Source organism: Anser brachyrhynchus, assembly GCF_964034855.1.
Source record: "Anser brachyrhynchus genome assembly, chromosome: 7".
Taxonomy (NCBI): domain Eukaryota; kingdom Metazoa; phylum Chordata; class Aves; order Anseriformes; family Anatidae; genus Anser; species Anser brachyrhynchus.
Window position 1 is genome coordinate 5,025,934 of NC_137701.1, and position 576,716 is coordinate 5,602,649.

The window sequence follows — 576,716 nt, forward strand, 5'->3', positions numbered from 1 at the left end:
CCTGTAAAGCAAGGAGAACGCCTCATTCCTGCTTTCCATGGATTTATTTTAGGAATCTTTTTAGGGAAACTCACAAGCAAGCCAGCAGCTCAGTTTTCCAAGAAACAAAGCAGCGAATACAATGCAAGGTCTTCTGCATAAAGACACGCTCTGCTACTCGTGAGACCAGATCTGTCCTCGCTGCCCAGTAACCAGCCCCATCTCACTGGGCTGATTATTCAAGCACCTTCAGGAAGCGTTTGAGGACATGACTTCAGAGCAACTCATGAGAGCAGCCTCTGACAACTTCCATACCATTGTAACATAGCTTCATAGCCAGAGCCCTTCACCAGCAACTTTCCAACTCTGTGTACCACAGACTGTCGTGTCCTAATTACAGGCCAAGTTCTGCAGTCCTTAATTGGACAAAAATTAATTACAATGTGCCAGACAACTAAACCTCTTTCTGAATACATAATGCTCTCTGATGAGGTTCTACACAGACAGGTAAGTAAATCAGCGTGAGGAAAAAATTTAAGTGGCATTCATTTGGGATAGTTAAACCACAAAACACTTACCTGCTTTTCTAACTTAATTGTATTTGGCTTTAACTGTCATAACTTGATGCAGTAAGAAAAGCTTCTGATTTCCAAACTTTTCTCCTGACCCCATCACCACACAGCTCCAACGTCATTTCCACCGACCCAAGAGGTACTTGCTGTGTTCAGCTGTGTCCAGCAGTTTTGGGGCTCTTCACTTCAAGTCTCACATCCCATGCGCCTCTGATTACATCCGGACTTATTAATGGTCTTTATTAGCTTACTTAGTAGGCATGATTTTGCTCAACTATTCTCCCCACCGTAATGCATTATTTTGCTGTGAAATGTATTCTGAGATGCACATTTGAAGCAGCACACAAAATAACTATAGCAGCGCTTTAATCATATCAGGGGACAAAATAAACACACTAGGAGACAATGATGGTTGCAAAGGTAGACCCTGACAGTGCAATTTCATGTCAGATACCCACGTGGGGGTGCATTAAAGATGCTGTTTAAGCGACTGCAGGACCAGAAGGGGCCATGTTTAACGACACTGCTACCTCAGAAGTCTACCAACACCTCAATCAACATCATTATCAGGGGCACATCTTTCCCCTGGTTCCCCATCCCCTCCCACTGCTTATTGTATACCATCCTCCTCATCCTCAAAACAAAGTTACCCAGGGGCAGGGGGCATCAGGCTACCTCCATCACAAACCTCCTCAGGCTCTGCCAAGAGCCCCCAGCCCAGCTGGGGAAAGGGTCACTGGAAGGCCCACAGCACAGGCCGAGGACAGAGGTGGTGGGCAGCAGCCTCCTGAACAAAGGCACGTGAGGAGTGATGCCTCCAGCCAGGCTTTCCATACTGAAGAGGAAAAGCTTGCTTCCCTATGCAGCTAGCTTTCTCTAGCTCCGATGAGCCATACATGACTTTCCACTCACCATATGGACAAACGCATAAGATCTCAATCTTCCTCCCTCTTTCCAAAAGGGATTTTGGTGCAGCCCTGCCAAAGGAAAACCCCTTACCCCCAAGCAACCAGCCTGCACCATCCCTTTTGTCTCCTACTCCAACCTCACTGATTGCCTTCAGGCGTGAGACTCTTGGCTGGTGAAGCCCAGCAATGCCAGCTGCAAGAGCATGTTTGCAGACCAGCCCATTATCCCTTCTCATCCTTCACCTCATCTGGCACTCACAAGCTGCCCAAGGGGTGGTGCTGTGGCCCATTGCCACACGTCAGTTCCTTCTGACTGCTTGCATCCTAATTCATATCCCCCACACAGTTTAAAAGCTTATTGGCATGAAGAAATGTTTCTGGCACCCAGGGAGCGCCAGGCTCTGGGTTCCCTTTGGTGTCTAAACAACCTTGGTTAACCAAATGAACGTCCATAGAGTTTTCTGTTTGGCATTCATCTCATTCTGCTGAATTTTTAAGAAACCTCTTATCAGTCCTTGCAACCAGCCTCACAAATTTACTGTGTTTTAACACAATATAGGCAAGATCTGATGGCAAACAGATGTGGGGATCACATTAGCTGCTGAACACCAGATCTCCTTATCTACTAAGCGGGGGGAAGAATCGTAGCCAGAGTATTTTAAGCAAACACCAAATCCCAAAATCAGAGGAAAGAAAGAAAAAGCAGCACGTTACCAAGCACAGCATTCTACCTACAATGTTGTTTTCTCCATTGCTAACGCTGCTGTTGCTGCTGGTAAGGAGCTGTGAGACCATGGCAAATCCAGGCTGCAGCTGTACGTGCACACACACAGCTTTCACAAAGCACTCGGAGGTGAGGCTTTGCACTTAGCTGCTTTTGCTTCTGTTCCTTCGATTTTCCAGGTCGGTTTAATAGCAGCGCCTAAAATAACCCCACAGACAGTTTGATTTTGCAGGAAAGGATTGAGGGCAGCAACAGTACTCCAGCTCCCAAGTCAGCTTGTGTCCAGTATGCTTTTCATGGGATCTGCCCCATTTTTCCTACTGCTCAGACATCAAAGAGGCCAGACCTCAACTACCTTTAAATAGGTCACTAAATAGAGCTTGGCAAGCGAGGGGCAAATAACATCAGCAGCAAAGTGAGAGCACCTGCCAACAGAATAATGTTCTTTACTGGTTATGTCCCACCTGTTACAAGACAGCCTCACCTTTGTTTGTTCCCTCTGGTGCTAATACCTAGAGGTTGTGATACAACTCCAAGGTACCTGCAACATTTGCACCAGCCTGCAGCACCTGAACAAAATTCCCCACAACATTCAGGTGGAGGAAAAAAAAAGCAGGTTGCTTGTCATGCTAAGTACTCTCTGCGAATATAAAACAACTATATCTAAAAAATAATATATATGTATAAATCAGAGATTAAAACAAGTAAAGCTAGTATTTAAAGAGCCCCTGGACAAAATATCTTTACTTGTATGGAAACAGAGGTATTTAAAGAAATCTCAGGGGCTCCATGTAAGTGCCAGGGTTGTTCCACACTTTGTAACTCAGCCTCGTGGTGTAAGGTATGAAACTGTAGTTTGTTTTGGCTTCTAGGCCATCCGCATTAACAGGGGTCATATTTTGGTACGCTTGTGCCGGCAGGACCCGCGCTACGCTCAGCTGCGCTCATTCACACGAGAAATCCCTGCCCAGAGATGTCAGCCCGTCAGCAGGTCTGAGCACACGTGGCAGCTCTGCCCGTCCCCTGCCCGCGCCGGCGGGACTCCCTGCAGCTAGTTGTACCCGGCTGGGTCAGGCCACAGGCCCGGAGGCTGCAAGGGCAATGAGATCGCAGGGGAGCGGGAACGTGGTCTGGGGCAGAAGGTTGGAGACCTCCGAGGCTAGGTGCTCCACGCTGCGTAACTGTGGAGCGCTCGGGACCCACGCAAGGTTAACTCAGAAATCTTCCTGAAAATAAGCGTATAAGAAAGCTCAGAGGCTCAGCTTCCTCTTGTATGTTAGTAGAGCGCCCATCTGAAATGCATCAGTGTGACCCAGATACCACGGGCAGCAGGACCTGCTGTGGAGGGATTGGAAGCAAAACAGGTTTTTATATTTTTATACCAATAAATGTTGAGCCAACAGCTAACAAGGCAAAAATCCATTTCCCAGTAACCTACGCACAGCACAGAACAATAAGCCCAGATATCTTTCCTCCTCCTCTGCCCGACAGCATCCTGCAAACCCGAAATCCCTCGTTCGTTCCTCGGGCTGCCTTTCTCTGGAGCTCCTTCCCAAAAGCCACCTGCCGTGCTGTGAGCTGCGGAGCAGGCTGAGAAAGATGGGCAGTGATGTCTGCATCGCTGCAAACCAACCCAGCTCCTCTCGGCTTTGCCCGCAGCGTACAGGAGGGGGAGCATTTGCTGCAATATTTGCTGCTTCCCCATTTCCACCTGGGCTCGCTCTCCCGTCCCCTTGTTAGGGGAGGACTCATTGAATCATTTCTGAGTCTGTATTTGTCTCCCTCAGCCAAGCTTGCTGAAAACCTCCCAAAACCTACAAGCTCCCCCGAGCAGATGGAGAGTTATTAGCAGTGTGCGATCCCATAAAATTACCCCTTACCATTTCAGCATCACTCGTTGCCGCTTCAGTTTTTCCACCCCACTTTAGACAACATCGCCTGTTATTACAGGAGGCTTCAAAGAGGTTTTCCATAAACAAGGATTTTATCTACAAGCTTTGGGAACACGCACATGACTTGATTTCCATCTCCTGTTTCAGGAGCTACATCAAGCATCAGCCAAACCCCTGTAGCTACACATACATCCTCCTGTCCATCAGATCATGGGCAGCTGAATTTTCCTGAGATTTTCTGGTAGTAAGAAGGGAAAGAAAGCCTGGTGTAAGCATTTTCCCTTATAAAAATATTCAATTTCATTCATTCAGTTATATTTAGTGACCCAAAAGCTCCCAACTCCTCTGAAAAGCACAGCTCAAACCTCTGCTGAAGTCCCTGTGGTTATGACTCACAGACCAGACAGAGGTGCCAGGAATCCACCGCTCAGAAGGAAGAAATTCCTGTGCAGCTATTTAATGGCCTAAGCAGAAAAAGACCCTTGGCCAGATTGCTTTGAGCACCTCCGCATGCGTGCAGGGCATCCTCCACCCAAGCTCCATCCCAATGTCCTTGCAATCTGATGGGGCTTCTGTCCTCTTCAGGAGTGCCAAGGAACTTCAGGATGGACCAAGGACATTGCTCAGTGGTCAGCGGGGCAGCCTCTGCACAGGAACAGGGAATTGCTGCACTTCCAACTTGCCTGCAGAAATAGCATCCACAGCGGGCAAGCGGTGTGGTTTTGGCCCACAGCTTCTACAGCAGATAACACTTGGCATCGTGATTGCTGCCCTTGGGAGCCAGGGCAAAGCAGCCCCACAGCACGTATGGAGCTGCGTGTGCACGGTTCCATTAAGTTAACTTCTCCAAGTGACTTCAAAAGGCTGACAAGACGGACTCACGAGAGACATTTTCTCAGCCTTTGGTTGAGCCTCACCCCTCGTTAGAAACAATTTGCTCAGCAAAATATATATTCAAAACTTAAAAATAGCATTCAGGAACGTGGACATTTTGTGGTCCTAGGCTCCTTCTTATACTTTTTATATTTAGAAAGGAAACGCATGCTCCACGGGGAGGCGAAGGTCCTCGAGTAGCACAAACCAGAAACAACTGCTCTTGAGAGCCAGGGACGCAGCATGCAGAGGAAGGAGCCACTCCTGGTCTGAACCCCAGCACGCAGCAAGAGAATGCCTTTTTTTTATCATTTCCATCAATTTTGATAAAAAATAGAGGTAGTACAAATCCAGGTTCAAGAAGCTGAAAAGCTGCTTCTTCTGAAAGATAAAGCTCCCCACCCGCACCACACAAAGCGAGAAAGCCCATCTAGAAAAATTGCTTCCTGCACCATCATAATCAAAACCTACATATTTACAGCCAGCCGAGGTGGCTTGAAATTAGACACAGTAGAAATTACTCTCCTGTGCCACTCCGTGCAGTTCTGCTGTTAATATAACCAGTATCCTGCAGAAAAGGGTCCCCACGGTGATTGTTCACCCCAGAACACGCACATTTAAACTCATCATCAGACAATTCTCTATCTTGAAAATGCAAATGAAGCAAAAAATGGTTTAAAAAATACATATATAAATAAATATAATATAAAAAATAATATATATTCAGCAGTGAGAGTTCTCCCCGTGTGTGTATGGGCATGCCCAGGATACCCAGAAATGGTGGGAAGCACCGGACACCCCTGACGTCTCACAAAGGCACTGCCCCACAGTTCTCCACCTCATCACAATGCCCGGGTGAGCCCTGAAGCCCACAGTGGCACCTGTGGGACCATGGGGGGAGAGTGAAGGTCACCAACTGCCACGCACCATGTGTTGAAGTTTTCAAGCCCTGGAGCAGAACACCTGCTTTGGTAAAGCCCATCAGGATCGCTCAACATGCCAAAAACGGACGCAGGTGAGAAGCTGCTCTGTGAGCTGGGCTACAAGCTGGGCCAGACCTTAGGGGAGGGCAGCTTCTCCAAAGTGAAAGCGGTCACCTCCAGCAAATACAAGGTCCCCTTAGCCGTCAAGGTGGTGGACCGGCGACGAGCCCCCCCAGCCTTCGTGTACAAGTTTCTGCCCCGGGAGCTCTCCATCCTGCGCAAGATCCGGCACCCCAACATCGTGCGCATCTTCGAGTTCATCGAGGTGTGCAACGGGAAGCTCTACATCGTGATGGAAGCAGCGGCCACCGACCTGCTGCAGCTGGTGCAGCAGCTGGGCAAGCTGCCCTGCGTCCCCGAGGCCCGGGACATCTTTGCGCAGGTTGTGGGGGCCGTGCGCTACCTGCACGACCGCAACCTGGTGCACCGGGACCTCAAGTGCGAGAACGTGCTGCTCACCGCGGACGGCCGCCGGGCCAAGCTCACCGACTTTGGGTTCAGCAAGGAGGCCAACAGCTATCCGGACCTGAGCACCACCTTCTGCGGGTCAGCAGCCTATGCTTCCCCCGAGGTGCTGCTGGGCATCCCCTACGACGCCAAGAAGTACGACATGTGGAGCCTGGGGGTGATGCTCTTCGTGATGGTGACCGGCTACATGCCCTTCAACGACACCCGCATCCGCAGCATGCCCCAGCAGCAGAAGAAGGGGGTGCTGTACCCGGAGGGGCTGCCCCCGCTGCCGGAGCCCTGCCGAGCCCTCATCGGCCAGCTGCTGCGCTTCAGCCCGGCCTCGCGGCCCGGCGTGGGGCAGGTGGCCAAGAACAGCTGGCTGAAGGGGGACATCTGAAGGAGGAGGTCCTCCCCGGAGACCCTGGGAGGGCGGTCACATTTTGGTGCAATCATTACTGTAGAGGAAAAGCACGTTAGGAGTTAATTGATCATTTCGAGCTGCGGGCTGTGGGTGTGACTGAACTTGAAGCATTGGCAAGGCCGCGTGGTGGTTAAGAAGGTGGTGGTATCAAGAAGGCGGTGGTTTCAAGAAGGCAGTCGTACCCTTTCACAAACAAGGCAAATGAGTCCACTGCAAGTTAGGCTTCAAGCCACGCTGACCATGTTGGGCAAGGGCTAAGAGCAAACCATGAGGCTGCTCACCCCAGACGTGGCTACCTGAACACCTGGGGGGACCAGGTCCGAGCTCTCCCACTGAGCCAGCCTTGTTTGCCACCAGAATGTGCTTGAGATGAGGTGGGGGAGAAGTGGTGGTCCCATAAATCACTACTGCAGAGACAATGTCCTATTCTTTATATACCGCCCTTTAGATCTCACAGGGATATTAAAAAACACAGATTCACAGCAGAATCTTTGCAGGCAACCCAAAAGCATTACAGAGCCAAAACTTTTAGTGTGGCTTCGAGATCCGTGCCTTAACTTCAACCAGATCTTGCAGATATTGATTCTTGCCAGCATCTGAAATCTCTGCCAAGAGATACCTGGTGAGAAAGAAATGCCACTGGCCGAGAAGAACACTGAAAAGGGAAAGAAGTAAAGATGTAAGGTAAAGGAGCACTGCTTTGCTATCACCAGCTTCCCTGCTCCCACACAAAGGTATCGATTACTCTGCAACCCCCCAAATCCACGTCGTATGCCAGCTGTCAAGCCCTACTTTCAGCTAGGTATTTAAAGGTTGGAGCTGGCATCTGAAATGTGCTTTCATGAGAAGTTTCAAATGCCCTTGAAACAAGTTCCAACCAAGCTTCAACAGAAACCAAAGTCCAAGAGAAAATTTCCAGCTGGGTGGTCTGCTAATCCTGGTGTCATTAGTGCCCCGTGAGCTAACGCAACGCAGCCTTGGCAGCGGCTCCCCCAGCAAGGGTACGTCTGAAATGAACAGACAAGCCCACATGGCTCTGCTGGAGGAGAAGGAAACATCTTTTGTAACACAAACATTTTGGGTCTATTAAAAGCAGCAGTTTAAGTAGAACAAGATGTGGCAGCAGAGCCAGCCCAAGGCTTTTCAGCACATGGGCTACAGCAAATTTTGCCACCCCCAGAATGAAGATTTACTTTGCTCTCAAGCCTTGCAGCTGCAAAATAAATCTTCATAGCAGCAGAGTCCAAAGCAGACAGAGAAAGGGATAGGAAGGGTGTCCTGGGGCCATCTGTGGCTGGGGAAACAGGCTTAGGAAGGATCAGGGGGCCGCTAGGGATGGAAAAGAACAGAGAAGTTGAAAGGGTGTGGGAAGCAAGGAGAATGATTTCAGGGTGGCCAGATTTTCAGCAAGGCTCAAGTCTCCTTTTCCCACTAGCCCTCCAACCAGCCAGCCAGCTTCACCTTCCCCCAAAACCCTGCCTTCCTTGGGGAAACCCCCCAGTACCACAAAGCAGGATATCCAGGCATTGCTCACCTCCACCACCTGCCTTGCTCCACCTCTCGCTTACCTCCAGGCGACCTACAACCTCCTCCCGAGCAGCCACTGGCCCACAGCCCACCGAGCGGGGCAGCAGCACCCACCCCACCGGGTCTCCCCACAAGCCCTGTGCCTCCCAGCCCCTGCTCTGCTCCCCCATCCTCCTCCTGCAGAGAGGGGAACGGGCCTGGCATTGTGCATAACTGGGTAAGCCGCAGGGGAAGGGGTGTGTAACACCAATAGAACGGAGCGTCCTTCACGCTGTGAGGTCACAGCGGCCACGTGTGATGTCGGGCTCTTCTACGGACTGCAATGTCTTGGAGAAGGTGGCCGGGTGGGCTGGCGGCAGGCGTTAAACAAAGGGCTGAGAATGTATTTCCAGAGGAAGGGCTGCCACGTATGAAGCCGGAGAGGATCCTGTGCTCACACTGGCATTTGACTCAGTTAGTCTCAGGCTTTGTACGTCTCTCCCTCCTGGTGGCACCCTTTGGACTTGCAAGGATGGAAACAGGTATTGCCTGCGGTCCTGAGCATCACCCAGATACTGTTTGTACAGTGATCTGAAGGTGAGAGCTAAAAAGGCTTCTGCATCGGCGGAAGCACCTTGGAGGCTGCTGGCTTTGTTCCAGTTCAGTCACCAGCTGCAGGAATTTGTAATTCTTTAAAAAGGAAAATACTCCCATCTGAAAAAACGCCGCGTGTCAGTAGAGGATATGGATCAGTTCAACGGGCTCCTGTTTGTGGTGTTCAAACTTGGAATCCACAGTTGTCATTAAAAACCAAAATAATCGCTTGCTTTCTAGACCGAGCAATAATTTTCATCATGTCTGGCTATTGCCAGATGGTTAAGAGTAAGCCTGACTTTGCTCTCACAGCCTTTGAGACCGTCAGCCTTTTATTAGGGGAAGTCACAGGACTTGAGAAAACATGGCAATGCAATACATATTCAAATTGAGATTAAAACCAATAGATGCCCTGTGTTTTGGCAGAAGTCCTTCCAGCTGGTCAGGAACAAATACTTTATGTCAGTGTGAGAGCACTGCCCCTGCCTGCCAAAAATCAGTTTTGTGTGTAGCGCTGGTGAATCCCAAGCGTGAGTAAGGAGGGTATAGGTAGGTAATCTATGAGCATGAAAGCCTCTTTAGCAACACAGAATCATAAATAAGAGTTTTTGCTGATTTGCTTTAGGCTATAAAACTTGCATTTATAAACAACAAATAACGTCTCTAGGCATGAGACATCTCAAGGGCTTTCACGTGTTTCCACAAGGTGGGCTCAGAGATCTTCAGCCACACACCTCGAAACATTCAAGATCCACACTTCACAGAGGAGCCTTCCTCGCTCCAAAGCACACTCAGGTTGTGCTCAAGGGTTCTCCTCTGAGCTCTGCCAGCCCTGGTGGGATTGTGTGGCCTCTCCTTTTGCTTTCTGCTAATTTTCCTTCGTCAAAAAAGAAGCTAATACAAAATGAGTTGTTCTAAATCCCAGACACTATTAATCCCCCCCCTCACACCACATTCTCCTGAACAATTGCATCTGCTGGGACTGGATGGTCCCGTGCCATCACCCCGTCGCTGCTGTCACCACTCTGTCTTTCAGGTTGTTATACCTGTGTCTTGAAATCATTTGGAGTGACTCTCACGCATCCTGAAGCAATCTTACCCCATTTAATCGGAGAATGGCGTTCATCATTTCAAAGACATCACCCAGGCATTTAGCAGGGCTTTTCTCCCTGCACTCTGTGGTTTAAGTTCAGCAGCACCTTGCCTGAAAGAGCCTTTATCTCACACAAATGAAAGGAGCGGAGACAATTTCACTGCACATTGCCATTAAATATCCCTTTTCAGCCAAGCAAAATTTGCTTTCAGGATTTTAGGCCCTAGCTGATGCATCTGATAAGCTTTAGGACTCAGCTGCTTTAAAGCCTATACGTTACAAAACTCCAGAGATAAGCATATTCATGAACTGTGGGAAAACACTGCTGGGCAATCAAACACCTCACGTCTTCATGCGTTAGCTCCCGGGGCCGTACATTTCTGCCACAGCAGCGCTGGGCTGCCCGGCCTGCAGCTGGTGACCCGCTTCAGCTGTCCTCGGCCCGGCCAGCGCAGGCAGGCGTGGTGCGAGACGTACCGGGGTGACCCTGCCTTGTTCAAAGGCAAAGCTTTCAATAGGCAATTTAGCAAATAAATATACCTTGCTCTGCTTGCATACATTAACCTTCCCATAATTACAGCCTTTAGTCCTTGCAGCCTTTTATTTGGCTACCTTGTGTCCTCGTCTTTCTTTTCAAACCCCACGCTGCCCTAAGCGATGGGTCCCCATGCCTGTGCGTGCATCGTCAGCCATCTTCACTTTAAGAACTCATTTCTTTGCTTTTCGTACCCCATGTGGGTCTCTACACTTGCTTGCCTGTTGGAAGAGTGGAAAGGAAACCACCGCTTTCATATCTTGATCCACTTGATTATATTAAGCATAATAATAACAAAACAATGAGGCTCACACCAAAGGACAGGAGCCAGAGACTCCCCATGTGCCTAACTTTCCTTGCAGACAAGAGGTTTTCCATGAATCATATATTTTCATTTTCACAGCACCTACCAAACATTAATCCCCGCACTAGCACCAGGTGGTAAATATTATTCTCCCCGTGTTACAGTGAGCAGACTAAGTGGCTTACCTCAAGCCAAGAGGATTTCGTTTTACATTACGGTGTAAAACTTCCCTGGTCTCCAGACTTCAGAGCCATGATCTGATCAGTCCTGAAACACTAACAAATTCAACGATATCTGATGGCCCGGAAAGACATTTGAATTCCCTCTGCAACTGCTCCCAAATCAATCTCATTTTATCTCATGAATGAATAAGAGAGAATATGCTACAAAAGCAGATGGCTCTGTCCCAGCGCTGAATAAAGGATCCAAATTTCCTAACCGCATGTAACACAGCCAGGAGGGCACCCATATGACAGGACGTGGCCTGGACACAGGCTGCCCACAGAAGCTGTACCAGCTCCGTCCCTGGAGGTTTGCAAGCACGCCCCAAGCAGGTCTGCTCTCTGGTCCTTCCCTGAGCAAGGACATTGGGCTGAAGACCTCCAACTACCAGGTGGCAGCTAATATTTCTCTGAGATACACAGACTTAATGATTTTGTCTGCAAAGGTAGGAATAAATCCATGAAAACGGGGCAGCAAGCAATGCCTGCATCTGGCAATTACATTTTGGCTATTACTGACTTCTCTTACAGGTGGTGACATGACACAAGCACCCCAAAACAGAGAGCATGGGGGGTGACTGTGGTTGTCAGGCATTTCTCATGGAGTACCAAGAGCTGTATAAGGGGGGGGATTCTGTACCACTCCTTCCTTCCCACGTTATCATCAGCCACAGGAGCAACCAACAGGTTCCCTACAAAAAATACACTGCATTATTTCTTTCCCCAGCTGACAAGTGTTCATTACCGATCCTTGCATTCAAGGAGCAGCTATAATCCCCAATGTCACAGGAGGCCTGCTGGGAGAGGTCCTGAGTGCAGTGGCTGTTGTTGACCATCCCTGCCTCAGAAGATTGCATGTGTTCAGTGAGCGAGGCCTTGGGCACAGGAGAGGACCTTCTCTGGGAGCAGGCAATTTGCAGGCAGCAGCACAAAGAGCGGACACCACAGCAGGACACCACAGCGATCAGTTTTCCTCCTGTATTACCTAGCATCAGAGAAGCGTTCCAGGGCAGCACAGGTCACAGAGTGCTCTACAACATGAGCTATTCCTGCTAACACATAGGAAAGTGATTAAATGCCACTTAGCAAGCCAATTTAACATCAATAATGAGACAAGGTCAATAACAGCATCATTGGAGTCAGCATGGGAGCGGACAGGCTCGCAGATCCCCATGCACCCTCGCAGGAGAGTCTTTCCAAGGGGGCCACATCCCACAGGATGCAGGGAGCTCTCGAGTCCTGCTGAACAATTTTAAAGCAAATAGCAGCTGAGTGAACTGAGCACGCCGGACAAGCCCTTAAGAAATACCTGACGTCTCCTCCTCCACGTGGTCACTTTGCCTATTCTCCATGTACATTGACCCACTTGAAGTGCAAATGGCAACGCTGTTTCTTTCATAACACGCTGCACAGCACTCTCCTCTCTGCGCGTTCTCCAGGGAGGGACAAACGCGCCATTTCCATTAAAACCTTAATTAAAAATACAGCTCGAGCGCTTACTGCAGCTGACTTGGCTTTAGCTTTAACTCCAGCGCTGGCGCCCCCAGCTGAGCGGCTCTGCCTGGAGGCTGGCGAAACACTCCTCAAGAAGCACAAGGCAAGGCTGGGCAGCAGAGAGGGGGTTGCGAGGGGGAGAGAGGAGGTTTGCACAGCTTGCTGGCTGGCTGCTACGTCCTTCTCGCAGAAGACGTGCAAACAACCTTGCTCAGGGGATGCCAGACAATGCTCTCATTAGTTACAAGCAAAAAACAAAATGTGCGTTACTGTCTCGAATATAATGATAATCCTTGGCTCCGCATTTGCATGTTCATTAGGTTGTTAATAGGATACCTACTTTGGAACACTTAAAACACACCGTCATGCACATATGCACCTGGTCATTTATTATAACAGTAATTTCCTCTCTTTCTGTCTGACACACTTCTCCCATGTCCAGAAAATGGTTCAAACTGCACCATGCAGAGCAAACCATAATTGATGAATGAATCTTGGGGAAAGCAATTTTGTTCTCTGTGCACTATACAGCCAATTAACTTTTCTGACATTGAGAGCCCTGTTTATGTACTACCAGTGGGTCCAGAGCAGTGCTGGAGGAAGGACCCATAGGAGAGTTGGACGTACTATAGACCTACAAACAAACACATTTATTTACATCATTCCTATTGCGAGTGAGAGACAGTACTTTGCCTTCCTCCCATTCCAGAAGCTGGAAGGAAGCTGGGGCCATGAATACAAAAAGAGAGGCAGGGTTTGCTGCTGCTCTGCTTCTTGTCCTTTCCCTTGAGAAAATCCAAAGAGGCGACCATAGCCATTCCCATCACCACCATGTACTTCATTTCATCTTCACAGAAGAAAAAGAAACTTCAGTTCACTATCGTTTATTAGATGCTATTTCAGGCAGTGCTTGGCAGGAGCCTGGAGACAACTGTGATGGTGGTTTTGGGATGGGGAGTCCGCCTGTCAGCAGACTGAATCTATTACAAATGCTATTCTCAAGACGTCATGCGGGATCTAAACTTCAAACCTGCAACTCAGCACAAACTTCATTTCATTGTGAAACCGGAGACTTTTCAATTGCATCTGCAACACTTACAAAATATCCATGTTCTTTATTGTACTCTGCTCCATCTCTTTGGTTTTACTCTACCCCTAAATTTGCTGTGTGCCTCAGATTTTTACAGGGCAAGGAACAGCTGCACATCAGATGCTTAGCAAGCAAAGCTCCATAGCCCCGCAGCACTGGGTGAAAACACAAAAATGCACATCAGCTGATGACCTACCTGGCCGCAGAGGAGCAACAGTGGTTTCGGTGCGTGCTTTGATGTGTATGTGGAGTTTTGCATCCAGCAGAAAGAATCAGATGAGACTTCGGTGTGCGGGACCAGGACTGCAACTGAAGGCATGCGTTAAAATGCTGGCGGCTTCAATCACCAACTCTGCTGAAAGTTTAAGTATCACCAGTCTCCAAAAAGAATGGTCAGATAAGACAATTCACTATATTGAGTTTGGGTTGAAATCATCACCTGCAAGAAGATTATCCCAATGCACTACTTCAGCTGAGCTCCTGTTTCCAAGGTTTTCTCCAAAATTTACCAGCAAGAACATTTTAAATAAGTACATAGCTGCGAAGCTGCAATTTCATGCCAGAGTAAGACAGAATCTGTAGCTAACTCCAACACGAGAGAAATACAAAATACAAGCACACAGGAGGGCAGTTTTTGTAAAGGGGACATTTTCTCCAGTAGTAGACAGACTGAATCCGTCTTGATTTTATCACTATGTGTCTTGAGAGCTTGCTTTCCTCACAGTTAAAAGAAAATCTCTTCTACCAAGACAAACTCACAACAGTCAGCAGCACCAGGGAACAAACTGTTAGGCCCAAGAAGTGGGGGAGAGTGTTTTTCACACCGATGACTAGGGCGTTCACCTACAGTTTGAGGCCAGAAACGTGGTTCTTGGAGCTGGTATAAGAAGTATAGACCATAAGAAAAAAAGAAGAGAGACCCACGGAAGGTTGAAGAACAAAAAAATGAGCACATTGTGTCCAAAGAAAGTTCAACAATTTTCCCAGCTCATTGAATTGTGGGAACTTTGCTTTTCCAGGGAATAACTATGCTATTTTTAGCGTTTTTATTATACAATTTGTCACAAGCTGTCTCAGGAGACTATCAACAATCAGTTTCAAACGGCATTTGACCACAAACACTTCTCCACATGTGATTTAGAACATCTGGATCCAAGGAGTCAGCTTTCAAAGCATGCCAGCACCGTGCTGGCTCCCCGCATTTCTTCTTGCTTCCATCTTCACATCCATTGTCAGAACGCACGTAGAAACCAGGCTCAAAAACTCAAAAGCTCGAACAATGCATCCACGCTCCGTATTTACACCAAAGTGCTGGGAGAGGAGGCACCGTGCTCTCAGAAGAGGAGGGCAGCCGGGGATTGCTGGTAGCACATTCCAGGCATTGTCGAGCTGCCGTGATTTATACGTCACGTTCCCTAAAGATAGGGGATGAGATGCTTGGCCTGGAGCCGCGCCAGCCTGAGGAACCTCGCCAGCCTGTTTGCACTGCCTATCACATCTGCAGATCTGGAAAGGAGGTGCTCGCTCCTCTGCTGCATTCCAGCTGTAGGCACTGGCTCTATATTTGGCCCATGGAAGTCTCTGGCCACCAAGGGAAACCTTCTCACCAGAAAGTTTGGGTAGGTAGAGTGCAAATTCACAAAGCAGTTCTTCAGTAAATCTGAGAAGGGGATGGGAAGATATGAAAAAGGAATGCAAGCAAATAGCAGAGGAAATGACATTATGATCCCAGCTGGAAACACTGTAATGATCCGCTTGGTGTCTGTGTAGAAACCTGCATGAGAATGGAGAGATTCAGGCCCCTGCAGAGCCAACGAGTATTTTATCATCAGCTGGAGGGGGATGAAGGTTTCACACAGTCATTAGTTTTGTATTCGCCTTTATTTTCTCTCATAATCCACACATATGTGGTGCGATCATACAGCAATCTACACTTCCACTACCTTCTGTCTTGCAAGCCTGGCTTCCCCACAGTCTACCGAAGCCGTATTCATTAGGACATATGCTGTGGTGCTAACAAAGCTCCCGAACCAAACCCCACACAAATATTGCTTCGTAACAATTCAGTCAACACAGGGGAGAGGGAAATACTGAGATGCGCTTTGTGAAGACTTGGGAGCGACATTATGGAGGTTTCTACTTCTTGTTCTGCCCTGTGTGCTCTCAAAGAACAGCCGGTTAAATTCCAGCACATTTCTCTTTCTGAACTTAAAACAACTGAGATTTTGGTACACAGTGTCTTTTGACAGAGCTCACCAAGCCTTTGAGGCCTGCCAGGAGCACAGCAAGCAGGCCGGGCGGCCCAACGTGCAGTTCGGGCCTGCGCCTGAGCTGGGCTCGCAGCTCCATGAGGCCTCTCCTGCTCCCGGCGCGGGGAGGGCCCGGCCGCCCTGCTGAGGAGACACAACATGTCCCCGTGTACACACACCGTGCGGTGGGACCGCGGCCTCTGCTTTAGTGTTACAGGCAGCTTTAGGGAAGAATTAGCTGCAAGTACAGGGTACATATGTACTTGCTCGGGTCCATTTTGTTTTTCTTTTTCAATACTGAGAACTATTTTTCAACAGCATTAGTAACCAATTCACTCCAAAAAAAAGAGGAAATTAGGCCTTCTGTGTAAAATCACTTTTACATGAGGAAAAAAAAATGTAGCCTCAAAGCCACAGAGACTTTCATGCCACCTTGCAAACAAACAAACAAACAATCAGCGACCAAATCCCCTAGGCAATTAAAAATTCTAAATCCCAAGTGTTTATACTGTGAACTTCACTATCTGCCTCAGCTACCTGTGAAGCAATGGAGCAGAAAGAGTAGCACAGCCACCATTTTGACCAAAGCTCTGGGCTTTGAGTCCAGGTTTTCAAGCACATAGTTAGGTGACTTTGGTTCAGTGGTTGCTGACAAATCCCTCATCCCCTGCAAATCACACCCACAAGCCACTGTCCAGTATCACCCACTCGTGGGGTGCAGGTCTGCCACCACTCGAGGACAGCATTCAGTGGACCTCAGTGGTCATACACAGGGGACACCACCCTGGCTCTCTGGTTTACAGCCACACATCCGAGTGCCAGTAAAACAGAAGAAAGAAAACTGTGGTTTCTATAAAGCCCAAGTTTCAGCTAAATTCTTCTCTGCTCCTGAAGCAACCACTAAGCAGTGGGTATAAGAGGCCTATATTTCCTCCTGTACCTCATGCCTCCTTTCTAGTCTCACCTGTGCCCCCCCTTTCCTCCATCCCTCTTCAGCAGGAGGTGGTGCTCAGCACCTGGTGGCTCCTTTGCTGCCACTGCTCCTCGTTTCTCACCTGACTGCTCCAGCGTGGGCTCCTCCACAGGCTGCAGTCTTGTCAGGGTTGTACCCGCTGCTCTGGCCGCTCCTGGTCCCTGCCCAGATGGCTCCTGGCCTCCAGCTCAGGCTGTGCTTTTGCTTTGGCATTTCTCCTCTCCTGTCTTGCTCAGGCTTTCTCATTTTTCTCAGAGCTTGCTACCATTTCTTAACCATGCCTTTGCAGAGACACCGCATGGCTCTGCTCCGACCAGCAAGAGGCTGCCTCTGGCCACCTCACACCGCTCCCCCTGCCGCCCCCCGTGACAAGCCCTGCCAAGCGCAGCCGGTACAGGGCTGCGGCACTGTGCCTAGGGAAACAGGGAGAGCAGTTTAAGGTCCTCATTTTTGTTCCTGGTTAGCTCCATTCCCTTTTAAAAATCTTTTTTAAAAAATTATTATTTATTTATTTATACCCTACTTCAAAACAAATTCACTGAGCCTTAGCAGAGATGGTCAGAGAGGTCTCACACACTGGGGTGATGTGGGAGAAGGGAACATCTGGCAGTGCAAAACCAAGCAACAGGAGAAAGCCACACCAAGGGAAGCCTCCAACTAATGCTACAGGCCAGGATTAGCACAGTGCAAGTCATCTATAGCACAGAAACAAAAATAGAGCAAATCTACAAAGGCTTTGCTCTTCCACCCTGACTGAAGAAAGCCATAGGTCCCCACCCATGGCAGCCGGGGGTCTGGCAGCTGAATAAGACACGCTGCTCTCTTTGGAAAGGGTTTCCTTGCCCTGATTCTACAGAAGAGCCTGAAGACGTGGCTGAAGCTGAACCCTGCAAAGCAATTTTAGCTCTCCTCTTGAGTTGGGTTTTCTTTGGTGCTTTGGGCAGGGGATTGGACCCCCCCAGCTATGTGCCCTGTAGCCTGTCACCTGGTCCCGCACAGCATCCCCAGGGCGGGTGCTGGCAGTGAGAGGAGGCATCACTCCTGCCCCATCCCACCCAGATGGATGGATGTGGTCCTCTTCATTCACAGACTGACATTTAACAGCTCACAGTCCTCCTTTCTTTTCTATTTTTAGTCTACCCTGCGTCAAGAACCACATCCCAGAACCACGCAGTGCTTGGGAGCCCAGCATGTGATAGACACCACACGATGTCAACAGAGCACCACTTCCTAAATGCAAAAGCTTTCAAACAGGGGAAACGGGGAGAACGTGTTCGTGCCAGTAATGGGCAGACTGTGAGCTTGGAAGTTATATATTTATGTCACAGCGAGTTTCTGGTGTTTGTTTAAAGCCAATTTTTCCTATATTAGAAATAGCTGATTTTTTATTTTATTTTTTAATTTTTTTTTTTTGCATTATTCCCACAACAGTCAATGAAAACTCAGGGAACTGCCGTCAATAGCTCACAATCTTCGTATAATATTAAGTTTGGGATGCAATCAACAATTAGGATCTTCCATTGCACTTAAAAGCTCATCCACAGCATTTGGAGTTTATGAATAAAAATGAAATTTTAATTAATAGGTTATGGTGATTTTGGATCAGGCAGCATTGCTTTGAACGCCTGCAATTGGATCCTTCATGGTTAAACTTATGCCAAGGTCTCTTTCCATAGCTATGGCAGCACACAGGCAAGTAAAAGCCAAGGTATTTGCAGCTATTTAATGCTCCTCTGCATCTGAATATAAATGAGTTCCCTCCTTTTGGCACCTGGGTTTGAAATTACTATTTCATATTCTGATGGATTCCTTTTTTAAGGCTACAAGAAGCAACCTTGAAAACTGTGTGCAGTGAATCAAGGCAGCAGGGACTTCATCACAGCATTGCTTCAAGTGGATTTCTCTTCTAACAGGAAGAGACAGAGCAATAAGAGTGAACACACAGCAACAGAAGCTTTTCATGTTTCAGGCTTTGCTTTTGCTTTTTGTCAGAGTTTTGGGAAGCACTGGTGATACTGATACAGCTAGCAAATTAGCCTGAAAGGGAACAAAGCATCTCTTATTAAAAACAGCTCTTAGCTAGAAGGGAAATAAAATATTTCCTATATACTTAGCTGAAACCAAGGTGCCAGGATGCAGAGGTAGATAATGGAAGAAAATAATCTGAAAGAAAAAAATTGGTGTTTTACTCTCGAGACATTCCCTCCTCCCTTTGTCACTGTAGAGACCATCAAAGCAGGAGGGAATGAGGACTGGAGGAAACCAGAACGTGATGAGAGACAGAGTGGGAAACAGCACCTGATACCTCTGAGACCATCCAGCATCAATATACTGGTAGGCCTGTAAAAATCACTATTTAACGTGGCAAAAAGCATAATCTCCCACTTTCCCTCGGGGGCCAGGGATGAACAGCCTAAAAGGCACAAACTTCCGGCCATGCTTACACTCCACCGCTCAGTCTCAAAGCCCAGAGACTCAGATGCCAGGCATGTGGGAGGAAGCCACAGACACCCTTAATGCTAAAAAGCCTGTGGTCGGTACCAAAGATCAGAGTGATCGCAAACACAAAGGCAGCTCACCAGCCTCTACTGACACGAGGCTGCTGTTAAGCACCACTGCTGTTAAGTGCTCAGCAGATGAGAAACAAGTCTCTGAGGTGGTGGGCGAGGGAGCTAGGGCACAGGCAGTGTGCTCATCGGCACACCATCCATGGGCAAGGGCTCTGGCAGAAGCAGGAGTGAAGTTTAACCAATAGTTTGGCCAGTCATCTGGACAGGCAGACCTTTACTTTCCCATAGCGGAACGCTATACAGCAGAGCCTTACCTTGGGGTAAGTGCAGTTAAGTAAGAAATCAGCTGAATTAAGAAGAGAGATTCAGATTCTTCAGATTTTCTTTGCTCTAAGAGGCTTTTGTGTTTCATACCTGAAAATTTTGCTTAGTCAGTGGAAGTCAGATGCCAATGTCTTAAAAGCTTAGGCTAAAAGAGAAAGAGAATTTGTTTCTAAAAATCTTTTAGGACACAATTTCATCAGCTGATCATAATCAAAGCCAACTGCAATGCCCTCAAACTTTCCTAATTAATTTTAAGTTAAAGCTTGAATACCCAACTCTTCCCTGGGTGCAAGGGAACAGGAGTAGAGCTGGTGCTAGCTGATAGCAAGTTGGGATTAAGTTTGATATTCTTCTCCCAACCCCAAGTCTTCAATAGCCCTATCTTACCTTAGACAGGTGCAGCATGAAAGAGTGATCTGTTTCCTAAAAAAAATAAAAAATAAATAAAAATAAATTAAAAAAATAATTGTAGCACACTTCTTTCTCTTTGCCTTCCAGCCAACGTTTTGAGACTGGCCAATTAAAATCTCCCCCAATCTACATAAATACATTTTTACAAGAATTATTCATGGCAACTGTAATTTCACCATAATCCTTTATACTCTGTATGCTCCACTCAAAAAGTACAGAAGAACTGATGGAATCAGTGCTGCTGAATGAGCAAGTACTTCAGTCAATGCTATCCTGCTAGGAAAAACAGGACCTTTCCATATAGTGAATGCATTAGCAAGGAATCACACACATTTCTTGTCTCTCCAAGTCACACGCCAATGTTGTGCATATATAACCTAAAATCCCACCTGCCTGTGCTTTTTAAATTTGAAAGCAGTAAGGAAGGTACAGATAAAGAGAAAGCATAGGTCTAGGAACAGAATTTTTATTTGATTCTGGAAAATTGCAAGAAACAATTTTTTCTAAATGATCCTTGCCCCGCTTTCAGATGACAAATGAAAATTTACAAGTAAAAGGACGCATAAAGTTAGCACCATAGGAGTAGTTGTTTTCTCTTTACAATTTCATTTGATAGAAGGTTATAAAAGAATACAGAGGAAAAGAAAAAACTAGCTGACCGCGCATTTTTATTTTCAACATCCTAGATATTTAAATCTAAACATCAAAACACCATGACTCAACTAGCATATCTAAATAATTCATGTTCAGCAAAACTCACTCTGTACATTAAGAACTGCGTAGGTGTCAAACGGTAGCTATCACAACATATGAACTAATATGCAAGGCAAAAATGGTAATGTTCCAGAAAAAGAAGTGAAACAACAGACATCAAAGTGAGGAATTTGCCATTCTTCCAGTGTTATGCTAGTATGGCTATCACCACTTGCTGCAAAGATCAACAAAATAAAAGGGATGTGTACTGGGTCTGGCTGTGATGGAGTTAATTTCATGGGTCAAATATCCTAACATTACCCTGAAATATCCTAAATTTCATTGGACAAACATTCAAATGTACTTAATCTCTCATTTCCTACCTGCAAACAACTACAGGATTACATCAGCCATCATTCAAATGTTTGCTTTCCTCTACTTGTATTCATTTTTAAAACGTGCTCCACGTGGTTCTTATTGTAAGGTTTTCAAGGTACCGAACAGTTTTACAAACCCTCCGGTCCTTACCAGGAAGGAATGCTAACACACAGGTTTTAGTTTTAAATTTAGGAGTTATGTGTTGTCTTCTTAAGGCAATAGAATAATTACTTTGAGGTATCCTAATTTTGCATTATAAATTGATACTAAGATTTCCTTTGTAAGCATCTCTAATTACAAAACATCTAAAATGCTTTATATTTTACTAAACTATTAATCTCACTTAGTTATTAATAAAAAAAGGGGGGGGGGGTTAAACTTGGATCATAATGAAGTAACTTTTTGTCATAGTTTGGTTACTCCCACCTTTCAAGGTCATGTGCATGGACTTCTAACAGCAGCATTAAGCAACCAGTTAAAGCAATTGTTTTGTATCCAAATCATAACAAAACCATCCACTTTAATCCCAAAGTAAGACCCAATATTACCCAAAACAGCTCCTTTTTTTTTTTTCAGATTGATAAGGAGGCCACCATTAGCATTAGAACATCAGCTTCTGTACACACAGTTTTAACCTGGAGAGCCAACATTAACGGTGAACTACCCAGAGGAGCCTTCACAGGCATTAGTACTACATAACTTCACCACCGGAAGAGTAACGAGACTCTGGACTTTTCTTTATCTTTTCTTTATTTATGCTTGGACTTCCAGCACTGCACATCAAGTACCCAGGGTCTTCATCTGTCCTATATCAGACTGCAAAAACACAATGGTTTCTCAGCTGTCCTTGCATCAACAAAACAAACACATTCAGCAACCCCTTCACGTGAGTAGTTACTTCTATCTTAAAAATGCAGCTCCTCTTACGGATTTCAACTAATGCTTCTGGTTTATAAAAGATTAAGTGCAATCAGTTACACTGAAAGTTTATAATGCAGCTCTTGGATTGTATTTTCTGTGCACACATTTACATCAGGCACACGAGTTATATAAAATAGTTTGGAGTACAAAAATATGGTTATAACATAGGAGTACCAAACAGCACAGAATTAAAACAGTTTTATTACCATAATACCAATTTATATACAGACCCCCAAATTCAGGAATTTTTAATTTGAAGTATTCTTCCCAAATTGACAACTGTAGTGTACACTCTAAAAAACTGCAAATTAACAACACAAATCTATTTCAACCCCTACGCTGTCTGTGCAGGCTGCACCAATCCTCTCTCTTGCACACAAAAATGTATTATAAATAATTTTTCACAAAATGTCATGTATGTTTTATTGCACATTGTACATGCCAATATCTAAAAGAAAGGCTCAAACCCTTCGCTTGATAACTAACGGTTTAAATAACTAGCAGTTACTTGTGTTATGAATACTACTGCATTTTTCAGGCTCTAATCTTAACTGATAATTTAAAGAAAAAAGCAGAACAGAAAATATGCTTTAAACTGTATATCTTTTGTGAATGAAATAAGCTTCTTTAAATTTATTCTTATTTCTACTTTATAAAGTTATTAAAAATATCTGACCCAATTAAAAATCCCGTTTCAAAATTTCCACATTTTTTTAATTAAAAATTTATCCATACAACTGCTTGTACAATCATATGTTCCTTCTGTTTTGCAGAATTAGGTGTTCCCGTGCTGTATTTACTAAAGGATCAAGTTACGTACGTCCTAGAATTAACTACAATGGTTAGTGTCTCAGTCTCAGCTCTGCCAGTCTCTCCAGCAAAGGAGGAGCGCGTCAGAGCACCAGAGCAGGTAGGCTGGCATAAAAAGACACAGGGCACAAGTTGTCACTAAGCATCAAGGTCACATATAGTTTCTGTTAAGTGGATCTCTAGACTAAGGAATATGAGTAATTTACCATTAATATGTGGGTTTATGATATGCTGCAGTAAAATATGGCCACTAAACAAAGAGAATGATTCATGTATGCCAGAAAACTTGCGAACTGGTAAAAATGCCCCACTGGGTAAAAATCTGCATGTTGAAGGTTAAAACTATGGCACAAAGGAAAAGGTTAAGAAGTCAACTGATCAAATGTTTTGCCAAGGGTTTCCAAAGCTATTAGCCATCAACAGCTCTAGAAAGGGGTAAAACCAGCAAAACCAAACTAAAATTGCACTATTACAAAGAAACAAGTCCATGAAAGGGAGAGGCACCAGCTGCAGTTACGGGACAGCCACTTCAAGAAGCCGATTGTTTTTTCGTTTGCAAGTTGGGATGTTGCCATTTTTCTGGCTGCCTTGTATGAACTTCACACACACTTTGTCCTGTCTGAACTGGACCAGAAACCTAGGGGAGGGAATAAGATGGATGTTAGTTAAAGGAGGAAAAATGCATGATCCGATGAAGTCTTTTTGAAGGCCTTTCTTCCTTTCACTGCTATAACTACAAAAAGACACCTGATCCTGCTTCTCCAGGAATAGTTTATAAACAATGTAATAAAATTAGAGAGAAAGCTGAAAGCATCATTAACAGTATTTTTGGTCATTTATTTGTACTCTGTTTTCAACCATCTACAATGCATCAGTGAGCTAAGTATCTTTTAAAACCAGATTCTGCAGACTAGTAGTCAAAGAAAAACATTAAACATGGTTGTTGGGTTTTCTTTTCATAAAATAATATATATAAAACCAGCAAAGCAACAATACTGATACTATTTCTTGTCCATAGAGAAATTTACTTTCTTACCATACCATACAGAAATTAGTCATACCAACACATTCTTTGTCAGGGAAATAAGCTTTTCTCCCACTTAAAAGTGGATAAACTAATATATAAATGTACTAGTACTCAAGTTACCTTGAGTAAATGCCAGACATCTATCAATTCCCTCCAACACCATTACCCCTGTGACTTAGAAAAAGTTCAGCAGAGGGCAGCTGAAGCCACAACTCATAAAGAGAGGGCTTACGTTGGTACAAAACCCACATACACTCAGTTGAGGAGGACGATTGCTCTGTCTGAGCAGCATTTCAAAAGCTCAGCAGAAATTGGGGTGAATGTTGAATCCTTAGGCCAGGAGTGAACTTATAGTATGTAAGTGTCTCTGAATATCTCAGTAGACAGGGAAAATACTGTTAAATCTATTTTATAGCTGAGACTTGCAGGTCCACAGAGTGCCTTCCTGCTGGCACATCAGAAATGTGCTGCAAAATAAACTCCAAGTCATTGTCTTCTGGATTGCACTTACTTAGCATATCTAGCATTTTAACAACTCTCTTATTTCTAATACTTAGTTAGCCTTTACAGCTCCCTGCTCAGCAATTAGGAAACTTCATTTCCTCCTCAGCAATCTCGAGATTTAGATACTTCTCACAGTTAAAGGTAAATTAATCTGGATTTGACCATTTTATACTGGATGAGAAATTTCAATGAATTTGAAGAATCGCTTTAAAAAAAAAAAACAAAAACCATGCTCATACAGAGCATCAAACTTCTCACTGATCTGGACAGCAAGATTAAAAGCAATAAACAGGGCAGTGCTGCCTTTTGGCTCACATGCAGCAGTTGCTGACCTAAAAAGTCCTTTGTAACCCAGCAGATTTTCCCTTTTAGCATCCTTAAAAAGTCTTCCAGCAGAGGCCAAAAACTTCAAAGAATTCATCCTCCAGCCGGAAACCACAAATCAAGCTGACGGCATTGCTCAGGGGAGGAAGTGGCTGTGCTGTGCCGTGCCGCGCCGCCCTGCAGCCCCGCTTTCCTGCTGAACAGCCCAGGCGCTCCCAGATTAACTTGTTCAGCGCTCCCCGCCAGGCAGGCATCTGGAAAACGTGAGCTGGTCTCAGAGCCATCATCTCCTGTCACCAACACTGCGTTTTCCTAGACCTTTCCTATGTCTTCAAGCCTTGCCTACGAGTGTGCTGGCAACATAGGCAGGCAAAATGTCTTTGGAGTAGAGCTGGCCCTGCTCCTGGGCCATTGCTCCGATATAATATATATCTATAGTATTTCTCTGACTAGACATAGTCCTGGATCAAAAGCATTTTTACTTTTAGAACTTCTCTTCCCAAAAAGTAGTGTACAGTAGTCAAAATGAGGTCAAATTTTCTCCTCAGTTCCTGGTCATGCCTGTATCTAAACTCCGGCATGGAGACGAGAGTTAAAGCTTCACCATGAACAGAGATGGGGCTGCTCAAAAAGAAGCAAACAAAACTTAAAATTATTTAGTCTGGATAAACTCAAGAGCAATACACGCTTGAATGGCTTTAGTCTCCAAAGCAAGAAACAAAAACACATCCCAAAATGCAAGGCTCCCAGAAAGCAGGCTGTTGGCCAGACATAAGGCAGGCTGGCAGGCCAGACAAGTGCAATGCATGCTTAAATTTTGTTTCAGCACTTTATTCTTCTGTAGCAATCACTAAACTAGAAACTTAATGGGGACAGCCACAACTCTTCTAGAGGCTAAAAAACACACACTTCAGCAAAAACGAACTAAATCACATCTGGCAATGGATGGAACAAAGGAAAATGGCAGATGTAATTTTCAAGGAAATAGCAAAATCAGCCTTTATATAAACCCTCAAATCTGAACAGATACAAACTGTAATCACCATCAGGACTCTAGAATACAATCAGCGCTATGCAGCCAGATAAAAGGTTCAATTTTTGCCTGCAAAAACTTTACTTCACTAACATTAAAGGCTTCCAAATGTTGTTCTTTATTCAAAGTGAATAAATCCACCAAATCAACACTACTGAAATCAGGGGGTACTTCGCACAACAAACTGAACACATAAAAACAGTGGACTAAGTGATGGAGCCCTATTCAACAGACTTCATGAATTCACACAGAAATATTTTTATTCCATGATTGCAAACACTGCAAATTCAGTCCTTACTTAAGGCTGAAATATGAAACTGAACCAAACTATGAAACAAACAAACAAAAACCACAATAACAAAACACCAACAACTGGTGGCTGAAGCACCATAAGCAGGAATTTTAAGAATATATTTTTCACCATCACAAAAAAAAAAAAAGGTAGAGCTTTATAGACATGCATTTAGTGAGGTGCTTTTCACTCTGCTTTTGTTGTTTTCACTGGAACTTGACACCTGGTGTCCACTCTGCCTAACTGATAAACATCTGAGGGGAACATGTGAAGTTTTCAGCTCACACATGAAAGGATTTCTTCAAATGCATTGTCTTTTAACTGTATCTCATGCAGTATTTCTGCTTCACAGCTCTATTTGAAACTACGTTAAGAAAAGGACATTTTCTCTAATGATTTTTGAGGGAATAAAAGCCAAAAGGAATACTAGAAATGAGTACTCATTGAATATTGGATATACAAGTACTCTGTCAAGAGAAAAGAAGCATTAGTTACACAGTAGTGTTTTGTTTAACATTAGATACTCGACTTTTCAGCACATTGCATTGAAGGAAATGCGCTTTTAAGCAAACAAGAAACATACTCATCAGAAATCTCAATGTTGAGCTTCTGCTTGGTTTGGCTGAGAGTAGTGCGGTAAAGTTTAGTGGCCATTTCAATAAGGTGATCACTGCTCAACAGAAAATCCCCTTTAACAGCTGCTCCTGAACCCTGCAACAGGAAGGAAAGTAGTTATTAGTCTTCTGTCTTGTAAATTAAACAGGGATGCAGTGCAGTTATCAGGCTCAAAATACAATTGACTCTTAAATAAAGTATAAAACTGTTGAGAATTAATAACCCCCCTTCCTGAGCCAAAAGGAAGGTCACCACCTGTCCTACATTGTGGTGTTTCTGTCTCCCTCTTTTGGCCATGCCGCTATGAACTTGTATTTCTTTTTCAGAAGGGAACAGAAACCAATTAACACCGCAACATTTGGATGGTGGTCAGTATGAAAAGACACTATATATAGCATTCTTCAAATCCAGTTAAGCCAGAACACAAATGCCAGCATAATGATTTTAACAGAGCAATGCTGACAGTGCAGCAAAGTAAATATAGCACCAAACTAAGTTCTTCGGAACTGAGTAACCAAATGAGCTGTGCCATAACATGGATTTATTGGAATCACAAAAAAGGGAGAGAAATATTCTACCAGAGTATCAGAAAGAATTATACAAGGAGCTAGAAAGGAAAACACTGTCACAAGGTATAAGAAGCAGATTAAAGGCTCATTTTACTAATGGAAAACGCTAATCCTGAAGAGGCTACAGTGAAAAATGAACTCTGATGTTCACAAGTAAATTATCATTCAGGATGTTATAACTGTTTATCATTCCGAATGCAGCAACTGTTCTCATTTGGCTCCAACAGTTTTAAATGAAAGTTTTTTGCAGATGTGGTAAAGTTAAAACCAATGCTCTAAACCTACAAGTTTACCACTTTGTCCGAATGCTACAAGACAATAAGCCATTTGGATATTGTTGCATGCCAAACAGTCACATTATTGTAATATAAAGTTGTAACCAACCTCCTTGAGGTGCACTGCAAAGAAGCCATCATTTTGGGAGCTCATGGACACTTTGGTAACATCTCCCAGTGGAACTTCTGACTTGATATTCCCAGACTTCTGATCCGCAAGGAGAACATTATTTTTGGTTAATAAGAAAATCCTGGATGTAGCCTGAGAAAATACAAAATTGCAAACTATTACCTACACAAAGAGAGAATTGGGCTTTACTGAGCACCTACTAAGACTACAAATAGTTCACAGAGTTAATAAGCTTGGCCCACATATGTAAATATGAACATTTGATGTTCAGTAAAAGCTTCAGATCGGTTAAAATTAGGTCGAATTTATTTGTGTCTAATTATAGATTGAGCTCTATATGAGCTTAGCTCATTTTGGCACATATGCTTAGATATAAACAGTTTCTTTAATTACTAGCTTACAGTTATAAAATCCAGAAACTGAAAGTCAGAAACTATGCAAATCAGGATAACCTCACTTCTCATGCTCTACCAATCCCCAGGAAAACCAGCATTCCTTTTCAGTGACAGCCATTTCAGGACTAAGCCTCACATATTTACTGTTATTCACCTAAACCGTGTCACAACAAATTACATAGGTATTTTTTCAATGTTATGTTATCCTCCCTTTATCTATCAGCATTATTCTTTAGGAGGATGTACATTCATGTTTTCAAGCTACAAATATTTCTAAAGCATGGATATGTGTTCTTAAATTAATATTGGAAAATAGTAAGAAACCTGTATTTGAAATGAAAGCTTTATCTACACAAACAACCTTTTGAACATGTAAGAAATGAATCCTTATTAAATGACCATCAAAGTCCCTTTCAATCCAAAATATTACGATTCTATGAAAAATGTATTTAAAATTGAAATTCCAAATAGCACAACTTATGTTTGGTGTAAATCTATTCTAAAATATAATGATATAGAATTATATAGCTTCTTCTCCCATAAAATTTTAAAGAAAAAAATCTTAGCCATTATAATTAAGATGTGGCTGTCTAAAGCACATAGAACCATAGCTCATTATTATTATTATTATTATTGCATTTTTTCTTTTGTTTTGTTTTTTAAACTTTGAGACACATAGCCTGTGCAAGTATAAGAATGATATTGTCTTCACTTAATTAATTCCTTCCAAACTGAAAAATTCATTTGGCATCAACAGCAGACAACCTGATTTCACTCCTAAAAATGCATAAATGACATATACATCTAAGAAGTTGAGATCTACTAGTAGCAATGTTTAGACAGATATGGTGACAACAATTACATTTACTAAGGGAGGATAATGCTTTCTGTTTTAATAAGTATAATTTAAATGCAAACCAAGTTCTGCGTTGGCAGAAAAGAAAAAAAAAAAGTACCCCGCATTTAACAGCTTTAGTTAAATGATACAAGAAACTTGCTTCCTAATTCAAAAAAGCTTTTAATATCAATCAGAAGGCAGGCACAGCTAGGAAAGTATGCCACTCACAATTTAAAAACATAATTACACGTGATAATCAGGAACTTGAAAGACATACGTTAAGGTTTCCAAATGTTTGAACAAGAACAATATTTTCTAAGTATTTATTTTCTTCAGTTGGCAAACAAATGATCTAAGTTTAGTACAAAGAGTGCATTTAGTTGTGAATCAATGCAGCCTGTTACCAGTTGATGAGATGCCACTTTTGCTTGGAAAAGTCACTGAAAAATACAAACCCAAACAAGATTTTAGAAATCTTTATGTAAATTTACAATGGGTGTTTAGAACCACAAATTTACATAAATCCAACATTTCCAGGCTTGATATAAAAAATCTACCCTTCTGGATAAAGCAATGCCATTTTGTTACCTTCCCGTTAGCTCTGTTGATCTTATTCACAACTTCAGCAATAATGATCTTCTCATCCACAGCATCCTTAAGTTTTTTGTACTTGGGGTTCTTGCTGATCTCCAGGTAAGCCCCTTGAAACGGCTGCCCAACACTACCGAGCAAAAACCACAGGAGAAACAGAGTTAATAATGAATCTCACAAAAAAACAGGCACTGTTCCAGGCTTTGTGGAGTCAGGAGGTGTACCAAATGCCACTTTCAACAACTCTACGCTGACGGAAGCTTCCTTAATCTTGGTTACACCTCCTGCCAAGGAAAGTCATTTGCTGCTTCATTTTTAACAGAAGACCCAGACCCAAACAACCCAGAAACCTCTGCTCATAATTTGTGTCTATTTTATACAGCAGCAAGGCGAAATGATATGCTCTTGTGTAACAGAGTAATTAGAGCAATACACCACTGAACGCAAACAAGACTCTTATCGTGGTGTTTGTTTATGCAATGTAATTTGTCCTTGCTCCTGCTGTAGAGCTGGAAACTGCAGCTCTGCCCCAAGACACCTGGGGTTGGTACCAGGTTGGTACACTTGGGGTATTCAGCGCAGCACTGTTAGCATTAAATCTGTGCCATGCAGGCATAACACATCTGTTGGAATCCACTTGGGAAGTCGTACAGAGTAGCGTGGATGTATTCCCCAGCACGTTATCCCCATGAAAGGAGAGAAGGGTACAAAATGGTATGCATTTTAGACATGGTCTCTTTTACATACTAGCAGCACAGTACTAGTGAAGAAAGAGAAACTCATCTCTGAAGGCAGTAATAGGATATTTCTGTTCCTGCTCTGGAAACGTTTTCCAATTAAATGGCTCAAATTGTTATGGATATCAGGCACATGTACATCCTTGTGCAAGCAATCAATTTTGATGTAAAATCACCCGGTAACAGTCACCGTTTGTGAAAACAGAGGAAATCCACCTTCAGAAAGAAAAGCAGCTCTGTTTCTGTGCAATATTTCAGAGAGACAAGAATTTGCCTTGAAGATTTGCTGCTGCTTGTTAAATGCATAGTAGGTCTTCACCCAGACTCCCTGTACTTGCAACTCACCCCATTGTTACCTTAGGGCTGTATAGCAACAGCTTCCCTATCAGTCTCTGCTTGTTTTGTTTAGAAGTCACTTTAACTGATCACTTTGATTAAGTTACACTCCAATTACAAAGTACTTTGCCAAGACAAGAGCCCAAAAGGAACCACTGTGTTATGTACAAGACCACTACCTTTCTAATTGTGTCTCCAGCACACAGGAAGAGAAAAGGAAGGGCACTGGTATTTTAGTAATCACCAGAAGTCCCTCTCTGTTCTTAAATAATTATATTACATGCAGAAAATTAGCCACATTCTTCAAACCATTATCAAACTAACTAATCAGAAACTTTATACAATAATTTCCTCCACCCATTAAACAAAAAAACAAAAACACAACAGGAGCTAATCAGCTCTGAAAACAGGTTACAAGGGAAAAAGAGATGAAAATGTTTCTAAATCAGCAAGGGGAGTGCATTCTAACTTTCCACTAAGTTGCAGCTCTTTTGCTTTTGTTTTTATTAATTAGCATTATGAAACCATAGTCACCAAAACCATCAGTTCCCTCCGGATTTTGTCCCTGATCAAATGACAGGGATTTACAAGCTAAAAGCGGGACAAATTAACAGTTGCTTTCTACCACATTTACCACTTAAGAATGTTTTGGATAGAAATCGCTCAGCTATATGCTGCATAATATTGCATTGTTCAGCCTTGGTCTTTTCCACGTGTCCAAATTACCTCACCAGGGAGACAAAGTTCCTTCCTGCGCACAGAGCTCTGCACTGATCAGATGTATACCGACTCAAATAAAACGGCTTGCTCCTGGAGAAATTCAGGGGCAGCATCTTTCTCTTTTCCCAACAGCATAAAAAGAGATCACAAAGCAAGTAAGGAGCAAATCACAAGCTGACATATACAGCTATTAAGTAAGTGATCTGCTGAAGGGAAGAAACAGAAACATAGACAGAGCGCATCACAGGAAAAGAGGAAATGTCTCAGTAAAAAATGAAACAAAACCAAACCAATAAAATGCACAAACACCCAAGCAGTGCTTTTCCATGCATGGAAATGGCCCCATCAACTGTTGCCAGATCCTGGTCCTGTCTTGTTTAACAATGCCTTGTTCCTGCTCAGCGTTCAAACCCTGGTATATAAAATAAATGTCTCCTGAGATGGACGAAGCCGCTGTTTTTAAGAAAAATAGTTTCTCAGTTCATATTCACTTAAAAAAATCAACTTAACTTCTTTCAAAGACATCAGATCTCTATTTCGCCAGTTTTACTGAATACAAAAAATGCATGCATTGCTTAAATAAAATCAGCTACTACTGCACTTCTGTAAGCAATATTAGCTCCACAGATAGCAATGACCAGAATTTGTCAGGTTCTAGGAACTCAATAATCTGAGAAATCAAAAAACTTACTTGTAGAGATGTTTCACATTTTTAAAAGTCTCTAACTAAAAAAAGAATTTTTGAAATGGAAATAAACGAGCACTTAAAAAAAAATCTTCCTTTAAAAAAAAATTATATTTGCCAATGTATGTAACTTAAATTACCCAGACTTCACATTAGAGCATTACACTGAATGTACTAATTTTGAAGATGAGAGCAATCCCTGGCATGCCTCATCTGGGAGTGTCATTGTCACTTACAGCCTTTCAGTTTGCTCTGAATTTAGAGTTGCAGGAACCAGCATGATGGAAACTAGGGAAAAGGACAAGAGTTATTCCCTTCTACAAGTCCTCCAAAATTTCACTACGCAAACAGGTCATAAGAGGTTAGAACAACAAAACATCATGGTTTGGGGACAGAAGTGCTCAGTAACACAGGATAAGAAGCCTGCAACAAAATCTCATTTAGAGGCAAACTGAAGTCAGTAAGGCAAATGATGGACCCACAAGTGTTCAGCAGTGCCTACAGTAAAATATTCCCAGGTGTTAAGAACTGTTAAACTAGGAAATGCACTTTCCTGCCTAAGATAAAAAAGCAAAATCTTGCATAGCTTCCTAATCTATGTAAGGATATTGAACTTATCTTACACTGAAAGCAGCAGAGTAGGTAATTACCTGGCTGGATATAAAGCCTTCTTGTCCTTGAAAAGTTCACTTGCTTCCAGTTTTTCTTCATATATAAGCTTCTGTTGATCGGTGAACTGGTCTCTGTACTTCTTACACTACAAAATATGGTATGTTAAAACAAACCAAAAATTATCCTCCCAGTTCTGATTTGAAGCAGCAGCACCACAGCCTAATGTTTGTTTATTGCTCAAGATACACATTCTTTGTATGCTTCTGAGATGACTCAGCTCGACCCTACATGCCACTCTAAAGTATTAACAAGCCATGGAGGTGTTCTCCTCCTCACCCGTTCTACGTACTTCTGAATTACACCAAAACACAATGTCTAAAAGATCTCATTTAAGCAAAACTGGTCTGAATACAGTGCTAGAAAGGTTCAGCGAAACACACAAGTTCCACACTTGGGTAAGTTTGCGTAAGCAGCCATAAAGAACAAAACATAGCTGAGAGGATGAATTTGCAGCTCAAAAATGAAAACACGTCTTGACAATTCACAGAAAACATAGCCCACAAGCTCAGTAAAATGTCCGATCAGCACTTACACTGATTCTCACCATTCCCTCCATACGAAGATCCAAAACAAATTACAGCTGACCACAGCTCCTAAGTAAAAAATTCCACTAAGTACTTCCAATGTTGGGCCGAGAGCTACTCCCAGACCTGGCCATGGACGCAAGTACTATAAGCTACCAATTAACACGCAGCAGGCATGTGGCTTTAATATCAAGTTAAAAGCTGATGGCAGGAAGCAATCCTGTCTCTAGCCCCAAAAAGAAATAGACAGGATAGTTATACCCCTTGCAGGCCAAAGGCAATGATCTTCCAAAGAAATACAGTCATCCTGTTTGGAATGGGAAGAAATGCTTCCTAAAAATAGGCTCTTCAGGAAGGAAACAATCTACTGAAAATCATGTGATAACTTTCTGTATAGACTGGACCAGAATGTGCCCTACCCTCCACAAATGGAAAATCCTCTTTAGTTCCTTGTGAGTTGAATCCAAGAAAAGGTAAGGTCTCGCTGGCCAGTTTTTATCTATTGGCGATAAAGAAGGCATCTTATTCTTCATTTCCAAGAAGTATTTCTGCATCTGTGATAAAATTGAAGCAAGATGTTTTATTAATGTTCAAATACCAGAGGTACTGAAATAAACACAGCAAAGCAGATGCTGTGTGATTAAAACCACAGTTACAAAACTGCAGCTCTCAGCTTTATTAAACCTGACCATAGATTTAAAAGAGCTAGGCATACCGAAAAATGCAAATTCAGATATCCTAAGTGTGTGACAAATGCTTAGTTAGTGCTACTCCCACACCTTCAAAACACTATTATCCTTTATTTACAACATCAGAACATTGTTATTAATTTTCCATTTGGAAAATGGACATTTCCTTACAAAGACTATCAAGGCCACAAAACAGCTGTTATCTTTACAAGAAAACAAAAAAAAAAACCAACAAAACAAATTAAGCACAGATAATGTAAATACACTTTCTACAGATATATACATACAAGTCTCTGAAGGGTGAATTCATAAATTTTTCTTCCAGCATTGGCTCTGAAGAATTTCCTGTACTCTCTACGGACCTGAAAAGTTAAACAAACCCCTCAAAGTGAATACGAAGAATGAATGTGTTTTCTCTGGTACTCTTATAAATCTTTATGGCAGAAAATACTAAGAAAGCATAAGAACATGCAAAGTGTTCCCATAAATAAGAGCAGTAACTGGGTACACTTCAAACATATGAACCAGACCGTGGACCAAGAGTTCAGAAAATTACCTCAGATTACCTCAGTACAGTCAACTGCACACTGACAGAGAACTTTATACATTTTCCTTTGAAAAGGCAAGATATTCCAATACTGTTGAATTCGTAGAATTCTGAATCTGTTTTCATGGGCTTTTGCAAAAAGCTGGACTGAAAAAAGCAAGGTACCACTGGTGGTACATATCGTATTGTGTCTGAAGTGATACCGAACTCACGTTAATTACGTAGTTAACTGATGAACTGTTTCTTTATGATTTTTCTCCTTTAAAATTCTTACAACATAAAGTTTACTATAACAAAAACAGGACTTTTTTTCAGAGAAGACATATATGAAAAAGTCTTCTTGCACAATCAGTCTTCATTCCAAAAATAAAATATCATTTCGGTGTTAAGAGCAGAGAATTAACACACAGGTTGCTTAATGTCAGCAAGCTTGATATTTGCTACTAAAATTTATTCAAAAATCAAAAAAGTAATCATTGAGGAGCACTTTTACAGGTGATACTACTGTTTTATGTATCCTTCTAAATTTAATCTTTCAGACTATTGCTTTTGCCCTTTTTATTTCTCTTAGCATTAATTAGCACAGCATCTAAATTCCTCTCTTAAGAAAACCCCAAACACCATCTGAAAGAGAGCACAACTGCTCTGGAGTTCCATGGGAAGCCCAGGCTCATGTCAAGTTAGCTGAAACATCCACCAACCTTCCTCAAACTTTGGCACAGCCTGGAACACACCTGCTACAAATTTTGAGCAAAAACCAGGGAAAACATCGTGGCTTCGCATAATTCACCCCAGAGCAAATTTAGTGGTTTTTAGCTAACTTGCTATGTGCTGCTGAATTCACTGTAACCAAAAAATAAAGTGAAATCCATATAGGAAAAAAACATATCAGCTTGTAAGAAAAGGAAAAGCTCATTTGGCTTATCCTACCATATCTTCTACCCCATACTGAGTGTGATGCATTTTAAGATAAGCCAGCATTTTGAAAGCAAGAATCTGTCACCAGTCTGGTGTAAAAAAAAAAAAAAAAAAAAAAAAAAAAAAAAAGGGCTTTTGCTTAATTGCACAGTAAGATGCATCAACAAAACTGACAGTGTTCATCTGTCTTCACTCTGTGCAAATAATGCACATAATTTTGCCCTTCTCACTTCATAAGAAAAATTATTAGTTCTTATTCAATGATTTTCTGTAAAGTTTAATGCTCTATAATTGTTATATACCCCATATTTATTATCCAGTGACAGAAATTAGCACACCCAAAGCTACTCGAGCTGCAACGATCCCAAATCTCAACATGTTCTCACAGTCTTTCCTTAATGACCGCGCTTTACATTCTCCTTCCTGAGCTGCAAGGTGTGCAAATTAATTTGGAGCAAGGGGGTTAAAGCGCACCTACAGAGTCCATTTGTGCTGCAGGGAGGCTGTGGAGAAAGCACTGAGAAATGCAAGCACTTCCAGCAAAGCCTACCTCTGGACAGCACCATGAATGCTATTAAAATCTACTTATCATATAACCCAAAAAAGGGACAAGAATTACTGGCTTAATCTCAACCACTTGTACTGACTTTAAATCTTCACCTCCATATGTTTTGGGTGAAAATTCTTTGCCATCAGACAGATGAGAATTGCCTGTGGTAACAGTGGTGAACTGGAACTGCAGACTGGGATCCTGATCAGAAAAATCTGCATGTTTCAGGTGAGGCAGAAGTGCCACTTACACTACTTTGAAAATACTTTAGAAAACCACACCACAGACGGGCAGAAACATGTTCCAGCTGTAATGTGCCTTAAAGGTTTTGGATTCATCAGTTTTCATTTAAATGCTGCTGTTTGATATACAACAGCCTCTGAGTTCTCAGGAGGGACATATTCTTGTTTTAAAATCATAAAAACAGACCCACGTTGGCAGTAGTACCTAAAGCATGATTCTGATCTGCAGAATGACTTCTTAAAATGGCTCCTTTGTATTTCCAGCTCTGCTTTCCATGTATATATTGTAATGTAATTTTTATATGTATAGCATGCCTATGTTATATATGATCATATACATTTCGTAAGTATTTACCCCCTTTCATCCTTGTGAGAGTAAGTATCAGAATATGGGAGCTGGACTTTTTATTATCAAGTTGTTCCCTTTCATCCTTTTGTAGTCTCCAGCATCCCTGTCAGCCAAAGTGGCACCCAAGCCAGACAAAACTGATTTGGATTTCTGCAGTTCTTCTGGACTGTATCCATAAAACCACATTTGAAGAACTATGAGCACAACTGTATCACTTAAATCACATGGGTACAGACCTAAAAACATCCCAAGTTGCCATTTTCATAGTCTATTCACAGAGCAGAACTACATTTTTCCAGATTACAAATGTGTTTTCTTTTGCCAACCAGTCCCTGAAAGCAAGGGACAGAAAACCAGAGCCCATTGAGTATCGTAGCTTTTCTGGGAACTGGCAGCTGCCACCAGCCATGGTTATCTGCATGCAGTGCCATGCCCTCCGAAGGCTCGATGGAAGCGCCAGCACGTTGCCATCAGCTGGGCACTGTGCCCTGATGCTGGGCACTGGGCTCTAACACGAGTCAGGCAGCTCCGCCCTGCCTCCCATTCAAACAAGCAGAGGTCATAATAAGAAAATACATACTTGTAATCTTTCCAGATAGGACCTTTGCCAACATAGGTCAGGTTTTTAAGTCAGCAGCCATGATAGAGTCCCTTTAATCTGACATTTGCCTTGCACATGAAAACTGAAATTCCTGATATGACAAAAAAACCCTAGCACCTAAATATTGCATTAAACGAGGCACATTCAGCTTTCATATTCTGCTCTAAAGTCCGTGACAAAAGCAAGCAACAGAATTTTGTGTAAAATCATCCTTACTAGAGATTCCCCACTCCTGCTCATTTATTAAGTGTTAGTAAGGTGCCACGCTGTATTGAGTTCATGTAGACAGAAGGGAGTGTTTAAGAAAGTACCTTCAGTCCAAGCCAGTAAGCCCAAATGACTGCAACAGCATGCTTACGCCTAGCCTCTTCCTTCAAGCGTTTCAATTCCCTTCGAGCCTAAAAGGTTTAGATAGTGAACAAAAGAGACAGCCCGATGCAGACAGCACAATGACCAGGAAAAGGCTTCTCCCATACAGAACAGCCAACTTAAAATCAAGGTACAGAGAGACAGAAGAACAGTGTTTAACCTTCAAAACCCGACGTGTCAGTGTGAATTGGTGTTAAGCCGCATATGAGGTCAAAAAAGCCTCAGTTTGCAATTTTTATTTATTTATTTAACATATGAGAATTTTGTCTACCTTCTTATTTGCTGCTAGTGTTTCCATCTCATCAGGTGTGCACACCTTGCCATCAACAGTAAGTACCACATGATCCAAATGATGTGCATGAAAATCAAGACTCACTAAAATCTCACTGTCTTGTCAATCTTTCCACTGGCAAGCGCTGGTGCATAATTGAATCAACTTTAAAACTGTGTGCGAGGATAATTGCTGGCCCTGCACTGAGGGCTTTTATGCTCGAGGTGTTTTTGATTTTTATGTACTTTAAAAAAAAAACAATCTCCGGCCTGGTAAATTATCTCTTTCTCTATGGAATGAAGAGGTAAGCCCCCCCAGACATAGTGCCTTCCGTGGCTGCACCAACTTCCATTTCATCAATAATTCCCATTTTAGGAAAGCAATTTGCAAAGCAAATTCTAAATATAAAGGCACATATGGGCATCTGAACAGAATCTCACAATTTAGAAGATACCTGTACAGTTGTTACTCTGTTATTTGATTATAAAAATCAAGTGGAATGAAGAGCATGTTTTTTGCTCATTTGAATGGAACTAAAGCTCCTCCCATACTGCACTGGAAAAACAAACATTCTGCAAAGTTAAGTATTTGTCTGCCTTGTGAAAAGGAAGGGAAACGAATACTTGAGGTCTCTGGCTTTTCTTTAAAAGCAAGTGATCTCTAAGGTAACTTAGAGAAACTTTTGTTTTAAATATTCCCTTGGGAAAATATAAAATATCAAACCGATAGCAGGTTTATCTTTTATTAGATACTGTATGTCTTCTAATCTTAATTCAATTTAGATTATTACAATTGTGTTTACATTTAAGGAGTAAGGAGTCTATTTTTCATGAAATTCCAGTGAGCCGATAGATAAAACTAACTACGAAAACCTGTTAAAAGTTATCCAAATCTTCTAAATATTTAAATTATGAGCTCTAACGCAATTAACACTATTGCATTAATTTCTGGTCTTGTCCTTTTTAATTCTAAAGAACATCTTAAACTCAGCAAAGTAAATATCTGTTCTGCAGCACTGGCCAATTTCATTGGTGAAAAGTGTCAAATCGATGTGTTGCATTTAAACAAACGTAGAGGAAACAGTGTCTCTGTCAACTTTCACAGCTACCTAAATAATCAAGCTAAATGAACAGGCCCTCTAGAGTGAGGGAAATTCTGTACGTTTGTTTGATTCCCAGGGCTGCCACTTCATTACATATCTAATAGCTTTATATAAAAATAGCAAAGTTCAAACTCAGCATTATACTTCAGATGTGATCTAAGCACATTTCTTCATGTTTGCAAGGTGTTCGGACAAGACTCCCCGACCTAAATAATAACTGGAAGATGGTTTAAACTTAATGAAGTTACAGAATATTATTTTCAACTAAGGTAAGAATTTATTAATTGAAACCAATAAAATTTTGACCTCCAGGGAACAGCATTTCAAATGTTCACAAAACCCACAAATGCAGGCCGGGGATTAGCAAGAATCTTTCAGTGGGACTTTGCTTCTGAAAACAAACAGCTGATGCTGAAATTCCTGGGATTTTTCTAGGGCTGTGAGTTTAGAACTGCAAACTAACATTATTTTCTCCTCAAGTCATAAAGCCACGCTTTCATTGTAGTTACTAAAATTTTCTTACTGGTTTAAATCGCAACCAGAGAATCAATTAAACCAATTAAAACTACAATGTAGTAAAATGAATAGCTTTGGTTTGAGCTTGTAAATGAAGACTGCTCAGGGTACAGAATATACAGCCTGATGAAAATCTCAATTAGATCTCTAGGACAGTGTCACTGAAAGCACTTGGGGGGAGGGGGAGGGAAGCACCAACAAACCACAACCTTCTCTCCCCACCACAAACCATGCTTTGCATATTTACATGTAGTTAAATGCATTTCCTCATTTGAGAATACTGGAGTCTAGTAATTTTTAATCTAGTCTAATGGCTTGTTAGTGCAAACCACTACTTGGCTGCCATGCAAGGGATTTCCTACTCTACGGAAAACTGACATAAAGAATGCTGGCAGATTTATTAAGTGTGGCATGAATGGAGATGGAGGCAATCAATGATCATGCTCTATTATTTTTAAGTCAATTGTATTAGTCATTAATTCTCGCTATTTACTACTGATTAATTGTTGATATTGTTGGGTAATGAAGGGAGGCATGTGACATGTGCATGAAGTACCTTATATCCAAGCCAGTAAGCCCAAATAACAGCAATAGAATGTTTATTTCTAGCCTCCTCCTTCAGTCGTCTCAGTTCCCTTCGTGCCTGTGATGTGTTTGAAAATGGGATATAGAAAAGCTTAGGGAAGAAAAGGTTACTGCAAGTTCCCAACAGTGGAAGAAAGAAAAAGAAACCAGTCACTACAAACAGCAAATATTAAAGCGTGTCCCAGCTTCCCAGATTGCACCAGCTAAACATGTTAGCAGCAAAGAGAAACAAAAAATCAGCGGTTTAAGCCATTGAAGATATTCCCAGCTAGCTTTACGCTCAAGGGCCTTCTTCATTCTATGCAGAGACAATCAAGTGCAGGATTTGTTACCGCTTTCTTACCTGGGTACCATGCCAGTAAGCAGCAATTATTGTGGCAGCCTCATTACAACGCTTCTGATGCTTAAGCTCCCGAAGAAGTTTCCGAGCCTATAAACAATTGAAAATAACGTATTTGACATAACCCAAGATCTCTAACTATCTATATAATGGCAATGAGACTTTTCTTCTGCACAGTGTATGCCTTATCCCTTTAGTCTGCAATAAGCAATAAAACACAGGTAAATTGCAAGGTTTTAGGTCACGCTTAAGGCTGCTGTCAGACCAGGCTTTTATCCACAGCACTGGTACCACAAAAAATATGTTCTCCCTTGAGAGAACATAAAAAAATATAATAACTTGAGATGATGCTTTTACCCAGTTTTCTTTGAATAACACCCACGGGAAAAGACAGAACATCAACAGTTAGACTGCCAGAATATTTTTAATTCATTAAAAAAAAAGACAACAAATTTAAAACTCAAAACAAATAATAAAACCAAATTATGCTAGTTTATTGCTGACAGTTTAAAGTCTGCTGGGCAGAAGAGGGCTGTTGACACCCAGGTAGTAACTGCAGTCCTTTCCCTGACCGATAGGAAGGGAACTGACTCCAGAGTTAAACACAGTTCTCTCTTCCCTAAATAGAGGAGAAAGTCACAGCTAGTGGGGTAGAGAAAGGTTAACAAGAAAACAGAGGAGCCCAGGGGCATTTTTTTACTGAGGCTGCACAACAGTGCTTGCTTTAAGCACTGTGGCTGTTTCATGTGGCTCTTACCCTCGCTTTTACCTCTTATTACAGCATCACTCCTTAAGTCTCTACTATGGCCACAGGATTCTCCGTTCTCCGAACAAACCTCTCAGAGAAGAAGCAAAGTTGTTGCAAATTGAGGCAGAGGACAAGCAAGCAAAGTCAAGGCACTTGCTCACAGTGAGTATAGCACACTTTCGCCCCTCTACTTAGCACACAGAAGAGAACTAAAGACTTACCCCAAGTAACATACTGCCCAGGTGATCTAAACTGTTTATTTTAGGCCTGCTTTCACTGACCCAAACTCATGCCAGGAAGACATGAAAGACAGGAGGCTTGGTGCACTTGCAATATGTTTTCTTACCTACTCCTTAACTCACCATGGCAGAGCTGTAGCAAGAGGGAACTCACCTTCCACCCTCTGATGTAAGATTGTACTATAATAGCTGAACTCTTTATCTTCTGATACTTCTTTTGTTGCTGTATTGGAAATAAATATATGATGCTTACAATATTGCGACTGCAGAATATTGTATAACAAAACATTCTTTACTAACACATGAAAATAATTACAGGTAGAAACCATAAATGTAAAACACGAACAGTTTTTGAACAAGCAGATCAGAGCACAGATTGCACGTTCAACTAAAGAGGAAACAAAGCCCATCCAACAATGCTACAGGGACAATGCCGCTCGCTGTTTACAGAAACAGTTCATGGTCAGCAGCACAAGTGTTACACGGATTAAATGCTAACAGTAACAGCTTTATCTGTCTTTCCCACCAACAGGGTAGCATGCAAACTGTCACAAATGCTCAAGTTTGTTGGCTGTGCTTTTTCATCGCCTTTTCACGAGATTTGTGCTGGTCCTATCGCCTGCAGTCATTTTATAACACCAAATACTGATGATAACTTAGGAATAGAAAAAACAAAAACAAATACACCATGAATTTCTGAATAACATGTTGGAATATTATCCCAGTACACCGGTTTGAAAAATAAGTTTTCAGCACAGCCAAGCATTTTATATCTAAAAAGCTCAGTTCTCCGGTAGGCTAGTGGTTAGTATCATACTAAATGCATAACAGTTGGCAAACTTTGCAATAATGCTTCTGGGCTTCACACTCAGCCTGCTTAATTACAGTGAACATCTCTGTGAGTGAGCCAGAAGGACTCAAGACTCAGTAAGGGTCTACAGCTAAGAAATCAACAGTGATGTGAACTTGGTCATGTATTTGTTTTCATTTTGTTATATTAAAAGATGTGTCAACAGAGTTGTGGCAATGCCATTTTCAATTCATTACGATCATGAGATCATAAAGTAGACATAGAGGCACTATGCAATCCAGCTCTGATACTGCTGTGCATTCAATCACAGAAGTTCAGAGAGAGGAATTTTACAGTGTAAAAGCATTTCTTCTCAGATATAAATAACCATGCTTTATCCTAATCACCCATACTTTGCTCTCATTATCCAAGATAACTGAACCAAATGCTAAAGGCTTTCAAGATGATAAATGGAAGTGCTCATCAACTGAAAATGAGTGATTGTCAGCTCTGCAACTTCCAGTTTAAAAAGACGCTTTCTCTCCATTTCACACGATATTTTATCAGGCTTTCTAATATGTACACAAAGTTGTCTCAGGAAATGCACCTGAGACACTTGAGAATTTAAAACCTGAAAACAGTAAATCTTGTGTGTCATGTAAGCCCATGTTATTCAGTAACTGAAGACACGTAAGAGTCCTGTAACAATACTGCTCAGCTCATAATGGCACAGAAGACCCAACCTACAAAGAGGTCTGAAACTTTGAGAACTGCATCAATAAAAACTACTGAACTATGATTCTTAAGAGCTATAATTAAAATGAATCCTTGGGATCCTCCCAAGCAGCATTCTTGAGCCTCAAATGCAAAGGTTCCAAATAAGGCAAAAATACAAAAAGCTTTAGGAATGACTGAATTCCACAGAACTGCACACGTAATATTACCAAACATTTTTACACATTAACCATATGTTTTGAGAGCACTGTAAGTACACAGCATTTGGTTCAGCTTAATGGAAAAGGCTCTCCCCAGCTGGGCCACAAAATCCTGCTCTCCCAGAGCTAAAGGACTCTAGGGAGCTTTTTAATTATTTAAGCAACGGCACAAAGTAAACACTTAGCAATTTTCTTCTACGGACATTTTTTAGTATTTAAATACTAATATAAAATTGAATTCTTTCAACCCTTCTCCATATAAATTGAGGAAGAATGTGAAAACCCATATTAAGTAATTAAATGATATGCTCCTCTTCTCCCCACCACTGAGCTAGAAAGGACAATATCTTACTGCATATCTCCTGTACCAGGCAGCAATCACAATCTGGCTTTTTTTCATTAACAAGAAGCGTGTGCGACACTTCCAACCTCTGTAAATTTTCTCGATGAGAGTAGCCAGGTCCTCCAATCGCTGCTTTCTCAAATCTTCTAGTTTGAAGAGCTGTGTGTATTTTTTATTTTAAGGTTTTTGTTTGATGTTGGAAGAAAAACAGCAGGGGAGAAAACACAAAAAAAACCTAAGTACAGTTATTATAAGAGAAATCTCTCCTCCATTCAAGTCCCCCCCGCTTCAGACACCTTTTGGTTTATTTACCTTGAGGGCAAGGGTCACATACATCAACAAGGTTTATGGAAGATATACTGCCACAAGTCAGTGCATGAAAGTTACATTAAACTCAGGCTCACAGTTATTGTAGCATTGTATTGATTCTTCCTCAGTCTTCATCAATGTTCAATGTTCATTCATACCAATTTTAATGGGTCTAACATTAAACAGCATTCTTTAATGCTATATTCCCCACCAATATCTCAAAGCCCGGTATCTAGAATAAGCTGTAATAATAAGCTAGCAAATTATGCAGTTCATAGCAGGCTATCCTCATGAAAGATGGCTTGATTTTGCACGGAAAGACATTTTTCACTTACCGTTCTTGGGTTGCGGATGAATATCTTTGATCTACCAAATGAAAATTCTTCTTCAGGGATTTCCAATTCGTTAAACAACACCTCTACACCAGCCCTAATAACAAGTAAATGAGCTTAGCAAACATGACCTCCAGCTCTAAAACTTCTTGGTTTACATATTCACGGATTAATTTATGGAAAGTATATGAAAGCGCATTTTCAATTCTTAAATAGTGCTTGTCATAAGCAGATTGAAAACCTAACTCATTTACTCACTGTTTGTTTAGCTGAAGGCAAGAATAATCACTGTAAAGATTCGGAATAATTTGATGAAAAAGGAGCAATTTTCATTTAACAGCATCAGCAATGGCCTATTTTTTCCTCTTACTTCTATGATTTTACTTGGGGAAAAAAAGAAAAAGAAAAAAGAAAGGGCTCTCACGCTATCATAAAAATGTAAAACAAACACTGACAAGCTAATGTTTCACACTACCAACAGCTCTTTATAAATGCCAACAAAAAGAAGGGACAAATCTTTGTAAGAACTTTAGCACAGTATAATACTGTAATTAAAACTGTATTATTATCAATACTGTGCTCCTAGCACTATCCTGATAACTTAAAAATTTGAATTGTAGCTAAAGATAGTCATCTGCTATGAAAGAAATCATAAATCTAATTTAAATCATGTTATTGATGGCCATATGCAAAAAGAACTAAGAGAAGTACATTTGCCTACCCAGGAAGTTATCTGTAAAGGCATATGTGAACATTATGCAATTTAAAATTATATAGTCTGTCCAATTGATTTGCAAGAAGTATTATCTCATTGTTTAGCAATCATTATGTAAAATTATTCTTGAAAGGACAGGGGAAAATTGCATGACTGTCTTCATAGAAATGGGTGTTCCAATACTTTGAAAGTTGCTTATTAAAGATAAGTGTCCTTCTGATCATTCCAGTCATTTTCATTCCACTCCCATCTCTCTCTGAGACCCGAATCAGTAAAAGCTGTCATACACTTAAAAACAAGGTGATGTCCTTGCTCACATGCAAAAATCTTTTCCATTATTAGATTAGTTCATCACTAAAACCATCTCCTTTGCCAAGGAAGTGTAATTTTTAGACCAGTGAAAAGAGTAGGTTTTGTAGAACCAACCCTTTTCCCAATGAAAAAACTCATCCGAAGTCCAGAACAATGGCAAGAGAATGAAATGCGAGTAAAACACTTGAACTACATTGGCCTACTTGTCAAATTATCTTTAAATTACCTTATTTAAATTTTCATTAAATAAGGAAAAAAAAAAGGAAAAAAAAATCAGAATGTATGGAAGATAATCATGTTATTCATTGAAATGGGAGAGATGAGAATAAGAGGATTTCCTACCTGGCTGGCCCTCTCCAGTGGGGCCAAGTCTGCTTACAGAGCATTTTGTACCTTTCCAGGCATGGCTCATACGCCTGCCTGAATGCATAACCTGCCCTCCTGACCCGGACATTCTCCAGAAGACCGAGGTAGCGGATCTGGTGGCACACCAGGGCATCATTGAAAATGTGGGCAGCCTTCTTGTCATTGGGTTTGATGCACCTGCAAAGGGAAATGAACAAGGACGCTTGGTTGCAGCACTGCAAGTCAACAGCTATTATTGTAAATTTAAACCTTAGATTTCAATTGACTTATCCTCAGATATCAAGATATTATTTAACTTAGCCTAATATAAATTCACCATGGAGCAATTTACCTAATGTAGTTTGGATTTTTTGTCTGAAGATTCTTCATCAAGGTAGCTACCGACGCCTTGAACTGTGACCCTGCCGTCGGTGGTCTCTTTAGATTGATCTTGGCGGGGTTACCTTCGGGGAACAACGCTTTGATAAGAGAGTGACTGGCCTTCCACATGGCCTGGGAGAGGTCACGGTACAGAAGATCGTTATTTTTGTCAACAAATCCTTCCACCTGGTACATAACCTGAACAATATGGAAAAGTCTCATCAGAGCATGTTTTGGACTACATAACATAGGTTAGTTCTAAGTTGCGCCAAGACATTGATTTCCTCTTCTTTCTCAGCATTCAAAATAAATGAAAGATGGTTTGGCTTTCATTACAAATTTGACATCTGGAAAGGTTTTTTTTTTTTTTTTAAACATAAAATTCTGATATTTTTCTGTGAACACCCTTCCTGAGAAAGATGTGTTTTCTCACATTACTAAAAATTCCTTGTGCTGATCAATTCTAGTAACTAAAATAGAAAAAAAAAAAAAAAAAAAGGTCTTCCATAATAACTGATACACCACTGCTTGCAAATACCCCCAAAATATCTTTTTTTGGTTGATAAAACATTTTCTCCCTCTGTTTTAAATCACGACAGTAAAAATGTCCTTCTTCAAAGTGCTAAGGTTTACTTTACTTGCCTAACTAAACAAGATATGAAACATCACCTGTGAAACTGTTGAGAGCTCAGTATCAAGTAGTTATCCATGCGGTCCTTAGGGGACTGTTACTTAAAAGGAATCTTACCAGGAAAACAGTCCAATGACAACAACCATAAACGCAGCTGGAGACCCAGAAGGCATCCAGAGGAACGTCATGTAGATCTCAGAGCACTACTGGCTTTTTAAATTCAGTTTGATTAATTATGACAAGTTACCTGGCTGATAATACAAATTCTTCAGTTTCATGATTTCACAGCTAGTTCTGCGCAGATGCGTACTATGTATGCAGAATATCAAACTAATACTGACGTGGCTACATTTTACACAGCAGTAAGTGACTATGAACTTTGGTGACATTTTTCTTTAGCGTACACCTTTCTAGTTTCTGACAGGTATGACAAATGCCACTAGTGACAATACTGTTGATATTAACTTGCTTAGATTTCACAACAGAAGAGTCAAACTTTTGTTGTCCAGTGACCAGATCAAAATGTTCTCAGCTGAGGATGGAAAAACAATCCTGAAATAGTTGGAATTTACTGGCTGCTTTGTTGTGCAAGTCAATGTCAGTAACAACTGAAGACCCTCACTGGCTGCAAAGCCACAGTCCGTTTGCATTTTTTTGCAAAGCATGAGGGTATTTAAAATTTACCTTGAATTATGACAACCAAAAAATATCTAAGCGTTAATCCTTGACAGGCAATTACAAAATCTCCTTAGCAAATACATAATGTAAAGTTACTGAACAGCCACCTCAGAGGCTGAAAGTATTGTGTTTCCAGCACTACTTTGAAAGGACAGGTTATCAAGCTACACAAAAATTTAAGATTGAGAAAACATTAAAATCTAGTAAAGAATTAAACAGAACTAGGCAAATTAAACGCTTTCCAAATACTCTTTACTCTGTGAAATTAATAGTTCAGCAGACTGAAACAAGTGGTGTAGTTTCAACCCCAACTTGGCTTCAAAAACATAAATAATCTGTCTCCATTTTTACAATGGTTTTGCTTTTCATTAAGTTATGCTGAACTATACATCAAAACCTATCAGTCTTGTATTTATTCATACTGCTTATGTTGTAAAAAGCAAAATACATTCGCAAGCCCTCTGTGTAATTTTCTCTTCCATGTTTCAAGGCACAGACTTTCAAAACAAGCTCAGTTCAAACATACAAAAATTCCACTTTCTTATCACCCTAACTATTTCTCATCACCATAATCAAGGACTTCACCTAGTTCAATGACAAAGAACATGCTTCCCAAAATATCTTGCCTTCAGATGTGTGTGAGTTTTTGTCTTTCTAAACAATATTTTTGTTTTTAGAGACCTAGCAGCACAAACTTTCTACTACTGAAGCACCTGGGACACCAAGCCCCCGTGCTGAAGGGAGCCCTGCCTTTGGTTTTGGCTACAGCAGCATGATCTCTGAAAATCTTCCAGCCAAAAATCAGTATCTTAGGTTCAAAAGTGAAAAGATTAAGGCAGGTTTGGATTTTCACATCGACTACTTATTCAGGCAGTTCTCCACCATTACTGTAACATCATTTGACGGATGAAGAGGCTCCTCGTTGTCCCAAACCCACACTACACACAGGACCACCACTCTCCAAACACCACATACTCCCAGCATCAGTAGGTACCTTGCCAGCGTAATGCTGAATCCTGAAGCAGCTGTGAGGCAAGGAGGTGTCATTGAGGAACCGGGAGCACTTGCTCATCCTGCTCTCAAAATGCTGGTGAGTGGCACAGACTTGGTTCAGCTTTTCTAAAAAGGTGTCATCAGTAACAGTTCCTGGTCTCAGGCACTCCTCGTCTAGCATGGCCAGGATTCCAGTTTGGTTCTGCAGTTTCAAGACAGGAGTTTTAGTGTCTGCTTTCGTCATGTGTACATAAACATAAAAGTGAGATTGCTCTTTTCTGTGGGACTTCCGCAACCCAAAAAAATGTCCCCCAAACCATCTCAAGGTATGGCCAGTTCTCTTTTCCTCAGCCCCAATCCCAACAGATTTTTATATCTCCATTTTTAAAAGACTGCTTCAGAGACTGGAATCTCCTGACTTCCTTTTACTTGGGAATTTCATGTCATTTACTCAGACCATAGAAACGCCAACTTAAATGAAAGTAGCCAGTTTATGAGTAAAACCAGCATACATTTTATATTAATAGTTAAAAACTTTTATTTTCTGATTGTTAAGGAATTTGCCTTGCTAAGTCCATAGGAACTGCTCCTATTAGATACAAATATTTGTTGTAGTTAAAGCACTCAGTAACGAATCACTGAATTTTCTGGTTTCCATAGGGAAAGAAAACATTATTTATAATATTACATGTCATATCTTTTAATGAAAACACCACTAAATATAAACATTTCAGTTTTCTTTTTTCTTGCGTAGGCGCTGCTTACCATTTCTAATGCAGAAAAACATAATATTATGAAAAAACTGTTAATAAAACAAATGTTCACCATTCAAAAATAGATGACTAATACAAACGGGGTTGTTTTTAAAAAAGCAAAATATACTGAGGATGTGTACAGATTTTATAGTTAAATTCAATACATGCATTATAAATTATTCATGGAGATTGTTAATATAACTTACATTTTCTATTAGGTCACAAATTATAGCGTTGTTGAAATACTCAATATGAGTCCACTCAATTCCCTACAGGAAAAAAAAAAGTTTGAACAGGAAAACAACTGATGGAGCTTTTCCCCCCAAGGCAATTTAAATTATATTCCGGTTAACTATTTTTGCATTTAGTTCTATATCCTTACCAACATCTTATTTATTAAGAAAAAAAAAAATGCAATCATCTCCTGCTAACATTATCTGCGCAGAACGACTGCCCTTGAGCGGCTGCCAAACCCACTCTCCATTCCTTTCCCCCATCAGTGTCAGCTTCCCATGCACTCCTCTGGAGCAGGGCCAGCCACCTCCTGCCCAGCCCGGGTCAGCGCAGCTCTCTGCACGCTCACACTGATTAGAAGGGAAGAAGCCCATTTCAGTGCAAGCATCTGAGATCAAAATTTCTAAGCTCTAAGGGTCCTTTTTTTTGTTTTGTTTTGTTTGGGTTTGTTTCCTTTTTTTAATGGGTGGAAGAAAAAAAGGCTAAATTTAGATGACATCTGAAAAATCCAGTCTGTCGTTCAGATATTCTGATTTTTTCAAATATCAGCAATAACGTTTCCAGGATGAGATGCTAATGCATATGGAGGTAGTATAAGTAGGGTAAAGGATTGGAAAAGAAAAAAAAATCATTCTGAATTTGCATTCTGTGGTGACATCATACAGTTTATTTTTTTCAGAGTGTTCAAAATATCACTCAAGAAGCAAACTGCAGTAATTTCGTTTCATGAGTTTCCCCATTATACACAAAAAATAAAAAAAAAAGGCACGTCAAAGCTTCATATTATATCCTTGGGATTATACGGCAGGAACTTGACTCAACTTTCAAAAATGTTTGCACAGCAGAATGGTTTCATCCAATTTGAGCATGGACAGTGCATGCCAGTTTCTACATCTGTGAAGTGGCATTCGTCTGAGATGTGTGTATCCCAGGGAATGCTGCTAAAATGTATTAAACCTTCGGCTTGATGTTCACTCACACAACAACGTCACACACCGGAGTTTGGGCTCCACAGTGCAGTTTATAACTTACCCTTAAAGCTCTCACAGCTCAATTCAATAGTTAATCAAAAGAAAACAAGAACCAAAGTCTACTTGTAGCTCCTTTGATCTCACACGGTGTTGTTTCACCCAGCCAAGTTTTTGAAATAGACTTAGCTGCGGGTTTATCCCAGATGTTACTGTGCCACCCCAAACGCATGCTGCAGGGTAGTGGCACTAACACCAGCAAGCAATATTGGTAACCTACTAAATTAATTAGCCCTTGGCTCAGAACTGTCAGTCACTGATGCTAATGTACGTAAGTTGGGTCTGTTGTACTTGGAGAACTCATCGAATGAAACAAAACCCAAGCTAACATTTTTGCTTAATGTGAACAGTCCTGCAGTCCCACACGGACGTGTGAAGAGGTTCAAGCACACATGCTGATGCAGCTGTACAGGGATGATGGGAAGAGGAGAGGATAAAGAGAGAGATTTAAGCATTACCTCTCGGATGTACTCCTCCTGCTCTTCTTTGAGGGTAAGTTCAATGAAGATCTGCTGCAGCTTCTCATTACAGTAGTTGATAATGAATTGCTCAAAGCTGTTGTCCTGTCAGATAAAACATTTGCATTTGGCTGTTGTGGAACACACTGGAATTGAGCTGGAGTAGGTTACTGCAGCAGTTGCAAGCCAGCGAGCTGCTTTATTAACTACTCCTCCTAGTTTTGTGATGTGATGGTTTGGGTAATATTTTATTCAGAGTGAGGTTAGTTTGGAAAATTTAGACCTAATCCTTCCCTGAGGCTTTCTCCACTGAAGAGACCAGAAACTGTTGGTTTATATTCGTGATGCCTCTGTACCAATTCCTTGGGACAAGTCATATGGACACCTGTGGTGTCAGGGAATGTACAGTTTTCCCTGCGCTAATCTGTTTCCATACATAACATGTGGTCCTACAGGTTCTGGTAAACAGAATTAGGAGAGGAGCACGAGCTCTTTTCCAGCCAGGATCGGTCAGCAGCAAATAAGGCACCCCGTCTCACTGCAGACCGGGGCCCACGCCGCTGTTCTGGATGCGGCTGGCGCTGGGTTAAGAGATGATTGCCTCCAGAGGTCAACCCACCTCCTCCCTGCTTGTGCCACTGCCCCCTAAAAGGATGGGAATCAGAACTTGGTCAGCCAAAAACCCTTTGGAAAGGCTAATTCACACAAAACTGGCTTGGAGAGACATCACCATGGATGCGCTCCCAGAGGGACTCATAGGGACTGGAAACGATGACCACAGCAAGCCCCAAAGTACCCCAGGTAAGGCCCTCACGCACACAGGTGCAACTGAAGCTTTACTCCTAACACCACCAGGGCCGGGATAAAAGCTGTGGTTCGCCACTTCATCTCATCATAATGATGTTAAATTAGTGCAGTTTGGAGGCCAGACACCCATTCTGAGGGCCACTCCCAAAGAAAAAGGGAACATCAGCAGCTTTTTTTTTTTTTTCCTAACCAGTGCTTTTAACAGCCATTAATACTGTAAGAATTGTATACATACGTCTGCAGAAATAACCGCAATCAGGAGTAATTTGGGATATCTACTGTTGGTCTTCTCTTCTGGGTTTTGTGGTTCCTCTACCCACCCCAACTTTCTTTTTTTTTTTTTTTTCTATTCCTCAAGAGCACATTGCTTATTTAGGAAGGCATAATAAACCACTGTACCTTCTTCCACTAAGAAGTAAATGTGCTCTACAATACCTGTGAATCTCAAGTTACGATAATAGATTTTTAATTATTTTTTTTATTACTATAGGCAACTGCAATCATTTAAGTGCTTAAATTAAGGATCTGGTCACTATGATTAAGAACACACAAGCAGATTAGAAAATATTGAGGCAGCACAGATTACTTTGATCAATTTAGTTTTAGGGAGAGCAAAATCATAGCTGATCACCAAACTTTCTCAGCCGCATCAAATTCTGCCCCTCACACCAATTGCAATTATCAATCAGAGACTGCAAAACTCGCACAGCTCTAGATGAGAAAGTTAAAATTTGGCATGCATCAAAACCGGCACTGCAAACAAGTCATACTTACTGCATTCTGTTGCAAAAAGAAATTACATAAACTGCAGTCAGTACTTATACCACTTCCATAGAAACACAGAACAAAAATATCTATTAGCATTTATTTGGTGTACCAAGAAGAACAGTCTTTTTTATCACATTTATATTCCACTGAAAATGTCAACTAGTGCATAGGTGATATATATTATACATGTATAGATGAGTGTGTGTTTAGGTACGGTCTGAAGATTACTGAATAAGCTAAGGGATTGAATCACATCGCTGTGTAACACAGGACAGCACTCTTGCATAGTTGCACCTCTAAATCAGCACATATCTTTTGTCTCTAAAAGCCACATATATAACCTTTGGGAGATAAATCTCAGTAAAATGAAGGGTGGGGGAGGTAGGAGAGAGCACGTGGAGAATGAGTAAAAGCTTATTTGACACATGCAGATAAAGCCTTCACTTCAGATATACTTAGTGGGAAATGAAAGGATCCCAACTGACATCACCTTGGCAAGAGGAAGGGTCAAACACGCTTCCCATCCTCCTGCCAGGTACATGCCACCAGCGCAGCAAGATTGTTCCTCCAAAAGCCCATGTTATTCAGGCTGCAAGGACAGCAGGACTCATGTCTTACACATTACACACAGTCCTCAAAAGAGGATAGAAAACCGACTGCAAATCCAGATAAACCATCTAACTAAAAGGTCATTAACAGTACATTAAAGTAACTGCTAGATGCTTTCCTGATTTGCTACATACCTGTGATATTTATGTTTTGACAAAGAAAAGAAAACCAAAATCACAGCACTCTTTGGAAATCACTTATTTTAAGCTAGAAAATTGTACTTGACGTTGCCAAGCCACTGAAAATTGCCATTCCGGGAAAGAGGCATTGAAGTTCAGCAGTGATTTTGGCATTTATGTGCAATACAGAGCAAAAAGCTAGCAGTTGATTACAGCACAAAGTGAGGGAATATGTTTCGAATTAATGAAATTCTCTAAACACTTAACTCTGAACAAATCAGTAGACATTCAGTACGTCAAATGTTCTCTGGAAAGAGGCATTTCCTTTCACAGGTTTTAAGAAACACTGTGAAAAACTGATTGCAGTGCTTGTTTCTGGGTAAAACTGAATAAAGTAACAAAGATTCTGTGAATTTATTCACTCTTATTGGAAAGCTATAACTTTTAATTATGCCAGGGCTTCACAAACCAGAGACCCATGCACACAATATTTTAATGATGTCTCCTTGAAATTAATGTGACAGAGCTAGGATGGGATCTAACGGATGTCTGGCATTAGTTTTTTAGAAGACAATGGGGAGTGATTAATACCAAAGACAGTACACCACAAACCCATTAGGGAGAAATGGGCTGGGAGGACCCAGCAGCCGGAGACTGTATGTGCTCCTTGTGCTGAGCGTCCTCACTAAGTGACAGAAGGGGCTTTGCTAAGCACAGAAGCAGCACAGTCAGACACCATATTTGGAAGTATTAGTAAATTTAAATATTCTTAGAAAAATTTAGGAAAGAAAAAAAAAATTAGGCTAGCACTTCTCAAACACCAAAGAGTGCCCGTTTCTCTTCCAGGCCATAATTCTGCTACTTGAATGTTGTAAGCATCACTTCAATCACTGCATTTTTATAGCAGTGTTTCAACTATCCCTTTGAAGCCACTATGGAATACAAAATATAACCTTTGGGGAAGAAAAAAAAAAGCTCAGTCTCTCAAATTAAATTAAAGGTGCTGGGAAACAGAATGTCTCCTTAAGTAGGCTTGAAGTCACATTAAATTTATAGATACAGATCAAGCAACCACCCTTGGCTTATCCTATCCATCTTTTATTGGGTGCAACAATGAATTTAGACAACTAGAAAAATGCACTGACAAAAATCAAAGCCTGCTTCACCGTGCTTTTCACTTCACAAATAATGGTGTCTTGGACATACAGTTTTATTCTTTATCAGCCTTCAAACTACTGGGCAACAGGGTGACTGCTTGGGAAATAGCAAGTTTTTGATCTCCAAAAAAAATTCTGCTCCATGCAGAAATATAATGCTTATATAACCAAGCAGATCATAATGTTGTACTCACTGAGGTGTAAGAGTCACCCTTGGAAAGATAAAGTTCAAGTTTGGAACCGCTGGTATTACATGAATTACAGACAGGTGGCTTTAAAGCCTACAGAAAATATTTTTTTTCCTTAGTATTTTACCTAATTTCTTCTTTGGAAGATTCCAGTCATGCAAATCATGGAAGTATATGAAAAAACATGTATGGACATTCCTGACTTTATGCATTGTTGTACCAGTAAAACATCAATAACAAAGAAAAAATATATAACTATTTTTTGTCAATAATAATAGGGCTAAGCGCCTCTTACTAGCTTCAGGCATAAATGTCTCAATATGCTGATGCTAAGGGTCACCTCTTGCATTAGATTTACGTGTTCCATTTTCTTGTGTCCCTTCCACTTCAGCATTTTCCGCAAATGAAGCATATTTTAGTTCACCCAACCTCAGCTACGTCATCAGTATCACACATACTCACTATGTTTCTCAGTATTTCCTCTTCCTTCTTAATCCTTCACCCTACCAATTCTTGTTGAGAGCCAATTCAAAAATCTACACACTGCTCAGTCTATGTCCACACTGACAAAAAGGTGTCCAGAACGCACCTCTTCAAATATCTTATCTGAACACATACAACAAAAAAATACATGAGAAGTATTTAAATGAAAAGCACCATTTAAAACAAAACTCAAATATCTCAAGTTATGAGATGGAATCAACAGAACCAATGCCATTACAAAGAACTTTTTGATCAATACTGGGGAGAAAAACACATACAGAGACTGAAATTTCTGGTCTAACATGTGAAGCCGCAGAAACTAACTTTCAGCCAATGTAGCCACTGGCATCAAAGTCCCTGACCTCCTTCTACCATGGGCAGGTGAGCCCAAGTGGTTCCATCCAGTCTCTACACTACTACTGAGGCTCCCTATAAAAAAGCCAGATGGCAAAGGTAATGATGAAAATAGACCAACAAGTTCACTTCGCTGAGATGAGTGGTGAAATGAGCCAGCAAATTTCATTTACATCCTACTGTGATGTCTGGGGATAGAGATTTTTATGTATAACCACAAAAGGATGTACAACAGTACATATAAAGAAAATGAAAAAAAAAACACCACGCTTTTGTATCTTAGAAAGCAATGGGCTACATGGGACCCACTGGACTTTTTTTTTTTCCCCCTAAACTTTCACAAAGTTAATGAAGATCTGTTATGAATATTTGTCCCTTACTGAGGAGTTACTGTGACTGTCTGGGGACAAGTGCTTATGAACAACTCAGGCTCCCTTTCTAGGCTACTGTAGTGTTAACGGATACAAAAAAGACGTTTAAGATAAAATCCCTGCGTTTGTCACACGAAGAGGACATGAGATGTGACCTGTTGGGTTACTGTTGTCCACTCGCCTCTGTTCTGCCTCCAGCTGCAACAATAACAGGCCACATTGGGGGACCACATAATCCTGACCACTCTCTGTAGTCCAAAGCATTCACACATAGTTGCAAATGCATGTTTCTGAGCCTTAATATTGCCATTTCTTTCTTAGGCAACCAACAAATGAATGACAAGTCATCAAAAAAGTATGGAGCTTTCCTCTGCAGGGCAGAAGGATGCCATTGCTAATGGTATGGCAGAATGCTGCAGTGCCCATGACAGCAACAGCCACTGGGACAGCACTATTTCATCCCAGTCCTGTTTTTCTGCTTACATATATGAACAGCTGATTAATCAAACTTACTCAAAAAATACCTTATGTGAACCAGAATAAACTTTGTGCTTTTGTATAAATACCTCTGTAGCCAAAGAACTGGAGAAAGGTATCATTTAACTATAAAAACTCCATGTAAATGTCATCATACTGTTTCAAGGTACCTCATGGCAGCAAGTAACAAAGATGTCCAAACCTCAGGAACTATCTGGTTTCTGTATTTGCCTAGCACAGTCACCATCAGTCGGTCCTGATGCAATTGACACTGGTATACCTGCTCTCACCTGTGTCCTCTGGACATGGGGGTCTGAGCAAATTTGGAGTTAAAAGGGCAAGTGACCATGGTGAACCCAGTGCATACAATGCATGTGCGATCCGCAGGGACACCCAGACAAAATCACTTCAACAATCTCAACCTGATAAATGATAGTTCTGAAACAACAAGACTCACAAATCAGCAAGAACCTGCTACATCATCTTACCCATTCCTCTGCTAAGACAAGATAGCTGCTCTAGGACCAAGTGTTATTTCCACGGTCTCAAGGAGAGCATTTGTGTATATTTGTTCCAGCATTTCTACAATTTCCTCTGCTGAAAGCAGACTGCCAATGGGATTTACTTCATAAACTTGCCTTTTGCAAAATAAGCCTCTCTAAATACCTAAATTATAATGTGATTAATCAAATGGTGATTAACTTCCTGAGATGAACCTCTGCTTCTGAATAGTAGCACCTAAGGGGAAATGATTGCTGCAGATCCATTCGGAAGTCTCGCTAGCACCTAGGAATCCAACCAAGGGTCACTCCGCAGAGCTCCCCGCTCTCACAACACTTGCCACCAGCAGACGTAGTTGATCAATTCCAGATTAAAAACTCAGTTCTCCTCTTTCACACTAGCCTGGGCTTTGTCCTGTGCGATCAAATTGAGCAGAGGGCTGGGTACGTGCATTTTGGCACCACTGCTTGCCAGCATATGATGAGCTGCTAGGCATCTGAAGAGGGCTGAACAATTTCTGAAAGGAAATCTGCCGCAAGGTATAGTGACTAGAACAAATTAGGTTTTGGAGGTTAAGGCAGCTACCAGGACAACAGATAACCACGGCTGAGTTAGAGCTGAAGTCGAGACATGGAGAAAGGGGCCCCAGAGCCTAAAAAGTTGAAGATAACAGAAGATCCTGATAAGCCCATTTGCTCCATATGCTTTTTTCTCTATTAAGTCTTCTTTCTAGGTATTTGACGTTTCTCCAGTAAAATCATCCCTAGGGAAAAGAAGTCTGGGAGCCAGCAGCAATCTCTCAGAGCTCAGCATGGTCTGCGACTGCCATTTCCTTCATTTAATGAACAGGAGAGAAGCAGGCAAAGCGACTGGGCCAAGCTGTTATGCAGGTTTATGGTAAAAGTGGAAATACCTCCTCAGTTTTATCATGCCTCAAACATCTCAGAAATGTCTTTTCAGTGTTTACACTCTCCTTACTCGGTTGCCTTTCTCTAAACAAGAGATAATTATCAGAACTGTGAATATGTTAATATAATGAAATGGCATTCTTCGTATTTCTAATGGAATTTCCTCAATGAAGACATTGCACTTTATCAATGTCCAGATGACAGCTCAGATACAGCTGCACATGCAACATGACCAAGCTTCTTTCCATCACCACAAGGGGCTTCTGTACGCAAGCAAGAAGCTAACTGTGCCTGAAATAAACAGAAGTGCTATCATAGCGCATCACAGACTGAGAAAAGGACCTGGTTTTACCGCTGGGCAGCTTGTTTGGTTCTTTTTTGTTGGAGGCATTTTTATTTAGTGCTGACTTTTATGCATAATACGGTGGATGTTCTTGTGAGCTTGGATCAAAACGAGCTGAACAGATGCTGTCCCAGGAACTTCTCCTGAACTATCAATTCAGCCAGGGAATTTGTGGAGATGTTTAAAGCCCTTCCATGCAGCAGACGGCACTTCTCCCAGCCAGAGGCAGGCACATGTGGACAGTGACATGGGAGTGCTGGCAAAGACGAAGCAAGTGGGAACACCGAGAAACCTGGCTGGGGGCCCTGCTCACCTGAGTCCAGGGCTGCTGCCCACACCAGCCCTGACACTGCACAGGGGAGGCAGAGCCTGAGTATCTGACAGCCTGGAACACATCGCGTGGAAATCCACCAGTACCCCTCAACCATGTTATCCAAGAAGTTTACCACCCAAGAAGCGAGATGAGGCGCACCTAACACCTCAGAGCAACCCTCAGCACATCTCTGAGGGCTGGCAGAAGGCCTCAGGCCTTCTTTGGCCTCTACTTCGGCAGGTCCATCCCTGGCACGGCCCCACTTCTCGCCCAGCTAAAAACCAGGCACAAGGTGCTGTGCCAGGGGACCCAGCAGAGTTTTTGTGCTCTCAAGCTGTCTTCTCTGGCAAGTCTAAAGAACAGGCCTTGTTTGGCAGCCCCAGCTTTCAAAAGCTGTGCTCCAAATCATGAACTTCATCTCATGGACCTGCTACAAAGCGGCTCCTGAAAATTCAGAGTAAGGCCTTTAAGCCAAGTAGCACAGACGTTTTTATCTCTAAAAGCCAGGCAGGATGAAACATTCACACTTGCTCCATGACACTCTATTTTCCATACCCTCACCTTCATCTACGCAGGAAACGCACAGGTCGGTACCTAAGCTTAAAGTTAAAGATGGGAACCCAGCACGAGTCTCCTGCCTGCCTCTGCTGAGGGCTGCCGGGCCCCAGCCACCTGCAGCCCTCGCCCTGCACTTCCTTCTCACAACCCCACCATTTTGGAGAGATGTGGAAACCATGTCTGCCCCAAAACACCACACGGAGTATGGCGGCCAGCAGCCCAGCCGGCTCTGGATTTCCACTAACCGTAATCCCTGCCCCACCTCAAATTGCAGCCCAGACTGCAGCCCGGCAGCACGTTTGGCTGCTCCAACACTCAGATAAATTCAGATAGGGTCAGGCTTCAACCCACCGCCTGAGCTCCGGCAGCATTACACAACCGGCCTCGTTCTGCAGCCTGCCTTTTTGCATTTAATCCTAGTCCCTAATCCTTGCCCACAGACAATTTGCAGAGAGATGCCCAAAATTTCAGCATTCAGCTTGCAAAACTCTCGGTCCCAAAATACATCTTACCACAAAGAGCATGGCAGAAATCAAAACTAAACACAGCTTCACAGCACCTATTTTGTGGGCTGGTTAGCTCAGCTTTCTGTTGAGATCTGCCAAACCCACAGAGGCTGAGGATTATCAATAGATTTAAGTTGCCTAATCTGAATTTTTGGACAGCCCAGTCCTTAAATCTGTGCTCTTGGATAGCTTTGGGGTTTGTCTGAAAAATGCTTTTTGTGCTTGATAAAAACACCAATAGAAACCAAATACAAAGAGTATAAGGCAGTATTACCATCACACCATTCATTATCTTCCCTTTGCTAAGCTTCAAGAACTTTCCAGTTACTTTGTAAGTAAACTTCACCTTAAATTACAGAAAATCTCAGAAAAAAAACAGCAGCCGATAAGTAGAGTCATCTTTCAAAACCAGCTGAAAGAAATCTCATTTACATAAACTTTAATTTGTTTATAATAAATAATCATCAAAAGGTCAAGTGTAGGATTTTTCAGAATGGTAAATCCTGTGTTTTGTGGTTTTTTTTTTTTTTATATTCTTCTTACAGTAGGAATTGTAGGGTGATTTAAGGAATCATCCGCAACAGGAGTAAGGCCTGGCAGGGACTTATTAAAAAAATCCATTTTTTGCAGTGGAAGCAGATTACTCTTTAATGTATTCCAATAACTTTTAAGTGAGAACCTCAGAGCAAAACAGCTAGCTAGAATATCATTAGTTTACTCTTATAGTGAACCTGACGGGCAAGTGTAACATAAAAGACCAAAAAAAAAAATCAAAAAAATCAGTAAGCAGGTATCTTGCCACTTATTGCAATGGTGTTAATCTTCAGATGTAAATATTTAGCATATATATGAAAAACTCCTGCTACCCCTGCTTTGATTTTTTTTGTGTGTGAGTTCTGTCTCCATCCATGATCATAACTAGACAAAAACGGATTGGGAATTAGATGATCTTTAAGGTCATTTAATGATAGATCTAGCTGCTTCCTGAGTAGAAACATGTTTAAAGCAGGTCTTTTTATTTTCAGCATATCAAACAGTTTACAAACTTAAAACTTAGACTTTTAACAAGTTTACAGATGAAGTCTTTCAAATTTATTTTAGCAAAAAAAAAATTCTTTGTGATCATGTTAATTCTAACCTTTAAGAACAAACATAACAATGAAAATATGACTTAAGAATTAGGTTCAAAAGGGAACTGCACATTTTTAGTTAGTGGTTGTAAGTGATTTTTCATTAGATGGATAATAGTCACTGCCATCAGCTACACTTCAGCTAATATTTGAAGGTTTAGCAATCGTATTTACAAAGGCACTACACAGCATAACGCTCCAAATTTTACTATATTTTTAATGCTAAAAATCTTAAGACATTATTGACTTTTCCTCAAGTTTCCTTTATTGACCATCATTGAAATTTCATTCATTTATTGATTGGTTTAATATCATTAATTTTAACACTATATATTTTCTGTGAATCAGTTACTTGAGTTCTCAACAACAACTGTTGAGACACTTTGTTTTCTCAAAATCTTTAATAATTTTTGTGAGGCTTGATCATTTGTTTTAAGACTCAACATAAAAGTATTTGGCTGGCATCCTCTCAATTGATGTTACTATATATACATTCATTCAAATGACCACAAGAACAACCACGCTTTGTCTCTGTAGACTTATTTTACTCCATTTAAGGATTATGACATTACATCATCTTTTATTCCAACAAGAGCTGCATAGAAAATGAATTTTCTTTTGCTTTGAAAAGAGTATCTTTCCATTGATTCATCAAGAGATTCTTTGCCTTTGAGAATAAATCAGCAGTTTCTGATTATAAAATTAACCTGTCTAGAAACACAGGGATGGCTAAACGGGAAATACACCTACTGCAGGATTTTTTGAGGGATTCTTCTCCTATCAACACCCTTTGAATTACAATACTGCCACGCAGTCCCAATACTGGTAGCTGTACTCTGTAGTAAATCCAGAAATCTAAATTAATCGAGTTGCTTACTCAAACATCTTCAAATTAAAATTTGGTATGATACCAGCCACATGTGTTTCTCACATGCTGTCTGAATTCCATTTTGGATGTTCAGAAATAATTCCACTTATTTCAGTGATGCTGAACCAAGATGCTTGGCTGGGGCCCTCACCAGACCTTAGCGCGTGAGAGGAACGGTCCCATCTTGCATGAATGTATTTATGAATTGCCTTTCCCATCTCTTCCAGTAGAACCAGTGCTCATCATTTAAAGAACTGAAAAACAACTGCCCATATTATTCTAAAGTTTTTTGTCTGAATTGGAAAAGCTGCCTTGTAATTCAGTTTGCAAGGTAAGGGAGAAAAGCCTTGTTTTTCTCTTTCTCTTTTGCAAAACTACATCACCTGTACTCAGCTACTTATTTATAACCTTCTCAGATGTTGAGCTCCTACAAAAAACAAAATGACATGAGAGAAACAAGCTTTATTTAGCCTGTTTCTGCAACACCATCCCACAAACACCATTACACAGCTGGCTTACGCGCTTCTGCAAGCTTCCAGTTTCCACCTCCCCCTACAGACTTACCCTTAAACCAAACAGAACAGAAAGCTAATGAAAACAAGGGTGCTGCCCCAAGATGTCAGTACTATCGTTGCACTGCCTGGCTTGCTAAGGGTACACACCAAGGACCAGCACCAGAGATCTAGTGCTGAAACCTGAATTCAGCCACATGACTGCTTGCAATGTATTTTCATAAATACTCTCTTATGTTTAATACAAACAATATAAACCTAGCTGAGTAAACCCTTGAAGCAAGTACCAGCTTTGTTTTTCCTCTTCGCAGAGGTATTTTGATTTGCACATACTTTGATGTTATGCTTCTGAAATAAAGCTTACACCACCCTCCCACATGTAATTACTCTTCTCTAGATTGTTCCCATCTTCTACAGTCTAAACATCCCTGGATTTTCAAGAATGATGTAGGGAAGTGGGTAAGGCTTGAATGTTTTCTACTCATGTTTCTCCTCAGTTGAGTTTCTAGTTTAAACAGTATTCTAATATTTTCAACCAAGATCTATAAATCTCTTAAAATAAACTGTCAGAGTAAGACTTATGAAGACCCCCTCTCCCTGATGCTCTTTAACCCAATTAAAATTTCCTCATTTATTGTTTTTGTTTTAGAGTATCTCCAATCGAAAAATACTATCATAAACAAACAGCAGTGAGCCACAGATCATCAGCTAGTAATCAGTACAGAATATTTATCTGAGTGAAGCAAAATTAAATGGAATATAATTCCTTGTTTGATTTTGACAGGAAAAAATGTATAGTTTCTGGTTTGATTTTTAAAGGAAACAAAACTTGTTCAAAGACACCCACAAAACGCCTGGGTTTCTCTTATGCTCAGAATGTATGTCACAACAAAAAGCATTTAGTTTATTGCCATAAATATTTATTTACCTATGGTGTAAAAACACAAGTTTGTCTTTCCAGAATTTTTGTTTCAGTTGCCATACACACCAAGACGTTCTTTCTCTGGCTTACTTTTCTACTGTTTTTTTGTCAGTATGACACACAGAATCACAGAATTGAAGGGGTTGGAAGGGACCTCGAAAGATCATCGGGTCCAACCCCCCTGCCAAAGCAGGCTCCTTAGAGCAGGCTGCCCAGGTAGGCGTCCAGACGGGCCCTGAATATCTCCAGAGAAGGAGACTCCACAACCTCCCTGGGCAGCCTGTTCCAGTGCTCCGTCACCCTCACCGTGAAGAAGTTCTTTCGCATGCTGGTGCAGAACTTCCTGTGCTCTATCTTGTGGCCATTACCCCTTGTCCTATCCCCACAAACCACTGAAAAGAGGTTGGCCAAATCCCTCTGTCTCCCACACGTCAGGTATTTATACACATTGATGAGATCCCCCCTCAGTCTTCTTTTCTCCAGGCTGAACAGACCCAGGTCTCTCAGCCTTTCTTCATAGGGAAGATGCTCCAGGCCCCGTACCATCTTTGTGGCCCTCCGCTGGACTCTTTCCAGGAGATCCCTGTCTTTTTTGTACCGGGGAGCCCAGAACTGGACACAGTACTCCAGTGCTGTCCTGTGTGACACACTTGATTCAAATTACATGTATTCTGATTACATATTCATAAACTACTCTATTAGGTTTAATAACATCTCTCACATTAAATGTTTACTATTATAAAGGTCTTACCTCAAAAATTTCAAAGCCATAGATGTCCAGCACGCCCATTACCTTCTTTCTCACTTTAGTTTGTGCCTTTAAAAAATATTAATAACAATAATGGGTTATTCATCTGTACTTTTCATACTGGACAGTCAAGAAAACTAATGTATTTCTTAAGTAGGCCGTCAGGTTGTGTAAACTAAGACGTTAAGTGTGGCTTCTCAAAATAACTTAATGTGAATGTTTTCATGAGCTTACAACAGAGCAGACAGCAATTTTTTGAGCTGTGATACAGTTATTCGCCTGTACCTTAACATCATACAACCAGGAAAAATGAAATTGGCAAACGCAGTTTTACCATCCAGTTTAATTTAATTCAATTCTATTGATTTTCTTACAGGCACAAAACAGCAATACCTTAATGCTCTCATTGATTCTGGTAACAAGCCAAGAAAAGAGCCGACTGTATAAATTCTTAGCCAGAGCATCACGGGCATAATAAGCCTAAACAGAAGAAAGAAGAAAAACATTATAAATGCTGGGCTAAACCCAAGTTTTTTTTAAGTTACCACAGTATCTTAAAGGTTCTGTGAACTGAGTGTGCATGCCTCAGGTGGCAGTGCCTCTGCCTAAGCAGACTCCTGAGGCAGAGCAGAGTGCCAGGGCATCTCAGCAGTGCCAGCAGCTTGCTGATGCATCCCTCCATCCTCCTGGCCACAGGCTGGCTGGCAAAGCAGCTGCAGCCAGGGCGCTTGTTCTGCCTTCCTGCAAATCCTCTCAAGACTCACATCCCCCATCCTAATCCTAAGCAAAGGATGTGATCAACTGCAGTTAGAGAAACGGCATTCCTGCTAGCCTGAGCTGATGAGACATGGGTGGCAATCACACTGGCTTTGCAGTATGGCAGAAAGATAAGTTCACACTGGCAGCAGAAGTTTTTCAGCTGCCCAGGGCATACAACTCACATGAAATTACTCCAGTTGCTCTAAACAAAACCAGGCTGCGACACCACAATACTTTCAACGTGCGTTCTGTGCAGAACTGCCTTAGCTTTTCATCCGCTCCAACATTTTCCTATCCCTTGTCTACTTGACATAATTAACGCATGAAAACAAAACACCCAGCTTATTTGAACACTTAGAAACTGTTGAATAAAAACACACTTATGATAGTGATATGTTTTACTCAGTTCAGCCTCTTAGTTGTGGTATTATTGGGGCAGTTGTGGATTAGTTATGTAGAATAAGATGCCATCTAAAACAATTCTTTCTGTTACTATCAGGACCTCTTTTTACCTGAGCCACATTCAGTGTTGTTGAAACTTTTTCTTGCTTGGCTTCAACTGTCCGGAAGCTGAAAGCTCTCTCCAGTACCGACTGGTCTATGCCTGTCAACTCGCAGATTTCCTTGAGCTCTAACATGAAAAAGGAGGGTGGAAATATAATGAACCCTTTCATCCCACTGTTCTTATTCCCCAAAACTATTAGCTTTAATATAGGTCAGTGTTTTCCCAAAACAGGTTTTCTTCAACAGAAATGTCTCTCATCCATGCTCCCTCCCCCTCCACTGCCAAGCAGTTTTATTTATTTATTTTTTTTAAAAGGCACAGCATGAGGAAGCAGGATCCAGTGAGTTATTAGCTTGAAAGCACGTTCTATTTGGATATTTCTGCAAAGAAACTTTTCTTCCATTTGTCACAGACTACTTTTCTTGATGAAGGGCTTTCAAATGAAAATAATTCAGCTTTCAAAATGTATCAACTACAAAAACATGCCATCAAATCGCCAAATAAATCTGAAACTACAGAGAGAAATACACTACTACTACAAAAAAGTCAAAACGCCTTCAATGCAGAATAATCAAGCAGTTACAGAAATGTAAAGTACCAATCAACATTTCAGAAGAAAGTGTTAATGTAGTGAAAAAAATCAGTTTTAGAATTTCAAACACAGAGCGATTGAAATTGCACAAAATTCAACCCCTATTTGCCTGTGGGTGAGTTTCGGAAACGATCTAATTTAATTAATCTAGGTATGTCTACAGAAATGACAAACTCCATAGTGACTTCAGACAAATTAATGTTTTCCCTCCCATCACTAATCTCATCTTACCATTTTTATCTTTGATTTTACTTTCATCTAAGCCATTGACGCGAGATTCAGGCTTAAATTCAATATTTCCCAATTTTAAAACTGCTGCCACCACTTCAAAAACAGACTGAGTTTCATGGTCCATAAAACCAACAATCTGCATGGCATTCTGGAAAGGAGACAGGCAAAATCATAAGATAAAAGAATCTAAATTCAAACAGAACCTACTTGCAAAATTCACCATTTATCCATATTAGCATAAATTAGAAATGTTTTATAAACACTTATGTTACAAAAACAAAACCAAACCAATATAATTGCTAGGCTTAGATAACAGATAAGCACATTTTTGAATATAAAAGGTGACAAAGGATCTGGTAATCAAGCTAGCATATCAGCCCAAACCACTTCCAGGATTCACATCAGACTTCTGAGAAGAGCTTAAGGGTTTTTTAAAAAGAAGTATTTTTTTTAGCCACTTAAGTTTATAACCCAGCCACATTAACTATAGGCAAATGAAGAGATACTGCTGTCTTCTCAGTCCACTCTGTTGCTCTAAAAGCAGTAACTTTAAGAATCTAAATTTGTACACATTGGATAACAGGGTCCCATTCTTCTCTCCCCTGAGTACAGTTTAAGCAAAAGCATCATGGTAAATCAGCTTGAGAACCATCTCACAGCCTTGCTTTTATTTCTCCTCCATCAGCATCACCTGGTTTGCAAAGCCCAGCCACTGCCATCACCTACCCACTCCCTGATATTTCTTACCCTAACTGTTCTGAAGTTTGCAGCATCATCCACCCCATTTACTCTGGCAGAGTCAAGGCCCAGGTAGTTGTATCTGCTGAAGTCCCGCTCCAGCTTGAGTTTGCCTAATAAATCAAATAAAAATACCATTGTAACAGCATGCTTATTAGCAGCTATTTTACCCCCAGAACCAGTATTGCCAAGAACTATTTTTATTAAAAGGATTAAATTTTCTTTAAGGATCTTTCAAATACAAGCATTTTGGATAAGAATAGGCTTTCTTCTTTGTCTGTAACACTTTGCAAAGCCATTTCTGACTCAGGTATCTGGATAATATCAAGCCATACATTTATTTCAGGTACCACCACGAATTTGAAAAATGAAACAGCATTGCATTTCCCACAAAACAAGGCCCAGGCGGAGCAGTCCATAAAGGAAGCTCTGTATCCAAAAACAGCACGTCTCATACTTACAGAGGAAGTCTTCTGATGCACCAGACAATATCTGATAGAAAATATGAAAGTTTCTTTCACCTCTTGGCTGCTTAACAACCCGGGACTTCTCTAGCAGATCTGAACAAACAAAAGAAACCCCACAGGTCAGGGAAAGACCTAGCAAAACACTTTAATATGAATGTACTGCCCCATCTTTTCACACCTTATTGCTTTATCACCAGCAAACCAGAAGACAATAAATGGTAGGCATGTACAATATCACAAATTATCAAGTTAGGACGTATTTCTCAAATAAGTTATCTGAGCAAGGCCCAATGCGCTTCTAAATGCTGCAGCCTACGAGCTACGAACAGAACTCAGGTCATAGGAGATGTGCTCAAAAGACATCAACCGATGTAAGTACAACCAAAAAACCAAGATTTGGTAAGAATTATTATATTAAAAAAAAAATACTGAAAGGCTATGCACGTGAAAGGAAGACTTGTGGGCTTGCTCAATACTTCCCCTGCATGGCTTCTACGCTATCCAACGCACATTATACCATCCTTTTCCTCAAATTTCCATTTGTGCTGAAACTGATCCTGTTCAGTGCTATTGATCCCTGCTCCAGCCCCCAGGGAAGAGCAGCTGGGGAGCTGCTGCATCTGCTCCCCAGCTCCAGCCCAGCTCTGGGAGGGGACACCTGCCCTGAGGAGCAGCAAGAAGGAGAGCAAAGCAGCATCTGTTTGTCCCCGCTGCAATTAGCCAAGCTTAAGCACCTTCTGATGGAATAGGCACCAAAGACAGGGCTTCAACCCACGAAACTACACAAGCCTTAGGAGGCTTTGCAAACAAACTACAGCAAGACAGGATCAAAAATTAATTCCTGCTCTAATAATTAACCAGTGACAACAGTAACAAAAGTAGGGGAGTATTATTAAACTTCTAGTTGGCTTATATTAAGACAGTCCCCAATATCAGCTCGACTACTTCATTCCATAAAGACAATTGCCTGAGAGAAGCGTTTCAGATGCCACAGCAGGTGGCGGTGAAGGCAGCTCCCACCAAACAGCACATTGGACAGGGTGAAGACGGTACAAAGATGAATCTCCCTGCACCACCAAATGCGCTGGGTGACCAAGAACTTTAGACTTTTTTGAATAAACATTTGTGGTTTTGTAACTCAGTAATCCTACAGTTACTTTCCGTGGCCAATGATAAAGGTACACCTGAGCAAGTGGCTGTCCCATACTGCCAGCAGTTCATCTTTACAGTAGGATGGGGCAGGCTACAGGTTTGCGCTTTTGCTTTTCCATTTTATTTTTTTCTTTAATTAACAGATAACCAACACCTGCACTCTGGAGTACCTGTCCGCCTCTGACTTATCCTGAGGTTGGAGCTCTCCTCTCCTTGATCTGTGGTTGAAACTCAGAGCCATCCACGCCTAACCCGACCCTCTCTCATGAATTAAAAACTTCTCAAAGGGAGAAGCTAGTTCACCATCCAAGTGTTAGCACAGGGGCCGAGAGAGGAAAGGCAAAGGTAAGGCAGCTCGGAGTCACGCTGGCTGTACAAGATCTTGAGCTAAGTGTCGGAACGGATCGCTGCCAACTTTAATCTCAGAGAAATAAACAACTTCAGCTCCTGTGGTGGCTACACACACTTCAGGAAACGGCTGTATTTTCAGAGGATATTGAAGCAATGCAGTTTGCAAAGTGGTTTGGCTTAGCTGGGCTGAAAAACATTCTATATATAAATTGACTCAAATGCTGTCATAAAAGCCTAGCTACGCATCCTGGCAAAACATTATATGTAAGTCTTCTTCTAATTACATGCATGCCTTCAGCAGATTTAACAAACAGTTTTCTTGAGCGTATGCCTAATTTAACATCTTATGTTATAGGAATAGCTGTCTTGGATTTTTCACCACAGTTTATTTTATTTATACGATATATTTTTAGAAGGTTAGGTAATTAACAGCCAACCTTCCAAAGTCCCAATATTCCACATTCTCTCTGTCTTCGTAATTGAGGTTAAAAGCTCCAGAAAGCAGAAAGTCGGGTATTTTACCTTACCAAAGCAACTGCTAACCAGTTCTTTTTAAGGCTGTATTCTTTCTCTCCTCTTTGTCCACATGAAGACTGAAATCAGACTGGAAGCAAGTACGCAAACCATCTGAACTACTCATAGGAAACTTTTTGCTCTATTTTTTGTTTGCTCTATTAGCATTTTAATAAATCACATTTCCTTTAAAGCTAGGATTGCACAACCAGTAAGTTTTGTATTAACTCTCATGTGACTACAAATTGTGTGGATTAAACAACCAAAAGAGAAGGCACAAAGAGGCACATCAGATTTCTGTACACCGACACTTGGTGATTCCAGCAGTTCGCAGGGGTTATGTGTAGACAGATGGTGCTTATCTATACGAAAACACACACTAACAAAACAAAATCTCTATACATATTATATTTGTATACGAATTATGAAAAGGGACTATACAGAGCATACAGAAGAATATATGGTATATTTATGGGTTAGGTATTCCCTCTGCATTATACAGCAATGCTTCTGCTTGAACAGAAACATCTAGCCTGTTTTGTGTATCAAAGCTATGGTGAAAATTAAATTGTTTGGGAAAGGTCCACCGTGGAAACACAATTTATTTTCAAATTGCTGTTACTTCTCAAATAATACTGTTTGGACAGCAATTTACTTGGATGCCTCAAAATCCAGCTACAGCCCTCCGGTCCTGAAGATCATTTGTTACTCCTAGGTAACACTGTTGTAAAAGCTATCTGGTGTAAGCATCCTGCCAAACTGAACTCAACAAAAAAAGAAAAGGGACTGAAGCCAAATACTTCTGCAAACTATAACGTACAAATTTATGTTATTTCTTTTTGGTCACTTGCCCAATGCAGAAATATTTAGGATATGTATATTTCTCTAAATATACCAGAAATCAAATCAACATTCAAGAAAGGAATGAATAAACACCACAAGCGAAAAAAAAATTACACTACCTTGGTACATTCTGAATAATCTAGAAAAAGTTTATTTTGGTCATATCCTCTTCAGCTGGCCATTACCAAGACCCCTGCTAGCTATGGAACCGAAGTTACAGAACATTTTCTAGGCATGGAAGCTCATCTCTACAACCACGTTCTGTTGAATCATGTTCTGTTTTCCCACCTTGATTCTTCAGCTGTCATCAAAAAAAGTTACTGATGAAAAAGAAAATACAGTAGTGGCTTCTCGGGAACTTTTTCATATTATTCCTACCGAGTTTGTAATAACATTCTCTTGAAAGAAGTGACCAATATTGGATCAGACAAAAACTACTGCACAGATAGTATATGCCGTGAAAGAAATTAAAAATAATAATAATAATAATAATTAACTAATCAAAACACTTAGGGTTTTCTTCCAAATACTTCTTAATTTAAGCAAGACAGTTGCCTAAAAGGTGACAACTGTGCTCACTGAAACACCAAGGGAGACACTGGGACAAGCTAAAATTATTAAAAAAAATTTTTTGAATTAAAAAAACAACAAAAAACAAACACAAGAATAAATCTCTCTCCAAAACGTCTACTTGTAAAATGCCTGTGTAATATTTCCCTGAGCAAAGGAACTGACTAAGAGCAATCACATAACTAAAATCAGCAGCCCAAGCTGTTGATTTCTCAGTAAAAGGGTAATTACTTTCATCTTTTATACTGAACAAACAAGTTGGAAAGAAGAACAAGTTGTAACATTATCACTATCACTTTGCTAATTTGAAAAGTTGTTCGTTTAGAAACACATCATAGGCTTCTTTCACACTGCTTTTGGAACAGATGGAAAAACAGGGTCTTTTTTTCATCCCCTATTGTTTGGGTTTTAAGTACACTGTGCTGGTTAAAAATGGCTTTTCAAAAGCAGGCGTTACATATACTGTACTTCATATGCAGCACTGTTATCTGCTGGTTAATCATTAAATCACAGAAGGGCTTAGGTGGATTAGGAAAGATGACCTCATGCTAAAAAGCTAGGTATCTTTCAGCAGGAAATCCCAGGTGAAATGAGAAAACGTAAAGCTTGCTTAATTATTCCGGGTAAGATATTGGAAGATCCCTGCTTTGGAAAAGATCTGAGTAACTGCCAGCGTGAAACATTTTGGACTGCACTGTGAAAAATTATTTCAACCATGAAATTTAGTGTACACAAAAATGCACAAAACAAACCAAGTGCACTCTGTGCTATGCACCGTGCGAACGTGGCACTAAGGTGTAGTGATGGGACTCGGTAAGGCTGGGTGATGGTTGGACTTGTTGATCTTCAAGGGTTTTTCCAACCTAGATGATCCTATGAACGTACACACACAAACATCATCTTGAGTACAAGACAGACAGCATTTCTGGATAAAGTCATATTTCACAGCTAGATAAGCTGTTGCAATTAACACCTAGTATTTTGCAAACAAACACACCCATCTTCAGTTGCAAGATGAGTTATTCTGTTATTACAAGAGAAAAAAAAGCTATTGTTCTCCTGCTCCCATCCCCACTAACACAGCAGTTTTAATAAAAGGAAAACTAGGAAGAGTACTGAAGGTTTCTGTAATTTATTTCCACAATATTATACCCAGGTGAAAGCAAGTTAACTACGAAACCCTCCAACTGCCTTTCCCTACAGGTGCTTTGGAAAAAGGCTTTGAGCGCGAGTGCTCACAAGAGCGTGTACTGCAGCAGCAGTACCCATACACCATGTGCCGGGGACAGGAAGGGAAGTCCCACTTGCTTCACTGAGACCAAATGCAAATGCCATTTCCCTTGTTGTAAATGCTGGGGCCTTCACAGAAAACTAACAAAAAGAGAAGACTCGGGCTTAATAAATACTACAGCTTACTTCACCCTCATGCTTCAATTATGGCATTTGTAGGGTCAAACAAGTGCAACATGCTACCTAAAGCTGTTTTTCCTTTGTAGTCTAAGGGGAAAAAAGTCTTGGCTGAAGTAATATACTTAAAGATTGCATAAATCACATTCATCTCAAATTTTCCACTGTTGGCTTCTTTTTTTCTGATTGTACATTATTCAAATGCCTTACAAACCAGCGCACTCAGAAGCTGTGAGCGGCTGTGTAATGCTCATGTAATGAGTCTGTGTGTACTTTACACTGTTCAAACACAAAATTATCTTTAGTTTGGGAACATACCAGTCCTAACTTAATAGGCATTACAAAACTCTTCCATTACAGTCCCCTCCATTTTATTATTTGCACTCTCACTTTACCAAAAAGGTTCACCCCTCCATTTAGGGCACATAAACATTTCAGATCTACCAGCTCCTACTAAAGCTAGTGGACATTTCCATTCACTGAAAACCAGACAGGACCCACATGCAGAAAACATTGTCATGATAATTTTGCCCTCTAGCTCCTTCCCCTGAGAGGTTCACTTGTAGGTGAACCCTTGTCATTATGGAGCAAGAGCTCATTGAGGGACACCCCAAGAATCGCTCACGGGAAGGTCACGATACCATCAATCACGACGTGAAGAGCAGATTGACTGGTCTCTCATAGAGACTCAGAGCATTTCAGACTAGGACAGACCTTTCAGACAAGACCTAATGGGTCTCTGTTGACCCCTAACAGCCTGATAAAATCTGTGGTGCGTTTTCATTAGCCTTCTTGCCACCAAAACACACCAGATGTTCGACACGTCTGCTTCCAGTCCCTCACCGCATGAAATGCGACTCAGTGACAAACGCTATGACCCAAAAAGCCCACTAACTTCATTGGTGTTTGGAAACCAAGTTCATCAGATTCAACTAATAAAGTTTAATCAAAATATTATGGTATCATCTTCCCATGATGTTAACACTGAACCAACAGATGGTCCAAAAGCAAAGAATATTTATTAACAATCTAATCACACTTTCCCTTTTAAGGGTAGGAAACTTCAGCACTGCTTGACTCCCTACTTTATGAATTAAGATGGCAAATCCTAAATTTGAGCACAGCCAGAGTAAATTCTAAATGTTGTAGAAGAATTTAAGCTCCCACTAACTCCAGAATGGTGATTCACTAGAAACATTTCTTATCCAAATCAACGCAGTGCTGCAGGCTCTACAAGCATGGAAAAATCTAAGGTGAGACAAGACACTTGCTTTAAATTGTACAGAATCCAAACCAAGTCTTAAGAGATGGATAGACTATAAAGTTCTGTGAACATTAAATCAAAGACTGTATATATTAACACCCAGCTACAGGAGCTCAGCATTTACCTGAGACTTGCCCTATTAGTATAGAGCATTTCATAGTTCAGTTAGTATCATTTTTCCACAACAGGGTTTACACATAAGGTCTCTTTAAATTTAATATTCATCTTCTTGCTCTTAGATGCTTATTAAACATGAGAAGACAGGGGGAATGCTTAAAATAAGCATCTTTTAGGAAGATTGAAAAATACGTCTGCCTTTGATTATATATGTCATCATATCATTATAATTACACGCAACGTTATAATTACAGTATGTTAGGATTTATAAGGCAGATAAACTACAGAGTAACTCTTTGGATTGCCTTTTGATATGACAGTATGGTAATTACATGACTCAGCACATTATATTCAAAGACAAACTGCTGAATGTCCACTCTGCAAAGCAGAGTTCACTTTTATGTCTCTATTCTGAATGAGAAGTACAAAAAAAAACCAAACCAAAACAGCCTGCTGAAACCTTTTTGTCCAAAATTAATTATTGATGAATACACTGAGTGTATTTAGCTTCTAATTTTATTGACTGCTGAATGTCAAAGTTAATAGATAGCCATAAACACTTAAAGAATGACTGCTTTGAGTTTCAAGATCTACTCCATCACAAAAATAATGCTCTTTAAGGCCCATCTGCAAAAGGTGATCTGGGGAAAAAAGAGAAAGAGAGAAAGAAAACCTTCACCTTGAAAGATTAATTATTTCACAACCAGTAAAATGGCAATGGAATCAGAAGTCAGCCTTTAGAAACAGTGCTGAATTTGGCCGAGTAGGAAGAGAGGTCGAAGGCAGGTCAGTTACACCTAGTATAGTCACCCACTGCCCTCCTCCACCCCTCCCCTTTTTAAAAATAAGGAAAAACAAACAAGCATGGCTTTACATAGCACAAAAGAACAATTTCTTTAAAAAGCTGCACTTAAGCTCTAGAAAGAAAAGCAAATCAAGGCATCCTGAACTGGCACTCACTCCTTAGTCTCGTCCTTTCCAACTGGTTAAAGAGCTGGCTGAAGTGTCTGCATTGCTATAGATTTCCTAGCAGCAGCCTTACTTCCAGCAAGATATTCTGAGGCCACCTTCCCCACCCTAAACTCAACAGCTTTTTATGCTCTCATACTAAGCCTTTTCCTGTACTGTGAGGTGCATTAAAATTAGCACAGAATGCTTTGATTTCAAGTAAGCACAGCTACTCCGTGCTGATCTCCGGCATGCTTTGTGTGACTTACTAATTATAAAGCAGCACATCTCCAATATCATCTGCCATCCATACACAACCCATCGAATCACGTAACATGACTGAGCCCAGGGATTCAAGTATAAAAAAGACTCATATACCCTTAATCCTTCTGCTACCAGCTTCAGAAGCAACATATGGACCCATGCATCTTACTCATTCCCCTTTAAAACAATACATTGATCGTTCAAACTTATTTCAAGTTGCTTTTCACTTACTCTCGTATACTCTACTCAGAACCAAAACAAAGTTAAAAAGCAGAATTTATCACATAACGGGGACTGATTCAATTAGACAAATGCGGCTATTTTTTTCAATAGTTGAACCAACTTCCTTTTAGAACAAAACATTTGAAGCTGTTAATATGCTGAAAGCAGGAACAATACTCACAGTTACTTATAACTCCTCCAAGTGGATCACCCTTGAAATCAAACTCAATATCCATGTATTTTCCCTGTGAAAGCAGCATAGTTTAACACTGTAAGTTCTGTTTAAGAAAAGCTCCCTGAGACAGTTTTAACAGTTATTTGATAATTTTTCCAGGCTAAAAGAGCAATGTGGCAACCTCCTGTGCACGCTATCAGATTTTGAAAAACAGAAAATGATTCGAGGCTTCTAATTTCACTATCACAGATGGAGATTTTCATGACAACTGCTTTATTCAAGTCTATAACGCAACCCAGTAATTTGCTCACTTGATAAGCAAGACAATTTTGTTGGTTATATCAAGAAAACATAAATTACACAGACTTTCACCCGAACACTAACACCACCAAACAGTATTTGTGGCCGCGTAGGCATTGCTACGCTTATTAACGGAGGAATGCAGGAAGAAATTATGTCCTAGCAGACTTATTTTCTCAATGCAAAATCTTCCTGGAGCATGAATCAGAGCACTTAGAGGCTCGCCACTCGGTCTGCCTTGAAGGACCGGCTGGCAGCGATTACAGCTGGTAATTGCGGGGTGTCTGTCCATCGGTGCGTGCCTGCCCTCTGAAAGCGATAGATTTTTCCCGCTGAACTCTCTGCCTCGTAACTCAGGAGACCAGAGGCAACAATTAGCAGGCTGTCACCACAAGAGCCACTCTGCTGTAGTGACGCCGTGCATTTCCTTGTGCGACTTTTTCCGCATCACGCTGCTCTTTGCATCGTTTTAACTCACATGACGAGCATTCAGCGTGGCAGCAGCTATGTTTAACAGTGACAGAATGGACAGATCCACGCTGTGAGTGCAGCTCACACTGGCAATGAAGTTTAGAAAGATAAAAAGTGCTGGTAGGAATTCAAACCAATTCCCCAAGCCACGCACAGAAATGATCTCACCATCCTCTGGTGCTTACTTAACAGAGAACAAAAACAGTCTATTGAAAGAAGCCTTGTGTTTATCCTTCCTTAGTGTATTTAGGAAGAGATTTCTTTTTTTTTTTCTTTCTTTTTTGATTTTAATTGCAGAATATGAAAATCAAGCACTTTACACGGACTGCCTCAAAGATATTTTTTTAATTTACTGGGTATTTTGTCAAGACTGGCATATTAAGCTCCAACTTAAACTCCAGTCTTCTCCTGCTGGCAGCTGAAGCAGACTAGACAGGACAATACTTGTACTTTCATGTTTGAAGTTCATTCTGAGCTGATTCAAATTTTCGAGATAAAGAATTAAATCAGATAATTAAATCTTAATTTCCCAAGGACTGAGCCAGCTGGCTGTTTCCAGAAGTATTTTTAGCTTCGCATTTATAAGCAAGGACTTGAAACGCGAAATACTAGTTGGTTGCACTTTGTCCTGGAAAGACTCCTGCTTGCACATGCCACCTCTTCTCTTTGCTGTCTCCTCCTCCTTTCCACAGGACATCATCTCTGACAGCTGAAATTTTTCTGTCTCTTCTTTCAAAACCTTTTTTCTGCAGCGCCTCACATGTTGGCCCTAACCTTGCTTCCACGGATAAGCGTGCAGGCCCCATGACAAGCTCTGCTCGCAAGCAGGGGCAATTACTGCTGCAGGAATGCTTGCAGCCATCCCGAAACAGCGATGCCGACCCTCCAGCACTGCAGTGGAAGGGCAGGAAAGTCTCCCTTTTTGGAAAAAAAAAAGCCATTCCTCAGTGTTGTCATGTCCCAGGCTTTTATCCATATGCTTTTTCTTCCAACACACTTTTTCATCCACATATCTCACTCCCTATGACTTCACTCAAGCGAGCAAATTACAAAGTTGCATTGAGTCTTCTGATTTTAGCAGCAGAAATTGTGAATGCACACTTTTGAGTCTCCCAACTCTAGCTTCTCCCCGCCTCCAACTGTCAATTCCTATAATTTCACATTCAGTTTCATGCTAAATCACCCTCAATTCAACCAGTTGATTATAAAGAATGTAAGCAAAAAGGCAACATTACAAATATTTATTTAACAAGTAAAGGTGTAAACACAGGTTGAAACACCAGAGAGGTAAAACTAGAACCTCAATTAGGAATTTTAATGAAAAAATGTACGCATTTAGTTGGAAAATGAGATCACACAGAAAGATCAACCTTCTAAACAGGCCACTTGTGAGGCACACGGTCACTGACATTAAAGCCACCAGTACCAGAAAATTAAAGAATCCAGCTGTGCTGTATTTATGTTTTCATCTGGTCACAGATTTTTTTTCTCCTCGGACAACTACAAGAATGTTCTCTTGCCAAATTATTCATTCACTCTGTGATGGCTGATACAAGCTAAAATAGAAACAGCGAACAACTTAACATGTTCTCCTCTATTCCTCTGCAAGGAGTTCAGATTCAGCCTTGGAGAAAATACTTACAAATCTAGAGGAGTTGTCATTCCTCACTGTTTTGGCATTTCCAAAAGCTGGCAAAAGAGAAAAACAATTAAGACCAAATCTACCAGTAAAAAAAAAAAAAAAGAAAAAGAAATATTTTAATGCAATAATATTTATGACTTTTCATACATTTAAAAGAATCATAAACTTCTGAGATACAATAGCTCATTCATTGCAGAGATATCAGTCTCTGCATATAGACTAAGCGTGACATTATCTCAATCAGGAAAACACCTATGGAAGTCCAAAGGAGCTTTATGCTGACACTTCATTAACAAAAGTGAAAGAAAAACATAAGTGAAATTGTTCCAAGACAAAACTGCACCTGCATTTACCACACATCCTCAAGTCTGAATCATCACATTTAAAATTAATGATTCAAAACGCTCAAACGGGCGGCCACCAGCTCAGAACATACACAGGACAAGAGGACAACTCAAGCTCTTAAGACCACATATTGTCAAAGCTCAGTAAGTCAAACAGGAGCATGTCCCCTGCATTAATAATTAGCGCACTCCTACTGCAACAGGAGACTTTATTTATTGCCAGTATTTATTTATATAGCATATATATTTTCAAAGATCAAGTCAATGTTTTTTGGATAGAAATAAATACATGCTTTTAGGCTTCAACAAACTTGCATGAGTAGACTTATTCTTGATCAGAGAACTGGAGCCAAAAGGAAAAGTTTCTTTCTCCTGAAGGCCAAGGATAAGTGAAAGAATTGTTTTTAAAATCTTTATGCCCTGCGATAAATCATCTTTTCAACAACCAAATCTCTGAGCTGCATTTTCTTAAATGCAGTGCTGAACAGTAGAGTCATTTATAACCGCATAGAATCAGACACAAACGTTCCATTATAGAGCATGAGACACGTTCCTCAGTTTTCCTTGAAGTTCATTGTTTCTGAAAGTTAATTTACAGTAGCGACTGTAGTTAAAAAAAAAATAAAGAATTCCCATAAGATAAATGCTGCATATGTAACATTTATGCCATTTCCTTGCACTGCAGCTTGACTGAAGCAGAACTACGTAACCAAAGGAAAACAAATCTAACCACAAACGCTTAATTCCTGTCTAAAATATATATAAGTGGCCGGGCTTGCTCAGCAGCCTCCTGGAATAATCCAGTGTCCAAAAAGCCATATAAGCAGTTACCACAGCACCAAGTAGAACAAATAATATCTTAAAATCATAAGGTACCTTTCTGTGAGCTTACAGTATTCCTCTTGCATTAAAACAAAGATTCATAAACTAACAAGAAATCCAATAAATTTGGCAGTCCAATCCAGTAAATTTGGCATTTGAGGAGAGCAACCTCACTTTAGCAAAAAAAGCTTCCATAGTCCCCACACTATTTCTGTCTATATCTGAAGCCTGCCTTCCGGAACCGGGATAAGAGCAGCACAGCTCTTCTCTGGGAACCCAAAACCACAGAGGGCTGCAGCCCCCCATTCAGTCTTAAGGGGAACATACCTGATCACCAAGAAAGGCCTATCCTGCATTTTTAGCAGTCTTTAAATTTTAATATTTCATCCTTTGTTGTAATCTCTTGCTTACAACTTGTGTTTGGTGTACAGCCCATAAACGTGTTTTACCCACCCATTCATCGCTGCTCTCAGCTTACTTTGGCTTACCCTTCCCTCTTTTTTTCTCTTGTTCCCACTCATATAACGAGTGCTTGGTATCTGTAGACTCCAGATCCTTACACATGTATATAGATAGCTAAACAATAAATAAAATGTTGACTGTCAACAGTCTGACAAGCACCGTGTACCTTCTGACCCTAGTGCCACATCTTTGTACAGCAGTTATGAGAATATGTCTCAGTAGCTTAAAGAACTGTGGAAAAAACCACGCCAAGAATCAACACAACAGACCTAAATAAGTCAGCACTAACCAAGGCTCTTCTGAAGGCAATTATTAGACAATGGGACAAAACTGCAAGCTTTGAGGACCTTACAGCCTATCTCCAGGAAAAATGAAGATCCTGTTTCTGGCAGCCAACCACTTCAAATTGACTAATTAAAAAACAAAAATCCAGACAATCATAAAGTCCTTGATGGGAGAGCAGGAAAGGCAGTTGTCAGGAAGACGGGCTGACAGAGGCACCAGACCCAGGGAACAATAAGTACTAGGGAATAACAGGCATCCATATGGATTGGGTTAGTTTTTACTAAGATCTATTTCTTTACCTTTTTTTTTTTCTGAAAGAAAAATAATGTTTTACAGAGATTGTTTGTTTACTAAGGACTATAATAATATAATTTAGAAGGAAATGAGTCTGCGGGACTGAACTGAAGTTGAATCTCTTGATACAGCAAGAATCTTCAAGCCAGGATTAAGAAAGGGTACACCCTAAGAGAGAAGCAGGAGTCTGGGAGATACGACCTAACTTCCTAAGCTCTCATTTAGGAAGTGAGGGAAACGATTTTGTTTTCAAGACAACCTCTCTGTAACTGAATAACTTGTGTCTGTCTTCACAGACAGCATTTTCCATGGTTCTGGACACCAAGTAAGTACAAAACAACAGCAGATCTGGTTTTCAAAGCCAGCTCATGGGAGAAGCTGATACATGCAGAGGTAATACAGTCAGTCGTACATGCTCTAGGAGAAACTTACCTTCAAGAACTGGATTTGACTGCAGAAGTTGTTCTTTTACCTGGTTAACCTCTGCCCCCTTGCCACACACTGCAGCTACATATGACATGACAAGTTTGCTTGCCTCTGTGGGGGGAGAGCAAAACAAAACAGCAGTAAGTATTGACAACTGGTCATAAGGGGATTTGGAGACTTGATCTCCATCACGTTTTCATCACGCCAGACAGGAATCATAAGCACATTTCAAGTCAGCTTTCTTCTCCATTGCTGGACCACCTGGAAATGGTGAAAGAGCTCATCCTGCCACGAGAGCCCTGCCATTACACCAGTTGACTTAAATACCTGGAGTCCACCCAAGCTAAAGAGGCCACCAGGATACGGCACACTACAGCTACCTTTTCATTTAGCCTCCGTAGTTAGGAAGGAAAACAATCTGTAGCTAATATGCTGGAATGTTTAATCTGAAGGTTTCAGACTGAAAAACTAGGCCTGAGCAGTTTCAAGATACAAAATTCAATCGGTTTACATCTGCAGATACACAATAGCACAAACGTAAGCACACAACATACAATGCTATACACATGTAATTACAACTCAAAGTAAACTACAAGTAAATAAATAATGGCAATTCAACATTGCATAACACCACACAGCCTGTTTCAAAGTATAAAGTTTAGAGTAAGTAGAGACTTCATTTAAACAATGAAACTGTATTCAAAGTTTATACCTTCAAATAGGTCTGGAACAATTTTTGGACTCCAGGCTGGGTTCATATGGATGTCAATCACCCAAACAGGAATGAATATTTCTGATGGAAAAATCCATCCAACCCTTATGTTTTTGCTGGTTAGGACAAAGAGCAGCTGAGAAAGGATTCTGTTTATAAACAGAGTCTGTCAAGTTCATGTGACACAAGACAGTGAAAGTTGAGGCAATATCAGCTGACGTACAGTGTAATGACTAGCAGCTGGAATCCCTATCAGCTCAACACAATGGTCATAAAAAAACATTACTTGGTATTCAGAGATCTGTTACAAATTTCAGGGTTTCATTTTAGGAAAGAACTGAAAAACAAGTTATCTCTTGGATTTTGATTCTTTCCTATTTAATTAAATTCGTTTGCCAGCATTAAATCGCTATCCTATATTGCGAGGAATACAGAGCAAACCTGCAACACAGCAAGCAAGCAAGCACAACTCCAGGGGTGTTCATGTGGCTTCCCATCTCCCTTAACCAAGCCCAGCTCTCATTTCTGAAAAACCCTTCCCTTCAGAGCTTAGAATTACTAAACTACCTGATTTGAAACATTTGCTAAAACAGCCAAAATCTCTAAGGAGAGCTACTCAATCATAGAGACAAGAAAGCACTGAAGCAGCAAATAAGCAATTATAAAATAATATGCAATAGGAATATATACAATGGCCTCAAGATAGGCTTTGAACATCACTGAAAGAGAGAATAAAGGCCCTTTCTTTTATTAGGAACTCCGCTTCATTGACTAAAGACACCAGGAAGTGAATCACTGCCTTAACATCTAAAAACATCTAAATACAATACTCATTCTGTTAATGTACCATGTTTTCTTGCACAATGTTCCTGTTACTATCAATTATCAATATAAACAAGCTGTGAAACAAGTTAAAAAAAAAAAAAAGAAGTGAAATGAAGAAAACAATTGGAGACAGTTCAGATTCAATTCTCCCAGCCCAAGCATGTCAAATGTTCTGGCTACCAAAAAACATGTTTTAAAACAGAGTTTTATTGGATCTGTACTACCAAGTTTCTTCAGTTCCAGGAATTTCCTTTACTGTCTTCCTTTCTCTTTACAATGGAAACCTATTCTCAGCTAATAGCCCCATTTCAGCAACTATAGTTATGTCAAATATTAAGGAGAGAGTATTACAATTTCTGAGTCCATTATTGTCTTGAATGTCAAACCATGCTCTTACATTACTCTGTACTAACCTTTACAAAGAAGGAATAATTCAAATCATGGCCCATATAGCTATGAGGTTCTGACTGCGTTCAGTAATTTTATATACAAATCTGAACCTACCAGAATCCTCTTTACAAACAGAGAACTTCAGAAACTCAACCACTCCTAAACCCTTCAACTGAATAAATATATTAATAAAGATGAACTTCAACTGCATGATAACTCACTGTTCCTGAGGAAATCAAAAACAAGAGAGTTTTGGTACAGAACTCCTTTCTAATGTCTGAACTCCTAGACAGAATCCATAATAACCATATTAATAAAAACTTGATTATTTTAATGTATACTTTTACTGAACACACATGCATTTGTATGTTATTGAACTGGGGAAAAGGATTAAATTACAAGAATTCAAGACCTCTCAACTGGATGCCACCAATCAAAAAAGGAAAACCAGACATCATTCATGGAAAAAGGAAGCCAAAAGCATTTATCTCAACACTCTAAAGATGAAGTTCGTGCTTCAGATTTTCACTGAAAGCTTGTAAAGCAACTTTCTGTTACACATTTCAGTCTTGTTCAGCATAAGCAAAACTTCACATTTTCTCAGATTCAAAGAAATCTCTTAAATGACATGAAAACAGACGTATGCATTCCTACCCACCTTTTGCAAGTCAACTCAGTTTTAAGCTGTTGTTTCAGAAATAACTGTTCATTTTTTTGTGTGTGTTTTTTGTTTTTGTTTTTTTACCTTTTTAAAGTCATTCTAAAGTATTCTGCAATTATGCAATCCTCACCTGATTTCCACCATTCCAGTTTTAAAATTAGCAGTAATTTTCAAGATAATTTCAGTTTTGCCTTAGAAACACAGTGTTCTGGTACACCAGCCAACCTTAGAGTTGTAGCTCAGCACAGCACACAGAAGACTGATGAAATTTCCAAAGTAATCAGCTACTGCTATTTATCTTCCTTGGGTAAATGGTATAATCCAGCTTAAAGGTATATATTTATTAAAAGACATGCAAAAGCTTCAAAGGATTGCCTTGCAGTCTAGAACAACAAGAGCATTCAGTTTGCACTGTCTTCAGTGTTTTTCATGGGGAGAGCCTAAAAGTTTTCAGGCCCTTGCAATACTCTATCACAAACCAGCATTAGTGTAGCATGTCTTTGCATAATTATAGCAATACCATATTAAAACGTGACAGGACTACAGGACTACATCATGGCAACAATGTGAAAAAACCTGAATTTATGGAAGATCACTCAGACAGCAACATGCATGACGGCCTTCATTTTCTGCAATGGCCAGACACAAAAACATACTAGTATCTCTCAACTCTAACAGCCTCTAGTATCACTTTGCAAAAGAGTCTGAAAAACTCTGAATGCTTTTGAATGAGATCAAAGCTGTCTATTACCTGTTTTACCAGCTCCACTCTCTCCTGTAATAAGAATACACTGGTCTTTGTCCTGGTCCCTTAAAGATCTGTATGCTTCATCTGACAGAGCAAAGCTGCAAAGTAAGAAAGAGACAATTAAGAATTCGATAGCACAAGTAGCAACAATAACTATGATCTGTCCTCCATAACCAGGCAAAAAAAAAAAATACAAATCCAAGCACGTAGTGTTCTGTAAGTGCTGAAGCTTTCAATTTTCAGAATACGAAGACCCATGGAAGTAAAATGTATACTTTAGCTCAGTGGTTTATTTAGACTTTTCTCCAGGAACAAACATGCAAAATCTATCTTGTAAGTTTTCATACAGATATCAAACTCAAAACAAATTCAAAACTGGGAGGGGGGGGAGGGGGGAAGTATTTAGGTAGCATTCTTCAATGGACAAACTCTCAATGCAATGAAACATGTTCTATCTGAAGATATTATGAGAAAGAAAACTGCAGAATGCTGAACACTAATACCATAAGCTTCAATTTCTACTTTGACAAGTACAAAGAAATCTCAGAATCTTATAAAACATTTTAAGCGTTTGGGGGCATTGTTGGACTTTTGCACAAATACACAGAAGCGTTTCCCAAAAAGTGTGTTCTATTTTGCCATTCTATTCTTTAATAGCAAAATTAAAGAATATAATAAGAATCAACAGCTTTCCTGCACTGAAAACGCCTTTCTATGGAAAACAGGACATCGAGAGTCTGAAATACCTGGGCTGCCATCTGAATCCAAACGTGCTTCATCACCACATGGCAACATATGTTTTGGAGAAATACAACTATGTTCTATTTGTTTTTTTATTTCAGTTGTCATTTTGAGCCAGAGAACGAGTAGTATTTATTTTGTTTCAGCAGCATTTTTTTCAGTTAAGGCACTAGGACAGCACTAGGACCCCTTGCAAAAACTTAAGCACTACCTGAGAAAGGACTTAAAAGCATAATCCACATAAAAGGGCACACTTGCATTAACCAACTTCAGGAAATAAATCTGCTAGTAAAACACGGCATATTTTTACATGAAACGAACATCCATTCAGCATAGCAAGAGCTTTGTTAGATTACTGCACCTAGTAAAACATTGGGTGTTTGTGTATATATAAAATTGGATAGTGTTTATTATTTACAGTAAATAAACCATGGTTGAAAAATATAAATGAACTCTCAGGTCAACACAAAATACATAATGGTTGCAGATCCAATGCATCTTTTAGAAACTTGATTATTCTGTAACAGCTCAGGAGCTTTGCATTCATCTGACAGCTGCAAATACATAAACGTAGCCACATGGAGTTTTCACAGGAAACCACAGCCCCCTGATAAAAAAAAAAGCAAGCTCTGTGTCATGAAACTAGTTGGGGTTTGCATGGGCAAATCAATGTAAGTAGTGACCCACGCTGAGCTTCTTTTGGAGGCTCTACTGCTGGAGCTTGAAGCTCCAGACACTAAACCAACATACGTCCAAGTCAGCTCATGCCTATTTCTTTCTGGTAACACTGTCCCTCAGCTCACGCAGTTGCTCTTCCTTCTGGCTTCTCTTCCCCAATAACTTCCTAAGAACATGTCACGATGTTCCCAGTTCGTTGCCATGTGCTCCTCCATCATCTCCCCTGCACCACATCTGTCTGTCCGGTTGCATGAGCAACCCGGGGCTCTGGCTCCTCCAAGGCTTTCCTCACAACTTGCATTGTCTCAGGCACTGAGCTGCAATCCTTCTCTGCACAGCTGGGCTAGCCATTTAACAACCACTAGCAAAGGTCACCACTCCTTTTGATACATTTACCATTGAACCAGAATTAACTCTGATCTCTCAAAGCTTATTAGTGCTATGGTGATTGAAGCATTTCAACTCAGTAGTTCAACCAGAGGTGAAAATGTGTTTACAAGAAAGTAGCAGGCTGTAATGCTTTTAGTATTACAACAAATTCAGTTTGTGATGTGGCCAACTTGCTAGAGAACTAAAACTAGAGAAGAAAAAACACAAAAACAAAAAAACTCTTCGGCTGCTGAGACACCATGACACAATTTCTGGCATCTACTTTACTGTCCAGCATCCAAGCTACAGTAGCAGTAACACTTTACCAGACTCTCTTACAGGACGTATTTAGGAAATGAATGATATATGTTGAACACTGCTGCAGATAGACTTGTAAACTGACGAGCACAATGCATGGTGTTCAGTAAAGCTTATTCCAGCACACGCTTATTTAACTTCAGTCACCGTCCTTTCTGCAAGGAAAAAATAATAAAAAATAAAAAGCAGCAACATGTAGAGGAAAGAAATAAAGCTACAGGGGGCATTCATGGGCCATGCGAGAGACCATTAATGCCAATGCCATTGCTTCCATGATTTGACTCAGGAAAGCAGCTTTCAGCTGGAAGGCACGGCTCCCCGGTGCTTTTCAGACTCGCAGACTGGGTGGCTCACGCCGAGCCTGCTGTCCTGCAAACAATCTCAGCCATCAACTGCTACCTCACTGTTGAAACAGCTTTCTTGGCAGTAGTTGCACACCAGAAAATGAAGTCAGCGTCAAGCACAGAGAAAGTATTCTCTTTCTGTTGATATACTGAGTTATGAGTTAATCAGCCTAGCAACCATCCATCTTTTCTAATACACCCAATTTCTAGTTTCCCAGCAGCCCGTCACAATATATTTTAGTGCTTGATATATTAACTCTGTCTATGCCACACAGTGAAAAAAAAACAAATCACGTTCCTTCTCCTCCCTCAGCAAAGAAATTGGAAGTTTAATACTCCAAAGAGATCTGTGAAGTTGGAGGCGCGAGTGCGATTTCAGCCAGTTCTGCTAACAATACCCAATCCAGGCAGGGATGCTGGGCATATGTCCTCTTTTTCTCCAGTCTTCTACACAACCCAGCAAAGCAAAAGTTTCACAAGTATCAAGATTTAATATTAAATACTATCTGCTAGAGAGACAAAAAAAAGAAGTAAACTCATTTTAGAAGTTTTGTATATGTACACGTTAGAAGTTAGCCAGAAGCTTTCTAAAATTTACTTCTGACGTTTCAACCACTGCTTCAACAATCCAATTTGAGGAGGCAAAGCTAAGAGCGTATTTAAATAACAGTGTTCCAAATTTGTCTTACTGGCATTGCAAACAGCATGGGACACATTTGCATCAGAGCCTGAACACAGATCTTTAGTTCAAAGAAAAAAAGCGATCAATTCATCTGCTGTGTCAACTTTAACGCACAGCACTACTTCACTGTCCTTCCCGTTCATCATCATCTTCTGTCTTTGCATTGAAAAGCTTCGAGTCCTTTTGTTCAAACTCTGCTTGTTCCAAAAATAAAATTTCATGCTATCCCCTATTTGTTACAAACATATAAAATAATTTCATTTAAGACCACTTTAGCTTAACATATTTTAATGATCTGTCGACTGCAAAGAATCCTTTTATCCTTTTCCTTTCAGCAGCGTTAAGAGGCACAGCTCTGGAAAGTCAACGTTTACAGCTATGGCTTTAAACCACATGCTACTATCTGAGCTGCCTCGCAATTACAGAGCCTAAGTACATTTTTTAAAATAGTTCATAATTTACAAAGTAGTTATAACCCATGTGTTTTGAATTAAATGGTGAGTGTGTCAGCAGTGTCATTTACCATACCTTATAATAAACTCTCCTATGATTTTTAGGTTATCCTGGAAGACGACGACATTCTCCTACCACAACAAACAGAACTATTTCCTGGAGCTCTCTTATAGCTAAGATTTAAGTATAGAAGCAATTTGAAGTCAGAACACCACCCACACCTAGATCACTCAGCAGGCTCTGCTTTTTTATAGCACCCGCTTCTCTGGCCACGTGGATCCAGATGGCCAGACAGCTCTACAAAGAAACCCAAGTCCAAACCTAAAAACGCTAACACAAAGGGAAGCAGCAAACAGGCCTCCAGGGGGAGTTCCTGAAGGGCTCGGGCAGCTTTCAGCAGCACACCGGCGCCTTGAGACCAGAGCAAGGCTTGCAGCCACCCACCCCAATAACAGGCATCAGCCGCTAGCGCATCACCTGGGCGCTCAAGGCTGGCCCCAGAGTAACAGTGGCAAAAAGCCTTAAATAAACAAATCAGAAATCGAGCTCACAAGCCAGCTCTTCTCTTCCACCGTCTTCCTCCCTTAAGCCAAAATCACCAGGATGAGCAGTCCTCAGCTGGCAGGACTTCTTCCCACCAGCGTTTTCATGCTTCCTCTCCCTTCCTTCAGCGTTCTCAAGCAGCATCCATTGGTGAACGCTAACTGAAATGCACTGATGGCTTTCCCCACGCATTAATACGGTTCCCTTCAGCTCATCTTTCCTGGCTGTTGCTTTCCATTCTCAGTCTCTCGGTCCCCGTTTTAAAACCTCTATTGTTAAATCTTGGCCTCCATCTGCCAACTCATTCGCTACTTCCAAAGGAAATGAAGAAAACCTCTCTCCATGACCCCTCCAATTCCTCAGGAAGCAGAGCCCCAGCACCCCTTCATCTCTACCCATCTGTCCCTAAACACATGGGCAGGGTATATACTATATATACACATCAGTGCTTTAGCATTGAAAAGTATGTACTGTGCTGCATTAAAAAGAGATACAACAAAATTTAAATTCTACGTATCATTTAATGTAAAATTTATGCAGTATTTAATGTATATTAATTCTTTCAAGTCTAATTAAAGAAGAACATTGAAGTTCCTTCCTTTTCTTTATGACTGCACAGAACAGGATGACAACGAAGTTGTTTCTTCCTCTCACAGTATGCTGTGGGAGAACATCAGAATCACGGTTTGCTCTGGTATATATAAAAAAAATAGTAATAATAATGGATGGGAGAAGTGGAAGCATATTTTATAAAGTGCTTTGAGGCTTTATGTTGCAAATCATCACTATTAGTTATGTATGTTTTCCCCCACTCCACTGAAGCTCAGTGGAAAAATCACCATTGGGGAAAAACAACCAGAAGAGATTATTTGTATTATTAGCTCATAGTACAGAATCATTTAATCTAATTGCCCTACAGATAAAAAATGTGCTCCCATTTCCCATAATTACAAACTGACTCGTGTTCGGCATTTTGACACGCTTGAAAAGAAAAGGTTGATCAGCTTGCCACTGGTGTGAATGAAGCAGCAGCTGACGGAGCATGGGCTAGGACAGACCTTCACAGGCGAGCAGCTGCTCTTTGAAAAATGCCCATCAGGGAAAAAATTACATGAGTTTAAACACCAGGATAAAGAGGTGCGCTACGACAGATGGAAAGGCTTTTACCCCATTCAAAATACTTCTGCATTTTTAAACCTATTTGGTTTTCCTGGTGAGTACAGAAACCTGTTTTATCAACAATACTGTGTGGCTAATATACACTGCAGAAGCACACCTCCTTCAAACGCTTCCCCACTTTGTTATTCATGCTAGCAACTGTGACGTTACTAGACACAGAATAAAGCCCACGGCTGTGTAAATCAGCCCATCTGATTTGTAAGAAGCAGCCGTAATTTATGGAAGGCAAGGGAGAGAGGGAATAGGACGGACAAAGCCACTCTCGATTTTTGAGAGTAAAACACTTTAAACCACAGCCTACTGTTAAACCAGAGACATTTATCTTCTGGTCCGGTAAGCCGGGAATATAATATACCCTCAGATGCTCATATAAGCACTTTTCATTGTAATTTAAGTGTTCTTTCTGGAGATCTTGTCTTCCTCAGGACGAAGCAGCTTTCAGACTTGCTTCAAACACATCGTGCTGCAGCCTTGCGGCTCCCAGCAACCCACTGGTCCCGGTCCCTTCCCTCCCCAGGGACAGCGAGCGGTCTCCTGCTCAGTTCCGACTGCTTCCTTTTCACGGAGCGACAGCCTGAAAAAATGCGTATTTTTAGAAAACGCAGTGGTCTTTTCCCTGCACTGTACACAAAAGATGTGTACGCAGCATATGATTTTCTGCCTACTTCAACAACATCCAAGGCACCTCTTTGGAGCAACTTGCTATGACGGAAAAGAAATGAACACCTTTACAAGGAGCCTAAAACCCAGCTGTTGCATTATTTTCCTTCATCTGGTAGACAAGGTCTCTGAACATAAAGGTAACTGTGCCACTTTCTAATCCAAACTGTAAAACAAATCCTCTCTCTGAATTTTAGCAAATTCTACCCCAGTAAGCACGTCCACAGCACATTCAGTGGCTTGCTCTTAAAAGCTGCTGAACTGGCACTAGGTGCGGGGCTGCACCGGGTGGCAACACAGTTTGCTGTCAGGAGAAATGCCAAGTCCTCCACCACATTCATCCTGCAGCACTGGAGAAGTAAGGGCACTGTCACATCCCCTCAGCTAATCAAGCTTGGGCAAGTTGCTGATCGCCAGGTTAGAAATGCAGGCCCCGTAACACAGGAGCACTGTTACTCATGCCATGCAGCTACCCGCAAGTTTATCAGAGACTGCGGCAACAAAACCGCAAATAAAAATAATTCAGTTATCCTGAAAACATCTGATAGGTAACTGCAGCATTGTGTAATTACATAGGCACGTTGCCACTTAACATTGCTTGGAAGAGCTACCGAATTTTTGGATTTTGCAAGTAAGTCTAAGTACTCTTAACAAACCAAGGAGTTTAAGCAGCCTCACATAACTTTATTTCACCTCCAGCTCACTTTTTGAAATAAAGTACCACTTGGGAACCCCTGGGTAAAGCAGGGACTAAGGCACATCTCAAAGATCCTGTGCGCTCATTAGCTCAGGCACAACACCAAGCTAACGAGCCTGTCCAGTCTATAAATAGACATCTGTTCAAACATATATATATCCCCAAATCCAATGCATATGTGCCCTTGCTGCTCTGCTACCCCTCAACACGGATGCCCACCGCACACACCTCTTCCGTCCTGAGGTCACAGCCTTGCTGAGAATTGTCTCAGAGCGATTATGGTCAGTTCTGGCTTGAACTCCACAAGGCTTAGCATGTAAAAATCATTTCTGTAGTATACAGAAGGAAACTGTGTATACAAAAAAAATGCAGATTTGAACTAATTTACAGAAATGACCACAATTAAACCGTCTTTGTAGTTCAGAGCTTTATTTGTAAACCCCAGTCCCAGCTCTCTTATCTATCCAAAACATAAGGAAAAGATTATTCAGTGTGCTAGACAGTAAATATTAAGACTGTGTATTTCGTAATTCCTAACGTGAAATAGTTTATCTTTAATAACCCAAACTACACTAACCACGATGTACTCAGAGTTGTAGAAATCAGAGCCTTTTGCAGATAGTCACAGACAAAAGGAGACTGAATGGAAAAAGTGCCTCTGAAGGTGGTAAGAGAGCTGGATTTTCGCTGAAGTTTCAAGGCTTTAAACATTAGCTTTGTTTATGCTGTCTCTAACATCATGACAAAGGCTCCTAGCATAGCAGATGGGCATTTGCTGGTGTGTTATAAGTTGCTTAAAAAAAAAAAAAGGCACCATTAAGCACAATGAGACATTTCCCCAGAAAGAACGACAGCTGTTCTTAATTGCAATCTGAAATCCCATTTCTTCAGAGTACCATGCTGCCACGTTAGGGAAGGCACAAGGAAAATTTTGATCCATGTACACACCATGCATCAAATGGGATTGCTCTCGTTTCCAACAGGGCCTCTACCTGCCCTCACTTTTAAGTCTGGATCTCAAAACCGAAACACAGCAGTGTCTCCTTTAAGTACTTCTCATTCTTTCCAGTGTGCAAAAAGTCCCAACATTTTAATGAAAATCCTTTCTTAAATATAATCCAGATCCTTTCTTTAAATATAGTTACATAGAAAGCTGCACGAGGTGTTTAAAATTGTTTTTATTTCCAAGTTCTACCATCACATCAGTCAATTTCCTAACCAGAAGAATTTCAATGTGTTAAGCAGCACACAAAACGTCGGTCTGATTTCTAGCCTAGATGTACAAGAGAAAAAGCTGCAAAGGGAACAGTTTGCAATATCCAAAGACATAAAGAGCAGCCATGTATTGACAAATTTGGAGAAGTGCATTACAAAAATGAAAAATTATTCAGTTTCTCAGTATTCCTTTTCCCTGTTTAACAAAGGGCCCATTTCATTCACAACATTCAGCCGGTCATGCTGAATGCATTCCCAAGCCCTTGGTGTGCATTAGTGGGATTCGGCTTTATGTGACAGTGTGAATTAATTAAAAGAAAACCTCAGCATTCTATGTCCTAAAAATATCAACGGCATAATATGAGCTCTAGACAGAAGTTTCAGTTCCAGGAAAATGAGAGAAATGGGATCTGGCAAAAAAGTTACCATGAGTTTAGACTCCTGGAGCATTAACACACATCTCCAAATAGCCAACACATAGTATGTTTTTTTCTTTTTTTAATAATCTTGGCTTTAACAATCTAGCCAAAACGAAATGTTTTTATGCTTACAAATAAACACAGACTATCCCAAATGCACTCATATCACAAAAAAAAAAAAGAAAAAAAAAGAAGAAAGAAAAGAGAGAGATTGTCACAGATAACTAAAAACATTTGACTCTTAATCCCCAACACGACTGAAGTGAAATGTGAAAGTATGCTGTGTACAGAGGTATGGGTAAATATTTGAAAACTGTACTGAAAACAAAGTGATTTTGCTTAGGCTCTAAGCCAGCGGTTAATTCACGAAGGATCCCCCAAGATTATTTTCCTTCGTGCACCACGATGACGATTCTGGAGTTACAGAAGCATCTGGAACTGATCTCCGGTTCAGCGTTTCCCTTACAAACCCGTTCTGCTTTCAAGGTACCGATTCTTGCGTTTTTTGCAGGCTTCTCCAGCAGTGCCCAGCTCCTGGTAGCCGGCAAGGACCATGCATGGCGGCTGAGGGACAAGCGCGCGCGCGCTACCGGAGTGAGGTGGGCTCTGCGCAGGGCGAAGGGCCTTGTGACATGCTCGTGACATCACTGCCAGATGGAAAGGAAACCACCCATAAAACCCACAGATTTGGTGCTTCTGAATGGCTTTCTTGTGCCATAAACACTCCGGCAGCCCCATGCTCTGCGACTACAAACAGCACCGTGCGTTTTCCTGGTGAAAATCCCCCGTGCCAAGCTCCCAAGCCCTTACAGAGGAGGAATATGCACCGGTGCCACAAACAAAAATGTAAAGGGCCTTTTCATTTCTTAAGTTAGACAAAGCTCCTTAGAGGACAGACGCAAAGGCTCGTTCCAATGAACTTTGTAATCCAGTCTAAATGTCACGCCAGACTGTTTTAAAAATTAAAATAAAGCCCAACATTCATCTGCGCACTGCTTTCCAGGCTGTTTATACTCCTTGGGCGTTGGGTACATTTTCTGAGCCTCCTTACAGCCCCACGACCTGCTATAAATCAGTTCCGGTGTTATTAGGTATTATTACAAAATTTCACGCGATCTAATAACAGCAGCACACAAGCAGCTACTGTTCACGTTGATAAGACTACATTCACCTCGCAAGCACTGGGGTCAGATGGCTGCATAACGTGCCACCCAAACCAACTAAAACAGCCCTGCTCAGATTTCAGGAAAATGTCTAATGTATTGCTGCGTGCAAGAAAAATCTTCCTTTATGTCCTAAGCTTTCAATCTCACAAGTCTCTTCCCAAATGCTCTACAGAAAATCAGATGGCTGCTTCGAGACAGCCACATCACAGCTGCCTTCCTCAAAACTCTGCTTTCTCAGCACTTCTGGGGGCTCCTGTCAAAAAATTCAGGACATCGTGCACCCATGGGAGGTAGGCCAGCAGCCTGCAATACAACAGGCTCCTTCCTCTCAGGCATGAAGTCCTGCTGACTCTTGAAGCAAGCGTGATGTTTCACCCTCTTGTCATTTATACGCTTGAGGGATTTATCTTCATGGATATGCCATATCCAGTACTGCCACTCTGTAGAGGTCAAGAGCCTTAAGCCTGACCCCTTCCAAAGTATTTTCTGTGTTTTTTTCCTTCCGCTTTCTTCTTTCAACTCGTTCCTAGCACGGGTTTAAATATTACACACAGGCAGTCTTCCTTAACTGCTATTTATGATTTCTGTCAGCTGCAAACCCTCCCGCCCTGCCCAGTGGTTAATTTTGCCAACTAACCTTTGAAGTGATCAAAGTGATTGTCTTCCCTGACTACAAATCTCTTCAGAAATAGGCACTCTGCTGAGCCATGTGAATGAGTCCAAAGGGTGAATTTCTGGAGAAGTCAGGAATTACTAGGAATAGGAACCAGAATATTGTAAAAAGGGGGTACCATGAGCTGAGCAAAACCTTTGGGGTGTTAGCAGAGTTGTCCAAATAAAGAAGAAAGGAAAAAAAAGGCACGTGAAGATGAGGAAAGGTCAAGATGAAAAGGAAGTGTTAAAATAAACATGCAGGGTCAATGAAGGACACTAAACTAGCACAGGCTCTCACCCCACCAGCCCCTTCTACAGCAAATAAAATGTGTATCTTAAAACTGATGGCTACGGGGAATGTCTTAGTTTTACATATAGGCAACCACTACCCCTCACAGCTGAGACGTCACCATCCCTTCAGACAAAAATATTTGCTTTAAATCAATGTTGTTTTTTAAATAAAAAATGTTACCATAACCTTACTGTTTCTGAAGACATGCAATCCTGGAAAACCAACAAAAAAAGCCAGAAGCAGAACTATAACTTCTATATTCACTGCTTATACTGACTCAAAACAGTCCGGACTTGAATAAGTAACAGCCAGTTTTGCCTATTGTCAATATAACTGCAGATATGAGAATGATTTGTCCCATGAACTATTAATACATTGACCACTGAAACGAGGAACACATAATTAAGTTCCTCGTTGTAAGAGGCATCAGGTTGATATCTCTGTAGTTGCATCCTAGGTAAAGGCAGACCATTTTTCAGGACTTGTCTACAAATCTCTATATATCTGAAAGCTTTTAATGCAAAACTATCGTCTATTCAGAAAATATTTGACTCCAAAATACTAATAACAAGTAAATAAAATGTACAGCAAAATTGCCCAAGTGGAATTCAATAGACTGGCAGATCAGTCACATTTCTAGCATGCTGTCTGATAAAAATCTCCTCCAGAAATTTTACTGATGTCCCAGTTATTCATCTTAAATATATTGGTGCATCTCTTAAAAAAAAAAAAAGTGTGTTGACTACAAATTCTTACTGGCTTGCAACTTGTCGCTAGCAGTACAGTTACCACTTTCTATTTTGTTCCTCAACTTAAAATAATTTGCAATTCTAAAGTGAGAAGTTAAGGCATTTCAGACTGGGAAGGGGAGCAGAGAGCCACACCGCATGTTACCTGCCAGAGATGGAGAGCTGCTGGTAGCCAGCAGCTGCTGTTAAGATAGGAAATGCAATAAAGCACCTGCTCTGCAATCCCATAGAGCAAACCTGTTACTGGTAAGAAAGTGATACAGCACCATGACTACAAATAAATGGTACGATGAACTGCTTATTTCATATTGCCTTCGCTTTGAAGATTCCAGCAGCCGCCTTTGTCACTGGTGGAAGTCGATATAAATTAGCAAGGTAGACAGCTTGGTTGTCTCTCACGTCTAGGCTACCCACAAGGTAAGCAAAACAGCAATTACATCAACTGAAAGGGTAATTACATCAACTGAAAGAGCAGAACACAAGTGTGAGGACTGCACAAATCAAGCGGCAAATTGTTTGAGCACTGAAATGTCATACTCTGCCCTGACGAGTCAGAGACAAGTTTGATCCTGCCTCACAGATAAAGACAAAAACATTAAGGATTAACAAAACACTGGGGGAATAAATAAATAAATAAAAAGCTTGGTAAACTTCCTGCTGCAGCTATGCAAATAGCCACAGAGTAGGAAAACAAGCATTCCAGAGGCCTAGAAAAGTAACACTTTTTACACGGTGCCACAACAACAGTGAATTTAGAGAAGAATGGACTATAAAAATAAAAACTCTTTGATCCAATTTTAACCGGTATAACGTTATCCAAAATCATCTGACCAGGAACTCCTTCTGCCAGGGATCCTGTGGCTGCCTGGCCAAGATGCATTTGCAGCCTCTCTAGTTTCCAAAGAGCATTTTAAAAAGTTAAAAAAAAAAAAAAAAAAAGCCTGAAACCTGCAATTAAGTATTAACTAGCATCACCCAAGCATTGGGCACTCTTGTAGATGCTGCTGAGGAAACACAGGGTAGATGAGAAGGTGATGACTCCCCTCGTCTTTCGGATTAGGGTTAAGAAAACACATGAACAGATTTCCACTCACATGGTTTTGTGTTTCCTTCAGTGACCATGTATGGAAAAAAGTCTCGAGGTATGGATTTCCTTCACGTCATTATACACTCCTCTCCTTTTCCTTCCCTTTTCATTTTCTCACCCAGCCTGCTATTTCACTGGGACAGTTGGATTTCTCAAGCACACCCTCCCTGTCACAATCCCTCACATCCAGACGCTTGCATGTACCCCAAGCACAGACAGAAGGCCATATGAAAAACTACTGGAAAACAACCAAAAGGTGATTTAAAATCTTAATTTTCCAGAAACTCCCACACAGAGCCCTAGCTCCGGAAATGTCCCTCAGCAGTCTGCTCCAGAGACACTGATGTGTAAAGCCTGGCCACCCAACCCAGGTGGTTCTCTCTGAAATGGCAGACCTTAGAGAACGTGAGCCATCAGGTGACAACACCTTTACTTCAGACAGGAGTGTTTGGTGCCACACAGACTAGTTTCTAGAGGAATTTCATCAAGTCCAAACCACTGCTAGATTTTTTTTTTGCAATAAATTGTGCGAACTTTTCTAGCTAGCACTAGTGATCAATTAGACTGATTATTTGCCCAAAGGAGACACGGAAATAACAAACATACTATATATAGCTCCATTTACAAGCACACTTTCCAGGTCATATATATTAGCTTCCTTATGAACAACCAAGAGTTTTGGTTTGCCCATTACACAACAGGAACCAGAAGTCCTTCCCAAAGCACACTGAACTGGTGCAGTGGGCTTACCCAAAATCAGGTCTTCTGAAGAGGCCACAGCTCAATGGAGAGTCACACATCAAAGAAAACCAAGCATGTAGATCTCAACAAACTACTGTGGTTCCCCCTCCACACACACACTTGCACCAGAAGGAACACCCCGCATTGCAATGTGCCACACAACCTCTGCACTAACGCTCCTGAGCCCCGAGGACTGCAGGGTGTCTGTGGAAGCGAAGCAATCAGCTGTGCCTGAACCCTGCCCCCAGCAGTGTCCTGCTGCTCCCAGATCTGTCAACCCCAGAATCAGCTGCCAGCTCCGAGGCTGGGGCAATGCCAGGCTGGGCTGGCTGCAGCAGGACCACGCGGCCACATCTCCTGGTCCAGCCCTGTGGTCACAGAGGGGACAACCAGGCTGGTGCGAATCCTTAGGCTACCAGTACAAGGCCGTTTAGGCTTGTCCGACGTGGGGTAAGGCAGCACACGTAACACTTACTTTATGCACCTACAGTATTTTAGAAGCATCTTTTAAAGACGGTCAGAAGTTTACCAGTTTTGGAGGAGACAAGTGGTGCTCGCGTCTCCAGTTCTCATTAGCATCTTCCCACAGGTGAGAAGGAAAGCAAGGTCACCACAGGGTAACAGCTTTCAAACTACAGAAACATGAAATGAAAGCACCGCATCTTCAGAATAAACTGCAAGAAACTATTTCATAATCCTGTATTTTTAAGGATATTTTGTCTAATGGGTGTTAGAAGACAAAATCCTCATACAGAAGCAATAGCAAATAAAGAAAACCTGTGGAGAGATCACATCTGCCCCAGACAAATCAGTCTTGTAATGTTCCATGACTTGGCACTGTAACTAAACTTGCGAGGGAAACTGCCTTACTAATACACAGTCAAGATTTCCTGACATAAGTTAAAATTCAATATTTTCTCTCCCCAGCCTACTGCTCTTAAGAGTGGATTTCCAGTGCTTGGATTCCAGGAGTTCTCATTCTGAGATGGCAGCCTGACATTTTTGTTGACACAATTACTGTCATTAGCAACGAATGACATCAATGAAACTACTTCCTACTCAGTTCAGGTTCTCCTTTCTTTTCCCTGAGTCTCTCACTCTAAGCTTCTGACACCTGCCCTTACTACCTTGAAACTAATTTACATTTTAATATTGAAAGACAAACATTTTGCTAGTCAAAGTAGAATGTATATTTGATTGGATTAAGCAATGAAAAAATATGTACCGGAATGATTATTGACCATTTTTATTCTGGAAAACTCTCTCACAGGAGAAATGGAAAAGCAGAGATCAATATATTACTTTGTCCAACATGTAACCAAGTACTTCGTGCTGACTTTCAGAATGTCAGACAAACTGTTACTCCTAGGTTTTATTTTTAAAATCCTCCATCATACGCCAGCAAATTTTATGCAACTGAGCAAAGTTAGTCAAGCAGAAAGTTCTTTTAGCAAGCAACTGTGTTAATTCAGCAAGCAATTGTGCTCGCTAAACAAAGCTGTGAAGAAAATCTGAACATAGTGAAAGTTTGGATCCAAAAGGACCAAGAAAAGGACCAGAAGCTCATTTGATCTGCTTAATTGGCTGTTTGCATTTCAGCCAATGTATCTGGAGGAGTTACAGGTGAAGTATGAAGGCAAAGAATTAATCAGAATAAAATAACTTCCAGATGTCTTTCCACACATAATTTCCTTTTAATCTAAAAGCTAACACCAGAGGAAGATGCCGAAGCTTATGGCCACGTGTAGTCATTTATCCGACCACTGACCACTCCACACAGCCTCTTGAACGTGTAACTGCAAAGCGTGCTGACAACCTCACAGGATGCTGGAGGCATTTCCCTACCCCAGCATCGCGCGGGAAAGAGAAACAGCTGGCTCTAACCTCGCCACTACGACGTCTAACGAGATAAAACAATTACTACAACATACGGCCTTGAAGACAAGATGCCTCATGTCCAGCCACACCACCACACCTCGATCCAAGTCTCATCCTGTTATGGACAGGGTTTCACCAGTGCTTCTCCAGGAACTCTGACTGTGCCCGAATGATATGGGCCATGTCTGATCCTGACGGTCACCTCCCAGCTCAGGAAAGAGGCGTGACGCTGGCCAGGCCTTGGGCTTCTCTGCAGTGTGCACCCCCAGGGAGGAATTACCGAAGGTGAACAAAATCAGAATATGAGTTTATACTTACTTTTCAGCCTTCCGCTCCTAAATATAGACCTAGAATTTACATCGTATGCAAATCATATTTTGCAATATATGATCTGTATACTGGCAATACTGTATATTTGCAATACGTTTTAGCGTTACGATTTATATTACATATTTATGGCACTTTGGCTGCCCTCTTGAATTGGCTCATTTCTACCCAGAACAGACCAGAGGAGACAGTTTTTGTTCTCCCACAGATGCCATTCAGGTACGACCAATCTGTTCCACAGTCATCATGAGGGTTTTTTCATTTTTTGAACTGTGCAAAGAGAAATTAACAGTTTCAAATACCCAGAGGAATACTATGTTACTCAAACATATTTAACACTTGGAGGCTTTCACAAGGCAATCTGGACTTCGCAAGAAGTGGATTTCCTTGAAAACAGACTACTTGCAATGCAGTTACAGGAAAATGTTCTGAAATGCATGTACCAGCATCTAAATACATGAAACACAATGAAAAACATGAAAAAAAGTGTAACTCATCTCGACTTCTCTTTAAAATAAGGATGAACTTTTTTCTCTTTTTTTTTTTTTTTTTTTTTTTTTTTGCTGTGTGTGGGGGAGGGTATTATGTTTGCTTTAATCAACATAGACCTTTTGATGAGAAAGACAGCTGGCACCATCTGCTTCAGGACAGCATGAAAACTAAAGCTTCTTCACTGTACTTACATGTGGGGGCTGAGCTCGTAAAAGTTTCGGTTTCTGTATTCTTCAACTTTCTCTGGAGTATAAATGGGTAGAGGTCTGTAGGGGTTTATTGATATCACCACACTGCCAATGTACGTCTGTTGAAAGAAAAAAATGCACAAAAAATCATTGTGGATTTTTCTTTTATATATCATTCTCCTATCTACTACTTATGCAAAAAGAACAACAACAAAAAAGCCCAGTTGTAACAATGAATAAATACGTACACACATTCTGAAATGCTTTGCAGATCTCCTCACCAAACGATGTCGGATACCCAGTAAATAATTCTACAGAACGGAATGCCTCCTAAGAACATTTTTAAAACAAACTCCAATCATACAAATACTTCTCTGACTAATTTAGTTGGGGAGGGAAAGGGAAAAGGACAGAGACGTTCACGAAGAAACATGCAAACATGGCATGAGCTTCACTGCAGCCCTCGTGCCCTCATACAGAACCATGCAGAAGCGATGCTGCAGTTCAAGTGTGGAAAGAAAAATGATGCTTCATGGGCACAGATGCTACACAAACTTGCTGTTACCCATGGAAAACAGCATGGGTAATGCACTGGTTTTCCTCAGCAGCGAGCTGAATGAAGAAGGCCATTATACAGCAGCTTACCAGGCACAGCCAACCTGCCTCTGCAGCTCTCCATACCCGTCTTCAGCTGCAAGAGCCACGATCAAATACACCCGCGTGGCAAGAAATACCACAATCCCTCCACGCCCTGCCTGCAGAGACCTATCAAACACACAGTCAAACCCAAGTACTTGGTATCTCTTTCCACAGCCATGAAATGAATAAACACACCTGGGAAAACATTTTTTTTCAGTAAGTGGGGGCTCCCCTGAGGTGTAATGGCTACACACAAAAGCCACAGCTTCCCGTTATTTGGGTTACAATTGCTAGTAAATGCTGAAGAAAACCCAATGACTTTTACATAGATCTATGAGTTTAAATGGCTCCTTCCTCATGACACCTTAGCACCTCACAATCACTACTTGGACTTATCTCCACAGTTTTTCTTAGAGGGAAGTGCCATAATAAGCATTTTCTAAATGGGAACAGAGGTGGAAGGAGCCCAAGTTATTCACCAGCGGGTTTGGCAGAGTGCTGAGTCACAAACTGACAGTATTAAGTGCTGCTGCAACCCTCCCGTATCTAACTTTCACGTCTAAAGCAATTTTCTGCTAACTGCTAAACAAATCTGGTCCTAAGCAGAAAGCAAGGAGAGCAGAATTTCCTATCTGCCGCAGCACACGTATGCATAGCACGCTGTGAACTCACCTGGCATTTTCTGCCTGATTTACAGCAGGGTCGAGCAAACCAGACTGCAGCGACAAAACAAGCAGCACAAGGCTTCCAGAGACCCTCGCAGTTCTTCCTCGCAGTGTTTCCTGCCCACAGGACAAACCAGAAGCTGCCGCCGCTGACAACTCCTCGTGCAACTGCCGCTGCGACGAAACACATCGCCCCACTAACTGGGCTCTCGTCTCCCCATTCCCAAACAACGCATACTTTCCAGAGGAGAGGGGAACTGGCCAGCAATCCTTTGCTAAACATCTCCCCCACACAGCCGAGCAAGAGCAGCCCAAGAGCCCTGGAAACAAACTGGCTTCATCGAGAGCCCGTGGAAAATGTGGCGAGGGGGACCAAGCCCGAAATTGCCTCACATCTCGGTGGCCAGGCTGCGGCTCAGGAGAGGGACGGCCAAAAATCTGCCCGTGAGGGGGGCACCCCAAAGGCTACCGAGGCAGCTGGAAAACAGATTTGTGTCTTGCAAAATTTGTAGATCTTTGCTTCTTTCAAATACGCAGTCATGTGTACTTCATATACATTTTCTTCAAATGATAAATTGGTTTAGTTTTGTGGTCATCCTCCCCTCAACATAGAAAGTGTTTTCTATTTGTGCCCGTTCTCTTGCACTGAACTATAAGAAAATCCAAAAATTAGCTTTCTATAGCCAGTCTTTGCTCTGCTCTCTCTACAGCTCTGCCACTTTGCAAACCTACAAACTCTTGGCAAGAATAAGAAGCTTTCTAGTCTTCACAAGTGCATGGACACCCTCATTAGGGCTCCTTCCTGATAAAACATTACTATGTTAACTCGTTTCCTCATAAATCTTAAGAATCTGTGAATTCAGCCCATTTTGAAATCTGTGTTGGAAAGTAGAGCCGAAGACAGATACAGGCCAGATCTTGAAGTCTGTATTTAGAAACAGGAATTCTCTGCAACTCAAAGACCTGCCCTTTCCAGCTCTCCTGCTACCATAAACGCATAAAGTTTAATTGCTAAGTTTCTTGAAGCACCCTGAAATGCCAAGGCAAAGAAAGATGGGCAAAAGCAAAAAGCTTGATTTTTAATTTTGGATGCAGGCATTCAAATGAGATTTATTCAGAAGCACCTCTTCGTAGCTAAGTACTGCCTAGACAATGTATTTTGGGAGTTCAAGTCAGCTGTTTATTGTCAGACACGTACAAATACGGAGCACTTCCTAAAATACCAATATTTCAAAAGGTCGAATGACTATATAGAAACAAAGCCGTACAAATGTCCATTTTAAACTCCAACCCAAAACACGCCAAGAAATCATTGTTCTTGCTGCAAAGTTGCTTAAGAGAACTAATACACGCCCTCTTCTCCAAATGCCACTATCTCACAATTGATACCTAATAGCTCCTTGCTAGTGGTGGTCTGTGAGATTCCACAGAGCTGGGATAAACAGATCCAGAAAAGCGCTTTCCCACATAACATCTGCCTTCCCACCAGACCTCTATGATAAACAAACAAAATAAATGGCTCAAACCCTTGAGTGAGCAACAAGCTCAGAAACATTCCAGCGCTGGAAGGAGAATACCGAGGAGTAGCAGGAGACCGTAGAGTGGCCCCCCAGGGACTGCAGAGAGCCTTTATTTTCCCTGTTTAAGGAAAAAGCGAAACCCCAGAGGAACAGCCTCATGATGAAAGCACCGAGCACAGTCAGGAAATTTGATTTCTCTCTTGGCTTTGCCACGGTTTTCTTATGCGAGTTTGGACACGATCTGTTGTCTCCTCAGGTTTTGCTAACGAGAGACTCTTGATTACACACCTTCCTCTAAGTATCTCCTTTATTGCAGTAAGTCACAAAGGCAAATTCTGCCTCCTTGGCGCGTTTGTCCAGATCCTGGAACAAAAGGACTCTCACTTGTGCTTTATCAGTGAATCAGCCGCGTAGCACGGTAACACTGCCGGGCACTAACACTGCAGCTGTGGAAAAGAGCATTCAAATTTCTGTCAGGTCAAATGGCAACACATCCTGCATTCTTCATCAAAGCGACACAGACAACTCATTCCTGTGAAATTAAGGGCTTAAGACCTTGAGCAGAAGAAAACGTTAAATCACAATCCAACGGGAAAAGGAGGCAATGTTTGTCACGTTGAGCCTCCGTCCTGTTGAAGATGCAATTTCTGAGACCCTTTGATGCCTAATTTTTCCCTCTAGGAGTGAAAGCAAACCTAACATGTTGCCCGGGGTAAGGTGTTACTGCTACTTCAAGCTTGTCCGTGCCTTTCTGGCCCAGCAGCTGTAAGACTAGGCTGAGAAGATGCCTGAGAGAGCAAGACTGCAGGAGGCTCCCACCGGCACTCGGTGGAAAACCCATGGGGCACCAGCCTCTTCCCAGCCAAAGGCTGGGGAAAGCTACTGCTGGAAACTGGCAAACTGCCTGAGACGCCTGTGTACCTTTGCAGCCATGAGGCTGCACAAATCTTGCAGAGAGCCCAGCAAAAGGTCCCGAAACACCTCTGCAGCCAGGAAGCGCATAAGCTGTGGTGAAATCCAACGCACAGGGACGAGGCAACGCAAGTCAGCTCGAGAAGAGGAGCTTTCAGAAAACCACTGGCACAACTTATGGGAGAACATTTCACACCCTGGCATACAGTATATTAATAAAGCCATTTTCCCCAACAAAGTTAACCTTGCAATAGCCCAAGGGTACAGAAGAGAGGAGACTACAGCTGCAGAAGCCAGGGAGCATTATCAATGGCAGTCAAAGCTGTAGAACAGGAGCTGCAGAGCCAGGGCTGTCATGCCAGCGTATCTGTGACAGCTTTTCTGGACCTGGGGCATTCTACACAAAGCTTAAAATCATTGTGTGTCTGCACTGACTCACTACAAACCTTCTGGAAGCATACATTTGGCAGCTCTGTTAGAAACAAACCCCCTGCTTCTTGCCCTTGGTAGCATGCAACAGTCCAGAAAAATAACTGCTGCAAAAATGACTCCTGCTGCAAAATGCCCAATCGGTACAGGGCCCTGCAAGTACGTTAAAAGTGTGCTAAATTCCCAGGGCCCAACAAGGCTGCTCAATTTATCTGTGTATTTTTCTTTTAAATGCTGTAGCACAGAAACAGAAAACAGATTCTAGTAAAATAAGATTGTTAGTGGGGACACAGGTAATTCAATTTATGCAGACCGACTTTAATAGCCCAGATACGCACCCTGCCCATTCCTTTAGTGATTAGGCTCAAAAGTACTGGGTGGCTATGATTTTGAACAGTTTCAGATCACTAAAACAATTCACTGAAATTAAAAACATTAAAGTAAGATCAAAGAGAAGTGTGACTAGATTTTTTGGAAGGAATCCAGAACTAACGCTTGGGCAGCACTGATTTTATATATATATATGTGACATCAGCAAGAATGTATTTCTAATTTACTCATTTTAATTTATATTTTGCCTGAGCGGTTGTGGTTCTGGATTTTGCCAACTCATAAGCACATGTGCTGCTGCATGCTCAGAACAGCTGAGGCCAAGGAGACAGCAGACGCAGAGGCAGCCTGTACTTACATGTTCTCAGCTTTCTGAACCGTCTCAAATGCAGACAGAACCTGTCAAATTTAACACTGCAACGCTGCTCCGTAATAAAGCTTCTCATTTTAATAAATATTAGCAGCTAGATCAGTACCATCTCAAAATATCATCTGTTATTTGAACAATCACGGCGTGTGCTCAAATTTGTTTTTCGTTGTGGCTGGCCACAAAAAGAAAAAATAGATAAATGCACTCTGCTTTTGGACCCTTGCGTTTTTCATGTCTGGAACACCTGCAAAGTTGAGAGAGACTAAGTTTGAAAAGGAGAAAAACAGTATCAGGCAGACTAAGAGCAAAAACGTCTTAGAAGCTTGTTTCTGGGACTTTTACTGTGGTACTGCGTATCACAATGTAGGTGTTTTTACAGTTTGGTGGAGAGGGATGGGCTGGGTACTTGAACAACACACAAACAAACAAGCTACAGTTTCATCCTACAATTTCCATCCGGGGGTTTTCCGGCACTGCTTCCTGAAGGCATGCAGACAATAAACTCCACCTGTGATCCAAGCCGCGCAGCTGCACTCTGCGCTGAGCCAGGGCTGGGTAGTGCTCCTCGTGCCCACGGGGAGCCTCGGTCCACGCTGCCCACAGCACTCCCGTGGAAGCACGGCCACGAGTAGAGCCTCTGGGCACCTCCTGCAAGCGCGGCCCCAGGATCTCAAAGAGCAACGATCATGTGGAAAGACCAGAGCTAATAACATTTTAGCTCCTCGATGAGGAGCTTCTATGAGGTTTTTCTAGAAAAAGCAGAATAAACAACTGTGCTTTGAGTCCTCAAATTAGCATTGCCTGGCAAATACAGCATCTCTCCAAAGCTCCTGATCAGCTCTGAAATGGCTGCAATAATTGGTGAGATGTTACAGATAAGGAAGCCAGTTTCCATCGCCCTCACTCGAAGAGAAGCCAATGCTAAAAATGTACTTTTCCAAAGTCTAGTCTGTGGTAAACTGAAGATGCAAACCAGACTGTCATACTTAGTTTTACTCACTCTCCAGAGAGAGGGAAACCTCTTAAAATCTCCTTCTCCTTGATACTCCTGAGTACTTCTCACTCTTGTTTGGACTCATTTCTAATTACGTTTGTATAAGTGAAGAAACAGAATACTGGATTTCTGAACAAACACAACTTATATCCCCCACGATGACTAAAGCAAGGCTGGAGACCACCCTCCTGGACATTACATTTTAGCCCCAGGAACACACTGGGCAAAGTCAGTATGTTGGAATAGAGAAGAAAAAAACCAATCCTGGTAAGATACCATATGCATTTAATGCATTTATTAACCATGACTGGCAACATCATAAAACCTGGACAGGACAGAAAAAACTTAGTAGAAGTACATAGAAGAGCACTCGATGACTCCCTGAACTTGGGAAGAAAAAAAAAAAATCAAGCAAAAGAAGAAACTGTGTCAACAGCTGAAGTAAAATAATCTCACTGATAGAGGAGAGAAACTTCACCACTAGTATACATCCCAAATATATTGGCATAAACCAAACATGTCGATGGCCGATTTAATAACTCAAGACACAAAGCTCAGACAGGTACCACAAAGGCAGAATTGCCTACCTATATCCCACAGCAAACAAAAATGACACGGGCAACCTGTGTCAAAAAGGATAGCAAACTGCTACGATACTCCGCTACGGGCTTGATCCTGCAAGTCCCTGTGCAAAGAGCAGCCTGAACAAGCTGCAGGCAGCCTGCACCGACCGGGATCCAGCCCTTAATTGCACTGCAATCAGATTTAGAGCCCTGAAGTAACAACAGAGCCTCTTCCAGAGAAAGACACAGAAGCATGACAAGTTGAAGCAAGTACTTAAAGAGGATGCATGTGCAGAGATTATCGTGTTTCTCTCCTAAGTTTCTGGAGGGCACAGACTTTTCTCTGCTGATCACCGAAGAGTGCTGCTAACCTCACGATCATCATGACAGGCTCTAATGTTGTTAATAATGAGGCAGATTAATCACCTCAACCATCCACCCCTCTGACTGCATTCGGATGTTTTTATGCAAATAAGCAGAGTTCCTATACAGGATGCAATTACAGGTGGCATCTGTAAAGTAGGTGATGGAGAAGTCAGCCCAAAGCAGACTTGAGAAATTTTAAGGAAAGCATTTAAATACCCTGGAACATCAATGTTTGCTAACTTTGGGAAAGATAAGGACTTGTTTTCATAAGCAAACAGCAACTGGAGATTGGATAGAGTCTGTGCCAAGAAACCTCCCGTCTCAACGTGCACAAGAAACAATAGCAGAAAACATTAAAGAGAGGACTCAGTCCAAAACATCCCATTATTTCTGTATGAATAAAAAGGGGGGAGACACCATATTTTTACAGTACTTGGGCATTTTTGCTGCTATTTGCCAATCTTTCATTAATCTTCCATTTGTGTTTCGTGTAACATGCACCGAAATCACCAAGAAGCGCCCCAGAAGCCTTCATCACCTTAATGAAGGAACACGCAGCGTTCTGGGGGCAGAGCCAGCTCTGTAGCAGTTGCGGGGGCCCTATGGGAGGCATTTCCCACACCACCCTCTCTCTTTTTTCAAAGTGCCGCATCAAAGAGACAAGAAGAAGGAATGTATAGGGAAGAAGACCTCTACGCGCAGCCCACAATATCCACATTATTTTCTGTGATCCTTACTCATGTTTTCTTACTTCCTTATGAGGATAGTGCATACAGCCCTACAAATAAATGCCTCCGCTGCCACGCTCAGCATCGTGGGTGCTGTACAAAAAGAAAAGGAAACAAGGCAATGCCTTGAGATAAGCAACTTTCCTCCCACAAGGTACCTCAAGGTTAAAAGTAACCAACCTGCTGGCTGCAAGCATCTTTACTCCAGGCAAGTGATCGAGTTGGTTTTACTGGGGTGGGCTGATGTGAAGGGCCAAGAGGATTTCTGATGCGATAACGAGCAAAGCAAGTTTTATAGGGAGGCAGAATACTTCTTATTAGACTGCGAGATATCACTGGAAAAGATGTGCCTGGGGCACACAAATCCTTCTCCGCATCCGAAGCGGCAGGCTTCAAGGCCCTCGCCTGTGGCAGCTGCAACAATATTATTGCTGCAAGCCAGTATCTTCCCTCCCGAGGGAAACTGTGGAGGCACCGCTGGGAAAATTGTTTAATCCGGCAGAGGCGTCCCCCGAGGGAGGAAGAGAAAGATCTGAGGAAGCTTGGGTCCCCTGGGCTACCACCGGGGAACAGCAAGTGCACCAGTGAAGACAGCTGGACTGAAAGCTGCTGTGCTCTGGCTATTAGACACTCCTCAGCTCTAAGAAGGATTCTTCACAAAGAGATTGATCAGGAACTGGCTGGCTCTCGGGAACGAGCTGTCACACACCATGCAGGGGCCCTCTGCTCTCACCTCCAGCACCCAGCCCTATCCCAGTGCTGCGCTACACAGCTCTGGTCCCGGACTCTTCAGGTGTCCCTTTCCCCACGCAGACACCACCGCCAAATCTGCATGAGCCCTTCAAAACCGACCAAGGACTCCACCCAGCCTCACAAACAACCTGTAAAGACCGACAGGATTATGCTGGTATGATCCAGAAGGTAATGAAATGGAGAACAAAACTGAATTTCAACCAGCGTGTTGCAAATAAAATTTACCCAGCCGGCTGCATTTGATGTAACCCACTACCACAAACCCCTGTTCTTCGCAGCACCAGTGGAGTTATACAGAGGGATGATCACGCCAGGCCGATTCAGATCGAGACAATGGATCTCAGTCATGTATTTCTGTCTTTCACCCTCTTCTTTCAAATGTAGTAGCTGGAAGATCTGATAGGGGTGCAGCAGAACAAAGCCGCTGGGCTTGACAGCAATTCAGTAAACTCCCAAACACTGTAAGGTAGCTAAAAAAAAGGCGGGAATAAATAACAGACACAGTCGAGTAAAGCCAAATCAGAAACAAAAAGGCTACCCCCAAAACATCCAAACAATAGAGATCACCAGAAAGCACCTCAGCCGGCAGTACAAGCACACCACAAGCCAAGCTACCAGAAGGCAGTCACAAGGATGCTACCTCAAGCAGCTAACACTGAGTTATTATACTGGAATGCCAAATATTTAATAGTTCAGTGATAAAACAACATGTGTTCAGTACCATAAGACTGTTCTTGCCCAAAGCGGCCCACAAGCTCCACGTGCAGAAAATACAAATTAAATGCTGACATCAGAGAAAAATTCTGTTTTGTTAAGAGAGCAAAAAGCAAACAAACATTTTGTTGTCATGAACAAAATGTTGACCTCTGCAGCTCTGGGAAGACTTCAAGAAACAACATAACTGCAGGAAAAAATGTGCAGGGCAGCAGAATAGAGCGAGCTCTGGCCTCTGAAGGCTGCCTCCCATGTGCCCACGCAGCACCGCTCCCCTCCAGACTGCTCACACCTCCCTTGCCACTTCCCCAATCCCCTGACCCTTCAGATAAGCGACATGATGTTTTTCCTGCTTGCTCACTGCATGGCCCATGAATCACATTTCACTCTGTGTTAAGGAAATTCACGCAGACTTTTGTTACCGATACTTACAGAATTGAACTTTTGCAAGAAAAGTGATTTTATCAATGAAAAGTTTAAGAGTTGCAAAAATAGTATCATAAACTATTACAGCTTTTTAATGAGTTTTTTCTTGGTCAGACATACCCCAGGCATTTCTAGACATGACTAAACTCCAAGATTCCCATTCCCAATTAATGCACGCACTACCCCAAAGCCACTCAGCGTGAGATTACTGCCGAATCTGATGGTCTTTAGGAGGGTGATTGGCCCTGCTCCAGCTCCACCAGCCTTCATACTTATTTTTACAGGCACAGCTTCCAGCTTCGCGCTCTGGTATGCAGCCTAACACCCAAGTCCATTAAACTTTCTATGAAATACACATAAAAATGAACAACGGGCGATCAAGCCGTAGTCTGTTCTCTGGCTGGTAAGAGAACTGGTACTTTTTTTCCCCCCGTTTGCACCATGGCACATGAGAAATTTGAAACGCTGGCTCTTAGAGCTTATCCACAAATGTGTCCTTTGGTATTGACATCCAAAGAGGAACCAGTCAGTCTGCACAGCAGCCTGCTGGCCTAAGAAAGCACTTCAAACACAGTCAGGGAAGAGAAGTGCAGTTATACCTCTCCTTTCCTCAAATCTGGGACCCGTCTGCCTACTGGTTTAAGAGGTGCTATTTTTCATGCATTGCATCCTGCATCAGACCCATCCCAGGAATGAAAACTCAGCTAATTTTCCTGAAGGGCTTACAAGCAGTCATGCCCAGGGTGGTGAGAGGACCACCAGGGACCCAGATGAATGCTGGATGCTCTTGCAAGGGGAATTCTTGGGGAGAAGACCTGGCATTTCAAACGGATGAATGGAGATGGCATTAGGATTTCCATCGCTGAACATTCAGCATCAAACATAACTACTGTGAAAGAGACTAGAAAAGACAAAATTCATATTTATTATTTTTACTGGAGCCTATTTATTTTGTCATCTTTGGCTACGAGGGAGATTTGACACCGTTCACTGAAGGCTTGACCTGACACACATCTACCCGTGAAGGCTGGGTAACACGATTATGCAATGTCTGGCCAACTTTAAAGTATTTTCAAAACCATCCATGTTACGGGTCTCATTCCTCACAACAAGCCCCTTTGAAGGTTATAACTGCAAGTCCGTTTTAAAACTAACATATGCTGCACAGACACAGCTGTCAGCCTACAGAAAACTGCTTAAAACCTAATGTTGACAGAGCTGTGGTCAACTGCTGTAGAAACATTTCAGTCCATTCATATGGCTTTAGTTTGACTTAAACTTTTAAATGGAGACAGGATTTTTTGTAATGCTACAGCTGGGCACTGACACACGGGCTGAGCTTAAAACACAACCTGAACCACAGGAGGCTAAACCTACTTCTATTGCCCTCTGAAGGGATCCTGAGGGATCAACTTTTGTAGCTTGTTAGAGCTGCAGAGATCTGCAGTCTTTGTTAAGCACCAACAGTAGCTCTTCAATGGCCTAATTCAGTTTCTCCAGGACAGCACGCAAACTACGGATTTTACATGGTAAATCAAACATTACTTCCAGATGTAACAAAGGCTTCATTGTGCTCGTCTAAGTCTAAAAACAGAAATGCAAAGCGTGCTTTCCACGAGTGAGGTTTGGGGAGAAGAAAGTGGGTGACAATAAGGGACAGGGAGAGAAGAGTTTGTGCGTGAGAATTAATGCACGATTGCTGTAGCGATCACCCTTCCAACTAGTCCATACTTCAGCAAACTTTTAGAACAGTAATAGTGGAATGAAGTTTGCAGGGCAGCAGAATTCAACTGACACGAAAAGGAGATATCCCTTGAGTGATTTGGTAATTAAAACCCTGCAGCATCCCAAACTCAGTAACTTGTCGACTTGGTAACAGCAGGTGGCACAGACTTAAACAGCGATTCTTTTCACTGCTGATGTACAAAATGTTTTAATACTTGCAAAGATCTGCAGCATTTTGACTTTACAGCGTGGATTCACAAACAGTACTTGTAAGACCTTAAAAAAATAAATAAATCACATGATCAAACAAAACTGGAGATAAAAAGGGCAAAAGATATTGTAACAAACTACAAGGGAATGATTCAGCTAGCAAAAAAAAAAATCCTTTGTTTTTGGCAGCAGTTCAAGCTTCTCAACAGAGCATGTTTAAGTATTAGTCTTTCCCACCTGCAAGGCAAAGGATCCTACACTGCTAGAGGAAAGTGACACCTTGTATCACCTGCCAAAGCACATAATACAGCTAATTACACTGCACCTCAGTGCCAGGCCGGGCAGAATCAGAAACTCAAGGAAATACAGGTTTCAGTGTCATTGCCTCAAAGAACCATGTGTTTGAACACGGCTGTCAGCTGGTATGTAATAGGTGATAAAAATAAAACAGATTACCCATTTGTCGTTCAAACTGATTTCTTTCAAGAAAAAGCTATCCGGTCTAAATTCTATAAAAACATGCAGTTAAATACGTTAAATCCGTAGCAGTTTACATAGGAAGTCTTGAGCAATCCACTCCCGTATGGCTTATGGCAATCCTTACTAAGAGACTGCACATCTAGGGTACCCTCACAGGATAGGTTTGTATCCTTAACACTTGAGATGAAACTTTCAGGTATGACTGGGCAAGGCAGAACTGCCATCTTCAAGCTTTAGGCAAATGCCTCCATTTTCTTCCCTTCTCCTTCGTATTTTCTCAAGCTAAAGTGGAATGAAATGATTCAGTAACACCCATTTTAGTGTAGGTATTAGGAATACAGCGTTAACCCTAAAACTGAAGTCCACTATACAAGCCACCAACTGAATAAAACTCTGAATCCCAGCAGAGGCAGCCACTGCAGCTGTTGACTACGAAGGGCTTACCACGAGCAGGATGAAAGTGCAGCAAAGAGGAGCCTGATACCTACCTGCCTGTATCAGCGCCTAAGGGTTAGCAAAAGGGAACAGGCTACATCTTCAGGGAACAAGAAGAAATTTAAGACAATTTTTTGGAAATATCTCTCTCAGAGGTATCGTGGAGATTTCTTTAACCCATTTTGAAAGGAATCTTTCTTTCCATAAACACAGACCTTTCTGGTTTCTTCTCTAACAAGGTTTTTATGGATCCCAAGAGTCCTTGTCTTACTTTAATTTTCTAGTTAAATTGTCAGTCCAAACATGAAGAGCAAGTAAATGGAAGTGATACACGAGCACATACACACAACTGTATTTTGCCAAGCTAGTATCTACAGAAAAGGAAACAGGCATGGTTGAGAAGGAAAATTACTCTGGAAGAAAGATGCAGCAGAGAATAAATTGCAGAGGTGCAAAAGCACAGATTACAACAAAGTAAAAATAAAACGGGATAGAGGAAGCAAACAAAAATAACAGATCCTCCCCTACTGGAGGTTGGAAAGGAAAAAAGCATAATGAAACCATGAAGATCTGATTGCTTAGCAAGAAGGGAAAATATAGCCAACACTAAAAATTAAAAGGGGGAAGGGTTATAATCAAACACAGAACAAGTCTATTTGATTGTAATAAACCGCAGACAATTGCTTGCAGATCATAGCCATGCTTGGACTTAAACATTGCAGCTTTACTCTTGAAAGACTTATCTTTCTCTAGAGGTCTTGAAAAGCCTCTACAAATCATTAAGTTCCTACACCCGCAGCAGTGTAATAGACACAACGCTACGCACATTTTAACAAAAACAGAACAAAGAGAGATGAAGCAGGAAATGAAAGGCTTAACTGGAATCACAATTTGCCTCTTCATTCCCAGCCTGTGCTTCAGCTGTCGGTTTACAACCTCTCTCCTATTGATCATCATTCAAAGATTAATAGGCCTGAAGATTTTGATTACTCCCACATATACCCAAGCTCATTGTTACTAGTTTAAAATCAAACCAATCTAATGAACATTTTTTTTTCATATCAAAGGCAACAGGCAACATTTAAGGTAGCCCTAGCATATTCCAAGCATACATTGTTTGTACATCAGCCTGCTCCAACATCCGGGAAATGCCTTCCCTGGAAGCTGCTTATTTGTAGCTGCTTCGCCCTCTAACAAAAGTAGTATCAAAATCAATGTTACCATCAGTTTGGAACAGTTTCTTATGAAAATTGGACGCCCACCGTGTTGTGCAATGGGGAAGAACAAAAAGGAAAAACATCCCAGATGGAAAAGATCATATACAAATAATGTAGTATGGGAAGGTCTACAGCTTTTAAAAGAGATTTAAAAGGTGTTCTATATATATTTATTTTTTTTAAATAGAAAGGTTAAAATATCCCTAATGCAATAGTCTATGTTCAGATATTCAGTCTATGTGCATCCTTGTAGATACACGTGTATTTCAATAATGGCAACACAGGTCCCATAGGAAGTTATTTGTTAACGTATACTCACATATACTTCACTGTGATCAAAGCGCTTTTTCAGATTATCGATGAATGAATCTTCATTAAGTGGCTCTAAAAGAACCATATCTCCCACCCCTATCATGTCATCTAAAAGTGACGTCTTGACCTCCATTTTGGCCATTTTCTCCTGCAAAGAGAGAAAGGATTTAAAAAAAGAGCAAAGTTAGCTCAAGATTATTCTAATTATTCACAGGCATTAACCACTAATACTACTTAAGATTCACAAGTAAAAACCCATCAAACCCATCAAACGACACTTCTTTAAAACAGTTTTTCTAAGTAACATTTTAAAAGTCATTCTATCTACCCAAGCAGTTTATGCAATCCCAAAACTTTTAAATCTGACATTCGATAATGTCTTCCAGGTCACAATACATTAAATATGAAATCGCATGAAACAGCAGTGAAGACCAGTGGGCACCACATCCAGATCTTTTGAATGGCTTTAACGCAACGTGCAAGTACGCACAAACTCGAGTTTACCAAAAGCTCCATCAGCATCTATAGTGCCTCAAATCAGGATATTGAGGAATCTAAACCCTAATCTGAATTTCTTTCTCCTCCGTACCTGCATTTCTCCAATCTGATCAACGTTTAAATGGAAATCAACCAAGTGAACTCAGAGACAAAACCACACTATTTTATCTGAATTCTTGAACGCCATACTCTAAGGTGCCTGTATTCCAGTGTACTGCTGCTCTTGGTTATTAAATTATTTAATTTTCCAACAGACTCGATCAAGTTATGTATTTATTTGTAATTTTATTGCTTAAGAGAACACTGTAGCCCAGGAGCAACAATCCAGCTGGTGAGCAGAGACCGCATCTACGTAACTGGAGTGGCAAAAGGCAGATGCAGGACTAAAACAGCAAACTGGGATCAAACCAAGTAACCAACGCCGATAAAGTAATTCAGATGAAGAAGTCAAGGTGGAGCCAGAACTCAATACCAATCTGATCTTCCCAGCTGCTTGTCCTTCCGATCCAACTGTTAGAGGAGATTAACCGAGCCCTCTCAAGAGCTCCAGGCACATGGACACTGCTGTCAGCCTTCACAGTGAGGCTCAAAAATGAACGTATTGGCAGTGGCTGCCAGCAGACATAGAACCAGAGGTGGGGCAACAGCTTTGCTGACAACACAAACCAAGAACCGACTACTGCACAGCTGCACTTATACAAAGCAAAGAACTTGACCAGCCAGCTGTAATCTCCTTGCAATTAAATGCTACCAAGCTGTCACTGCTCCCCACAACACTGTAGCACATTTTAAGTATTTTTTCCTCATTTTTCAAAATGTCTTGTAATAGTTAGTACTTCATTCAACCAGCATTAACTCACCATTGCAGCTATCCATCCAATAGCTAATTTAAAACGAGTGAAGCCTTTTATCTCCGGCTTGTGTCCACAGCCACCGCATGACTGTGTGCCATTTGGTTTTTGAGCAGCGAGTGACATTTGAGGGACATTAGATCAAGACTTAAGTCATGTTTGATGTTTTTCCAAATTCAACGAAGAGAAGCACAGCTCCCCAGGCAGCTAAGGGAAGCGCTACAACAAGATCCCCAACCTGAACCAAGCCTGGGAATTACTAGAAATTCACATGGAAATGCAAAAACAGTGATGAACTATGGTAACCAACCAAAGCTGAGTCAACTCTGCTAAACAAACAAGAGAGTATTTGTTTTAAACACAAACATTGGACAACTCTATTTTTTAATTTTTAGAGAAAAGGTCTTTTGTTCTTAAAAGTTCACCTCTATGGAGCACCAAAAAATATTTAAAACGTTCACAAAATCCTTCCAGAGGTATCACTTTAATTGATGCATCCCATTAAGAGAAATTCATTAAACTAGCAGTCTTGCGTCAATAACCTAATTACTTCCCAAACAACAATTCATGTTCACATCATTTTTGAAGACTGAAAAAAAAAAAAGTCCTCCTCAAGTATGGAACTTATTTGAATTGGGTTTGTAGCCAAAAAGGAAAAAAAAAAAAAGGAAAAAAAAAAGCTAATATAAAAATCCTAATATGGGCAATTGCAACCTAAAATTTAGGTTCTAAATAACATACCTCATCTACCATTGTGAAATTACATACCACCTACCACACTTCATGCATCACTGCTTGGGAATTTCAAGACCCAGAGCAGCCAGACCCATCAGGAACACTCTGGCATCCCCAACCTCAGAGGCACATATTGCAGAAGAGGTGCACAAAGGCACCATGTCTACAACTACAAGCTGAATCAGAAAGTTGTCTGCATATATTAACTCATCTATATATTTAAAAAGTTAAATTTTATCGTCAAATGATTATTTTCAGCTTTTCTTCCACAATAATTTAGAATTATATGATGGTAAAAATATCCATCAACTTGAGTGCTAGAAAATATTACAAGCGTAGGTGATGAAAAGTGGACAATACGCCCAGACATCTTGTTTAAAGCTGAATTGTCAAAATCATTTGCAAAAGCTTAGCCTTTACAAAATATCCATTAAATCAGCCTCATACACTGGTACGTCACGTCACTGAAGAATATTCTGCCCTACCAATGCCTGCCACCACCTTGGTGGAATCCAAACCGAAACCCTATTCTGGTTTAGCTAACAACAAAAGATAACCTGGCAAGCTCCTGGGATAAGCTGGTTGCCTACTTGCAGTAATAAGCAGGAAAAAAGCACTGTCAAGAAAAGCCAACAATGTTTAAACACATTAAACAATTAGATTGAATTAATAAATAATTTAACCTACTAGAAGAATTTAATAGATTAATATATACAATACTTTCAAAATACCAAATGCTAATTTTAAGAGTAGGTTTAAAAACAACTCAAAAAGTCAGCACAGTACACAGTTTAAAAAAAAAAATCTTGATATAATTGCAAGACGAAACTTCAATCAAGATTTTCCGCAGTACGTCACTAAGCTCAGAAACACTCCAAATCCACATCCAAGTATCTGGATTTGCCACATATACAAGGGTGTCTGGCAGCTGGAAATCTTCGCTCCTCAGTCCTGGTGAGCACGTTCAGCACAGTCTGGAGAGCTGTATATAAAAGTAACCGGCTCCTACCTCTGTATGTATTCTGGCATCCTTTAAGAGGATGAATGTTCCTCAAGAACCATTTTCAAGAACAAGGGCTATGAGAGGATGGGACCTAAACACGCACTCAGTGGCTCGGGGACCGGTAATGATTAAAACCACAGCTGTGCTGGTTAGACACCAGCAGACAGGAAATTAGGTTAGAGGAAAGAAACAAAATGGGTTATGTCCTTTAAAACAAGGACATGTTTAATTTTTTCACATGAAGGCTGCTGAATGGGAAAAGGTTTTGGGAGGGAGGGAAGTGAGGCTCTGTTTGAACTGTGCTGTAATTTCTAACGGGAAATTCAGTAGAAACAAACAAAAACCTACACCGTACTCCCTTGATTTACCTAATACGTGGCTTTTATGACTGTAACATGCCATTTTGTTGATATTAAGCAAAACAGCAATATTGTATAAAGATTACGGCTGTCAATTATCAAAATTTTAATATGGTAACAAATTATCTCAGAAAAAAGGCAGAATTTTTCTAACACTTAGAGCCTGCAAATCAGATTCTTCCTCAAACATTTCCTGAGCTCTCCTACACCCACTTACCACTCGAGTTTTCTTCCAAATTTACCTTCCTTATCCCTAAAGCAAACACTGGCAGCATTTCAGAACATCTCTCTTTTCTCTAGTCGTTTGTCAAATCTCTTCCTCCTAGCACTGGGTTTACATCTAGACATTGACTCAACAAAGTAAGAGCACTTTCAACGCATTTCCATCCTCAGCAATTAAAAAAAAAAAACAAACAAACAAGGAAAAAAAAAGATTATACTGTAATCCCTCAAAGTTTGACCTATTTAATGTTGGACAACCAAGGAGCTTTTTTAAAACACGGACGGCTCTGTCTGCTGCTTGTAATGCCTGGGAGTGCCATACTGAGCTCATGGCCAGCTAGGCCAGCTGAATCTAAAGCCTTCCTCTCCCTCTTGGCCACAAATTAAAAATTACTCTGTTACAGAGCCATAGCAGTCTTATCATCAGCCAACTTGAAACGAGAACTAGTGACAACTATAAATAGAGGAGGATACAGAGAATAGGCAAACCCTCCAAAAGCCTTGTACAATTACATTCGCATTCTGCTACGGGGGAAATGAAGTCATACCACATTTCTGGCTTAGCACTACAGATCTGCCCAGGTTTTTCCACATCACCCTCGTTCGGTCGAACAGGAACAGCCATCACCTGCATCCTGAAGCCATGCGGTGCTCAACACCCGGTCACGTTTGCTGCGCTGGAGTTGCCAGTGGCAGCAGAGGTGGCTTGCGTGGTTTGCTGTGGCACCGCAGGCAGGAGTGGTACATGATAAATACAGCAACACCAGTAAAAGCACTCCTAAGAAGTAAAATGCATCTGCTGACTCTCCATCTTTCCTTTCTTTTCCTTTGGCCAGTGTCTGAGTACCTCGTGAACTCATTTCTGTTCCTCCCACCGAGCAGTGCCGCAGCCCCACTGAACAGATCAGCATTTTCCAGGCTGAGAAAGTTCAGAGTCTGGGGCTTTTGAATCAGATAATGTTTGCACCAACTTACCTAGCAAGCAGGGCCTATGATTTGAAAGCCTTGTGCAACTTCTCTTTACTTTCTGGAGGCACTGACCAGTACTCATGCATACCACATTCCCCGAGCAGTTAACAGCAAATAGCTCCAGTAAATTGCACCAGTAAAACGTAACACTGCAGGGTCCGTTTGTATTGAGACCGCAGGAATGTTTGCATTAGGCATCAGCTCAATGGGAATGGCTCTTTAGCAACATCAGATTACTGCAGAGCTGTGCTCCAGTAACTGCAATTTAGATGACAAAAGATTTTCCCAAAAGAATCCAGTAGAAGAAATGAGTACTGTGCTGGCTCGTGCTGCGAAGCCCCACGCATTTCACTACAGCCTGTGCAATTTTCAAGGAAGAAATAGGCCACTTCAAGTGCTGCTGAACAAACAACTGCAATCCCATGAAGCAACATCATCTTGTAGTAGTTTAATGATGAAGGCTCAGCTGCAGTTTAGAAGAACTGACGGCGCAGTAATTACGCTCCATTTGTAAGCTTACAGGAGGATCACTGGGACATTTTATCCTCCTGACACAAACAGTGGCTTGAACTTTCTTCATTAATATGGAGAGGTTTGGTTGTTATTGCTGGGATTCTTCCGGGATTGTTTGTGGTTTTTCACACCAGCATGGTTACAATCTCAATTAAACAGTAATCAGTTGTTATTGGAATCGCCCAAAAGTGAGAGAGATGCCTCCTCTGTGCCTCTACCATATCCTCGGTGAGCCCACACATCACACTCCTGTCACGTACAAGGTGCGCTGGACTCATCACAACAGGGAAACAACGGAGGTATATGCGCACTGACACAGCCCTGCCCTTCTTCTCTTCCCTACTACAGGAGGAATTCATGAGACCTGAGGAGGGGAAGAGGGGCTGGGTTTGCATTTCTTGAAGGCTGCTTTCTGCTATGCTTGCATCCTAGTTCAAATAGCATTAGCTTGGACATTTCCTGCTGTAAGAGACTGTGGGGTATGGCTTTTCTACTATTTCTACTTCATACTCCCAGCGCTACAGGTTTTCAAATTACTTCTAATGATTGTTTTGCAACCACAACACAATAAATGTCACCAGTAATTAAACTCGGGCTGATCCATCTCCTAAGTCAACCTGCAGCCTTGCTGTAAAGCTGAGCTGGCTTGCTCACACAGTCACGCTAGCTTTTGGGAAAGGCATTTTGTTCCTGCAACAGTGCTAGGGCAGCCTTCCTCAGCACCTGCTGAAATAACAGTCTTAAAATAATCTAAAGATGTTTGGAGCTCCATTTTAGCTCTGCAGAAGTTCCTTTACATTTTGGAATATATTGGCAGGTTTCAAAGATTATAGGTGTGTAGTAGCCTTTTCTGGCTACTCTGGAGCCTGGAAACTTTTTTTTTTCCTCCTTTAAATTACTTCTGTTTTACAGTGAGAACACCTTTAGCATTTTCTGTGCATCTGGAAATTAGGTCTTCACTAACAAAGCTGTTTTGCTGTCCAGAATTCTGGTCAAATTCCCACTGACTTCAGCAGAAACAGGATCCACGGCGGTTTCTTGCATTTAGGCTTTTCTTAGTCATTGTCTAACCACACAGTTTTATAATCACTCCAGGTCCACAGCTACAGAAAAGGATAAAATATTCAGGAGGAAAGGGGAGTCTTCTTTTTGTTCATACCTTGCTATGATTGTCTTAAATCTTTCTCAAAACGAGGGGCAAAACGTGAATGTAAAATCAGAAGTTGTCAGAGCTTCTGCCTTCTTCCCCTAAAGGCTGCATTTCGAATTGACAGTGTTCTTCATAGAAGCACATTTTTAAAAGTTAGTTGCTAGTGCAGGACATAAACACAAAGAAAACAGCCTCATTCTTTAAAATTAATTAATTAATTAATTAAAAAATAGCTTTTAGTGCTGGAGGAGCAGGGGATTGCCTTTTGAACCGGTTATCTTTATTTTTCAACCTACCGCTTGAAATCTTCTGCCTATTTTTGGGATACTGCCCAATCCAAAGGTTAGGTTTGCATAGCTGTTGCAGAACAGGGGCGTGAAAAGCAGGGCAGCACTTATTTATTTTGGGGGATTTTCTTTGTTTGCTGTATGTGACACAGCAGAAGCTTGTTACCACACCAGAGCTTGCCTTCAGAAGATACCCCCCAGCAGATCCTCACAAAATACTATATGGAAACAACCAGCTTCCCAAAGCCAAAACACTTCTTTCAAGTGAGGTTTCACTCCTCTGGGAGCAATCCAGCCATCAACAGCAATCCGCATCTTTAATTTCTACTTGTATTATTGCAGTGTTTTTGCTTTCCTTTTGACGCAAGCTGCCAGGCATGGAGCAAGCTGCTGTGTCCTCCAGCGCACACAGAAACCACACATCCCCACTGTAGGCAGAAGAAATCTGCCCATGGTGGGGAAAGTGGAGTAAGCAGCAGTCTGCTACGTTGGTACGAGATGCCTTAAAACCAAGGGGTTAGAGCAGAGCGCATCGTGATCTTCTCAAATGTTCGTGTGCACTCCGTGCTCGGCAGTCAGTGACAAACCTCCAAGATGTGCAGAGCGTAAAATAACAACAGGTCGCCCTACAGCTCGCCACCACTGTCCCTCCCGCACATCACTTTCTCTACAGCAAAACACTGGGGTTTTTACAGAAAAGTAGTGGGGAAGGACATCAAGATACCTGGATACAAACGTTGCAGGAACAGGAAGCAATATTTGCCCTACCCCAAGCTAAACAAGCACCTATTGAAGGGCAGAGGAAGCCCAGGTAAATTACAAGCACTGTTAGATGTGTTTGCTTGTCTCAGGTGTGGAACATCCACGGTTTGGTCATTTTTCATCCTGAGGTCACTTTCATTAGTTCACCTGAAGTCATAGCATAAAAGCCATCAATTTTTAAGTCAAGACATCACCAGCTATACCTGCGTATCCTAGTGCTTACTAAGAGGTATCCGGGACAACATGGGCAGTTCAGAAAGCTGCATTTCGAGTGATCACTCTGCTCCAAACATCCACGAGGTTAGAAGCCAGCATACAGCTTTTTTACTGAAGTTCACAGACAGTGCATTTTCCATCCCTGTGTTTCAGCAGGCACTACCGTTGGGCTGGCAGTTTTAGGACGCCAAAAGCCCCGTTCACAGCGGGACACCTGCAAGCTTCCCCCGGGTCTGGAATCTGCTGCGGGGTACGAGGAGCTCCGGCTGCACCCTTGCTTGCCAGAAGATTTACAGGGGTTTCTCCCGGAGTGAACTTGGTTTCAACACAGCCTCAGGCTCTTTGATCACTCAAGGTAACCTCCAGAGTCCTTTTAACTCCCGCGGCCTGACAGCTGGTAACTGAACAATGACGACAGCAGCTCTATCTGTTCTGCACGTTCGAGGCTGGTGCCAAACCCACCGTCTCATACAACTGTGACTACTGTATGCTACAGCTTCTCCGGAGTGCAATTTTTCAGTCTTCTCATGTTTCATGAGAAACAGTGCCTGCAATATGCCTAATTTCTAGTACTCATGGTCAGCAAATATCCGCTTCTTGCTTGTCCCAATGCTCTTGGTGCTTTGTTTTGAAATTTAAATGTGTTTTCTTTCTCCTTAATGTTTCCTTTCCTACATCACAGGAAAATATTTAGAGAGGACCTTCTCCCACTCCTCATTTTGGATAAAGCAGACCCAGGATTTCCGATGCTCCTCTTGGTGGCTTCTCCATGCCCTGGCCCACCACAGCAGCCCTTTTCTGCTCACTCTCTTATTTGAGCCCATCTTGGCTGAACGGGGTTAACCAAGGATGCAGAGAAGATTCCTGGTACATCGTGGCAGCAATATTTCTTCACCATGACCAGGAATATTCCCTCCAAGGAATAGGGATTATTTTCCATTTCCTTTTCCTTCTCCAAAGCTTCGCCTTGACCAGCACTACTCTAATTTACCCTGTACAACAAAAGTCAACTGCTCCGATGGGCACAGACCTACTGACACACAAAAGCTGGGAGACTTCTTCAGACTCTTAGTAACCAGATGATAGTTTAGCCTCTATGTTTAACTACTCCCAAAAATCATCTCTGCCCCTCAGCCACCACCATTTTCCTTCTGACCTCTGTCTAAGCCTCCACTGACGAAAAGGGAGAGGAGCTGATATTTCTGCTACGAGTTAAGACTTCTCAGATATTCCTTCTGTCATGTCTGATAAATGTGAGTCCCACCAGAAGAAGCCTTCTCCGCACCCAAAGAAGCAGCCCTAGCAAAGCTGCTTGGCAGAGAGTTAACCAGTCCCTGGAGTCCCAGAAAATAAATGGACCTCTTCGACACTCAGCCAGCATCTCCAGCACCCCTCTGTTAGGCAGCTTATTTGTTCCTGGGAGGAACAATGGCAAGGATTAACACCAACTTCACTCATCTCACCAGCCTTCCCAAAAGCAGAACCAACTTCTCAACACACTGCCACCCAAAGGGTCCTGTGCAGGAAGGACTTTAAGGCTACCTCTTTGAACTAAAAGGGCACCATTAGCTTCTGCAGACACTCTGAACACGAAGGCATCACAACACAGGGGTAAGTGCAACTTCCTTTGCCCCTGCTTTTACAAGATACAGAACACAACACTTTATCATCCAGCGTTTTCCCTGTTTCCTTTCAGAGGTGCAATTTTTCAAAGGTCAGCAGGCAGGATTAAAATACAGTGTCAGGACATTACATATGATGTATTGTGCATAAGAAACAGTTACCTTCAGGCCAAGCCTTTAAAAAAGATACTCAGACACCACTGCTCTCTTGCAGATACAAGGAAAAATAGACTCCACAAAGAAAATGCAAACTTCCTATAAGAGAGCAGAAACATTTCAGAATGCAATTGCTCTGTACCTGGTTTTCTTCCGTTGTAGCAACTCCTGCAGTTTAATTTTTCCTATTCCTAATTCTTAGTACCCTCGGCAGCACTTTAGAACATACTATGAAAATCATGGAAAACTACAGAAAAAGAAGCAGGGAAAGAAAAGCAAGAGAACTTGCATACAGAGCATACTTGCGGGCCCAGAAAACTTGTACCACTGCTGACCAGGCTGTGGTCACAAACTTTTAAAAATTGTTTTCTGCTGACAGTGGGAAAAAACAAGTCTCACCCTCAATGACTGTATCTGGAAAATAAAGAAACCTACAGCAAGTAATTCCCACAGTAACCCACCGAACCTTCGGTTACTCAGCATTTATTCCTCTTAATTATCCCCTCTCCCCTTCTTCCTATACGCTTTTTCCTGGTATCTTTACTTTTCACAGAAAAGATCTTTGTGACAGCAGATGTTCCTCTCCTGCGCTCCTTGGGACTCTGATATTTGGCTTCCTTGTGGTGGGCCTTCAGCTTGTTTGAAGAAATACTAAGTCTAGCTGCTTAGGCTTGACTGCTTTCAATACACGAACTGGAGTATTAGTCTGCACACAGGTTTTCCGCTGGATGGAAAGGTGCTGCTCTTGCTGCTGGGGCCCACTTCTCCTGCTAAACTGCCTGCCCAGAACGATTCGCACAAGGGCTTGCATCTGAGAAGGGGACTCGGTTGGTTGTCTTCAGCTGTGAAACTGGATTTTGGAACTTCACTCTCTCCCAGTGAAACACTTCCATCACTGCAGAGAGTTTATTAACAGAACTGAAATACACCAAGAAAAGGACAGAAGCATGCTTGCCAATGCCATACCGGACATCTCACAGTAACAAGGAGTTGAGAGAGAAAAGTGCTAACCCTGTCTGCGTGGTTTTCTCTAAAAGCTGTGCGCTTACATGCAAAAAGACAACCTGGATCGGCCTAGCCCTGCATTTGGATGATACATCAGTCAAAAATGTCAGGTCTGCAGATAACTCCAAAGACCCTACTGTTACTTAAAATCAAGATAAGTAAAAAGCGAGATAAACAGCTTGGTTTTACAACAGGGTTCTTCAAACCAGGAGCAAAGTATCAAAACCAGAAGGACTCACCGAAAACGGCCATGCATGCCATAAAAGCACATTCCAGCTCTACTCACAGAAGAGCCTGTCACAGGCCAGGCTGGTCCCTGAGGAGCAAGCCACGCATTTCCCAGCCCACCAGATACAGCATGGGACTGCAAACACATGATATGCCAGTGGCTCCAGGATGTGTGCGTATGTATATATATGTGCGAAAGTGTGTGGAAAAGTTTTGAGAACTTCACCTTTCTCTTCTCTTACCACTCTCTCCCAAGATGGGGATAAAGTCCAAAAGCAAAATGGAGAGATCCTGGCCTCCACAATTGGTTCAGACACTGAAGTCTGGAGTCATGAAAAGCGTAAGAGCAAAGCTTTTACAATCTACAAGCAAGCTGGGACACAGCTGTAACGGGCGAACGTTTTGCAACTGATGCTCAGACCCACCAGGAAAAAGATTCACAAACTTGTGCGATTCTGGTACGCTCTGCAACAGATATCGCACAGCACACAACAAAGAGCTGCAGCTCTTCCCAATACCCCATCAACACAAAAGAAAAACCTCTCTTTTTTTTTCACCCTAGGAACTGCAAAACAAATGAAAATTAATGTTATTTTTTACTGCCTCTTTATGACAAAGCGTGCCTTGATGTTAGTTTATACATCAGAAATCAAGCTCTGGTTTCCCTCGTTCTGGAGGATGTGAATGGTGAGGTTACATAAGGGTGTAATAGGAGCTGTTACTTCCTTTCCCAGTTGAAGAGAAAAAGCTGTGGATCAGGTTACAGACTCAAGGGCTGGTCATCACTGCTGCAGCCTTCCCAAATTTTGCTAATAATCCTCCAACAAACAAGAGAAGCTGCTTAGATACCTCTTATTTCAACATACAAAGGCTCTGAGAATTTAAAAGACTACATATATAGCTATTAGGGAAAGAAGAAGAAGAAAAAAAAAGCCTTTATTTTTGTGTTTCATCAAACTCAGGAAATTCCCCAAGCTTGAAGCATACAATCACTCAAGTCACCGCTTTCCATTTCAGTTTGTTCTTCATTAGCACAACAAAAAGGATGAATGAAACATAAGGTCAGATTTACAGGACAGCCTGGCATGTAAGCTGCACTAAACACACGGAGCACACCACCAGAGAGTTTAACTTAGGCCGGTACGTTCACGTTTGTCCCAGCTCTGACCACACTGAGCATGCAGAGGGAGGAAAGGCAGTGTCCAGAGTGGCCCACGACAGCACTAAGCTGTTCTCCAAACTGCTCCGCTTGCTCTTTCCTCACCTTCCTCCCTGATTCCCAAGCCATTGCTACGACTGCTGCCGAAGGAAGATGAGATCAGAATCCAGCATGAGGAATTTCTGTTCCCACAGAGCTCAGAGAAACCGGATGATCTCAGAGGATCATGTGAAGAAAGTCCATGACACTTCCATGAGGCAGAATGTCTACAGTGTATTGCCAGCAGTTTCTTAAGAGCGCACAGTGGGAAAAATTAATGGCTTTGCTTATGTTTCCAATTTCTCTCTCCCACTTCCTCCTCTCATTTGCCAGACTTTATTCTCCCTTCCCCCAGAAGCAATTGTAGGCTTGCAATGTACATTTGCCCTTCTAAAGGCAGTGCAGCAAGTCTTGCACAATGTTTGAAAGGGCTAACACATGTAGTTAAAAGTGAACTCCCATGCCCTGGTGTTGGTTTCTTGCCATAGAGATGTGATGGGACGGGAAGAGAAGGGAAGAGAAGGGAAGAGAAGGGAAGAGAAGGGAAGAGAAGGGAAGAGAAGGGAAGAGAAGGGAAGAGAAGGGAAGAGAAGGGAAGAGAAGGGAAGAGAAGGGAAGAGAAGGGAAGAGAAGGGAAGAGAAGGGAAGAGAAGGGAAGAGAAGGGAAGAGAAGGGAAGAGAAGGGAAGAGAAGGGAAGAGAAGGGAAGAGAAGGGAAGAGAAGGGAAGAGAAGGGAAGAGTCTGTGATGTACAATGCTTTAATGAGTTCTTTCACCCTCGCCTTGTGGACGGCACACTCGATCCTCTTGTGGCGCCCATACAGAGTCAGAAACCTTCACAGTGCCCATCAGATACACCACCTAACCCCACACAGGTGTTCTCAGAGACATCTCCTTTCCTAAGGACAGCAGAACTTGTGCTAACCTAAGACTTGCTGCACTTCTTGCAAGCACATGATACTTGCCGCACCATGGCACAAGCCGATCCGAGCGGTGACCACAGGGACTAACGGCAATGCCACAACCACGACACCTCAACACAGAACCATGGCAGAGGCAGCACATGTAGGCACTACATTAAAGATGCTTAAAGCCAGGTCTGGAAATAAGAGCAAGCCAGGGATGAGCATTGTTAACTTTACGGTGTTTGAGAGTAGCTGGGCACCCGGCTCCACCAGACGGGTCCCGCTCCTGCTCCCCAACACCACACTTTTGGGGCAAGCCTGGGTTTTGTCCCGGGGCTTGACAAAGCGCCGCTTCATCCAGGGATGGACGGACGGGCAGCCCTCACCCCCGTTAGCAGCACGGCAGTCGGACGCGGCTAACTCCTGCCCCGACGGCCGCACCACGCAGTCAGCCATTTTACCTCCCCGCCGGTGCCTGCCGACCTGCCTGGGTCGCTCGGTGCCGCCCCGCGCCCGGCCACCTCCTGACAGAGCCGCCCGCAGCCGGGGGACCCCGGCCCCGAACAAAGGCTCCCGGCCGCCACCCACCGCCCCGGCCCCTCACAGCCCCGGTACCTCCGCAGGCAGCGGCTCCCCGGCGCCTCCCGCCCAGCCGCCGGCGGACGCGGGCCCGCAGCAGCCGCGGGGAGCGGCCCGGCCCCAGCCCCAGCCCCGGCCCCGGCCCCGGCCCGTGAGGGGAGGAGGAGGCGCCGCCGCCGCCCCGAGCTCGCAGCGCCGCCCGGCGGCCGCTGCACGGCTCGGTACGGCCCGGGGCTCCGGTGCCGCTTCAGTCTCGCCCGCTCCTTCCACCCAGCTCTCCAGCCCACCGTGCTGCTGCGTTCTCTGCCAACTAACGAAGGGAAAACGATTTTAATTCCTTTTACTCCAAACGTCAGTGAAAGTTACCTCAGAATTCTTGTTTCTGCGAGGAAAGCAGTTGCTGGCCAGCCAGCGCTGTCTGTAACAGCGCACCGCACCACAAGCCAGGGACTGCAAGCATCTCACAGAAGTGCCTATTTCACAGTAAAAATCATCACAAGTCATTGAAAATTAAATTTTCTACCTCGGTTGTTAACATTGTCCACTTCATCCAAAGAAGAGGAAAGCGCAGCGTTGCTTTCCGTACAGGCTCCTAGTGCTGCGCTTCAGCAGGGTTAACGCTGGCCACGGCACGCGCTTCGAGCCTGTTCGACGCTGAGACTCCTGTAAATAAGTGTCCATCCGTAACAGCTGCTGCTTGGCAGCATTTATAACACAGGCAATATTAAGCATCCTTGGGAGGCTGCCTTGTCCTCCAGGCAATGAACCCAAAATATCCACCGTTCCCCCACTCTTCCAGCACTCCATCCCCGCCTTGTTTCAGCTCTGCGTGAAAGGTATCTCATTACTCATGCTTACTCTGAGGTAATTTAGCATTGTCACTCTTTATAAAACGTGAATTAGCAGCCTACTGCTACACCTTACACTTTTTGCTTTGTCCTGGCTTAATAAGAAACATTGATCCTGAAAGCTTTTTTTCTTCTTTCCCTAAAGCAAGCTAGTGCAATATAAAGGCTATCACCACTCAAACTTGGACTTTTTTTTGTCCTTTTTACTACATCTGCTGGACTACCACAATCACTGCTGACACAGCCTGCAGTAAATTAAAATGAAAAAAAAAAATCTGAAAGACATGCCCGGTCACAGAGGAGGAACCTGATCCACCAGGCAGAGCCTGGGAATTCTCTTCCTTAAGGAACGCAAGGGCTCCCTTCTGGAAGCCAAATGGTATGTCCTGGACCACGTAAGAGATCAGGGATAATCTGTACTCAGCACACAATCAAGTCTCTTTTGAATGCTAGGTATGACCTCGAGGATATTTATGGGGGATTTCCAGCCACACTGCATCATTAACCGTGCCCTCTTTAGCATGCACGTGCCATCTGAAAAGGGCACAGGCAGAGACTGCATCTGGCAGCAGCTTACAGCAATTTTAGAGAGAGACGTGAACTGGATGCCTGGTTTGTAGCTCCCAAATCACAGCCTCACCAGAAGCTGTGGCAGACAGCCGTGTAAACCAGAGCAGGCTACAAGCCGCTCACTTAGAGATGACTGATTTGTCTCTTTCTTTTTTTTTTTTTTTGGACATTTCCACCGCCTAAAGCCTGCTTTGCCAACCCGAACCAGCAGGAACAGAGATGTCCTCCTGCCGCACAGCCCACTTCACGCAAGAAAGCAGAACCCATCCCGCAGCCAGCTGCCGAGGCAGCAACCCGAGAGCCACACTGCGTCTGTGTGGCTGTCACTGTCCCCCAGGAGAACTGCCCTGCTGTACTCCTCAGCAAGCAGTCCCACAGCAGCCTCCTGGTGCTACTGGCCTTTGAGGAGCATCCTGCAGCCCCCCAGGACATGCCCTCTCCTAGCTGACTGGCTGTCCCCCTCTCTTCTAGCAGACTGGGCGTTTCAAGTGGCTTGTCACACCTGGGCTGAGAGCACGGCTCTTGGCAAAACAAAATCCAGCTAGCATTAACACTGAGGCTTTACTTCTTCCCGGTCACTCACCTGCTGCTGGGTCTGCCTGGAGATGTGGTGTGCTGCCCTTCTCGCTCTCTTCTCCTCTCTGACCCAAAAACCCATCTAAAATATCTTTCCCCACAGAGACCACATTAACAACAAAGCTTTTGCTTCCCACAGCAGATTAAAGACTCTCACAAAGCAAGCAAGATGGTTCAGCTGTGGTCAATCCAGCTCACTCTAATTTATGGTACATTTTTGTACCTTTTAAATCTGAGCGCACTGCAGGTTACAGACCTTTTCCTGAAAAGCAACAGCAGCCTAGATCTTTTTTTTTTTTTTTTCCCCCATGCTTTTAAGTTCTGTCCTGAAGGGGGACGGACGATAGTTTCTTGATTACAGCCTTAAGGGCTACAGAGTTTCAGAAGGCAAGCAAGTCAGATACAAAAACAACCAGAAAACTGGCCATTCCTCAGATTGCAAGGGCACATCTGTGGAGATTCTGGGTCCCATTTTCACTGAGAAACCACAAATCAAGCACACAGCAGTCCTCAGTTTTATCTACAGCAATATCTGGCAATAAGAAGAGCAGTAGTTAATGCCTAGAAATATTTCCTAGCCAACCTCACAGAGAAAAGGCACAGAAATGCTGAAGCAGAAACTTTAAAGAACAAAAATAGATCCACTGTGAAACTTAATTTCTAGTGTATTTGCAACAAGGCAGCATAGTGACCCAGTCTCGGTCACATTCATGGCTCCACAGTGAGGCTAACTCACTAGAAATGCAGAAATATCTAAAACACTGCTAGGTAAAACTGGATGGGAGGTAGAAGTGCTCTCAAACGCACTTAGTTGGTTTAACCATGCATTTAAATTCATTCAATAACATAATTACCAAGTTTGTACGTAAGGTAGAATTTTTTAATTTGTAACTTAAAATTACCTTTCAAAAGAAAATAAAATGAGAAAACAAAAACTCTTATTTTCCTTGTTCCTAGGAAAACAATCTTTGTTGTTCCTAATCTTTCTTTCAGATACCAAGGATAGTTACTGATTGACATGATTTATTATTTCATACTTGTTTGGATATACAATTCTCATATATGGAGAGAGAAACCAGCTACGTAAGAACAAGTTATTCCTATTCATAAAGGAGGAAACTGAGTGAGCAAGAGTAACACTGCCCCCTCCCCGCCCCAACACAGCAAATCCTCGACAGAGCTGACAACACAACTTAGACAACCACATTTTTAATCTCCCTCTTTGCCAGAAGACCAAGCTTTGTCACTGTTCCTATATTCAGTAAGAAAATCCTGCAGGCTCACAAAATGTTGCCACTATACCTCTGCTCTAAATCGGTGGGATTGAGCACACACTAGAAGACTGTGGAAATACACCCTCCAGCTGTTATGACGCTTTCCCAGTTCCACCAAAATTCAGCATTTGTAGGACAACTACAAGAAATCTTGCTCTAAGACTGAGCATAGAGAGTTAACAGCAATAGCCTCTGGCTTCATTTGTCATGGCAAATGGGCACAGGTTTGAGCTCTGCCTGCATACCAGACATTCAACAAACAAGCTGCCAGTGGCCAGGAGAATTCTGGTTTTGTGTCTGGTGAACTAGAAAGCAAGGACTTCCTGTGAATACAGCTCATCCTTCACTCACCTGTGGCAAATGGAATTGCATACAAGTTAGAATGAGTGAGGAGTGGTTCTGTACAGCCACATCTCCTTCATGCTTTGGAAAACATCATTTAATTCACTGCTGAGATAGATCATCTGCTTTCTCCATCTGTGAATCTTACAGAGGATTGTATTCCCACCTGTCAAAACACTGTCAACATTCATTTTTGCCATAATGTCTCTGCTTTTTGCCAAACAGGGTCTTTTCCTTTTTGTCTAGTGGCAGCAATGCGCCTTCAATTAGCCTGTCATTTTTCTCCATTGCAGCTAAGACCCACATAGGACAGCCCCAGGGTCCAGACCTACCTATTGAGAGATGAGGTCACCCCAGGGGACATTTCCCCGTGTGTTAGCATTAAGCACAGGACAGCATCTGAGATGCAGCACTCACATTTTTTTCAGGCTACATCAGGCTTGAAATCCGTTTGGTCCTTGACATAAGCTACCAAAGTCTCCAAACTAAGCTTGTACACTTCATGCTAAAGGTCTTGTGATAGCAAAGAATCCCCCTGGTGTGGACGTGGCTCAGCTCCCACCTTCTCACACCACACGCCAGGCTCTATCTAGTGGCTGAGTGCTTCCTGCACACGTTTGGGACCCTCACAAAGTATACTCGGAAAGGTGCCCTTGGTCATTGCAAACACTAGCAAGATCTTTACATTAGCACAAACAAATTAAAAGAGCAATACATTCAAAGTTTCATTTCCCCAGTTGTTTCCTTTGAAAACACATTCCTCAGTGTCAAACTGCCCAAATGGCTCTGCTTTTCAGTTTAAGAGTAAGTACATCTATTACAATTCAGAAAAATGCGGAAAAGAGAAAGTCGAAACCACAAAAGAAAGATGAAGATCTTCTGCCACCCCCATAATTCTGCAAACTTGGAACGTATTTCAAGAGCTTAAGGAAGAGTTTGACCAGAAGCAAAGTGTGCCATTTCAGACTTCCTAAATAATCCTTTCTCCCCACACCCAAAGGATTGTACTGTTGATGTTGGGGAGTAGGAGAAAGTCCTGTTTTTGCAGAACAAATCTTTCCTCCTGCTGGAAAAAAAAAAAAAAAAAAAAAAAAAAAAAAGCCTTTTTGGAGACATAGTTGAATGCATCCCTTCACAAACAGCCTCTGAAGCAAATAATAAAAACCGTAATTTAGGGAGGGAAAGGACCCAGTGCTGTGTGAGATTCAAGAGTCCTCAGATTAGGTGGTAGGGTAAAAAAACCTTCATTTTGAAACCATATAACACTAGGAAGAAGAGTTTCTTTGTGTACTGGAAGACAAACATTACTCGTAAAACAGTTGCACTGCAATCTCTGGGCACACAGTGGAACACAGCCTGAAAATACTTGCAGCAAGATAATTGTGGATATTCTTGTCTCATTGCATATACTTTTCACGAACTCTTTGATTTTATAATGTGTTTCTGTGGTTCCCCAAGCACAATAGATGTTGGTTTAATGACAGAGTTGCACTGCACTGAGATTTCTAGCCACACGTAACATCTGCTTGTGGGGATTCTCCCTCCTACATGTGTACGAACATAGCAAAGACGCGGCTTTATGCTTTGTATGGTCGTCTGTCCTTCAAGACTCTGGTTAAAAGGAAAACATTTTCTTGGATCATGGATATTGGACCAGCACTACTGTCGCAAACAAAAAATTACGCAGCACAGGTGCTGGAATAGAACTGTAGGTATATGCAAACTTCTTTTCAGAATAAAACCAAGCAGATTATACTAATAAATCCTGCACATCACATACTGAGGCTTAACAAGTTGCTGCACACTAATGATCATTCCTGTGTGGTAGTAGGAAATGATGTGGAATTTCTACAATACATGTATCAAGATTTCTAATGAGGAGTTATGCTTTACTATTATTTTTTCCATTATTAGAAGCAGGTCTGATATTTCCACTAGAATTTGAAAAAGTGAAAGCTGACAAAATCTTACAAATGAAACCAACAAAATATCATGGTGGAAAAGGGGTTGCACAGAAGAATAAAAGACAATGGAAGAATAAAAGAGGATGACCTGGGTCTTTAATAAAAGGCTGTGAAATCTTAGCACAGACCTTATAAATACTAATACTGAACAGTGCACAGGTAATTGCATATGAGGAAATTATTTTGCATGTTTCCTTTAATAATGTACAATTCTCTCACCTTACTGATTTTCTTAAAGAAGAGGTTAAATGGGAACTGACCTTGCAAGTATTAAAACCTTTTTGACTCCACACAAAAGCGCAGGCCGATGAAGAATGCAGTCAAACTCCTTGCTGGCTATTCATAGCATGGTAGCAACAAAGGAAGCATATAAGTAACGGGGAGAAGAGCAGCGTGGAAAAATAAATGGCTAAAGAGCTCAGAAACAAAATGTTTCTGGAAGTTCCCTCCTAATCATTTTTGTAAGTCTGAGAGCTTTCCACTTCCCCTGCTTTCTAAAGAAAAGCGATCAACTTACCTCAGGCACATAAGGACAGTTTTATTTCCAACTTAATTGCAAGAAAAGCCGGCGGAAGGTAACCCAGCTGTGATGGATGTGACTGCACATGCCAGACAGACGTTGCCAGCATCAGAGTTCTTCCTACGTTCCCCAATTGTTAACTACTCACTGGAGATCTTGTGTGTTTTATGTGCAGAGAAATAGCAATTTCTTTGTTCTCCAACTTTATTACAACATAGCGAACTCTTTAGGAGTGCAATTTTTTGCCAACAAGAAGCAAATTAATAACACATGTATGTGGCACATTTCTGCTTCCACCACAGGTGAGTGCAGTGCTTGTAAGAGATGCGATCTGCAGCCTTCTTAAACCAAGGACCTTGGATCTAGCCCCGGCTACGGCACTGTGAGCCAGCTGCAGCTCTACTGCAAGAAGCGAGGCTACAGTGATGTAACTGGTGCCTCAGCCAGACCTTTAACTCTATCCAAATAGAAACGGAGCAAACATCAATGCAACTTTCCTATGCGCTGCCCTATTATCTCATCATCAATGCACTTACTCAAGCTGTTACACTACCTGGTTCAATCCAAGGGCTTACTTCATTGAATGTCAGCACTAGACTCTCAAAACACAACTTACGTGAATACTGCCAGCATTCACTGTGCACAATTTCATTATTCTCTGTGATTATTACTCTGTGTAACATATAGATTATCATTTCTACACTAACAAAATGTACACATTATAATCAAATGCATTTTTGATGTTCAAAGCCTGGTTCAGCCCAGTTCTACTGCTTCAAGAAGACGCTCTGTAAAATCCAGAAGAGCTACCTAACAAAGATCACTATATTCCCAGCACCTGGTATTGTGCCTACTTCCAACATGATGCAAAAAAAGGCATAAAGAGAGCAGGATGTAAACCAAAGCACCATCCCAAGCTGCAAGGATCTGCAGAGTGCAGGAGCTGTGAGGTTTGCTGTTTCAGGGGTATTACCCAGCAGCACACAACGGTTCCAAAGGTCCCGTATCACGTGCACAAACAGAGATGTTGCGAACGGACATTTGCTAAACTGGCTGGCTACTTGCTTTAGACAGTCCTAAACAAATATAAATTGAAACAATCTGTAGGACGCGTTGTCTCTGAACTAACTAAAGATGTTCGGTTGACTTTGGACTAAATTACCCAACAGCTTCCACACAGAAAAAGGCACACATGAAATAAACTGATTTACTGCTTTAATATAAAATACAAATAGAAAGGGTCCATACACAACCCTATGGTTTCTGTAATGAGTCTCTGAAAGAAAGCACAACTCAGAGAGAGAAAATAGCTAGAAAGCTGCAGTTTCATCTGCGAGCTCTGAAGCGTCCACTTAAAAGATGAATTACTCTTTCTGCCTTAAAAAAAAAAAACAAAAACAAAAAACAAAACAAAAAAAAAACCACCATGATCAGAGAGCGGTCCTGAGAGAAATAGATAAAAAAGCAACCTTTCCTTCAGCACATCGCCCATCCCAGGAGCCAGTGGAAGTCACAACCTTTGAACTTAGTAGAGCACAAGGCCTGGTCCCCCTGTACATTCAGAAATACTGAGAAGCAAATGAGGAAAAAAGGCGTCTGCCCCTCCTCTCCATCTCATTTGCTTCCTAGGCCTCTGCAAAAAGAATAAGAAGAACCCAAACTAGTCAAAGTTACTTGCTGTATTGCCTCAAATCTATCAGTTGCATCAGCAAGGACAATGTCAGAAAACCTTTTACTACAGGATGCACGATGAGGGTTACTGCACCATACTTTACAGGGAAACATTTTGTTTAATGGCTTAGCATCATGCTAAGCATGCCGTCAGAGTCAACAACATGCTGGCAAGGCCGCAGAACTGTTGAAACAGGACAACAAGCAATGTGAAAAACCAACAGCGAAGCAGATACTGAGATACATATGCTACTCAAGCTCTTGAAAAGAACACTCATGTCAAGAAAGTTCCTGTGATTTGATGCAGGGACTTCACATCTGGAACAAAATACATTTTCCAAGGTGCCATGGTGCAAGTATTGAGGCTGGTAACTTTATCAACAGAGCACACCAGAAGAGACAGAAAGTCTCCAGAAGGCTGAGTACTTTATTGCAAACAAAGCTGGTAGACTTTAAGTAAAACTACGTAGGCTATAATGAATGCTTTTGACTGTAAGGAGAAAAATGAATGGCTTGACTCCAGAAACTGTCTCTGCCTACATATAGAACTAAGTCTGTAGGAGATCCTTATTCAGCGACTTTACTACAAAAGACATGAATTTACATTTTCTTGTTTAAAGAACAGATAACTTTCTCCATGTGGAAAATTCCTGCAGACCCAGGCTTGAAGGAATGAATGAGCACTGCAAGGAATTCCATACATTGCATACAAACACTGGTGACTGGTGCCATACTAAGGTCTCAAAGATTACAAGGAAAATGCAGCTTTTTCAGGGCAGAGGCTAGGATATCAATGCCTATTAGTCTGCAGCTGCTCACCTCCTGACAGTATAGTTTGAGATGTATGAGGTCTTAATCAAGCTCAGATGAAAGGAAAGGTTTCTTTTAATTGCTATCAATGTTAATGAACAACTCAGTCTTGTTTAAACATCCAGACAGTGATACGGGTGAATATCTGAGTTTATCATGTCCTCAATCTTTTGAATAGCTAGGTTTTATTTGCTAAGCATTGGTCAGGCCGAAAGGAATGAGCTTACCCTGAGAGGGATTGGCTGAACTTGAGGTCTGGACTTCAGATAACCAAATGTTTGGGATTTGATGCAATTTTGCCTCAGCCACCTTTGCTGAGTTTTGGGCTGTCTTTTCAAACTGAGCAACTAAAGAAAAGTGCCGTGGCACCTTCATGTTAAACAGAAATGCACGTTCTCACTCCAAAAGGCTTTTACTTGGTGGTTCTGTATCTAAAAGATAAAAAGAAATGCTGAAACTTTGTGCCAAAAGTAAAAATACAAACAGAAATGGATGTGCTAGTATTAGGTATGGTTTTGCTAGTTCTTGTGTTCGGAGCAAAGGACTCCATATTAAATGCCATACTGGGGAAAAAAAAAAAAAGTATCACACATCAGTTTTAAAAACAAAAATAAAGTCCTTCATAAAAGCATTGGAAAAATCAGTCCCTTTGCCTCTTCTATGGGGTAAATTCATATATGCTCATTTTATTCTTTATTTCATTTGCTTTTGATTATTCCAGCAGCCTACAGCAGCAATATTGTTCCAAAACAAAACAAACAAAAAAAAAGCACAAAGACATTTAATCTAAAACAAAATGGTATCTATGCATTTTTAATCGGGAGAATGTTTCTACTAACGTTAGATTTTTACAAAACCTTTTGATTTTATACTTTTCATATATACCAATTCAGATCATGCATCAAAATACCTCCTGTGAAATTAGAATAGCCCTGTGTAATTACTAAACAACTGCAACAAGGGTTTTCAAATGCTTACTCACTTGTCTGCTCCATGTACTGTTGCATAACAGCTTCTCATGAATTTATTAATCGTGGACATATCACTGTTGAAATATTCAGTATGTTGCACTGGGGCTTCCTGCTCATCCCCCAGGGTAAACTCCTTTCCTATTGCTCTGGCTCACTCAGCTTCTGTATTATTGACTTCTTCAGTAATACTGCAGTTTTATCTTTCAGGTTTTTGAAGAAAAAAGTTGCACAGGAAAGATGAAATACCAACTAACCCGTTCATCTGCCTGCAGAAACAAAGTTCCATCCTCTGCAAGCAATATTCAACTAACTCGGGGTAAGTGCACTCTTACTTGCCAGTGACATTCATTTAGTCCCCTACATCCTTTCCAACTAGTGTGGAAAGGTTGCAGCTGCTTCTGCAGCCTCTTAGCCTTTTCAGCTCTCACTGAAACCAAATTTTGGGGAAAATTTAGTGGAATTTGCATTCAGCACATAATCTGTTTTCTGGAAATCACCCTCTAAGACTGGAGCTTTATTGGTATCAGACAGTGGGGGACTTCACCTTTGTAGCTGAATTACTACTTCCTCAGTAGTTTCTAGAGTAGTTTTGTCTTGATGCTTAAGAAAAAAATCTAAGTTAAACTTCCTGATCCACATAGTAGGATCATGTCACTGCTTCACACAGGATTATATTCACCACTGCACTGATACCCAACACAAGAATGTCACCTACCACTAAAATAGCAAAGGTTTCCTCTAGGGGACACAGCTTGCCTATCCTCATTTAGCAGAAGACCATGATACAGCAGAGGAAACTGCTCTCCTAAAAAGATATTTTCCTAAAGGACCCACAGAAACACAAGCTAAGTAAGAGAAAGGAGAAAAGAAACAGCCTGCCCCCAGCTGCCAGCTGGCCTTTTCAACTTCAGCTAACACCTACCAGCTACAGCAGCTGGACCTGTGGCTGGGAGCCTCCGGTCACGGCAGAAGGGAGCTTGGCAGTGGCTACAGAGCCCAGGTTGTCCCACAGCCCTGCAGTTCTGCTGTGCTTCTGGCCCGCCCAGGTGTAATGAGGGCTGCTTGTGCCAGCTGAAGGCACGATCTGGTCTTCACTGCCGACACAGTCCCTCAGAGCCGGTGATGTGAGGCGCAAGCACTCCCGGTTTAATATCAAGCAGCTCGTAATTTTAACTAGGGAGACCATGCACACATATAGCCTTGTCTTGCCAGTAAATAAAAAAATTGAGTAACGCTGAACACTGATCTTAGACTTCACATTGTTTCAGTTGTCACTTACTTTAAAGAAAAAACAAAACTTTTTTTTATTTGAAGAGAGAAATCTTGCCCATCTGCATGTGTCCCCCATTACCTGTGTTAAGACATCTTGAGCAGCACCTCCATATGATTTTTTTTCTTTCTTTGCCAACCAGTTAGCTATAGCTGATTTCAAACACCACAGTAATCTATGGTAACTCCTTTTATTTGCACAAGGTCAAATACTGTCTTCTTACACAGCTAGAATACGTGATATTCTCTTTTTTCAGTATACTCTTCTGAAAGAAGAAAGTATTACATATTCCAGCTCCACAGGATGCCAAACACAGACATCTCCCGAGCAAACAAAATAAGTTACTTGTTATAATTTAACTATAAAGACAAGAGTATGAGATTACAAGAAAACATCCTCTACGCAGCTATAAACATTAGCTGCAAGGCTTACTATTCACCACCATAACATCTTTCTGCCAGGCTTATCCTGATCCCTTCTTTTCACATTGCTAAAGCAAGCATTTTTTTTCCATCATTATGGAACCTCTGTGCACTATTTTTGCAGAGAGGAAGGGACACGTAAATGAGTCAGCCACTCGAAGTCAATCAATACGAACACTGGATCGTGTGCTCCTTGTTTTAAGGTCTGACTCCCCCCCCCCCCAAAAAAAAAAAAAACAAACTCAGAAGCAAATAGCCTGGGGAATTTCTGTTTTGGCAGGTCTAGCATGAAGCATTAGCCAAACACATTGCTACTGGCATCCATTCTTGGAAATTTTAGGCCAGAGAAATCATAGCTTGCTTCAGTATAATTAAAACAGACACTCAAAGTGGGGGTTGCCAGGCTAAGTTAAGAAATTATACAAAATACATTTTAACAATCAAAATGTCTTGAGCAATCAAGAGAGGGGAAAATAGTACTTCTATGCTTTGAAACTAAATCAGGAAAATTGAAAACATTACACATAGTAGTAATTAGATGACAATTCTCCCTTAGGCCCTAAAACAGTCAAATTGAGCTAGTACTGTGCATTAAATCTCATGTTCTGTAGGTCTTAATTTTTGCAAGCCATGCACCTTTTGCAAGTCTCATGACACTTTACAAAGAATTGTAAGCCATCAACCAAGCTCTGCATAAATGCATGCCATTTTCTCCAGAACATCGTTAGACCTTTTTGATGTCGCTGCTCAGATGGGTAAACTTAACATCTACAAGGAACACATTATTGGCGTCGTCCACTGTGTGTGCTTCTCTGGAGCTTCTTTTTCTTGGTTGTGGAAGGGAAAAAAAGCCATTAAGCAATTTAATGATTGGTTAAGGATAGCTCATGTCTAAAACCATTACGGTCATCTCAGCTATTCTTGTCAAGCTCCATATGGCCTCTATAGGAAACAATTACAACTTTACAAGAAAAAGAGTTTCTGCCCAGCTTGTTCAATTTTTAACAGAGTTTGGACATGTCAGTTCATTCTGCTATTTTGAAGTCACTTTCCTCATTTTTTAATGAGCTTAAAACTCCTTCTGAACAGGGCTATTGTCTCTTGGATAGAGCACCACGTCTGATTTCCATCTGTATTAAATACTCCTTAAGACTCTCTCCAGCCATATAGACGACCCTCACCGAACAGTATGAAACTCAGATGGATTAAGGCCCATTGCCAATGCCAGAATGAAGTAAAGGGAGATCATTGGAAAGGAAGAATTTTGGGTAAAGGGGAGGGGAGGGGAGGAAGAGGGTGAGCTATGAGCTATAACCACTGGTTCTATTTTCTTTGTGGACGGCAACGACCCATACAGTGACATTTCATCTATGAATTCATATTTGTTAGCAATATTGTGTAATAGCTTTCTAGTCATATGTTCTGAATTAGCAAATAGTGCTGTCCTCATAATGCTGTAGTGAACTTGTGGCAGGGAAGTTACAGGAATCACAGACTTGCAAGGTTTAGGCATTGCTATCTTGGAGGCAAAATTAGGGTAACTCAGACCACAGGAGGTTTACTATCATGCTGTGAAGGTCCAAGTGGATAAGATACAGGTAAGGCATATAAGATATAGGATCCAAGAACTTTATCCAGCCTATCATATTGTTTCTGTACTCCTCAAGATCAGTCATAGAAGAAGCTTCTTACAACCTCTCCTGAAAGAAATCTGGAGGGTGGGGTCACAGACCAGGTCAATATGTTAAGGTTGCTAAAAGAATGAATGGAGGTACTAACTTACTTCAGATCCAGGATATTCTGAATTGCTTTACTGAATCACATCCAAGTTCTGGCTGCAGACTGAGCTCTGCTCTGCCAGCCACAAAATCCAGAGGCAACAAAAGCTGCTCACAGGCAAGGCTGTCCTCTGCTGAATACTTCCAGTGATTATTTTAAAACACAATTTCAATGTACTAAGCAGTCTGGTTTCTAGGAGTTACACAGACTAATTGTTCCACAGGCCACAGCATTTCCTACACGTCACAGGCAGGTTTAACTTGTCTTCTTACCTTAATTTTGGATAAACAGATAATTATCTTCCTTTTTTTTGTTTTTAATGTATTTATAGGAAAGCACTGCTTCTTTTATCACTGATATTAAACTGGGAACAAATGCAAATCCAGTGAGCAAGTACCTCATGCACATTGTAAAATGACCCTCCAAAGCAGATTCAGTTTTTCAGCAAAAGGATAAAAGACGTTAGCTCGGAAAGCAAAGGATTGGTTTTATGATTAAAATTTATGAGATTAATTCTCTATTTGTCAAAATGATTTTGAATAGCCTTATCATGTATCTTATACAAATGTGACAGGAAAATACCACCACCGTTCATCTTTAATTGATTTCTTTTGTTTTCTTTCATGTTGACAAGGTAATTTTTCACATGCATAGAAAAACTACACTTGGTAATACAGAGTACCAGTACGCAGTCAGAAAATCTGGTATCAGGCTATTTCTAGTGATCTCATGGTTCTGCTATGATTCGTGAATATAGAAATCCATTAAAATGCTTTCATTAATCCCTGATGCTTTTACTGTATGCAAAAGGCATGCCGCTTAAATACCGAATTATACAATAGGCTTTAACCTTCTGCCATGCCTCCCTCCTGAGTCTCATTTGCTTAAGGAGGAAAATGAATGATGAATTTGAGCTACGTCAATGAAAAATTTAGAGACAAGTTAGGGCAGAATGTTTTGCAAGAAATGACTACCATGACTATCGCATTTGAGTGAATAATCAGTATTCTGGAGGCCACAGTTCATCGCCTTTTTATATGAATAAGAAAGCATACAGCTGTAGCTTGTTGAAAATAGGTTGTGCAACACACCTACAAACCAGTGCAGACAGGAGAAGTAAAAAGAAGTGTGCTGGGGGAGGCAACAGTTTCATTTACTAAAACCCAGCAGTTTGTCTATATTTCCCCCCAACACTCATTGATTTTCATTTACATGCGATGTTGCATGATTGCCTTAGCTCTTGTTACTATGAAGACAGTCGTGGTAAAAATTCTTCAAACTAACAGGTAACAAAACCAGCAACAACAACAAAATGACACAAACAAATGACAAAAAAAGGTATATGCTAACCTACCAAACCTACTTTCCTCTCTCCCCCCAAACAGAAAAGCAGCGATGCCTTTCCTGCACAGCTGCTTCTACAGCCACTGGGACTGGCTCTAGTCACAGGAAACAAAAGTAGTAACAGAATAGGGCCTTTTAAAAATGAAACATTTCTATGAACAGAAGGATGTGGTTCTCCACCTCCTGAATCTTTTTAGCTACTTTCTGTCAAGTAGCAGTGACCAGATGACTGCAAATATGTGCAATTCATAGAGTCAGTCCCAACTGGTAGCCAACTGCTGCCATTTTCAGGCAGTCTGAAATTGCTTCTAGCTCTCTCCCACCTCAAAATCATTCATTCCTCCCTAACGAAGCACACTGTGGACTTACCCAAAGTTCTGGAGAACACCCATGACCTGCTGGAGTCAGACAGCTGTTCACAAAGACATGTGCATGGGAGACCTGCTGAACACTTGCACCTGGAACCGCTCCTTTGGGATCACAGGGGTCGGGCCAAGCTGTTGCCTGTGAGGATTTAACCACTCTGGTTAGAAATCCTGTCCTTTCCACAACTGTCTTCACCACCAGAAATCTGCCTCACAGCAAGACAAACAACTCACCTGCTATTTCGTCCTTGCAGCCGCACAAACATGCAGCGTCAATATCAGCACTGGGTCTCTGCTTTCACACAAACATGACTTCTGTCTCAAGCTGCTGGCTGAGGCAAATATCCCTGCTGTACCTCCACTGCCATCTTAAAACGAGAAGACCAGCTTCAGTTAGCTACGGTGTTTTACAGAGAAATAACTAATGAGTTAACCCCTTTGCCCAAAAGCACGTCTTGTTTATCTGGAGAGCACGTTGCCACAGATGCACAGCTCTGCTGCCTTGATCAAGCCATTTCACCTTCGCTACTGATGCCTAGAAAACAACCAGGATATCTACTATTTAGAGTTTATCACAGCAACTCTGAATGAATCAGATCAAGGAAGAAATAAAAAGATGCAGCAAGCAGGGAACCAGCGTCTGCACCGTGAGAGGTTTGTTTGCAGGCTTTTTTCCAAACCTAAACTAGCCCCCACCGTCTTTTTCTCTTCACCACCACTGGAACTTTTTCCAGACTCTACTGAGCCTTTAAGGAGCACAATCGCTACAGTATGTCCTGCAGCATTCAGTGACAAATATTTTCCAGAACAAAGATGAATAGATCTATAAATTTAAAAACCAAGCAAGAAAAGTAACTTTTCAGATCGTCTTTTGTGATATAAAATCAATTGTCAGGTTTTGTTTGCTTGTTTTTCTTTCTTAACATAAGTTTTAAATTGACTGCTATGCTGGAAATACATTTCTTCTTCACATTCCAATTTAAAGATTAACTCTTCAGTTTTTAAATTGTATCAATAGCTGATGACTTGCTGTGCAGTCCATTTTTAAAAGTACATGAAAGCGTACTGTAACCAGAATACCCCAAAGCAAACCTGCCATGCAGAAATCTGACATTGGTACTTGATATGAAAACCATGGAGATCCCTGTATCCATTTACAGTTAATCCCAAGCTTGCTCGTAGGGGCTCAGGTCACTTTTTAATGGCCTCTAACAGCTGCACACACGCACAGCGCCCTCCCCAAAGCACCACACAACCCCACGTACCACATTCTTCTATAGGGATAAACCACACCCTTGCTTAATAAGATTTTGAGCCTTCTGCACATTCAAAATTGCATATTAGTTAAGAAAAGGGAGGATATCACAAGTCTCTCTGGCAGAGACATCATTGCTCGGGGAAGGATAGGCAGGTTAGGAAAACAACAGCCCTTTCTGCAGGTCACTTCCTCCTCTGAGGGTCTCCTGAACATCTCACCCTGCCTATGACGTTCGGTGATTTCTGGGAGAAGACTCAGACTGTCCACCTTTAAGCTCCTTCATCATCAAGAAATTCCACACATCTAAAACCACCAGAGCACTTCTCTCTGTTTAAAGGAACGACACTTGATTTTGCAAGAACTTGTATTTTTTGCATCTATCTCCAGATAGGAAATCCAGTAGAAGTTGCCCTCTGCAAATGACATCTGGTGACATTTTTCACAATCTCTTTCCAAAAATTGGACCCCCTGTGAGGCCTTGCTGTTGTATCTAATTAGCTCCAGGCTACAAGACCCTGCCACGACAATCTAATACCAAACATAAATTAGCTGATTTCTTAAACTCCTTTTACTTAAAGTACAACTTCCTAAGTCACTCCAGAGACCTGGCTAAGCTGAGACTAGATGAAGGGACATGCAATAAAAGAAGCACTAATAAAATTATTTGACACCTTGAAAATAAGCTCTACTTCAGTGTTAATTTCTGCGTTGTGTAAACCATGCACACGACTGACCCATTTTGAACTAAGTATTACAAATCTAACAGGCGTCAGCACCACAAGAGTTAAGAGCATGTGCTGTTCTTTCCTGGTGGGAATAGCTCAGGAAAAAGAAATAGTAGGAATAGGATCCTTTACAGTGATTTCAGTTTTTATTAACATATTTTTACAGGATATCCCAGTTAAGCCAGACAGCTTGTTTACAATAGGGCCCTGTCTAAGGACAGCTTAAAAGTATTATACAGTACATACAGAAGGACAATACAGCCCCAGTACAAGCTACCAGCAGGCAGTAAATCATTTCAAAGCTTCATGTTACACCTGATTAACTACTTGGCTCCAGTGCTACAACCTATTCCAAGAATGCCTGCTTCAGTGTCGTTAAGAGTTGTCAGGGAATTTATGTCATCTGATGGCAAGTTACATAAAATAATGCCCCAGTGTATCACTGAAGAAGCATTACTTTGCATGAGCTGAAGGAGCATGCACTCCACACCTGCAGGATCCTTTGGTGCTACCTGCTCCTTAAAAAGGGACTCCATGTCAACCTCTCATTTATGAGGAGAAATCACATCATTTTGGTCCCAACAGGATCATCTAAGCCTGGATTACAACTCTATCTGAATTACGCTTCATCACACACATCCACAATTTGATCACTCATGAGTCAGTCCATCCTCTAACGTGGTTGCTGCAATTACATAAATTTTCCCCGCAATTTTTCTTGATTCTGAAAAATGACTTAAAAATACGTATCCTCATAAAATTGACGAACTTAACATTTTTCACTAAACACACAAGCCTGCTAGTGGACCAAACAGTGAAATCTTTACACTGGCTAAACACAAAGAAAACCCTGTTTATCCGAGGTTCAAAATCAGTCCAGGCACCAAAGAGGCAAATTTCTAAAACATCCTAAAGTCCACAGCCTGCATTGCCTGTCAAACATGCAAGGTGCTATGAAAACCAGGTAACAACCCTTACCAAGTCTGCGTTTATCCAGCTGTTGGACAGAAAGACCTATAGCATTAACTGAGTTAGATGCAATGCATCTTGGTCAAGAGTTAGAGTACTGTAAGTCAGCAAAAGAGTTTCTTAATTGTAAAATCCATTAGCTCTGGCTCTACGTGTGCAGCTTCTTCTAGAGCTGTGCAGGAATTTAGACAGCAGAAAGCTAGAGGTCAGTTTTAGCAGAAACACCTTGTATGTACACCCATGAACAAACCAAGCTTTTCTACAGGGTCCTTCCCTCTTGGTCAGTTGAAAACTTGTATTATAGTCATTTAAAAGATGAACCTATCACCCCCAGTTTCTTTAAATTACAATCTCATAATTATTATCTTATAATTATTAGAAAATGCAGGTGATACTTCAAGCTTTACCCTTGGTTTCATGTACTGGTGAGTTTGTTTGCATTTAAGTCTCTTTGCAGGAAACTAACAGTAGTTTAGAGCACAGTAAGGGAACCAATTTCTTGCCTTTAGCATATTGCAACACATGGTAGGCTGAGCACCTGAATTCTTCCTCTTGCTTACTGAGCAAGGCAATTTCTTATTCTAAGTTATACCACAGATCACAGTAAAACCCTGTCTTCTATAATTGAACAAGGAGCCTAATTAAAATAAGAACAAGTCTTCTAAAAATAACATCAGAACAGCCATCTCTGGACTGCAAACCTATTTGTCTGCCTTTCTGTTATATCATAATAGCATTTCCACAGCAACAGCTATCACAAGAAGAGTTATTGATGAATGGAAAGTCTGTTATTAAATCACCTTTTCCTGGAAGAGGACAACAAAAAGTCCTTCTGGTTTCTAGTATGGAGTAAGTCCCAAACTAAATACTAAGGTCATGGCAAAAGAGGTGTGCAAAATATATTAGGAATCCTGACACTGAAATACAAATTGTCCACAAACTGTAGTCATTTAAGGCAGAGGAGGGTACCTGAATGGCACCACTGTGCTGGCCTTCAGGAACAGGCACTTGTGAAACTGGGAGACAAGAAAGAAAGCACATGTTCCCCAGCAGGGCATCAAGTGAGATGCAGGCACTGGGCAGCAAGGAACAGCAATTGCAAATGGAAAAGCATGAAACAGCATCTGGGCAGGGACATCCAGGTAAGCATTTAATGCTGGGAGAAGGGTTTGGGGACAGGTTAGCTCAGGCCAGCTTTTCAGAGGACTTTTCTCTCTCAGTCCTGAGCAGCGAGGGACTTGTCCTTTCAGATGGCACAGCATCAAGAGATGGGAAGTCTGGCAGGACTGTCTCTAGCTCTGAAGTTTTTGGATTCAAAACCTCACAGCTGTTTAGCTGGGGAAGGAAGAAGGGTGGACAGGAGGGGAGAAGCTGAGCCAATGCCGAGCTGGGTAGCAGTAACACAAGCATTCACAGGGTTTAGCAAACTGCTGTCCAAGATTTTGGGTGAGATGTGACCAAACAGCTGCGCTGCCATGACACGAGCCTCTGGGCACAGTGTACCAGTTCCAACACAAAGCACAAGATCTTGTTTGTGGCTAGAAGTCATGCTGACTGCTCAGCAGAGAGGTCACGCCGCAGAGGCACAGCTAGGTCTGGGAGGGAGCACACCAGTTGCCACAGACATTCAGTTTCCCTTTGCAGAGCTCAGCGTCTTGAGTAGACTTGATCCTTGCAGATTTGAGCTAAACATTTTAATCAGCTCTGTTTGGGGATATATAAAATTAGTAAATTTGTTTATACCCAACTCATTAGCTTCAACTGATTTTGTGTAATGGCAAGAAAAATCAGAGGTTCAGCCTAAACTACAGTAAGTTCAGCCCTTCAAAGGTCCAGCTGCAATTAAAAACCTGTTGACTAAATCTAGCTGTATTCATTGCCTTGCCCAATTACTTGTAAGCACAGAAGTGGAAGCAGTGATATCTGCCTCTACAGACTTGGTGACTAAGTGCAGGTATTACTTACAGGTAATTTTCTTTTCCTGGTCTTGCAAGTCTTTGCCCAGAGCATCAAATACCAAAGCCATGATGTCTTAACACCACCTTTCCTGTTGAGCTGTGCTCCACCGTTTCACCACAGCCTCCAAGTACTGTGCCTGAGGTAATTCGGTCCGCAAGAGGAATCTGTAAGACAAAATTGAATGGAAAGTCCTGCACTCCTTTTATAATCGATCCATGCAATTTCTAAATTGACTTTGAAAAATACGCCAAATATACCCAGGGGAAATAAGCTTACAACGTGGATTGCTGCCTAAATCCATTATACAGATAGCACAGCGCATTTATTGTTGTGATGATTGAAAAGAAATGAGATTAGCAGGCTTCGCATAACATATTTAGTAAATCCAGCACTTCCCCTTCCACAACAGAGAGCTTAACATCGCCTAGAATTATAAATACAGTACTGTATATCTTGGTTTTCCTAATTTTGAATTCCCTACTGAAAAGCTCTGTACACACACAGGACACGTGCCTATAGTAGATGGCTAACTACTACTCTCATTTGGACATGCCAGCGGATTTGTGACATTATTTCACTGCGCGGATTTGTAAGAAGTGATTCTACTTCAAACAGGACTGCCTTCTCATAAAAAGGCACGTACACTCAAGAGCAGTACAGAGAGAAAAGTGAAGTGTTCCTTTGCCAGTATTATCAGGCTAGATCAATTCTTGCTGGGGAACAACATAAAGCTAGGTAATGGAGTTCAGGTTGTCTCAAAGCCAGGGACCTAGGAGGGGAACTGTTTAAACACATGGCAAACCTCAAAATCCTGACAAGTTTTCTGTAACTTTGACAAAAGTCTAGAGTGTAACTATGGCACCACTCCTAGGTGAGTGAGAAAGTGTAGTCTGATGAAGCCTGAAACAATAAGGTTTTGTTTTTCTGAATATTTCCCTTATATTAAGCATTCATAGGATAGTTGTTACACCTAAGCAGTACAGTGGCGAGTTTTAACATGTACTCTGAAATGGTATTTTACTACCTTCAAATAAGAAGCAGGATGAAATATCAGAGATATTAGCCCTGATTGTATTATTCGTCTACTGAAACTACACCTACAGTATTTCAGCATGACAACAATTTGCACTTGCATCATCTTTTCCCTTATTAAAACAAAACAAAAAAAACACGTACAATTTGACTAGTGTTTCTACAAGCAACTCTTGCTCAATTAAAATGATATATCCAACAGATTTATGATACACCCTGTTTTGTCATGAAAGTATTTAATTCCATTTGATGAGTGTACGTAGGTGTCTGTTCATGAGTGAACTCCTGTTTTAAAGATATGTTCCAGAGATATTTTATATATAGGCAAGGGCAACAGTGAGGAAGCAGGAAAAACTGAATTGTTAAAATTTCACAAAAGAGATTAAGAAGGTTAGGGACAAGAAAAGAGCTTACTTCAACACTAGTCTTAGAAGGATTTTAATCTGTATTTTTTGTATGTTTTAGCTTTTTAAGGCTTGAAATCCATGTGACACGGAATCACAGAGTAGAAACTACAGTGTGAACACAAAAACAACAGCAAGTAAAAAATCTGCAAGGTTTTCTCCTGGTTACTTATATGCCTGTAAACAACTAATGTGAACATTTCTAGTATTAAACCCTCCCACATGACACCTAACAGTAACTGGCTGGAGTGATCTCACCAGTATTTCCTTGGTTTGCTAAGTATCACATCCCTACGCATGAATGTCAACAGAAATACTGGTTGTCACAGGACTCTCATACTTAGCTGCACGGCCAAAAAAAAAAAAAAAAAAGTAACAGGGAAACAACAAAATGAAGATGGAAAGAACAAAAGATGACAGGTAAGACTGAGGTGATCTTTAAAGTGACCAGTACTGTATCTGATGCCCATAGTTATGTAAATCATGATGATTTTAATAACACCACCTACTTGAAAAAAGTTAGATACAATAATCATAATTAAAAATAATTCTATTTATACCATAGTCCCCCTATTAACAAAAGCAATGCCTGTGCCATCACAATAGCATTCTCATCTGAAAACAACAAGCACTTTACAAGCAGGACAATGCACTTGCAAGATGGACGTAACTATTTGTGTGTTACAGATGGGGAAACAGAGGCACAGAAAGCAAAACTTGTTGCTCTTCTGAGCTTTGCCACACACACACTGAGCTGGAGAAGCAGCCGAGCAGCGTGACTACTGTTTCAAATGCTGATCATGGTTCCGCTGTCATCTTTTATTCCTCCTTCTACATTTCTAGTGCTCACCAACAGCACGCCCGTTTACCTCCAAATAATAAGCACTTTGGGTGAGAGGTGCATACGATGTTCAGCAAGATTAAGTCAAAGCCTCTAAGCATCATTGCTACGCACACAATCACGGTAGTAACAGTCCTAACTCTGGCTATGGGCTGAGTGGGAATGAACGATTGCAAGGGGGAATTTTTATTGTAATAAGACTCAGTATATATTAATTTGATACTCCTATTTTGCATAATCTTGCACAAACTCACCCACTCTAAGGCATATGTGTGGTCATCATGTTTTTCTCCAGGTCAAGCAAGTGGAGCTATTAGAGACTAAGACAAACAAAAACTTAAAATGATAAAAAATGAACCATAGTTAGAAAAGTCTCTTGGATGACAATATCAAAATGCTGAAGCAGATACCAGAACAAATAAAACATGTTACTGTACTGAGGAAACACTGCTGTGATCTGGCAGGTACCACGACACACAAACCTGAACCAAGTGGGCTTCTACAGTTTGACTCTGACTTTGCTCCTGGGTCGCGTGAAGTGCCTTTTCCAGCCGGCACTTTTTTCTACCTTGGTGAACTCAGGCAACGAAGCTCCATTGCTTGAAAACAAAAGCATTCACACTATTCAAATGTGACCACCTCCGAGTCACCACACAACTCCCACAACAGTACATCACCTCCTGTCGTTTGAGAACCTCATTAAATCTATCAGCGCTTGTATCTCTTCAGACCGATGAAACAGGAAAAAAAAAAATCAGACAGTGGTATGCTTTATTGTCCCCTAGTTACAGTCTGCTGAATTTGGCAATTCCCTTCATAGTTTTTTCCCCCTCTGAATGCTAACAGACGTGTCACAAAGACCACAGATTCCCAGATTTATACAGGATCAAGAGAAACAAAAAATGCAGTTGACCAAGCAATGTAAAGGCGCTTGTTTTCAGCAGATCTGCAAAACATTACATGAACTGATTCTTGCCATCTTCAAATAAGCAAAGAAGTCTGAGTTCTCAAAAAACGCACTAGTTGCCGTATGGTTTTGCTCAGTTTTCTTTTGAAGATGCCTAACATATGGGAGGATTTACATCAGAGGTGCCCCCCGGCTGTGCCACCTCTCCCAGCAAAAGGGGAGCGTGACACACAGCTTAGGCAAAAACCTTCTGCTGCCTGCTTTTTTATAGGGCTTCAAGGAAACAAGCTGCAAACTGGGTCCCAAGCTACAGCCTTCAATAGCATCGCACCTTCCAGCATGGATCTGACCGCTCTGTGTTCAAGGACAGCTTTAAGTTCTTTCCTTAGCAGCGGAAGCTTTCACTATCTATACTTATATAGGTATATATATATAGAGAGAGAGATGGCTTGTACAACAAAGTTTGAAAAAATATACCACAAAAGATATTAGCACGAGTTGAACTGAGAACCTCTTGTTCAGTTCTCAGAGGAATCAGTGGTTTCTTTCTGATGGGAGATAATGCTAGCGGTGCAGGTTATCTGCGCCGCTGCAGCTACTGGAGCAGCGCTTCTCAGCCTCTGGGTCAAAGTAGGTCATAAACCCCTCACAGCGGTTTGCAAAATAACCTATACACAAAGTAAGATTTTCGAAAAATAAGCATACATTTGTAGGTATGGGAAGAACTAAACAGAAACCAGCACTGGAAAAATTATGGTAATTCAAAAGCTTTTCATTTACAACCAAAAAATGTAGGCAAAGTACTGTGGCAGCACTCCACAATGCATCTGTGATGCTTTTTTTTTTGTTTTTTTTTTTTTTAACCCAAAGGAGCTTTGCAATGCTCAGATTTCTTCCAACATGTTTAAGACAACATTTGATTTACCAAAAAACACACTTGAGAAGCACGGATCTAGATGGCCTCATCTCACCCTCAGGGTACCCTGACTGGAAGTCTAATAGTCCCAGATTCTCACCAGACAGATCGTGGGGATCATAAACTAGAGGTGAGAAGAGGAAAATTGATATCATGGATTTCCACCCATGCTGGTTTTAGGATCAATGATGCAATCTGTTCAAAGGGCAACCCTTTATTCCACATTCAAAACGTTGAGAGATGTGAAAAATACCTACCATTAAATAATAAAAGCGATAAGTGAGCCAGAGAACATTAGAAAAAAAGTGATTTATGGCTTGTATTTTAAGAGCACCTCATTTTTGATTCAAGACAAGATCGTAAGCACACTTAAGATGAAATCTGGGTGGCATCTGGGAGCCAGGCTAAGGAGCGCAGTCCTTGGAACTGCTGCCAGTCTTTCACACACCGAGACTATGTGGGCGTCTGAGTTATGCCATCGAAGCTGTGCCACCCTTGCCCAGCTTCGTTCAACATCTTGCTGCCCATTTTACCCCTTACCCCATTCTGATTCAGGACTCTCCAAAATTTGGCAAGAGCCCCGGTGCGCTCTAACCCAGAGCACAAGCTCAAACAGCACACGACACGCAACAGTCACAGGGAGGAATTCCTGCCCCGGCCATCACCCTCCCCTTCACATCCAGGTGCCGTTTTGCAAATAAGCACATAGATCGGTATTTAGGGCATTTACCAGGACTCAAAGACCGGGGTTTGACTCCCTTTCCATACTGTGGGAGTCCAGACGTCCTCTCTCTTTTCTCCTCTCCCAGCAGACGGCTGTCATCCTGACACTACAGGCTGCTCACAGTATTGCAGACGAGTATTTTCGCCCACAGCTGACGCTGTGCCACCTCACCCTGACCAGGAATGAAAGCACGAACTCGCCCAACCACAAAGGCCCCCAGCTCTTGCTGGGAAGGCTTTGATTCCTGCTCCACGTACACCAGACGTGGTAACTGCTTCGCACGCAGCAAACGCCCTTGGACTCTGACGATGGAGTGCCTGAATAACCAGACCACAGTGAATCAGCACACTTTCTCCCTGAGCCTCACATCTGTTTCTCCAGGAGAAATAGAACACACTCCCCACCCCACAGGAGCCTCATCATCAGCAAAGCACCTACGGGGAAGGCGTGAGATGCGGGTTTGAAGGACCTCAGGCTGAAGAAAGAATTGAGCTTTGGTTTGACCTATGTCCTTTGGTGGCTACAGGCTGCTTTCGTCTTCACTAACATTTCCCCCAATGTTAGCAAGCTCTAGAAACCACCCTTCTCCTTGTGAAGACAAGGGAATAAAGCAAGTTTTGATCGCACCAACAGAACAACTTCCTGTGCTAAATTTTCACATACAGTCTTCAGCTCTCATTTTTGAGTCTTGCTCCACCAACTGCTTCCATTGTCTCCTAGTGAAAATAAGCTTGTTTTCATTTCTGGTATGACCCAATCATACTGAAAATTGATTCATACTGAAAATTTTGAAACAAGCTAGAAAAAAACTTGGAAAATTCAGAAATGATAATGATTTTCAAAATAAATCCAGAATCATTATATGCTCATCCATCTCTCTCCTCCTTCCCTACCACCATAGGAATTGCACTAAGTGAGGGACATGACAGCTTGCAATTAACCTTCCCATACATAGCAGGGGCCCTTACAGTGTGCTAAGCAGCTGAGATCCAGGGAAAAAAAATATATATATATATATATATAAAATTGAGCCCCAGCTATTTGTTACAGGAGGCTTGAGATGAATAAAAGGATCAAAGCAAATACCACTTTCAGACAGCCTAGAAGAAAAACAATGAGCCCGTAATGGGCACATGATTGCCATCCTCCTCGTGATATCCAACAATACAATTAAGGTCAACAGTACAACCACTTCCAATTTGTTTTTTTCTTATTGCCTAGCCAAGGAGAAAACTGACATCAGTTCTGAAGATGTGTGTTTTCTTATATAAATAAGAATAAATAGATAAGGAGGTTCAGAGAGTAGTATAAATCAAGAGGTTCTTTTGGCACCATCAGAGTTAAAGACTAACTTTAATATGGAATATTTCAAATATTACCAAGCAGAAATAATCAAACTTTGGTTTAATTGCTCCCTTTGTGAAAGGACTTTATTAAATTAATTAACCAAGTTATCTTCTCTGAGTATGATCCATTACTAATTCTAAAATTATTGATCTTTGTATTGGGAAGTCGCTGTTCAGCACCAAATTGCTTTCTGCAATTAGCATATACTAGCAAGCTTAATAAAACTCAAGGACTCCTCTAAGGTTCTAAGAGACTGTAAAATGAAAACATTCATAAGTATGCTCAGAAATTACCATTATGCATAGTCATCTTGATCCTAGGTAGGGAAGGCAGTAAGAACTTAAGTAACTATTGACAGCATGTGTCCCAAGTGAGCTTACTATGAAAAATTCTCTTTTCTCTTGTCAACACTGCCTTTCATGCTAATCAAGTTGCATCACCAAGACATTCTCCTTTTTGCCCTCCAAGTTAAATCTCACAGGAACATACACACAGAAACGCAGCATTGCCCAAATCACGTTAATATTGTATTCCTTTCTCACACTCTACTTTGGAAAACAGTAATCACAAAGTCCTCAACTTCTGTGCAAACAAAAGTGATCATCACCAATTGACAAGAAAGCTGTTGTACAGAATAAGAAAAAAACTTCCCGAGATGCCACAGACTTCACTAAATGTAAAAGTCTACTAAAACACTGCTACTAGAATTCCTAAAAATCTACAGAACTCAAAACCAAAAAAGGAAACCTGACTTTAAAGTGATTGAGGAAAAGCAAAAGTTAAACTTGCATGAAATCATTTGGGAGACGGAAGGGTTAAAGCAATCTTATATATTAAATTAAAATTCATAAAATTCCCAGCTCAGTGGAAGCCAATTTCAATTTTCTATAGTTCCTGACTTGTCACTATTATCTACATAACCAGTTAATTTTGATTTTTTTTCTAGCTGGTATGATTTTGAATTTGGGTAAGATATATATTTTTACTTCAAACAGATGTATACATCTCACATATGGCTTATTCATTACTGGAAGCTGGAAAACAAAGATTTTCAGCAATTGATAATCAACCAAACAAAAAACAACAACAACAACAAACATTTTTCTAAGCATAACAATCATTCTTTTAGCTACACACAAACAGAGCTAAGAGATCTCATGCACAGCTTGTTAGAACATGCAACTTCAGAACAACATTGCTGTTGCTGTCTTTTTCTCCAAACAGAGGACAGTAAGGGATGTGACCTGCACGCATGACTTCTGATTTATGCTGTGCTGACGAGGAGGAACTACACTGCCAGCAAGACAATTTCTCATGATTACAGTGTTTACTAGTCTCACTGAGACCAGAAGTCCTTGTTCTGAATACAAGAAGAAAAGCTATGAAGAGTTCAGATCCAAGACATAAAGCATGTACAGCATGTTCAAGCTAAATGTCTTTTTTATGTAAAAGATAGAAGACACACTCTAATTAAAGGTTAGTCAAGGAGTACAATGACCAGAGGCCAAACACAAGAGTTTATAACCTTGATTACAGGTTGGTCCAAGGGATCAAAGTAACAAATTGTCTCAGTATTCCTAGAAACAACTTTGTGAACGTTTGATTAGAAGATTAGCATGTCCAGAATTACTTCTCCATTATTTGAGACTTTTTCTACCCTTTCAATAGCCCACACAATTTAGACTCTTGCTTCTTACTCGCTCACTTTTACTGCTGCTGAAACACCGACCAAGGGGAACAAAACATTGTGCAGTAACGATTAAATTTGACCTACCACACTCAATGAGGGCTTGAACCTTTCACTGGCCAGTTCCCACCCATGCTCCTAGCCACCTCCACCCCAGGGCTGCAGCCTCACCGCGCTGTTGTGCCTGGATGTCCCTCAAGAAACTCCCCTCCCACCCGAGGGCTGCCCCAGGCTTTTTACCTCTGCCCTCCGCTCCACAAGTGCAGTGTCAGCCTGTCCTTCCTTGTCCGTGTGCCTGGTGGGTCTCCCCTGTCGAGGGGCAGCCAGAAGCGCCCACCACCCCTGGTCCCATGCAGTCCTGGAGCACCCGCCTCCTGCACACCCTCCTCATGGTTAGCACAGCCATAACTGCCACCTGGCTCGAGCCAGCTCCTCCACAATCCTACTCCAGCACAGCTACTGTTCAACGAGCTCTAGCTGAGCCTTACCACTCATCTGCCCCCTCCTCTTAAACAGTGCTTCAGCCACCTTCTCCACAGTACCTTCCGTTTCTCTTCCCCGTTACCCGCAGGGACCCGTTCCTCACAAGCTCCAACCTCCTCCTGTCACCTGCCTCAGCTTTTCTCATCCAGGCCCTCCTCACAGCCCCGACAGGGAACCTCTGCACGCCCACCGCTCTGTCAGCCTCAGAGCTCGCCTCACCTCACCGCAATGCAACGAGCAACTCCACTCGTTTTCCTGCAGACCCTGCACCCCTCACTGAGGAGAGCCCCCCACAGCCCTCGCTGAGGAGAGCCTTCTGCAGCCCTCGCTGAGGGGATGCTGGGGGGGGGATTTCCCCGCACCCCTCACTGAGATCCCCCCCCCCCCCGCACCCTTCACTGAGAGGATGTGAGGGGGATCCCCCTGCACCCCTCACTGAGGGGATCTCCCCTGCACCCTTCTGCCTCCACAGCCATGCCTCACACCCGCCCGGCTGGCTCCACTGCTGTCGCCATCTTGGCCATCTTCCTGCCTTCCCCACAGCATGTGCCACAGAGCGGGGTGAGGACGGAGGAGCCCTCTTCCCAGACACTGATCTCTCTGAACCTCAGGCGAGGAGCGGCCTCTCATTACCCTAGTTTTGGGGAATGACACTTAACCTGATTCTTTTTCTCACCGGCTCTTGAAGCAAACCTGAATAGATACTGGCACCAGATAGCAAGCAGCACAACATTATCTTAATAGCAACCACTCCATCATAAAGCTGCTTTTCTAGGTTAGTGGAGAGGGCCAAGCAAAAATCAGAGGGACTGGATCCCTGTTACTGTTTTATTTTACTGGGATGGCATGAACTACCTGTCTTCTTACCATTATGGATATCAGTTATGAAAGGATGCTTAGAAAATAAGTACTTAATCCAAAAGGAAAATAAATAGTTATCAATATTTATTTAAAGGATAAAGAAAAAGTGTGGTGCAACAGTTCCCCCTACTGACAGCCTGCAATTAAATTACTAATAAATGATATTTCCTGGGCGGTCCTCACATTGCTGAGTGTCCCAGGGTTGCACCTGCGTGAGCCTACTGGTACACCATAAACCACGTAAAAATTAACCACCTTAGAAAACTATGAAGATTTGCCAAATGGTAGAGAAACAAATCTGAGAAAACGCCAGGTGATCCCTCAGATCATTTATCACGTATGCAAAATGACAATATGCAATCTCACAGAAAGAGGATTATAACATGTGCATGAATGTATGTATTCTGAATGAAACGCTGGGATACCCATGAGCAAAAAAACAGGAACACAGGTAAAGCGCTGCTGTATCTTCCCTCCTGTGTGTGTGACACATTTAGGTCTGAACAGGGACTTGTCAAAGTCTGAAAAAGCTAATGTGATTTTGTACACTGATTATTTAATAAAAAACTGAAGAAAATGCTCTAGTACATTATAGCCTCATCTCACTTGAAAAAGGTAATGGACAAATATGCAATAGTACAACGCAAAAGGACATTAAATACAGAGACTGCTGAAGTATGCATTTTTATAAATCAGGATTTTGCAGAGGTCTGTTATGATCCTGGCTCTCAAAATGCAAATGCACATGAAAAAAATTCTAAATGCTATTAAAGAAAATGTCTGATCTCATTTCAAGCGCATATATGGTGAAGATGACGTCTACCAGCAGATCTGGAAGTTACCTATGTATCAGAGATTCTCACTCTGCTCTGTCTGGAAAATGTAATTACACATCAACAGTGACACGCACCTTCCTTTTAACTACATCTCCTGCACCTGGCTTTCTCACTTGAACAAGGTTTCATGTTCCTCCCAGCCCAGAGTGTAACACTGCTCCACCAGCTCACTGGCACTTTCCGAGAGCACGCCTTTTGTTCGGTATTTGTACAGCCTGGCACAGAGGAGCCTTGCTCATGACTGGGGTTTTTGGTAACACACAATGTGACAAATAAAATAATAATTGCTCAAAAGGATCCTCTTTAGGGCAGACCGCAGCTGCGTTGTGTGACATCAAAGACTTGATCCTACCATTCAAGCTCTGTGCTGAGGTAAGACAGATTTGAAATTATCATAATTTAGCATTTGCCATTTGCTTTGGTTTTAGCGACAATGCACCTGATGTTACAGAGATCCTTTTTCCAATAATGTATTTATTTAGAAAAAAAAAAAATACTTTCCTGTTGTCATAACCCTTTTATAATAATATTTACTGATATGGATGATGTCAGGTTGTTAACTCTTCAGGACAGGGACTGAGCCTTTTATCTTGAAGAGAAGCTCCTGCATCTCAGGCACTGCCTGAAACGAGAAGCACCAGCAGCCGCTGCAGGAAGTCACAGCACGTAGCATTTCCACGCTGTACCACCAAACTCCTCTCAGGGCTGCCCTCAGCCTTTTAACTAGCGTTAATTACAAAAGCTGGCTAGCAAAGTTTGCGTGCCAGAAAGCTGGTGGCCCCCTGATCCCAGCGGAGAAGGAGAAGCCTGGCTCCCTGGGAGCATGACAGGCCCCAGCCCTCTGCCTTCCACACAGGCTTGGGCGCCACCGTATAAATTGGAGATTTTTTTATTTTTGGATAAATAACCTCCTTCTGGCCATTTCCTAAGTAACTGCCGGAGCCGTGTCACATCATGTAACCCAGAGCGGTACGGTGGCTGCTGTGTGGCCACGCTGCTCGCCGTGTTTTGTAGCCCAGACACGACTCTCGCTCCCGTCCCGCTCCCCGGGGCGGCGAGGGCGCAGCTGACGCACAGGAAAAGCCGCCGGGACGGGGCTGGGGCAGCATAAAGCACGGGGCAGGCGGCAGACACGCCTGGGGACGCCGCCTGCAGCAGGGCTCGACTGGGGAGCGCTCGCACAGGCAAGTGGGGGCATCTTGGGGGGGGGGGTTCTCCGTCTAGTTGTCTGTCCGGCTGTCCATCCACGCGCCAAGCGCATCTTCAAAATGCCTCGTGCCTGGGGGATGCGGGGTGCTGAAGGCAGTGAATGGAGGGGTGTCTTTTACTTCAGTCTGGGGGGCTCTTGCCCCCCAGCTGGGCTGGCAGCAGGCTTATGGGCCTGGGGCTCCCCACCACCAGGGGTAAGCGGGGCACCCAGCTCCTCCTGCGGCCTCCGTGCTGCTCTGTCAGGGCACAAACGCGAAGTTTCTCTGCCAGAGAGACTGCAGGGAACGTACCTTGCATTGGTACAGATCATAGTTCTAGATACGGGCTCACAGATAAAACCAGAAGTACCTGAACGAGCACCTCACAGCACAAAAAAAAAGTGAAAGAGAGTTGCGCTACCAATATTTCACGTTGCGCATTTCTGCTAGAGGCCTTCAGGGAAGATCCAAAATAAACAACAGGTATTCTGAGCTTTTTAGCTTTTAGTGTGACTCCCAGGAAGAGGAAAAGGTAGGACAGGGTGTGTTGTATTAAACATGTTACAAAAATCCTATGTACAAACCAGACTCATCCTTTGCCGGCATGGATGCATGCGAGCATCCCTGCACATTACTTAGAAGGCCTCAGGAGACCGCAGCCTGCACAAGGTTTTGCTTCTTTTCCTTTAGATAACAATACTAAGTTCTTACCAAGATCTTTAGGGTACCACAGCCACCATAATTCACAATTATGAAATTGCAATAAAAACCCTCACTGAAAGTGAGCAGGCTTGCAAATCTTACTTTTCTCTTTTTCCTGAACGTGTGCTATTACTACATCACAATTTTGTTTTTTTGTACATATCTCAAGAAATACAGTCTGTGATTCTTAATAATTACCAGTGTAGCAATAAAGAGAGGAAAGCACTCCTGTATATTATTCCTTCTCAGCAATTTAAAGAAACAAAGTAAATGTTTGGGCAGTATTTTTCCTCTAGTTAATGGAAGTAATAAAGAGGAGGGAAATGGCATTGGGCACATTTCCACAGATGGTACACAGCGTCCTTCAAAACGCACACAGAGTCATCGCATCCAGCCTTAGTTAAGGAGAAACTAAAGCTTGTCACTTTCGCTTTTCATGAGTAAGTACTCAAGTCTGTTAAACCTTGAGATACTTCATCCTTCTGTTGTTTCTTTTTCCTTCTGACTTAAGAAAAAACAACATAAAAAACCCACACAATATTAAAGATATATTCTTTGAAAAGTTGATGTTATGATTCATAAATGGAAATGGGAAAGCTCTTTATAAAAAGGTCAACTTGTTACAAAAATGTCAACGTTGATGAAATCTCATCTTTTTTTCAGGAAAAAAATCTATCAGAAGTGTTCAAACATAACACTGACCTACTGCAATGCAATCTTTAATCAATGATGCTGGATTTTATGTAGTTTGTTAGCATGAACAAAGATAATAAAGGAGCAGATGATCTCTGGTACAGGATCAGGGTAGGGCAGAGTTCATGTGAGGGCCAAGATACCAGGGCATGCCCTAGGGTGTCCCCCTTATCTACTTACCCATAATGGCCCATTACCAACACTGCTTCAGATTTTTTCTGCAGACACCACATCTAGAATTACAACCTGGCATAGTCTGCCCCAAGGCAACGTTTTATCTCTCTGTGCGATACAGAAGTACATCTGTTTATCTCAGTGCATCCCTCAGTACTATAGAGAAGATCTGATAGTGCTGGAAGGACCTCAAGGTATAGGCATGAGCGCTGACACAAGCACACTGCCAGTGGTACCCTTCAGAGCAACCTTCAGGCTTCTTTAGTGCACTGTGGGCTAAAGTAGCAAACCAGTTTCTACTTTTTTCATTTGAGCTTATTCCCCTTTTGCTTTTGGCCAGGCTTTTCAGCACCAAAAAAAAAAAAAAAATCACAATGAAAATACTGTTTTCACCAGTTGGATTAATGATGATGTGGTGCAACTTTAGAGCGCAAAGAGGTCATGTTCGCCCAAGTGGAAAAAGAGTCACAGAAGCTGAGATGTCTACTTTGAGAGTCTGCTCACCCCAAACAATCTCTTTAGTCCATGGAGAGGTGGATATTCAAAGACAACTCAACCCACCTAAAATCTAGAACAACCAAGCTTCTGTCTCCAATATATCAGTAAACAGTCAAAAGCTAACTGGGATAGACATTCCAGTTAAGAATTTCAGAGCCTGTCATTGGGTGATCCTACTCTAGCTTGTCCTTTATTTTTCATAGGACTTTACCCTTCCCAAGCTTTTTTATTTTTTTTTCAACACCAAATCTCAGAATTCTATGCCAGTTTAAAATGGAAAAGATCAATAATTTAGATTGTGACATAAGCAGTACTCTCCAAACAGAAGACATGGGGCTCTAGGAACAGCACATCATACAGTAGTATGAATTCACAGATAAGAGCAAATTCTATGCTTTTACTAACATTTCATAAAAATAGTTTTACCTGGATTTGAAGCATACAGTCCTAAGCTACTTCTATTGAAAGAGATGCTGTGTAAATCTCCTTATTTCATAAGCATCATACAGTAACCCAAAACATTTGCATTAAGGAAGAAAGTTGGTAGCGGTTCCCATTCAGGTTTAAGAGCTAAAACTTCTAATGGTCTTGCTTGCTTTTCTTCCTCTTCCCTTTAACTGACCAGCTTTAGCCAGGTAATGTCCATTTTGAAAGACAGAGGATAATTAGAAATATTAAAGTATGTAATAAAAAAAGAACTGCAATGAAAATTTGGATTATTAATACATCAAATATATAACTTTCAATATCAAACATGTTTAATCATTTCTTTTGCAGTATGTCCCAATGGAGTCAAGTTCAACAACTGGAAATAAAGTTTTTGGAGCAAGTAGACCAGTTCTACGATGATAACTTTCCCATGGAAATCCGACATCTACTGGCACAATGGATAGAAAGCCAAGATTGGTAGGAATAATTTTTTTTCTCTCTCTTATGATTTCAGTCATAAAAAAAATTTTTTGCTTATCTAGTAGATTTTAGGGTGCTCATTTGTGAACTGAGCAGGCATCTACACCCCAAGAATAGTATTCCCCTCGTTATGGATTTAGCTTGTTGAGCTAGTGTTACACTTCACTTATTTGAGGGATTCAGTGTCAGTAAACTCCTGATAAAGCTGCAAAGTTCTTCTTAATTTATTAAATAACAATTGTACATATTTTATATGTGATGTTATCTTAAACCACAGAATAAAATTATTTCCTATGCTTATTCCTAATAAATTACCACATGCTACATGAAAGATAAGACAGTATTTTTGAAGAGTTCTGAACATAATTGGGTTTTCTGCATGTGTTGACATAATGATTTTAATGAAAAGCACCATATTACCATATTTAAAGGTTAATGTAAGTATATACTCAATGTATAAACATTCTAGATTGGATGCACTTTCTTAGAGCACAGTTTTCTGTCCCTTACAGTTTTAAATTTAAGAAACGTCTGGAAGTGAGTTTTCATTTGTACTTATTCTTAAACAAAATCCCACAAAAATTGTCTAGCAAATTAACGGTATTAAAGGTTTTTCATAAAAAAAAATAAAATAAAAAAAAAAGCAAGTCAGATTTCAATGGAAATGTCATTAATTTGCCTCTTGCAGCACAAAATTATTCAACTTGTCCAAACCAGCTACTTGCAGGAACAGTTTTCTAGAAGGTGAATTTACGCACAAAGCTGGATCAAATTCACTGCATAGTTATCTTAAGAAAATCCAGAACTAGATACTAAAAAAAGTTTATATTAGTAGTAGCAGCAAGACATCTGAGTTTGACAAGCTAATTATCCAAGGCTATTGGAGGACTATTGGAAAAATCTGCTAAGGAATATAATCTTTCCTCACAGTTTATCACATACAATGCTTACGTGCCTGTGGGAACATGGGAAACATTAAAATCCCCTGTTTGCCAGATTTAGCAGTCATATCTCAAACAGGCATCTGCCATTTGGGGAGCAAGGAGGGAGTGCCCTAAGGACAGGGATGCTATGCAATCCAAAGCTTATCTTCCTCTATTCTGCTCACTAATGTTATTGCCCATCATGTAACAAGCTGTTCCATAAAGAGCAGAACTAGTAAAGCCTGTTTTCTCATGTATTTGTGTCCTTTGTCCCCTACATACCCTTCACCAGTAGCTTCAGAGTCTTCTTGTATCCCCAAATAGTTTGGCCAGGCGAAGGCTCATCTGGTGCCTGGTGTGAAGATATATATCTGCTGACTGGCCATCTGGCTGTTGCCTCCTGGAGCAAGTTATTACTGCCATTTTCCTCAGTGGAGGCACTAATTTGGATTCCTCTCCTCTACCAACCTGCCAGTTTTCTGGGAAATTCATACAAACACCATCTCTTTTGGACTGTGAGCCTCCTGTCAACTTTGGCTGAAAGTGGGCAGCAACTTCAGAAATTATATGTGTGACTGACAGACTGAGAGTGACAGCACGCATACGCCTCATTTCCTCTGGGAAACAGGCTAAAAATGTTTAAATATTCACTGGAACCGAGACTAGGAAACCCTGGTTGTCTCCCCTCTGGCTGACTCTGTAGCCTGGGCTTAGAACATCCGCTGCCTTTATAGCTGCATATCTAGGTGAATGTAAATTAAAGGATCATAAAAATCAATTATTTACATAGTTCTAACTATATGCAAGTCACTATGTATTTAAAGCATTTTTTACAGCTTTAATTTCTCAATGGATTATAAATTTCTGTAAAGATAGTTTGGCACTTCTTATAACATTTTTAAAATGCATGTTTCTCAATCATTTTTTCTCTAGGGAGGCTGCATCCAACAATGAAGCAATGGCAATGATCCTTTTACAGAATTTGCTAATACAAGTGGATGAACAGCTAGACCGGGTTTCACAAGAGAAGAACCTTCTTCTGATACACAACCTGAAGAGAATCAGGAAGCTGCTTCAGGTAGGTTGTTTCTTCAGATAACAAATTGCACGCTCTTACTGGCTTCTAAAGGCACTGTCCAACCTCTGCTGAGTGCAGCTTGTACCTGTGAACAGCTCAGAGCGGTCCTGCCCCCTATAGACTCCATGCAGCTATGGAAAGACCAAGCCTTCAACAAGATAACTCAAATAATAGTTCCGCTGTCAGTTACCTTGTGGACAAATAATTTTTACGGCATGCTGCTGAGATGCAACAACGCTGTGACCTTGTAGCTCAATGCATACCTGTGTCTCACTCAGCTCTTCAAAATAAGATTGTATAGTGCTTATAGAAGTTAATGTTTATTACAAATGTAATTACTGACTTTACAGACAAGTACACGTAACTATGATTAGCTGTGACTATCTCAGGAATAAAAAATGTGTATTTTAGGATTAACAAAACAGCACCCTGAAAAAGTAACTGCACTTGCTATTTTATGCTTAACTGGGATTATTTGTTAGGAATGGCTTAAAGGATTTTCCATTAGGCTTCTATAAAGTGATATTTATTTTGATTGACTGCATTATTCTCTAATAATTTTTTATTTAAAGCAAGAATTCTCAGAGTTCCACCCCATTAGTCACCTACTTCCTTACATCTGTGTCTTCTGCATAAAACAGATACACGTCTGAGTTTAATGAAAGTTAATAAATACGTCTTTTAATAAAAAGACGTTTAGATGTAGCCCTTAGTGATATGGTTTAGTGGAGGACTTGTTAGTGTTAGGACAGAGGTTGGACTAGATGATCTTGGAGGTCTCTTCCAACCTAGACGATTCTGTGATTCTGTGAAAGTTTGGGGGTTTTTCTCTTCTTTCATGGTGTTTCCCGTAAGTACTTCAATGAAAATTGTACCACTTAGAAAATATTTTCTTTATTTTATATGAATATATTGGTCTGGAAAATCTGAAGATGACTGCGTCAATTATTTTGGTCTCTTTATGGCTGCGTGTCTTTCTATTCTATATCCCTAATGGTGGCCTCTTAAAAATGTGACAATATTTCCACTTCTACCACTTTTTGTTCCGGTGTTATGCAAGCAGTTTCATGTAACTTGAAACTAAAGTTCTTTCTTTATTTCTTTTCTGGTTTGTGTGGCAGCATTAACCCTCATCTCAGTGCTGCTCAAACAACAAATTTACTTAACTGCTTTTGGAGTTGACTGCAGAGAGGTTATTGCTTTTATTTCTGTCATGGTCTTAGCAGACTTTGCCACAGCAGGGCTGAGTCAGAACTCCGTCACCTTATTAAAAGCATTCTCTCACAGCAGCATACGCATAGAAAGAGCATTTCAGGACACTGAAAAAAGCAGTTGTATTCTTGCAGATTGTACATTTATGATTCTACCATCGCCACATGCATATGCATGGGGATTGGTACGTATCTACATACAGGCTCTAACAAATTAAAGTCTCTCACTGTTCCTTCTTCGCCTCACACCATTTATTTTATTCTAAAATTTTACCAAGACTTGAGGTGGCAACTCTGCATCCTCCGTGAAATTTAGCATACTGAGACAAGGCATCAGGCCCTGGATGCATACCCATGAGTCAGTCTGTAAATGGCCAGAATGAAAACCAAGTCCTGTAAGCCCCATCTTAGCAAGCTTTCTCAGGCAGCAACATCTCTGCTCCACTGGATCACAAAGGTTTGTAGGTTAACAGTCTAAAGTAATATGAACTTCCTGAGAGGACACCAGTGATGCTGAAACTACACTACTAATTAAAAAGGACCACGTTGAGGTTTGCAGTAAAATGTTTCCAATTGAGCAAAAAATACAACAGCTCTTCTCTCTATGAAGTTGGCCCTTCATCATTATATAATTTCTCCATTATATCAAGACAACAAGTAATGTCTATTTAGATAAAAAGCTACTCGTTCAGTTTCAAAATGTACGTGCATCCTACCAGGCACTGAACAACACTTTCCCTATCAGAGCTTTTCCTGGTTTCTTATGACCTTTATCACTCACAGTTTGCGATTAGTTTGTGATTATAAACTTGCAGTTTGAACTAGTTTGTGACAGCTTCATGAGGCAACACCAGAAAAGGCGACTGAAGTATACAGTGCACTGCCATAACCCCTTTCATCCTGAAACACCACCTAGAGAAAGGGAGGCTGGAATGGCAAGCTGTAAAATTAGAGATTTTCCACCAAACTTGATGGGGGGAAGGACTGGCTTCCTGCATAGGAGAGGAAGCTACGCTTGTAAACATCTTTTATTTCTGGTGACTCTGTGAACAGTCTTGGTTTGATTTTCTCTGAAGGTTAGTTAACATGATCCCACCGTTATCTCTACTCTCTAGCGCAAGCACTTCTTTGAAATTTCACAGTTCACTCCTCTTCCTTCCCTTCTACACCACATACACAGGCATACAGACACATGTACAACACACAAAGCTGTCCAACCTCAGTACAGGATCTGAATGCAATGTTTATTATTTTGAGCCAATTATATGTGGCTTGTCAAGGTAGATAACACTGGAAACCAGCACTTATTGCTATGGACGCAGAGTAGTAAGTTGAGCTATGGTATAGGTTCCCAAACACTACAATAACAATGATAATAAAACAGTTATAAATGCAGTATGCTCAAGAAGAATTATGTAGTTCTTGAAAAAAAAAAACGTGGGATTAGTGTTAAATTAATAATACAACTAGGTCATTAGTGAAGGGCAGCCTTAGAAGGGGAAATAACAGACCCTACAAATGGCTCGTGTGGCTGCTTTCTAGACAGCACAGGAATTGCTAGGATCAAGATTCCTAGTGCTATTATGCTTACTAGTTACCAATACCACAGCTAAGCACACCCAGTCTAAAGTTCTGCTGGGGTTCACTTTTATTATCAAACAGAGAAAAAGTTCTGAGCTCCACCTGAAATTTCTTTATGCAAACATCTTGGTTATTCAATGGGATTAAGGAAAGAAGGAAGGGAAGAAGCAAGAACTTGCCTGCCTGATACTTGCAATATAAAGTTTTTTGGTGAATTTCAGGAGTGGTGAAGTGCAAAGAGCCAAACTGTTAGCAGAAAGAGATGCCTGCCTAGCACCCTTGCTTTTAGGTCACAGGAGCCATCCCTATTCTTTTAGCATTACAGAAATAACTATGGAGCATGACATTTCTGCTCAGACTGCTGACATTTCCAGAATTATCTTGATGCAAAAAGAAACGTTGACCAGGAAACATACAATCTGAAAAAGTTATAAGCACTTGAAAAAGCACTGAGCATCTCAGCTAAGCTTACTGCTAGCTCTTGGTAATTTGCTTCTCTATCCACTTCTTTCTTTTTTGAAATGCCGCTTCTTGACACTAATCTGGTATAAATGCACATATTATATTAAAATCAGGATCAGTGCTTTAGGTTAAAATCCTTCATATTCTTGTATTATTATTTCTGCAGTCACTAGATGGGATTCATTTTTACAGCAGAGCAGTCTTTTGTTGCGATGCTCTTCAGCGGATGACAGTACAGCACAGCTGCTTGCTGAGGTTAAATTCCCTGCCCCTCCTCCTACAGGAGCCCTGCTCCCCCGAGCAGCAGCACTGTAAAGAGATGAGGAGAGAAAACGTTTGGAGGGGGGAAACTCTGCCTCTGATTCTTTCTCCTGCTTAAAGCCTAGATGGAGAAAAGCAAAGCAGATTAGTCACAAGGACGTGTTTTGTGCTGTTGCTATGACAGCAAAATGTAAAGGGCAGACGTTAAGCTGAGAAGAGCTGCCTATCACTTCTAGGAACCAAATTTCAGATGCAACAGTCTGCAAGACCTTAGCCTATGAACAATTACATCTTGGCTTTATGAAGAATTTTTTTTTGGAAATGACTGTGCCTGTCCCTGATATAAGCTTCTTTACGACACACAAATAGATTTAGCGCACGAAAGAGACTGGCAAAATTACGGAGACTCATTTAGGGCAGAAACTGTGCATGTTGCTGGCTCGCAGGCTAAAACCCTTGATTAGTGAGAGCAGCAGGGCTGCAGTGTCCCTGGGGGGGGCAAGGCAAGGCACTGGGAAGCTCCCAGTAGCCTGGAAATCTGAGATGGCCACCGCTTTCCTGGTGCCTCACCAGCCCACCTAGGAATGCGTGTAGGTCTCTGAGTTATCCAGGCATTTTTCATCTCAGAACTCCTTATGCCCTTACTTTTTCCCCCAGTGGAGCTGGAAATTTGGCTTGGCTCCCTGAGGCACGCTTGAGCTACCAGAAACTTCAGAGACACAGACAGGCTGTGCATTGCAATGGGCGTGTGACAATGACACCAGGAGAAAGCAGGAATTCCCAGAATCGTCCCACTCGTAATTGCAGCCCATCTTCATGCTCTAGTCTCAAGATAACTCTTGAAAGCAATCCCTTCTCATTAACGGCAACATGCATCTGTGTCTCACCACTGTTTATGACATTCAGGGGAAAATCGGATTACACAAATCTTTTATAAAAGTGAAATAACTGATTTCAGGAACAGGAAGAATGGCTACTTTGCTCATTTACCATCAAACTCTGAGCTAATGAGGGTACGGCATGCTCTAGGGAACATTTTGCTGTAAACGATGTATACTCATGATTTTCATTTAATACTCTCGGCAGAGTCTCAGGTATCAGTGAACTTTACACACTCACCAGCCCTGCTAGAGCCTGAGATGAGGGGAGGGCAGGCACGGGGGGTCCTGCCTGGGTAAGCGTGCCTGTGTGCACACCATCAGCAGCCTGGGGACTGCTTGCGAAGAGAGAGGTCAGACAGATTCACCTCATTTGCTGGTTCCCACCAACCAATTATATCAAAACGAGCTTTTGGAAGCACTGTGAATCCGTGAAATTGTACTTCAGTTATACTTTGTCCTTCTACACAACCCTACTTTTTATGGAATGATCTGGAATAGCATCTTAAACTATCTTCTGTCATCTTAACCAACGCATCTTAACCCTATGGCACTTCTTTCCATATAAAATTCACCCTGTTTCTAAGCAGTACAAACAGCATCTTGCTTTCCATGCTGTTACTTACAACAGTAACACCGTAGTGTGTTCTTGCTTCTGCTTCAGTTTCTCAGTTACAGTGCACAGCTTGTTTCCGTCTGTAATGAGAACCGAACATCCTCGTGCTTCTCCAGGCAGAACTAAAATGAACATACAAAGGTTTTTATTTCAGTTCAGGTGACCGTTTACACGAGTCACTCTGCCAGAAAGGAAAAGTACGAGGGATCCTAATATTATTGATATGGGTGCATCAAAGAAAATTGACAAAAAAAGCATTAGATCTGAAATAGGATATTCCAGTTGATATTTAACAAATATTTCTAATAAGCACTGTGATGAGAAACAGTTGCAAAGAATGGAAACATAGCTATTGATGCTTAAGTTGCAGTTTCCTGTTACAGCTTAGAACTGGGTGAGAATGGAACAAAATAGACAAAGTTTCTAACACACCACAGAAAAAAAAAATGTAAATGTTATTTACATGCAATTTAGTGCTCATGTAACCTGCCAGAACAACAAAGCAACAAATTATAGTAGAAAATGTGCTTTGAACCAATGCATTCTGCTAATACAATTCAAAATGACTTTTCATATTAGCATCTTGCCCCCAGTGAGTTTTCAAGTTCCACCATTAAAGCTGTTTACAAAAAAATTTGGCCTACAAATGGGAAACCCTGAACAGAAGACCATATGCTTACCGGCCAACCCTCTGCTATTAGTGATTGCAGGCTAGCTGCTGGATACCAGCTAGGAAGGATTTTTTTTAAAGGATTCTAATTTAAGACTGAAAAAAGCTCTTACTAGAAGTAAAATATTTTTAAGTTCCTTTTGTAGAACAGTTTGCTTTTGTAGAATGAGTAAGAGTTAGCTTACACGCAGAGGTTACAAACAAAACAAAAAACAAAACCCGCAAGCACATGAACTAAACCTCTTGTGCTCTTTGCTCATTCTGGAGTATTAAGGGCCCAGCTGCAGACAAACATCTGCCTGAGAGATTAGTTAATAGTACTCAGGTCTTCATGACCAGAAAGCGGAGGGGGGGGAAAATCAAAATAAAAATCAGACCTCTCTCCCCCTCCTGTTTGCCCTCTTTTGTTGGGAACATTGCACTTCTTTTAATTTTATTTTGAAATACATTTCATTTAAATATGTTGCATTGCTACATTATTCATCTCATGGGTTATGATGAGATCTATAGCCACATATTTTCTGTAGCCACCCCCCACCTGCTTAGAAATCTGCTGCTCCTATAGACCTTTCCTTGGCTCTTTTTAGTGTTCTGTCTGTTGAGAGGAACTTAGCGGAATTTGGGGGCAAACCAGAGGATGGGAAAAAAAAAAAAAGACCTCTGCCTTCACAACTTTGCCAAGTTTTGCCTTGGTTGCATACACCCCATAAATATTTATGATCTTCTGGAAGTTATACATTACACTATACGAGAAAAGCAGAAGTACAGCATTGCAGAGTTATGTTTTCGAACTTCCCACACATCATAGGAGTTGTCTAAAAGAATGAGGTTGCCTTTAAAGTTCTCTTGGGTATTTTGAAAGGGGGAGGGGAAATCTAAAAATAAGAGTAGAACACTCTAAATAGTTCGTGTCACAAGTACTTCCTCTTAAAGACCTACATAAAACAGAGTCATCTTTTTATTAGAAAAAGATTTTTAGTATCAACAGTAACTGTTTAAATGCAGGGTTTCAAAAAAAAAAAAAAACAAAAAAAAAAACAACCCTACAAAGAGAGGGTTAGTCCTTGCAGTACACTGAGATAGGTGTTCTACTACTCCGTTATACTTTCTGCCTGGATGCATAAACAAAGGTAGAAAATAAATCAAGGCAAAATGTTGTTTGTCACATTTGAAGGTGAAAACGGGAAATAAGCATGCATGGTTATGCTTTCCCACCCACACAGTTCTTTTTGCAACACATAAATATACCAAGTTGTTTTTTTTCTAACAAAAATAAAATGATAGGCAAAAGTTGTTTTTTTTTCCCCTCTGTTTTTTCATTACATGAAAGATGAGATATCTGCTTATCTAGAAAGATGCTGAGTATTCAAGTTGGTAGAATAAGGGTATCACAAGTAAGCAACAAGGAAGGAAATGTATTCATTCTCGACTTTGTAATCCTGTTCCCTATCTGTGTCCCAGCTCCCTTCCATCAGCTTCTTTAAATATTCATTCAACTTCAACAAACACATCAACTGTTGTAATAGTTAACAGTTCCAAGCCTCCAATAAAGATTTTATTGTATACACTTAAAAGGCATGAAGTAGGGTTTTGTTAGCAGAAACAAGAAAAAATAGAGCTGATGTTTTTATAAAAAAAAAGAAAGAGATAGAGGAGAAAAGCAGGGGAAAGCAACCAAATTCTAAAGCACTTTTTTTCAGAATTAGAAAGCAGTAGAACCTTCTTAAGACCTTTCTAAGTCATCCTGAAAACCAGAAGAGGTAATCAGGTAAAACCCTGAGTGACTTTATAAAGGTTGAACACTGCACCCTTGGACAATAGAAGGAGAAAGCAACAGTAACACCTAATCCTGTTCTTTTACCACTGAAAACAGAGTCAGGGTACTCAAATAATGCATATGTAAGTACTCATTTATATACGTGTGTGGTAGAGAGACCTTTGACACGTGAAAAGAAAGCAGGCCAATATTACTATGGTTGGGAGTGATCCAATCTGAAGGAGACAGCCACAGGAAAATACACTAAATTTTTTGTGGGGGGATTAAATGTGAGGGCAGGGGATCAGGGGGAAACAAGACATTGAATCTCTGGCCTAGATTTCTTAACTCTTCCCAGGAAAATTCTTCCCTGAACATTTCCAGTACTAAAATGGACAGTTGCTTAGTGTTCTTTTTGAAACCATGTGTATTTGCAAGTTTCATAATATGCATTTTCATGTTTCTCCATGATCTTATGACTTAGGGAATCAGAATGATGCATTTCTCCAGCCACTGAGAAGGATCTGAAAATATCCCAAACAGCTCAAACCGTTTTAAAAATGAGCTAAAGGATGTGAACGCTGCACACTATAATGTATAGATTGTTTGTGCAGAAACGCTTTTTTGTTTTTCCTTGTGATCTAGTAAGATGCTATCACAACAGATCTCTCTGAAGTAGAGACAATGCATTCTGGGTTGTGGTAGGAGGGTTTTCTCTCTAGCACACATCATCAGCATTCAGATAAAATTTTCACCTGTTCAGAACGAAAGTTTTATTTCCCCCGTATAAATTTATCATCATGCTGGTAGTTACTGAGAAAAAAATGGTCCAAATAAGATTGTTTGTTGTAAATCATGATACGAAAGACCTCATCAAAACAGAAGAGAGGAGAAAAAAATTTCTAAGAACTGAATTACAGTAATTGAATTACAGTAATATTAGCACCTAAGAATAACATTTCCATTTGAAACTTCAGATGAAAAGTGAACCCCCAGCTTCTCTTTGTTGGTATTTATAAAAACATGACTGTAAGTTTCCCTCTATAAATATATTCATTTAAGCCTAATAATACTATTTTGCATAGCTGCAGAATCTACACCCTTTGTCCTTTCCAGCTGCCAATGCTCATGTTACACAAAGTTAGAATTCCCCTACCTCAAGCTTGCTTTTTTGGGTTAAGCTTCCTTTATTTCCAAAATTACACCACTTTTCAATGAAAGGAAATCACTTGCAGGCTGTCATTCGGAAGCCAGGTTCATCTTGAGCAAATTCCACCCTCAGCCAAAGACAAAGTGGAAGTAGAGAAGAACAAGAGTTTACAGTAAACTGATAACACTACCAGCTGGCATGGTTTGAAGTGCAATTTCCTTTGAGAAGTATAAAACTTGGGGAGAAAAAAATTCAATGATTATTATTATTGTGACAATCAAACATGATAGTTGTTCCTTTTGGTAATTATTGTTATAAGTTGTAATTAAGATATTTAATGCTATAATTTGTTTTCTTATATCAACTTATAATCTGTAAATTACAACCCATCTGCCAGTGCAGCGTCGTTACCACGGAGGTTGAACAGCCATCTCCCTCCTAGGAGGCTGGCTGCCCACAGTTTGCATCTGTGTTTCGGGAAGGCCTGTTGCTCTCCTTTGGTCACACGCACTTGTGCTGCCGATCCACAGCAGCTGCAGGGCGTTATTCCAGCCTTTGTTTGAGGGGGGCTACAGCCCTGACAGCTCTCTGTCGACCCGCTCGGCACCTGCTGGAAGAGCAGGCTGAATCAAGTGGAATTGAAAAAGCACCAGGCAGGCAGAAGCAAGGGAAGCATTACAGACACAGCTTATTGATAGGGCTTTACGAGTTACAGAAGGAAAAAAAAAAAAAAAAAAGTTAATTTCCTCTTCATCTCTTGATTCAGATGGTTTTCCCTTAATGAAACAAAGGGAGAGAAAGAGTTTTTGAATGTTTTCCAAATGAATGGTATCTAGACATGCTAGGGAAGTCCCTGATACCTGGCATTTTAGTGGGGGATTTTAATATGTTTCACTGTCACAAGGTTCTTTGAAATGCCTTTTCTATGTAGATACGTTTTCCAGCTCCAAGAGAGGATTTTTATTTCTTCTTGACTTCATTACAAACAGCTTTTGTTTCAATCCTTCTTGTTACACAGCAAAGACAAAAGGCAACCATCGATCCTTGGAGGCTCCACAGGGGTTTTTTGGATGGCAGTTTCAGTACTGATTGCTCCAGCCTGTTTTGGTTTTTCATGTTTCCTTCCTTACGCTCACAGCTTAAAATAGACTCACAGACCCAGCCCAAAGTAATGAGAACAGCAGCAGTTTTGTCTCTGCTCTTTGGAATCCCACACTGCAATCCAGGTCTCCACACTCCTGCATCCAGAAGACCCTCAGGAGCCCAAAAACCTCTCTGTTGCCTGATTGTGTTTTACATTAAAAGTGCTTTCTGGGTGCTACTGCTCTGTTCTACACTGCTCAAATTCTGTCGGGCAGAAAAAAATGGGACTAAACGCTTCTCAGGCTTTGCTGCTTCAGGTATCTTGCAGGGGTACCATTGCATATTTTTATATATATATATATATCTATCAGCAGCAATTAGACACCAACTGATTAATGCACACATCAGTTACAGATTTCTGACCACAGCTTTCATCCCAAGCCTTATTACAAAGATGACTTTTTTCCTCAAATCAAGGTGCAAACAAACGAGGCTCAGCAACGCAACCTACTGAGGCTGAAACAGGGCAGGCCTGTTCTGCCCTCCCCCAGCCGAACACTCAGGACTTCACATGTCCTAGTCCTCAACAATCAGCTCATCCTTTCCTGAGCTGTTTCAGTCCACGGAGGGGCAGAAAACCAGTTCAGCAATTAATTAGCTCCAGCTGTTGATGCTGGAGCCTACCTTCAGCTTAGTTCCCCATGAAGCTCCACTCCCCTTTTAATCTTTGGCAGGAGGGTCACAGCCATTTCCCCTGCTCCTGTATTCCCAAAGTTACATCCTGGAGCTATGCAGACACAGCTTGAGAACACGCTCTGTGAAGGGGACTGCTGGTATGTTCGTGGTCCCTTGGTACAGCTGTGCTGAAAGATGGATGCAGTGAGAAAACAGTTACTAACCTTACAACCAAGAGCATCCGAAGCTGGCAGGAAAAACGAATAACAGAGGATCCTCGGTACCACCCTTTGAGGCAGAGCTCAGCAGAGGGAATTTAAGTTCCCTCTCACTGCCCAGCAAGGAGCTGGCACAGAGGGAGAGCTTAACATTTCATCTGAGACATGTTTCCTGGCAGTGTTGGTCACCACTCCTTTGTTCAGAGAAACTCCCCAAGTCGCAGTCCAGCCCCTAAGTCCCATTCTGCAGGGTAACCGAGGCAGAGGACTGCTGGAGCCCAGCACCATCCTGAACTGCTTTTCAGGAGATCAAATGAGGCACAGCCCTGGGGCTTCTTTGGATGCGCACTGATTGCACCTTGGGCACATACCTCATTTGTCTTTCTCCTGAGGAGACTTCGGAAACCCTGGAGACATCAGAAAGCATGGTTTTATTGCCAACAATGCCATGACAGTCAAAGCTGCTCTGGAAATAACATTGTGTACATCACTCACTTAGCTGTAAGTCCCATGTCTTTCACCTTGGTCTCTATCTCAAATAAGACTACAACCAACAATATGGTATTTAATGCTGAGCACTTCAAACCAAGTCTCTGCAACTTAAATTACCATTTTAGTGTAACATTCCTTTACCTTGTAATGGAAGTCAAAACATGTGAACAAATATTTCAGATTACTTAGATTTCATGCAAAAGTACCTAGGAAATTATTTGGTTTTGTCCAGTAAAAGCTGCTAGGAATATAGGCTTACTGTCATAGCAATAGTTGAATATAAAAGGCATGTTCACATTTCTATCAGATGTGTTCACATCCGTGGTTTCTAGTACAGCAATTGGTATGAGATATCTAAGGAAAATACAGTATTGATTTAAGTATGCAGAAATTTAACACACCAGATTCAGAGAAAGCAAAAAGAAACAAACTTCTGAGTGGCAGCAGAGTAAGATGGGACTAAAACTAATCAGAAAGAAAGGAAAAAAGAACAAGTCTACAAGAGGAAGCTGTACAGGGAGATAGAAGAACTGGATTAGTTCTAATGAATGGCTGAAAAAAATAGCATATATGAACACTGAATAAAGGGCATCTGACTGAATAAAACATGAGTACTGAATAAAAGGCATGAAGGATATTGAGAAACTGAACAAATGTATCACCATGAAAGATGCTACTTGAGTTCTCAAGCTTTCCAATTTGATAAATATAGCACAAGCCAATACTTTTTTCAAATCGCACCCATTTCTCAGTCACATGTCAGCAGTTCTGCACCTTACTTATGGCAGTGTAAAAAAATTTAATTTTGATTCTTTGACTTACAGAATCACAGAATTGTCTAGGTTGGAAGAGACCTCCAAGATCACCTAGTCCAACCTCTGACTTAACACTAACAAGTCCTCCACTAAACCATATCACTAAGGGCTACATCTAAACGTCTATTAAAGACCTCCAGGAATGGTGACTCAACCACTTCCCTTGGCAGCCCATTCCAATGCCTAACAACACTTCCAGTAAAGAAGTTCTTCCTAATATCCAACCTAAACCTCCCCTGGCACAACTTTAGCCCATTCCCCCTCATCCTGTCACCAGGCACGTGGGAGAATAAACCAACCCCCACCTTTCTACAGCTTCCTTTAAGGTACCTATAGAGAGCGATAAGGTCGCCCCTAAGCCTCCTCTTCTCCAGGCTGAACAATCCCAGCTCCCTCAGCCGCTCCTCGTAAGCTTTGTTCTCCAGACCCCTCAACAGCTTCGTCGCCCTTCTCTGGACTGTCTCGAGCACCTCCATGTCCTTCTTGTAGCGAGGGGCCCAAAACTGAACACAGTACTCGAGGTGTGGCCTCACCAGAGCCGAGTACAGGGGGACAATCACCTCCTTACACCTGCTGGCCACACTGCTTCTTACACAAACCAGGATGCTGTTGGCCTTCTTGGCCACCTGAGCACACTGCTGGCTCATATTCAGCCGACTATCAACCAGTACTCCCAGGTCCTTCTCTGCCAGGCAGCTTTCCAACCACTCATCTCCCAGCCTGTAGCTCTGCTTGGGGTTGTTGTGCCCCAGCTGCAGGACCCGGCACTTGGCCTTGTTGAACTTCATACAGTTGACCTCAGCCCATCGCTCCAGCCTATCCAGATCCTCCTGCAGAGCCTTCCTGCCCTCGAGCAGATCGACACACGCACCTAACTTGGTGTCATCTGCAAACTTACCGGTGGTGCACTCGATCCCCTCATCCAGATCATCAATAAAGATATTGAAGAGGAGTGGACCCAGCACTGAGCCCTGGGGGACTCCACTAGTGACCGGCCTCCAACTGGATTTGACTCCATTCACCACAACTCTTTGGGCCCGGCCATCCAGCCAGTTTCTAACCCAACGAAGCGTACGCCAGTCCAAGCCACGAGCAGCCAGTTTCTTGAGGAGAATGTTGTGGGAAACGATATCAAAAGACTTACTGAAGTCAAGGTAGACCACATCCACAGTCTTTCCCTCATCCACTAAGCATGTCACTTTGTCATAGAAGGAGATCAGGTTCGTCAAGCAGGACTTGCCTTTCATAAACCCATGCTGACTGGGCCTGATCGGCTGGTTGCCCTGCAAGTGCCGCGTGATAACACTCAAGATAATCTGCTCCATGAGTTTCCCTGGCACTGAGGTCAAACTAACAGGCCAATAGATCCCCGGGTCTACCCTCCAGCCCTTCTTGTAGATGGGCGTCACGTTTGCTAGCCGCCAGTCGACTGGGACCTCCCCTGATAGCCAGGACTGCTGATAAATGACAGAAAGCGGCTTGGCCAGCTCCTCTGCCAGTTCTCTCAGTACCCTCAGGTGGATCCCATCTGGCTCCATTGACTTGCGTACATCCAAGTGCTGTAGCAGGTCGCCAACCATTTCCTCGCGGATTGTGAGGGACACATCCTGCTCCCCATCCCCTTCCACCAGCTCAGGGTACTGGGTATCCAGAGAACAACTGGTTTTGCCACTAAAGACTGAGGCAAAGAACGCATTGAGCACCTCAGCCTTTTCCTCATCTTTTGTAACTAAGTTTCCCCCCTGCATCCAGTAAAGGATGGAGATTCTCCTCAGTCCTCCTTTTTGTGTTGATGTATTTGTAAAAACATTTTTTGTTATCTTTAACGGCAGTAGCCAGATTGAGCTCCAGATGAGCTTTGGCCTTTCTAATTTTGTCCCTGCACAGCCTCGCAACAGCCTTATAGTCCTCCTGAGTGGCCCACCCTCTTCTCCTAAGATTATAAACCCTCCTTTTTCTCCTAAGCTCTAGCCACAACTCTCTGTTCAGCCAGGCCGGCTGTCTTCGGGCACGTGGGGACAGACCACTCCTGAGCCACTAAGATTTCCTTCTTGAGGAGTGCCCAGCCTTCCTGGACTCCTCTACCCTTCAGAACCTCCTCCCAAGGGACTCTGCCAACCAGTGCCCTGAACAGCTCAAAGTCAGCCCTCCGGAAGTCCAAGACAGCGGTTTTACCAGTCCCCTTCCTGACTTCACCAAGAATAGAAAACTCTACCATTTTGTGGTCACTCTGCCCAAGACAGCTCTCGACCACCACATCTCCCACCAGTCCGTCACTGTTTGTGAACAGAAGGTCTAGCGGGGCACCTCCCCGGTAGGCTCTCTAACCAGCTGTGTCAGGAAGCTATCTTCCACGCTCTCCAGAAACCTCCTAGACTGCTTTCTCTGGGCTGTGTTTTGCTTCCAGGATATGTCTGGGAAGTTCAAGTCCCCCATGAGAACAAGCGCTGATGATTTCGCAACTTCTGCCAGCTGCCTGTAGAACTCCTCATCCGTCTCCTCATCCTGGTTCGGCGGTCTGTAACAGACCCCCACCAGGATGCTTGCCTTGTTGGCCTTCTCACTGATCCTAACCCATAGGGACTCAACCTTATCACTCCCAGCCTCAAGTTCCACAACATCAAAACACTCTCTAATATAGAGAGACTTGGGACAAGAGCTGGTTCTTCCTTCGTCTTACGTACATTGTTCATATTGTTCATTGTTCAGTCTATTGTTCGTAGACTAAATTTAAGTCTTTCACTTTACGCTGAGGAAGCCTTTCTGAATGCATCACTACCATATTGATATGCTTACAGTTTTTTGTTGGCAGAAGCACTACATGCTAACAGCAACATCCGATTGAAAATGGAAAACATGATAAAATCATGCACAGAATCGGCTGACAGGAAAGCCCTTTCAAAAGAGCTGTGTTAGCAGTGGAGCAATTTGATCTTCAAATGATGTAAATCTCAGAGTTATATCTTTATAATCTCTGTAGAACGTTGTTAACAGTATTTTATGACAATGGCACTAAGTGATGCTGTACTGCAAAGCCGAACCAACACTAGCAAAGGTCGAGGACAGCAGGGAAGTCTTTTTCACCCACACGAAACTGTGCTCAGACAGAGAAATCACACTGTTTGAGATTTCCAGAGGTAAATCCTAAATTCTCAATTTTTAGAAGTTGTATTTACTTGTGTTTGCAGGGGAAATACCATGGTAATCCCATGCATATAGCAGTGATCATCTCAAACTGTTTAAGAGAAGAAAGAAGAATACTGGCTGCAGCCAGCATGCCTGTACAGGTAATGAATTACATTCCATTAATCTGCTCCATGTTAATCTGCTCGCATGCTTTTAGGAACAAATCCTGTCCTCTTATTATGAATTCCACTAGAGTGATTTGTGTACACTGGGGGTTGCCGAATGTTGCTCTTTAAACTCATGTTTGTACTTCATTAGTGGCCCTACTGCTGCAAACATTGCTATAAGTGACTCCTATGCCACAGCTAATCTTCAAAGACTTTAATCTGTGGGAAAGGTTTTAAGGAGATTATACTTTGCAAAACAGATGTGTATATATTAAATTATGCATCGCACTAATTCATATTAATTATGCAATGCAAAAGACATTCCATCTTCTATGTTACAAGGCGTTGATGGATTTTACATTATTTGAAGAAAGAAATTTTTAAATTACATATAAGGCCATTTTGTGGAAATGTATATGGTTAAACCCATATAGAATATTTTTAAATACAAGTGCGTTCTTTTGATAACCCGTGGATGTAATATGTATTCTTACATGAATACTACAATACCGGTCTTTTTTAGAAATCTAATCATCAATGTGTTTCAAGTTCTTAAATTTACTAGACGTTCAATGTCTGCAGTATACCTACACACCCTTTCATCTTTTTGATTACAAAGTTAAAGAATCATGCTTTTCAGATCTGTGGAACTAAACAGATTGAGCTGTTTAGACCAGTCCCCAGCCAGATGAACTCCAGGTTGTGAATTCCCTCTCTACGCTAGGACTTGCCATATAGTTACTGTCACTCGTCATTGCTCATCCAAGTATTACCTGTTCAATGTGTTCTAGGGGCCACTGGAAAAGTCTTTGCAGAACTCTGTGGTTTCAGAACGACAAAGAAATGTAGAACACAAAGTGTCAGCCATCAAGAACAGTGCTCAGGTATTTTGTTGTCCTGCTTCCTGTTTACAAAGCCGTGATTTTCATAGACACATCTCAACTACCTTTAAGCCAGGTAGCACCAATGCTACGTGCTGCTCCAGCCACTCCGTTATTCTCAGGATCTCAGCCCAGGCTAAGCACTCGTGATGCACGTGGATTCTCAGGCGGGTTTTTACATCAGCTCTGTGTTCAGTGCAAGAGCTACCTATTTTACAGCCATCACACTCATCCCTATGTGAGTTGCAGGTGGACTACTGAGTACAGTACAAACATACCTACCGTCTCTAAATAGATGTGAGGTTCAACCAACCTATTTCTGTGACTCCATCTCCTTCAGTATCATCAGAAGTAGCTAGCCTTCCTGACCTCTGAGTCACATACAAGGATTTTTGTAAAGCTAAAGGTTACGTGACATAATTACATGTTTTTGAGACATGAAGGGACATGAACATTGGGAGCTGATGGTAACAATTCTCCAGAAGTTTGTCACATCACTGCAGGGCAGAGTAGGGCAGAGCCAACCCAGTAGCTATATCCCAAAGACACTGCAATTGCTCGCAGAATAACTGCCTGTTCATTTCAAGGCAGGATAAGGATTCCACTTACCTACAGCCTTTTTGCTGTCCCAGCCCCACTTCTAGCTTTGCAGCAGACTCAATATAAGAATTACATTTAAAATATTTGTCCATATGCCATTCAAGAACAACACTTCAGGTACACTGGGAAGAGGTCCTAGTAGCATTCTTTCATAGTTGTCTCCCTACACGGAGAAGAAGGATAGAGAGATGAAACTCTTAAAAGGATAAAGCTAGCTTTAGAGCAATGTGGTACTAGACCTCTATCAATGTTATAAGAGTTGCAGAGCAAAAGCATCCAAAGCTGCAACCCAGCAGCCAACCACACTGTTCTTCTAGCCTGTGCCTAGCAAGCATCTATGTGGAGAATGTGGAGAAGTGCAGCCACCCCTGCAAGACCGTGAAAAAAGGAGAGTAATTTCTAGGTACAAGGGTGTTTTTTTTAATAGGTAATAAAGTTGAACACAGAAATCAGCCAGCTCCTTGTGTATGTAATTTCATACCTTACGCATATAATTTAGAAGTTTAGTCTCTGAAATAAAGAAGAAAACAGAATTGCTAACTGTGTCCTAATTTAGCAAATGAGTTTTTTCTATTTTCCCAGACACTTCACTTGCATATCTCAGGGAATTGAAAAGCATTGTTTATGAGTTCTTGGCAGGATCAAGGCTTCCCATAAACAGCATGTAAACAGACTTTCGAAGTAAACCAGATGATTTCCTACAGTTACATTTTCCTTCTTTTCATCTGTCTTTTTTGAAGTATCTTTGTATGCTGAATGGTGACCACAAAACACCTACTAAGCTTTGTTGTAGGTATGAAAAGTAACCCTTGCAAAAACCAAAGCGGTAAAATTGTTTTGTTTCTTTACCCAAATTCCTAAGTATTTCTGTAAAAATAAAGTCTCTGAACTCTGTTGCTCTCCTTAGTTCCAACTTTCTTGACTTTTCAAAATTACCAATTTGCCCTGCTCTAAGGTTCTAAGAAGGAGGTTACGTTATTGGCATCATAATTTAGTTTTTCAAATGGTAGGAAAGAAAAATACTACGTTATGCATTTGTGCACTACAGAACAAATTCCTTTTTATGTCACTGTGAACAACCAAGTAATTTCTTACTTTTTTCTCTCCTGGGAAAGATGACTGACCAAGATGTCAAATACTTGGAAGATTTGCAAGAGGAATTTGACTTCAGGTATAAAACAATACAAAGTTTAGGTAAGAGTTTTTGTAACAATTTTCAGATTCTTTAGGAAAAGGCTGATTATACAACTAGAAACCAGTCTCAGGATTTATTTCTGTGCATTATCCAGATACTACATGTAAGCATAAGAATGGGTTTTTAGTTTATATAAAATTGTAGTCTAGGACATAATGACTCTGTGGGGTTAAGAGGGCAAACAGGATCTTCTTGATCAAGTATAGTTATTTTCTATCGATAAGCTGCATAATGGATGAAAATAAGTAATTTCTTAAAGAACCTATTTTTCAATTTCTTCATGATTGACTTGGCCCTTCTTTGGCAGGATGTGGAAGAGCCTCTTATTTCCCAGAGTAGAATTGGGCGAAAGTAATTTTTTAACCTCTAACTTCATTTTCTGTTCTTTTTTGACCACAGTGGTGATAACCAACTGGTAAGCACTCTGAATGCATGTTTCACCCAGCCTATGATGGTTGAGATCTGCACACTGCAACAGTAGCTGCATGATCTTTATCAGAAAAGAAAATGAGGTCCACTCGTGTTTGCTCAGATTTCTTCGCATCACCTCCCTTTGAACATGTAGAGATATTTGAGCCTTGAAACGTTCAAGTTCTTAAACGTATCGCTCTCGTATGTTTAAGGCTGGATATGGCCAAACAATTGAAAGAGATCAAGTTGCCATGTTTTAATGAGGTGCTGGTCACTAGGTCAATCGCAATTATTGACCAAGCAGATGATTGAAACCTGCCCCACTTGCAAAATAAAACATGCTTACATAAGTGACTTTCAGGGCTTACAGTTTTACTGTGTCACCAAATGCTATACGCCAGCACAGCCAGCTTGAAGTGCCTTAAAACGTGTACGTGAGCAATTGTTGTGGCTGAGCTGACAGTCAGGCACTGGTCTCTCTCTTTTGAAACACATACTCTGACGTAACGAGGAGACGTCAATCTGCAGCTCAGCAGAGACACAGTTGGCACCAATTTCTTTTCTGAAGGTAGTATGAAAATGCAAGAGCAAAAGGTGGGGGAAGGCAAGGGCAGGGGGAAAAGCCATATGTGAGAGAGCATGGGGCAAGCTTGGGGAAGCTTGAAACTAATGCATGATCCAGAGAAGGATATGTTAGAGAGAGGGGGAAGTACCTAGTGATCGGTACTCCTGGCTGCTGAAATCCCCATGGTGATGAACACTTTATCTCTGTTTCAAATGCCTAACCTTCATTCTCTCAACCAGACGTAATTCACCTTAAGTTCAGAGCTTTAGCCTAACTGCTGACACCAATAATGCACAGACCAATCACTGAAAGCCAGATGTATAAAATAATACATGTGAATAAGAAATTTATGGATTTATATTTATGATCCATCTTTTCTACCTTCTTCCTCTTCCAAATACACACACATATCTCAAAAACGGAGTCATAAAACCTTAGCTTAAAGTTGTATTCATTAGCCTATTCAAATAAAATACACTATTACATAATCTATTGATGTCTGCAGTTTATTTTTCACTAGTTCATACTGCAGTCAGGTCGTGGTTTCCCCCCAACACCTCCTATAAACATGCATGCACACCCCCACGCCCACACATGCACTTGTACTGAATTTACCGGGTAATTTTTTTCATTCCCCTGCAGAGCAGAGCGACAAAAACAGTGCCCTCATTAAACAGGAAATGTTGGCGTTGCAGGCTATGCTCAATACGTTAGACTACAAGAGAAAGGTTAGTGACATCTTTTGTCATCTGTGCTGTGGTTCTTTTGCTTTCTCCCCTTATTCACATGCTGAATACTCAAATGCATATGTGCGCCTTTTTGAATTCTCCTTTCAAAAGAGCAGGCAAAGAGCGTATGAGTTGCAAATGCACCAAAGGCTTTCTGAGGGTGATTTTGACTAGCAGGTAAGAAATTGGCAATTAAGCAACAGCCTCATCAGGGCTCATCAGCTTCTGCACACCTTAGAGGAAAGGGGAGGACTTCAAAGGACCTCCTATGTGACCTGTTGAATGGTTAACTTAGTTGACAGTCTACAGCTTTTAGAGTAAATAAATGTTATTTGAAGTAAATGTAGTCTAATAATCACAAAAACAAAACAAAAACAAAAACAATCCACAAATGATACCTAGCTCTGTTCAGCAAGAGACTTGTGAATAAGACTGCTTCTTGACCGCTTTGCTAGGACAGAAAGCCACATGGTCAGGCAGTTGGAGTCCACCTGCTTTTACAGTTTTTACAAGCAAAAAGAAAGCCTGTGAATTGGGTATGATGCAAAACAGGAGAACAACTTTTTGATCTTGACAGTGCTTGTAAACGTCAACTGCTTGGAGGTGTTATGCTCACAATGAATGCAACAACCTTCCCTCCCACCCCCAAAAAGAGAAGATTTACTGAGGAAGAGTTCATTGATATTCAGGATTAGTTTCAAGTGCAATGGGTGATGAATCCAGACACCTCTGGGCCAAAGAGCCCTAAGGTGGTAGGACTAAATATAGCTGATTCCAAAATAATTCCAAAAATGCAGTCAGCGCTGTATGACAGCTGCTGAATTCTGTGACACCTTTCCTATGCCGCAGGAAGTACTCAGTAAAATTGGCCGCGTGATTCACGAAATCGACGTGCTCATGAGCAACATGCTGACCGAGGAGCTGCTAGACTGGAAGAGACGGCAGCAGATCGCCTGCATCGGGGGTCCTCTCCACGGGGGGCTCGATCAGCTCCAGAACTGGTAAGCCCGCACTGAGCTTGTGTTTCCACTGAAAACCACAGGAAGTCTGCTGCTTGACAGCAAGCCCCACGCGCGCACACTGATCATTCCTTCAGATCGGCTGCCTTGCTACCTTGCGACATCAGCACATCCACAAGCAGCTGTACAAGTAAATAACTAAAAACACAATTTACTTTGGTGGACAACGTTTGCTATTAGAACAAATGACGTTAGAGCCAACTGCTGAGCCTGAGCCACTGCAGTTGGTCATTTTTTATTTTGACGGTTGTTGCAGATACATGATGCATATTCCCCAGGGAGTTTTGCTTGAGTAAGAACTAAGCTGAATGAGTTTGTCACCGAGGACAGTGGGAGTTTTATCTCGGCAGGAGCTGGGTAGACACACTTTATGCTTTGACTCACTTGGTGCATCATTCCTCCAAACGTATAACTGCACAGGAATTGAATGGCAGAAGTACGCCCCATGGTGGTAATAAACGAGGCTCTAAAGGAGGCTCCAAATAAAAACTGTGCTAGATTTAAAAGATGATGCAGCCAGGGAACGTCAATGTCCTGACCGTTTCTCTCCTGTTTAACTTCTCTTTTGGAAACTGTGAAATAAAGAACAAGAAAAAAAGGGGGATAACCAATAATTTTATTTTTTTTAATATTTGAAGAAAAAAGTGCTGGTTTTTTTCCTTTTTTTTCCACTTTTTTTCCCGATGAAGTATCATTTTTTCCCTCCAATGAGCACATTAAAAACTTCTAAAAACATGACTTTAATACATACATACCCTATTAAACTATGTTTGGATTTGATTTTCCTTGGCATAGTTTTTGCATTTCTGAGAAATGCACCTCCTTAGTCTTGGTAACTTGTTCATTTTATATAAATGTTACCTTTTAAAGAGTACGCTTTGAAAAGCAACTGTGCTGTAGGCAAGAATAAACCCGACAGAAGTGCCCTGCGTATAAAACATCAGGACAGTGTATATATTTCTTCTAAATTATCACAGCCAGCGTTGCGTTGTTGTTGATGAAATCTCTTGGGAGATATTTACCTTTGAAAATAAAGTAGGAAATTTTGTCTGATGTATTTATATACTGCTGTAAACAAAAGATGAACAGACTTTAGTTTGTATAAAGCTAGAAAGCACTAATCTGCACCAATTCTGATTTCCCTAAGAAAGAATTATGTTCCAATAACTGGTTTATGTAGAAGACTGCAAACTAATCTGTTGCCTCGCTGTAGTTTTACACTGTTGGCAGAGAGTCTGTTTCAAGTTAGAAGGCAACTAGAAAAACTGGATGAACTATTGACCAGACTGACATACGACGGGGATCCTATCCCAGTGCAAAGACCTCAGCTGCTGGAAAAAGTCAATTTCCTGCTCTACAACCTTTTCCGGAAGTGCGTAAGCTATTGTAAATTCCCGTTGCTTTGCTTGCACTGACACAAGTTTATGGGCAACAATGAAACCATACTGGTAAAAAGAAAAGGGAAAAATGGCTGAGTCTGCAAGGATCTTGAAGACTGAGTTTTCAGTGTAAAGAGTATGTACAGCTGTCATCAAAACTCACAGAAGCTGAAGGTATCAGGCAGCTTCTTGTTTATTGCACTTAAGGTTTTGTGGTCAAATTCTGACTCTAAGAGAACACACAAAACCCACTTATTTTAGTCATGTACATACCGCTGAGAAGTTTTTGTAGTAAAGTAACAGGTACCAATTTGTGCCTTGTCTTTTTTCTTCCCCACCAAGGCATTCTATAAGTCTGACTTTTTTCTCTCCTAAATTTACCCCTCTATTCATATGTAAAATCATCACATATATTTATATTAGTATATAAAATCATCATTCCTTTTCTCTTTTGTATTGGCTACACAAGGAGATAAACCACAAGCAGCTATTCTGTTAGCTGCCTCTGAAAGCAAAGCATGGTTAACTGTTTTAAAAAAAATGGAAAGACCAAAAAAAAGAGAATGATTATTTAATTTCATTGAAACCAGCTGAGTGTACTTTTAGTTCGTTTTATGGTTCTGATAAAAGTCCACATCGTCCAACTGATACTTTAGGCCTACAGAATTTGATTTTGGTTTGGTTTCTAATGTATTCCAAGTATCTGTTTCCTGTGGGAACAATTCAACTCTAAGTTAGACCACTAGATCATTTGGAGAACTTAGGGTGGGAATACACGCCACCCGCTTCAGCAGAGAAATAAGCCTAAGAGATAACAGCACTATCCCTTCCCCTCCCCCCCATTATTACCATTTATTTATGTATATTCCTATCAATTTATTTGTTTCATTTCTTTTCACCCTAGTTCGTTTGTGGTGGAAAGGCAGCCCTGCATGCCAACACACCCCCAGAGGCCAATGGTTCTTAAAACGCTAATACAGTTCACTGTTAAATTAAGGTAAGGAAAGGAAGTCTGACATAAATTCTTCCCTTTGTACGCTGTATTTTATCCTAGGAGTCCATTTCAGGATCTAAAAAGCAAAGCAGAACGACATCTGTGCCAGTCAGGCTAAGACTCTTTTGACTCCAGGGAGGGTTTTCTTGAACAGGGGTCTAAAGGCCACAGAACCTGCCACTTGTAATAAGTGACAATGAAGAGCAAACCAGTGGAAGGAAGACAGGCAGGCTGTGGCCAAAAGCCAGCACCTTCAGGATTCTGTATGTATTGGATTGCTGTCTTAATGACTTTGCAAACTAAGCGAGTGGTGATCCACATCATGTAAGCCAAGATCAGAATACACAGAGCCAACCTAGCACATAAGAGGGAGAAGCTTCTGTAGTTTGGGAGGTAATTGGTGTATCAATGACAGAAGTTATTTCTCTCCCACTAGCTCCTTGCCTGACTTTGTGAAAAGAGGTAAGATCGGAAAGGATCTCGCATCTCATTTCCGTCTAGCAGCAAAAAGAAGGCAGGGAAGGGGGCAGGGTGGGCAGGAATGGAAGGAGTAGGTGGAAGAAAGTGGAGGGTAGTTGCAGATTACACAAATCCATCTCTAATCTTTGATGTCTCTCTACTCATTCCCTCAAACACATACTAACTTTTCCACATACTTTCAGGGAGACTAAGACTTTTGCCACTTGAAAAAAACTCATCCATTCTTTCACATATAGGAGCCTGCAAATTGTGATATAACCCTAGGTGCTTAATCTGTTTTCAGATTATAATAATTTCAGATACAGTGGTGTGGAGCTACTGGTCTCTAATATTTTCTGGTGTTGAATTTATTTGTTAAAATTTTTGCTTTAGAATATTCACTTTTACATTTTCTGTTTTGAAGGTTGCTAATTAAATTGCCAGAGCTGAACTACCAGATCAGAGTGAAAGCAACTATCGACAAGTAAGAAACTTTAAACTGAGTATATTAGACAACTTGCTTTCTACAGAAACATAGGTTTTTCAGTTGCTACTCTATCTGCTTTAAAGTCTGTTTTAAAAAGGGAAAAAAAAAGAACAGCTAAAACATCAGGGTGGTGCTTTTTTATGTGGAAGATTTCTTTGTGTTTTTAAAAGAAAGCTGCTATTTTTAATTGCTATATTGAAATTGGAGACAAAGTTCATTTAACATCTGCTTCGTGTCTTAAATAAAATTCATCAGTTATAAATAGTGGCATCACATGAAAACTTTCAAACTATATTGCATTTATGGTTTAGCATCTCTGCTTATGCTAATATCTCCACCATTGTCTATGCAGCTGCTCCAAGTAGTACACAAAGTTTGAGCTTGGAAAGCTGGTGCTGTAATTAGTACATATGGCAGCTTGGAGAGTTTTACCTCTGCCTGAAATTAAGGCTGTTAAGTGAACTCCTCCTTCCTAATGGGTTTGGTACTCCTTCATGCTCCCATTATTTCTTACAGCAATCCCACATGAACAGAAACCCCTGCTCCTTCTGTTGGTCGTAATTTCCTGAGCAAAAGGCATCTCAGAGCCTGTCTATGCTATACTTGTGAAAACAGCGTTAACTCTGCCTCTAGTATTTCTATTTGAGTTGATTTGTCTTCTCAGCAGGATTTATTATTTTCAGTACAATGCAATAGTCCTGACTGCAGAGTAAGCATGGTTACAGATAGGTCAGGGCCCTCTAGCATGACAAAACATGAGGCAGAAGACGTGCTGTCAGGGTACGATTTCAAAATCAGCAAAGCTGATCCAAGCCCTCACTGCTCACCATCCCCTCCCAGCCACAGGCGCCTACTACCCGCCTAGTTCTGGCTGTTGTGCTTCTTTTAGCCCCCTAAAAAGCACTCTGCTCACGCTGATACATGGCATAGGCGCTGGCACAAAAGAAGGAGGGAAAACACCCGGTGGGGAAGCAGCAGGAGAGAAGACAACTGTTTCTCTCAAAAGCTGTGTACCGTCCCATTTGCTGCGTACACATACCCCTAGTACGCTGTGACCTATCTGTACAGGCTTCTATTGTCCCAGAACACACTCATGGAGGCAATTAGAGAGCTCAGCAGCTTCCAGTATCCACTTATGGCAGAAAAAAGCTAGATATAATACACTGCTTGCATCTGGACAGATGAAATTTCAGTTACTGTTTTCAAAAATGTGCAGTTGTATTGGTAATATGTATTAACTTTAGCAGACGAGGCAAAACCTACTGCTTCAAGATATGTTTTCTTGGTGCAAGCATGACTTACACATTTACTGATTCGACATCTGTTTCCTCCCCACCCCTCTTCTATTTTAGGAATGTTTCAACTGTCAGGTAAGAAAATAAAATTTTCTTAAATTTAGATTTCTTAAATTATCCCATATGATGTTATCTGAGTACGTAAGTGTAATGTCCTCCATAGTAATCGTAGATTCGTTCTGTGTGGAACGCATGTGAAAGCTATGAACATGGATGAATCTGCAAATGGAAGTCTGTCGGTAGAATTTCGACATTTGGTAAGTTTGACTGCTCTTCTCTCATCATGCACCTCTGGTAAAGAAATAAGATATTATTTTAAAACTATGCAAGGAGAACTGTAGTATTGTCACTCATTTTCTTCTTCCTTAGACAGACAGTTTACTCCTAGAACCCCTTTATCCGATTCCATACTGCTCTAAAATGAGATTACATATTTTCACAGAAAATAAAAAGCAAACCCTATTTAATGCCAGAAAAGGAAAAGACTAATCTTGCTGAATTACAGAGCTCCTCAGAAATTGATTAAAAAACACACCAATTGATTGAATTGAATGCTTTAGATTTGATTGAAATTAATGCTTGAGACAACTGTCTTTTAAGAGACTACAGAACTGCTTCTATAACACACATGCAGTGTTTCATTGTAGTTTTGCAAAACGAGCTGGAGACTGATGGTCTTTACTTCTTTTTTGTATTATACACTCTGCAAGCACCCTAATTAACACTTTGTTACATTTACTCTATTATAATAAAGTTAGTTGCTTAAAAATTCTTTTAAAATATCTATGAAAAGACTATTCAGTGAATGGACTTCTCAAGGCATTGCGTCAGAACCTTCATTAGAGTGTACTTGTATATTCTAAATAAATCCTTATTATGCTAAGAGCATCGTGGTTACAAATAGCATTCTTTATGTACTCTTCTGTAGTTTCTCTGCCACATGAATTCTGTTTTGCTTTATACAGCAACCAAAAGAAATGAAATCAAGTGCTGGAAGCAAAGGAAATGAGGTTTGTGGATTTATTTTAGATGGTATTTTTGATTACTCTCAGAAGTATTTCAGACTGGATTTTATTTAAATCAAACAGCAACCATATGTAAGTAAATTAGATTTTGAAATATATACTCTCCTTATAAGTATAGAACCCAATAATCATATGATTGTGTAAGCATAAAGAAAACTTTTCAGAAGTACTCAGAAATTTTAATTACATGCCTCTAATTTATGTATTAAAAAGTTACAGTAGAAGGTAGGAAGTAAAAATCTAAACACATCTGGGGAGGCTTCGTTGCTGCCTTTCAGTACTTAGAGGGGGCTTACAGAAATGATGGAGAGTGACTTTTTACATGGGCAGATAATAACAGGACAAGGGAAAACTGTTTTAAAATGAAAGAGGAGACATTCAGATCAGAAGTCAGGAAGAAATTCTTTACTCAGGGGGTGCTGAGGCACTGGCCCAGGCTGCCCAGAGCAGCTGTGGATGTCCCATCCCTGGAAATGGTCAAGGCCAGGTTGGATGGGGCTTGGAGCAACTTGGTGTGGTGGGAGATGTCCCTGCCCATGGCAGGGGGTGGAACTGGGTGAGCTTTAAGGGTCTTGGGGTCTTCCAACCCAAGCCATCCTGCAAATCTATGTGTGTTCCCCTGTAAGGCCTTCTCTTTGGCCAAGCACTGACATTTTGCAAAATAAGCTTTTAGAGGGTTTTCTGTTCGTTTTGAGCACCAGAACAGTAACTTTACGCGTACCTTCCGCCGGCCAAGCGCCCAGCCGCAGTCCGGGTCTCGCCGCCCCCGCCGCCTCAGCCAGGCCCGCGCGGCTGGCAGCTGGCCGTGGTGACCTGAACCCAGTCGTGCGTCGCCATCCTGCGGCGACACGGCGCTACGACACACGAGGCTTCAGGAACAGCCGGCACCCTGCAGCGGTCAGGGCACACAGGGATCACCCTGACGGAGGGCAGCAGCCACTGCTAGCGACTGCTGCCCAGCAGAGGCGCCTAAAACCTGAGCGCTCTCGCGGGAGCGCCCAGCCCAACCCAACTTCCAGCCCAGCCCAGCTCCGCAGCCCAAACACATGTTCCCATACAAGCACTAAACTTAGTACAAGCTGTCCGAGTGCAAAATACAGGTGTGATCAGCATGGATAACTAGCTGAAAACCTAAGGCAGAAGATACCTGAGCGTGCACCACACCGTTTCTGAATGGAATAGTTTACAACTCGATTAGCAAGGCTGAAACTCAAAGCTCGCTTCCCAATTGCTGTGCTACTTACAAAGTCATTTGCATCAAGACAAACAAACGCAGAAATGTAGGCGTAAAAATGTTAGTGTTCTACTTTTGGTAGCGTTTTACTCCCACTTTCACGTATTGTGCCTTTATAACCATATAAAATACAGGGCTGTGGTGAATTAGGACATCTGAGCTGTGACACAGTTCACTGCTAACTGGTTTCCACAAATAGAGCTTCTCCTTGGTCAAAGCACAGCCTGAAATCATTAACATAAACAAGTTTTTCACTTAGCAGCCATAATAATTAAGAAACTTGGTTCATTACAGAATGCTTAGTAAGCTAAGAGTACAGTTGATAAGTATGACTTGTACTGGGAGGGAAAAAAAAGAAAACTGGAAGCTCTCTATATTTAAGGTTTGTCCTTTCATGTAGAAACACCTTTTTACCTAGAGTTTTTTTTTTCCTCTCTCAAAAAATTAAGATTTTTCAAAATCATAACAGGGCAGGAGAGGAATGGGGAGTTTAACCAATCTTTTTCAACTTTTTGAGTTGAACTGTTTCTACCTGTATTAAAATATTTGAGTTCATTTGGTGGATGAGTATTTCATTTAAAAGCAGTCAGCTCTAAACTGGATTTTTCCTTTGCAAGGCACATTTATTATCCAGGTGCCAGAGCATCTCGTGGTCTCAACCTCTCATTTATACATAATGTTTCATTACAGCATCCTGTACATGTCCTGAAGGAGGGGATTCATGGGAAAGATACGGCCACGACGTACTTTCCCAAGGAACAATTTTGTTTTACATGGGCTCAAAGTGGAGGATTGCAGTAAATGGAATGGAAGTGTTTTGATCCAGAAACACAAAGATTTTGTTTCCTTTTTTAAGTCTGACAAAATCAAATATCTGAAGGGGGAAGTGGGGGGAGAACACCACAGGAGAAAGTGCAAAAAGATTTTTATATTTTGACTTGTACTGATGGAAACTTATTTTGAAAGATCTGTTTCCCAGGGGGCAGAGATTTGGATGTTTACAGAGCTATGCTCATTTGTAATCAAAACAAAATGCTTGTATGACAAACTAATCAACTATGACAAACAGATATTCTTTTTTCCCCCAAGAAATGTAGTAGGGTTTTTGTTTGTTTCTTTTTGTATACCAGATTTACTTTGGATTAATGATTTAGGCCTCCATTTGTTCGACTAGTACCATCTGAGTGCACTTAAACGAAAAAACTGTGTTCTAGGATGGGGGCCTATTGCACACAAAGACATGGCTCCTATAACTGCTTTTTCTTGTGTGGCTTGTTTCTTGACATTTAACATCTGTGTTTAAATTGGAACTGTCAATCAGTGTAGAGACTTTAGGAAAAGTGGGAGATGACCTCTATCAGATAAAAAAACTTAGATTTGTGTGTGCAACACTGTGCTTAAAAGCAATATTTTTAAACAACTTAAAAGCAAAAGTTAAAAATTTTAATATATTCCTTTAACAATGTCTAGGGTTGCTGGATTTTTAAGGAGGGTGTTGTGTAGTTTTTGTTGTTTTGTTTTTTAAGATTCGTCTAAAAAAAAAAAGAACAGAGTTCTGGACTAGTTTGGTATCACAGTTTAACAAAGGATTTCCTTCTTTTCCTTTCTCTACTTATAAATTTGATACATTTTCTTGCAGTATTATGTAATCTCAGCAGTTTGCCAAGACAGCGTTAAATACCAAGCATGCATTTGCGGTTTTATAATTTACTTATTCCCTCAGGGCCCTCACATGGTGACTGAGGAGCTGCACTCCATCAGCTTTGAAACACAGGTCTGCCTGTATGGACTGACTATAAATTTGGAAGTGAGTATTCTTGACAGATTTTCTGTGGCAAGAACAAAAATCACTTTCCATTTGGTGCATATGAACAACTGCATTGGGCCAGACCACAGGTACATGCATCCTAGGTGCTGTCTTCAGCAATAAGCATAAGTAGATGCAAGATATCCAGCACTTCTGGACAGAGGCCTATACAGATCTACAATAACATATTAGCCATTCTATTCAGAAGCTGAATGGCTCTCATGGCAATTTTGATATGCTATGAAAGACAATATATCTTGCTATGCGAAAACTGTACAATCCATTTAAGGCAGTGACAAAATCCATACTGCACTCACTAGAAGGCACATCCTTCCATTAAACAGCATAAATTAACACATTAGAGAGAGTCTACGATACCAGCTGCAAGTTGTAGGCTGAGGACATCCCTGTGTGCCTAAAATGGACCCTCAGAACCAATTCTGGTGATAACCACTACCAGAAATTGCTTCTCTAGCTGCACGAAGCCACACAGTCATTCTTCTATATAGCTGTCATGCAGCTACAAGCTGAGCTTGCTGCCTAGGTCCAGCTAACCTGAGTGCTGAACACCCTCTGAAAGCCTACATCTCACCTGAAACACAGGCTAGGCAGATGTTACCAACAGCTGGTCCTGCTCCACTATGCTGGAAGAGCCAGCCTAACGAACAGTATTTGGGTTGGCAGGAGAATGAGAGGGGCCTGAAAGAAAACAAAACCTAATAGAGCACTATCATTTTCCTCAGTAGCATTTACCTACTGTGTTCGTTTTTCCCACCAGACAAGCTCTTTGCCTGTGGTGATGATTTCCAACGTCAGCCAACTGCCCAATGCATGGGCTTCTATTATTTGGTACAATCTATCAACCAACGATCCTCAGGTAAGTCTTCAGTATGTAAATACTGACTTCCTGCACTTCCATGCTTCTGCTATTTGGTTGCCAAATACATTCATTACAAAAAGGTTGTTTCCTCCTCAAATGGGCCTGATTTTCTTCGCATTCACTGCTGTCAACATCATACTCCAGTGTTATTTGCTTTACCTTTTGTTCCCAGCCCAGATATAAAACCGCATGCCTCTTAGCCTTCATTTTTGTAGGCTAAAGTAGTAATTCATAAACTAAGAAAAGGTGATCACCCTTCTCCAGAACTTTTCCACTTGGAATTGGCCATTCTTGAATGCTGATGATTAAAACTGCACACAGCACAAAATTATTCTACTATATAATTCAAAACCATTGAAATAGATATATGGTTGGATCTATAATGCAATTAAATGCTACTTTCCCTCATGCATTTTATAGGAGCTAGTGCTTTATATGGAGAAGATCTTAAGAGTCAGATAGCACCTTTCTGGTAGCCTTAATGCTGAGCAAAAGCAGAATCATTATTTCTCTGTCTCCTGCTGGCTCAGCATATTTTAGTTTCAATTGCTATTACCGCGTTTGCAGATTGTAGAACATAATATCTGCATTTATCGGATAGGCTTTACAGATATTTTCACTGCCTTAACATACATCACTATCAGAAGCATAGCCAGGTATCTTATCATCCAAGACAGGCACATTGACAGCCACTCTGAGTCTCCCCTGACATCTCTGCCAGGCAACTGAGCGGAACTTACTGGGGGGCTGCAGGTGGGATGCCCGGGGCATATTTGTCCCAATTTATTCTGCTCCCCCTATCCCTTACACCTTTAAAAATAACAATAATAAAAAAGCACTTCTGGACAGCGCTTAAGTGCTTACTGCTTTCTTTTAAAGCCTGTAGTGTCTTTCGTAGTTGCTAACTGGCTAACAAAGCATGAATTCTGTTACAGAATTTATCTTTCTTTAACAATCCCCCTGCTGCCACTTTAAGTCAGCTCCTAGAAGTACTGAGCTGGCAGTTTTCATCGTATGTCGGCCGTGGACTCAATTCTGAGCAGCTCAACATGCTGGCCGAGAAACTTATGGGTAAGTTTGCAGAAACATATGTTTTATTTGTTTGGGGACTTATATTTGATAGTCAGGACTTTAAGCATGGCCTCCACTTCCACTGCTGACTTCAAAAATGCCACTGTAACATTGTTTTTTCTTTAAAGAAAAGCACACGTCAGCTTATTCTTACCACAAAGTGATTCAACTTCTGAACTTGTAGGCTGCTGAGCTGAAGAAAGAGGGCATCCGAGTCACATTCAACATTATTTTGTTTCCTTAGCAAGTAATTGTTATCTCTAGCATCAGAGATCAACAATCTTTTTGCTTGCTGATGGGATTTTGGCTTAGTTCGCTTTTTGTTGTTGTTCTCATGGTTGTTTTTAAAAGTACCTGTCCTTTGGGGCTTGTTTAGTTCTGGGATCCATGCTTCACTGATAAAAGCGTAGAAAAAAAGGCTCTGCATGACTGGAAGTTCAGCAAGATGAGCAAATGACCACTTCAATCTGACTGTCCTCCAGAAGGGAGAGGCCTTAGGGAAGGCTGGCAGAATGAAGAAAGCGTTATCTGTTTCTGGAGAATAAATAATTATAACATGTATTGTAACCTGCAAGAAACTCCAAATGAGGGTGTAACAATACCTCTACTGTCAGGCAAGAACTAAAGCATCTGTGTCAAAGACTGGGGGCAATCTTTACTTTCTACTGCTTTCAAAGCTGGGAAGCAACAACTGGCTTTCTTTGGTAACATGCACTTTTTCTAATGCTTTCTTGGAGACTTCTTGGTTAGTGAAGTTGAAAGATGCCACTGTAAATCAGTAAGAATCATAAGAACGGAAAAAAATCATCTTAAAACATGCAAGATCAAGATAGGGTAAAGACCAAGAGAAGTAAAACTGAAAACTGAAACTGAGCGTGCATTGCAGGAACAGAGGCCCAGATGGCTTTAGGCAAAGACTCCCCCCAGGCTACCATGAGTAGCCGCTTCAAAAGGATACACAAAACTAATCTAGCAGCTGAATGCTCTCTCCATGCGCACAGTCCCTCACCAAGCCCCTCTCAATCCTTCTCCAGGTCTGGATGAGCTGTACTATTTTTCAACTATACAGATGTCAAACAATATCTGCTTAAGAACTTCAGAAATACAGACTCAATTTTATTTTATTTTATTTACTTTGCTTTTAGGGCAACAAGTCAGTTACAATGATTACCAGCTATCCTGGGCAAAGTTCTGCAAGGTACGGTTCTGAAAGTAAAGCACAGACTCTGCTTTAACACCTGCACACCTAACTGTCCCACTGATCCCAGCGATGAGATTCCCACTTGCCATTTGTGGGACTTCTAGTCCAGCACAATCAAATTAATTCTAGAAGTTTAACAACGAAAAGAGTATTTCTTGAAATTTAAAGCTGGGACTTGATTTATCTTTATTTAGATCTATTTAGACACATTGCTGCAAATACCAGAAACTGTCATTATAGTGAAGAATGCCCCATATATTTCTGTAAGTGATCAATAGAGACGGGCTATCAAAGTACAGAGTAAGTTTTCATAAAGCATATAGTATGTTTTGTTCTATATGCTCAGTTGTGACCTAAATTATTTTAAGTCTGTATAATATATTCAATATACTCAGTAACTTTGATCAGGAACAAAAGCATTGAAAAAGAAAGGTAAATCCATTTTGCTCATATTAACCACATTATTTAAACACATCTAGAACTTTATGAGTAAGTTCAACTTTCTCCTCATCATTTCTCTCAAAACGTAATTTCACAATGAAAAGAATTTTGAACATGCTTTTTCTTTAAAAATGAAAGAAGAGGCACTTCCAATGCTTATCTTAAAAAAAATAATAATTGTTTTTACATTAGGTCAAAAGAAGGAGTCTCAAAGCAGCAATTCAAATTTGTGACAAACAGAAACTAGATTATTCTTAAGAATCTGAGATAGCTATATCTTCTTGATGAGGTGTAACAACACTCTCACAATGCGCTTCCTTTCACATCTGTTTTCCATTAGGAACATTTACCTGGAAAGTCTTTTACCTTTTGGGTTTGGCTTGAAGCTATACTGGACTTAATTAAAAAACACATTCTTCCTCTTTGGATTGATGGGTGAGCAACACAGAAACAGCTTGTTGTACATTGATCTCTCCCTGCTTTATCTTTTTTCTTTACTAAACTCACTTTTAGCTATACAGAAGAGAATTTGCAAAGAGTTGAATACTTCTGTCTCCCTCTTCCCATTTATAACTTTTCAAAATTCCTGCCAAAAGGGAACACCATTGAATCTTTCAGAAATGCAGCTTTTGATCTATTTATCAGTTCTGTCAGTGTACAGTCAAGTGCTGTGATGAATTTCATCACACTGCATAGTACTGTGAGCTCAATGACACACTCCACAAGTAATTCACGTGAAGCTTTTGTGATATTTTCGAGACCTTACAGCTTTTGTAACCAGGCTTTGAACACCTGCCTCAGCTCCTGTATGAAGTTTGGCCAAATGCAGCACACAGAATGAAGTCTATAATTTTTGCAAAAAGTAAAACCATGATTTCCTGTCACACTTCAGGTACGTAATGGGCTTTGTAAGCAAAGAGAAGGAACGAATTTTGCTCAAAGACAAGACACCAGGAACATTTTTATTAAGGTTTAGTGAAAGCAATCTGGGCGGAATTACCTTTACTTGGGTGGATCAGTTAGAAAATGGTAAGTACAATTAAAAATAATAATAATAATAGAGTTCAAAATCTGCAGTACACCTGTAATACAATAGCCACGGTTTCTTTGGTTTAAAAGTAAGGTTCACGTGTATAATGTCTTAGTTTGGTTTGGGGCAAGACAGTAGTATCATATTTACTACAACACAAACTAAAACTCTGAAACTCTTCCTCTCAGTTCTTTAAATTAACATATATAAGCTCTTTAGGAGATGTACCTGCTTACTGCAGGCTTTAAGTTTGTTCCCACATGTGCAGAAAGTATAACTTGAAAGACACTAACAAAGGTAAAACCCAGATCAGAGTAAACTGCAAAAGAAAGGCAAAAAGCGTTCCAGGTACAGATGTTGATCTAGCCACTTATCAGCCGCTACACATTTTTGTGTTTTACAGGAGAGGTAACGTTCCACTCGGTGGAGCCCTACAACAAAGGCCGCTTAGCTGCACTGCCCTTTGCCGACATACTGCGAGATTACAAAGTTATTATGGCAGACAACGTTCCCGAAAACCCTCTGAAGTATCTGTATCCAGACATTCCCAAAGATAAGGCCTTTGGCAAACACTACAGCTGTCAGCCAAATGAAGGTTGGGCTCTGTTTCTGTACTTACCCCTTCTGAAAAGCAGCTTCAGGGTCAAGAGGCAATTCAAGGAATTCGGGGAGAGGAAGAAGGGAACAGACTTCCCTTAATAAGCATCCTCAAGAGAACTGTTTTAATCCATGTCTGTCATTTAGACAGCTTCACCTTGCAAGTATAGCTGTGGTCTTAGAGGCTAAACCAACAATATTTAAAAGAAGCTAAGAAATAGATCTTGAGTTAGGATTTTTTTTCCTGACCAACACATTGCAAAATTCAGTACTTGCATGTTCAAAGGAGATGAAATTGAAAAGCTCATCAGCTTCATAATTGCTTAACACTGTAGCATGCTTTCTCTTTAATTTCAAGGAATTCTGTATTTTCCAAACAGCTTGGAAGACCTGCTTTAATTCCACAACGAGACAGCAGTAATAACCCCTGGCAACTGCACTAGAAAACACAAAAAAGCTAGATAAGATTAGCTCCAAACGTGTGCTTGCTCTTGTTTGGGTTATGAGTCAGGCTGTTTTTAGATTAAGCTTACTCTCTCTCAAAAAAGCCCTGATTTTTCTACATTCCCCTGAACTTTCATTATAAAGCAACACAAGCCCATTTGAATTCAAATCCTTACATTTTTCAAAATATACTTGGAACCAGCAAATGTTTTTCCTCTTCATTTTACTGCAGTGGACTTTGCCTAATGCTCCAGTCCTCTAAAAATTATGTATGTGTTTAATTTCAAGCAAAAGACACCTCCAAAGCTGTGTCTAGAGACAGGGCTCCATGCAAGCATTTGCAGAACTGAAATCCCGAGGCTCAGAAGTACAAAGCTTTTGGAGTTACAGCACAGGCCCTTTGGCAGCCCTAACAAGATCTAGTTCATCAGCTGCTGTATTACACTTGGGGAGGGTGATGTAGGTTATTTCCCATCAAGGGAACACAGCCAATTATGTGACTAAGACCTGAACCCCAACGCTAATCTCAGGAATTTCCCTGATTTTATGGCTGCTTATTTAATCATAAACACGGTCATTTCTCTTTTAATATATTATGGTCTGCAACATAACCAATTTTAAAGAAATAATATTAGTAGGCAACATTTAATCTCTCTAATATTGATTTTTAGTCTCAAAGCCCTCAGATGGTGGAGTGAAAGGTTACGTTCCTTCTGTATTTATCCCAGTCTCCAAAATGTGAGTAATTTGTATTACACTTCGAATGTGATTTTCACTACACCTACATACTGTTTCAAACTTTTCCCGGACTCCCTCCCACCAGTCAAATAGTTCAGGACAGCAAGGCATTGTAAGTTTTTGTTTGGCCAAGGACTGCTAAAGACAAGGGAAGTGAAAATCTTCACTCCCAGAGTGCTTTTCCCGTGCATGGAGCAAAACATTTGTAAAAACTGAATGCAGATTTCATGGTACTCTGCTCTATATCATCTTTCACTCTCCCCTTTTTCTCCCCAGCCACCGATATTACAGGGACAGGATTAACCTCTCTCTTCCTTTGGTCCTGTTCCCTACATTATTAAACATACACCAGGTCCTTGGCATATGCTTACAGGGCCACCAGCAAGCCTAATAAGCACAGGCTTAACTGCCTTAATTAAGCATTCAACATGAGTGATTCACCACGCTCCACAGCAATCTTCCATCAAATTGGTGGGATTTACATTACTTTTGATATCATTTTCTGTCTTTTTTTTTTTAAAGCTTAAATGATTCTACAGATCCACATTCTCCATCAGATCTTCTTCCTATGTCTCCAAGCGTTTATGCTGTGCTGAGAGAACACCTGAGTCCCACAGTGATCGAAACTGCTGTATGTTGCAAACTTTTCCACTCCTATAGTTAATGCTAAGCAAACAGGGTGTATACAACACAGGTGCTGGTTGTAAAATGGCTGCCTGTTCCATTAGGAAAACATTCGAGCTCTTTCATCAGTTGCTGCATTACATTCTGAAATGGTGGTGCACACATTTCCTACTCGAGCAGGAATAGGATGCTGCAGATACTTGAAAGCATTGCTTCAGATGAAATTACCAAACTTATGGGCCAGTGAATCATGAGTGCCAAAATTCAGAGATCTCAGGGTTCTTGAACAAATGAAGCCCTTACATTGACAAATACAGATGGATTACAGTAATTTTGTAGATAACACAAAGGACACGACTTCCTCAGGGAAGCTGCCCTGGGAACATACACATTTCTGATTCTGCAAACTCACACAACTCTTCAGCACTTTTGATATGTGGTGCCAAGATGAGAAAATTAAAAAGCCAACTAACATTCTTAGCAGATAAAACTCATATTCATTAAGACTACAGAGGAAGATTGGTAAAATACTGTATCGATCACAGCATGGTCTGTTAAAAATATTTTCCACTTAATGAGTAGAAATGTTGTTCAGAACTCTGCGCTTCCAAAGATCAGTTCAGCTTTCAAACTACGAAGTCAAAATCATTGTGGCTTAGAGTAGCGCTGCTTTTTCCCCAGTGGGGATTTGTCCAGCAGAATTCTATCAGGAAACGCAGCAGTGGTTTGGCTTTAACCACTTTAAAAGAAAACATCCTTTAAAAAAAAAAACAACAACTTTTGGTTTCCTATATATTCAATGATTTATGAGCTTAAAATGGTTATGTCCTTAAAAGCCTGTCTACTCCCCTCTGAATGCCTCCCTGTAAACTCTCCTCCTCATCTACAAACAGAACAAAACAGATTCTTGGCTGTCATTGGCTGTCTGGAAGTGCAGTGAAACTTTACATACCAAGAGAGTAATTCTTTAAAAGAGACCAAGCCAAAAATCTGATCAAAAGCAAAATATTTTCCTTTGCTTCTTCAACATTTTTCTGGTAGCGCTCACAACAAACTGGTTCTTTGGCTAAAACTGAAGTAGTAGTCTGAATGAAAATTCGGGGTTAAAAGCTACCACTCCAATTTGAGATGTGTCCACACTCATCTTTCATTTGTTTTATATATATGAAAATAGTTCTGACCTTCCGAATTGCATTTGTGAATTACGCGTGTATTTGCATTTCCCTGTTTCAGGGGTGAAAAGAAAAGTTGGCTTCACTTTTGTTTATCATCACGTTCAAAAACATTTGTGGTTTCTTTTTAGCACGCACAATAACTCTCAAACCAGCTCTGTCTAGAGCTTCCAAACCAGCTGCGATCATCACCATATTCTGGGGCCATAACCACACAAAAAGTTACACGATAAGGCGGGAGAGTCAAATAAAATCACGTTGCAGTTTAAGGGTACTAGAGAAGTAGTTCAGTGAACTACTAGATGGTAGGTGAATTTCTGGAGGCTCTTGGTAGACGTGTGCTCAAGTTCTGCTAGAAATTAGGGCAGAAAATAGTTTTGGAATATTTTAACATTCCTGATTTCCTTTTTCCACTCTGTTTACCCTCCTAAATGAGAATGGGCATGATATGGAGTTTTTTTTTCTTTATTACTACAAATTCACACAACATAATCTACCCATGTGAAGAGCTGGTACTATACTGAAGTACAGCAAGCACGGTTATCAAAGGAGCTGGAGCAGGTTTGATTTGCAGTTGTTTTTGAATGAACAGCAGTAATTGCCTTAAGACTGATCTTTTCCTTTTTTTTTTTTTCCTTCCAGCTGAGTTCACCTTACTCAACTGACTGAACTTCACATACTGGAATCTTGTGGACACTGGATGGGTTAAAAGTCTCATAAGTATTTTTTTCATCATCTTTGTAAACCAACATTTCCTGGAAACCATTATAATGCTGTCCTCACTGATAAAAGGCCAAATCCTTTCTGGCTTGTAGGTCATTTGACTCCAGTTGGGTGCAGCAGGCATAAATTTTTACTTGCAGAATTACTGGCCTTAAAATTGCTGTAAATATGACAGTACAAGAACAGAACTTTTTGCTTCTGATAACAGCATATAAGGACAAATAAAGACTTTAAGGTGTTTGGAGGAATCAGTTTTTATTACATGAAATCGTAATCATCTTTCTGTATGCCATTGGTTTAGCTTCTATTTTTAATTTAAGATTCTCATCCCTCTGAGTTCAGTTGTCCCATAGGTATCCAGGGGTTATTTTTTCCCAATGATGAACTACCTCGAGCATAGGTTTTTATCTGCCACCGCAGCAGAAGTCATGGGAGAGAGGAAGGCAAGACTAGGTAGAGAAAGGAGTTCTACGAGGTGATCAGACATAAAACTTGTGGTGACAAAAGGCTCTGTCTTCATTTTTGCAGCTGGAAGACAGGGTTAGTAAAGTCTGCCACTGTTTTCAGGGGGAAGTAAATCTGTGTGCAGTACTTACGCTTGTATCTGAGCACTATCAGAAAGCCTACAAACTAAAAGTGCTGATCTGACACACGGGCTGGACACTACCTGGTAAATGCAGACTGGGAGGCAGTTTTAAGAAGTAATTACTGAAGAGCTGCAACATCATCTGACCACTGGGCAATTTGTGATACATGACAATGTTATACGCCTGTTGGAAACTCACCTAATAAGCAGAACAACTGGTTTTATACTGCCTTTTTTTTTTTGTTTGTTTCAGGCATAGATTAATGCTTGCTTGTTCGAGTTTTTTTTTTTCCCCCCTCAATACTATCCCTAAAAACTGTTAATGGAATAATAAACCGGCAATTCCAAGGCCACCGTCTTTCATGTGTGTAGCCTCATTAAGATTTAATTCTTGTGTGCAGAATAAATGGTTAACACATGCAAAATTCTTAAAATACACAATTATGTATTTGCACTTTATACTCTTCTTGAATAGGCACAAATCAGATATCCAGGGTGAAAACGTAACCCCCTGGAGTCAGTTAGACCTGGATTTCGCTTTCATTTCTCTACTTCACTCACCCTTCTACTACTCACGCTTCTACTCACCCCCTTCACCCACAGTATTGATGTTAATTAGCAACATCTGTTAGAACAGAAACAGATTATTCCATCCATCAACAAAATACTGCATTAGATTGATTTTAAATGAACAAACACCTCTCTGTAGTTGATTAATCTGAGTTGATTCAAAGCCAGCTGCAGACAGGAAGTCATATTTTCTCTCAGAAAGCATCATGTATAAATGATTTTCCAAAACAAGACAATTGTGTATATACATTTGATAAGATCTGTAATTTATATGACCAGGATGAATAAAAACAGATTTTGGCTTAAAGTCGGATACCTGCACTTTTGTGGAGTTCTTCAAGATACAAGAGAGAGTCTTCTTGCAGTAACACAGACTTACGAAAGAGCAAACAACTTTGTCTTGCATAGCATGTCTTTTTGTTCCAACCCATTTTCACCATCTTAATACAAACAAAACGGCAGATGGCTTCTGTCCATCTAAAGCTCATGAGAAATATTATAAAAGAAACAAGTCCAGACGTGGCACGAGAACGTTTCTCTCTCCTTTGTCCCTGCTCCCCGAGAAGAATTGAACATCGGATTTTTTGTGTTGCTGAATAGGATTGTGAAACAGATTCTGGCATTAGTTTTCATTGTCCTTTAAAATACATTTTGCAAAGGGCAGGTTTAACATTTAATTGGAAGGCACTTCAGCTATTTGCTGCACTGAAGAAACAAGTCATTTTGTATGAAATAAACATATGCAGGGCAAGCCTCCTTCTATAAAAGCAGTGTGAGTTTTGTCCTTCTGCCACTATGAGTAAGATTAGGGTTCTGACAAAGTAAAAGGAGGAAAAAGAGAGAAAGACGTGCTGAAAGGGTCACTCTCAGACTCTGCCAGAAGAGATGAAACATCTGCATGTGAACACTTTTACTAACCGTGCTTGTGTTTTCACTGGGTTTTGCAGCTGCAAAGCCAAAATAACAGGAAAGGAAAAAAACTGCGCTGTGCTCTGTTTTGCCGTGCCGCTGTCGGGATTGCAGTTCGACGACCTCGGGCCCTGCGCGTCCCGAAGCCCTGACACGCAGGAAAGCGGGCGCGAGAGAAAGCGAACCGCCTTTATCGGGAGGGTAACGATAAAAGCCTCAGGTGGCCGAGCGCCAGGGGCGACCCCACACCGAGCCCTGGCTCCTGTATGGGCGCTGGATGCGCCTCGCGACCCGACGGCTCCGTGCCCCCCCTCCCCGCCCTCACGCGAGGCCCCGCCACAAGATGGCCGCCCGGGGGCGCGCGGGTGGGGCGGGGGCGCGCGCGGCCCTTTCGGTTTCGGCTGCCGGGCTCCGGCCGCTTTTCCGCGAAGTCACGTGGGGCGCAGCCTGCCCGCGCCTGCGCGCTCCGCCCGCCCCGGCCGCCGCGCTCCTTCCTAACCTCCCCCCTTCCAAGGCGGAAGGAGAGGGGAAGGAGGCGGGGCCTCCGGGCGCCGCCGCGCGCGCCTATTGGCCCGAGCGGCGGGGGCCGGGCTCCCATTGGCCCCGCGGCGAGCCCCCATGGCCGCGGCCCGGCGGCTATTTGTGGGCGCTGGCGGCGGGCGCGAGCGGAGCCGCGGGGTTGCCTCGTCCGACGGGTAAGTGCGCGCCGCCAGCGGGCACCCCCAACGGCCGCCAACGGTCGCCGGCTCCGCGCCCGGGGCACTGCCCTCCCCTCCCCTCCCCCGGCGCTTTCGGGCACGGGGAGATGGGGTCGCGCCGCGCCTCACCAAGGGTTCCCTCGCCTCCCCTCAGCCCCCTCCGGCAGGCGGCCCCAGCCCCGAGCACCCCGCCCCGCCTCCCGTCCGCCGCCGGGCAAAGTCCCCCTCCGCGCCCTGCTCCGCGGAGCCGCCTCGCCGGCCCGACAGGGGCTTCACCTCAGCGCCCTGCGCGCCCCCCCCCCCCGGGCAGACCTTTACCTGCCCCGCTGCTGCAGCCGCAGAACTCGCGGCCGCCCTGCAGTAAGCGACAGCTTCTCAGCCCCGTCAGTTAACTTCACGCAACCCGCGGCTGCTTGAACGTAGCCTGAAAGTCTGAGCGCTGGAACTAAAGCGCGACGTACAGAACGTTTTTCCAAAAGGTCTTCACTTAAAGTGACTGAGATCCAGTCCATTGTCAAAGCAGGTGAGTGCGAATGCAGCAGTACCTGAGGAGCGAGCCCCCAGAAGAGTCTCTGCTTTTCCAGACAGGCTTTTTCCACTTCCAGATCACAGGAGAAGTCCTGTATTGTACAAGTATCAGGCGCACAGCTACTTATTCCCACATCCCTACTACACAAGAAAGAGCGGTAACACTGCTGGTACCCTAGATGCTGTGAAAGGGGTTCAGAGGAAAGAAATCCCTGTTTTCGTAGGGAAGGATAATTTAACTTGGAGTTATTTTTCATCAAATAATGCAGAGAGAGTCTTAATTTGCAATTCTTCTTAAATTCTATTTTAATTAAAACAAAGCCAATATCAAAGTGTCACCATACAAAACATGCTTCTGTTGGCTGGAAACACTTTTCCTTCCTACGCCTTCATTTTTAATGAAAAGCAGAGTTTTCACCAATTCAGCTCAAATATTAATTATTTACACTGATTTTTTTCCCCCTCCCCAGAATGACTCAGTGGTACCAGCTACAGCAACTTGACTCCAAGTTCTTGGAGCAAGTTCACCAGCTATACGATGACAGCTTTCCCATGGAAATCAGGCAGTACCTGGCACAGTGGCTGGAAAACCAGGATTGGTAAGCACAGAAAACGACCTCTGGGTTATGTGACAAGAAGGGTTCTTGTATTTTGCTGCTGCCTGTAACTCTGCATGTGCTAGGGAAGCAAGCTGCCAGGGGAACCTTTGCTGGTAGGACATTTCAGTAGCTGCGTGGCTGAGGGACCCAAAGAGGGGCAGGAACGTAGCCTATTTAGAGTAATGTGTACCGTCTCATAATCCCCTTTAGTCCCTAACAAAAGGAGTTGTTTTAAGACAGATCAGTTTCTTTGGCATCTCAGGCTCTTGCTAGTTACGTGCTGTGTACTTTTTCCAAAGCTTCTGTGGAGTGTCTTTCCAGAACTGTAGAACAATGTGCATGTGTGTCAGGGTCACTTTTAGCTTCCTGACATGCATGGAACAGGTAAATGAAGTCGCACAGAACGTGGCGACAGTAGCACAGAGGAAAGGGAACACTTTTCTATCAAGGAAAGTGAAATAGAAGGTGAGAGAATAAAAGTGGCTTATGTTTGAAGGTAATTCTTACTGCTTGCACATATTACAACTGGAGCTGGGGGTTAATAGTAAAGTATTCCTGCATGCATTTCTTGAACGCTGGTTGGAAGTACCTAACACAAGCACGCCTTAAATTGTTCTAGGGAACATGCAGCCAACAATGTCTCTTTTGCTACGGTGCTGTTCCATGACCTGCTGTCACAGCTTGATGATCAGTTCAGTCGATTTTTGATAGAAAACAACTTTCTGCTGCAACACAACATAAGAAAAAGCAAGCGTAACCTTCAGGTATGCCTGGGACGTGTGCCTGTGTATTTGCTTGAGTGGCTTCGGTACTGCGATTGGATGTCTCTAAGCAGACTACCCTGCCAGGAGGGATTTTTCACAACGTATTTGGGAACCCTGAATTTAAGTATTCAGAATTCAAACATTCCTATTCTCTGTTTTAAATTGGCTACAGTTAGAAAGTTAGTTTCAGTAAGAGTACGGTTACAGTTTGAGAGTTGTCAATACAGAGAGTGAAGTTAGTAAGGTGTTGACTACATATTTGGAGCACCTACATGAATGTCATTCACTTACCCCATGCTTTCCCCAGTTAGTTTCTTTGGTGTTCTAACAAGTCAAAAGGAGATGCAGAAGAAACACAGTGGAAGAAATCCTTTCCATAGAGCTACAGAATCACAACAAATAGCAGGGGATCTGTCATTATACAACAATTCTATGCATGTATCATACCGGCAAAGAAAAGGACCGAGCGATTGGTAGCGGGGGCACTGCAGAACATATTTTTTGTGGACTTCATTAGTTTCCTTTGCCAGTCGTCCCATCCTCCCTGCAGGGTTCTGTGCTAGAGGATCTTCCACGGTTACCTCCTCCACATCTGATTTCCCACACACTTAGCTTATCCTCACTGCGGGTGGGTGCCTGGGGGAATGTTTTCTGAGAACAGGACCAGCCTCTCAGTCAAGAGGGCTGGGACAACTCAGCATCTGCCAAGGCAGTACTTAGCCTAGAGCATGTTTCAACTTGGTGCATGCGTCAAGCAGGAAGACTGAATTTGTATCCAGCCTTGTCTGTGTTCCTAAGAGGCAGCAAACCTCTCCCCTTTACATCCTTGAGCAAGAGCTGCCCCCATCAAGCTAGAACAGCCCTTCAAAGCCAGTAGCTCCAGCTCTAAGGAATGGAAGGGTGGGTCTCAAGAGAAGAGAAGCTGTCTCTAGGACTACAGTGTATTTTCTGCTTTCTTCCAGTAATGGCACAAAACAATGGAGAAGGGCTGGAGACAAGTCCCACAGTCTCTTTGTAAACTAACAGTGAAAAAACAGGCAGAGAAAACTGTTCTCTTAGATAGTTGCAGCAGTTGCACTTCATGTAGTCTTGAAGCAAACAATGACCAGTGCCTCAGGGCTTAGAGTCACAAACTTTTTGCCAATTGGTTTAAAGGAAGACGAGATTACATTTATGAACTTTAACAATAGCCTGTCTCTAATGGCAGGATAACTTCCAAGAAGACCCAATACACATGGCAATGATCATCTACAACTGTTTGAAAGAAGAAAGGAAAATACTGAACAGTGCCCAGTTATCTAATCAGGTAAGTTAGTCTTGGGATGTCTACTGCGGTCATATCTGCCCTTTCTTATTATTTGGGACAGAGAGTGGAAAAAGACAGAGCAAACAGGCTGTTTCTGCTTTGCCTAACAACATGATTTTTAAATATGGAAGAGTAAACACTGGCATATACCAGTTAGTTTGAGCTGTATGAAGTATTCAGAGGAGAAAGGGCCAGAAAGTAATTCTGATTCCTTGGGTAACGTAAAAGGTAAATTATTTTTAATTCTTCTGTAGTATGACCTGATGTGCTCATCAGATCTTTTTTAATCAAGCACTATTTCTATTTAATCAGTAGTGCTTCCCTTATTTCTTCAAGATTCTAGCTTTTTTTCTTCTGCATTTTACTCCCAATTTACTCTGTACTGACCAGCTGAGCTTTGGTGGTTTTCTGTGAAAGCGATGCTGCATTCTCCCTGCCCAGTTACCTTCAAGTATTGTTTTTTAAAAAAGAAAAATCTCATTTCCTCCTCTGAACCATACGTAAAGCCATACGTTTCTCCCTTCCTCATCGGTTCTGACAATGCATGTCACGTTTTCCTTTCCAAGAACTGTATCGCCTTAGAATTCTGCAGTAGGGAAAGTCATGCAGACTGTGTAGCTAGATGTAATCCACTTACGTAGTAATGAAGTGATGACTAGCCAAGCACATTTGGGCATTGGCTTTCAACAATGGGCCTAATGCAACTGTGTCCAAAATAGCTTCTCTAAAAAGCCACTCTGGCAAAGCCACTCCCAAATACCTTGTAGCTGTAGTACAGCTGTCAGTTTCTGTTCTGGCTCATGACACAAAAGCCGTGAACTGCCTTTCCAGCATGCCAGATGGTCCAAATCAGAAAAAGAAACCAAATCTTCCTGTACTTACTGTTGGCACTATGTAAAACACCATGCCCTACCTCTGCTTTCTAATAAGTTCAATAAAGGTTCTCATTTCCCAAAACAAGCATAATTATAAGCATCATAAAAACCAAAGACCTCCTCTATATTAGGGTATGCTCAGATTGCCCTGGTGGCCTGATTAAGTCTGTGATGGGGAACCTTTACCAGTTTATAGATAAATTCTCTAGATGACCTCAGCTTAAGTGCAACAATGCATCCCTGACTGTCCCGTGTTGGAAGAACAATACATGTCTAATACAAATAGTATTAGATTGGATTTGGGGGGTTGGAGCTAGATGATCTTTAAGGTCCCTTCCAACCCGAGCCATTCTATGACAGTAGTTACACGTGGAACAAAAATTGTGTCTTTCAAGTTACTGCAACTCTTGCTGAGTGAAGTAATGCTGTAAACTTCCTAAATGAAAGCTTCCAGCTTTCAAAGGAGCTATACTGAGATCTAAAATTTATTTTACTGTCCTGTAGGAAAAATAAATTACATAAGAGGTTATCCCATTGGCCTGTACACCAAGCTACCTTGCTCTCCCTCTTAGCCTTTTTCTCCCCATTGCCTGAATGGATGAATCTAACATTTAACATAGATGTAATCCAGCCTTCAGCACAGTTTTTTTCTTGGAATATATTTAGAAAAATGCATTAAAATAAGCAAAATAGGAGAATGGATTTGTGCAAAGAAAACAGTGTTTATAGCTTTTTATTGGTATAATGAAAAATGCAGCATCGCCACACAAAAGGAATTTCTTAATCCTCCCTGTTCCTTGCAAATTCACTTGAACTCTTTTATAAAACCTTGCTATGACTTATGAGAATAAGTAATGCTTTGTAAGGCTATTTGTTAACAAAAGCCACTAACTAGCATTAAGAAAAAAACCCCTCTACTACTCTTGGTTCACTCAGATCTGATTTCTGGTTTTGTTCTACTTGCCTCCCTCAGATGGAAGTGGGGAGCGTACAGAACACTGTGATTGGGATGCTGGACAAACAGAAGGAACTTGACGCGAAAGTTAAGGCTGTAAAAAACAGTGTTATAGTAAGTATAGTATTATTACAGCTGTATTTAAAGCAATTTTTATTGATTCACACACATTGAAAAGCTTTCAGTGCATAAAAGACTTTTTAAAGTGACAAGTAAAAATAAGGTGATTGGTTTTAAACTCTCGTGGAAATATTGAGTAATTGTGGCCATCTTCATTTACACTTCATAGGATGTGGAACAAGACATCAAGACATTAGAGGACGTGCAAGATGAATATGACTTCAAATGTAAAACCTTGCAGAACAGAGGTAATTTATCAAGGATGTGCCTTATTGCATGCAGTTCATAAGAGTAAACTCTGCTGTCTTATGTCAGGAAGCTAAACTACATGATACGCAGCCGAACTTACTGATCACGTCCCTCCCTCATCAGTTCTGCTTTATGCTGAAACCTAAATCCCCAAAATGGATTCTCTTAATCTGATCTTACAAGGGAGCCTTTTTGCTAATGCAGCATTTCTTTGTCCTTGACTTCTATTTGCCCCTAGAAATAGCAAACACTGTAGACTGTGTGACCACACAGGGTTCATTCTATAGATCTTATTGACTTTGTTTCAAAAGAAACGAACAAGAGACCCTTCAGTTTCCAACACAGATTTACAGTCGATTAGCCCTTAGAAGAGGGCTGACTACTACCTTGAGCCATAGTCTTGGTCTTTGTAGTTGGTGCACTTCCACAAGTGGATGGGAGCCTCTAACTTAAGGTCAGTGGGGCCGCTGTACGGGAGCTATCAGCATGGGCTTCTCTCAGAAGGCTGTAAATATCCTCCCTTGAAGTAAGAGTTAACTTTAGTTTCCAGGTTAGGTAACATGAGTGATTCATGTCTGAAGTCGGCATGAGAAAAAAAAGCAGCGTCTACACAATAAAGAACTCCACTTAAAGTAATGACATCAAAAGCAAACTCATATCAGATACTTTGTCTTGCATTGATGCTTTAAGTGGAGAGTCCTTTCAAAGGAGAGAAGAGGAGAAAAAAATCTAGAAGGCCCAAATATTTCCTCCCTTAAGCTTTACAGATATACTTCAGTTGACATTAGCCATGAAGTTCTCTTCCTCCGTGGTTTCCCTCACCCCCTGCTTACTTCTCTGTTCTCAGAAGGCCTGCTGCTGTCCTTTAGCCTCAGCTTCACAGTTTGGACTTATTTTTACAGAGCATGAGCCCAATGGTGTGTCACAGGAGGAATATAAGAAAGAACAGATGAATCTCAAGAAGATGTTTTTGTTACTTGACATCAAGAGAAAGGTAGTGCATTAGTTTTCTTTTCAGAAGGCAACAGCACTTTATTTTGAATGCACGTTCGTTTTCATTAGTTTGACATATCAAATCATAGCAATTTTTTTCTGCTCTCACTTCAAGCTGGATTTTGTTCTCTCAATCCTTCCTGGAAATCTAGAATATCACTAAGCAGTTATATTTCTCTTCTAGCAACCTTTCTTAATCAAACTGTTAGGTAAAGCTACAAGAACAATGAGAGGAATTAACGCAATATCGATCATGTTTTTGAGGAAAAAACAACTAAGATGTTTACAGCTATGTTTTAGTTAAGCATGCTGCTCACTCTTACTGCAGTGCTGAAGTCTTCAGCAAGCACTGGGTGGTCCCAAATATACGCTTGGGACACTGGCTCTTTAGCTTACTGAATATACATTGTTTCTCCACTTAATCTAGCAAATATTCCAGCTACAAAGAAGTAGATGTTATGGGAAACATCCTCTGCTGGTAGAAACTATTACTCTGAGGTCCTTGCAAAGTTTTACAAAACACAGAATTAGCTAAAACAGCACTTAGCTTTTTTGTATTAAAAATTTTTTAATAAACAGGGTAATTTAACATTCCCTATAGGAAGTGGTGAACAAGATAATACAGCTGTTGAACACCACAGAGCACACACAGAGTGCTCTTATTAATGAGGAGCTGGTTGAGTGGAAACACAGACAACAGACTGCATGTATCGGTGGCCCACCCAATGCCTGCCTTGACCAGCTACAGAACTGGTAAGTCTCCAGACAAGGACTGGGTTGGCCAAACACTTGAAGTGTGTTACGAAGGAGCACCAGATCCATCAAATACACTGATTATTTATGTTATGCGCTTTCATTCTGTCACAGCGTAACTACATGTCACTTTTTTTTTTTACTTCACCACTTTCCAATGCAAAAGTGTTCTTTGTGCACTGTGTACTCCTTAGAGACAGTTACCTTGCTGGTGTCTCAACATTATTACAACACAAAAAACATGCTAAAAGTAATGACACCCTGTAATTGTAGGTTCACCATTGTTGCTGAAAGCCTGCAGCAAGTTCGTCAGCAGCTCAAAAAGCTTGAGGAACTGGAGCAGAAGCTTACTTATGACCCCGATCCCATCACAAAAAACAAACAAGTTCTGCAGGACCGAACACACAGCCTTTTCAAACAGCTTATCCAGAGGTAACGGACAAGAAGGGTCTTTTTGCAACTGTGAATGAACGGATGGAATCTTCCCTTCTGTTTGCTCAGGATTTCAGGCGCACTAACTTTGCACTTTCTGAGGTTTTCCTAAGTTTGTTACAAACATTAAATTAAGTAACCACTTTTTGAGATTTATCCTGTTTCACCTTTCCACAGGTTTAGGCCTGTGGAAAGGGTTTGTGACCTGTCATCCTGTAAGTCAGCAGGAGCTTGCTACAACATGCAGTAATTACAAAAGTCAAGCTCCTCGTCTATCAATCCATTTCTTGCTTTCAGCTGCAGCCCTACAAGCCACCTCAAGTAACTGGACACAAATCCAGCCCCATCAAGCAATACCCAAGATAAATACACACTAGATTCTCCACCCCTTTGTCTCTGGATGCATCTTGTCTGTCTCCAACATAGGGAGGCCAGCCCTACCCTCTACTATCTGTGATACAAGTTACTGTAGTTGGTAGATGCTACATGTAAGATCTGAGTCCCATTCTGTAACATACAGTAGGTGACAATTCATGCTGCAGAAGACTTGAAACTAGCAGATAAGAGCAGGGCCTTAGATACAGCATGTAACCCCCTATATGGGGGCTGAGACTTGGGTTTCCAAACTGCCATTCAATGCCTTGACCACTAGCTTTCAATTGGAGGAAACGGGTATCGCTTTTCAGTGAAGTGAACTGCAACAAGGAAGAGCTGTGTTAGTCCAGCTGCTGTTAGTTCTCATGTGCAAGTACAGTGGAGGGAGACATCTCCCCCCTGCCTAGGACTCGCTAATAGAAACACTTTAGGGTTTGTGTCTACAAAAGGCACCTACAACAGCAACAGTTTGGGGTGCATCAGTACAGGTTAGCCTCAGGAATTTGCTTTGTGGTGTCAGCTAGCCCTCACTGAATCCCCAGATAGTTTATCTAGCTCTTGGGTGTATGTTACAACACTAAGCATAAGAATTTAGCAAGCTGAAAATAGCAAGTGAAGCAACACTCCTCATTTGGATTATGTGAGTTGCATCAGTGTTTACACACTTTGATTTCAGGGAAGTCTGAGATAGCACTCCATCCTACCTAAGGGTTGTTTCCTAAATGCATGAATGGCTCACAAAGTCACTTTACGCTTTAAACATTCCTAGGCCTGCTGAAATGAGCAAAAGAAAGCCACACCAAACTCTGTATCCATTGAAACAGAATGAATTAGTGTGCAGTACTACTAGGAAATCACCATTCTTTTGAAATTTGTTTTGTATGTAGCTTCATGTACCTTAAAGAAAACACTGATAAATCAAACTGTCTTTATTCTTTCCATAGCTCCTTCGTGGTAGAGAGACAGCCTTGCATGCCAACCCACCCTCAGAGGCCATTAGTCCTTAAGACAGGCGTACAGTTTACTGTGAAGCTCAGGTATGTTTTCCCCTTCTTTTGCAGTAAGCCTTTCATTTTGTTGGCTTCCTACAGCTGGGAGGAGTGCACGCATTACACAGTAGCCAAAGTGCTGAGGTCAAGGGGATGAGCAAAGTGCCAAGTGGCAGGGGGATGTCTTCTATCAAAGTTTAACTTGCATTCAGGTTTTATCCTTTACCAGGCGTGGTGACAATTGAGTGTCTGAGAAATACAAACAGATAGTAGATCAGATACATACAGGCTATTTTTTCCATGCGAAGTAACTCATTTGCCAATCTATTTTTCCTCTAAAGCAGGAACTTGCGTCAGTTCTACAGACACTGCTAATTTATCCTGTCACTATACATCTGTTACCTTGTATGGAGCACGCCTGGGGCCCATACATGTTCCTGAGCTGTGCTGCTCAAATATACCTGTGATAAGCAGCACTATAGCAGAGCAGCTGTCTTTTGTAGTTCCGTCATTTATTTGTTTTTAATTTCTTTCCAGATTGCTGGTGAAATTGCAGGAACTGAACTACAACCTGAAAGTGAAAGTTTTGTTTGATAAGTATGTTGTCATTTTTCTCATTCTTCTCTATGAGAAAACTAAGCAGGCCTCATGTTCAGAAATCCAGAAGGCAGTCACATTAAGTAAGTGTTGGAGTAGGCTGGTTCTCCATCACAATAGACACATCCTTCCCCTACACCCCTGGTCTAAGTCTTTCTCCCCAGTTTTGTGGCATGTCACAAAGGACAGAAGGCCTCAAGTTCTTACTGCCAGCCATGTTCATGTGTGCTGAGGAGAGCTCACTACTGCTAGATCAGCCTGGGCACAGAACAGCACTTGGTCAGCATGTGCACTGCTGAACCACTTCTCTCTGCTGTGGATGTTTCACTTGTGCTAGCACAGAAAGCAGAGATGAAAGCATAGAATTGAACTCTGTTTCCAGGCACATACAGCTTCCCTACTTTTCAGTTGTCTTTAGAATATCCTGTGTTTTGGATAGCCCTTAGCGAGGAATCTGGCAATTCTAAAGCTGTCTTGCGTTAGAGGTATAAACTTTCTCCCTTTAACATGTTTTCAACAAGTGAGATCTTAGAGTAATCGATACAGGCTTCTACCTGAACGTTCACAAGCAAGCTCAGCTCTTTATAAACAACATAGTTTGGGTGAATTTAACACTTGCTTTAAGGGCATGGAAGTGTAACAGACTCTCCAAAGTCACAACAGCGGCTGTAAAGGCACGAAAGGGATTTGTCTTCCTATCTGAGTCTTCAAGGGCCATTCTTTTCACTTGAAACAGCTCTAGGGTCCAAAAACTAGCATGAGTGGATGAAAAGAAAAGAAATTCTTATTTGGAAGCAGAGGCTTTGAGAAGTGTACCAGATAATGCAACTCAGTAGAATTGTGAGTGGTGGAAAAACTGATTTAATTGATGCACTGATTTCTTCAACAAGTGATGTTGTTTAAAAGCAAATTTAAAGAGAGTATATCTCATTTCAGAGCAAGAGTTAAAACCTAGGCACCCATTAAAAAAAAGCATGAACCTCAGTAAAAAGTTAGCTTGTGTAAGGCAGTGTTTGTTTTGACTGCTTGAACCAATTGACTCTTGCACAACAGATTTCACAGAAGCATTTTACCAGTTCTCAGTCAGCTATTAAACAGATTTGCTGCGTCTGTGGCAGAATCTTTAGATGATTTTATCTTTTTTTTCTTTGACAGAGATGTAAGCGAAAAGAACTCAGTCAAAGGGTATGTGGCATCACAGTTTGGTATACTAACGTTGGGTTCTTTCAATGGATTTCAGACCTCTAATTCTTTTTTCTTTGTGAAGGTTCAGGAAATTTAATATTCTGGGAACAAACACAAAAGTAATGAACATGGAAGAATCTACTAACGGAAGTCTAGCAGCAGAGTTCAGGCATTTGGTAGGGGATTTTTTCTTTTATTGACATCCATTTAATTGTGTGGGCAGAGGGTGTGGTAGGAAGCAGACAATTTGCTTTTATTATTGAAGTCAGTGTTTATGTTCCTAAAAAAAAAAAAAGGAACTGTGAACAAACATCTCTTCAAAATCTTTGGCCTGTTTCAGCTGAAATGCTTATTGCTGATTGCCTTTCTGGCCCTATTTCAATGACAAGTATTTGCTGCCATACAGCTTATCCTGTAATGAGCATGTTGGAGGAGTAAGAGAAAGAAGCCTTGAAGAACTATTTTGGGCTTTTCAGGGGAGGTTCCGTAGACAGAGAAGCATAGAGTAATTTAAAGATATTCGGCATTGGAAGAGGAAAATTGTCTAAGAGGGAGCAGCTACAAGAAATTCAGTGCCTTCAGGAGACTATAAAACACCTGACTTGCAGATTACGAGGTAAATCAGATTGGTTTCATCATTACAACAGGAAAAGAAAAAAAATGCAAGTCTTGAACCTGATAACATGGAAGTCTCCCTTCATTGTCCAGAAGGGACACTACTAATGTCCAGAGTTTTGTTCAATTCAAAGGCGTACTTTTGATAAACCAGTATTTTATCTGATCCTTCCTGATTTCATACTGCTTCTGTTGCTATAAGGCCTCTTGTATAAAGACACAGTACCTGCTTTCACGGCTGAACGCGTTATAAAAGAGTAGTATGCATTATAATACTTTCACTTTCACAGCTTGGAAACAAATAGGACCAGACACTGGTGCAGCAAGTTTACATGCAGTTGAGCAGCTAGAGCACACAAGCATTTGCATCCACTACTGCTTTCAGTTGTGAAAGAGGTAAATGAGTGACAGCTTTGTTTGTTTGTTTGCAGCAACTGAAAGAACAGAAAAACGCAGGAAGCAGAACGAATGAGGTATGCAATGCTAACCTTGTTCATAAAGCTTTTGCATGACACCAAGATGACATTCAAACATTTAAGACAATGCTCCACTCAGCCCCATGAAGAAACACACAGGAGACAGGCTACCAGTCGAGTTCAGCATTTCTAAGAAGTTACCTATGTAGGAGACGTCTGCAAATGAGAACTACTGCCAGAATGATCCCTCTCAACTCTCCCTCATTGGCATCTAGCTTTAACAGGACTTTCCAGAAATTAGAAATTGTTCTGTGGCTTCTGGTTGCAGCCAAAAAGGAGAGATGAATAAAGTACCCATTATAACATGTAGTTTTAGGAAGTTAGCAGTATCACTTAACTGTGGCCTGTAAACCAGCTCTGAAGTCCAGAGCAAGGAGCATCCCAAAATAAGCAACTTCAGAGAAAAGGGTTTTCCCATAATAAATCCCTTCCCCCTCCCCTCCAGGGATTTTCAGGCCCTGAGAGACTTTTTCAATCCCTGAAAGGTTTTCTTAAATTTTTCCTCCTTCTTCAAAGGGTCCTCTCATCGTAACAGAAGAACTTCACTCCCTGAGTTTTGAGACACAGCTGTGCCAGCCTGGCTTAGTAATAGACCTTGAGGTATGTCTTAAATGAAAGAGATGGAATTAGCTTCCTCTGTCACTTACGACAATTAAGACAGTACAAGCAGGGAATTAAGATGGAAACAAGTTTGTGGGTACTATAAAGAAGGACTTCAGCAGGGATATAGGATAGTCTGACATGTTTCCTCCTGTGTCCCTTTCAGACCACGTCCCTTCCCATTGTTGTGATCTCAAACGTGAGCCAGCTTCCAAGCGGATGGGCTTCTATCTTATGGTTCAACATGCTGTCTACTGACCCCAAGGTATTTGCAAAACAAAAAACCTTTCTACCTCCCTGTGCAAGGTGAGCTTACACAGTTCCTGAAATTGTACTAATGTAGATTTTAAGCATCAGTTGCATGCAAGTGGCTGCTACATTTTTGCCCTGCAGATGACTGCTAACAGCTTTTGGGCATGGAGAGGGAGGCAGAATGACTTATTGACCCTACCCCCAACAGGGCAGTGTTTGGAACCCACAAAGGGAAATTTTTTATTGTATTCAGTATACGCCGTGAGAAGCCAAATAAATGTTCGAAAATGCAAACCCTGTGATCTGGGAATCTGACCCACTGGGAGAAGACCTACCCAAAGCAGAGTCCCAGAAACTGCTCTTCCTGGTAAAGAGTCCCCATCAGAATAGCAGTCCGGTTTTGAGGGTTGTCTCAAGCTGACATACATTCTCACATCTGCATTTGTTTGGGCACTGCACTTTCATAGATTCAAGTGGCATTCCAAAATTAATGTTTGCTAACTGTATGTTGTATTTTTCCCTTCCATTCTAGAACTTGTCCTTCTTTCTGAATCCACCTTATGCAAAGTGGTCTAAACTTTCTGAAGTTCTGAGCTGGCAGTTTTCTTCTGTGACAAAGAGAGGCCTTAATGCAGATCAATTGAGCATGCTGGGAGAGAAGCTACTTGGTATGGTCTGCTTCTACCACTTTAAGTCTTTTAGTTCCACTGAACAAGCAGATGGCCAGTTTGAATTGAAGCAAGTTCATGTTTTCTGCAATCTGTTTTAAGTTTTCACTTCCTCTCAAGCCTTTTCCCCTTATACAATATCACACTGTAGCAATACAATTTTTTCTAGCTTTCCACTTGATAGAGTTTGCAAAAGAAGGTCAGGTCATGAAAAAGTCTGCAGTCCTATCCTAGCAGTTCATGCGATAGGGCATTGCTAGCTGGAGCTACTTCTGCCTGTTGAAGAAGTTCTAAACATACGTAGTAAACGTGTATTGATATACCTGTCCCCAGCTACAGGGAACGTTTATACTGTATACACAGAGTTGCCATACCAAAGTGCAGGCACTATGAAACTATTAAGAGATGCCAAATTAAATGTCTCCCAGGCCAGAGTCCTTAGTAAAAGCATCATCAACCATAGGTTTTGTTCTCCAAACTCCTGGTCTGTTTGCCTGATAGGCAGGGCACCCATCACAGCTACTGACTTAGCATAGTGGACTCAGGATAAAAATACCATTGATTCAGTATATTCCCCTATTCCTTAGGTTTCAGAAAGCATTTATATTTCAAGGGATTTGGCGTTAGGGAGTCTAGGTATCAAGTAAAACATTCCAGACTCTTTAATTCCCTTTCCCTAATTTCCCAGAGACATAAGATCTGACAAAAAACAATCTCCTTAATTTAAATAGGTTACCTTTTAAAAGTCTGTAAGGAGACTCATTTTTGTTAGTCTGATTAATCATAATGAAGACAAAGCAACCTCTGACATTTCTATGGTCAGCTTGTATTTCAGAACTTAAGAGATCTTTGTCAAACTCTGGTAACAGTAAGGATGCTATTTAAGTCTCTTCTTTACAGCTAAAAGTATTCCACCATGGAAAAAAAAATCAGGAAGTTTAATGTTATGTATTCAGGATCCTTTAATGCAAGGGGATGCAGAATCTAACAGGGTACCAGGATACAACTCACCTACTGCTTTTGTGATGTGAACATTGATCTCTTGGTCTCTAATATTATCAGTATCAGAAACAAGCTTCCTTAGCCCAATATGTTTTTAAAGAAAAAGAAATGAGAGGGAAAAGAAGATTTCTGTCTTTATTGAAATTCATAGCTTGGTCTATACTGGAAAGAATTGTGCCCTGAATACAGTCAGGGTCCACAAAGCTAGTGTAGTCATGGCATAGGATTTTCTTTGAAGTTTTGATGCAATTATGAAACACTGACATTAAAACAAGGAAAGGGAGTAATTACGACAGGAATGAGAAGAGTCCGTGGTTGGGGCAGACCCAGGAGTCAGAGTTCCTGGGTTAAAAGCCTACAAGTCACCAGAGTTGAGAACAGAAAAGTTCTTAATCTCAGGAAAAAAAAAAAAAAGTTGCAGGGTCTGCTCAACTCCTACAGAAAAGCTTATAGTTTGAAAAAAATCTCTTCTACAGCAAAATGCTTCCAGGAAGAGAATTAACTGGTAAATACTAGGTGTAGTACAGTGTAGAAAACGTCAGAATGAATTAGTTCCCATTAGGCAAGGTGCGCATTGCACTCTGGGGGCCTCATTTGGTCGGTCTCATGCAGTGAACTTCTTCAGAGGGGACCTCTGCAAGCTCTCCCTGCAGTAGCCTATAAAGTGCAATAGCCTTCCATTTCTTTCCTTTCTTAGCCCACCACTTCAGAGTTGCAAGTTAACACTCAGAACTTGCTCCTCTAATTCCTTTCAGTCTTTTTAAGTAACTTATGGAACATGACTGATGTCCATTTACTCTGTTCAGGGCCAACAAGTGGAGGAGCTCATGATGGTCTTATTCCTTGGACAAGATTCTGCAAGGTATGAACTCAGTTTAAAAACTGAGAGGTTTTTATTTATTTATTCCTGCCTAGGCCAGAACCAGATCCTTTCCTGTGTTCTTAAACCAGCATAGTCAGTTGCACAAGAGTTAACCAGTCACATCTGTGAGTACTGTGGGTTCAGGCAGCCTTTTTTCTCTCACCGCCTCTTGCCTTAAGATTCAGTACATGACTCATTCCCGGTAGTTTCTGTTGTTCTTTAATAGGGGCACAGAAAGGAGGAGAAAGTCATAAAGAGAAGAATATGGGGGTGGTGGAGAAGAAAAGGGGAGAAACATGCAAAAGCAGGAAGACGATGGCACTGAGAGCTTGCTTCCTCTCCATTTAACAAAACTCATGCTTCATTTTCTCCCATTCTCCTCCCCCCCACCCTACCTCTGAATTTCAGGAAAATATAAATGACAAAAATTTCCCTTTTTGGCTGTGGATTGAGGGGATTCTGGAGCTTATTAAGAAACATCTCCTGTGTCTCTGGAATGATGGGTAAGACCTGAATGAAGCTAACAGAGATGTGGTCATTGCCTCAAAGCTTTCACTTGGGTTAACAGTTGCATTATCAGGTTGGGAGACTGTACTGACACTTGGGATCAAATCAAGTGCAACTCACAGACAGAAAATCCTGAGGCAACCAATTTCTAGCAGTGAGGAAGTCTTGACTGAGGCAACTGCTTAAAGCAAAAACATTGGATGACCAAGCTGTGCTATTTAAGTCTCAGAAGAGAAGGGCTCTGAATATTGTTGTGTTTTTTTTTTTTGCCTTTTTAAGTAGAGTCTTTTCCACCATAAGTAGGTTCTTCCCACACCACAAAACAGAGCCTGTCTTGTGTTTGTCAGGGAAGGCTAAAGTACAACAAAGTATAATTCATGAAGTGATCATCCATCTTAAAAAAAAAAAAAAAACACCCACAAACAGTACTTGTGAGTGTCCTGTAGGTGGCAGCAGGCAGACTTTATCTGCAGTACCAGCCCAGAAAGGAGTCTTTACCAGTAGTGTAGTAAGACAGTGCAAAATTGAAAATCAGTTCCATTTATCCTGTAATACTATTTTAGAAAACCTTGAGTGCTGGTATTGCTGATTTCAGAAGTCAAATTATTACCCCTGGGTCGAGATGAGTTCAGTCTAAACCTTGTTTCACTGCCTAAAACACAATGAGCAGATGACAAGAACACAACACAACTTCACAGACTCCCCTTGTATGCACGGTGCTAAGCATTACAGCTACAAGAACGCTTGCCTTTCTTCATATGTGAGGGATAGGAAGGCAGAAGACTTGTTATGCAAAGTACACTTATTACCCACAGAACATATCTGTTGCATACAGCACGCTATCTAAAAGACAGAATAAGACACCTGAAGTTTCTAAACAAAATCATGCTTATTTAGTAGATTTTGTGCAAAGAGCGTTTTCCCTAGCAATACAAAGAAGCACAGCTATTTCTCAAACCTTTATTGTTATTAACAAAGTACTTTGAGGAATAAACAGTGCAAAGAAATTCTGACCTTTTGGGGGGGGCTTGATCAGAGTTCTGACCTATTGCTGGCTTGTACAACTCCCTCCCAGTACTTGTCCAGGCCAGCGTGTTTTTTAATTTTTTCAAATTACTTCCACATGGGCCTCCTTGCCTACACAAATAACTTGCTGAGCATAATGTATTTATGGGGTAGAAGTTACACAAGCTTAACAAGTGATATAGATAACATGCACAAGGAATAAAATTAATCACTCAAATGTGTGGATGCAATCTGGTAGCTAGCAAGCTTTGTTTCATCAGCTGAAGACTAAAAATCACTGATCCTTAATACAGTTTTGAAGTTAAAATTGGATTTAACCCTATTGCATACACGTAACTTGACTTCTACCTCCACAGCCTACTTTTGATAGAAAATATATATGTGTTTATATATTGCGAGCTCAGAAAAACATTTGGATAAGCCACCAAGCAAAAGGACAAGTGATGAGAAGAGCAGAGATGATTCATGGCTTCCACAGGGCAGCTCCAGCCCTGCTCACTTCCCAGCTGTTCACAGGACAAAGCTTTCTATGAGGCTTTCATAAATACTTTAGTTCTTTAAAATAAGAAAAGCTTTTTAGTTTTCCTAGCTAGACCTGCAGATCTTATTTTATTTTTTTTATTGAGATGCTAACTCAACTTTTTCTTTTTGACATTACAGCTGCATCATGGGATTCATCAGTAAAGAGAAGGAACGCGCTCTATTGAAGGACCAAAGTCCAGGAACATTCTTACTAAGGTTCAGTGAAAGCAGCAGAGAGGGAGCAATCACATTTACTTGGGTAGAAGGATCTCAAAACGGTAAGTTGGTAACAGAGAACGCCTTGATCTTCAAAACACAGGCTTACATCAGAACACTTAGTCTTTACACTCGTCTCTTTCACACAGAGAACCAGTGCAATACACCACCCAGCAGTCCCACCCTTACAAGCTACAGGCCACAAACCACAGTAGATCCACGCCTTACTGGGTACAGTTCATAAGCCATACAATTGATTAAGTAGAACTATTAAAACTTCCCCAATACTGCTTCTGACCTGGAAGTTTATTGAGAACAAACCACCTGGGCTGTGTACAGACACACACAAATCTGTGCCTCTCTCCAGCCCTGTATCACCTTCCCCATCAGCTGTTTCTCTCCCAGGAATGGTTCACCACAGCCTTGTTCAGTCCCCTGGACTATTGTTCTCTGCCCTACTTCATCTTGTATGCAACTTCTTTTCTTGAACATCTTTCTTTAACTCATTCAATTTGTTCCTTCCTTCTCTTGTTCTTATCAGATGAACCATGTATTCACTTACCTCATTCTCCTTGCAGTTCTCCTTCCTCCTGCTTCCAGGAATGGTCAGACAAACAGCTTGACACCACTATTAGCCAGGCTACTTCTCTCGCTGTCTTTCAGAGAAGCCTAGAGGCTCTAAAGCTGCAAAAAGATGTAACCTCCCTTGAGACCTGTCAAAGCTTCTCCCCTTATCACACTGCTTAAATCAACCCCACCTGCCAGGATGCTGCAGCTGTTGACATTTAACTTGGATAAGCCCAAGACCTGTAACAGCGGGGGGAGAAAGTGCTGAGTGTACTTGAATCACCTCTTTTTTCTTTCTCCTTGTTGCCTTCATACCTGAGGCATCCAAAAACTGAGCAAAGAAGGGTGCTAGCATTTGGGGCTTTCAGGAAGGCTTTATGGGTCTCTATTTTTCCTAAAAGCCCCAGTGGTGTACTAGGGTCAAAGCTTCTAATAGGCAATAGAGCTTGAATGGCATCATCTGGCAGAAGGTCGGTAAGGCAGCACAGCTTCAATGAGTTCATAAAATACTGTGGTTCATTTCCGTGGACAGGTCACCCCGTCACTCTGAACACAAAACACACCTACAGCCATCGCTATATGCTGTCCCTCCCACATGCCTGCCTACTCCTCAAAACTGGTGTGCTCACTTTGAAAATAAGCCTTTTGCTCACTTTACCTGCAGCTTTTCTGGACAGTTTTAGAAAAAGCTTTGAAACCACCCTTAAGAGTCATTTCTTCTCTCTTCTGTAGAGCCCCAGTTCCATTCAGTAGAACCGTACACCAAGAAGGAGCTTTCTGCTGTTACCTTCCCTGATATCATTCGCAACTACAAAGTGATGGCAGCTGAGAACATTCCTGAAAATCCACTGAGATTTCTGTACCCAGATATTCCCAAAGACAATGCCTTTGGCAAGTACTACTCCAGGCCTAAGGAGGGTGAGTGCTATGAACGGTTCACGTAGCATAAGTGTGTTTGTTCTTGAGGTAGGTGGGAACTGAGTAATTCCTGTGGCATAGAAAGAAAGGGCAGCAGTTGGATCGAACGTCTTGGCAGCCTAACCCACGTTTGAGTGCTGCTCAGATGAAGAACAGGCACCTGAGCTTCAGTAGGTTAAGAAGTCTGTTTTTAAAGAGGAACAACACAAGTTCTGATTAGCTCAAAAAATGTCTCTGTCCCTCTAATTCAGTTTTATTTGCCTGTGATGTATTTAGAGATGTAGGTTCCCACTAACAGCTGGAACAGTCATATTTGACTCTTGCACTACACTGAGACTGGCTGTGTGGTCTCAGTACGTGAAGCTGTAGGGGAGGTTTTGTTTCCCAGTGTCAATAGGGAAAAGCAAAAAGCAAAATCTGACTAAAAGTGAAATGAATTAACCATAGTGCTATAAAATGCACAAGAAAGACCTGTGTATTATTAGGGTCACAAGCTTTATTTGGAACAAAAAAGATGGCAATGGGAGGTAAACCTGATAAAAAAACAAGCTTTTTTTTTTTTTTCTCTCATTAAAGCCCCAGAGCCTATGGATTTGGATGGTCCCAAGGGAAACGGCTACATCAAGACTGAGTTAATCTCTGTTTCTGAAGTGTAAGTTTCCATGTAAATGCTGGATTGCCAGGAACCGCATAATTTTTCAGCTGTAGTTCACCCATCTTCATGATATTTAAGTTGCCCCTAACAAATCTTTACTCTCCGAGGATATGATCATGCCACATTCATGAACTGCTGTCATTGAAACAATTGACATTTTTACATTCAAAAAAAAGTTGTAGGCAGTCACACGAGCTAATAATTCCATGAAAAGCAAGTTCTTAAACACTTGTTGGGCTTGTTTAATAAGAAAGTAGGTCACCATGTATTCCTGTTGGTCACTGAAAGCCATGCTTGCTTTGCAAAGCATGGTACATTTCTCTTCGGCTAGGTCTTCTTCTCAAGAGAGCCCATGAGTGGAACTTTTGGGCTCTGGGCTAGCCATGGTAGCCCAGCTGTGCCTCACTTCTTTAGTGAAGGTTGATCTTTTATCCCTGTTGTTTTCTTCCTATTAGCCACCCTTCCAGGCTCCAGTCTCCAGAAAATCTGCTGCCCATGTCTCCTGAAGAGTTTGATGAGGTGTCTCGGATGGTGGGTCCGGCGGAGATTGACACTGTGGTACACATCATAAACCAGCCTTTTGGGGGAAGATTTAGCTAAACTTGCATTCCTCCCCTCACTCCTCTCCTCCCCATTCAAAAATACATCAGCCAGTTGACACAAGCTACCACTTCCAAATGCTTCTCTTCAAATACGTGAAGAGAAACTGGGAACTGAGAGTTAAACTTGGTTGCTCTAAGTTGATGTTTGCACTTTTCGGTGGGGATAATAGTGAAGGAACAGTAAAGCAAAGCTTCCAAAATGTTTCCCCTTCCCCTTACAGGAGAGAGGAAGGAATAATAATGTTGTAGTCCTTCATGTGGCGATGGGGGTAGGGAGGGAAGCCGGAGCAGGCACACAGCTTTGCAGCACTGCTGTACCTGTAAGGTAGTGCCTGTTAACAGACCTGTATTATCTTTTTATTATACTAAAGGGAAAAAAAAAATAAAGCTAAATTAAGGGATGACTTTCCCACACACACACCCACCCCACAGCAGTTTGAGCACCAGACTCACACCTTAGTATATTTGGGGAAGACCTCACTGTGCTCCATGGTCAGCAAAGGCTGTAGAGCACTGGGGCTTTACTTAGCTTGTATAATTGACATGTACTTTCCTTGTTGCAGATGTGTTCAGCATATTCAACTTAAAGGTTGAGCTTTTGACTGCATCATTAACCAGCTGATTAGCTTATGCATCCTGCGCTACAGTCAATGACTTGGTGACAAGCTTCACTCCAATTCTTTGGGAAGGCCCTAGGTAATTCAAAGCACACGTTTCTCAACCTGAAGGTCCACAGTAGCAATTTTTAACTAGTGGGAATATAAGCAGCAGTCTGAGTAGGCTCCATATATGCACAATTTTTGTTTAAAGTTTCATTAAAGAATATCCCATTGACAACATACTGTGCCAGGGCAAAGGAAGAGAGAAGGATAAGAATGAGGGGTCCTCACAAGAGTGAGGGGGAGAAACGTACTTTTAAGTGAATTTGGTAAATGTAACATTTAAAGTACTTGGCTGTACATGAAAGGATGTCAGAGGAAAGCTAGTTCTTCTGCAGAGGCTCTCTGTTCAGAAAGCTTGCACCTTCTGCTTCTGAAGAACTTCGACAGCTTTGAATCTTTTTCTGCATCACAGAAAGGGGAGGAGAGAAACATGCTGCAGGTATATATGCCACACTGAACCTGTGTGATACTGAAGTTTGGCCTAGGTTTCTTTTATAGAAGCATGGCATACTGCTCTGCAGCAAAACATAAGCCAAAAAATGTTATCCACGTTTCATTTTTGCTTGTTTCTTAAGGCAGAGTCTTCTTAGATAGGATGTTTTGCACAATCTTTCACATAAAGAGCACTTACGAAAACACCTTGAAGCTGTATTGGCACATGCTGAGCTTGCAGCTCAGTGTATACAATCAAGACTAAAGCTTTACAGATTGCAGTCATACTGTCTGGCAGCACTATCACACAAAACAAAAACCTACTCTTAGAGTAAAAAATGGGTTTGTTTTTGCTCACTGTGCTTAATTAACCACAGTGAGGATCCGGTCACTGGTAGCTTTTACAGTAAAACACGCCAGGTGGAGTGGAACTTAATTTTCTCATGTACTATGAAACAGGGCATTTAATTGCTGAATAGCTAGAAGACTCAACAAACTTTGATAATTGATTTTGCAATTAGGGAGAGGGCACAGGAAAGTGAAAAGCTATATTGAATAATAGCAGCAGGATATGCTATCTATAGTACCTAAGGCATAAAATTGTGCTTCTGTCAGAGGAGGAACAGATTTGTTTTTCAGCATGTTTGAAGATAATTAATAACTCAGTTAAGATGCAAGGTTGTCTTAAAGCAGTGCATCTCTTGGACTAAGGGCATGTATTAGTCCAGACTGCTAATTTGCATGCAGCCACTCAGAAGGACTCCAGAACACGAATGCTGGATCCCCCATGTTCAAGTAGAGTTGCTAGTGTAACTTCTGACCCTACTGCTATCCCTTCCCGGTGCCTGGGAGGACAGCATTGGCCAACATGGCTCAGGAACTGCAGAGCTGCTTTGCAACCATTCAGATATGCTGAATTGATCAGCTGCTTCTTTGAAAATAACTAACTAGTTCAGTTTAGTGTATTCTGCCCAGGAAGACCAACGTGCCCCTGCAAAAGCTCAAGGGAAAGAAAATTTGAAGGGCCTACAGCAAGCAAAGTATGTACTTAAATGGAAAATATTGTTAAACTGTCTTATTTTTGGTACCCTAGGCTACTGAGGCTAACAAAATACCACAACTGGTGACTGGCTTTAGTCTTAGCATGAATAGCTGAATGTGAGCCTTTATTGTAATGTAGGATCAGACTTTTTTTTTCCTGTGGAACTACACCTTGTACCAATGTTCTATATGCAACAGTCTATTTTCATTACTTTTAAACTTCAGTTTTTAATCAACCAGGATGAAATTTTCTTGTGAGACTTAAAACAACAGCCTTACTCATAACTGTGTCTTTACATGGCCAGTAGTCCCAAAAGCATCATTTTTTTTCCAATGGAATATTATTTTGTCATTTTAAATAAATGGAAGTGTCCTTCTTCATGGGTTTTGGCTATTTCTATTATAATAATGTTGTGTCTGTCAATACCGTATATTTCATTTTAAGTTTCTTTGTTCACAACTAAGCAGTTACAGCTCTGGTACTTAAGGCAATATAGATGCTTTTAATCTACTGCAGTGTTGTAGGTCAATTTGCATTTGAGTTCTCAGAATAGGGCTGTTAAATTTATTATTGCTTACATCAGATCACTATTTTTTTACCCAACCAAACTTGAATTTCTAATTCGAGTTAAAAGGCAAAGTAATTGACCTACCGCTGAACTTTGTGATCTATCAAGCTGGCCCACTGGTGCACCGTTTTTCTCTGTGGCTATCAGGTGATACAATCCCTTTTCTCATGACTCAGGCTTTTACATTACTTTACACAGCCAGAAGAAAACTAAAAGAAAAGAAAATGGTGAGATGAAGGATTGGGGAGTAGGCAAGGGAGGGCAAGAGCTCTGAGGGCACATGGCCAATCCACTTAAGAATTTCAGCATCAACAAAAAGCAAAGGAAGTCAGAGCTCTAGAAGTGTAGATTAAAACAAAAAAAAACAACAAGCAACTAAATCAGCTAATTCATTCTTATTTCTTATAAGCTTTGCACAACAGAAATGACCAGAGCAGGTTTTCTTGGACAGCCTTCCCCTGACCCAAGGCTTGTATTTCAATCGCAGTCACACAGAAAACCAATAAAAAACACCACCACCACCATCTTGGTATTTCCATTTATTATGCTGTAAAAAGCAACGCTATCTGGATCTTATTTCTTAAAATAAATAGCTTTCATTTTCAGAACCAGTACAGCTCAAGTTTAGATTCACTCATGGGAAACTGCTAGAAGTACATTCATCACTGTCTGTTCCCCACAATACAGAATCTAGAAGTCGAGATCAGCCTAGTCAGTTACAATGACCAGAAGTACACTGCCAGAAAGTATAGTCACTGATAGTCCATCTCTGAAGCAAAAAAATCCGGTACAATACGTTTTGTTCACAAAGATAGGCTAATTAATGCTAAGACTATCACAATATTTCTGAGTACAAAGCATTAAGTTAGCTTAACTATTTAGTTTGTGATACAGAAGAAACATATATGACAAAACCAGAAGTGTGGGGAATCTTCTTTGGAGCATAAGGAAGTCAGTATTTGATAAGATAACCAAAAGCTACTTACGTTGAAATCTACATGTCAGCATCATGAATGATAAACAGCCAAATCAATGTACTGCATATATTTATAAATAACGCCATGTCTAAATAGCTGCACTGCTTAATTGGACATTACAAAATAACGCATCTTCTCACACTGAGAAAATACTAAAGCTATCCAGCAAAAATGCACTGAAGCTAAGACTGGCTAAAAGCACTCCGTATGATTCGGGAAAGCATTAAGTTCAGGGACAGCCATGATCTTTATGTTAACTCAGTCAAAATGCCGCTTCTGAAGGTTTTGTATGTTTGTGTATTGTACAATATACCTACCTTTTAAAGATGCTTGCTTGAGCAATGCAAATTTCAGTTAAACTAAATTGGGTATTTTTCTGAGAAGCTGAAGGATAGGTTTTTATACAAAAACAGAAATAATATTAGCATCAAGATACAGAATGCTATAAGAATGCTATAGTCCATCTGAAAATCTCTACTCCTCTATTCTAGAGTTAATAGATCTGTTGCCAGAGAAAACATTTTGGGATTTAGTGTGGGGTGCAGCAGAGGAGAGGCCTTGTGGTATTCAGTGACCAATGCAGCTCATTAAAGAGCCAAAGGCCATTTGATTTCATTATTGACTAAAACTAAGGTGGCTGTGACACAGGAGGTGAAGAGGTTAAGAGATGTTAAAAGCCTTCAGAAAAACAGCTGATCTTCAGAGAGGAGAAAAAAAGAAACAGCTTAAGAGCTGTAAGATTCGTGAGAAAAAGTGTTTGACAACCATGCCAGCCAGCTTGGAAAGGTGATTTCAGGGCTTTAGACTTTCAGATTCAGCCAAGATTTCATCATCACAAAGACAGTCACTGCTTGTGATGAGTATCAAGCACTTTTCCCTTTGGATTTTTCCCTTCCTGTAGGAGGCAGTATGGCATATCGAGTAGAGGACTGTACAGGAACTCAACAGGATTTATTCTCAACTACACTGACCTGCTGGGTCATTCTGAAGTTACTTCTCTCTATGCCTTAGTTTCCCCACTTGCAAAAGGGAGATAATGTGGATCAGGTCATCTTTATAAAGTGCTTGGCCCAATCTAGAAAGAATTCAGGCATCAGTTTCAAGAGAATTTTGGTGCCTAAACACAGAGTTTGAACTTCAAGATCTACTAATGACTTGGATGTTTTGTGCTAGCATAAAATTAGCTATATATGCTATTCTTAAGCACAAATCTCTATATGTTAAACAATTCTGGCTTAAAATCTACGTCCAACAACTGCAGGGTCTCAAAGTCCAACTCTTTAAATCACTGATCACTTCGGAGGTTTTATGCCAGTGTTGGTAAAAACAACTGCACGTGGGATAGGGAACTGTCCTCACACTGTAGCTCTGCAAACAAGAAAGTATCTGCATCTACACTTCCCATGACAGCACCTGCCAAGCTGCCTTCAGCGGTAAGACAATAAATGCCACAGTTCACCACCAAAGGAATCACCTAATTGTGCTCTTGTTGCTGAACTCCTGGTTCTACACCCCCGTAATCCTACTGACTAATATCCTGCTCCTTGGTTGATGGTAGTGCGAGAAGAGAATTTTCCCAAAATTTGGCTTATCTCCTGCTCTGCTCATGCTTTGATTGGCTCTATGCTCCTTAAAGCTGTTTAACTCCATCCGTGTTCCTCATGATAAACTTAAATTTAGTCAGATTTCTTGTAGTATTTGGTTTAGTATTTTGCCTTTCACATGCCTACATTCCCCTCGCTGGGTCCTGGTGCAACTGCCAAGAACGAAGCATGAGCCCAAAACAGGGTTTTGCAGCTTGTCAAGGCTCGCTGTAGTGCAAATATACCTGCAAGGAGCACGACTGCATAGAGTGGAAGCACCCGCTTTCCCCTGTTACAGGGGAAGTACTTTAGCAGCTGAACAGGGAGAGAGGAAGGAGGCTAGAAAAAAACGCTTTAAGGAAAAAAACACTAAAAAAAACCCCTAAACATTGAGAGATGTTACAAGTCACATTCTCCTACGCCATTTGGTCAAACAAACCTTAAAACAAATTCCCTGACAAGACTATCTCTGAGAACAAGCCTAAGACCATAGACAACCATCACCTATATACTCTTTTGATATTTATATTATGTAAACAAGCTCGTGTGGAAATTTCTTTTTTTTTTTTTTTTAAAGTAAGTGCAGATCTTTACTTAACACACCCAGCCTAAATCTACATCAGCATCCTCAACTTTTGAAAACCCTCACTGACGCTCATACCTGACAGTACTCTGGCTCATCTCAGCCATACTGGAAACAGAGGGCTAGAGAAACAAAAATATAGCAAAAAAATCCTGACCACAGACTCAAGTTCACATAGAACACAAAAATAAATTAAGTAGTGCACAGTAAAGCCACAGCTAAATATCTTTATACATCAATTATATGCAGCATGAGGTAATATTGCTCACATTATGGAGGGAGATTCTTAGTTGGTTTTGTTGGTTTTGAGAGATTGGATTTGTCCTGTGCGTATAGAAACTCCTGTAACATAACACTGAAGTAACAGAGACTTCTGTAAAATATATACCACTATCAGATAGAAACACACACGCTCTTCAATTACTTATGTACACCACAATTAAATAGGTAAGTGACTTGATTCTTAGGATCTAGCTGAGAATGATTATAGTAAGCCATCTAGGTTTTTATGAACCGTTCGGTTCTCCTTTCCATTGTTGGAATCCTCTGACGGCGTGTATTGGACCTGATATTCTTGAAGAATTTTAAATACATCGTGGTGTCCAAAATGTAAAGCTTCATCCATAGGAGTGTTGTTCCATCTAGAGGAGGGAACACAGATCTAAGATCAGCATGCAGTTGTGGAGCTAGAAAGCACCGAAATTCACCCGGGCTGTAAAGCCACTCACCTGTCTTTGGGGAAAGGGTTCACTTTGCATGCTTCCAGCAGGAACTTAACAACATCCACGTGTCCTGTAAGAAAAGCAGGACTGTGCGTGTATGTATTTATAGGCTTACATGTATTCGTGCACACACACAGTGTTAGAAAGCAGGTATATACAAGGTGAGACATTACCTTCTGCAGCTGCCACATGCAATGCTGTTCGGGAGTCGTAGTCCCTCTGCTCCATATCCATCCCTGACAGAGCAAATCTAAAAAAGAATTATGGAAAAAAGTTTTACATAATTAAAATGAGTTACAAAGTTAGCATTGAACAATACACCACTGCTAAAACAATAAAACATCTCCTGCAAGAGGATATAGATGGCAACAAAAAGTAAGGAAAGGGGCCCTAATTGCTTTGGCTTTAAAAATAAAGTAGGGGCTTAACTTTCTTCCTAGGGTCTAGCTGTTATAAACAAAAAAAAGTTAGAGCACCTTTACAGTCAATTTATCTGATCTAAAGCCAAACATGGGCAAGGCAGGTCGTGTAAAGCACAGGAAACTCCTGCCAGCTGGGGAAACCCAGGAAGGACTCCCAGGTTTGTAAATCCTGAACAGCATTAAGGTATTAGGAGAGCTCTTTCATCACACTGCATCGCTCAGGGACAGAGCTAAGCTGCGCACATCCTTCCACCCACTAACGATACTTAGACATATTCTAGCTGAATTAATATGTTTATTTAGTCTTACAGTTACTCCTTTAAACACTGCCACATTCGATTCAAGATTTAGAAAGCAAAGCTAGATTTCCTAGCCTCTCCAACAACAAGGAGCGTTTTCCAACCTGAATTTCTGAGGCAGTTTCAGAGCTGAACTACAAAGCAGGCTAGAGTTCAGCTAGGGTTTTCTGCCGTTGTAAGACTATTTAAGGAAACGTATTTCAGTATGATCCCAAGAAATGGAAAACAATGGGACTGCGGTATAGTACGAGGGTATCTTTTTGATGACTAGTTGTTTATTTTTTTAAACACATTGTTATACTTTTCTCTCCGTGCCTAGGTACGATTTTTCAAACCTTCTCTTTCAAAGATGTTCAACCAAACAAGGAGTCAGGCAAAATGTAACCATTAAAATGCCATAGCTAAAAGTGTGGTGGCAGAATATATTAAATTTCCAGCGCAGCCTGGATGTCCCCAGCATGAGCACAGCGTACACTCATAAGTAAACAAGTGCAGATGCCAAACAAGCAGCTTTCCTGCTTTCAAACCCCACTGATTTTTACCTCCGGAGTGCAGACACATCTCCCGTGTAGGCAGCAAACAGCAGGTTTATCACAGACTTCACCTACAAAGAGAGATGATGCCCAGTTTATTCAGCTTCTTTCCTCAAAAAGAAAACAGATGGAAAACCCATGGAAGGCCAGCATGGTCAACTGGTCCAATGCTCATGAACGGGTTCGTTTTGTCCTGCAAATTTTGGCCAGAGAAGCACACAGCATAGAAACACTGCAAGAATTCATTCCAGTTTGCTTTGCTACCCGTACTTCTATGTCTCTGTCCAATGTTGAAGTCATAAGGAAAGTAAATGAAACAAAATGTGCGTGCCTATTCTGTGGTAACCAATATGACCTTTGTTGTATGGACAAGCAGTATTCTTCTCTCTTAGACTGCCTGATACTGACAGAGACAGCATCGCTTTGTGCAATTCACAAATCATAAACACCTTGTAAGACAAACTCCTTCTGGAAGAGTAAGTTGTTTGTTTTGTTTGTTTGTTTTACAGAGTAGACAATGTTAAGTCTGTTTTAGCAAAAGAGAAATAATGTTTTTGCTTTGTATTACAGATTTTGCTTGCATACATCTAATATAGAAGCTTTCCTCAAAGAGACATTTTAAGCAATTCTGTCACATGAAATCATTGCAAGAAGAATGAGGTTTGTATGCAAAGGTAGAATAATTTTAGATCAAATTACATTGGGAAAGTCTCCAGCAAGTAGTGCTTTTCTAGCTGTATTAAATACTCAAATAAGGAATGATATTATTAGGCCACAAGCCTCCTCCCATGTACATTTTTAACACATCCTGGCTATAACAACTGCAAGTTTTAACAAGAGACAGAACTGGTGGTTTTAAGCACACCACGTTGGTTTGCTTCCTTCACTGACGCTGCCAGTTGCAGGCACCACTCTGCAGTATTTCCCAGGAAGGTTTCTGAATGCCGGGTTACTTTTTAAGCTGAGTCTATGAAGTCCTGCTAACAGCCCCGAGCGCTGAGGGGCTGAAATGAAGGAGAAAGCTGGCGCTGCACTTGCCTTCCACGACGAGGGAGGAAGAAATAAAAGAAATCATCCACCAACAAGTCTCCCATAGATTTAGCTGCACGAAAACTTGCAGCTGTCATGAACACGGAGATTTGCACCACTAGAAGAAACCAGACAAGGGCAAACACCCTGCGCATCCTACATCTAACATCATTCACCAGGCTTTCAACGCTAAACCTCACACAGTCGCCCAGAACATGAAAACCTCCTAAAAGGACGCAGATCTTTTATAGATGCCAGGCTGCAGACTGTATCTAAATGCAGGCATGGAAGGGGAATTCAGTTTCATAATCTTTACATTTCATCAGGATGATTCAGAAAGTTCTCCTTGCTGAGCACTGCTCCGTTCCTGGTGCCTGCAGGCGCAGCAGGCTGCCTGCGGTTAGTGCCCGAGCCAGAGGCAGGTCCTGCAGGTGCTGAGAGCTCCTCGGCTTTTTGGATTTAGCAAAAGCAAACGGCATTCTGTCCTGAACAAAACCGTTTCAGAAGGAACTGTACTTTTGGCTGGGCTTCTTTGCATTTCTGGAAATGCAAAAGTGTCTATTAAAACATAGTATAAAACAGCACACGTTCCTTCCTAAAAAAGCGCAGAAAAATCTAAACTTCAGTTCAAAAAAAGGAAATCTGAGAGGAAATGTGACTGCTCTCTGTACATCAGTAAAGGTAATGGGATACAAAAGCAGGGGAGAAACAGATTTAGCAGGAGGACAATTGTAGCAGAAAAACTATCCAAACTGGCCAGAAATGAATTCAAGCAAGAAAAAAGCAGGCACATTGTAGCCATCCCAGCTGAAACACACCTCCCTCCCATTGGGTTATCTGCCCCCATTTCAAGTGAGACTAATGATTTTAATTGAAGAATTGGACTATATTTGCCAGCAACAAAGCAAACCTAGGCTCTGCAACCTCACCCTACTCTATCAGCAGCACAGTCCAGGCTAAAAAGTTAACAAGTTTCGTAAGGTATCAAATGAACCGCTCAAAATGCGGTAGTAAAAAGTGAATTAAATGATAAAAGTTAGAATCATCTGCCAAAACAAAATACAGCTTGAATTCAAAATAAGAACATACAGGATATACAAAGTAAGAATACACACGAGCATCTTCCGGTACATCACTTAAAGAACATATTGATCTAAATAGTAGATGTGAAATAATCACGTAAGAGGTCATCACTCCGATAAAGCTTTGACCGACTCAGCCCAGTGCTGGCAGTGGTCCTGCTTCAGGTAAGAAGTGGCAAAGTGACCGTGACCTCGAGAGCTCCTTTCCAACCAACAGCTCTGTGAGCCTGTGGATGAGCAGGTGAGCAGCACAGAAGAGAAAAACCGAGACCTGTTTTGTTGGTGAAGAACTACGCTGATGTGAAGTTAAAGGAAGGAAACATCCAGAGTTCAGAGAGGCAGGAAGCTACACCGCTGCTACAGGGCCATCAGATAAACACAGATAAAGGGGGCCAAAGGGGAAAAAAAAGAAAACACCCCAAAAAGCAAGAACCAAACAAGATATAGCTCTAAAAAGGAAGGCTTGGCATTACAGTGACAATTAGTCTATTCCTACTGAGGTCGTTTTAAATACCTTAAGCCTGATCGTGCTAAAAACTTGAAGACATCTCCCTCAGATAGCATGAGTCAGACTTCAAACGCTGCACATAAACAGAGAAAGCACAGCAACACACGAGGGCTCCCTCACTGCTGAAGGGAGCACGTGTCCAGGGGACAGCAGACACATCCCTCTCCCCGATTTCTCTGTAAACAGGTTGTCAAAACACCTGGGGTAAGACATGACTGAAAATTTTTTCAGTGTATCGAGCTGAGAGAAGTTTCAGTGCCCATTTAGTTTGTGGTAAGCACATGAATACTGGAAGAGAACTTCAGCATATCTGATTAACCCCAAAGACCTGAGCGGTGTGCGGGAACAGCCTGGTAACAAAGCAGCCCTTCCTACCCCAAGCAGCCCACGCGAGAAGACTCCCCTAAATAGCCTTAATCTCGTGATGGTTCAGAGAGAATCCCCATGCAAGGCTGAGCTGAGAGCCATGCACCTTAACACGGACAGGTCCAAAGGTCTCTTTTTTAACCTGCAGGGGAACAGCACAGGTACTGCTGCCTCCGGGATGCTTCTCAGCAGGAGACCTCCGCCAGCACAGCACCCAGAGCTCGCTGCAGCCGCTCTCTGCGCCAGGACAGGACGGAGAAACGAAGCCTGGCGATGGGAAGGGGGCTGCTCCACTGTGCTGCAGCTCAGCAGCTGTGCAAAGACAATAAATCCTTTAGAAAAAAATTAATTTAGCTCGGAGCTGGATTAATTCCACGAGAAGCTCTTAACTAAAAAAGGTCACTGAATCTGGGTTTTCATTTCCTATCGTGTCCTGCTTCCTGAGAGCACCCCCCCACGCCCAGTGATTTATTTGAAAACATGACAGATTTTACAGGCTGAGAAATATTACTGTTGGCTGCAGGGTTTTTCCAGGTGGCCGAGGATCCTGTCAAGCCCAACAGTTTGAAATGGTGCAGGTAATACAAACAAGGGTAATCAAACAGCCCCCCGGTCTTCCTCAAGTTCCCTTCACAGAATTTAGGGACACCATCGCAGCCCAGACTTCAAAAAAGATGTTCAAAATGTTGCAGGAAAAGGTTCTTTGAATGTGTAGTTTCCCAAAAACTTTGCAATGCCTGAACTTCACTAAGCACGGGATGGACCTCGCGTACTGACAGGAGACTTTTAAACGCAACCAGGCTGGGAAAAAGACAGGGCTGGCTGAGGCAAGCAGCCACCACTTTCTTGTCCCCCTTTCCCTCTCAAAGTGCCGCACTGAGAGCAGAGTTTGGGCATGCTACTTCCAACCCTACCCTCCCGGCCTGAAGGCCAAAGCTTTAAGTCCTGAAGTATCCCCCTGTGCAGCACAGAAACACGGAGATAAATCAGGACAGACCTCAGCTGAGGCAGCTCAGGACTTGCCAACAGCCGGCTGCCACCACACTGACCACAGCTCCCTGTTTTACTGGGATCTCAGGGCTCCCAGGTACAGGCAGGGCTGAGCAGCCACAGTAGGGAGGACAGAAGCGGGGATAAAACGGGGCAGGAGGCGGCTCTGGGCAGGGCACAGCAGGGAAGTCAGACCAACCTGCCTTCTCCAATGCACAGCACCACGAGGACTACCCCTGCTGCAGCACAGTTGATCTGCTTTTACGATATCTCGGCCACCTTCCCTTGGCACCCGCACCAGCAACGGAGGATGACGCAGCCAAGTTTTCCCCTCCGGTTACACACAAGCCTGACACATGCTATTGCACAACTGCAGATCAACCAGGAGGAAAGAGCAAGCACGCTCGGTAACTTCTCCTGCGGGGTCTGAGCTCGCTCCCTACACCGGCAAAAGTCACCCTGGTTTGGCAGCTGCATCACAGCGACACACGGAGCACACCGCACAGCTCTCGCCAAAAGGTCCCGCACCAAGTGCTAAGTGCGTGGCACTGCTAAGCCAGCTCAGCGCCGGATTAATGCCGAAATTCAAAAAATAGATTTTAAGCTAAGGATTAGGGAAGAGACCGGTGGTGCTATGAGGTCTTCCCATTCTCCTGACCTTCGCAAATGACCAGCTACTGATAAGTAACGTAAAAGCAAAGAGTTCACATGAACCAAAGTCATAAAAACCCCCAAATCAACAAGTTGGACTCAACACTAGCAGGGTTTGGCTACTTTTCCTAAAGCTGACCCAATGCTGAGGGTTACCCGAGTACCCAGAAAAAGCAGTCATCCTTGCTGCTCTCCTGAGAAGTGACGAATTTTTAAATGCTCATTTCATCAGTGGGGAAAAAAAAATCCTAAACCTAAAATATGTCAATATAAATTTTGAAACAGCAGTGATGAGCTATTGAAGAGCCAGGTTCTACGATGAACAAGTAATTCAACCATGCTTAAACATAGCCCGTAGCTGAATTTCTCCTTGAACACACGGTTTCAAACTAAAATGGAGAAAGCACTTAAAAATTAGTTCTGAAGTTTCACCTTTGAAATTAAACAGGGAAAAAGAAACCAGGGACAAGTCTCAGAGAGGAATGCACTCATTTGTACATTCGCTCTTAAGACACTAGGCAGGACTGCTTAGTTTAAGAACTGACCACGTTCACATTTACAACTCATTTACAACAAACCCCAACCCTCATCTCCAGGGACTGCTGAAAAGGTTAGTGTGGAAAAATCACTATTCTAGTCTAAAAGACACATTTTTGCTTAAATACATCATTCTTCAATATGAAGCGAAGCTGCATTTTGTAGGGATATCAGTCTCAATCAAAAGCCAATGCCTTTGCTGCACAGCTTCTGCACTGCTTCCCCTGAAACAATGTAAAAGTTATTACCTGAAAGTAAGCAAAGAATTCACTTTTAAAGGTAAACGTCAGACTGAGCCATAAACATGTTACCCTCCAGTGGGTTTGTCAAAAGCACTTGTAATATATTACTATGAAAAATTAGAAAATTGTAATTCCTGGGGAAAATCTTTGTTCCGATTATACTAAAACTAATTGCAAGATATGTGAGCAAAATGCAGACACTTACATGTTAACCGCATACAGAAACTTTTAGAAATATCTGAAATTACAACCAAGGCGAGCTATTCCCTAGAACTTGTTTCTTCAGGGCTTCTCCCCATGCCCCCCCATGCCTATTTTCTGCATTACTAACCTTTGTTTCCTGACGTAATGTAAAAAAAAGTGCAAAAACAGAAGCTGCAAATACTTACTCCTCTGTGCTTTCAAACTTTAACACAGAAAATAAGATGGTCTTCCCCCCCCCTTATTTCTAAGGCACCAATTTCTCTCCCTCTAGATGGTGCAAGCTCCTCTGTACAGCTGGCGACAGGCTGATACCCAGCTCCATCAGCTTTCACGAGCTGCGGGTGCAGCATTTATTTTTGGAGTCAAAGCAGCAACAGTAACTTTCAGAGCTGCTCCCTGGGAGATTATTTTTGGAGTCTCCCTAGTGGAATTCACTTGAAATGCTGCTTACGTGGCGATTATTTACATATGCACACTGTCAGTGGAAAGCTAATAGACTCATAAAACACTTGCTTATTCCTCAGTAACTGCCTTACAGTTTTGAGCAGTCGTGTTCAAACACAATTTGTATATACTGAAAATTTCTACTCGCCTGTGTTAAGGCTAGACCACAGCCAAACAGGAGGCTGCATTTTCACATAGGCATGCCCACAGCAGCCTTAAACCAACTGTGCTGCTACAGCTGCACAGCCCTCAGGCAAGCCAGCAAGCTGGTTATTTACCCAGGTTCACAGAAGAGCTTCTCAGTCCTCCCTTGGCTCTACAATGCAGTAATAACAGCGCTAACAGCTTCCAGCATGAAGCTCCTCCGATGGGTGTGCTGCATTCACAACCCTGAAGACTCACTCGAGTGCTCTGCACACACAGCCCCTTACTGCATCCAGGTAGTTGAGCTGATTACACAGAAAAACAAGGCACGTGTTATTTCATGCAATATTACTGCCTTTCCACAACCTTACACTTCATTAAAAGCAGTACAACCATGCTGGATAATTTCGTAAGATGGGCATTAAAAAAAATCTTTACATTATTGATCAGGTGCTTTACATTTACAAAAAATCTTTACATTATAGAGACAGGTGCTGCTGTTTGCTAACAAATATTAAGCAGCTCAGCCTCAGTCCCTGTTGCAGATGCCACGCTTGTACCTCAAAATAAGAAGCACTAAGCATACCAAATATACACACTGAAGATTTCTCTAGACACCAAAAAAACGTCATTAGCCCCTTCCTTCAACCTACGAACAGTCCGTTTCCTTCACTGGAAAAGAGACTGGAGTCACAGAGAGCAGTGCTCCTGGAGGGGAAGGCTGCACACAGAGGGCTCCCTCTCCTCTTTGCACCTACTCGCGTACTGCTTTTGAAGGGGTTCCCACCATTTGCATTTCCTCCAGTTTCAAACCTTACAGAGACAGGTAAAAAAGAAAAAGGCCAAAGCACTGGATTATGCCACCCAGAAGTACCAAATCTACAATAAATTGATTTTCTTTGCCCATCTCTGCTTGAAGCCCTTTTTTCATCAGTACTTTAAAATAATCTAGATATTGAAAAGTGTCTGTAAATGCTACTTGCTACACTCTAGCACATCAGAACTGTCCAGCTGGCTTTTCTGAGCTGTTGCTGTACTGTTTTGCAGATTATTAACGGTTTGGGACTAATTCCATTCAGGCTACTGAATAATTCTGAAGTATTAGTAAACTGACTGCGTTTAAGTTAGAAATGGGACCTAAAACGAGTTGAGTTAATCTAGTAAATGTTTTGTTTAACCGTACCCAAGCGAAACATCTACTTACCTTCAGGAAGGGATTCTCTCAGAAAGCCCATGCCCATTACACGGCTCCGGAGACACATACAGCCCGCGGGGTGAGCCCAGACCCTCCTGCCCAGCAGTGGCCCTCGGCTCCCACCACCGCCTCCCCCAGCGGATGAGGAAGAATCAAACCTTCACCATACACACAGCTGGGGTGCAGAACACTGAAGATAAATATACTAGGATGAACACAGCCAATATAGCTCTGGTGTGGATACCCCCAAGCAGATGATCCTAAGTTCTTCCTACAGTAACAGGAAGCCTTTAGCCTCAACGAATGCTGAAACCTCATCGTGGCTTAGATGATGATGCAATGATGAGAGCTTCCCTCCCCATGCACACACACGGCTGGGAAAATGGGTATGGCTGGTAAAAGAGTAGCTAATCCTACCTGCTACTCACTAAGAATTATTTGTAGAAGTCCTACACTTGGCTTCAGTACCTCTGACCTTTGTTTTGGAGAAGACGATTGACTTCAAAAGGGAAGAACACTGGAGAAAGGAGAAACTTGAGTACAGAAACTGCTTTTATCACATTATGACAAGCACGATCACATTCAGTTCCACCTGCTGTTTCTGACTTCTGGTATCGATGAATCAACACATTTCCAATTTTGGAGACAACAGTATGAAGCCTATCACTGACTAAACTCCCAAAACCCTAAGTAAAAAATGTAATAGTCCTTCTGGACTGAAGACCTAAAGTTGGTTGATTCCATATACCAGCTATGAACAGCTATTTAAAGAAAACCTTTCATGAACATTCATAAAATGAAAACACTACAGCAACCAGAAATTTTGAAGACCTAATAAGCAAAAACTCAGTAACTCTAATGAACCAAGCAGTTCCAGAGCAGCGCAAATTAACAAGAGGAGTAATAGCAGTCAGCCTCACGCCTGTCCTCCTGCGCAAGGATATTGCTGTGGTGTTGTCTGCCGTGGGTGGTATGACAACAGATGAGTACGTAGACTTTTTTTGAACACAGCTTTTACTAAATCAAGTGAGACATTTAAGGCATAAAGACTTGCATCTTCCAAGTCAGAAAATGAAAATGAGGAAAAGTTTCTGTTTTGGGCAACGTGCATTTGCCATCAGTATTTTGGATGGAAATAGCTGAATCTTGCTGCTATGTCCAAAGCTCCAAAGTTATATAGAGAAAATTTTAACGACCTTCTCAAAGCCTTTACCTTTCTCTGCTGCCAAGAAAGTTTTAAAGCCAGACAAAAAGGATGTTTTGCCACTGAACTATGATGATTAGAAATTCCGAAATGGTAAAACAATAATTCTTGCAGAAAACCACAGCCAGAATCTTAGGGTCATCTCATGACATGGATTTTTGTATGCCCTTTTCAGTCCTTCCATGGACTAACCCCCTGCAAACACTGCTGCAACAAAAGGCACAGAAAATCTTAACAAGTGGGATGAACACTGATGAGTCGACTCTTTGAATGCAGGAGCGCAAACAAGAGCCTTTGAAGTAGTGGATACAGACATTACTAACACTGCAAACTTTGCAACCAAAGGACTGGGATCAACAACAGTCAAATGAATAAAGCCAAATGCTGATGAGTGCTTTAGTGACACTGGCTGCATTAAGCAGGCAGGACAAAAGAACGTCTGCCCTTTCAAGGACCTACTGACCACAACAGATATCTGCACCATCCAGCAGAGCAACGCTCCTGCTTTCCTGGCTGCAGGTATTTCACAATTCATGAATGGCTGTTTACTCTCAGCTACAAGACTTTGAACCAGAATTATTCCAAAAATAATGGAAGATGGTTTTGGAGACACTTACCCAAGCTTTACAAGCAAGGAACTGACTACATCCAGCAGGCTGGAATGAGAATAGGAGAGGTCTTACGAGAAATTTGCACTCTACTCTTGTTGGAAGGATTGTTTCTGAATTATCAGCAACAAGTTCTAGCAACCTTCTTCTAATTTCCAGTCTATTTGTTACCTGTTTTTCTTCCATTGGTAGCACTTATTAACTTAAACAGATCTTCCACCTCCATGGTTTCACACCAAAGCCTTGGGAACAGTCATATTCCCCATTTGTACATCAGCCAAAACATACTCAGCTGTTCAGTTTATTCTCAAACAGAAGTTACATTAAGCAGTTGTCTTTGAACAAATACAGGCTGGTGAAGTTCAAAACAAGTCCTTTAAAAGAAGCGTGAAATGCAGTTATCATACAGGAAGCCACAGATACCCTTATAACCAGAGACAGGTCTACCAGTCCAAAAAAATCCATTCTGATACTGAACAAGTAATTCCTGACCAAACAATAAAGTTGCCTGCCTCGAGGAGAAAGTCGGACTGGTGAATCACATCAACAGGAAGCAAGCGACATTATCTCTGAACACAGAGTTGGGTGATAGGAACAATTCACTGTTTTGTTAATAATCAGTGTGATCACAAGCGGTCCCAGAAGTAACGCACTGTCCCTCAGCAAATAACCTATTTCCAAGTTTGCATTAGCCTGTTATACTAGAAAAAATACAGGACTAAAGCCCTTTCAAGTTCTTAAATCACTTTGAATAGCTTTTTAAAAAAATGAGAATCCAATAGGAAAATAAAGCAGGAAGTACAACGTTAGTTATGGCTTGACCAAAAGCATTACCCATGCCACTTGTAGGATTCCCTACTGGCCAACACACTTCCACACGATGGTAAGCTTACCACGCAAAGTGAAAAGACAGGAGTCAGCCACCACAAGCAACAAGAAAGGTAAATTTTAGCAGTCATTGTTTTTCCCAATATATTCTTCGGGATGGAAGTGGTAGAACTCTGGGATGCATTAACCAGTTGGGTTAGAGAGAACCCAGTCTTGGAGGTTTTCAACATTTCTTTGGCAAAGTCCCTGAGCAACACGATCTAGCTGACATTAGATCCTGCTCTGAGCTGGAGGTTGGACAGGATGATCTCCAGGAGATCCCTTCCAAGCTCAACTTCAAGACCCTATGGTTTCACGCTTACAGCCAGTACAATTTCCTGCACTTCATACAAGTGGGTTATGATGATTGTACCCAGCCAGGTATAATTGTCCCGTTTTAAGAAAAGACACTGATGAAGACGAACTCCCAATTTACAGTGGACATAATATTTTAAAAACACCTGAATACTTTAAATTCTGCATACCAGCTGTTAGGCAACTCAAGAGAAAAGCCTACGTAACAGCACTTAGCAATTAAAGGTTCTTCCAAAGAAAAATAAACTCTGAAAATAACAGTTGCTGATTCTATTATCAAAATAATTACTTAGAATTTTCAGAATATTCAACAACGTAGAAGAACTTAACTGAAGCAATTTCACTGAAACAAACATGATGCTGGAAGCCAAACACATTAAGAGAAGTTCAAATAGAGGAAACAGACTTTATTTCAAGTCTGACCAAATAATCATGAAATTATCATACACTGAACAGGAGAAGCACTACCAGCTGCCTGTAATTCATAAGGTAGTAGTGCTACTTAACCTGAGAAGATCTGCTCTTACTGATCAGATACAGAGTTCAGAGGGAATCTGGAAAGAAGATATGCAGAAGACAACTTCTGCCTTTTTCAAGCAAAACAGGTATCAGGAAAACACAGAGACAATACTACAAAAAGCAGCAGCTAAGTGCCAGCTAGGTGAAAAATCAGAGCAGAGCATCAGCTAAAACAGCAAGTGTTACCTTAGAACAGTTACGCTCCACCACGTGTCCACTGCATAAATGAAATGTATGAAAGTACAGCTGACTGAAACATCTTTGAGGGCAAAAAAGATGTTCTAGAATTCCTTCCTTTACCCCTTGTCCTTTGTTCATTGTTCAACCCCATTTCCTCATCACATTTAATGCTGAAGTGACAGTGCGTTATTCTCCAAACACAAACACACCTCTTACCCTTTCTAAAAACCTGCAGTTAGCTGTAACAGCCTTACTACAGGTCATGCCTCCACATTAGCTTCACTGCCTACATTATATTTTAAAGCATTTAAACTGGTGCTAAACTTGCCGCCAGCACACTTCTGCCAGCCTAAATTCTATTTCAGAACTTGATTTAGTTAAGCTGTAGCTTCAGATACAACCGTTATGCAAGGCTCACTGTGCACAGAAAAAAAAACATATGCTTATTTTTTGAAGTAACTCGATTACGTGAAGAGCTGTGCCACTCTTAAGGCCTGCAAAAAAAATAAATGGTAAGTATTCAGAAGTCTGCAGAAAGCATTATTAGAAGCTAATAATGTAAGATAAATTTTACCTGAAAAGCAAAGAGAAACAGGACATTTCTGTTTTGTATACAATGCTCTCTAGAAGGGACAAATGTTACATCAGGAACTACTATTGATTCTAAGCAGGTAGTTTAATAATTTAGACTGCAAACTATTCAACATAGCAGGACTTAAGTTCCTGAAACAGAATGGGACTGAGCATTACCCTTCCCTATCCTTCAAAAGCATTGCATTACACACACTATTGAGTCATATTTTCCAGAGGGGACAAGAAGTACAGAACACACAAGATATTAGCATGATTTAACAAAATAGATAAATGAATTCAAGTTTTAGTTAACTATCTACCTGATTAAACCTTCTTGCCATTCCTTCAACTACAGTAGACATTTATGACATTCAAATTCCTCAGCAAAGAGACACTGCACCAAGATAAACCATTAGGTCTGTTAGGTCACCCCAGCTCTGCTGTTCTTTCACTGGAAAAGCTGCTTCTAAATTTCAACCTTCATTTTCCATCAGAAAACAAGTATTTGAACTCAAAAAAAATAGTCAAATCATACAATGTTTGGGATAATAAAACACTGTTATATAAACATTATATATGATTGAACATAACATATAAACATTATATATGATGAAACTCAAAATTAACTACTCTGCTTGTGCATCAATGACATGTATCATGACCAAGAGAAATAATTAACAATCAAAAACTATTAAAGATTAAGCAAGCAATATATTCTTGCCCTCCCTCTGCCCTCCTCCTCCCACCCAACTCCATTCCCTTTTTATTCGTCTACCCACCCACTGGTCTTCTGACAAAAAAAGCACAATGAAAAACAAACTGCAATAGACAAAAACCAGATCTAGAGTAAATCATCTGTACTCCTCTCTGTATCTACCACTGTTCTGCCTTATCTTCATGACTTTTAGATAAACTCTTTTGATATATGCTGTATTTATTATGTACAATGAGGACACAGCTCATTTTCAAATAGCACAGTACAAGTAACTGCAGTTTAAGAACCAAGCAACAGAAAAGCTAGATTAATAATTATTGCTGTCCCCAGCACAGGGATGTCTCTACAGAAAGCGTCTCGTCTCAGAATCATATACATTATAGACCGACCCAACTCCTATTTAACATCTTGAATAAATTTTCACAGGAAAAAAAAGCAAGCCTGGGACATAGGATACATGCTTTGCCAGGAAGAGAGCTACAGCTAGCAGTTGTTCAGACCCCTCTGTCGCTACCACAAGGACATGGTTTTTGGACCAACTTCCTCGCTTGATTTATTAAAAACTCTATTTTTTACTTCTTAATGCTCCCTATCAACGGTTACTACTCTGGCTCTGGCCCCATTAACCACATTTTCCAAGCAACTCAATTAGTATCTTTAAAACCACACAAAAACACAACAACATGAATATCCTACCGCACCATGACATTTTTATTAGCAAAGTTGCAGTAAGGAGGTTTTGCTACTCTGATTTTTGCTTTCAAGATAACAGCTCAAAGAGAAAAATAATTAAATCATTGTACAAAATGTTTAAGAAATCTTCGGAAGGTTTTCAATGACCCATTTAAGTAAATCTGCTAGGCCTATCTAGTTTTCCAGAACTTTATTGCTCTTTAGAATAGAGTGCTCCCTATTTCACTTCAGCCTCAAAAAGGTGTTTGAGCAAATCTGTTCGCCATTGAGTGAAAAAAATACAATAAAATCAGCTTAAAATAAATTTATTAAACAATACAAAAATAAGCATGCTGGAAATTGAGATACATAAATAACATACAATGCAAATGAAAAATGGAAAACGAGACAGGTAACTTAACAACTGAGCCAAAAGGTACAACACAAATGCTAAAATAAAACTTCCAAAAGCATTTACATTTCTAATGAAATGTTAATGATGCCGACAAAGAAAAACGAACAAACAGCTAAAATGCTTGAATATCAAGAATTGCTATTACTGTAGCACAGGTGACACTAAAACTGTTGCAGACTTCCACCGTTCAATGACTAGCCTCTAGCACCACATTCTTTCAGACCCACTCACCAAACATCGTCCGGGCATGGGCAAGTTGCCGTGGCAGACCAAAAACTCTGATCCCTGCTACCTGCGTAGCCTGCCATCACTGAGAGCCATCTGCAGACACGTCAGGCCGGAAGGAGACCCCCTGAATGCAGGCCAGTTGCAAAATACTTGGTCCAAAGGAGTCTAACCCCTCCAAACTAGAGGCTGGCCTAAGTTCTGAGACAGGCTTCAAGAGCATATATTACAGAACTGTAATACATTATCTAAAGTAAAGACTGTGTAAGCTGTACCCTAAAGGTTCTTACTATGCATATTGAAGATTGACTTGTCTCCTTGATTTTGTTTTCGAATTTCCCCAACAGAGCTTGTGTCTAGCACAAGTTTTGGTAAGTAATTTATATTTACAAGATGTTCACTTTCAGATTTTAACTCAGATGGAACAATTGCCCATCTTCATCTAAGTTTTTAGTTGCAAATCCTGCATCACACCTTCTCAGTTTTTAATTAAATCAGTAATCAGCAACATGTAACCACTGTAAATACTTCTCATTAGCAGCACAGACACATTACCTTCCCTCTTGCAATCGAGGGTACTTCAGGTAACCACAGTTCTGCAGGATCTGAATACTTGTTATGTCTCTAACTACTACTTCACTGAAAAAACCTCAAACAGGTGAGAAATTTTTATAGTTCAAGACTTTGCCTTTACTTATTTCCAAGGTAAGCAATGACAAACCTAATGCCAAACATCAGTGATAAAGAATAGCCATTATTCAGCAATTTATCACTGACATCTGTCCCACAGACTTGCTTGTTTATTCCACTAGGACTTGAAATTCACCAAATAGTGATTTTCTGTATTGTTTTGCTTGAACATTTTAAACACAGGCTTCAAACTAAGGAAGCTCATCCTTTTTCAATACATTGCTAGATGAAGATTATTCAGGGTTAAGTCAGAGCTTATTGCATATATTAGTATTATTTAAAATGTTTATGCAAGACTAACAATACCTAAACAAAATAATTAAGAACAGCTTGCTTCCTCAGAGAACATAAGTTTTGCTCCTTGATTGACAAACATCTATGTGAGACAAATAGGGGCAGGAAAACCATAACTTTCCCCTTATGCAAAACTAACGCATAAATGCGTTTTGGAGCTTCGGATAACCAAAAAATGGAGAGCAATTGGGATGGGCAGGCAGGGAGAAGGGGTGGAGTTGTTGCTAAGGAATCATCCACCATTACCTCTTAAAATCCTCAATGAGCTTTAATGCACATAGATGAAGGAATAGCATTTATCATTATTTGGACAAGTTTTCCAGAGTTTTATAAAAAATGATTCTGCGTGAGGCACACCGGAAGGTGGAATACATCCAATTATCTGCAGGCTTATACAGGACAAAATTTTATAAAGATATACAATTGTTTTCTAAGACTTTTAGTATCATTCAGAATCTCAAAATAGCTACAGGTTAAATCTGTGCCCTCTGTCCAGCACTGCCTACTGAACCTATCTGAAGCCTGCATGCACCATTTCCTTATCCTACTCAGGACACTTATAGCAAGTGTAAATATCAAGTTATTTAAGTTAGCAGATGTAGTTTCCTGTAAGAGAATCCAAGTCCTGATTCTCTGCAAGCTGGCAGAGGTGCAAACTTGCTAACGCTTGAAAAAGGAGCAACTGATAACTTTAAAATTTGCTCAGGTAAAAATAAATGAGACCTCTAATCATATATATGAACATGCACACACATTAGCGGCTGAAAAATAAGTTAATTGTAAACAGTTTTAATATCATCTATCAAAATGCTTTACTCTGAATACATTTCCTGCTCACTACTCTGTTGGTTAGCACTCTAAAACTAGGATTGCTTACATTCCTCTCTAGGGTGGAGCACAGCATTATTAGTAAGGCAGACTTCTGAGTCATAACTACCAACAGGCAGTGCAGGCAGCTAGCAAGACACAAGATAGTTTGCTAAGAAATCTTTCTGCTATATTAGTCAACTTGCAAACAAGGCAAGTTTTTTTCCTCTTCTGTCCCAGACCTCCCCAGCCATTTTTGCTCTTTTTAATTCACTATTAGCATTAATAATGAATAAAGTTCTGATAAAAAAAATACATCATTTTCACTAGCATTGCATATCTAAGGGATCCATTTCTGGTCAAAGCAATTTAAAAGTTTCTACTAAAGTAAAGGATACAATAATAACGTGACTCTGAACCCAACTCCACTTAATTTGGAGATTGTGTTTACTGTATTTTGCTGACATTATGTTGCTTTGTATTTCAATTAAAATTCTTCTGTCTTCACATGCTGAACCTGATCAGGGGACACATCTTAAGTTCTTGCTTAGCTCTAATATTAATTTACTTAAAATTCTCAGATATGAACAAAAATACACAGATATACACAAGACGTATATCTTTGAAAACATTCAGATTTACCTTTTTTTTTTTTTTTTAAGTAAACGTGCTTTAAGTTAACTACAAGAGTCATTTAACAGTTTTGGTTTTCGTTGTGTGCGCTTTTTTCCTTGAACTTTGACAGCATTTTTGGTATAGCATACAGAATTAACACAAAATTTATATATAAATGAAGATACCAGGCAAACAATATTCAGACTGAAGTTAAATCTAGAGATGCTTGAGGGTTTTTAAAATGTAGAATTTAATGGAACTAGAACCCATTCACTTAGTTTTGCTCTCCCCGACCTTCCATTCTATACACTACGGTTCTGGAGATGTCCTCGTTTGATTCAGGTGACACTTTTTTCCATACTGTTTCTTTTAAAGCAAGTTCTTGCTGGAGATTCTCATAGTCCATTGGTCCAAAGGAATGCTAGTTGTTCAAGCAACATACATTATTTATTAGTGTATTTGAAGGAAAAAAATCCAAATCTGCAATCAATGCTAAAAGACTCAAGTTTTTCACCTCTTCACATGTAAACTGTTATTTTTTGTTCTCCAGTTATAAACAATTCAAATCCAAATTGAGTATTTTTCAGATGCATGCATGCAAATATTTAGAAGCACTTCAACAATCACTCTCCTGTATCTTCTCCCACTGAAATCTTCATGCCTTAGTTAAAACATTAATCATAATCTCAAGCACCCTCACACTTATCTTTTGTGCATGAAGCTGGATTAGATTCAGTTCTTTCCCAGCGACTGCTTATACCACTTCCTTAATAACAGGCACTGGTCTACAGCAACCTAAGGCCTGCTCTCACTGCCTGTGCAACTCTCGGCAAATAACGTGGTCTCAGAGATATATCACTGTGAAAAAAGACTGAACATACATCTCATGCATTCCAGCACAGAACAAAAGACTAAGCTCCCCAGCTTGTCAATTTTATTTTATTTTTATTAAAAGGCAACCATAACAGCAATTCTTAGTGACTCACATCAGATACCGTATGCTTACTCTAGCGAGGGAGATGAACTTGCATGAGATAGAGTTACAAATCTAATATGGAATTCTACTATACAAAACCCTGTCATTGTGTGGTCCACCCAGGTAAGTGTCCACTAATTATGTGCATGATTAGTTTATCTGAAAACTTTGATGCAATACATGTCATTGAGCAGCTTTGCACTTAGCGAAGAACTCTCCATATTTCATCTGATGTCTACATGCAATACTCACTAAAGAAGTTTTAACTTACCCGCTGATCACCACCTTCTCTGCGAGGATCAAGCTTTTTTGCAAAGTGTCTCAAATTATCGTAATTATGGAAATTGCACAAAGAAACCAGATCCTGCAAATATTTAAATAACGTAAGTTATTTTCTATATATGGTAGTCAAATGCATATGATACAATATTAGCACTCTACATATGAAGTTCTACATCATATCATAGTAACTTAAACCAGTAGGAAAAGCTTATTCAATAAATTAGTACCAATGTCTGTAAGGCTCTTTGAATGTAACACAATGACACGAGTATGTTTTAATAACAATATTAAACGCACTTTTTAAAAAAGCAAAGAACAGACAGCAATTTGCAGAGTATCTATGGGCTGGTCTATTATATAAAACTCAAAAATTCCATCAATAGTATGAAACAAGAAAACGTATGACATAATAGACTTAAATTTGGTTTGAATCTTATATTAAAATTTATAATTGCACAACGTGGCTATAATATTACATTTGAAAAACAGAATGCTACACTCACGTTACTTGCGTGCCATGATCATCTATCAGGTTTTAGGTCTCATTTTAACACCGGTAAGTGCAGTAATTCCTTCACCTACTGGTTTTTATTTTTAGTGACTTGATAATTCAAGGTATCAAGTGCAAGACTTCCATATCAAAGGTTTAAAAATATTTAGGCTACAACAGGTAACTTTGTACTGCACAGCTGGATGGAAAGTTGTAATTGCTGCTCATCCACAAACTGAAACCTTACACACTGTAAATCCCATGCTGTTGCGGATAAGCTAAGTGAAGGCTACTCATACAAGTATTTACATCCCAGGTTCTAAAGTCCATCCAAACTAGTATCAGTGCAGATTTACTGTTATTGCTACTGAGGAAGAAGAACAAAAATGTTTGCCTTCAACTTCCAATGCATTACTAAAAATCCTAAGTTTCCTATGGGACTCTAGAGAGCCTACTATTTTCTTGAAACTTTGTTCTGTTTTCCATTTGTCATTACTTAATGAGTATTGCAAGGTTGATTTAGGCAGAGTAATAACGATGACGCTTCTTTTTTAAATTCTCCTCTCCCACAAAGAATGTTTATTTGTCATTTAAAAAAAAACTATATAAAATCTTTGCTGTTTCTAACACTGTTGTCAGACTGTCCACATCTCTTTCAAATCAAAAGACAATGCTAGGACTAGCTTGCCAGCAACTGCATCTGATGTATGAAGGTCTTGTGTATCAGATTTACAGAAATCTGCTTTAAAAGATCAATCAGAACAGCAATATTTCTTTGGAATCTTTTTCCTTTTATTACAATAAGAACAGCTGCATTTCTTATGTTTTGAAAATTGATTCCTTCATGACTGTAGAGGAAGAGAATCCAACAGATAAAGCTCTACACCTTCTAATGCAGCATACAGGAGACTGATGCCTTTGTTAGGTCAAAGTATTTCTTGTATTTTTTTTAAATGCTCACAAAATTTAAGTGCTATTTATTATTAGAATGTAAGCATCTCGTCTTTTCACAGACTCTCACCCTTGGATCAGATGAAATTGCTACATATGAAAGAATGAAGAATCACTATTTAATCCAGTGAGGTCTCAGCTATACCAACTGAAACTCAGTAAGCACCAGCTGCAGAAGAAAAAAAGGCAATGCTGCTTACATGACAAAAATGGATTCCTTTAACACTGTTGCCCATCTTGTCCAAAGGAGGAGACCAGCACATCAAGCCCATAACATTAGGAACAACCAGAAGAATCCCACCAGCAACTCCAGATTTTGCAGGAAGACCAACCTATAAAGTAAGCATAGAGTCATTGTCCTCTGCATGCATGCAATGTATTTTACTGAAGATTGTTACACAGCATTTGTATGAGGTAGATCTGGAAAGCACTTTTAAGCTGACAAAGCATTATTACCTATTTCTTTTTAGGCAGACAGTAACTTGAACCACAGTTCATGGCTATCTGAGGTATGTGGTCAAAGATATTTGCTCTCAGTAACACAGAAGCCAGTGATATAGCAAAAAAGATAATCCAAATCTCTCTGTTGTAATAAAGCAATCATGACTAAGCAGTAATTGTATATGGTTTGTCTGTCATGAAGAGTTTGCACAATGGGATTAGTACAAAGCTATATAAATATTTAATGGAAAAGGTAAACAAACAAGAAAACAGAAGAGCCTGCCCATAAAGTCATTAAACAACCCAGCTATTTACAGTCCGGATAAAGTTGGTGCTTCCCCCTCAATAGGAACTAATGTCTCATATCCCCATATTTCAGTAAGCAGTAACTTCTTAGGTCACACAAAGCACCATAGTCAATTTTACAAGTTTGCAACAAGGAAAATCGAAAATGCTAAAAACAACACACTGAAAACACAAGTTGCAGCACGTTTAAATACTTGCTTAAAAGAAACATACTGACGGACATAGAAACATGCTACGTGTTGTGCACAGCTTCCACTTACAATACATGAGGACGATTTATGAAACAGCCTGAATCAAAGAAAAAGCAACTGCTAGCAAAAACTTCTTGCTATCTTCTACTCCCATACATCAGGATTCTTTCAGCTATGCTTACATCTGCATCAGTCACCTGTTTCTCTCACGAACAGCCTTTAAGGTTTAAGTATGTGTCAGGGTGAAAAGGATTCCCAAGCGTGAAGTGGGAGATTATACTCACGTACTTCAAGGTATTGCATACAAGTAGTGCCATGGATTCCAGGAGATATTTTTCCCATACACTGTTTCAATTCCTAAACAATTCATATAATGCCTCCCCCTGCCCTGCAAAAGTAGGCAAGCAAGCCCCTGAAGATGGAATAAAATAGCACAGATTAGTCCTCCTAGTCAGCTCTAATGAATATCTGAAAACTACTTACATGGAAGGCAAACTGCCCTGAAAAGTCGTACATGCCACACGAATGCATTAAACTCAAGGTATTCCGGACTGCTTCAGGACTCAGGACTCTTTCACCAGTGATTGGACAAAAGCCACCATTAGCCAGAGTTGCTGCCATCACACTTGCTGACTCACAGGTTACTTCTATTGAGCAAAGCTTACGAAAAAGAAATTTATGTTATAAGAACTGGTAACTCTAGCACAATATGGTCCACTATAGCAGGATCAACAATGTCTCTACAGAAATAACATTTCATTAAATAACTTGCACCATAATATTTGTTACAGATGATGCTAGTAGCATCAATCAATATGGTCTGAATCTTCCTACTATAAAGATATAAAGATCCCAGTGACAGTGTTTGCAAGCCTTTTTAGTAGTTTGGGACAGTATTTTTCCACGGGTTAGTGTCTCAGCTTGATTCCTCCCCCCACCCACCTTATGTTGTTTTGAAAGGAAGAGGTCTGGAAAACTATCTCAGTATTCTGCATCTGCTTAAATGGCAAAGCCATAAATTAACTTTTTTCAATTTGAGGTTTTTTTTTTTTTTTTAAGTTTTAGAAGACCACACTATCTATTAAAAGTACATTTCAAAGCTGCAAAGTCTAGCACATACAAGTCTTAATGCCAGCACTTCCTGCTGATGCAGCCTTATTTTTACCTTTGTCTCATATATGCTTTATGATGTATTAGTGATATGACCACATGTTTGTCTCTCCCAGGATCCCTGCTTCAGTACAGACTATACATACTTTGGTGACACATCAGGAAATGTGATATGATGCCATCACCTGATGCTGCCTCATTTCTGCAGAAACCAAAAGATAAGCTGGTTTCAACCTGAAGCTGAAATGCTACTCTGAAAAGTAAACAAACTAGTGCTTGTACTTTTGATTTGCCAAACAGTCATTACATGATACTTCATGAAGTTACCTAATCCAAGTTTTCATGGGTAGTTACTACCTGGAATTCTTATTTTCCGGCTGCCAAACTCAATACATCCTAGTCCAATCAACTGGAGTTGCAAATCAAGAGAACGTCTGAGACGCATCTAAAATAGCAACTGTGTTTTAAACATATGAAGCATTACAGAATATCACCTACTTTGAAGAAAGCGTTTCTAGGTTCTCATTTTCAGCACCTACATTTTGTACCTTAGTTTTGCAAAATAACAGTAATTCTTCCTCACTTTACAGAGGTAATATGAAACCAAGTTTATTACTGCTTAGAAAGTTCCCAGTTACACTAATGAGGAAGCAGCAATACAGGAGAAAAAATAGCCTTTAAAGTATAATCTGAGTGCAGAAAAATAAGCTCTGTGCAATGAGAAGAAAACATCAAATTGCCACTCAATATACATGCCCCCTGTTATCTGAGTATGGGGTGGAAAGGGGATTTTGTAAGGGAAAAGTAAGTGACAGAGCCATGAAATTCGGGCTCAAAATGCACAATAAAGCCAAATTAAAACTGTATTAGAAAATTTAGCGTTGGCCTTTCTTAACTTATGAATAGCTTTGCACTCAGAAGCATATTAGAACTTGTTGTGGGACAGAAACCATTTTAAAATGGATGTTTAAACAGTACTTTGAAAAAAAATCAGTTTGTTCTGTGATAACAGTTCAAAGTAGACTATTAGTTTGTATCTAGTTTCCAACTTAATAAGCGGTCAACAGTCCAATTTACATACACAATTTATAAACAGTCATTCACTTTAAAGGCTGGAACAGATATATCCCAATACAAAGCTCAGATAAAAATCTGCACTTAAAAACAGTTTCTAACTTGCACAGGTAAGAACAAGTACCATGAATCAAAAACAGACTCCTTTTGAGAACCGATTTTTTTTTTTAAACACTTCCCCAGACAGACTGGATCAGTAACACAACTTGAACTGGCTCCAGAACTACATGCAACAGAGAATTGTGATTTTTTTTCTTTTTAAGGAAAGCCTTACTGACAAAATACCTCACACTTGCCAAGTTGTTGTTTTGTGACAGTTGCAAATAATTAGCTAAAGTGAGGAAAATAACACGGGGGAAGGAAGAATGCATTTGACTAGATTCTTTGTTTTACTCAAAAGTAAAAAGTTAAGAAAGGAGGAGATATTCATGTTATTTCATTTATAACACTACACTTAAACTTACAATAGGACATGCAAATACTATTCTAGTTATGTCAGAGTTCAACATCCTCCACAGTACAATAAAGAGCAGCAACTCGAAGCAGCAGAAATATTTTAAACTGATTGAAATAACATAGGACAGGACAAGCTTCTGAACTACTTGTGCTTTAAAGACATTTGCTAGTTTGCATTAACAATAAAGACACCTAAGTACATCACCTAAACAGAAGCAAATCTGGATACATTAAGTGTACATCATTTATTTCCAAACAGTTTAACTGATGCTGACAAATCTAATTATAGGCCATTAAAACCTTTTTATGAATAAATCAGTTTCTATTGTTTATAACAGTAATCCCAAACCCATTCTAAGTCTCAATTTTAGAGTTAGTTACCTGAAAATAGAAGTCTAGGATAGCAACCATATCTGTGCCTTCCGGAAAGCACTGAATGAGGGTAAAAAAACAAATCTTTAGGTAAAGATTTTTTTTAGGTAAAAAATAAATCTTTAGGCACACAGACAAAATTAAACCATATTCTTATCAGCATATGAAACACTAGGCAGATCTTAAACACTTATTTTAATGTAACAAGTAGAAAAAAATCACTTCCCATTGAAAAATAATACTATGAAGTCAACAAAGCTAGGTGTTAAAATATTTTTGGTACAGCTTTAAACAGCTTTAAATCATTGAGTTGCAAAATGCACCTAAAGTCTTATAACGTTATCTGTACAGCACAGTTTATATATTTTAGCCATGATAATTTATTTGTCCTATGATACAGAAACAAGGTTACAAGTATCCAATGAAAATGACACATGTATTCACACCCTAAATGAGACAGGGCATTTTGAGTACTATTACACGTAGAATATTACAAAAGTTTGTGTCATTCTGAACATCAAGTGAAAGAAATTAAGAACACTGATAGACTATGAAAAGCACTGAACCTTCAAAATATGATAAACAAAAGCGATCAACCTTTTTTTCTTTCAAGTAGTAGCCAATTGCAAAGTTTCTATCTCCACTCTCTCTCTCGGACTGGAACCTTGAAATAAATAAAGAAGAGAGATCAAGCTTTCAAAAGTGTTGAAGTTCAGAGAAGCATGACATAGCTCAATAAAACTGCACATGAAGGACACATTACTTCTTAGCACAAATATTTTATTAACAAATTGCCATAAAAGCTCACCCCAGTACACCCTGCTGGAGTGAATTAAGTTAGAGTCAAGCTTCAACAGCTGAATATATATAGTACTGGTTTACCTATACATACACAAGCTGACTTGCAGGTAAGAGAGAAGTGCAAGATCCTACTCTCAAAAGCACTCCTAAACAGGCAGTGGCAGAAAGAAACACCTGACAATAAGCTGTAGTGAAAGGGTCATTCACTGACAACATGGACCAAACTAGAGAGGAACTCAAGGATCACATTAAAGTAATGACCAGACTGACGTCTGCACTGTTCATCATGATGATTAAGTTAAGGATGAAACCTAAAGAAGGAATCTGTATGGATACAAGGACAGGTAATTCTCTCCTACCTGGTTATTCTATTACATTTATATAGAAAGACAAGAGTCGCAGTGAGAGCTAGTACTTTCCACGGTAAGCACTTTGACGCAAACAACATGCAGGAAAAACACATGCTGCTGCTTCTGTCCATGCGCACGCCAACTAGCACCCTGGATGCCGCTCTGTGTGGAATCTTTAAAATTTTTTCACAATGCTGCCTCAAAAAGCTCTCAAGATTTCTGAAATGCTACATATTGAGTTATCTAGGGAAACAGGGGAATTATTTTAGAAAAGAATTTAAATACAGCAAGTAAAAAGCATGAAGAGTTCCAACTGTATCAAGTTTGCTTTCTCAACATTTGATACACAACCATTAGCACGCACGCTTTAATTTTTAATATGAATGCCCAGAAGGTAAGAGTTGCACGCACTTACAGCTCTCAGAGCCATAGCATCATAGCACTACAACAGAATAATGACATTTCAAAGAGAAAATGAACACTTCAATGTCAGATACAGCCACAGTGATGATATCCATAGACATGCACAACTTTATTTCCTGATAATTTTAAGCCAAAGATAGACCCTATGACATCAGGGATGAAATTATGGTTTCCATTTTAAGTAACCAAACTTTGCTCTAAACTCATAATGCCAACTGTCAGTTGAGGTATTTTTCACCTAACTTTATTACTGAGAAAAATACTCACGTAGCATTACTGAATCCAACATACTCATTACCAGCCATTTTATTCATGAATTGCATCACCTGTTAAAGACAGAGAGGAGGGAGAAAAAAACATGCTAACATGTTCCAACATAAAAAAGTTGTAACTGATCAACTTTCAACCCAGCCTTACCCTAAGACCTATCTTGTAACAAAATTTTGCAAACGCAATCCAAATCATGAGATGCTTAAACAACCAAACACAAACTTAAGGACTAAAATTTTACATGCAGTTCGTTTGCCATACTGAGACTACAATCACTCATTTTAGTTAGAAGAAAGGAATATCAGTTCACTTACGTAGTCAAACTTTTCTGCATTATTTGCTCCTTGCTGCAAGAAAAGAAAAAATAATTTACAAAAATGTTAACATAAGGAACAAATTAGTTCACTTAACATCTTTAGGGTTTTTATTGCATATAACTAAGGTATGAAGCTAATTAAGAATAAGGTACTAAAATCATTTAATATATTAATGAAAAATTAAAGTGTTAAGTAAATCTTTAACTATCATTTAAGAAAGAAATCCTATAAGAGTTATCAAACACCTGCATGTTGAAAATGAATTTAAACTGAAAGAGGTATGCTTTATTTTAAGCTCTCTCTACTCAACTTTATGTGTTTAACACAAGTAAAAGTAGTACTTAAAGCAAAAAAAATATAAAAATAACTACAGTTGGGATAATTATAATGAAAACACTAACTTTTTATAGATTAGTAACCATAGGTAGTCTTACATTACCAATAGAGCTGAGCATAGCAAAATTCAGGCTACTGAGGCTAAAATATTTTCCATGGCTAGTGCCCATACTAAGAATTTGGATTGAAGACTTAAAGTGTTACCCCTTACTATGAAAATAATTGCATTTAATCAAAAGTATCTGATTTAATAGCTGATTAGTGTCCTACCTATTAAAAAGTAAACAAAAAATATAATTTCACATCATACAGGACAGTACATCACTTTGCTAACAACATAAAGTAAAATATAAAACAAAATAATAAGGATGCTAGGACACTTAATTCTTAAGATCAAAGGGTTGTTTGCTTTGTTCTTGTTTCTTTCCTCTGGGGAGAGGATGGGGGTGTAGGTGTGAGGGGTGTTATTTGGGGCTTTTCTTTTTTTCCTTTTAAGAACAGTCTCAAATTTAGTAGCTGCCAGTTAAGGATGTATTGATTCTTTATTGTTATCTGACAGGTGACCTTTCACGAATTCCTGTAGCAAGATATTGAAATAAAGGTGGGAGATTTAAGAAAAAGTGCGTGGTCGACTGGGGGGAAGGGGGATTGTGCTAATTTTTTGAAGTAGCCAAGTAGCATCATGTTAGGAATTTTAAAAAAACTATGGCATTACATACACAAGTAGAAACAATACATCTGCAGAAGATGTTTTTATAAGTAATTTTAGTATTAAAGATACTTTATTTAGCTATAACATTCTGTTTAGCAAACTATTCAAGACACTACTTGCACAATGTTTAGTATGGGAACAGGGAAAAAGTGGAAAAAAATGAAGCTTTCTATCAACCAGTATTTTACTTAATAAAATGCGTAAAGCCAGTCTCATTTCCCACTCTACGTGGATTAGGGTGTTGCAGGTAATCTCTGAAGCCCATGCATCAGCTCATCTACAAGAAGATGTGCAGTCATACACGTACAATCACTAGCTGAAAGGAACACCAGACTGTTTTGATAGAACTACACAGCCGTGGTTACCTTACAATTAAAAGCTAATAACCTTAAAGTCAATAATCTCTATCTAATTCGTAATAAGATAAAAAATTATGCTACATTTCATCAAAATGTTCCTGTATAATACCAGAACACAAGCCTTAAAATTTTAACTCCAAATCTGTTCAATGAAAAATAATTAAAAGAAGAAATTACCAACTTCATTGAACTGTTGCAGTTGTCAAAATATTCCATAGATCCTAATGCTGTAAAATATGTAACAACATTTAAACCACAAAAACCTTTTCAAACCTTTCAAATGCACAATGAACATCTTTTCTGGGAAAGTGGGTCAGCATTAGTTATGGGATGCTGCATCGATAATTGTATGGTTAGACATAATAAATTGAAACAAGTTCTTTTGTTAAAAAAAAGAAAGAGGGAGAAAGGGATCATGCTTTCTGCAAAAATATAAATACATATTACTTCACTTTTTTTGCCCAGTTGAAAAAAATTCCTTGCCCTTCAACAAAAAAAAATGGCTCTTCTAGCAGTATATAAAATTGGTGGGCAAAAGACCCAATGCAAACTTGTTCCATATCAACTTATTATTAAAAAAAGGTTTCTTTTTAACAGTTGCATCTACTCTTGTATTTTGGGAAGAAAATCTTCTGTATACTAACTCAGACGATGCCTTTTTAGTCATCATTGATGCTCCACACACTTCCATAGGTACTTTACATCAAAGAAGAGCATTGTTACAGAAAGTAGACTGCTCATAATACCTAAAACATTTGCCTAAGTAATCGTATGACCAAGACTTCAGTAGGGATTTAACATAAGACATAACTAAAACAGTAAATATTGCTCCCATTCACAGGACTCAAAAAGCAAGGCATTAGTTTCCCTGTTTCAGCCCCTTACAGATGTATGCCTCCCTCCTTCTAAAAATCTAGAGACAAAGATAATGCATGTTCTACAATTAAAAGCTAAGTGTAGATACAAAATCTTAACAGAATACTGAGCAACTTTTCCATAATAATTTAAACAGATATAAAGACACAAAAAACCTTCTGTTCCTGCAAGTGCTTCTTATTGTTAGCTTGATTGTATAAGCTTATGAGGCTGGGAGCACCTGGACAATACTTTTTGTTTTTCTTTTTCTTATAAGTTTAAGTTCAGATGCAATTCACCTGTCTAGGACATTGAACATTCCATGCACTAACTCCACAAACACTTACTGCATTTACTGGAACATATGTTCATATACACACTTACTGTATACATGCTTGTGTGTATATACATATGGAAAAACATTTCTAAATGAATACAAAATGAAACTGAAAATGTTAAGATTGAAGCAGTTTGATAGACAGAAGATTCAAACTTGCGAAAACAATTTGGTAAACCCTCAAAACCACAGTGGAAGCTACGGCTGTCTATCAAATTTGATTTTTTTTTAAATTTTTATTTTTTTTTTTTTGACTGTGACAGGTTCTTAGCAATCTTCCTCTTATTTAAAGAAGGCATTTCTATTATTTGTATTTCTACTGGAAAAATACAAAGCAATTGCATAAATTCCATGCCTACATGTACAGAGAGACACATGGATACTTACCAGAGCTTGCAACAACAAAATTAGTCAATAATTACTAGGAAAGTGGTTGCTATTAGCCACTTTTCACTGATCAACATTTAATATTTATGCACTTAGACCACAGAAGCTCTTACCATGTGTCTCTTGTTAAAATATTTTTTCAATTTTGAATCCAAGCCAAACTAATAAGAATATCTGGATCGTGAGACTTAAAATAGAAGATGATTATTAAAAAAATAAATGTCTGGGACTTTTAAAGTTACATGTATAACTTAACACTACACTGTGAGGAAAGCACCAAGGAAAGGAGTCCTAACTGTTACAGTGCAAGAAAATTTTTACATTTGTGCATTTTACATTAACTTTTAATCTCTTTATTCTAGCTTTCTGTACTTACAGGCTGTTTTATTTTATTTGTTAATCTGGGCATGCTCTGTGAGAACTGGTGTCTTGACTGCTTAGCGTATCGTTTTCAGCTCTGAAATACTTGAGAGCACACTGTCACAGACAGTAAGTATTTGAGCCATGAAGAACAATACTATTACTGTTTCAAAGAGATGAGAAATATTCTTGTATCCTTCAGGTATTACATACTTTCATAGGTAACCACTGAATGCGACATGTCATTTCAAATACCACTCCAAAACGGGAAGCCACATACTACTCTACTACATGTTCTAGGCCAAGTAACATGTAATACATTTGAGTTGCAATAAAAAGCAGAGAATGATGTGAATGTATGTTCTACTCAAAGTTAGTTACTACAAGAAAACGAAACATCCAGGATGAGAGGAAACTTCTCCAAAATAAATACAAGTATCTCACGATGAAGATCACAATGCCAACACACCTTTTTAAGTTGTATGCATGTATACATACATCAGGCTACCAGGAAGGATAACTGGAGCAAGAAGCAGACAGCAGTTAAGCTAAACCTGTGCTATTTATTTTAACTGTATTATTAAATAAACCCATTGAGAAACATGTATTTTTTTCCCCTCAAGGGCTCAATCAAGATTGTGTAAGCTTCCTAATAACTGCACCCTGACAGCAAACAGACCCTCAGAACAGCTGGGCAGGTTTTTACATCGCTCAGGCTTCCTGGTATATTTAAAATGCTCTGAAGTATGAATCATAGAATCATACTCTACTTTTTATGCTTAAGCAAAGCTTTACTAGTTAAGATTTTTTTCAGGGTCACCAAAACCAGCATTTTCATCTTCACCTGTACCAAACTTTCTTGCAAAGACTGTGAATATTGCTGTGCCCCCGAATACATCTAAGTGCCCCTCACATTAGTTTGTTAACACAGAGCGCTCCACTGAGCCTTCGCATCTGTCTTCACTGGCTACGTAAACAGATCCTGCGCATGCTTGTCAGCACTCAAGGGATTTATATACACCATCGTCACCCAAACCTTTGCTGCTACCCTAAAAAAGCTTTAATCTACGGACAGAATCTTGGCACGTAACAATAAAAAGTTACTTAAGATGCCTTGTAATTCCTTGCACAGCCATGCACCACCTTCTACGCGTCTCACCCTGAACCCTTCCTCTCCATCTGGGCTGCACTGCTAACGCGGTACCCTACTGCCAGCCACGGTTAAGCGGACACGCCGAGTGCTGCCACAACCACTCGTCTTTCTGGACTTGGTGCCCTTTGAGGACTGTGTTTCAACTTTCAGAAAACACAAGAGACCAAAGCATTAAAACCCCATCTACACTAAAGGTAATAAAGACTTCCCAGTCACGGTGATTTACAGAAAGCTAGGTGGTCACAGAGCACCAATCTGTGCTACATCTGTCCAGCAGCTGCATCCTCTTGTTTCAGGCACCTGTATTTCCTTGGAGACCTGGAAGATTTTATCGTTTTATTCTAATATAATTTTTTCACAAACTCATATAATTGCCACTAATGTTCTCTTTTGATAAGTTATATCGTTACAACAATTCTGAAATAATTGTTAACTAGTAATAAAGGCAAATGGCTGTACAATAACAAACAAGCAAAAGGGTTCTCAGGGTTTTTTAAAATTTTAATTAAAAATCAGCCCACGGTATTTCCTTTTGCTAAAGGATTTTTATGCTAAATATGTGCTTTAAACAGTCTGTGGAGTGCAATGCAAGTACGGTTAGAACAGATCCATCGGTTAAGGCACCAAAATCTCAATGCACTGCAGGTCCAAGCACAGCAGGAGAATCATATAAGCAGGTAAAAGTATATCATTATTCATGCCTAAGCCAAACAAATGTAAAACTTGGTATGTACATTTATTTATTTACTACTATGAATAGCAAGTACTAAACTTTACAGTTTAGGTCTGTGCTCTCTCTGTTCTAAGGCGTACATACCTAATTCTTAGTGCAGTCAAAACTGGGTTTGGGACCCTAAGAACTGTTTTTCCCCCCTAATGCACCGAAATATTACATATTCTGACAAAACAAAAGGATTACTCCAAGCTTCATCTCTTATCCACAAATAATCATCATTGATGTCAGATTAAGGGCAGTTACGTACAAAATCATGCATGCTAACAGCTGCTGAGTCCTGCACAATGTAACGGTTGTAGGTTTTGCAAGACTTGTTTTACCAATATCTCAGAAAGAGATAAAATAGCAAACATATCTCAAAGGAGGTAACAGCATTCTTAACACTGAAATACAGCAGTCTCTCCATAGCTATCAACGTGCTATCATTAGATAAACCTGGCATACAGGATAAATTCAACCATGTTTAATGATCCTTTAATTTTCTTAGACTCCACAAGCCAAACAGAGTCAATATATGTAAGTAACATCTTAAATGAAGATAGAAGGATTTCAGAGGAACTGAGGGCAGAACAAAAGGTTAATGAAGCCACCTTTTCCAGGAAAAAAGGGTAAGTCAGATGAGATCCAACACAAACTTGAATTTCTTAAATCACTGTATAGTTAGGCGGAATGTTGCTAAGTTGCAGATTGTAAGGAAGTTATTTCACAAACTGTGAGATAGCTGTAAACAAATAGCTGTATTTTTCCACAAAAAAATATAGCTATTATTTTCTGTAGCCCTCTATGTAGTTTTCCTCAGAATGGTATGTTTAGTTTGGTTAGTTATTCAAATGATAAATGGTATCTTAGTGAAAGCAGTACATGAATATCTACATTGTAATCATAGTGAAAACAAATAATGAAGTGATAAGTGTGATATGCGCCCATTAGACGTGCAGTTACCACATGCAAAGACATTGGTGCAGTGCAATACTCTTCATAAGAACATTACAGAAAAAAACCACAAAGCCCACCCTGCAAAAACAACCCCCCAATCTTCTAACAAATATCACAATTACATGCAGTAAACAAAACCATTTTATCTATTTACAAGTAAACCATTTATCAAGAACTATGTGCCTTCTGCAAGAGGCACATGCTTGTGTTTTGCCTTACGACCAATAGGACATGTTCTAGTACATCTAACATTTTGACATTTGACAAGTGTGTTAAGTCAGATTTTAAAATTCACTATTATCCAAGTGAATTTCAATGCTCAGTCAACCTTTAAAAAATATTAAACGCGAATAAATTTACCTGTCATACTTAAGGCCATTTTCTTTCACCTACAGCTATTAAAGATAAATGTCTTTAAGCAGGAGTTCTTACACCTTCTTTAAATATAAAATAACAGAAAAATCATGATCTAAGTAATTTTAAAATCAACAATTTGGAAAGAGGAGGTAGGAAACACACTAGCTAACGAACTGTGAAACATAACCAAGACAAAGGCTGTAAACAAGATTTTCAGATCTCTCCAGTAACAGTATTAAGTTTCCTACTTCAGAACTCGGGGGGACTGACATGTTCCCCAGAACTCTAAGCAGGTATCCTGAATTCCAAAAATATTTTTCATATCAGTGGCTATAAAAAACAAAAGGCAGAAAAAACAAGTAAAAGTATCTGGTAAACATTAGCATTACATGAAATTTCCACCATTTACAACTTCAAGAGATATATAGTTATTCTAATGAAAAAGAAAATACTGCTTTCCAGAAGTCGCAACATCATGGGCTAAAGATGTTAAGTCTTTACTCAGCTTCCAGTTTACTCAGCAAAATAGAGGTAACTGTTTCTAAACACATTTGAGAAAGCACATTTAACATCCTGAACAAAGCTACGTATCAAAAGTTCAATGTAATTCAGTCGCACAGTATGTTAATAGTAGACAAATTTAGAATTAAGACTGACGTGGGAATATAACTACATTGCTCATACAAATTACAGGATCTTCTATTTCTTCTGCACAGCAAAAAATATTCTTATAAGTTTATGCTATATAAGCATTAGACATTCAGAAACATATTTGAGTGCTATAAAGTATATTTCTGAGGACATACTCTTAACATTTAATACCAGACAATTCTCTCGAGAGAATATAAATTATTATGCAGTTAAAGAAGGAAACAAAACTAAAAACACTATTAAGAAAATTTTTCAGCTGCACTGTTACTTCTTTTTAAGAACTGTTAGTCTAATACTGCCTTTGTTTGGAAGCGTTACTACTTAGAAAACATTACAGCTGGTCTACCTGCTAGTGCTGCCATCCGATATTGCAACACAGGCAACGAAAACATACAATACTTTTCTACATTCCATTAAAATATTCTTAGAGAAACTAAAAGTTAATTTTTTACCTTGATTAAAGATGTGATCACAATTGCTCCAGCATTCACCATAGGGTTATGAGGCCTGTCTGTGAAATAAAGTTTTCAATTACAAATATATCCCAGGACACATTTGTCAATCAAAAACAGGTGTTTAAGTGAAAAATGATAAATATGAAATATATGACTTGAAACTACAATGATAGAATATAATCTTAAACTATATAATCCTAAATTGTAACACTAAAAATATTGTAAGTTTTTTGTAATTCTGAGCAAAGCACTTTAAAGCTTAGAACACACTCAGCCTAATGCTCCATAACAACCCAGTAAAAGAATCAGACTGGCAATGTCTTTTCTTGAAGATTTTGAATCCTCTGCATTGATCCAAGATTTGATAAATACAACATTTGCAAGCAGAACAACCCCCAAGGGACTTTCCAATTTTTCTCCAACTTACCAAGTCTCTGTAATTTAAAATGTTCAACAGTTACTTTAAAAAAAATCCCAGTTCTTGAATTTCCTTATTGCTGTACTTAAACACAAAAACTTGGGTCTTTTCAAAAAACAGAGGTTTCTATTGGCTTCTTCTGAAATACATACACCACTTTACTCATCCTCACCAAGAGTTAACATTTTACAGTTAGCTTACACCTGCTATGTTTACGTCTTTTTATCACTAATCTCCATATCAGCAGTATTTCTGCATTCCCACTGGAAGAAACACTATTTAAAAAAATCCTTATCAGTTGTCTACTTTTCTTAACTAGTAGTTTTCATTCATCAACATCTACCTCCTACAGACTTCTTTCCTTTTTTAAAACTAACACTTTTGCTGTACCATTTAACTAGGATGTTGCTCTTTAAGGGTTCTAGTGTCTGAAAGAGTCAATTAGTTTTCACTACTTCGATACTGTGACAGGTTTAAATTCCTGTTTTTATTTGTTTTATCTCCAAATTTGGAAAAAAAATCAATTAGAAATACAAAGCATTCACTTTTGTTAATACACACTAAAGGAACTTGATAATTGCTTCTTAGAGATCAGTCCGATACACTGTATGTACACACACATACTGTTTTCCCATGAAATTTACACTGGGTCAGGGTCAATGGCACTTAGCCATCCCTGACTATCAGAATAATCTCCAAAAAAAATCAAGGTCCTTTTAGTATTTTTCAGAAAGTCAGTACTAAAAAGATTTAAAAAAAAAAAGTCATTCAATTAGTGAAAGGACAAGACCAGGGACTTATGTCCAAAAAACTTGAAGCTCCCCTAAGATATAAACTTAACCTATATACTAATGTTTCTGAAGTCATTTCGGCCAGTCTGTGTCTGCAATCAACCCATGAATGGTCCTCATTTTCATTCATCTGACTGTACTTGAGATCTGCATACACCACGCATCCTGTTCTACTCCTATCAGTAATACCAGTGACCTGGGTCAAAAATTTGTGACTTTTTATTAAAACCACATTTGAGTATGAAAAATGTGTCATTTCAATAGCTTCCGAACTCAGTCTCATTAGGGACCAAAAAGCTCAACGCCACTCAGTAACACGCTGCAAAACAAATGAGGATTGAAGAGCATCACAGGCTGCCAGCCAGAAGGGACCTGCGGAGGTCATTCCAGCCAGCCCCCCCTCAAAGCAAGGCTACTGCCAGGGTCAGATCAGGTCAGTCCTGGCTTTGGCTGAGCCTTGAAACCCTCCGAACACTGCAAATCCAGTACCTCACTGAGCATCCTGTTCCTCCTGGGGTACAAGTTTACCCTAACATCCAACCTGCACTCCTCGAGCCACAACACAGGACCACTGGCTCTCGTTATATCACCTGCCCTGAGCAGGAAGAGGTACAAGCCTTCATCTTCACAACTGCTTTTCAGCAGTTGTAAGTGGCACCCAGAGGAGCCCTTAACCTCCCCTTTCAGCCTGGAGAGTTACATGCTCTGGTTCCCACTTACCTTCAACATCACAAGCAGCCTCGATAACTTTTCCTCTCCTCTGAAGACTCCTGTCCCTCAATGGCTAATGTCTTACCAAGCTAAACTCTCACCACTTTCCTACCAATCTATCAGCATGTGCTGCCCTCACGTGAAGAACAGCAAGAACCTGATGAAATGAAACATGGTTTCCTGAACATGCTTCTGCAATGAAGCTGTCTGGCTCCCCCTCTGACAAGTCAACACAGCACGATTGCTGCTGGTGCCTCACCAACCAAGGCGAGGCACAGCACGCCTCCTGCTCACCACGCGAACGAGAGCTCCCTCCTGCTGCTGCCTAACACCAACACACCCAGCACAGACCTCAGCAGGATACCTTCCATCAGCCTACCACTGCCTCCTTCCTCTAGGCAGAGTCAACCCTGTCAGGATAGCCAGCTCCCAGAAAGCAGCTCTCAGTATTTTCCCAAACAACACTATCCAACCACTTCCCACACACGAGCATCTACAACTGATGGATGACAAAACAAAGAAGAAAAACACTTACATGGTGTTTAAATAAAAATTTGTATTCTGAAAGATTCCTGCTAGTTTCAAAGAAGAGATGTCATTCATTCCTGTCAATACTACTTCCATCCCAGGTAATTTTTCTACCTCTCAGGGTTCAGACACTATGTTAGCTTTTAAAAAAGCCCCGCACAGGTCTCTTTCTAAAGCAGCAGCAACTACTGATCTCCCTCACTGTGGATGCCACCGGCAAAGGGACTGCATATTGTACAATGACAAGGAATGAAGGCTGATAGCGTAATTGCAACAGTGCACTGAAGAGGTGAGCAGACTCATCTGCTTATCTTCAGAAAGAGATAGCGAACTCTGGAAAGCTAACTGGCATACATCTCTAAACACACACACTAATCAAATAAAGGCAATGATTTGCTTAGACTGAAAAAACATCTGTTACACTGCTTCCCTGCAAGTCTCTTGTCTTGTATCATCTCATTATACTTCGGGGTAAATTCATCTTCTTACCCTTAATGAAAAGCACAAGTCATAATAAGCATTCAATTTAAACTGGGATGCCCTAAGCCTAACACTGAGTCATTTGCCTCTTGCATAAACAACCCACCTCGTGGCCTCCGAATAGGACACAGGCTGTTCTCTGAGATACAGCTCTGCTTTTACCGTGGGAAGGAGGTACTTGCAGACAACGCCCTTTAGCACAAGGAATGAAGACCTATTTAACAGGTGTATCTCAACTCAAAAGAAAACATGATTTAGTCACCTGGATCTCTCCACTGCAGATCACTCTTAGAGAAAAAGGGATGTGTTTTTTATACCTCCTGACTACCAGCTGCTCCAGCAGCCTGCCACGCAGTCACGCCACGTGTGACCCAGACCTTTCCCTCGGCAGCTCAGGTTACTCCGCTTCCCCACTGCCGCTTCTCCCGACCTTTCTGGCCCACCACTGGCCTTACTTGCACGGCTCTGGCTTGCATTCGTTGAGCACAGAAAGCAGAAGTTGCCACACAGGCACCAAACAGACATTTTAATGCACACAACCGTTCACCACGACAACTTCCTTCTGAAAGAGACATCAGCATGTGCTTGTCTAATACAAAAGCAAGGAATCCCATCTTTGGCTAACAAAAATATTTCAGCAGCACCAGCAATTTCCTGCCAGTCCCCTGTTCAAGTGAGACACGTTTATTACTGGACTAAATGCCACAAAAATTAAGTCACCGGACCAACTCTACCGTCCTCAAAAGGCCACATATGGATAAAAGATTAACTGCATATATCCAAGTGTTGTCAGACACATTGCATCACAAGCTTAAAATCATGAAAAATACTGTGAGCCGTTTGGTGACCTTAACAAGTTATTGATCCTAATAATGCATATTTCAGACACATTTCACTATGTGAACTTCCTGAGCTACTTGAAGCAACCAGAAGCAATTTTTAATTAACGTGAGATCTGGTTTAATCCTCCAGAAACATGACCTGTATGATGGACCATGCTTCCTTTGATTAAAAAAAGCTTTAAAATTGAATATTCACAATGCTGCAGAAGATTCCAAATTCACGTTGCACAGAATAGATCTTACTCAAAACACGCATGATTCTTAGCAATGCTTCTTGTTGGAAGGTGGCATTTTCAGCTCTGATTTAAAGTTCTTTAATTTTCTCCATTCTTTCCAGCCTGAATCTCAGTACTAGTAAACAAAGAGATGCAGTACCTCCCTATTTTAGTAACCTTCAATATACTAGGTAAAAAAAAAAGCTTCAGACAGATCTAATCAGTTTCCAAATAGCTGCAGATCACTTTATAAAATCCTGACTACAAATATGAAATCCCACCATATCAGAGTAATTAGAAAGCAAATGGATTAAATGAATACCTTCTGTATTTTCAAATCCAGTCCAAGTTACGTTAAACCTACCAGACACTCTGCATATCCAAACTTCAGACAACACTTAATATTTACTTGTAAACTGTAATCCTTTCTTCCCTGTCTCTTTCACTTCCAGAAGCACAACTTCCCTTCCTCTCCCTGTGACTGACTTCTGCTTTCTGTTTAAGGCCTGTAGAGAACCAGCTCGAACAGGCTTGCATCCAGCACGTCTTCTCATGTCAGTTGTCCCAGCCACACACTTTAATAACGATTGCATCATGTGCATGAGTCCTCTCTATTCACTTCATGCGCACCGGTCAAACTTTTACTAAAGCCAATTCTCTTGTTATACGACAGTCCAATGCTGTTAAAGTCCAACAGTAATATAAGAAGTCTAGCAATTCACCTTCTCTCATAATTTAATTTAAAAAGTGTAATAAAAAGCAAATAAAAGCTACTAGATTTTGTCATTCTATTAAGATGAAAAACAGAAAAACTTAATCCAATTAAGTCTTTTTTTAATATTAAAGCTTTCTTACGACATGAAATGCAGTCTTCCTCATACTGTATGACACTGTATTTGAGAACTATTAGGAAAGCCAGAACAATGCCAACAAGCCTGAATTCCCTCTTGGGAAATGATAATGAAATACCAACGTGAGTATCACTAACATGCTAAAAAGAAGAAATGAACTGTCAAAATTTATCTGATGCACAAGGTTGGGAAAAGGGATTTCAAGGTATGTCTAAATATAATTATGCATTGTCTAAATATAATCATGCATTATAATTTGTGAATATCTGTATTAATATTTGCAATGAAAGTCAGAATTCAATACAGTCCTTGACAAAAATATCTAGGTCTTATGCTATTAATCAAATATTAATTGGAGTACCATGGCAACAGAAACATTGTCTGTTCTTTTACTGAGGACGATCTGCTAGAAGCAGCATTTGTGTTTCAGAGATAACATCCAGCACTTCCTCTAAGGCTACATGAGTCATCTTTCTCAGATTTTCACCATAACGTCTTTCAAAACTGCATTTTCATGCCTCATTACTAATACAATATAAAAAAGAAATCATCTACGTAAGCACTATACAAGAAATTCTTACTAAAGCATCCCTGTCTCGAAATATATATATATAACATACATTATTTTGAATCACTAGCCAAATTCCACTTAGAATATTCCACGGGAAGGTGTGCTCACTTTCACTTCTGGAAGCTAGCCAGCACTGGCATTTGGCTTCAGCACCTGCTTCTCACAGCACTGAGAAGGCAAGTGGTATACGTGTTTCTTTTAAATTTATTTAGATCTTTGATTTTTTCCACCACCATTTTACAGAAGGCATAAAGGTGTGTTTGAAGAACACTTGCTATCAACTCAGCTAAATGAAAGCATGATTATAAGCATACATTTCAAATACCTTCAAATACCTTCATTATCAAAATCCTTTTTTTTTCCCCCACAGCTAGATATTAGCCAACTTGCCGAATTCTGCTTATTTTACTAGCATTTTGTATTAAGCAAAATTGAGTGAAATATTTGGAGACAGTATCTACCAGTAAGACCTAAGAAGATAGAGTAAAATGAAAAGACTGAAAAAAACAGGTAGCTTGTTTTGTGATTTTCTGAAATAGAGTATTTGCATTATTAAATGTTATGTAACTCTTACCATCTTCATTCAGGAACAATTTGTTGAATCTTAATCCACTAGGCTCTTTACCGACATATCTGTGCACGTACTCTGTGCCAAGATCGTTAACAGCAATAGCATATTTCAAAGGCTTTACACAGGACTGAAGACAAAAAGGAACTTTGGTATCTCCAACAGAATGCCTGAGAAAAACACAGATGAAGACGCTTAAAATCTCCTGTTTGCTATCTGTGACAAGTGCAATATTAAATGCTTCATTTATTCTTCAACATAACAGGAACAGCCACCTAGAAACAGATTATTATGTAAACTACATCCTAAAAAGCAGAACAAAAAAGGTTTGGGTTTTAACAACTGCCTCCATAAACTGAACAAGGCAAAGTCACTTGTTGGCCATTATTACAGATATAGCAAAATAAAAGCAAATTAAGAAATGGGTTTGTACCAGAGCAATAGTCACCTCAGAACTCTAGTACCACATTTATGCAACAGAGTACAGTCAATCTGAATATAGTCCCTGTACATATTGAAGGATACCAAAACAAAGATGAGAGCCAGATCAGGTTTGGAATTCAAGGGCAGAAGTTGAATGGCTGGACATATATTCCATATACTGGCACACGTATTTTACTGCAATCGTGAAATACCATCTTCTGGAAAGTTTACTTTCAACACCTAATTCAGACTGCTCAAAAGAATGACTTAAACAAGCAGCATAAGCCTCATTTAAAACAAAAGGTTCCAAGACACCATTTGTCTGATGGCAAAATCAGAAGTGCATTTGCTTCTTTTCTTTGCAGAAAATTTGCGAAGTGTTCAAAGAAGTTCACAGAAACCTTTTGGCATTACAAAAGCTATCATTAGACAACCTTAAACATTATAAAAGTTAATATTATAAAAGCTTCCATTAGTATATGTTGTAATATCCAAAACAAAGAAAAACGCTAATTCAAGAGATCGAAAAGGGGAACTTTTTTCCCCCTTTTAAAGGGATTTTACTATTGATACATTATAATTCAGCCACTTAAGTAGGAAGCTGAAACATTAGTGTAACACTTCGCTCAGAAAATTAATGCATTTAGGAGGCACATCAAAACACTTGTACAGTGCTTCCCTTAGAGAATACTTCCTTTTTACAGAATACACATCTGAAATTTTTCAATGATGTATAGTGATCGTAATTCCTTTTCTGCATTTTAATGTTCTTACCAAACTACTATTACTAACTTTTAGGAACATCATGGCCTACAAAAAACAATAAATAGCTCAAAGCATGGATGCTATTGGATAAAGATCATCAGTTTGCAAAGTTTACATAAGCTTTGTCTCCATTTTGCCCTTTGGTAATCACTGAAGTCACCCTCAGCTTTATCAATTTATTGTCAGCTCAAAAGAACAATATAATCCTACTCTAAATAGTAGTTACAAATACTATTTAAATGGTATTTTTTAAAAACTGAAAAATAATTCAGTTTCACAGAAGTTGGAAAAAAAATCAAGAATGATGATCATGTAGTTTTTACTTCTTAAACAACTCCAACAAAGCTTTTTGTTTAGTCAGAGATACAATACCATGAAGCACTGTATGTATCAGAGTTTAAGTCACTGAAATGGTAAAATCTGCAAGTTAAAAATATACCTTTGTCCATCCACTGTGCAAAGTGACACGCCCCACAAATCAGGACTGAACTTGGCCAGTTGTGGAATATAGTCAGCAACCTACCACAATGAAAAATAAAAACATACGTTATACCATCCAAAATATTTAGCTATATGTTAGCATATGTTAATTTTAATAAATGCCTATGGAAAGGATAACAGATCCAACTGAATTAGCCCACAAAAATCTAAAACCTCTTCATAAATTATTATATTGATATTAACATTATCAGATAAAGTATTTTTCCAATGAAAGAACAAACTCAGCATGTTTTAGCAGCAATGTGTCCTATTTTATGTCAGATTTAGGATTTCCACACAGTAATATTTTAACTTGTAACAAAGTCTGGGGTTTTTAATTAATTGCTCACTGAAAATAAGCACCAGAATAAACTTTAATTACTAACTTTAGCGCAGCATTGACAATTATTTCTGTCATACAACTTACCAGCTACGTAAAGTAGTATAACTTTTATAGACTAACATTAGTCTCACAAATTATACAGCGGTTTTATAATTTAGGTAAAATTAAAAATGAACAACACTATTTTCTCTCTTTAACCTCAAAACTTCAAAAGACTGTTAAAGGTATGGAGCTAAAATTCTATCTTAGTTTACAAGTTGCAAATACAATTGAGCTTCCATAACTATTTTAATCAATTATCAGTTTTACATTTTGCTAAAAATGTGAAGAAAAATCTCTCTACTCGAAAAAGAACAAATGAACTTGGTTAGTATCAACAAATCTAGAGAAGTTTCATATTGAATTTACAAGCATGGTTACCTTTCCTCCAGACTGTTTTTTAGCACTTTCATATAGCTCATCAATATGCGAAGTAAACGACATGAAATCTGGAATGACAAATTTCCTCCTGAAAGCTTGAGTAAGCAATACAATATTACTTTGTACACACCTGCAAGAAGTTAAAAAAATGGTTAGTTTGACAAAGCTGACAAAAAGACTACTTAACAAGCACTTACATGTTACTTAAATAAAGACTGTCAGTCCTTTTAAGTCATGCGCCTAAAAGAATAGGCCTAAAAGAATTTTCTATTCCGTATTTTTAAATATTAGCCACAACTGTTCCGTTACATTCACTTTTATGCCTTTTTTTTTTTTAAAGCTCTCATTTCAAGTTCCAGCTGTGAGGTTGTCCAGTGAGGTAACATCACTTTGCCTTCAGGTAGCACCTAGGCTTGCCAAGGGATCTAAGCCACCCATTTCCTAGGAGCAGCGCTGGTGCCAGCCATCTGGCCCAGCCCTTGTTCAAAGGAGAGCTAACAAGCAAGAAAGCTGCCAGCAGCCCAAATTGAACCAAATTGAGTTAAAAAAATTAGTCTGTTAGAATAGAAAAACCAAGGAAGTCCTTGCTAACATCCAAACTAAAAGACTAACAGCACTCAAAGGCCTTTGCTTCAGGCCATCACCATTTCTGCCGTCCTTTAACCCAAAACAGTCACATCACTGCCCACTGAACACCAGCCCATCTGCTGCCTATAAAAAAAAAAGATGAGGTGAAAAGAAAAGGACTTATCTAGGCAGAACAGAGGGAGGGAAAGATGGGAACATAAGTTGAGACAAGCTGTTCAAAGTGGTGTGGCCATGGGAGCGGAACTGGGAGCATTATCACGGCAGTTAAAGCACTGCCTGATAAAGGGGATTAACAGCCCTATCCCAGGGCAAGAAAGAGAAAGGGAGGCTTCAACTCCAAATTAACAGTTTTGTTAACATTCAGACTGTGCTTTCTGGTAGCATTGACAAAAGCAGGAACACTTCATTCAGACAGATGAGAAGTGGAGAACACAGAGGCCCTTACTAGGAAGGAGAACTTGTTCTTCCAATGAGGAGTTACTCAGCAAAGTTAAACACCACTCTTTAGGGAAATACTTTCACTTCAAACATTACTTCCAGTAATCCTGTTATTCGAAGTCATCACCCGATTAGAATCAGGTTGCATACAGACCACCAGGCAGACACAGTTTGAACTCTGCTGTACTTTGAAGACCGTACCTGCAAATCCACCTGACAACCACTTCAAATGCTGGTAGGCCCTGCTCTCCAAGAGTGTTAAAGAGTGAAAGAGAAACAGCGGAGAAGTTTCTTCTGCACACACTGATATCTTCCGAATCACTGTCTGTAATAAACTTGTTCGCCTACATTAAATCAACAGTTTCAGCTGGTTTTGTTGTTATTTGCTATGCTTACCCACCCTTTTTTCCACACAGCTTGCAGAAACCCTGTTCACTTTTGTTCCCAGCAGCCTCCAATTATAGACACCTTCACCAGGTGGAGCAACCCCTTTTCAGAAGTAATTAAGAGGAGTTATGACAGCCATGTGTGCAGAAGGAAAAATAGCATACACATGCATTAAGTTTAACCTTTGGATTTGTTTTGACATCATGTGTATCACCTGGACAGCAATAAGTACTCTTGTAAAAAAAATCTGAAGCTCACGCACAGCTATTAAAATGGTTCAAGAACACAAAGCATGAAAAACATGGCAATAAGAAGGCAGAATGCAGTGAAATACAGCCCTCTTGTTACTCTGCTGAAGCAACAGGAAGGGCATTTTTACATGCACCAATTTACACCCAGCCTAGTAGCTCACTTCGTTAGTTCAACCACTTTAAGCTGGAGGCTGGCCATCACTCTAGAAACAGCTGTGCTGCTTAAGGACTTGACCACATTTCTGCAAGTTATTGTTCCTAGACTTCTGCCAAGGTTAGTGTCTCCTTACTCCAGGCAAACGGTATGAACTCAGGCACTAAGTACAGAGGTTCAGTTAATCTAGCTGGGAATTCACAACAATTACTGAGTAGACAAAACAATAGGGGTGTTAATGAGCTCTGGCTAATGGGGCAGTGATACTTCCAATCAACAGAGGACACCAGTCTTGACAGCCTCTAATAAATACTCTGCAACTGACATCTCCCCAGTGGAGTTTCTGAAGTTCCAAGCAACCCACTGGTGAAGAATGGTCTGCGGCTCAGGAGACATGGAGCAGTATGAAAAGACCACAGGGAGAAATTTAAACAAATATAGCAATAAATAACAATCCTGCCACAGTCAGTCTTTAACAACAAGCCCTTATTATGCCCTGCACATATTAATAGAGTTCAAGATAGGAACACTACCTCCTCATCTCAAATTTTCATTTCTCCTAACTTCATACCACCGTAACAATTTGTCCTCCCCCAGTGCATTTAGGCTGCAATAGTACCATACTGCTATTCACATGAACACGAGGACAAAATAAAATAAGGTGAAAGAGACAGCGGTATGGTTGTCAAGGGCTCTGAATCCCCCTGTAATTTTGTCCATTACAGACATGTCCTGCATTTGCACGTGCTCTGTCAGGGATGTGCATTTCAGAGGAACGCATTACTACCACATTTCAACAAGCTATTTTCTCCAAAGGGTAAACCAGGGATTAAGTTCAATGAGCTCCCATCAGAAAGATGGATGAGCAAAGAGAATAGATGTTCACAGATGACTCTCTCGTGAATATTTTAGTGACAAGTAAGAAATCATTACATCCGCTCCCTACAGCGGGTTTGTAACTGATTTGCTTACTTCATTCCTGAGAAGGACAAAACTGCCAAATTCACAGTATATGTCACTCGAACAGCCAAATGCCCTTCAACAACGCTCTAATGGGAGACTAGGATTCAAGTCTTCGGATCTGTCCTATCAATGACTTGTATAATCTGCAAGTAAAGGTTTAGGTTGGATCATTTTGCTTCTTTTATCATACAGCTTGTTACATGTACCCCTTCTTTTTTCAAGTTCTGGCTCAGATTGCCAATTATTACTTTCCTAAAGCAAGTAGATACCTGCTAAAAACACAGACTCTGAACTCTCACAGATTTTGAAGAATTGCTAGGCTAGCTATACAGCAGAGTGGGAAACTAGCAGATCTTTCTGCTTAAAAAGCTATAGAACAAGTACTATGTGAAGCTCCATTTCCAGCTAGCAAGACTAGGTTTGTGTAAGCACTCAAAATATTTAGACTTTTTAGAAAAATAAATTCAACATTAACAGCTTTTGACATAGGAGGTATTTATAGTAGCAAAGCAAAAGTCCTTTACATCTTCTGTCAAAAGCTTTTTAACTCCTCAAACAAATAGGACGAAAACATTTATTAATACCTGGGTTAAATACAGCTAAAATTAAAGTTTTCCTCAGGATTTGCTGCCTAGATTTAGAGAGCAGCACAGCTGTTCCATGGGAAATAGATAAGCCTGTTTGAGATCTAGTAACAGATGCTTAGAACGGAACAGACCCAGATTGCTGCTTCCTACCAGCAGATCAGAGGAGATTTGGCTATCAGGACCACAATTCTAGGTCAATAAAGCAGGACAGACAGTACCTTGTGACAAAGGCTAAGCCTAAAAAGCCAAGTTACCCAGAAAATTAATCAAGTTTAAACTCATAGTTATTAGTGTTGCCCAGCTACCATCTCACTCAAGTTTACACCCCTGTCAAACTAAATAAGATCCAAACACCTTATGCTTTTCCTTTTTGCCACACATGTTGACCAAAATATTGTCAGTTAAGAAACAGTGCTTTTTGCAAGTCCTCTTTTTCTGTCAGCAACAATTTGTAAGCTAAAGAAAAAACAAAGGGGGTAGGTGGGAGGATTTTTTTTTTTTTTAGAAAAATTGTTAGAAATTTTTACACAAGTTTGCTAAAATGTCATAAAATAGATCTGACTAGTAGGATGTGTCATAACATGCACACTTCATGAGGAAAACTGGAGTGGATAATCTTCCATATTTGTATAGCTGCTTAAGTTTCATCTAAATACTTTATTAAGTCATACCATAGCTAGGGTATCAAAAGATAAAGAGCAAAAATCACACCATAAGCTAACTGGCACGCTACAACACCTTTCCTCTGTAAGGCATCATGCTACCAAGACCATGTGGTGCGTTACACTGATGCAGCACCAACAGCTGACTCAAGAAATGCAGCTGCAGCAGGCACTCCGGCTGCAACAAGTGCATCTGTGGAGTGTTCAATTCTGAGAACTCCAGGGATGAAAGATGGGAAACCAAAACTGTTCCATCTGTAACATGGAGATTTCATCCAAGTTTTTAATTTAACACTGGGACACCAAAAAGCCCAAAGTCTTCAAAGTAAGGCCATTTAGGTCAAATTGCAATCTACAGTTTACAACCAGTAAAAAGGTGTTAAAACTTTTGTGATAATGACAGACTGCAAAGATGCATGACCCAGGATATTTTACAGGTAACTTGGACTGTGCTTAATTGATTTAGTTGAGTTTCTGTTATCACTGCTCCACGTTATTTATCCTTGCTGCTTTAATTGATCTAACAGCTTTGGACTCCAATCTGACAGAAGAATTACAGCATTGACTTTCATGTTTAGGAAACTGAAGCTTCAAAGTCCTGAGGTAAGTACAACTGAGTGGGTACATGATTGTATTTCACACCTCAAACACCTGGAGAAGAAGGAAAAATCCAGGAACCTTGTATGAGTCTCAAAATAGCTCTCTAATTAAAAAAATACTTGCTGACTTCGTTTATTTGTTTTGTTTAGTTTTAATACAGAGCCCTCATCTAAAACACAATTACTAGTTCACCAATACAAACAAGCCTTCTAGCATAAATGTTTTATATAAAAGCAAATATTTCCTTTCTCATTCAACCATAGGCCCCAGAAAGGTTTCTCACCCTACAAATACAGCTTTTACTGTGCTGACAAACAACCAACAAAGACCTGGTCTTGAGCTCAAATGCAAGGAAGAAGTTAGTCCGTGTACCTTTAGGAAGTAACCCACATCAATAGACTGAAGAGTTAACTGGTCTGTTAATTTGCCACACGCTGAAATGCATAACAAATATACTTTTATATGTTTATATATATAACATATATAAATGTAATCCATATTTCACGAATATACTATATATGTACTTTATATGTATATAATACATATTTGAAACAGAAGAAATAGCGCTATATATGTTTATGTGTATATATACATACACATTCTTATAGGCACGTATGTATACATGTGTATACGCACACTTTAAACAGAAATAGCAGTATACACCATTAATTTACAAATTCAAAAAATGGTTGTACAACAAAACAGAAATGTATCATTTAAGCTCTTCATTGAAGAAGCAACTTTTACGTATTACATCATTTACTCTGTAAATGGAACAAAAATTGACTCAAAAATAGGCTACAAACTTCATTTCAAGATTTAAGAGCACCTAAGCTTACAATTTTTTGGCACACAAAAACTGTAAATACTGGAGCAAAGGAGTGTGCTTGGAATGAACTGAAGACAACATGAACGGTGCTCAACTTGTTCAGCTAACTATACTCACCACAGACTTTTCTCAAAAAAAAAAAAAGGTATCACTAAAATATGGCACACAAATCTTTTCCAAAACAGTACAAAGCAACTTCTACAGTCCTAACTGTTCTCATCTCTACATAGCTTGAAGTATAGCTTCATTCTGCTTTTCATATATTCATTTAGAATTATCTACATACATGTCCCTAACTGGATGCCAGAAATGCTCTGGAGATCTCACGCTACACAGAAGCAGTTCCCTGAACTTTGGGTTACAAACCAGTGATGCAGAGAGTTTCCATGCCCATACAAAATACTCCCTGCTGAGACAATTTATTTCTTGGCATCTGACTGAGAGTTGCAGTCCAGGGTCAGATACACATGCAGGTAACGCTGATACATGAAACCTTTATGGACATCACCCCATCTATCTGCTGCGTGAAACCATGGAACAAACTCACACGGTACCATCAACAACAGGAGAGTGCCTGACCCCCTTTCTAACTAATTACACAGCTATATACCACGTCTCTCCTCGACAGGCATCAGTAACACCCATGCAACATCCATTCATAATTGTAACATTAAAAACAGAGAGCTTACTTTTTAAAAAGGTCTTTGTCCAGCATAACACCATCTGAAGTTGTTTGAAGGGTCAGTCTTAACATATCCATGCACTCCTTCAACCTGGGATCAGAGGTACGTAATCCTGTAGACTTGAGTGCCTATCACAATTAAACAATACTTACTAAAATGAAAAACGTATGCTATTACGAACAGGTTTTCTAACGCTCAGTTGTATTTATTAAAGTAAAAGGCATCTGCCACAGCATCATCAACATTTGGACAGCATTTTGACACCCTTTATTAATCCTTTTGCCACTTTGGCTACTTCTCACGTCGAAGGATTATGATGGTTTGGTTTAAAATTCAGTGGTCCAACTACTTTACTCAAGTGCAAATATTACTTAGCCCTGCCACAGACAGAGAAGCTTCCACGCATTCTCTCGCACAGCAAATAAGCACACGAGCATTCTCATTCACTTAATTACACCAACAGTGTTGGGGGGCAGTTACATTCCTTGTTGCAGTTAACTATGTACAACATTCCTTGATTTATATTCTTGCATTTCAAATGTTAATAAAGGCTTGTAGTAGTTGACTTTCATACAGTGCTTTGGGATAGTAAACTTACAGTTATGAATTTATGGACTGGTATTTTTTCTTGTCCTTCTGCAATAGTATAGAAGAGCAAATCTTCCAAGCTGGGAAGGAGACCTTGCTTCACTTTACTGAAAAAAAATAAAATGCATGCATGGATTAGTATTTTTATTTATGTTTGCATTATTCACAAGAAAACACATTTTTGCTACCAATACAACAGCTATTCAAAGAATGCTTTTATTAACATTTGAAGATTAATATTACCATTTTTCCTACCTTAAGCTGAATTAAAGTATACAATATGACACTTCACAAAAGCAAAAACATTTTTACCACACTCATGTTTTTACTGACATACATTAACTTCCAAGATTATATTTAGCAATTCTTTAGAGCAGATTCAGCACCGTTCCCTCCACTTTATGCTGCAGAGGACAGAAGCGTTACTTACACAGAGCATAAACTATTTGTAAGACTTAAAGACCCACATGCCTCATAATAAAACTAGAAGAACAGACCGATGCAAGAGTTTTGCAGATAAGAGAAAGCAAGAGATGATACTATGTGGATCATTTTCTTCAAAACAATCCTCTTTTTGTTTGTTTTAGGAACCCCTTAAAGTCCCTTGTCCTTTGGGAAGCTTATATAAGCCACATCAGCTACAGTGAAAGCAAGCAAAGCCATCTGCAGCCAAACACGGAAACCTGAACTAGCTCAGGCACCAGAAGCAGCAGCTCAGCACACGGATGGAGTAGGGTAAATAAATGCGCGGTATAGATAGATCTTCAACGGTCCATGTGGTTATCATCATCATACAGCAGTTCTCAAATTCTTCCACGTGTTAGCCATTTTGCTAGAGCATATACTCCTGGCGCACCTGCACGGGTTCCTAACACATCTCCATTTTAAGATGAAGGTATCAAAATTCCTTCCGAAGGGGAAGGCTGCAATGCTGAGAGCTTGCTCAGCAGCCCCTCAGAAGACCCCCAGGGGCTTAACCTCAGAGTTTCACCTGTCCTTGATACTGCGAAGCGCCCCACGGCAGGCAGGGGCGCAAGGCTGTGTGCAGTTCCTTATGCCATGTGTGCTGGATCACGCAGCTGGGAGGCTGCTCTAGCAACGCACGCTCCCAAACCGCTACAGGCAGTGACAGCAAAGGGCCTCACATCTCCTCTCTCAGCCCCCTGCAGCACTCAGGTTTGTTTCTAGACAAAGTCAATTTCGACAAAACCAACCAGCTGATGTTTGACAAGCAAAAATAAAAATAGTTTCCCAGTCAACATAAACACAAACTAAGTGAAATAGATCATATGGAGTCTTGCATTATTTCAGCCATCGATTTTAACTCCATCCTATAACCTAATAACATGCAGACTACTTTGTTACTATACTCAAATATATAGAAGCTCCTACTTGAAACTTACTACCTGAAACTGGAACATTGTGGCATTTTATCGCAGCCCTAGCTTACCATAGTTCAGCAGCAGGTCAGGCTTGTGATTCATTATTTTTAATAAAAATCTGATTATATCCCCATAGCCTTTTAAATTTAAGGCAACCTGCAGATTGCACTCTACCTCCTTCCTCTCCTCATAACCAGCAGCAAAAATCAGCAGTAAAAATCTCACTTCTCATTTTCCAATGTATTTAATACTCTGTCCTTACATACTAAGAACAGAAGACAGCTTTGTAAGCCAACAGAACTTGCCTTGTCTTCCAGGCTGGATTTTTTTAAAAACTGAAGCTGGCTGACTAATGCACAGACAGGCTGGCAATTCAACCGAGACAAACGCTCGCAACTACCTCCAGCAAATTTCTGGAGGGAAAACACCCTTTTTCCCTAAAGAAAGCTCACGTCTTCCACGCAGCACACTGCACCTCTGATCTCCCGAGGACAAGACTTGTTACTGGCTCGCTGAAGCTCTGTCGAAGGAACCTTCCCTATTCAACGAAAAGCCTCTGGATGTGTTTGCCAGTTAACTGACATCCTCCCTCACAACAAGTTTCTGAGCTGCAACTCAGCACCTCACAGCTGATCCAAACGGGGAACTCCTGCCTGGGAGAGAGCAGAGAAAAGCTTCAGACATTTCAACTAGATTCTTATCTGCTTCTTCCTCAGATTTTCATCTCTTACAGAGATGCACCTTTCACAGAGTAAATTCTCTCTTGAAAGTTTCTGTATCTTTCACATCTGCTGCTGTTCAATACTGGGTCAGTCAGCTTAATTTAGCAATGGATCCGCACCGACTGCCAGAGCAAAGAGGATGGCGTTCAATATATTTGCAGAAAATTGCTCTGTGTCAAACAGTCCATCTCTTGATAAAGTTTATCAGTTAAATAGAGGTGGAAAGGCTTGCTCTGCAGTTTATCAGGTCAATGATGGCAGTAACTAATGTTTGCTTAACCTAAAAGCGGTGTTTTGGCACCGTGAGCACACTTACTAAGATAGCACTGCTCAGCACAGGTTGCAAAGAGCCCTGTTTTTCAAGGCAGGAGAACAGTCAAATTAGTGCCCAATTCCAGGTTTCTCCACTTTGTGAACAATGACTTTTGGTGAAATTAAAGAAGAGGAATAATCAAACCTGGACTTGCCGCTAGAGTTCAGTTGTACTCTGATCTGTGAGCCAGGTGAACACTGCTGGGTGCTCCACACTACTCTTTAAAGAACGTCTGAATGCACCAAGGCCACAACCAAGGACTTTGCAGTCCCTGTCATTCCTTCCCTCAGTTTCTCCTTTTCTGTCAGTACAATGTTTAGACCAGACTCCATGGAGAAATTTGTTCTAACCAAAGCTGAATTATGATGATAATCGAAAAGTTAAATATCAAATATGGTGGCTGACTTGTCTTATTTTAGCCAATGCCTTCAAAGAGATGGACAGAAGCTAGAATTCATTCCACGCAGGCTACCCACCTGCTGACCAGACTGCCACTTGTGCTACCTATCAGGGAAGAGACTAAAGCCAGGAACCCTTCTCCTAGAAGCACATTCCTACTTCAAGATGTAACTGGCAAAATGCAAAACAGAACAGGAAATATGAAGATATGATAAGGCTAACAGCACACCAGAGACAAAAACACAGGCCCACAACTGCAAGTTGCAAGGGCTGCAACCTGCAGCTCCTCTGTATGAAGCAGGCATCCCGCTGAAGTGGTCACAACCCTGCTGGTGACTGATTTCCAATTCAAAGACCTCAACACCTGCCAAGTCACTAAATAACTGGCCACTGCCCACTGGCACAGACAGACACTGAGCCCAGCAGCAGCGGTGGGTAACCATTTACCTGGGAACTTAGGAGATGCAAAGCGAGCTGTGCATTTGTAACTTTCAGGCCAAAGATGGCCATCTCTGAGTAGATGTCAGAGTGCTTCTGGTAAAAACAAGAACTGCTGCTTCAAAATCTTACCTTCTAAGGAAGTTACAGGTGGTTTAATGAAAACTCTCTTCTAACAGTGCCTTGCACCTGTATTATACCGCTCTCCGAGGAGAGCACAGTGAGATGAAACACTGCCTGGTTAATAGGGAGTTATTCCTCTGGAATCTGGCGTGGGTATGAAAGCAGAAAAAAATCTAAAAAGGTATCTCCAGAATTCACACCGTCCTTCAAAAGGAGCACTAGCGCTCCTTTGTGATTTTATAAGGAAAACAATTAAAATGGTAAAAAGCACAACCACTTTGCTGTATTCCATACACAAGTACCTCCTCTCTTGTAAATTACCTGCACTTACATCAGTCGCTCATGTCTTGCTCCTCCTCCTTGCCCTAATAAACATCTTCATAGTTCAGAAGTAGCTTACACTAAGATGAGCTACGCTTGATCCTATTACTGTCCAGTATAAAATACTGGAAGGCAAACAGTGATACTTAACAGAGAAGTACAGACTCTATCAAATATTACACAGGTTTACATGCTTATAATTTAAGACAGTACTAGGTTACTGTGTTTTAAATATTTAAGCATGAAATGATGATTACATTTTAATCCACAGCCTTCAGTCAGCGAAATTACCAGCCTAGGACCACTCCTCTGCTTAATCTCAAATATTTCTTCTTTCCAAAATACATTAAGTTTCAGGTGAACACACAGAGTGAAGGTTAAATAGCAGACATCAGGGTGTGGGAGGAAGATGTTCAGGGGAAAAAAGCACATGGGGATCCAGAGGAATATATGGGTTATGTAGTCAGATCTTCGTTATTTCATCACCTACAGGTCCCTTTATTTACTCACCATATGAAGGACTAAGCCATTCTAAATACCTGTATAGTCTTTGCTAAAAGTATAAAAGGACAGCTGCCCTCCCCCTTGTGTCCACAATCCATCTACCAAACACAACTCAAATGTCCGCTGAATGGCAAAGTGCTGGAATTGGCAGAACATAGCCTGCACTGACATGGGCCAGTTGTTAATTTAGTCCAGAAATCTGCCTTCTGAAGCACTTCACTCTTCTTCTGAACCCTGCACTTTGTCTTAACACAGCAATGATTTCCACATGTAACATACCGTATTAAGAATGCTTAAGTGAACTTTTTGCAATCCTGTATTAAGGAAAATTAGAATGCAAGTGGTTAATGTGCCACCAGGAATTCCTGACCAGCCTGAACTGAAGAGAAACTGTTTCCAGCCCTTTCCTTATTCCTAACTATATGCTGTATGTTTCATGCAATTTTCTTTGTTCGTTTTGCAGCAAGGCTCAAAGCACAACTATCTGACTTCCAAATACACCTTTTGTCAAAGGTCAGAAAGTATTAAAAAAAACTAACTGGTTTGTAATTACACAACCTCATCAAATGTACTAGAAATTTCATGACTTCCCTAATTGACGCTAGCTGTTGGGAAGTGTTATAAAAGCTCAGTTCAAGGAAACATTATCTTTTTGATAAATCACCTTTCCAGCTGTGAAGGAGGGGTTGAAGATGTTGGAATACTGTTTTTTTGTCCTAAGTTTTTAATGGTGTCGTCTGCACTTCTCATTGAAAATGGAAGTTAACCTTTATAAGCCACTCCTACTCGAGCCACTGCCAAAAAAAACTTTTTGTGCCAAAACGTTATGCAGAGCTAATTCAAACAGGAGGCTCCGTATGTGCGTAACAATAGTACAAGTACAACAATACATGTGTGACTGCGTACTATACTACATGTGATCCTAGAATTCATCCTGCACGCATTTTTAAGGCGCCTGTGAGCTGGAATTATACCCAACGCCTTTGAAGAAGATTATATCGCAATGAAACAAAAGGCTAGCACCGAGCCAAGCAGCGAAGACACTTGATGGGACAAGGGGGGGAAAGAACAAGGCAGCGGCTTCTTCCCCTGCGCGCCAGGCTGAGGGAGCATAAGCCCATACCCAAGAGCAGAGCTACGAGTGGGCTGAAGTCTTCCTGCCTGACCTCACGGGATCCCTCCAGGCTTCCTCTCCGCGTGAGGCTGACAAAGGCAGTGCCCTTAGCGAAGGCAGGGTCCCCTTCCCTTGGCCTCGCTTCCTCTTTCGCTTTTCCCACCTGGCTAGCGGGCAGGGCCGGGGCTGGGGCCGCCAGCCGCAGGCGGGGGCTCACCCCGCGGCCCAGCAGGGATTTGGGGCTGCCCGGGGGTCTCAGCTAAGGCACCCAACCCCCCAGGAGGGCTGAGGGGGGCACGGGGCAGGGGACGGGACTCCCCCTAACGCCGCCGGGGGCGCTGGCTGGGGCCGGAGAGGGTGAAGGGAAACGGGAGCACGGGGCTGCGGGCCCAGAAATCCCCAAAAAACCCTGCGTGGCCCCGTCGGCGCGGCCTTGAGGCGGCGGCTGGGGCTGCGCAGCGCCTCCAGGCGGGGCCCCTCCGCCCGCCTGCCCGTCCTCCTGCCCGTCCCTCCCTCCCTCCGCGCCGTGCCCAGCCCCGCACCTGCCGGGGAAGCCGCGTGCGCGGCCCCGCAGCCGTGGCATGGCCGCCGCCTCCCTGCCTCCCTGCCGGCCCCGCACTCACTTCTCCCCTCCCGCGGCCAGCTCCGCGCCCCCGCCGTGGTTCTTGCTGCGGCCGCTGTCCGTGACGGGGGGCTCCCCGGGGGCCGCCGGCTGCTGCGGCTGCTGCTGCGCCCCCTTCCCCGGCTCCTCCAGGGCTCCCTCGGAGCGAGTGCACAGCCCCCGCGCCGGGACGCGCCGGCGGGCGGCCAGGGGGGGCGGCGGGAGGCGCCGGGAGCCGTGTCCGGGCCCGGGGCCGTGCCCGCCGGCCGCCCCCCGCAGCAGCTCCCTGAGCAGCGCCGCCCGCCACAGCCGCATCATCGCCGCCCTGCCGCCGACTGCCCGCCGCCGGCCCGCCGCGCCGCTCGCCGCCCGCCGCGCCCGCCCCCGCCGCGCGCCGATTGGCCGCCGCCGCCTAGCTGTCAGGCAGGCGGCGCGCTGATTGGGCGGCCCGCGCGTCGCTCCTGAGCGGGAGGGAGAGGGCCCCGCGAGCGCCGCCGCCGCCGCCTCCATTTTATGGAGCGGGGAGGCTGGGCGGCCACCGCCCCCGCGGTGCGGCGGGGGCCGGGCCCGGTGGCCGGGAAGGGGCTGGGGGACACCGGGCATCAGCCAAGGGGCAGGCAGCGGCCCGCCTGCCGCCCACACCGGGCCCGCACCTGCGGGGCTGCGCCGGCCGCGCCCGGGGGCCCCACGGCGCCGCTGCTCGGCGTGTGGGCGGGATGGGGCCGGGCCGGGTTGTCATGGATACGGGCCCTTTTTATATTTTTATATATTAAAAAAATAAAAATAAAAAATCGGTGATCAAGTGCGCCGCCGCCTGCCGGGGAGACAAAGGGATGTGAAAAGAGTGGTTCCCCAGTTCCTCATGCGAGGCACCTCCCTTCATGCCCTGAACCCAATCATGGGGTTCTGGCCACGTGCATTAAAACCCAACACCCGTGAGCATAACCTGCCTGCCTAGCCCTCCACAGTTATTAAAAATAAAAACATGAACAAGAAATAAAATACCCAGACACATCAAGCGTGGCTGCTCACCGTGCTTGTTCCTTCAGACATGCAGTCAGCAAAAGCTGAATGGCTGCACTGCCACAGGCCTCAGCCTGAACTAGAATCACAGTCATTAGGGTTGAAAGAGACCTCCAGGATCATCTGGTCCAACCATCCCCCTACTGCCAATGTCACCCACTAAACCATGTCCCTAAGCACCGTGTCCAACCATTCCTTGAATGCCCCCAGGGACGGTGACTCCACCACCTCCCTGGGCAACCCGTCCCAACGCCTGGCTGCACTTTCTGAGGAGAATTTTCTCCTAATTTCCAACCTAAACCTCCCCTGGTGCCACTTGAGACCATTCTCTCTAGTCCTATCACCTGTGAGAAGAGGCCGACCCCCAGCTCCCCACGGCTTCCTTTCAGGCAGTTGCAGAGAGCAGTAAGATCTCCCCTGAGCCTCCTCTTCTCCAGACTAAACACCCCCAGCTCCCTCAGCCGCTCCTCGTAGGACTTGTGCTCCAGGCCCTTCACCAGCTTCGTTGCCCTTCTCTGGACACGCTCCAGGGCCTTGATGTCCTTCTTGTACTGAGGGGCCCAAAACTAAACACAGCACTCGAGGTGCGGCCTCACCAGAGCTGAGTACAGGGGGATGACCTCCTCCCTGCTCCTGCTGGCTGCACTATTCCTGATACAATCCGGGATGCCACTGGCCTTCTTGGCCACCTGGGCACACTGCCGGCCCACGTTCAGGCGAGCATCAAATAGTAGCACAAGGCCAAAGGCTGAACTAGGCTGCACAGAACAAAATGGCCGTATGGCTCCAGCGCCAAGGTAAATGTCACTCCTTGCACATACTCGGGCTCCATCACAGCACCCTGAGGTGCTGCTCAGAACACAGAGGCCACAGACATTGCGGTTACCTGGCGAAATGCAGCCAATTCCCAAATTTGTCTATGTTAGTAGTTGTATCCATCATGGATAACTGTAGAGAAGGAGACCGGTGTCATCCTACTCTGTCAGTAATGCCAAGGTGGAAGGCAGTATCACAATTCCTGATAGCTTTTTTTTTTTTTTTGTAGGAACCAAAAATTTCAGAGCAGAAATGTAAATACTTTCAGAGTTCTGAGTCTATTACTGCTAAATTTTCTCAAGAACAATTTACCAACACATTAAGGTTTGTTTCTTCCGGTACCATCTCTATGTTTGGGGTCAGCGGGGAGCCGTAGTTCTGAGTTAAAATGGTCTTACTGCAAACTTTATTGGAAATGTTTCACTCTAAAAATACTGATATTTTAATTTCTACCACCTCCCCGTCCTGACTACAATTTTCAGCTGTCTTTGCACCGTAAATTGCACTTAAAAGCACATAAAACAGAGGTTTTTTTGTTACTTGCTTTCTGTGCATTCTGAGTTTTAGACAATGACTGCAAATACACATTCAGAAGCTTACACGTACACCGTGGCACAAATGCCCACAGGAGTTCCCTCTGCTAATAAATCATCACAGCAGCCATGAGAACTTTTGGAAGCAGATTTGAAGATAGCTGATAATTTATGCCTATAAAATGAGCCTCAGCACACCGCTGGCTTTCCCTCCCACTGAACAAGAAAACTTGAAATATCAGTGTGGGATGTGTAATCCTGTGCTACGGTTACTTCACGTACAGAGATGCAAAGTGCCTACGGTTCTCACATATTTATTAGGTTACCAATTACATTTCCTGGAACTAACTCTAGATTTCCATTTGCTTAGACCTTTTGGCAAGCCAATAGCTGCATCTTTCGTCCCGCTGCCCAATACTAATATTTCTCATTTTTTAAATTCTGTATTCCAAAGATGGAAGTATCCCAAGCACCTTTTCCATTCTCTTTGCAGGGGCTCCAGCTCCAAGTGCAGAGGCAGCAAGTATGTTTCCCATATGTGCATATGGTCACTAATTGAACACACAGCCCTACAGACACTTACAAGACTCCCTGCTGATTTTTACTGCCAAGGTGATATTTTTGGTGCGACAGCTGCACTTTTTCACAAGCCAGCTGTTTAGCCACTGACCTGGTTGAAAATCTCTTCTAATTCATCTCTTGTACTGCAGGAGGAAGAAAAGGAAGAATGCAAAATGTAATGATCTGGATCTTTCCTTTTAGTGCTCTGGTTTCTGTTCAGAACATTACACGTAAGGTTGTGGGAAGGAAAGAAAAAAAAAAAAGTACTACGTAGACAAAAATACTTGCCTCTCATAACAGTACCTTGTATTACACATTCTTGACCCTACATGAACTCATTTACTCATTTCCTCTTTTTACTTTGTATGCTATTGCTGTATTTCTTTATTTGACCTTTTAGTACCAGCTTCACGTCAATAATCTCCCAATGCAAGTGTTCTTCCATAAAGCGTCTCTTAAAACTCACTTCAGGAAATGAATCCTCACCTTCTCTCCCGGGAAATTTCCTTGTATGTGTTCTAGCCCTGCAGGGGCTAATGAGAGAGAAGGCAAGTTGCTCTGTATGTGTAACTAGAAATACACAACTTGGGAACAATGCAAATGATAAATATAGTTTCAGATTCACAAAGTTCAAGGGCGATAGTGACTCATTCCCTATTCTGAGACCTTTTGCTGCATATTTCAGGCCATCACCACAGGCTCTTGCTATTACTAAGCCTAAGAAATTTCACAGAGCAATTCTCTCCTCTTTTGCCAAAGGCACAGGCAGACCAGAGAGTCTTAATTTAAAGATGATTTTTTCTTGCTTTTAAATTAGGCCCTAGGAAATGTAGAAGGAAGGGCATCAGAAATGTGGTCATTTGCTTGTGAAAAATGTTGTACTTAAAACCTATTAAACTGCCTCTAATTTTTGTTTTGGTTCAGATATTATACTGGGCTTTCCCATACCTCTGTGAAAACCCCTCTTGATTTCCCTCTTGAACAGCATGACATTACTTGTCTTTTTGAAAATAGAAGACAGGCTGTCTGCTCTGTCATTGTGTTTCACATCGTATCCCAAGAGAAACAGAAAATCACAGAAATACCTTCCAACATACTGCAAAGTAATTTGAAATTAAAATTCCCTCTAACTTTTGAGTCAGTTACGTGGTTGGCAGTAACCATAAACCTACGATTCTCTTTTAATATCCACAACTACCTCTGTATTTTTGTAAGACAAAAATTATGACAGCCAATTTAAGATGCCATGTTTCTTCAGGAAAAAATAAAATAAAATCGTTCAAATGGGCATTAGTTTTATAAGTATTTTCCTTAAGCTTTATGCTAGCAAAATATTCCTAGTTTAGCCCTCTCAAAATAATCTATATTTCAGAGGTTTTTCTTTCTAAAAGCAGTGTTAATCTTCTAGGAGAAAGAGCTCTGAAAAGCAGGTGGAAAGAGGTCTTCCCAGTTCAAGCACATCCAGTGACAACAGCTTTCAGGAAGGTTAAATCCTCCATCAGATCGGCAGGGCAGATCTCAGATAAGCAGCAGAAATTAAGGATTATCTTGACTACGCCATGAACTGTTTACTTTGCTATTTTAAATGGTTATGTTGGCTCCATTTCATTTGTTGCTGGGTAATGCTTCCAAAGGAGAACCAAGGACCAGATGCCACAATCTTGACTCTATTCGTGTATTCCTACTCATTCTAGCAGCGGTCCCTAACAGTACTTTTTTTTTCTTTTGTGAGGCTAACATGCTGTACATTTGGATACCATCTTGATCTCAATTCAAAGGAAAGGTGCTCAGCCACAAGAAACATTTCCTCTTGGATTGCACAAGGGATAAAGCACAGTTGCCTCTGCGCGGAGAATCATAATCAGTAAATAAAATTACAATTTAATCAAAGAAAATGGTGGGTAAAATATTTAAGCATGATAGCTCAGAAATCCAATGAGGGGGAAAAAACTGAGAGAAATAATTTACCTGGAAGGTAATAGCTGAGGGAGGGATTGACCTTAAGTGACAAGCAATAGCAAAAATTTGAAATCATCTGCCCCACGTGTAGCACATCAATGAGACCATAGCTCGTATCTCATCAGCTCGTTCTGGGTAGCAAGGCAGTAAGGAATGAATTCAAAGGAAAGCAGCGAAGATATGTGGAGGATTTGCTGAGACTGACGTGGAGAGACTAAAGGGGCCAGAGACATTCCTAGCATGATTAAGAAACAGCATACAAAGTTCCTGTAGTGCAGATGGCAGAGTAAGCAAATAAGAGAAGCGAATTTCTTGAGGATGATCTGCAAGGACTGACACAAAGTCATGGATGAAATCAAAGAAACACTTCAGAGCCATGGAATTGCCATTTCATTTTGAATAAATTGCAAAGAAGGTGCTTAAAATACAAAAAATAAATCTTAAAAAACAAAACAAAAAAACAACAACAAAAAAAAACATTTTAAATGCTCCTCTTTTGACTTATTTTCTAACCTGAGTATCAGGAAAGTTTGTCTGCCACTGACAATCACTGCACAGGAGTGGAGTCTCAGGACAAAATTCATTCCCTGCTCTTGGCATTGATGGGATGTCTTGGTCTCTTACCCATAGCTTGGTTTTCAGTACTGACCTCCTTCGTTAACTGCTGTGAAGTCAAATGAGGAAAAGTGATGGGTGTTAAAGGGGAAAAAAAGGAATAGGGTTTATTTAAAGTACAACCGAATGAGCATGCACTAAAAACATAAATTGCCAGGTCCTTTCTGGCTAAAACTTCCAAAGGGAAGCCACATGAATACATGAAAACATGCATTCTTAATGCCCAAGTAATACTCTAGCTCTAATGGTAAAATGTGACTGACAGGTAACCTTATTTCTTTACTCCCACATTCATGTGTCACCTGTATGTCTACCAGAGAAACTGAAGACAAAACCTCCTCACAGCTACATGGGCAAATTGCATTGCAATTTCAGAATTATGTTTTTAATTGTTTAGTCTGTTGGCCACATTTTTTTTTCCCATTACTTTATTTGTTAATTTGTTTTCTTTCATCATCACCAGCGAGAGAGCACCATAATTCCTCATGCACATTATTGGTTATAGCACTCTTCAAATGCGAAATTCTTTCCACATCAGAGGATTCACCTTCAGAGGCCAATAGCTTACCTGCAAGAGAAATATTCCAATGCCTCCAACACACTGCATATTGTTTGCCCTATGATACACCTATCATAATGTTACAAACCCCATTCATTCAACTCACAACTATACTTAATGCTTAACTCAGGAGACCCGTGCCAAACTGCAGCTCAGTTCTTGATACCAGAGCAGGCTGGGGAGTGGGAACAAACCTGGACCTTCTCCTCCTGTTCCTGGTCCTCAATTACCAACCTTGTGCTAGCAAGCCGAAACCAGCAACTGCACCACATGGCTGCACACCGTGTACCGCCACACTCCAAGGGTGTTTAATATTTAGACAAGGACTTTTGAACAGTTCCACAACAGTAGGCCAGTGGGGACTTAGGGTTTGGGAAACTGGATTCAGAGATTAAAAAGCAAAAAAGAAGAAGAAGGATGGAAGGAATAATCAAGGCTATAAACTAGCCTGGTTTAAGCAGGAGTTTTTGCAAGTAGCCAGTTTAGTGGTTAAATGCATGTGTGTTCATCTTAACTCATAAGAAGACAAACATTCAAAATTTTCCCAAGTAAATTTTGGTGCATTTGAAACATTTGTGAAAGCAGAATTGTGCTTCTTTAGAGTTCACTGGTGTCACAGAGCATCTTCACATCATCTTTTGCTGCTTCATAACCCTCCATCTTTTCATACACGGCGTGGAAGAACGCACAAGAAAAGACTCTGCTTTTTAAGGCATATTTTTAACCCTCAGCATAGTTTCCATAGCAGTATTAGACCCAATTACGTGGGCTTCTGCCTCGCCTGTCTGGGTTGTGCTGTTAAAATTCGGAGTGTTTCTGGCATGACGTTATCTCTGGTGGCAAAGTTGCTCGTTCCCACACACGTGCCGGAGCCCCTTACCCCTCGCTGTTCTTCTCAGGCAGCAATTTAACTGGGTCGCACTGTGAGCTGCACGAGGGAAGCAGCCAGGGCTCAGAACTGGTGAACAGTAATTCTCCTCTTTGGGAAAGAGGACTTTCACACCACAAATCTGTGAATCATCTTCTGAGGAGCCTCGGGTTAGACGTGGTATTGGGCGGCTCAAAGGAAGAGCAGCAGCTGAGAGATTCTGATAATTTTGCTTCCCTCTGTACACTTGGCCTTGCACCACAGGAAAGGGATGTTGTCGGACCACAGGCTTCACAGCCTTCCTGTCACAGACAATTTTTAAACGATGAGCAAGTGCTTGGATATTTTGAATATTTAGATAAAGTTTCATTGAGTGGCTCGATCAACAAAGAGCTGCAGGCAGTGAGATGTCCTTATGAGAAAGCATGGAGCCAAGCCACTCGTCTGTATAATATTGCTGTATTGATCTCAGGAGGAAATATAAGCAGTTCTGGAATTACCAGAGCACCCCTTATTCTGTCATATCCTTGCACACAAAATAACCTTATAATCCCCCACAGCAGTCATCCAAGACATCATGGCATCATGGGCCTAATTTGAGAGCACGTCTAAAAGAGCCTACCAGGAGCCCACACAATACTATTTTTTATTTTTGCTAGATACACTGCTTTAGACGAGACTCTCATTAGACACCTGAGGATCAGCTCTGCCAAAATCAGGTCAGGAGAGCAAAGGGACATCTGAGCAACGAGACCAGAGCCAGGCTATCTTGGGAAGATACTGCAGCCAAAAGAGGACTTTAGGAGAATACACACAAAAATGAAGGGTGTATTTTGGGCCAAAGGTGTGCAGAACAGATGCGTACAGTCATCAACGTACCTGTAGCAAGGAAAACATCAGCCAGCCAGCCACTTTTCTGCTTCCTCCCCAGTTTGGACTGACTGCACCTTGTCTGCTGCAGGATCACAAAATCTCACAACAGGGCAAGGGTCTTCCAGTATTACACAGACCTGTGGCATCCTAGGAGTGATACAAATAAATGCAGTGTTAACAGGAGCCACTCAAGACAACCGATGAAAACTTACCCTAGGTGTAAAATCCATTACATGCTGTAGAGGTTTCCTGGAGTCACTGGGGTCAAAGCTCTGAATCTCAGAGCAGCAGCATTTGATAGACACTCTGCAAGAAATCCTTACTCTGAAGCTCTCTGAGATCTATTTGGGGTGGCTACAACGGCAACTTGCAACAACTGAAGGAAAGCTTTTGGATAACTCTTTCTGGATCTCCAAACGTATTAACATTTCATAAAATTGGTCTAGGACACAGAGACTTTCTTAAAACCCAGCTTTTAAAGAGAGCTGCACTCCCCTACAGCATCCCTCTGACACCGACAGGCTTAAATACAAACACTGAATGAAAATTGCCTCTCTAATTTAACTGAAGCATCTCCTTTTTCCACCAGCAGAAGAGAAACCATTTAGATCACTAATGTGAAAGTAGATATTCCTGGTGGCACTCACAACAGTCAAAATATTTCACCCACTGTTTGGTTTATTTATTACTTCTATTCATTTTATTTAAACGTTCAAGGATATTCTAAATGTTAGTACTGGAGATGAACAGAAAGACGGTTTGGGAAAGCTCTCAGAATGAAGACGGCCATATATTACTTACAATTATTTCTCTGTCACAATTATGTTTAGTCAAGAAGTTACATTTGGTTTATTTCTTGGACTTACATTATATGTATTCTGGTGCTGTTCAGCTTCAGTTTATCTCATCTTGTATATTTCTACAACCTTTTCCTCTAGTTACCTCTCTCTGAATTTGTATCTCTTTGTCTTTTGATTGATATACTTTAATAGAGAAAGCATGTGCTAAAAAAAAAGTTTAAAAACAGTGACTCATTCTGTTCTGCTTTACCTATCAGTTACATTGCTTGATGTGTCAACATATTTTATTAGTATGAAAGGTGAAATTCAGAGTTGAATAGCACAAGCAGAAGGATGTATTGCCATATGACTGAAGAGATAAATGTGACAAGTACGTAGCGTGGCTTGATGCAAAGCCAGATAAATTCTACCCTTTGAAATAAAAAGTTGTTCTTAGACTACTAGTCGTTGTTAATGATTACTAGAACTGGAAATAATCAATCAGAGTTCACATGCTAGTGAGTGATAATCTTCTGCAAACATCCGGAATATGAAGATTATGCCCTCAGCCTAGCTACGCTGTATTCCAGGATAAGCAGAGGGATGCATGCACTGAAATGCTGCTGGTCATCTTCCAAATATTTGGCTCAGTTCTGGGCCTCCCATGCACCCCAGCCGAATGGCATTAAACTGTTCAGAATTGTCTGGCGTGATTATTTTAGAAGAGAAAACCACAAGGATTGGATCTTTTCTTCACGGGTATCGGTAGTTCAAGGAAAAAAAACCGCTAACATTTTTTGCATCCCTGAACTGGTGGTATGCAACTGGATCAAATGTCGCCTTTTCAACATTACTGGGAGGACAAAAAAAAATAGCACCTCGGATAGTGTTACAGCTGTGCTTTCTTGCTTGCTTATCTGTCTTGCTTGCTTATCTTGCTTTTAATTTTCAGGGACACTTATTGGCACATTGAGACTTGTGTCTTAAAAACCAGATGAGCATCGCGTGAGAGATCAGGGGCGGGAGCGGTGTGGTCCCCAGGAGGCTGTCACCCAGATCCTAGGTCAAGCACCGCTGAAGCTCAGCATCAGGCACTTTGTGCTCTGAAACAAGTTGTGGCAGAGCAGGCTGGCTTCAGCCTGACTGCAGCAGGAAAAGGCTGGTTTCCCTGAGCCACTGTCACCTACTGCCCAGTGCGGTTCAAGGGCATGGGTAACAGGCAGCTGTGCAGCCAGAGTTACAGGTGCAACCTTTGCAAGCCTGATTCAGAGTTCATTTATAAAGTCAGCCAGCTGGATCTTGAACCACTTAACCTTCAGCTACCAGAGGTGTCCAGGTCGGAGCTGCGTGTGGATGGAGCGGGTCATTCCTGAGAGTCCTGGCAGCCTGTGATGCGTTATCCCAAAGCTGGGTGGGCAGGGGGTGGCAGCAGGGTTCTCCATCTCTCCTTGGGCAGAAGGGGATGTCCTAGGCTTGCGTGCATGCGGAGGGTTGTGCGAGCTTGTTAAACACCATGTGATGCCTTTATGAAATTGCTTGTAAAAAAAGCCTTTAGTCCTTGAAGGTGCCAAGAAGCTATAGAAGATGTTAGGCTTCCACTGAAGGCAGTGGGATAGTTGAAATTCTTCACTCAGAGCAACTGTTCAGAGGACAAATCAAACAAGAAATGGACTCTTCTCCTGTGAGGAAAGTCATCTCTGACAAAACCTGGGGGAGCAGATGTTGCTGTGCTCCCTGGCAAGTGAGATCTGGAAGGAAATGAACGCTGCCACACAGGAAATGGGAATTATTGAAAGCAGCTGCAAGCCGGAGCCCGCTGGTGAGCTCTGTGGCGGTGCATGCAATTCTCCATGCAATGCTGGGCTTCGGTGTCCCCTTCACTCATGTTAAGCCACCAGGGACACACACACTGGGGCCGACTGCCGTGGCCCTGTGAGCAGACTCCAAGATTAGCGTGAGGGCAGCAGGGAGGCTGCCCTAATCCCCCCCCCGACACAGCGCAAATCCCCATGTTGCGTAGGGGGGTCTCTGACCTCACTTCCCCGGTATCCCGGTGGCACAGGGGCGGGAGCACCCAGGGTAAAACAGAGGCTGTCGTACGAAAGCCGCAGCAGCGCAAACGCGGTGTCTTGCGTCTGGGAAGCATCTGGATGGCTTTATTGCGTTTTTGGATATGCTAAGCCATCCCAGGAGGCCTGACACACAGCAAGTGGAAGATGTCTTTTTTTGTTCATCTGGAGGTGGGGAAAAAAAAAAAAAAAGGCCACAAATGACGATGTACTTGTTTCAATACTTGAGCCGTGCCGAGAAAGTGGCACCAGTGGTCAAGTGCTTCAGCAGCTGCCTCGGGAGGAGCGGGCAGCACGGCGTTGAAAAGCCTGCAGAATGATAACAAAGAAAGTAGGAGTCATCCCGAGCCGGCCAGCCAGGGCCCTCAGGCTGGCGCCGAGCCACAGCTCGGAAGGTCACATAGCTGACATATCAACCGTGAGTCACCCGCTGCCGATACTGCGCACGTCCGCCTCCGTTTGGCAGGACCTGGAGAGGTTCCTTCTCCCTCCACACAGCTCAGGGCCAACATCGCCCTGCGGAACGGAGAAGACACCAAAGCAAGCAGAAGATGTAAAGGTGATGGAGCTACATTAATCGGAGAGAAAGGTGAGCAGAAATCCCAGATGCAGTGGTTCTTCTGGTAGGAGGCACAGAGGAGTTTGTAAGCAAAGGGAGAAGAAAGCGATAAAAAAGAAACAATGCAAGTACATGTGAAAATTCTAGTCCTTGGACTAAAGTCGGGCCCAAACCCCGTGAATTTTGGCTAAACTTAAGCAAAAAAAATGATACTACACAATGGTCATATTAATTTGCAGGTAGCTATAACAAGGATGCAGCAACACAGATAAGGCACTGTGTATCTTTCCAAATGCAGAAAGCAATTGCCATTGTGGTTAAGCAGTCTGTTGACAATACAGACAGCTGTTTAAGATGCATGCTCATGAACAATATTTATGAAGAACAAAGCAAACGATTGTCCAGGTTTTCCCAGTCAGAGTAAGGAGTTGGTTTTCTAAAGCATTAGGTAATGATGACCACAAGCACAGTTCGGATTTTTCTTCTACAGTACAAAAAGATACATTATATACATCATACATTTCAACCTTTAACTAAAAGCCATCATCTTATAATGCTGGATAAAGTGCTGCAAAACACCAAGGCTGTTTCATATCATCGCAGATCTTACAGAGGTTGTGATGCCCATGAAGGCTGTGCTAAGCTGAGAGAGATGCTAAGCCGTGAGACCACTGAACATCGTGTTCAGCGGTGAATTGCAGTTGTTCTCAAGCAATCTGTGTGACTTGCTGCAGATAAAAAGGGACACAGCAAGACACTACTTTTGGAGTATCTGAAGAGACACAGCATTAAGCTATTGAGATGCTAAGATCCTTGGCATCCTCCTTATTCTAGGTGGAAATAACTCTACACTGACATTGCAGATTTTAGGCATGCCATCTAAGGTCTGTTGCTACGTGTTAAACCTTACTGTCAATCATTACAGCATAACAGGTTCCAGCACCCCATGCTGAACACCGTGTATGCAGGCAGACAAAACCAGAACAGCTCTGGGTCCTTAAAGCTTCTGCAAGGAGGACTTGGACGCATACGAAGTTGCAAATGAGCTGTCACAAGCAGTGCTCACCTCTCCCCTTACAGCAGGGCATTAACACCACAGGTGATCTCCAGGGTTCCTGCCGCCGTGCCAAACATTGCTGGCTACCTGGCAAGGCTGCCAGTGGAGCCAGAAGGAGCTTCAGGAGGAAGGAGGACCTGCAGAGCTTGCGCACCTCATTGCAGAGGGTTTTTCAGATGGAGAAAAAAGGGTATGTTCATACTGAGAAGACAAGACTGCATCAAAATACATGATAGAAGTGGTATTGCACAGACAGCAGTGACCTTCACTAGTGGGCAATGTCATGTAACACAGGGAACCACGCATCCTTCTCTTCCACGTGGTTTTTGGAGTTCCCTGATCCACTGCACTCCCTCAACAGTCTCCAGTCACCATTCAGACCCGCTTATGTCTTTGAAGTATGCAGTTAAAACACAAGAAGAATGGCTAAAAAGTCAAATGCTTGTCTTACTAAATCACACCATAAATGAGAGAGTTGTGTTCTTCATCTACCACATTGCTTTTAAGTGTTTTTATCATTGAGTGAATCATATAAGCTATTAAAATCAGGAAAAATCATCATCACATGCAACTGTGAGAACACTTTAAATGTATTAGTTGCATAATTTAGACCCTTGACTTCCAAAGCCCTACCCAAAGATAGCTTGCACTGAGCTGAAGGAGCCGCTGTGACCTTATCTTGGGTCCAGCCAATCGAGGGAACTGCAGAACCCTTTACCAGGTTGTTATGGAGCCATCTGAGGATGGCAGGGAGGTATTAGGGATCAGAGTTTCTGGGTCTTGTTCCTCACCCATGACAAGGACTGATGGATAAGATTTTACCTAGGAAGGACAGTCATGTACATTGTCTGGGCTTACTCAGTCTAAACCTACGGATGAGACCCCCAGTTTCAGGCTAGAAAAAGAAATGCTCACAAATATAGCAAAGTATAGCCTAGATGGCAATACTTTTGAGAGGGAGAGCTGAGAGTTTTAACTACAGCTCACACAAAAGTGTTTATACATTTTTTCCCCTGAACTGAAGAAACTGCTGAAGTTACTCATTAGCAGTTCACATTCAGGCATAAGGACATTTGCTCAGGGCACAAATTTATTTTATTTGTTTTTATTTTCTTACAAGCATGTAGTTTGCATCTGAGGAAGATCAATTATTAACTTTGGCCTGAGATGGAAGCGTACAGGTTTAGCTTTCCTGAGGGACAGATGCATCACCAGATCTGACAGGCTCTGGTGTGGGCTGCTCCCCCAGCCAGGAGGTTACGTCCCATGAAGCAGTCCTGCTGGGGCAAAGGACACTACAGCAAGAACTGAGGGCAAGAAAATCATGAGTAACTTAAATTCTTAAATTCACTTTTTTATAGTGCAAATAGAAGCAATGTTGCCAAAAAAAAAAAAAAAAGGATTTATTTTTACAAATACCTAGGGTTTAGGTCTTTCGAAGATATCCTGCTAAAAGCAGACACAAGGTGTCCTGTTCCCCGTACCTCTTTTCCACAGGCAGTATTTCAGGCTTTTGCAGAGCCACTTGCTTACACGTTTACCAGGAGACAACACCCTTGCCCTTCTGAAGACTGCTCCCACAGTGTGACTTCAAGCTCGTTCACCTGCCCTAATTGAGCTCTCGGCTATCAGGTGTTTCTGCACGAGTTTCCTCACACACAGCAGTATATATCGGTACCACCCCACACTGTCATTCCTTCGGTGAGGGGAGCTGTAGCTTTCACTTACCATCAGCTCTTTATCCAAATCCCCAGAGCACTCAGGCATCTCTGCCCTGCGGACTTTGCGAGGCCTGGCATCACGCATGGCAGCCCACACGTGGCAAGCGTGCGGTTCTTTCTCGCTTTTGGCCCCGCTTTTCTAAAATGAGCGAGGGAACTTCCCTACATCTGCTCATTTGCAAATGCTGCTTCTGTCTGGAGGGAGCAGGAGCGGAGCCGGGGGCTGGAGCTCTGCCACAGCGCCTTGCTGTGGGGCAGGCCCTGCTCACAAAGGCGGCCTTATGCTCCTAGGCCCAGCTCCTCTGCCTCGAGGCTTTCCCAGCTGAGCGGCTGAAACCCAAGGCGGTCATGTGGCCGCACGGCAGACATTAACAGATCTATTTAGATCGATTACACATCCAACAAAACTGTTTCTGTCAATGTCTATTTAAGGTTTCGTGGTGTCTCATAACCGCTCACCCTATTAAAAAAATATATTACCTTTGTTGCTAAGCCAGCACACCAACACCAGGCTGACCCAGGAAGGGAACCAAGGCACAACGAGCAGCCCCATCGGCCTGATTTCCCCTCTTGAAACTCGTGGCCCTCTTGGGCACGTCTCTTCATCAAGCTTTTATAGACCACCCTGGCCCAGGAGCTGGAGGTGACAGCTCCAGGAGGGACATGTGGTGGCAGCCAGTAGCTAGAGCCGAGCCAAGAAGGCCTCCTAAACTGAGGACAAAGAGCACTCTCCACCCAGCTTTAAATGCCTGATAGCCCCAAAGGGGTTTACAGTTTCCAGCTGAGGAAGCTAAATTACGAGCACTGGTCTCTTCATCATGTCTTTGTGCAGTGCTTAACAGAGCTCTGCCCCCAGTCCCTGATGGCTGGGCACGACGGCCACGTAGGTGTCACAGAAAATACAGAAAACCCCTTCGAACAATGCCCCGCAATGACTTGTGTTTGCAGGAGGCTGGGCTGGGTCCTTACTCATCCTTCCCCGGAGTACTGGAGAATCAGAAATAGCACACACCAGCTCAGCTAGCTCCCTCTCAGGCCTTCAGCCAAAAACAACTCTTGCCTCAAATGCAGGGGCTGTAAACCAATTTCAAGATGAATGCCATGGTCATGACACACTAGGTGAAATTATTCCATGTCAAGCATCCTAACCCGTGAAGTCTTAACAATTAACTCCTCACTGACTGCTGTGTGAAGTTCATTAAACATTTGCCTGAAAACGTGCTTTTCTTCAAGAAAACGTTGCCCAAATCCAGTTCAGGGCACAGACTCAGTGAACTCTCAAAGCAACATGACAGGGAAGACCACAACCTCCAGCACACAGAGCAGCTGAGGACAGCAAGCCAGCAGCCAAGAGTTTTCTTGGCCCTCAGCCTTCCCTGCTGAAGCAGCTGGGAAACAGCAATTGCTTTGGGACAGCAAAGTAGCAGCATTTACTGTTTATTTGCAAATGATCAGCAATATCCACGGTGATTTTTCTGTAGGCCTATGCCTGCTCTGCTTAAAGGCTGAGGGCTGGAGCTACAAGCGCTACTCACTGCTCTGCAGTTCAAGGGAGTCACTGTGTGCTCCTGGGCTCAAAGGGGGTGACTCACTTCCAAAGCTGAAATTCCATTTGCCCACAAGTGACGTGGTAGCTTCTGAAACTCCAAGAGCATTCAGTTGGAATAATGTCACGGGGAGAAGAAAAAAGTCATGTTAGCTGAAGGGACAAGCTGCAACCCATTACCTTGTGGCTGCTGTCTGCTACGTGCTACGTTTGGTACCTCTCTGGTGGGACAGGATCCTACCCCGTCCCTGGAAGCATTCAAGGCTGGATGGAGCTTGGAGCAACGTAGTCTGGTGGGAGGTGTCCCCCACGGCAGGGGGTTGGAACAGAATGGGCTTTTAGGTCCCCTCCAACATAAACCACTCTGTGATTCTTACTAAGCGCCATTTCCTTGTGGAAGGGACACTGATGAGCACCCACTGAAATAAGGCTTGATGGACTCTCCACACAAAAAAGGAGCCGTTTAGAGAGCAGGCTATGTTGCCTGTACTCAGTCTTGGGAGAACGGTGCCTCCACGCACTCTGGCAGCAGCATGAGCCGTGACAAATGAGCACATAGACATGTGCAAAGTCACTGGCAGATTTACTTCCCCACCCAAATACAATCTCACACTAATCAAAGGTATTTGTTCATCACTTCAAACTGCGTTCCAGATAAGCACCAGGACTACTGTGTTACGGGAGGCTTGTCTGCCAGGCAGGGTGTGTATCTCTCATTGCTTTTATGGGTTATCTTGCAAACGCCATTGCAGCACTATGAGCTAAGGCCAGTAGATCATAAAAGCTACTGGAGGACATAAAAATGTTTTTGACTAGTAGGTCTGCAGTGGGAGAACAGTTGTGATGCACAAAACTGTGCAATCACTAGCGCAAGTGCCCTTTTTTGTTTGTTTACTTCCTGGCACAGCACCACTGCTCATCCCACAGTGACAGCTTCATCCAAAATAACATTTTTCTCATGTGTGAGAAAAAGGAGAATCAAGAGAGGACCACGCTTAAAAAAAATGCAAAGTGGATATGCAGAAATGAGTGATGGCTTTTCTTCTACAGCACGGCAGCAAAGCCTTTAGGCAAAACAAAATAAAACCCGTTGTAACTAAATTCAACTTGTTTTCCATACTTCTTCCTGTGCATGCCATATTTGAGTTAGTTCTCCATTTAGCAATTCAAGACATAGCCCTTCCCTGCTGCAACAGGGAAATTAGCCCCAACTTTCACCGCATTTCACAGAGTTTGGGAACCAACACATCAGCAGGTGTGGTCAGACGGGTATCTTTCGTCTTGGAAAACAAACAAAGAAAAGAGAACCTAAAAAAGCCCTGATCATGGAAAATGCATCAGCCCCAGCATCTTCCTCATGCCAATGAAGTTCATTATGCAACTGATAGCGTTACCGTTCAGGTGTAACCACTGCATTTGCTGCCCTTCCCCAAATTTTTGTTTGCTTTGCAAGTCCTGAAGGGCAAGGATCTGTCTTCCAACTCTTTGAAGTGCTTAGCACACTGTTGGCATCATATAAAAGTATCATAAACACACACAAGCATATATCTGCATGGGTTTTAATTATTGAGGAAGTTGTTATATTTGCTTGTTATTTTGCTGTGCAATGGTTATCTTACTCCGAGTTATCACAAGCTCGTGATAGACGTATACAAATGCAGAGGTAATCGGGCAAATGCAAGCAATAATAATTTATTTCCTCGACAAATATAAGCTGAGAGAAGCAAGATAGAAAGTGCGTCATTTTGCAGGACAGGACTCTGCGAGCACTGAGAGCTGATGAGAAAAGCTGTCCTTAAGCACAACCTGCAGGTGTAAGCTGATACTGCAGCCCTCGAGCTGAGCTTCTGCCTTTGAACGTTTCTGGAAGTTTTGGTGAGAAATACACCCCTACGAGCAGCAGCCTGGCCTGGTATCTTGCTCTGAGCATCTCCCCCCCTGGTGGGTGACAGAGAAAAGCATTCTGCTGAGCCGGGTACAAATAGGGACACACCACGCAGCTGCCAAGATGAGCTCACCCCATGACCCTATAGAGCAAGAAACCCAGCCTGTTGGAGAGGTGTCCTTGCTGAAACGAAGATCTGTCTTTGTCTCAGGCAAAACTACATCTGTTTCCTGTCTGCTATTAGGTGGCGCATTAAAAACAAACAAACAAAACAAAAAAAACACAATTTCTTCATGAAGATAAAGACCTTATTACAGGGTAAAATGGGTTGCATACACAAAGGCAATCGATGCAAGCTTCACGGTGCCCAGGATGGAGCACTCAAACCCCTCTTCACAACAGCAAACAGCAAAGGCCTTCCACCCTTTCTGGGGAAGGGGCTGAAAGAGGACTTCAAAACCAGTTCTGAACATGGGCATGGTGTACTGGGTGCGTGGAAGTTGAATCACGATCTTAATGATGATTTTTCCTTCAGAGACTTGAAGTGATTTTCCAGAAGTAGTGAATTAGGCACTGTGTTTGGTCACATCATCTCACTCCCACCAAGTCAGGAAAACCTGGAGTCCCCATGAGCATTATTTACACTGGATACAGGGATGATAAATGATAAATGGCAAAAGGAGAAGGTGGCTTACCTCCAGGTGAGGCTCCTGGTCTTCAGGGCCAGCGAGCTCGGCCACAACCTCAAGAAGCTGGTACAGAAAAGGACACCTGCAGCTCTAGGGCATGCAGGGCTCACGGGCAGGGCTGTGCTGTGGTCATCCTAATCTTGGCTGGGGAAAACATGAAATATGTCCCAAATGCATGAAATTGTAGTATGCACCTTGAAAAGCATGTGTGTTCAGCCACTCCAGAGCTAACAAGTATGGGTGTTTTGTTCCCAACATCTCTAAACAAGCCCAATGTTCACCTACACAGCAATTTTTCAAAACAGGTTCCACTTGAGAGGTTTGAAATGGGAATCCCAATGATCTCCCATGACTCTTCGAAACATCAGCTGTAACATTTGGTCTGCGAAGCCCAGATACAATTGGAAGACACCTACTGCTCAGAGGCAATTCAGCCATGCTGTTAACCACAGAAGCAATTTCAGAACCACTCTCAGTGCAGACTGTTTATCTGTGGATAAAAGAGGCCTTTTTTTCCATTTACGCCTGTGTGTGTGTGTGTGTGTTTAAAGCCACATGGAGGCAATCATCACCCAGGGTTCTGGGAGAAATTCCAGAGCAGCATCATTTACTATTCTGGTAATTTTCTTCATGTGGAAAACTGAAAGTGGTCAGACTCGCAGTATTGCTTAGCTCTGTTAGGGCATGGAGAAGTGTCGAACACAGCTTACTTTAAATCAACCATTTCAAGCTACACGTTATAAAATCATTCTTGAAGTCACTCGAATCTGGTAGAGAGGTCTCCAAACACATTGGGATCTGCTGCAGAAGTCCTCCCACTTAGGAAAACTTAGCGGCTCATGCATCACCACGTGTGCTTTCAGAAATGAAAACGAAGAGCGAGGTAGTATGGAAAAAGTTAACAAAGATTATAAAAAAGCAGGCAAGCTGTGAAATGCCTGTATTTCCTTTTGCACTCTCACCACAAACCAGCAGGGTGTGCCTGCAGATCAGCTTCCTTGCACACACACAGCCAGGTTTTCAGCTTAAGTGATGCCAACTCTCTCTCTTCTTTGTGCATCACGGCTTTATTCAGTCAAAAAGAAGGCTGGGCACTCAATTAAGCTAAGGAAAGAGGGTCATCTGCGTAGACGCTATGTCACCTCTCTGTAGGTTGAGAGCACAGCCAAACGCCAGCAATGGGAGCAGCAAGCCAAGAAACGGACACCACCCCTGTTTTTCCAGCAGACCCAAACTCCCACCAAACTCCTCTCCTGACCGATCGCTGAGCAGCTTGGCAGGCTTCCCACCCACCCCGTAACACTTGATTTACGAGAGGCAAGCGAGGGCACCGCAGCTCCTTCCCTCCGGTCCCCGCTTAGCACCACTAATTTTAGCCACGGCTCCTGTTGACACGGCCACGATGTGCCCGTGCATCGCCGCCACAGCCTCCCACCTCTCCCCGGGCGCCGGATGCAAGTACCGAATTGCACCAATTAAAGTCTAAGCCTAAGCAGAATAACATCAGGCAATTTATTTTACTGCTGAGCGCTACGCACAGGCAACTGATCTGCTCAAAAAGACAAGCAAAAAGAGCATCTGAAGTCATTTAAAAGCACTCTGCACCGCTAAAAGGAGCTCGTGTTTTTTCCCCCCTCTGCTGCAAGGTTTTGCACATCACTGTGCCCTCACCCCCACTGACCCAAAAGGGACACAGCTGGCATTTTTTCTATTTCTGACACTGATGCAAAAATGCTGTCCCAGATCACTAGCGGGTGCCATCTGCTCCTCGAAACCGAAGTGCCATCAATTCGCAAGCTGGGGCCAGGATTTTCAAAAATAGCTAGTCTGAAGTGAGACGCCTCAATCCGTATTTAGGTGCCTGCCCGACTTGCAGCGAGCCCGAGCACCGTACTAAATCTGCAGGCACAGTCCATCACGCCCTATTTATGTAAAAACCCTTCAGCGATGCCCTTCTTCCTCCCGCACGTGGCACTGCAGCGCACTGTTCCTTTTCTTCGGGCAGGGACACGAGAAATGCAGGTCCACAAAGACGTCTCCATACCGGTGGAGACCTGTCATTTCTACAAAGCACCATAAGAATCCTGAAAGCTGTAAAAGATGTTTTCACTGTATTAGTGACTATCATTTTGATGTGAAACCCGCTTTAATGAATACCTGACAAGTAAACCTTTTGAAGGAATGATTTAACTTGACGTGAATGCATGCAACTGCTGTTTGTTGAACGATACTCTTCTTAAACAGCCAGCAAAAGAACACAGCCTCGCCATAAAGCAACATTTACAACAGTGAGGACCGTGCTTGAGACATGCGATGCTCTCAGGGCAGCACTGGATTTAAGAACAAGCTGAGGTGGATTTGCAGGAGCAGAAAGAGGGATTTTCTGTTTAGCCAGAGAGCAGTCCCCACCACAAGCATTACTGGGCACCAGACACACTACTTTCTCCATAATTTCTGTATTTATTCCCCCATAAAAACACCTGCAGTTCCTGCTCAGCTCCAGCTTTGCTTCTGCATGTGAACACACCCTCCTGCACCAGAGCAGTCAACCAGATTTTGTCAGGGTTTTGGTCAGGACACACGACATCAGCAACCTGCATCCATGGGGATCTCCACACTTGAGCTCTCCATCACTTCATGCCCATCACCGCACCCCCGTCCCCGTAAGAGAGACAGCAGGTTAGGGACTGTAAAGAGCAGAGGTTACACAAAGCAGATCACGTGTTCCCAATAAAATGGTAAAGTATAAAATAAAAATGTGGTGGTGTTAGAGCTCTGTACCATTGCAAAAACATGGTCATCTTTCTTTAAAGCGATGGCGTTAGGCTGCACTGCATTGGTTCACATTCACAATTCCTGTTGCCATTGAAATAACATGAAGACCAGTTTGTGGGTTTTTTTTTTTCTTCCTTTTTCTTTTAAGAAAGCTCATGTTCTGCAGAACCAACAAACCCTACTAACTAGAGAGAAAAGTCTGTTGGACAAATACTTTCCAATCTGCCAGAATGAGTCACAACAGTGAGAATACTGACTCCGAACACCGAGAAGCCTGACACAGGCGAGTTGTAAGAGCTGCGTGCATTCCTCAACAATAAAAACACACGAGGCTGATATCCTGCTGCTAAAGGGCAGCCATGCCACCTTTTTACCAGCAGATGTCACATGGAAGTAAGGTCTCCTCTCAGGTGACGTTACATCTCTGCCCTCACCGGGGCACAGAGCAGCCAGGGGCACCCGACACAAACCTGTCCCCACCTCCAAGCTGTCTGGAGTACGAGGTCCTGACGACCACACAGAGTTGTCTTCCAGCTGTTGGAGGACCATGGTCTTCTCTCTCTGGAGCAGACACCACTGCTTGGCCTGAAAAGGGGGACCTGAGCTTTAGTTCCTGAACGCCCAGTAGGCGCCCATTGCCTGCACTAGCTCTCCACGAAAACAGCTGCTGGACCTAAAGTCTCATGACTAGGAGTAAAGCAAATCAAGACAATAATAACCCCATTAAATACAGCCACTGATTACTATGGTACATAAAGAGAGGAGCCTTCCTGAATTATGCCACATTATCTCTCTTTTCCTTCTAACTTTGCCACCAGAAAAGCTGGTGTTCTTTCCAGAGTCCCCATAGCCTTCTTATTTTGTTTTTGTTCCAGGAGGGGAACAAACAGCAGGATGGATGCTTCACAGAAATTGATTTTTCAACAGCCCCATAAAAGCGGGGGAGTACTGATGTTTGACATCCCCTTGCAGAGCTTCAAGCACCCTCAGGTCCATTTACTCGAGCACAGGCTCCATCAGACTACGTTGACCCGAAACACCTTCAAATAGAGATGATTCATCTGTAAGAAACGGTGGCTAGTGGTTTTTCCATTGAACTGCTTTGAGCAAGAGGAGAGACTTTCAATTAAAAAAAAAAAAAAAAAAGAGAAAATTTTTTACTTAAACAAAATGCTCTGGCAAAGCTTCCACCTCCCTGGCTGTGGTTTTTAACTCCATATCTCAGCTCTCATGTGCCCCATGACCAGCAGCTCCAGGATGCTTGCAGCAGGGAGCAATCTGCTGCAGAGGATGCAGGTGGCAAGCACAAAACCAACCCTTTCCATCGCTCTCTTTTCTGGGGGTAAACTTGGACCAAAAAAAAAAAAACCCACCTTGTTATTCATATGCTTCTATCTCGAAGCCTACTTTGCTGGTACAGCACGGATAGAGAGGGGTGATGGTGACAACAGGGTGATGGTGGAACCTGCTCTGGAGCAGGAGACTTCTCTGTGGGCTTTGTGCATGCACGGGGGGTCCATGGCCCCCACCAAACTCTCCCAGGTCTGAAGGCCTCAAAAGGCACCCAGCCATCATCCTCTTTCAGCAGCTCTGCGGATGGAGTGATCATTGTAATTAAAGCAGAGGCAAGTGTCGTGGAAGAGCAGCAGCTAAATTACAGGTCTGAGAGGTGGGGAACAGCGCCTGCCTGACAGCGTGACAACCAAGAGCGGGAGGTGAAGCTCAGAGCTCCGATACGCCACAATTGCACCCCAGTTTGAGAACAGGTAGGAATAGATGTTTGCATCAAAAATAAATAACAAAAAACACCTTGCAAGTTATGTTCTCCCCCTTTCTAGTCCATAGTTTGGGATACAAATATTTTACATTATGATAAGTGATGCTGCTCTAGACCAGTTGAAAATTAAAAGAGAAAATAAAGATGCTGTGCAAGAAGTAAACCTGGGCTGTCTCCAGTGATGTCTGTTCCCGAAATGACTTGCAGTGACATCCCAGGAACTGCAGTGAGGCGCGCGGCGAGCACAGGGCACCTCGGCACCACGCGTTATATCCAACACCCAGCCATGAAGGCCTCCGGCCCGCCTGTGGGTGCCTCACCTCCTCCTGCCACAGCAAGGCACCCACACGGGCGCTGCACGGGGCGAGCCTTTCGGAGGCTGCAAGGCGCCAGCAAGGACGGCGCCGCTCGCTCGCGCCGGGAAATGCTGCAACTGCGTGGGCAGCGTGTGCTACAGTGGCCACATTTAGCAGCACTTATACTGACACTTTTAAAAATACATTAATTTTACACATCTACTACTTCAATTAAAAAAAATACGTTCAAAATAACACCCTTTCTCCCCACTGAAATGTGCTCTGTGTGGCAATCGCGTCAAAGAGCAATCCTGTGGTCTGTGCTGAATCCTCTCAAAAAAAAAAAATATATATATATATATCAATAAATTATAAATCCTCCTTTCCACGGAGCAGCCATCTGCTCAGGGAAGGAAATCCCCACAACACGTGTCCCTTCGCAAGGCCAGCCAAGGGAGGGCAGGGGGGAAGGACAGCTATTTACCAAGAGACATCATAAAAAAAGATCCACAGGAGGTCTTTATTAAAATACCACTGGTAGACACGGGTGGTTTCCACCAGAATTTAAGCGAGGAAGACTGATTCCCTTGTCTGGGCTGCTCACCCCTTTTATAAATTAAAAAAAATGAATCATCCAATGCTCGGTAATTATGAAAAAAATGTTCAAAGAACATTGATTTTTATTTTTTCTTAATCAAAGCTACTTGCCAGGTGTCACACAAGAGAAAGCCCAAGGGCAGACAAGCCAATATCTTCCTGCAAGGTCATGACCACCGTCCCTCCAGGGCCTTAGACCACTCTGGGACACAGCTCAGGAAAAAGGCACGCACAGGTGGGTCTCAGGAAAGCCTGCTCACCATGCTGAAGGATCTCCAAGCATGCAGGGACGGGTATGGGCAATGCTCTCCCCTTTTCCCATCCCCACTGTCACCCCTGTTGGCATGGGGCTCCTGGAAGACACGAGTGATCCCCAGCCAGAAGATCTGCCCTGCCTGAAAACGTGCAGGGCCCACCTGCCCTGCAGGCAGAGGGTCAGCCAAGACTGGCAGCAGAGGAGCCAGATCCTGGTCCATCAAGGTAATTAATTGCAAGTGTTTTGCGCGCTCTTCAAGGGCAGAGGGGCAGCCCAAGGCCAGGCTTTATGAACCGGATCACCCAGACCTCTCCAAGGAAGCAGGAGTGGGATCTGGTGCTTTACATGTGAAAGTGAAGAAAAATAAATAAATGGGAAAAAAAAAAAAGAAAAAATAATAAAAGAAAAAAAAAGAAGAAGAAAACCAAACCACAAAGATTTGGCTTCTCTGTGAGCTCTGGGCATGATCCTAGTCCCACAGAGCATGTGGGTGTTCTGCAGCTATTTCCACTCAATGCAGATCTGTTCTTCTTGCCTTGCCTCCTGCCTTCCCACCCCTCCCTGCTCCCCGTGCCCTTGTGTCGGTGCCCCTGGCCACCCATCCCCACCAGGTGGTGGCTGCACTCCAGCCAGAAGCGGACCCAGAAGCCTCCAGCACCAGAAGGGCAACGAACACCCAACATGGAAACATCCACCGAGGCACGCCGGGAGGGAGCTGCCTTGGAGCCTGCGCCTTTAAATTCATCCTACTATCGCAGCCATTTCACTAACTACTTAATTGCAGCCATCTCTCCGCGTCTGTCTCAGTCCGACACCCACAGATGCGGCCGCCCACGCCAGCCCACGCTCTGACTCATGCTCGGAGCGGTTGTCAAAAAAACCCTGCTCCCCGCCGAACGCTCCCTTCAAACGCGTGCTGCTACTTTGATCTATTTCCATAGATTCCTGTGAGTCATCGGAGACATCTCTGATCTCAGCCCCGCAGACCGGAGCCCGCACGGGTGTTGTTTTTGCATGAATTCGGCTCGCGCAGAGAGCGGACCCTGCTGTGATGCACGGGTGTGCGGGAGCAGAGAATTCCTGGGAGCGTCTTCCATAAGTGAGTTACCCAAAAGAAGAGTCGTCATTTCCTATTTAACGAGAACTACTTGTGCTCTAAAAATAATACCACGGGGATAGCGTTGTTCTCAGATGTGCAGTCACAGTGATGCTCTGAAACCCCTTCCATCACCTAGGGGTGCTTCAGCAGGCAGCCTTCTCCGCCTCCAGGAGCGAGGTATCCTCCTCCTCGCCTTGCAGATGGCAAAGCGCTGGTGCCAAGCACTAAAATGCCCATTTTGGCAGGAGACAGAGCCAGCCTGCCACCGGCAGTGAGGTTTAACTGAGGTGGCAGGAATGCATTTGGCTGCTGTCACGGAGGAAGGCAGCAGTGACACCCAATGACACCAACCACCAAGATGCCTCAACCATCAGGGATGTCACACCTAACACTTGGCAGAGTTTTGGTCCCTCGTTACCCCAAATCTTCACCTCTTCATGCCCTGGGGTTGCTGATTTACCTGCGCCGATTTACACACCTGGGTTACCAATGACGGAAAACCCCGTTAGAAATGCCATTCCTAGCAGGTTTGGACTTGGTGGTAGGAAGCACCAAGTGCAGAGAGCTTGCACTTTTGCAGAATGGATGTTGCATCACTGTAGACAACTCACTTGACATTTACATTTCAAAAATAATTTAAAAAATAAATTAAAAAGAAGCCAAGTGGGTTACACAAAGTGGCCACAAGGGTCATTCCAAGTCTTGAAATGACTCAAATGCTTTCTCTTGCTCCTGGGGAAAAATCCAGCTCACCTGCATGGCCAATTAGTAACCAAAATCCAAATTCTGCTGCCAGACTAAAAGCTTTCTGGTGGCCGACACTTGGGTGCATCAGTCTTGCTGCATCCAGCTGCTAATTGGTCTCAGCATCACCACATACATGCTGGTTGCACCAACACTGGTGAGCCTGATTATAATAAATCTGATTAAAGATGTGAAATCAAAACACCTAAATCATCCATGCGTAACACCCACTTGAGGGTCAGCCCTTTATATCAAATCTCAGTGGCAGGGTACACTTTATGGGATATTATCCCACCTCTTTAACACCAATAATGCCAATAGCACCTCCTGTAGATGGGAAGTGAGACCCAGCACAGCACAGCCCAAGTCTGGATGTGCCCACAATGTTTTTTTTTGTTGTTTTGGTTTTTTACTCTACAAGTCCCATTTTTGGGTGCCTCTCTGCACAAACAGGGGCCAAGTTAATGCTACAGGACTGCTGATGCCCTGCTGTAACGTGGGTTAGCACAGCACAGGACAAGGCGGGTGACAACTGGCAAAACTCACACGAGCTGCAGCTCAAGCATGGATCCCACCCACACTTTACCTTTGACTAACAAATGACAGCAACAACGAGGATGTCTTCTTGAAATTTCACCGAAGCCTTAGGTGGTGTGATGGCGTGGTTGCTCCTTCATCTTGCATCCTCCTCCATCCTTCCCAAGGAGAGTCCTCACTAAAGAGCAAAGAAAACAGGGATGATTGCAGAAACTGCTTATATACGTTTTTGCCTTCTTTTCAGAGGAAAAAAAAATTACCAAATTACCCAGAGTTAGAGCCCAAGGAGAGACAAGGTCCTATAAGCAACCTACCGTGCCCAGGGCAATTCTCATCAACCCCAGGGAATGGGCAGCAGGTGCTGTCCCTCTCACAGATGCACCTTGTTTTCAAGCTAAATAGGGAAAAAATAAATTAAAAAAATAAATTTAAAAATGTATTTGGCTCCATTTGCAAGCAACAAAAAGGTGGTGGGAATATGGCAGGTGGGACTCAAAGATGATCTGCAAGGCAAAAGGGCTTTGTGCCTTCTCTTTCTTCTTTGGAGAAAGATATCTTGGATTTACTCAATATTTATATCATGTTAGCAAATTGTGGATCCAACCAGCATCAGGACCCCACTCTAAAGAGCTTAAAAAATATGAACAAGTGGAAAAGGACAGAGGAAAGGGGAATAAAATAGAGCATTTAATAGTGGCATTTATACATGTAACGTCTAACAAAGGGATTACTTGCTGACTTTAGAAACACACATGGTGAGAATACAGAGCCAGTCACTCCCCAGGACTGGGCCTGTCCCAGACAGCCTGTTCCTACGTGAAGCAGATGGTAAACGCGGTCCCTCTGGTGGGGAACTGTCGAGGTTTTGTTCTCTTCCCCCTTGGTTCTGCAGGACCCCTCCTCTGCAGGGGAAAGCAGCCTGCTCTCACGTCTCCTCCTTGGTGGCAGCTTCCACAGCCACTGGGTGGTCACCACCTCATCCACATTCCCCTCCTGCTCGGCCAGAAGCACCCTCACAGCAGGCTGATGGTTTTCCTCCCATATAGCAGCACCTCTCCTACTTGCCAGAGGTCTCTTGTAGCACCATCAGCCAGCAGGAGGACCTGAGATCCCGGAGGCAGACACGGTGAAGGACAACACAGCATCCCCGCTGGTGGTCGGCTGCCCAAGGAGCTCGTGTGGGGGGCATCTCGGTCAAAGCTTGCTGAGATCCAGAAGAGGGCTCTGAGAAGTTCAGTCCTTCTTCCACCGAATGGGGCACTTCCACAGTCTTACTCTATGACAGGATGTGGGTGAAGCCTCGTCGTGCCCCTGTGGGACAGGGATGTGAGCATAACGCCTCTGTCCCCCAGCAAGGGTGGCAGCTTTCCTCCTGGACAGGGCACAGGGGAGGTGACCAGTCCTCGCCTCTCAGGAGCTTTCCAGGCAGGAAGGCCCAATGGGCAGCACCCGAATTCAGTTTCCAAATCCCAGTTTCTGAGTGGTTAAACCAGGGGAGACCGCTGCAAGCTGCGGAAGAGCAGGGAGAGATGTTTCTCAAGCCAGGAAAGGAACGGTGGCTCTTAATATAGCAAGGGGAGTAATATAAAAAGATCTCCCACCTCCCGTTCCTCCTACAGACGTACTTATTTTAGTTCCTGGCTACACCCCCCGGCATGCAGAACACCGCCAGGGTTGCCAAATGCCTGTTTCAGGAGACAATTTGCATACTCAGAACAATTAAACTTTTGTTTGCTGCTCCTCGCCAGAGCACCTGGGGCTGGGGCTGGGGCTGGCCAGACAGCCTGCCGCAGCGCTGGAGGTCTCGGCCAAACTCACCGGCTGCTTAGGATGGGGCTCGTGCTCCCTCACCCGCTGCTGGGCTTCAGTCCTGGAGCGTAACAGCAGCGGGGATGCTTCGTGGCCCTCCACGATCACCAACAGCCTCCTCTGAGACCCAGCAGCGACAAAGTCCCCACGCTGCCCCCACCACACATAGGTGAGAGCATCACGGCTGCACTCCCAGCCAACCAGAGCCCCCTCTCCAAAGTGTTGGCCAAACTTTGCATTTTTCATCCCAAAGGCACTCGCAACAGGATTCAGCCTTCAGGGCAAACGCATGTGTTGATGAAAACTTCCGCTTTACAAATGAAGGGTTCTCCATTAAAAAAAAAAAAAAAAGTTATTCTTATTTGATGGAGTTTCCTTCTTACAACATTATTTTTACCTATTAAACGACATGTCAGCAGTAGTTATTGTATCATGTCATATTGTGACAGGAATAATAGTTGAAATATTCTCACTCTATTTTCCATTACAATCACAAAGAGAGGCTGTTACCTGGAACCATTCGAGACACCTTCCCTTTGTGTCTAGATCAAAGTGTCTCCTGTTGGTGCCCGACGAAGCTGTCAAACCCTTTCCTTACAACACAAACAAGAGACACTTTGATCTAGGCACAAAGGGAAGGCCGTTTAATCAGTATCAAGCACAAACTGCTCTTAATTAAAAATAAAAATAAAAATAAAAATTGTTTAAAACCTTATATCATGTCACGATGTGTTGGTAGTTATAAGGCACATGGCATTGCCTCCACAGATATGATGTGAAGTACTGCAGTGGCAAAACATCCCTATATGTTAAAGAAATCCTGAAATACCCAAACAAATTATTCCTCAAAAATCCTAAGAAGTAGACTTTTTTTTTCCAAAACTCCAGCTTATAGAAACTGAAAATATTTGGTTTTGCTCCAGGTCAGGTTGTATAAATTATTTTCCTATGTGAAATTTCAGCAGAATCCTGAAATTTGATGAGCTTTATACCTCTGTCTCTTACTCATTTTCCAAAATGTCATCTTCAAATGACTGCTGGTGAAGCCTAATTTATTTTGGAATTGTTATCACAAGAATTTCCTGAATTCTTTCTGAGCCAGCAGCTCTCCATGGGAAAAAAAAAAAAAAACACATTTAATGAAACCAGAATATTTTAAAGGCATGTTTCAATTTTATCAAGGAGGTCTGAAGATAGATAACCTAAGATTTTTCCTTAAATTTATGACACATTTATATACTGAAATATAAAAATAATAACGTTTTGATTGAAACATCAAAATATTTTGTTATAAAGTATTGTGTAAAATCAAGTTCCAAAAATGCCAAAAGAAATTTCAGAATCCTTGATGTCACAGAAGATGATGAGTTCAGGGACGAAGCGACAGCCCCTTGTTTTTGCCCTCATCTCTTCGTCTGGCTGTGGAAAGGAAAAGCCCCGTGGGTGCAGCACCACTTCTTGCTGGAGGAGGTGGTGGCCGCAGGAGGGGCTCAAAGGACCACAGGGTTGTGTTTTCTTTTCTCCTGCCCCCTACCACAGAGCAGCTGTGCCTCCTCTTATGTTTGACACCCCTCAGCCCTCATTGCTGCTTTCACTCGCACAGAGTTAGTCCTGTTTTAAAGGACGGCTTCAGTCCTTAAGACTTTTAAAGGGCGGCTTCAGTCTTCCGGGAGACGTAAAGCACAGCAGCTGGATATTCATGGAACTTGGCATCACAACAATTTCAGGCTTTTTTTTAATTAACGCTGTACCGTGTTACAACAAGGAAACATTTTCTCCTCTTTTATTATCGTGCTAACTCTAAGCCAAGTATTAAATAAGACTTAATTTAATTAATTCTTGCATCCTCCCCTCTTGCAGGATTATTTGGTAAGACAAGGTCCTTACCCAGCTCCCTCTCCTGCAGCCAGATAAAAATCCTGCTGATGGTGGTGGGAATACTCCAGGCACCTCATTTACATGCATGACATGTTAGGGGTTATAAAAGTAGATGTGTCCTGCTCCCGCCTCACCTTTAGCCATGCTGGGATCTCACAAGCCTCCTGGAGGCAGCACCCAGCCCCACAGCGCTCATCCCACCCTCGGGGCCCTCCTGGAAAACCCAAGCCTGCAGCTGTGTGCTCTGGGCCCGACTGACAGGCCTGTAACCTGCTGGACTGTCCCGCTCCCTCAGCCCCAGCCCCGGCTGCTGCTCATGTGGTGGCCCTGTCAGAGGTGGTGGCCCTGTCAGAGGTGGTGGCCCCACCAGAGGTGACACCTGGGCTGAATCAAATCTTGTTTGTGTTAAATTTAGATGGCCTCTCCGCCCTAGAAACACCAAATTTGAATCTTCCCCTTCAAAGAACTCACAGCCCCACTGGCGCAGCTGGGACCACCAGAACACGCGGCCTTTCCCTCGTCTGGAGCTAATGGCAATGCCGGGGGAGCGGGGCCCTGAGGTAATGCCACGGGGCGTCCTCCCGCAGAGCTCCCTCGCTTTGGGAGCTGCCAGCCCCTCTGGGCAGCCGCATGGAGAAGACCATGGTGGTTTGACCCCCGTGTGGGCCCAGGGGGGAGCCAGCCAAGCAGGACCTTAAGGACAGGGCTCAGCCCACAGAACTGCGCCTTCCAGCTGGAAAATGAAAGGGAAGGCGCCACCCTGAAGCAGCAGGCTGCTGCAGCAAAATGAAAACCCGAGGACATACAGTTTGAAGGCAGGAAAAGCAGCACCCAGCGCTGAGGGCTTTGTTTGGCAGAAAACCCGCTGGTGCAGCAGGGCAAGGGAAGAGAAGCCCAGTGCCGGCGACAGCGTGACGGGAGGCTCCTGCTGCTGCGAGAAGTGCTGGTGAGGAAAAGCGCTCAAACAGTGAGGGGAAAGGTCTGGAAAAAGCGGCGAGCGAGAGGGAAGGAGGAGGAGGGAACGTGGGCAAAGAAGTAGGTGGTGCCGCATAGCACTTTCCGATAGAGCCGGGAAAAGGATGCGGAGCGCCCAGTTCCCAGTCCCACGCATTCACCGGGGACCATCTGTCCTCCCCCAGGAGGCAGCCCCGGGTCGGGCAGGAGCATCCTCCTCATGGGGTGGAAAAGGGTGCACGGTGCCGAGTGGGGAGGTGCTGGAAGCCGTGAGCCTGCACTTGGGAGAAGCATTACTCCTTCAGGGCCTGCCTGCTTACCTGCACCAGCTCCAACAGGAGGGCGAACAAGAAGCAGTTTTTACAGTAATTTGAGAAACACGGATGAAAGCACCGAGAGGTGGGTGGCTGTGCCCAAATTCAAGGGACAGTTTGGTGAGAAAAGCAGCCCCCAGGTGCACATAAGCACCCCCAGCCCCTCGCCCAGCTGCAGCAAGCAGCAAAACAAAATGGCCTTCCTCCATGCCATGGCCATGAGAACCTTTGACACCATCAAGAAGGGCCTGCAAATGGAAGCCGTCCCTTTGCATGTGTGTACTTTCTGCCCACGAATAGCAAGTGCTGGTTGTGCCGCGTGGACTCGTACACGCTAGCCTGCTTTCCACACCACGCATTCAGGGCTCCTCCTTTGCCCCCTGGAAAGTTTCTCCACATGCATCAGAACCAGAGAACAAAGCCATAGGATTTAACCACCTGTTGTAATACCTTTGTTGATCTAATCTTCCTGTTTTAATTAAAAGCCTTTCACTTTGGTTTGCAGTTTTTTTTTCCCCTCCCTGCACTCAGCGCAGGCTCACCACCTGTTCCGCAGGCTCCGGCGCTGGAACAGCATCTCTGCTGTGGAGGTCATGTCAAACCTCTTTGAATTCCACCAGATGCATGGAAATAGCTGGAAAACAAATAAATGCAGGGCTGAAATACCTACAGAGCTCAGAGAGAGCAACCAAAACGCTCCCAGTAAAACCAGCAAGGCAGGTGCAACCTTATGGAGGGATCACACCTCAAGTTGTTTGAATAGGGACACGATTTAAACCTGATTTCAAGCCCTAACATAAAATCTTCCCTATCTCGTGTTTAAATCACCTGCTGTTATACCAGAGATCACCACTTCACTGAGCAAAAAGCAAAAGAAGGAAAAAAAGACGGTGTGGCTCTAATGCGTGAGTGGGCCGGTACGTGCAAAAGATGTGAATCTGAAGGGAAGCACGTTGGATGCTGAAGTAATAACCAGGCGCACACTGCAAGGACTGAGCCAGGTAAGGGAGAAAGGAGAGGGCTTCTGCTCAGACAGGTTTATGCATCGTAGAAAAGTAAAAGCTCCTGAATGAGCGAGAGCGATGCTGTGGCTGCCGGCCGAAGCTGCAGTCGGTACGTGGGGTCTCACGAAGCACCGAGGGGAGTTATTTTAAAAGCTCTGTGTGAAACACGAACATTTGTGTGCAGCAGCAGCAGGAAAGGCTATCTCGCCCAGGATCCCGTGGGCGTTTAACACGGCCCCATTTAAGCAGTCAAACACCAATTTACCGGGTGCGAGCTCCTAATGGCACAGAGATGAGTCATTACAGGGTTTCAAAATGCGTAAATATGATCGCATCCTAATTCGGTGTGTCACCGATGATTTACCGTGCATTTGCTGGGTTGTGAGGCTGTGCAGAAACCTCGGAAATTCCTGCCCACTCGTGCGATGAAAAATAATAATTCACATTTGTGTCAGTGTGTGAAGAGTTAAATGGGTTTTCTTCTTATGTTGGCACTGGATTTCAGTGGAGACTTATGTGCAGTTTTACAGCCTGGCACTGCTGTATTTCACACCGCCAATATACAACCAAATAATAAGTAAACATAAGATTTTTGGCTACGTCGGATTTTCCAAGGTGATTAAATAATTTTCTAAATAGCTCTGAGAACGAAGCTGTCTGAAATCCCCAGGGCATTAAGAAATTAACTGCATACATATGCATTTTAAAGACATAGTTGGGATGCAAATTTACTAAGTGGCAACGTAAAATATTTAAGAGAGCAAACACCATTGACTCTGAACTCTTGCAGTGTGAGCTGAAGCCACCCCAACCAGCAGCGGCTACCCTTGCTGCAGGGGCTGCTGCGGGCACCCACATGTGCGCCGAGCTCTGCGCGGCGCCTGCCGCACGAGCTGCCGCGGCAGATGGTGAGCTTCTCAGACAAACACCCCGCAAAAGCCCTCTGAATGTTTCCTGAAGTATGCAAAAGAGACGACCAGACCTTTCAGCATCTCAAATGACAGCCTTGTTCTTCGCACAGGGCGCTTGGTGGACTCATACAAAGAAGAAGGAGCCGCTAGCATCACAGATCAGGGTGTTTTTTTGGGGGGGGAAAGCAGCTGTCTGGGGCACTGCTGACTCAAGCACTTGGCAGCAGCCCATGCTGGGGCTTCCCAAGGTTTTCCACAGTGGGAGCGACCTCCACCATGACCTACGTGGGGACCAGAGGCTCCCTGGATAGGAGCCACAGCCCAAAACCATGCAAGAAGAGGGCTCGCCCTTCACCAGGGTGAAGGCTCCAGGTGCAAGCAGTCAGGGCAGGGTGAGCAGCCCCATCTTGGGGCTTTCCCCCTGTGTCAGGGCTGCTTGGGGCATCCCCTATCACCCATCTGCTCCTGAGCCACTTGGCCAGGCAGGGTGAGAGCTGAGCCGCCGGAGGACCGGCTCTGGAAAGCCGGCCCTCCCCATCAGCTCAAGGAAATTCATGTTGCGTGTTCTGCTCCTTCTCTGCCCACAGAGTTCTTGCTCGTGGTGGTGCGTAGGTGTATGTGAGGGATTTATCCTTTCCCCACTGAATCACTGCAGCACAACATCTTTTCAACCCTTCTGTACAAGCAGAAAAAAGCCCTGTGTTATTTCTCCTCATTTTCCTGCTTAAGGAGACACCCAGTCAGCTCCACAGTGCGACCTGGCTGCATCCCAGCTGGGAACCAGCACGACACCTCCAAGCCCCCACCGAGACCTGCCTGGGGGAGGAGACCAATGCCCTCCTACCAGCTGGTGCCCCAAAATTACAGCTGAGCCCGCCTAAGGCCAGATGCCCTAGGGTTCTGCTGCCCCATGCAGCACCCATGCCTTCCCCCTTGCATCTAGAAAATCATTCGCCACCTTTACAGGTGATTTCAGAGCAAGCACCGCGTTGCAGCAATTCCTCTGCATACGCATCGCCGTCATAACATGTATTTAAACCGACGTTATTACATACTGTAAGGCAGCAGCTAAAACAACAAGGTCACGCATGAATTACGGGGGTCCTTCCTAGCTCTGCTCTGTCAGCTGAAAACTTGCCCCGTGCTGGAGGGAAGGAGCAGGCTGCAGTGCCCGCGGCATGGCGTGCTCACCCGCCTCCGCAGGAGGAAGCACGGGGCGACAGGCCAGCCTCGCACGCAGCAAATTGCAGGGGTCGGGTGGAAGCCAAAGCGCTCCCAAACACAAACCACTGCAGGAACAAGGGTTTGGGCTTTAAGCAGGGGCCCTGGAAGACCTTTCATCGCCACGTCCCAACCTGAGGTTTGCATACGCGATTTCTGTATTCCAAAAAGAAAATGAATTCTGTGGTTGTTGCCATGGGCAAAGCCATTGCCATGAGCGGATGCTTTCCCTTCAGACCCTCCTATAAATTGCTTATTTAGGAAAAGACGAGACCTTTAGCAATTAAATGACACCGAGCTTTTTGGCTGCATGAGAAACAGATACATCCCAAATTTTAAAATGAGCACTAACAGCCCTCCTGTAATAGCTGTTTAACAGTTTCCAACCAAAGACGTTATAGTACTAAGCCTCATAGCTCCTCCATGGGACACTGAATCCGGCAGGGCTGACCCAAGCCTGTAGGCCCTGGTAGGGCTGCAACAGACCAACACCACTGCATTTTTCTTGAACTTCAGTCATTGATCTGCCCAGAACAAATGGGAAAAAAAAAACTAAACATTTTCTGATTTTGTGTGCAGTCCAGAACATCACCAATAGCTCACAGCTTATTGTGACCCACCCTAGCACATTTAAGACAGTCGTGCCTAGCTCCTTCCTTCTCCTTCTTCCTTTTCCAGCACAGGGCAAGATCACACTGCAAGTGCAGATAAAAAAAACAGCAACATTAAACTATTTGTTTTGATTTCCCACATTTAATTCCCTCTTTGTTGGGCTGGGAGAAGGCACAAAGGATTGCGCCCTACTCTGAACCCAGTAGGTTGAGCGGATTCGCCTCCCTGCTTCGAATCACACCTGACTTCTATGCCATCCCAGCAACTCGGATTCCCCAACACCACCACCACCCTTCTCTTTGATATTTTTCATCTCATCTCTGACCTGCTTCTATTCTCTTTTTATACCCCACTTCCCATACAATCACTGTTCTCCAACAAATACACTGCCATATACAAGCAAGAGTGCAGGAAGTGGCATCAAGTGAGTCTGCCATTGCTGCAGATCCTTTCTGGATTTCGTTTCCTCACTATTTGCCTTGGCCCTCTAAAGCCCTGCAGGCTCTGCACGTAACAAGGCTACCCATAATCAAGGATTCAACCACAAGAGCAGGAAAAGCCTTCTGCCAGCGAGAGCTGCACTTCAAGATGCTCCCTCCTCCCCTGTCCCAAGAAAATTACCTCCCTTTAGAAAACAGAAAGGAAAAAAAAAGGAAGAAAAAACCCTGGGGAAACTAAAGAGTTCTCACGGTGACTTTTATTTGGTAAGCAACAATATAAACATGTGAATAAGAACAGGCATAATTTGCAGGGCTGGCCTTTGATCCAGAGCACCCTGAATCTAGCAACCCTTCCATGAGCAGATGAAGGTGAACCTTCACCAGAGACTAGCCGAAGTTGCAGTCCACCAAGACCTTTGTCATGGAAAAACCAACGCTTGAATATATGCTATTACCAAACTTATGTGCAATCTTGGAATGTATTAACCCTCCTCCTCCCCTCCTCTCTCAGGGTGAAAAAAAAAATCATAGAGCTGCAAACCAGTAAAAAATTGCTTCCAGCTAACTGAGACTGAAATGGTCTGTTGGACTATAAACTGAAATATCATTCTGGAGATAACCAGCTGGTTGTGACACAAAGTACTGTATTTACAACTCGAAAATATAACTGTTATATACTTTAATTTATAGCAAATTTAATACATTAGTGTTTACAAAATAAATTCTGGACTCAACTGAAACAGCGTGCTGCTTAGCAAGTTCTTTTTCCTTCCTCTCACTTCAACTGAAAAGACCAGCAAGCTTAAAAGCTTCTTCTGTGATCCATGCACAACTGTTGAGATGTTGAAAAAAGAGAACGTTTCCTGCATCTCTCTAGTCTTGTTGCTCGATACATTCTATTACTCAAGCTGTACAGTTCAAACCTTAAGCTGTCCTTTAACAATTCCATACACATCTCATGAAAACTACTCAGATACTAACCAGTGCACCAGCTAACATTACAAACTGAAGAAATATCTTATCCATATTAACTAGCTCACACAACAGGAAAGAGGAAATATAACTACACATTCAATCTCTTATTTCTAACAGCAAAGCTGCAAACTCCATCACTTGAAGTAAGATACTTCAGTAAGTGAAACAGTACCATACAGTTCAAGAAACATTTTTTTTTAAAAAAACAAACATTTTAATAGTATAAAAAGTTGTTTACTGGTGTTTCTACTATAAAGCTTTGTTCCACAAATCAAAAGTGATAAAATAATTAGATATGTTTACAGTGATAAGAGACTGCAGTGAAGACATTTCAGCTCACATTTTGCTGATCACTTCAGTACAACATAGACTGTGACTGAATTATTAACACATACCTATGACACAGAGCGAACTGCAGACATGAAGTGCACACCTGAACATGGAATTTTACCCACTGCATGGTAACTTACTTTCTTCAGCCCTCCTTCTCCCCTCCAGAAAGCACTGTAGGCAAAAACTGTATTCAGAAACTAAGGCATATAACTACTCGACTGCAGGAAAGCAACCCTTATTGTAGGAGGTGCACGGAGGAAAAATGGATGTACACGAACACAGCATGGTAAATCCCAAAGTTACAAGCCAACTGTTTTTCTGTAGATAAAATGACATCTGAAAAAGTGAAAATGTACAAAAAATAAAAACTGTCAAATAAATAAAGAATACAGATGTTAATTAAACACATATATAAAGAAACGTATTGGCATACTGTATGCAGTATACGGTATATTCATAGAATCATGTGGGCTGGACAGCACTTAATAAGGAGTCACATATGAAGATGTAACCCCTTGTCTCTCTCCTCCAAAAGATCTTATGGTTTCTGGATATGAGGTGCAACCTTTTACACTGATGCATAAATCCTGCATCATATTTCAGTTTTGCCACACCTAGGATGCATTTTAGTATTATTATTATTTTTTTTAAAGATCCACAGAGAAGTCCAAAAAGTTACAATGGTCTGAATCACAATTTTTGCAACCCTGTCCATGCTACGTTGTCTCTTGGGTTTCCTACCAGCTGAGACTTCAGTAATTGTACAGTATATCAAACCGCAGTTGTTCACAACGAACTGGGAGCCAATAATATGGACTCTTCCATACTCTATTTGGCATTTTCTACATTCCTGAACTGTAGATAGCTATTGTACTATAAGTGTGTTACACAAAGGCTGCTGAAACCATTAAAAGTGATGTAACAATAGTAAGTGTCAAGTAAGTCCGCTATAATACAGAATCCGGGTCTAGGTCTATTAAATGCTATATCCACATAACATTTTAAACCATGAAATATTTTATGCATTTTCCTTTTTTCTACAAATATTGTTGCAAACTTGCTGTTAATTGTGTCACGAGGTTCGCATTCCTACTTCTCCAAGGATTTTTAATTCAAATGTTTAACAACCATATCTACGCTAGGTACACTTAAAGTAGACATTGAAATTTCAAGTAAAATGAACTGTAGCCACATCTACTGGACTCTATACACGTCCCGACATCTAGATTTACTTTGATAAGTTATACAAATACATAATACATTCTTAAATAATGTAGACCCACAATATTAATTTGTGAATCTTTCCACGTTATAAAACCATTTTAACAGGAATGTTTATCCACCTGTATTACTGTTTTAGTTTGCAGTGTCTCTTGCTTTTCTGTTTCCACAGATTACTGTACCAGTTCTTAGGCTTTGGCTATTGAAATCTCTTATTTGAATGAGGCAACACTGGTTATTAAGGCTGTTTTGTTTTTTTCTCTTATGAAGTTTCATTCCTTATTATGACACTGGTTTCCAGAGCAGGATGACTATCTTGTGTCTTCAGGTTCTGTTTTTATGACCTTCCTTTCTATGTTGTTAAAAGCCGAGTGAGGAAAATCCTTTAGAATACCAAGGCCTTCTGCGAGAATAAGAGAAAGAGAGAGGTTAAAAGTACTGCTTGAAAACACATATTACGTTCTTACTTCAAAAAAAAGTCCATGAATTTTACAGATACTGAAAGTTGAAGCAATAAATAAATCCTGCCTCTTCCTTGTGGGCTTTAACCCACTTGGGCTATAACCTTGGTTACATTACAGTGATGACAGAGTAATCACCACAGATTTACTTAAATTCTCCCCAGGAGCAGGGCTTAGTGCAGATGCACTCTTCACTAGCAATTTGAAAGGGAAATTCTGCCTGGTGAATGATTCCTGGGACTGGGACAGCCAAACTGCACAAAAGCTGACCTAAGATTTCGATACTCCAGAACAGAAGATGCAAGATTCTTCTCATCTTTCAATAACCTCCTTCCTATTGCACCTTCCAAACTCAGATGGAATTTTGTTATTTTTCCCACAGTTGTGAGTCTCAAGAATTCCTCACTTTATCTCAGTGAGCCAACCGCGAAACTGAAACCGTCCAAATACACTGTACAAAGGACTTGTGCCATCTTCTATCAAACTTCAAATTAGTTTTTCCCAAAGCCAAAGGGAAATAAGAGAAACAGCAAGCAGAACTCAGTGAATGGGAAACCTAGTTCAAGGCACACGTGGCATGATGTGGTACAGAGTACAGAAACAGCGCTAGGTCCTTATAAGCCAGGTTAGAAAATCTTTTTATAAAAAGCAAGTTTATAATGTGATTCCTTTATACAGACTGAAGCCTTGTTACAACCAAACTGCATTGCAATAGCAGCAATGTAATAACAGTTGGAGTTTGGGTCAATACCTCTCTGAGGACAGACACATGCCAGAACTTGCTTATCTTAATCTAGTTACTGTATCCAACTCCAAGTTTATCCCAAATAATATTCAATCTGTTTCTAGATTAACAAGTAACACCACTCTTGAGGTTTTGTCCAAAGCCTTAGTTAAAAGGTTACACACAAAGCATGTCAGACTGAGCTACCTTCCTCACTCACTGTATTAAGCACTTCATCAAAGCTTTTCTAAAAAGCTGATTCATTTACAAGGGACGGCACTAACCCGAGGACTGGGACTTTGCCTCACCACCAGGGTAAAGCCGGATCAGTTCGCTGCACAGAGGTTTTCCAACATGCTGCTCTCCATCAAGTGAAATGTGCTGCAACTGTCTACTGGGAAGATTTGACATTCGGAGATTCAGCGGTCTCTCACCTGTAAGTGGTTCGCAGTGAAACATGGATGGAATAAAAAAAAAAAGTGATATTAAAAATCAAGTAGAGACTTAAATGAATACTAATTCTATCACCAAAAGTTCATCTTAAATATCAGCTGCCTAGGAACATTTGTAGCAAAACAAGGGCTATATAAATATGGTGCTATACAGACTATTCCACAGGCATTGCTAGAAAGGGGCACCAATCCATACAAAACTCTCTTATTCTGCCCCAAAAGCCCATTGAGATCCCCAAAAATCCCTCTCCCACTGCACAACATATAAAGAAATTTGTACCATCTGAGGAGCTGGATCCACACACCTATTTCTTTCTGGGTATTTGAGTGCTGCTTTGCTTGACCGATATACACAGATGAAAACCTATGTTCTAATGCTTATTTGTATTGGCTCCCTTAGTTTTTCCTTTTACTGCTTCTTTTCCATCCTTAAAAAAACAAGCTCTTAAAAAAAAAGCCTTCTGCAATATTTCTTGTCCATGTTTAACATTTTCTCTCATTTCACAACATCCAAACAGAAAGCAATCAAATGGAACATTCCTAAAATTAATGCAAGCTAGGGAATAGGCAGTTGGTAAATCAAATAGATAACCAAAAAATTGAGCTTTCTGAAGAACAGCAAGCTCCTAAGCACATTATTAGAATCTGCTTACTTCTGAGCAATTTACATAGCCAACTCCTCAAGCATTGTTCCTAGACTGCACACAGGTAAACAAAAAGAAGTACCAACTACATTATCAGCCTTACCTTTAATCTCCACAAAGCAAGAACACAAGTGACCTGCAACGTTCTGCTCTGTTTTCAAAACTTAGGAGAGACCTAGAGCCAAGTTCTGCCCTCACTAACAGCAGTGCACCCTACACTTTCTTCCCTCCCTATGTTATCCGTAGGGAAAGCAGTCTGCCCAGTAACACAGCAGAATACGACTGCACATCTGATTGCGTTATTTAGACTGTAAGCACTTGAGGGCAGAGATCTTGTCTTGTCCATTCAGTGCTCGGTGTTCTGTTTTTGCTGTACTGTACTAGATAAATAGCACCACTGACGAAGGTTGCATAATATCAAATGCATTTGCTGGCAGCAAGACCATGCCTGGAAGCTACTATACCTTGTCCATCAATGTTATCTAATGACATGCCATTGGGGCTGTGCTCTTCTGAGTTTTGTCTGTAACATCCTGTGGAAAGACGTCTCTCTAATCCAGCCTGGCTGCAAAGAAACTCCATCTGTTTTGCCATTACCTTTTCAGACTGCAAATAAAGCACAAAAATAAAATAAATAAAAAAAACACAAAAAACGCCTCTTTAAATACATATATATAGTGAGTCAAAACACAGGGAAAAAGCAGTATCAGATGATAAGACTAACAGCCTAGATACAGTTTTTTTGTTGACTCATATGTACAGATGTGTGCTTTACAGTTTCTTCAAAAACTATCAAGCAAACAAAATATTTTTGCACCCATAAAGATTTTCATACTGTATATCTGAGTCACTCAGGAATACTTGAAATGCAAGTTGCTGTAATTCATCCACACAAAAAAAAAAGCAATGCTAAATTCTGTTCTTAGAAAACACATCAAAAACACACTTTCTGCACTTTAGGACTGCGGGTTACGTGAAGAGAATCTCAATAAAAGCAAAAAATAATGTCTTAATTATCCAGCTTAGCTCTGCTCAAATACACGTCTTCACAAAGTATTCCAAGAGTGATGGCAACATCTGCTAAAAACTTATGCCAAGATTTCACTAGACATCTTGGAATCTTTATTTTAAGAAACAGCACTACACAAGCTTAAAAATCTGCCATTCTGAAAGTGTAGGATGACAGTATGTTTGTGGGGGATAAAGGTGTGAAATGTCTGTCTAGAAGAAGAACAAGACCTATACACCTCTAGAGAGTGAAATTAAACAATGCAGTGCAACGTGGGAGGAAATGGCGTCTGAATGTTTGTCATTGAATTTAATGCCAGGAGAATTCTAACTTTCAATATAATCTTGTTCTTGAGAATGTAAATAAGCATCTTGCAAAAAAAAAAAAGGAAAATTACAAGCCAAAAAAAGTTGATTTAGAAGAGCACCAATGAACATAAGAACAGAAAAAGTACAAAATTAACACCTAGGATCAATAGGAGGGATTTCACTTCTCTTCTAGGTAATTCCGTAATTGTTTCAACTAGTACAGATGCTTATTAAAAAGAAGTAATGGCATTTTGAAGAGCACTTAACTTTTCCTGGTAGATGATGAAAGCCTGACTTCCCATGAAAGTCTGCTTCCTCTGCACAGTTCAACACTTAAATACAGTGACAGCGTAACAGACCAGCAGAAGCTGAGTTTCTGCAGCACAGCGGTGACCCCGACAGCAGGGTAATGACACAACCAATATTTACTTACTCTGACTTAGAGGTCGTCAGGTTCTGCAGAAGAACACTGAGAGCTCAAGCTTGGTCTTGGGAGGTAGGATAAAAAAACCTATTTTCAAATAGTTTACATTCAATTGTGCTATAGTTTTGCTATTCTGTCAGTGCTGTTGCTACTTTTGAATGGTTAAGCCATTTTTAAAGGAATGAAACATTTAAGTTCTCACTCACGTAATCTTTGTTGCTTAATTCGAATAAAAAGAGCAGGAAGTATTTTAAATTGCAACGATGGGGAAAACCCAGAGAGCTGCAGATACATTTGAGCTTAAAACAAATTCCACTTAACAGTGGAAAAGAGGTTTGTTTTAAACTCAAATGCACCTGCAGTAGTTACGCAGCGCCAACCAATGAAAACTTGAAAGCATATAAAAGATGAAAATAAACTTCTAAAAACCAAGTTTGTTTACCAATTATGTGACATCAGAACACATAGCATAGCTGATTTTTGATGCAGCACAACGAACAGAATTTGCATGCCCATACACTGCTTTGCAACCGAAGAATGTGGAAGCCAGGCTAACATACCTGGTCCCAGGAAACAGGAGCCTAGCTCCCAAATGTAATCTTATGTGAAAGTTTTGTGATTACATTTGCCCAAATCAGTTATACCAAATAAATTTGTTGCAATTTAACATGAAATGCCTCCTTAGAAACAATAGGCAGTAGGAGATGTGTATTTTACCTCAAGGCCAGGATACGCTACAGAAAAGACAAAGAATCGGAAACCTGTCTTTGTTTATTGAATGCCTTCCAGATACTCAAAAACATTGTACTTCTATCAGGCTGAATGTTATTTACAAAGGCAATTTATCCTCTCAGATCCAGAGGTTCACTATTTCCTAAATATAGTGCCATTGCCTCTTAAAAAGAAACGTCAGAACTGAGGACTCCAAGTTCCCCTTCTCTATTTATTCCTCTAGGCTCAACAACTTGAACTTTCCATTTATAGCTAATAACACAAGTAAAACAGCACAAGTTGTACCAATAGTACTCTACTTGCTCCAACAGGAATCGTGTATTTTCAAGCCTTCCATGCTAGATCTTACCTCCTTGGAGCGAACAAGGTTAAAGCTGTAGCACCGTGTCAGAACAGTTTCAGAAGGCAAACCCAAATTAAAAGTGATGCAATCACAGCTAAGCTAGGTAGCCTTTGAAAATTGAAGGTAATTGCTTTAGTCATCAAAGCAATGCATCAAAATCAATGTACAAAGACACGGCCCGTATTATTCACGGTGTTGTGTAGTTGGTTTACCTGGGAGTTAAGAGCTGCTGAGTCTTCACTCTTTCCTTTAGCCAAAGCAAGTGGCATTTTGTCTGGCTGATAGAGTGTTTGGACTGAGTCCTGGAAGTCAGGATAACCATCCTATTAAGCATAAGAAGAAACCAAACACCAAGAAGAATAATATATTATTGTTTTTTTCTGCACCCTGTCTCTCTCTATACCCAAGAAGAAAACAAAACAAAACAAGCAACATTCCTGAACATCTGTGAGAATTCTGGACTGGAGTTTACATATTTGTACTGCCCATTTCATTTAAGTTTTTGTCTAAAACATACACAGCCCCTCTACAGTGAGGGCCATATCTAACATGGCATACCCAGACAATTATATCTCATCTCTCACACTTTCAGGTGAATCCTATTGTTGTCACTGACATTATACTAGTCTACATCAAGCTTTGCCAGGCAAATTTAGGTCCACTGTTTCTGTCACTCTTTACATATAGCTGCTTTGAAGATTAAGAAATCAAATTTATATGTAGTCAAGACTAAGGCACAGCAGCTGCATATACTAACCTTGAGAAAATGAGGGAAGCCTCCCCAAATTCAACATACTTCACACAAAAACTACCCTAGTCTTATAAAACGAAATAGTTTTAGAAGCAGAGTAGCAAAGATCTTATATGCTATGGGAAATAACAATTCAAGAGTTCTTTCAGTCTCAAACAGTTATAACATGCAAATCTCTTCTGCAGCTTGCATATGTACAAATAAAGCAAATGAAGTTCTTGTGAAAGCCTGCCAGACTCCATTACAATAAATTAATCATCGGAGCAATGGTTCAGGATGAGAAATTTATCTTGCTTGGCGTTATAAGGAAAGCTCATGTAAAACAGAGGAACATCCATAAACATTTACAAAAGCAGAATATAGGTGACTGTGTTAAAATGGGAAAGGATGCTAGAGGTCTTAAAATAGACCCAAACCTGAAAGACGTGACATTTGTGAGGATCTGTAGACCCAAGTATCAAAAGCATGCCAAATTATGTAGATTTTCCTTTTGGATTCTGGAGGCACATGCATGCAAGTAAAAGCACTTTTGACAATAGCCAAACAAATAGGTTACCATCCAAGAACAAGAAACTCAATCTTTCAGAAAAATCACAGGGGAAAGACTGCAAGGACTACGCAGCTGGCAGGCTGCACGCTGCCCTGCACAGTGGCGGTGAGACCCTCAGCACGATGTAATGCCAATAAAGTTAATTTTTTCATGCTTCAGGGAAAAAAATAAATAAATCCGTCTGAATGACTGCGTATGGTTTTTATCCACCCAACATATTCCCTCGGGGAAAAACAAACATGATAAGTATGTAAAATTTCATAACCAGGTAAATTGCAACAAAACCTCATCCTCTACAAGAAAGACTTCGCAGTGCATTTCCATGAGCGCTGACCATTTTCATAGTTAGGCCTGGAATTGTTTGGGAGAGGAAAAATGACTGTGTGTAGGCAGATGAAAAAGCGAATACACAAAAACGTATCGCTCAGGATCCTATTTTTGCAACAGATCGGAACACGGTTCTTTATAACGCATCTGTGATCACACGCCAGTACAAAACCAAAGGCTGTTTCCTAAAAGTAGGCCTCGAAGCCTGCTGCCACGACTGTCACCCGTCACTCCTCCACCTCATTCTTTGATGACAACGCAACTCTGGATCCCCACACCTTGGAGATCTTCCCTCTCTGTTGCCGGTTGATCTCATTCCCACCGCCTTGATGACGAGGAACAGGTCGTGCTAGGCGATGACCTGCTTTGCACCAACTTGGTCTTGCTGCTCCTCTTCCCTCTCCACCCGGGAGCGGCCTGCTGCACGCGGCGCTTTCTGTTTTCCTCTGCTGCTGCTCAGTTGTTTTTCAAGCTGCTTCATACAGCAGATGTTCTCAGTCCCACATGTGCTTTTTTGCTCCCTCTAATGACATTTTTCCTATGCAAACAGTAGACTCGACTGCTTTTGCTGTTTTCGTGAAAAACACAGAAATCCCACACTCGCGCTGATTTTCTTTTCAACTGTCTCAGCAACGGTGGAGGTGGGCCTCTTCTCTCTCCCCCGCTACCTGTGCTTCCCACCAAGGGAAGATGTTTCCTCACAGCCTCCGCTCCTGTCTTCCAGCCCGTGCCCCCCAGTTCCCACCGAGCATTGTATAACCAGCTTTTGCCAGCTCTCCTTCTCGTCCTGTTCAGCTGAAGGGCGACGCTGACACACAGAACAACTCCTTCATGCCACGGACACCAAGGATGCGTTCAACTCTCCGTGGCCCTGCTCCCTCGCCTGTTAGTAGTGTATCTGGAAGAGGAACCTCGTCAATCACAACACAAAGCAGCAGTGATGACGGCCTCTCCCTCTGTGCCTACTGGGTAACATACCTGTGACTTACTGTGCTTTCTAAGCTACTGCTGCAACAGCTCATCTCATTGCTCTGAGCGGTGCTGGTAGTGAGTCAGGCAAGATGACAAAATAAGGGGTGTCCCTGTCCCACTACACCTATGTAAAAAGAGATCCTTGCTTTGGAAGGGGAAATGCTGTTTCCATCCCTATTCATCTATTCTGCTCTTTGTCCAGGGCAGACTTAGGAAATGCACCCCTCCCAACCTTTTTTTATGTTGTTGTTGTTATTTTAAAGAATCTGGTTCCAAAGCCCAATTGATTCCATTCCTTTTTTCACTCCCTCGGCACCTTTAGTCTCTCATTTGCCTGGAATTTTTTTTTTCCCTTCTCCTCTGTACACTTCACTCCCACAGCTTGCCCACCCACTCTACGAATAAGAGGGGGAGAGCACACAGGGGAAGAGAAAGGCTTTTACAGGTAATTTGATGTAATTCATGGCATATTGTTTCTCTGTATGCTTGTGTGAGTTTCATATTCATGAAGAGGATAAATTTACAATGGTGGCTGTAACCCAGCAATGTTTAGGCTTGCACACACAGCCCTGCCAGCTCTGCCCAAGTATGACCTTCAGAGTCTCTCCAGAGATTTTTTTGTGTGTGTGTTTGTGTGAAGTATTATTACATTTCAGGAAATTAACTAATCTTTTCTAAGTAACTTTTTACAGTATTCAAGCAGGGTATGAAATCTTTCCAAATCCAAGCTAGTATTTTAGACCACAGAGACATTAACATCCCTGTAAAGAGATATTAATGACTAATGGGCAAAGAAATGGCACATCAAAATACTGAGTTTGGCCTTATAACAGAAATGCAAAACGACCTTCACAAAAAAAAAAAGAAAAGGAAAATAAAATGAAAAAAAAAAGAAAAGCCAGAGCTAGTTACAAGTCACCTGCGTTCTGATCTCTGCATAAGGGTATTAGCATGACAGCAAGCTAATCAAGCCACATTGAAGCACTACAACTTTAAAAACAGGATAAGGACTACTTATCCAGAACAGAAGGAAAAATCTGCAGCACTTACTACTATTTTCATTTTACCTCCACCTTCCTAAAAAAAATAAAAAAATCCCCAGGCATGCTACTACCAAAAAAAAACTTTTTTCCAGAATGCAACCCTTAAGAACACAAACCATCAGATACAAGAATCATCTTCTGAGTAATACTGCCTCTCTTTTTTCTTTTCTCTCTTTGAAGAAAACCGTGATTTGCAGTGTACCTCAGAATTGTTATGCACCAAAGTAACAATTTACTTTTGGGAGTTCAGAAGAAAGAGGAAAGAGGCATTTACGTTGATGACAGCAGTCATTTCATAGTTAATAATACTATGCTATCATATGAAAGATAATTTCATTTACAATTTCTTATTTTGGAGACAGTCTTATTCCTGAAATAGTCATTCATACAATTAAATTTTCATATGCTTTTTAAAATATGACTGGCAATTTTAGATAGAATTAAACATCCATTCTCAAAATTACTCAACTAAAACAGCGTCTAGAGAAAGCAGGCCTTTCAGACTGTTAAGATTTCACCATCCAGAAAATAAGAGAATGTATGTCCCCTAAAGTTGTCCTAATCTTTCTGCCTGCCCCCTCTCCTTCCCAAAAAAGAAGTTTCAGACCATATTGTTCAGGCTTTTAATTCCTTCTTTCAATGAAGATCCCGTGGAAAAAAGCACCTCCCTTACAGTGTGTCATTTTAGATACTTGCTCATCATCAATTATCAGTGAATGAAGACAGGCTTTCTGCTGCTGAAAGCTAATTGTCTGTGAAGTACTATGTGAAGCAAGGAGTAGCAGGTCCCAACCAGCTCTTGCCAATTAAGACTAGACTGGACAAAAGAAGGGAGAATCGAGGAACCAACTTGCAATGTATTGGTCAAGGCTGATAATGGTGTGAAGGTGGATAAAATCATTGAACAAAGCTTTTACCTGATCTTTCTTAAGGGCTGAAGAGCAAGCATAGGTCAAAGCACAACCCAACACGAGTAAAAATGGCCTTACAGAATTATTTTCAAAGCTATGAGTAAACCCTCAACGCACACACATATTTAGTATTGCATAAACTCAAACTACAACTGTACACAGGCTTGTGGAACTATAAAAAAAATCACAAAGAAAATATGAACCCGTCTATATACCTATTCATAACTGCCTTTTCAAAACTAACTGTTCTCACTGGGGTTTGCCACACAGGAAAAGCCCTTGTACAGGTAACAAAGCACCGCACTGCTGAAAAAATGAAAGGCTTGCATTTGGTGCATCATTTACCACAGATCAAGTTACGTATGAGAAACACATCCACATTCCACATACTATAAAGCTCCCCTCTACAGCTAAAGAATATCACGTATTTGCGTGACATGAATTCCAGCTCAGGCCCATCTCACATTCTAACGTACATTTAATCTGCACCTTTTGGAGCAAACAGCACAGTAAAATCCCCACAACGCTATAAATGAATTAGACATCCACCTAAAAGTGAAACAGTAATTAAAAGCGAAACAGTAATTTGTTTAAAAAATAAATAAAAGGGGAAGATCTGCTACTTTCATGAGTTACACAGGTATACATATTTACGACAATTTGTTTGTTTAAATAAGTGACTCCTATTTACTTTTCAGTAGTGGCAACTCAACAAAAAGGTAGACTACATATATGCTGACCCTGCACTCTCAACATGAAACTCCCAGTAGAACACCCATTTCCATAAGCAAAATCTTGTGCAGGTGTATATATTAGCCACATATACATGCTTGTTGTGCTTTTGGCACAAAAGTAATTACAAAAACCAGTAAATTAATAACTCTTGGCATAACCATGTGTGTTGATGTATACAGCTTTTTGTTAGCTTTTGACTTTTTAATATTGTCAGTTCTAGAATTCATAGCACAGTCAGAGCTAGCTAATATTCCCCCAATCAATCCTTATCCAGAACTTTGGATTCTAAACAAGATAAAAAGCTGACCCAAGAAACTTTAAAAACAACCAAAAACACAAAAACAACAAACAAAAGAAAAAACAACACCCCACCTCACACCGACTTGAAAGCGAGAGGCCTTATGGGAAGACATTTCCTATAGTGCTCGCGTTTATTCCACCACAGGAAATCAATCAGTCCCATTCCTTCCCCTCCTACACGCACAGTGCACAACACTGAGAGCAACTTCACCATAAAGCAGATCCTACTCTTTACCCCTGCTCCTACAGGTTCCTCCAACAAGCATTTACATTTTCAGAGACTCTGGCAATGGATCTCACCCTCTCTCTCACACCCATCAACTGTCTGTCAAATGTTTTTCTGACAAACTTCCTTTGACAGATCCCTTCAAAACAGAAGTCAGTTTTAGCACACATAGGTTAAAATATAGGAGTCTCAATACTGTACCTCTATCTTGATTCTCTTTGGTGACAGTTCATCCCGTTCTCCGCATTTAGATCTAGAAGACAAGACACACACGCTATCAAATTAACCCCGATCACCAGAAATACTCATGAGAAATGGTCAAGAAACAGAAAAAAGAGCAAGAACCAACGAGATGCTCAGAAAAAGCCTCCAATTCACTTGGACTTGGCAGTAAAAGTCACTCAAGTATACAGGAGAAGAATACAAGTGCCTTGTGTTGTTTTCAGAAGTGTCAAAAGACCCATGCACTCTTCTTCCGAACAGAAAGGAAATCTGCTTGAGCACACAGAAATAGAGAAGCGCCTTTGACTACCCAGAATGGATGTGTATTTACATATAATCAGCATGGAAGAACTGAGAGCTAAAGAAAACCACGAGAAGCCCCCAGAAGTGTTATGAATATGTATTTTGAGAGGCCATTGCAATAAATATCAGTTAAAATTTGAAAGCAATATAAAGTATCTAAAAATAATAAATATGATGAAAACTTCATTTTTAATTGTACTCAAATGCTATTAAGCCTTTGTTACTTTTTCATAACAGCAGTTCATTTAACAGAACATTAACAACTGAAATTAAGACTCAGCTCCAGTTCTTTTAAGCAGGTTTGTAAGCTACTCCCCCTATGACCTTATCCATTCTCTGGAAACTAGCAAACCCAATCAGTATATATTCAAAAAAAATTAAAAAAAAAGATACATTAGGAAGCTTTGACTACTCTGCCAATTTACATTAAGCCTACAATTGCCTCAAATACTTGAAATGCTAGCCTCTCAGATGCCTCTCCACCTGCGCTATCGTTGCAAAAATCTGGAAAACTAGAGAACAACTAAAAGGTAATTCAAGACAGCTAAATCTTAGCAGTTTGAAAGCTTCATGACTTAAATAGTATTTTATTAACCTCCTCAGAAGAGCACTTTGCTAGCTAGAGAGCAAGAAGAAAGCATCTCTTGTGCTTCAAAAGAAATGCTGTGAAATTGATTAAGTAAAGGTCCTTCGAGTTAATTAAAACCTTACTTGGTGGTCCTGTAAGTATACTTGTATGTAACTTCTCGAGAGATTTGCCGAGCTAGTGCGAAGAGTTCATCTCTCCTGGTCAACAATGCATTATCTTTCACACACAGCTGAGCGGCTGCTTCATTAACTGTCAGCTGGAAATTAAACACAGAGATTCATGATTTTGTATACTTTCACCCATTACATTTGTAGAAGTACCCTTCTTCTGAAATAATGAAAGATTTCAATGCCAAGTAAAATTACTTGTAACTGTATAGTACACCCCGATGGGTTTCTTCGACTTTTTTATATCCTTAATAACACAGGTAAGCCTCTGAGAAAAGACACAAATGTAGCTGGTGCATTTAAAGTCCCTTCAAGTAAAACATCATTGTAAGACACTCTCAATGTGCCCTGCTTGTGCCTCAACCCAGCATTAATTAAATCTCAGTATAAAACAGTAGCTCTGAACGTTCACAGTGTTTGGATCCCAAAGCCTGGTTTACAGGGAATACTATTTTTATAACTGCAATATGCCCAGGACTTGAAAAAAAAAATCTGACAGTGTGGGTACAGATGGCTTTCCCTGGTGAATACAGCATAAATTCTGTAGAAGGTGATGGTTTAAGAAACGATTAAACTTTTTTTAGCTATGTTTCTCACCCTCATGTTTGTGAAGACTATCTTCAGACATGAATCAAATGTAACTTGTTTCAAGGATGTTTTCCCGAGCCTGCTGGGACACATTTCTAGTGTCTCTGCTGCTGGCAATAGTTTCATAAAGAGGAAAAAAAAAAAAAGCCTGAAGTTAAGGCTCAAAATGGTTTCACAATGCTCTTCAGAAGCCTATAGGAAGTGGTGATATCATCATGAATTATACCAGCTTTATAATACTGCTGTCTGAAAAGCAAACGATCAATGCTAAGGACAAACAACAGAATTAACGTAACGAGAGAAATCAAAACTGAGATGCTGGAGAAGAGATTCCCTGTTCCTCCCACAGTAAACAGGAGCTGAAGAGACATTTTCACTTCTTCCTCGGCTGAAGAGCAGCCAGCACTTGTAATTAGGCCTAACAGCAAGAGGTCAAAATAACGCTGCAGGTACTTGTTCCGAAGTGCACTCAAATCTTCTTTCTTTTTGGGAACAAAGCTGCTTCGCATGGGCTTGGCTTCTCGCAAACGAGCTCAGCCTAAGCTTTGCTGCTACCGCCAACAAAACGTTCTGTATCTGTCTCAGACTAGTGAATATTAAAAAGCAGCGAGGTTTTCCACAGCACAGTCAGCATATTCACGCCGACTAAGCCGTGCCATTGCCAACCCTCGATCTGGCAGAGCTGGCAGCACAAAACAACGGCAGGTCAGCGCGCGGGCGTACGTGGCTGAAGACGGGCAGCAGCGCACACAGGCGGCCTCCAATGCCATCAACACCAAGAACGCCGTCCTTACCGCCTCCTTCCATGCGAGCAGAAGGAGGTGAAGCCGAGGACAGACCAGCGGGGCTGCAGATCAACACTGCCTCCTGGCAAGAAGGCTGGGAAGCTCACTCCTACTAACACACGACAGAGCATTACTTGTGAAGTAGATCTGAGGCCAGCAACTCACCTGAACTACTGCACGCTCCATCCCTTAAAGACCGAAGCTGTCCCATGAGGTGAACAGCCCTCAAACTGTCCTTGGGCAGAGGTCTTGATGTCACCCAAATGAGAAATTTTGTCTAACACAACACTTGTTCTCCAGGGAGGTTGAAAAGCAAAATTACGTTTCAGGAGAGCTGCGATTCTCTCAGCAGCCAGCGCCCAGTAGCACCTCACAAGAAACTGCTGTTCTTAATACTTCGTAAGCATTTTTTCACCATCTTTAGCAGAAAAGCATCTGATCTGATTAGGACATTTCCTGCGATACCTGAATGCTAAGCAGGCTGAAAACGTGTCTTTAACAGGCAAGCTAGGTATGTTGCCTGATCCTTTAGTCTCTGTACAGACAAAAAAATCTGATGGAGATCAGATGTACAAGGGTGGGAAGTTAAGGTTTAACTTGTGAAACATCTCTAGGTCATTACGTTCCTACAATACAAAATGCTAAAATAAACCACTACCCATTTGAGAGGAACAGCTGTTCTATAATGTCTGTCTTTTCAGAAAGACGGAGAAAAAAATACAAAAATAAATGATTAATACAACACCTATGGAAAGGATTATCAATCAAAGCCAGCAATAATTTTGGTCAGAGTGATAGGTATTACTTTGCCCAGGATGAATAACATTGCTAATGTTTACAAAATAATTCAAAGTATTTTTTAATCCCTCAATAAAGCGTTGAAAGGTTGCAAAGAGCTGAAAGGGCTGAAATGCTTTGGGTACTTGTAGACAAATGCTATTTATCCTAAACACAGGAGAAAAGCCAAATGTTTGTTTGTTTTTCCTGCTTTCTTCTTTCAGGTCACATCCAGACTTACTGAAGTGCATCATGGCTTCCTGCCTTTTCAGGAGGCATAATACTGCAGTGAGAAAGTGCTGTATGCCTAAAAATAATGATTCTGTATGCTGGAAGCCTTGATGACAGAGCAGTACGTAACCGTACAGGCTCTACAGAGAGGGATGGGTATATTCTCATCTGATGGGGTTCATAAATTTCCCCCCCTAACTAGAAACACATAATTAAATATCAAGTCCTACTGTTTTGGTGAGTCAACAAGGGAAAAGGGAAGACAACAAGTTAGACAAAATTTATCATTTGCATTTCTTACTCCTGTTTCTCAAACTATTAAACAGGATTTTTTCAGTTTTATAGGCACCTAGACAAGCACTGAAATATTAATACGCAAATAACAAATCTGACTCAAACATGCAAGAGTCACTGAGTTCAAGGGCACGTCTCATACTCATCCCTCCTCCAGTCCAACTTTAAACATGAATTGCTCTCCCTGACTGAAAAGGTGTGTAATACCAAGACAATGGGATGGATTAAGGACTGTACATTTATTAGTTTTGGAACCTCCTTGTTTCAAATCTGTATATATTTTTAATCAGATTTAGTCTGGATAAGTGCCTTACACAGATACTCCTACCAATAGCACGCACTTTCAGAACAGCTCAGTATCTCCAGTTCTCACTGGCCTGTAATGGCTGCTCAAGCCCTTTGAGACACTGCAGTGTTCACACTTAACAGAGAATATTCTCAATAATTCACCGCTAATTTTGCATGAAGTTTGAGGCAAGTTTGCACACAACTCCACCCCGCCTGAGGGGTCAGAGGTGCCCTGATCTCTACCTTAAGAAGCCATCTACTACTTATGCTTTTTAAATTCACAGAGAGGTTTATTCAGCTGCTCATTGCCAGCTGCAGAGAAACCTTGAACTGTGAGGCAGAGTGACGGCCTTGGAATGTATTGAATGTATTAACATGTGCAGAAACAGTATCTGGATGAGCAGAAACTTACCTCCCTGGTCGTTCACGGTCCTGCCTGCTGAGCAGCAAATTGTTTAAGCCATTGAATATAAAAATCCATTGAAATTGATTTCACAAGAGATAAACTCTGGTTAACCAAATTTTAAACAAAAAAAAAAGTCTCAATGATCATGTAGTATTTCTGTATTTTCTGCTTTAAAGTGGAAATGGAGAGAAAATTGTTCAAGATAAAACTTTGTGAAATCCAGCCTCTTTAAACAAACAGCAAACCAATTGTGAGCAAATTCCTCTTGTTTGCATGTGTGCAGTTCCCATCAAGTTCAGCGAGGCCCCACATGCGTAAGTGAGGCATAAGTCAACCACATACTCCTTTGATCCTGTGCCCTTAGTCATAATAGTGATAGAAATATTTCCCAAAGCTAAACCATGCTCTCATTCCATTTTTAAACATGATTTTACAGTGATGTAGTAAAGATCTGCAGAGCAGCACTAAAACAAAGTCACAGAGCAGAGCGGCCCCCCTTCCTTCCAGCTCTTTGCTCTCCCAAGCCCCACTGTTCACTCCTCCGGCTTCGCAGAGCCACCCCAGGGCCCGGCTCGCCTGAGGCGAGCGCTGCCCCAGCACCCACCTCGTATTACGTTGCTGCATGCCAGCAAACTGTCTGCCCAGACTGCACGGTATTTCTGCAGCCACCATCCCAGAGGGAGATGGAAAAAGCACAGAGCCGCACACGCTGCGCTGTAGGCCTCGCCTGCCGCCATCCCCAAGTGAGGAGAATCCTTCTCTCCCGCCCCGGCTGCGGCAACATACACAGGGCACCTACACAATTAAGCCTTTCAAACCCTGCCTCCACCTCGTCAGCCACATGTTCTCTTACAGGAGAGACTTACTTCTGCAAGGGCAGGGGAGAAAGGCTACGTTTGTTCCTGCACACTGGGTGAATTCATAGGTTATACACGTAGCCGCACAGAGCCACAAAGCACGCAAATGGAAGCTGCACAACTAAAAGCGTGTGACATAAACGGAGCTCACTACTGGCAACTTCCCTTGGAAGTGTCTCCCCAGTTTGCTCAAGTCCTTGTGAAGTCACTGCTCGTGATATGCAATTGCCTTATGAGTGTAAATACAGAAGCAAAAATGTAAAAAAAAGTTGTTTCCTCCTACCCTTCTACTCAGAAGCATAAAGACAACTTAGTTTTACACTACAGTTAACACACCTAAAAAACTTCTTTTTGAAGTGAAAAAAGGCTAAAGCCAGTACAGCTTTTTTGGCACTCCTGTAACATAAACACTGCCTTCCCTTTTGGGAACTCAGTTTTACATGCCAAATTTTAAATCCAACTGAAATTTTGCAATCACTGTTAACCGTGAAAATGCTGATGCAGCACTCGTATCAACAGTGTTTTGGCACTGCTTTGACTTAATGTTTGTTCTCTTGTACTGTACTTTGGCACTAGGGAACTATTCCCAACACAGACACACCTATGGCGTTACAACACATGCAGCGTGAGCCTCGAGAAAGCCAGGACAGAAGTGAAGGAGGCCTGCACAGTCTTTTAAGGACAGGAAGGAGCAGATGGTATGCAGGTATTGAAGGGCAAACCTGCATATTAGTCACCCCTCAATACTGGTGACAGTCCTTCCCCTTCCTCCTCACAACTCTTATCACCTGAACTTCACTTGGCTGGCCTGTGTCCCCCGAAAAGAAGTGCCACGGGTTGTATAATTAAGCTTCACACCAATTCAAATACAAAAACCCCACGCCACCAGGGTTAGGGACCTTATCAGCAGAACCTTTTTCACCTCACACAAGCTAGAGAGAAGGGTCTAGAGGTGAGGAAGGACAGCAGTGCAGTAACCAAGCCAGGCAGCCCTGTTACCAGACACAATCCATTTTAGCTATTAAACTTCCAAACCACCTCAAAGGTGCAAGGGAATGTAAAGGCAGGATTGGTTTAAAAAGGTGCCGTATGCTTGGAAACCCAAGGAACATGCTCAGTGCGATACTGGTTCACTATTTCAGTGCCAAACCATTCAGACCCTGTCTGAGGGACCATACAAGGACCGAGCAGTGTGATGACGCAAAGCTGAAGTCATCAGTGCATACACGCACACACGCGCCCCCAGGAAAGGAGGCTTCTACTTCACCCAGGATTTCCATTCCTGGGCAGGGCTAGCTACAGCCCTTGTAAGACACGCAGCTCTCATCACCCAGGGAAAAGTGCCCGTACAAGAAGTGTACCCTCTAAGCAGCATCTCAAAAAAGGCATAGGAACAGGAGAGGGAGCCCTCTGTCGCTCAAGGGATTTTACCTCGTGGAGGGTAAGATGCTTGCCATCCTTTCTTTTTGAGTCAAATCTGCCATATATTGCACTGTACTTCCTGATCTCCTCCTCTTTGTGAGGGTCCTCATCACTCATCTCAAAGATATGGCCAATCATCTTTGCCAGTTTCTTATTTGTTTTCAGTAACTCCTTGACTTCACTCAAGTCACTTTTGGGCAGGGAGGGAACCATACGTTCTACGCATTCAGCAACTGACAGAGCAGCAGCAGCATCCAAGGTCTCACTGTTTTCCTTTGGTGAAGCTGGAGAGCCAAGGTCAGCCGGGGAAAGACTGTGTTCGCTCTCTGTAGTGTGGTGTCCTTGCCAGAGTCTCGGTTCACTGCCGCTCTGTAGCGATAAGTTCCCCACCACATCAGATTTGCTCGCACCCACGCTTTGCACACAAGTTGTGGCAGCACATTTTGGGATCTTCAGGTGAGGCTCTCTGGTACTGCTGTTCCGCTCATAACTACTGCAGGATATCCCCAGCCACGCAGGAGACCCTTCTGGCAGTTTATATATTGGAATGCTGCTGACCGGTAAGGAAGTGAGAGGCTGGTTAAAAAGACCAGGGTTTGTGACCCAGTCCCTCAAAGCTTTCTGCAGCCTTCGAACATGAAGTGGCTTGCTAGCCATGCCTACGAGAGCCATTATCTCCAAAAACTCCTCTTCACCTGCTTCACAGAGCTGCTGGACATCATCACCACCCTGCTGAATGAAGGCATCGAAGTAGAATAAGAGATTTGCTTTTTGTAGTATTCGATACAGCTGCAATTCCCCAAGGGTTCTGGGTAGAGCTGACGCCATCACGGATGACAGAACCTGCAAACAGTAAAAACGGAGAGAGGGTGAACACCAGGATGCTGGCATTCCGACATATTACCCCCCACCCCCCATCCTTCCTTGAGACTGTCAACTCAAGGGATGAGATTTTTTTTCTCTCATTACAAAAACACACGTGGAAACGGTAAAACGGGTGATAGTTCTCTTTTTTGATAATATATTATCAAACAAGAGACTTAGCTGAAACATTTGTGAAAAAACAAATCAGCAGATAGCTGCGATGCACCTACAAAGAAGATGATTCAAACGCGAAGCCAGCTTGTTTTCAGCATTCCCACTTCATGTTTGTTCCCGAGAATGTCATTCAATATTGCTCACTGCTTCTACTACACTCTTTTTTATATCTTCAGATCAAAATGATCACAAAACAATCTGAAGAATTACTGAATATTTGATCGCCTGAAGGAAAAAAAAAAATCATCAGCTGTGATTCTCCTTAATTCTCAAATCATTTCCCCCCCATAGCAATTTGGAGGACTGCAAGAGGAAAGCAAAGAAGAAAGAGATGCTTCACAGAAGCCTGGAGAATTAACGAAGCCAGATCAGTAAAAGGTTGCTTCAGTAAATTTCTAGTTTTCACCATTTTATATTAAAAAAAAAAAAAAAAGGATCTAATGCCTCCGCTGATCTTAATTCCAGCAGCAACATCCACAGAGGAAGCAAAAATTGTGATGGATTCCAACACATACAGTTTAAAAACATTGCTTTGAATTCACCTGCCTGTTCCATTTGCTCAGAGCCCTGTGTGTCACTGATCCCTACAAGATGAAATAGCAGTAGGCAACACAGCAATCGCGCTCCAAAGGCTCCCAAGAGACAAGCTGCATAGTCCTACCCCCCTTATGGCTGGAGAAAAAACACTTCCACAAGTTTCAACGTCAGAAAACACTGTTTCCATAAAACTCATGCTATCCAGAGTTAGCCCACAAATAAGAAACTCTTCAGAGAGTCCTCAGGTCTCTCACACACAGTGGCTTTCACAACTACAAGCGGTTAATTTCCCGTATTATAGCATTAAGCTAAACCATCCAATCAATAAGCCCTCAAGCGTGCAATTTATATTGGTTGTGAAAGTAACAGAACTGAAACACGGAGAAACACTCTGACTCTACTATCATGTTGCTCTTCAAAAAGCAACAACACAGTAGTAACCTAAAAATCAGCACTTATGGCATGATTTGCACACACTGGGGGGGAAACGGTTTTAATAACAAGCATAAAAAAATAAACAAAACAAACACACCACAAAACTGATGCAAGAATAAATGTATTTTTATGGTCACTGTGAGACTGGTAATCAGAAGTAGAACTATGGGAAAAATAATTTTTACAACAGACACTTTTTTTTTTTTTACAATTAGCAACTCAAAATAAATGTACAAATGTAACAAGCAGAACTTAAATTCCTTTCAGGGGGCATCTGAAAGATCAGACACCTGTTCAAAATCAAATCTTTGATTACATTTTACTAGCAAAAATTAAAACTAGGAGCCCAATAGAAACTTTACAAAGATCCGTGCGGTAGCAACAGGATACATGCAAACAGTCTCTCCAGGGGAAAAAAAAAAAAAAAAGAAAAAAGCCTTGAAAAATAAAACAGCTGCACATATCATTCTTTGTACGTTGGGATCTGTAAAACAGAACTAACAGCGCTAGCTGTTGAGATCTGGGCAGCCTCCTCAAGGAGCTGCTGGTGTGACCAAGACCTAATCAACTGTATGCTTGGGAACTCAGGGTGAAACTGGAAACACTGAAGAGATGCTTATTTTAGAAACACAGCTGAACTGTAGAAAATAATAGTTAATTGCAGAAAAACAGCTAAGTACTGCACTCAAAGATGTGAGCTGCAACAAGAAAAACGAAGCAAATCACTTAAGGTAATCCTTTAAACGGTACATAACTCGGTATTTTAAAAATTGTCATTACTTCTCAAGAAGTTCCTTGAAAAATCCTCCCCTTCCATACAAACCTTGACAAGACAAACAAAACTAACAGCTTACGGATTAGTGGTATTTCAGTAAACTGTTCCTAGCCTCCCATTTCAAACGATGTTGACTCTCTTCCATCAATACCACAAATCAACTTATTTATACAACTGCTGCGAGAATCAGCATTTTCCCTGAAAGTCATCCATCTTTGCACCAAATCTACATAAATCTACATAAACGGACTTTGTGCAGAGAACTAAATTGAATTCCGAGATGAAGGTGGCAGGGAAATTACACACAGCCCAAGCGCTCCAGGCAAGGCATGGAGCTAATTTTTCCAGCCCACGGGCTGAAAGAAGCAGCAATAGCCCAGGAGTAGTCTTTACCTCGAGGCTCCTAACCAACAAATCTCCTCCTGACAGACAAAACTGGATTAATATGTACTACGGAGGTGTCAGTAGCGGGTCCACGGTTCAGACTGTGTTGAGGTTTGCACTAAAAGCACGACTGAAATCCCTCTGTTTTGCACTTGGAAGACCAACTCCATTTTCCAAATTTAGTACAGTAACTCCTCAGAGGGCCATGCAATTTTTCCATTTAAGATCGCTCCTAATTTCTGCAGAGAAGACATTTTTGAACACTCCCCCTCTTGACCTCTCTTCTCCTCTCACTAAGCTGAGCTCCTTGTGTCCAGCCGTGCTCGCCCCGCCGCCATGCCGGGCGTCTCGGAGCTCGTGAGGCGGAAAGGCCCCCTCCTCTCCCTGCCAGGACAGCCTCGCCACGCGGCCAGCTGCGCTGCTTCCTCGGGCACTCCTGCCTCCTGTCAGGCTCCACAGCCCAGCTCGCAGGCCACAAAGGCAGCAGAGCAGGTAAGCCTGTCAACCTGGGGAGCAGGGCTCAGGAGGACAGGTAAGAGAAAAGGTTTGCTGAGCCAGCACCGGGATGAGAGGGGACTGCTAACCTGGAGGATACGCAGCACAACTGTTGCTGCCAGGCCCTGTGGATCTATCGGGTAGCGTCCAAGACTCAGCACACCCACTCAGGTCCCAGTGCCACACGTCCCTCAGGTGACCTTACAACAGCTTCTAAGAGCCCTAACGTCACGCTTTTCACCATTGCTCCCATTCCTGAGCGCAGCAGGGGCAGCGCTGCTGGGACAAAGGGCAGGCGGGTGAAGAGGTCACGAAGCGAGAAGGCGGCCGGGAGTCATGTATGCTCCTCGCCAGGGAAAGCACCTCGGGCAACGCTCCTCGTCCACAGCCTGCTCGGCAAGCCTCGGGCCTCCTCGTCGGCAGCCCCAAACAAACCTGCCAGGGGAGCAGCAAGCTGGTAATGTCCTCTGGCAAACTCTGAGGAGCTAAGCCCTGCGATATGCCACCTTACGGGCGGATCTTCTAAGGGATATCCAGCTGCAAAGCCTCTCGTGGCAAACGACAGGAAGGAGAAGCCAGCATGTGAGGGTCTGCAAGGGTAAACCAAGGCGGCGGTGGCAGCCGAGCTGCTGCTTCTCCCCCTTGGCTGCTGAGCGTCCCTGCCAGTGAGGGGTGTGGGAACACGCAGGGAAGGGCGCCCGTTGCTTTACATTTTTCATGCACAGACCTATCAAAGAAGCTAGGAAATTCCCCATAACAGAAAGGCTGTTTAAAATACATTTCAGGCTGCAAACTGCTACAGCCCTGGCAGAACCAGGAAATCACCGGTCAGACCTTCGCTCAGCCTTCGCAGCCCACGACCCTGCCTTCTCATTTTCTGTGTTACCTCCCTGACACCCAGAGCCCGTCGCCCCACTGTGCTGCTCTCCCTCCACTGCACACACTGGCTGCCACCTGAACTCTGACCGCAAACCCGGCTCCTGGGAAGAGAGGAAAGTGGAAAAAAAAAAAAAAAAAAGACGACGGGGACAGGGCAGCGCTCCTAACTCTCTGCAAGCAGCCGCTCCTAACTCTCTGCAAGCAGCCGCTGCCACCAACTCCTTGCGCCGAGGGGACATGCTCCGACAGCAGCCCGGCTCGGTGCCTTGGCCGGTGGGGAGCTGCCGGTTTCTCCCCGTTTTGGGGGGCTGCAGGGAGGTGGCTGTGGGTACAGGGGCACAGAGATGGGAAATGGGGGTGCAGGCGGCTAGAAGCACGGGGCGAGGACCCGGCCAGCAGCACGCTGGCTCTCCGCGGCTGGTTTTGAAGCAGGGCAGCGGAGCGACCCCGCGGGTTTGTGTGCGCAGACGGACGCTGCCCCAGGTGAGCGGCGCCTGAGCCGCCAGGAGAACGCACGCGAGGAAAAAGTGCGAAACGCCGCGTTCCTGCGTTTTAAGCAACAGCGATTATTTCATAACGCCTCTCGACCACTCCGGGCGTTTTGCAAAGTCTCCGCAGACAAACCGGGGCCGGATTCCAGCGCCGGCCGCTCTGCACATTCGCCGCCCTCCCGCAGCGCTTGCCCAGGGCCGGCGGCGGGGCACGGAAGGAAAAAGCACGCAGCAGCCGCGGCACCGGCCGCGCTTCGCCAACCGAGCCGCCTCGCCGTGCCCCAGCACCCCCGCCACCCAACTTCCACGCTGCGGCCGGGGGGGGCCCGGCGGGGCTCCCGCACCGCCCCAGCCCCGTCCCCCCGCCCCGCTACCTACCGGGGGGCTGCCCGCCGCCACCACCGCCGTCCCGGCGCCGCCAGCCTCAGCCCCGCCGAAGTTCCTGCCGTGCCCCCCCCCGCGCAGGCTCCTCCTTTCCCATCGGGTGGGCGAGCCGGCCACGGCCCCCTCGTCCCCGGCCCCCTCGTCCCTGGCCCCGTCGCCGTCTCGGTGCGGGGGGGGGGGCGCGGCGCGGCCGCCCGCCGCCGGCTTCGCCCTGCTGGCGGGGAGGGGACGGGGAGGGGAGGGGAAGGGAAGGGAGGGGAGGGGAGGGGAGGGGAAGGGAGGGGAGGGGAGGCCCTGCGCCGCCCCCCCCCCCCGCCCGGTCACGTGGGGAGATCCCGCGCGCGCTCCGCCGCCCACGCGCGGCCGCCGCGTGACGCAGCGCCCGGCGGGGCCGCCTCCGCCATGGGGCCTGACATGGCGGCGGGGGGTGTGGGGGTGTGAGAGACCCTCGGGGCGCAGCTCGGCGCCGGTCCCGCTCAGGCCCCAACTCCCGTCGGGTTCCCCCGCTGGGTTCACTCGGCTTGTTCGCTCCACGATCCCCACGCCCAGGTTCCCCAGGAGGAACCCCGCTTGCTCACACAGCCCCACAGCGCCCACGCCGCCAGCCCCCCTGAAATGGCGGCCGTCGGGGGGCTGACTCGAGGCTACCACACAGCCGCCGCCGCTCGCCCCTTTGGGGTGCTCTCCTCTCCGCTCCCTGGCACGCCGTGGTTCCCATGAGAAAACTCGGCTGCACAGTGCCCGGCGAAACCACAAAAATGTTCACAGCGCTGCCTCCTCCCCTCCCACTCAAAGTGTTTTTGCATACGCCTGTAGGCACTACAATCATGGTAATTAGGGCTGTAAAATATTGGTAGTATCACGCTTCTATAGACTTTTCGGCTCAAACGCTTTATTTACAGCACGTGCAGCGCGACAGAAATGCAGCCACGGCTATGGGGTGCACAGCAAGATGGGGAGTAACGTTTTCGCCAGGGCTGGTCGATGGAAGTCCCTTCTGTGGCAAAAAGTTCCCTACACAGTCCTGTGCTGCAATCCTGCCACCCAGAACCGTGCGCGACTGCCCTAAAGAGACTAAAATCACCTCTTCGGGAGCACTCAAGTGGGTTAGCAAGGCGCCAACCATATGTAGCCACGCTTCTGGGAGCTGGCGATGACTGATGTGTCAGTCAGCCTTGTCCTGGGCTCTGTAATGCGTCAGGGAGATGGATGAGAGGGCTCAGAAGATCGTAGCCCCCTTCTACAAGTGCCTTCCATGATCCGTGCCTCGAGCAGGAGCAGCAGCGTTATTTGCTCACGTCTGGCATCGCGCGCTGGGGAAGAGGAATAGGACAAACTTGCTCTGCTGTCTCCCTTCACGAGTCGATCTCACAGCGCTGGGCAAAAAGCCAGAGGCAGCCGATGAGACAAATTAAAACCTCCCCACTGAGAAGCAGGGAAGTGCTTTTACAGTAGTTTTTAGCACTGTCCTCTATTGTTAAAATTCAAATATTTTCCCACTCAGGTACTGCTTCTGCTCGTGTCCCAGAGGACACCCCAGTGCTCGGTCTGATCCTTCTCCCAGACATCAGGAGGTAGAAGTCTCCTGAAGATGTCTGCCCTGCGCAAACGGAAGGATGGTATGGAAAGAGGTCTGGTAACTTTACAGCTATTTTCACACTTTTACATTTTGGTTTTGAAATGGTTGCAGTGCGCTGAGACTGGTTAGGTGAAAGCGAGGATTTCTAACATTAAGAAAGTAAATAAATCAGGTGGATCCAGTGATGGAGGTAGCAGAACTGTAGCTCAGAAGACAACCTCTACATCAGACCTTCTTTTTCTACAATAATTGCAAGCTACAGAATCATAGCCAGCAATTTTAAGCCTGAAGACCATCTAGTCTGATCTCTTGGTGACACAGGCCCTGCAGAGTGCTCCAAAGTTTGTGATGCATGTCCAAATGCACACATAGCACTCATGCCCTTGTGTCCAAGCATACCCACCCAGCCTTCTGCATGTGCTTTTTCTACCACTGTCCTAGGTGAGCTGGGTATCATTTATACACAGAAGAGAAAGTAGTTACTGCGTAAAATTCTGGTTAGTTCCATGAAGTGATTTGGTTCCCCATGACCTCCAAAGAGTGAGAAATGGGTTTATTCACAGTATGCGCAGGTCTCCAGGCAGGCATATTCTGCCACTCCTGAAGGACTCTCCTTAGACATGGCTGCTTAAGTGTTCCTGCCACAGAGGGCTCTGCAAGAAAGATCAGATGCTCTGCCACATAAAATTGGCAAAACTGAATAGCGTGTGCAGTGGGGGGGAGGTACAGCACAGGGTTAGAGAGGGGGGAAGTGATAGATTTGCTGTCACCTTTGTGGAGCTGAGAGCAGGGAGCATCTCTGCAGGAACGGATCCTTCCCTGCTCAGAGCACAGACCTCGCCAGCACAGTCTGACTCTTTGATGTGCTGTCTGATCAGATGAAAAAAAAAAAAAGATTAAAATCACACATGGCATAGGGACACTTTCATAATATACAGAGGAAACAGGCAGCTGATCAGTTCTCTATTTCCTCCGACTCCCCAGATTGCAAGATTGAGAAGGAATCTGAGTAGGATATGAGTTCCACAGAATCAAAGGAAAAAAAAAAATCAGCAGCAAGCAATTATATTCAAGGAGACAAGATGGCAAGGCAGACCCAGAGGCAACTCCAAGGCTGCCAACACAGCAGCTGGTATAGCTCCCCAAAGAGCTCCGTGCAGAACGTCTCTGTGGTTGGTCCCCAGCGTCTCCGACTGCCACCAGAAGAGCTAAGGGGCGGAGGAGGAGGAAGAGCAGAGCGCGGGGGCGTAGGTGCCGCCTCTCCCCCTCGCTGCAGTCTGTTTCCTTTAGCAGGTCACAACTGCTAGCTGGGTCGTAACACACACACAAGTATTACCGAAAATGCATGTTGAAACATATTTCTCAAGGATGCTATTAATGCCTGGGAGGAAAACGCTCAAATTGTTTGCTCTTAATGGAGAAGACAAAAATGCATTGCATAAGCACTTATTTTCTTAGCTGTCGTGGAGCAGGGTCTCGCGGCTGGCACACGTGACTGGGGCCAGAGAGTACTGCACGTGGCTTCTGGCTCTCTGCTGTTGGTGGGGCGATGCCAGGCGGGTTATTTCACCTTCCACTACCTCTGTTTCCCTGTCTGGAATCACGACTTGATGTCCTCACTGAAGCAACTTTCGATCTGCTGGTGAAGAGTGCTAGGTGAGAGGCAAGGATGATTATTTAGCATCATAAATATTCATAGTATCCAGAGTTGTGCAATGGGCAGGGCTGGCTGGACCGATGACTTGTTACAGACCATGCCCCAGAAAGCCTGCAGACTCCCAAACGCTATGCATACAAACTCGTGCAACAGAATGAAGAACAAATATGGAGCAGAATGTTTTGGTGGTTTTTTTTTTTTTTTTTTTGGCAGCTACACCACCTTACTGAATGCACGGTTAGGAAGAGTTCTGGAAGAGAACTTGCACACTTCGTGAATGTAAATGAGGAAGTGGCTTCAAATTAAAAGGACAGTACCCACACATATAGACAAGACCAAATTAAAAGGACAGTACCCACACATATAGACAAGACCGTGGGCAACGAGGGCAGAGAAGGCAGTCACGGAAAAAGCTTGGGTGGAGACTAGGAAATGGAAGGGTGTGCAGGCTTCAGTGGGGGCAGAAAGCAGGGCACGATGGAGCAGAGTGGAGCTCCAAGAAGAAAAGAGATTTAAACTTGACAGGAGAGTGAAAACCAGCAAAACAGGGTCAGGGCTGATGAGAGGAGGAAATTACCAACACTGCAAGTGATATCTTTTTATTGATTGTCAAATGAATAGATTTTACGGCCAGGAGCAACTGTGTAAAATCATCATAGTCTGACCTCCTCTACCCTGAAGATCAAAGAATTTCATCTAGTCATTTGAATTAGATTAATCCGATGTAAACAAACTAGCACACTAATTATAATTAGTTGGAGGGTACAGATTCATCACAAAGACCCCATGCAAGCACGTGGCGCATAAAACAAGACTGCAAAAATTTCTCAGTTAGTCGTCATCAAAACAGGAAGGAACGTGGAAATGACTCCATTTTAGATTTGTGCCCAAAGTGGTATTTTAGCCATGCTCGTTACAGACAGCAAGATGCTTATCAAGAACTGCACCTCCCGTGGGAAGCACAGATCTTGCTGCTGGCCTCCTTCGAGGCACAGACCCAAGCAATTTGAGCTTCTTCTGCCAAAGGCGTGGAAGAGCGGCATGAAGGGCTGTGAGTGCTTGCATCATGAAGCTCCCAGCAGGATGCTGCTCCCGAGACACGCGTTACCTGTCTGACACCGTGCCCAGGACCCTGCCTGGCACAAGCAGGAGGGCAGACAGAAGCAGTTTTCAATAACTATATGTATATTATTTATATATAGCCAGGTACTTGCACATTCTCATACAGTCAGTTTTTCCTCGGGGCAGAAAGGGGAACCATCCGACTCCTCAACATCAATAGTTCCAGTCCTGCTGTAAACGTCAGCATCTACATTTTCACAAATTCTAGCAACAGGGTTGAAAAGCTCCCCTCGCAGCTATCCCTAGCAGGGCATCCGATCAGCTCAGCACGTTTGCCCTGACAAGACCATTGGCAGCAGATGAGAGAAACCAGTCACGCCGGAAGAAGCCCAGGTATCTAAGGGCAGGTACGAGTCACCTGAACGTGTCCTGATCTGCAAGGTTCCCACTGTCCTCAGCAGCAGGGAAGCCAAGCTATGAGCTGGCTGTCCAGCCGTCCCACGTGCCCCATGCAGGAGCAAGAAAGAAGGTCCCAGTGCTCCCCTTTCTCTGGTGTCACCCCAGTGCTTACGCAGAGCTGGGTGAAATACCTGATTAAATATGGAACCCTAGAGGAACTGAACATATTCGCAAGTTCAGCCTGTGTCTGACGAATACCTTCATCTGAAAAGCAGAGGGAGGAGGAGGAACTTTGGAGATGTCAAAATATACCATTTCAACATTTTCAAAATAGCAGAGCTGAACTTTTTGCTTTGAAACAGCCTGTTTGTGATAAAAAGTACCCCCAAACTTTAAAACAGCAACAACAAAAAAATTGGTAAAATTACTTTTGGAGCTCAATACTCTGAGTATTAAACAAAACCATCGTTTAGGTTCAGATCAACGACTACAGCCAAATTAGAAATAATCTTCTTTAATTTTGTATCATACATACCAACACAGGTGCAACACTAATATCTGTTTTGGAGAGCCCAGGCCTCAGTTTTACTTCTGTGCCGTTCAGCCATAAAACCAAAATGGCCATGCTTCGTCCATTCCTAGTGAAGACACGGAAAAAAATGTGAGAAAACACTAACAAATGGCAGGAAGGAATATAAAATTGTAAGCATACTTCATTGTAAGCTTGGTAGGATAAGGCTTGCGTGACATCTCTCTGGAGGGAAGGGAAAGCATTAAAGACCTTACAAACTTCCCCCCACTGTTACCGAAATTCTAACGGCTGCAAATTGCCGTCCCTCCCACGCCAGTCCTGGGCCACAACTGAACCGAAACTGGTTGCGATGTGGGCAAAATGAGGCACAGGAGAAGGCTGCCAGAGGAGTCTCCAGGGTCCAGAAGTCCAGGAGTGCAATGAGGGGTGGAAAACTACCCCCATGAGCCCCCGGCAATGCCCAGGAGTTGCTCAGGACCCTTCTTTGTAGCCAAACTAAATTATTATTTAATTTTTGGGGTCTGTAAAAATAGCAAAGCCAGCGGCAGGAAGGGATGGCAGGAGAAAGCAAGTGTGGAGTGAGTGACAGCGAGCGTGGCGCGGCACCTCCAGAGTGGGAGTTTGGCTTCGCAGGCAGTCACTCAGATCTCAGCGGTAGCCTGGGGCGGTTTTTAGTTTGTAACTTTAATCTTTTAATCTTTCCCTCTCCCCATGTGTGTGGGTGAGCGGCATACATTGGTGGGTTGGTTCTGCAACACCTCTCCTTCATTTGCTGCTCTCCATCTGTACATGCAGTGGACCCACATTTAGGACACAATGGGTTAAAAGGGAAAAAGTACCCCAAAACCAAGACCATGAGCCCACAACGGGCTGAGCGATCACCCCAAAGAATCAGTTTTCAGCAGGAGGCAGATGAGGAGACACGGCACCCCAAATTTCCTGCAGACAAAGCAAGTCAGGGCCAGCAGCAGAGGCCTTCATTATGTACAGGTGATTAGGTAGAGAAGTGAGCACCAGACAGTAATTAAAAAAAAACAAAACAAAAAAACACTCAACCTGGCAATGAAAGCACATAACTACACCTGGCTGGGTGTGCTGGCACCTGAGAGCAGCACTCTGCCAACCTGTGCAGCAGTGCCCTCCAAAACCAGCACCCAAGCTCCTTGCCAGAGACCCCAGGTTAGCGCTCACTGCAGCTTTGGACAAGCCTCTCGCCACAAACGTGGAAAGCCAGAGGGCAAAATCTTGACCTGACAGAGATCCAGGGGTTATTCACCACTCGCAGGGGATGTTTCGGCGTGGTTGAGCAGACACCTGAATCTATGTCCTGGCTCCCCAGTGCACCCTGTGCTTGTGTCTCCTGAGCTCCTAGTGCTTTATAGGGACTTGAGTACCCAAATGCTAAGTGCATGAGCTTAAATGCTCAATGCCTCAGTCTATCCTTCTGTCAAACACGGATAAGGATTTTCCATGTCACAGCATTTGGGAAGCCAAGCGCTCGCAAAGAACCCTGAAGCCCACAGGTGAAAAAGCTGCAGAAGAGGGGAGTTCTGACTCTACTCCAGGCCCTCTTTCCAAGTAAGGAGAAGGCTTCTATGCTTCCCAGCTCCTCTCTTGGCAGTGATTTACGTGTAGGCAGTGGTCATAATCAGGAAGTGCCTCCTCCAATTTACAGCTGGTGATACCACCTGTGCCTCTCTAATTCCAGCCAAAACAACCACCTCCTCAAACCCACTTGTAAGGAAGGGCAGAGGATCCAGCAATGACAACGCCGAGGGAATAGCAAGACTCTGGTTGAAGCGCTGACATTTTCCCCAGACGCATGCTGCTGTTATCAGCGAAGTGTTTTCTTGCTTCTTGTAAATACAGTTGCCCTGCTTACTGAGAGAAGTAGACCTGGCTAAAGGGGGAAAACGCTGCAAAAGCACCAAGTGACAGGGCAGGCGCAGGACAACAAGAAAAGGTTAAAATGTTCACATTTTGTGGGCCAATGGGGGACCCACGTATGTGCCTGCCTGGCAGCTAGGAGGGAAGAAAATGGAGTCATTACTCATCGCTTAAATTCTGTCAAGGATTTTCTTTCTGGAAAGAAAACAGCGAGTTAGCAACCAATGGTGAGGCAGGGCACACTTCTGTACAGTTGAGATATAACTGTCTATAGGGGTGTGTGTACATACACATACTTTGCTGGTATTATCCTTTTGCCCCCTGTGCTGATTTGTCCATCTTCTAAGAGCTCTTTCGTCCATGTAGCATGCCCATTTTTATTTTTTTTTTATATTGACAATATCTAGCACCAATTTAAATTGCAAATGGTTCTCTCTACACATGAAGAAAATCACAAAACGAGGATAAAGTAGTGATGACAAGCGTTATAGACCTTATGATCTATTTCCAACCAGCAATAAAACCTTCAAAAGGACCCTGGGAAACAGCCTGGCTTTCAGCATATGGCTTTCAGTTCCTATCACTGCCCTTTTACTGATGCTTTTGCTTCCAGATAAACTGGAATGAAGTAGATTTTGTGTAGATGACAGCATACCTTATATTGCAGCTGTTATTCGTAGAATCATAGAATATCCTGACCTGGGAGGGACCCACAAGGGTAATCAAGTCCAACTTCTGGCTCCGCACATGACTACCTGTTGTGGTCTTGATTACTGATTTCCACACCAGCTTTCACCAGGAATAGGCTTCGATGTCTTAGACATTACCGAGATGACATTACTTCCCCAGGAGCACGAACCAGTGTGAGTTTTCTGATTGCTAGGAAGGTTCACTCAGCATCACCACGTGGCTGCTGCAGTCCTCCCGTAGTGACTGAAGCAATCCCCTGTTCATGGCAGGTCTCAGTTCTGGATTAGCATTCACTGCTTCAGTCTACTTCAGACCTTGTCCAGAGCTCTTCAGAGCTGGCATTCATTCTGGACAGCTTAGCTTTTCCACATGTATGCCCCTTGTGGGGCACATACCGTGGCGCTGTTCTGGTCCAACTGACAGAGCCGCTGCTGGCCGCCCTGGAGCAAGAAGGGCCGAGAGGTATCAATTTTTAGATTTATTAAATGCATTTCCAGTTAGTCTGGAGCTGTGGGTGCGAAAACCTCAAGGGAGTCACTTACTTTCATTGCAACTATCATTTCAGCCTTTCTGATGCCAGTGGAAAATTAATAACCTTTTGAGATAACTTAAGGGCACTCTAAAAGCTACCTAAAGAAAAAAACAACAGGATCAGAATGAAAACCAACAGTTTCTGATATCAGATAAAACACTCTCTTTCATCAGCATTTTCCTCTCTTCAGTAGCTCTTTTTTAACTTCATTTCACCCACTTCCCATAGCCTCAGAAAGTTATTTTTGAATGACCTGCTTACCACAGATTTCCTGAAGAGGCCCAACCATTTACTCATCTTTCAGCAAGCACCTTGCTGTTGCCTTGTCCTATAATCACTTGCATACAAACCTGAAGTGGGCAGCTTCTCATCTTCCATTAATTTTTTTTAAATGGATGATGAAAGAAGAAACAATTTAGCCGTACCGCTCTGTAAAGCTTTTGATCTGCAGCTTTCTTAGCCCAGCGCTGTCATGACAAGAAAGCATGGGAACAATCTACCGCATGATAACCAAGAATGTGCATTTGATGTTCCAGAAAGAGTGCTCTTCCCGTGGAAAGAAATCTGTCCAAAGGTATAAAGCAGACATCTTGCTGTCAAAGGCACTCCTGCCATGAAGCCTACAAGTCACTCTTTCCTTAGGAAAGTAGGATTTTATTTTTTTCTGCAAAACTCTGTAAATGTATCTACTCCTCAAACTGATCCCACCATCTGCTAACTCCACGCAGCATCCTCTTATCTCCTAACATGGGGGTTGTCTTGTCAACAGCATCCAGCACCACGGGGCTCTGACCTGTGCTTGAGTTACCCTGGTGCTGCTGACAGACAGATGAAGAGCAACTTTTCTTCCTCCAGTCCTTAAAGACCTCTCGTGCTTGGGGCAAAGCAAAACCCTCTAAGCTTACACCACATTACAGCTGCTGTTGATTTAGAGTAAGGTGTTCTGCCATCATTTTCTTCTAGCTGCTTCCTTGAGGTAGGGCAGCAAAATTTGTCTTCTGCTGGAGGGCCCAGGTTGGGTGCCTCAGAGGGCACAAGTGACAGCTGCACGAACTGGAATAAAGATTAGCCTCGTGATTTCTGCGTGTCTGTCAGAAGGCAACTGGTAGCTGAGACAGACACGCGAGACACGGGGCTTAACAGACCAAAACCAGAAAGTAACAAAGAAACAGAAGTCGAGACCGTGGCTTGCTTTCCTCTGTGCAAGCTCGACATCAGTGAGAAAGGTCACAGACATGCAGTGAAGTAAAATACAGGCACGACCTTTTCAGAGGGGTTTGCTGAGAAACAAAGCAGAAAGCACGCGGTCACGTTCGAGTAATATGTGGATCGCTGCAAGGTTCATTCCAACACTCGCTGTACAGGCCTTTTTATTTTCAAAATAAGCTGCCAGCTTTTCAAAGACAGGATAATATAGGATCTTGTTAAGGTGTTGATCCATCTTAATGTGATGATTACTAGCAGGGCTGAGAGTTTCATCTGTTACCTAACATTTCCTGTAATGACACCCTCTTTTGAGATGCTTTGATCTTGCTAAACTTTAATCATTTGGATTAAAATTTTCATGTCAGGTATTTACCTTAAGTTAATATTTTAAAATCAATGCAACTTTGTACCTGTTTTCAGAAGTCTTACACCCGCATCCTCCCTACACAAGACATTGCAATCCCTCACTAGAGCCCCTACCTCAGGAGCACGTTAAGCAGGTCTGCTCTTACTCCACAAGAAAGAGAGCTAGAGAGATGTTACATATCAGATATTTTTGACAACAGATGACGTTTTTGTGGGAATGAGCCATTTTGTTCATTCCATAGGCCTTATCTACATTCAGACCTATTTATAGCACTGGCAATACCTAGCTCATTAAGTTAGCATACATGAAAGTAATTTTACAATAAACGAGTATCTCAGCTCAATTACAATGGAGGCTCAACTTGGGAATTTTGCAACCACCTGAGAACAGGACACGTTTAGCTTTACCTAGGACATTGTCAACGGTGTTACTGGCCTCTCACGCGTGCTACTAAAAGGAAGATCAGATGGCAGATCCAACACAGTGGTGGGGAATAACAAAGAAGCAGAATGCCCAAAGCTTGCTGCCAGCCTGCTGCCTTTCCATTGCAAAGAGCAGTGGATTAGGCTATAGAGCAACCACTAAAAGGTGCTAAAAGAGGACCAGCCATGCTTGGTAAGCACTGCTTTCTCCCCACTGAGGAGCAGGGTTTTGGGTTCCCTGCTGTCCATCACGTGTCTGATGGCAATGATGTAGCTCTAAGATGTCACTGAAAATACCACGTGCAATTCTCACTTAGGGTGATTTTGGTTACTTTTCTTCCATTCTATTTTTCTCAAGCAGGAATTTGTTAGAGAGAGGATAAAGTGACTATGAGAGAGGAAAAAAATGTGTGAAAATGAAAACATAAAAAAGTAGCTTGAAATCATCAGAAATCTATTTAATAGTGAGACTGTTTCAGGTCTGTTGAGAAGCATAACTGTTTCTCTCTATGCAACAAGCAAAGTTACTAAACTACACTATTTTCCCTCAGCTAAAAAACAGTTTAGTCATTTAGATTTGAAGCATATATGTACAGAAACATAACTGTTTCCCTCAATCTTTTCACAGTACACTGGCAAAAAAAAAAAAAAGGCAAATGTTTATCTTATTATTATCCTAATTATTATCCTGTATGTGCCAAAGGTTCTGACCTGGAATACGTGCCCAAAAAATGGAGACTGAAATAGGAAGTGAGACTTTCTGTCTGATGAAGTGCTTTTATGGCTTATGGTCACAAAGCCCCTTGCCTAGCATTTTCCTTTGTTTCCATTTCAGCCTTTAGAAATTTCTGGTCAACAAAGAATGCAAGATCTGGGAAATCCGACCACAGTGTTTCAGGGAAAAGAAACTAAAAGGAGAAGAATCCTAACAATTACAGTGGAATAAGACATAAGTATCGAAAAAAAAACAATAATAATGGAAGGCCACTGCACCACTTATCTATGGATCCAAGCAGTAGTTTCAGGTAGGCTTTATTCTAGTAATAAAAATATCTAGGGGATATAGATATCCTCACAATCAATTTCTGAAGTCAAAAACTATTGCAAAGAGCTAGACTAGATAAGAAGGATAATAGAGGTTAGATTTTCTGGTCTACATGGATTTTAGATTTGTCATCTCTTTCTATATACTTGAACCTAATCCCTCCTCTTCCCCTTAAAAGATAGCACATAGAAAGCTTATTACTAACTTATTACTGTAATTGCTCAGCAATTGTGTTAAGAACACGATATGCCATAATCTCCTTTTGATTCAAAGAATTCATAGGTCAGACTTCAAAGCTGGCCTCTCATTTCCAAGCATATGTTTTGTTCGATCAGGATTTAACTGTGCATGTCAGACAGTTGATAGTCTCTAAATTTTGACACTGGGCAGAGCTGTGATTTATTGGGAGCACAGACCTGAAGGCAGCAAAGCTCTCGTAAATCAGGTTGCTCCTGTATGATTTACTGAGTGCAAAAAACAGTGTTTCCCAAATTCTTATTCACCATGCAATCCATCTGCACGTGTTCAGGAGTCTCCTCCTTGGATGGCCACCAGTGTAAGCTGGCCTGTGCTGGGGGAACCACTGGGTCACCACCCAACAGAGCTGCACTTGTAGATGTGAGCCTATGGACACTGCGTCGCCCCTCCCCTGCCTACCGGAGCAGCAGCTGGGCCAGGAGACAGTTCTGTGGGATCACAAATGCTCAATTTTGTTCGCAGAAGACTTGGGAGCAGATGAAAGCTTGGGTCCACAATCCCCCAAACATACCTGCCGGAGAAGTTCAGCTGGTATAGGGCGGGGAAATTAACTGTGCTAGGTAAAGGAGAAGTATTAAAATCTTTGTATGCCTGGAGCAGTAAAGAAAACAAGAAAAGGAATAGCAGCTCTCCAAAGGATACAGCTGCATGCCACTCCTTTTTGAGGGTAGGCTGTGATATTTCAGCCTTACCTGTTGAATTCATGCCCAGGGAATTAGAAGCTAGATTAAAACTATGTGTTTGGTTGTTGTTTTTTCTTTTTTAAATTATTATTTAATTATTTTATATATATATATATATATTTTTTAACCAACCCATCCTGCAGCATTCTTTATCTATGATTTAATAGCTCGTTTACCATTCACAACTTCTGTGATTTCCAGCAGAGGGAAAAATGTGATAGGATTTTGCATGACTCATGGGTCTTGTGAAGTACTTTAAAATGGCTCATCTTTCGGGCTTTTTAACTGAATTGAAGCATAGCAAAAACTTGAATTCTGTAAAATGACCTGGACCCTGAGCTTCCATAGAGTACACAGAGTATATTTTATGCTTTTTTAAGATTTTTTTTTTCTTCCCTCTTCTGAAAGTACATTAAACTGCTCTAGAAAGCCTGGCAAATATCTACCTGATTAAGCACACACACAAAGGTTTCTGCATTCTTGGGTGCACTCTTACATACTTGTACAAACCTTCAGACTTTAAAAAAGAAATAAATCAAGGCCAAAGTTTTCAGTTGGCAAAGTACACCTGCAGATTTAGATATACTAAACCAATGAGAAAGATCAGCTGAAGCTTGTGCATACGTGGTCACAGCTGTACTCTCAGTTTCTTGGCCCAGATTCTCAGCCGATGTGAATCTGCGTAGGGCCACCAAAAACACGATTGCCAGCGATCCCTTGCATTTTTATCAAACAATTGCAATATGGATTTTCCTTCCCACGTAGCTCTGATCTGCTTGTGTCCTTTATCCTGCTCCCTCATCTCTTTAGCGCTTAAGACAGAAGGGCAGGTAGCTGCATCCTTGTGGACAGAGAAGAGAGGAAAGTCCCTGGAAATTGTTCTTCAGTGCAACTTTGAACAAGTAAACCTGCTACTGAAATACAGGTTACAGGCTCAAAATGGTGGCATCTGAAAACCCTGACTTTTCCCACGTTAGGGAGAATTGTTGTGCTGCTGCTCTGAGTAATCCCCGTACAAGACTCACTACTAACAACAACAATAATAAAGGGTTACAGAACAAATTTTGGTTTCTGAGTATCGTTCAGCTGGGAAATGTACCACAAATGTCTGCTTTAGAAGCACTGGGAAAGCTTGTTGTAGTTAAGAATGAAAGTATTAGGCAGATGTGACATTTAATATCTGAACTGTTATCAGAGAGGAAATCGCATTGTTACCTAAGTGGAAAAAAAAAACAACACAACACTTCAAGAATGAGCATTAGGGGCCAGCTTCATCCTTGGTGCAACACTGCTTGGTGGAGCCCCTGACATCCAGCTGTGGGTCCAGGACCAAAACGTCTCCTCTGCAGCAGCCACACAGCTCCACATCCTCTTACTGCCACCCCCGTGAGAAGCCAACGTGAACTTTTACTGTGTCTTGCTCCTGCTGGTTCCCGCTGGGCTCCAGCCATGCGAGGCTGTCCCCAGAGGAGCGCTGGCAGGTGATGATTTTGCTCATGGGAACCTGCTCTCCTCCACCTGCCTGCTTTCTCCTTGCTGAGATGCTTCAGCCGCCTTTTTATGAGGTGGAGCACGCTCCTCAGACAGCTCTGGTGACCGAGACGTGATGGGCAAAGCTGGGGCACCAGGGGCTAACGCCTGGTCCTGCTCCCACCCCACCTAGCGAGCCCTGCGGGACCTCAGAGCCTCCAGCAGCCACACGAGACCAGGAATGGGTTCAGCCACCGGATCGAGGAACAAGCAGCAGAGAACAGCTTCTTATTTCCTACAGAAGTGCCTCAGCTCTTTCTCAGTTAGGCTAGAAAGCTTCCTCCAGCCACATTTGGTGCTGGGGCCCAGGGACAGCCCTGGGTGGCACTGCCCCATCCAGCCCCACAGACAGCACGCCCCATTTCCTTCTGCACCTACAGCACAGAGCAGTTGTTACAGCCACTGCTTTACTGCTCTCCACCACGACGTTATTAGGGAATCACAAACTTTGGCTTCTTCAGAGTCCTTCTGAGCGCGACCACATCAAAAACACAGGAAGTTACCAGGCTGAACTACACGGGGTGATGAACCAAACAAGAGCTACAAAACCTTTCAAACCAAATGAAAGTCCTCTTTTCTTCGCCCCGACTCCTCTCTGAAACGTCTCACCGTTTGCTGCAAACTTCCAACGCTGAAAAGGTTGCACTGGGCTGCGCTACAAGCGGGGAAAACTGCAGATGGATGGACTGAGTTCTGGCAGAGCTAGATGTTGCAGGAGGGGAGCTAATGGGGACAAGTTTCACGTTTCAGTAGACAGAGACAAGCATTTCTCTCTAATAAGACGAGAGGATTTGACAGAATTTCCTGTGTTTTGAGCTTAGCACGCCTCTCTTAATAAAAACCAAGACTCCCTTCTTCTGACACGGCGCATTGTGCCTCGGATGAAATCCTTTTGAAGAACAATATGCACACACAATATAATCTGACATTATTCCAGTGCTACAGGGAACATCTTGAACATAATTGCACCACATGGAAGTTGACTTGCTATGAGAAAAACAGACTAAAAAGCTTTCACAACAAATCTGTAAACACATTTATGCTCCCAATAGCCATGATAAATCCAATTAAACAGCCAGGATGTGCGCTACAAACTGTCACTAAAGGAGTTAACAGAGTTTCTGTTGCATGGAATATACCAGCTTAAGGAAGAAATCACAGCTCCTAGCTGCCAAAGGTGCACCATTTTGTAGCCAAGCTGCACTTGGGAGGACTGGCAGCCAAACCAAGGCTCCTTAAGCCCTGCTCACTTGTATCCCATCCACGCTGGCACTGCATTGCCTCGCCCTCTCCCTCCTAGTCCTGACATTGCCACTGTGCCCATTCTGCCTTTTCTCTGCCCCAGGCAGCTCCTCTGAGATGCTCTATCACCTCTTTCAGCAGCACTGATAACAGGACCAAGCTCTCCAGTGATGCTCTCCAACCCTCTGTCGCTGCAGGACAGTCCCAGGAGGCTGGAGCCCACACAGCCCGTGCAGATCTTGCAGTTTATTCCCTTCAGATCCCCCCGCAGTATGCACAGCTCACACCTCACCAGCTGGGCCAGCCTCACCATCAGGAGCCACTGCTGTGAAAAACTGCTGCCCAGCACAGGCCGAAAGTCGACGTGAAAGTTATCCTTACTCTAGACAAAGAGAATAAAACAGGCCCATCAGGATCAGAATAACACAAACACTGCTCCTTGCCTTACCCCGAAGGACATCAGATCGAGGTTCACTCACAGTTGTGATAAGCATCATCTCATTTCAGGTACGGTAACAGCAAACAGCACCAAAAGTCAGGCGGGGTCCTGCAGCTGTGAGCACCGTGCCCCACACCACACCAGTAGGTCCAGTTTCAGCATGTGGCAGCACAGAGGACTGGCTGTAAAAGCACAAGTCTTAAATGTGAAATAACTTATTTGCTAAGGTGTTGTTCAACTTCCCCACAGTCTACAAGTTGTTAAAAAATATGTGGTTAGTGATAATAGCCGCTCTTCTGGAGCCAGTTAAGTAGAGGACCTGGTTCTAGTCTGATGTTCTGCCACTAACACACCAAAAGCACGCAGCTCCCACAGAAAATGAATTATTTCAGCCAAGAACGGGAAACGTTCTCTCCTGAAAATGCCAGTACAGAGTGAGCACGGGACGCTGCCTCTGCACTGAAAAAAAGCGTGGTGCGTTACAGCATCTGGGGAGCGAGAAAACCTTGCCCTGAGAACATCAATTCAGAGAAGCACCGAGCGACGCACAGCACAGTCTGCACGGGCTGTTAGTAATGCTGAAAATGACACTACTAAGAACAATAACTGCACGGTATTTATAATACCACCGCTCTGCAGCTGGGTTTTTGAACAGGCTCCGCGTCAGAATCACCGAAACAATTATAATCTCGTCAGCATTTCTCAGGCGGAAGGGAAACTCTTTTCGAGCAGGCTCGAAGAAGCAGCGCTGGCTGGTGCAGATTCCCCCCGAAAGCAGGTTCCCCTGGGCCAGGCAGCCAGCCACAGCACAACAGTGGCAACCACGCTCCATTTCTGAGCATCCTTAGGACATCAGCCATTTAAGTAAGAGTTCAAAGCTTCATGGTTAATTATCCTTCAAATTAACGGAGTGCAGTGACCCCCTGTGCATCCCACCCTTCTGCTGCAACAGGACGTTACTTGTGTTCAGTCTCCCTGCTCCTATTTTTACCCCAGCTGCTGAAATTCTGGAGCACTGTCTTAAGCAAATACAATAGCTATTGTCTTTCCCCCGGGACAGCAGCTATCAAGAAATATCTATAGAAAACACCTCGAAATTAACGAGTACAATAGCATCAGTGTCTCTAAACATTGCTTTCTCGTAGCAAAAGAGATCCAGCCGGAGTGTACCATGATGGGTTCTAGCATTATTGTTATTATTTTTGGTTCAGCTTGCTTCCTGCTTTTCCCCCTAAATGACGCACCCGAATCATACTGATTCCTGCAGACAGTCCCCAGAGGAGCTCTGGGCCGTGTTATCCCCACAGCTAAGAAACCCCACCTCTGTTTCTGCTTTCGTTACCAGTTTCTGTGCACATAATTGTTAGTCCCTTCACAATATTTTGATTTCCGCTGTTCTTCTGTGAACGTTTCAAGCCTCCATTTTCAGTAGATGTAGCCATCATCTCTCAAAACTGTGGTGCTGACTCACACCAAAAGAAACTGAGGTAACACCCAGCCTGAATGCCCAGCTGGGAAGTAAAACCAACAACGGGAAACATTCACAGAGACATACATGCCTACATAACAACAGCCAACTATTTGGAGCGTTGCAAGCCTCAGTCGCTTAAAGATGCTTTAAAAGCATCTCATTCTCCAGGACGGCTGCACCCCAGCTTTCTCCAAAATTAACATCTTTTACAGGTGTCCCATGGCCAAGGGAGATCAGGCTAGAGAATGCGGGCTGGAAGGTGCTGTTCCCAACAGCGGGCAGGGTGCACAGGATGGGGAGGAGTAGAGCCACAGCACAAGCAGCGGTCACCTGCCTGCAGAGCAGGATGGTCTCTGAGCTGATCCTGGCCCAAACAAATTAAGAAATGGTCGAGTGTTCCTGGCCTGCTGGGTTCCTTTGGGCATCCGAGCTGCTGAAGCCACACCTGTCTGGCTCACACACGTTGTTCAAATGTTTGCAGAGCTCCTGGACACCTTGAGCAACAGTGATTAGGCTCGAGAGCTTTATGAGTATTTCCAGGTGTGTCTGAGTTCTTTCTGACCTCCTTAAACTGCAGTTTGCTTGGCTTATGGAGCTGGCAAGGTCCGCTGGTGTGTTTGGTACTTTTAACTTCTTTGAAGTAGCGAACGGCGTTTGCAAGCTTAGCGGTGCTGCAGCGCGTCCCTCTGCTGAGGAAGCTTGCTCGGAGCTAGGAACCGCTGAAGGTCCAGATCAGCTGGCAAGAAACACCTGCCTATGGACGCTTTCCTCTGGAAAAACTGTTCTGGGAACTCAGGCTTGAGGTTTAATGAGACAGAACAAATGCTGATGCTTCCAGACTGTGTCGCTTTTAAAATTAAGAGCTTAAGAAGTTGGTGTGTTTTTTCCCCTCAGGAATCACACTTGTGCCTCCATCATTTTGTGCAGACCTAAGCCTGAGGTGGGATTGTCCCGGAGTCCTTAGACGAGCACGGCATCTGCCCTACCTTTCAGAGCGTGGTCTTGATTCCCAGCTCTCTGTGACAGCTCTGTAAACCAGGATGCCCACCTGTGCAGCATACGTGTTCTCCAGTCTCAGCTAGACAAGGAAAAAATACATCTCTTACCAACTGCTTGTCCCGCTAACAGCATGGGCAGGGATCTCCTGTTCTTCGTGCTCCAGAGATGCACACTGATGTCCAAACAAGCTGGGTTTTCACAATTAGTAGTTTCAGCACGAGAGGAATCCCACAGACTTCAGCAGAAGCAGCACAGCACAGACAGCATGGTGTAATGCTGTAAAGCCCTCGGACAAGCACCATGGCAAGGGCATTTGGCAAGTACCACTGTAGCATTTGGCACTGGATCAGAAAACAAAAACCTGCCAGTACTTTGAAGGGAGCACCTCCCCCCCCTCCTTGCCACTGGATTCTTTAAGCTATTCTTCCTTATCTCATCAGGATAGGTGCCAGAACTGAAAAGATTCACTTTGTGGGGAGGATGGAGTAGGGAAAGGATTATTTTATGCTTGTTTTGTTCTTCTATGCTTTCTTTAAGCTTCTCTGGCCACTGCCAGAGACAGGAGCCTGGGCTTGTCCAACCTTTCATCTGAGTCAGTATAGGGAGTCTGATGTTCACTTTTCAGCTGGCATGAAAGAGGAAAAACAAAAAAACAAAAAAAAAACAACCCACATTTGTACTCTTCTGCAGTCGCTGTCACTAAAATCCCCAGCTGTTGTCAGTGAGAGCTAATATTAATACCAGGAACGGCTGAAATGACTGCAGCAGAGAATATTTGTAAAGCTCTATTTGAGGCACATCCTGCATTCCTCAAGTGTCGGCAAGAGCGGCTGTGACTAGCGGGGGCAAAATGACTGTACATCCTGGCTCTCCCTACCTAGGGGCTTAGTCGTGCATTGCTGTCCTTTGCTCCTCAGTATTTACACAGGATAGCCCTTTAATCACCTTGTTTTAGGCAACTTTCCAGTATCTTTCCCTATGTGCAACACTTACGGTAAAGCCATTAATCATGCAAAGCTACTCGCATATTTCCACCTAACCACTTGTTTCCTAGTCTCTCCCATGTTTACATTTAGGTAGGGAAAAAATGCAGTAGTCAAAAAATTCTTGATGAGGGAAGAAAAAAAAGTAATTTAACAGCCTGTCTGGAGATGCATTTGTATCAAGATACGTGTTCGCTGTCATAAAATATGCTAGGTATTTTACTTCAAACCTGAAAGAGACAAACTCTTCTTTTCTCAGATCCACCTATTATTAAAGCACCCTGAGCAGGCTAGAAACTTTTTAATGGAGGAGGACTGTGTCTGAAAGCAGGAAAGGAAGAAATTTTAAGAAGCCAGGAGTGCTGGGAGTGGAGGGGATGAATGCCAAACTGGCATATTTTACTAATAATGGGAATGGCAAACCTGGGAATTTTTTTATGGGGGAGAGAGGTAAAGGAGTACTGAGATGTGCAGGTAAGCAAAGGCAGGCTGTGAACAGAAGCACTGAACAACTGAAAACGAAAAGGCTCTGAAAGAGCAGAAGCGTTACAGAGTTTGCAAATGCTTCATTAAGGGTGTGTTAAGAACAGACAGCCTGAGCTGGACCAGTCTGAGCATGCACAGAAAAGAAAATAGGAAGCAGCAAGACACCCAAAAACTCAATGGCTCGAGTGGCAGACAAAAACCACAGGCTACCTTTGTATTGTCCCCAGAAGTTTTAAGAAGGGTTGTCTGTTCTGGGCCTTTTCGATATTAGCATGGCTCAGGTTGCCCTTTCTTGCTCAACACCTGCTTTGTTAAAACCAGTGACGACTGCTTCAAACACAAAGTGCTGGGCTGTGACACACAGGGTTACAGAAGCCGTTCTCTTGAGTTCTTCTGTCCTTGATACCTCGGCTGAGGCAGGCTACCATCTCCTAAATTTCATGGGAGCATTTTCTGAAGTGAAGCCTCCCAAGAAGGAACCCACAAAAGAACTGACCATTGACAACTTACTGTAGTTGTGCCCAGAGCATTAACACGAAGGACCTGAGGCAGTATATTGCTGTTCCTTGCTTACGAGCAGTCACAGTTCGGAAGAGGTGACATCCAAACTTGCACCTGGCTTATCCAAAGTCCTTGGTTTTCCCCTGCAGGTACAATGGCACACCAGTAACTGCAGAAGTGTGGTTACAAAGTGATAGGAAGACATGGTCAGAATCTTCTTAACAACCTCCCTTGATCTGAAAGAGCTTGACAAGCTCCTCTGACAGCACAGAGATTAATCATGAAGGTAGTTGGGCACACCAGGGCTAAAATTTAATTTCAGGAAATGAAGATCCATTGGAAAGAGAGTAATTCTCTTCACATTTGTTTAATACTGCTAGCAATTCATTTTTCCAAGAGTGCTTTGTCAAGCCCCAGAAGAATTACTAGAGGCTACTACATAAACGTAGTACCAAGCAACAACAGTTAATATGAATATAAAACTGAAAGCATGAGACAGAGACACACATACACTCATCCACAAACAACACACTGTTCCCATGGCCTCCTTGCATATCATGTCCCGTGAATTTTAATAGCAGACACAGGAGATTCACTTTATCTGTCAGTTCTCCTTCCCTTCCAGGCTTTCAAGATCTGTTTTTAAATCAAACTCAGTGATTTGGAAGGATGTTTTACAGTTCATGACAATGGGTGAGTCCTGTTTCCCTACCGGACAGATGCAGCAAGAAAAGTGGCCCTGCAAGAGCACGACTTGCCTTTCTGCCTCTGTGTGGTGAGGACTCTCCAGCTCCCATTGAAGTCCTGGACACATTTCTGAGCCTACCAGTTGGGATCCCAACACAGGTAGTAGCGCTTGGCTTTTGTGCTGTGATTATTTAGCAATTGATCTCTGGGCTAGGATCTATTTACTGCAGACCATCTGCATAATCAAAAGGAAGTAATAGATTTGGGTAACTACTGAGCTGAGAGCTGCATGTAAACCAGTGGCACAAGAGCCCAAAGTGCTCATTTCTGAGCCATGCCATCCTACCACATGCTGTTTTCCAGCATTTCCAGCCACCAGCCTAGTTTATCCTTCACGTGTCTTTTCAGAGGAATTGCCTTTCCCCGACCACACAGCACAAACGTGGGCTTCCTCACATCAGCGTGGCCATCTGCCTGTCCTATATCGAGCAAAAGTTCCTCAGAGGAGATGTTTTATTTTAGGGCTTTGCTAGTAAGCAGATAACCAACTGTAAGTCTGTTTTTTATCTGTTCTGTGTGCTAGATGTCCTTAAAACATACAGGCAGCTTTCAAAATGTTTGCTCTAATGGTCTCTGCCCATGAACTTTCTTGTAGTATTGGGACCTTTCTCCATGGAAGGTATTAATGCCTACACACCATCTCAGGGCATGCTCACAGCTGCTCTGAGAGCAAATCAATTGCTATTACTTTGTTACCCCAGTCTCCTTCTAGCTCTGCAGTAAGAGTTAGGAATGAAAGAGGCTAAAAATCTGATAATTGGTTCAAGGAGCCCCCCTTTTCTGGCTCCTTGCTCCACACTATCAGTGTAGCAGCAGACTGCTTATTTGGGGACTCGGTGGCTGCAGCATGTCCTGGGGCTATGCTCAGCTCCAGCACTGTGCTTTGTGCCTTGGTGTATGCCCTGTCACAGGGGTGAGGCCCTTCAGTGAATGTGACTTCCCTGTGCCAAGCTGCTCGCGTGCCTGCGCACGGTCTTGGTGCAGGAACTGGTCATTTTCCTAGGGTCTGAGCCAGCACCCTATTGAACTTCATGCAAAGAGCACCCAGGGCCTCAGATAAGGAAGCTGGGAAGGGCAGTTCACGAGTGAATACACTTAGGGTACAGGGACTTCTGCTACAAGTCATCTTATTTAAATTGCATTTTAGAAGAGGCTCAGATTTTACTCTCAAAAGCTTTAGTTAAAAGGGCTTTGCTTTCCTACCGCTGCTTGGGTCATGAATGCGCTCTTAACATTTTCCCCTCATATGAGACAAGTCTCTGCTTGTAGAGGAGATGGGCAGAAAAGCTATTTTTGTGGAGCAGTAAGTGATTTTCTGGACTGTGGTATCAGTGGGAATTGGAAATGCTTTGCAGGGTGGTATGTGAAGTAACTGAAATGGCTATGGCTCTTATTTCCTTAGGCTGTTTCAGTGCTCCTTGAGATAAGTAACAAGATCCATTCAATTTAAACATGGGAGTTAAGAGGTGATTGAAAAAAAGAAATCTATAATATATTAATCAGAGCAAATTTAACATCACTAATAAGAGCTCCGGGTCAAAAAAAAAAAACAACAAACAAACCCAAACTGCCTTCCTATTGCAGATGCAAAGCAAAGGAGGAGTCCAGTAAGATTTATATCACTGCTTCCTTGCTACAAATATAGCTACATTTGGCGAGCTAAAAATAAACTAGATAAATATTTAAGGCCCACTGCTACTTAGCAGAAGCCTGGAGCTGAATTTGCTTACTGTTGTGTACATCAGGAATAACATCAATGGGATCAATGAACTTACACCAAAATACTTGGCTGAAGGCAGAGCGAAGTACCATGTTTCCAGAAATTGCAGATGCATCCTCCCAAAAAACATTCTGCCATCAGCAGGCTGAGCTTTCCTCCCTTCTGACCTAGAGGTCCTTTTGAGATCGATGGGAAAACAAGCGTCCAACAACGCAGGGTTAAATGCCAGGAAGGCTGCGTAAGTCAAAAGTCATACAAAACGGAAAGAGCTGCATTACTCAGAGTGGTTTATCTAAAAACACTGGGATTGCCTTGGATTGCCTGACCCCCCACCAGTGATATAACAGCAAAACACGTGTTCTGGCACTTTGGTTTTTGAAAGCATGGGTGGCTACAGTAAGTGCCCTGCACTCAGATTAAATATGCAAAGGTTTAAGAAAAAAAGAGAAAAAATAACAGCATAATGAAAAAATACGGCCCTTTTGCCTAATCAGTAAAATATGACACAGGTAACCTTTCAAACACTATTTCCATTGTTCATTTATAAGTTTAGCCTGGAGAAAGATCGTAAAAGATTATCTACTGCCTAGAGCAGTTTAGGAGAGATAAATATCCCTAGTAGAGCAGTACCTAGCTCAGTATCTATATGTGTCAAATAGAATAGAGATTACCATTAGACTACTGAAAAAAATAAGTAGCTATACTTATCTTTTGTAGATAGTTTTGCTCCCCAAAAAATAACTCAGTATTTTGCCAGTGAAATACTTCAAACTAATGCACTCCTGAAAAAACAGCTGGAGATGAACAAAATAGTCTCAAATGGCTCTTCTGTCTAATTTTAACTCTAAGAGACCATTTACATCAAATAAAAAGACAACATAATGTACCTGATAATAAATTGCATTGTTTGTGAGGGCACTTATGGAACACAAATTATTTGCATTACTGGAATAAACATTCAACAGAAGCCGCCAAAACATATGAAACTATTTAAAAGGGAATAGAGTAGTTCTTCATCCTGAGTAAATGAAAGCAAAAAAAACCAGAAATACGCTTAGGCACGTATAGGTATTGTGTTATTCTGACTACGTGGGAAAGCTGAAGACACAAAGGCTGCCTGTTTTTCTATTTTTCCCTTCTTTTCCAGGAAACCAAATATTAAGTACCTGGATTACAAATCTCCAGCAGTTGATCCCACTTCCTTTGACGCTCACCTCCTATGAATGACACAATCCAACGCCCACAGGCCAGCCTAAGGAAGAAGGAATGCCATTGCTTTCACAAGCCTGCAGCCACTTGGTCCTGGCCAAAGACAGGTAGACCGCCCCATAACTGCAAACAAAGCGTACCGTTTGCTGATGTAAGAAGAGAGAAGGGAAAAAAAAATCAGAGGAAGTGCCCTGAGTCATCTGGAGCACATGTTGAGATGTTAGTGGCACACCTGGGAATTAAAACCCTTGCCAGCTCCAGTTAGAAGCAGGAGGCTGAAGGAGGGTGGTGAGCATCACCTGGTGGGATGCCTCCTCCCCAGGCTGCAGCCCATGGTGGCAGGGACAGGGGCTGGCTGTGATGGCTCTTCAGAGCAGCACCCAACATGGCAGGGCTCTGGTGAGCGTGGAGAACCTCGCCACCATGCAGCCGTAGTCTGTTTGCATGACTGTACATGGCAAATCAAGTGTGAGCAGCCAGGGCCTCTGTGGGACTGAAAGGATTCAGCGGCACAAAGAGGATTCGGTATTACATCTAACATTGCACTCAGCTTTTAAGCAGCTCAACAAGGGCACTGCAGACTGTGGTCGTAAAATATTTAAGGCTTGGGAGGTCTGACTAAGAAGTTTGTCCTCACTGAAAGAGCATTGAACTAAAAGCTAGCAGCCTGTAAATATTTCCAACCCCCACTTCTGAGCTCAGGTAACACTGGATGTGCTACTCCAAGAGCGGTGTCTGCATAGTGTCACATACTGGGACTTCGACTCTGTCCTAAAAGGAACTTGTGGCAGTTCACGTGCTACTGGATTTGTCCATCCCTCCTCCCACTGATGGATGTGTGGCTTTGTTAATGCTGGAGGGATCTCCCTCAGCTCTCCCCAGGGCCTGAGAGCTGACAAGGGCAGAGCTTTGGTGAGCTGTGCTGCACCAATGTGCTTCACCAGTGGCAGTATTTGTAAGCAAACAGTTAAAAATACCGCTTTTAAGCTCACAGTCCAACCTTTGGCCTGAGCAGCAGCACCATTTAGGAAGGCAAACACACGCGTGTGCTTCAGACTGGAAGTGATGAAAACGCAGCATAATTACAATTAATCACGAAAGAATAGGAAGTGTCTCTTATGAAGGAGTTGGTGCTGTGGTGTCACACTGCCGTACCTTCCCTGGGCGAGCACGGTGTGGGGAATCACCAAGGGTCTCTAGTTGTGTCAGACAGAGCGCGGTCCCCAGCGCTGCGGCTTCTGACAGGGTTACGCTGGCTGCCTGCAGTGCTCTGACAAGTCACACAAAGTCCATTAGCAGTGAGGTGCACAGAGCTGTAGGAAGGGCTGTACAGGGAGAGCTGAGCGCGGCGTGTCTCCTTTCCCAGGAAAAAAGCCGGTCAGCAAGGCTCGCAGCGCTGAGGGGACGGTGCGAACCGAGAGCCCGAGGGGCTCGCCCAACCGCCGGGCTGCGGCCGGGAGGCAGCGCGCTTCTGGGGGCTCAGCCCCTAACCCCGACCCGCAGCCTTCCCCCTCCGCCCCGCTTTCTGTCGAAACCGCCCCCGGCTCCTCCAAGCACAAAGCCCCAAGCTCCTGAGGAGCCCAAGGGGCGGCCCCCAGGGCGGCCGGGCCGGGCCGGGCCCCTCAGAGGCGGAGCCGCAGCCACCGCATGGGCCCGGCGCGGCCTCCCCGGGCCCGGCCGGGGCCGGGGCCGCTGCTGGCGGTGCTGGCGGTGCTGGCCGGGGCGGCGGCGGCAGGTACTCGGTTCCCCTCAGGCCTCCGGGGGGCTGCGGGGCCGGGCGGGGCCGGGCCGTGCCGGGCAGGGCGGTGCAGGACATGGCGGGGCGGCGCAGGCCTGGCGGCGAGGCCGGGCGCGGGGAGCGCCGAGGGGTGGCGAAGGCGGCTGGCAGGCTCTGGGGGGGTTGGGGCAGGGCGTGTGTTTGTTAAAGGGGGCAGGGGGCAGCAGGGGGTGGCTGTGGGTTGGGGGAGCAGTGCAGAGCTCTGGGGGCTGCTGCCCCGCTCGCATGCAGGGTCTCCGGCCTCCCGCGCGGTGCTGGCTGCAGCTCCTAACCCGAAGGAGTGGGGGCTGGCCCCCTGCCTGCCCTCGCTGTGGGCAGCTGAAGGCCTTCTGTAGCTACAGCCACCTGCTCGGGTGCCTCTTTCTTTCTGGAAATGGATCGTTTCGCTCTGTGGAGCTGATGTCACGTCTGAAGCAAAAGCTTTTTCTCAAGAAAAGGCATCTAAGTTCCTTAAAGTTAAGGGAGGCGAGAACACTTACTAGTATTGTATATTGAGGACATAAACTGTCTATCCACAGGAGAATTAATTCCTAACAATTAAATTCAAACGCAGCAGCTTCTGCAGAGGTCCCCGTTCCCTTCTCCTGGACTAGGGGCACTGGATGTTTTTTTTTCATGTGCCAACACCTACCCTAGCCATTCGTTTTGGCCCCCACCTGGACTGTCCCTCTCCCATCCCTCCTTTTCTTGTAGGCTTTTCTGATCCCCTTTGTGGCTGCTGCTTGTCCAGCCCGCCACCAGCGTGGACCACAGCAGCGACAGAAGCACAGTGGCTCTGTCTTCACCAGCATGCACAGGAGCACGGTGGCTTGCCCTGGGCAGAAAACCCTCTTGGTAATAAATACACCTTGCAGGAAAGGCATCTGTGCTCCAGGCTGTGTTTTGGTTCTGCCAGGGCATTGCAGTTTCCTGCCACTGAACCTATCTCACTTCTAGCCCTGGGATAACGCCCAGCCTCACCTGTTAGCTGCCTTAGTCAGTTGCACTTCTGGGAGACAAGTTAATCCTTTTGCAGCTTCCTCTGATGACCTTTATGGAAGGGCAATGTCTGTCAAGAGTGACAGTCAGCCCTTGTCTGAAGTGCTGTGCTCTCTTCCGTTGGTATGGATTAAAATTAATCAGATGGTTAGTATTTCACAACAAAAACGCCCAAGTTGAAATTTCAAGCCAGCATACTTTAGTAGGATCATCTGTGGACATATTCTAATTCTGGAATGGCTTAATAAACGTAGATAAGAACATGCACACAGGTATTTTTGATTGCTTTAATTAAATTGTTTAAAAAATAATTTAGGCTAGGTTTAGCTTCCTTACAGAGACAAGGCAGGTTTTAACCTGCAGAGTATTTCCTTGTCCAGATTGAGTCTGTTTTGGACACGTTCATATTGCTGTTCTGAGTATGTGAGTGTTTTAGCAGTTATTACTGAGCTTGGCTTAGACCTAGATTTTCTATTCAGCGAGCCAGATGATTCCCTCTGTTCTGATCTGTATTAATTTCCTTTATTCTGCTCTTTAATTATGTTCCTGGAACACTGCAGCAAGGCACTGTAGGGCATATTTTACACATCTATATAGATAGGAATGTACGTTGTTCGTGAAGGTTTGCTCCATAAATCTTTCAGGTGCATTTCTGCTGAAAGGTGCAATCTAATCGTGAGGATCGTAGGGGGTCACCAACATCTCAGGAGAGTTACACCAGTACGCATCCATGTTTTGAGACTTCTGGCAAGCTGTCAGTGCAGTTGTCATGCTAACGTAGTGGCTGGACTGTGTCAGGGAAAATGATGCTAAAGGTACAAATTAAGAAGAGGAGTTATGTTATTTAACATTCGAACTATTTCAGAGGGAGATGGGTGCGATTTCTGTAGTCAGCAGCAATGTCATGTGCTAAATGACTATTTAATATGTAAGCCTGTTTACCTGCTCAGACTCCCACAGTTGCATTCACCATTGGTATAAGCGCAGACTACAGTGGAGTTACGCCCACTCGTGCCAGCAGGAAATTTGGCCCAGAGGCCCGATTCCTGTGCCATCAAAACGTGGATAGAGATGCCAAGCTTTTACTGACTGCATTTTTTAAAAAAATCTCACCCTAGATTAATTTTTTCTCCCCCAAGGTGTTACTGTTTATTTTAGAGCCTGAATTACTTGATGAGAAGTGTCATTTGATTTTTTTGTCTAAACCAAATTGAATGTGCTACCCTGCAGCATAGTTTTTACGTTCAATTATCTGCAAATTCCTTGTGACTCCCTCAGCATATACCAAAAAAGGGAGGAAAATTACACATTTGTCTTTGATACATATTTAAAGTTAACTTTCCCTCCCCAGGTGAAAACTGTAGCCTCCTGAAAGAAGGGGATGTCATCCAGAAACGGGATGAAAACTGCTATTGTTATGTGCAAAACAGAACCCTGCACTTACAGTACATTTGGTCAACTGTAGAGGTAAGAGTCTCTTACCTCATCCAGATACACCCTACACTTCACAAGAACTTCTCCCAGCTGAGTATAAGACCAGCTGGCAGGATCAGGTAGGAGCATGATAAAAATACAGCATTGGGATCCTTCAGTCTGTGTGCGGTGAAGCTTGCTGTCCCTTTATTAAAAGGATGTCAACCAGGTTTACAGCGTTACAACAGGATGCCAAACAAACATTAACTTACTGTCGCATCTTATTTTGATGCACATCTTTCCTACTGATGGACCGCTGTTAACCCCAGCAAGAAATGTTTTGCATCACGACACCTTTATACAGCTAAATTTGAGGATAAACCACAGTTCTGTGAACCACTTGCTTGTACCATACCTCTTCTATCCCTAACGTGAAGATTGAATTATTGTCTACAAGAACCATAAGAAATTAGACTTGCTTTTCAGGAGGGGAATGAGGAAGAGTACAGGCATCCCCAGTATAAGAACTAAAGATGTATCAGATTGTTACCCTGAAAATTAGAAATATACTGCTACTGCTGTTTTTTTGTTTGACACAGAGGGTCATCTTAAAAGAAACATGTTTATTGATCAGCAATACAATATCAAAGTCTCATAACGCTGGAAGCAGTAACAGGTTAAGGAACAAGCTGAGTATCTGATTCTTTTTTTTTTCCTGGGAAGAATGTTGCTGGTCAAGGGAAGTAAATAGTTTTGCTCTGTGTTGGAGAAATTGGCTCTCAGATATGGAAGTGGAACACCTCTTTGTCCGTTCCCAGGACTTTTTCCCTTGGGAACGTGCTGCAGATGTTTTTATGAATGGTAGCAGGCTTCAGGTGGTAAAGCCCTCCAACAGCAACACAAGCTTTCCTGGAGGAAATGCTTAAAAGCAGGAAGTCAAGATTTTTCCCAAAACAAACTGCTTGCTGATGTGTTGACTCCTTCCCAGTAGAAGCCTGGTTTATTTGTGGCATCGCTTTTTTTGTAAATGTTTTTTTGTTGTTGTTGTCTAACATGCCCAGATCAAGAGCTCACAATGAAATATAACGTTCAGCAAGATCACCCCGTCTCAGAAGATGGACATCTTTTACGCTATGGTGGGGGAGTGTGCTAGGAACTAGCAAGAAACACCAAAATAAGCAACAGGAATGTGCTATATTTAAATTTCTGGTTATGATGCCTTTTGTTTTCCCTATCTCTCATCTGTCCCTAACATAAATATTGCATTATTATCTACAAGAAAAGCAAGTACTATTTCTTATGGTTAAAGAGGGGAATGAGAAGGAGTATGGATATCCACAAAAGAAACAGCAGTCAGTCAAATACTGCAAGTTTTGTTAGAAATTTGTGTGGGGGCAAGTTTCATGGTAAAACCAAACCCCCAGAGCCTGTGGATGGACTGAGGCCCTTCGATAGACCTTTGCTGACCTGGATTTCTCTGAAGCATGCTGTAAGGCCCAAACAACTAATATTTGCATACAATTAATAACCAATATTAAACAACTTAAAATTCCAGTAACATTATGTTCTCTAGGTTTCTGTGGTAAGCCTCATTAGCACATGTATGGCATAGATGCTGTTGTGTGTCAGAAAAAGCAGCAACAGAAAAAAAAACAGTGATTCTTAGCTATTCCTCTATGTATTTTGTTATCGTTTGATTTTAGGTAAAAATCAACAGCACAGAAACGTTCAGGTTTGTGCCTACTTCAGAAAAAAGCAACTGTCGTAACTCAGAAACTGTTTTTGAGTTTGCTGCATGTGCTGTTCAAATCTTCTGGCAACCAGAGACATCTACAGAAACTTTCCTAAAAATAAAACAATATGGAGAGGATATTTGCTTCAAAATACAGCCCCTCAGGAAAGAACTGTACATCGTGAGTGTGAAACGAGAAAGTAAGTAAGAAAGCTTTCAGTTCAGATTACAGATAGATTGGTATTGTCAGTGTACGTGAATGTACCATCTCTTTTTAAGAAGCTTGGCACTTTTCTGCTGATCTTTTATATATAACCAATGCTTTAGATTGTGTAACTCTAAAGTCCATTTCTATTTGTCTTTTTTCCCCCTTTTTAGTGCTAGATGGAAAGCTCTTGTTTTTGTTTGTAGCTGGAATTTTTCTGTTCCATTTTGCAAACAGTCTGAGCAGGTGAGTACTAGCTGCTGTGTTTTGACCTTCTCTCCCAAAGTCTGTGCTTCTTTGGTTTGTTTTACTAAGCTGGAGATGCGATTGTCTGGGAAAGTGAAATAAGGAAACTGGACATATATTTAAACATATATTAAAAGTAATGATACTTCATACCGTTTGTGCCTGGCCAGACTGTTACATACCTAGGAGGACTTGTCAGGTAGCTGCATGCTGGCACCTTGCGCTGGGCGACACCAGGACAATCCTCAGCAAGCAAGTGTGGATTCAGAAAAATCCTCTCTCCCTTTTGTGGACCAGGGAGATTGGCTGAATGCTAAAGAATGTCGCATGCATCAAAAATGATGCCTTCCTGCAGGCAGAAATGCTTAGGATGAGGTCATCCGGGGCCTGGTCTGCCTCCACCTTCTCGCCAACCCTTCCTCATTGTTCTTTTGATGCATGTCTTGCATAGCTCATAAGGGAGGATACTTACTGTTAGAGCAAAACACTTGGCCCATGACTTCAAAGCAAAATGAGTCACAAATTAATTGTCAGGAGACACCTTTAAAACAAGCAGAGCAGCAGTATTTTCTTTTTTAACTAAATTATATTTTTTAAATCAGATTTTTACCAATGCATAAGCTTAGAAAAACTTGCTTTTTCCTTTTAAATAAAAAAATAACTCTTCTTACAGTACAGAACCACATTGCTATGTACGAGAAAATAAAGTGACTAGCAAGTCAATAAAACCAGAAAGCGTGAGTGTTTAAAAAATAAATTAAAAACCTTCTAGCATGTAACAATTCCAGTGCATTGTATAGCATTTGTTGGATTTTTTTTTTTGGCATGAATTTAAAATCTAAACCAGGCCTGTTAACCATGTAACTACCACTTCTGACTTACAGCTGCATTAAGTCCTTCCTGAAGATTACTGCTATCTTTACAAATGTTGGCATTTTTAACCAATTACAACTTAGAAAATACTTCTCACAGTGTCCTCTCTTGTTCTTTTACAGGAATACCAAGTTCTTTTACCTTTCTGGAGTAATACTGGGTGTTCTTGCTCTGCTAGTCTTTGTCCTGTTGACGCTTAAAAGATTTATTCCAAGGGTAAATCTACATTTGCAAAAACAAAATAATAATAATAATCATAATAATAATATAGGAAGTCAAGAGTCCAAGGCCAGATTCTGACCTTGCTCTGTTTTTGTAGCCAGGTAACTCCCCTGAAATGGGTACAGGAGTCAAGTGAATATAATTAAGTCAGAATCAAGTTCTAATTAGCTGCTTCTAACAGGAGACTGTTGATGTAGGAGAAAAATTTATTCTGAAACCTAAATTATTTTTATTGGACTGGAGCTAAGCTTAGTTTTAAGAATATGAATCTCTGTAAATCAGAATGTAATTTTAGTGGCAACTGGGATGGATTCTCTTCCATTCACCAGAGAATTCATCACAGGGCAGATGTGAACTGGCACAAGTGCAGTGGAAGTCCAACACCGATCAGAAGCCCTGAAGGACTACCAAGTAGCACATCTGTTTTTGCCTGTGAATTCACTTGCACACAACGGTCCTGATTCTGACTGAGATTTCTGTATTTTCCCTACTTATTTTTTTGTAAATTTTCAGCACAGTACCTTCTGGATATTAATGAGTGGCTGCTGGATGTCCTCTCTCTACGTTATTTTCTGTTTCAAAGAAAATATGGAGTGGTTGTGGTCTGAACACAGGATATACTTGTTGGGTAAGAAAATTAAACTAAAATCCGCAGTACGTTTTTTGATAATTTAGTGGTTAGATGAATACCCATCCATTAAAAAAAAAAGTCAAGCAGCTCATTTATGGATTACTTTTATCTCCTGAGCCAGAGATGATGTAATATTCCAAAGGATCCTAATGTACTCAGTGAGCATTTACTCACATCGTATTATTAAATAAAGAGTTTGGTATAGTGGGCCAGTAACAGCTGTAACAGCAGATTTTGCCTGCATTATTTTTTCACTGATTTGTCATCACGTACACTTTCCCCGTGACAGGGAACGGGCAGCTATGATGGTTTTATTTTGCTGAATCTGGGAACGGGACGCACAAATTGCTAACTGCAGGGGTTGGCAAATCTGTTGATCTGGCACCTGCCTCAAGGTTCTTGCGCTGCAGCTCCTACAGCATTACCCAATGGCTCTTCATAGATCACCCCGTGAACTACTAAAACACAGAGCTCATAAAATTCAATGCAAGTACCCGTAAGACAGCACAAGAAACAGCAGGTTGTACTACACAGAAGTTGCAAGCTTTGTCAACCAACCTAGTACAGTTTATATGAGTAGTTTTCATCTTTTTCTTCATGTCATTCTTTCCTGTTTCCACAGGGTATTTTCTGGCTGTTGGAGCGAGTAGCTTTGCCACGTGCTATCAGCACGGACCGCTTACCAGTGAACTGAGCATAACCTTGTTCACGTGGACCCTGCAATTAACAGCCTTTGTCTTGATTTACTGCGGTGTCACCGTACCCCAAGTTGCATATGCAATAATAGCAGTCAGCCTCTGCTCGAAAGGCCTGTGCTATCCCCTTGGTGCTGCTTGTCACATAGGCAGGTGTGTATGTATTTGGGATTGTCCGGGTCCCTTTACCACCAGGAAACATTAGAGGCTAATAATGAAAAAAAAAACCAAACAAACACTGGTGAATTTCTATTGCTAGTTTTTGTTTTTCTTTTAACCAAATATAAAGCTACAATAGAAAAAGTTTAAATCGCTAAGACACAGGAATTTAATTACTTTCCCTTTGGCAGTTATAAACATGAATTTTGTTTTATGGACAAATGTGACGGTGCTCTTCAGTACAAATGTGGCACCTTCTAGTCTGCAGCATATGGCAACCAAAACATTTCTGTTTGGTTGATTGGTTAGAGTGCAGCAATATCACCTTGGTATCACTTGCTGTGAGGAAATCTGCAGGTAATTTGTATTGAATCTCACATGATAAAGTGAACTATCGCCTAGTAAGTGTATGTTAAAAACTGACTGTTCTGTGTAGGCCAGATGGCTTTCAATGTCAATGTAGAGTTCAGAGACTAAAACCCCATTTTCACCAAAATAAGGGTTCCCACTGATTTTAATATTCTAAGGTTATCACCGTAGATGTACGTCTGCCCTTAGTACATGCAAGCAGTCAGTTATCACTGGGGGGACACTCTCCCTCCCATATTCGCAGTGCCCCCTTTATGTTGTGGCATTTGGAATTGGAACTGCTTTCACAATGTAGATCTTAGTTTGCTAAGTATTTTGTTAGCAATATGGGAAGAACAGATTTGCTCCTCCTTGAATGTAAAGCATTTTTTATCACAGATGTAACACTCAAATGAAGATTCTAAAAAGCCCTCACAATTTACAGCTGCTTGTTACCTTCAGCGATGACATCCAGATCAAAACTCTTTAGTGCGGCCTGTTCCATAGCTGTGGACTGCTGCTGAACCTCAAAGAACCAGGGAGAGGTCAAGGCTAGAACCAACATAACCAAAAGAATAAGAAACAATTTCTTTTTTAGTCTTTGACGCATTGTTTAGTTTTCTGAAGAACATATTGCTTTGCTCCTCTGCTCCTTTTAAATGTTCCACTGTGGACCGTGTTGAAGCTTTATTATTTTACGTAGGATTTTTCATTTGTCAAAGACTGATTTGCCAGCAGCAGCTGAGAAGCACCAACTGTTTCAACAGTAATGCAGTATCAGTACTTACCTGACAGAAGCAGGTTCAACTTGCTCTGAAATCAGTAAGATTTGACTAGGAGTTCACAGAAGTCAGAGTTAAGAGCAGCACATATAGAAAAATTAAGAATCTTGCATTAATTAGTAAGATCAATACGGATTCCACCGAGCCAGCAAGACCTTTGCCGTTTGACCTGGACGAGGGCTGTAATTCATTCTTGCTTTTCAGGGCAATAAGGAGGAAAGTTGAACGCTGCTGGTTGGAGCAGGTGTTTTTATACAGAGCTGAAAGTTTTATGGGCATGCAGCCCTTGCTTATCTTAACTCATCACAACATTTAAATTGAAAGCAGTCGACAGAAGGGAACAGAACATGGCACACTTTCTAATTGATATCTAATTATATTATACATCGCTACGCAGCAGCTAAAAAAACATCAGATTGTAAACATTTTGGCCTCAGACTACTCAGTTTTGTAATTTAAAGCAAGATTTAAGAGAAGCGATCTAGTAAACAACATGAACAACTCAGACTTAGAGCATTGCTTATCTTTAAATTTACATATGCAGACTGGGGTTTGATTCAGCCCATGTCTCTGCGTAGACACATTTTGCATATTTCACCTAAAAATGGCTGAGCAAGTAGACATCTATTTTATTCTGAGATTACAGTCCGTGCATACACAGTAAGGACCTGATCCAAAGCTCTTCTGAAGCAGCATTCTCTGGAAGGCTGGATAAGACCTAGAGTAAGCAGCTTGCAAACATGAAACCTGTTGTCTTAAAATTTTCATTTTAATGCAAGTATGTAGCTTTTCCTCATACGAGGATAAACAGAGAGTCATTAAGATTAGAAAAGACCTCCCAGGTCATGATTAATGCATGTTAATAGCAGCCAGTAGAGAAAAACGATGGGCCATAATTACGTGCCAGAAGACTTCAGAAACACTAATTGATTTCATTTTATTTTAGAAAAATGAAGAACCGCTTGCAATCAAAAAAGTTAGTGTTCAGATGGCTTACTGAAGAAGAATACCGAGAACAAGGTGAAGCAGAAACTATCAGAGCTCTGGAGGAGCTACGCTCACTCTGCAGGAACCCTGACTTCCCATCATGGCTAGCAGTATCCAAACTCCAGTCCCCACATCGGTAAGAAAATTTGGCTTTACCCCCGAGTAATCCCACTAAAGATCACAGCCCATGTCTCCAGGATATTACTTGCTGGTGGTATTAAGCCCCACTGGTTCCTCTCTGACCATAGATTACTCTGGGATTTTGCGGAGTTTCACAGTTAATTCGTGGTATTGACAGCTTTCCCCAGAACTTCCAGGCTACCTACAGTGCCTCTGCAAGTTCCTACACAGTGACCCAGATCACTGTCTAACCAGTGAAATGCCCTTTTTTTCAGCTTTTACAGCAGTACACTTTTATACAGTGGAAAATTGGGGCAGGCTGAAGTATATTGCTCAAATATTTGCTGCATTAAGCTCTCTGACTGCAGGTCTGCACAGCCAAGGAAACCTACTACTCGAAGTAGGAGTATCATAGAATATCTAAGACTGAATACAGAGAAAATACCAGTATCTGCACCTAAGCAGTATATCACGTAGTGGAGCTACTCCAGATACAGCTTAAGAGACAAACACATGTGAAGAGAAGAGCCAGTAAACGCAGCCAGAAAATCTTGCAGGATATAGAATTAACCATAATCACCATGTACTTCCTTCAAAATCAAACACTTGAAGATGTTAGGAGCATGGTTTCACCTAGTAGCCTGCTACAAAGGCTTGGCCCTTGCCACAGAACCAAATGTCACAATTTCAAGGGAGTCCCAGTCAGCTTGGAATTTAACAACTAAAAAAAAAGTTAAAACTAATTTCGGAACCTTCATCTTTCTTGGACGGGCATAGAGACAGCCTCTCTGCCAGGTTTACATTTAGATATAGATTTACTGTTAAACTGTTATTTTCTAAGAGACTCGCATTCTGTAGCGTGATTTGAAGATAGAAAAAAAGGAAAACTCGCTACAGTACTCTAAGAAAATATCACCAAATGCACAGGACAAGCAAATGAGGCACATGTATTTTCTAGCCCTCGTTTAGTTAATATTCTTACAAGTTGTTCACGAGAAAAATAGAAAAATAAAAAGAACTAGAAGTTTGATTTGAAATTGAGTATCCCTTTAAGCTTCCACTGAAAGATGGCTCAGCACAAGGCAAACCTCTAAAACAGAGGCAGTCCAACTCTGTTCCCCGTATAGACTAACAGTGCTTCCAAGAGGAGCGAGGTGACACCATTCATCTCACAGAAATGTTAAGTCTAAATGTAAATTATTGATCAGTTTACCAGAATTGCAGAGTGTAGCTGCAGCTCCTTTTTCTTACATTTCTCTGATGCTGTCGACACTTACCCAGGTGTCAGAACTGCCGTCTGTTTCCGTGCGCTTGCCAGAAGCCTCCAGCTCTGCCATTCTGTATCTTCAGTGTAGTTGTCCACTGAAAGTAAGATGTGCGGCGAACTGAAATGTAGGAACAGTGTTAAGTTCACGCTTTGTTCAGCCAAACCTCCACTTTGGTGTTGGCTTGGAGCAGCTGCAGAATTCCCAGCCTGCAGCTCACAGTTCACCAAAAGCAGGAATTCTTTGGCAACTGCAGGCAAGCTTAGTTTCAGCTTGCCTGGAACACGCATGCAGCACCAGAAGTAAGGTGATAGCACAGGAATGTGGGAGTGCTAAGTTCTCACCAGTTTTCCCTTCATTAGCAATGTCAACTTACCTGAAATTCTAACAGCCTTTGTCTCAACTGTTCCACAGCTTTAATTTATTTTTAGAAGCTAAAATACCACCTATCCAGTGATACAAATGCTTACTCTGGGTTTACCCCACAAGCACTGTCAAGATGAGAAAACGAAGTCAGGTCTTGCTTAGTCACAAGATGGTACAGATGCCCTCTAGAAGAGCCAAAGTTACTTATGTAGGGAAGACTGAAAACACAAAGGACAGTGAGGCAGAAGAACAAATCTTCAGAGTCGTTGCCATCTGTTGCTTTTTACTCTCTGTTGTGCTTGACTCCGTAGCTCCTGCTACAACTTCCCCTGACCAGCATGGCCTATAGGCATGTCCTCACAACATCTCTGCTTAATTGGCAGCATCTCCTGCATTTACAATGTGTGTGTATACACATACACATATATAAAAATACATAAAACCTTCCCAGCTGATCCCTTCAAAAATCTGGCAGGTTTGCAGGTTTTGTTCTGGGATCTCCCCACGTCTCAGCTGCAGAAACAACGGCACATGATAAGGAATACGGCTTTGGGAGCTTCTTCCTGGAAGAGCAGCTTTTTGACAAAAGGGTGGAATCTGAGCAGGATGAGACAGAAAACTCCACCCATGAGGAAGATGATGTAGATGAAGATGAAATACGTGAAGAGATTTCATTTCCGTATGCTACTGAGTTGCTCTGAGTTTTGGAAAACACCACAACAAGGGAGAAAGGGAAAATGTATTTGTCCCAGAAGGGAAGACTGTAGACTAAGAACTCATACCTGGTGATTTCTTGTGGATGCTGGGGGACAAACATTTCTGAAAGACTATTTCCTGTATCACTGATGTTGCCTGATTAGAGCAGCAGAAGGAAACCATCAGGAGGATCTCATACTATTGGTACTTTAACTGGGAAAGGAAATGTTGCTTCTTTTCAAAGCAAGTACCAGCAGCACGCTGTCCCATGGTGATGCCTTGCTTTGCCAAGGATACTACCTCTAGTAAACACAGCATCTTTTTTAGCCCCATTCATTGTCAAGTCCTCTGTGCTGAGCACTTGAGGAAAGAAAGCCATTATTAGTGCTCTACTTTTATTAAGTACCCTACATGGTAGCAAATTTAATAATGCTGTTAGTTTGCTGATAAACTATTTTTATTGTTCATCTGACTTTTCAGTGCTAAAGATCCAGAGCTGAGCAAGGTTTGTTTGCTTTTCTGGCTCAGCTTGTCTCTTAGCTTCATTTTGCATCCTCCATTTGTTTTAAGTTCCTCTCACTCTTCAAAACCCTGCCTGAGCTTTTGCTGCTCTGCTTACATCATTCTGTTCGTGGTCTCCCTGCTCTAGTTATGCTGTATGTTGTTCTTTCCATGCCTATTCCTTCACACACTCCTTCCCTCTTCCACAGGTCCCTCTGCTGATCCTTTCTTCAATCCTCTGCTTCTCTCTCTGACCACTGCAGGTGATTTAGGAGATTTCCCTCCCCAGATGTATTTTACTATTGCTTTCCATTTCATCCTCCCCTTAGCTCAGAAGGGTACTGCCCTCTGCTCAGCCCTTTGAACAACCAAGAAAAGGCAGCAGACACCAAGGCCGTTTGATCTGCTTGGAGGAACTGCTGTCAGCTGAGCTGCAGCACAGCCATGTAATGGGGAATACAGATGACCCACACGTGGCTCCACTGTCTTCAGTAATTAACTAATTCAGTACCAAGCAGAAAAGTAATTCCTGGCAAAACAAGGAGAAAGGGATACCTGGCTCCTACCTCCTTGTGCATCCTTCTTTTGGACTTACACACGAGGTGTATGGGGAGGAAAAGCAAAGAATGGGGAGAGAAGGTTAAGACAGTGAAATGTCTTTCAGCCAATGTACTACACAGTACGAGATTAGGGGATCTATCACATCTCCGAAGTTCATCCACCTGCAGAGGTCATTTTCTCCCTTTGTTTTAAAGACTATCCCTATATTCCTCTGTCCTCACCTTGTTTTCCTTTACTGCCTCCAAACTGCAGAGGACGCAAGACCATTACTTCTCCCACCACCTGATTTTAGAAATCCACCAAGAACTGCCTGTGGTGGGGAGAAATTTGCTCTCCAGAGGGAGATTTCAGACCAGACTCTATTTGCTTTCCAGGGGATCTTTTTTCTTTGTAATGTGCCTGGTGCCACAACATGACCTCACCAGTGGTTCCCCATTGCCCATCTCTGGACAAGGGTGAAAATCCACTACCTCTAACTAAAAAGTGCTGCCGTACCGCATTCCAGGAGCTCCTCCGTATAGAATGTGACTCAGATCCTATGCCTGAAAATACCACTTGGGCAGTCCTTCCTCAGTTATATCATTGCGAGGTTGCTTCATTTCAGAAAGAATGCTTCCGTTGTACACTAAAGAGATAACTAACACCTTTTTGTGCCATATATTTATAAATACACAAATGCACAATCTATAGCATATTTAAGGGAGAGAAACCCTGTCAAGCAGGTGCTCCAAAACACATTCACTTGTAAGTCCACAGTATTAAAAAATAGATAGGCCACTAGTTTAAGAGTTACCTGTAAGAGAGGCTGCTACTACCAAGTCCACAGTTAAGTTACCACCCAGACTCAAATGTCAGGCTTGGCCAGGTAGGTTCTGTCACTAGGATGAAGTTGTTTTCTGTAGGAAGTAATTGTAAGTGTACTTTTTAACTGGCTACGAATTCCTATCCATGCAACTTGAGGCCAAGCAGGAGAATCAGACTTATCGTAGAGTAAACCCACAATTTTTCTGGATTTCCTCTTTCTACTGAGGCAGTGATTATCCCTTCATAAGTATAAAATATATATTTATATACGATAGCCAGATAATATATTAAGGTAACATTTTACCTGTGTGATATATTAAATGCAAAAATAGGCTGTGTAATTTTCCAGATACTTTCCCTTTTGCTAAATCATTAAGAACAATACCAGACAAACCTATTCCAACAGGAAGGAAAAAAACAAACACCTTTCAGTTTATAAAGTTCATCATTTGCCAGGGATAGGTAAATACTATCCAAAGTAGAGCAGGAAACTACTAAGCACATGCAAAACAGAAGTGCAGCAACATGCCAGAAAGATGACTACTTTAGTGGATAGCTGATGCTGACCTTAAAAATCCTCCCAAGCCTGTTCCAACACTGGAAGCATTTCATCATCAACAAAACCTACCAGAATCAACTGCTGTCATTTGAGCCCTTTGCCAACAGCGAGTTTACCTGCACAGTGTCCTGTGATGTATGGAATTACATAGGTTAACTGGAACACTACTGGCAAGTGGTGTCCAGCGCTCAAGCAGAAAGCCTGAGAACAGAATCTTGATGTCAATCCACTGCCTTAACTATCACAGCAGCCTTTCTTCCGTAACAAAGGATGAATTACATTTATCTTCTGTTTCATTGTTAATTAAAAACCAAATTTCATATTTATTTTGTATTGTACGCTATACTTGATATACTGTATTGTACTTTCAGGGTTTTTAAATAAAAGTATTTTTCAGCTATGTGGTTCTCCTTCCTTAAGCACTTACTCTCTCCAGAACTGCGGGACCTAAAACAGGGAGGAGCCACACAGAAGGGTGCGTGTATATCCTCAAGTTTCCTCCATTGCTGCAGATTTAAAACTGTGCGTTAGCTGTGGTTGCTTCAAAACCTCGAACACATCTCCCCGTAGGAGTCTGCCTCTTCCATCTCTCCATTCACGACAGACCCAAACTGCAACAAAGACCAATCCGTAAGATGACAAGCGAGGTCTGCAGGTTAGACACGTGGGAACAACAAAGCAGAACTGCCCCTGATGTCTCTCCCCATCACAACGTTTGTGTGCATACAAGTTAAACAGCTGAAATAATAAAAAATGAAGTTCCCTACATTTAAAAATAAATAAATTCCAGGCAAATGCGCCACTGTAGAGAACAGGTGCATTACTGCAAATACGTGCAGTTTTATCAGAAACAGAAATTAGAAATATTTCCATGCAAGCTGGCATGACCTGCCCTTAAGATCCTTCACCTCAAACTGCTAGGCGACCAACGTAATCCACTTTTGACTTTCACTCCTGATGTCCTGCCCACTTCCGTATCACGCTGTTTGTGATGCACACCGGTGTGCATTCCTTACATTCTCCTCACCCCATAGAAGGAGCTTTGTGCCCACAGCTTGATTTTATCACGGAACAGATTTTAACACTGCGCAAGATAGTAGCTGCCAGGTTCCAGATTCACTGTCCTCCGGGGAGTGAACCTAGCAGGAGGTTAATTAGCACCAAATTGTTTCTCAGTTCTGGTGGTTATGCTCACTGCTGGCACCGTAATATGAACACATGTAATAAAAGTTCAGATTGATACTATTAAATACATTATGGATAATTTATATTTCTTACCACAGTTTTTACAGTTTCACAAATATCAAAACCCAGGTGTACATGTCCATTTTGCAACATAGAATGACTATACAATTCCAAAAAGAGCAGGCATTTCAAATAAACAATTCCAAGTGTAAACACAGTGTACAAGCTCTTCACCTCACAATCCAGGTGCTACGCAGTAAAAGCTGAGGTAACACCGTACAGCATGAACTCAACAAATGGTTGGTTTGTCTCAAGATGGTTTGTAGCATCCTTCCGTCCTGTCACCTGATCAGTCCTTCGGTTCTTCCCCAAGTTATACAAACACACAATAAATACATTTCTGATTTTAAAGGACACTTCGACAAGTCATGAGGATTTACGTGAGTACAGTACATTTAAGTTCAAGTGCAAAAAAAGTAATTAGTGGCTAGTCATCGATGTTTCTCTTCATTTTCTATGGTGTTGGTCCCAGGCACCGCCAGAACACGGTTTGTTCTAAAAGCACAGCTAAAGCACAGCCACAGGAGACCCCTTCAGCCAAACTAACTGGATGTCAAAGCGGGTGAAGCTGCGTACCCTTCTCCTGCTCAGCTGCTGCCATCATCCTCTCCCCTTCCCCTGTGCTCCTGCTAATCTTGCCCCTGCATCATCACAGGGGCCGCGCAGCCCAACAGCATGCACCTTCCCGGGGGAAGGCTGACACATCACACACATCTGACTCCAAGGACGGCTGAGCAATGCTCACTCAAGTCCTGCAGAAGCTAAGTGCTCAAAATCTCCCAGGAACAAGCTGTTGGGATGAGTAAATGAGCCATAACACTATCCTGACTATAACCCCCCTGGACTCTTCCTCAAGCCCAAGGATCTCCCCTCCAGCAGCAATTTTCACTACGCACCAGCAAGTGAGCTGGCTGCAGTCAATATTGAAAAGCATGACAAAACAACACAAAGTTTTCCAGTGTCTTGACATTGGGCAAAGTTAATTTCCCAAACATACTGCATTCTAGTTATGTATGTCTCCTCCTGAGAATCCCTCATTCGACTTGATTTCTGCGCCAACAACTTTGCCCCTGAAATTGTAATCATTACGATTTTTAGGTAACTCTCCCTCCCCTCCCCCACCCCAGGCACTTAAAGCTTGCTGTTTTCTTAATAAATAACCACAGTAACTACACTGCATTAAATAAACCGCTGTATAGATGATGAAATAAGAACAAAAAAAACCAGTGTGTCCATTGAAAACCTTGATCAATCTCAGGTTGTGCAGTCTTGATCAAAGATAGTTGTCTCAATACAACATCAAACCTAAAATTACCCAAACACACACAACATATGCCCAGCTGAAGGGCTGCAAGCACAGAGGCTTCACAAGCCCTCCTCCAGCTTTTTTGTTTCACTAAAATGTCATTTCAAAAATCTTTGCTTTGCAGAACTAAACCTTTATCTCAAACAAGATAACATAGCTTCAAAAAACATATTCTTTGAATATGTTTTACTCATTCCATCACCGTAATATGAAGATATGCTTGCTAAAGCTACTCTGTATCTGAGAAATCTTTAGAGAGACAGGTTCATGCTGTTCCTATATTTATTGGATCCAATATTTTTAATAGACTATGCAGGGAAACTCAGTTTCTCTCCTAAAAAGTCTTTTCATTTTGTCTCAGGAACAAATTCAAAGGAAAAAAAAAAAGCTGATCAAGTCAGACTCTCTGGCCTCAGCGAGTAAAGAGCGAACTCCCCTTTTCTACAGATTGCAAAGAAATCTCATAGCGCTTGACTAAGCTTTAGCAAAGCAGCCAAGAGTTCTTCCTACAGTTAGATCCGGCCACATCACTTCCCTCAAGCATTCCAAACTTTTGGCTTCCCTGCTTGTGTTGCTCTGTGTAGTCCTACGAATATTGTTTATATAGTTAAAAGCTTGCACTGCACCACGTTATGATCATTAAGATGAAGAAGTCCTACTTTTGAGCTCCTACTCCAGCGTTCCCCAGGTGAGAAGCAGAATTCCATGCACTGGTGTGGATAAGATGAGCGCATCTCAGGGCCCTGCGGCGGCAGGCTGAGCGTCATGGTCCAACGCAACGCGGCCGCCGTCTGCCTGGGAATCGGGTGTTGCTGTCGGTGTCGAACTATTTCTGGGCTGCCCAGAATCTGGCACATTTTGTGGTTGTCCTGCTGAGCTGGCTGATGAAGTACTGCAATTCTCATTGATTTTCTAAAGAGAGGGGAAAGCATTGCATGCAAAGAAGTAAGTATATGCACTCACAAACACCATCCCCAGCAGATATCCCCCCCCCGATGCATTCAGGCACTTCTGGAAACTCACAAAGCGCTCACTCTGAAAGCCCGCAAGGTAACAAACCAAACTTAAAGAAGCAAAGCAAAAGTAGAGCATTTAAATCCAGAGGACACTGATAGCAAGCAGACGGTTGCTTACCTTCCATCTCTTTTCCTAACTGCACTTCCCCAAGAAGCATGCAAAAAACAAACTCGTTGTGTTTCAAGGGAAAAAAGCAATTAACTGGATTTCAGTGTTCAGACAAGACCATTACTTTGACCAAACAATTCTCTAAATTTTTTTTCAAGCTCATTACATATGGCTTGCCTAAATAGTTTCTTCCCTCCCCCAGATACTGCTCCGACTTTCTCAATGGCAGAACACCCAGGCTATTCAAACAGGCCTTATGAGGAGCATGAAAGCAAAATTAAACACCAGTTACAATCCCCAGGATCAAAATAACACTGATAAATTTCATATTAGAAGACAAGCTATCTATGAATGTTTGTTTTGCACTGAAGAATAGAGAATATGGCATGTACACCACTTTGCTTGGAGGATTAAAGAGCAGTAACAAAAATTGATCCAAAATCCTACAGAAAGGAGGAATAATTTTTGTCACTAGTCCCATTTTCTGCACACTAACTCTCCTTCCAAGTGATCTATTGAACCAACTTAAGAGATTTGCACAGCCTTTTTCTAGTTTCACTACTTTACTACCACCAGCTTACAATAAGAGATCGTGTGAAAATAACAGCAGCAATATTTTGGGGATGGCTAGTCCATTTGGGGAAGTGAGACAGAGATAACAAGTAGATTTGGGAGACCACGGAAGATGAACAAAATAATACAATAGGTGCATTGAATGTTGGCACAATCAACAAGAACTACTATTGTATCAGCGCAGCATTTTTATAGGATGGAAAGCATAATGAAGAGATCATGTTCTACAGAGCTACCAGTGAGCTCCAAGAGGCACGAAAGCCTGTTTGGCTGCTTCGCAATTCTCTGTGGAGGGGCTGGGTCGTGTCCAGCAGTGTCAGACAAATCCCTTTCAGACACCACACAAGTGCAGAACTTTCCTTTCCTGCAATGCCCATTGCATGTGTTCTCTGCTGCTGCTCTCCTCTGACTTTTGCACTTTTACTTTGTACAAACCAAGACCCCTGAGGACATTTAGCAGTGGGAAACAGCGGCTTGTCTGGACAGATTACTTGGATGTCAGACATTTAGTGATACCTTTGGTGTCACAAACAGAAAAACCCAACTCTCTCCTTGACTTGGGGAAGTTCAAAACACCCTAACCAACCAAACTAAAGCAAACGTGCCTGTAAATGCATTTGCAATAATAAAGACAAGTAAGAAAGGCAGGAGAGAGCTGACCCGGTGAAATTTCTACACGGTCTGCTGAGTCACTGTCCCATCCGAAATTGTCCATTTCTAAAGACAGGAGTTGTGGAAAAAGCATTTCTGTGTTTACTCCTACTGGGTGTGTAAGAGAGAACCTCACCCACTCTTTCCAAAGTGGTAAACGCAGTGGTTTTAAGCTTACCCATGCTGTTCTAAAACGTGCACTGACAATTTTCCTACTTTCCGTAAGCAGCATGCTTCAGCTCCATTCCAGGAGGTACAGCCAAAGCATAAGATCCAAATCCATCCAACCCTTGATGAGACTATTAAAAGGTATTTTGGGGTGAGACTGGATGGAAGGGAAATGGTGTAAAATTGTGGCAGTTGTCTGGAATACCTATTTCCACTACAATGTGGACATATGACAGCATCACCCAAGGAACCAAAACTAAGAAGAAATCATTTTACTCTGTCTTAAGTAGCTCTGCATCTTCATGTTCAATTATCATCTTGTAAATTTTGCCAAACACGCAACCCGCACATTCCAACTGACATGAAAACAAACCCATACTCATGGGAACTCAGGTATATCTGAGCCTGTAGAACAGAGTCTTGCTCCACGTCTCCCTCTCCTCCTATCTTCAGGAAGATGACACATGTAAAAATAGTTATTCCTGCTGCAGTACACAGACAGCAACTCTATTTCATACAGTACTTCAACTATTGTTTCACAACTCCACATTTGCTACAAGCTGACAGAGAATACTTGCCAGGTATGAACACATTTACTCAGCTGTAACAGTTTGCTAGCAACCAACAGTATGTAAGAACTTCCTGTGCATCAGAAGATTACCTGCAAAGGCTGATTCTCAGGTATTGGATGGGTTTTGGAGAGTTTAACCATCTCTTTTATCTGGTAGACAGCATAGGCTAAGGTGACCCAAGGAGAAGAGCTGATGCCCCAGGCAGGCTTGTTCACATCCTCTTGTTCTTCTTGGTGCTTAGTTTTCTTTAGAGGCAGCCTGGGCTCAGTCCGAGGCATGACATCTTCTGATTGCTGTTGTACAAGGTCAATGGTCGCTATGGGAACAGGACTGGAAGGCACTGGGATCCTTTCCGCCAGCATCGTCTTTTCTGAAGTTTAAAACAAAGTCATCACCGGCAAAAGCCAACAAGCTTAAAAAAAGTGAGGCAGGCAATGAACCAAAGTGATTCTTGCTATCTTAACGTGCTTATCACTGCACTGAAAGCAGAACGGAGGCGCAGACTGCCAGGAGCAAGACATGCCACAATCTCGTTAGGGAGACGTGATGTGGATGCTGCCCTTACGAGCAAGGCTGTTCTGCAGCTGCAGTGAGGTGCAAGAGGGGGCTGCATAAGCACGAGGGGCTAAGGAGTATGAAGCAGCCCGTTTGTCCCCTGCCAGCTATCAGAAATATGTATTTTCAATGTTACGTGGACATTTAAAAGATATAAGGTCCCAACAGACCTTTACATCTAAGGTCTTCTGATAACCTGAAAGAATTTTCTCAACTTTCTTAAAATACCACCCATAAAATGTCTATAATGACCCTACACTGTGTGCCTTACAATCCTGAATAGCTAGAGTTTTATATACAAAACGTAATTAAACAGACTGTTAGAAACTGCTGGATATTTTAGTAGCTGCATGTTGTCTATGAGTCTGTAAGTAACACATAGTGTAGAGTTTGAGAAAATATTTTGTCCAAGCATTTTACTGATTAAAAAGATCTTTTTCAAAATTATAATCATATTTTGTTTACAGACTTTTAGATAGTACTCAGTATTTTAAGCTATGGCTGGATGTCCTCTAGTAGAGGAAGAAATGAAGAGGGTAATCCTGCACACACTTAACACGCTTCGCTTTACTCATCCAACTGGTATTGTTGAAAGCAACCTAATTACTGCCATGCTTAAAATTAAGATGCACACTCTCAGGACGGGTAGAGTGCGTATTAAATGAAAACCAAAGACTGAAACAAACTAGGTAGAATAAGGCCACCAAGAACAATCTATTCCTTCGTAGCTTCATGCGTAATTAACCAAAGGTTGATGGGAAACTGAAACAGCGAATGTCCTTCTTTCCACCTTACCATTTTTTTCAATTATCATTTGAACAGAGGTGAAGAAAATTCTAGCAAAATAAATATTTGAACACTTCAGTACAGGCAACTTGATAACTGGTCAAGGACAAGTCATTGACAAGTCACAAGTGACTAAAGAAAGCTGACTTTCATTTCACACTGAAAAGTAATCTTTTGGGTAAAAAGCAGATCAAAAATTCATGACTTCAGAATTCTGCCACTGTTTTACTGTCTTTATAAGAATTACATTTATGCTAAATCCTTAACTTTGCACCAAGTTTTTTGTTTCTCGTTAGCCTTTATATTAATAAAGGCGGTTTGAGTTCTACCTGTGGGTTCTCTGATGCCAGAAGAGAACTGAGGCAGCCCTAAAAGCTTCTGTCCTCTGTCTCTATAATCTCTGGCAGAGGTGACTTGGAATTGTAGCACGAGACTATTCAGTCATCCAGAAGGCAGCCTTAAGGGACTGATGTAAGTGGAATAACTCATTACATCTGTTAAGATTAATCTAAGAGATTCCCAGAACTAAGAGGACATACAGGTAGTAAAACATGTTGTGCTTTCCTCTTATTGATAATTAAGAACTCAGCGCTGCACTCCTTTGCAGAAGCAGCACAACACCTCAATTTTCATCACTGCTCAGGAAAAGATTTCTCATTCAAAAACAAACCGTTCAGTCAAAATCTCAATAAAGGCACCGAACAAAATTAAAGCAGCAGGAAATGACTTCTGGAGATACGTTTTTCTCTAATTTTGTAGTGTCTTTAGTAACATGAATATTTAATTACCTTCTTCTTCATCAGGAACTAGCAGCCACTGGATCAGTGCAAAGAGAAGAAGAATCACTAAACAAGCCATTCCTATTCCTCTGAATGTGGCAGCAGGACCTGGAACGGGATTTTTTTTTCTCAACTGAGAATCTACTTACCTAGTAAAGTAACACAAGATGAGTCAGCATTATACACTCTTAGGGTATCTATTGCCCCATGCAGACTCTTGCCAGCTTGTCATATTACATTTTCTTCCCCCAACAGGCTACATGAAGGACTTGTTATAAACGGTGTAGTTAGGCTTCACTTGTACACTGAGAGGCTGAAAAGCATCAGCCTAGTCTCTCACAAAGCATTCCTTCCTCTAATTTAAGGATCAAGGTGTAGATTTGCTCACACAATACTAAAAGTATCTAGGTATAACAATTTTAATCCATCTGAAACATTGAGAGGACAAAGTTGTAAATCAACCTGGTGTGAATTCAGTGCTGCTCCTGCTTTGTCAGCAGGGTCCTGGGCTGCAGGCCTCCTGAGGTCCCTGCCAGCCTGAACACTTGGCCGACTCAGTGACTTACACCGTGTATTACTCCCTACACCATAACAATACCTTACACATAAATAAGTTTTAAGCTGCTAGGCCAGTAAAACCAGAACTTCAATAACCGAACCAGAATTGCTCGGCGCAGTTTTTGCTTACCGAAATAATTGACCAATACCCCTCCAACCATAGCCCCGCATCCTCTGCCCAGGCCCAGGTGGAGGCCTTGCAGGATTCCCTGGGCCGAGGTCCGCAGCTCTGGGGGCACTGCCGCGCTCAGGTACGAAATACAGGCTGCCCATATGGCCGCATGCGTGACACCTGCAGAGGGAACACGGTGATGAGGACAGGGCCCGCAGCGCGCCCACTGGCTGGAGCGTGCCATAAGGGAGACAAGAAAACCCCATTACCCCCAATGCCCGTGGAGTACAGATCAACCCATGTCCCATGGCCACATTCATCAGACCCAGCTTCCCAATATGGATTTCGGAAGCCTCTTTCTTGCAGATTTGGGGTCATAAACAGTTTTTTCCACCCAAGAACAGCTCAGCAGAGAGAGGAACGATCCTCAGCATGCAGGAGCAGGCTGCAGGTGGAGCCCTCCTCTCTGGGCACCTGCTCGGTGGCTTTCTGGGGAGCGGGGAGGAAGGGACAGGAAAAGGCTGGGCTGAGAAGAAGTTGGAAAAGCAAAACAGCCTTGTAGCTCGTCACACGTTAAGTACGCCTGAACTATTTCGCCACCCTCAGACTGAGTGGGAATATTTATTCTTATTTGAGTGGTACTAAAAATAGTAATCACAGCTTACCAATGCCTAAGCTCTACTGCCTTGTTTAAAAAAAAATAATGTGTTGGCATAACTGATGATTCAGTCAACATGTTTCTGTCCTCTGCACTTGACTTATTTAGGAACATTTGGACACTCAGTAATCCCTTTTGCACTTAGGCTGAAGGCTCTTCAGAGCAGGACAATGCATTAGTTTGTAACATACTCAAAGAATAACTTGGATTTTGCTTGGATGCAAAATGATAAACAGCAGCATCTGAAACTGACATTGTTCAGGTATGTTACATGTCCAGGAGGCTGTACAGTTTAATTCCAAATAGAAACAAACATTTCTCAGTGTTTGGGTTTGTAATAAGTTAACTACTTAGAGCACAAAAAGACCACTTCTATACATCGTGGAGCTGGCTTTGGTAATAGGCACATCATCTTGTTGAAAAATGAAAGGCTTACATTAGGATGAGTGTATTTTATCTTATCATTTACAGCTTAAGGCTTTAAACCTCAGGTTTTCCATGGAAAAAACTCTGAATTTAAAACTCACTGAATATCAACACATTTTTACTTAATGTAAACTCACGTAAGTATTGAAAATAGCAATGAAGAAACGTCCCAATAACAGTGCAAAGCTAATCTAATGTAGCTAATGTGCTTTTGTTTTACAAACAAACATTTTGCAACTCACCTAAAACATGCAGTTTTATCAGCTGCTGAAGAGTCTATCAAGTTTTAAAGCCAGGCAAATCACAAACACATCAGACATTATTTGAACCATGAGACACAATACTGCCGTACTTGTTTGGAAACAAACGGCTGAATGTAGCCAACGTGTTCTTTATGTTTTCACCTCTGCTAGGATATCCAGATAGAACACGGAGCTCCCAGTTCGCCTGAAAATAAATCCACCCCTTCAAACCAGCTCATCTTACTGGCCTCAAAAGGTACAGGCATTTTTTTTTTTGTGCATATTACTAATGTGAGGTTTTTTATGAAAATTATTTATGCATCAGTGGATTTGGAACAGTTTTTACAACAACTTGTGTAAAGTCTGGTCTGGATTACTGTTAATCACAGTTCTTTCAAAAAGGAGCTGTTAACAATAAACGTATTTTGAGATGACTTGCTGAAACGACTAACCACCATTTGGCCATCTGGATTACAGCAACAATAAATGTAACAACCCTATGTTATGCTCAGAATAATGATATTTAGCAATCTTAGTGCTACTTTCCATATGAAACCAGAGCTCAAAATTTTGGGAGCCAAATTTATTTCAAGAGATCTATCCTAATCGTGCAGTTAAGGATCCAACCTCTGCTCTCTAGACATATCTGTGTTGGCTGGAGCATCAGCAGAAGTCAGTTCTCAGAACAGCACTTGCTTTGGAGTTTGTTGGACAACTGCCATGTGAAAATAGCTAATTTTCAGCTTATTCATGTAGTTTTGTACATTAGAAAATTCCTGTTATGCAGCTTGGTTAGCTACGCATAGCTGTCACCAGAGAATTTGAACCACTGCTTCGGAACAATGTGAATAATAATTCGCAGCTAACTAGTACATTAAAACTTAAACTGTTAATTGCAAAATTAATGAGATTGCTTGCAAATTCAGCCTGACAGATGACCTGTATATGCAGTAAGTATTTACCTGCCAGAATGCCTTAAAAATTACCAGTTAAAGATTCAGCCTAAGCCTGTATCTACATACACTGCATGTGCAAATAAATCCTACAGATCTGAAATCGTGAATTAAGAAGTGAGCTTTTATCTCCTCACTTACTCCTCTGAGAGTACAGGACACCTCAGAAGCCCTCACCACCCCGTTACACTGACAGTAACCAAAACGTTGCATAGCTCCTACTGCGATCAATAGATGCAGTCTACAGAGTCGTCTTCCAGCAATCTCTCCATGCCCTTCAGCACAGCACATGGGGATAATTCTCCTTGTATTTCAGAAGCATATTAAGAAGAAAAATAAATTCTTTACAAGAGTCAGCTGTAACTGCCGTTGACCTTAAAGGCCCTTCAGCTGACAGCACTGGAGTTTACACAGACTCTGACAGCTTCCTGGAAGCAGAGCTGTGCTTGATTACAACTAGGGCTTCACACGGGATTTAAAAGACTTATCAGCTTGATGCAGTTACGTGGCCCACGTGGTGCCCACCTGCTCTGTACAATGTAATTTTTTCTTGTTTCCAAAGACTTCTAGCCCTTACATAACAAAAAGCAGCTACCACTCTTACCTCCCTCTGTCAGCAAACTCCCATAATGAAAATAAGAGCTCCCACCTCACCAAACTTCATTAAGGTGCCACTTCTTACCCCTCCTGACACATTCCATGGATGCGTAGGAAGCAAAGAAGAGTCTCAAGACATAGGTTTTAGTAATTACTGAAGAAGAAATAATGAATTGGGAACAGAGCAAAAGCAGTAAGAGCGGGGAGGGGAAGAGAATAATAATGGGTGGGGAAAAAAAAGCCAATGGTACTTTAAAAAGATTAATTTGTTCTACAATTGACCAAGACTGAATGAGATTACTGGAAGGCAACAGATGTAGTCGTGTAGTGGCAGTAATTAGGTACACACACAGTGCCTACAGACTTCATGGACACCAACACCACGTTTAGTTTTGTTGTTTTTGTGTCTGTGCGCTATTTTTAACTTTCTCATTTTCTGGCTCTAAGTAGCTGCAAAACTCATTTTTTTCCAAAAAGCAAGATTAACCCAAGCGTACATAATTCAACAGCGGCTAGAGATTCTTTGTCACATTACCACATTTTAACACTTGGTATAAAAGGTGATGTATCAATTCAGTACTTGTGATTTGGAGGATTTTTGTATGAAAATCCAGAAGCTCACTTTTATGGCAGATTAATACAATAAATTGTTTTTGTTGGCAGGCAGGGAAGGAGTCAGGACACAAACATTTATTTCTGTGTATATGCAGGGATCTACACAGTGTTCACCAACGGCACTTTCATGGTTAAGTTATTTTTAAAGTCAGGGAAAACATTCTCTGCATTTAAATTAGCTATTCTCTTGCAAGCCTGCAAACCCAAATAATTCAGTATTCTTCAGATACTGAAGGAACAAGAAGTAAAATAGTTTACATTCTTCCTGGTTTTGAGCAGTGACACCCATCACAAAGGCAGGAAAAAAATGCAAGTTAGAGCAATTTATACATTAATATTGCAATGAAGGTCTTACAAACTTCTTTGACAACGTGACTTGGGAAACAGGGCTCAACTTACTTTTCAAAGACCAGACCTCTGTGGTTCTAATTAAGTTAGTTAAAAGGCAATTATCTTAAAGAAGTTCCATTAACACTGACAAAGCTACTGAAATAAATTCCTCTCCAGCCATTAAAAAAAAGAAAATTCAATAGTCTAAGGCATTGATCAAATGATACCCTGAAAAACAAGTGCACAATATTTTACCAGAGACAGAATGACCCAGACTACATTCTTTTTCTTTTTCATTTTTTTTCCACGGCATCCTTTCAAGTATGGTGACCTTTTGCATGTAATGAAGTTCATATTTATCCACCAAACAGGATCTGTGGTAGGTGTGTACCCAGCTCACGCTCTGTCTCTTTGTTTAGCTAAAGGGTGTGTTGCCTCACACAGTTCTGCTTGAATCAACAGCAAACTGTGCACAAATGCAAACCCACCCTTTTGACGTCAAATATTTTCCAAGATAAACAGTAAAGTTTTATAAACTTGGGTCTTCTGGGATATTTGTAGTCAAAAGAAAAAGGAAAGGAAATACCAGATTTTTACTTAATCACAGTTCAGCTGAAAACAAAGTAATATAAGCACATGATCTTATACTGGAAAGCCATTAATGCACTGTCTTACCTTGAAGTACTTCCATTGGGAGGACGGTCCAGGCGTTTTCCAGATATGAGATGTAAATGTAGCGAGCTGTATTGCAGGCAAGACCAATATACAGCACTCTAGAAGAATTAAGGAAAAAGGAAGTCATAATAGTTTGCACTTGCCTTTTTTTGTATGTTACGACACACCTTACTGCTTCAGAAATCAATTACACGTGTACATAGTTTGCTTGTCCGAAGCATTTGCTCAACAGAAAATACCTCCTTTGAGTCTACACCTGAACACAAACGCCCCTCTTGCCCACTCCAAACACATTCAGAGGAAGGCTAAAGTTAAGACTCTCTTCAAAATCCTAGCGGAAAAAAAAAATCAAAAGGGTCAGCAGAGATGCAGAGCTTTTAATCAACTTTGGTAGCTTCAAGCCATACTCTGCACAGAACTGTATTCCACAGAGCATTTCTAAGCACATTCAATATCCCTTCCAAACAATCTTCTTTTCTAATCATTCAGAGATTATTCCGTTTTAATAGTAAACCTGGTGCAGGTTTGGATTAGAGGAATTAATTTCACCCCAATTAATCTAAGTTTATAGTCCCAGTATCTTCAAACTGCTCAGAACTACTCTAAAAACACATCCCACAGAAGCAATATGGTTTGTAACAACATGCCTCAGGATAAAACTTAACCATCCTGTTGAAAAGCAGCAGATGCTGCATCTCAGAATGAGGGAAAAAAGCTCTTATTACAGCTTTTAAACAATGAAGCACAGAGACTATTTTTCACAGCGGATTTCCCATTGCACGTTTAACCCGATGACTTTTAATTTCCAGTTTTCAGATTTAGCTTTGTTTACCTTCAGGTTGGATATTCATCCAGCTATCTTTCTCTCACTTTGAGAGGGATTTTAGGAATGACTGACTTAATTCGAAACATGATTTAGCTTGAGAAAAGATGCTGTTGCAACCTTTAAAGGTTCTTCAGTAGTAAGGATTACTTAATCCCTAAACATGCTTCTTGGTTGACTCCTGGTTTGGCACGAGTGATTTAAATGCAACTGGTAATTAATGTGCAAGCACTGATACTGAGAAAGAACGTGTTACTCTTTGTGCTGATCTTTGGTTAGCTATTCCACAAAAGCACAGCAAGGTTTAATTCACTGGTACATAGCCACTGACAAATCTGGAGTGAGATGCAATCATAGAACTGCAGCATCTTGTCAACATTTGAGATCTCTAAATATATATGTTGACAGCTAAAATACCCATACCGTAATTTTCAGCATGTCAGCGATATCAAAAAAGATTAAAAATTATAAAGGCAGGCCTTTCGCAACAATATGGATTTACAGACAACAATACAGATTACTTTCAGTAAGCTGGGTGAGTTTGCAGGGTTTTTTTCCCCCCCAAAAAATTACTCAAACTCGTCTGCGCACCATGCACCACAAGTTTCACCTCTCCCTTTAACTTAATAACATCTGTGCCAAACAAATAACTTGGTGTCTTTTACAGCCACAGCTTAATGTAATTCTGAGGTATAATCACACCTGTGAACTGTGATAGGACACACACTACAGAAGGTAAGCAAACCGAAGAGGTTTGTGGGCTCCTACGTCACTAGGTAAGACCCAGGGTATCGCAGACTCTTGGGGACATGAAGGAACCATCCACCTCACGTACCTGTACTTCCCTATCAGCACCGCAGATGCCCCCAGCCCTTTGTTTAGGGCTGTTTCCCCTCAGTTTAATTTCAATTTTGTCTATCAACAACTCTGCCCGTCCAGCAAGAGCTTCTTTCCTGTCTCAGCCATCCCCTGTGATGACCAGGCCGCAGGTGTGAGGAAGCCGCCGGCACCATGCTGGCACCATCGCCACCAGCACGCTCAGCTACCTGCCTTCCTCCACAGAGTTACACCCGAACCCTGACTTAATAAGGGCAATTTAGTTAGCTTCTGCCTTTTAGTTTATTAGAATATGGATGGGGTTTTAGGTAAATTACAGTTACTTGTGTGAAGATTTCTGTCATTATGCTTTGGGAAGGGCACGTCACATCAGAACTTTTGTGTATTTACAGAATCGTTTCAAAAATTGTTTGCAATAACCACTTAGGCTTTTTATGAGACCTAAATGGATAATGTAAACAGACGGTTCTTACGAAACCTATTTGCAGTATCCACAGAGACACCGTATTCAATTTACAGGTTAAACACTTAAAGCACTGGATCTATATTTATGTCAAGACTAAGCTGTTTACAGCCACGACTACCAGGCTCTGCTTCCCATCAAGACTCGCACGCTGGAATTATGGTCAGACAAACACACTCAAGCTTAACCTTGAGTAGGATGTTACTTTCAGAGATTAACATCCTCTTCCTAAACTCAGTGGCAGCTTGGAGTGCTTCTACACAGGGTGTCACTCAGCAATGGTGCCTGAATATCTGACAGGCAGTTCTGTATGCTTTTCCATCGTAACACCCTCTCAAAGAATTGTGGCTTTCACACAGCTGCTGATGACATTTCTTATAACTTTTTAGTTTACATCTAAATGAAAATCTCCTCTCTCGTTCTCAGAAGGTGGCTAGAGGCAAAACAAAAGCCCCCTAGCACTCCCCTCCCAGACCCACAGGACAACACAGCCCTCCAGCCAAACTGCTTGCTGTCATTGCTCCGGGCTCCTCCAGTCACCTGCCTACATGCACCATCAGAAACACCAGCAGCACGTGTCACATATTCCTGCGATACGCACAGGAAAGCTAGCAAAGACAGAAATAAAGCATTATAATCAGCACACATTCACATGGTCACGCTTAGAACAGCTGGACAAGGATTTTGGTATTAGTTCAAGCAGCCTGTGAACACAGAACAGGTTTCAAGATGTGGGGAGGAGCTTATGTGCTAAGGCATACAGGGGTTGAAACTGAAAGCTTTGTAAAACTAGAAAATGAAAACCGAGCTCATATGTGACATGAGTGTAAAGTCCATTTTCTTGTAGTTCGACAAAGGACAACCGACAGTATTTTTTCCCGCTGCTGTGAAAGTGCGAAGCAACTCTGCTACTCATACCTGTCTTCAAAGAATTAGGACAGGAATAATATTGTTCAAGGAAATACTGCAGGAAGTTTGCCTACAGCCAGCAGTCTAACCACCCAAGAGAAAGAGTGCATATGTATCCACGTATTTTTTTAATTTACTGACATAAGTCAATGGGAGGTGAGACAACCTTATCAGTGAAGTCATCTCACCAAAAAGAGAAGTCAAGCCACCTCCCCTATAACCAAAATACCCTGAAATAATTCACAGCTAGCTGTGGATTAAGCGTGACTTTATCTTTCTTATCTCAGACAAGAACTTACACCTGAATTCCCACGAATGGCTAACTCTTTGTATGCCAAAATGCTAAACAAGGAATTTTGTGCTGTGAGAGGTGGCAACAGGGAGGCAGAAAAAACATATCCCAAGAGCTTCTGGCTAAGATAGTTCCAAGAAGGGTATCTAGTTAGAGGATATTTTTCTTATTAATGGGAGAAAGAATACCTGCACTATAAGGCAACAGACATATACAGAACTATCAAAAGATCATGAATTACAAACTCCTATCAACACCTTCTTATATATAAATATATATATATATATATATATAAAAGCTTTATATAGTGAGGTTCAAAAATACAAGGAGAACTTAGGAGTTAGAAGGAGAACTTGAGACTTCTCAAACTGCGATGACTAAATATGAGTAAGCGTTAGATAACATTAAAATATGAGTAATCTGCACTTCCCAGGTGTAGTTACAAGGAATGTTGTTCCATTGCAAACACAAACTAGTATTTTAACAACTTACCAGTCTTGGTTTGATAGGCTTACCAGTGCAAAAGAAAAGAGAGTTAATCCTGTACATCATCATTCTTTTTTACAGGCTAATGTCTCTGTTATCCCCCCCATACCTTTTATGCCATCTTATTCACAAGCCTATCATTCTTTTGGGTTTTCTTCTTTCTCTAGTTGAAGTCTAAGCCTGAATTTTGCCCTATAACAATATAAATGGAAAGAGCATACCCAAGCTATCTTTAGCTATCAAGATTGTAATCTGTTCTCACCACTCCTCCATCATCATATCCTTCCTCCAGTCTTTGCATGCAAAGTGTCACATTTTCCTCAAACTAATTGTTAAATTCAGACATTAAATGACTGACTCAAAGTAAAGAGAGACTCCTCAGTTTAAAGGAAGGAAAAAGAAATCTCTTACGTAAACTCTCAAATTACTGTGCTAAGTATCTCAAACATTTTTAGTAGAAGTCAAATGAATCAAAAAAAAATCATCCCAGTAAGAGCAAAACAAAAAACCAAACAGCAAAAACACAGAACAGAATGCACAAAAACAGCACAATTAGACAGCTTATTAAAAGACATCTTGATGACTATGTGACTATAAATGGGCCTTTTGGAAAAGACATACCACTGAGAGCTCTGTGCTTACTTGCACTGAGTAGCTGAGTAAATACAAAACAAAACAAAAACCACCACCACCAAAAACATTACAACTTCATTAGCTGAGATCCACCCCTACCTTTCTTCCCTAATCTTTATTTTAAAGACTGAAGGAACTTATAACATGCAGAAATTAAGTTATTTTTCAATTTAGAGGAAAACAACATTCACAAATATGCTGGAAGTAATCATTTTCACTTAAACAAGGCAAAAAGCATGTGAGAAGCTCTAATTTCAGTAGCTAACACACAGTTGCAACTACAGGAAGAGAGCAAGGAACTGAACTTGTAAGCAACACTACCAAGCTGCAACCTCATTCTGCCAACACCCCGAGCCTGATGATGGGGGCATGTGCACAGGAGGTGCTCACCTCGCTGCTTCATCTCAGCCCTCTTCCCTCTCAGCATGCAAGTGACACCCTTGCAGGCTACTGTGGAGGCAAAGACTGCCCTGCAAGGAGAAGTGGGCTAAGCAAGAGGTTTCCAGAATGCTGCTACTCACAGGAAAAAAAAAAAAGTAAAATTAATGGAAATTGTATTTCAAAACAGACGATCTTTGAGTAGGAGGCGATTTGTCAAGATCTCTAACAGAGCTCTGAATCGCTGAACTAGGATGTCTTCTGGAAATGTCTGCAAAGGGTTATGGTGCCACGCATAACGTGTGTACTAACTGAAATGCTAACGAAACATTGCAGAACATCTTCAGCTCTTAAAATAATAATAAAAAACTCCATTAGGCACCTTCATAGCTGAGCAGGACTTGGAACTTCAAAATAAAAGATTTCACTCAAATTTCACTTCGTATCACAAGGCCAGGCCCATAATTCAATATTTTTTTTTTTTGGTAGCTCTTTAATGAGTGCTAAGATCTCCTTACCTGATATGACCAACCAATTCTATCAGCTTGTGGCTGAAGAAGTAGGCAGTCAGCTCAGACACATGACTGAGCACAGAGCAAACTCCAAAGAGAGTGGTGGTGCCATTCAGGTCTTCCAAGTGCCAGTAGAGGAAGGTGAACACAAAGCCATATCCAAAGCCCATGAACCATGCCACAAAGAGCACTGAGCCATACTGGATACTACAAAGCAGTTTTATGAGGTCCCAAAAACTGAACGACTGCGACTGGCTCATACTGGTTGTAGGAGTGTTGTCGGAGGATTCATTGGAGGCGTTCCTGTCCACCTGTGATATTTCCACCTCCTTCCTCTTGTTTTCATCTTGCTTGAAGTGCGTATAATGAAATCGAAATTGGGTGGCCACAATTAACGCCATTGTCATCAGAACACCAAAAACGATGAAAACTATCCTGTAGTTCTTGTATTCAGGAGCTTTACATCCTTGACCTTCAATGACCACTTCCGTATGGGTATAGTCGATGCCGATTCCCACGGAGAGCATGGCCAGCCCCCAGCCCAGAGACCCCCACATACGCTGCAGTCCGTACCGGTCCCTGTGCTTGCCGAGGTATTGCAGAGTTACAGTGTCCACAATTGTAACAGAGGAAGCACTGAAAAATTCTCCTATTATGACAACCAGCAGAATGAGTAGGAAGATGGCTTCTACTTCTTGTTGATCATAAACGAGCACGGCTTGGTCAGAAGGCATCGGCTTTGCAGTGATGGCAGCTGGGGTGGTACTTGGAGTCATGTTCCCTGGTGAGACTGGACTAGCAGTGGTGTTTTTCAAAATAGGATGAGTACTGTTTTCCAAGGCAAACTCCATGTCATTGCTCTGTGTAGGTAACAGGAATGTTATTTCAGAAGTAGCAGTCCCTGTCGCTCCCAGAGTGACGGGACTGGAAGTCAGCAGGTCTCTCTTCCCACGAACTTTGGGGGATGCAGTACTCATGGTCGTTAGCAGAGATGACATTGAGGCGTTTTGCGAAATGGTTGTTAAAAGGCTGCTTGCATTGGTGGGATGTGCTGGGGGAAGGCCCTTTGGTACACATCTTAAGGTGGCTGGTCTAACAAATCCAATCCCCAGGTTAAATAAAACCCAGCATAAAAGCGAGAAGAGAAGGACGATCTTCCCTTTCTTGAAGCGATCTGCTACCACTCCCCAGAAGGGAGCACTGCAAAACTCAATAAAGTACCTGATGCCCACCAGAAGTCCACTCTGACTGGGTGACATACCCAGCTGCTTGTAATACACAGGCAGCAAGGGGTAGAGAGAGCCATATGCAGAATAGAAGAAAAAATAAAAGACCTTCGAGATCAGAAGATCATTGTTTATTTTGACGCAGTGCTTTTCTAACCAGTCCAGCTCTTCGTCTGGGACAGTGGTCGTCTCTGTCGAAGGGGATTCATTCTGGGGCTGCAAGTCTTGATCCTTGGAAATGCCGTTGAAAGGATCAGCAAGCACATACTTTCTTTTCTGTTCTTCTTCATCGTCGGTTAAAATGGCAACCTTATCATCAGCTGCCATGGCTTACCACAAGCATCCAATATCTGGTGCGCTCTCAGGAACTAGGGCTACCCTGCGAACAAATAAAACATCACATGGTTAAGGTACCACACAGGAACAGGTCTGCTATGCTAGTCATCAAGGACAAACAGAGCTTCTTTTCTATAAGTGGTATTCTTAAGCAACAGATGCAGTTGTTGCCACAGCAGTAATTTGTGGGAGGCTCAAGTTTTCAGGCTGAATGGGAAGTGAGGTGGGAATTAGGATGGTGAGAATTAATCCTAATACAAGGTTAAGATAAGGGACCCTCAAAATTTGGATAACAACCTTAAAGGCATCAAAGACCTGGGGCGAAGAAACACAGGGACAGAAACTAAGCACAGACCCTACAATGACTGGTTCAAATAAAACTCTGAAATTGAAGCAAGGTCAACTGGAGCATAAATTGTACTGCAGCCGACTACGTTTATCCTTCGCAGAAGAAAAAAATAAATTGCAGAGCTGACAAGCAACACTTAAAAATAAACTCACCACTACTTAAACACTGGTTGAACAGAATAGTTTTCACATTTAAAAACAACAGGCCACTCTAATAAGCTGGGTTAGCTAACGGAAGCTTTCCTCTTAAGGAATAAAACAAAGTTATGCCAACAGACTACCTCTCAAAATCACTGTATTAGGCAACTACTATTGCTGTAAAGTTAACCTAGGAAGATTAGCTCATATGCGTTATGAAATGTTGAACATTTAATATATTTTGGTTTTGTCCTCCCTTTTCTGTTTTGGTTCAGTGTTCATATACAGATTTTTTTCAAGGACCAGTATGTGAAAATAGCCTTTTATTCACCTGAAACTTCTCTGGGAGTGCTGAAGTTTAGATAGGGAATATATTTCTCATGGAATCTGAAATATTTTTTGCGACTCTGCATTTTGTTTCCACTAGAAGAGCTCCAATGAAACTGCAGCCTTTGAGAACTCTACTGAAAGCACAGTATCATCTACTGAAAATCAGTCATTCACTGATATATCCAGCTTCTTTAATTATTTAATGATAGCTCAGAGTGTACTTAAATACCGACAACATATTTGCAAATCGATGCAAGGCTAGTAGCAGAAGAGAGATTTAAACATTCATAGGTATATTAAATGAATTGATTTGTGCTGATCCAAGGTACACATAACAGGTGACGGAATAAGCCATGGATAGTTGTAAAAGCAACAGCCCATTAAAATAATCTAAACCTTAGTTCAGCGTTACACAGCTCTAAAAATACCACCATTAAGACCCCAAACTCTCCTGAGGTTTCTGTTTTTCGCTTTTAAATGACATTTCTATGGGATACTACCTACAAGGATCTCTGGTTTTACTTAGGCTGGCAAGGTTGCATAAAAAACTTGGAGCTGTGACCATTCATGTATTCAAGGTCAGAAGTTAATCAAAACAATGCCAGCACATACACAGACTGCTTTTTTTCTTCCAGTTGCTCTGAAAAGACTTCAGAGACAATTGGATTAAAAAAACAAAATATTTCAAGTGTCAAAAGATTGGATAAAGTCTTAATTAAGTTGTTTGAACAGTCAAATGTGAAAATGCATTTTCTTGCTCTTACCTGCTACCATCAAAAGCCACCAAAAGCCAGCAGCTATTTCGTTAGTTCCTGTAATTCTCAGTGCAGCCAGCCACTTCCACCTGACAGTTGGAAGGACTGCGGGCTTTCTGCTCATATGCTTGCTCAATTTTGGCTTCAATATCCACAAAACAAGTCCTTCTAAGGAATAAATTAGATCTGTCATCATCCACACTTATTTTCTGTAAGTCTTGCCTTGCTTGGACAACCAAGACTCCGGAAGAGGTGCAGATCAAGGGGATGAAGCAGAGGATCGGGTGCTGTTCCTATGTCCTGACAAAACCAGCACACTCTCACCTGCTTACAAGAACTTGCTTACTAGCCGTACCAGACCTTTACAGCATTTAATTCTGCACAATAAATTTCCTCACCCCCACGACACAACAAGACCAAACTCACATTTTAACCACTCGGATATCAAGACAGCTCTTTGCAAGCACGCATTGCAATTATCCTAATCTAAACACAACAGCCATACTCCGTATCCTAACGAACGAGCTCAGAACCATCTGATTTCATACAAATTATAGCAGAAACTTTTAAAGCAATTTGTATTTCATCTGTTTTTAATTCAGCTTCCCTTCTGTGTTGGAATGGGACATCAGTTTTTGAAGTTGCATGAATAGTAGCTGTATTAAAAATGGTGCCACTGCTCACCTTGTGTCCCCTTCTTCCCCTCCCTGGGACTTCCATTTGCCACAGCACCAGTCTTCTTCTAACCTGTCATGAGCAAGGATTAATCCAACACTTCTAGTACTCTGACTACAACATCTTGAGTAAGAATGCTAGGAAAAGTATATTTCATAATAATTTCAGTAAATATTTTCCCACCCTGAGAGTGTTTCATTGAATATTATTAATAACACAGAATATACTCTTCAGAAATATAACAGCACCAAGACTGGTAGGAGCCATATGGCATTCTTTAATGTTTTGATCACTAGTTTGTTTGGAAGACAGTTTTTTGAAAGTGATTTTATTTAGCGATTTTTTAAATACTAAAAATAAGCAACTGGAGATGAGAAAGCCAACAAAGTGGTATTGTCACTGAAAATCTACAGAAAACTTATTAATCTATGTGGCGTTCCTTCTCCTGACCAAAAAAAAAAAACCACAAAAAACAAGCCAGTCAGGGACTGAATGAGCAGCAAAATCAACCAGATGGCAAAACAATGTACTTTTAAGTAGGAATAGACAAATAACTACCAGCTATTTTAACCAGCCTTCAAATACTGCATCTTCTCTTTGCAAAACCCTTTTCTGATCCACGAGACAGTAGGAGGACAGAAGACAGCGCTACCAGCAAGTTTAAAACAACAGAGAGCAGGAGCGAGGAAGACGGGCTGGGAAGATAAACAGAATGATTTAGGCAGGAACATAAACTTTAACTCGTTCAAGGCGCGATGGAGCATGGAGCTCGGGCCCAGGCGTGCTGAACGCCACTGGGCCAGCCAGGCCGACTGCATGTGCACCCAGCAAAGACTCTGGAAAACTGGGAGAATGGTTTTGAAACCTTCTTCCCTAAACTCAGGCAAGCGGTGTGAACACCCAGTAGAGCTGTAGGAGGCAAGTGGGGTGAAACATCCGCCAGAACCTGAGAAAGTGCCACCGATGGGAAGGGATGAGGTCTAGCAGCTTCCACCTGATGGAGGCACAAGCTGTTGTCTTCCCACAGGTTTGTGTTCCCAGACCACCATGTGGAGTAGTGCACAGAGCCTTTGCATTTTCATCATCCCATCCCCCCCTGATGTTACAACAACTGCAAAAAAGACTTCAAAACACGAACAAGAGAACCGCCCCATGTTGTAGCCCCATTTGAAGCCACGCAGGAAGCTTGCGGCCGGCCCGGCTGCCTCAGACCTTGGGTTTCCCTGCGAGATCACGCGCGCTCTGAGCCCGCTCTTGTACAAGTGTGTGTGTTTCTTTTCAGATAAAGGATGTACATGTTAACCACAAGACTATTCTTCCTTCAAGCTCTGCACAAATAGGATTGTTTAGGTGAGTACTTGGGTCTCTTTCTCCTGACACAGGAAGGTGCCCTCCTGGTTTGCATCTACCTCTCCACCAAGTCTAAATCCTATTTCAACCCCCAAAACATGTGAGGCGTCTTTCATCCAGTCACCTGCTAACACATGCTACGGCAACTTGTCTGCAGACCTCCGAGCAACTGACTACCTGAGGAACAGAGACAAAAAGCATTTGTCCCGACGAACTCAGTGCTGATGATGCGATGGTCATTTTAACGATTGCAAGGAGCCTCTTTGGCAGGTAAGCAGAAGACGACAAAATACTCTCTGCGTTTAGTTAAGTATCTTCTTGGCTTTCTTACCATTTTTGTTTCTTGAATTGATCATGTTTGCATTGGCTCTCCCAATTAACAGGATTTCAAGACGAGGAAGGATAAAAAGTGAATCTATTCAAGACAACCTGACATTACAAGTGGAGCCAATCTTCCCAAAAACTTGAGGGGAAAAAAAAGAAAAGAAAAAGAAAACAACTTTATACTGAGCCAAACAGTGCTAACCAACAGGTATCTGACTGGGGTACCAACTCCCTAAACCTCTCAGGGAAAATCCCATGGCACTTAGAGCTTTATAAGATTAAAAACAAGGCATTAAAACTTCACTTGCAGGCCAACAGAAAGTTAGATTTGGGGTGGAAGAGTACAGCTCTTTTTAAATATTTACTTCAGCATAAATATCCCATTTGTTAGGCTTTGAGAATTAAAGCATAGTTAAGACTCACATAGCAAAATATCTAACAACATCAAACTTGGGGTTTGGATGCATATTGAATTAAAAAAAAAAAAAGGCAAAAAGACCACCCCACAGTTCATCAGAACATAATCCAACTGATCAAGAGTAGCTTTAATCCGTTAAGCACCTGGAAAGATGACTGTGTAGATTTACGTTTACATAGTCTCTGGAAACATACTCCAAGAGCAGAATTCCAAAAGAGGAATCATTAATTAATCTCTCAAGCAACACATAGCTGTGATGGAGCAGACTGGATCACTGATGCACTGTGGGGATAAAGCAGCGCCAGAAAACAAGGGATCACGTCTTACTTCACTTTCAGACTTTCCCTGACTAGAAAGCTGAGTTTGTAGTAAACTTGTGAAATTCCACATCAAGTTTTCATATGAACATTTTTAAACAAATCTGATAAAAAGATTACATGTTTCTTATTTTAAACAAACGCTGAAGGTTTACTCAGGTTACCAATTACTGTTTGATTTACAACAGGGCTGTGCTAGAAGTCAACTTAAAAGCTACCTGTTTTCCAAAGCAGGCTCACCTCTCCGTGCCCAGGCTGGAGGGGCTGCCACAGTGTGTGCACCCATCCATCACACTGCATCTCCTCCTCAGCCCCGCACCCCTCGCTGGTCCCAACTACAACAATTTAGGATTGGAGCAGTATCTGTGCAGCATCTTACAGCGCTAAGCCCTGCATCCAGCAGGCCTACAAGGCCTGTCTGTAAGGAGCATGCATAATAGGCTGTGTTTTCCATTTCCAAGCAAGTTTTACCCCGGAGGAGTAGCCTGGTGCTGTCGCCTGTGCCCTTGCCAAGAAGAAGCACAAAGCACGCTGTTTGCATAAGCGCGCACGGCTTTTCTCTCACGTCCTTCATCTCCTCGTACATCGCGCCCCAAAGCTCCCCAGGGCACACCAGCCTCTGGGGAGCCCTTGGAGGCGCTGTCCCCAGCCCAGCCTGGCCACCTTGCTCTCAGTCATAAAGCCAGGAATAAGTCTCATTGAGTGAATTAACTCGGTGCTGGAAAACATATTTGTTGCATGTCTGAAGCAAGACATCAGTATTTTAACGTTAACCACCACAATTAGTGTTTCTAAGAATTGAAACCACCTTGTTCTGTAACACTTAATTCTTTAAATTGCTTTATTTTGCTTTGTTTAGCACACACATACTTCAAATTTTGGTCTAAGTAAGTTTTTCTTCTTTACTGAATATGCGCGTAAAACCCCACATTCTTTGACACGTTTAGTCAATTAGATTGAGACTAAAGTATGTCTGAAGTATGCCAAAATGGGGTTTTTAATAGGTTTAATGCACTTGATAATAGGTCTGAAGTTGCTAAGTTGCTACAACAATGCTAGTGGTAACATTAGGGAAGATAAGAACGCTATCAGATCCTCATCTGCTGCAGGAAAACCATTAAACTCGCATCTTGGGACTCCTACCTTCCTAGTCGTGTTTTCCATTTAATATGTGCAGATTAAGACATATAGAGCAGAAGATACTCCATGCCATATTAAAGGGTAATAAAAGAGCAACAACAGTGGCTACCCATATTATCAATAGCGGTAACTAGAGTAACACCAGTAACTAACTGGAGCATACTACTTTTTAAGCAGTTCCTTTTGTAGCGAGTACCAGGCCCTGATGTTTTAGCCTGCAGCGACGAGTTCTGCACCTCGCCAATGACAGTAAGCACCGAGCACACCTCCGATGGCCTAGGCGGGCGCCCAGAGCCCGTCCCGAGGTGCTCCCAGAGCACCAGCCCCAGGGAGGACAACACTCGCTGCCCCGCAGGCCAGGCCTGCGGTGCTGTAGGCAAAGGGTAAGGAAGATGAAATTTAGGTTGCCCTGGCACCAGCTACATCAGTGACCAGCCGCAGCTTCCTCACGTGAGCTCCTCGCGTCATCGCCTCTGGCTCCCGGTCTCACTCCACCTGCTTGAATTTTTTTTCCCCCTGAAACCTGCTCCAGACCTTGACTGTGTTCATGCCTGCCATCACAAACACCATCCTTAAGAAGAGGATCGTTTTCTCTTAAGCCCCTGTGGGTCATCCGAGAACACACACAGTAAAATAAAAGTTCCTTTGTCCACTATTTATTTACATCCAGAGCGACAAACCCCAAGCCAGAAAACTCGCGCTTTACAACCATTTTCCCCGGGTAGCACCAAGCACAGTCGGGCTAGACCCTGCATACCTCACTAAGGTTATATTTCGCGTGAGCTTTTACCCCAATACTCCAGCATTACGCTCTTGTCCGCCCGGCTCCGAGTTCAGGGCTCCTCGACCCGGCGTTTTCCACGACCGGCGCCCCCTCCCCTGCCACCCCCCGGGGACAGCAGCCAGCCGCGGGGCCGGGGCACCGGGACACGGCACCGGGCCTCGGCCCGGCACCCCCGCGGCGGCGGGGCCCGGCGCTGACTCACCTCGCCCGGCGGCGGCGGCTGCGGGGGGGCGCGGGGCCGGCACCATCGCTGCCCCTCCTGCTGCCGCTGCTGCTGCTGCTGCCGCTGCTGCGGGCGGCGGCTCCGCGCACCCTGGCCCGCCCCCCCCGGCCGGGCCCCGCCGAGCCCAGGCCGCCGCCGCCGCGCAGGGGCGCTGCGGGAGGGAGGAGCCGGGCCCCGCCGCACGGCTCCGGCTCCGCTCCGGCACCGCCCCGCCGGGGAAGGGGCCCGGCCTGCTGGCGCTGCTGCAGATGGGCCCCGCTGAAGGGTGCCCGAGGAAGGAAAACGCCGACTGCGAGAGCTGCCCCAGCCCCGCAGCCCTACCGTCGCGCACCCATGGGTGGCGCCTGGAGATGTGGGTCCCCCGACTCAAAGGCCTCACCTGAGGGACGCGGAAAGATGGAAGCTCAGCTCCCGTGTGGGAGGTGGAGAGGAGGCTCAGGGGAGACCTCATTGCTCTCTGCAGCTACCTGAAAGGAAGGTGTGGGGAGCTGGGGTCGGCCTCTGCTCGCAGCTAACTATTGACAGGACTAGAGGGAATGGCCTCAAGTTGCCCCAGGGGAGGTTCAGGTTGGAAATGAGGAGACATTTCTTCTCAGAAAGAGCAGCCAGGCGTTGGGACGGGTTGCCCAGGGAGGTGGTGGAGTCACCATCCCTTGGGGAGTTCACGGGAAGGCCAGACATGGTGCTTAGGGACATGGTTTAGTGGGTGATTTTGGTGGGACCAGATGACCTTGAAGGTCTTTTCCAAACTTCATGACTCTGTGATTCTCCAAATGCTGCCTCTGACAAGCTGCCCCACAGCTGACTGCCCACAGAAAGAAGCCACAGCCAGGGAACCCGGAGCACAGGCCTCCTGCCATCCTGCAGAATACAGACAGGCAATTGCAGTGGAGCTTTTTGCAATTACAAAATACTACTGTAACGAGTCAAGTGTCAGCTCCAGACAACATTATTTCATTTCGATGGAGAGTTTCTGGCAAGTTGTTACAAATGCTTTTAGGGAGAATACATCTTTTGAATCATTTCCAGTCACTGTTCGTGAACTGAAGAGGGAAAGCTGATCCCTGCAGTGGCTGACCACATTTAGTGGAGCCATAAAGGCCGGCTTTCCCTGCTCTTGGGTAACTCAGGATTGCAAACACAGGGAACCAACCCCCTTACACACTACCGCCGCAACCATCTTCAGCTGTATTGCCTGTAATACTGTTCTTGCAGGAGCTACACCCTGACCATATGCCCTCCTTGCACTCAGTTTCCAAGGTGCCAGGAATATTTCCTAGAAGTAAAATACAATAATAATTTGTTGTCTCGATGGAGGAATTCACAAAAAAATGTGTAACAGCCTGTTTCTTCACGGGCTGTTGCATAACCTGGCATGGAAACAAGAAGTTAGAATTGAGGGCTGGAGTATAGAGTATGACCAATATACGCTCACATATATACACACACAAACACACACACATACACAAAAGGTATCGTATTGAGTTTATATGCCTAATTTGACTGAGTTTGATCACCACAGAGCTGAAACTGGGGTCCACTGCCTTCATTTGGTAAGGATCGTAAAGACTACAAAAAGATTTAGCATTGATCAATTTTGCTCCAGTCTGACAAGCTACTCCAGCATGAGCAGAACTGAGCACAATAGCACTCTGCATGGCTATTTCTTTCAGTGCAGCTCTGTGTAAAGACCTGGATTACAGCCTGTTAGAAATTATTACACTTGCTCAGAGATTTCTTGCTTTGTTCTTTCAGCTATGAAAATGAGGATTAACAGAAATGGAGAAACTGCTGCACTGCACAAAAACTGTACCAAATGTTTTTTTATCACAAAAGTCTATGTTTTTCTAGCCAAATCAGAGTTCAGAGAGAGGAACTGGCATTTTAAGTTACATAAATCATGAAGTTTTCTATTAAAATACTTGCTGGTATAAAACATTGTGGCAAAGACAATAAAAAGCTGAGTCACATGTAAAGTCTGTTAAAATTAATTGAAAGATCTTTTTTTTTTTTTTCCCCTAGACCTCAGATCAAGCTCTGAGTCACACTGAAATGTGATATACAGAATATAAGGAACAAAAGACTACAAAACAGCAAACTTTTTCTGTGATACCAGTAAAGATGTACCTTACCACTGGATATGAGAATCTTCTCAATACTTTATAAAGTACATACATCGTACAAATGCATGCCATTTAATAAACTCCGTATTATGAATGCACATCTGGGTTAAACTTCTCAATGAATTGGAAAGAATTACTGTGGATTTCTGTGCGGGTTTCTGGTTAAATGCTTATGCTACATTATAAAGATTTCAATTTATTTGTTCTGTCTTGAGAATATTTGCCACAAAAAAAAACCCCACACCTTTAACATTATAAAAGAAAATTCCAATTAAACTGAAAAAATAAAATTATTGTTTTTAAAAATGGAATATACAAAATTACCTACAAATACTAGCTGGAAGTGCACATTGCTAACATTAGTAGATTTTGCTTGAAAAGGAGTCAGTGTCAGCTGACTATGAAGCAGCTGATTTGTTCCTTGGGTTAGAGGAAAAATAAAGCAAATACAGCATAACACACACAAAATTTTCATGGAAAAACATCTGACATTGTTTGTACAATATATGCATCTGATATTTTCCAATAATAGCAAAGGTAAAGTACCTGAGCCCCATCTCAAGGAAATGGTTTATAGGAGCTGAAATTTTAATTTATAGTAAAGCTTCTTACTCGGTTTCTTTCATAAACTAGGGCTGTACTTTGAAATCAGGAATTTCTGGTTGACACAAAATATTCTGCTGTCCTTCAGCAGCTTTTAACTCTGAGCCAAAATAGAAAAAGAAAAGATAATTTACATCAGTCAGATCAGAAAGATAAGTAGAAGGTGAGATCTGTGCTGCTAGGACTTGCTCCAGAGCACACTGGAGACATCAGAAGAGCCTTCATTTCAATCAGGCCTTGAATATTTTGTGCAAAACATGAACAAAATGACTTCAGTCAATCCTCTGCTAGGAGAAGGAGTGCATTAGGGCGACTACAGCATTTGTTTCCTCTTTCAGGAAGCTCTTCATCACACCCCAGTTTGTGTGTATCCCCAGGTAAATCTGGGCAGAAGCTAAGTCATTATGAGGAACAAAATGGCTTTTTCCCTCCTCTTTCAAAGACCACAAGCAACTCTATTACCATTATATATCATCAGCAAAGAGAAACTCTGACAGGGGAACTGCGAGAGAATCACAGAGTGAATCAGCAGATCGTGCACAGCTACAAGCACTGCTGATAGCAACAGAGCACAACACGTTCACTGCTAAGATGAGGAGCTACCTTCACAGCGGTCTGGCAGCCTTGGCAGGGCAGCAGAGGATCCCCACCCTCAGGATTTTCATCTAACACTTTTAGGTGTGTTGCACTCATTAGCAATGAGAAGGCAAAGCAATGCACAAAAGCAAACACTAGCTACAGAAACTATGTTTATGGTGTGTACTACATGTGTGCTTTTTCATACCAGCTAGGCCTTCTTCCCCCCTCAGAATCAGATCTGTGCTTGCACAGTACCTGCCTGTACAGCAGTCACCCCATCCTCACCCCGTGAACCTCTGAACACACCGGCAGATATCAAATTTGTTGGGTGGCAGCAATCTCACCAATATTGTATTCCTTCAAGGCTGTGTGAACACCGGCAGCTAGCAAAGTAAAGAAAGGCGAGAGAGTGCACACACTGGGAGGAAAGCCCACAGCTTGAACTCCTCAGTGGGCTCCTCTTTGGCCCGAGGATTGTTTTTGCCTGAGCAGGAGCTAAGATCACCCATGAAGAACTAGGGGAACGGTTTAGGGAAGAGAGAGGCAGACCTGGATAAAATCACAACACACAAATGCATAGGAAATCAAGCTTCAGTAGTTTTGCTGACTGCAGAGCACATTGTTTACATGTTGCTAACATTAACACCATAGAATATATGTGAAGAATATTACAACCTTGATGCTGTCATAAGCTCCACTGCTACAGACTACGGAGTGAGCAAATCCCCACTGACTTTGCTGTGTTCCCAGCAGAAACCAGAGGGTGTTTGTGCCATTTAGCCACTGAAACCCTGCGACTGGGTCTGCACTGGCCTGTCTGCACAGGGGGAGGCTCAGCTGACCTTTGAGGTGGATCTGCTTGGACCTCCACTTACGGCAAAGTCCCCAGAGAAGACCAAACGACTTCCAAAACTTAAATAAACAGCCACCCACCCATGCCCATGCACACAGTTTATTCAAATAAAAGCTAGCAATATTAAGATAAAAATGCAAAGTGACTAGGACAGACAAAATAGTTAGAAATATGATACATGCACCCATCTCCTCTTCCCATTCATATGGCTAAAAATGGAGATAGCTCAAAGTATTTTTTAACTGAACTGGTTTTGTGCTGTCTTTATTTTTAATCAGATACAGGAACAGCTCTATCATCTTATCTCCTTGATTAAATTCATGTCTTCTGCAAAGCAGCTTTGTAAATATAAACCATTACCAAGGCAGGCATTTGCACTTAATACATGCAAATGTGATTTTTGATGAAAGCCACTTAAGTGGCACAAGCAGTGAAATCACCTGTGGTGCTGAGGGACAAACTGCACCGAATTCAGGCTAAGGCTCACTGCTGACTTCAGAGGATTCACATCTCTCTCTAGAGCTGAATTTGCCTAATTATAAACAGGAGCAGTAAGTGACAATTTTAATACAGAAGGGAGTCACTGTGCTAGCCAAACTGTCTAAGCACTTTCTCCAAAAAGCAGATTGATCTATTATTTTGTATTTCATCCCAGGACCTCTAGCATAACTGATTGGTTAGTCTGCTTTAGTGTCTTGGTTAATATAACAGCATCTGAGCAATACAAGTAGTTGAACTCAGTTTTAAGGTCAAACATTTCCCGTGTTTCCCAAGGCGTGAAAACAATGAGCAATTTACCGATGCCCTTCTCCAATTCTTGAGGTGATATTCCTCGCTATAAAGAACAAAGGACCTCAGTACTGCAGTGACAGTGGGACTGCCAGAGATGTAGGTTACACTGAGATACAAAGTAGTATCTCTGATCACAAATGATTGCGAAATAAACACGACCTTTTTAGACAAATGGAACCATTCATCCATTTTAAATATGCCCAGGACAGGTAGACTATGTTGTCAGTCACGCCAAAAAAAGATAAATAGGAGCTTTAATGTCCACTGATAATATTGTAGAATAAAGTAGTGTTTCAATTTTTCTACTCAGATTTATGGAAATAAAAAAAATAGTAGTTACATATAAGAAACATTTTGGATGCTTTATTTTTAGTGCCAGTAGTACAATCTAAGATAAAGACTTCGGGTAACGATACAAATTGTTTCTGAAATATTGTACACAGTTATTTACCTGTTCCCTACAACATCCTGATAATCTCAATGTCTTTAGGATAGGACTTAACAGGCTGTAGTATTCTCAGTGGAAAGCTTCAGAACATCTGTTTATTTCAGAGTCTGAAGTTGAAGACAAAAATAACACAAACAAGATCTCAGGAGATATTAATAGTTCCATACTTACCAAGCTCATTAATAAATTCATTGGATTCCTCCCCAGCAATGTTTCTTTTCCAAACCTGGAAACTAAATTGTTGACAGTGAAGAAAAACAACATATGCTTAGTTTTCAACAGAATGTTAATTTAGGTTTAAAGAACCTGATTCTGCAGTGTGCATTGGCCTAAACTTCTAAAAAAGCAACGACGGTTGGAGATGCACTTCAAGCACAAGGTCCCACGTTAGCGACACGTCCTTGTGTTTGGCAGAGATTGAGTAGGTATGGCTAACGTCAACGCAGTTACTCTGATATGGCTACTGTGAAACCCAGCCTGGTTCCAGGAAGCAACTCTCCAAAACCGGAACATACCAGGGAGAAAGTTTGTCCCTTCCATTTAATGAGTTATTTTACAACCGTCACCAAATCGTCTTTCTCACAGTCACTCTCATGGAATTAGATAGTCAGGAGATAAGCAGGCGGACTTCAGCTCTATGCACAAGGCTGGAGGAATGCCACCGCTCCCAGCCAACAGGTTTCAGTACACTTCTGTACTTCAGTACACTTGTGTACACTTCAGTACACAACCTCCCACAGGCAGGTTGGAAGTGTCAGGAGGATCTAAAAGACCTTACAAAAGGAGTACTCAAACAAACACGAGGATATTAGACTGCTTCCCAGTCCTGATTTCTAACTGTCTTGTAGGACAGGACAAGGTTTTGACCACAAGCCGAGACACTTTGGTAATATTAAGGCCTTTTGGAGGGAAAGTAGAAAAAGGGAGCAAACTTGATCAGTGCTATGAATTCAAAGTACATGAGTAGTGCCAGAAAAATTATGGTGTAAAAGATACATGTTCTGAGTTAGTGGCCCTGCAGTGTATAAAAGAATAACTGCCTCTAGTGTTTTAGCTTTGCAGTAAGGAGGGGCAAGGTGCCTTCCCCTCGGGCCATGAAGCTGTGAGCTCCTGGAGACAGGGCTGGACGTCACTCTGTGCTCTCACCATGAGCAGAAACGCCACCTGATTCTGCCTGGCCAGTCCCCACTGCTGCCCGAGCCCAGCTTCCTCTGCTGCGCTCAGCAAAGCATTTCAGAGCCAGTGCTTCCACTTGCGGAGACGTCTGAAATCTCAATCCACATCTGAATTTTTCAGCCAACCTTTTACAGTATTTCCATTCTCTTTGTCTCTTGCAGATTGTGGTCTATTTATAACATCTCAGCTATTTCTAAACCTCAAGTAGACAGAAAATTGATGCGTCATTGCAAGGATATGCCTTTGAAATGGTTGGGTGGGGGAAGAAGAAAACACTGAAAATTGACAAAAAATGAAAAATACTCTTTGTCCATGTAACGATATTAACGTTTCTTACTTTTTTTTATGCCTTATCTTATGACTTCCTAAATCAGCACATCAACTATGAATTTTAAGTAGCTACGCTTTTAAAAATAATTTACTAATTCCTTTTCTTCTTTCCCTTTTCTTCCCCCTGTTCTATTAATAGTTGAGAAAAGCTCTGTTGCCTGCAGGGTTAGACGATTTTAGCTGCTTTTAGGATGTACAACCTACCTCCCTGAGGATTTGTTATATTGCTACAGTGTGCTGTTAACTGTTTATTACCAGAAGGCTCAAAAATAATGTCAAAGTACTTGTGAGGAAAAGAGAAGTGCCAAAGTAAGAATCACAAAGTAAGATGGAATTCTATTTCAGTGTAATACGCAGATTTTTTCACACAGAGAAATTGAGACGTGGATCCCATATGAACTCTAGGAAAAAACAAAAGAAAACAAAACAGGATCCTCATTTCAAACAGATTATAGAGGAACTGGAAAAGGTTCAGAGAAGGATGCTCAAAAGCCTGGAATGACTTTTCTGCCTGGAATAGCTGAGTAGCCTAGCAGTCACCAGTCAGGAAAAGTGGCAGATTAGTGGGGATATGGCAGATTTACAAAGTCATGAATTGGAGAAAACAGACAGGTCTATCTTTCTTCTCATCCCTGGATGAAGGTTCATCAGATGAAGCTAGTAGGAGGCAGGCCTGAAGCAGAACTGACAGGGACTTTCTTCCTACAGATACTAGACCTGTGGGACTGCTTGCTGCAGATGCCAAGAGTTAGTCAAAGTTCCAGCAGCAGCTGTCTCCTTCTTGATATTGGTTGTATTTAAGTCAGAAGAGCATCAGTCAGAGGTTATTTGTGTCTTCTGTAGCCCTTGCTACTGCTAACAGCAAGAGAGGGGTATGTTAAGAAAAGCCTGTGGTCTCAGTTCCTGCTGGCTTTGTAGCATGTGTGCTCAGTTATATCACTACAAAGAGAGCAAGCACCATTAGCTCTGTAGGTTTTGTTTGTGTTTTAATTAGTATTCAGACGGTAGTGGTGTAAACAATTAAACAACTACGCTAAACAGTGTGGATGGCAATTGCAAACCAGCCCTCCTGATGCCTACAAACCCTTCAGACAGGACTCTTGGAAGTAAAGACTGCTAATCTTGAAAATTCTCAGATAAGTGGGGCTATTTATAACTTCCTTTGGTGAAAATGAAAATGTGTATGGGCATAAATGTACATGATATAATGATTGCCTGTCTACCGTGTAGGGCTCTTACTTTCTAAATTAATAATTTAAGCACCGACTATCGTTTCAAACAGTAGTAATGGAGAATAATTTTAAAGACCTTAAACTGCAATGCGTTTTATAGCTCTGACTTCACAGCACTAAATTTTAAGTGAATGCAGTATCGTTAAAACAGAGCACAGTTTACAAAACCTGTATTATCTTACCCACCTTTAGATTTATTAGCTAAACAAAACTGGTAAACCTTTGGACTCTGAGCTGGGTGGAGGCAATCTTGCAATAACAGAGGCTGAACAAATACACATGGCTAATACATAAAAGGCTCAAAAGGAGGAAACAGGTATTGGAAGGCTGAATACTAATTAACTCCAGGAGAGAGACAGAAAGTGGATTAAACTACACTTGCAGAGTTGAACTTTCATTTTTCTACTTACTGGCCTAAAGTGCTTTAAAAATGTGGCTGAGCTCTGATTTAGCTAATTTTTTTTTTAGTTCCCATTCTACATTTGAAATCCATGTGAAAGATTCTACCACTGATCTGCAGACAGACAAGAAAGACGAAGGTTAAACAGCATGGGTCCCCAAGATCTTTGGCAAAAAGTCTCCAGGCATTTAGGATGAAGTGACATCTCCTAGGGAGGATGTGTCCCTTCACCTTCCAGAAATACCTCCGCATACTCCTGGGAGATCTGCTTCTGTTTGTTATGACGCAGTGACAAAGTGACAATACTTTGCAGCAGTCATTTTGTAGTGAGTCATTAAGCTACCTACAGGCGTTATGACTACGATTATGAATAACTAACAAAATCAAATGAATTACTGTGAAGCAAAGCCTTGTGCAAATGTGCTACAAACCTCCTGACATTGCACACTGGAGGACCCTAAAGGATCCTGGGCCTTGTACTCCTGTGAATACTAAGCTTTTTTACTCTCCAAAAGTAAGGAATGTAGGAAATTCTCAGATAGGTGGAAAATTTCCTCAGAAGAAAAGATAATTGAAATACTCCTGAGGAAGGGAGTGTTGCTAAGTATATTTTTATACAGCCGTTTGTCCTTCATTACAAAAGATCCGCATTTCCTTCTATAGAGCTAGGTGATGGCTGATAGGTAACAGCATTATGGGCTTGTATGTGAAGCAGGAGTCAAATTTTGTCAGAAAAAAAAAGCATGCATCTTTTCTTATATATGTAGAAGACACCGGTTGGATTTCCGTTTAAAACAGTCTATAGAACAGCTTATTATTATCAAAGGGGAAATGTATTCTGTGTGTTGCTTTGTAAAGCAACACAGAAATTCAAAACATGTGGTATCTAATTCCTCTTCCTCTGGAGTCCAGAATTCCAGCTTACTGTGCTATATGGCATTTTCTGATAATGCACTGCAAACACTGATAAACCATACTTTCTCTTTTGTTCAATAATTGGAGATGGTTTTCGTGCAATGACAAGATGCCATTTGTTATCACTATTATGTAGCATCTTATTGTTTCAACTATAAAGTGAATTCTGATATTATAACAAGAACAGTAAAGGTTACTCTTTTCACTTTACAGATGTAAAAACTAAAGCAGAATAGTGAAATGACTTGCTCACACCAAAATAACGAAGGTAACTTTCTTTACAGCTACAATGATTCCGTTAACCCCCATGGCGGATTCATGTTAATAGTCGGACTTCTAAGTTGCATGAAATCAGGTATTATTGTGACCATTTGGCTAATTCTTGTAGCTTAATTAAAACCGCCAAGTAATACAATGAATTTTAAAAGCAAAACTATCAGCTACAGACTTACTTCTCAATGTCTGCCTCTTCTGACTATTTAAAGAATGTTGAAAACTCTATGTTGCTATTGTAACTAAGATTATAAACAGCTGTACCTCCAAAATATGTCTGTCTCTTACTAGGAAGGAACTGGTCGATTGTGGGTGTTCCAAAAGGCTCCCAAGGGTTACAGGGATGCTAGCAGTGGCACAGGAGAAGGAACATGCACAGCCCAAACGTGTTTCATGATTCTCCACCTCAGTCATGAGGAAAAAAAGATTTCCATTAGCATTTCATATTGAAAATGGATTCTTTTAAAAGAATTTAAAAATTTCTCTTTTTACATAGTGTCTTTCTTAGTAAATTGCCTAACTTTATCATAAAACAAACAAAAGATGTTTTTTCTTGACATTGGCCAGAATTGTCTTGCCTGTTTTACTTTTTTTTTTTTTAAGGTCACAGATATCAATAAAATCACTTTCCAAAGTGTCTTAGATTTACCAGCTAATGTCCCAAGCTAACTCTGCATGGTGCTACATCTCCTAGGCAAAAGTAGGGCCTCTAATTCAAGCAACAGATTTGCGTGCTTTCAGATCTTTGCGGGTCCCAGATTGAAACCCTGCTGTTAACTCCTGCAGTTAACCATGTAATAAAGCATCTTCTCACTCCCGGAGCCTAAAGAAGTGCTCTTAGCAACAGTTTTATAAGGTAGTGCCTGCCTATTTCTTGGCAGACAGAGGTGTGTCAAAGTATGACTAAATCACACTGTGTAGCATGTTATTTCTGAAATAATTATATATTCCTATATACTGCTCTTAGCAGCATGAACCTCCATTGCAGGTTGACTGCTGTCAGAGAGAGAGAGAAGGAGGCGCTGCCCAGGTCTAGACAGGAGAACCAGAGGCATCACGAAAACCACAGGGGAGAGGGAAGATTGAGATTGCCAAGAGGAACTAATGACCGTGTAATTCCCTGGGAGCAATTCAGATCTGCACTGTGCCCTGCCACGGCTGCCGCAGCTTTCTTCACCGAGCGGCATTCCCCTGGGGTAGCGTACCCATGGAAGGAGGGCTCCAGGAGCCAAGCACTCCCTCCCTGCCACTTCCACAGAACAACCGTATTTCTTTACAACAAACAAACATGTTCCCTTCTGACTTGCAACGCATGCTTTCCATGAGGTTAATAATTACACACAGTTATAGAAGTCTGGCAAATCGAGTTGCATTGAAGCTAGCATTTGCCCACAATTAATGGAGGCTGGTATTTTATGTTTAAGAACAGAATATATCTGCAGTAATGAATGATACATGCTTACTTTTTAATAGTAAGCATATATCTGACCTCTTTTCTTCCTGATTTTTAAATTCTCTGCTCTGTCCTTTGCATTATTTGTGGCATTAAATGAAATATCTTCCCCTAGGCAATGTTCTTCAAAGGCATTATTTTATAAACACCATTAGCTGCACTCCAGAATCAAGGAAAATGGAAAGAAATTTGGAAAAATATTCTTAACGTTGACTTTTAAAACAAAACGTACAACTTGTCAAGTGAAAATCAATACCTATGCAAGGTGTCAGATGAGTAACGTGGCAAGGTTTAAATGCACAGACATCCACTTAACAAGAAGCACTCGCTGTCAGCCAAACTGCCCTGTTGAAGAGACTTGCTGTAATTTAGAGCAACAAACTCTTAAAATAAACATCTGAGGTGCTCTCTGTACTTATCAAACGTCTGGACTGTCAAAAAGCTACTAATTAGCTTAGTTCATACGATTTTGAGTGGAACAGAGTGAGGTCACTACTTATTCACCACGACCCCTGAAAAGGCACGGCTGGGTACTGGATGCTGCATGACATTCACAGGATAAAACAGGAAGCCAACAAGGATGTTACGAACAGGACTGAGCTCCTAAAATAGACCTTACATTATTCTAAATGCTTTTTTTTACTTCTTGAATAATATCATTCCACCACAATAGATCATCCAAAGAAAATTCCAGGCTAACAGTAGTTGGCAAGATAAGCATATAATCTGCATTTAAAATCTGATGTACATTCATTGATATAAAAGGTATGAAAAGCACTACCTCTAAACTTAACTGAACCAACGCTAAATGCAGGATAGAATTACAAGCGGGCCGATAGTACTTCCAAGCACTACTGACAAAGGAATTAGTGCAATGTTTCAAAGTAAATCAGTCAAGTGACACGAACTTACTATTTGGAATATATTTCCTCCTCAGTGTGGGTATGTAATTCCAGTAGATTATAATTATGAGTTACATAAGATTCTGTGTAAAGTTATAAGGATATATTTAAAATATTAATCACTGAAGCCATTCAAAAATAAGACTTTCAACAGATCAGGGTAATTAGTTCCATTAAGGCTCCATCCCCGTTGATACTTGTCTAGCTCTTGCTGTATCAGTCCATCAGCTGATCTTTCTGTTGTGTTACATGCAAAGCTGTGTTAGGCTTAATCATAACTCCATTTGTTTCTGAGCTGATCAGTGGAAGGAATTGTGCCTACATTTTTCTTTCCTACTCCAGGGTAAAATCTCCAGAGCTACAGAAAATGCCAGGCTCGGGTAGGGGGCCTTGAAGTCAGCGAGCCCAGTTCCCTACTACACTGTACCCGTGCAGTCCCAGTCTGTGAAATGGGTCTGGAAAACTGCTCTGTCTGTCTGGAAGACACGTTGCTTTTGTGACAGGGTTTTGCGCTCCAGCATGTGCTCCATTTCCACAAAGAAGGTTACTTCATGGGGCAAAACCCATTCAAACATCAGGCTGAAGGTCTCTACACATTAGGAGCAAATTAAACGCCCTATCCAGTATTTTGGAAAATCTCCTGTACTTTGAAAGTCAAATTTCTCAAAATTCATTAGCTGCCGGTTATTGCATCTCTGACTCATTACAGACCACATCCTGATGTGAGATTCGACATCGGTAATGCATACGGGATGTCCAATGCTGGAGAGAAATCTAGACAAAATAAATGCATGGGTAGAGTTCTCGATTGAGACGAATGCATGCAACTAACCTAAGTCAGTACAATTTGATTAGGATTACACAATGTAAAACCTTTTCTTCCTAGGTAGATAGGTCAAACTGAGTCAGAACCTGAAAGCTGTTCTGAACCCTCAGTTCTCAGAGTCTATCAGAGATATTTCTGAAGAAACAGCGGTACCACTTAGTACTCTATGCCACCAGTCTTACAAGTTGTGTTTTCCTCTACTAGTTTCACTGCTATTTTCATGCAATACAAGCAAAGCACCTCAAATAACATCCTGTTAACATAAATAAGCTTGAATTTAATTTCTTATAGGAGCACAAATTTAGAGGAAATTCTGAATTAACTGATATTCTGGGATAGTGCTATTTCAAGAGGTCCAATAGGGGTGGTATTTGGAAATAGAGACCCACACTGTGAAAACCACATGCTCTTTTCTCTTCCTACATAGAAGCAGCTCTGACTCTCACCGAATCAGCCACGTACACCAGGAGCAGAACCAGAGCCACGATGACACAACTGTATGCCATACAAATACCACTTGCTACGCAGACTCCTGGAGTCGTGTAGGCAAGCTTCCCTGAGCGCTGGCTGCTGCCGTCCCATTGCTTGGACTACCATGGAGAAATAAACACTGCTTCATTCTTTCCAGACCTGGGAAACTGAACCTTAAGAACTAATTGTACACCTAAAGACACCCTCAGCAGTAAGTTATCCTTGGGGATTTTTTTTTCCTGGTCTACGAGAAGTAACTGTCCTCCCAACAGAAAATTCACTTTCCTCTGGCCCCATTCCCACACACACTCCCTACAGCTATTTCCACCCACGCTGCAGCTCTTTTTAACTGTGTTTAAAAAGCAGGGAGAGAGAAATGTGCTGCTGCTGCTGCTGCTGCTCCTCCTCCTCAGGTGGGCGGGCTGGTGGCTGGTCAGTCTTCTGCAGCATTTCTCATCGCTGGATGCGTGGGAGGCCGAGAGCGGGAGTGGAAGGAAGCTGCTCTCTTCGGAAGGGAGGCACATCAAGGCGAGGGGGAGGCGAACAGCCCCTTCCCACCTGCACACGTGTAATTACACGCAAGGAAAAACTATCACAATGCATCTGCAAGCAGAGCTCTCGCCGAGCTCTGAGCGTGAAAGGCATCGAACACCTTGGGTCTCAAAACCAAACCCAGGGGCGCCCACCGCATCTTCAGGAATTTTTCACCCGCTGAGAAGAACAGACTGGTGGGGAGCGAAGGGGGAAGGAGAGAGGGTGTTCCTTGCAGTTATGGTTTTGTACGTAGGTGGTGGGTGGTTTGAGGGGAGGAGTGACAGATTGCTTGCGGCAGCAGGGAAGAAAGACGTAGGAGGGTGTTTGCCCAGGGTCCTGTCTAACCCAGAGGGTACTGGTGGGTGGATGCAGCGAGCGGCATGTCTGAGCCGGGGCGGTGGGAGGGGAGGAACCCACTGGTGGATGGACCTTGCCGTGGAGCTTCTCTCGGCTGCACCGACGCAGCAGCGCCTGCTGCAGCACCAGCCACCCCCGCGCCTCCCCCGGCGCCCTCGGAGGCCAGGGGAAAATGGAAAAAGTGTTTCACTCACAGTTTCTTTATGGCTTTGCTTTCATCTGCTTCCAGACACTTCTACTTCCCAACCAGTGAAACGCAGACTAATTGGTAAAAAGAAATAAAAAAGAGCTTCCCCCCACCCTTTTGTTACAGGAGAAATTGACTAGTGAATGCCACTCGCTGTGCGCTCATCCCAAAGCTATGACTTCAGATGTTATGTGGACACACTGGCTGACAAGCCTGACTCAACGCCCTGGGGAACGCAGCCTCTTCCCATGGGATTACTCACATTACAGACAAAAGCAAAAAAAAATGGCTTCTCCATATTACATACATGTTTCCTGTGCTTCAGTCCTTCCCTGGCTTGGCTTATTTTTAGAGAGCGGAGAGACAGATTAGTTTTCCACTTAGTTTAAATCAACTTCTGCTATTCCTGAAGCCAATGGCAGGCTGCCCATTGCAGACCTGAGCCTTTGGTACTCACTGCCCTCAATGGGGCAAGCAAATTTAAGCCTGTATCATGTGTTTTAGAGTACAATCAATTGGGGCTGTACTGAGGAGAGGAGAAAAAAAATAAATCAATTTGCGGGGCACTTGTCAGTACAGTTCTAGCCAGTTAGCTAGGATGAACTGGGGATTTTCCCCATTCTATTCCTCAAAACTCCTTTTTCCTGTGAGGATGCACTTAATACCCACACTATCCACACACAAAAATTAGATGCTAGCTCTTAGACCAACGAAGGAAAAGACTGTTTACTGCAAGCCAAGATGCAGGAGTGTGGGACATGATGAAGTACTCAAACCATTTATTATCTGTTTTTGGTGAAATACAGTCAGAGCTCTCACAGGCAAGTAACTGAGAGGTACAAATTAATCATTAATTAGCAGTATAGAGGTAACGTACAGAATGCAGCTGAGCTGCTCTTGAAATCCTTCTTGAGAGCAACAGCACCCACATCCTGATGCTGAAGTTGTATGTTTTTCTGGAAAAGAAACCAAAAAAAAACTACCAAAAACAAAACCCCCAAACATCTGCTCAACTCTAAAGTCCTCCTACAGTCTGCAATTTGTTTTCTCTTTCCAAACCTGCTGAACTCACTGCCAGGAAATTTCTCCACAGGGAGGAATTACAACCTGCCTATCCTTCTGGCTACTGCACTTGCACTCCCTGAATTCCTGGCTCAGTTACTAGGGGTGCTGCTCACCCCTAAAATATCCACTCTGCCACAGCCCTCTTTGCTGATAGCAATATCATCCATGAACTCCCTAGTTAAATGTTATCTCATTCAACTTATTTTCATATAACTTCATTATTTTCACTATTTTCACTACTTTTACTGATAGCAATCTTTTATTTTCTTCTTAGAAAGTGTTTTCCCTTTGGCATTCCACTCTGCAGAAAATAGGGTGTGAAGTACTACTAAAATCCCTGGTATCTGAGTTACTTTTTGAACCCAACTTTGGACTGACGTGCACTTACCAAATGGTTATCAGTGACAAAACTGCAGTACTCTTTAGAGCTCCGCACAAGCAAACAAAAACCCCATAGGTAAATTTAAGCCATCAGTGGCGTGTTTTAAAATAAAGTAGAACACTAGGCTCAAGAAATATGGCTCCAAAGCTTGAAACCAACAGGAAAAAGAAAGGAAAAAAAAAAGAAAACATTAAGCATAAATTCAGTGTCAGCACCCTGGAAAGAAATTGGTAGCTGTTGCAAGACAATGCTTGTGTTACTTCATTATCTACAAATAAGCAGGCCCCACTCTTGTTCTAAATCAGACATACAGCTGGGAGACAACAAAGAAAGGCTCTACACTTCTACATCATTACTTACACTGAAGCCAGGAGGGGATGAAATAGATTAAAATCTGGATAAGTAAAAGGTGAATCAGACCACTGACTTCTATTCTGGACTCCTAAACACTGCCATCCTGTGTAATCATGTCCTGATCACAGCCTTCCCCTTCGTGTGCAGGTGGGATTTATTAAGAGATTTCCAGGAGTTTCACACAGACTCCTCTCGCTCTTACCTGCGATTAGCTTCCATGCACTGATTTCTTCATTTCCACAATGAGCTAACAAAAGGATTCCCCTATAGAAAGGTGCTGTTCATATTTGCTAGTGAAATATATAGACTTTCAGGCATCAGATACTAAGTACAAAAACATTACCTGCTTATCAAACTCCCCATAACCTGGTTAGGCCTAGAGAAGAGGTGCAGTTACCTCACTCTCAACAAGTATAAATAAAAATATAAATATGGGTTCAGATTTGGCCACTATGGTAATTTGGTGTTACTTAGATTGGTTTAGATTTGATTGTGTGCAACTTGCTGTAAGACAGTATATAAGGTTTTATTCAGTCAAGATGACATTAATAGGCCACATCTTTCATAATCATATGATCTATGAATAAAGGTCTATATAGTCTGGATGGTCTAATGAATTCTGCAGTTAATTAACTTGCAGTAGGCACACTCCCAAGGCCTGCAAAAGCACCTTCTGTCTTGTTCCCTCAGTCATTTTTTTCCCCACAATGTACAAGACTGAAAACTGAGGCTGCATAATAAAGAAATGTTTTGTGTATTTTCTTGTGTCTATTTAGTCTGATTAAGATTTTTACAACCAAATTTAATATGCCCTAAGAGTTACTACAACGGAAATGCCAATACGGTTGACGCTGCTGCAAGCAGGGGCTGAATCATTTCTAGAAATAAAGAGCAAGGCTGCCCTCTGGGGACTTCTCTAGAAGTGCTACTGAAAGCTAGGATTTTTTGTTCCAACAAAATAAACTTGCTGCAAAGTTGCTTGTTTGCTTTTGTTTGTTATCAATACAGATATGAATCTTGTGCTGAACTTGCTGCTTTGAGATAGTGAAGCTACATTTATACCTAACGCACTGCATTGCCATTTACTCCATGGTTCATCATACTTCTCAATGTCTCACAATGGTATGTGTCAGCTTAAAAAAATCTGTGGAACAGTCTAACACAGTTACTGAATAAAAAGTTGATTTAGTATTATGGACTACTAGTATCATGTCTGTAAATTCTCAATTGTCTTCATGAACTTATATTTGAAATAAAGGCAATTTCCCTGACTGCAATTTCTGAGTGTATTTACTCTGAACACAGGCTGTGTTTGAGCTCAGAGTTGTGTCTCTAGCTACCACTGGTATAGTAGCCACGCTATCTCCTCAATCCCTGCATTTACCTTCTAGAAGAACTGCTTTTCAGTGGGACGGTACATTAAATCCGCTCCTTAATCCTGGCAGTGGCACGGCTCGCAACTGCACGTCGATGACCGAGAAGGCAGCGAAGACGCTGTGAGAGGCACAGAGGGGGCGAGAACAGGGAGGTCAGAAACGCAAGAACCAGGTTTGCTGCTGGAAACACCATGTCACCATGTGTAGCCTGATGGGCTGATGGACGCCCTGAGCAGCCGATGTGGTGCAGGGCCCAGCATGGCTTCAGCCCTAGCCCCACACGAGTAAAAAAAAAAATCCAACCCAACTCAACCAAAATAAACCCAAACCCAACCCAACCCAACCCAACTCAACCCAACCCAACCGAACCCCTCACGCAACCCAAGAGCTGTGTTCACAGGCAAACTCATACCACCACCCAGCTAGCCTGGGGCTGAACACAGCCCAGCACTGCCTTAATACCAAACCAACCCCGGTGCACGCCACCCCCGTTTATTTCTGCCTTTATTAGTCACGACATTTACTGGAAGGGAGAAAAGGCAGCGCTCCTGAGTACCGCCCCCAGGGGAGGCGCAGCCCGCCCCGCAGGCAGGCCCACCGGCGGGCACGGGGCTGAGGGACGTGCCTGAGGGCCGGAAACGAGGACGAGGGCAGGGGCTGAGGCCCGGCCCCCCCGCCCCGCGCATGCTCTCGCCCGCGCCGTCCCGCCCAGCCCCGCCGTACCGTGGCCCATGACGGAGAGCGACGGCGCCGGCGGCCGCCATGGCGGCCCGGGTGCTGCGGCCGCTGCCCAGGTAACGGCGGCGCGTGCCGGGGCGCCCCCGAAATGGCGTCGCCCCAGGGCTCGGTGCCTGCCCCGGGCCTCCGAGCCCCTCGGAGGCTGCTCACGGCCCGGCTCTCAGCCCTGGCGGCTTCCCCCCGCGGTGGTACAAAATGCGAACCGACACCAAAATTTCAGCTCGTGTGGGAACCCGAAATACCAGCGAGCATGAGATACCACTGTTAATTGACTGTGTTTTAGTAGTTCTTCGGTTCACTCAGATTGCTGAAAGATAGACTATGTTGCTCGCTAATGCTAACATAAGCCTGCTGCTGTCTGTGACCTGAAGTCCTACAAATGCCACTTTCCATAAAATCACAGAATTACTTGGAGTGGAAGGGACCTTAAAGATCCTCTAGTCCCAGCCCGCCTGCCCTGTGCAGGGGTGCTGGTTTTATTATTTTCCTCAGTAGAATACAATGACAGTAAATAATTGTCTGTTATTTAAATTGAGTAACAGGTTCAAAACCTGCTTTTATAAACAGTTCAGTATGGCCAGATACCTCCTTTTGGCAGCACAAGCATTAACCTTGCTCAAGTTGTTTCGCAAACCCTACGTAAACGTGCATACACGCAACAAAGCGAGAGCAGGCTTTGCGTAATGGAAGCTTGAGCACTGTACATTTTTGACAAGGCCTTTTTTTAAAATACGAGTATTAAAAGTTCCAGACAATGACTAAATCTTTAAAAGATAGTGCTACTTATCAAGCATCCCCAAAACTCCTACTTTGTCATATTAGCACCCAGACAACTTGCAATTGCTTAATTTGAAATTGTTTAAAAGCAATTAAAGCATTAACAGTTGATGTTGGTACCTATAAATAAATAACATGCAATGATATTTCCAACCACTTTGATATCAAAATAGTACTTAAGAAAAAGTAGAATGTAGAGCAATCAAGTCTAGAAATTTTCTGACAGAGCTTTGCCCAGTTGTGTATTTGGGGGTTGTATAGCTATTTTAGAATTTTAGTTTTTAATATTTCTTTTTCAGACTGAAGCCATTTAACAGACTGCAAGTAATATTACAGCATTTGGTAAGAACTACATCATGTTTGACTGAGTTGGAAGCTCTTGGGACATTTAACTCCATACCTGAGACAGACAACACATGCAACTTCTAATGTGTCTGTTTGTGATGCTTCTGAATGCCATTCAGGCAGAACATTGCCTATGTATGTATGTGAGCACTTCGTCGTGTCTCTTGTAAACCATAGATTAAAGCCCAATTATTTGGCTTTCCCTAATTTTGTAGCTAGTTTCCATGTTAGCTTCCTTATATTCCTTAAATATGATTCAATTTTGAGTTTGAATGTGAAATGCAGTTGTGAAAATAGGTTAGCAACCAACTCAACTGTTAGAAGTTACATAAAAAGTTGCACGTACATTTGTGGTTGCAGTATCAAACTAGCACTAGGGACATACAAAACTCTTACTGTAATTGTTGTAGGTATTTTCAGAATGTCAGTTTTAAAACGCCACAGTTCATTGTTTACTATCTCAAATGTCATTGCCAAAGAGCATATAGCTCAAAAGCTTGTCTGAGGTTTGTCAGAGTTCTTCAGAGTAATAAAGTGGTTTCAAGAGAACCATATAAGAAATACAAATATGACTTGAATTACAACGGGAAAGCCTTAATGTGAAATTCAAAACACATGTTTTTATAATCTTAAATAGTGTGCTTTGAGAGTATATTTCCATAAATGCTCTTGTATGTTACTTAAGACATCAAAGACATTAAGACATTTGCTTTATTTGTTTTTGCACTTACAGAAAATGTGTAAACATACTGATTCTTCAGATGAAGTGTTGTTGGAAAAGAAAGGAGGTGCAGGAATAATAACTTTGAATAGACCCAAGGCTCTCAATGCACTAAATCTTTCTATGATCCAACAAATTTATCCACAAATAAAGGTTAGTAGCTGTTACGTTATCTGATACCGGTTTTAAAATTCATTCTGACACTTCATAGTCTACTGATTTAAATAATTAAATTGTGAGAACACTTGCTAATGAGCTCAGATGTGTAGGATGGAAAGGAACAGACAATTTCAAGCAGGTTAGAAAGAAAAGACATGAAAGAAAAACGCTGTCAGACAAAAAGCAAAGTTTTAGCACCTGCATAGATAAGACCCCTGTATTAACACCAGGACTGAATTAAAGGCAAGCAGCAGTTAGTGTTTAAATGTTTCTGTTCACAACACCCAGTTGGTCAGTCAGCACACACATATTCCAAGCTGTATAGAGGTGTTGCCTCTTAATTGAGTGCATGTTTTCCTGGGAAGTTGCGTGGCTGAAACAAAAGATACAAATTGTTAGGAAGCAAGTTGCTTTAGTTTCATTCCCTAAAGAAGAGCCTTGTGGAGTTATGGACAATGCTTCTCAAGGTAGTAAAGTAATGTGAAATTTTAAGCATGCAAATAGTCTTTTTTAATTTAACGATGTTGTTCATCATATGCAGAAAGTCAAACATTAAATACCAGTATTTGTTAGACAGTTACCTGCCTCTTGATGTTTTGATAGATGGTTACATTGCAAACTTACGCATTCTTTGAAGAACATTTAAAGTAATACTTAACCTGCAATACTGAGTATTGGATTTGTTTTATGCACAATCTTAAAAGATGGAATAATTGTAAGTATAGCTGCTGGTACACAGAAATACCTTGTCACAGATGCATCTGTGCACAAATTGGCTTAATCCAGTCCTTGACAGTTATTGATTGCAATCATTTTGAAAATATCCATCAACAATTTAAATGCTCTTTTCCTTGCTGCACATCTTAGATACACAAAACTTCCATGACTTGTCTTGAAACAGTTACTATATCTTCTCTATTCCCAGCTTTCTCCCCCAGCATTGTGTTCCCATCCAGATTTATATAGGGCCCTGCTTTAGGGAGTGCTGTTTTTCGTCAGAGAATGGGAGCTGTCCTTGGGCATTCTGAAATACGCAAAGTGGCTCTGCAAACCTCTGCCACCAGGGTTGAGTATGACAATGGAGTGGCAGTTAGAGACTCCTAAGCAAATGTGTATAGCTCTCAGACCAGTTTAAAAACAATCTTTCTGAAAAAAATAAAATAAGAATCAGAGTATACAGAAAAAGAATATTAAATTAGAATTTTAATCTTATGTGGAAACATTTGCCTCTCTTTAGGCTTGGGAGCAAGATCCCGAAACTTTTCTAATAATCATAAAGGGAACTGGAGGAAAAGCTTTTTGTGCTGGTGGTGACATCAGAGGTAAGGACACTTAAAACTGTTTTTGCTGTTTTATATACAATGTTCCAACAGCTGTCTCATGACAACAGCATCATACAGCATCTGTGCATCAAGGTGTTAGAAGAAGTTGGCACAACTAAACTCACCGTTTTGTGGCAAACCTCTGTTTACCTGAGTCATGGTAAATAAATGAAATCAATCAACACAAAACAGTAACTGGGAAGGATATGTCAGATTTTTGCTTATGAATAACTGGTAATAGCAGCGAGTCATTGAGAGGTTTCTTGTGTCTTCCTTCTCCTTCCCAGCATTTCATTAAAGACAGCTTATTTACAAGAAATTTGAAGGGTCCTAGCAGATAGCTTTGTTACTGTTGGATAATTTCTCTGATGTTTGACTCAGAGGTGGCTAGATAAGTAGCTGGCTACAGTGATCAATGTATTAGTGATTATTTTCTAACTATGAATAGTAGAAAGTCTCCAAACTGTTTGAATTAGTGGTTGTTTTAAATCCTAGGTAATCAAGCAGTACAGGTTATTGTTAAATTATGCCCTACTCTTACTGGCTTCTCATTTTTAGTATTCAATCTTCAGTGTAATCAGTTTTAAGTGACTGTTCCGTATATTGATATGAAATACTACAGACAAGACTGCCAACCACTAGGAGGGGTTCCATAGTGTAGAAAATAGACTGCACTCTCTCAAGAAGTATGTGAAAAACTCTCCAGCATAATGGAAGGGACTCAAAATGGATACTTTTTCATATTTAAATTTGATAAATTTGTTTGCTTAAGTAAAATAAAGCAGGATTAAGTTGCTGTTTGACTGCTGTAGGACAAAAATTTTTATCATGCGATACTAATTTTTGTACTTGTTTTTGTATGTTCTATTAACCTTACAGTTATCTTTAGAATTTTTATTTCTCTTAAGCCATCACAGATGCAGGAAAAGTTGGAGATAGACTGGCACAAGATTTCTTCAGAGAAGAATATACCCTGAACAATGCCATTGGTATGTTTAATAGCAAATTCTAGAACTGTATTGTTTTCATAACAATGAATATAAATTTACTTTCTCTCTTCACTTGTCTATAAAATATAGATAATAGAATTAATAAGTTTACTGGGTTAAAGAATATTAAAGTAAATTATACTAGTTCTTATTCTTTTGGATGAAAATCAAGGGTTGAGCGTTACGATCAGAAGAAACTTCTTAGAACATATTTCAGTTGAATAAAGTTTGGATTTTTAAACATTGATCAGAAGTATCCAGTATTAGTCACTGCAGGAGAAGAGGTGAAAATGTTGCATAATAACTTATCAGAAGAGTATAAAGTAATACTTATTAGAATTAGCATTTTTATGTACCTCCCTGTCTCCAGCAAAGAAAATATTTAAGGTGTCATGGAAAAACCTTTATATTGCTATGGCAAACAGTTCAAGAGTATATACCTCAAGGTGTTTTATGTAATTGGTTAGGGTGTATTATTCCTATAATGCAATATAATTATAAAACCTAGATTTTGGGTATATCTGGTATAATCGTATTCCTTTAGGATTGACATTTCTACTAACAAGAAATATTTTTATATTGTATTTTACAACTTTAAATACACAGAGGAGCTGTTTTCACTGCATTTGTTGCATTTGCAGATATACTTCTGTAGAAATTTAGTTGAAAGTCTAACATCCAGAGTCCATGTTCTAGCTTATATGTTGATGCAAGAACAGAGTTAAAAATTCAGTTCTCATATTTTCTATCGACTTGAAGTTTTGAAGTGCCTTCTAAAATAGTCTTTTGTTTTTTTAACAATAATCTATAGTTGCTACAGAAAACAGCATTTGCAGCAGATACCTCTATCAGCAATCTAATTCAACTTTATGTCTGACCTGAAAACGACAAATATGAAGCAGCAATTTCATTCTCAGAATGCTTCTAAATCTTTCTGTAAACAGTAATTGACAGTATCAGATCTTTAGTTTCATAATTCCTGTAAGCTCCAACAGATAAAGCTGACAGATAAAACTGTGGTGCTTTAGGGTATCATCTTGACCTGTGCCACACAGGGGTAACATGCAGCAGACTTGGCAAGACAGAACACGTTCATATTGTAGTAGTTCATAGTCACATTTTGGCTTAAATCTACCAATGAATCTCTCTTTGTACTGATGTACTAGTACACACTCTATGCTTTTACTCCCAAGCTGTGAGATAGGGTGAAAGGGGAACCGTTGTGTCCAACTTGTTACGAAATTATTTGTAATAGCCAGATATGGCTGGATTATCAGATGCTCACATAACAAGCCATCTGATGTTTCATGTTCTCTTACAACACTAGGAATGTAGTAAGCCACTCACTGGTATTTCTTTTCCCTGCTTAATAATTACATGAAGGAGCTTCATTATAAGTTGATATTTTATTGTTTAATTTGCTATTTATTTTTTGCTGCTCTTGCTGAAATAAGACATGAGGAAGTTGTCATGTATATGGTTAGTCATTCTTTTGAAAAAATTACAATTTTTTACTTTTCTTGTAGGCACTTGTAAGAAGCCTTATGTGGCACTTATTGATGGCATTACAATGGGAGGGGTAAGTACCTTGGTGTGATATCTAATATAATTTGTTTTAAAGGAATGTAACGTGGTATACTTGAGTTGCGTGAAGCGTGTACACAGTGTGTCAAACATTTCAATTTAAGAACAAACATTTAAATCCAAACATTTTGTATCTAGCTTGTCAGACTACATTGCTGTTCTTCTGCTGTTCTTTGATAGCTAGTGCTGCTGCTTCCTCTGAGGATCTGCCAATAGGCTTTAGAAAAGAGCACAATCTTGTCACTGTAGCGAACACCACCCAAAGGTTTTCAGAACACTTAACTGTGAGTTTGTGGATTATGCAGGAGTTGAGAATAATTTTCCACTCAACATTTATTAGAAAATAGAACTATGTAAAAATACATCTAAAAGGCAAGTCTTTGAAAAAAATGGAAAAAATCTCATTCAAAGCTATGTTTAACAGATGTTCATAACAAGAGTTCTGCATTTTCCCATGAACTGATTGGGAAATGCATCTGCAGACTCACCTCTGCAGTATTCCCAGATCATAAGCTACAGGATCCTGATATCCTTCTCCAAGGTCACATCTTATCTCTAAAGCATACGAATGGAGGAGACTCCGTCACATTGCTGGTTATAGTCAGTGCTAATAGTTGTTTTAGCGACTGTTGGCTCTAAATACTGTGAGTAGGTAGTGAATGGCAGTACCATGCTTTTCTACATGTTGAAATGCTGTTCACTTCAGTTTGACATCTGTTGGATATATGTGCATCATAGTAGGGAACAGAGTACAATAATCTTGAGTTATTTTGAACAATGAGTTTGACAGCGATGTCTGTCTGCCATATTGTCACTTAGATTTATGGGTGATGACAAGTATTCCTGGACTGCTAATTACAACTGCTTCAATACAGTTCTTGACAGATAGTTTTTTCTTGCTGCTGAAAGTGAAGATTTAAAGGATCTCTGTTATGGAGTGTCAATAGTTATGCTGGAAAGCTGCTTCAATGTGTATGCTGCCATGTCATTAAGCCAGTGGAGTTTTTGGTTTTGTTTTTAACATCTGTCTGCTTATGATATGAAGTTGATGGTATTTATTGCCTAACTTATGCAGCTGGAATATAAGAGAATATTCCTTCCTAGAAGGAAGTTAGTTTCTTTCATCTGTTCTACAGAGGCTTATGTAGTTTTATTTAATAAATACATTTGAAACATGATGTAGATCTTAAAATGTTATGCAACTACTCAACAGCTAAGGGGACCCTTCACTGCAGGACCTGATGACTAGAAATGTATGTTATCTTGCTCAGAAAGAGAAGATAGAAAAAGAGAGAAAAGATAGAAAGAGAAGATCTCGCCTACTTGTCCAGATATGTCACCTCCAGGGTTTCTTTTTTGTTTGTTTTTGTTTGTTTTGTTTTTGTTTTTTTTTCTTTTCGAGAGCTACTGTTCAAGCATTTTTGTTCTCCCTCTGAATTTGTTTTACACTTTTCTACACTGCAGCTTCTGTTCTACTGCATTCCTTTTCAATGTTTTAAGGTATAATCTCATCAGGTGTTTGCTTTAGGCAAAGTTTAACACAAGTAGAGGCATGAGCATGGAAGACCTCAAAAGCTTTGCATGAAGTACTTTTGTCTTGCACTTCTCTAAAACATTATTTTGGTATAATAGCCTAAAATACTATTTCACAAGAGGCATTTTGCCTTTTCTTGCATTGGGCTTCCTGAAATTAAAAAAAAAATAAAAAGATGGAACAAGCGTATCATTCCAAAAGTGTGAATATACACACTTCGTTTCTATTAAAGCATACAGGGTTCTGTTGCCCACTCTTTGGCTGGGTCTGAAAACCAGGATTTTAGTTCTTGTGTGTTATATTTAAAACTTTGTGGTACCACCTCAAGATCCCACACTGAAGTTGTGGTTGTCTTTCATGTCAGTGTGATAAAAACATACAATTTTGGAGGAAAAAGTACGCAATCTAAGGTAGGGGAAGAAGCAGTTTGGTCTCAGTTTATGGACTGCTTTTAAACTTTCATATAACCTTGAATGCTATTTATTTTGCAGTGTTAGTAGAGCTGCAGTTTACTCTGAGACGTCCTTTAATGCCCTTACTACAGGAATGCATGTTTTTTTTTTATCAACACACTTTTTTTCTCCTTGCAGTACATAGAAGTATCTACTGATGGTTTAACAAAGGAGGTCAGCAGCAGTATTTCTCAATGCCTATCAATTTTTGTGTATGTGCTCTGTGATAGTTTTGAGCTGCGTTCCTTTCAGCTACCTCTGCAAGATTAGCGTTGATTTGTCTAAATGGACCAATGTTCAAGCAGGAAAGGTGTGCTAGCTTCCTTCTATCACTGTTGTCAGCACTGGGAACCCCCATCAGTCCTGACCTTAACCAAACAAAGCTTGCAGCAGCTCTTTTCTGTTGTGGTTAAAATAGGTGCACTGCAGTAAGATTTTTAGATTAAAACCACTAGAACAAACCTGGTCATGGTTCATCCTGTTATCTTGTTTTGCTTGTTGCATGGAAGTTCTCTATCCAACTATAATTATTCACTGGAACTGCATTCATACAAAGGAGTTATTCTGTTCGTGGTAATTAGATGATTTGTTTTAAATCACTCAAACACTAGGGAACTATGTTTTAGATTAAATATGACCTTATTGTGTCAATTTCATATGCTCAAAATCTGGCTTAGTCCCTGCAAGTGAGTGGGAGCTAGGAGCATTTGTTACTTATGAACCACAGTAACTGTCATTAAAAACAAACACAACAAACCATGTTCAGGTCTTTAGCTTTAAAAGCAAGTGGTTTAAGCTTGGGCTTAAAAATCATGAGACCCCTCTTAAACGCTTCAATTTCACTCTACACCATTAATCTATGAATAAAAATGCAACCATGTCAATTTCAGCCATGCTCAGAAATGCAGGTACTCCTTTGTAGCACCATGCATATTGAGTGCAATGTTGTTCTAATTTAAAATTGGTTAAAACATCCAGCAGTGTATTAGAAACTCAGTTATTATGTACTCAGGTAATAAAATTTGCTATTGATTCACAATTATCTTAGATTTGTGATAAACTTGGAATTGTATTCCAAAAAGTGAACTGGTTCCACTTCAGTACTGTTCTTTAGAGTCTGGTGGGTGATACTCTGGAGAGCTTAATTAGCCAACAGATGGGGCTGTGGAGCTTGTTCTCTGCACCTTTTTGTATATACTCTATAGTTCATCACAAATTGGAATTCCATATGTCTGTCTTTTAATCTTTTTGTACTTATTCAGCTTTAGGACAGTAGGTTTGAGTGACGAGAACATCTAATGAAGCAAAAATGATGGTATTTTCCTAGAAAGAATAGCAAAATAAATTTTTAAATTCTGCATTTTACATTCCACATGTCGGTCGAGGGAAGTGATTGTCCTGTTCTACTCTGTGCTGGTGCGGCCTCACCTGGAGTACTGTGTGCAGTTCTGGGCACAACAGTACAAAGAGGATGTAAAACTGTTGGAGAGTGTCCAGAGGAGGGAGACGAAGATGGTGAAGGGCCTAGAGGGGATTACATATGAGGAGCGACTGAGGGCACTGGGCCTGTTCAGCCTGGAGAAGAGGAGGCTGAGGGGAGACCTCATCACAGTCTACAGCTTCCTCACGAGGGGAAGTGGAGAGGCAGGCACTGACCTATTTTCTGTAATCACCAGTAATAGGACTCGTGGGAACAGTGTTAAGCTGAGGCAGGGCGAGTTTAGGCTGGACATCAGGAAGAGGTTCTTCACCAAGAGGGTGGTCGCACACTGGAACAGGCTCCCCAGGGAAGTAGTCACTGCGCCAAGCCTGTCTGAATTTAAGAAGCACTTGGACTGTGCACTTAGCCACATGGTCTAAACTTTTGGGCAGACCTGTGCGGTGCCAGGAGTTGGACTTGATGATCCTTATGGGTCCCTTCCAACTCGGGATATTCTATGATTCTATGATTTGCTGTTAAAGGGTGTGTCCTATTGAAAGGGACACAGGCATATACTCTCATGTTGCTAAAAAAAAAAAACAAACCAGTATTCAAATTATTATAGTTGACTTCTGACCATAGATTTTTATTTTGTTGAAAATTAAATACCTGGACACTAGACAAAAAGTGTAGAATATTTAACAAAAACTTTTTTTGTTAAAAAAAAAACAACCAACCCTGCTTTATAAGCTCAGTCAAAATCCATGTTTTTGAACAGGGTTTTGTCACAAAATAAATTAGTGTTGGACACTCTTTCTCACAGACTAACCCTCAGAAAGATGAAACGTATTATAGTGATTTTGAGTGGTAGCTTTGAGATGGCTGGACTTAGAATTTAAGGGGAATATTTGATAGCAAATAAAAACTATGGGGCATAGATCTAGGAAGTTAGTGAACGTGGCCTTGTGTTAATGAATGAAAGCTTTAGTTTCCTGGATATCAACTATTTTATATGTTATTTGCATCCAAAGTATACCTAAGAAAAGTCTTTAAGTATATCGGTCTTTAATAAGATTGACTTTAGAACAATGTTACTAATGAATGCAAAGAGCTTAAAATTCATACTAAGCATACTGTTGAAAGAATATACATCGTCTTGCAAGATTTCTTTAGAAAGCAAGCATTCATTTAAGGAAGTTGAGCAAGTAGTTGTGGTGTTAATAATGAAATCAGCATTGTTTTGTCTGTATAGAACTGAGTTATGTCACTTTAGTAGTCATTGTATTATAAGTGCTTCACCCTTAGAACTCATTGGGCTAATTTTATCTAAACCATACTTAAAAATTCAGTGGCGTGTTGTCAAAGCCACATCATTTTCAGGAGCCAAAGAACATGGCCATTAGCTTCAGGAGGAATCTGAGGAGTCATATACAAAGTACTGTCTTCCTTAATAACATATTCTAGCACATACATGATTAGAAACTACCTGAGCTAGGCTTTATTTCAGAACCACAGAGTTAATAATCACCAGTAATGACTGTTACCTCAGTGTTCATCTAGTATTTTTGATGTTAATTAGCCTTTGTCTCCAGAAGGGCCTGTGGCAGTTTCACAGCTGAATTGTATGCTTTGTGAAAAGCAATTTGCTGCTGTTACAGACCTGTCACTCAATATTATTGAATACTTAGCTGCTTAATTGTTTATAAGGCCCAAATAGGTCCTAAAATTTTAGTTTTAATTTTTAATATTTTTAGCATTAGCAAGTAAAGTCTGTTGCTCAAACATGGGCATTTTTGTTTTTTGAACAGTTAAATTCAGTGTTTAAACCTTTAGTCTGACCCGTTACACAGTATATTTGCTAAGCTTACAGATTTAAGGGTTACATGATTATGTTATACTTCTTGCTTTAACAATTAATGCTTTCAGTTTTGGGTTGAAAAAACATCTCCCTCCATCTCTTGTTGGGCAAGTAGACTTAAGCTTAATAAGGTAACCCATGACACTTTCAATGTAGAAATGGTGGAGTTTGACAGCATCACCAGCTCTCATAAACCCTTTCTTACAGCCCCATTCTTGGAGTTATTCTGACGATCCCATTTTCTAATCTTTATGTTTAGAGAGAGGAATAGGAAGTTGGAATTTGAATATAGTTTGCAACTTTGAGAGACAGAGGTGACCCAACCTTGTTTCCACAGCCATGCTCCCTCAGCTTTTAGGCCTAGTTGGTGACAGCAGTAGCAGTATGAAGCGCTGACTGCTTTGTTCTTTCCTCAGTAGGAGAAGACCTCAGGTGTATTTATTGCAATTATGAGAAGACTCATTGATTGGCTCTTTGGATTCACAAGTGGCTTTCCATTAGTTTTGTCAACACACACATCAGCACAGTTTTTTTAAGCAAGGGCTTTGAAAGTGAGAGTCTATATCTAAGGTACTTAGGTAAAGTATTTTCAAGGTGTCTATTAGAGAGTTTAAAGTACTGTTTGATCCTCCCTTAGTCACTCAGGTAGTAATGACACATACATTGAGATTTAGATAACAGAAGTACAGAGCTGAGAGGATCCTTGAGATTATTCTTTTGCGCTTTGAAGTAGTGTTAAATATAGAGTGATGAGGGCTTAGGAGATTTCCACCTAATGCATTCAGAACTTTCTAACATCAGGAATTTAGTTTTTCTAGACATCCTACCCTACTACTTAATTATTCTTTCATGATTTCCCTAGTGTCTAATTTAAGACTTCAGTGTATATAGTCAATGTATTCCTTAATCACAGCTCTCTAAGAACATTTTAAGATACTTTACTTTCTCCCAGCCATCTCACTTTAACTGGGAAAAGACTAGTTCTTTAGTCTTTACTATAGATTAATTCCCTTTGTCTTCTTGCAGTCCTCTGGAATCTCTCCAATTTGTGTACTTTACAGTTCGTTACCAAAAACCAGACCGTGTTTCAGCTGGGGAATTCATTAGCACTAAGTAGAGCAGAATAATTATCCCCTATATATGATAGAAATATTCTATCATAAGTAGCTCACACAAACCAAAGCCTCCCAAAACATCAGATGCTAGGAAGCCACCACATCTACATACTCTTAAAGCCATTATTCTTACCTCTTTCTGCTTGCGGAATATAAACTTCTGTCATGGTATATTTCCTTGTCACTTACCTTTTACCAGTATTTAGTTCTTCCTTGAACAGAACTTGTGTGTCAGCATCAATCTTACCAAGTTACACTTTTCCTGAAAGACTATTTTAAAAAAAACCAAGCACTTACTTCCTCTTTGAATAAACCTGAGTGTTGTATCACCTGGCATTGCCTTTTATAGCTCCACCACATCAAGCTGGTTAGGCTTCCCAGATGTGTTAAATCTAGGCTAAGTGAGTACAATTCCACCCTTTGGTGCCTGCTGTAGCATAGTGTCTGAAGTAAATTCTTATGCATTTCTTTATTGTTTCTATTAAGATCCTAGTTGATTTCAGGTCTGGAAAACTTTAAGGCATTTGTTCTATAAAAAGCATGCTTGCAACCTTACATTTGATTTTACTTTTGTAAATGTAGTTGATTTCATTTCATTAATATCTGTCTGTTCTTGTTCCACTATTTCTCTGAAGTGAGATGGTTTTGAATTCTGATCCTGCCCTTCAAAGTATTAATACCTTCCCAAAATGCAATTTGGAAATTATATCTGTACATATATATATATATATATAAACACAGCAAAAAGCAACAAACAAAAAAACCCCTTGTTATTTCCTCATCCAAGCAGCTAATGAAAAATATCAAATAAAACTTTATTAATGATCGGCTTCTGTATGACCTCAGTAGAGGTGCCGTCTCAGTTTGACTGCAAATTGCTGATATCTTAAAATACTTCCAGGTAACTGTGCTCTTCATTTGATAGTGATATCATCTAGGCTATGTTTTCTTAGCATCATAAACTTTGCAGCTCAGAATATGATTTTTTTTCATAACGTTGCTTACGGAGTGATAACGTCAATTTAATGTAAGCTACAGGGCTAATTAGAGGTTCCAGGGAATCAGATGGAAGCAAATCCCTGAACCTACTCTGCAGTTTGGAAAAACTTCAACTACTGTTACATATCGGACCATTCTTCCCTTCCGGACTACAGATTCAAAATTACCGTAGCCTTTTATATTGTAGTAGAAAGTGTGAGCTTAGTGCTCATATTTAACTTTGTATGTGTGTATCAGTGCCACTTGATTTTCAGCAAAAGATTCTAGTTGCTTATATTAGAGGAATCTGATTTACTTTTTAAGGGAGGTCTTAGGACCTGACACGTAGGTCTTTAAGGCAGAAATTTGCTTAGGTGAGGTTTGCATCTTTGCTCCATAATTATTCACTGTTGCACCAAATAGAGTCCACTTGTCTTCGTGAGGACTTAAGAAGAGTTTGATGTGGGAGAACAATAACATTTTAATGCTCTTCCAGAAAAAGTGGAATACTTCTCTTTTAGGCTTTTAGTTTGCTTTAAGCAATAAAAGCTTTTCAAAACTTTGAACAAATAACTTTTTGGAGTGAGTTTGCAGTGTTTTATTTCAACTCAAGCCTGGCGTCTTGGTGAAACTTTACCTTACAACATTCTGAAAAGCTAGAGCCCTTCACACTATTAAAATATCTGCAGTCAGTTTTGTTTTAATTTATGCCCTAGAATCTGCCTAGAATATTGACATACTAAACCTGGATAAGCTGCTTTCCTATTCTCTCTTTCTCTCCTTTTCTCTCTCTGGCTCCCCTAGAAACTCTTACTTGTGTACCATACAGAAACTTCTTGTCCATTTGTTGTCTATGCTTCAAAGCTGAAGGAAGCTTTTATTGTAAAATAGAATAGAGATTTTGGAAGTAGTTATCTGTTGTACTTTGAAACAAACCTTTGTGAGATTGACTTGTGTACCTCTTAGCTTTTGTAATATAGGATGTTGAAAACAATGCTGAAGCAATACTAAAACAGGATGCACTCTTGGCTGATACTACGCTATATTGACCATCTGGCTTGTGGGTCTGCCTGCTAAGCTCCTGCGCTTGATCCCAGGGACAAATGGCACACTTCATTCTGTAGCTAATTGGACTATAATATCAGCAGTTTTTGACATCAATAAAAAAAATAACTACTGAATGTTCAACGATTTGCACGTGATGCTATTCCCTAAAGGGCCAATCATAAAGCACTGTCTTGAAACCAAGTATTTTAAACTACGGGTTTGAAAACAATAGTGGTACAGAGAGTAAAGCTCCAGTCCCTCTTCCAAATCTACAGTGAGTGACTTCTTTAATGTACAACATGAAAAGGAGCGGATACCACTATTTTACACGTAGAAAGAAAGGCAGACTTCCTGAACATACATGTTGGCATTATGCAATTGGACTGCACTTAATATTTTTGAATCACAGAACAAATGTTTTTTGCATTTCTGTGCAGTGTAATGAGGTAGAGATCACATCATAGAGTAGACATCACTTGTCTACTCTGACTAAATTTGAGGTTCTATGTTGTGCTTTCTGTATTTTTTATTTTTATTTGTTTATTTGTGAAACCTGTGTATGTTTATAGGAGGTTTTCTTTATGGCTTCATGGAAACCTTTTGCACCCTTGCACTGTTTAGTGTCATCGCAGATATTTTGCGTGCTTCTGTATGGATTCATTCTTACCATTTAACACCACAGTCTTTCTTGCTAGAAGTTCTACTATTTTTCTTTAGTTCTGGGCCTTCATCTAGAGTCTCATATTGAGAATTTTCTCATCTCATTTCCCTTTCCTTCCCTTTATTATAGATCAAGGACAAAAGTTCTGAAGAGAATTATCTTTGCCTGCTTCTCCATCCCCTGTTAATTTTTCTCATTTCCCAGAAGACTGTGAATGCTTATTTTCTCCTTGAGTTAGTTTTAATGTCTGCTTTATTCTATTATTTAAGCATTTTTTTCCTAAGAAATGGAACATCATGACAAAATTCCCTTAGTTTGCACGTGTCACCCCAAATAACTATGCTCCTGTTTAAAAAAAAATGTTGCATGTGCCCATCTTTAAGAACAAAAAGTGTTTTCTTCAGTTTTAAAAGAAAACCTAAAAGCTTAGTTGTGTGTTGATGCATCTTTCTGAAATGGGTCCCGTCTCTTTCCTGCCTTCCCTGCAGATGTTAGGATGTGGCTAGTCCAAGTCTTTGTATTTCTTGCAGTAGCTACATTTTTAGGTGTTGCAGAGGAACAATGCTTGTCTTCAAGAATTTTAGAAACAATAATTAAAAAAAAACAATATAGTTAATAAATAAGTCACAGTAAGATAGAATAGTGAAAAAGCAAGAAGGTCTACCTCCTTACTGTGAAGGCATGCGTTTGACTGCCACTACTGCTTCTGCATGAATTTTGGCTGGTAGTAGCAAAATCAAAACAGGGATTTTCAAAATTGAATCTAAATTTTGTTTATAAAAGACAGTCATTGTAGCGGTGCTGGTGTGGCCTCTGATTTTTTTCAAGTTCCACTGTTAGAAGAAATTGACCTAAATGATTACTATTAATGTAGTTGAGCAAATTTGTTTAAATAATCAGTCAGGAGAACAAGTTACACTTCTAGGTCATCACACAAGATATTAATGAATTAAGGGGAAGTTTTTAGTATGATGTTTGAATTTGTGGTGAAGATAGAAGTAAACTTTAGGAAACACACAACTGGAATGAATTCTGCCATTGGTTTGTGCCATGAAGCATCAGAGTATTCACCAAATATTGGTTGTCATTCATAGCACAAACTTTCTTACAGTTTTGGCATTAAGCTTTAAGGAAAACACTTCTGAAAGTGTTTCTGAACTGAAACATCAGATATTATTACAGGTAATATTATCCAGACGGTCGTTCTTTTGTATGCCTGTAGAAATTTGGAATGGGATGCTCTAGCACATAATCGGTATGTGGAAATTAATATTTCATATTTAAATTGTATATTAAATTAATATTTTATATTTTAAAACAACACACAAAATGATTGAAAAGACCACCAAAAGCACTGTTTTTAATGATTTTTTAGGATATTTGTATAAGGTTGATTTATATGTCATCAACTAAAGAATGTGATATTCTTAGTCCAGATCTGTTGTAAAATATTGCTCTGGTTCAATAAATCATCTTGCCTGCTAATATTTACTGATAAAAACAGATTATACTCTTTGGAGTGGTCCATGACATTAATGATGAACAAAGATTAATTTTGATTTAGTTTAAGATTTGCTGCGTCTGGATGCAGGGGATAATGCTCTTATATCAATGATTTTTGATCTAACATAGCTATACGCCTCTGGTGCTCCCTCAATCAATTTCACTTGTTTACTTTGCCAACTAATGCTTTTGTGAACGTATCAGCAGACAAAAATCGCTGCACGTTGTCTTTTTTACACATCTGTGTTCAGATATACTTGCCCTTTGTTATATTATGCCCAGTTTGCCTTGTTGATTGCCGCATTTCTTTTGTGGTTCTGGCCCTACCAGAAACTGCATTCTCATTTAGTTTAAAATGTCTTATCATTGCATTTGAACTATTACCAACAGGACTTTCACTGCAGATGGTATTGATAGTAGTATTGTAATGAAATTATTTGCTTGTACAGCTAAAAAATCTTTATCAGCCTACTGAAGATGAGCTCCTTTTCTGTTTGTATTTCTTTTATTCCATCTCTTAAGCTTTTCTAGGCGATGACTCCTTTGCAGTTAGGTTATTTAGTAAATAGTCAAATACGGTTTATGGTTTTGCTATGAGATAGATCTACTTCTCTGTATGTGAACAGATGTTTATTCAGTTAGTAACTCCAGTGCTTAATGCTGCAGGTGAATATGAGCATCATTTTGTTGTTGTATGTCGTTCAAGAAGGGTATATTTATTTTGCACTGTGTGGTTTTCTGTTGTGGTGGCCCTCAATTTCTATTAACTTTCTTAGATATGTTGAGTTCTCTGAATGACTAATGTGGGTCATTTTCAATTTACGATAATACCGCATACTTTTGAGATTTATAGTAGCTGTATTCCATTGCTCAATTTATATCAGTAATCTATACTTTGTTTTTCATCAGAAAAGTACTTTAATAAGGTTCTGTATTCATCATGAAAAATATGGAAATAATGATAAGTTTTCTATACACACTCACATAATGACATTTGAAATACTGCACTGAGTTTGAAATCGTGTATGGGAAGTAAAATTGAGATACTCCCATTTTCAGAAGCTTGTTGATTGATTTGAACAGAACTAAGAGATCTGCAAACAGTATTTCATACCTTCACAAGGTGTGCTGTAATAGTAAAGTTGTAGCACGCTACGTTTATTAAGATTAGTATTTTAATACCTATGCAGTGGTAAATTTATAATTTGCAATCAAACACCATTATCGCCAAACTATCTGCAGTAATGCATTTTCAGACCACCATTTCTGCTATTGTATATGTTTTTGATTAACTGATATAAAAAACCTTACAGAAAGATTGTTTAAACTTGTCGGTTGTTACTAAGCACCGTAACTTTTGGTCTCAGTTTTTTATGTATCTTTTACAAACTTAAAACATGCAGTTGCCAGCGGACAAAAAAAAGGTTCTTGCCATTATTAAGATAAATGATCTGGATTAAAAACCAATCCTGATTCACCAGAGAAATAGAATAATAGAATCATTTAGGTTGGAAAAGACCTCTAAGATCATTAAGTCAAACCATCCACCCAACACTACCTATTCCACCACTAAACTATGTCCCTAAGCGCCACATCCACACATCTCTTAAATAGACAGGGTGGCAACTCCACTGCCTCCCTAGGCATCCTGTTCCAGTGCCTAACCACCCTTTTCATGAAGAAATTCTTCCTGATGTCCAGTCTAAACTTCCCCTGGTGCAACTTGAGGCCATTTCCTCTTGTCCTATCACTTGTCACCTGATAAAGGGAACTGACACCCACCTCGCTGCAGCCTCCTTTCAGGCAGGTGTATAGACTGATGAGGCCCCTGCCTCCTCTTCTCCAGACTAAACAGCCTCAGTTCCCTCAGCTGCTCCTCATGTGTCATTTTCTACTCCCTTCACCAGCTTCATTGCTCTCCGCCGCCACATGCTCGAGCAACTCAGTGGACTTCTTGTGGTGAGGGGCCCAAAACTGGACACAGTACTTGAGGTGTGGACTCATTGGTGCCAAGTATAGAGGGACCACCACTTCCAAGGCCTGGGCAGGGCCTGCCTTTCTTAAACCCGTGCTGACCGGGTCTGATCACCTGGTTGTCCTGTACGTGCCAGGATAGTCCGCTTTATGACCTTCATTAGCACAAAAGTCAGACTGACAGGCCCGTAGTTCCCCAGATCCTCCTTCTTGCCCTTCTTGTAGGTGGGTGTCACGTTTGTGAACCTCCAGTCAGCTGGGACCTCCCTGGTTAGCCAAGACTGCTGGTAAATTATTGAAAGCAGCATGGCAAGCACTTCCACCAGCTCCTTCAGCACCCTTGGGTGGATCCTACCGGCCCCATAGGTCTGCGGGTGTTCAAGTGGTGTAGTAGGTTGCTAACCATTTCCCCTGGATTATAAGGGCTTCATTCTGCTCCCTGCCTCTGTCTTCTAGCTCAGCGGGCTAGGTACTCTGAGGTGAGTTAGTTTTACCAATAAAGACTGAGGCAAAGAAGGCATTAAATACCTCAGACTTTTCCTCATCTCTTGTCAATATATTTCCCCCCACACTTCAGAAGGGATGGATATTCACCTTTGTCCTTCTTTTCTTGTTTATGTACTTATAAAAACTTTTTATATTGTCTTTTGCTGTAGTGGCCAAATGTATCTTGGAAAAGTCTGAAGCAAGAAGTTAGCTTTAGTACGTATTTGAAGATCATGAAAGGGAGGTCTCTCACAGTGCAGGGTATAGCACATTTTAATAAAGACATAATAGCATTTAGGCTAGTATGTGTAAATGCTGGGGCCATTTAAGGTGAAGTGAACACAGCCTGACTGCAGATATTTCAGTAGTGGGAAGGGCCTCCTAGACGGGACTCTACCTGTGTAAGGTTCTGGTTTAAAATTAAAAAATATATATATCAAGAAATGGAGGAGGAATGCATTTAGACTTCTGATTGGAAGAGTTTGTTCTTTACACAGGATACTTTTAAACTAATACACTTCTCTGGATTAGATGGAGAAGGTTAATCACATACAGTGGAAGTTATTAAAATAACCATTTGGGAAGCTGCAAATAAACACATGAAATCATATGATCGGCAGTTTAATAAATTACTGGAGTTTGTACCCTCAGAGTGTTAACTCATTTTTCTCTCCTAGTTTTATCTTAATGTGGGATCATTTCAAAACAATCTTCAAATAAATAAGGATGTATTTGTGCCATTTTCTTTACAATGACTAAGAAGAAAATACAATTTTAGTCTTTTAAATATGTATCTAAATTAAGCTCTTATCGTTACCATAAAACTTGAAGGCTATCTAGAAAACAAATCCGATTATGGCTAAGGCACTTGAGAAAGTGAAATCTGATTCTTTCAAATTCTTTCAAAAGAAAATTACTTCTTTCAACTTTCTATGAGGAAAACTCTACAGTTATTTTTATCACTATAAAAAGAACAAACTTGAAAGAGAAGCAGCCTTCGTGGAGTTCACACTCCATTCTTTATTACTTAGTACTCAAGTTGAAAATTTGAATCTTTTTTCTCATACAAACTACTGATTACCTAGGAAATAAGCCAGGAAAATGTTTTATGATAAACGGTATTTGTATTCTTAGATACAGAGTTAGAAAACAACAACAACAAAAACAGTTCAGAATTAGAAAAAGCAAAATGGACTTGCTTTATTTCAATTTTATAAAAAAGTCATTACTGCTGAACATGCATAAAAATGGCACAAGTATTGTGCTTTCTCTTGCTATAAGAAAGGCTTTGCTCAATGCAATGAAAATATGCTGGTGTGATACAATAAAATGTTGAAAGTGATGAAGTCACATTTCTGGTTCCTTTAAGAATTCTAGAGATTTTTAATGAATAAATGAAGCTTTACATACAGGGCTGCTGCCTTTGCTGCTGCTCAGATGAGACAGATCTACAACCAGTCAAGTGAAAGAGCTGAGGGACAGATAAGGGATGAGATGTAATTGTACCCTATGCAAATAAGATTCAGGTTTTGCTCAAAATCCATTTGCCTCCGTGAAACAGCAGTTCCCTGTGTATATAGATTTGGCTTAGGCTCTGCATATAAAATCAAATACAATAGCCAGAAATGTTAAGTGTCCATTTCTCAGGAAATTAGAATGGAATCTTAAAAGCTTCATAAATTTATATTAAAAACTGAGAATCGCAGATACTCATTTTACAGAAAAAACACCTTTAAGATGTTTTCATATTTAATCATGCATCACCCTAATGGAATAAGTGGTGACAATTAATTTCTTGCTTGGCAGAAATGTACAAGGGGCCAGGAAAGAATGCATAAGAATGGTGCGAAGAAATGGATGTAATTTTTATTAGCTTGAGATAACTTTGTAAAATTTTAATGTAAAACTCACCCAAAGATCCCTGTAGATAAGTGAAATGAAAAGATGTTCTACTGTCTTCTTAAAAGCCTATCGAACATGCAATGCTGGTCCAAGCAGGTATCACTCAACTAATCCCACTGTTTTTGTTGGGAAGCCTGAAATATTGTGAAGATGTTTGTGAAGACTAATAACCTTAGTTACCATTTTTCTAATATCTAAACAAGTAGAATTGTTACTTAAAAATTGATTACATCTTGATTATACTTTGACTTCTTTTAAGCAGTGATACTAGTTTTAATATAAAAATTGGTTGGATAGGAGGATAGTGAGGAAAGGAAGTAAGCTGAAACAAAGTGAGAGAAAATATATGTATAATGACACTTGTGAAATATTCAATAGAGGGTACTTATCTTCAGCTAGGATCTACAGATTTGTATTGGTATTTATTATGTAGTTAAGCTTTGAGAAGTGAGGATCCTTTACCCATTTGTTGTGGTTGTGCCGAGTAATCTCAATATTACTGATGGAAGTGACCTAAAAGTAGTAATTTTGTCAGATAACCATTTCTCTTTAAATATGTCAGTTTGCCTATTGAACACTTTTTTGATATATATATATTTTTTTTGGTGAAAGGAAAATGCATCTTTTTCTTGGGCCTTGCTGCTGCTCAGTGCCCAAATCAGAAAATATGATAGGCAAAGCCAGGAGCTTTACAGGTTTGAAAAAAATACCTCATCAGAAAAGTCTGCTAGAGAAGAAGGCTAGGTACTTCGCAGTGTGGATCTTATTTCTGACTTGGAGAACTACAGTCCCCGGGTTAAGGAAGACTGAGATTCTAACCACAGACTTTGAATTTTAATGAATAATGCTGGAGGCTTTTCCTGCTTAAAATACTTCTGTATTGATAAAGTTGGTAATTATCACATAATAATAATTAGCTAGTATTTCTTTTAGAAGCATAATTACAACTTCATGCAATTCATATATATTCCAAAAGTATTGGCCTTTTCTGTTGTTGTTGATGATAGTTTGTTGAAGTATATGCAAATGTTATAGATAATATAACATTAGCAAAAGAATATCAACTTGCTTAGTAGTCTAATGGAAAAAAATGGGCTCGTTTCTGTTGTTGCTGTCACTCATGGGCTATTTGTAGTTAATCTCTGTATGAGTCAGCAATCTCTTAAAGCATGGAAAGCTATTTCAGTCAAATCATGAAGGTAAAAAATGCTTTATAGGTCTTTGAACCATAAAAGGCCATTTAATATTTTGTTGAGATGTGCATGGTAAATGTAACATTATTTAATTGTAGAGCAAAACAGGAAGTGTGTTGCATAGGATTACGGTTATAATTATTTTCACTGGTAATTTTATAACCATTTCCTTTGTTTGTGCTCCATACGTAGGGAGTTGGCCTTTCAGTCCATGGACATTTCCGAGTTGCTACAGAAAAGACTCTTTTTGCAATGCCAGAAACAGCAATAGGTAAGTAGATTTTAACAGATTATCATATGTTAATATGTTTCAAGTTTCACTGCTCATGTAAATGGGATGAGATACAGTTGACTGAAAGCGATAGCAATAGTGTAAGAGTTTTGAAAAGGAACTGGAAATGACCATATATTGAAAGTATTTTCTATTAAATTAATAAAAACTTGTCTCTGAATTATGACATCGAGATTATGACATTGATCATCGAGATTCTTAAAACAGGCTAGACTGACACAAAAACTATCAGGATATGATGCTTTAAAAATGGAAGTACATGTGAGGAACTAAGTCTTTGCTACAGGTATAAGCAGATAAAGTCAGAAGATCCCAGTGCAAATGTGCTAACCATTTTACATTTGGAACTCAGTGTGGAGACAAACTACATGATCCACAATGTTCATGAGAAATCCTAGCTTTTTAAGTGGATTAGTAATGTAGATCAATTGTAGTTGCGTACAGATTGTGCACAAGATCACTTTTTTTTTTTTAATAGCAACATGTACCTTGCGTTTTCTGATGTTTGATCCTACAACCTATGTCAACTCTGAGATGTACAATAGAAAATTTTATGGCCCTGAGCTACATAAGGAGGGTGGTATGCCTCAAGAAAAGTCAGATTACAATGAACCTTCTTATGAAATCATTCATGTTTCCCTTGAAGACAATACTGGTACCAACAGGGTATCCACACTGAATGTATTACTGTCTGACTTCTGGATTCCCTTAATGCTTTCTATATGTCTAATTCCCACCTCCTGCTTACCAACGATGTTTACGAAGATTGCTTCAAACCTATTACCTATCCTGCATTTCTGTCCTCCAGAGTTTCTAAGTTTTTATATCATTCAGAGGTAAAGAACTGAAGGATGATTGCAAATGTCCTTATCTTTATGTCCTCAAATAGAAGAATGCGGCTGGTCTGTAAAATATGGCCCTGTTGAACACATTTGTTCAGAATAGAGAACCTTATCTGGTGCTTAAATAGTTTAAATAGCACCAGATATGGGGCTTTTAAGTTCAGTCTTAGTTTCACTTCAAAGAATTAGTAGTAAGGAGTATTGGCCATTACTTCCTCAATAAAAGAATTTCCAATTATGTAATGATAAAGCTAAGAAATCACAGCAAAAAAATGAGGAATCCGTTTTGAAAAGAGAATAAATATAATAATGTCATCACAGCTAAATATGATACATGCTTTGCTAGTGATTAGATTTTTATAGTGTCCAATTTCTTCCTCTGCTGAAGGAAAACGTAGTAAACTTAGATAGTTCAAGTATTAAAGCTATAATAATTTAGTAAACTCCTGAGGCTAATGAACAGTTTGTTCTACAGGGAAACTACTTGAAGCAAAGATTTATTTTTTTAAACTAACAGTAGTTCTTTTGCATATAAAATTATTCTAATAAAGACACCTTGTTTTCTTCTTCAAAGGTAAAGATACAGGTAGTCTTATGCTAACAAAGATTATGTACTTTACATACATTTCCTGTGTTTACAGGGACTTACTAAGCACAAATAGACTGTAAAGACATGTAAAGTAAAAGCTTAGGACTTGCTTAGGAAAGAAAGTAATTAAAACCCTTTTAGGATCTATTAGAAGTCAAACCACTGAAATCTGTTTGGGTTTAAGGGCTTAGCTGTTTTGATCTCTGTGGTGTATGTTTAAAATGTCTAGCTGCCTAGAGATTCTATTAATTGAATTTTTCCTGATATATTTCAGAAGGCATTATGCCTTTTCTGTGAAATGAAAGCAGTGTTCATTCATCTGCTACACTTTCACACCATTGCTTATGCACTTAGCACCATAAACAAAAGGTGACATTTATATGCCATTTTGCAAATAAAAGTTCTAGGCTGTAGGAGTTTCAAACTGATAGAGATAAGATGAAACATGGGAATGCAGTTGAGATGTAGGAGGACGGGGAAATACCTTCCCTGGTGGGAAGAACGAAAGATGAAAGCATATTGTAAGAAATGGGCTTTAAGGTGCTGTTAGAGTAATAGCAGACACTTTCTTGTATATCCGTGTAAGCTTTTAGCTTTCTATAAGTAATTTACTAATAAATCTCCAGCTGCCTCTGCAAGAAAAGGTGGAAATGTTGTTGTGGTACCTTTATCTTTTGCTTGGCAACTGCATAGACAATTTAACAGTTGGGATTACAGTGAAGCATGTTGCATCTATCTCAAGGCTCAGGCTGCAAGTCAGTGTTACAGGCACAGGCTTTTCGCCTGGTCAGCCCAGCAGACATTCATTCTCTTACTTTAGTAGGCATTTGAAAAATAATTAGTTAAAAACATCAAAAGGAAAAAAAAAAATCAAGTATATGGAATATGTTGAGAAACTCAATAGTAAGCAGAAAGATCTGAGAAGCAGTATTGAGAGCATTAAGAGAAATACTTAGAACAGGCACAAGAGGAGTAAAAATTTAAGAGGAAAGGAAGACAGGAACCTTGCATAGGACTCAGTAGAAGCTATAGTGGTCTATACTCTTAAGCAACTGAGTAAGTTAAAGTGGATTAGCTAGACCTTCACTAACCCTGCTTGTAAATTCTGTACTAATTAAAGAGATCTTCATTCAGTTTAGTTTTATTGACTTCTGAAGCAACTTAAATTCATTCTAGTTTATTTAGAATTAATTTTCCTGTGTATGGCCATGTGAAATAGCCCTATAAATCCCAGCATGAAGATTGCTTTTCCTCTGGAATCTGAGGGAAACTAATGTGACCACAGGAAGAATAATACTTCAGCATCAGTATTTTAATTACAGCAAAGAGGAGAAGGTTGTTGCAGTCCTGATGGATAGGAAGAATAATATAATTGCCTTTTTGCTTTGGAGGGGATTTGTAAGAGAACTTTCATTTTGAAATGAAGGAATTCTTTTGCAGTAGTAGGAAATCCAAGAAGAGACAGATGAATAGAAATATAAAACTAAATGGCAGTCTTGGCATCAACGTTATAGATATGATGGCTCAAACTGAGAAGGTAAAATGTGGAGTAGACTATTCATAAAGTGACTGCAAATGAAAAAGAAAGTAAGTGATGAGATGGGGATAATACAGCTTAGGGCTTTTGAAGGGTGCCACCAAGACATTGAACGTTTTAGGAGAAGAGCTGTATGTCTCAGTAGCCTGTAGAATGGGGAGTAAATCAGTTAACGGCAACACCCATATCAGCAGGATTAACTGATAGGAAGTGGCTCCTGAAAACAACTTGTGATGTATTTGAGGCTGCAGGACTTAGGGAGGACCAAAAGGGAGCCAGAGGAGAGGTTGAAAGATGAGTGAGAACATAAAGCAGTGATGAACGTTTATAGATTACTGAGAGAAGACAATGAAGTGATGATTTAAAGAAGCCTTCCCTTGATTCCATCCAAGGGAGAGGAATATTCAGGACCCACTAACTGCCCACATCACAAAATATTTGCAATAAGTCCTTATATAATACATACGAGTGACCTTTCTTGAATGAAAGCAAATAGTGTGAGTGAAAAATTGCCATTTTCTATCAGAACACCATTTAAACTCCTGTACATCCTAATCTTGCCCATTAGTCTTTGCTTTGGCAAATGTTTTCTGAGTTTCTTATTTGTAATATGCTTTCTGCTTCATTTATCTTTTTTTTTTATTTATCCACTCAACCCCACCCTACAATTAATTTATTCAGAAGACTTGCAGTCTCACGAATCCCCCACTGGTGATTACTTCCAAGTAGTAACTGTACACTCAGTTTCTTTCCATTTGATTTCTGAGACTGAGACAGCTAAGCTTAAGTTTTCTTAAGTTTAAGTATACTAGAAGTTACAACAGGTGTTTGAATTTATTTTGTGGGTGATTAATGTATGTAACAGAAAAAGGTAGATATTGACAAAGTGACAATTTAAAATATTTAAGCTTTCCTGTGGGAAAAAAACTTTTTCCATACGCTTTGATAAAAGCTATATATTTTTCAATTATATCTTTTATTAAAAGTTTTATATTTTATTCACATTTTTTTTTTAATTACCGTACTCTGTGGAGTAAAAAAAAGTAAGACAGTCACTACACTGGAAAGTTTTATAACCTTTTAAATTGCTAAATTGCAGGTTAGTCATAGTCCTGTCAAAGGACCAGGCATTAGGACAGCATATAGTGCCTCTGCTTTCAGGAAGCGCTGGAAATATTGTTGATCCATTAATGAACTGTTAGCCCCAAAATTTGGTCAGGCTTTCTATACAAGAGGTACTTCATCAGTTTAAGATTTTTATCATAATAGAAGATTCCACAGAAAAAGCAGTTTCCAGTCTGAGTTTGCACAAATGATTCTATAATTCCTTGTCAGTTGTTTGCTGAGAGAGCACTCGATTCTTCAGGCATCTAAGAATTTCTCAATTTGTAGGCAAATCGGATGAAGACTGTAGTCTGGTATATGTTTGTAAATTACGTGCCAGTGGAAAGAATACAATTTGGAAGGTGCTCAAGAGTTTGCTTTTAGCAAGCGTTTAGATGACAGAGGAATGTCAAACCAAGTCAAAGAGAAACTGGGGCAAGAAAGCCACGCCCAAGTCAGGGAGATGGAAGTGAGACAAGCAGAAATAACAGAGTTACATGCATGGCTGGGACAAGTTCTTCTCCCCTCACTTTCTTTTGTTTTGTTTTGTTTTGTTTGTTACAGGCCTTTTTCCTGATGTCGGTGGAGGATATTTCTTGCCAAGACTTTCAGGAAAGATTGGCTATTACCTCGCACTAACAGGATTTAGGCTGAAAGGAAGAGATGTGCTAAAAGCGGGCATCGCTACACATTTTGTAGAATCTGAAAAGGTAAACTGCTAACCAGAGCTAGCACGGGCTCATCCTGGCACTGCAATGACAAGTTTGAGTGGTTGAGCCCACCAGCATACATTTAGCAACTTGAGTGTATGCAGAGGTGCAGTTGTCTTAGCTGGCCCTGCCCTGTGAACGGGAGCTGTCAGGTACGCTCAAGCTGTCCTTATAACACTTGCCAGCTAGTGACAGCTTTGCTTGGGAGAGGGAGCAAATGTTGCTGTCGTCACGGTGCTGCTGTTTAAGGGCATGATTTGCTGAGCATAATAGAAGTTGCTTGAAAAATGGTATGCTCTGTCTTCATCCTCTCTTACTGCCTTCACCACTTCTGTAGTTTGCTTTCTGGGTACAATTTAGAGAACAGTGTCTGAAATGAGTGGTTATTTATACAACCACGAGTCTCTAATTTAGGTAACAGCCAACTAATGTGTTCTTTATAAGTCTCCTTAATAGATATCCTATTTGTTTCTTACAGCAGCTGTGAGAAAATGTAAGAATTAGCATATTCAATAAAATCAGAGTCATAACGTTCCTGTACTTTAAGAGAATATAAGTGAAGGAGAAACAGCAACTGGCTCTTTCGCTATGAAAAGATTCATGACTGTCATTGTGACTGCACCGTTGGAACGGGTTGGATATGCAGGCTAGCAGATACTATTTTGAGCAGAGCATGGTTGCCAGGCTCCTGCTCTTTCCCCTCAGAAAGTCTGGCTTTACCTGCTTCAGCTGCAGCAATGCACTAGGGGTCTGCTCAGGAAGCAGTTTTTTGCTGATCACTGCAGACACACTTAAATCCAGATGGTTCAACACTTCTGAAAAGTGAACTCCAGCTCCTTGTATTGCTTGCTTGGTACTTCTTCAACACCTGGTCAAAACGTTGTTTGTTTCTTTTTTAGCTCTATGTGTATGGTTAATGCATGTATACATAAATGCATTTATACTATAAAGTACTATTAGCAGTAATGATTCAATAAGTACATTTTCCTTTACTTACTTTTAATTAAATCTTATTTTCAATAGCTACCTGACTTAGAGAAAGACCTGATAGCATTGAAATCTGCTTCAAAAGAAAATATTGCAGAATTACTGAACTCTTACCACGTGAAGGTAATGTGAGTAACTACAGAAATCAAGCAGAAATGTTAGTTAAGTGTATGTAAATACAAATTATTTTTTCATGTTGCTGATTGTTTGTTTTATGGTTATAAAATAATGGGTTTTCACACTCCTTGCACTCTATAAAATATTACTTCATAGCGCTAATGCCTACAGTCAAAGTTGAAATTTAAAAGTCTTTCTTTACTTTTAATTCCTGTTGTGGTCAGCAACTTCTTTCCTTCTGTTTTTTCTATACAGGTTCCCAGCTGGTAGCATGATGATGCAGAAAATACACTGCTGTTTAATTTTTCCTGTTACTCTCTGATTTCTAGCATGCTTTACAGAAGGCAAAATACATAGCCATTAGCAGAATGAGAGTGGTACTTGATGGCAACTGCAGTCTAGGGAGTTATCCTGAAATCCAGGGTTTCGGACAAACACAAATGAAAGGGAAAGAACCATAATTGTGCTCCAGAGGCTGCAAAAGTTACAGTGCCAGTTATTCGATACTAGGCTGCTCACTTTGAAGTGGATGTTATCTTTCAATCCCCTTTTTCTTTATTGACCTGAAGAATTATGCTAACTTTATGCATTTGATGTGAACTTTAGCATTATTGTGATGCATACCATCTGCAGGCAAGGTTCAAAGTCTGAATTTAAGGGCTTACGTTGTTCCATTAATTTCTCAAATATTTTGCAAATTTGTAACCTTGAGATAATTAGAAGACTATAAATAAGCACAGCACTTATCTATAGGGTCCATATTAGCAGAGTGCAGATAGGTTCTAATGAAAGCATATGAGGTCTTCAAAGCAATACTTTCCTGGGGAAAAAGATGCTGTTCTCCCCAGTGGACAAACCCGTAGATTTTGGAGGTGAATTTAACTGTACTGATAACATGTGTTTAGCATTTGTGTTAGCCCCACATAACAATGGGCATGAAAATAAAAGGTTTTGGCTTTACAGTGGATTTTTTAGCGGCTATTTCAGCTGTATTGATGTGTGTTGTAATTTTATTTCAAAAGAAAGGGAACTTCTGGAGCCACACTGGGGTTCACTGAAATCAGTAACCCTGAGCATTATTGCCCATTTGTTTGGATTTAAAATGAGCAGTGCTACTCTTGCTATTTCTGCTCTAGAATTACTAAGTTCATAAATAAAGATTAACTAAAAAATACATTGGATAAGTTAATGGCAAATAGTGGCACTAAATACTTCGACAAATAGAAAGCTATGAAATAGAATTAATTATATGTTGTAGTATGCTGCTTTACAAGATGACATTTAATGGAAAAGGAGGCTGCATATTTTTAGTGATCAGAGCTGAATTGACAGGGAGCCTCTTTCTCAGCTTCAGCTGCTGCTGTTGAAACATATGCCTATGTCCCAAGCCCCTTAGTGCCAGAAGATCTAAAACATTTGACAACCTTTCCACATAAATTCGTCAGGTCTTTCCAACCTTTTAATTGTCTAAAATTGTGTAAAATCACTGAAAGAAGAAAGGTACACCATTACCATACACCTTTTTTTTTTTCTTTTTTTACACATGCATATATATGTATCTGTATACATTTAAGGAAACCAAACATCTCATTTTCCTGTCTGCTACATTCTCAGGTTTTTGAGGATATTTATCTACACTGGCTTTCCTAGTATATTTGATAGAAATGTATTGATAGAATAATTGTGATTACTTGCATACAATATAACCACTGTCAAATGCGCATATGTTCTAGCTCAGAGCAAACACTGTATGAGATGACACCTTTAACATTCACAAGATGAAGCGAGAGGTTCATTATGCATATTGTAAAACTAATTAATTAAAAACATCTTATGAACATTAAATGTTCATTTATGATATTTCTGTAACAAGTCACTGAAATTTTTCAGTACTGGTAGGCTTTTTCAGACAGTCTAAAATAACCAAGTAAAATATGCATTTGCTTTTTAAATAGAGCAAAATTGATCAAGAAAAGGAGTTTGTACTTGATGAACATATGGAGAAGATTAACAGGTATTCATGAATCTTTCTTTTTTTTTTTATTCCTTTGGACAGAAAACTTCAAGTTAAATCCAGTAGCAGTATCAATGTTCCAAAGATAAGGTGATGGAGAAGTTAGTCATTTAAACATTTGTTTTTGGGGTGCCTTGTGAAGCTCATTAAATATTTCAGTCTTCAGTATATTAAATACTTTTGAGCATAGTTGCCTGATTTGTATACCATTCTTTTAAACAACTGCCCTATGGCACATGAAAATAAATATTTTTTATAGAATATTGGATACGGTGAGTAATTTTTCATCTGGAAAGGACACGTTACACAGCACATTCATGTTCATTGGAACAAGGTTATTCCTATGGTTGTTTGGGACTTCTTTGTATCAGAAAAGAAAGCAGAAATAAGGGAGAGCAATAAGAAGCTAGAAATCTTGAGGAAGGACAATAGCAACTAAATGTGGAGATCATGGAATCATAGAAGGGCTTGGGTTGGAAGGGACCTTAAAGGTTATCTAGTTCCAGCACCCTGCCATGGGCAGGGATGCTGAAAGGTGTTGAAGATGAATGGTGTTGGCACCAAACCAGTAGAGCGGAGCTGATAGTTGAAAATGTGATGCATCATAAAAATATAAAAAAAAAAGGACTGATGGTAGTAATTAAGGTTTTTAGATAAATATCAGAACTAACGTGAGGTGTATTAAAACACTAGAGGTCTGTAAAGGAAGAGGGGATGCTGTCAACTGAGTTACTTAAAATTGAATGACAGGGAACACTGCTAAGAAAAGCCAAATCACCTGGTTAAGCTCTGTTTCTAATTTTGCAGTTACTAGCATTTCATAGGGAAGAGGAAGGCTGAAGCAGCAAGGCAGTTAATGTGTGGTTTTTTTTTTTTCTTTTAGTCTTTTTTCAGCAAATAGCATGGAAGAAATTGTTAAAAATTTAAAGGAAGATGGTTCTGCTTTTGCCATTAAGCAGCTAGAGGTAATGCCTTTGTGTTATTTTTGTTAGAGATTAAGCCTGATTCTGTACTTTCTCATCTTGGGACAGTCTATAATCACCTTATTAATGTAAATAAAACTGCATAACACCAGTAGATGCAATCCTCAAGTTCTCACATGCAGTCATATGGGATTGCAAGCATTTCTACTCTGAGAAGAATATTCCTCTGTGAAACCGCAAAGCAAATGTCATTATATGTTGTCTAGTGCAATCTAGTAAAAAACAGATGCCCTTTCCCTTTCCCCCCCCCCCACAGTCAGGGGTTGATGGTGACAAAGGTTCCTTTTATAGCTTCTCATTTTATTGGCAGAGGTTGGAATAAAACAGTGACAGAACAATGTTGTTTGTTTTCTTTCATTTCAGTTATCTCATTTGGGTAAATAGCAAGCAATTTATCAAAGTATTTTTTATCTTATTTAATGCATCTGAGTGTTGGTTGTAGTCCCTACTCTAAAAGTGTACAGTAATGCTACAAGCTTCCTGCATACTCCAGCCACAAAAGCGAGAAGCATCTCATTTATATGAAGTCTTTATATTTTCCCCTTCTCCTTTGAAGTACCTGTATTCAGGTGCATTGTAGAAGTTTGTCTTTTTAATTACTATTCAAATAGTACTTACAATTTGATGGTACACAATCATTTCTCCAGCAAAAGCTTTGCTTAAACTTTGGTTACATCTTACAGAATCCTGCTCTTGTAGTAAAACAAAACAGAACTATCATCTACAGACTTTCATTGAGCTTAAGGCATATATAACTGTGACGTAGTATCACTGACGTTAGGTGTCCTGTCCCTGCTACTTTCAGGATGGAACAGTAAGTTTCATAATATTATTGAATAATTACTCAGGGTAACACATACAATTTTATTTATACTTTTTAATTAAAGACCTATCATCTTGTCTCTGGAACTCTCAAACAGTTCTGAGAAGGAAAATTTTCAAATCATCTTCATGCCAACTAGTACGCCTAGTACTTTGCAATATGTACTACAAAAGCAAAATTGAAAGAAAGAGGAGGCTAATATTTTTCCACTCGTATTCAAGTTCCATTAATTAAAGCAGTCAAACAAGCTGGTCTCAGGATAATCATTTTACGTGTTTGGAAAACTGAACTCTACCACAGACTAACATCATGTTTTTCTCCCCAAGTTATATATAGGCTGTATGATTCAGATCTTTACTTTTTCCCCTGTGTTACAGATAGCAGGGAAAAGTAGTTATATTAAGGTCTGTGAGACAGTTTGATAGCATGCTAATACCAGTTACTTTTGAGGGCTCTTTATAGTATTGAATTACAACCTAGTATTTTATTTCCAGACATTACGAAGTTTAGCATAATTTTACAGGGATACCATTTTGAGTAGTTTTGATGGAGGTTGAAAACAATCAAGGATAATTTACATATAGCTTGTCCTAACATAATGTCATACAATCTTAAAACTTCAAAATATCATCAGACCTGGTGGAGATGTGCTAAATAGCATACAGGCTCTAAAGGTTGGTTCGTCTATTTGAAATACAGTTTTACTACAACAGATGCAAGGATTCTGGAAATACTTTGTTACTGAAATTTGTTAACTGGACTCTTTGTTTTACCAAATTTGCTCCAAGTACCCAAACCTGCAACACTTGCTTGCTCCATCTTCAGCCTCATAACTCACATCTTCCCTATTAAAAAAATAAATGTTGTTCCTTGTGATTCCCAGAGTACATTTCTGTCATAGTTTTAATTTAGTACTTAAATTTATCATCTACTTAAAAATTACAATTGTATATTTTTTTAAATTCCTCAACCAAAACATGGATCTTTTGTTGCTTCGATTCTTATTTTGTGTATTTAATAGGACTTCATAGCAGACTTTCTTTCCTATGATTGGTAAATGAGTGTTATTCCTGAACAATTGTGTATTTTTTGTTCTGTACAAGAAATCAGACTGTGTTAATAAACTGCTTCTGTCTTTGCAGAAATTTGTTAGAAATTATTTTCTAGCAAGTACAAGGCTTATTAGTGTGAACGTGTACGTTAATCTCAGACAAGTTTCTAACAGCACATATTCTGTACTAAGCAAGAAATGCTTGTAGGACTAAATCCTTAATTTATTCTTTTCATTTTGTGAATATTTCACAGAAGGAAAATGGATTTATGTTAAAAAAAAAAATTTCAAGTGTAAATCTAGTTTCACCACTAAATGTTTGCCAATTAAACTGGAGGTTTTGTTTTACTAGGGAAGCAGAATAGTAATTAACTTTAATTGTAGCTGGAGGACGAATGGAAGCTTGCACCCTGGTGGCTGAACATTTTATAGCACCTACAAAGCAGTGGCTGGCTACATTGCTCAGCAGGGATCACCTGGCAGAACCACAGCAGTCTGAGGTTATCAGATGTTATCCCTGATAGCAGTTTGATGACCTGTGTGAAGCAAGTCATTTTCCGTATCAGTAGTATCACAGTACCTATAGGATAGGATGATAGTTTCCTGTCGCTTTGAGAAACCAAGGTTTCACTTTAGTGTCCAGGCACAGGAACAACAGCACATTCAAACATTAAGTAATTAGAGACTATAAACGATTTAGTTGCAGGAATGTTTATTCTTTTTTTTTTTCCTTGCTGTATATTTGTTATGACACATATCCCTAAGCTTATTGAACGGGCCCTAACCGAAAGGTTAATGCAACGTAGTACAACATCTCCTAGTTTGGAGGTACACATCAGCACCTCCCCACCTTGGGTGTAGAGATACCTTTTAGCATTAATAAAATGGCACTGTTAGTCCTGCTATATCCAAGTATACTGTGAACCATGCTATCCTAGGTGTCCTGTTCTCTCCAGTCTACACTACTTCTGCGTTTTTACTTTCTAGATATGCCTGCTTGGCAGGCTTTCACCTATTTGATACTAAAATGGACTGCATGAATAAGGAGAATGTAAATTTGTTAAGCCATTTTCAAACTGAATTTTAACGATTCACATCAAATTTTGAGCCCAGCTAATCCTTTGCATTTTAGTACTCCTCTTCCCACTTAGCCTATCCTATCTCCTTTTCAGGCTTGTTCCCAAGTACCAATTCCCTCCTCCTCTTTGTACAGAGGATTTATTTATAGATGCACTGGTGACTCATTTTTCTGCATCACACCTACCCATTTTCTTCCCTTGTTCCTCTTCCTTCAGCTTGATTTATAACAGTGCCTCCTTCAGCCTCATTGATATGCCAAGATAAGGCAGCTGCTGGGTGCACAAGACGAGTTAAGTGCTGTTTTCAGATCTTCCCCTTTTCAGAGCTTTCTTTGCCCAGAAAGCATTACCATTTCACCTGGGGAACCATTGAGTTGCACTGTGCACACCATTTAGCCTGGTCTGAGCAAAGATTTTCCAATCCAGACAACAGAACGTGAAGCAAAGCAAAGGAGAAATGGTCCACTTCAAGGTTAAAAAAACCTAGTAAGGGAAGAATTGTTCCCAGTAAGGGAGGCATTGGTTCTTTCTAAGCTAAAGTCTTTCTCAAGTGAAACGGTCAGCGTGCATCAAGTGGAATGACAGAACCAATGCTTAAGTCACGACTGCACAGCCTCCTGCTTGTATAGCAATTGTATGTTTTCCAGCTTAACTGGGCAAAATGGGTCACTGCTGTATCAGCTGGTGTCTGGAGAGGGATGAAGAGTAATTGGGAGCCAGAAAAAATGTTAATGTTGATGACTGGAAACCTGCCATTTCGGTCTTTGGGTAAGGAGTCTAATATCTGCACTGAAAATCATATAAAGAGGCAAATCTTACCATCTGCCACTTCTCAGTAGAGTGGTAAAAATGTCCTAATTAACAGGAAATGCCTATTGTACTGTGAATAATAAAGAGCTTTTAGTTGGGTTTACAGGGAAAGGAGCCTTGTTGAGAGCAATAAAACAAAGATCCGCAACTATGAGATTTAACTTCTTTCCTCCACAAACCTGAAAGGTTTAAAGCTCAGTTCTGTTTTCTTAACTAGGTTTTTGTCCTTCTCCCCACCTCCCCCTACTGTTTACTGGCATGCTGTTAATTGAAGGATAGTCATGAGAGCCAGATTTACAGCATTTGTTTGTATGCCTTAAACAGACCCTGTCTGTGGCACAATATTTATAGCCTGTAGCTCTACCAGAAGAGGGAAGGCAAGACCTCCAGGCTTCCTGTCATAAAGCTATGTAGGTCTGAATTACTGCGGTATCTGTTGATCCCAGACAAGATCCCAGATATCTTTTAAATCCCTAAGATGTTCTTCTTGTTACATTGTCTGGTCTTTGCAGATGATTGTAAAGCAAATACTTCAAGTTTGCGGCTAACCTTGATGGTATTACCTTGCTATTCTATTCTATCAAATAAAATTAAATTGCTACAATACCAGTAATATCGCAGAGCAATTCAGACTGTGTGTGTGTATATATATATATTATATTCCAAAATAGAATATAATTGCTTGTAACACTCGCCTCCACTTCTCAAAAGAATCTTTTAGGAACTGGCTTTCGAGCTGCATTAGATTCTCTGGCTAGCAGTAATTTGATCAGAAATTATGTGACTGTAAGAGTTGTAGGCTTTCCACAAGTGATGGCCTGCTTCCCAGGGATCTTGTTGGTAAGAGTGTATGCAGGTGAATTTATTCGGTATGACAACACGGTGGGAGGGAGCAGGAGGACTAGGCATCACAGGGATGAGCTCAGGGAGAAGAGTGCCATCGCTTACTAACTTGGAAATGCAAAACAAGGATTTACGAATATGTCTAAATTGAAGAGAACAAGAATAATTGTTAATGTCTTTTCCAGACCATTAATAAGATGTCACCTACATCCTTAAAGATGACTCTCAGACAGCTCAGAGAAGGAGCTTCCATGAGCTTACAAGATGTGCTCACGATGGAATACAGGCTGAGCCAAGCGTGCATGGTAAGAGTACCCTGTGTCTCTTTCCAGCCAGGGTGGGGGCAAGTCTGTCAGAGACTGTTTTACATAGATTATGTCAAGGGCTCACAGTTCATAGGTTTTTATGTTCAGTATCTTCTTTGTGCATTTGTCAGGCTGTCACTTTCTTTTTTTCCAGTTCCATGTCTTCTTATGCAACTCAATGTAGACAATATTAATAATCGTCAGATGGGAATGTTACAAGGCTGTTGCCAAGAGAACCATGATAATGTTACAGCACAGAAAGTTTTGTATTTGGATCATAAATTTTAAGAATCTGGAGTTCTTGTAAAAGTCTTCTATATAAGTTGTTTAGTTCTCAGTTTCTGTCATTAAGATAGGACCACTTGTGTATCACTGCCTTTAGGATAGCGATAAATTTGTTGAAGAAAGCAAGAGACTTTAGTACTGTCTGTAGTAAGGGCTGAGTACTTTGACAACACGTGATGTAAGTCATCCTTTCAGCAAAACAGAGTTGCTAACTGGATTATCTGAACAAATCTCAGCTTCCCAATGAAATCCTTATTAGTTTTGTCACATTTTAAAATAAGATTTTGATAGATCCGATTAAATAAACCATTATAATTAAAGTAAATGCTTTAAATAAAAATGCATGTGAGAATGTGGTGTATCTAATTCTGATACGTTGTAGTGCCTGATAGCATCTTTACCATATCTTTCCTGAAAGCAGTATTGCTACTCTATTACTAGTAAAGCACCTTTAAGGATTTAAATGTTAAGTTTAGCCTTTATCAAAAATAACTGGATGTTTCCAGGATTCTTTTTAACAGCAAAGTGTTCCAAGTATGCAGAATACATACAAGACTCACAAAGTTGGGCTTCTCTCTGAAGAATTTCCCATCCTGTTCTATACACCTTACCCCTCATCATAGAAAACTCCTTAGGAAAATCCATGAGATGTAACACAGAGAGGGCTTGCACTGCATGAAAGTTGGCTGATTAACTGCAGAGTGAGAGGCTGATTTTAAGAGTTGTGGCTGCATTTAAGCAAGAACATATGTAACTCTTTAATAAAGAAAGAGAAAGTACGACTAGGTGAGAACAGTGCAAGTGGGATTTAACAGGATCCTGAGTACTTGCCTTTCTGGCAGAAGTGGCATAGGGAAGATGGGATACATAGAATTTATCTTGTTATAGCTTATTTCTTTGTCTTTCAGAGAGGCCATGACTTCTATGAAGGGGTTCGAGCAGGTAAGTGCACACACCAGAAAGGTTACTCAATAACGTGCAACCTCACTGTTGTGTTACTTCTCTGGAGATAAAACTGTAAACAGCAACAGCCCAGAGAACACTTCTCAGTTTGCTGTAGTTTTGGCTTTCATCTGCCAAAAGGCATCATTTGCTTCAGACTGTAACAGCCACATTGTTTCCTTTGTGTAGTGTCATTGTCACAGAGATTTTTATCTACCTGGTAACACAGCACTGAAAAGGTTTCAGTGGTTCACTGGAAAGTTCAAAGTACATTTAATGCTTCCAGTACTGAGTAGCTATGCTGATCATTTGTGTGCCAAGATTTAGCACTGCCACACAGCTGGCTCAGCCAGCTATAAGATGGTTTAAAATAACCAAGACTCCAAGTCAAGAACAAGTATTTACATAGAAAACAGTTAGAACAGAGACTACTTTTGCCTGTGCCAGAAATCCCTCCCTATGAAGATGTCTCACTATAATAAAACTATGTATGTAAACTTACTGTTAAGTAATATGGCATTTTATGGCATTGGTAGCAGATACATGGAGGTAAAAGTAGAGCAGCAGTTCAGCATGTTTATCTAGGGGACAGACGTAGATTCTGTCCTTGATTCTGCTGCTGATTCACAATGCAGTTTGTCAAATCCAATGGCACATCTGTTAGAAACTGCACTAACTATTTATATACTATTCAGCACAAGATGAAACAAAACAGAGACATTTTCTTTTCCAAGGAGCTTACAGTATGAGACACTTGGATGAGTAAGTGTTTGGGGATGGGAGGAAGGGGAACTTGTCTTTTAATTCACACACAATTACATACTCAAGTATGTATTATCACCTCCTCCTCCTCACTCTTTATATCTGTCTTTATAAAGTAGCTTAAAATCCACTCGAATAGGGTATGTGAGTTTTTGAGTATTTACTGTTAGTAATACTGTATTAAAGATGGCCTAGAGATGAGAGATTCAAAGTCTGTTTATACCTCATGGAAAAAACTTCTTAGTTTTATTAGACTTTAGCACTTACTAGCAGACACTCCTTCAAGGAGTTTACCACACACATTGAGAAGTACATGGTTTTCATTGTGTTGGTAATGGGGACAAAGTTATCGTGAAGAGAAAATATATCCTAAGAATATTCTAAATCACCAGATAAACTTTCCACAACTGCTGAAATAAGTTATTTGGGAAGTGACAAACTTCAAAGGCTGGGAGTCAGATGAACATCAAACCAGCTCCTCATTTGTAATGCACGGTGTCACTGAACCATCTGGGGACGAGGCAGAGGACAAAAGCAAATTACTTTTCACAGTGTGGCCAGTAAATCACACAAACTGCTTGTAAAGAAAGCAGCTGCAAGAACAGCAGTTGGGTATCTTATAAGTAGGATGACATAGCAAAGGCTGTGTCAAGAAAGGGGAAGGAAAACAAGGATCCATCTCCACTGAGGAGATTGCTTAGAACAAGCACTTGAAGCCCTTCTGCTCTGTGCATATTGCATATATCTTGTTCTCAGATTTGTCTTCTTAAAATGTTGCTTTTTTTTTTTATTATATGTTGCTCTTATTTAAGAGGGGGTCAGAATCTGACTCGATCATTTTTACAGTTGTGTCTAACTCATAAAAACCATCCCACAAGGTGCCAAGCATGCTGTCTTTGCTAGGAAGTAAAATTACTAAACATTTCACAGGATCAACCATACTGACTAAAAATGAAAACAATAGAATTGTTAATATTATTAGATTTTTTTTTTTTTTAATTCCAAGCATTTAAGAGCCAGCTGTTGACCCTGTCTCTACCACAAGAGGATCTACCCCAAAGTAAAGTTAAAATACAATTATCAGATGCTAATTTTTGAAGATCCTCTTTCAGCAGCAATGGCCACAGGTCAGGTTTTAATAACAGCTTTTATCTACTTCAAACCATAATTTTAAACAAAATACTTTCCTAGCATATGTATTAAAAGCTAACAGTAAGGTTTTTAAACCTACTCTGATCTGAGGTCAAAATTTTGTTTCTCATTTAGCCGTTTTCTTTCAGCCAGACTGAAAACCTGCTGCAAGCAGTCTTCCCCATTTATGATTCTTGTGGTTGGAGCTAGTAAAGGAGAGCCCAAACCCCATAACCATTAAATACTCAGATCATACTTGATCCACAGGGCATTGGATCTTCCCATATAATGGTAATTGTGGTCTCTGAACACTTAAGTATCCATTTCCCCTTGATTTATAGAATGTTCCCTCATTTAAGAAACATGCAGCTGTAGGTAACTGCCAAGAGCTTTGAACTCGTACTGCAAAAGCAGGGTGGTCATTTTTAGAGTCAGGGCTCGAACATATCCAGGTAGACTACAGCCTCAGCAGTCAGAAAGGACAAAAATCTCTTAAGCTATACTCCTATTTGTGCAGGAATATGCAATTGAAATGGAATTGTAAGGGCTTTCTACAGGCTGCTGATCTTGCAGAGATATATTTCTGCATGCCGCAATGGTGCATTGCTTCTGCCCTCTCTCCTGCCGTGCTAGCAGCTGGCAGATGCGAGCCTCATCCTGGACACAAAGCCCCCTGCAGTCAGTAGGTAGACAGATTTCATTGCAACCAACAGCATTTCAGGTGCTTAGAAACATCAGTGTTTTGATTATGTCAAATGAATATAAGCAATACAACACAAATTAAAGTCTAGTAAAGACACTTCTACCAATTTTTTTTTTTATAAAGAACACTACAAGAACAAACCCATAACACAATGTCTATGTTCAGTTACTTTTATCTTAATGAACTTTCCTCAACCCACCTTAGAAGCATCCAGAATTCCTGTTCCATTCTTGTACTGAGATCAAGCTGGAGAAACACAAAATATATACAAATTTTTGCAGTAAGGGAAAGTTTTAGCAATACTGTTAGGAAATAAATACCTGAATTTTGTTAAGACTAAACATTTCATGGGAGATACCATTATGATCATCCAGTGTGACCACCAGAGTCAGACTGGCTGATCCAAACAGACAGTTCAACTTGATTGCACAGTGCTGCCACATAATCAAGAATTATCAGCAACCACTACGGCATTTCAGACTTGAAGCTGTAGTAGTATGCACATGGACTCCCCTCCCACCACTAGTTTAAAGCATCTCCAGTCAGTGCTGTCTTTTGTAGGTAACAGTTGAGGTGATTCTGTGAGCATCAACTAAAGTTGAAGAAAATAATTAGATAAATACTATTCTAATGGAATAGATGTAGTTGATTGGGATGATTATATATTTTGACCCTAACCAGTCAGTAGCTTCATATCACCATATACAAAAAAGTGTAAAAGAGCTTACCCAGTCAAATTACTCAGTTATAAAGTCACTTTTTAACATAACATTGCTTTTAAGGAATTACCCACCTAGATTCTAATATATCTATATGGTGCATTTCTATTCAAAGTTGGTGTTTATTTGTACCTAAGGAGGCCTTAGTCCTATACTTGAGGATAAATGGATTCAGGGCTCCAATTCACAAATACTCCTTTCTCTTAGTAGTTACAAGGCTAAAAAAAAAAAAAAAGATGTTTGTATATCTCCAGCTACAGAAATACTAGTTAGTGCAATTGTCATTTCATTGGTACTTGTTTTCTAGGCATCCACCAAGTGTTGTTTGATAGAAAAAAACCAACATTTTACTTAAGACGTTTTAAAGTCATAAGCTGCCATAATATGTCTTTTGATAAGACACAATCTTTAGGTGGACATTCCTTCTACTGAACTTCAAATCTAACTCCTCTGCACATTTCTTATTCTCAGTGTTTCTAGTTCAGTTACCAAGAACAAAGCCTACTTAGAAAGACACAACAACATACCAAAAACCAGGCATTATTCTTCCAAATAGCTAGTCTCTGTGAAACTCATCTACCTGCAAGCTTCTAGAACCATCCTATCCTGACTTCTTCATCAGCAGAGAAACCCACAAGCTGCTTCCTGCCCATCATCCCTTATATGCTGTGGGCTGTGTTGGTCAGGAGGTCTCCTAGGACACAGGTGCATCTCTGTAGCAGAAGCTGAGGGGAACGTGGGTTGAGAAGGGGATTTGGGTGGTTCTTGTATCCTAGAGAGCTACAGGTACTATAGCTGTTCTTTTTGAAATTATAAAAATATTTCTAAATGAGCTCAGTTTTTGAATAGTACCATTGTGGGTTGTCTTGAAGCCAGAAAGAAGCCCTGAAGGACCTGCTCAAATTCCATTCATATCATTCTTTTTTACGCACAAATAAACTTTTGTGTCTTACTATTGTAGTGCAGCTGTTCATCTTGCTGCCTTCAACGTTCCTGTGATACCCGGAATGTTTTCTGAGAATTGATATTGTCTCAGTAACCTTTTACGTTAAAGCCATTCACTGGTGATTTTTATTTTCAGTTGTGCATTTCCCAGGACACAGTGTAAAGTATGTATAGTAAGATTATACAAATCTTCACAATTAAATCCACAGGTCTACAGCAGCTGTCAGTATTTACAAGTAAATACTCCCGATTGTCCCAAAGATACTCTGCTGAGCTGCTTCCTCATTAATTATTTCAATGATTAGTTTTCAATGATTGTGATGTGTTTAAATTAGCCCCAGGAATTTAAAACCCGCTTTAAGTCATTTGCTGTTCTCTACAGAGTCAGATTTTGCACAGAGCTGTAATAAATAGCCCTTGTCCAAAAGGAGCATCATGCATGCTGTTGCCAGTTCCACATGAAAGAACAGAAGACAGCCAAGGGTAGCAGGTCTGACAGAAAGCGCTAATTTCAGGGCTGATCATTAAAAGCTTGGGTACTGAACAAACCTTTTGAAGGTTTGGAAAGGACCAGAAACTTTATCAGTGTTGGCTTCTTCCGGAGCGATCCAGCATTCTTCCTATCATCCGCCAGCCCCCAGATATGTCTCTGCACAGGTGATGAGAGTTTTGATGAGAGTAAAAGAGTACACGTTACAACTCCTGTCTTCTCTGGAGCAGACTGATTTTTCTTCCCCCCGTGTATTCACTGTAGTTGCCTACATCAATGCAATCTGAAGTCATCTTAATTAGCAAGCACTTACAAGCCATTTCTTTGTTTTTATACCCCACCTGACAGTGCTGATTGACAAAGACCAATCCCCCAGATGGAAGCCAGCTGCTTTAGAAGAAGTCAGCGATGAATTTGTGGACAATTGTTTTAAGCCACTGGGAAACAACGATCTCAAGTTGTAATGATCGAGTCCATTGACACCTTACACAAGTGCTTAATTTTGTGATATAAAAATGAATCGCAGTGTGGTAAAGCTTGACACGACTTTTAGCTAGCCTGAGATTAGTAAGTCTGCTTTTTTTGTGATCAGGTACATTCTCTTTTCTTAAGCTACTGTAATGACAACATAATTATCTCTCGTATTAATAAGGGGAAAAATGACTTCAAGGCAAACTACTCTTCTTACTGCTGTTAGACAGTGATTAACTTTTTTTTTTTTTTTTTTTTTGCATCAGCTGTTAGGAGGAACCGTGCAGGGAGACAGCGTGGTGAAGGGATGACCTAATAAGCAAGAAGTCAGGAGACCTTGGTGTTCTTGGCTCTGTCAGTGAGCTGTTAACCAGGATTGTGCCTCAGGTTCTTTTCTATACAGCAAAACTAAAATATACTTACAGCTTTAAAATGGTCAACACTACAAAGGGAAATGTAAGACATGCCAAATTCATGATGCTAAGTGGTCTTTTAAATAAAAGATCAGACTGACATAGTATTAGCCTGAGAGCAAGAAATTGTTCTATTGATTTAACGTTTGGTCAGTATTCAGTCTTGCCACGTGATACAGACATTGTTTCCAACGTCATAATATTGCCAGAGGCTACAGCACGTTTCTGTTTGCTTGTCAAACCTTTTCTTTTTTTTTTAATGCCATTGATTGAACTGCATAATGAGTTTTTTATGATTTCAAGCATTGCTAGAGCCTGTCCTGGTCTCACAGGCAAAGCAGTAACTGTCTCAGAACTTGTCTCAGTGCCAAGGAGAACATTTGCTGCTGCTGCAAATTTGAGCTCAGCCCTAATACCGCAGGGGGCTGGAGCTGAGCTGTATCAACCAGTCTGGGTTCACTTTCATTTATATCCATGAACATCCTGAACTGGAAGTGTCCCTGTCTGCTGGGTGGGAAACTTGTGAAAAGCAGTAGGAACTGATGATACAGAGCGGTGGAAAACAAAGTATCTGCTGCTACATAGATCCTGTAGTTCTTTAACACAACATAGCCTAGCAAGTGTATTTGTGGGCATCAACATCTAAACAGTTGGCAAAAAACTCCTCACTGTATGTTCAGTAAAGGTTGCTGGGTTGTGATGCTAACAACATTTACATATGTATGACATATATGTATGGTTATATATGACATAACCAGAGCCCCTTGATACAATTATAATCTTTTTTGGATAAAAATAATTTTTCTATTGTGTATGCAACACAGCTACAAATCTTTGTTCAGTGTTAAGACTGCACGCTTTTTTATGGCTAATCAAGTCAGTATCTGTTGCAACTTGTTTCTAGTTATAGACAGGTCACAAATACACAATTCTGGCTCTGAAGACCTAGGAAAGATGAACCACTGACATTAAAGGAACAAGACTTCGGTTCAACACAGTCAGTTATCAGCAGTGGGGAATTAAAAAAGGCAGAGCCACGGTGGAGTTCTCGACATTGGACAGGTTTTGATTCCAACAGTAATGGTCTGCGCTGGCTTCGGGCTCCTTCCTGCCCAGAAGCTGCTGCCTGGAAACGAAGTTCAGGAAATTCAAGCATCAAGGTGAACTTCTAGATTGAGGTGAGCAAAATCAAGAAAGGAAATGGCACTTGGCATTGTCACTAGATTCTTTAAGATAAAATTGGTAAAATTTCAGCTGCCATTTAATGTTACCCTGTACGTATTTGCTATGAGATAGTCCCTGAATTTATTTTCAAAAGTAGTTGAGAGGCTTTGTTAAAACCTTTAGGATAACTTCTGAAAATATGACTTGAATTTCTACCTCATTGGTGCTGTAAGGAATGTAAACCTCCCCCTTCTTTTTATTTTTTAATATTTTACATTCTTAAACAATGGCTATTTTTAATTTATTTAAACAAAATTGGTTCATTCCAATATTCTTGTACAAAACCAGCAATTGTCAGCTACTATAAATAACAGAAAACAGAGCAATCCCCAGGGTTGTAGCGATCATGCCTTCTGTGCTTGGAAAGGACCTAAAACACTTTAGCAAAAGCATACTTCTGAATGAATAAACATCAACTTGCATGTTCATTTGCTTCCAAAATTTTTGTGAAGGGGAATTATCCCAAGCTCATGGTAACAAGACCTTATCCAATCTGTGCATTTTTATCAAATAAAAGTCTTACAAGCAGAATGGTCATTTTAATTTTATTTGGTCCACAAGAAAATATTTTCCACAAAAAATATTGTAAAAATATATTGTAGTGTGTTTTATTTGGGAGTACCGATGTGCCGTATTACAGAAATGTCAATTTTATAAAGTTGTGCTGCAGTTAACGTGTTTTAAACCATTATTAGGATATCAAGTCAGTCACATAGTACCCACTCAGACTATGCTTTTGTTCCATGGAGAAAGCAGAAAGCAAATGTATTTTAACTCCTAAATAGAAGTACGTGTTTTTTTTCCAAGTATGCCAGTCCCATACTGGAATGCCTTTATTACACAAAATCAAATCGAAGAATCGGTGGCAACTTAGCACAGAAAGTGGCTTTACAAGACCAGAGAATAATCTAATGATAAGTAGACAGATGGAATTTTATTTGGGTAAAGAAACCTTTATTTTTATTATTACTGTGTGTCACTATTGCATCTTTTAAATATACCACAGAATTCTGGGAAGAAATCTCCTTCAGTCTCTCCCAGCTGTAGCATCGAACAGATTTAATTATTTATTTTTACTAGGGCTAATGGCATTATTTACCAAGGACAGTTTCATGTAGAAGATTTATTTTCCTGGTGAGAAGCTGCCCCCCCTGTTTCCTGTAAGCTGCTTTGTTCTCCACGTGCTGTGAGCTCTCCCTGCAGCGTCAGGCACAAGCCAGCAGGACTAGCACTTCAGGCCGTACTGGAGCTGCTGTAGTCTTCAAGCACGCGTGAGGGAAGACGAGCTTTGTGGCTGCGGGTGAGCGACTGATGCAGACACAACCAGCACCATGCCATCCTTCCAGTGGCTGCCTGGGTAAGCTGCACAGCTGCCGCACGGCCCGCACACCAGCTGGGAGCTCACGGTCACACATGCTTCATGACACCCAGGTGACTTCTCCTTTGGGGACACGTTGAGGATTTATCAGTATGGATGCTACAACTTTCCTGTAGGCTACTTTACCTTCCGTTTCTGCCTGCTGTTGGGCCCTGCAGCAGCAGCCTTGCAGTGGAGGAGCTGCAGAAAAGTGCTGTGTGCTATGGCTACCCCCAAAGAAAAGGCTCCAGATGCTGCAGCAGTGAGCCCTGCAGCACCCAGCTCCCCGTGGCAGCCACTGGGGTACGTGTGCACGGGCCAAGGCAGATCGTACCTAAATCTTGCAAGTGCATTTAGGTGAGTAAATTTTTCTGATGCTCATCTATATCCACCTAGCTGACAAACAACGTCTAGGGAGTTGGGGCCGTTTATTTTTCATTTAATTACTGTCTTCAGCAGCATTAGCTCTTGAGTTAACACTAATGTTGCAAAAAGGTTAGCTTTTTTGTAATAAAGCTTTCTTTTAGCTATATAAGAAACATTAATACTCTGTTTAAGCGGTATCAAATTAACATATACTGATCAAATCAGTGTTTTGTTTTTGCTTTTTAATTCACTCTTGCATCTAGCTTGGAGCTTTTTTAGATATGGCAAACATAAGTTATGATTCAGCGTTCTACATGCTTTAGAGCTTAAAGGAACACCACTGTTAGCAGTAGAATTTAAATGAGCCATACTGCCTTCGGCCACTTTACATACAACTTCAAAGAAGATGACATTACAACATAAGCGGATTCTTTCCCTTTTTCAGCAAAAGCCTGAGAACAGTTTCATGAGCAGGGTCTAGTCTGGTCAGTGTGAATTCATGGCAGTCTTGTGCTGTGTTACAAGGAAGTATTTTTTGCCACTTACTCCTGATACAACCACTTCCCCACTAAATGAACTTCAAGTAATGAAGTTTGTGTCACAAAGTTTGGAAAATAGCCGCGTCCCCTCTCAGGTCACATGTGAGAATAAGCTAAAAATAACCATTGAAACAGACCTCTTTCTGCTTGCTTACCATTGCCTGAAAATCATACTTTGTACCAGTTACTAGAACTATGTGTACCTTTTAAAAATAGTAACAGTTTTTGCCAGTATGGAAAGCATTTTTTTTTTCTTATAAAATGACAACATAAAATGGAAAGCACTTTGATCTAGGAAAAATCTATGTCTGTTAAATTGGCTGTAACAGAAAAAGGTGCAAACAGGTGCTAAAAAAAAAAAAGCAAGCTTCTTACAAGGCATGTGCTTTGTATAAAATGTCAGCAACACTGGAGGTTTAAATGACTAATTTACCTCCTCCTCAGTACATCAAATCCCAGTTATGAGTGCAGTAGGTCAGGCTTCAAGTCCTGGAGAGGCAGGGTGCAGCGTGAGAACTCGAGCTCAATAAAATCGCTAAAGAATGTAGTAGCCCTTTAGCATTGGGCCTAAGGCTTATTCACTAGCTCAGTGCTCTGCTCAGGCTTGAGGTTCCTGTAGTTTGTATTTGCATCATCAAATGGTTTTATCAGTGGGTACGTGATGAGTCTGCAGGAGCTGAAGGAATGCATACTGTGCCCAGGGCGTTACATTAGAGTGAAATTTCAGTGTAATGCCACCATAGTCCCATGAAATAAATGCTCCTAAAACATTGCTACACCAAAAACCCACAACAAAACAAAACAAAACACAATAAACAATACAAACAAAGCAAAACAAAACCCCAGCGTTGTAACAAAAAAAAGTAAACAGCTTTGGTTTGAACACAGTGATGAGATGTTAAACTGTCTTGCTGTGGGATTCTAGAGAATAGACTTCATGCATGTACAGAAGCCAGAGCATCTGTTAACTTAATTATAATGCACTGTTTATCAATATTGTAACGTTTCTCACTGGTTCTATTCAGAATGGAAGTTGAGAAGTATCATAATCCATATGGTTCCCTGAATACTATTTGGTTTTATAAAATGCTTCTTATCACCTTCATTATTTTGTGGTTTACAGGCTTAGTTTGGTCAAAGAATCAAAAGTAAAATTTACAACAGCAGTTATCTTTGCTACATAGAAGAACCTGGTTTCACTTTAGCAGAACACAAACAAATTTGCCAAGCATACGGTCCTTACTTTCACCTACAAACAGGCCATACTTTTTTTATGCAGTACATAAAAATAATCCGGGCTTTGTTCTTAAGCATCTTTGGGGGCCTCTGTGGCAGTACTTGTTCAGCTGCAAGGCAGCTGCATTATTTTCCTCCTCTTTTTTTAAGACTTACTTCAGATCACACTCAACATGAAGACAGACTACACTCAACTTACGGCTGATAACAAATAACACTTGATTAAGAGATTTTCGTGTAATCCAAGTAGTTTCTTAGCAATATAGATTAAAAGGCATTTTTTCCAGCCTCTCCTTGCAAATGCATTCAGCTAGTGGCAGTATGCTCAAGTCACAGCTGATTTTACTTTATTTGCACTAGTACCGAATAAAACTGCTCAGCAGACAGGACACGCACTGTGAACGAAGGCTCAGGGCACATCGCTCTCGATAAAGGGAATGTCGCTGTATTTGCTTTCTGTCACTGCCCACTGTTTCACCGCCTGATCAAGAATCTCATGGGAGAGACGGTGTGCATAGTCCAGCACTATGGTGCTCGATGGACCTTTCTCGTCCACCATCACTGCTATCAGTGATGATTTCTCCCCAGTGCATCCTTCGTTACCTTCCCTGCTCCCTTCAACCAGGATGGCGTTTGAACCCGGAAAGGCATCCTTGGATTTGATGCATCCCATGGTACATTTGAAAATGCAGCTGCAAAATTCAGTTCAACGGCATGTTTTGGTAACCTGGAAATGGTTTCCTCGTTTGTTGCACAGTGTTGCTGCTTCTCGCCAGCAGCTGCAGTTGTTTCGGAGGAACAGAATATCTCCTTTAGTGCTTCTTTACTTCTGGAGAAATCTGTCAAAACAGTGTTTCATGTAAATGAAATATACAGCTTACCATTCTCAGTGAGCTCAAAGGAAAACTGGATTTGCTACAGAAGCTTGTAGAACCAACTGCGCACGGCACGCATAAAACGTTTTGTTTATCAGTAACATCCATCTACTACAATTATTAGGCAAAGTCTGACTTGAATTCAAGATGCCCTTTAGTGCAATTCCCAGTATGTGGTATGAACTAGTAAACCATATATAATGGTCTGTATGCAATATAAATGCAAAGATCTAGGGAAAAAGAAGTTTCTTCCAAACAGATTACACAGTGCTATTTTCCTCAATCAGTAAACAAATACCATTTAACTCCAGAGACTGCTGCTGTTCAAAAAAGTGAAAACAAACAAACCCCCCCCACACTGACAAAAGCATCACGCAACAACACCTAACGAGACTCAGGTTACTTAAAATGCAGGGAGACATGCTCAGCTTCAAGAACAAGTGCTCTACAAAGCACCTGACCTCCAGATGTGGTTCACAAGAACTTGCTAATAGAAGTTTCTGCTTTTTTCTCCTTTCTCAACACATGAGAGGGTCCTGTTGTCAAACTCATCAAGACTCAGAACTGTTTCCTCCCCAGTTCTGCTTCATGTTTTCTGTTTACTAGCCTGCAGAGCTGGTGCTCAGGCTACTTTCCGTATGCAGGCAAAGCAGAATTCATGCTACGCCTGACTGTGCTTGGCATGAGCGTACCCGCTTCCCAGAGTTAAGAGACTGCCAGCCAAAATAAAGACTGTGCTGCACAGAAACCAACTGTTCCCTACAGCTTCACACGATGACGTTGTACTAAGGTCAGCCAAAGTTAAACATTTTTTGTAAATAGCCTTTGAAAACATAATTATGGCAAAGATGCGAAGCCTTGTTTATTTAATTTACTGGGGGAAATAGAGGCTCCAAGCCGGTAAGCTGATCACAGGCACATATTTGCAGAGGAAATCCATTTGCAGGCAGGCAGTCCTCACAGGTAGGACAGGGCTTCCCCAGCCCAGCAGCTGACTCATGAGAGTCAGGTTCCTGGTGACAAGCTTCCCTCCTCCTCCTGCTAGTTCTTGAACACATCCCTACCTCTTCAGGAAAGAGGATGTGAAACTGGAGCCCAGCACTCGGAAGCAGTGGGTGGCATTCCTGGCAGAAACTCAGACCTGAAGGGCTCCTGAAGCCACAAGGTAGGTACAAACATTTTTGTATCATCTGCTCAGTATCAGAACATCTCAGCATTTTAGAAAAATGTTTGTAAATCACTCTAATAAAATTCTGTAAGTTTCTGTTGTCCATAATGACATGATGCAGCATATGCCAGACCCTGCCACTAGCTTTGGTAGTTTCACCCAACACAGAAGAGAGCTAAACTATTGGGGAGATTTTTATTTTAAGAACTTGCTATTAAATGAACACAAAGAAGGATTCTCTTAACTGCACAAGAAACCATATATATCCCTCGGGAGATTTATTAAAAAAAAAAACAACAAACAAACGTGAGGCTCATACCTATGTTTTTCAACTACATGTATTAATGAAACTTACCATGCTTACAGACCAGAGGCCAAGGAGATGTCTGAATGCAATTCAGACTTCTGAATAATTCAAAACATTTTAATAGTTTTTTCTTGCACACATCTAATTTCAATATTTATCATTAATAAAACATTAATAAAATAATTTCCTTGCCTTTTCCTTGCCTTTCTGGACAAATACATATCTCAAATGATCTACTATGGTACAGAATCACCAACAGCACTGCTAATACCTGAAAGCTGCAATCTTTATCCAGTCAAGGTAATTCACAAGCTTCGTGTGTGGTACACAGCCTGCCCTTCTCATTACACTACCGGTGACAGTCAGAAGTTTCAGGTTAGATCTCATGACCTCCTTAGTCTTAGCCAGAACTATAAATATTATAGATACAAACCTCAGCTTCTCCTGCCATATTTTGAATAGTGTTCAGATGTTCTATGCCACAGTTGATATACCAATGTATTTTTGTCAGTTTCATCTCAACATTTTATCTAACGACCATCTGAATTTGGATTTTTTAATCTAAGGTTGGAGCCAAATTCTTTTCTATGTTACCATTTTTGGGCACTTTTCAGAGGGGTTTTAGTTCACCGGTTTTAGTTCATGTTTTATCGTGTTAAGATGTTTTGCTTCTACAACTTGGAGATTTCCTTTCCCCTTTTTAAGGGACAACAGATGAGTTAGCATCTAGCAGAAAGATGGAGGTAATGAGAATAGAAGGAGGACAAACATCTCCTAAAACAGGCAAAAAGAAAGGCTAGCATCTTCCTCTCGAGGATTTACCTCTGTTCCCACCTTCTTACCTCTGCCTTTTCATTTGTGCTCACTCAAATGTTGGTGTGACTGTCCTGTGCAGAGAAAGGGGTGGGCTGGAAAACTGCTGGATAGCAAGATATGCAAGACAACTAAATTGCTTCAAATTGATTAGTAGTTAGGCTTAATGCAAAGTTATTGACCCTAGTTTCAATTCTAGACTGTTGCTCGTTTCATTATTTATAGAGTGCAGTCCTTACCAAGTCGGTGTAGTATGTTTTATAGTTTGCCTGCTCTATTTGAGTTAATAATTGTTGGCACATAAATGATCGTACATGAAGTTGCCCTCAATCTTCTGTTTTCCTTTTTTTCTGACAAGTGTTGCTTGCGCATATGGGATAAAGCACTGTTTAAATCCTCCCTACCTAACTCATCTCCAGAGTGCTAAGTTATGACCTGGAGTTTAACATGCCTAGCTTTTTGCTCAAAACTCACTTTTTTTTTTTGGGCGGGGGGAGGAAGGGAGGGGTGCCAAGAGTTCATTTTACTCCTGGCACAATGCTTTATTCAGCAACTGCTCAAGGCAACACTGTCAGATAAGAATCTGTGTCAGCATCCAAGCTGTAACCTGTTGTCAGGTGCATTTCAGGAACCACTGCATAGATGGTTCAAGGCTCAGGCCAAAACCTCTGTGGGCGTAGCTGCTTGCTGGACACGCTTTTGTGCTCAGCTCAGGCAGAATTTGGTGTGCTGCCATCTGTTCTGTTCCACTCTTAACCAGGAGTTAAAGCAGCAGCATTACAAGTCTTAACAGATATTCTCTTTTTAAAGACCAATTTTACAGTAAGTGAAATATATTTTTCAGACAAGCTAAATCAACAAGTTCTTGTGCTCAATTTGGGTGGACATGTAGTCGATAAGCTTTTAAATACCTCATTTAACTTCAATTCTATACACACTCTGCGTTGTTTCTAAAAGGGTCCTGAAAACGTATCCCTGGAATTTCAAGTTCAGGTGTTGTTTCACCTATTACTTAACTATGCATCCATGCACGGTGGCAATACAAAGACAGAAAATATTGAGGGAGCTGCACCATGCTGAACTCACCTTGCATGAGAGGGCCAAGCAGTCTCTTTGCCAGCCTTCTTAAGTGTTTCCTGCCAAGCTAAGTCCATTTCTAATCACTGCTGAAGAAAATAAAACAGTATTAAAAAGATGCCTGCAGTTTCCTGCTGTTTCATGCCGTACAAAATACAGAAAGAGGGGGGAACAGGATGGGAGACATTAATAGCATAACTGCAGTTTTATTTAGATAAATAAAGATGTTTTAGCATTAAAATCATCAATACAAAATTACAAAAGGATAAATGTGAACTATCCAAAAACAAGAATTTCGTTTCTCTCTCTGGAATATGTTTACATATGACAAAGAGAGGCCTAAAAGAAAGCTTTCCTGACATGCAGCATCTGTAGCTATCACAGGCAAATAGGTTCCTGCTACTATGTCAATGGTTTCCATCAGTAAGACCTTTGAAGAATCTCTGTGAAGACCAGTACTACACTGCAATGAATCGCTTTCTCTAACGCTCTCAATTTTAGCTGTCAGCTGATTAAAAATAAGTCATACTTTTCAAGATAGCTCAGCGTAGCCTTGCCCAGTTGGACACAGTGGGTAATTTCTGCCCTAACGGAACCAGGCTCCTCACTTCCCAAACTTGTAGGTTCCAACGTGAATCCCTGTAACGCAGAGGCATTTAGCTTCTTCCTCGATGCCCATGAGGGAAGCTCAGTGTGCTACTTACCAGTAATGCATCTGCTTTTAACAAATCATCCCCCTTGTCCCCAGTACAGCACAGACAGCTTCACGGCTGGGACTCTGCAAAGGGAATTGATAAAACTTAGCACTTAGGAAGGTGTCAACGTTGTGTATTGTCGCAAAGCTAGACGAATCTCTAAGTGCTCTCCATGCAGAACTCTGCTTGCCTGCTCACCCCCAGTGTTTGACTTTGTCAAATGCAAAAGGATGATGCAGCACTTCAGAAATTACACCGAGTGAGAGGCTGCAGCAATGTACGTCCAGTACCTAGCCCTGGGCATGCAGTGGGGCCACTGCTTGGGTAAGGGGCTCCTGTCCCACTCGCAGGATGTCAGCCCTCTTCCCCCTACCACAGCAAGTCCAGGTAGGGACGGTTTCGGCTGGGCTGTAGGAAGGGTATTATGTCAAGCATCTGGAGTGCCCCATCTTGTGTCTAATCTTAAAAGTCCTCTCTGATTTTCTCCATCTCCGAGAGAGATGCCGAGACCTGGAACATTTATCATCCAAGCACAAAGGGAGAACGGTCAGACAATCACAGTGCTGTCATTACCAGGGGAATTGTATTACTCTGTTGTAATAAAGCCAGCTAAACTGAAGCCTCTTGCTTTCTTGGACTATGAAAAAGCAGCAGCACAGTTTTCTGGGCTGTTGGAGAGAGGAGGAGTTTGAAATTTTTTATAATATTGATGTTGCAGAATAGGGATAGAAATGTTATTAACGGTTCAGCACAAGTTCTCCCTACTGTCGATAGCAAAAACTAGCAACGGGGCCTCCAAAACTACCCACAAAATATACATTGCAGAAATACCCAACCAGTGGTTATGCATGCTAGCTAGATGTGCAGCTAGCCTTAACAGAATTTCTCAGCCTTTGAAAAATAGCATATATTTTTTTCTTCTAAAAAACATCTGAAAAATTAAACACAAAGGGAACAACATTTCCCTATATTTCCACTGAGATTACAAACTTCTCTCAGACTTATGTGGGAAACATGCCAGACAAGCACACCACAAGGAAATTCAGACCCACCCACGCTGGATGACAGGTGACCTAACGTATTAACAAGCAGAGGTAAAAGAGCAGCACCTGGGGCACCCAGACCTCTGGGCTGCACCTTACCACATTAAATATTTACGTCCTCCCTGCAATAGCAGAGAGGAGCAGAAACCCAGCACACCCTAAGGCTGCCTTCCCTCTCCCTAGCAAGGTGCGGTGTCAGGCACGAGGGCACACGACGGGTATTCCCAACAGCTACGGCACCCAAATGGCGGAGGGACGAAATCATGCGCTTAGTGCGCAGCACCCCCGCCAGCGCCGTACGATTCAGAGGCTCCCCCGTGCAGAGCAGCCCCAGGCAGGGGCTCCCAAAACGCTCCAGCCCAGCAGGTTTACGTTTCTGCCTCTCCTTAACATCCAGCTTTCTGCAAATCCTACAGAGCAGATGCATGGACACGCGTTTATGAGGAAGTCTCTTTCTAATCACAGGAGAAGAAAGTTAAAATGCTATTTTAAGATGATTCCCAAGACTCAGCTACCTCAGGCAATCACTGAAATACCCAAATACACCAAAACAACCCAGGCAATGACAAGCAAGCACAGAGCCTCATCCCTCACAGGGCTGTTCCCTCTCCCTCATCCCTCACAGGGCCGTTCCCTCTCCCTGGTGTTGCTTGCTGCTGACAAGAGATAAGAGCTGCAGATTGGAGGGGCTGGATGCAGGAGATGCAAACAATCGCTGTGCCGGCAGGATTAGAGCGTCAGTGAAAGTCTCCTGGCTATCTCACAGCACATGCTGGAATTTTAAAGCCTCCCTCCCTGGCTAGAACCGATTAAATTCTGCGGGCTTCTAAGCCAGCTTGTAGCTGACTGGGGCAGCAGCACAGGACTGGGTAGCACTTTTCTTTCAGTCTTTCCTTCCAGGGTTAGGCATGACCACTAGCTCGGTTAAAAAGGCTTTTCAATAAGAAGATGGTTGGTGCAGCAAGCAAAGGTGAAACAAGGAACCTTTACATCAAAACAGCAATACCTCAGAAAACAGTCGTGCCATTAGGTCCAGTCCTCAGCAGTCAGACAGTTTGTTTCCATCCAGGAAACAGTCTTGTTAGAAGCTAAGATCGCCACGTGCTTGGTAGCTCTGTCATTTCATGAAAGTAGAAGTGTGCCCCAGTCAGCCTGTCCTGAAATCCTCCCTCCTGCCTTCAGCACAGCGGTTTGTCTGCCAGGACTGCATTCAGCTTGGAGAGCAGCCTGAAGAGAAGAGGTGAAGAGGATGCTGAAAACTCCTTACACGATCTGCTCTCGTTTAGCTTAGCTGCTGCCCATGCAACCGTAGGTACTACTGCTTCTGTCAGAACGTGGAGAAAACACGTCCAATGCACTCACTCTGCTTGGCTTTTCAACGCCTGGTGGTTTTGCCCCCCAGGATACAAGCAAGCAGGCGCTTATCAGTGCTGGTACAGCCTCTCTGACAGACCACGGGCAAGGGAGAGTCATTGACTCACCATCCCCTACACAAGAACAAGCACGCGGTGCCTGATATTTATCAAAACTTGCTTTCTCAATGAATACGACCAGACCAAATGGAGTTTCCTTATCAAGCAAATCTTCAGAGTGAGGCTGTAAAAGAAAGGGATGAAGGACTCGAAGATGCTGAGCTGCTCAGAAGCTCCACCTGCAGGAAGTGTAGCCAAAACTGAAGGAACCCAACCACAGAAATTACAGAGGAAAGCCTTGCTTCAGAGGGAGGAAGAGCTAATGGTCATGGAGGAGACCTGAAACTCCCTAAGAACCCAGACCCAAATCCCAAACGGTGCTCAAAGACATAGCAAATGGATATAGAGTGTTTACCCCAGACCTGCAGCAGTTTCCTTGCCCTGAGCGACCTGGAAAGATACGGATACTGTCTCAACACCTTTCTCAGCAAGGACCAGAGAATCGCAACCACCTGCCCCAGGATGCCACTGGTGGGTTCCAGCGCTCACAGCAGCTACTGTCAAGGCTACGCTGAGGAATGTGCCCAAACACCAAGCTGCTCAGCTTGGGCTACGACTGAGGACCTACGAAGCCTGCTCCTGCCCTCCCCAGGTGCCAGGCAAGGACAGCCTGCTGCAGACAACGACCGGGGACGCCAAGATCCTGGGGAGCGAGGGAGCCCCTCCTGCTGTTGTCAGTGGCTCCTGGCAGCGCGAACCGGTGAGCCCCTTCCTTCCCGCAGGTATCTCACCCTGACGGGCTCACCTTTACCCTGCAGCTCGTGCCACCAGGCTCAGCCGCCAGCACAGGACCCGAAAGGCAGGAGCACGGGAGGGACTGCCCGGGGGGCACAGGGGAAGGGGCGACCGGCAGGGAAGAAAGGCGGGGGGGCTTTTTAATTTAATTGCCCCACGTAGAGATGTGCCGGGGGCTCCCACCCCCCGAGCACCCCCCCTGCCTCCCTCCTCCTCTCGCGGGGCGCCCACCCCGCGGTCCCCCCGTCCCCTCTCCCCCCGACACGTACCGGCGGCACCGGGGCTGCTCCCTCCGGGCGCGGGGCGGCGGCGGGGCCCCGCCTGCAGCCGGCGGCGGGCGGAGGCGGCGCGGCTCCGCCTCACACGGGCGGGCTGGGACGGGGCCGCCCCCCCCGGTGTCCCCGGCACCCTCCCGGGTGTCCCCGGCTCCCTCCCCGGCCCTAAGGGTCGCGGGGACCCGCGAAGGAGAGCCCCGGCCCCGCGGAAGGTGCCTGGTGCAGCTGGAGGATGCGGGGCTCCGGCGTTTCTGCACAGGGCGAAACGAAGGTGGTGCGGTCTGAAAAGCGGCCGTGTGGGTTCTGAAGAGCTGAATAATAAAGTTCTCGTCAGCCGAAGCCTCCTATTCACCAAAAAGATGTACAGCTTTACCTGACGTGGCTGGGCTGCCTTGCACTAAGGTACAGTGTGAGAATCAAACCCATGTCACAAAATGGGGCTGCTTCACTGCAACAACCCATTTTACATCAGAGAATCATTACGGTTGCAAAAGACCTCCAGGATCATCTGGTCCAACCATCACCCTACCACCAATGTCACCCACTAAACCATGTCCCTGAGCACCACGTCCAACCTCTCCTTGAACTCCCCCAGGGATGGTGACTCCACCACCTCCCTGGGCAACCCGTCCCAACGCCCGGCTGCTCTTTCTGAGAAGAAATGTCTCCTCATTTCCAGCCTAAACCTCCCCTGGCACAACTTGAGGCCATTCCCTCTAGTCCTATCACTAGTCACCTGCGAGAAGAGGCCGACCCCCAGCTCCCCACACCTTCCTTGCGGGGAGCTGTAGAGAGCAATAATACGCTATGTAGCGTGCATAGTTAAAAGGAGGCTATTTTAATTAAAATGTTGTTGATGGAAAAATGTTCCGGCTATAGATTTTTCTTTTTCCTGAGTCTCTTTTATATTATGCATTGCTTTTACATTCTGCATGCAAGTGTGATTTACCAAAGCACTTACTTTCTTAAAACTAGTATTTCTTAAAATACTTTCATGATGTTTGCAATCACATTGATTAAAAGTAGGAACAAGTGCAATCGGAGTAAGCCTGAGCACAGGCCACAGAAATTGCTCAGTGCTGCCCTAGTTTTCAACCCTGTTACTACCAAAAGTACATCACAGTGGCAATTGCACATTTGCTCCAAACCTTAGGGCACAACATTGATTTCTAGATCAGGATTATTTTTGGAATGTCCCATCCTCCTGCTCTCAGATATGGTTCAACAGTTTCAAACTTTGAATAAAGAATATAAATGTAAACCCTAATTGTACTTTCCTGCATGAAGATACCTCTAACATTAAAAACATAATACATAACGCACTGCTATAAATTTGATGCTTCTTTTTTGTTGTTACTTAACATGCGCATACTGGTATAGCTGAAATGAGAAAAACAGCACAAGCCAGCAGCATATTCACTGAGCTTCACGTACATTATAATGAATCCTCAGCACTGTGTGAGAATAGCTGACTTACCATCAGTCTCCTCTGTGACCGTGATGAAATACTTGGGGAAAGACCTGTTCTTTTCCAAAACATGTGTGAAACACCCCAGACAGCAGTAGAACTTGAAGCACATGCTCGGTTTTACGTATGTACTCACACTTCCACATAGGCATCGGTGTCTTTGGGGCTCAGGGCTGAGCTGCAGTGATTCATAATCTTACCAAGTCTCCAGCAGAAACACCTGTGCTAAAACATTTGGAACTATTTAAATCACCACGTTTGCAAACTTTTCTGTAAAGAAACAACATTATTTACTTAGAACTTTTCTGGATACTTATAAACGTGCTAAAAAGTTAATTACGACTATGTTAAACTATAAAGGTGGTGTGCCTCCACCAAATGAGGTACAATGTGTGGGTATTAAATACAGGTGCTAATACGGGAGAAAACAACTGTCAGCAATAAAAACTGAAGAAACCGGAAGAGGGGTTATAAACTAAATTATATGTTTCTATACAGCACAGTTTTTTAGTCAACTGAATGTAATAGATGTTAGATACTTCTGTTTCCACAAGTGTTAGCTGATAATCTAGAAATTAATAGAAAGTTTGGGAAGTCTGTCTAGAACAATCTTAGGAATCTTTAAAAAAACAAAACGGGTATTGGTTGTTTAAGAAATCCTGTAATATTTTAAAGAAATTATATCATACCACATCTCATTGAAATACTGTTCAAAAGCCCACAGTAAGAAAATGTTGGTGTTTTTTGTGGAACAGGGATGACAAAATTTCCAAAAAAACATTAAGTGGGAAAGAGGAAGCTTTTGTCCTCTGTTTTCTGTAATATAAGCCCTGAAAATGCTTTCCTTACTTCTGCTTTCCAGTCAGAAACTTGATGCCTGATTGAAATAAACCTCATCCATTCTCCATCATTTTCATACATCTCCCAGCTTCTACCAATGCTTAGCAGTTTTACCAATAAGCATTGGTAAGACAGTACATATTTAGAACTGAAAAGCATAGCTGTCTGGTTTAGGTTCTGTCTTTTGTAGCACTGTTACAATACGTGGCTTATATATGATGAGATAAAAGCAAGACCGGAGTCTGGCCTAAGGGAGAAGACTTTAGGACAAAAGGTTGATGCCAAGCAGTTTATTACATATAGGGCATTAAATCTGCGAGAGAAAGTCAGGGATTCATTGACAGTTGGATTATTAGTCACACCAGATAAAAGTGCTTAGTGGGTTGAGATACTTTTGTAATGTAGAACCTCATTTTGTATGCACCATATGCTCCAGAAGCATAAGTAAAAGAAAAATTGCTTTCAAGAGAAAAGAAAACAACAAATTACTGAAAATTCAAGACTGTTTTGCAAGTATCTTGTGACTCATGCTAAGTAGTTTCACCATACTGGATTCTCTCAGGTTGTTCTAAAACTCGAAGACAATTATATTGCAAAAACCTAATGCTTTCCGAATGCTCTTGGGGCTTTTCACAAGGGGTAACTGTGCTGGAATTCAGAGGAAGCCAAGAAGTTTTACAGAAATACTTCTGAGTATTAATTGTCATTCAAGATAAAAATATTTCTTTAACAGTGGAATTTCTTCCCACGGAAGGAAGATGACCATTTCAATTAGTGAAGAGTCATTGGTGGCAAGCCCTTACCTGGTTTTTGCGCTAACAGAGGAGTAAACTGTGCTCCCCAGGGAATGGCAAACGTTGGCTTCATCTTGGTGTCATGGCAGTGACAAGGATTTTTCTGTTTTCAAGAAACTTCTCTGAACGTTGACTCTTGCTGTGGTGCGTGTAGCAGCCAAGCGTTCAATCATCAGGGCAGCTCTACACATTCATCATGAAGGAAAATCTGAAACAGCAGTAATAAAAACTTCCCAGGAACCTGGGGGAAAAGGCAGCTATACCTTTTGCTTTCGTCTGTGTCTGAAGCTGGAGATGACGTTTGGTGGAAGGCCTGAGCCTGAACATCAGCTGTCCACGAGATGCAATGTGGACACGTGGCTCCAGCTTTCCTCCTGCCTAGCAGCTCACGTGTGGTTTGGAGACAGTCCGTGCAGTCAGACACAATCCTCCCTGCACACGCAAACTGTTCGTACCCTGTGCCCAGGGCTAGAAAACATAAAACAGGAAAACAGCAAATACCAAATATTATTTATGTTTTTGTGAATAAGGCAGTAAAACGGCCAGAGAAATACTCTTAATTTATATGCACGTCTTCTTTTCTTTCTTGTTTTCTCAAATTCTAAAAGCAGTGAAATGAAAATTCCCCTCAAAGCATTGGAGGACACTGCAAACACGGCACAGGCCTGCAGCACAGCAAGGAGATTAATCAAGCATGAGGCATTAGAATATTGCAAAGAGGATCAAAAGAGATTTGTGACTGAAAAGCCACACACCAGAATTACAGTCAGCTGAGAAGCTGGGCAGACAGAAAATGGTAAATCTTTTAAATTTAGGTATCTTCTAAAATAAATTCAAAGGTTGGGTTGTGCACTGCAATGTGTCACGCAAGGCCTCCTCGTGATGTGAGGCTGCAGACAACACCATCTTCTTTCTAAACAGAGAATTCTTGTTTTGTGATAATCAAATATTTAATGTGATTTTGCTTTTTTGCTAGGTAATACGGCCACCGATGTGCCAAAACCTAAGAGCCCTGAGGACAACAACAGGCAAAGCAGTAGCCATGAATAAATTGCCACACAAATGGAAAAATAATACAGAGAAATAACAGTAATGTAAGGACCCAATCGTCCCATAACATTCCCTTCTCCACAGTAAAAATCAGTCCTAAGGTTTCCAATACAAAAAGAGATTAAAATAAAATAGGAAATAGAAAATTGCATCTCAAGTGAAATAAAAGCATACTTCACTGCAGACAAAGCCATGGATCAGCAGGGCAGTGACACAATAAGACCCTGTTCCTCCCAATCCTGTAACAACTGTGGATGTTCATATACTTAAGAAGGAGAAGTAATGTGTTCCAGAGGCTTACTGTACAAACATCTGTGTGCAGCCAAACTACCTTCAAATTTTCACGCTGAGATAAACATCATTAGGAGCACCAAACAACCTTAACAAGTATGAAACGAGTAACAGGCTTTGTACCTGTGCTGGATCTAGCTGGGATTTGTCCACAGCAGTCCGTGTGGTGCTGCATTTTGGATTTGTAGCTGCAACAGTGCTGGTGACTCACCAGCATTTTGGCTATTGCTGAGCGTTGCTTGCATGGCTCTTTGCTGGTCTGCCCGGCAGGAAGCCCCTAGGAACTAACACGTTCCTGAAAGGCACCCTTCACGTGTTTTTCTGGGCAAGGCTAAAGATGGGCATGAAACTGAAAGTTGTTTTCCTAATGCCTGCTGTAATTCTCAACAAAACAAAACAGACAAACAAAACCCAACCCTTGCCTGGAAGATCAGTTCCTAAACCCTGAGAAATTCAGCCATAAGCACAAGCTTCTGAAAGGCGTGCACCCGCCTCACATTAAAGAATGTCCTCCATTTCATATGTTGTCCACCTGCCTGCCCAGCATGCCCGGGGGTGACATCCAAAGGGCCCTGAACTTACGGTGCAGTCTGAACTGAGCGGTGCGCTAATGAGGCGGGCAGGAGAATTGCCTCCTGAGGGGATTTTCAAATAGGAAATGAGCCAGAAGAAGAACAGCTTAAAAAGAAGCTGGGGTATAGACTGCCTGAGAGGCTGCATTAGGGCAAAGACCGAGGACTGAAGGAGAAGAGTGCTGTGGATACGCGTCCCTTGGGGAGGTTTATGGGTGACTGGATCAGAGCTGCTGCTGCAGAAGACGGTTTCATTTTCTTAGATTGCCTTGTTGGCTGAGATCAAGTCCTGTGTGCTTTTCTCTCATACACCAACAGCACCTTTTGCAGCACAAATGTCAAACACGTTCCTTTATAAAGTTATAAAATGTCTTCAGCTGTCACTAAAATGAGAAAATTTTCAGAAGAGTTTAATTTACTGACAAAGAACTGTCCTCATGATTGCTGTACATAATAAATATTTTGTCATCTGCAGATATTATCCAATACCCTGATTATCTAATTATCTTATCATATCTAAGGCTACTATCCAATATTTCATATCCTTTCCACTATATATCAAGAGGTTTTCGATTGCATAATTTTAAAATCAGAACTCTTGCACACACTGAAATTTATGAGTAGACAGATTAAACAGCAAGAAAAAAAATGGGGGGTGAAATAAATGATGGCACATAGATTAAACAAGATAATATTTCTAGTTATGAAAAAAAAAAGTATCTATAACCACATGGCAAAGAAAAAAAAATAAAAAATGATTTAATTCACGGTATACATAGGCCATCATACCTCTAACTCTGCTTTGATCTAACTTTGGTTTCTGGAGGAAAGAATAACCTTTAACATGGTACAAGTAATTTCTCTTGGGGGAAAAAACTGTCTTGAGGAAATCATGAGCATCACAGAACACTCCAATTGAAATAAAGGGTAGTTATGGATGGTCTGTATAATGGTTACACTTTACTAAGAGATTCACCAGAGCATGAGTGCATGGCTCAGGAGCCTTTTTTTAGGTTATGGTCTACTGTTCTGCTTTTAAGTCTCAGTCTGCCTAATTTCCACTTAATTTTAATTCCAGATATCCACTCCTACCTCAAATACAGCAGCGGAAATAATATTTTCGTTGGAAGACAGACTTGGACAGCACAAGCTTGCTATATAGAGGCTTTGACTGCTTTTTATTAAATGTTTTGATAAGAACATTTCTAAAAGTTTAATGACTGAAAAGACTGAAAATATTTAATTGGCTAAGATGCATGATTCTAAATAATGCATAAAGCTTACGACCAGATACTGCTAAAAAAATAAATAAAAGAAAGCTGAAGCTGGTATGCCACTAACATGTGATTTGAAATGGTGAAGGGTTTGCAGAGTTGGTTCGGGATAAGGCCAGGACTAAGACCTGGGTTTCAGTAGCTGGAGTTAACCTGAGATCTTGTATTCACCACTGAGTGGAGGTGGAAACACCCGTAGGTTTGGGACTGGCAAGGGCTCCTGTGTTAAGCCAGGGCTCAGGCACATCCATCAAGAAGTATCAGACATTTGTATCAGTATGGGATGGAGTCTCAGGTCTGAACAAGGAAACACACGTATATTTAGTTGTGTACACAAATAACGTACTACAATCTAATATCTCAAACCTAAGAGCTGTCTTGCACTTCGTTTTGGCACAGTGTTACATGGTTAACTTTTCTGATTTGATAAAGTAGTTGGAAAGGTAAAACAACCACCGAAAGACAAATGGATCACAAAACATCCAGCAAGACTATCTTGTCCTGGGTGGTCTGCCAATGACCCCACAGTATAATATTGCAAATTAACTCCTATTAACTGGAATATCTTTCAGTTCTCCTTCTGGCTGTCCATCCTTCTTCTTCCCCCCCATGTCAGAAGTCTGTTCTTTGATGTCTGAATTAAACATTGTTTGTCCCACGTAGTCGAAAGTTCAAGATACTACTTGTGGGCTGCACAGCATCTCACTAGCTGGAAAAAGTTAGTCAAATCCTGACTCTGTGATCAGAGGCCAAGCCGCTGGATATGATTTCCACAGCAAAACTTGTGTCACTCAGCACCAAAACAAGCCTGCATTTAGTGAAAGAGAGGAGTCATTCCAGTAGCTCAGCCAAGAGCCCACAAACACATGGTCTGACAAATTCTTTTCAGCAGGCGTCAATAGTACAGACAGACAGACACATTATTTCAAGGCTCATTTCTTCTGAATCAGAGGGGATGAACTGGAATGAACAGTTTCAGCCGAACAAGAATATTGAATATTTTTATCTCTCATCTACGAACAGCATCACGTAATATCAGCAACTAAATAACAACTTAATTTCTGTAACCCCTACCGCTTGCCACCTTTTATCTAGCTACTTACAGGCTTGCAGAGGTCTCACCATCGCAGCATCTTAGCGCATCGTAACTTGTGTTCTCTTAACTATCTTCTGGGTGGAAAATTAGAAAGAAAATATAATGGTGGGGAAAGGACAATGGGGAAATGGGACAATGAGAGGGAACAGGTGGGATAGCTTGCAAACCCTGTAGGCTTAACCTGTGCATGCACTAGAGTACTGCATAGAGAGCTCTGATCAAACGAGATGAGGTACAGCACCAGGCTAATGAGATTATAACGCATCCTTTAGCAGCCCTGCTGTTGTGCTGGGTGGCTCTGTATTGCACTGACAGCAGGGACTCATCCATGTCAACTCATCCGAAGTTGGCTCTGGTGTCCCAGTACAGTGTTGCTTTGCATGGTGCAGGCATGCCCAACAACCAGGCAGGCAGGTGGCTGCTTTTATTGATACAAATTTGGATGGTTGGACTAGATGATCTTGGAGGTCTTTTCAAACCTTAATGATTCTACGATTCTGTGAAATAGTAAAGGCTATTTAACCATTAGTACACTTACTGCTGCTGGATGGGAAATACTAAACTGATTTGTGCAAGGTCACACACAATCTGGAGGCCAGAATCAGAAAACTGTCCCTTCAGTTTATCATAATTACCCCTTGTGTCAAGATTTCATATAAGAAAAAGATGACTTCACACTTGCGTAAGTAAGTGACAAAATTCTCATTGACATCGGTAGAGACAAGACCCAAGTTTGAAGATCCTTTAACCAAATAACCTTTCCTCAGTGCCCAATGCCAAACCTCTGAGTTTTGCCAGTCATGTTTTTCTATGCTGAAAGAAACATCCCAGGCAACTACAACATATTTACAGTTGTAAACAACTTGCTACTCAATTAACTATTGTCATGACTTTAATTAATAAAGGGTTTTGTAATTATTTTCTATAGTCTTTTGACAGAATTGATTTAAAATACACTAGATAGAAATCTGCTACAAATACAAATATTATTTAATGCAGATGGATTGTTAAATTTACTTCCAAGACTTGCTGCACACTTATTATTCAAGCAATCTATTCCAAACATACCCAGAGTGACAATAAATCAATGACTTGTAACAGCGAATGTAATATATTATTCCATGGGTACCACACACAGCTGTCACATCATCCTGTTGTGATATTTGCTTGATGTTCAGATAATAACACAGTTAAGAGGACAGTGTTCCTCACCTTTTTCTTAAGGTGAGTAAAGAATGAGAAACATCTTCTTGGAAAGATGCTTGTTTGGAAACACTTTTGAAACATTAGCCCTCTCAGGAGAGGCAGCAAAAATCTCTTCTGTTATCTTACATGAGTAGCCTGTGAGCCATGTTGATTATTTCAGACTGAAACTTAAAACAAAATATGGAAGACTAACTTCATTATTATGAGAAGTTGCAAGTTTTGTGTGTTTTTAACTAATTAAAGCTTCAGTTCTCTGAACGATATGCACCAAGTAACAGCCACTGCAGCCGGGCATTTACATTCAGGAAATTATTTTTGGAAGAAGCTCCTGGTTGATGCAAAAGGGCAAAGGCCACTGGAATTTGAAATCAAGAAGCACAGTCTATTAGGGTTAGATCCACAGCCTTTGGAAGTCTATATGATCTAATAAATCATTTTAATGCATGTAGATCAGACTGCCTTTGGAATTTGTAGCCTTTAGTGATATTCTGCAATATTTTATTAGTATTTACTTAAGGTTCCGTATGTGTGCTTGATATAGAGTGGAACTGCACACAAGGTTTGGTTTCTTCAAGCAGTACGGTAACTGTTTTTTGAATCTTCATCATTCTTCAGATTTAGTATTGTCACTCCGGTCTTTGAAAGAAGGTGATATAAATTCTCTGCATTTGACTGTCTTGGTATCATAGACATGAATAAAGACTTTTGACAAATGATGTTTTTGTCCCTTTGGATATTGGTACAGCTTTTTTATTCTCTGTAGCAGAAAACTAGTAATAGGATTTTTTTTTTCCCTTTCTTTTACCTATGGATTTCACAAACAGGGTTAGAAATGTTTACATGGACATGCTGATGAACTTAACACAAGTCACTACAAACAGTACCCATTTCCCCCATCCCCAAAGACTCAATGCTACAACAGTCATGAGAAGACACTTCCAAGATTCTCAGTCACTTTGTAAAGTCATCTCTGAGTGTCAGTCAAGTGAGCAAAGCCTGTTTGTTTGAGCTGTGAAACCTTTTTTTCCTCTTTTTCTTTATATTCTGCTGCTCCTGTGCTCAGGCATATATCAAATGGAAAAAAAATAATTCTAACTTAGTTCTTGAAGTCTTAGCTATGCAGCAGGTAATATTATAGGTAACATTAAGTATGAAAACCACTGCACAGTAGTAAAAATATCAGCGTTTTCTAATTTTACCTTGTAAGGAAAGGTTTTCTAAAATAGAAAATAAACGCCTATGTGATACAAGCTTACCTTTGAGAATTTTGGGGTTCTTGTTCACTGTTAAATTACATTTAAGGGATGTCACCAATAGAATTATGATCTGTTGTAATTATCACCCCAATAAAACTGCAGTATTTGAAGTAGTGCAGTGTTTAAAACTATTATATATATACAATACATATATTTAACTTAATATTCCATACATACTAACTTAATATTCCAATACAATACATAGGCAAATTTAATCTGTGCAAATTTCTTTTTAGATACAAGACACTTGCATCTCATGGAAAAAGCTAGAACCACGCAAAGCAGAACAGTTCAGCGTTCCTCTTAAGAGCTGCAGTTCTCATGACATTTGACCATGCTTAAACTGGATATGACTCAGGAATGATACCTTCATTCTACCTCCCAGACAGACAGATTTACAGAACAAATAATTCAGTTGAGATTACTGAATATGCAGTCAGTCAGAAGGAAGAACTGCATTGCTTGCAAAGCTTATAGGATTTTATGTTTATTTTATATATATTTAATATATAAAGGACAATAGGACTGAATAGCTGAATTAAAAACTTCTGTTCAATGTGCAGGTGTTTTTGGAAACTTTCAAATACTGGTATGCAGAATGAGTAAATAAAAGACAACTATAGTTAATCTACAGATGTATTATCAATACATTGACATGCCTGAAATATTGTAGACACTTTTAAGATATTGCTGATTATTCCATCCTAAAACTAACAACTCCCTCATGGAGAAACCAGAGAGAAGGAAAAGAAAATGGTACGGAGCTGGAACAGCCTAATATTGAAGAAATGGAGCTATTTACCATAGAAAAGAAAGAACAGAAATCTAAAATTTTGCACAGAACAGAGCAGGCAGATAAGAAATTGCAGTTTCCTATTTCCCACAGAAAAGCACAATAGACCCTATAATGAAAAGGAAAAAAAGAAGTAAATAACGATAATAAGAGGTTTCTTTTATATAATACTTAATTAGACCACAGGAGATGTTACCTTCATATTGAATTCAGAACACGCAGCTTTACTGTAACATGCAAGATAAGGTTTGGAAGGGATATCTTATCTCATGACTTCAAGATAAAGACAAGCCTTAGCAGAAATCAAAGTGAGGACCTGTAAAATGGCAGATTATTTTGCATGCTTACAAACATTTCCTAATGATTATACAATTTCTTAGTGCTCATGATTTTAGTAAAGAAAAATAATTCTACAGAAGACTCAAAGATTTTTGTTACATGTTAGATACATAGATGTCATCTCTGATTTCCAAGCCTTACCAGATTATGCAAGTTTACCAGGCTTGTTTGAATTATTATAAACAAACAAACAAACAAAAAACACAACTGGAGGCATATGACTACTCTGACACTCATGAAAATTGTACTGAGTTCCATCAGCTTTTCTATTGATATCTACTTTTTAATGATATTCATGTTCTATTTGGATTCTCTGGTCTCTTCCTCAGACCATCTGTAGAATTGCAAAACAAGTTTTCAAAAAAAAAAAAAAAAAGGCCAAGAATAAACCAGTAAATCAACCAACCAACCAAGAACCCAAAGCCACCCTATTTTATAAAGGCTGCTGCTGCTGAAATGTGTGAACAGAATATCTAGATGCAAACTGCAACTGATACCTCAACTTATTGTTCAGGTAAGCTTGATGTAGGATACAAATGAACCAGTGTAGATAGGATAAGAATGGGTCAGTTCTTTAGCCATGCCTCAAGAACTGACCTGAATCCTTTTGTGATGAATCAAAAACGTGCACTTACCCCGATGAAAACTGTGCCAGCTCTGAGCAGGTCTTCCTGTCAGCATGAATCACATGTTAGTCGTGACTACTCAGTAATTTAGCACTGACTGAAACAAGGCAGTGGTGGTCCATTTGGGCAGGCTTCTTCCAGTTCCTTGCCCTTCTACTGCCTTTGTTACTGTTTTGTAATTCTGTGGAAGAAAGAAGGTGAGAAAGGTTACACCAAAGCAACATTCTGAAACAAAATCTGACCTACCCCAAATTCAGGTTTAAACAAAACACTTCATGCTCAGCCCTGCGTCAATGGAGGACTGATAAATATTCATTTACCACTGCTGCAATCTGCAGCTGGGAGAAGCACGCCACTCCCAAGCTCAGTAGATGTTCCTTTGGAAAGCATGAAGGACTTCTTGCAGAAGCCATGCGTGTTAACACTGGTTCTCAAAGAGCAACTCTACGCTGACAACTGGCTTCAATGGGTCAGCTTAGAAAGTCAGATGGTTTGCAGGAAATACCCTCTCTGAAACTACTCAAAATGTAAACATTAAGAGTATTTCAGGACTTTAATCCTATAAAATCTAATTGAAAAGAACATATCATGCCTAGAAATTACTGAACATGGTGATATCCACAAGCTACGGATACCATTAGAGTGAAAAATACTTTTTGATTAGATTCTCTTCAGGAAATCAAAATAAAATTACTGGTGTCATAAAGAAGTCCCATGAGTTGGTACTTGCAGTGCAATGTCCTGTACCACTCTGGGCTAATGCAGTTTGAGGCCATTCAAAGAGATTGTTGAAACAAAGAGCATCTTATTTGCTTGGTAGAGCTTTCCAAGGTGTTACGCAAATGACATCCCTCCCATTGTCATATGGTTGTTTGTGTTCCATAATTTTGTGTGACTCAAAATAGAGGCTACAAAATCGTCTATCAGTTTTCCCTTTTTTATTACTCTTCAGTAGTGACAAATACCTGCAAATGAATTCTAAATTTAACCCTATATAGTAATGGTCAGATAATTAGCTGTTAACTTCACTGATGATTAATAGACTAGCCTATTAATTTATAGTGATATCAGCTGACACAAATCTTGGCCCCAAGTGCAAGAAAATAAGCCTGTCACTAAATAATTAGCATTTTTAAGTACAAAATAATTCCTCTGTGAAAGAGGAATAAGTAATTTCTTCTTATCATTTTGGTAGACTTTTTCTTTTTTCTTTTAAGAAATGCATACCATTTGTTGTGTAAGAGAATTCAAGGAATTATTAGTGGTATTAGTGTTTTCCTAGTTAACGGGAAGAAATATAACAGAAAGGTAATCTCTTTTATTAAGCCAACCAGCGCAATAAGAAAAAATGAGCAAGCTTTTGAACACAACCTGCTCTTTTGGCTCAATATCTAATTAAAACCAATATTGTATACATGTATGTACACACACCCCATAGCTACACAAATACAAAAATAATATTTTTAATGCAATTTAGAATCTAATGAAGTGATTTTTCTCTACCAAGTTATCACTGGGATATTGAAATTAACCACACTACTTTCTCAGAGGTATTGATATAAATCATTAGATTACATCAACCAAACTTCAGAACTGGTGAAGCAGCCAACTGTACAATTCTAGTCAATAGTTATTAATTCACTTTCCTTTGATCTAAAGGCATTGGACAAGGTGTCAAAATGCCTTGCAATCTCGTTAAGCTACTTGGATGATTTGTAGAAAGTGTAACATGCTAATTTGATACAATCAATCTTATTTCCCATTTGCACTGTGTTACTAATTTTATCATCCATCTATTTCAATCAATATGCGCTACAAAGCCTTAAAGGTTTGGTTAGACTAATTTTTTAATCGATCATAAGCTTTTGCATGCATCAAGACTTTTCTTACTTGTTAAAACTTAAGGAAGAGTCATGAACTACTTGCTTGCAGTTCCTCAGATTTGTGTACTCCAAATATCCTGGTACAAAGTTCACTTGGCATAAAACAAGCTTTCTGTACTTATCACAAAGTAGCATACAAACAATGCCGTATCTATTAATCTGGATATCCTAGAAATATTTTTTCTATTAACTATTCCACTTCTATATAACTCCTAAGTGTTTTTGTATAACTTCAGGGGTGTTTTGAAGGTCTATTGCTGATGAAGGTGAAAAGCAACCAACAAACAAAACCCAGTCAATTTATTTGTGGTTTATCCTTATTTCTCATCAATGAGTCGGCTGGTGCTGCCAATTAGTGGCTTGATGGGATAGAAGAGCTTGTTGAGTCCCAGGAAAAAACTTGTAAATTTTTAAAGTAGCAGCCTCTAGATTGTGAAGAATTAGAAGTGTCTGCTAAAGGAGTCAGAAACGATTCCCAAGAGGAAAGGGCAGTAAAGCTAATGCTTTAGACGGTGTAGACTGTTTTCCTTAAGTTGATGCTCTTATGTGAAGCTTCATAATGGAGCTCATAAATAAGAAACATCTTTAATACATCAACAGGAAGCAAACAACAAACAATAAAATATCTAAAAAGGGAGAGAGCAAAAGCTGTATTTCTTCTTCTTACGCTGCAGACAGTATTTGAAGTATTCTACAAGCAATGTCTTATGACTTCCTGAGTTATTTTTACTTTTCAAATATTTACATTTACAATATTTAAACATGGATCTAAATACTAGAAATGAAAATCTCAGACAAACACCTGTGTAGTGCCTGCAGAAACTGAGGTACCGTGCAAGTATGACTGGCTGATGCTGGTACATATGCTAGCAACAGGGGGAGAACACTACTGTACATTTTGAATATCTATTTAATTATGAAATTATTGCACTATATTATTATTGGAGGTATTACAACATGACTCCCTATGTCCCACCCCAAAAAGAGTTCAGAGGACATATTGCCACTGCAGCTGCACACTGCTGGAATGACATGCCAGGCTTTCCACTGCAGAAAAATGGTTTTGTTTTAACCACTGGAATTTGATGCGTGTGTACAAATTCACTGTCCCAAATTCTAGGAGTTTTACAAGACTTCACTTCAAAGCCAGCTCCTCTGCTCAGAAAAAACAGAAGCAGAAGAAAAGCCATTCTTACCCCTGTATATGCTACATCGCTACGATTTTACTTATCATGCACAGCCAAGCGGGGGGCAGGTTTTGCAGGCTGCCCCCCTCCTGCCCATCCCTGCTTTCAGTAGAGACAAGACCACGGAGAAGGACCAAAGCAAAGACATTCTAACCTGTCATGCAGTAGGGGAAAAAAAAAAAAAAAAGGTGAAAAACAGAAAGAAAAAAAAAAAGAGAAGGACCCTTCAGAGCTGTAGCATCCCCCCGACTTCCCCATGCCCCAGTGGGTGCCGTTCCCCAAGAGCCCAGCAGGGGCCAGGCGGCGCACAGCAAAGCAGTTACCCGACGGGCAGAAAAGCCCCGTCCGGGCGTTCTGCCGAGGGGGACGTGCAAGCTCTGCTGTTGCTGCTGCTACCAAAAGGAGGTGCTTTGGTATTTCATGTGCTTTGATTGTGCAAATGCAGAAATGACATTTATCCACGTCCAGCAACAACTCCTTGGGCGAATTTCATATTTCCCAGCAGTGGTGGAGAGGCTGAAAAGGCAGTGCTTCAAACCAAACACCCACATCCCACCAGAGCGGTTCTTGGCTACACAGCCTCCGAGGGTAACAGTAATAAACCCGCTGCCACCCCCTGAGGTCTGTGAGGATTTTGTGCTTTTCCTCAATTCAGGGAGGTGATAGTCTCCTTGTTACAGGTGTGCACCCAACTGACCTGAATTTCGAAAAATGCTGTGGACAACGAAGGGGCAAGTCACACGCCTGGGTTTGGGGATCATGCTCCTTTCCTCTTGTGACTTGGGGCTGTTTTTCTTCAGCTATTTTAACAGACATTGAAGAAGAATGCAGGAATTCTGGGTAAAAGCATAAAAGATACAAGACTAAAGAAAAGACAGCATTCTGTAACAAGGACAGAGCCTTTAGAATTAAACAGGTGTTTAACAGGGTCCTATTATACAACTTATTATAAGATCAGTAATTAGATGTCATAGTGAAAGCTGCAGAATAAAATTCTGAATACAAAAGAGCTCAGAAAATCTGGCATCATTTACTAAAATTGTATCCTCCCTTAAATGTTTTTAATAAGCCTAACAGGAATAATTTTCCCTATCTGCTTGTAAAGTGCTTTTCCATTAGTATATCTGGTCGGTTCTGGAGCAATGACAATTAATGAGCATTGGAATATGCGGGAGAGAAAAACACCACGGGGAACTTTTGGCCCAGTACACATGTGAAATTGTGCCTTGCAGCACAAAAGCTGCAGTCAGGAAGGGGTTGGGAAGTGCAAGCTGTCAGCCACAAGATGAAGGAGACCCCACGACACTCCCTTAAATCTTAAACTCAGCAACATCTCTTGGGTGAGCTGAGAGATGCATCAAAGGCTGAAATTGCCACAGCACCAGTTTGCCACCCATTTTACCTGTTTCTCCCATTTTATCCTTTGCATGCTTATACACCATTGCTGGTGAGAAAGTCCCGAGCAAGTAGGACTCACTACTACCTCCCATAGCTCCTGAGGTGAGGCAATCACCTGCCAGGTTTGCCCTGGTACTCAAACTACAGGCACAGACCAAGTACATGTTGAGGGGAGACTCCTTAACATCCCAAATCCACAAACATCTTGGTTTTCCTGGGAAAATAACCCAGAAGAAATAAAGTTGCCTTCCAGTAGCTGATAGAGCACAATGTTTAGACAGTTATACATGACCACTTTTGTAGGAAAAAATATAGAGAAGGACAAACTATTGGAGAACACTTGTTACAGCCCAAGAATTCATACTAGTTACAGATTTCATATTATAGTTCATGGTAATAAGTTCAATAAGAACTGCAGATACTATTGCCTTATAGTAGCTGCAGCTTTAATTTACATAATGCAATTGCCACGATATTTTCATAAATTTTTTATGTAATATTTCCTGCTAGATGTTTCACAGACACAGTCTTATAAGTACTCCTGAGATTCAAAATAATACATTTTATTCTTGCAATTCAGGTGGCTGAGAGCAAGCACCTGGCAAAATAAGACAACTGGGCTCATAGTTAAGCACTTAAAACATGCTAACTACACTGCATTTCATTATATGTCTAAATTTTTCTATTTAGATGTAACCGTTCTAACCAAAATTAGTTCATAAGTATTATGCCCAGCTTATTGCAAATAAGCGAGTGGTGAATCTAGTCCAAAATATTTAAAACGGATTTTTCTATCTCTTTCAGTATTCTATTCTAGAAATTTGGTTTTGTGCTGACAAAAGTGAGATGAGGTGACTGAATGGGTATCTTACCCAGATGCTCAGGAGCTTTCTTATAACACTTGTTTCAAATTAGGAAAGGAAGCCAACTGATTCTAAAGTAGGACATAAAAATCAGTGTCAGCAACAAGCACTAATTTACAATGACTTTCACAACACCTGATCTTTTCTTCAGGTACTACCTCCTGTAGCGAGTCAGTTATGGGAACTAGTTTAACTTAACCGACAGAAAAAAGAGCAGAGAATTTCTAGTCCTCCAGACTGTAAGGGAATGTTTGACAATCTAGCCTACAACAGGATGAAGATGCTGGATTTCTGGCGTGGTTATAACTTACGTCCCTCTCCTTCCTTGCCATGAGTGCAGCTCCTTCACACTCCTGTAACTCTCCTTTTTCTCAGAAACGTCCTGGTTCCCTTCCATATCCAGTTAGTCCACCCCCATAACAAGCTCAAATCCCATCCCGCTTCCTATCTATTTTTTTCTGGGTTGCTAGCCAGGCAAGAGCTGGCACACTGTAGATGGTCCAGAGCTATCAGCATGCTGACTAATGACTAATAAGCACATGCTGATTGGCTAATTAAAGGCTGCCAAAAAGGATGGGTCATGGTTGGGCTCTGCTTGCCTTTTCCTTAGGGAGGGCATTAGTAATCTCCTTTGCACAGTTGCTGTTTTTCCATAAAACTCACAGTAACACAGTGTCTTTTAAACCTCTGTATCTGTCAAATTTGGGTTTGATTATGTTTTAGATTTTCTTTAGGTTTTCTAACAAGTCCAAAAGTTACTGGTGGGAGGGAGAAAGCGAAGGAGAATCTGACAGGTAGACAGAGGTGTGCCTTTTTTTCTTTTGAAAGAAACGCATTCTTATATTGCTTGATTTTGGGGGCCTGAGTCATGATCTTTGAATAGTCAGGATTGGGAATACTGTTCACTATTGGCAGGCATGGCGGGTAGAATGACACAAATCCCAAAGATAATATTAAAATGCCATAAAGTTCAGTAAGATGTGCATTTCATTTTTAACTCTTCTTTGTTTTTGCTGTTGGCAATGTGCTGGTTATTTTTAAAATAGTTTTTGCAAAATAATGTTTTAAAAAACTTTTATCTGGTTACTTACTTTTCACCTTTTGCTTGCTTTCCTCACATCTGTCACCTACTTCTGTAATCATCATTTTCCTAAAACACCACAACGAAAGTCAGAAAGAAAAACAATTTGCATATTGCACTATTAAAGAAATTAAATTCTTCAATAGCTCCTGACCAAATGCACCGGTTTAAGCTCTCTTCGAAATTCTTGCATTCTCATAGAAAAGAAACAGCAACAAGAAAATATGAAGAGAAAGTTATTCTAACAACCTGGAGGCATTCAGAGTACGTTGATATGAAGCGCATTTTATGAGGGTAATACTGGAAAAATATTTCTTTTGGTTGTGCAGCTGCTGCTGAGTTCTGGGGCACTTTTTTTTGTCTTTGGTAAGTATTCCCTCTGTCTCCACTCCAGCTACCACTGCTACCTCCTACTTCTAAATAGCAAGCAGGCATAGTCCCAGGCATGGTCCTCAGGAGAATTTATTTGCCACCATGCATGGTGGCTCTGCTTTTGCTCAGAGCTCACCGGGGTTCTCAGGCATAAAAAAAGTGTATTTTGGTCCTGCAGGCATAAACAAATGCCTTGTGGAGGGGAAAAAAGGGGCTCCTTTTTGCAGATTAACACAATCATAGCAGAAGATTGAAAAAAAAAATCTGAAACTCTTTCATGGCAAGCCGCAGAGTGGGAAGACCTTGAAGGAGAAGCAGCAGGCCAGGTACCACACCGGGCAAGCTGCTGCAGAGAGCATTCAGAGGAGTTATGGTGTTGGAGGCACTTCACCCGCCACTTCTCTTGTCCCCTCTTCAACACAATGGGTGGCTTCCAGCCACAGTCTGCCTGAGCATTTAATAATCCTGGTATTAAAGACTGCATCATTATTTCTACCTGTTTACTGATGGATCGTAATTCTCTTTAGAACTGTGTATAGTATGAAATCTGGTACATATCGAGGTTTCCACTAGGGGTAGATTCCCTGTTATATTCAGCTCTTTAGGTCATTCTTATTTCAAATAAGAAATTAAAAAATAACTTTATTATGACATTCATTGTCATAATATATTAAAAACAACACCCAAACCAAACAAAAAACAAAAACAAAAAACCCTCACCATCAGAGTATGAAGCTGGGTTAACGCTTTTCAAGATTATAAATATGAATCATCCTATGAACCATCCAAAAAGATACATTTCCAGTACTTGTAATGTATTAGCCTCTTTAAATTACAAGAATACAAAGAATTTGTTTAAAATAATACATTGCGGACATGGCAGGAAGTCTCTGGTGCAAACTCAGCTCTACCCTGACTTCTAGTTCCAGTGAACCATGAGCCCATTTATGTTACCATATGTTGAAAGCAGTTGCATGAGTATCTTGTGTGAAAACAAATTCTCAGGATATAAGCAGTCGAAATGTCTGCTTTACACATGAGTTTGGTTGAAATGAGAATATCAGGGTTAGACCCTAAAGCCATAGGCCTGGAACATGTGAGCACGACACATTTATTGCTTGCATCACCTTTACACCAGAATAGGACAATCAATTTCAATTGAATACTCATGGTTTACGTCACTGGTCATGAGCTGAATATTAGGCTCAGTTCTGTGCAATGTACTGAATTTGCATGCCCTGCAAAGGTGATGCAAGATAACATGAATGACCAGGCAGGAAAAAGCTTTGAATGTTTTGTCCCACACCTTTCCATGCACCAAAATGTTTCCTATAGGAACATATGAAAATAAATAAATAAAAACCTGATTGCCACATTTTATGGTGTACTCATAATGGAAAAAGAAGAGAAAATCAGTGAGAAACTGACAATTCAGTCCTGACTTAGATAGGCAAACTCTGGCATATTGCATGGAATTCCAGGATTTGTGTTTGCTTTAATATACAGACTGTGCTGAGCTGTAACCCCCACCTCCCCAAATAAATATAAATCCCAAAGATTCTGCTAGCAGCATATCAAATGCAAACTATATTGCTATAAGCTTTTATAAGCCATTACCTGTAAGTATATAATAATGTCTAGATGAATCTTGTGCAGAAAGAATACTAAAACTAATTTCAAATATATAAGCAGGATATAGAGAACTTACAAATGTTTGAGTAGAAAGCAAAAGAAAGCACAGTATCACTTAAGTTGACAAAATACAGATATATTTTGAACTGAATTAAAAGAGGATATGGAAAAAGAAGATATACTCACAGTAGGGATTTAAATGTTTAGGTCTCTCAATATGTAATTTACTGCCCAGGATTTTGCTGACAAGGCAAACTCATTTTACATAAGTGTTCACACACTTCAGTAAAGATTTTGATATATACTAATGGGACAAACAGACAAATATGTACTTACTTACAGTCACATATGCTCAAAATCTTTATTACTGCTTAGCTAGTACCTTTCAGGAAAACCTATTTAAGTTTTCTGAAATATCAACTGCTTAGTATATTTTAGCTGTTGAACAACATAGATTTGTAATGTTTGCAATGTATTTACAAATATTTTCTTCCTGCCTAACAGCAGTTCCTCAGGATTTTCTTTTAAATAGTGCAAGCTTTCAGTCAAAATAATGATAGAAGCTTAAAGCAACTTTAGAGAGAGCTCTGCCTTGATTCATACTGCAAGCATACGGTCTTGTATATATTTAAGAATGATAGTGCTGTCTTCCAGTACTGCTGCCCATAGTACTTGGAAATATATCCTTTCCGTATGTGAAGACATATCCTCTATGAAGCCACCAGATAAATCAGTTCACCCTTGGCTGTAACTAAATGCTGTCTAGTGACTTGTGATCGACAGGGCTTTAACCTCTGACAGCTAGATTCATTGTTGGGACAACAACCAATCGTTGGTTTTGACGACATGAGCCTAATCAAAGTTGGAGTATAAAAGCCCCCTTGGAATATATAAGGTACACCAGTGTGGTAAGCTGTCTCTCAGATTGCATTTGCTTTCACTGATCTGTTTAGTACTAAAAGAAAAAGGGAAAGGGGGAGGAAAAAAAAAAAGGAAAAAAGCTGCGCTGAATGTGAGATCATGCAAAAGCTAGCAATCTATGTTTATATTTACCTGTTCATGCTGATTTCAGTTGATCCGGTGGCTCTTGATGACGGTAGTCAGCCCACAGAGAATGCTGAAAAAGATGGACTGTGCAATGCTTGTACATGGAGACAGAATACAAAATCTTCCAGAATAGAAGCCATAAAAATTCAAATCCTCAGCAAACTGCGTCTGGAACAAGCTCCTAACATTAGCAGGGATGTTATTAAACAACTTTTACCCAAAGCTCCTCCACTACAGGAACTGATTGATCAATATGACGTCCAGAGAGATGACAGTAGCGATGGCTCTTTGGAAGACGATGACTATCATGCCACAACTGAAACGATTATCACAATGCCTACAGAGTGTAAGTAACCCTGCTGCTTTCGTCTCGCACCGCTCCTCCGAGAGAGTTGTCTCCGTGCTGTAGAGCCACACAACTCCTCAGGCTCTCCCAACAGGCTGCTGGCTGGAGTCTGCCGGAGGGAGGGAGGAGAGTGTATTTTTAAAGGATTTGAGTCAGGTTCAAATGACCTTGTTGCGAGCCTTTGTTTTACTGTTCATTTATTCGGCTCCTTATAACGTGTGTGCCCTGTAGCACTTACGATTTGCCAATTGCCTTAGAAAGCAAGGAGAGATCTGCAGTTCAGTTGGCTCCGTTATTTGCAGCATTCAGGGCATTTCCTATTGCAAACAGAAAGTGCAAGTGCAGGTAACAAGATAGCTATATTTTTCTGCATGAGGTTTCACCAGCCAGTGCTTTAAAGAGCAACAGAAATGAGCAGAAATACAGCTTAGAGAACGAGACCCACAAGTGCAAGTATAGAGTTAAATTCTTGCTTCCTTGCTGATCCCATAAGCTAGCACCACCCACCTCTGAGTTAAAACTATATATTTAAAGCAAATATGTGTGTAATGGATTTAAATGTTAAAATGTCCACGTTATAGCAATCAGCTCCAGTAGTCGTGCCAAGGAAGAATGAAGGCATTTACTGAATGAGCAGATTCTAAGTTATCTTCTGAGTGCTAAACATCTGCTATGGCTCCTATCAAGTATCTTTTGCACAGCTAATACTATAGTATCTTATGTTCTTCATCAGCTAAAGTATTTGGCTATGGCAGCTGTTTTTTAAAATAACACTTATGAATATGATGTCAAAAAGGAAAAAGATGACAGGACATATTAGGCATGTTAGCAGTTACAGATATCATTACAATACACATACTAGAATAAAATCAGCTGCTGTAGCTAAAAATGCGCACGGATGAAAAATTAACTTTATCTGTAACATTTTTTAACTTTAATAACATGTGTACTTAATAGCAACATATTAGTGCAGCCTTAATGCAAAATTGAGGTCTGCCAGCAGTTTTATTCCAGCCTGCTGTATACTTGGTAACTATTTTAATTAAACCACTATATAATTACAATGAGTGAAGAACAGTCATTATGCTTCATTGATCTGAGTTAATTTCCTACTTTTTATAAAAGCCTTTGAACTATTTAAAATCCACTAAAGATACAGGTATCTTAAGTGATGAGATTTAGGAGTGTCAAAACTCTGCACCATTTAAAATTCATTTTACCCATTTTATGCTGGCATGGCAAGACATTGTCATGACTAGGTAGAACAGCTGCATTGTAGGCTACAGGAAGGAGGAATGCTGCACTGCATGTGACTTTCCTATAATATTGTTCAAATGGAAACAAATCTTTACATTAATACTTTAAATTATTATTGTTTCCACTCAACAAAAGAAAACAAAGTGTTCAGGTAGTCTGTGCATAGCTACTTCTATTTGTATGATGCACAGCACACTAAGGTTATCTAGTAAATTAAAAATACCTAAAGGTGACATAAGTGTTTACTCAGCTGATGCAAAGTTGCTATTGCGCATGTTTCATGGAGCTCCTCAGGAGATGAACAGCAGAAATGAGCTGGTAGTAGTCACTGTGAAGTGGCATAGGCTGTGCCCGATCCCCTGGTAATTTTTATCTGGGAAAGGGGCTTTTCTGCAGCTGTAGGGGTAAGCCCACAGCGTTGGTACAACTGGTCAGATCCCAGAGATAACTGAGGACCACAGAGTTTCTCTACAGCGCCCTTCTTCTCACAGTTGCCCATCATTCCTGAACTTCAGCCTGTGCACATCGTTCACTCTGCTTAGCCAACAGAGTGCAAGGGACCAGCTAAAGTTACATAGAAAACGGTTAGCCAAATCTCCTTTTAGCCTGTTTACAAAATGGTCAGTGATTACTTGTCACATGATGCTACTTTTAGGTGACAGCAAAATGATTAAATTTGCCATAGAGAGTAAAGCACAGAAAATGAATGATGTTACATCCACTTGTTACTGATGCTGTTTATAGAATATTGTAAGACATCCTACATGGTCTGGAAAAAAAATTTGGTTTATATATGCATATTTATTTTTGTTCCCTGTTCAGTAATCTATTCTTTCCATTCATTTATAGCTGATTTTCTTGTACAAATGGAGGGAAAACCAAAATGTTGCTTCTTTAAGTTTAGCTCTAAAATACAATATAACAAAGTAGTAAAGGCACAATTGTGGATATACTTGAGGCAAGTCCAAAAACCTACAACAGTGTTTGTGCAGATCCTGAGACTTATTAAGCCCATGAAAGACGGTACAAGATATACTGGAATTCGATCTTTGAAACTTGACATGAACCCAGGCACTGGTATTTGGCAGAGTATTGATGTGAAGACAGTGTTGCAAAATTGGCTCAAACAGCCTGAATCCAATTTAGGCATCGAAATAAAAGCTTTTGATGAGAATGGACGAGATCTTGCTGTAACTTTCCCAGGACCAGGTGAAGATGGATTGGTAAGTTTATTTAGAAAAATCCCATTTAAATATCTTGCATTTTATTGGAAAGCATTTAACTTGTGTTTTAAGGTTAAAATGGAAACATTGTTTAGGGAATGGAAGATAAAGGTTCTGTATACCCAATTCTTTCACTCTCTGCTCTCTGATCAAAATCATGTAGCACTCCTGTGCCTCCATTTCCTCATTTGAAAAATTGAGGTGAATTGCATCACCTCAGGGAGATGTTGAGAGGCATCAACTGGAAAATGTTTTGGTACTTACCAATGGAGGGTACTACCATAGTAACATTGTGTTCAAATTTGAGAGCAAACACTGCTTAATGAGAAGTTACTTTGCATACAGGTAAAAGAAAAAGTCATCTGATTATTTCATTGATGGGAATTTTGCCTCGTATACTGCTGAAAAGATTTTGCATTCAAGCCCTGTTTCTCCCTATTCTGTATGCATGTATTTTCTTTTAATGACAAGACGAATTATCTGTATTTATGAAGGTGACAACAGATCTCATAATTTTAAATGTTGTACTTATGATAGAATGCATCGTTCCTCTTATTAGAAATGTTTGAATAGATAAATTCTGCTTGATACAACAAATGGGTCACAATCATGGGAAAGAGCATAAAATAACTACGTAGTTTCTCTCAGTAAGTATGGATGAATGAATTAAATCTGAAGCATACCAGCGAAACTACAGCATTTTCCTTGCTGTTTCCCCAAATCACTCATCATCTACAACCTGTTAAAATTCCTGAACCTATTGCAATAGCTGAAACAATCATAACCAAAATGTTTCTGCTTTTGAGTAAAGTACCAGGAGCATTATTTTGCTTTCACTGCTACAGAGAAGATCAATCTGTTTAGGTAGCTATGTAATATTTAACTTCATAGCAGTGCAATGCAGTTAATAGAACGTAGAGTAAAAACAATGTGGTATCTCAATCACAGATTAATTACAGATGTGACTCTCGTATACTTGCTGGATATCATGATAAAGAATGTCTCCACCCATTCAAATATGTAACAAGGTGTTTTCACACATGTGGATAACCCTCGGTTTTCTCAGGGTTATCATCAGCTGTAAAAACAAACTGTTGTAAAAGCAACACAGGGTCAGATGCAATGCAGGTAATGGGAGAGGAAACTTGTCTTCTCTTTCCTTCACCTCCTTGCTGGCAGCTCTCTGTACTGGGATGCTGCTCTCCACCAAGCCCCTTCTCATATCATTTACCTTTGGGAGGAGCTTCTCCAGCAGCTGGACAACACTGTGCTGAAATCGGCGTGGAGCAGAGGAACTATTTCAAACTCGTGATTGCAAAGCTTGCAATTTCTTTCTATTCTCAGTTAAGGACTGCGCAAAGACACCTTCAGTAGGAAGCACGTGGCTCAGAGATCTGCCAAAAGTACATTCCCTGGCCACAAGGCTCTTTCAGGAGTCAAAATATTAGCTGCCCCTCCAAATTCAGGACAGCAAATCCAGCCCTCTGGCTGAGTAAAAGCTGTGAAGTAGAAGTAACCTGTACTAGCAGGTGAAACATTCATTTCTACCACCACTTCAATCGTTCCAGCAAGGTGGCAATTATGGAGACATTTCCTGTTCTCCTTGGTCTGGAGGAGGAGTCTTTGTTGATATCCAGAAAACCTGAACTGAATACCATTTTAATGGAGAGAATTTCAGAAGGATTCACAAAAAGGAGACAAATACTGCTTGGATTCTGCCCTGTAAATATTTTTTATTTATTTATTTTTTCCTTTTGGGAGTTCTTTTATAGAAAAGGAAAAAAAAAAAGAAAAGAAAAGCAATTCTTATTACAGTGTTAAGGAAAACAACAGCTAAACTATAAACCCAGCATCCTCAAAATTTCTGCAACTTTCTCTTAGCAGTTAATAAGAAATGATGCTAGCACAAAGATGATGGTGATTTCAGGAAGAAACACTCAGAAATTAAAGCTCCTTATAGAGAAGCAGCAGGGAAATGTATGTCCTCAGCAGAAAGAAGAGGAATAACCCTTGAGAAGGGATCAAATTTAGCAGAGACTTGGAGGAGGATAAAGTTCTCTGAAGGGCAGAACTTCAGAAACGTTTGTAAATGTTATTTGAGAATACTGATTTGATACATTTGTGTCAGAGATAACTATATGTATGTTTTTACTCAAATTACCTGCACCTACCTCATTAATACTTCCGGTTCCTTTTCCTCTTCTCACAGAATCCATTTTTAGAGGTCAGAGTTACAGACACACCGAAACGATCCCGCAGAGATTTTGGCCTTGACTGCGATGAGCACTCGACAGAATCCAGATGTTGTCGCTACCCACTAACTGTGGATTTTGAAGCTTTTGGATGGGACTGGATTATCGCACCTAAAAGATACAAAGCCAATTACTGCTCTGGAGAATGTGAATTTGTATTTCTACAGAAATATCCGCACACTCATCTTGTACACCAAGCAAATCCTAGAGGCTCGGCAGGCCCCTGCTGCACGCCCACCAAGATGTCCCCCATAAATATGTTGTATTTCAATGGAAAAGAACAAATAATATACGGAAAGATACCAGCCATGGTTGTAGATCGTTGTGGTTGCTCATGAGACCGTCGTGAGATCCACCACTTCATAAATTGTGGAAGCTACCAAAAAAAGTTATATCCCCTCACCCATCTTTGAAACTGTGAAGTTACGTGCGCTAGGCATTGCCGACATCATATGCTGTATGATAGCCTATCATACAGGCCAGATTTAGAGCAACACAAGCTGCAGAACGCGAACTAAAAGACAATAGAGTTGCCTAATGACTGGTTATTAACCAGTGGAAAAAGAAAATCTACAATCAAAATCACCGGATTTAACCAATGAGTTTCTTACATTTTGAGGGAATCAATATTCAGTCATTCAGACACAAATCCATACGCAGGTTTCAACGTATGTTTGTAATCAAAAGCAAGCTCCTTCTCATCTGCAAATAGAAGGAGCAGGCTTTTAAATCAATTTCTTCACAGCTTCACTTGCTATTGCATTTACAGAAAAATATATACCGGTAACATATACACCACTCCACAATACCACCAGAATCATCCTTAAACACTTGAATATATAGTGCAGAATTGTGAAATGCATAAGACGAAATTCCACGTAAATGGACAAATCCTGAAATTAGGGATGGTAGTGTATTTAGCGTGTTTCCATTCCTTTTTTTTCGTTAGTATGATAGTAATCAATGGCAATGGTGCTACTTAAGCAGGCTGAGTAAATAGAAAGATAGTTATCTAAGTGAAAGAATTTAGAGTAATAATGAATTTGCCCTATCCTCAGGTACACTATTCAACATTCGCAAGAAATAGCTATTTTTTAAACGAAGGTGAATAGTTTTCTAGATGTAGTAGAACAAAAGGCAGCAGAGAAGTCTAACTTTCAAACCATAATCCCACACCATAATCTGCCTTTGCAACATTACCGTTTGCACTATGATAAACCAATGCAAATAGTTGGTTGCTACAGATATTGTTAAAAAACCACTTTGATATAACTGACTTGTGTAATATGTATGCATCAATATTTTGTAAATAAATGTTTATTTTTTAATCACTGTTGGTATATGTTCATCACAAGAAAAGAATGATGTTAACCTGTACTTTAGTTTAATAAACAAAAACCAATATTCTCTTCATAATATAATTTCCTGGTTTTTAACACTAATAATACATAGGAACAATGCAACAAAGCAAGCCATATGTTGGGAATTATACTACATTTTATATGTTTTTTACATTTGTATGAGCCATCTGTGGGTAAATGATGGGTGTTGACATGTTTATAAGGTTTCTTTGGATTACTGTTTTTATGGTCAGTTTGATCCACAACTGATTTTCCATACTTCGAATGTTATGTCCATAAATAATGATACCACAAAAGATTGCTATTAAATGCATTTTATTATATTTAAAATTTTGCAACAAAACATTATCTTCAAGTAAACATAGTAAACAGTTTTCCACACAAATTTTGTATATTTTCCTTATAAAGAAATGTTAATTGAAATTAAAAAAACTATTTACTATAAAGTACATTTCATTTCACATGTGAAATACAACTGATAAAAGAGGCATTTGTAAAGACAACACAATCGCTGTTCAAACATCTTTATGTTAGTATGACAAATACTTTTGTTACTTTGCAGAAGTTCAGTTTTGAATTTTCCTTTGTGTAAAACCACCACAGAATTGCAACCATTGATTTCCCCCCCCCCCCTTTCCCTTTTATATATTTCTGCCTAGGTGGTAAATATTTTATATCAAGTTTTCTGCCTTTGTTTTTTAAGTTTCAAACCTCATTGCTCAAACTTCAAATTATCTGATTGTTACATTAAAAAACAAGTATTTCTTCTGAACTATTAGTTCTGCTAAAGCTGTGCCCAAGCATCAAGCAGATGTTCAGCTTCTCCTGATATAGATCATCATAGCAGATCTCTGGGGCCCTCAAATACACCTTCAATCTAGTTTCCCATAAAACACACTCAGAGTAAATATAAGATATTTTAAAAATGCGTAGAATCTTAAAATATGGAGTCTTGGTGAAGCCACAAGACATAAAAGCACAACACAATTCCTTTTTCTCTGAAAACCAAAGTTACAGAATTAAGGGAGAAACCCTGGGTTTGTTGCAGTTAAAATACCTTTAAGGGAGGCCAACATTTGACCCTTTGACTTTTAACTCATGACATTCTGGCACCAGATAGTTAAAGTGAAGAAGGTGGGAATATCAGCAGTGTGTATTCGCATGATCTGGGCCTTAACGTATACCAAAAGCCTCTTAAAGAGGCTCTGTTCAGAGGCTTCAATCTGGTTTTCCATGGCGTACCATGCAGTTAGACCCTCAGTGGCATTAACTGAGGTTGTTCATCTAGCAGTAAGTGGAGAAATGCCGTAGTGTGTTTTTGGAGCTGATGGCAAGGAAAACACAGTGCTGGTCTGCACTGCATCGCTGACAGGACACCGGAGTGCTTACTCCTACTCAGGAGAGCTAAACTAAAGCTAACACAAATGCAGTTACCCCATGTAAGAAGCATCTTTGGCTGTGCTCTGCATAAATGTGTTGCATGGATGGTGGAAGCTTTTCTGCAGGTATCAGGAAAAAGAAAAATTAACCAAAAATGAGAAAAGAAATAGCTTGAAGTCCTAAATGCATCCACTCCAAACAGCATTGCTCCTCAGATAAATGCTTCAGATAAATGTTGCTCCTTGCTTCAGATAAATGTTGTTCCATGGAAATTTTCGTATTTTCCCAAACTTGAAATTATCACAGAGTGGTCCTGCTTACCACGTTTTTAACACTGACCTCCTGTGCAAGCAGCTACTCGCCAGACTTTTAACTTGCTGGTTTTAGCTCCTGAAAGATTCAGCATTAACATGTTTATTGATAATCGAAGTTGAGAGGACAACGATTCACTCAGTTCTTACTCCTTGTATTTCCAAGGCTCGGGTCGCAGAGGCTTGGGCAGCACCTGTGAGTGCTTCCTGCACCCCAGCCCTGCTGGGGGGACAGCCCTGCTGCAGCATCACCCTCCTGCCCCTGCCTGGCTTCAGCTCGCCCCATGGTGGGGGGCAGAGCTTCCAGCGTTCACGTGCAGCCCACAGGGAGTCTAACAGCTGACACAGGTCAGCACCACCAGGTGTATGGCAGATGAAATTTTTCACAGATGTATGGTTTTGCTAAATGTGAGCAGATCTCAAAGGGACAGCTAGAGGCCAAGCACATTCATAGTTTCAGGTACCTTTTTTTCCGCAATTCGATAGAATCTAGGTTTGTTTTCTGTAGTTGTTGGTCATTGTGGTTATTTTTTATTTTTTAAATTTTAAATCAGGGAGATTATTGAATTGACTCATTCTTGGACACGAATGAGCTCTTTTGGCTAAATGTCTTAAAAAAAAAAAAAAAAAAAGAGAAATCAGCCTGAAACTAGGCTTGGACAGTTCAGTCCAGGCAGTCACATTTTGTTAAAGATCCAGCAAAACAAAGCAGGGTGTTATTAAGGGTAGAACTGGGCAAATATAATATCCAAATGATCCCAACTCCATTTAAAACTTTTGTGAATAAAAATAAAAAAGTTAGGGAAGAGTAGGTAGAGAAAGACTAATTAGAAACTACATGACAAGTTTATTTCACAAAGCACTATGCCTATGTAATTTAGCAAAAAAATGTCACTATGAACCTTAATTATCTGTTTTAACAATCCGAGTTATCTGGCATGTTAGCTTCATCCCAAGAATTGCACTTACAGCAACAGTATGTCTCTTAGCATCACAGCTATCTATCTATACGTTGATTTAATAAGACACATGGAGAAGAACTGCTCAGTAAATCACTCAGATTGCTGCATCTGCTTTTCCGTGCAGTCTTCCCCAGCAAACAGTAAGACCATAACTCTCCCCTGAAATGCGTGTGTTGCAGGTTTTGAATCAATACAATAAAATGTTAACAAGCTCTGGAAACACTAAAGCTCCAATTCTCTCTCCTGTTTAGCTTATAAAAGCCCTGACAAGATCCAAAGGAAGAAGTTAGGGCTACAGGCCAGCTTCTGAATTTGCATAGCATGAAGTACAGCTCTGTTCATGCTTGGCTTTTCTAAATAATCACAAAATAAATGATAGTGCCAGCATCTGCTGAAGCAATCTGTTGGAAAAAAAGCAGAGAAGTGCAAATAGAAGCTACTGCAAATAATTATGGCTTGCATTGACAAATTAAGCTGAATCATTCTCTTTGATGGCTGGACAGGGTGAACTTGAGGTATGAAGAAATATTACAAAGGGTGTTCTACTGCCTATGTTTTGGTACTCATAAATGTAGACAACAAGACTTGAACCCCTCTGTAGATGGGGTGAGAAGATTGGCAATGAGCTTTGCAGCACTTTGGATGTAAATTTGTCTGTCATTCACCAGCCTTGACTGCTGAAGCTCATTCAGAGGCTGCAGGAAAGACGTTATTTTCTTCAGAAGTGGCCATAATTCACATTATGCATGGTTTCATATTTGTACAGCTTCCAGAGACAATAAAATAGCTTAATGGCCATGAGTCAACCTGTGACGCATCAGTTCTTAACCTAAAAGCTATCTATCGCTGCTCTCTCACGATCTAATTATGTATCCAAACAGCTATTATCTTGCATCCCCATAGAAACGTCTTTCACTAGAAGTCAATAGCCAGATTTAATTTCAAACCTGTTGCTTTTCAATTATATTTATCATACTGTCTTGAGTCCTTAAAAGTAAAGGCAATCCCTCTTTAAGCACTGAAACGGTTTAGCTTGAATGAATCCGAGTTGTGGAAAGGCAAAGAAGGATGAGCCCGGGCTCATCACTGTCTTTCCTGTTACTCCTGACCTATGCCTCATGATCTTTGTGAGACCTGGTTAGACGACAAATAATAATATAATAATAATAATAATAATAATACTTATTTTTGACAGGAAATGCAATCAATGTTCCATGTTTCAGCAGTAAAACTAACAAAAGCCCATAAAGATATGCAATTGTATGGGAAGAGCATCCTGGAAAGCATTATGGAGGCATTGCTTGGTAGACAGCTTCCACAGAACTTAGAAGAGGCAGCTTGGGAGACAACAACAACACAAACAGAACAACACACTGAAATCACAAAAAGTGTAATGTGCTCATTGCAAACTAGTCATGTGCGAAGGAAGGTCTGCTTCTACATATTTCAATATAACGATTGCAATTTAAAGGAATTGGGTGATTTGATCAGATATAGCAAAAACAAAGTGACTTTATCTTCCCCAATACAGCATGGTATGAAGAGGCATTTGCAAAACTTTGAGTTCCTCTACCATAAAAATGCTTAAATTCAAAATTCTGGAAAAGGTTTGTTCTTTGCCAAGACTAAAAGGTGTTTTAAAGTAAATTAAACTCAATCAGTTGCATCAGTGATCTGAAAACATAGCAATGCAATGTATAGTTAGTCAGGACCTAGCTAATAGCTTGAAGTTAAGAATATTTGGGCTTTTCCTGCAGAGATATTGTCTGGTGTTTTTATTCTTATTATGTTCCTCATCAGTTTTTAACAATAGAGAAAAGCGATTACCTTGCTAGCTGAACAGTAACATGGGGGAGATAGTGCTGCAATTGTTACGGAGCATTCTGAAATAATGCTCCTTCTTAAACACCCTGCACAAGAGCACACAGCAAAGGCTTTCTGTGCACTGTAGCACGGGCACCTCTGCATGAGAAGCTTATTCTGATTTTAGTCAAACGGCGATCCTCTCTCCTGCCAGCACATTCGTCACCATTTTTCATGTCGTTATTCGTCAAGTTCGGCGAGGCTGACATATGAAACAGCAAAACCGAACACCTGGCTGTCACGCATTATAGCATCAGGTTGCAGCGCGGCGCCAGGTGGTCCCACGTCACGCAGATGCCTGCGGGCTGAGCTCAGCTGCCTACTGTACGCCGCCGCCGTCATGTGGGGCAGCGCAGCCTAGGTGCTCGTCCAGCAGCAGAGAAACCTCCTCCTCCTGCGCCACTGCGGGTGATACCTACTATGCCACACTGAAGTTTCACCTCCCTGGCTGGTTTCAGTTGCATTGCTCACACATCACTGGGTGGAACAGCGTGTGAAATGACGTTCCTGCATGGATTACTTGGGAAGCTTGAAGCTTTAGAACTATGCCAACTCAATTCCTATAAATCTTCTCATTCATTTGGGGTTTGAGAGTCTTTTCCACTTGTGATATTTTAATATAGTAATACTTCAGAGGAAATCATTGTCTTTTATCCTGCATTTGTGCTGGTGAAAACATTTACTACAGAGCACTGTACGACAGGGCTTGCTGCCTTTAAGTCAGCATCACAAAATCTGACTGTACTTACTGGCTTGCGGATACATCATCTCTCGGGAATCAGGTTATCAGTTTCTGGGTATGAGTCTTCATACTCGGTTCTTCAATTACCCAGAAAGATGAAGAAGAATCCACAGGACTCCAGCAATAACCAGCATATGGCCAGAGGTACTAAAGAGCAGCGTTACTCCAACTGCCATCAGCATAACTTTATCATAATTATTTTCCTTCTAGACTGGAACGATTCCAAGAGTGCATTAAAAATAGGCTTTTCCCAGTGCAGAAGCATTTGTTTAAAGCCATATCACAACACAGAGATGCAGCATCAGAATCTTATACATGTACCTGCAGACAGATGTTGTGCACTTGAGTCTTCACAAGGCTGCTTGCCAAGATTCAATAAATCAAATTTAACCTTTTTTTTTTTTTTTTTAATTATGATTATATTTAGAGAAAGTTCTTACCTGGCACCCATTCAGGCAGAATACTGCTTTTATGGTTACTCTGTTTTTCTAGGGAGATACAGAAGGTGGTTGCCCAAAATATTCTCTTTTGAGACCACAGTATTGTCTCTGAAATATTCTCAGACCACTCGTCTCACCATTTATTTGTTAGCTTTAATATATAACTTGTGGCTTTCTCATCTATTAATCTATTCTTTTGTACTGATGTTTTTTTTTTATTTTTATTTTTTCCATATCTTATTAAAACTGGATATGTTATCAAAACTGGAAGTGTCAAAGCATCCTCGCAGTTTTATCTTCTAATTTCTAAGAGCATCTTACCCTTCTTGTCCCCAAACAACTACCTCAACTTTGCTTATCAGCCAGCTCTGATGTAGACACAAGCTCTAGTTGCCACAAAATGATAGTCGCATTTGCGCTTCTTCTTAGGGTTCTTCACTTCTGTCAAAAATTTTATCTGCTATCAAAATACTATCTTAAACAAACACCAACCAACAAAAACAAATAAAGCCAACCAACCAAAAAACAAACCTGCACAGAAATTCTCAGGTTCCAGGGAAAAAAAGTATCCAGAAAAGACAGACCTATCTTTTTACTACTTTATCCTCACTAAAAACTTCTTAATTGATTCATTTACTTATATTTATTTAAAAATAGCTGTCCACTGTCCACTTTATATCTCCCACTTGTACATGAACTCACTTGCCTAAATCTGCATTCAACTGTTACTGCCTCACAGTCATATACAGCAATCCTTTGTCTTTTTTTTTTTTTTTTTTAACAGTGGAGATCAAAGTAAATTACATCTACAGAAGGTAGAACACAACCTTTGGTAACTGTTGTTTGGATCAGATACTACTAAACCTCAGATCTTTAGTTGAAAAACAACCAAAAATTGGTTCCACGAATTTCTTGTGACTGTGATTCAGAAGGAGCTTAGTTAGAACAAAATGTGATTACTCGCTTTTGGCCATGCAGCCTTCACGAGGCTTTCCCAGATCCGCTCCCACGGACCCAAGTTCTGGTTCAGAGGCCAATTGTTCCCTGGCAGCACTGCTGTGGATCTTGGTCAGAGATTTAGCAACACCTTCTCCACAAGCTTACAGCAAACACCAACATCTCCAGCACACACACAGAGCTTTTTTATCCTGCAGTTTTATAATTACCTGTATTAGGCCCGTCACATCTCCACTGTGATGGCAGAAAGGGTGGCAATCTGCATCCCTGGAGACTGAGCTCCTGTAACCATACAGTATGCTACATATTCACAATGAGAAGCTAAAGCTTCTTGTAAGTACAATATGCAGCTACAGACTAGATGGACACCTCCGAGCTAAACGTAACCTATTTAACGTGGCAGCAATGGCGATGATGCACCAGCAAGAAGCTGGATGCACGCCTGCAAGTCGGCTGACCAGGGCCGAGCACTTGAACTTCTCTCGCTAGAGCTGGTGAGGCTGAATCAGCCCGAGCTGACTGAACCCCTCTACACAAGCTTCACGCTTCGCTCTTTCTGCTCCTCCACACAGAGGCAAAACTGTCCCTGCTGTACAATGCACATATCAAAGGCAAGCCAACGTGGTTAGTACTTCTGCAGCAAGGAACCTGGCTCTCAAAAGCCAGCCTCATTCCCAAATATGCCACCACATGCAGACAAGGACCTGAGTCCCCATAGATATTTGGCCTACATATTTTCTGCACTGTCCTAGACATGACACCAACCCATACACGGTCTATTTAAAAGAAGCATTAAAGTTTCATTTAACCAGTTGAAGACAATTACATTTTTATAAGGCTTTTGTAGGCAGAACAAGGCTCTCTTCTGATGGGGGAAGCAGTAAGAGAAAGAAGTGCTGTGAACTCCCCCTTCGCTATTTCTTGGGTCAGCAGCTGGCTACAGGCAGCTTTGGTTCCTGGATGGCAGGGCCCTCTTTGAGGGGGAGCGGTGGGTTCTACCTGTAAAAGTGCCCACAAACATCTTTGCCAGCAGGCTTGCAAACAAGCAAGAAGATTTTTAACTAGGTCATTTGGGTGGGCTGCACGAAGGAGAACTTCTGCTGGCTCTGCTTCTCACAAGCAGTGGAAAACCTGGCTAGGAACACGCTGAGGACAACCTTCTTGTAGCCGGCAGGAGATGGTAGAGCAAGAGAAACAAGGCAGGCAGGCAAAATAACAATGACCTTGTGGCCTGTTTCAGCAGTCGGCAGCCAGCATTGCGGTGGAAAGCTGACATGAAAGGGGAAGGTGGCAGGAGAGCTCACCGATCCCCAAGCCTGGGAACTGTCCTGCCCTGCAGGCAGAACAACAGAATCCTATTAGACAAGACTTACTACTACCTACATGGACATTAAAAAAAAAAAAAAAAAAAAAAAAAAAAAAAAAAAAACCTCAACTCTATATTTTGACAGCTATGTCTTTGCTTCTTGTGGCTGCAACACTTGTTGGTTGTTTCCTGCAAACTCCAGGAGGCAGAGCTGCTGTTTGAAAGCAGTGAAGTGATTTAAAACCTTGTCTTTCAGAGCACTGTTTTCTGTGTGTTTCACCTGTTCAAGGGCACTAAACAAGTTGAAACAGGCATGAAACTGAAAAATTGAACTAGGAACAGTTAAGCTCAAAGGAAATAATTCAAGAATGACCTCTAGTCCCTTTCTTAAGCTGAAGCATAAAGTTTTCATGTCTAGAGCAGCTCTCATCCATCTGTGCAAATATGACAGGGTGATAACAGGAAGCCAAATCAGACAGCTGTCAGTCAGCAGCAACAGCTCTCGTACATCCCTGTATTGCCTCTCTAACTGAAACCACATTCAGACCTTTTATTTCACATTCTGTCCATGACCAGATTAAGGTTAGACACTCCTCACTTAATGCAATTTCCATGAATGTTTCCAGAGTTACTAGAATAAAGATATGCAGATGCTTGCAGCCAGCTTCCTGCAAAAATAAAGACCAAATTTTCTTCTATAAAAGCGATATACCTATTACAACAAAAGCAACCAACCAAAAAAACAGTAAAAGAAACTTCATCAACACTAGCTTTCCTAAAAACTTGTGAAAATGAAGCAAAAGTCAAGGATGTGTGACATTAATGTGCAAATGAGTCAGAGCCCCTGTACTACTAATGTTTTTGAATATTACTGAAATTATGATAGAAAAATAAGTATTTATTAAATGTAGAGGAGCCCTCCTTCCCCTGGCCATCCCACTGTGCTGAGGCATCTGGCTTTAAATTTCTTCTGTTTGGAGAGTAGTGTATTTTATATTCTTCACAGTATGCATTTGACATTCTCCACAGAATGCAAGTTTTCAAATATCCTACAGAAAATACCAGTCATGTGGAAAAAGTGTAATGAATCCATGAGATAACTCTTTCACCTAAAATAGTTGTTTTTGTGAAATCGGGCAAATCTGTCTCAAACAGGATTCTCTTCAGGAGAATAAGTAACTTGGTAACTTCTCTTTTGGGGCGTGAGAAGGTGACATTTTGACATTTTCATGGATCAGCACCACTGAAAGTCTCCTGCCATTCCTACGCGGCTCTCTATTGTAAATTACAGTTTAGATACAAGGGATCAGTATTTTCCAAAAAGACATGTCTGAAAATAACTTTTTAAACCAAAACCATGATAACATTTAAAGAGTAAATTCAAAAATAAATTTGAAATAGAACCATAGAAAATCCTGAGTTGGAAGAGACCCACAAGGATCACTGGGTCCAACTCCTGGGTCTGCACAGGACCACCCCAAAATCAACCCCTACTTCTCAGAGCATTGTCCAAATGCTTCTTGTACTCTGGCAGGTCAGTGCCATGACCCTGGGGAGCCTAGACATTTTAGAGGGTTACATCTAACATACAGGTGCCACTCGCAAGCATCTGCATTTCTGAGTTTCCACAGCTGCCTAAGCCTTGCTAATCCCTAACACCAAATCTCTCCTGCAAAAGTACAGCTACATGGTTTGGAACACCAGATTCTTTTGGTCCTTCATGCCTTTTACCTGTCTGTATTGTGAATTTATTTTGCATTGTAATTCTAATTGCATTGTTCTTCAACCAACCAAAAACATTTGGAAGCCTTCTAAATTCTGCATTTCTTTTCTCCTGAAAAAACATACTCTCAAGCTACAGGATAGTTATGCTAAAATATTATAATCTAACATGGAATATGTAATTATGTATTATATAGGGCAATAAGAAGATGGTATAGCCTTACTCACCAGGTAGGAAGAATATTTTCATCCTTTCTTCCAGTTCATTTTTAAGTCTTCCCTAATGTGGTGGCTCATAGGTGGCCCAGCTCACAAGACTTCCAACATGCCCCACACTCAATATTAAAGAGTGTTTTGTAATTTTTTTTTTTTGAAAAAAACATTTGTTATTTAATGAGTAATATTTTTTAATATCTAACATTTTCCAATAATGCTTGGACAGCTTGAATAACTGGAAGAGTCATTGGCGTTGTTTTAAAGAAAAAAAGTTACAGAAAGATTCTTTCTTTTGTCTGTCCAGATGGTGGTATTTAAGCAAACAGTAAAACAATGAATAAAAACCCCTTGGACTAGATGACAAAATCATGGGCTGGAATCTGAATTTCATGACCATTATTTTGTGAGATGAAAGCCTTCGATTCCAGACTTCAGTTGTGTTAAAATACTCAAGAAATCTTCATTCTATACGTACGGAAAGAATGTAAGAGAATATTGCCATTACGGTATCTTCCTTCAGCACACGACAAAGATGACTACAAATAAATGCATTTCATCCCAGAAGTTTAGCTGGGAATACCAGGAAAGCTACATGGCTGATTGGATGCAAGCACACAAACGTTCACCTGATCTGCTATTGAGAAACCAGGAATCTGGATTTCTGGTTGGAGTTCCCTGTATATCTGTGCTTACCCAGCTTCCATTTGGCTTGGTCACATCTGTTAACAAAAATGAAGTTTCACTCCCTCTCACTGTCAGCAAGACACTGGAATTTGGCTGTTCAAAGTTCAGTTTCTGGCTGGATATTTTGTATGCTTTTTCGGAATTCCCCTATTTGGGATTAAGGGGAAGCCTGACTGCACATAAACCTACAGCTGAGGGAGTGGCTTTTGGAGGAAGCCTGGAGTTTAGCATTACCCCAAGTCTTCTTCGTGGTTAAGAGTTCAGCCCAGAGCAGGCCATAATTTATATTAAACTATGGTTAGAGAGTAAAATTCTGTCAGTTTTACTCCTGTGTTGTTCAAAGCCCTAAACAACCCTGTTTGGAAACTGTTGACCAAGCATCCCTTGAGAAGTACAGATGCCAAAAGCCCACTTAGAGTTGCACTAATGATGATAGAGACCCATGAAGTACCATACAAAGAAATACAAACACAATTTCAAATAATTCACAAATGATTGAAGATAACAGCATTTTGTTAGTATAATATCAGAAATGAATCTGATTATTTCCCTGTTAAAAACAAAAATGTTAGATCTCAGGATTTTGATTTGTATATAGGATATCTGTATATTAGTTATTCAGCATGTGCATCCTTTTTAAACATGCCACGCAAACACATGTTTGGATCGTTATCACAAGAAGGCACGAATGAAAATAACCTCAATGAAATAGCCAAGCGTAAAAGAGCTTCCATTTCCCACTGAAGATTTCACAATGAAATTAGGACAACCCTATCGCAATGGCACAGTCATTGAAATAGTCTTATGGAAGATTTTCCTTTCCTCTTGGTAGAAAATGAAATGCTGAGGTCTCGAGAGGTGCCTCTGGCTGCAGTAACTATTCTTAATCCTGACAGTAGCAGTAAGAAATTAGAAGCAGCAACCTTTGTGTTACTCTAATTCACACTTTGATTCACAGCTAACTTTTAAAACAAAGCTATGCAATGGTTTGAGACCAATTTGTATGAACATTTGAGACTTTTCTGTCCATAAGATGGTGAGAGGCAGGTTAGAAGCTAGTACATGCTTCAGGCTTCTGGACGTGATCTTTGTGGGCAACTGTGACACTGCAAGGACACAAACAGCCTCATCTTCCTGCAGCTTCTGATGATACTCTGAATACATTTCCCAGGATAACTGCCTCTCCCACTGCCTTGCAACTGGCAAGTCAGTAAGTACTCCTAAAACTAAAGTATTTAGATATACAGAACACTATATCCTAATTAACTACACCCCAAATTATTCCACTCCCATTGGGTACATGGTAAAATGAAGAAGCAACGTAAAGGAAAATTAAGAAAAGTTACTGTGCACAGATTTTGTCTTTCAGCGCTACTAAGCAGCAATCAGCAAAATCCAAATTAGGAGGAAGCATCCCCACCTTTGAGACAGGACAGAACAGGCAACAAAAATCATCCTTCCAGAATGAATTAAAATATTGGCACAAAAAACCCAACAACAACCAAAACCAAACCAAAACAAAAAACATTGTTGTGCGTATAACACATAAAGACTGGATGACAGTAGGTATACGCGCACACAATGTCAGAACAAAAAACCTGTAAAATATAGCACAGTGACTTAAGCAGGTTAGGAACATCTCTGCAAAACCACAAGGTATGCAGTATAACTTCCTGATTCTGCAAAATGATGAAAACTCTAAAGAAAAGAAAAGGTAGCTACAGGAAATTTGTATATGTTTAAAATGCAGTTATAGGGTAGCGGAGCTTGGCTGGCCTTGACTCGCTACATCCTCCTTGACTATGCCAGGTTCCCACTGAAGGCACACGCTGGCATAGCAGGAGGATCTGTCCAGGCGGGTGCCTCTGACAAGCCACGTCCCCTACCACAGGGCTCAACGACAGGCTTGAGATGTCTTAAGCACTTCAGTGGGAATGCACCAATAATGGAAATACATTTGCTTTTGAAAGTACTATTCCAGGAGGTGAATTGGCTCCAAGAGCAGTCGGCAATATTCTGTCTGAAGCTCTTTTTTCCTCCTCCCTCCACATCATTATAGTTTACCATAGTGCACCTTTTCTGTAGAGCCAACGTACTGGTGTGCAATAGGGATCCCTACTGCAAAGTTCAGGTTATGTGGCTTGAAATGGGACTGTCACGACAGAGGCAAGCCCAGCGTTGTCCCTCAAAACAACACCTCTACTCTGAGCACACCGGTACAAAGATTCACCCAGGATTTTCCCTCTTTAAACTCCCCTTTGTGATTTTCATAAAAACCTGCCATGGTGCTTTCCCTGAGACTTCACATCACCCCAAAGGAATGCTGTCGACACCTAATCTGATCGCACAGAGAGCCAAAGATTTTACAGTCTGACCGTTTTTCTGAAGCTGCTTGTCACCAAGCGATCACTTTCCCACAGCCAATTGGAAATTCAATTTCCATCCCTAGAGCAAAAAACTATCACACGATAAAAAAAACAAAACAAAACAAAAAAAACCACAACGCTACTTCAACTACTTCAAGAACATTGTCACAAAGTGGCCTACTAACAGCAGAGACTCGGTGCCACTTGTCAAGAAGATGAACTGCAGCCACTCTGTCAGAATAAAACATTAGCGAAGAGCTACTGCAGAATAACCTATGCGGGCAGACACTTGGTTTTAGACCAAAGCGCGCTACAGTTCTGGAAGAATTACTCCTCTCAAATACTAGAAAATATGAATCACCTCTTGCTTTGACAAGGGTGGATAATGCATCATCACTATCCCTTTCAAAGTGCTTCTTTCCTTCTACAGTTCCGGACCTACCCAACTAGAAACCACACGACAGGAGCGATTGTTCTGTACTGCTGCCAGCTGCTTAGCCCTCCTCCAGGGCCTTCAGACAGTGCCTGGCTATCCCTGCCGTTCTCAACCTACTGTTCCACAAAAATGCCCACAACGTTATTTTATGTTGAGCTCTGACAGTGTCTACTGTAATTTGCTGGGTTTAGTTTTTCTTTGCTTATTACCCACCATAATTTCTCTGGAAGAGCAGAGCAGTGCAGTGGAAGTGTGCTGGGCCCATAACCCAGGGGTCAATGGATCAAAACCATCCTCTGCTACAGGCTTTAGTTCCTGGCTCCTGCCACAAGTTTTTGGGACAGCTGGACAAGATGGTCTTGGAGGTCTTTTCCAACGTTAATGATTCTATGATCTTCTTTGCTGTGGGCAGCTCAGGGTTGAAAAATCAAGAGAGACCAACAGCTTCATCCACAAGTCCACCAACATGATGGCACCTCCCAGGCTTCACGATTCACTTGACTTGGACCAACTTAGCCAACAGTGATGCCACAGTTACCTCTGAAAAATACCCCAACATCCTCACTGCTCTATTACTTGGTCTGTAAGATGGGGGGGTTGTGCACCTCTCGAGGTTCTGCCATTCTACTGTAGGTTTGGAGGCCAGGAGCCAGAAAGGAGAGTAAATAAATGGCTCTGAACCAGACAGGTACAGGAATTATTTGAATGCAGTAAGCTTGGAAGAAATTTGCATGGTTTTATCACTACACCCCATTCTATAATGAAGAGGAAAGGAACAGGGAGAAAAAAAATAATGAATTTTTAAATTATCATCAAAAAGCTGTAGTCTCACAAAATAAACTTACTTGAGAAAAGTTGAGTTTTGTACTTACATGGCAAAAACCCATATAAACATTATTTGGCCTCATCTTGCCAAAAGGTTGTTGAAAGAGGATGTAAAGTAGGAGGAAGCAGAGCTTTTTAGAATCCTGCAAGCATCCATTTGTCACTCCGAATCCTGTTCCTGTAATGGGAAGCGCTCCTAGTGAAGGGAGACACCTGCTTCTCCACAGCACGCAACTCCCCTACGGGCCACGAATAAGCCGATACACTTCAGCAATGTTTTTCATCCTTCTGAATCCAGCAGTAATCCAATTTAAGATACAGAGTGGATTTTCCAAGGCAATAAACTATACCTGTTATTAACATAAGATTTTGGACACATTTCTCTTTACAAAATTAACTAGGGCTTTCTAAGTACCTGGATAATTAGTCAGTACAGTCTATTTTGGTGTCCTGCTTTCTCAGTATCAAGATTAAACAATTCAAACTGAAACAGAACTCAGAAACAAGGCAACATGATGTACAGCATTAAAAAGGTGTTTATACTTGGTATGTTCGTCTTGTTATATGTTGAACCAATGACCTAAAACAGCTGGGAAACAGAAATCATTGCTGGAAAGCTAAACTATGCTATATATTTTGTAGTGGTATAGTCAGTGTACTGAAAAATATATTTATTTTCCAAGTCCAAAAATCCAGGGCTAGAAAAAATATTTATTAAGAGCTCTCTCTACTTATACTTCTAAACCAAGTGGTCCTGTTCAAGTTTGTTGTCATGGTATACTGAACTAGAAGAAATAACCTGCAATTAGCTAGCAATGCTTTTGCTTTGCCGCTCTCCTTCTAGCCTCAGGAATATTACAATCTTAACTATTTTTAAAAGATACACATCAGAAGTATAATATTAGATGCTCTGAATATAAGATAGTGACAGGAAGAAGCTACATTAATATTATGATCACATGAAAGCTGGCCATGTTTCCAGACCCCTGTAAGCATGACTAGTGAGCCCACAAAATGCAGTTTGAAAATAAAACATTGCTTTTAATTTACACAAATCTAACAGCTCTCACCAATTAGGAACTAGATTAGGGTCTATAGTTCTGCTATGTGTGTACGCAAAGTCCTGGTGCTATCAGAGTGATGTTAGAGAGCAGTTAGGGGCCAACATGGGGCTCCCCCAAAGGGCACTCTATTTTCAAAGGCCACATGTGATAGCAGAAAGCAGCAGTGGTGACAACATTGGGAGCAAGGCCTTTTGAAGCTCAGTACAAAACCAGCTTCAAAAAATTACTTGAAAACTCAAATCAGCAGCCAAGGGCTTTTAAAAAGGGTCTCCACAAGAGTAAAGTTATTTAAAAAAATAAATTATTTTTTATGGATTTTTTTGTGAAATCTGTTTGATGAGTTTATTTAAGTATTATTTTACAGGGCTATGTTCATTTCAGCAGCACGTAACGGATAATGAAAATCATTCAATATCACTGCCTTTCCAGCTGCAGTTCGAGCTGAAATATTAAGCTATCATATAACAGTGGCAACTCTCCAGGCAAGGAAAAAAAATGTTTTGCACCTGTTTACAAATGTATTTAGTCATTATTCATCATTACCTTGACTCTACATCTGATTAAATACATTCGTGCCAAACTTGCTTTCCATTACGACTGTTTCATGGCTCTCTTACTGTCGAGCTAAATCCTTACTTTCTAAATGACAGGGAATCCCAAATGCACTTGCCATTTCATTTGCCTGCTTCAGTCCAACCTTCTGTGACTTAAGGAAATCACTATATGCATTCATCCAACGTTTCCTTGAAGATCTTCTCTGAAGCTACCCCTCTGCCAGCCTACGTCAGATGTACGTAAAATACTTCTCTTAGATGTCCCTTTTCTACAGAAACTGCATCACTGACAATCATCATTTACTAACGATCGCACTCCTCAGCCTCAGAAATTGACAAAAGCATCCTTTCAAGTATAAGCATGAAGGCAAATAACATTTTTATTTAATCACGAAGAACTTACGCAAATGCCAAGCAGTCCCACTTCCCATTTTCAGAATTATAATTGTTCTAGGAGTTTGAGTAAGGCTTGAATGATGTTGAAAGAGTTACACAACTTGGGAATTGAACTCAAAAGCACAAACCAAACATGATGACAATATTGAGTTATGTTGGAGCCATAATATGATGTAAGGAACTACTGGGAAAATTTAAAATGAATACAGTTCCTTTGCTGAACCTTGTCCAAGATGCTGATGTCACTGCTCAAACCAAAAAACATGGGAGGTTATTTGAGGAACAAATAGGACTGTAAGGAAAATGTATGAATTTGACTATACAGACACTTGGATTATTCCAGTCATCATTCACCAGCTACAGTCAACGTGCTTTCCCTTAATTTGTCAGATCATCTTCTGCTTTTAAGGAATGTGATCGAACATTGTATTTTCAGAAGAACAGATCTCAAAAGCATGTCTTGTCCATACATCTGCTTGAGCTGTATGTACACTTGCTATATGCCTGCAATCAAATTTCCTGGAATAACAGTGTTCCTTTAGGTGCAGCTGTACATTGTTTCCCCTCCTTACTGCTTTAGAAGAGCCCTAACTGCACTTCAGCAGAGGCTTTTGTTTGGTTGTTGTTTTAACCCAGGTTTCAGAAATTTGAATGGATACTGCTCCAGCTGACCGGGGTGGGGAGGTCAGGATAGGAATCATTGCAATTGTACTGAAAATTCACTTTGGAGATATGTACAGATCACAGCACGAGTGAGTAGCCTTGACTCCTCAAGTGATTACCCACGCAGATTCTCATCCATGCGACTGAAAGGCATTTGCACTGAATTTCAAGAAAGAAAAGGGCTGCTATTTGAAGGCTGAGGATAGGAGAGACTCCCAATCCTTTCTATAACTGCATTAACAGGTAAATGAAGTTTGTTCATGAATCTAACTCTAAACAGCAATACCTGAGACACATGGGACTGCTGTAGTTCCCAGGGAAGCAACAGGGACTGCCTGAGACTTAGAGGAACAGGGCTTTCATATGCTCCTTGTTATTTGATAGCTCGTCTTAATATAGTTAGAAGAGTCTGAAGCGTATGAGGGTTGCCTTTATCAACACAGGACTGATAAGGCCTATTTTATGGAGCGGGTGCAAAGACATGGAGGGTATGGAAAAAAAAAACCCCAACAAACAGGGAATAATGAAAATAATTCAGTTTTCTTTACATTAAACAGTAAAAAGCTTTTCACATAGGGAGTGGAAATTTAACATCGTTTGGATTATAAAATGGATTTTGAGAGGAATAACAGAAGATAAATGTTGGAAGTCCAGAACGACATTTTACAGAAACTTGTGAATAGACCCAAGTCTTCTTGTATATGATATGAAAAAATTTCCACCAGATCCTTTCCATATCATCTCTCCTAGCTGAAGCAATAGCCCTAGAGAAGGCAACATTAATTTAAAATTCCCAGTAGTGGGCAGAGGGTTTCCCAGCACAAGTCCAATGACATAAGAACATGCTGAGAGGACGATGACAAACTTTTCCGTAAATGTTTCCTTTAGGGAAAGAGCAAAAAGAGATGACAGCAGTGCTAAAAATGGATTTGGTGCCAGCACAGCCAATGAAGACAAGGACAAGACTACTCAGGAGACGATCAGTTCCAAAGGTGACGCAGCCCATAACGTGCTTTCGAGTGGGAAGCATGAAATACTGCAAAAGCGAGTTGGAAAGACAAGACGACATGCTGGAAGCTACTCATCTTCAGGTCTCCAGCTACAGAGGAGAAAAGGTCACCCCAGTGAGAGGTGGCAGCACTGTTTGAAATAATGAAGCCATATATCTGTAGGACTCATATAAACAACATTATAGTGGTGCATATACTAACACAAAACGTTTCATCTTTCCAGAATTAAGTGCACATTGTTTTATGTATTCATGTAGGTTCTCTCTCCCCTTTAAAACTTATTTCCATTAATACCTTCAGCTCTTGGTGTCTGGGAGCTCCACAACTCGCCCTGTGAGTGACGGACCTTTCTTATGGTGTTGAAGCTGCACATAAGCTGGAAACCCAAGCAGACGCAAGGAGCAGGATGGTGGTGTCCTCCAGCTACACACCTCTACAGCAAACTGCCGTGTGTTTTAGAAACATGACAGAGTGTACAGAGAGAACTCCAGCAACACACCAAATTACCAGACATCTACAAACTAAACTAAACGAAAACAGAAAACTGAGGTCTCTGAGAGGAGCGTGTAGAGGATAAACTTCCTTTTACTAATGTACATCTTTAAAAATCAAGGGTAAATTTAGATCATTGTGTGATCAGTTAAGGAAAGAAAAAAGACAGACACTCTCAAGAAGAAAGAATGCTGGAACAACTTTGGGCAAAGCGATGAACCAGTAGGTAAAATCCACTTGACATCACTAGGTTTGTGATGAGATCTGAAGAGCATGACTTCTCTTTAAGACGAGGCAAGTGATCTGGTTTCTACAGAAAGCAACAAAAAGTAATTTAAATATGAGAAAATTTTGAGTAAGTCATATATGCAGCTCGTCATTTTTATAAACATATAAAAGGAAGAAAATAAAATCCCAACTCCCTCAGTGCTTCGTAGTGTGAAAAGTTAATGCAAAAGCAGAAGGAGATAACCCTGAGTGATAACATCTCTACATTAGCAAGTCTCTCCAGGTGATTTCTAAGTCCACAAACCCCGTCAGAGCAAATACCAGAAGATGATCCACCATAAAACAATTACACATGTCTAGTTTTGCTCCTGGGCATATGCTACCCATATGGCTGCAGCTGACACCCCTTCACCACTCATATGCTACATTGGAGGTCGTGCATTGACTCTGTGCTGGAAATTGGGGAAAAAAGCCTCCCAGGCTTGTGCTCCAACATGCACAAGAGCCGACAGAACCATGTGGGGGACATGGAGGCTGCAGACCGGCTGCACACGGTGCCCCAGCTCCCACTTACGCTGTTGGCCGCTGCTTGCCCTCAGTGGAAAGCTAAAACTGGAGAGTGGGAAGAAACAGGAAGGTTTTGCATTATGCTGTTATTTGCAGTGCCAGCAACAGCCAAAACAGATTAGTCGGTGTCCAAATTCAAGAGCACGTGCTTCAGAGCCAGCTTCCCAGTTGTTCACCATTTATCTACCCCTCATCTCCTCCTGAGATAGCGTTAACTATTTCTAAACTTGAGTAAGTCACCCTCGAGTTATTTATCTCAATTTCAGCTAAAGGGAGTATTCCTGGCATGGCTGGTTTCCTCAAGAGTGCAACCAATTTTTAGTGTAAATATCCACCTGTCTCCACAGCCAGTTTCACAAAATGGTTGTAAAAAAACGGAATTTAGCGCAGTCATTAATGACAGCATCCCACAATGATGAAGTTTTAGAGTACGAACTGCTACGGTTTTGTTCCGATGAATGACAATAATAGTCCACTTGTCCATGTAGAATATACAATCTCCAAAATATGAAGAGGTTAGGGCTCTGAGGAAAAAATTGTTTTAATGCTTTTCTCTTTTTCTTTTCTTTTGTATTTTTTTAAAAAATTTCTAAAGAATATTTCCCACATTGATTAGTACTGAAAACTATTTTCACCCCAAAGCTTAAATCCACTGAACTGAATTTTGCAGACATTTTAGGATATTTAATTAGTAGACTGTCTCTTGAATTACATGCACCACAGAAGTGGTATTGAGAGGCGAGTGCTGGACACAAGCAGGAAAGAGGTATAATGACGTAAATAATAGGACAGAGAGGAGAAGTGGTAAGAACTTGTTGGGAACAGAAGAAAAGCTGAACTTTTTCCTTCAACTTCATATCTAAGACTTAAAGTGAATTTATAGTTCAACAACAAGGCATTTCTAATTTAAATTTGGTCATTATAGTAGTGAGTGCTGGGGGGAAGGAAGCTGTAGATAGAGAGGTAGGGAAAAGGAGATTGTGGGTAAGAAAAAGGAAGAACAAGAGAAGGAGAAAGCCATGCATGGGCAGAAGAGGAAAGCACACGCTTTCTGGAAAGAGAGGTTGTAATGGACAAAAGAAACAGCAGAACAAACAACAAAGGAGAGAATTTACTGGAGAAGGAAGTCATGTAGGTGAAAAAGGAAAAAAAAAAGCATGAATAGCAGTGACTATTTGCTAAAGGAAAAGAAAATCAGAATCAAAAAGAATTCAAAACATGGGTAGATTTAATGCATTACTGATACTAATTCCTGACAAAATGTATGGTACTTAGGCTAATGGAAAACAGACACTCAAAAAGTTACAGCAGTGTCAGGTAGAGAAAGAGGATAGAAACCAAGAAAAGTGAGAAAATCAAACAGGTACACAAAATTATGGAGTATGTACCTCCACAATATCTAGTTATGAATCTTCTTCCATTTAAATAAACCCTTCACTGCCTTATTCCACCAGATTTGTTTTATCAAATAATTTAAGGTAAAGGTTCCTACAGTATTGGAGTGCTCGGATTTTTTTTTGACCAAAAGGATCCAGGAATTTGTGTCTCATCTTGGAAACAGAAGCTAGTAAAAATATAAAAGGATGCTGATTTGCCAAAGCTCAGACAAATGAAATATAAAGATGTCAGATACAGCGAAGGATGCTCAGAAGACACAGATACTTGTGAAGTTTGATGGCAACAGAGTAATCTTATGCCTGTTATGAGATCATCACTATGAGAAAATCTATTAGGAGATTATCACTATGAGTTAATCTTATTGACATTTACTTACACATAAACTTATTAAAAATAACAGGTTCCTTTTTGCAATAGAGTAACAACTAAGTGTATCTTGAAACTGCACTGATAATATTAAATGTTTAAATTACCATAAGAGAAATGTTTCACACATGCACAGTCATATTTTGTGCAAATATTTACCATTATATATTGCAATTAGAGAAGCAAATTCTCAAAGGTTGCAGTACTGCATAAAATTAGAAAACAAACATTTAAATGGCAAACTGCTTCTAAATAAGAACAAACTGATCATAGGCAAGTGAACTAAACATCCCCTTTGATGTTAAGATCTATTAAACCCATACTGAGTACGTTTACATGGGTATAACTCTAAACATCTGGTTATGTAGTCAGCACAGGCTGTTTTCTAAGCAACCAGTGGTAGACCACATTGAGCTAAATTCTGTGTCAAATACTGAAGTCAATTTCTTTCCTTTTTTTTTTTTTCATAGCTCAAAGAGAAAGGTATGTTCATATTACTGTGGTTTTTCACTTAACGCTATGAAAGATGTTGCAAGGAAATTTTCTGCTTCAAGCTTGCAAATTCATTGTGTTATAGCAGATAATTTTTTTATTATTATTATTTTACATAATGAGGTTGGTTTTTATTTTTTTCTTCAGCTTGTTGGTTCTGTTTGTTCACTTATTTTGCATTTTAAACTTTCCCCAGAAGCACCAGAGATCAAGTGACTGATGCAGGAGCCAAGACTTAGAGGTCTAGACTGACCGAAGAGGTACAGCTGAGGATGCTCTCAGGAGCTCAATTAGCGTGTCATATTCGCTAGTGTAGAGTCATACATCAATTTTTGTGATCTGACACTGGCAATACCTTTCCTGTGCCATGGGAAAAATCACCTGCAAAACCTTCAGCTTTCCCAACTGCCTGGTAAGCAGATCACCCGTTCTCAGACCACCTCATGAGATGTCCCTTAACTGGTCCCTTAACAGTGGAGGGCACCACACAAATCAACAGGGATCTTCTTTTTCTACTCAAGAGAGAAACACCTAGCCTAAACAAGTATTTAAGCTTGACACTAATACTACGTGAAATGCGATAGCCTAGCATACACAACAGACTAGGCCTCTTCTGCCTTCTGAACAGCTCATTCAGGTTGCTGTCTGTACAAAGGCTTCCTATGCAGCACAGGTAGGCTTGGCAGGAGTCACCCCAGGAGTGAAGGGAAGACAGAAACTAACTTCAAATACGTGCAAAAATGTCCCCTAGCATCACTATATACCATTTGTATTGCAAATATGTGTTAAAGCAAATCCTGTTTAGAGAACACTGAATTTGAAGTCTCTGTATTTAGCATATAATGATTACCTTACTCTTTTGCTAAAAACTGAGCACTAACTCCATATCTGTCTGCTTAGAGGCAATATTGACATTCATACCAGTCTACTTCCAATTAGTTTGTAGTAATATAATTTAAATTAACACTGCTTTGGCAATAAAGGGCATTTCTAGTGTAAGACGATTTTAAAAAAAAAAAAGTAATTTTAAAACATGAGTGTTTGGATGATACTCTGAAGGTTAGAAGAGCATCCCTAAGCGCAAGATGCATTATATGTATGAGCTTCAGTTGAGGCAAAACTCACATTTGCCTTGCTACATAGTCTGTATTCTTCCTATTTTATAATAAAACCTTATGAGAAATATAATTTAGTCTTAGCCTTGCCTACCTAAAAGCCTCTGGAAAGAAGCTCAAGAAGGAATTGGAACAGTTGTTGACCAACTGTTGGTCATTCTAGGTCTGTTACACATGGTTTGCATGCATTCGAGGCTGAGATTAACCTAGTACACTTTAAAACGTAGGTAATTTAAAATAAAAATAAGCATCATAAATTATAGTCCATCCAAAGGGATCTTAAAATGGTTTACAGGCTACACCCACAGATCACTCCATCCGTCACCCGCCGCAAGTACCTCCGGGATGAACTGCAACAACTGCTGCACGGCGTATGGCAGCGGAGAGGAAGTGAGGAATACCAGCACATCGAATTGGAATTGCAGGGGGAATTTAGGTAGGAAGAATGTAATTACCCACTTTGGAGCCTGGCCAGACCACGGGGGTTAACATCTTATAAAGAGCCCTATGAGAATTTTAACAACCCCTCATGGTCAGGACCGCCAATTTATATTAGCTTTCAGGAGCGAGGTTAACAGCTCTGCTCAACTGGTTTCGTATGCCGCTGCAGAAAGCGGGGAGAAATTAACTTCTGCTTGTTCCCTGCAGTTTCCACTTAACTACTAAGCAGATTAATACTACTTAGCCTGCAATATCTGATGAGAATGCAGCAGAAGGCAGTGTGATTGAAAGCTGCAATGAATCAGAGCAACTCTTACTGAGCCTTCAAAAGCTCTATAGGAAGAAAGTGTTTCCTGCTCCACTAAGTCCTAAGTCCTTGTAATGAAAGCTTTCAAGATCATCTCAGCAGGTATAATGATAAATATTTGTGAAGATGCACAGAGAGGAAGATGCACAGGGTTAACATCAGAAATAGCTACTCTCTCTCCAAGAGCAACCACTTGGAAAGAGCAGGAAACTAAAGCATGTGCACACATCAGTTCCTTTCATATATGAACCAAGTAATTGTCACAGATTAAAATGTATACATATATCTTGTGTTAGCAAATAAGCAGGTGTGTGCATTTTAATTCTGTTTGCTCAAGTAAGCCTGAAAGTTAAAAGCAACAATGAAAGTAGGAAAGATGAGCAGGTAGGAAGAAATAAAAGCATGCAGCTGGTCTTTTTTTTCCACTGTCACCTTTATGCAATAAAAAAAATGCAGACTTGCTTCCAAGTTTCCCTCCTTCAAAATAAAATATCAAGTGAGGCTATAACGGAGCACAGCTTTTCACTACCATTGAGCTGAAAGCATTTGGAGCAAATTCCAAGACACTGCCAAATACTCTTTGAAATTGTTTACATTATGTATCCATACCCCACAGAAGTATCTTATTTCTTCAACTAGGTTACACACAATTTAGAGGTATTTAACTTCTTTAGACTCACAGACTAATGTAATGCATCGCAGATATTTTTATGCTGTTGTTTTGAAACTGCTGAATGTCTGCAGGGGTGCATTTTATTTGCCTTCAGCTAATTTGTTTTGTTCGCATCAGACTTAAATAATAAAAATATCATGGCATTCTAGGTGATTTTCTCTTAGAAATCCTTGTTTCCTCTTAGAATTAGTTGTTATTATGGAAGAAACTGGAGAAAGAAGAAACAAGAAGCTTCAAATCAAGCAAAGTGAGCATTTGGGGCTGTAAATATCCCTCGGTGATAGCAGAGCCGCTGGATATCACACGCACAACGCTACTGCTGCAGGAGCTTTGTGATTTATGCCAATGAGAAAAGCCACCTTGACGAACAGAAAACAAAGGACAGACCAGTTCAGTGTTGATGCAGATTTTGAACATTAGGTTTAAGTTTCACAGGAAATACCGAAGACCAGTGGTTACAGGAATCTTGCAATGCTGAACATAGCTGGGAGTCTTCACTGGAGAGACGTCAGTCAGAGGCACAAATCACTTACGAGTGATTTGTACCACACAGTTGTAGCCCAGGTCTCACCAACCCTCCTCTGTCCTCTGTTGAAGATGGGACAGTTTCTGCTTTTTAAGAGGGTTCACAGAGCAGTACCTGAATTCCAAGGACACCCTTGAATAAGCACATAATAATTCAGTCTCTCCTGTAAGACCATCTTGCAAGGGTACTCCATAGCACAGCAGCTATGACAGCGAGCTTGCCTTTATGTTTAAACAGGTCTTGGCACTGGATTGCAATGATTCTCTCCTCCTCCCTAAACAGCTCTCATACAATTTTCAAGAGCTAAACAAGTGTTTAGGAGTTTGTCTCTTCACTGACTTTCAAAATTAATTGAGCTCTTCTTGGTCCCCAAGAACCAAATTTTGTAAAGGGTTTAGATACTTACAAAGCTTGCATGAGTACTCATTCCCTGCTGATTCAAAGTAGTAAGGAACATATTAGCTCTGATTTAGAATCTGTGTTCTTTCTACGTTCCAAGATAACCAAAACCAATGGTGTAAGATCTTTGAAAGGCCACAGAAGGCAAAAGTTTTAAGTAACACTTAAATGTTTTAAAATTACTCTGAGTGAGACTAGTGCTCGTACACAGTAATGAGCACACTTGCACTTGACTGATTATCGTGTCTTGAAAGGATTTGCTTGGCACTATCAGAAAGGTCTCCAACTCTGATGCTCATCTTTCATTTCACCTCGACTATGGAAAACTGAATAGGTCATAAGCCCAAAAAAATGAATGGAAGATTCATTGCTCTGAGCCAAGAGTCAGTTTGGAATGCTGAAGACTGGCTACGCTCAGTATTATTTCTGGTTGAAGTGCTGTCAAGGTCTTTATGCTTTTGGCCTAAGCTGCATTTCCTTTTGATCCATACAAAGAATATCTTATACATGTGAGCTCACACTTCATGAGCTTGCACCTTGTTACAGAGCTGCCCTGCTGGAAGCTCTGAATTCATTCTGCCCCAGAAACTGGCCTGAGTAAGCAGGTTACTTCCAGAGGTAAGCGTGTCTTTTAGACCATATAAAGAATGGGTCTCAAATTATAATAGATATGGACAATAACTGAGTTTATGTGGAGATTATGTAACTTGCTGGCAAATGTAAGCCAGCAGTACAGACTTGAGAAATGGATTTATTCCTATATTAAAAAATAAATAAAAACATCAGCAAATGACCACATCCATAAACTGATCTCATGCCTCAACTTTTTACTTAACTAAGCACAATGTCAAGGGCTACTGAGCAAGTCCTTTCCTTGTGATTACTACATATAGCTCTTAAGCTATATTCATGCCTCACCTTGAACACAGAAAACGCTACACATTTAAAGTGCTACAGGTATACAAAATGCTACTTAAGGACAGAAAATTAAAGAAAAAACCCTAGCTAGCTCTAGATTGGATTTAGGATGACTTCCACGTAGGCTTCCAAGCAGAAGTCAGCAATTAACTGTTCCTATAAAAATGAGTGATGATAAACACGTAAACAAAGCGAGTGATCAGAAAATGTTGCTACTAACTGTCTAGCTGAAGAACCTTAAACTGCAGAGATATCTATGCTGCTGAAACATAAGCAAAGTATTTTTCAAACAACAACAACAAAAGCACTTGTGTAATTTGCAGGGTAAGCACTGTTAATTTAAAGCAAGACCATGGCACATTGAAGACCTTATCTGCATTTCTCTAAATGCATACCACCATAGAGATGCTGCACACTATGACAGATATAAAAAATAATTAAATAATGTGGACAACTCCGTCTAGTTATTTGCTATGACACCTTAAAAAAAAAATAACAGCAGCCTTTAGGTTTAATACAAGGTGGTGAAGAACAAGGAATGCATTTTGCCCCATTGGTTAGAGAGAACAAAAGTGGCCATGTATCGTTAACACCTGGGAAAAGTCAGGGCATGCACAGCTGGCTGCGAGCTGGTCACACATTCCTGAGGTTACAATTACAGCCAGTGTTCTCAAACCAGCCTCACTGACAAGCAGTTGCAGATGGCCACAACGCTTATGTATGGAAATAGCTTTACTCAGCAAAATGTTAGAAAAATAACGTATCAATAGAAACACTTGTATATGTAGATGTAGCATTTTCTCAGTGATGTTTTCTTCAGCTAGCCCGCAGGTCATGTAATATAAACTGAAAACAGGAAATCTTTTGTGTTGCACATCCTATATATCATTTGGTACCAGAGTATCATTTTCTCCCGCGAGTAGACTTCCAGTGCAGTTAAAGCAGGGAAACACTATCGGCATGGTAGGTTCTGTTCCCAGATCTGCCAACAGCCAGCTACATGGCCAGTCCTCTTCTCAACGCGCCAGCTTAATGACGGGGCAAAAGGGCGTGATATCGCTCCCCTTTGTGCACACAACTTTGTGTCTCAGTCACTTGGATGAGCAGCACTGAGTACCCTGAAGTATTATTTTATAATCTCTGTAAGTAACATGAGAAAAAAAGCCTACTTATGCTTTCCCTCATCAGTAATGCCATTTAAAAAAAACACTACACAAAATGCTCTCCAACATGTACTGAAGTGATCAAAACTCAAACAAGGTAAAAACTGAAAGATGTCCTGCTTAGATATGATAATATAAAGAGAATATTTTTGCTATTTACAAAACGATCCTTGGAGGATGCTTCTTTAGTAGGGTGACCGGGGGATCACATGACCAGGTGACATTTTTTTCTGATGCTGAAGTATGGACACTTTATATAGAAGAAAGGACAACAGCTGTTATTCTGTTAAAATACAGGAGGGAAAACATATTTAAAAGCAACACATACTTTGAATTCTAGGTCTTCAAATTCCCAGTGTTTGACAAAATCTATAGCAGAAACAATCTAGGAAAAATTATTAAACTTCTCACCACCGGGGCCAGGGCCAGCAATCGTGGCAGAAATATCAACTGAAATTTAAACTAGGACACTCGTGTCTATTTGTGCCGCTTAATAAATCTAATTTTCATGACAAAAGAATGGCCATCTTTTCCAGAATAGAATATACAAAAATTGCATTATCTAAATGCAATAATAAATGTTTTAATTGCAGAATTTTCTCTCCAAAACCACAGAAAAACAAATGTACAAGAACATTGCTCATATCTGCTGTCCCTGAGCAAGAGCCCAGTTGCTGTGATTAGTACAGCCTAACAGATGAACATCTTCATGCACATGATCAACAAGGCTAAAAGGTCACTATGGTTTTAATTTTCTATAAAACTCATATCTTAACTAGACTTTCCATACATTTTTCAGATAGTACACATACCTTGAAGTCAGCAAATAACAAAGTTAGATTAAAAATCACTCGGTGTAAACTCCTATTCATAATTTTGATCCAAGACAGCCCCAAGTAGAGCAAACTTCTCCATAACTTCCAGCTTTCCATGTTACTGGGCCCTACATAGGGCTCCTTGGTACAGAGACAGCCTCTGTGAAGGAGAGGAGATTTCATCAGGGTGATGAGTGCAAGACTGAACCTTTGTACAGCTTTAATCATACAATTCCCCCCTTACTACTGGTGTTTCACACCAAACTTACTGTGATTTCATTTACAAATCTTTTTAATAATTAGTTTAAATTTGACTCCCAGTTTTGGAGGTTAATAATAGTGAGTTAGTCAAAGCCTCTTGAGTTTGTTGTGAGATAAATTTGAACTTGTATATCCCCTTCTGTATATAGAGATTTTCAAAGATAATTTTATTCAGCTTGTAACTACCAGCACAAATGCTGATTCTAAATATATCTGCTGAACTCCAAATGACTTCTGTTTATAGAAATAGGACATAACAAGCTATTAAATCTTCCTTACAACAAATTGTCCTATGCCAAAATACTTGCTCCAGATTTTTGAGCTACGGTTTAAAGACTTGGACTGACAACCAAAAGAAAAGTTGTAAGATAGCTAGTATTGCAATGTATTTTATCACTGAAGTCCTTCTTTAGAATATTAAAATAATTTGATTTTAGTTTTAATTCTGCATCCTCACAGGTTTTCAAAAAAATAAAATAAAAATACTGGTGCTTGGAACCTCCATTAAATGATTTAAGAATTCAACATGACACCTTCTTTCTATATAGCATCCAAGTAAATGCAGAAGAAACAGAACACAATAGCAACAACAACAACAAAAAACCTGCATACTTTTGGTGACTCTTAGTACTAAACAGTTAGAAATTACAGAGTCCTGTGTACTCCACCACTTACTCCCCCCCCCCCCCCCATCAGCTCCAACCAGCTCAAGAAAGATTGAGCTGTTTCTTCAGTTTCCAAAGCCTAGAAGTGGTTAGTAACTATTAACAGGTTCTTATTCTAAATTACACACACCTAAACTGTCAGGGAACAACAGAAATTTTGACTGACTAAGTAGGAGTCAAACTCTGTCTGGCTGAAGTGAACAGAAATCCCACAGTACATTGCTTTGAAATAATCTACTTATCACTAGCCAGTTTGGGCCAGAAGTTTGACAAGAATCATACTTAGACCTACTCCTCACAGCTGAAACCATTTGCCTTTCAACAACTACTTTGCATGAAAGAAACTTTTTTTTTCCTTTGATTTCTCCTGAAGTGAGATGACAGGACTTGTTTTTTTTTTTTTTTTAAAAAAAAAAACCAACAACAAAACACCTACTTAATGAATACAAGAGTGTTCCTCATTCCCCCTTCTTTTCAATTTAAGACAATAAATTCTCTTCTCTTTTGTCAGGAATGGTCCCTCTCATTCACATAGTGGAAACAGTACCAGGCTAACGAGAACAAGGAAAAACACAATCTCTTTATTATTTTACGTCCACTGATATAATTATACCTGACTCAGCATCCTTAAAATCCTCCAGAAATAAGGCAAAACCTTGATTTTCTTACCACAAAACAAATGCTCCTATACAAACACTTTATACAGAGGTCAAAATGGTTACTCCTTGTGAATATTCTAATTTAAACAGGCATTTTAAGTGTTGAAGCACAAAATATTGGTGATCTAAAATATCTAAAAAATGTAATGATTCAATTAATGCTGAGTTACTCCATGCATGAATGAACAATTTGACCTGGGCTTGAATACAGTATTTTAATAATGCAGCTGCCATATTCATTGGTCCCTACATTTCCTGAAAACTAATCTGCCAAATAAGTTATACAGTATTAATCTTCTGTGCTTCCGTTCTTGGAGTGCTGAGTTAGTAATGCTCCACAATTGCATGTCATGTCACTGAAATGCTACATTTTTTTAAAATAACCTTCACAGATATTATAACTTTAACACATTTTAGGCTGAGGAACTACAACTACCACATTTGAGGATCTGAGTGGCAAGTTCTGGCTTCTAGGTAACTTCAGGTCAATTTAGGCACTAATTTTTAAACACCTTTATTTAGTTTTTGTTTTTTTTTTTTTTTTTCCAAAAGCTCCACATAGTATTCTATCTGTGGTTTTGATGTGTATTTTTTTCCAAGAGGCTGTCAGAACCATAGCTGTTCTGTACTTCAAACCCTTAGTAATGTGATATCTGTCATAAGGTGTACAGAAAATAAATGAACTAGGGTTAAAGCTATTTTCATGTAAAACAAAAATTTCTATGCGTTACGTAAGAGCCTCACTTATCCCACCGCATTGGTACTATTCCAACCTGCACTCATGTGAAGTGTTGGATCTAACAGAGCATGCTCTGACAAAGCTTTACCCATAATACCAAGCAACGACTTGTAGAGTTCAGATGAAATCTGTGCTAGCCTGGGCCCTCAAGAGCAATTGTTTTCTTCTCTTATAAATATAGCTTGTTTCATTTCAGGGAGAAATTACAAAGACAGAAATAACCCTTGAGCAAAACCAAATTCAGTGTTGCTTTGGCAGAGTAATTCAACCCAGCAGAATCATCAGGAAAAGTACTGATGTGCAAAAGGACTCACAATTGATTGACAAAGGACTACAATAACATTGGACAAACATTTACAATTTCAGATACATAAGTGACTAAAAAATTAACTAAGAATTCTCTAACTGCAGATGACAACAGCATTACGGTTAATATCTAATCACAAGATTGTGAGAATGTTCAGTAGTGGGGGACAGGATTAACATATTGCTTTAAAACATTCCATTACTTTCTGCATCTGTTTACTGATAATAAAAGAAACAGCTGTTCTAAATGTAACATTAACAGGTGTAAACCATTCATTTGAGATTTTAAAACAATAATTCTCATCCATTTCCTCTTTAGCTATTTTGAAATGTCATTATGAACACCCCTCCTATTAGCTTACACAATTAACTTGTAATTGTTTAACCTCTTCTCATGTCCGCAAAACATATACATGTGGAGTTAGCTTCCTTCTCATTTTGTGCAAAAGGCTCTGTTCTTATGCAGTGAACATCCTGAACTAATTCACCAGATGTGTTCCATAAAATGTTTGGTCACACTATTCAGCAGCTTTCCTTTAACAACTGTTCTATATCAAATTTACTGTAAAAAAGCATCATAATTATGAAGTAACACTGTATCAAATTCACAGACCTAATATCTCGCTATGTGTAGTTAAACTATGAATGATAATTGAGCTTGAAATTGTATATTTACTTTAAATAAGTCCTCCAAATCATCTGCAACAATGTGTGCTTAATTCGAAGCCATTAACAAAAGATTTAACATTTCCACATTTATACTCTCCATAATTTTAGATATGATACTCCATACTTGAGAGAGAGAGAAAATAAAAGCCAATTCTGGTAGGTTTCCATTTGAAAAATGTACCTTAAGCTTCTTACAATGGTTAACCCAACCTGCTAAATGCTGGGCATAAAAGGAAAAAAAATATATATATAAAAAAAATAAATAAATCAAGAATCCTTCAATATTGCCATTGCACCCAGAAAAATAATTCAGAGATATAGGTTTGTTTAAGAAACACAAACACACGAAACCTTACAAAACCAAAACCAGACCTATTTATGAAAGATAAAACAAGCTCTGAAGACCAAATATTACCACACTTTCCCAAAAAAGTAAATAAATTAAAAAAAAAATCTGCTCTTTGATGTTTACTTTCATGAAAGTAATACCAATATGCAAGTAAAAAAGAAATGGAATGAAACCACTTGCATTAAGTTGTGACTGGGGAATTATCAGTTTTGTAACTAAGATGTTGCTTGAAGGTGTTGATTCTATTACTAAATCTTTTAAATATTCCATATTAAAATACAGAAATATAGATGAGGAGCCCAATTTAACAACATACATCATAGATTTTACTGTTGCCAATGACTTGCTGAGCGTTCCTGAAATAAGTTAAACATTCCTCTGTTTTTGCTATTATTCTCTGAACTGCTACTATTCGTGCTGAAGGAAGAAAGAAATCCATGGAAATACTCCAAATCCTTTCACACACGCTTCTTAAGCAAGGGGAAACGGAAACTTCACTATTAGGATTCTTAATACATTTAGAAAAGAAACGTAAAAGATGTTACCTTCATTGCATGTTTACGTATATATGCAGGGAAAATCATTCTTTCTTCAATGAGATTTTCCTGTATTAAAAAAGAAAATTGATATTCCATGGTTTCGTACTTAAAGAATACGCAACTTTTCAGAATTTGGGGAAGCTGTAAATGCATCACTGCTGCTGGTCAAAGCGCACAATCGTGAAAATCATGGAAGTCTACACACAGACAGAAGCTTTTTTTTTTTTTTTAACTACTATTACTAGAGCATATTTTAGCCTGAAAATCCCTAAATTATCACACAGGAACCACCACTAAACTTATTTTGGGAAGGGGAGAAACAACGCACCATTAGAAGTTCCACAAGCAGTAACACTTTGACATGCTGGTGGCTGGAAGGAAGGCACAGTGCTCACTCATAGTCAGCCTCAGACCTGCCAGCTAATCGTTTTAATCATCAAATTTGCACAAGAAACAAAATACCAGCAGAGGGCAGCGCAAATACTTCAAGTCCAGCAAGACGCCCAGAGCTGGTCACCACGCTGAGGCGGCCTGCCCTGCCCGCTCGACGCCATCACCTCATAGGCCTGCCTCTGGCCTTTCCTCTAAAGGAAGAGGCCAAGCACAATAACTACGTCTATTCATTGTTTCACATAAGAAGTTGAAGTTTTGCTTTATTTCAAAGAGCAAATGCCACATACAGGTAGGCAGAAGACGTAGCCCGCACACACTCTGAGGAGAGCCTGGTGAGATTTGTCACTTCATGAAAGGTCTGAGTGATACCAGGCACGGTTGTAACGACAATATATTGCTGGGCCTTCCTTTGTGAGAGCCATTACACCAAGCACACCATTTTGGCTTCCTTTAAACCACCCAATCTAAAGCCATCCCCCGCTCCCATCGGCGAGCTCAGTGCCAGAACAACTCACAGTTTTAACTCACATGCCCATAACCACAAGCACTAAGGAGAGGAGGTGCCCAGACTTGCTCCCCAAAGCCATCCTGCCAGCACCCAACCTCAGCACAGCCCTCAGCACCCCACAAAGACAGAAAACAAACTGTATGCTTGCCTACCTAAGGGAAATGAAAAGGGGCAGCATCTGTGGCAGCGGACAGCCAGCCTGGCCTGAAAAGCAAGAGGGAAGCCCCAGGGCCTAAGGGCTTGGCCTAAAGCACCTGCCATGACAGAAGTCCCTGGTGCTAATTTGCTGCCATGGCAACTGAGACCAGCTCAGCACCTGTGTAAAATATCATAAATCCCAATTTACCATCCCTTTTTTAACTCAGCCTAGGGGATAGATAGCTATTGAACACTTTTTCCTCTGAAACAGTACTATTGTATGAAAGAATTTGATGCTGCCACTAGTCTCATCAAAGATACCAGTAGCTGGTCCAAAGTAAACAGTTTACTTTTTGGTAAATAAATATTAATCTCATTAAATGCTATATATTACATCAATTACTCTTCCCAACTGACTAAAGTTGGTGTACGTATTCTTTTAAGTTCTACCAGACTTTATTTGGTGATCCATTCTCCCAATTGTCATTGGCATTTCTGGTAGGGCTACTCTTTGAACTCTTAACAGTTTATATCCAAACAGAAACTTAAATAAACAAACTATAACCTTCTGTATCCAATGACACCCTGGGATCCTGTTTCCCCCCTAGAGCCAAGTGTCACATCTCCTTCCTGTGCCTCCATGCACCTACTCTCTAAAAATCTGCACTGACTGACATTTACAGCCAACATGTGCCCAATTTTCCAGTCACGATCTCAACCTGTGCCTCTCTCATGGGCACAAAATCCCTCCATAAATTTATCCCAACACATCAAAATCTGTTGAAACATTTAGCAGCTGGGAAGCATACTACCTGGACCCAAAAGAAAGGTGGCTAACTGCTTGGTCACCCATGTGGTGGCACCAGGCATCAAATGGCCTTTCAGTTAGGCAGCACATCAACCCCCAAAATATCTGCAGGCCTTTAGAGTTACTCCTTCACTGCTGTGTTCTAAGACTACATCAAGTATTACAGTAGATATTAAACTTTCTCTTCTTTCAGAAAGACCACTCCTTCCCCACTTACACTTACCTACTACCACACAGCATTCACTTAAGGATCTTGAAGCCTAATACTTCACCTGTTCTCAGCCTGACCTCGCACATACACGACAGGTAGGAAACAGCAACAGAGAAAGTTGCATTTTCTTGTGCTCCTGCTCCTACCAAGACAGCAACAGGAAGGGAGTACCTTGTTTGCTACTACACCTTATCTTAGATCAGGCCTTTGTGCTATTCTTCCAGGTAATAAATGCTACTTCCTTTTGCATTTAGTGCCCTATATTTTCTTCTATGTGCCTCACAAGCAGAAGTCAGCATGTGTTTTGAATGGAGCAGAAGTCTCAGCAGCAGGTGGCTGGGTCGTCTGCATGCATAATAGAGCAAATGCTGGATTCAGCCTGCCTTTTGCCTGCATGGATGCACAAGGTGTATGCTGTCATGTATTGCGGTTAGGCAATTTCTTCACTTCATTCACTAGTTCAACATTGGTTGAAACACAGCACTAAACCAGTAACTTGCATTTTCACTGTGTGCATTTACTTATCTGCTCTGATATTCTCATCCACAAACTAGATTACACTTAAGCCTTTTAGCAACCTTCTAACCACTTATCTAGCAGTCAAAGAAATACTGAAAAGGTAGGTCTAACTCTCAGTTTGCTAATGCCAAGATTTGCTATGACAGAACAACTGGGGACAGACAAAATTTCAGGTGACCTTTCTTGAAACTTTTAAAACATACTAATTCAGAGACAGTGCAGCTACTATGCACAGAAGGCATAACGTAGTAACTTTATGGAAGTAGCCTACTACTCAAAATACAGGAGAAAACACTACATTATGGAAGGAAGAGGATGAACAAGTTTACCAGAATCAGCAGCTCTTTATATAGTAGACTTCTCTCTAGTTATGCCACATTCTCCTTAAGTGAGGACTGTTTGTGCTTCTCGTTCCCAGTTTATGTACAGCACTGTACCAACACATACTGACACCTGCTTTCAGTGCCAACCTTTCCAACCTGTAGTTGTGACTCTGATCCTTTCATCTTTTAAATTATTTGCCAGTTTTTGATGACCTAAAGCTGTAAGTGTAGTGTACTTCTAAGATTCACACCTTTGTAAACTAAGGTTAGAAATATTCTGAGTTATTTGCATTAATTAGAGAAAAGCCTTTTGAAGACTAGGACTTTAATACCCCTTTACACAATCTAGCTATTTTCAAACAGAAATAACACTATGAATGTGTGGCAACAATATCTGTACAGGGCAATGCCAAATTTAAATAGCTACAGCCACCTGGCTTCCTTTAAAAATTCTCATCTCCTGTCATAGTGCAGTAAGTTTTGCCAGGCTCTGATGAAAGCAGTTTCTAACCACTTCATATCTAAAATATTTTGATATACTGTTATTTTCTAAACATGCAGCAATGAGGACAGAATCAAACCAGTTGAGAATATTGCTTTAATAAATTCTTAAAAAAAAAAAAAAAAAGTGGAGTTGTTTCTCTACGGTATTAATTTATTCCCACTTGTCAAGTAGCATTTGAATCTGAATCAAAAAATTCCAGAAAGTGAACTTACAATAATAAAAAGTCATTATACAAAAGCTTTACACAAAACATTCTGAAGTTACAAAGTAACGATCAAAATTAAGTAAGAGAAAAATGATCCCAAACAAAATGTTCCATTTACTGAATAAATTCCTTGGAGTTGTGCTTGTTAACTTCTGGAATATCTGTTAAGTGATGAAAAAAAGGACGACCATGAACACAGCCTTTATTTTCCCTTCCAAGCTGTTGCTTCATCCTGTAAATTGTGTTTTGTACATCTTCTTTTGACAAATGTAAGGGCAGCTGCCGAGCTAAACGCACTGCTTCTCCCTGTGGAAAGGAAAAAAAAAAACAAAAACCCAATAGTTTTAAAGTACCACTTTGTAACATATTAACATGAGGCTACCAGAAAGCAGGAATTAAGCACTCACTGTTGAAAGGTCACTTTTCTCTTTTCTGCTGATATATTCTGAACATTCTGAATCCCAGAAACTCAAATGGAACTCTAAACATATCTTACTGGTCATTTCATGCACATCTACAACAGAGTCACACATAGTCAGTCTCCTGGTCATGTCTGTACTCTTTTCTTTCTTTTAGGGTCCACTTTTGCAAGATGCTCAGTGTTTCTGAATATAAGATTTTCTGTTGGCAACAGTATCAACTGAAGACATTTATCAGTTCAAAAGACACACTGTACACCACAAGATAAAGAACTAGCAGAAATTAAACAGCTAAACAGTTTTTAAAATAATACAGTGAAATTTTAAATCAATGCTGTATTAACTATAATCTACTGCATTCAATTATCTCACAGTACTAGAAAGCAAAAATGACTAGTTACTAAATACAACTACTGAAGCACCCATCCGCAAAGAATCAGACAACTTCCAAATGAATTTGTCAGACAATTTTTGCTTCTGGGTCTACCAGAAGATGGTAAAAGATGAGGACATGCTGACTGCTCAAACATGAAACTCGTGACAGAAGTTGCAATTCTGCACATGACAGCAAACTGCATTTCCAGTGTTTAGCCCACCAGAATGGCAAGAAACACCCAGTGCTTATTTTTAAAATCATTTTTTCATGATTGCAAGCCATATACTTCCTAGTAAACATGCATTTTCCAGCTACTTTTATTGCTGTATGCACTTCCTCTTTCTAAGTGCTCCTCACAGGATCAAAAATTGTTTTTAATAAAGCTTCCTTTGATAATCTCTTAATATGTATCTTTATTATTTATATATATACACACCTTTAGGCACACACCTCTCTTCTGAACACCAGCCTTCATACAAACCAACTCCATCCCAGTCCATCTGACTAATAAGTATTTGTAAGTAGAGGAAATAAAGCTTCCACCTTCAAACCAAGTTACATTCCTGTCTCAGTGCTTAATTCACCCCTTCTTCAAGGGTGCATGAGAATGGTTCGGTAATACACAACAGAATCACACTTGCTCCAAAGGCAGCTGTAAACTTACTGCCTCCAAAAGACAGGAAAAGATTTGTATAAGTAATATTTAAAAGGTAAAGTATATATTCTGTGTAAATGCCCAAGTCCCACTCAGTAGACTGATTCAGGAAAACGTATTGGCAATTACTTAAAACAAGAAAAAATTGAGCACGTACTTTGGTATTCTTTCTTCACAGATTGCTAGGAATTGGAATTAAGGATAGCATTAGTGAAACATCTAGAAATAAGATAAAAAATGATCGAAAACTACTCTTGTTAGTTATTCCAGCTTTAACTAATACCATATGTATTAATTGTATCTGAAACTTCATGCCTATTATTGTCTCTGAACAGACAAGTTCATCTATTTGCATATCAGATATTGACAAAAGGCATTCCAGTTCCAACTGTTGCACAGTAACTTCTGAAAACAGATTAAAGATTCTTTTATTCAAGTACCATACCTGTAGCTGCCTATGAAAAATGCTGGCTGCTGGTGAAGAACACATGGTTTCCTCTGCCAGCACACAGCAGAACTTACTAGTGCACTGAATGCAGTAGTCTTCTAGGACTGTCAGTTGTCAGCATGTGCTTCCTTTAACTGCGGAAGTTATTGATGTTAACTAAATACAAGCATTTGCAGAAGCATATGGATTTCACTGCATGTGAGACTTTATTTTTTTTTTAACTTCCATGTCTTAATTCCAGTGACAGCTTGCTTTCTGGCAAGGAAGTCTCCCTTTGTCTCTATCCTCTCTTTGACTGAGTCATAGGAATTTTTCTTTGAGTGGAAATGGTGTACTTTCTGCTTTTCAGGACGTGTATCTCATTGAGTTTTACATGACAATTAAGCTTCAGATAATGCTTTTCATAAACTACTATTTTAAATCATTTTATCATTTCTTCACAGATTTATTTACAAAGGAGTAAAAGCTTGAAGACTTCTGGATTCAACTGCTTGTAGAGTTTGTAAGCAATTTTATGACAGTTCTGTACTCTAACATGGAGCCTTTCTAGTCTGAAAACTGCTTAAGTAGAAAAATTTTGTGAACTTAAGTATGTATTGGATCACATTGGACTGTTTTGCAGTATGACTGATGGAAGTATTTAGGTAAGCAATGCAGAACTCATACACCTCAAAGAAGATCTGACGTTCTCCTTTTCAGAAGTAACTTCTGTGTAGAACAGAACTACATTACTTAAAAACTGAAGAAAGATTTGTCAAGCTGTTTAAGGACTTACTATAAGCTTAGCTGGTCAGCACTTACTAGCAAATTGTTACGTCTTACCTCCAAGTAATTTAGCACTTTGAGAGGCCTACATTCATATACTTCCTTTGCATTCCTATTAACTACTGCATTCAGAATTTCTTTCAAATCAGAAAGACCATAGTATGACAGACAATTAGCCATTCCTTCTATTTCCATATGAGTCTCTGTAGGTGAAGCACCTGAAAATATGAAAACAAAACAGTAATTTATACACAGCTTTGATTTCTATTCTGGAGCAATGTAGAGAAAATTAAACAGATGTAAAATCGCTTAATAAATTAATATAATAAATTCAATACAACTAGGAAACCTTTTTGTCATCCTTCTCTGGAGTGAAAAGCATTTTTTTGTCCAAGGTTTCACAGTCATGATGCGTGCATATTGACATCACAAACACTTCTGTTTATTTTAATTCAAATCCTAGCTGGCACTGTTTAAATGCTTAAAGCATTTTGCAACATTCCCAGTCTTGAGCATAGCTTTAATTAAAATTTATTTAAAATTAAAACTTCCACAGCTTTTATTAAAACATACATAAAATTGAATTAGAAGCTTGTAATAAAATTCAATTTAGTTTGAAAAAAATAAAACAGCGTTGACACTACTTCCTATGGAATTGGTTTAAACATCTGTACAGTTCAAATGCTATCAGAAGGAAGTTCTTAGGCACCCAGCTCATGTATAAGAGACCTTCAGTGCTCATTCATAGCGTGCACAGAAATCTCAACCCAACTGGCATGGATCCCCTCCCTTTTCCTCCACCACAAACTTAAGAAATAAGAACTCCACAGGAAAAGCATGGCAAAGTACAATTCCTAACGAAAATAAATCCACTCTTATGTAATGGCCCAAGGTGGGCTAAATTACATTCAGCCTGGATCACGAAAAAAGTCAAAAAAAAACCCCAACTTTTGCAAAGTCAAAAAAGCAGGAGACAAATAGATTTGTATAAACAGGATTAAACTAAAAAACTGTGGTAAGGGACAATTCACATTCCTAATAAAGACACAGGCTAATACTAGGAACGATCTGAAAGATTTTAGAAATGAGAAAACACATATGTGCAATATAAGTCATCACAATGTACTTTTATTAGGTATTGGAATGAGATTGTTATACATGACTGGGCACTGTTTACTTGACAGTCATTAAATGAGTCTGTAGGTCAACAGAAGGACTACATAGGTTGAAAACAGTTCTCTAAGTATGAGTGTGTCACCAGGTAAATAATGTTGGATTTGTTTTATGCTTCATGGCCTTGGACCAGAGTGGGAATTTGATACAAGGAACTAAAAATCACATAACCTACTTCCAGCTATATATTTAGCACCACTTCAAATTTGAAGCTTTATTTCCTTTTTCACCCAGCATTGTTGTCCTCTTCTTTTTCAGGCTGTCTTTCCCTAATCTTGGCCAGCAAAACCAGACATTTTTTATGTACTGTTGTAAGCCTGTGATCAGAATCAGCTAAAAGCAAAACTTTAAACTATCTGAAAGGTTGCCAGTTACTAAAGGTGAGATAAGACCATGTACTATGCCAATATTTCCCCATAAGAAAGGCCGCAAGAGACAGCATCAAAGATGAAGTCTGTTCTTAATCTCCTCCAGCTCTTTTCATTTTTATGCAAATTTTGTTTTAATGAAAGCAAGACTAGATTTGTGTCACTGTTCCAGACCACTTGCTGCTTTCTCTCTACAATAAGAGCATATCCTATCTGATGAACCTTCAATAGTTCTATATGCTCTTTATGCTACCAATGACAGGATTTTATATGCTCTATAGGCTACCAAAGTTCTATATGCTAACAAAGACAGGACAAAGAACTTCATTAAGTTTCAAATGTTAAGATTTTCAGTTTAAAAGTTTGTATTTCCTCTTAAAGTCTCACGACAGTGAGTTCCAGGATTTAGTAAGCATTTTTTTTAAGCAAATCCAGTAAACTAGTCAGATGTGCTTGCTTGTAAGACTGCTGATGCTCAAAACTTTTTATTTTTACCAATAGCAATTTCTCTGTATGCCAATTTTGACAGTCAGATTTGAGTTCACAATACTTTTCACTTACTTGAAAGTCAGATGAGACTTTAAAGCAAGTGTAGCATAAGAACAAACAATACAAATCGTGAAATTTCCTTCTTTAGTACTTCTGTTTGTGTATCATTCTCCTTTTCTGCTTACATTCTTGAAACTGAAAAGTAGTCCATTGCATGCTGATTAACGTATTTATGTGCAAGTCTTTGCAGGAACTCAGATATTGGCAACATCTGATGATATAAGCAGATGTCCAAACCTCAGTGTACTTGTAAATTTTTGACAAAATATACATTAAGATTTTTGAGTACTCAAACAGCAGTCTTCAAGCAGTTTCCATGGTAATTTCTGTGAAATGCTCTGCAAATTCCAAGGAAAATATGTCAGTGAACAAATAAACTAGTTTTCAACTGACTAAAAATGTGGATTTCTCATTGCTACAAATTTCCCCTTTTTCTGTCCAAACAAAACATTTACAATCATCTTTGGATAATTCCTTTTTGATGGCCAGGAAAAATTGTTCTCTTCCAGCTGCCACCTAGATTAGGTGACACTCTAAGACTACCTAGCTGACAGTCTATGATCAAAATCAAGCTGAAATAAAGTAGCAGCATGATTTTCCACTGGTTGGTTACAAGAGCTGAGGCAGCTCATGTTACCAAGGAAGATGGGTTATTTGCCTGTTACTGCTCTTTGAAGCCTTGTAAGCACATTCTTTGCATATACATAGGTTAGATACACATATTCTACTAAGCATACAATACAGCATGCCTTAGGGCATGACACTAGGCCCACTGTAAAAATAATAATAATAAAATAATTAAAAAAAGGGTAAGACATGGTCCCTGCTCTCAGTTCCTTTCCATCCAAAAATTCATCCTGTCATGAAGGAAAGAGGCAGACGTGTTGTAAAGCTCCATATTCCAAAAACACGTTAAGAACTGGATGGAAAGCAATTCATCTTACTTCTTGAAATGCTCTTCTGTATATAGGGATCACTGCAAGCTACACCCAGCAAACAAATGCCTGGAAGATCCCAGAGTACTGAGTTAAGTAAAAGCAAACAGACTGCTCTCCCAAAGGTAGCACCACTGGAAGTCTCAGTAAGGCCAAAACATGAGGGGGTGGGATGGCAGTGGAAGGAGGACTGGAGCTCAATGTCACAGCTCTGCAGATCACAACAACTGGCACGTTCCACAAAGAAACCATTGATTTTGCCTAACTCACATATTTACAGCAAGAAGCTTTTTCTGAGCTATTTCACAACATGTTTTTCACTGTCAGCTATCCAGAGAAAAATCTAGTTAAAAACTCCTTAGACTGCTGAGCAATCACTATAAGGAGAGACAAAGAGACTTTATGAAAAATATTGGTCTACCAAAACAAGAAGATATGACACGTCCAATGCCTAAGATACTTAAAACAGCTTTCGTTGCAGTCAGAGTCTAAAAACAATAAAAAACAAAGCTAAATGACATTCTTGTCTCACAGCAAAGGAGTATTCAAAGGACAGACTTAGCCTTAAATGAAGGCAACACACGAGTAGGGCCTGAAACTCTTGTACTTCTGTAAAAGTTGCTATCCAAGGGCTGCACTAGTGAAAAAAGGATAACGTTGCCAAAAGCTGAAAGAGTTTTCCTGCTAAAATGACAGAACAAGATCAGAACTCCATGTGAAAATGAGTCCTTGATAGGAAGAAAAGTCCTAATTAGACCATTCAAAACCCTACGAGGAGAAGTCAGAGAAAAACATTTTGGAAATATAAGGCTGATGAAATTGAAAACTAATCATTTAGGCAAATAAATCAAATAAAAAGTTAATAGCTTTCTGTTACTAAAAAAAAAATAAAAAATATGTATGATGGAAAAAAACACAAAACCAGTCCAATTCTAACTCCAAAAGCACTTCAACATCCCAACTTTAAAGTGGCAGGAACTGCCCAAGTACAGTGGCAGAAGATCTGCCACTATTAATAATGGCAGGGTTCTGATTTTCCCAACAGAAGACACAAAATTCCAAAATGAAAACTTCCTTGACCACTGGTTTGCCAGCAATATTGGCAATGCTCCACCTGAAGTCACGTATTTCAGTCTTCCTGTCCATGGGATCAGAAGTAAATCAGATGGATGCTTTGGAAAAGAAAGCTCTAGGGAGGGCCTACATGAAATCATCTTGCTTACAGAACACAAAAAGACTTAGATCTCTACAAACCTCTAAGATGAGGATGTCCCAGAAATAGTCATTAAAATGCTGTACATTACAATCGTGTCCGATCACTCTGAAAGTCCCCACATGGTGAAGAGCTTTGAGATGAATGGTCTGTGCACCAACTCCAGAGACTGACTGTCTTTCTGCATGGCCAGACTGGTCCCGCATCATCTTTTAAATGTGATATGGTGGTGGCACTGTGCCATTAACTTGCTTACTTCGTCTCATGATACCACGTTGAAAGGCAAAGCAAGCGTAGAACTCACGTGTGCTGACATGAGGACTGGCACCACCTGCAGATGGTGCACCTTGAGCCTTCAGATCAGCAGAAAGGGCCCCACCAAGCCTGTAAGCAAGCAAGTGAATCACCAGACGGAGGAGAACGAGGAGGTGAACAAAGTGGCATTACTTTACAGATGTTGTCTTCTCTTATGGCTCCTGTTACAAGGTTGCCTGGAAAACTCCAATATTGCACCCTGCATGGAGAATTACTGTAACAATAGTAAGACAGCGATCAGTCTATGATTTTTGTCCGCAATTTTGGGACATTTACTGTCCCAAAGGCATTCAGACTGCCCTTTGAAGGGGTATGAAGTTATCAGAGGAGTTGAATAAAGTCTGTATTAAGAAACACCAATCAAAAGAAGATTCAAGAGAGCTAACAAATTAGGTGATAATTGGTCAGAAAAAGGAAATTTTTATTGAAAAAACAAACAAACCACAAACAAAACCCAAACCACTCTTAACCCCAGGATTAAGAAGGAGGCCATGCATTGTTGGCTATTAATAATAAATCAATAAATCAACCATGAGTCAGAAAGGGACATCTACCACGGTCATATCAAGGCTGAAGCGCCCAAGGGAAGTACAGACTGTTAAATACACTACAGTGGGTCCCGATAGCAAGAGAGAATTGATAGTTCAGTTAAGAAACAGCAAATACTAGGACTGATCCGATCTGGCCAACAAGTTTGAGGAAAAAATAAGGTTTTCAAAGGTACGCACACACAGAAGATGGGATTCAGGTGTGCTACTATGGATACTGCTCCAGTGAAGTTCTCCAGCTACCAGGGGTTAAGTGTGCATTTACATTCTGGGCACCCCTCCACGAACAGCAGCAAGCTGTATCATCATCTACCCTGCGAAGCAGCAACCCGTCCCAAATAATTAACAGTATGTACCGAAGAAAAAAACTTTTCTGAGACAACTTCTAGTCCAAAAACATCTAAGCAAATGTCCCCTTTATAGGCTGTGTATGAGTTTTAAAACAAACAAATCAAACAAAGACACTGTAAAATGTTTTATGAGATGAACTTGTACTCGACGTTGAGAAATGCTACATGAATATTCAGGTGTAAGTTGGACAAAACATGCCTGGTCTGCAGGTCACTTTACGTAAAGATTAATGCAAGAAGGATCTAGAAATTAAAGAGCTCCAAACTACAGTGAAATTTCCAAAAAAGGGCAGGTAAGGAGTGTTAATAATTAATATCCGTGTTCCTGAAAAACAGATTTAGTAAGTGTTTGTAACAGCAATAGTTTGCAGCGTATTTCAGGAGGGAGTTTAATACAGAAAAAAGAGGAACTGATGAAGTATTAAGTAAAAATTCTTGGGTCAGTTGGAAAAAAGGCTGGGTGAAATTCCATTTTTTCCTGGTATTTCTACCTTCCTCTGCAATGATATGCTCTTTTAACAGCAGAGGCTGTAACTGCCATAATGTCATCAGCAGAAGCTTATAAACATGACTGACAAGCCTCAGATGTTATTAACATTTCATTCAAGTAGTTAAAATATAAGACTAGGACAAAGAACAGAATTAGATTCCCATTCTTCATATGGGCTGGCCATATAGTACTGATCAAGTCCATAACTTACCTACCATGGTTCCTCAACCTGTATAGCACACACAAAGCCAATGGAGTAGCGTTCATACTTCCACTAACTGCGATCCAAATGCGAACAAGTTTCCTCACAAGACTTCATATTCTTGATTTTATACAGTTAGGGACATCATATTTGAAGACAGTTACTTACTACTTCCTGGTTACTAGGCCGAGTCCTTTGGTATTTTTTGTTAAATATTGCTCTTAAACTAAGCAAACCATCTTAAAAGTAGTTTCCCTTCTCCAGTATCATGAGACTGCTCAACAACTCTAATCTGTTGCTACCTAAAAACTCTCTTCAAAATTTTCCACAGTGAATTTATTCACAACCAGTTTACATTAATCAGATTCTGTGCAAACTTGAATACTGGAAGAAGCCCCCTACACCCCCCAAGGAAGGTATGTGAGCAAAAAGGCTGAGTTCAGATCCCTTCCTCCCGTATTTGTCTAGAGACAAATCGTAGACCCGCTCAGCTTCTGATTTACTTGACTGAGCTTTTTAAGAGCTGTCTCTTACCATAGGCACTCTATTCCCCTAATCATTCAATCTAAGATTATTTCCATGAACGCTTCTTTTACAAAGTTCTTTATTTATCACAGGATTTAGCCAGTCAGAAAGAAGCGTCCTTGTTTTTGTTGTGCATGGTTAAGAAAAGAAAACAGCTTAGGCTCTGTTCTTCCCAAGAGCCAGCCTCTGACTGAGGGAATTACTCTACATCCCTTTTTTGTCCCTACTCTTAAAAGATCCCATATGTTAGAGTAGATCTGTCATCACTATACATATGCGGGGTTCTGTAACACATGAAGCTATAGCATTTCTAACAGCTCTTATAGTGAACCTTTTCTCCGAGCTGTCACAGCTAGGTACCACCCCCAAGGAAGTTTGCTTTTCTTGGAAGTCTGCTGGAGAAATCCTGTTGCACAGAACTGACCCTGGATGGGTTGCCTCTGGACTTCCAACAGCATCCCTGTAAATCACTCTTCAGAAAAATGTTTAAACATTAAATCTCTCTTGCTAAGGTGAAAGGATGTTGTATTAAACAGACCTAGTCTGTGATCAAAATAGAGGCATTGAAAAGTAGACTGTCTGAGAGTTGAGAACAACTCTACCAAAAGGGCGGACAGTGATCCTCTAACCCTCTCTTCACTGGCCCCTTTGGGCTCTGTATTAAATCCTGATATGAGAGAAGAACAATAACCTGCTCCGGCTCCTTAATGGACCTCCTCAACTTCCGAAGGGTAGAGGGATAGTCAGCTAAAGTATGTACTCACAGGTGATTCTGCAAATAACTATCCTCTTGGAAGAAGTTGCTGGACTATGGGATTCTCATTGCTTTAATCATTCTGTCAGAATGGCAATCCAGCATTTGGAGAATACATTCTTATTTTTTTATTAAAATGTCAGGAGAATGTGGATTTCAAGCACTCTTTGAAATGCTGAGATGTGTAAATAGGAAGTGCCCATTTACATTATCTACGGACCTTTCCTTTTTTATTCATGTCTTCTGTTCAGTTACTAGTTTTTATTACTCAATGTTCCATGTAGACAATTACAGTCCTAACAAAGCAATACATTCTCAATCTTAAGGAAGGCAGGACCTCAGTGCTTTAAATGATAAGGTGATGTTGAATAACAAGATCTACATCATTTAATTCAGTAAATCAGAAGCAGCAAGCCCCAGTGAGACTAAAAGATTTTAAAACCATCATACCTTCGATCACTTTTATCTGGAATCCATTTGCTACAAGCCTTGGATCTGTCAAATAACCTGATCCATTTAATCTCTGGTAATCCTTCTGCATTTTGTAAAGAGCAGACATATAGTGAGATCCACCAAGAATACTGGAAAGAAAAAACAGCCAAAAGGTTAAAAAAACTAATTAATTTGAAAATTAAAACTGTGAGAAAAATACATTAAAAATGTTAAGATATCAAAAGTGGTCAAAATTTTTTAAAAGTATTTGGAAAAAAGCAGTTTGCTTAAAGAAGAAATATAAAACATCAACTATTCATGTATCTTAAAGAATGACCAAGTTTAGACATATAATAATAATAATAATTACATCAGCCATTCCCTAATCCATGGGGAAAGTTAGCTAGAGTGAAGTTGTGAAAATGTGCAGCATTTAGTTTCCCTCTGGGGGAAGAAACTTGTCTTCACTGCACTACCAGCCAAACAGGTCAGAATTCATACTTATTTCAACTGGAGTATGACCAGGCGTGCTCATTATTTGTTCATTTGTTTATCTCTAAGAGCATATTTTTATGCTTTGAATGCTTTCAGATTAAAATAGACACAGAATTAGCAAACGGGGCCATACAAACCTACTCTAAATAATCATAAATTATTTAAATAATATACAAATTTTTGCTCATTTGTACTATACCTGTCTGTTAACACAATTGGCTTGTCCAGTTTCTCTACTGGAAGCTGATGATTCTTCAGCAATCTTTTGTGCAGCAGGGCTTCTTCCAATCTATATGGATTCAGCAACATTAGCTTTTTTTCAGTAGCAAATATCCAGATATCAGGAAAACTCTGACGACGGATCAGGTAAAGCTCGTGTTCATCTGAATTACTCTTCTCATGCCTCTGATGTCTACAGGAACTCAGGGAAAAAGGTACTGTCACAGTTTTCAAAGGCTGGTCAGATTTCTGCTTCTTTTCAGTTTGAGCATGGAACATTTTGTCAAGCTTCTGCTGGTTGGACAGGGAAGTCTTCAGCCTGGGTTTCTGTCTCTCTGTCTCCTTTGTGGGTCTGTGCACTGCTTGCTGCATAGCTTTACTGGCCTCTCTGTTGTATCGTTCCAGGTCTTTAGCAGCTTTTATTTCGTAACTTAAAAGACAAAATGAACCAGTTGAACCAAACAAGAAACCCCAGACTCGGAAACCATTCCTATATCGGCAAGAACACCCATGGTTCATTTAAGTAGCCACATCAATATGCTTCCACTACAAATGGGGTGGGAAGGAGATTGGGAGTGGTAGGTGACCCTACCCAGTGAACATGAGGAGTTGGAAAATTTCCTTCATCATGACAGCCAGGAAAACCTGAGTTACTGAACAGGGGGGCGTAAGCTGCATCTTACAGCATCATACCAAGAGCTACAGCAGATTGCTTTAGACCTCAGTCCCAAAGACTATGTTTAACTCAAATTTGCAATCAGATGCACAGCTTTTGAAGGAGTTTTGTCACAGGCGCACCCAGCCCTACTCACAAAGTCATTTCAGCTTCTAGAGCTATGCAAATTTTAAGGGGAGTCCAAGCGCGTACCTAGGAGTATGGAGGTTAAATAATTTCATAAGCCTCGAGCTTTATTTAAGGTAAAGAATTACACTAACTTCAAATGGCCTACAATTAGCCACAGAAATAAAAACATGTAAATCCAGAATAAATAAGATTATCACAGAACTCTAATAAATTTACAGATTTTTAAAAAAGTACTCAATAATGACCTATTCTAAATGCTTCTAAACAGTGAAACCATTGCTACATACTAAATCTCTACAACCTGAATGGATTCTTAATGAGTTTGCAAGTGTCAGGAAGATAGCTCAAGTTTTATAGATGCTAGGTTTATGCTTACCTCCTACATAAGAACCTGATTTTTCGAAGGCCAAAGGAGCAATGTGCTAACTCCCTCTTTTGCCCTGATTTGATATTCTGAATTCTGGCAGGTTATTCATACCAACCTGATCTTCAGTAAAAGGTAGTACTATCATGTGTAAGTATTGGAAATAAGTATTTTAGCTGGTCATATTTATTTATTGCTACTTGCTGGAACAGTTTAATTCAATTATGTGTATGCACACTGGAAAATTAAGGTCAACAAAAGGGTCACCATTTGCAATTAATTATGATGTGCTAGCACTCACATATGGTACCAATATTTAGTTAACTAAAAAAGTCAGCTTAAATAGTTTCTTGCTATAAATCATGTCCTAGAAAATATGGAGTAAATGTTAAGATAAAAAACATCTGCTCCTCTTAAAATGAATGGATGAAATCACTTGAACAGAATTTTTTTTATCCAGAATACATTTATAGCTTTGACCAGATCAATAAATACTTTGCTTTTAATAGACACAGTCATAATGCAGGAGAATATTTAACTACAAGAGTACTGAGCTTTCAGTGATACAGATAACCCAAAACAAAAACACTTTCAAAGAAAATCCTCCTTATTTGTCATTTTAGGCCACCATCAGAAAAGTTCTAGCCTTGCAAGCTCTGACTGTGAGGGTTTTGCACATGATTATCAGTGATTTGTCTCAGAATCAAAGAAAACAGCCAGTTTACAAACTACTAGGGAACACCTTTGCTTTTTCAAAGGGCCTTCCACAGAAGCAGGTATAATCAACAAGAACAGTTTCTTCCCTGTTTTGTGAATTAAGACTGTAAAGTCAGGATCCTTTCCTCCATTTACAAAACCTAAAGGAAAGGAAATCTGCAAAAACCTGTGTGTAAGGAGGGAATTGGAAGACTGGAATAAAGCCTCGTTTCAAAGGAAACTTTGGGGCAACTTAGAAAAATGCATCCCACAATTTATTACTTTCTCCTTGCAGCTTAAACCTAAATGCAATGTTCAGCATCTAACAAAAAAAAAATTAACATAATGTCTCTCAAACTGTTACACTGAGTAGACAAATAAAACTACCGACCTCAGGTGAGCTATTTGGAGCAAACTCTGACCAGAACTGGCCACTTGCACCGACTTGTACAAGTCCAGAGAAGAGGTATCCCATTCTGAATGTAATACCTCTCAGCATCAGCCTTTTCACATAACGAAACCCAGACAACTCAAACTCTCATCATAAGTAAATGTCACATTCTATTTCTGTGTCTCCTGCCTTTGTGAAGGGAAAAGACAAACAAAGCTTTTAACTGCTCCTATCAGCTTGTCACAGCGTGCTTCCGAAATGCGCAGGTTTCAGGTGACCAGCACAGCTTCCTCTGAGTGGAGAATATGAACCTGCTACTACTACTGAAAAAATGCTGGGGACAAACAACAGGATGTAAGGACTGATACCAATTATTGATACCATTATTTATTATTAATATCTGGCAGCATCTGAATGGAGCTGGCTAGGAATACAATGCATGGCCAATGACCACCTGGTGACCCCTATCCAAAGGAAACAACATATTGACTAAAAGGTTAAAATAAAGGATTAAAAAATATTCTTCTGAAATTGCTAAGCAAGTATGTTTACCCCAAATGAAACTATACCAAAAGATTTGCAAATAAGGCATACACAAAAGCCATGAAATGCATTAAAATATATCAGGCAGGCAAAAGCTACCAGCCACGAGCTAGTTACTGGTCACCAATGACAGTCTATGGGCACGCTCCAATCTGTCAACAGACAACAAGGGCCACACTACCTGAAGTGGTATTCCTCCCAAGGTACAAATATACTCATGAAGAACTACCACACAGCACCGACAAGGTAATTTGTTAGCCCTATGATAAGCTCTGAACCTTTCCTACACCTTCAGGATAATTTCTGCTGCCTGTCATGGCAGTTGGATGGACTTCTCCCCCTGTTACCTGAGCTTGATACGCAAGAAATATTCAGGCCAGAAACACACACAAGCTGTATTAAGTAAGAGCAGGGTGAGTCTACGAAATTAAATCCTGGCTGTGCAAAGCAGGGGGATATGCAATGCTGCCAACATGGACATGCATGGAAGCTTTCCTCTTCTATTATAACCTAAAGACCATAACATTTTACATTCCGGTTGAGTAATAAATGCTGGCTTGTTTTGAAAAGGCTATCCTATGTCATTATGAGACATCTGTTAGTTGTACTGCTCCCAAAAGGCATTTAAATTCATTTAGACCTGCTGGAGAAGCCACAGAGATAAACAGGGACGCTGAAGCCAAGCACACCCATTGTAACCCAAACACGTGACTTCATCGCAGAAGGACGGAGGTCTGGAGCCGAGGAAAAGAGGTGGCTTGCCAGAAAGGTCGCAGGGAGTTGGAGGTATAGCATGCTCAGTGGAAGACCTGTCGCATATACATTTGTTGTTACCTCTAGGTGGCCCAATTTATCCAGAGTATCTGGTAGGCAAGACTTAAGTTCTCTGCCAGACACGCAACAGTTCTGGATTGCTGCCTCGAAGGAAAAGATACCTGCAGATCTCTTCATATTTGTTATTTTCAGAGGCAATCTTACAATCTGCAAAGTGGAAGAGAGCTATACCAAAGCTGAGCTATATTGATACAACTAGTGGGAAATTTTTCATTGACTTTAACACACATTGGACTATACTGCATTCAGTCCTATATGTAAGATAAAAATTAATTACCAGAGAGGTCTCCTTCCTGAACTAACACAATGTTAATCTGTAGGCACACTCTTAAACATAACAGTTGTACCAGGAAAGCAACCGTGAAATCTCAAAAGCTAAAGCAGAGCAAATTAAAATTTTCTGAAACAGCTGGCAGAACCTTTTGTTTCACTTCATTAAAAGCACAAATATAATTGGAGTAGATTTCTACTATTACATTAAGCTTTCTGCTGAAGCAGAGATGGACAATACACTATTTCTCACAGGCATGGCTTTGTGATCAGAGCACATTGTTTGTTTGGTGACCTTTAAATTAGGTAAATCAGAAGCTAGATATTAAGGTTTTGCTTCACTCTGATATGGCTGGCGTGCAGATATTTTCAAATAGAAGAGTCATGTGGTACAGGATTCAAGGAAAAAACAGATAGGTTAATAGTAATTCAATAGGTACAGCTCCTCTTTCTTACCATTCTCCTAATCAAATCTCTCATTAGGGTTTAAAATTATACTGTTTGGCTAGCATAACTTCTTCTTCAGTGGTCTTTCTTAATTCCCTCTCTTTGCTTCCATAACATTAAGAAAATAGAAAATACACTTTCAAAACACTGCCAGTGATTTTGTTCTTCAAAAACAAATTCAATTTCCCAAACTTTCTGCCTCAAATCACAATGAGCACTCAAACCATTGCTTGTAAAACTGTTGAAGAACTACTTCTATTCTCCTCATTTGTATGATGCCCCAAAGTGTTTTACATTTTACAAAATTACAAAAATAAAACAAACAAAACACCCACCTTCCATGTTTTGAACTGTCTTAGGATGCCTCAAAACCTGTTATTCTAATTAATCTTTTACCATAATATAAATTTCACATAAAGGACAACATATGCATATTAACTATTCCATTACCACCTCTCCCTTAAAAAAAAGGGTAAACCCTACCCTTGCTTGTAGATTTCATTTCAAAAATACAGTAATAGAACTCAGTTTAGAAAACGAAATTTAGCTATTCAGATTGTAATCTGAAAAGAGGTTTGGTTTAGAGTGAAACAGAGGATAAATAAGCATTCAAACTGTACTGTACTCTGAACCAGCACTGCAAAATCTGTTTGGGGGAAAAATGAAATTCCTTGTATCATTTGATTGGGTTTTATAAATACAATAATGGGGTAGCCTGGGCTGGGATACTTGCTAAATTTAGGGGAAAGGAGTTTACCAAATGTTCAAGTACTAAAGACCCTGAAAAAGAATTCTCACTTTAGAGCAATAAAAAAGAACTGCTGGTTGGAAAAAGTTCTGGAGGAACTATACAGTGCCTCATCCATCACTGAGGTGGTTTTCATTGACGCTGCATCTGCAGTGACAATATACAGCAAGCCCTTAAAAAACTGAGGTTTGTACAATTGAAACAGTACATTTCTTGTCTGTTAGCTCTATATAATAACTCATCAAAACCGTCCCTATTTAACTGCTGCATAGCAAGTACAGTGGCAAAATGAGTAACTCAGATCAGCAGTGCACATCTACACACAGCAAAAGATGACAACTTACTATATCAATGCTGTTCTTGAAAAGCCAAAAAATAATTTTCTGTTCTGTTTTTCATCAGTAACTGGGAAGTTATATACATATATGTATATATATTTTATTCACAACAGATGACTCATTTGCTCATTGGTAGTTACCAGAGATTTAGAAGCAAGATACAGCCTAGAAACTTACTTCTTCTTTTCCTCTTCATCCAAATTCTTCCACTGCTCTTCAATTTTCAACAGGATGTCCTTCATGCTAATCTTTGGGTGCTCAGAAAACAATTTTGAACGATATTCTTGGGTGAAGAGGGCAAATGCGGTCTTTGGTTTCCTTATTATTCGACTACTAATTAAGTCATAAGCAGTTACTTGTCCAGTTTTATCATTTATTACATTTGTTTTCTTTATACTTTGATTTAGGGTTTGTGGATCACAGCTTTGTTCACCAGCACGTTCGCTTTGCTTATTAGTTGCTCCTCCAACTTCAGGAATTAAAATCTTAACAGGTTCCAGGTTGTCTCCTAGAGAGTTTTTAAATCCATTCCCCATACTCCAATTATCAGCAGAGATTTCAGGTAAGTCTTTAGGTACTGAGGTTTCCTCATTTTTTTCTATCTCGCAAGTATTATCAGAACTCAAAAGATGCTCATCAGCTTTTTTATATTCGGGTTCCATTGGAGCACTGCAACTTGGAATATCGGTTGTATTCTGTCCATTCTGTTCCTCCTCACGCAATAAATTTAAGGAACCGTCTTGAAAGGCATCACTCTTAGAAACCTCTTTTTCCTCTAGGCGACTACGTATATTATCACCACAAAATGCCTGATGATTTAAACAGATCTCTGTGTTTTTTCCTGCTTGACAATTTTGCACATCACTGCTGAATGAAAGGAATGAAGTATGAGCATGTAGATCATTGTTTCCAGATGGTTCCATTTCATTAACAACCACATCTGTTTGTCCTGTTTTATGAACAAACATGTCTTCTGAGGTAACATCTGTTTTATTAGCTTCACCAGAGACCGTAGCAGGTAGTGGCCCATAGAGTGATTTCAACACATTTTCAACAGCAAATAAGACAGACTCCTGGAGGGAGGAAAAAAAAAAAAGGAAAAAAAAAAACAGAAGAAAACACACACAAGCATGAAAAAAGTGAATACATAATAACTGACAGATATTGAGAATAAAGAACAAAGTGATCTTACTCGCAATATTTTTCAAATAAATCTGGGCGTATTATTGCATTTCAATTTTTCAGAAATGTCCCAAAAGACTCTGAAGTAGACACCTTTCACCTCAAATATTTCTTGAGAGGTGCTCCGCTTCACTCGTGTACTCCGGTATTACAAAAGCAATTAAGTGCTTTCTTTATATCACAGCATGCCAATTGCTTAAAACTGTATCAAGTGAATCTATTTCCACCTAACACAATGTTAGAAACTTACAGTAAGGACAGAACACCACCCCAGTTTACGTAAGCATGTTTGCAAAGATGCTTCCAGGACATTTCTGCAACAAATGATGGAAATAAAACAAACTAACCCTTTGTAATGCTAAAGAAAGTTTTAAGGTAGAACAAATGTGAGAAAGCTATGTTAATTTTCATACAAGTGGCACTTAACAGGCAATACATCTGCAAGATTAACACAGACAAGCACAAAAACTTTCACTGAAGAAAAGGATAATCTCAGTGGTGTGACTACCTACATTCACTCTGAATAACAGCCTTACCACTGTAGCTTTAATTTTTGTGGCACTCACACATGAAGTGCCAAAAAGTGAAACTGAATTTATGCAACATCTATCACTACATAACATTTAAAACATGGGCATTTACTGTTTAAATTTCAAGTCTTGTTAGCACGAACTGGATGTCCTGAAACTTAAGTGATGTCAACAATTATTTACACATGTAATGGCAAACACTGCATTTGGTAGAAATCATCTCCTCCTCCCCTAATGTGTGCAGTGTTTGAAAAGTTTATTACTTAGTGTAATTATGAAAATAACATGAGATTTATTCAAGCACACATCATAATTCCATTTAGCTTCAGTCACTACTACATAGCCATCTGGAAGCAAAGTGATACACACATGTATGTGACAGCACATAAATGATCTTGGAAATCAACTGGGAAATTAGTTTCAAATAATCCTCCTAAAAACCTTAGTGGCACTGTTTACCTTCAAACATTTCAGCAGCCCCAGAAGCCCTTATTATGTGTACGTAAGTAAAAAGTTGTCAACTCAAAAACAGAGTTAGACATCAATTACCTTGTACTGCAGTAAAACTTGAGTTTTATCAGGCGTTAAATTCACATCCACAGCAGATGCAGGTACAGTAATATTCAAAAAGAAAACAGGGTATAAGCGGGTACTGTCCTTGTGTGACGCCGCACTGTAGTACTGTCGAATTAACTACAGATTCATTTAGTAAAGAGATGTCAGTACAGGCAATAAAACAGACACAAAGGCACAGATGTTACAGAATCATAACTGTATTTTTCCCCCAAATTAACAGAATGCTAAAAAGATCTTTGTGGATATACATGCCAGAATAACCACCAAAAGGGGAGTTACTGGTGGTTTCCATGTTTTCACAATTAAAAAAAAAAAAAAAGGAAAAAAGAACAAATTCCAAGAAATTAATGGCAGCTACTTTGACCTTCTGAATGAATACATTGATCATGTTTGGAAGAAAAGACATGATACGCTTGTACTTAAAAATACCCAAATTGGACTGCAATTCCAGTACTTACTTCCTCAGTCAACACAAATGCTATTATTTCTGCGTTTGCTTTTTAAAGAAAATCTACCTATATAGCATGCAACTACATTGTTGTCTCTTTCAGCCAAACCAAAGACTGTTTGAGAAAGTAGCACTGGCATCACAGACCTGCTCTTTTTGCAGAATAGGATTAATTTGTTCCTTTTATTAACCCAATTATAAACTTACTACTTTTCTCCAACTCTGCTTGACCTTACTGTTTTCTCTATAATCTGCTTGAAAACTCACGTCAAAAAACTACAAAGTTATTTAGTTGTTTCATAATGCAGGTCTTGCAAACTAGAATGATCAAATAAAGGTCTTTGCATTTTCCTCTGGTATTGTGGATCCTTTCCAGTATATACTGGAGAAAATATGTTAACAGACAAACAGTATAAACAAGAAAGAGCTTCTGAAACTTGAATTTTAAATAAATGTTAACTATAAAATATTATTTTAATGATATTTTAATTTATTTTAATATTTTAAAAATTATTTTAACCTTACTATTCCCACAGTCTGTCCTCAGCTGGCACTGAACTGCAGTAATAAGAGGGCCACCAGCACTTCTTCCCTCATACATTAACAGAGCATGAAGAAAGTGGTCTATAGCTGGTTTTTCAAACCTATCCAAGCATGTTCTTACAGAGGAATTGCTATTCTCGCCTAACATAAAAACATCTAAAAGGTGGACAAAAATAAAAGGCATCACTATCACCACTATGAGAACAGCCCTCAATGAAGGGCCATGTATTCTTACTTTGTATTACAGTAACCTGAACCCCACCTAGCCTCTGCTCTGGTTAAAAAGCGGTCTCTTACATGGGATCCAAACTGAGCTTTCAACTCCAGCAAGAGCCAGGTAGATCAATTACTGTGTGGACACGAAGCACAGGACTAGCCTTGTTTGTCACTTAAAATATGAACACAAGCTCAGGGTTTACATCTACAAAACTGCCAACTGAAACCTACTTGATTGTCCCCACTTTAAAACCTACATGTACACACTTCAGTATGAATGGAATTTTATTTTCTGTGGAGGGCAAGGATTAGAACAGCAATGCTGCTCCAAGTGAGGTGCTGCAAGGTTCAGTAGTGTGAGAAACCCAAGAGTATCAAATTCCGCCTACACAATGCCTAGCTGTAGCCAATGCCTCTGCACTATCACTTTCATTTTTATTCAATGCATACACAGATTTAAAGGGAAAGTAAGCATATTTGCTGGATAAGCCCTCAGTGCAGAGTGAACAAAATTAAAATTTTATTTTCAGGAAAATTCTCTTACAGGAAACCACATAGAGCTCCCTCATGGAAAACTGCACAGGTGTAATTCTGCTATGTTAATATAAACTATTCTGTGCTCTTATTTTTTTCAAACAGCCATAAGGATAGCCTCCAGCTCTGTGGTTACAAGTCACTGCAGAGGACATAACAGAGCTGAGATATCAGGAGTATCAGACTTGTGGATGAGGTTTCTATTGTAAATGCTTCACTTGTAATACTCCGCTTATTTCATGTGGGCAGATATTGCAGATAGTATAGCCCTTTCTGGCCTCAAAAAAAACATATTTTTATTCCTTGAATAAGAAGCTAGAGGATGTTACCTTCAGTATTTCCTTCTGAAGAACCGGACGATTGTTTATAAAAATGAAACTCCTTTCTGAACCTGACAGACATGTCAAAGAGCTGTCTGACTCAGCTTTTGGGAGAAATCCAGAAAGATTTATCTGCAAGGAAAACAAATACAGTACAGAAGTCTTTAAAAGAGAATCCCCAAAAGCTTTTTATTTAAGGGTGAAACATTACAGTGAAATTTACAGGAGTCCCAGTCATTCAAACACATGCACTACTTGTTTAGAGTTATGATTCAAACAATAAAAGCACCTTAAAAAAGGGGTTGAGAGGGATGGTTCTGTATTTATTACCCTTGATCAACTGATTGAGAAATTTCCCATCTGGACTGTCAGTCGCACCAGGCTGCTGTCTGCAGCTGGGGGCTGCAGAGAGTATGCCAGCCAGCTTTGTACTTGCTGACTGCAGGGCTGCCAACTTAATGCCTGCAAGAAGCTAAAGGCATGCAGTGTTGCCCAAGCCGGTGAAGGCAGTAGTGAGCTACCTCTAACTGGGAACACCAAAACACAAAATCCCTCCCTTTCTCTACACATGGCACCTTAAATAGCTTGTCAGCAGGCATTTATTGAGGGCACTTAAATTTACCTACACCACCTGTATCCAAATCATCTGACTTTGCAGAGTGCTTGCTGAGCACCCACGATTCACAGCCTTCAGCAGAACCTGTGAGCACCCAACCCTGTCGAGGAGCCTAGGAACAAATCACGCGATTCGAGTACCTAATATTAACTCCAAGTTTTAAAACTTCTCTGTTAAGCTTTTCTAGCTTTGGGTGTGTTTTTCTTTTCCTGTCAAAATGAGAGCGATGACTTGTGCTGCCTGCCCCACTGCCTCCCCCTCTCCCCCCTGCCGAGCAACTTGGAAACCCTTGGATCAATTTCAATTCAATCTGATGAAGAAGCAGAAATCCCAAAGATATTACATTTCCACAATTTCTGTGATAACTGACAGCTGTTTGGAGAGGGCAGCCTCGGAATAACGGCCTTACTGCAGAAAAGGCAGTTGTAACTTCTCAAAAGCCGGGATCCACCAGCACGTAAGCACTGACTTGCCGACCTGCCCACGTGCTGCCCCACTGCAGGTTGCCCAGACAAATAGGTATGGGAACAGTGGGAGGCTGGTGCACAGCAGAGACTGAGATTCTGGATATATGGGAAAGTTTGGAGAATATTCTGGTAGCAGGGTGGATCGCAGAAGACAGAAATCAGACCTCGTTAGTTTTTCTTTTGGCAGAACCACTTGTATTTACTAAAATCTGAGTGATCGTCCATTTGAAACGGAATTTAAAATCCCTGGGACTTGGCCTATCCTTCCCATTCACCGACGTCACACCAGCTATCTGCTCATGTGCTCCCTTATTCCCTCTTGACCTTGTAACAAGCATTCTGTGCTAAAGCTGGAGCGTTCTGGTCAGCAACGTCGCACATAACCAAACACCACTGGTCAAGTTAAAGAGGTGTCAAATATCTCTTGGATGATTATCAGAAAACAACATGCAGCACTTCTAGATTTTGTCCTGCAGCTTTAGCACATCCTCTTTGAATGTTCCTCCTTTATGCTTCAAATTCCTTTTCCAATTTCCAAATATCCGTATAAATCTTTCACTTCAAACGGCATTTTTATATAGAGACAACATTAAAACAAAACTGAAAGTCTCTAAATAAGACATTTAAGAAGCTGCCATATTTAGAAATAGCTGACTGCTGTTTCTATTTAAAGCCACGTGGAATATCAGTATGCTCGTTAAAAGTTAGTAACAATTCCTAAAACTAGTCGTAATTACTGGAATTTTCTTATACAAAAGTGTTTTTTTATTAAGGCAGAATTACACAGACTGGAAAATATTAATTACTAAATACATACATGTATTAAAATATATCTGTGTTAAGCGGACAATGTCTTTCTACAGTACTCACCTTTTTCCCAGAGGCTTGTGTACCTGCCAACCTTAACTTTCACAGAATAGGAAAATTCCTAGGAATTCCATAGGAATTCCTTTCACTACAAAAATTTCCCAAATGAAGCTTCTCAGCCAAAACGGATCCACCCATTTCCAAGAATGGGGACGCAGAAAGCATAGATGCTGTTTTGCACATTAAAAACTGACAATTCTTTATTTTCTTTGGTTTTCTTTCTACTTTGTGAGTAGTTCCTGATTTTTCCATGCTTTGGAGCCAACTTGAACTACGTTCTTGTTTCATTCAGTGCTCATAATGGAGAGGTTTTTAAAGACTAGCCGTCTGCAAACCCCAGGATCGCTCACTGCAGAAGTTTTAAATGTGCGGTTAGCAAGGTACAGCTTACAAGAAGTTGTTTATAACAACTCTGATTTTGCCTTCAGAGTAGACGTTGCAGTGAAGGATTAAGAAGCTACATAATGGACAAGTAGGAAATTAAAAGGATTAAGGAGCTGCTCTTTAGTCTGTGTACTGGATGAGACATGGGCCTAATAGGAAGGAAAAAGTGGCGTATGTTTTGTCATTAAATACCTATCCCAATTCCTGAACACAAGGGAGAAAGATAAGGGTTATGCGGGCAACCTTAATTCTGTCATTTCAGTGTTTGGCTGCTTAATTTAGAAATGTCCATGGTTTCTGAATGTAGATCTGTGCAAGTGCAATATGCATGGATCACTTATACACCTATAAATGATGCACGTGGTATTTTACACACTATTTAGAGACAGAGAGAGAGATGGAATGTTCCCCAACGTCTATTCAAGGAATATGGATGCCTCATGATATAGCAAAGAGGTAACGTGAGAACCTGAGTGCCTCCTTCGAGCTAGTCCCTTCTAAATACCCCCATGTCTTCCCTGCAGAGCTCCCTGCACTTGCCATATGAGGCACAGCCAGTGGGCGCTCAGGTATGAACAGAGCATCCGGACTTGTTCGGACATAAACAGGAAAAACTTCTTTGTAAACCATAAGCGGCAACTTGGCTACTCCCCCCAACCCCTCCCAGCATTTCCCTGTATGTAGACACTACGAGCATTCTTACAAACCCACGATTTAAGTCTGAATAAACAGTTTCTTGCAGCATGGCATTGTGTTTAATAGCCACTCTGACTTCACAGAGAGCGATTCATTTCATCTACATGGCTCCAGACAAGTTCTACTACTACAAAATACAGGAAAAAAAATTAACTTTCCAGGCTCTACAGGAGGAAGACTCTCCTTTATAAGAATGTCTGAGACAAAAATGGAACCATAATAAAAAAAATTGAAAATATTAGACGAAGGACAGTATCATGCAGAGCTCCTTCTATGTCAACAGGAGCAAAGAAAGTTATGTGCATGAGAATTTTTGAAAGCTAGCTAGTATTTCCTTGACATATAGGTTTATCATAAATTTTGCACAACTTGCCTTCTAAGTATGTGTTTATTTTACTGTTGAGGTGCCCCTGACTGAAACTGAGGAGATATTCTTTAGAAGATAAGGCTAAAAGGCCACGAGGATGAGAACGATATAAATGCTTAGTTATTAATCAAAGCACAACCTGCCTGCAGGCCAGGAATCCTAACATCCTAACTTAGACAGCTCTGAGCAATCAGCAATTCTGCATTTGTCATCACAACTGTTTTTACTGCCATTTGATCAGTGCCACATGAGTCCTGACTAGATGATTCTGGGAGTGCATTTTCAATCACCAAACCAATTAATTTTACAGAGAGAGCTGTAACAGAATCAAATGTATTAATCAGATGTCAGTCTGGAGATAATGTTCTCTTTTTGAAAGTCTCCTTTTTGAGTGCTGATTTAGCTCCTCATTGACAGGCTTTAAGTGGATTTGGGAGAAGGAAGTTTAAACTCACCTCAGGATCTTCACAGCAGTGTTGAAAAGGTACCATACTGCCCATAACGGCTGTTCCCAGAACTGACATACAGGCCATTTTGTGATCTGACACCCTGGTCTTTTGCCAAATAACTGCCTGAAACAAATGGCACAGAGTCAAATTTTTGACATTATATTTATATTTGTTGAACTCAAGTCATGTCTATTAACATGCATATGCAACTGCACACATACTGTATATGTAACATTCTGTACTTTGACCCTCTTACATTCACAACTTTCAGTGTTAACACACACGATATGGTACTTTTTGGCATGTCTTCTCATGTTGTATTACTTATTTAGACTTGCAGTGATCAGAAAATTTAGGAGTTTGTATTAATGAATGTTACACGGCTAATCTGGACTTCTGCACTTGAAACAATTGTTAAAAAATAAATCAAAAAAATACCACTTTTCATCTAAGATACATAGCAGTGGGCTATGTATTTTTATGTATGTATTTTTACTGTGCACACAAATTGAGGGTTTCTGATGTTTTTGGCATGATGGTCAGCATTTGAAGGTGGACATTACACCACGATGCCTGTGGTACTTAAAATATAAGCCATTTTCATAGAAACTGGGATATTAGCTGTCCATTCACAGTTCTTGTCTGGATACTCTAGGTCTACTCCAGGTCTGTTTTTTAGAAAGGAAAGCAGTTTCTAAGAAAGTATCTCTATGGAAAGCAGTTGGTTGTTTAATGAAAGTTTGTAAATGTTAGATAGAAGGATATCTGCTCTATTAGCTACATACCTTACAATTCTGTTGCAAAGATTTAATAAATACAGTATGGCAGTATAAACTGCAACTTGCATAAGAAAACTTTACCTGTTAAGTCCTCTTACACACACAGAAAGTATTAACTGCTTTGGGAAGCGAAATTTTCTCTCTCATTAATGAGAGAGAATGAATGACTATATGAAACAGCCGCAAATTTAACTCTGAATCTGCTTACTTTTACCACAGTATATCAACAACAAAAAAACTGTGTTTAATTGGCTTTCCACTTCTAGGCAACTGAGACTACTGGATTCTTACTGGCTTTGTATCTGCTTCTCTCACTGTTAGCTGAATCTATTTCAGTGTGCAACATTCAAACATAAAAGGAAAAAAGTGTGGGAAGTCGCCCATTAAATCTGACACTACGATGCTAGCTTAAAAAGAGATGTTTACATAGGCCCAATAAATTCAACGAGTTCACAGTATTCCGGTACAGGATGTTATGTGAAAGCACGGTGAGCAATGCACCAATCTCAAGAAATGCAATACAGAGCCTTAAAATTCCACCTGTCCTGTAGGATATTCGCTGGCCTTGAAGGGTGAATTCCACTGAAGAACACGGTGCTCTTGTAAAACGATATTCCCTTCTTACAGGACAGGTGGGATTTTAAAGCTTTGAGACTGGCGACCCTAAAACTGTTCCCCAATCTTTAATTTTCCACTTCCAAATTCACTCCTGCCTGAATTTAACTCACCTTCTGCACCCAGCCTGACAGCCCCTCACCGATACTGCACTCACAGCCCTGCCATCCTACAGCAAGCTAGAAAACCCCAAACATAAAACACAATTTATGCTGGGGAGGGCAGAGGATACACAAAGGGCTGAAGGCGAGCCACGGGCTGCATGTCCAGGGCTCTGTGCTTCGGAAGCAGACAGCAGCAAAGGACGGACCCAGGCTGCCCAAGCCTGCCGCGCTCGGCCTCCCTCCTCCACACCTGCTGCACATCTCCTCGGAGACATTTCGAGTGATGAAAGAGTTGGTCGTCTTCTTTAGAGCTCATCTTATAAAACATATCCTGTACTGTTGCTATTTTAAAATTGATTACTTAAAATGGAAACACAGAGTGCCAAACAATTTTTTCTTTACTGGATACATTTTAAATTAAACACTTGTGACCAAACAGAGAAAGACACTTGTTACATGACTAATATAAACATCATGCTGCTTATTTTAGGTTATACTAGTGTGATGCCACAGGTACAGATATAAATCCTAGCTGCTGATTAATGCAAGGTTGTTATTACACTGTCTGACCTGCTGAATGGCTGATACACGGGCCTGTAAAAAGATCACTTCAGTAAAGTGCTTTTAAAAAGCCAGGGAACATGAGAACTTATTAAATGCAAACCTGCTAAAAGTAGATACTGCTAATAAGTTCAGGAGGATTTTTCTTCATTTGATTTTTGAACTACCCACATATTTGTCAAATTTTAATACTAGGAACTACAGAGAAAAAATTAGGAACTAGTTACCATCACCATTAAATTACCATTACCATACATTAAAGCCCAGATACTAAAGAGGCAATGCAACTCCTCAAATTTTTATACCAAATAAACATAGAATAGACTATGTGCTCAGTTTTAGCCCTGACTGCATATTCTGAAGCCATAATGTAGGAACAGCCAATAAATTTAAAGAAAATGATTTCCTAGACTCTCCAGACGTATCAACAGGCTTTAAAAAGAAAACTTCATTAAGAAACAATGACTAGTCCGTTTCATTTATTTTACAAAGTGCCTGTTTCCATGAGGTTCCTGCAATACCCTCATTTTTTTAACCTTGATTATACCCTTTATTTCAGCTAAAAATACACACCCCCACACACCCCTCATATTTTTTTTTCTAGGTCATTTAACCTGGTGTCCAGGATGAGCCAAGGAAGAATCTGACTCTGGTCAGTATGATGACACTGCAAAAACAGCCTACTCAAAGATATATTATTACATACGGACCATCTTAGGTTTTGTTAGAGCTAGCCAAATATATCCCACCTCCCTCTCTGTTTCATTGAAGGAGATTACATGATCTACATCTTATTAAAAAAAGTCGTAATGTATATAAAACTCTGTTGCACATAGACACGTGCTTGATTTCCCTGCATGTATTTCTTCGGCCCCATCCAGGTCTAGAACACAGGTGTACGTAGGCATCCTTTTGTGCAGGATGACAACATACACGTATGCA

General features: G+C 41.2%; 12 protein-coding genes and 3 long non-coding RNA genes across 60 annotated transcripts in view; 7 read left to right on the top strand and 8 right to left on the bottom strand.

Moving 5' to 3' along the window:
- The first annotated feature begins 563 nt into the window (after positions 1-563).
- On the top strand, positions 564-20,771 carry TSSK6 (testis specific serine kinase 6). Its single transcript, XM_080598879.1, has one exon. The coding sequence runs from the start codon at positions 5,945-5,947 to the stop codon at positions 6,776-6,778; it is 834 nt and encodes a 277-aa protein (XP_080455005.1). The 5' UTR covers positions 564-5,944; the 3' UTR covers positions 6,779-20,771.
- Positions 20,772-22,280: 1,509 nt separating this feature from the next.
- Positions 22,281-201,159, bottom strand: MYO1B (myosin IB). 5 transcript variants are annotated; one of them, XM_080598784.1, is made up of 32 exons: positions 201,012-201,159; positions 145,183-145,340; positions 112,290-112,430; positions 98,498-98,613; positions 82,626-82,720; positions 79,293-79,397; positions 76,654-76,700; positions 74,247-74,310; positions 66,409-66,507; positions 65,957-66,060; positions 65,210-65,357; positions 64,394-64,512; positions 63,516-63,602; positions 63,126-63,191; positions 50,481-50,585; positions 48,967-49,029; positions 48,007-48,207; positions 45,675-45,901; positions 45,320-45,520; positions 43,954-44,047; positions 43,319-43,468; positions 41,396-41,464; positions 40,258-40,344; positions 39,886-39,972; positions 37,383-37,469; positions 34,152-34,226; positions 33,595-33,729; positions 32,630-32,736; positions 29,499-29,631; positions 27,657-27,809; positions 26,672-26,799; positions 22,281-23,545 (listed from the first exon to the last, which is right to left on the bottom strand). In XM_080598784.1, the coding sequence occupies exons 2-32, from the start codon at positions 145,225-145,227 to the stop codon at positions 23,422-23,424; spliced, it is 3,462 nt and encodes a 1,153-aa protein (XP_080454910.1). In that variant the 5' UTR covers positions 145,228-145,340; positions 201,012-201,159; the 3' UTR covers positions 22,281-23,421. The 5 variants fall into 5 exon arrangements, with proteins under 5 accessions (XP_080454910.1, XP_080454911.1, XP_080454912.1 ...); XM_080598785.1 differs by lacking the exons at positions 145,183-145,340; positions 201,012-201,159 and adding an exon at positions 125,576-125,709; XM_080598786.1 differs by lacking the exons at positions 39,886-39,972; positions 145,183-145,340; positions 201,012-201,159 and adding an exon at positions 125,576-125,709.
- STAT4 (signal transducer and activator of transcription 4) lies at positions 155,435-201,002 on the top strand. Of its 3 annotated transcripts, none has more exons than XM_080598816.1 (24): positions 155,435-155,586; positions 159,246-159,374; positions 161,234-161,378; positions 176,435-176,533; positions 177,331-177,423; positions 179,136-179,214; positions 180,834-180,919; positions 181,769-181,920; positions 183,152-183,310; positions 184,222-184,314; positions 185,195-185,254; positions 186,610-186,627; positions 186,716-186,809; positions 187,518-187,562; positions 190,535-190,618; positions 191,397-191,495; positions 192,434-192,569; positions 193,715-193,767; positions 194,552-194,646; positions 195,104-195,240; positions 195,645-195,836; positions 196,954-197,020; positions 197,543-197,651; positions 199,459-201,002. In XM_080598816.1, the coding sequence occupies exons 2-24, from the start codon at positions 159,247-159,249 to the stop codon at positions 199,483-199,485; spliced, it is 2,250 nt and encodes a 749-aa protein (XP_080454942.1). In that variant the 5' UTR covers positions 155,435-155,586; position 159,246; the 3' UTR covers positions 199,486-201,002. The 3 variants fall into 3 exon arrangements, with proteins under 3 accessions (XP_080454942.1, XP_080454943.1, XP_080454941.1); XM_080598815.1 differs by lacking the exon at positions 155,435-155,586 and adding an exon at positions 155,782-156,398; XM_080598817.1 differs by lacking the exons at positions 155,435-155,586; positions 193,715-193,767; positions 194,552-194,646; positions 195,104-195,240 and adding an exon at positions 155,779-156,398.
- Positions 201,160-202,141: 982 nt separating the features above from the next.
- STAT1 (signal transducer and activator of transcription 1) lies at positions 202,142-225,026 on the top strand. 3 transcript variants are annotated; one of them, XM_080598802.1, is made up of 24 exons: positions 202,143-202,299; positions 203,301-203,429; positions 204,049-204,193; positions 205,401-205,499; positions 207,348-207,443; positions 207,619-207,697; positions 208,601-208,692; positions 209,293-209,444; positions 209,718-209,876; positions 211,196-211,288; positions 211,778-211,837; positions 212,993-213,022; positions 213,105-213,198; positions 214,069-214,110; positions 214,630-214,713; positions 214,880-214,978; positions 215,498-215,633; positions 217,442-217,497; positions 217,906-218,000; positions 219,691-219,830; positions 221,068-221,253; positions 221,830-221,905; positions 222,364-222,466; positions 223,074-225,026. In XM_080598802.1, exons 1-24 carry the CDS (start codon positions 202,223-202,225, stop codon positions 223,095-223,097), a joined length of 2,346 nt encoding a protein of 781 aa, XP_080454928.1. In that variant the 5' UTR covers positions 202,143-202,222; the 3' UTR covers positions 223,098-225,026. The 3 variants fall into 3 exon arrangements, with proteins under 3 accessions (XP_080454927.1, XP_080454928.1, XP_080454929.1); XM_080598803.1 differs by having other exon boundaries at positions 222,364-222,439; XM_080598801.1 differs by having other exon boundaries at positions 202,142-202,299; positions 222,364-225,026.
- Positions 225,027-225,740: 714 nt separating this feature from the next.
- On the bottom strand, positions 225,741-284,275 carry GLS (glutaminase). Of its 3 annotated transcripts, none has more exons than XM_080598818.1 (18): positions 283,944-284,275; positions 278,015-278,111; positions 277,423-277,544; positions 271,275-271,404; positions 270,471-270,550; positions 268,850-269,013; positions 262,866-262,924; positions 255,232-255,264; positions 254,915-254,973; positions 253,671-253,737; positions 253,083-253,133; positions 250,545-250,721; positions 249,324-249,455; positions 247,672-247,764; positions 230,343-230,404; positions 229,253-229,329; positions 229,086-229,149; positions 225,741-228,998 (listed from the first exon to the last, which is right to left on the bottom strand). In XM_080598818.1, exons 1-18 carry the CDS (start codon positions 284,237-284,239, stop codon positions 228,842-228,844), a joined length of 1,920 nt encoding a protein of 639 aa, XP_080454944.1. In that variant the 5' UTR covers positions 284,240-284,275; the 3' UTR covers positions 225,741-228,841. The 3 variants fall into 3 exon arrangements, with proteins under 3 accessions (XP_080454944.1, XP_080454946.1, XP_080454945.1); XM_080598820.1 differs by lacking the exon at positions 283,944-284,275 and adding an exon at positions 283,863-283,918; XM_080598819.1 differs by lacking the exons at positions 225,741-228,998; positions 229,086-229,149; positions 229,253-229,329; positions 230,343-230,404 and adding an exon at positions 243,689-246,845 and having other exon boundaries at positions 283,944-284,274.
- Positions 284,276-288,236: 3,961 nt separating this feature from the next.
- Positions 288,237-300,631, bottom strand: LOC308197811. The gene is made up of 3 exons (XR_013953297.1): positions 298,394-300,631; positions 291,735-291,875; positions 288,237-291,157 (listed from the first exon to the last, which is right to left on the bottom strand). It is a non-coding gene; the product is annotated as an uncharacterized lncRNA (long non-coding RNA).
- Positions 300,632-319,496: 18,865 nt separating this feature from the next.
- NAB1 (NGFI-A binding protein 1) lies at positions 319,497-345,289 on the bottom strand. 3 transcript variants are annotated; one of them, XM_080598825.1, is made up of 8 exons: positions 345,040-345,289; positions 339,637-340,470; positions 333,935-334,068; positions 332,900-332,951; positions 327,096-327,206; positions 324,532-324,673; positions 323,280-323,405; positions 319,497-322,189 (listed from the first exon to the last, which is right to left on the bottom strand). In XM_080598825.1, the coding sequence occupies exons 2-8, from the start codon at positions 340,453-340,455 to the stop codon at positions 322,098-322,100; spliced, it is 1,476 nt and encodes a 491-aa protein (XP_080454951.1). In that variant the 5' UTR covers positions 340,456-340,470; positions 345,040-345,289; the 3' UTR covers positions 319,497-322,097. The 3 variants fall into 3 exon arrangements, with proteins under 3 accessions (XP_080454951.1, XP_080454950.1, XP_080454949.1); XM_080598824.1 differs by having other exon boundaries at positions 319,497-322,186; positions 323,256-323,405; XM_080598823.1 differs by having other exon boundaries at positions 323,256-323,405; positions 345,040-345,288.
- A 15,107-nt stretch (positions 345,290-360,396) lies between these two features.
- On the bottom strand, positions 360,397-369,846 carry LOC308197806. Its single transcript, XR_013953290.1, has 4 exons — positions 368,832-369,846; positions 368,649-368,734; positions 360,616-367,716; positions 360,397-360,518 (listed from the first exon to the last, which is right to left on the bottom strand). It is a non-coding gene; the product is annotated as an uncharacterized lncRNA (long non-coding RNA).
- Positions 369,847-370,259: 413 nt separating this feature from the next.
- NEMP2 (nuclear envelope integral membrane protein 2) lies at positions 370,260-385,011 on the top strand. Of its 5 annotated transcripts, none has more exons than XM_080598835.1 (9): positions 370,260-370,426; positions 372,798-372,913; positions 374,563-374,791; positions 374,970-375,042; positions 376,038-376,131; positions 376,651-376,765; positions 377,391-377,616; positions 379,699-379,875; positions 381,802-381,958. In XM_080598835.1, the coding sequence occupies exons 1-9, from the start codon at positions 370,339-370,341 to the stop codon at positions 381,821-381,823; spliced, it is 1,140 nt and encodes a 379-aa protein (XP_080454961.1). In that variant the 5' UTR covers positions 370,260-370,338; the 3' UTR covers positions 381,824-381,958. The 5 variants fall into 5 exon arrangements, with proteins under 5 accessions (XP_080454961.1, XP_080454957.1, XP_080454958.1 ...); XM_080598831.1 differs by lacking the exon at positions 381,802-381,958 and adding an exon at positions 381,966-385,011 and having other exon boundaries at positions 370,268-370,426; XM_080598832.1 differs by lacking the exon at positions 381,802-381,958 and adding an exon at positions 380,135-381,431 and having other exon boundaries at positions 370,281-370,426.
- Positions 385,012-385,863: 852 nt separating this feature from the next.
- MFSD6 (major facilitator superfamily domain containing 6) lies at positions 385,864-429,516 on the bottom strand. 6 transcript variants are annotated; one of them, XM_080598808.1, is made up of 8 exons: positions 429,390-429,516; positions 428,874-428,983; positions 402,877-404,475; positions 397,538-397,635; positions 393,060-393,221; positions 392,381-392,479; positions 390,341-390,621; positions 385,864-388,074 (listed from the first exon to the last, which is right to left on the bottom strand). In XM_080598808.1, the coding sequence occupies exons 3-8, from the start codon at positions 404,421-404,423 to the stop codon at positions 387,898-387,900; spliced, it is 2,364 nt and encodes a 787-aa protein (XP_080454934.1). In that variant the 5' UTR covers positions 404,424-404,475; positions 428,874-428,983; positions 429,390-429,516; the 3' UTR covers positions 385,864-387,897. The 6 variants fall into 6 exon arrangements, with proteins under 6 accessions (XP_080454934.1, XP_080454938.1, XP_080454933.1 ...); XM_080598812.1 differs by lacking the exons at positions 428,874-428,983; positions 429,390-429,516 and adding exons at positions 388,297-388,315; positions 411,214-411,361; XM_080598807.1 differs by lacking the exons at positions 428,874-428,983; positions 429,390-429,516 and adding an exon at positions 411,214-411,359.
- Positions 411,518-413,455, top strand: LOC308197813. The gene is made up of 2 exons (XR_013953300.1): positions 411,518-411,712; positions 413,257-413,455. It is a non-coding gene; the product is annotated as an uncharacterized lncRNA (long non-coding RNA).
- Positions 429,498-474,325, top strand: HIBCH (3-hydroxyisobutyryl-CoA hydrolase). 2 transcript variants are annotated; one of them, XM_080598846.1, is made up of 14 exons: positions 429,498-429,659; positions 430,680-430,722; positions 431,459-431,599; positions 432,843-432,927; positions 433,836-433,916; positions 435,443-435,495; positions 451,816-451,894; positions 456,552-456,697; positions 457,721-457,807; positions 459,757-459,815; positions 460,699-460,780; positions 465,590-465,709; positions 466,903-466,936; positions 472,035-474,325. In XM_080598846.1, exons 1-14 carry the CDS (start codon positions 429,628-429,630, stop codon positions 472,148-472,150), a joined length of 1,158 nt encoding a protein of 385 aa, XP_080454972.1. In that variant the 5' UTR covers positions 429,498-429,627; the 3' UTR covers positions 472,151-474,325. The 2 variants fall into 2 exon arrangements, with proteins under 2 accessions (XP_080454972.1, XP_080454973.1); XM_080598847.1 differs by lacking the exon at positions 430,680-430,722 and having other exon boundaries at positions 429,529-429,659.
- On the bottom strand, positions 472,791-547,307 carry LOC308197803 (small membrane A-kinase anchor protein). Of its 14 annotated transcripts, XR_013953274.1 has the most exons (18): positions 546,848-547,307; positions 546,297-546,460; positions 545,250-545,309; positions 541,054-541,216; positions 512,510-512,600; positions 511,818-512,009; positions 506,827-506,890; positions 503,000-503,838; positions 501,125-501,263; positions 497,367-497,538; positions 489,118-492,338; positions 488,864-489,037; positions 487,230-487,445; positions 485,747-486,063; positions 484,277-484,497; positions 482,237-482,310; positions 481,542-481,621; positions 477,974-478,131 (listed from the first exon to the last, which is right to left on the bottom strand). XR_013953274.1 is itself a non-coding variant. In XM_080598889.1 (4 exons), the coding sequence occupies exon 4, from the start codon at positions 477,963-477,965 to the stop codon at positions 477,702-477,704; it is 264 nt and encodes an 87-aa protein (XP_080455015.1). In that variant the 5' UTR covers positions 477,966-478,131; positions 481,542-481,621; positions 482,237-482,310; positions 484,277-484,417; the 3' UTR covers positions 472,791-477,701. The 14 variants fall into 14 exon arrangements, 1 of the variants encoding a protein (XP_080455015.1); XR_013953272.1 differs by lacking the exons at positions 484,277-484,497; positions 485,747-486,063 and having other exon boundaries at positions 481,542-481,618; XR_013953273.1 differs by lacking the exons at positions 484,277-484,497; positions 485,747-486,063.
- Positions 484,491-513,638, top strand: MSTN (myostatin). 2 transcript variants are annotated; one of them, XM_080598826.1, is made up of 4 exons: positions 484,491-485,442; positions 506,846-507,166; positions 509,273-509,646; positions 511,856-512,600. In XM_080598826.1, exons 1-4 carry the CDS (start codon positions 485,079-485,081, stop codon positions 512,234-512,236), a joined length of 1,440 nt encoding a protein of 479 aa, XP_080454952.1. In that variant the 5' UTR covers positions 484,491-485,078; the 3' UTR covers positions 512,237-512,600. The 2 variants fall into 2 exon arrangements, with proteins under 2 accessions (XP_080454952.1, XP_080454953.1); XM_080598827.1 differs by lacking the exon at positions 484,491-485,442 and having other exon boundaries at positions 506,499-507,166; positions 511,856-513,638.
- Positions 547,308-548,780: 1,473 nt separating the features above from the next.
- Positions 548,781-576,716, bottom strand: part of PMS1 (PMS1 homolog 1, mismatch repair system component) — a 45,966-nt gene continuing 18,030 nt past the window's right edge. For 7 of the 10 annotated variants that reach the window (XM_080598796.1, XM_080598791.1, XM_080598793.1 and 4 more), the window contains 8 exons: positions 573,722-573,838; positions 569,879-570,001; positions 567,782-567,925; positions 565,698-566,593; positions 560,065-560,514; positions 559,389-559,519; positions 551,574-551,734; positions 548,781-549,159 (listed from right to left, as the gene is read on the bottom strand). In XM_080598796.1, the coding sequence (XP_080454922.1) occupies positions 548,968-549,159; positions 551,574-551,734; positions 559,389-559,519; positions 560,065-560,514; positions 565,698-566,593; positions 567,782-567,925; positions 569,879-570,001; positions 573,722-573,838 (2,214 nt within the window). In that variant the 3' untranslated portion in view covers positions 548,781-548,967. Of the gene's footprint in view, positions 549,160-549,260; positions 549,475-549,496; positions 549,524-551,573; positions 551,735-551,760; positions 556,284-559,388; positions 559,520-560,064; positions 560,515-565,697; positions 566,594-567,781; positions 567,926-569,878; positions 570,002-573,721; positions 573,839-576,716 lie in introns of those variants that run through there. The other 3 variants (XR_013953264.1, XM_080598797.1, XM_080598792.1) reach the window with 3 other exon arrangements.

Bases quoted from the DNA above. Each gene is read 5' to 3' on its own strand.
- TSSK6 (XM_080598879.1), top strand. From the start codon at position 5,945: ATGCCAAAAACGGACGCAGGTGAGAAGCTGCTCTGTGAGCTGGGCTAC.
- MYO1B (XM_080598784.1), bottom strand. From the start codon at position 145,227: ATGCTCTGGGCAAAGACTTGCAAGACCAGGAAAAGAAAATTACCT. The intron at 50,586-63,125 runs GTAAGACCTTTA...TTTATCTGACAG, and splicing joins ATGGCTTTGAAATTTTTGAG to GACAACAGCTTTGAGCAATT. The intron at 34,227-37,382 runs GTACTTTCTTAA...TTAACTTTTCAG, and splicing joins CTTACTGGCTTGGACTGAAG to GTCCGTAGAGAGTACAGGAA.
- NAB1 (XM_080598823.1), bottom strand. From the start codon at position 340,455: ATGGCGTCAGCTCTACCCAGAACCCTTGGGGAATTGCAGCTGTATCGA. The intron at 324,674-327,095 runs GTAAACCAACTA...CTTTATTTGCAG, and splicing joins CAGCAGCTCTTAACTCCCAG to TCTGAAAAGGTAATGGCAAA. The intron at 323,406-324,531 runs GTATAGTAGCTT...AACCACTTACAG, and splicing joins AGATAACATTGATGGACAAG to GTGAGAGACCGCTGAATCTC.
- GLS (XM_080598818.1), bottom strand. From the start codon at position 284,239: ATGATGCGGCTGTGGCGGGCGGCGCTGCTCAGGGAGCTGCTGCGGGGG. The intron at 249,456-250,544 runs GTAAGTAGTTTT...CTTACTTTATAG, and splicing joins CAGGGCAGTTTGCCTTCCAT to GTTGGTCTTCCTGCAAAATC. The intron at 229,330-230,342 runs GTAAAAATCAGT...ATTCTTTTTTAG, and splicing joins GATGTGTCTGCACTCCGGAG to ATTTGCTCTGTCAGGGATGG.
- STAT4 (XM_080598816.1), top strand. From the start codon at position 159,247: ATGTCCCAATGGAGTCAAGTTCAACAACTGGAAATAAAGTTTTTGGAG. The intron at 191,496-192,433 runs GTAAGTCTTCAG...ATTCTGTTACAG, and splicing joins TATCAACCAACGATCCTCAG to AATTTATCTTTCTTTAACAA. The intron at 194,647-195,103 runs GTGAGCAACACA...GTCACACTTCAG, and splicing joins CTTCCTCTTTGGATTGATGG to GTACGTAATGGGCTTTGTAA.
- LOC308197803 (XM_080598889.1), bottom strand. From the start codon at position 477,965: ATGGGATGCATCAAATCCAAGGATGCCTTTCCGGGTTCAAACGCCATC.
- NEMP2 (XM_080598831.1), top strand. From the start codon at position 370,339: ATGGGCCCGGCGCGGCCTCCCCGGGCCCGGCCGGGGCCGGGGCCGCTG. The intron at 375,043-376,037 runs GTGAGTACTAGC...GTTCTTTTACAG, and splicing joins TTTGCAAACAGTCTGAGCAG to GAATACCAAGTTCTTTTACC. The intron at 376,132-376,650 runs GTAAATCTACAT...GTAAATTTTCAG, and splicing joins TTAAAAGATTTATTCCAAGG to CACAGTACCTTCTGGATATT.
- STAT1 (XM_080598801.1), top strand. From the start codon at position 202,223: ATGGCCGCGGCCCGGCGGCTATTTGTGGGCGCTGGCGGCGGGCGCGAG. The intron at 209,445-209,717 runs GTAAGTCTCCAG...CTGTAATTGTAG, and splicing joins CTTGACCAGCTACAGAACTG to GTTCACCATTGTTGCTGAAA. The intron at 214,714-214,879 runs GTATGTCTTAAA...TGTCCCTTTCAG, and splicing joins GCTTAGTAATAGACCTTGAG to ACCACGTCCCTTCCCATTGT.
- HIBCH (XM_080598846.1), top strand. From the start codon at position 429,628: ATGGCGGCCCGGGTGCTGCGGCCGCTGCCCAG. The intron at 431,600-432,842 runs GTTAGTAGCTGT...GCCTCTCTTTAG, and splicing joins AAATTTATCCACAAATAAAG to GCTTGGGAGCAAGATCCCGA. The intron at 457,808-459,756 runs GTAATGTGAGTA...CTTTTTAAATAG, and splicing joins TGAACTCTTACCACGTGAAG to AGCAAAATTGATCAAGAAAA.
- MSTN (XM_080598826.1), top strand. From the start codon at position 485,079: ATGGATATAGAGTGTTTACCCCAGACCTGCAGCAGTTTCCTTGCCCTG. The intron at 507,167-509,272 runs GTAAGTAACCCT...ATTCATTTATAG, and splicing joins TATCACAATGCCTACAGAGT to CTGATTTTCTTGTACAAATG. The intron at 509,647-511,855 runs GTAAGTTTATTT...CTCTTCTCACAG, and splicing joins GACCAGGTGAAGATGGATTG to AATCCATTTTTAGAGGTCAG.
- MFSD6 (XM_080598808.1), bottom strand. From the start codon at position 404,423: ATGGCAGCTGATGATAAGGTTGCCATTTTAACCGACGATGAAGAAGAA. The intron at 393,222-397,537 runs GTAAGACAGTGC...TTCCCTCTGCAG, and splicing joins CCCAATGGAAGTACTTCAAG to GTGTCACGCATGCGGCCATA. The intron at 392,480-393,059 runs GTAAGCAAAAAC...ATCCCGTTCCAG, and splicing joins GGTATTGGTCAATTATTTCG to GTCCTGCTGCCACATTCAGA.